General features: G+C 46.0%; 4 protein-coding genes across 25 annotated transcripts; all 4 read right to left on the bottom strand.

Annotated features, from left to right (window-relative positions):
• Positions 1 to 11330: 11330 nt before the first annotated feature.
• Positions 11331 to 74240, bottom strand: atp1a3b (ATPase Na+/K+ transporting subunit alpha 3b). Of its 3 annotated transcripts, none has more exons than XM_073056065.1 (23): positions 74222 to 74240; positions 48978 to 49100; positions 44791 to 44850; positions 44325 to 44528; positions 43490 to 43603; positions 42088 to 42222; positions 40424 to 40541; positions 39828 to 40096; positions 39174 to 39372; positions 38702 to 38811; positions 37923 to 38057; positions 33640 to 33832; positions 32919 to 33094; positions 32477 to 32613; positions 25076 to 25226; positions 23730 to 23898; positions 22299 to 22453; positions 21721 to 21844; positions 19190 to 19335; positions 18446 to 18576; positions 17450 to 17551; positions 13567 to 13658; positions 11331 to 13210 (listed from the first exon to the last, which is right to left on the bottom strand). In XM_073056065.1, the coding sequence occupies exons 1-23, from the start codon at positions 74222 to 74224 to the stop codon at positions 13182 to 13184; spliced, it is 3075 nt and encodes a 1024-aa protein (XP_072912166.1). In that variant the 5' UTR covers positions 74225 to 74240; the 3' UTR covers positions 11331 to 13181. The 3 variants fall into 3 exon arrangements, with proteins under 3 accessions (XP_072912166.1, XP_072912159.1, XP_072912167.1); XM_073056058.1 differs by lacking the exon at positions 74222 to 74240 and adding an exon at positions 65946 to 66106; XM_073056066.1 differs by lacking the exons at positions 25076 to 25226; positions 32477 to 32613; positions 32919 to 33094; ... (10 more) ...; positions 48978 to 49100; positions 74222 to 74240 and adding an exon at positions 24908 to 24921.
• A 14160-nt stretch (positions 74241 to 88400) lies between these two features.
• grik5 (glutamate receptor, ionotropic, kainate 5) lies at positions 88401 to 354533 on the bottom strand. Of its 20 annotated transcripts, none has more exons than XM_073056204.1 (27): positions 354385 to 354491; positions 328278 to 328327; positions 326127 to 326167; positions 311044 to 311093; positions 309373 to 309509; positions 284664 to 284706; positions 283453 to 283502; positions 277973 to 278030; positions 152806 to 152939; positions 151293 to 151457; positions 148978 to 149075; positions 138360 to 138525; positions 136214 to 136392; positions 135217 to 135270; positions 134970 to 135131; positions 132282 to 132434; positions 122824 to 122928; positions 120953 to 121060; positions 117245 to 117448; positions 114826 to 114939; positions 109316 to 109425; positions 108277 to 108450; positions 107302 to 107467; positions 96445 to 96670; positions 96023 to 96151; positions 92739 to 92860; positions 88401 to 89998 (listed from the first exon to the last, which is right to left on the bottom strand). In XM_073056204.1, exons 9-27 carry the CDS (start codon positions 152885 to 152887, stop codon positions 89618 to 89620), a joined length of 2898 nt encoding a protein of 965 aa, XP_072912305.1. In that variant the 5' UTR covers positions 152888 to 152939; positions 277973 to 278030; positions 283453 to 283502; positions 284664 to 284706; positions 309373 to 309509; positions 311044 to 311093; positions 326127 to 326167; positions 328278 to 328327; positions 354385 to 354491; the 3' UTR covers positions 88401 to 89617. The 20 variants fall into 20 exon arrangements, with proteins under 20 accessions (XP_072912305.1, XP_072912238.1, XP_072912229.1 ...); XM_073056137.1 differs by having other exon boundaries at positions 284664 to 284711; XM_073056128.1 differs by lacking the exons at positions 309373 to 309509; positions 354385 to 354491 and adding an exon at positions 354493 to 354533 and having other exon boundaries at positions 284664 to 284711.
• Positions 354534 to 394617: 40084 nt separating this feature from the next.
• On the bottom strand, positions 394618 to 395790 carry LOC140733156 (uncharacterized; the record flags this gene model as incomplete). Its single annotated transcript, XM_073056089.1, has 1 exon — positions 394618 to 395790. A coding segment is annotated over one exon (978 nt), but the record flags the coding sequence as incomplete, so codon positions are not given.
• Positions 395661 to 462321, bottom strand: gsk3ab (glycogen synthase kinase 3 alpha b). The gene is made up of 10 exons (XM_073056077.1): positions 462129 to 462321; positions 447491 to 447678; positions 445075 to 445158; positions 440855 to 440965; positions 438731 to 438861; positions 431021 to 431127; positions 413786 to 413883; positions 411859 to 411954; positions 410726 to 410912; positions 395661 to 395861 (listed from the first exon to the last, which is right to left on the bottom strand). Exons 1-10 carry the CDS (start codon positions 462193 to 462195, stop codon positions 395803 to 395805), a joined length of 1128 nt encoding a protein of 375 aa, XP_072912178.1. The 5' UTR covers positions 462196 to 462321; the 3' UTR covers positions 395661 to 395802.
• Positions 462322 to 576716: the final 114395 nt, after the last annotated feature.

Genomic DNA, 576716 nt, shown 5'->3' on the forward strand with positions numbered 1-576716 from the left:
CTACCAAGCCTTGTGGATGAGATGGTGATTTTCCAACCACACACTCAGCAGTCACGAAGCAGACTAACGGCTCCTCCAACTTCGTCAGGGCGGCCTCGGCATCACTGACTCTGCCATTTCCTTCCACATCCTAACTGCTGAGAGCCACTGGAACTCAGAAATGCTCGTTGCTATTTTTTAACATGGGCTTTCAGATGCTATCCAGAGATGTGGTGTGCGGTCTGGATACCCTGAGTGACCCCTCCATTTGACTGGACAGTTGCCTTTGTGAGAGATGAGTGGATTGCTATTCACTCAAATCTGCATCGGGTCTCGCCGATGTAGAGGAGGCCGCACCGGACGCAATAGACGACTCCGGCAGACTCGCAGGTGAAGGACTGTCTGGGGCCCGGAATGGTGGTAAGGGGGGAGGTGTGGGGACGGGTGTAGCATTTGCGCTTGCAGGGATAAGTGCCAGGTGGGAGTTCTGTGGGGAGGGACATGTGGACCAGAACAATGCTGATTGTAGCCCTGTACCAGAGCCAAAAAGGATATGACCCAGGTAGGTCAGGTGACCTTAAGCCAATAGAATGAAGATGCATCATTTGAACTGATGAGGAACACTATAAGAGTCAGGAGCTTCAGATATGAGAGAGTGAATGCTCTCCAACCACCAGAGAGTAACCATTGTGGTTGTGGAGGACACCATGGACATGTGGGAATCTGAGGGGGACCACGAGGAATACCCGGCCAGCATAGACTCCTTTCCCAAGTAACACCTTTTCTCTTTCTTGACTGTTCAGAAAATCCTAGTGGTGTGCACACAGGTAGTTTGTTTGTGAACCCACATGTTTTTTAGTTGAGATTAGGTATTTGTCAGTAATTACAGATTCTCTCTCTGCCTCTCTCATCATTATATCCTTATAACATTGTCAATGATTTAGGCAATGGATTGATGGCTTTTTGGCCAAGTTTGCAGACTGTATGGAGATGGGTGGAGGGGCAGGTAGTGTTGAGGAATGAGGGAGGCTGCAGAAGGGCATAGACAGATTAGAAAGATGAGCAAAGAAGTAGCAGATGGATTACAGGGTTGAGAAATGGACGATCATACACTTCGGTAAAAGGAATAAAAGCATAAACTATTTTTTAAATGAAGAGAAAATTCAAGAATCCGAACTACAAAGGGATTCAGGAGTCCTCGTGTAGGATTCTGTAATGTGTAACTTACAGACTGAGTCGGTGGTGAGGAAGTCAAGTGAAATGTTCACATTCATTTCGAGAGGACGAGAATATCAAAATTAGAATGTAATGCTGAGGCACTGGTGAGGCCACACCTGGAGGATTATGAGCAGTTTTGTGCTGACTTTTCAAAAGATTCAAGAGAGGTTCATGTAAATGATTCCAGGAATGAAAGGCTTATCATATGAGGAGTATTTGATAGGTTCTTGATTAGTCAGCATGAGGAAGGTTACAGGGAGAAGGCAGTATGGGGTTGAGAGGAAACTGGATCAGCCACAATGAAATGGTAGAGCGGGCTTATGGGTCTAGTTCTGCTCCTTTGTCTTCTGGTCTTCAGCTCCATTTCTCAGCCCACTTCAGCTAATTAAGATTTCCCCTGTAATTTTTGCAGTTCCTGGTTTATGTTGATCCTTGACCTAGCAGTAGAGGGAACCACAGCAAAACAAGTCAGTGTGGGAATGGGGAGGAGAATTAAAATGTCTCATAAATGGGGGATCCAGAGAACCAGGACTGATGGAGTTGCCTTGTCTGAGCTTGCTCTCACTGACGTAGATCTGCCACACCCTCTGAGATTCTCCTGCATCTTGTTTGTCTCTCCAGATTCCAGAATCTGCTGTCTCCTGTAGTAACAGCTCAACACTTACCGATACAATTTGTACTTCAGAGATCCCTTGTTCAGGGAATTAAAATTAACTCTTAAACAGAACAAAAACAAAAATAAAAATGAAATAAAAATCTGGTGACAAAGAAAGTTACCAGAGGTCCAGATGTGAAAGCCATCTCGCGGGCAAGGTGAGAATTCTGGACCAAACTTGAACAATGAAGGATGCTCGACAGTTGTTGCAGGTCTTGAATGCTATCACCTCTTGTATCTTAAATCAAGTGACATGGGTGACTATAGGGCTTCATTTCCAGGTGAGCTCAATGCCTTCTATGCTTGCTTTGACCATCAAAATATGGAGGAACCATCACAAACTCCCACAGCCCTCAGTAGGCAGAAAAATGGTTCGGCACAGCCAAGAAGGGTCACGAGGCCTGCTTCTGTGCTGTAATGTTCTATGGTTCAATCTCTGAGGCTGATGTGCAAGCAGCCTTCAGGAGTGTGAAACCCCAAAAAGCATTCAGCTGAGATGGGGTACTGGCCAAGTACTAAATACCTGTGCTGATTAACTGGCTAAAGTGTTCACTCAGATCTTTAACCTCCCGCTTCGGCAGTCTGAGTTACCTACCTGCTTCAAGCAGACTTCACTTATACCAATGCTATGGTCCCAATGCAGATAGGTGGTTTGGCATGGACTAGATGGGCCAAAGGGCCTGTTTCTATGATGTACTTTTCTATACTAGTGCCCAAGAAGAAACTGGTAACCTGCCTCAAAATGACTATTGTGCAGTTGCACTTACTGTACATCCACAGTGATGAAATGTTTTCTGAGATTGGTGATGGAACATATCAACTCCTGCCTGAGAAACAACTTGGGTCACTCCAATTTGCCTATCAGAGCAAATGGTCCACAGCAGATGCAATCTTATTGGCTTGTCACTTAACCTTGGAACATCTGGACGGGAAAGATGCATACATCAGGATGCTCGTTACTGACTACAGCTCAGCATTAAATACCATCATCCCCTCAAAACTAAACAATCAAGGTTTTGGCCTCAGTGCATCCTTGTGCAATTGGATCCTCAATTTTCTCACTTGCAGACCCTCACATTGGGAACACCATCTTCTCCACAATCTCCATCAGCACAGCTGCACCATACTCTACTCACTTTACACCTTTGACTGTGTGGCTAAGCACTGCTCCAATGCCATATTCAAGTTTGCTGAGGACACCACTGTGGTCGGCCAATTCAAAGGTGATGATGAATCAACATATAGGAGGGTGATTGAAAATCTGGCTGAGTGGTGCCATAACAACAACCTCAGCAAGTCAAGGAGCTGAAGAGAAGGAGACCAGAGGTCCGTGAGCCAGCACTGAGGTCAGCAGAGCACTAGAGGTGGAGAGGGTCAGCAACTTTAGATTCCTTGGTGTTAGTATTTCAGAGGAACTGTCCTGGGTCCAACAGGTTAGTGTCATTACAAAGAAAGCACAGCAGTACCTCCACTTTCTTCGAAGTTTGCAAACATTTAGCCTGTCATCAAAAACATTGACAATCTTCTATGAATGTGTGGTGGACAGTACACCACAGCCTGATATGGAAACACCAATATCGTTGAATGGAAAAGCCTACAAAAAGTAGTGAATATAGCCCAGTCCATCATGAGTAAATCCATCCCAACTATTGAGCACATCTACACAGAGCATTGTTGCAGAAAAGCAGCATCTATCATCAGGATGCCCACCTACGAGGCCATGCTCTCTTCTCACTGCTACCATCAGGAAGAAGTTACAGGAGCCTCAGGACTCGCACCACCCAGTTCAGGGACGGCTATTACCTCTCAACCATCAGGCTCTTGAACCAAAGGGAATAACTTCACTCTACTTCACTTGCCCCATCATTGAAATGACCCCACAACCTATAGACTCAGTTTTAAAGACTCTTCATCTCATGTTCTCAATATTTATTGATTATTATTTATTACTTTATATGTTTGCGCAGCTTGTTTGATCGTGTCTTCCCTTCCGGAGAACACATGCTACACTAATTTTTCTAACTCGATCACCTCTTGCTACTTTTTTTTTTGTTTGAATGTCTCACTGTGCTTTAAACAGGTTGGTAGCCATCTCAGGTTCATTTTAAAAATACCTTGTTGCCACAGTTATGTTTTGTACCTTGAGAACATTAAACTAATTCAAAGGAAGACATGGGAATCATGGATGCAGGTTGAACTTCAAGTTTACTTCAGGCAAGGTGAGCGCTTATCACATGGTGACGTGTGCAATTTGCATATTTATACAAATAAACTGTAAAGAATTATTTAAACAAATAAGGATGTTTAATCAACTAAGGTGTATACACTCCACCTTAAATACACCCAACGACCTGGCATCCACAGCTGCCTGTCTATAAATTCCACAGATTCACTACCCCACTCTTCATCTCTGTTTTAAATAGAGGTACTTCTATTCTGAGGTTGTTCCTAAACTACCCCACTCTCAGAAACGTCCTCTCCACATCCACTCTATCTAGGCCTTTCAACACGTTTCAATGAAACCCACACCCCCCCTGCTGCCTCATTCTTCTAAATTCCAGCCAGAGCCATTAAATGCTCCTCAAACAATAAGCATTTCATTCCCGGGATCAGTTTCATGAACCTCCTTTGAACTCGCTCCAAATATCAGCACATCCTTTCTGAGATACGGGGTCCAAAACTGTTCACAGTACTCCGTGAGGCCTCACCAGAGCTTTATAAAGCCTCAGCATTACATCCTTGTTTTTATATTCTAGTTCTCTTGAAATACATGCTAACATGGCATTTGGCTTCCTCACCACAGACTCAACCTTCAAGTTAACCTTTAGGGAATCCTGCATGAGGACTCCCAAGTCCCTTTGCTCCTCGGATTTTTGAGCTTTCTTCCCATTTAGAAAATAGTCTGTTTTTATTACTTCTACCAAAGTGCATGACCGTACACTTCCCTACACTGTATTCCATCTACCACTTCTTTAGTCATTCCCCTAATCAAAGTCTTTCTGCAGCCTCTCTGCTTCCTCAACACCACTTGCTCTTCCACTTCATCCACAAACATGGCCACAAAGCCATTAATTCCATCACCCAAATCAGTGACAGAATGGTTAAAACAATTCCATCTGTGGAACCAATACCACACCACTATTCACATGGAGCTAATCAGAGAAGGGTCCCTTTATTCCCAACCTTTGCCTCCTGCCAATCTTCTATCCACGCTAGTATCTTTTCTGTAATATCATGGGCTCTTACCTGTTAAGCAGCCTCATGTGCGGCACCTTGTCAAAGGCCTTCTGAAAATCCAGTACACCACATCCACCTTTTCTCCTTCGTCTGTCCTGCCTGTTATTTCCTCAAAGAATTCCAACAGATTTTCCAGGCAAGATTTTCTCTGAAGGAAACCATGTTGACTTTGGCCTATTTTATCATATGCCTCCAAGTACCCTGAAACATCATCCTTAACAATTGACTCCAACATCTTCCCAACCACTGAGTTCAGGCTAACTCGCCTATAATTTTCATTCTTCTGCCTCCTTTCCTTCCTGAAGAAGGATTGCACTATTTCCAGTCTTCCAGAACTATGCCAGAATCTCTCGGTTCTTGAAAAATCATTAATGTTTCCGCAATCTCTTTCAGAACCCTGGGCTGTAGTCCATCTGGTCCAGTTGATTTACCTGCCTTCAGACCTTTCAGCTTCCCAAGCACCTTCTCCCTAGTAACAGCAACTACATTCACTTCTGCTCCCTGACAGTTTCAAACTTCCAGCATTCTGCTGGTGTCTTCCACAGAGAAGACTGATGTAAAATGCTCGTTTAGTTCATCCGACATTTCCTTCCCCCCCCATTACTGACAGTGTCATTTTCCAGCAGTCATAGAATCATAGTCATAGAAAGGTACAGCACTGAAACAGGCCCTTTGACCCATCCAGTCTATGCCAAACCATTATCTAATCTCCCCTTTCTTTTACTCTTTATATATCTGAAAAATGTTTGATATCCTCTTGAATATTATTGACAATAGGTGCAGAAGTAGACCATTCGGCCCTTCGAGCCTGCACCGCCATTTTGAAATCATGGCTGATCAATTCCTATCAATACCCGGTTCCTGCCTTGTCCCCATATCCCTTGATTCCCCTATCCATAAGATACCTATCTAGCTCCTTCTTGAAAGCATCCAGAGAATTGGCCTCCACTGCCTTCCGAGGCAGTGCATTCCACACCCCCACAACTCTCTGGGAGAAGAAGTTTTTCCTTAACTCTGTCCTAAATGACCTACCCCTTATTCTCAAACCATGCCCTCTGGTACTGGACTCTCCCAGCAACGGGAACATATTTCCTGCCTCTATCTTGTCCAATCTCTTAATAATCTTATATGTTTCAATCAGATCCCCTCTCAATCTCCTTAATTCCAGCATGTACAAGCCCAGTCTCTCTAACCTCTCTGCGTAAGACAGTCCAGACATCCCAGGAATTAACCTCGTGAATCTACGCTGCACTTCCTCTACAGCCAGGATGTCCTTCCTTAACCCTGGAGACCAAAACTGTACACAATACTCCAGATGTGGTCTCACCAGGGCTCTGTACAAATGCAAGAGGATTTCCTTGCTCTTGTACTCAATTCCCTTTGTAATAAAGGCCAACATTCCATTAGCCTTCTTCTCTGCCTGCTGCACTTGCTCATTCGCCTTCAGTGACTGATGAACAAGGACTCCGAGATCTCTTTGTATTACTCCCTTACCCAACTCTATACCGTTCAGATAATAATCTGCCTTCCTGTTCTTACTCCCAAAGTGGATAACCTCACACTTATTCACATTAAACGCCATCTGCCAAGTATCTGCCCACTCACTGAGCCTATCCAAGTCACCCTGAATTCTCCTAACATCCTCATCACATGTCACACTGCCACCCAGCTTAGTATCATCAGCAAATTTGCTGATGTTATTTTCTATGCCTTCATCCAAATCGTTAACGTAAATGGTAAACAGCTGTGATCCCAATACCGAGCCCTGTGGCACCCCACTAGTCACCACCTGCCATTCCGAGTAACACCCATTCACCGCTACCCTTTGCTTTCTGCCAACCAGTTTTCTATCCATGTCAATGCCTTCCCCCCGATGCCCTGAGCTTTGATTTTACCCACCAATCTTCTATGTGGGACCTTATCAAATGCCTTCTGAAAATCGAGGTACACTACATCCACTGGATCTCCCCCGTCTAACTTCCTGGTTACATCCTCGAAAAACTCCAACAGATTAGTCAAGCATGATTTACCCTTGGTAAATCCATGCTGGCTTGGCCCAATCCTATCACTGCTATCTAGATATGCCACTATTTCATCCTTAATAATGGACTCTAGCATCTTTTCCACCACCGATGTCAGGCTGACAGGTTGATAGTTCTCTGTTTTCTCCCTCCCTCCTTTCTTAAAAAGTGGGATAACATTAGCCATTCTCCAATCCTCAGGAATTGATCCTGAATCTAAGGAACATTGGAAAATGATTACCAATGCATCCACAATTTCCAGGGCCATCTTCTTTAGTACCCTAGGGTGCAGACCATCTGGACCTGGGGATTTGTCAGCCTTCAGTCCCATCAGTCTTCTCATCACCGTTTCCTTCCGAATGTCAATCTGTTTCATTTCCTATGTTACCCTATGTCCTTGGCCCATCCATACATTTGGGAGATTGCTTGTGTCTTCCTTAATGAAAACAGATCTAAAGTACATATTAAATTCTTCTGCCATTTCTCTGTTTCCCATAACAATTTCACCCAATTCATTCTTCAAGGGCCCAACATTGTTCTTAACTATCATCTTTCTCTTCACATACCTTATTATTGTTTAGCTTGCCTTCCATGTACACTAACTTCCCACTAATTTTTGTGCTTTATCTTTTGCTTTTATGTTGGCTTTGACTTCCCTTGCCTGAAGAATGCATTGTCTTCTTTGGGATATATCTATCCTGCACCTTCAGAATTACTCCCAGGAAACTGCAGCCATCTCACAGGCATTATACAAATTCTGTCTCTTGAAATTCAGCACAAGGCTGATTTTCCCAATCCACCTCAATGTTGAAATCCCCATGACTATTGAAATGAATTTTCTATCTTCCATTCTAATTTGTCACCCATATCCTGGCTACTGTTTGGAGGCCTGTATATAACTCCCACCAGGGTCTTTTTACCCTTGCAGCTCCTTAACTCTATCCCCAACAATTCCACGCCTTGTATGTCATCTTTCTAAGGATTTGATTTCATTTTTTTGTACCAACTGAGCCTGTTTGTCCTTTCAAAACAATGTGTATCCTTGAATGTTAAGCTGCCAACTGTAATCTTATTTCAACCATGACTGTGATGCCCACAATATATACCTGCCAATCTCTAGCTGCGCTACAAGATTATATATCTTATTCTATATATTTGCATGCAGTATAGCACCTTCAGTCCTTTATTCGTCACCCTTTCTAATTTTGTCCCGTTGCACAGCAACTCATCCCATTAATCTTCCATCCTCGGACTCACTTTACACCGCACGCTGTCGGAGAATGTGCTGCCAGGATAATCAAGGACACGACCCACCCAGCCAACACACTTTTTGTCCCTCTTCCCTCCGGGAGAAGGTTCAGGAGCATGAAGATTCATACGGCCAGATTTGGGAACAGCTTCTTTCCAACTGTGATGAGACTGCCGAATGGATCCTGACCCGGATCTGGGCCGTACCTTCCAAATGTCCAGACCTGACTTGCACTACCTTACTTTCCCTTTTCTATTTTCTAATTATGATTTATAATTTAAACTTTTATTATATTTACTTCGATTTGTACTCCAGGGAGCACAAAGCGCAGAATCAAGTATCGCTGTGATGATATGCACGCTCTAGTATCAATTATTTGGTGACAATAAACTGCAATTTTGTCCTATCATCTGCCTGTCTTTCCTGACAGTCTCATGACACACTGCGTCTACTTGTATACAGCCCTGCTTTTAATTCTGCTTGTAATACCACCCGTGGAAAAAGGCTACTCTCTCTAAACCCCTAGTATATCAACTTCTATCATGTCAATCCTCAGCTTCTGCCCTTCTTGAGAAAACAGCCCAGTCAAGTTGGTAAACCACTTCTTACAGCACATAAGCTGTAACCTGGTCTGCCTCTGCTGCACCCTCTGAAAGGTCTCCACATCCTTCCTGTAACCCGGTGACTGGAACTGCACACAGTACTCCAGGTAGGGCCTAACTAGAGTTTTATGCAGTTGCAACATGACTTCACAACTTCCAGGGAATTTACGAGAGGTAAAAATAACTAAACAAATAAAAATTGCAAAAGGTGTGTATTGATGTCAGTTTTTGTCAAGGGTTGATGTTACATAAATTCACAGTAAAGACTGGTGAATTCCAGTCTCCTGTAATGCATTTGGTGTACCATACATCCTGTGCCTCAGTACGGGAGATACTAATACTGATATACCAGCTTAATGCTTTTCCCAGCAGAGTTGTTGCCCTCACATTTTTCCCCATGATACCCAGCCTGCCACATCATAGCATGGAAGAAGGCTATTTGGCCCACCATATCCAACCAGTGGGCTCCCATCTGTATTAATCCCATCATGGTCCATACTTTTCCATGCCTCGGGATTCAAGTGTTTACCTAAACACTTCTTCAAAGCTGTCAGTGACTGTTTCCACCACTCTCCCCAGCAGCGTGTTCCAAGTACTCGTACTCTCTAGGTGGAAAAGGTCCCCCTCAGATCCCCTCTATATCTTTACTCCCTTCCCTGAAATTTGTCTCATCTAGTTTTATTTGCCTCTGACACGGGAAAATGTTTTCGGCAGATTATCCTGTCTATAGCCACGCGCACACGCAATCAGGATGAACTCGGCAGGCCAGGCAGCACCTATGGAGAAGAGTAAATAGTCGAATGTTTCGGGCCAAGACCCTTCATCAGGGCCCGTGTTTGTGTTTGTGACATTCTCCATAGCCTGCATTTTTTACACTTCAATTGCATCCTTAACCTCCTCAGCTCCAGGGAAAACAGACCTGGCTTCTCCAATACCTCCAGGCAACATCCTAGGGAACTTCCTCTGGAGCCCCTCCAGTGCAGTCAGTCACTTCCTTCCTGTAGTGAGGAGACCAGAACTGTACACAGTGCTGCACCTGTGGTCTGGCCAGTGAATGTTTGGAGCATAATTCCCCTGCTCATTGCACTCAGTGTCCATTCCTTATAAAATCATGAAGGATGTAGATAAGCAGGATGGTTCACAGTCCCTCCCCCAGGGTAGGGTACAGATTTAAGGTGAGAGGGGAAAGACTTAGTTGAAGAGGACTCGAGGAGCAGGCTTCCCACACAGAGTTGTACGTGGGTGAATGAGCTGCCAGAGGAAGTGGTAATGGGGAGGTAGGACTACAATATTGAAAAGACATTTGTATAGGGACATGAATAGGAATTTTTGAGGGATTTCAGAATCTGAATATTCAGGACATGGACCAAATGCTGGCAAATAGGAGTAATTCAGGCAGGCAACTGGGTCAAACCAGCTGGGCCAAAGAACCTGTTTGCCTCCTGTAACTCTTAGACACTTGGACAGTCATTAACAGCAGTTAGGAACCCCTGCTTTGGAATGATACAGACCAAATGCAGGCAGATGGAACTAGCTTGGTGGACAACAGAATCAGCATGGATGAATTGGCTGAAAGGCCTGTTTTTGTGGTGTATGAATATGAATCTCCACATACCTAGCCTGTCTGTATCTCGCCACATCCTGCAGAGGTGGTCAGAGAGTCCATCTGTGGACTTCAAGAATGAGTAGTCAGGAAACGCGCGCCAGCCCTCAATGAGGGGTCGAACAGTGGAGAGCTTCAACATTTTGGGAATTAACATCTCAAAAGATCTATCCTGGGCCCAAAAATTACAATGAAGGGATTTCTCACTAGGAGCTTGAGGAGATTTGGTATGTCCGTAAAGACTCTAGCAAATGTTGACAGGTGCATTGTGGTGAACATCAACTTTTGGTAGGGAGGCTCCAAGGCACAGGATCAGAAGAGGATGCAGACTCAGTCAGCTCCATCATGGGCACAACCCTCCAAACCCTTGACATCTTCAAAAGGCAGCACCCATCATTAAGAACCCTCAGCACCCAGGATATGCCCCCTTTTCAGATCATCCAAGTACCTGAAAACCTAGGCTCAACATTCTTCCCCTCTGCCATCGTATTTCTGAACGTCCATGAATACTACCTCACTACTCTCCTTTTGGACTATTTATTTTTGTTCTTATTGTAACTTCTGGTAATCTTTTATGCCTGCACTGTACTGCTGCCACAAAGACACATTTCATGACTAATGTCAGTGACAGTAAACCGTTCTGACTGTAAAGAGCCTTTTGCCCATGTGCTCACTCCCTGCTCTGCTCAAGTCAGCCCAATCTGCAGCGGTTTACCAAATTAACCCCGCCTCGAGGCAGAAAAATAAATTGAGAGGCAGAGAGTGGTTATATTAAACAGTCAGTTTTATTCCCTCGGTAGGAGATGCCGTGGGGTGGGAGGGGAGGGGAGGGGAGGCTGAGGGGGTTTTGGTTCTAGTTACACAGGTCGGACAGCAAGCACAGGGGGTTTGGAGGGGTGGGAGGATGGGTATGGGGGGAGGAGGGGCAACAAAATCACAACAATACAAACCTACACAAACCATCGATCGTCTGGAGAAGGGCTGACCCTTGGTGTCCCAGGGAGACAAGGTGGGGGGCTGGGAAGGCTTAGGACAGTGCACGCACCTATCCCAGAGATTGAGGGAACCTGGTGTCCCAAGGGTGCAACGGGTACGGTGAGGTGAGGAGGTGCACACTTACGTCCCAGAGAGGGTGGAGATGAGGGGGACCAACCACTGGAGTTGCCCAGAGATCCCCGGTGGAGGGAAAGGTTGGGGAGGAGATCTCCCTGGAGACCGCACGGAACAACATTCCCATGTCACTGCTCGGGAGAGCTGTCACTGACACGGAGTGGGCCAAGGTACTACGCTGCAGGTTGGAGACTCACCGTGCAGAGGGTGGTGGGTGGGAGAGAGGGAAATGGTCTCTGCCTGTCTTTCCTAAGTGGCACACCCCAGGACTGGGGTAGGAGAGGCTGAGAGATTGGAGAGTTGGGGGAGGGGGAGGCTGGCTCCTCTCGATCCTGATCCCACGTGCACCCTGAAGCTCCAGCACAAGGAGTTACGCCAAACTAGCCCGAGATCCCTGTTACCCGAGTGTCCTAGCACAGGCCTTGGGAAGAGTCAAACGCAGACCGTACAGGGTCACGCATTGGTTAAACGGAGACTACGGTGGGTTGTGCACCAGTCAAACACAGGCCGTGGTGGGCTGAATGCGAGCCAAACACAGGCTGCTGTCCAACGCAGGTTGCTATGGGTTTCAAGCTGTTCCAACACAGGTTGCACGATGGTCGACCGCAGGCTACGGGGATCGTGCCTGGTTCTGTGGCGAGTCCAAACACAGGCCCCGGATGGTCGGGGAGGTGGCTCCACCCACTCGAAGCTGCACTGAGGGTGAGTCCGTGGCCTATTCCAGGGGGTTGGGGAGGATGCCAGAGAGGAGTGGAGGGGAGTAGCAGAAGTTGCCGCTGAGCCAGGGCCCTTAGTACAAGCCGAAGACAAGGTTACCCGTGGTCTCGAGGTCTGCTTGGCTAAAACATCACCTCACAGCTGAGCCTGGGGGTGGAGATCATGGATCCAGGAGTGGGACGGGTCAGGGTAGTGCCAAATCGGGACAGGGTCTGTCCAACGACCCTGAACTCAGGCTGATGGTGGGGGCATAATCAGTGAGTGACTGAGGGAGGGGGAACAGGGTCAGCTCTGAAACAGAGTGAGGGAGCACTCAAGAGGTAGGAAGGGAAGCAGGCAAAGAGACTTCAACAGAACAATTCATGGTTGGTGGCAGGGGACAGGTACAATGGAGGGAGGCAAGTATGGGATTGGGGAGGGGGGACGAGGTCCGTGTAGGCATCTTGAGCAGCCCATGTAATATTGAGTCAGTGGTCTGTCTATGTACGTGTAAGAAAAGGGGGTCTGTGTGTAATTTGGGATCAGGAGTTTCACTGCGAACCAGGGCAGCAAATTGGGGGTCAGGGGTCTCATCTTGAACCAGGAACATGAAGTGGGGTTAGGTTCCCGTCTCACCGCAGCTTCCAACAACATTCTGGCCGGATGTGGGGGGGACACTGCAGGGATGAGATGGAGTGGGTTGTGGAGGGTTCCGAGGTAAGAAGTCCAAGGTCTCTCCCATCTGGATGTTGTTCCTCCAACGGGGCGAAAGGGAGAGGGGAGATCAGAGGGAGATGTGGGCGGAGGGGTCTCAGTAGTAAGTCTCTCTCTCCACCCAGCCTGTGGAACACAAGGGGAGAGGCAGCATTTAGTTGGAGGGATTCATATGGTCCAGCAAGCAGCCTACCTGTACATTCCTAGTCCCGAGTATACACCACCCCATAGAACAAACCCAGCATTCAACGCACATATCTGTGATTCAGACGGCCAACACCAGATCCCACTGCTCCAGGATGATGTAGGGAGCATAAATACCCCACACAGAAACAGACACACGCCACCCCACACAGAAAAGCACACACACGCACACTCACTGGGCGGCACGTCTTCTCACACACACACACACAGAGCCCCCGCTGGAGACAGGTCTCACCCACTCAAAACACTGACACACTCGCGCTGGCATACATCCTCACCTCCTGGGTTCCTGCGGAGAATGAGCTTTCGGATTTCGTCGTACACAAAGATCAGGAAGCTATACGGGAATGCGCAGAACCACCAGTTGGGCCTGTAGTTGAGGAGAGGGAGGGCAGAGAAAACATTAGATTGAGCAGGGAGAGAAAGCTCCACCCCCCCCAGCCCTGCCTCAGTACCTCAGCAAATGCAGCATCTGCAAAAAGATGTTTCGAAGAGCTGCGTCCAAAACAACGTGCATCAGGACCTATTTCGGCCGGATGGAACTCAACACAATTTAAGAAATCTCTGCCCAGTTGTCACCAACGTATCACCTGCCACAGCAGGGGTCCCAACAAACTCAGCCACTGTTACACTACAGCTAGGAATGTCTACTATCCCATTTTGGGAAATCTGATCACTGAGCTGCCCTCCTTCTCCCTGCATACAGGCAGAGGATGAAGAGCAAGGTTCCAGAAATAGGGACAACAAAGGTAGCAGGAGGCTGAGGAAGAGCGATGGGATTGCTTTGAATTGGTAGACTCGGCCATGTGCAAGGACTCAGAGGAGTCAAACAAATTCACCATGCTTGTCACAGACTTTATAAAAAACAGTTGTAGACAAGCGTGTCCCCACAAAATTATTCACTCTTCCCTAACCAGAAGCCCTGGATGTACCATGAAATCTGCAATCTGCTGACGGCCAGATCAGTGGCATTCGGGTCTGGCAACCAAGCTAAATACAAAAGATCCAGGTATGATCTCCAGAAGCCACCTTATGTGCAAAGTGGCAATTCCGGACTAAACCCGTATTACCAAAGGATGCTTGACAGCTTTTGGCAGGACTTGAACACTGTCACTTCCTGCAAAGTGAAACCAAATGGCATGGGTGACAAGGCTTCACTCCCAGATGAGCTCAATGCCTTTTACGCTCGCTTTGACCACCACAACGTAGAGGCACCTTTGCAAACTTCCACAGCCCCCAGTGACCCTGTGATTTCAGTATCTGAGGCCGATGTAAGAGCATTCTTCAGGCAGGTGCGCTCATGGAAAGCATCCGGCCTAGAAAGGGCACCTGGCCAAGTACTAAAGGCCTGATCAACTGGCTGGAATGTTCACTGAGATCTTTATCCTCTTGCTTTGGCAGTCTAGGGTACCTGCCTGCTTCAAGCAGGCTTCGATTATACCAGTGCCCAAGAAGAACATGGTAATCTGCCTCAATGACTAAGGTCCAGTAGCACTTACATCTACTGTGATGAAGTGTTTTGAGATGTTGGTGATGAAACAAATCAACTCCTGCCTGAGAAACGACTTGAATCTGCTTCAATTTGCCTACTGTCACAGCAGATGCCATTTCATTGCCTCTTCACTCAATCCTGGAACAGCTGGACAGCAAAGATGCATACCTCAGAATGCTTTTCATTGACTACAGCTCAGCATTAAATACTATCATCCCCTCAAAACTAATCAATGAGTTTCAACACCTAGGCCTTAATACCTCCTTGTGCAACTAGATCCTTGATTTCCTCAGAAATGAATAGTCAATGTTTAAGGTACTGAAGAAGGATCAGCCCACAGGAGTGAGATTGAAAATCTGGTGGAGTGGTGCTAAAACAATAACCTCTCACTCAATGTCAGCAAGACCAGGGAGCTGATTATTGACCTCAGGAGGAGGAAACCAGAGGTCCATGAGCCAGTCCTCATGGGAGGATTAGAAGTGGAGAGTGTCAACAACTTTAAATTCCTTGGTGTTACTATTTCAGAGGATCTGTTCTGGGTCCAGCAGGTTAAGTGCCTTACAAAGAAAGCACAGCAACACCTCTACTTTCTTAGAAGATTGCAAAGATTTGGCAAGTCATCCAAAACTCTCATAATTTTCTATGGATGTGAGGTGGAGAGTATATTGACCAGTTGTATCACGGCCTGATATGGAAACACCAATGCCTTTGAATGGAAGAGTAAAGTAGTGGATATGGCCCAGTCCATCTCAGGTAAAGCCCTCACCACCACTAAGCACATCTACATGGAGCATTGTCACAGGAACGTAGCATCCATCATTCAGGACCCCCACCATCCAGGCCACGCTCTCTTCTCTCTGCTGCCATCCGGAAGAAGATATAAGAGCCACAGGACTAATACTACCAGATCCAGGAACAGTTATTACCCCCTCAAAAATCAGACTGTAGATCCAGAGGGGATAACTTCACTCACTCTGTTACTTACGTAACTATTCCCACTGAACTAGACTCACTCTAAAGGAGTCTTAAATACCCCTAAAGTGTCAGCTTGTCAATATTCATTGCTTATTTATTTGTTAGTATTTTTATTATTATTCTTTACTTTTTGCTCTATTTTTTATATTTGCACCTTTTGTTTTTTTAGTACATTGGTTGTTGTCTGTCCTGCAGGGCTTGATCCTTCACTGATTCTATCGTGTTTCTTGTATTAGCTGTGATTGCCCACAAGAAGAGGAATCTCAGAGTTGTATATGGTGACATATGTACTTTGATAATAAATTTACTTTGAACTTTAGGCACAGAACAAGTGGAGCGGTGTTTGCAGAGCTAGGCAGTCACCATGCAGTGCAGGGTAGGGTCGGTAAGGACAGGGGATGTGTGCAGAGGTTGTCCTAAGTGGGACCCTGTGCCTCTGTACCATACTCCAGACAATTTCGGCCAACTTTAGCAAAGGGGCTTCAGAGTTCAGGTCCACTGCTAGTTGATAGGGTGTTTAAGAAGGCACATGGTGAATTGGCTTTCATTAGTTGGGGAATTGAGTTTAAGAGCCACGTCGTAATCTTGCAGTTCTGTAAAACTCTGGTTAGACCACACCTGGAGCATTGTGTTCAGTTAAGGAAAGATATGGAAGCTTTAGAATGCAGAGGAAATTTACCAGGATGCTGCCCAGATTAGAGAACATGTCTTATCAGGAAAAGTTGAGTGAGTTTAGGCTTTTCTCTTGGAGTGAAGGAGGATGAGGCAACTTGATAGAGTTGCATAAGATTACGAGAGGCATAGATAGCCAGCCAGCTCCTTTTTCCCAGGGCCAATATCTGAGGCCATCAGGGAGTGGAGGAAAGTTTAGGGGGGGTGGGGGTTGTTAGAGATAGGCTTTTTTTTAAAAAACACAGAGAGTGATAAGTGGCTGAAATGCTCTCCCAGTAGAAGCTGACACATCAAGAACATCTAAGAGGCACAAGGATGTAGGAAAATGGAGGGTTATCGGCTGTGTAGGAGGGGAGAGTTAGCAGGTTGTGACCAGGTTAACAGGTTGGCACTTAGAGCAAAAATAGACCCTTCTATGATCTATGTTCTAACCCAACTCCCCCCGGACCAAATTGCACTTCATTGACAGACAGACAGACAGAAAAAACTGTAGACACTCAGGAAGCCTCCGTGGCTCTAGGCACAGCTACTGACCGCACTCAAGCTGAGAGAGACAGAAGGGCAGAATGTGTGCTATGGGGGCCTGACAGTGGAGTTGTCAGAGCATGCCCACTCTCACCGCAGGGCAGCATGATCTAGAGGGCATCACAGCCAGCACGGAGAAATCGGACTGAAGGGCCACCTGCTTTCTATTGCCTCTGGGGGCTGGATGATCAGGTGTAGAAACCTGACCATTGGTGCTCGTTCCTCCATCCGGAGAGGCAAGGAGACCTCAGTTCGCTATCTGTCCCGGGCACTGTCCTGGGAGAGTTCATACTCTAATGTGGATACAAATCTGCACACACACCATCCACGTCTTTGCACCCACCCACCCCAAAGTTCACCTTCACCCCAAACTCGATAAAACACACCCCCGACCATCCACCTCCCTACATCGTCCCCACCCTACGGCTGCGCTGAGGAATGATCAGGGATGGCAGGATGGGGAAGGGGAAGGAGAAGCTTATGGCCCCAGCACCTACTTGAGGGGGTACATCCGCAGGGCGATGTCCATGCCGGGACAGTAAGAGAGGAAGGCCGCTAGTGCTGTCTCCTCGAAAAGGCCAAAGATCAGGATCTTATTCCTGCCAGGAGCAGAACATGAGTGAGGGAGGGGGAGGAAAGTGGATGGATCTCTTTACCCACACCCTCTCTCAAACCCCTCCTCATCCCCAGCTCTCCATATCTCCCCCCACTCCACCCACCCCATCACTTCTCCAAACCCAACCAACACCCTCGCTCTCCTCATCCCACACCCCTCCCTATCTCCTAACCCCTCATTCAACCACAAGCCCGCTCCTTCTCCTGAATCTCTCCCCTCCCACACATCCACATATCTGTTTTCCCATCCCCTTGTTCACCCCCACCCCCACCCCCTCATTCATACCCTACAACTTCACATCTCCCACCCACAACAACCTCATCTCACCCCCTCTCCTCTCCCAGCCTTCCATCTCCTCATTCACCCCATCGGTCTCTTCACTCACTCCAAACCCCCATCTCCTACCCCTCCCCCTCCTTTTCCTCATCCCTCTCCCATCTCCCCACCCTGCTCTCATCAGCCTACCACTCGTTGTCTCCCTACCCCCTGCCCTGACCTCACACACCCCCACAAGCCCATTTCCTCATCCTGGGGCACTCCCTTACTCATACCAACCCCCACCCCCAAATCGTCTCACTCACCCCTTCCCTCACACCAGCCCACCAAATCACCTGACTGCCTCTCCTGCGTTCGTCTCCACCTATCCTCTCCCCACTTCGCACCCTCTCACCCCCCCGAATTCTCCTCTCCTTTCAGCCACCCTGCAACCCCATTCTTGACCCACTCCTCTCACAGCACTCCATCCTTCCTCTCTGCCCCTCCATCAGCGCTGTGCTCCCTCATCACTGCCTCTCCCATGACGCCCCTTCCTCACAGCCCCTCAGTGCAACACTCTCTATGCAGCAGGGGGGAGTTTTCCAGATTACTGCTGACTCACCTCATTCCCTGCTGGAAGATGGAGTTCCTCCTGGTCTTACAGATCAACAGGTCAGCCCACTGCACCACCACAATGCTGACGAAGAAAGACGTGTGGCAAGTAAACTCCACAATCTTACGCTGCTCATATGTCTGCGCGTGACAAGCCCATGGCAGGGAGGGGCAGAAGAGGGATGCAGAGAGAGGGCGAGAATAAGCAGACAAAGAGCATAAATAAGTTTAGTAAGGGTCACTCCGCATTGTCCCATCTTACCCTTCAGGGTCAGACACAAAATGAAGCTTCCCCTGCATCGTCCCATCACACACTCCCAGGGTCAGATAGAGCGTGAAGCTCCCTCCACACCGTCCCATCACACACTCCCGGGGTCAGACACAGAGTGAAACACCCTCCACACCGTCCCATCACACACTCCCGGGGTCAGACACAGAGTGAAACACCCTCCACACCGTCCCATCACACACTCCCAGGGTCAGATAGAGAGTGAAGCTCCCTCCACACCATCCCATCACACACTCCCGGGGTCAGACACAGAGTGAAGCTCCCTCTACACCATCCCATCACACACTCCCGGGGTCAGGTACAAAATTCAGCTTTGCTCGACTGTCCAATTACAGATTCCTGGGGTCAAACACAGTGAGTCTCCCTCCACACCATCCCATCACATAGACCCAGGGCAGGGGCATTACTGCGGGCTCCCAGCTGTGAGGCGGTGTTGGGGTTGGGGGAGTCAGAGTTCCTACCCACCCACTGCTGTCCGTAACTGTCCTCCAGGTCATTGACATTCCTGTCGTCCCAGTGCAGTCGAATCCCAATCAGGTTTTTTGGGAGGAAGCCGTTCTCTGCCAGGATAACAAAGTATGCAAAGAAACCTCCGAGGGCTTGGATCATTCCTGTAGAAGAAAGCAAGACCATCACATCTTTCACACAGAATGCACCCCCTGAATCTAGTTCCCACACTGCATCCTAGACCATCCCTCCACCTCACTTTCCACCTTGACACTCACTCTGAGCTACAGACCCAAAAGGGGCAAAGAACTACCTTTTCCAAATGGGGAACGGGACAGGGAGCCTATAGGACCATTAGGGGTAGGAGCAGACGTATGCCAATTAGCCCATTGAGTCCGACCTGCCATTCCATCTTTTATTTTCCCTCTCGACCCCATTCTCCCGCCTTCTCCCCATAAACTTTGGTACCCTTACCATTCAAGAAATGATCAACCACCACTTTAAATATGACTTGGCCTCCACAGCCATCTGTGGCAATAAGTTCCACAGATTTTCCACCCTAAAGAAATCCCTCCTCATTTCTGTTCTAAAGTGATGTCCTTCTATTCTGAGGCTGTGCCTTCTGGTCCTAGATTCCCCCACTACAAAACATCTTCTTCACATCCACTCAATCTAGGCCTTTCAATATTCAATTTGTTTCAATGACATAGCCCCCCCCCCCCCCCATCCCCATTTTTCTAAACTTCAACAACTACAGGTCCAGAGCCATCAAACACTCCTCTCGTATTAATTATTTCATCCTTGGAATCACTCTTGTGAACCTCCTCTAGACCCTCTCTAATGCCAGAACTTTCTTTCTGGGCATAAGCTGCTCATAATACTCCAAGTATGGTCTGACCAATGCCTTATAAATCCTCACCATTACATCATGTTTTTATATTCTGGTCCTCTTGAATTCTTGAATGGTGAATATTGTATTTACAATCCTCATCACCGAATTCGCTCCCATTTTAGAAAATAGTCTATACCTTTATTCCTTTAATCAAGGTGCACGACCATACACTTCCCGACACTGTATTCCATCTGCCACTTCTCTGCCCTTTTTCCTAATCTATCTGCCCTTCTGCATAATCCCTACTTCTTCTGTATTACCTACACCGCCCACACAACTATCTTTGTATCATCCACAAACCTACTCACAAAGCCATCAACTCTGTCATCCAGATCATTAACAAAAAATATCAGAAGGTGTGGATCCAACAGAGACCCCTGCAGAACTGCAATAGTCACCAGCAGCCAACCAGAAATGCCCCCCCCTTATTCCAACTCTTTATCTTCTGCCAGTCAGCCAATCTATCCATGCTAGTATCTTTCCTGTAATAGCATAGACTCCCATCTTGTTTAACAGCCTCATGTGCAACATGGTGTCAAAGGCCTTCTGAAAATTCAAGTAAACAACATCCACTGACTCTCCTTTGTCAATCCTGCCAGTTATTTGCTCAAAAAACTCCAATAGGTTTGTCAGGCAAGACTTCCCCTTAAGGAATCCATACTGACTTCAGCTTATTTTATCATGTGCATCCAATTACTCCAAAACCTCATCCTTAGTAATGGATATCTTGCCAAACACTGAAGTCATGCTAACTGGTCTATAATTTCCTGTCTTCTGTCACCATCCAAGACTGAAGTGACATTTGCAATTTTTCAGTTCTCCAGAACAATTCCAGAATCTAATGATTTTTGTAAGATCACTCACACACCTCCATAATCTCTTCAAATACCTCGTTCAGAACCCTGGAATGTAGTTTATCTGGTTGAGGTGAATTATATAGCTTCAAACTTTCAGCTTCCCAAGCATCTTCCACTTAGTAATAGCAACTACACTCATAAACATCCAGCATACTACTAGTGTCTTCTAAAATGAAGACTGATGCAAAATACTTAGTAGTACATTCGACATTTCTCTGTCCCCAATTACTACCTCTCTAGTTCATTTTCCATCAATCTGATATCCACTCTTAGCTTTTTTTTATGCTTTATACATCTGAAAAAATCTTTTGGTATCCTCTATTGTTGGCGAGCTTACCGTCATATATCATCTTTTCTCTAGTTGATTTTTTTAGTTGACTTCTATTGTTTTCTTAAAAGCTTCCCAATCCTCTAGCTTCCCACTAATATTTGCTGTATCATACACCCACTTTTTTGCTTTTATGCTTTGATTTTCCTTGTCAGCCACAGCTGCCTCAACCTCCCTGTAGAATACCTCTTCTTTATGAGATATCTAACCTGCACTTTCCAAATTGCCCCCATAAACACCAGGCATTACCGTTCTGCCGTCATCCCTGCTAGTGTGCCCTTTCAATAAACTATGACCAGCTCCTCTCTCATGCCTCTGTAGTTACCTTTACTGAACTGTAATACTGATACTTCTCTCTCTCCTTTGCACTGATTCATTGTAATCACTCTCTCTTTCCCTCTAGTCATTCACCGTCACCTCTCTGTCCCCTTCCAGCAGCCCAAATCTTTCCACATTCTGGCTCCCTACGTACCGATCTGTCCATAGGCAATGCTGATCAGCCTCTCATTCACCAGCTTGTCCATCCGAGGATTTCGGGGCTGACGCTTCATGATGTCACTCTCAGCTGCTTCATAGGCCAATGAGATGGCGGGTACCTACAGACCATCCCAGGAAGCTCATAGTTATCCACAAGCCAAGAATCCACAATGTAGCAATCTCCCTCCTCATCGTCCCTCCCTCCAGCACAATGCTCCCATTCCTCGCCATCCCTCCTATGGCACTCCTCTTTGCAGTCCCTCCTGCAAGCTCCCATTCTTCGCCGTCCCTCCTGCATTCCCTCCCACCACCCCACCCACAGTCTCCCCTACTAGCTGCCCCTCCTGCAGCACACCTCCCTCACCACCCCTCTACATCACTCTTCCCGCGCTCCCTCCTCACCACCCCTCCCGAATCGCTCCCCTTCTTGCCGCCTCTCCCAAAGTGCTCCCTCCTCACTGCCCCCTCCAACAATTGTCCCTCCCCATTACCCCTCCTCGCCCACCCGCATCACCACCACCCATCCCACAGTGTGACACTCCCCACTTGCCGCCCCATTCCCCCCACACTGACCATGTCCGTTCCCAGGTCAATGCACAGGATGGTGATGGTGCCCAGTGGCAGAGGGATGTTGGCCATGATAAACAGCAGGAAGGGTGTGATCTCGGGGATGTTGCTGGTCAAGGTGTAGGCAATGGATTTCTTCAGGTTGTCAAAGATCAGCCGTCCTGTGTGAGGGGGGGAAAGAGAGCGAGAGGGCAGCAGCCAATTAGTAAGGACCGTCCACTCCTCCACATGGTCTCCCTCCTCCTACTGCCCCAGGCCCTACCTCCCTCACTCACTCTGCATGGACACAGCTCAGAACATCACAAAATTCAGCACCCCCACCCCCTGTGGACTTCGTCTACACTTCATAAACACAAGAGATTCTGCAGGTGCTGAAAATCCTGAGCCAGACACATAAAATGTGAGGAGATCAGCAATCAGGCAGCATCTATGGAGGGGAATAAAATTTAGATTTCGGGCCAGGACATCAGTACTTCTGAAGAATCCTGACGAAGGGTCTTGGCCGAAAACATCAACTGTTTATTCCCCTCCATAGATGCTGCCCGACACTGAGTTCATCATATTCTGTGTGTCTACACTTCTCGCTGCCTCGGTAAAGCAGCCAACACAATCAAAGACTCCACTCTCCCCAGACATTGTTCCTTCTGCCCCCTCCCATCAGGCAGAAGATACAAAATCTGAAACGCATCAGACTCAGGGACAGCTTCTATCCCGCTGCTAAAAATATTGAACAGTCCCCCAAAGACTCTTGGACCTCACAATCTATCTCAGTAAGATCTTGCAGCTGACTGTCTAACTGCACTGCACTTTCTCTGCAGCTATTATAATTTATTCTGCATTCGGTTATTGTTTTCCCTTGTTCTACCTCAATGCACTGTCCAATGATCCAATCTGTATGAACAATATGCAAGCTTTTCGCTCTATCTTGGTACATGTGAATAATAATAAACCAATTCCAACTCCCTCCACACTATTCCTCCCTCCTCGTCCCGCTATCCCTATCCCTTTCTACCCCTCCCTTACTCTCTCTGCCTGACTTCTCCAGCCTCCAATACTCTCTACCCATTATCCCCCCTTCCTTCCTCATGCCGTCTTTCCTCACCCTCCACTTAACCCCACACACCAGCATCACAACCCATACTCTCCGTGGTCCCTCCCACTATACACCCACTCAGCACCTCCAACATACACTCCCCAGCCCTCCCTCAAACCTGCACCTCGGTTTCTCCCCTTCCTTTCCCACCGCAACACCCCTATCACAGCCCCCTCACCACCGTCTCTTCCCTGGCCCCTCCCTCATCGCCCTCAGCTCCTCCCAACACCCCTACCGCATCCATCTCTGGATTCTTACCATACATCACCCTCTACCATCTCTCCCCAGGCCCCTCAGCCCCTCATCCCTCGCCCACCCTCCACCCCCTCAGGTTTGGAGCCCACCTTCCTCCACTCCCGTGACGATGGAGGCAAAGTTGTCATCGAGGAGAATCATGTCAGCGGCCTGTTTGGACACGTCAGAGCCAGCGATCCCCATCGCCACACCGATGTCAGCCTTCTTCAGGGCCGGGGAGTCGTTCACCCCGTCCCCTGTCACTGCCACAATCGCACCCTGGGGAGACAGAGAGAATGAGTGAGCTCCGAGGGGAGTCACTGAGTGGGGGGGGGGCGGGGAGGAGAGAGAAAGCACCCTATGAGACAGAGAGAGTGAGCAATTACCCTGGGGACGCAGATGGAGTCGTGGTGGGGTAAAGAAAGCACGCAGAGTGAATGAGCACTGAGGGGAGAGAGGGGGGGGGAAGGGACAGTAAATGGGAGGGGGAGGCAGGGTAAGGGGAGGGAGAGTAAGAAAGAGAAATGCAAACATTCTGGGGAGAGAGGAGAGGGGAGCACGTGGGAGAGAGTGTGCATGAGGGGAGAAAAGGTGAGAGAAGTAAGGGGGAGAAGGTTCAGTAAGCGAGTGGAGACGCCATCCTGGGGAGACAAGGGAAAGAGGCAAATCTCTGAAGAGGCAAAGAGAGAACACCAGCTATTCACCATTTTTCTACAATCTCACCTGCCCCAGCCTTCCCTTTTTAATGTATCACCCTCAGCTGATTTCTGAATTCCTGACCTGTCTCTGGGTGCCAAAATTGGCCCGTCTCTGGCCTTCAGTGCGTCTAAGGGTGACCACTGGCCGGTTTTTGACTCTTGACGTATCTCTGGCAACCCCCACGATGAAAACAGTTGGCCTGTTCTTGACCACTGGAAGCTCTCCCCCAAAATGATGACTATTACCAAGCTCCTGACCCATCTCTGACAACCCCGCACAAAGATGACCATTGGCTGGTTGCTGGCCCCTGACCCATCTCTGACAACCCCGCACAAAGATGACCATTGGCTGGTTGCTAGCCCCTGACCCATCTGACAGCCCCCCCCACAAAGATGACCATTGGCTGGTTGCTGGCCCCTGACCCATCTCTGACAGTTCCCCACAAAGATGACCATTGGCTGGTTGCTGGCCCCTGACCCATCTCTGACAGCCCCCCCACAAAGATGACCATTGGCTGGTTGCTGGCCCCTGACCCATCTCTGACAGCCCCCCCACAAAGATGACCATTGGCTGGTTGCTGACCCCTGACCTGTCTCTGGCAGCCCCCCACAAAGATGACCATTGGCGGTTGCTGACCCCTGACCTGTCTCTGGCAGCCCCCCCCCACAAAGATGACCATTGGCTGGTTGCTGGCCCCTGACCCATCTCTGACAGCCCCCCCACAAAGATGACCATTGGCTGGTTGCTGACCCCTGACCTGTCTCTGGCAGCCCTCCACAATGATGAGTTTCTGCTGGGGCGACGTCCGGGCGAAGACAATCTCAGTGTGGTTACGGAGGATGTCGTCAATCTGCTCCGAGGTGAGGTCCTTCAAGTCAGTTCCATGGATCACACATGCCTTGGCGTCTCTGCAGGACAGGGCAGACGGTGAGATGGACTCACAGTAGGAAGTGGGGGAAATACAGACAATGTCCAGAGGTGTCAGGAAGCTAGCAAAATGCAGTGGCAAGTGGCGGCATTTGACAAGGGAGACAATGCAAATAGGTGACTGTGCTGGGGAGGGTGCAGAGGAGATCCCCCAAGACATTGCCTGGGATGTAGCATTCTAATTATGAGGAGATAGAGGACAGAGTGAGTCTGAACATTATTATACTCTCAAAGAAGGTATGACAGAGTTGCAGGGGAATTGGTATGTTACTGAAGACTCTTGCAAATTTCTACAGATGCATTGTGGTGAGCATTCTAACTGCAGCCATTGTTGGAGTGGGGAGTGTTAAGAGTGGTTATTTGAGGCTTTAGCTCTTTGAGGCTTCGGTGAGGAAGAGACTTGAGTGAGAGAAGGGAAAAAGCTGTGGGTAGATTTTCTCCACCCAGTTTCTTCCTTCTTTATATTTCCAAAGTTAGAATAGTAGGGATCCCAGACAGGATAGCTGAATGCTCCCCTTGCGAGATGTGAGAAGGCAGGGAGACCTCCAGTGTCTCTGACAAACACAGCTGCAAGAAGTGCATCCAGATGCAGCTTCTGACACTATGCATTGAGGAATTGGAACTAGAATGGGATGATCTCCGGATCATTCAGGAGGCTGACGGGATGATAGATAAGACATATAGAGAGGTAGTTACACCCAAAGTGCAGGACACGGGAAACTGAGTGACAGTCAGGAAGGAGAGAGGGGTTAAACAACAACAGGTATATCACTATTGCGGGGGTGACCTAGCAGAGGAAAGTCACAGCGTTCAGATCTCTGGGTCTGTGACTTAGAAGGGAAGGGGGAGAAGAGGCAAGCTGTGCTGATAAAGGATCCGTTAGTTAGGGGAACATTCTGTGGATGAGAATGAGATTCCTGGATGCTTCCTGGGTGCTAGGGTCTGGGATATCTTGGATCAAGTCCTCAGTGTTCTTAAGTGGAAGGGTCAGCAGCCAGAAGTCATGGTCTATGTAGGTACCGATGACATGAGTAGGATGAGTGACGAGGTTCTGAAAAGCGAATTCAGGGAGTTAGGTGCTAAGTTAAGGACCGGACCTCCAGGGTTGTGATCTCAGGATTGCTACCCATGCCACATGCTGGAGAGGTCACAAACAGGAAGATCAAACAGTTTAACATGTGGCTAAGGAGCTGGTGTCGGAGGGAGAGTATCTGATTTTTGGATCAGTGGGCTCTCTTCCAGAGAAGGTGAGACCTGTACAGAAGAGATGGTTTGCACCTGAACTAGAGGGGTATTAATATCCTACCAGGAAGGTTTGCTAGTGATGCATGTTGGAGGGTGGGGGGCACGGAGGGCAGTGTTTAAACTAGAGTTGGGGAATGGGAACCAGAGTGCCATAAAAAATCGTGGAGAGGTTGTGGAAACAAATACTGTTAAAACTTCAGACCAAGTCAGGAATCAAAAGGTTGAGCATAGTTTGACTAATATTCTGAGCTGCGTATACCTAACTGCAAGTATTGTAGGAAAGGCAGATGAGCTCAGGGCATGGATCGACACCTGGAATAATGATATTGTAGCTAATACTGAGACTTGGTTGCAGGAGCAGCAGGCCTGGCAGCTCAGTATCCTGGGGTCCCAGATTAAGGGGAGAGGAGTGGCTTTATTACTCAAGAAAAACTTCACACTGGTGCTCTGCCAGGACAGACTGGAGAAGTCATCTTGTGAAGCTTTATGGGTGGAACTGAGAAATAAGAATTATGACCACGTTAACGGAGTTCCACCCAGCAGCAAGATTTAGAGGAACAAATTTGTAGAGAGATTGCAGACTGTTGCAAAAACATAAACATTGTTTTTAGTAGGTGGTTTTACCTTTCCATATATTGACCGGGATCCCCATATTGTAAAAGGACTAGATGGTATAGAGTTTGTCAAATGAGTTCAGGAAATTTTCATTAGCAGTCTCAACGAGAGAGTATGCCATTAGGGAATGAGGCAGGGCAGCTGAAAAAAGTTTGCATAAGGGAACACATAGCATCTAATGATCATAATGGAAAAGGATAGGTCTGGTCTGTGGGTTGAGATTCTAAATTTGAGAAAAAACAATTTTGATGGTATCAGAAAGGATGTGACAAGTATAGATTCTGTCAAAGGTGTACTTGGTAAGTGAGAAATCTTCAAAACTGAAATTTTGGGTCTACAAAGCTTGTATGTTCCTGTCAGAATAAAGGATAAAGTTAACAGGTTTTGGGAATCTTGGTTTTCAAGAGATATTGAGGCCCTGATTAAGAAAAAAAAATGGAGGTGTATAGCAGGTATAGGCAGGTAGGAGCAAATGAGGTACTTAGAAAATGCAAGAGAACACTAAAAAAAAATCACATCTACCTACAGGAAATATGTAAATAAAGTTGAAAAAGAACAGAGAAAATTTACAATGATGTTGCTGGGACTGGAGGACCTGAGTTATGCGGAAAGATTGAATAGGTTAGGACTTTATTCCTTGGAACGTAGAAGATTGAGAGGAGATTTGATAAAGCTACACAGATTATGAGTGGAATAGATAAATGCAAGCAGGCTTTCCCCACTGAGGTTGGGTGGGATTACAACCAGAGGTCATAGGTTAAGGGTGAAAGGTGAAAGTTTAAGGGAAACATGAGGGGAAACTTCTTCACTCAGAGGGTTGTGAGAGTGTGGAACGAGCTGTCAGCGCAAGTGGTGCGTGTGAGCTCGAGTTCAATGTTTAAGAGCAGTTTGGGTAGGTACACGGATAGCAGGGGTATGGAGGGTTATGGACCGGGTTCAGGCCACTGGGAGTAGGCAGTTTAAATGGTTCAGTGCAAACTAGTTGGGCCAAAGGATCTGGTTCTGTGCTGTACTTTTCTATGGCTCTATGGGTGTACCATCATCTGGTATGGAGGGGCCACGGCACAGGATTGGAAAAAGCTGCAGAAAGTTGTAGGCTCAGTCTCCCAAGCATCCAGGACATCTTCAAAAGACGATGCCTCAAAAAGGCGGTCTCCATCAGTAAGGACCCCCATCACCCAGGACATGCCCTCTTCTCACAAACACTACCTCAGTGTCTCCCCCCCCCCCTTCCTTTTGCACTATTTATTTAACTTAATTTAACTTACATATCTACTTCTCTTACTTCATTCGTATGTTTTACAATGTACTGCTGCCACAAAACAACAAATCTCATGACGTATGCCAGTGATATTAAACCTGATCCTGGAGTGGAGGTGCCTGATGATTGGAGTGCGGAGGGATCTTACAGGTGCTCTTCCCACGATAGGGAATTTGTTGCCACGAGAGGCTGTGGAAGCCAAGTCATTGGGTGGATTTAAGGCCGAGATAGATAGGTTCTTGATTAGCCAGGGCATCAAAGGGTATGTGGTTAAAGCAGGGGAGTGGAAATTACTGGAAGAATTGTATCAGCCCATCGATGGGCTGAATGGCCTACTTCTGTTCCTATATCTTATAGTCTTATTCGTCATTTTCATACATGCACCACCCTCTGAGTGAAGAATTTCCCCCCTGAGGTTCCCCTTAAATATTACATCTTTGACCCTTAAACTATGACCTCTGGTTCTAGTCTCACCCAAACGCAGCAGAAAAAAACCTGCTTGCATTTATTCTGTCTATGTCCCTCAATTCTGTATACCTCTATCAAATTTCCCCTCATTCTCTAATGCTCCAGGGAATAAAATCCTAATGCATTCAACCTTTTCCTATAGCTCAGGTCCTTAAGGTCCAGTAACATCCTTGTAAATTTTGCTCTGTGCTTTAGATAGATAGATACTTTATTCATCCCCATGGGGAAATTCAACTTTTTTCCAATGTCCCATACACTTGTTGTAGCAAAACTAATTACATACAATACTTAACTCAGTAAAAAATATGATATGCATCTAAATCACTATCTCAAAAAGCATTAATAATAGCTTTTAAAAAGTTCTTAAGTCCTGGCGGTAGAATTGTAAAGCCTAATGACATTGGGGAGTATTGACCTCTTCATCCTGTCTGAGGAGCATTGCATCGATAGTAACCTGTCGCTGAAACTGTAGAGGATTTACGAACTTATTGATATATTTCTGTAGGTAGGTGACCAGAACTGCACACAATACTCCAAATTAGGCCTCCTCATTAGGTCTCATACAACATAACATCCTATCTCCTGTACTCAATACTTTAATTAACGAAGGTCAATGTGCCAAAAGTACTCTTTATGACCCTAATGACTCCACTTCTAAGGAATTCTGGATCTGTATTCCCAGATCCCTTTATTCTACCATACACCTCAGTGCCTTACCGTTTACTGTGTAAATCCAACCAAAGTTTGCCCTCCTAAAGGGCAGCACCTCAGACTTGCCTGCATTAAATTCCATCTGCCATTTTTCCAGCTGGCCTAGATCCCACTGCAAGTTTTGATAGCCTTCTTTGCTGTTCACTATGTTGCCAATATTGGTGTCATCTGCAAATTTTCTGGTCTAGGATACTGTATTATCATCCAGTTCATTGATATAGATGTCAAACAATGGGCCCAGCACCAATCCCTGTGGCATATCAATAGTCACAGGGCTCCAGTTAGAAAGGCAACCACCTACAACCACTCTCTCACTTCTCACACTAAGCTAAAGTCAAATATAGTTTATTACCTCATCGTGAATGCCAAGCAACTAAACCTTCTCCACCAGCCTTCCTTGCAGGACCCTGTCAAATACCCTGCTAAAGTCCATGTAGACGATATCCATGGTCTTTCTTTCATCAACTGTCCTGGTAACCCCATCAGAAACTCTGTTAAGATTGATTAGACACGGCCTACCACACACAAAACCATGTTGGCTATCTCTAATCAGGCCCTGCCTATCTAAATATCTGGCCCCTTACAACACTTCCCAAAAATTTATCCATTACTGACATTATATTCGCTGCCCTATAATTTCCTGATCTATTCTTTGATCTTTTCTTGAACTATGGAACAACATTAGCTATCCTCCAGTCCTCGGGCACCTCATCTGTGGCTAAGGACGTTTCAAAAACCTCTGCCAGGGCTCCTGTAATTTCCGTACTAGCCTCCCACAAGGTCTGAGGACTGCATCGCCCTGTAACGGGGTATTGAATATATAAAACAGATGCCAGAAGAAGCAGCTGAGGTACTATGGTATCATATTGAAGAGTCACTTGATCAGGTACATGGGAGAGTGAGGCTTAGAGGGATATCGACCAAACACATTAAATTGGGATCAGCTGGGTGGACACAATGGTTAGTATGGACTGGTTGGGCCAACAGGCCTGTATCCCCCTGTGTTGCTCTATGACTCTATACCTGCAAAGTAAATTTGAAGAAGCCTCTGGCTGAGCACTTGACTCACCAAGGCAGGGAAGGCTAAAGGCCGAGTGCAGGCGAACAGGATCAGTGTAGGTGAGGATTAGACCAGTATTTGATGGTGGGCTGAAGGGCCTGATCTTCCATGCTGCACAACACTATGACTCGAGGTGAGTTAGTGGGCTGACACACTTCTGGCCTTCAGGAAGGTGTCTGAGGATCTGGAGAGAACGTGGTGAGACTCTCTATCCAGAAGGTTGAGATGTATAGGATCCATAGCGAATTGCATGTTTAGATTCAGAATTAGCTTGCCCACAGAAGGAAAGGGCAGCGTTCGATGGGACTTATTGTTATTCTGACTGTAACTAGTGGTATTCTGTTTGTGATACATATGCATGACGGTCACACTCGTTTCTCCAGGGTTCGGGAGTTTAGAACAAGAGGGCACAAGTTTAGGGAGAGAGATTTAAAGGAGCAAGTTTTTCCACACGCAGAGTGTGGTGGCATGTGGAACAAGAAGACAGAGGAAGCGGTTGAGACAGGTATAATTACAACATTTAAAAGACTCATGGATAGGCAAGATTTAGAGGGATACTGGCCAAATGGGACTAGCTCAGTTGGACATCTTGGTCTGCGTGGATGATGAGCTGAGCTGAAGGGCCTGTTTCTGTGCTGAGTAACTTTCTAACTGTAATATTATTTTTATTGGGAGGGGAACAGAATACAAAGGCTTGGGAGGCTTTGTACAGTATGCTGAGACCACACCTGGAGTACCGTGGCCAGCGTTGGTCTCCTTGTTTAAGGAAGGATATAGTATATCTGAAACAGTAGAGAGGAGATTTATTGGACAGTATCTGGATTAAGTAGTTTATAAGTCAAGGTTGAACAAGGCTGGGCGATGTCCATTTAAAGCAGAAAAGAGCAAAAGTGAATATGATTTAATGATGAGCATCCTAAGGGATTTTCACAGTGGAAAGGGTGCTTCACAAGGCAGGCAATCCAGAACAACTTAAACCAGAGAGATGGGCTGTTTCATTCACAGAGATTTCCTCTGCTGAGGCTGGTGACGCTTTGGAACTTCCTTTAACACTGGATCGGTTTTAAGGCAGGTGGAAATCGATTATTGATGAATGGGATGATGAGGGGGTGATGAAAGGTCACGGGGGGGGGGGGGGGAGGTGGGCCAGAGATAAAAGAGATCAGATCACAGATACAGATTAGCTGAAATCTGATTAAAATAAATCCAGCCAGCTGCAAGGAATGGGATAAGTGTTCCTGCTCCCTGGGACAGAGCAGGGAGGGGGTTTGCAGAGGGAGGGGTAGGCCTCAGGGGTTGGGTGTGGAACAAACAATTTGGAACATTCAACAGAAACAGTTTTCCACTCAAACATGTTGATGAAGTTGGGGACTGAGTGGGAGATGCTTAATCTGGGGAGGCGAGGTGGATGTGAGGGGAGAAGGTACTAGAGGAGAGGAAGCATTGGGGACAAAGTTGGGAAGAAGCTGTGGGTAGCAATGGGAGTGGGGATGAAGGGGAGGCAGGCAGGGAGAGGGGAGGGAATTTGTAGGGAAGTGGGTGAGGAGAAGGTAGGGGATTGGCAGGGAGGAGTGGGAGAGGGATGTGGGGAGGGGTGAGGATGAAGGTTGGGGAGGTGAATGACAGAGGGATATGGGGAGGAGGTTTGTGGGAGGAAATAGGTGAGTTGGAATGTGGGGGGGCGGGGTGCAGAAGGTTGTGTAAGAGAGGAGTTGTGTTGAAATCCTGGGAGAACAGGGTGTTGGGGGTGGGAGGAGGGAGGCAGTGAGACAGGAGGTGCTGTGGGGTGGAGGGAGGGTGTGCACGAGAAGGGGTGGTGTCAAGGGTATGAAGGTTGTTATAGCGGGGGTGGGACAGAGCCATCTCCTCACCGTGGGTTGACCTGACTGACAGGGATGTTGAGCCGGGCTGCGATGTCTTCTACCGTCTCATTACCCTCGGAGATGATGCCCACTCCCTTGGCGATAGCCTTGGCCGTGATTGGGTGGTCTCCTGTCACCATGATCACCTTGGGGAGAGGGGGAAGAGACCCAGGTCAGCCACCCATAATCCACTCAAATCCCACCCACCCACCGACCAATCCTTAGCCGCACACAATCAACCCAACCCCATCTCCCACTCTCACACCAAACCCTCCCCCCTCCAAACACCAATCCACACCTCCCACAGGGCCACACCCAATGCAAACTTCCAACCCCCTTCCATCCAACATTCCACCCATGAATCACCCCCTCCCCTGAAGGTCCGACTCTACACCCTCTCCTGACACCCCCCCCCCCCCACCACAATCCCAACTCCCCACCTTCCTGTTACCTTAATTCCAGCGCTCCGGCATTTTCCAACAGCATCAGGAACGGCAGCCCGAGGCGGGTCGATCATGGACATTAGGCCAATGAAGCACAGATTCTCGGTGGGGAAGTTGACATCGTCAGCGTCAAAGGCAAATCCCCGGGGAAACTGATCCTCAGGGAAGTAGAAATGGCAGAAACCTGAGGAGGGCAGGGAGAGAGGGTTTATGGGACGAGGAATGTCCCATGCAAATCCTGCACCCCCATCCCACTCAGCCTGACCATCAAGGCTCACAAACCCTGTCCTCCTCTGTCTGGCAAACAGCTCCACCCAGTACTCCCCATGTCCTCCCTCTCCCCAACCCTTAGCCTCCCCCTTTCTCCCCCCCTTCACCCAGCTCTCTGTGCCTCTCACCCCCACCTTTTCTCCCGCCCCCTCTCACCCAGCACTCTCCCCTACCCATCCTCCTCTCCCCACCCTCCCTCTCCCCTCATGTTCATGTTCTCCCCTCACCCTCCTCACACAGCATTCTTCCCTACACCCGATGCTCTCCCCCCACCCTCACTCCCCTCACCATGCTCTCCCACCCACCCTCCCCCTTCCCCTCTCCCTCAGCACTTTCCCCCTCTCACCTATCACTCCCTCCGCCTCGCCTGGTGCTCTCCCCCTCCATCCACCTCTCTCCCCCACCTTCTCCCCTTCCTCTCACATAGCAATCTTCTCCCCACCCTGCCAGGCCCCTCACCGAGTACTCTCTCGCCTAGACCGCCCAGCTCCATGTAGGCGTTCTGGAAGGCCTCCTTCAACTCCTCATCCAGCGGCTGTTCCTTGCCCTGAATCATGATGGTGGAGCACCGGTCCAAGATCCGCTCTGGTGCTCCCTTCATCACCAGAAGGTACCGCTTCTCATTGGGGTCTTCTGTCTCGTGAATGGAGAGCTGCAGATGAAGGCCACACCCATTATTGGACACACTTAGTCAACACAGCTCCCATAGAAACATAGAAAACCTACAGCACAATACAGGCCCTTCGGCCCACAAAGTTGTGCCGAACACGTCCCTACCTCAGAAATTACTAGGCTTACCTATAGCCCTCTAATTTACTAAGCTCCATGTACCTATCTAAAAGCCTCTTAAAGACCCTATCATATCCACCTCCACCATCGTTGCCGGCAGCCCATTCCACACACTCACCACTCTCTGAGTAAAAAACTTACCCCTGACATCTCCTCTGTACCTACTCCCTAGCACCTTAAACCTGTGTCCTCTTGTGGCAACCATTTCAGCCCTGGGAAAAAGCCTCTGACTATCCACACGATCCTCTCATCATCTTATACACCTCTATCAGATCACCTCTCATCCTCCTTCGCTCCAAGGAGAAAAGGCCGAGCTCACTCAACCTAATCTTATATTCTCCCCAACCCCAACCACCTTTCCTCTGCCTTCATTTCAATCCATGGGAGAAATTGTGCTCCCAGCACACCTCTCCTCACTTCCCAACACAACTGCATCGCTTCACCTTACACCCCATTGCACAGGGGCCTAGTATGACTCCAGCAGAAAGTATGTTCTTGTGACAGAAGGAATGTGGTAAATTTCTACTTTGTTAGGAGTTTGAGGAGATCTGGTGTGTCACCAAAAACTCTAGCAAATTTCGTAGGTGCACGAGTAAGGTAAAGAGAGGAGACATCCGATTCATGGTCGGTTCTCGCTGGTGCTCCAACATGGCAACTCCGTTGAACTCATGTTCCTCCACATTGGAACACTTAACGGTCAAATGCATACTGCTCTATTTACCTTGGGAGTTCCCCTGTATAAACCTACATACTAGACCACCGCCACACTAAGATAAGGAACGCCTGCCATTCCTTGCTCAGACCTCATTCAGTAAATTGGATTACTTGGCTGTCCTCCCCCTACCTGCGTACAGGCAGAGGCTAGCCAGCAAGGCTCCAGCAATCAGGACTACTAAGGGGTAGTCGCTAGAGACAGAGGAATGATTACAGAACTGCCTTGAGTCAGTGGCCCATTCATCTAGAGATCTGAATGAACACAGCGTGGTTGTAAAGGACTTCATTAAAACAGCTGTAGATGAGTGTGTTCCCACCAAATCTTTCAGTCTTCCCCAGTCAGAAGCCCTGGATGAAACATGAGATTCAAAACTTGCTGAGAGCCAGATCAGAGGCATTCAAGTCTGGAGACCAAGAAAGCCACAAGAGGTGCGGGTATGATCTCCGGAAAGCCATCTCACAGACGAAGTGGAGATTCCAGACCACACATGAGTCAATGAGGAATGCTCAACAGCTGTGGCAGGCCTTGCATGCTATCATCTCCTATAAAGTTAAATCAAGCAACATGTGAGACAGCAGGGCTTCACTTCCAGATGAGCTCAATGCCTTTTACGATCACTTTCACTGTCAGAACATTGCGAACCCTCAAAACAAATCAATAAGCTCCAAGACCCTGGTCTTAGTAACTCCTTGTGCAATTGGATCCTGAATTTCTTTACTTGTAGACGCAAGTCAGTTCAGATTGGCAACAACTTCTCCTCCACGACCTCCATCAGCACACGTGCACCACAGGCTGTGTGTTTAGCCCCTGATCTACTCGCTTTACACGTACGACTGTGTGGCTAAACACATCTCCAATACCCTATTCCAGTTTGCTGATGACACCGCTGGCTGAATCAAGGGAGGTGATGAATCAGCATACAGAAGGGAGATAGAAAATTAGGCTGAGTGGTGTAATAACAACAACCTCTCACTTAATGTCAACAAGACCAAGGAACTGATTGTAGATTTCCGGAGAGGGAAACCAGAGGTTCTTATTGAAGGATCAGAGGCAGAGAGGGTTAGCAAATTTAAATTCCTGGGTGTTATTATTTCAGAGGATCTGTCCTGGATCCAGCAGTAAATTCAATTGCAAAGAAAACATGGCAGTGCCCTTACTTCCTTATGAGCCTGTGGAGACTCATCATGGCCTGGTAAGGAAACACCAGTGCCTTTGAATAGAAAATCCTACAGAAGTCAGTGGATTCAGTCCAGTACGTCACGGGTAAAGCCCTGCCAACTACTGAACACACCTACATGAGATGCTGTCAGAGGAAAGCAGCATCTATCATCAGAGATCCCCACCCAGGCCATGCTCTTTTCTCGCTGCTGCCATCAGGTAGAAGGTACAAGAGCCTCAGGACTTGTACCACCAGGTTCAAGAACAGTTACTACCCCTCAACCGTCAGGCTTTAACAAAGGGGGATAATTACTCTCACTTGCCCAACGTTCAACCAATGATCTCACTTTAAGGACTCTTTATTCTGATATCTCATGTTCTCAGTATATTACTATTTATTATATTTGTATTTGCACAATTTGCTGTCTTCTGCACTCTAATTATAGTTACTATTCTATACATTTTCCAATGTACAGGATCGAAAGAGGCTGCAAAGGATTTAAAACTTAGCTAGTTCCCTCATGTGGACAATCCTCCTCATCACTGAGGATATCTTCAAGAGGCATTGTCTCAAAAAGGTGGTATTCAACATCTAGGCCCTCAGCACCCAGGACATGCCCTCTTCTCTTTGCTACCATCTTCCTTCCTTCCCTGCCATCAGATCTCTGAATGGACAATGAACCCGCGTACACTACCTCAATATTTTTCTCTCTTTTTCCATTACGTACTTAATTGTTCAAAATATATTTCTTAATGTAATTAATAGTTTTTTATTATTATGTATTGCAATGTACAGCTGCTGCAAAGCAACAAAATTTCATGACATAAGCCAGTGATATTAAAAACCTGATTTTGATTCTCTGTGTAAACGATTTGCCTCGCACATCTTTAAATTTTCCAAGCACTGTAACACCATGCTCTCTAGTATTTGGCGTTTCCACCCTCTGAGAAAAGACTCTGGCTATCGGTGCCTCTCATAATTTTATACACTTCTGTCTGGTCTCCCCTCAGCCTCTGAAGCTCCAGAGAAACCAAACCAAATTTATCCAACCTCTCCTTACGCTTCACGCTCTCAAATCCAAGCAACATCCTGGTGAGCTTCTTCCTCACCCCCTTCAAAGCCTCCACAGGAAGGATGACCAAAACTGCAAAACCATGGAAAAATAATATTAACTTTCTGCCCGATTAACACTGCTCAGTCTGTCACATCTGAGCTCCTCTCCTCCGCTCCAAGGAAAGCCCAACCTATGATTCCCCAGCACACTGCGCTATCATTTCATCTGTACGAACAGTATACCAGACAAACTTTTTTCACTGTATCTTGGTACGTGTGACGACAATAAACCAATCTCTCCCTCTAACTAAATACTGTATCTCAGGAGGACCCTCTTCCTCACCACCTACAGGAGTGCGCCCATGGACTTGTGCAATAAACGACAATAAACTCGACTTTTGAGATGAATTTCTGGATGTTGAATAAGGAGGGGTTAATCGGACTGAAATTTTCCAGACGTACTCTTTCCAATGAAAGGAAGCTCAGTCATTTCAAATGTTTTCCTTGGCAACAATGGTCACAGTTAGCTCAGTGGCAGAGGGGTAGAAACAGACATGTTGATACAAGCAACCACCACCTGGAGGTCACTGCAGAATCAATTTGAATTTCTATTCTCTGCATGAGGCACGGCCCTCAGACAATGGCCCAGACGCACAGCCAACGTTTCAATAACTGCAACAGTGACCCGTTCAGATACGTCAGGAGGGGAGTAAATATCACTCAAAATTTCCTCAGTAATTGGTCACATCACACACTCACAGGGTCAGACACAGGATATGACTCCATCTACAAACTTAAAGTTCAAAGTAAATTTATTATCATATGTCACTGTATACAACCCAGAGCTTCATTTTCTTGCGGGCATACACAGTAAATCCAAGAAACGTAATAGAATCCATGAAAGGCTGCATCCAACAGGATGGACAGCACCCCATCGCGCACAGTGTGAAACACCCTCTAATTCGTTGCATCACACACTCCAAGAGTCCGGCGCAGGGTGAGAACACTGAGGGGTGGGGGGTTTACCTGGTATTTATTTGTGGAGTTGAAGGGGATCTCGTTAATCTTCTTGTTCTTGTCTCGCGTCACCTTCACTGAGCCAGACGACAGCTCAATACACTTCAGCAGTGCTGACTCAGACGCGTCACCAGCAACTTCGCGCTGTGGAAGGGGCACAGAGATAGGGTAGGGTTCAGCAGGCTTACCTCCCTAGGGTGACGGGGGGGTGAGGCTTAGCATGGATCCCACGATGACACCCACCCAAACCACCAGGAACCTATGCCTCACCCATAGCATCACCCGTGACCAGACCACTTCTCCCACATGACTCACACCCTCCAATTCCCTCCAGGAATCCTTGAACACCTCCCCCTCACCCAGCTCCTGCCCCAAGACAGCCCCAGGTGTTATGGGAAAGCCCGCAGCATTCTGGCGTGTCCTCATCCATTATCCCAACGAACCCCCTCGGTTTCCCAGAAGCCCCCAACATGGAAAGGAAACCATCAAGATCCTGGAAGATGAAGGAACAACTGGATCCCAGGGAAAGTCCTTAAAGTACAGCGAGAGCCTGCAATATTCCAGAAAACCTCAATATTCCTGGGTACATCCCTCAGTACCTGAGGAAGTCTTCAATCTCCAAAGTAAGTTCCCTGTATACCAGCAGTAAATCCCCAGTATCCCAGTGGCCACTCCAGGTATCATGGGAATCCCCAACAGTCCAGGGGAATATCCCAGGATCTCAGGGAGTGACCAAACCCCCAGGGACCCAGAGGGGAGGTGAGGTTGATGTTGCCTCGAGCTCTTACCTTTAGGATGGGTACATTCTCCTGTCCGGGTTTGAAGGTGGCACGGTTACAGAGAGCAGCAATCCGGGACAGGGAGGCCCAGGTGATGGAGCTTTTGTCGAAGGAAGCACCTGGGGTGGGGGGCAGACAGAGAGGTCACATGGGCTCAAGACTGGGGAAAGAGGAAGCAGAGGAGGGAGAAGAGGAGTAAAAAGAGAGGAAATGAAGGAGAGAGAGGAAAGCATTGGGCAGAGGAGAAAGGGGAAGGGAGGCAGTGAGCTGGAGAGTGGGAGGGAGAGTAGGGGAGAAAGGGGAAGGGGAGAGAGAGAGTGAAATAGAGAGAGATAGAAAGAGAGAGCTAGAGAGAGAGAGAGAGAGAGAGAGAGAGAGAGAAAGAGATAGGGAGATAGAGAGAGAGAGAGAGATAGAATGGGGAATGCAGCCAGAGACAGGCAGACAAGACCCCAACATCCCCGAGAACTGCCTCACTCACCGGACTGGTCCTCGGTGGTGTCAGCCTCGTGAATCTGGTTGTCAAACCACATGTGGGCCACAGTCATGCGGTTCTGGGTCAACGTGCCTGTCTTGTCCGAGCAGATGGTCGAGGTGGAGCCCAGGGTCTCCACGGCCTCCAGGTTCTTCACCAGACAGTTCTTCCGCGCCATCCGCTTCGCTGTTAGGGTCAGGCATACCTGTGGGCACAAGGCCGGGGTCAAGGGTCAGCAGGGAGAAGAGGGCCAGGAGTCAGCATGTGCCTGGTAGTTGAGGGTGGGATGGGCCGGGGTCAGTGAGCAAGGCGTGGCTGGGGTCAGGGTTCACAGGACATCATCCGGATGGGATGTAGTCAGGGGTTCAGAAGGGGTCAGGGGTCACGATTTGGTGGGGCCAAGGTGAAGACCAGGGATTGGGGTGAAGGAGTTCAGGGTTCAGATGGACACTCAGAGACATAGCTCAGTGCTCAAAGGGGTTAGAAAGGGGTCAGGGTTCAGACGGGAAGGTCAGGCATCATGGGTTCAGAGGGACTGCTGTAAGAGGTTAAGGTTCAGGATGGGCAGGGATCAGAGGAGAAAGAGGACAGTCAGGGGTCAGTGTAGGGGACACGTTCAGGTGTGGAGGTTCAGAAGGGACGTTCAGCAGGGACCCTCACCGTGACGGTGGCCAGCAGCCCCTCAGGGACATTGGCTACGATGATGCCGATGAGGAAGATGACAGCCTCCAGCCAGCTGTAGCCCAGGATGATGGACAGGATGAAGAAGGAGACACCCAGGAAGACGGCCACGCCAGTGATGATATGGATGAAGTGCTCGATCTCCTTGGCGATGGGCGTCTTCCCCGTGTCCAGGCCCGAGGCCAGCGTGGCAATTCGGCCCATCACTGTCCGGTCGCCCGTGAAGATCACAACCCCCCGCGCAGTCCCTGGGGCAACATAGGAAGGTAGCGTTCACCTGCTGTCCTGTGCACTCCTGACCACCTGCCATGCACACACATCCTGCTCCATTCCACAAACCCACTGTCCCTTACACAGACTTCCCCCATACCCACTGCACATTCCACACCATGTACACCTCCCTCAGTCCGAGACCTATATACCCTCTTCACACCATGCTCACTGCTCCTCTCCCCGTACCCATCCCACACGCACACATAAAAAACATTGCTCCTGTTTCACACACACCCCAACGCACATACTGCTACCCTAAATACACACACAGTGTCTGGTCTTTCTCGACCTCCCCCCCTCACCTTCGACGCAGTTGGTGGAGAAGAAGGCGATGTTACGGGTTTCCAGAGGGTTGTCGTTGGTGCAGTCCGGGGAGCGGGTCTGAGGCTCTGACTCGCCCGTCAGCGAGGAGTTGTCCACCTGTTGGACACAGATGGGAGAGGAGGCAAGGACAGGGGATTTGAAACCACAGCATGGGGGAGCCGGCAGGCCGGTGGGAGGTGCCAGTGGGAATGGTGGAGGGGTGGGAAGCGAGAGAGATGGGGAGGGAGAAGGCACAAGGAGGAGCATAGGTGGTGGAGGAAGGGGAGGGGATAGATAGGGAGTGAGAGGGATGGGGAGGGGGAGGGAGAGGGATGGGGAGTGGGGGGAGTGAGAGTGATGGGGAGTGGGGGGAGTGAGAGTAATGGGGAGGGGGGAGTGAGAGGGATGGGGAGAGGGGGAGTGAGAGTAATGGGGAGGGGGGAGTGAGAGGGGTGGGGAGAGGGGGAGTGAGAGAGATGGGGAATGGGGGAGTGAGAGGGATGGGGAGAGGGGGAGTGAGAGGGATGGGGAATGGGGGAGTGAGAGGGATGGAGAGGGAGAGGGATGGGGAGAGGGAAGTGAGAGTAATGGGGAGAGGGGAGTGAGAGGGATGGGGAGTGGGAGGGAGAGGGATGGGGAATGGGGGGAGGGAGAGGGATGGGGAATGGGGGAGTGAGAGGGGTGGGGAGAAGTGGAGTGAGAGGGGTGGGGAGAGGGGGGGAGTGAGATGGATGGGGAGAGGGGGGAGTCAGAGGAATGGGGAGAGGGGTGGGGAGAGGGGGGAGTGAGAGGGATGGGAGAGGGGGAGTGAAATGGATGGGGAAAGGGGGGAGTCAGAGGAATGGGGAGAGGGGAGTGAGAGGGATGGGGAGAGGGAAGTGTGAGGGGTGGGGAGAGGGGGAGTGAGAGGGATGGGGAGGGGGGGAGTGAGAGGGATGGGGAGGGGGAGAGGGGAAGGGAGAAGAGATAGGGAGAAGGGGCAGAGAGGGGAGAGGAAGAACATTAATAAATATAAAGGGGAGGGTATGGGAGAACGAACAGACAGATGGAAGTGTAGCAAAGGAGCCCCAGGAAAGGAGCACGGTGGGCGGGGGTGTTAGGAAACAGAACACAGGGTGTTGATTTTGTCCCCATTGTAAATGAGGAGGAGTGATATCGGATGTTGGGAGGCGGAATGTGTATGAGAAGATGGAGTGATATGGGAGGAAGGCATAGTGAAGGCTGACACTAGAGGGAGCGTACGGAAAGACGGAGAGATGTCGGTGGGGGGGGGGGGAGAGATGGGGAGTTGCCGGTGGGGGACAGGGTGTAGCGTGGGTGATGAAGTGGTGCCAGAGGGGGTGTTGAGAGACAGGGACACACCAGAGATGGAGCATTGCCGGGAGGTGGCTGAGGGATGAGGAGATGCCAGCAGGGTGAGACGGGGAGGTGCCAGAGGGGTTATTGAGAGACAGGGACACCCCAGAGGAGCTAAAGATGGGAATTGCCCGGGGTGTGAGGGATGAGGAGATGCCATGGGTGGGTGAGGGACGGGGAGATGCAGTGGGTGGGTGAGGGACGGGGAGATATGGCAAGAAGGAATGGAGACTAGGTGGCAGCGAGCTGGGTCAGAGGGTAACAGGTAGGCAGCCGCACATAGGGAGTGGTGAGGGGTGGCCTGTACCTTGCAGCCGTGCGCAGAAATGATGCGGAGATCTGCCGGGATCCGGTCTCCCCCCTTCACCTCCACCAGATCCCCTGCCACCACCTCCTCTGCGTTGATCTGCATCTTCTCGCCCTCTCGGATCACCATGGCTTGCTGTGCGGGGGTGAAAGGGCAGAGGTCATCACGTGGGGGGGGGGGGGGTGACAGCCGTGCAGCTCCCAGCCACAGGTCACAACCCGCAACCCGAGTCCCATCACTGATCCCTGTGTCCAGTCCCGGGGACTGGGGGTCAGTAACAGACTGCCAACTCCATGTCCCATCGCAGACCCCGACACCCCGTCTGACTCTATGACCCAGTGACTAATATTTGGCCCCATCCATCATTGGGTCCTAGATTAGAGAACAGTACGATGCTAATTAAACTGGTAATTAAATGCCTAACAAAGCTCCTCCTTTCTGTCTCCACAATGTCCACATCCCTCCCATTCTCTGCACACTCACTTGCCTGTCCGAGAGTCCTGTCCTATCTGCCTCCGTCACCACTCCAGGTACCCACCACTCTGTGTAACATAAAACTTGCCCTGCACGTCTCCTGTGAACTTATCCCCTCTCTCCCCTTAAATGCATGCCCTCTAGTATAAGACATTTCCACCGGGAGGGGGGGGGGGGGGTGAAAATACCAGAAATCTGCTCTCTCTGTGCTTCTAACGATCTAATAAACTTCTATAAAGTCCCTACTGTTCACCTCCACCAGCTGAAGCAACCCCTGCTGCTCCAGCAAAAACAACACAAACTTGTCCAGCCTCCCCTCATCGTACGCAGGCAAAATCCCTGTGAACCTAGTGCTCCTGTCACGTTTTGTCACCCTGTGACCTGATCCTTCAATCTCTCTGAATTATGGAGGACAGCATGTGTATAAATGTCTCTCTCCAGCAGACTTCATCATGAACGTCATGACTCCAATATTTCTATTATCTTTCAGTGTTTCTTAATTGTACATATGATTTTTTTAATGTTCTATCGCTGAGCAGCAGTGAACCATCTGACTGGCCTATCAGAGTTCTCTTTGGGAACTAGTTGACTCGATCAGCATATCTGATCTGGCTATTGTTCACAATTGCACTTAATAATTAAAGAACCTCTTCTGAACTCTCTCCAAAGTCTTCATGCTCACCAGAACTGAATGCAATGCTCCTGCTGTGGCCTAACCAGAGTTTTATAAAGCTGTAACATAACTTCCTGACCCTTGAACTTGATGTCTCGACTAATGCCATATGCCTTCTCTACCAACCTATCAACTTGTGCAGCCATGCTCCACGCCAGGGGGCCTGACCTCTGACCCTGTGGCAGTGCCTGACCGCCCCCCCCCCCCCCGGGCCCTGACCCCTCACCTGATGTAGGGGGAGGGTTTACAGCCTACCTGGGGTACCATGTTCTTGAAGGACTCCATGATCTTCGAGCTCTTGGCTTCCTGGTAGTAGGAGAAGCAGCCGGTGATGATGACAACGGCGGACAGCACGATGCCCAGGTACAGCTGCGTGGGGAGAAACGACGCAGCTCGTCAGTCAGGGCGGCCCCCGATACCCCCACCGCCCCCTCACTTCACCCACCACAGAAAGCCGCACCGCCCATCCAGGCTGTGCACTGGTCAGTGGAATCGGGAGGTCTAGTGCCAAGTGAGGGAGAGGTGCGGGAGGCATCACCAGGAGCCCATAACTCAGTGAAACCACCTTGCCTGGCAGAGGAGGAAGAATGAACCAAAGGATCCTCTGTCCTCCCTGACACAATGTAACCCCTCCCCTCCCTCCCTGCCATGCTCCCAGCATTTCACCTCTCCCTCAACCCCTCCTCCCTTCCTCTTCCCTCTCTCAACTCTCCTCACATCTCCCCTCCTTTCTTCCTTACCTCTCCCCATATCCTCCTTTCCAATTCTCCCTACACTTCACCTATCCTCCACCCTTCTTCCCTTCCCTCCCTCCCCACCCCTCCATCTCCCTTTCACTCCTTCCCTCATCCATCCTCCCTCTCCCACCTCCTGCCTGCATCTTCTTTCTCCTCCCCTCCCTCCCCACACTTTCCCCCCTTCTTCCACCCTTTCCCTTCCTCCCTCACCCCTTTTCACCCCTCCTCCCTCTCCTTCCCTGCTCTCCCCTCCATCCCCCTCTACTTTTTTCCCTCCCTACCTTCGACCTACTCCCCTCCTCCTCCTCCTCCCTCTCTCTTTGCCCCACCTCCCATTGGCCCTGCCCACTCACATTGTCTCCGGCGGGCGAGTCCTCGGTGGCGGCCTGGATGCCGTAAGCGAGGAAGCAGAGGATGGCGCCGATCCACAGCAGGATGGAGAACCCCCCGAAGAGCTGTCGGCAGAACTTGATCCACTCGGGGGTGGTGGGGGGAGGGGTCAGGGCATTGGGGCCATCCCGCTGGAGGAACTCCGCTGCCTTGGCGTGGGTCAGACCCTGCGGGATCAAAGGTCGCTGAGGTCAGAGCAAGAGACGGGGGAATGGGGGAGAGCTCTGGTGGGAGGGGAGACGACCTGTGGGGAAACATTCGGACTGGAGGGTGTAGACAACATGTCAGATGCCACTTCTGGGACAGAGCAGGATGGAGCTGACAGGGATGGGATGAAATGGAACGGGTAGACTCTACATCTGGGACGGGTCAGAATGGAACAGTCGGACATTGTTCCTGGAATGGGACGGAACTGGTTGGGACACTCACCTGCACACAGTCGGCTTGGTGCTTCCTACACACCTCCTCCACGGACATCTTGTGCTCCGTCTGTTGAGAAAGGCAAGAGGATTAGGGGTGAAGGGTCACCCATCCCACCCACCCCCCAACGGTTCCGGCTGGCGTCAGGTGGCAGGACCCAGAGTCCCCGTTCCTCCACTCACTGAGGGGGAGGTGATGACCTGACTCCAAGCAGAAATGCGATGAGCCACTCTGTCAAGCAGACCAGATTGCCGACCAGGGTCAGACTCCCTGTGGAGGACAAACTGACCAACCAACTCCTCATCCAGGAGAAAGAGGCTTGGGGGTGAATGACTCCCCCTACTGCCCTTACAGTCTATATACTTACCCCTCCTCACAGTTCAGCTTATTGAGGCAGGGCGGGAGGGACAGGTGGCCATGTCCAAGACAGGGCGGGATGGGCAGGCAGCCACATCTGAGACAGGACAGGACAGGACGAGCAGATGCCACATCTGATACGGTGTGGGACGGGTAGATCGCCACGTCTGATACGGTGTGGGACGGGTCGACCGCCACGTCTGATACAGTGTGGGACAGGTCGACCACCACGTCTGATACGGTGTGGGACGGGTAGATCGCCACGTCTGATACGGTGTGGGACAGGTAGATCGCCACGCCTGATACGGTGTGGGACGGGTAGATCGCCACGTCTGATAAGGTGTGGGACGGGTAGACTGCCATGTCAAAGCCAAGACAGGAACTCAACTGTGAAGCAGCCGAGAAAGCTGCTCCCAGCACCTCCCAAGAGTGCATTCTGTGATTGACTGGAGATGGTAACTAATGAGCCTGCTGGGAAACATTCCAGAAGTATTGAATCAGGTTCACAGACCTCTTCACCAAGGGTGAAAAGCATACTTACTGCTTCCAGTAAAGTGGCCCCGGGAGCAGAAACAAATCTGTATCCTGAGTTCTGGTCCCATGAAGTGTTCCTTTAAATGGGACACTATCCCATCACGCACTCCCGGGGTCAGACACTGACTGAAGCTCCATCCACACCGTCCCATCACACACTCCCGGGGTCAGACACAGAGTGAAGCTCCCTCCACACCGTCCCATCACACACTCCCGGGGTCAGACACTGACTGAAGCTCCCTCCACACCATCCCATCACACACTCACAAGGTCAGACACAGAGTGAAGCTCCCTCCACACCGTCCCATCACACACTCCCGGGGTCAGACACTGACTGAAGCTCCATCCACACCATCCCATCACACACTCCCGGGGTCAGACACTGACTGAAGCTACATCCACACCATCCCATCACACACTCCCGGGGTCAGACACAGAGTGAATCTCCCTCCACACCGTCCCATCACACACTCCCGGGGTCAGACACTGACTGAAGCTCCATCCACACCATCCCATCACACACTCCCGGGGTCGGACACTGACTGAAGCTCCATCCACACTGTCCCATCACACACTCCCGGGGTCGGACTCAGAGTGAATATCCCTCCACACCATCCCATCACACACTCCCGTGGTCAGACACAGAGTGAATCTCACTCCATACTGTCCCATCACACACTCCCGGGGTCAGACACTGACTGAAGCTCCATCCACACCGTCCCATCACACACTCCCGGGGTCGGACACTGACTGAAGCTCCATCCACACTGTCCCATCACACACTCCCGGGGTCGGACTCAGAGTGAATATCCCTCCACACCATCCCATCACACACTCCCGTGGTCAGACACAGAGTGAATCTCACTCCATACTGTCCCATCACACACTCCCGGGGTCAGACACTGACTGAAGCTCCATCCACACCGTCCCATCACACACTCCCGGGGTCAGACACTGAGAGAGACTCCCTCCACACCGTCCCATCACACACTCCCGAGATCAGACCCAGAGTGAGACTCACTCCGCACCATCCCATCACACACTCCCGGGGTCAGACCCAGAGAGAGACTCCCTCCACACCGTCCCATCACACACTCCTAGGGTCAGACACTGACTGAAGCTCCATCCACACTGTCCCATCACACACTCCTGGGGTCGAACCCAGAGTGAGACTCCCTCCACACCATCCCATCACACACTCCCGGGGTCAGACACAGAGTGAAACTCCCTCCACACCATCCCATCACACACTCCTGGGGTCAGACACAGAGTGAAACTCCCTCCACACCAACCCATCACACAATCCCGGGGTCAGACACAGAGTGAATCTCCCTCCGCACCATCCCATCACACACTCCCGGGGTCAGACACTGAGAGAGACTCCCTCCACACCGTCCCATCACACACTCCCGAGGTCAGACCCAGAGTGAGACTCCCTCCGCACCATCCCATCACACACTCCCGGGGTCAGACCCAGAGAGAGACTCCCTCCGCACCATCCCATCACACACTCCCAGGGTCAGACACTGACAGAAGCTCCATCCACACTGTCCCAGGTCAGACCCAGAGTGAGACTCCCTCCGCACCATCCCATCACACACTCCCAGGGTCAGATACTGACAGAAGATCCATCCACACTGTCCCAGGTCAGACCCAGAGTGAGACTCCCTCCGCACCATCCCATCACACACTCCCGGGGTCAGACACAGAGTGAAACTCCCTCCACACCATCCCATCACACACTCCCGGGGTCAGACCCAGAGTGAGACTCCTTCAGCATCATTCCATCACTCACTCCTAGGGTCAGACACTGACTGAAGCTCCATCCACACTGTCCCATCACACATTCCCGGGGTCGAACCCAGAGTGAGACTCCCTCCACACCATCCCATCACACACTCCCGGGGTCAGACACAGAGTGAAACTCCCTCCACACCATCCCATCACACACTCCTGGGGTCAGACACAGAGTGAAACTCCCTCCACACCAACCCATCACACAATCCCGGGGTCAGACACAGAGTGAATCTCCCTCCGCACCATCCCATCACACACTCCCGGGGTCAGACACTGAGAGAGACTCCCTCCACACCGTCCCATCACACACTCCCGAGGTCAGACCCAGAGTGAGACTCCCTCCGCACCATCCCATCACACACTCCCGGGGTCAGACCCAGAGAGAGACTCCCTCCGCACCATCCCATCACACACTCCCAGGGTCAGACACTGACAGAAGCTCCATCCACACTGTCCCAGGTCAGACCCAGAGTGAGACTCCCTCCGCACCATCCCATCACACACTCCCGGGGTCAGACACAGAGTGAAACTCCCTCCACACCATCCCATCACACACTCCCGGGGTCAGACCCAGAGTGAAACTCCTTCAGCACCATCCCATCACACACTCCCGGGGTCAGACACTGACAGAAGCTCCACCCACACTGTCCCAGGTCAGACCCAGAGTGAGACTCCCTCCGCACCATCCCATCACACACTCCCGGGGTCAGACACAGAGTGAAACTCCCTCCACACCATCCCATCACACACTCCCGGGGTCAGACCCAGAGTGAGACTCCTTCAGCACCATCCCATCACACACTCCCGGGGTCAGACACTGACAGAAGCTCCATCCACACTGTCCCAAGTCAGACACAGAGTGAGACTCCCTCTGCACCATCCCATCACACACTCCAGGGTCAGACACAGAGTGAATCTCCCTCCACACCATTCCATCACACACTCCCGGGGTCAGATACAGAGTGAAACTCCCTCCACACCATCCCATCACACACTCCCGGGCTCAGACACAGAGTGAAACTCCCTCCACACTGTCCCATCACACACTCCCGGGGTCAGACACAGAGTGAAACTCCCTCCACACTGTCCCATCACACACTCCCAGGGTCAGACACAGAGTGAAACTCCCTCCACACTGTCCCATCACACACTCCCAGGGTCAGACACAGAGTGAAACTCCCTCCACACTGTCCCATCACACACTCCTGGGTCAGCTCCTCCACACTGTCCCATCACACTCTCCCAGGGTCAGATACAGAGTGAGACTCCTTCAGCACCATCCCATCACACACTCCTGGGGGTCAGACACAGCATGAAGTTTCTTCCACACTGACCCACCACACACTCCCGGGGTCAGACACAGAGTGAAGTTTCTTCCATACTGACCCATCACACACTCCCAGGGTCAGACTCAGAGTGAAACTCGCTCCGCACCGTCCCATCACACACTCCCGGGATCTTTTTGCCCACCCACCTCTAGCGCAGACGCTTTCTGTGCCTTCACTCACCAGTGCCACCTCCTTCTTCAGGTCGTCCATGTCCCGTTTCTGACCCTTGGGTTTCTTGGGTGACTGCTGGACATCCTTCCCACCCTGTGTGGTGGCCACACGGTAACTGTCCGAGCGGCCGTACTGTGGGACAGGACGGACAGTATATAGTCAGAGTGGGCTTCTTCCCACGGCATCCAAACCAGTACCACTAAACCCCACCCCACTCAACCCCAAATGACCAAAAGCAAAACCCTCTTGTCCCAGTCTGCCCTCACCCCACTCAGACACTTCCTCCACCCCCACCTTTGCCCCAACCTACTTCATCCACCTTCCCCTCCCTCTATCTGGCCACACTTGTCCATTCCTGTGCTTGAACCCTCCTGCCCAATTCTTCTCCCACCACCACTCCTGGGGAGGGGGTTGCTGGGTGGGGTAGGGAGAGGAGAGCTTGAACCTTGTGCAACCCTCCATCACAGAAACTGCCCCCACCCCACCAAACACCTAGGCCAGTCTGTTGCTGGTGGAACCACCCTGAACTTGGAGCCAGAATCTCATATCACAATTGGGAATGTCGGCAGCTGGACCACCACTGGACGCCTGGTGGATCACTCTGGGTTCCAGATTCTCAAGGATCCAGTCATCCAGTTGATATCTCCTGGATTCAGGATCCACACGTCAACAATGAATTATGTCCGCTTTTCCTCCAGTTCCAGAGATCATGGACTCTCCCCAGTCCCTTCTAGAAAATCATCTCCTTCCTTCCCCACATCATGGAAACCAGCCTCCCCTCCATAACCTCTGTCTGCACTCCTCACTACCTCAGTAAAGCAGGCAGCATAATCAAAGACCCCACCCACATTCTCCCTTCTCCCCCTCCCGTTGGGCAGAAGATGCAAAAGCCTGTAAGCGCGGACCACCGGGCTCAAGGCCAGTGTGTACAAGCCTATTGAATCGTTTCCTGGTACCTCACAACCTACGCCATTATGATCTTGCACCTTATTGTCTATCTGCGCTGCACTTTCTCTGCAGCTGTTCCACTTTATTCTGCGTTCTGTTAATGTTTTACCTTGTTCTACCTCAATGTACTGTGTAATGATCTGATCTGTATGAAGTGTGCAAGGCAAACTTTTCATTTCATCTCAGTACATGTCATAATAATAAAACAATTCCAGCACCCAGACTCCATGGAAATTCCATCTCCAATATTGCTCTTCCCTGAAATAGAACCCTGGAAACCACACAATCCTGTTTTTCTGCAGAGCTCCCTGCGTCAGCCAGGCATGGGGAGTGGCAGGGTGTTTGCAGAGAGGAGAATGATTGGCCATCTGATATCTATTGCTTTCATCAGTATGTGTTTATCAGACCTATTGTCGTCTCTTTGATCTGATCCCATATCACACACCACGGCTTGGCGTGTTAACTGCTCTGCACAAGACTGCAAGAAATTTTCAAGAAGGTAGGGTGGCAGAAGAAACAAAACTATAAGCCAATTACCCTGACCCCAGTGGCTGCGAAGATGTTGGATTCAATAGTTAAGGATGAGGTCTCAGGGTACTTGGAGGCACATGATAAAAGGGGCCAAAGTCAGACTGGTTTCATCAAGGGAAAATCTTGCCTGACAAACCTGTTGGAATTCTTTGAGGAATTAACAAAAAGAACAAAGAAGAATTGGTGGTTTTTCAGAAGGCTTTTGACAAGGTGCCGCACATGAGGTTGCTTAACAAGATAAGAGCACATGATATTACAGAAAATATACCAGCATGGATAGAGGATTGGCCGGTTGGCAGAAGGCGAAGAGTGGAGATAAAAGGAGCCTTTTCTGGTTGGCTGCCAGTGACTAGAGGTGTTCTGCACAAGTTGGTGTTGGGACCACTTCCTTTTACATTATATGTCAATGAATGACATTGGGGATAATGCAATTGATGGCTGGGTGGCCACATTTGTGGACTGTATATCTGGAGCACTGCATCTAGTTCTGGTCGCCCGATTATAGGATTTGTGTGGAAGCGCTGGAGAGGATACAGAAGAGGTTCACCAGGATTAGAGGGCATGAGCTATATAACATGGACTCTTCACCTCACAATACGATATGTTGAGGAAGCAGGAAGCTGCAGAGGGTTTAGACAGATTGGGAAAATGGGCAAAGAAGTGGCAGATGGTATACACTGTTTGGAAGTGTATGGTCATGCCCGTTGATAGAAGAAATAAAAGCATAGACTATTTTCCAAACAGGGAAGAGATTCAAAAATCTGAGGTGCAAAGGGACTTGGGAGTCCTTGTGCAGGTTAACTTGCGGGTTGAGTTGGTGGTAAGGAAGGTGATGCAATGTTAGCATTCATTTCGAGAAGACTAGAATGTAAAAACAAGGATTAAATGAAGTTTAACACTGTGTCAATTCCACCCAACCTCAGGTACCTGGATGGGGAACTACTGGAGAATGGGAGAAAGGATGGTTTGTTTAAAATTTGGAGTTTAAGCAGCAATCAGCATAAGTTACTGGGGCCAGTTGTACTGCTGGAGATGGCTCTAATTCATGTTAAAGTCTGTCCTGTTTGTCTGAATTATATGCAGTGTGCAATGAGTTGGGCCCAAGATGAGAGTGGCAGGTTGGTACAGGGCCCTCATTAGTACTGCGGTGCTGATTTGTGCACAGTGAGGAAACCCCTCCCCACTTTGGGCCCAAACGTATTGTGTTTTCGGATCCAGGGCTGATTACTCTTCACCTCTGTTGTTAAGGTTACGACTGCACCATACACGGCAGGACCTCAGGAGCATAGATGTGCAGAGAATTCTTGTGGTCCAAGTCCATAACTCCTTGAAAGTGGCTGCACATCAGTGGGGTGGTAAAGAAGGCAGAGGCCGTGCTTGCCATTGATTAGTCAAGGCTGAAAGTTTGAGTCAGGATGGTGCAGTGTTAGAAAACTCCAGACCTGGAGCACTGCATCCAATTCAGTTTGCTCCATTATAGGTATTATGTGGAAACTTTGGAGAGGGTGCAGAAGAGATTCACCAGGATTAGAGGGCTTGAGCTATATAAGGAGGGGTTCAAGCATCAGAGGCTAAGGAGAGACCTGACAGAGGTTTATCAAATTATAGGGTAGACAGTCAGAGCTACTGGAGAACATAGGCAGACGACAAGAGGGGGAAGGTTTAAAGAAGATTTACAAAGAGGTCCTCAAGGACAGGTGGGGTGAGTGTTGTGGCTCGGCGACCTATGATCAAACCTCTTCTTCAGAGATTTGAGTCCTTGAACCTCAGCTGACCTGAGGCGAATGGAGGGTAGGTGTTGACAGATCATGAGGTCTAGACAAGGTAAGATAGTCAAACTATTTTTCCACAGTGGGAATACCAAAAACACGAGGATATAGGATTGAGCTTCAGAACTGGTTTGCCCATAGAAGGCAGAGAGTGGTTGCAGATGGAGCATATTCAGCCTGGAGATCGGTGGCCAGTCATGTTCCACAGGGGTCTGGTCTGGAGCCCCTGCTCTTTGTGATTTTTACAAATGTCCTGGATGAGGAAGTGGAAGGATGGGTTAGTAAGTTTGCAGATGGTGGAGTTGTGGATAGTGTAGAAAGCTGTTGTAGGTTACAACGGGATATTGACAGGATCCAGGGCTGACAGAGAAGTTGTAGATGGGAGTTCAATCTGTAAAGTCTGAAGTGATACCATTTAGGAGGTCAAAACTAATAGTACAATATTAAGGGCAGGATTCAGAGCAGGGTAGAAGAACAAAGGAATCCTGGGGTCCAAATCCTCAGAGATTTCTCAAAGTCACTGTGTAAGTTGTTAGGGTGGTTAAGAAGGTGTATGCTGAGTTGCCCTTCATTGGTCAGAGGACTGAGTTCAAGAGGTGTGAGGTTATGTTGTAGCTCTATGCAAGCCTGGTCAGACCACACTGGGAGTATTGTGCTCAAAGTTCAAAGTAAATTTATTATCAAAGTGCATATATGTCATCACACACAACCCTGAGATTCATTGTCTTGCGGGCATACTCAATGAATGCATAATAGAGTCAACGAAAGACCACAGCGACCTGGGCGTTCAACCAGTGTGCAAAAACAAAATGGAAGTAATAATAAATAAATTATTATGAGCACGAGGTGAAGAGTCCTTGAAATTGAGCTATTAGCTTGTGGGAACATTTCAATGATAGGGCAAATGAAGTTCAGTGAAGTTATCCCCTTTGGCTCAGGAGCCCGATGGTTGAGGGGTAATGACTGTTCCTGAACCTGGTGGTGTGAATCCTCAGACTCCAGTAGCTTCTTCCTGATGGCAGCAGCAAGAAAAGAGCCTGGCCTGGGTAATGATGGTCCTTGATGATGGATGCTGCTTTCCTGCAACAACTCTTCCTGTAGGTGTAGTGGGCAGGACTTCACCCATGATGGACCGGGTCGTGTCCACTGCTTTGTGTAGGATTTGCCAGTCAAGGGCATCGGTGCTTCCATACAGCCAGTCAATATACTCTTCACCATTCAACACCATCAGTTCTGGTTACTTTGTTATAGAAGGGATGTGAAAGCTTCAGAATTTTGCCTTGTTCTCGTTGCTACCATCGGGAAGCAGGTACAGGAGACTAAAGGCACACAGCTTTGGTCTTCCTCTCTGCCATCTGATTTCTGAATGCACTTTGAACCCACGAACACTACCTCACTGCTTCTTTATTTCTCTCTCTGCACTATTTATTTAACTACCGTAGATACCGGATTATAAGCCGCTACTTTTTTCCCACGCTTTGAACAGCTTTGAACACTGCGGCCTTTACTACGGTGCGGCTAATGCATGGTTTTTTTTCATGCCGCCAAAAACATTTTGCCTCGTAACAGTAGACCAATAAAATTGATGAGTAGTTCACAGAGGTCCAATGAAATTGTACGATAAATCAAGCGCACTTTCACAATTAAATTATTGTAAATCAGTCATTTGTACTAACCCTCATCAACATGGAAAACACTCGAAGAAAAGCATTGTGCTGCCTTTATGGCAGTTATTTAGTTTATAATATTTTCGCTTAGTAATTCATTTGTTAGTATTTTCTAGTTAAAGTTAGAAGTGTTTTAAGTATATTTGTTTTCTGTACTACATCCCGGGATGCTATGACGGCACATCTGGTTTCGCCTCATCTTGTGGGGAAATACCGGTTTGTGATAAACGGAAAGGAGGGGGCGAGCGCATTAGACCCGCGCGATGATGCAGCTTTTAAGTTAAAGGCGATCAATAACTTTTCCTGGTAGGCTGCAGTATATATTTTTTTACCAGTCGTTAGGAGATATTGGAATGTTGTTCGTGCACTGTTCAGTAAAAAAGTATACGCAACGTAATTTGTGTGTTACCGATACGTATGTATATTTAAAAGTAGCCGTGTTACAGGCACGGTTCGAAAAAAAGCATTTGCAATATGTATTTGTTTATGTTACCATACGGATTTAATTAAAAGTTAAAAAATCCTCACGTGTAATATCTTTCTGTGTAAATATCTCATATTACAACGTGGGACACCTGCGGCTTAAAATCCGGTGCGGCTTGTACAAGTACAAAATTGATTTTCTTTCTAAAATTAGAGCCTGCGCTCTGCAGTACGGAATCTACGGTATTTTATACACTTTCTGTAATTCTTGTTTTTTTCCCACAGAACAACAAATTTCATAACATGTGCCAGTGATATTACACCTGGTTCTGATTCTTCCTGTGAGGAGTTTGTACGTCTGCTCCCACGGGCCAGGACCAACTTGGCAGGCCGAAGGGCCTGTTTCCAACTCATGACAAATGTCCTGCTTGCAGAATTTGCTAGCCGCTGTTTTTGGGCTACGTCAGGGTGTATCCAGCAAGAAATATTCAAAATAACACTACTTAAACCATTTAAAGGACTTTGAATGTGGTAAAATGCCGAAGTCTGGGATCAGTTCCCATGCACTGCGTTCAACTCTGGTTGCCCCAGAAGGATGGATGTTACATACAGAAGATGTTTAGCAGGGTCCAATCCCTGCCAGTAATTCCCCACTCTGTCTATCAGGAAGTAGAATGAAAACTCAGGGAATAGCACCTCGCACTCTGACTGGGCATGATGTACGCTGCTTGGGACTCCACAGGAATTAAGTAATTTCAGATAGCCAGCTTTTCCTGTTTGTGAAAGAACCCCAGCTCTGATGTAAGCTTATCGACCTGCAACATTGATTGAGGTTTGGATACACAAAAGGTGGCAAATGTTGGAATATGGTGCAACACAGGGTGTTGGAGGGATCAGCAGGTCAGGCAGCCAGCATCTGTAGCAAATGAGGGGGGAAGCAAAATTGATAATTGAGTGGAGACTCTTCAATTTGGACTACTTTTGCTCTCTCCTCAGATTCTGCCTGATCTTCCAGGTGTTTCCAGCATCCTCTATGGTCACAATTTTGTTATGCATCCCTTACCTCTCTCTCTCAAACTAACTATTGTTATCTGGCTGCTAACCAAAGCACTTGCGTCACTTGGATAAACTTGTCTCCATGCTATTGAGGTCCCTTGTGCTCTACCACCCTCGTTCCCTCCTCTGTATATGAGCACACTTAGCTCTGATAGCTCAAGATGTAGACAATCTCTCTTTCTCCACAAATGCTGCCTGACCCACGGTCATAGCGTTACACGCCGCAGAAACAAGCTCTTTGGTCAAACTCATCCATGGCAACCAAATTCCCATCTGCCTGCATTTGGTCCATATCCCTTCTTTTCTACTCATGTACCTGTCCAGGGATCTTTTAAATGTTGTTATTGGCTCAATTACTTCCTCTGGCAGCCTGTTTCCTCTCAACACCGACCCTCTGTGTGAAGAAGTTGGCCCTTTTAAATATTTCCTCTCTCGACTTAAACCTCTGCCCCCTGCTTTTCGATTCCCTTTCTCCGGTGAAAATACTGTGTGCATTCACACTGTCCGTGTTCTTTGTGATATGTACATTACAGAATCAGAATCAGGTTTATTGTTACTATCTTACAAAATTTGTTGTTTTGCTGCAGCAGTACGGTGCAAAGATATAAAATTACTTTAAGTTAAAAATAAACAAATAGTGCAGAGAATAAAAGGGACAGTGAGGTGATGTTCATGGACCAATCATAAATCTGATGGCGGAGGGGAAGCTGGTTTCTAAGGTAACAGCTCAGTTTCCAACGCTCCAAGGAATGAAGTCCCAGCTGCCCAAATTTTCCCTATAACGCAGGCCCTCGAGTCCTGGCAACATCCTCACCAATCTTCTCTTCCAGCTCAATGACATCTTTCCTAATAATAGAGTAACCAACATGCAACACAATACTCCAGGTGTAGCCTCACCAACGCCGTGTACAACTACAAAATAACATCCTATCTCCTGTACCCTGTATCCTGTACTCAGTACCCTGACTGATTCAAGCCAGTATATCAAGCACTGACTTCACTATCCTGTTTAGCTATGATGCCTGCTACAGCACAGCTCTGACACACAGTGCACAACCCTTTGACCTTCAGTATATGCACTGAACACACACGATGCCAAATTAAGATAACTCCCTTTTGCCTGCACGTGTCCAATTCCTCCAACCCCTGATTATTCGTGCATTTATCTAACAGCCTTTTAAACATCTGCCTCCCAGCACATAACACTCCGTGTGAAAAAATACTTGCCCACATCTCCTTTAAACTTTCCCCTCTCACTTTAAATGAATGCCCTCTAGCATTTGATATTTCTACCTGGGAAAAAGATTCTGAATGTCCCTATCTATGCCTCTCATAATCTTATAAAACCTCTAGTCGTCTTCAGCCTCGTACGGTCCAGGGAAAAGAGGCCAAACTTGTCCCAATTCTCCTTGTCGTATGTTTACCCTGAATAGCTACCCTATCTCATTATTTTATAAACCTGTACTAAGTCCCCCCTCAGCCTCTGTTGTTCCAGGGAAAAGAAGTCAAATTTGTCCACCCACTCCTCATAGCTCATGCCCTCTAATTCAGGCAGGATCCTGGCAAACCTTTTTTGTGCCTTCTCCAAAGCCTCTGCATTCTACTTTCTGGGAATCAGGTACTTATACACCTAAGCCTTTCTGTTCTACGACACTCCCTAAAGGCCCTATTGTTCATTGTCAAAGTCCTACGCAGGTTTGAGTTCCCCTAATGTATATTCCCATTCGCTTTCCATTTATCCATGTGTTATGTGTACTACTGAGCTTTACACACAGGTTCGGAGAAACGTTCTCTCATTTCTTTATACATTATATGGTTATATATGTGTATATCGTTAAATGACAATAAACTTGACTACTTTCCTGATCGCATCCGTTTCGAATTTTGAAGGATTGAGAGGAGAAGCTTCTGAAACCTACAAAGCCCCCAGTGGGAGTCGGACAAGTGGAATATTAAAACATAAGGGGCGCTGGACTGCCAACACAGATGCCTTGTGCAGGAAGGCACAGAGTCGACTGTACTTCCTAAGAAGGTTGGCGTCATTCAATGTCTGTGAGATGCTGAAGATGTTCTACAGGTCAGTTGTGGAGAGCGCCCTCTTCTTTGTGGTGGCGTGTTGGGGAGGAAGCATTAAGAAGAGGGACGCCTCACGTCTTAATAAGCTGGTAAGGAAGGCGGGCTCTGTCGTGGGCAAAGTACTGGAGACTTTAACATCGGTAGCTGAGTGAAGGGCGCTGAGTAGGCTACAGTCAATTATGGATAACTCTGAACATCCTCTACATAGCACCATCCAGAGACAGAGAAGAGGTTTCAGCGACAGGTTACTATCGATGCAATGCTCCTCAGACAGGATGAAGAGGTCAATACTCCCCAATGCCATTAGGCTTTACAATTCTACCGCCAGGACTTAAGAACTTTTTAAAAGCTATTATTAATGCTTTTTGAGATAGTGATTTAGATGCATATCATATTTTTTACTGAGTTAAGTATTGTATGTAATTAGTTTTGCTACAACAAGTGTATGGGACATTGGAAAAAAAGTTGAATTTCCCCATGGGGATGAATAAAGTATCTATCTATCTATCTATCTATCTGGTGGCGGTTAGCGCGACACTATTACAGCTCAGGGCGCTGGAGTTCAGAGGTCAATTGCAGCGCCATCTGTAAGGAGTTTCTACATTCTCCCCGTGACCACAGGGGTTTCCTCCGGGTGCTCTGAATTGTGATGAACTAATTATGCTAATGACACCTAATTCCTTCTATCTGCACATGAATCATCTCCCTCCTCTCTGCATATTCATTCGAGCATTTTAAACGCCTCTATTATATCTGCCTCCACCATCACCCCTCACAGCACATTCCTGGCACCGACCACTCTCCATATATGTAAAAACGTGTCTGGCACATCTCATCCGATCTTCGCCATTCTCACCTTAAGGACATGCCCTCTAGTACTACAGATTTCCACTCCGAAAGAAGGATTTCTACTCTATCTGTGCCTCTCATAATTTTCTGAACTTCTCTCAGATGCCCTGCTCAGCCTCCACAGCTCCAGACAACACAATCCGAGTCTTATGTTGAGCGACTGTTTGGTATTCTACAACGTTACTGGTTAAATCAGTCAGCAGGTGGCGAGGAAAGGGTTAACTCAGCCATGCCCACTGCGCGCACTGTGACCTCCTACTAGTTATAATCCCAGGGTGTATTATTAATGAATTAAACAGTTCCAGTTTCACGAAAGCCTTCCGTAACTAACCCACAGAAACCCGCGGTTGAAAGCCAATCCCCGCTCCACTGTGGGAACAAATACAATGGAATTGAATAGAACACTGGAAACACGGGCTTCATCGGCATGGGGCTGAGGAATTCCCTGTCTTCACCCAGGGTGCAGTCACAGTTTGGAAGCTGTTCCCTCAGGAAGAGGTGGGGGAACGGTCAATGCATTAGGGGGAAGCTGGAAAAAGTGAGAAGGGGGTCACCTTCAGAAATTGCCTCTTAAGTGTGAGATGTTGCATTGGGAAGTCAAATCTTAAAGTTGGCAGGGTCCTTGAGCGTGTTGTAGGCCAGAGGGGTGAAGTAGCTGGTTGCCTGAAGGTGGAGTCACGCACGGCTAGAAAGGGTACTAAAAGAGGATTTTGACACAGTGGCCTTCGTCAGGGCACTGAGTATACAAGTTGGGAGATCGTGCTATGGTTGTACCGGTGAGGCTGCACCTGGAGTATCGAGCTCAGTTCTGTTCACACTGCTATATTAAACATTTAATTAAATTGCAAAGAGTGTAGAAAAGGTTTCCAGGGATGCTGCCAGGACTCGAGGGACTGAATTATAGGGAGAGGCTAGTGTTTTGTTTCTTGGAGCACAAGAAACTGAGGGATGGTCTTATAGACGTGGATGAAAGTAAGTAGTGAGAATGCACTCACCTTTCCCCCCCCACCTAGAGGGCATGGGGTTTAGAGTAAGAGGGGAAAGAATTAAGAGGAAGTGGAAGAGCAAGTTTTTGTTTAAAACACAAATGGTGATACTGATGTGGAATGAGCTGCCAAAGGAAGTGATTGAGGCAGTTACAGTAATTACTTTTAAAAGACAGCTGGAGAGATACAGGAATTGAAAGAGTTTAGATGATAGTGGGCAAATGGGCTATCTTGGACAGCGTGGACCAGCTGAGCCGAAGGACCTGTGTGTGTTGCATGACCCTATGAGGAGGTAGGGTTGACTCGTCGCCCTGAGCTGCTGTCGACTCTGTGGGCAAGTCTGTCCCAGCCACAGTGAATCAAGGCAACAGGAAGCTGAGCGGTGACCTTACAGAGAGTCATAAGATCATGAGGGGCATATGAAAGGTGAATCATCATAGTCTTTATCCCCAAGGTAGGTGAATCCAAAACTAGAGGACATGGGTTTAAAGAGAGAGGGGTGAGATTTAAAAGGGACACAAGGGTATGTTTCTCCATTCAGAGGTAGTGGTTATATGGAACGAGCTGCAGGAGAAAGCATTAGAGGGGGGTACAATTGCTATGTTTAAAAAGCGGAGATAGGAAAGGTTCAGAGGGGAATAGGACAAATGCAGGCAAGTGACGAGGTCAGGAGGACACCTTGGTCAGTATGGACGAATTGGGCCGAAGGGCCTGCATCTGAGCTGTATAACTCTCTGACTTAGGTTGAGGCACCATTTACAAAGCTGGGGAACAGGCCCTTGGGTTTAACGTGCTCATGCTGGCCCACCTTTCCGAACCCCGTTTACCCTTAGCGTCTCTCTGCGGCTGGGAGATTGGAGAGTTCCTCCTGATACTTTGTGCATGCTCTGAGAGCATCTGTCTCCTCCACCCCCTCAGGTAGTCCACACCTCCCTCTCACACTCCGAGGAATTACATCCTTCCTCAGGTTTCCTGCACACTGCCCCCCTCCCAGTCTAAACCCATTCCTCAGACACCTCAGCAGCAGAGAGAAACTTACCCATTACCAACACCTCTCACAGCCTGGGCTACCAAATAACTATCATCCTCATCTCTGGATAGGCTCAATAACCGAGAACTTTCAGTCCTTTGCGATGAGGACACAGAGAGAGTTCTGCACCCTGGGAGGGAAAAGTTCTCTCTGACCTCAAATCCAAATGTCTAACAATATTAGCAGGATGAAAGGCAACTTTATGGAGGTGTGACCAACACACACAAATGCTGGAGGAACTCAGCAGGCCTGGCAGCATCTACGGAATAGAGTACAGTCGACGCTTCGAGCCAAGACCCTTCAGCAGGACTTTATGGAGGTGTATTAGATTATAAGAAAGTTTTTAAAAATGTACTGTACTGCTGCCACAAAACAACAAATTGGATGACACACTGCACGTCAGTGATAATAAACCTGTTTCTGATACAGAGTCGACAGCCTGCCCCTCTTTCCTAGAGCAGCAATACCAGAGGACATCCTTTTAAGGTGAATGGAGGAAATTTTAGGGATGACGTCAGAGGTAGTTTTTAACACAGTAGGATCCCGTACGGTAGAGACTGATATATTAGAGGCGTAAGAGACTCTTATGGACTCATAGCTCTCCATCCCCTATAGTACTTTTCCAAATTGCTCTTAAATATTGAAATTGAGCCTGCTTCCACCACTTCTTGCCGGCAGCTCGCTCCACACTCACAGCACCCTGTGGTCCCTCCTCAGGTTTCCGTCAAATATTTCACATTTCACCCTTTACCTATGACCTCTAGTTCTAGGCACAGCTGAATAAAAGCATGGAGGTTAGATTTATCACGGAGTGGGTTAAAAGGATAGCACAACATGGTGGCCGAAGTGCCTCTGCTGCAGTGTGCTCTACTGTTCTATGTTCCAACCCCTAACTGAAACTATTGTATGTCCCATCTGCAAATCCAAGATATTCTGTCATTAAGAATTAAATTGGAGAAAACTAACCCAATCTGGAGGACTGCTAAATACCTCTACTCAGTCTGTTAAGGGCAATTTTGAGCTTCCAGCTCTTTGGCCATTCACATTGCACGTTTAGCATCGTACACTGCTGCAGTGTCTCTTCCCCCACCCCTCACCAACTTCTCCCACTACTCAGCTCTGCTCCCACCCTCAGCTTCACACGTTCCCGGGAAAACTGAACTGCTCACTCGGCATAGCGGAACATCCCCCCGACTCGCCACCGCACTGGAAACAGGATACAGCCCTTGCCGAGTACCCGATGAATTATGCAGGACGGGAGCACTGAATTATACAGGACCAGTCCTAAGCGGGAGTATCACTGGCATATTCTGCCGCTCCCCCCAGTGCACACCAGAGCCGGTCCCAGCTCCCACCCACCACGCCCAGCATCAGCTCCCACCCCCCTCCCCAAGAACACTGTCCCACACCAGTGCTGGTCCAGAGAGGGTGGTACCTCTCCGAAAACCTGTCACTCACCTCCCAATAATGCACCCAACCAACTAGCTTCCCATATTCCTCGACGTGAGATCTGTGAGCCAGTCCTGGAATCTCATCCCCATCTCCAGCTCTTCCCTTCCCTCCAATTACCCCACCACGACTGCTTCCGACATCCCTCCCTCCCTCCAATGCCACCTGCACTGGACTCCCTCGAAGGCCCCACTTTCCCTGCTATAACCTCACCCCCCCCCCACCACCCTGTCTCTCTAAGGTCCCTCCCACCTCGACTTCATGAGGAACCTCTCTTCACCCCACTGCCCCCTCCAGCCCCAACTCCCAACGAGATCCCTCACTCCCACCTCCACTAAGATCCCTCCCGATCACTGATTCCCTCCAAGATCCTTCTCTCCTCCCATCCCTCCCTCTGCGACCCCCTTTGAGGTCCCTCTCTCACCCCACTCAACCTACACCCTTTCTCCCCCTCCACTCCTTACCCTCTGAGCTCTCCACCTACTCTCATTCTGAGGAACCCTTTGTAACTCACACCCCTCCATCCTCCCTCTGTCCCCGTCTCACCTTCTGATTTCAAACCCAGTATTCCCCCAATGCACCTGAGGAGCCTCCCTCCCCCCTCCCTCAGGGTGCTCCTGAACCCGTCCTTTCTGCAGATTGTCCCCGAGACAAGCGGTCTGCCTGTACGGACCGGGGTGGTGCACTGGACGAGGGGTGGAATGGCTGCCCCTTTGTTGATGGGGAGAGGGGAACAGGTTCTGCAGCTGGGGCAGACCCTGTCCAGCCCAAGAGCTAGGGACAGCAGTTACTTACCTTCCTCTCCTCCCTCCCATCCCCACTATCACCATTTATCTCTGTCTGTCTTTCACACAGTCTCCCATTCCCACCTCCCTCAAGGGTAGTGTCTCCCTCCCTCCCTGCATCTGTGGCCTCTGTTCTTCCCTCCCTTCTTCTGAGGTCTCTCCCCTTCATTCCTCCCACTACTGGCCCCCCTGCCTCATTTCCCTCTTTCTTTTCAAGATCCTCTTCCCTCCATGGTCCTACTTTCTGCTATTAGAGGGCCTTCTCATACAATACTCTCCATTTCCAACATCCATCCCTCCCCAATGCCACCTGTGCCATACTCCCCCGAAGGTCCCACTCTCCCTCCTATTCACCTCCCGATTCTCTCTGAGGTCATTCCTTCCCAACCTTGATTTCATGAGGAACCTCTCTTCATCCCACTGTCCCCACCAGACCCTTTATTGGGGACGCCCCGATGAGGGGACTCAGCCCGATATGTCGACTGAACTCCTTTCCATAGATGCTGCCTGGCCTGCTGAGTTCCTCCAGCACTTTGTGTGGTGTACCTCACCTCGTGGTCCCTGCCTGGTTCTCTCTCTCAGCACAACGCTTTACAGTACCAGCAATTCCTGACACAGTCTGTAAGGAGTTTGTACATTCTCCCTGTGACCACGTGGGTTTCCTCCTGGTGCTCTAGTTTCCTCCCTTCAATGCAATGATGTACCGGTTGTCAGGTTAATTGGTCATTGTAACTGTCCCCTGATTAGGCAAGGATTTATTGAGGGGATTGCTGGAAGGGTCTATAACTCAATCAATCAATCCTTCCCTTCCTCTGTCCCTCTCTTCTCCATTTCTTCCCACCTCTCTCCCATTTATCTATCCATCATCCTTTATTCTCCCTCCGAGCTGGGGAGAGCACAGACAGAACAGCGGCAGGCCTCTGGCTGGGCTCTCGGGGGTTAACAGCAAGCTCTCCTCACGGCCGAGCAGCCGCTGCAGCTGAGTGCTGCAGATGGGGGCACTGCGGCAACCTGCGGCAGACAGCCCCAGTGCTCCCTGCTGCCGGGCCGGGGCGGGCAGGGCGCACCGAGGGAGGGGGGGCGAAGAGACAGGGGATAGAGTTGGAGGGTGAGAAAGGTGAGGAAGATTAAGAGAGAGGGAGACAGGAGAAAAGGATCAGAGTGAGAGGGGGAAATAAAAGGAGGGATAAAGAGGAGAGAGGGCAAGAGAGAAAGGAGAAATGAGGTGAGAGAGGGAGAGCTAGGGGGTAAAAGAAGGGAAGGAGAGGCGAGGAAGTGAAAGAGGAACAGAGAGAGGGAATAAAGAGGCTAAAAAGGGATAAGTGAGTTTTGAGGGGGAAAGACAGAGGGTGAAAAGGAAGAGAGAAAGAGAGGGAAAAAGCAGAGAGAAATAAGGCGGAGGAGAAAGGGAAGAGAGCGGTTTGAAGAAAGACAGTTTGGAGACGGGTAAGAGACAGGGAAGAGAGAGGCAAAAACATAGAAGAGTAAGAAAGGAAAGGCAAAAGGCAGGCGGGGTGAGGGGCAGAAAAAGGGGGAGACACAGAAAGAGGGGAGAGAAACGGAGTGGGGTGAGATAAGAGAGGGGAGGGGGAGAGGGGAGGAGGGGAGAGGGGGTAGAGGGGTGATAAAAGGGAGAAAGATGGAGGAAGGAGAGAAAAGATTGATGGGAAAGCGATAGTGAGAAGGTGAATAGCAGTGGAGAGAGAGCAATATTGACAACATGAGAGAACTGAGCAAACGGGAGGAGAGAAACCAGTGGAGACAAGCGAGGGGAGGTGGGGTTGAAAGAAAACAAGACGTGATAGGGAGATGGAGGGAGGTAGACAGAGAGAGAGAGAGAGAGAAAGAGAGAGAGAGAGAGAACGAGAGACTGACGATAAATATATATATAGGGAAAGAGAGATAAGGAAGGTCATAAATAGATCTGGGATAAGTGAGCGAGGAGATTTGGGAATAACATTCCCCTGAGTTAGGGCTGGCGGAGCTGGGCAGTGTGCTCGATGCTCCCAGCTGTGCCCCGCATACAGATGTGCTGAGCTCTGACCTTCACACAGCTGGAGCTCCCTGACCTTGGCTCATCCCTCCCTCCGTCCCCTCCCCCACAGCTCCGCAGTGAGGTTGGCCGCCGGCCAACTCTGCACCACAGTAACGCAGCAACCTGCTCTCACAGCCCGCTCTCTCTGCATCACACTCCCTCCCACGCAAAATGACGGGAGAGCCCACCGGAGGCAGGGAAGGGGGCAGAGACAGAGGAACAACGGAGAAAAACGCAGATGCACAGACATGGTGAGAAGATGCAGACAGAGAGAGAGGGAGGAAGAGGGAGATGGAGAGAGAGGGAGGAAGAGGGAGATGGAGAGAGCGGGGAGGAGATGGAGGGAGAGGGGAGGAGGTGTAGGGAGGGGGAGATGAAGAAAGGGAGGAGATGGACAGAGAAAGTGACAGAGGGGAGATAATATATATAGATAGATAGATAGATAGAGAGAGAGAGAGAGAGAGAGAGAGAGAGAGGAGTGAGAGAGAAAGAAGATGGAGAAAGGGAGATGGAGAGTGATAGGAAAGATGCAGAGAGAAGCGAAATCAAGACAGAAGATGGAGAGAGGCAGACGGCTATACAGGTGGGATAGAGAGAGGCAGAGAAAAGGGATAGAGAGAGACAGGATGGAGGGGATGAGGGAGGGAGGGGTAATTGTGGGAGTAAGACAGAACGCACATGGAAGCATCTTATCCTATTTCACATGATCATTTAAGGTCCATCATCGGTCTGACAATTCCTCCCCACCTCCATCTTTGCTTCCTTGCATCCCCTCATCAGCTGCCGGTTCTCCCCCACCTCGTCTCCCTCCTCCTCCACTGTGTCTCCAACTCTCACCTGCTTCCCCTCCTCCCTCCATCTCTGTCTCCTTCCCTCCCTCTCACACCGCTCCCTCCATCCTTTCCATACCTCACCTTTCCTTTTTCTCCCCTCGTCCCCGTCCATTCTTCCCTCCCTCTTCTCTGCTTCCCTTTCATTCGCACTCTTGCTTCATTTTACCTCCATTCTCTCACCCCCTCCTTCCTTCTCTTTCCCTTTGCATACCCACCTTCTCTCCCCCCCCCCTTATCCTTGTCATTTCTTTCACCCCCTCAGCCTTCCTCCTCTTTATCTATCTGCATCTCTCCCTCTCCTTGTCCTCGTCTACTTCCTTTTCTCTCTCTCATTCCTGTTTCTCCCTTCCTATTATCTCTCTCTCGTTCTCCGCGCCTCCCTCTCTTTCTCTCCCCACTCGACCGTTCGATCGGCTCCCTTCCCAGGGCGGGCTTCCTGACTCCTTCCCGTCCAACGCCGCCGCCCTCGCTGCGGATCGCAGCCCTCCCGCTGTCCCGTCTCCCCCGTCCTGGGCCCGATCGACCTGTTGGCTGACTTACCCCCATGTTGAGAGGTGAGGAAGCGACCGGGAACGAAATCGGCTGGAGGAGGAGGGCAACGTTGCTGTCGAGATGGTAACCCGTCGGCTGAGGGAGCTACACAGACTGAAATCCCCTCCCCACTCGCCTCCGCTCCTCTAGTCTCTCCTACAAAGAGGCAGAACCGCCCCCTGCACAACGAAAGCCAATCGGCTGCGGGCTGCGGCTGCTGACGGACAGGCAGGCCCCGCCCAATACTGCAGAAATCTCCTTGGACTAAAGATGGGGGTCTCCCTCATCTCCTACCTCTCTACCATCGCCTCTCCGTCTCCCATCTTCTAATAGTCGCCCCTTTTTATCTGCATCTCCCTAGTCTCTTCACAGTTTCCTTCATTTCATCCCTCTGCCTGACCCCTTCTCCTGGTATCCAGCAGTATCTCGCTGTCTCCCCCACCCTTGGCCTCTCCAGTCTCTTCCCTCTCCTCCTGAGCTCTCCCATCTCCCCAACCTCCCTCCATCTCCTCAATGTCCCTCCATTGCTCGAAACTCTCCCCATTACCCCAATCTCTCCCAACTCAACCTCCTCCCATCTCCTCAACCTCTCCCATCTCCCCAACCTCTCACATCTCCCCAACCTGTCCTATCTTCCCAACCACACCCCATCTCCCCAATCTCCCCATCTCCCCAACCTCTCACATCTCCCCAACCTGTCCTATCTTCCCAACCACACCCCATCTCCCCAATCTCCCCATCTCCTCAACCTCTCCCATCTCCTCAACCTCTCTCATCTCCCCAACCTCCCTCTGTCTCTCCAAACTCTCCCCATCTCCCAAAGCTCTCCCTCTCTCCCCAATCCCCCCTTCATCTGCCCATCATCTCCCCAAACCTCTGTCTCTCTGCTCAGTAATTCTCACCCTCTCCCACCCTGTACATGTGTATGTGTCCATCTGTGTGTCTCCTCAATCTATTACGAAACATCAGCATCGATCTCAATATCTGTTTGTATCTCTGCATCTATTTCCATCCATCCTCCTCCTCACCCTGTTGACTATTGACTTTGAGCCCCAACATTGCTCTCTGGATTTTGATTTTACTCATTATCTCCCCATTTTCTCTCTTGGTCTTTCCTTCTAAAACACTGGTGAGGCCTCACTTGGAGCATTGTGTGAAGCTTAGGGCCCCTGCTGGATGTGCTGTCATTGGAGAGGATTCAAAGGATGTTCACAAAAATGATTTCCGTCTGGGTAGCCTCTAACCTGATGGCATGAATATTGATTTCCCGAAGTTCCATTATCCCCCCCCCTTTTACCATTCTCCATTCCCATTTCCCTCTCTCACCTGCCCATCACCTCCCTCTGATGATCCTCCCTCTGCTCTCTCCTATCAGATATCCTCTTCTCCTGTCATTTATCTCTTTCACCAATCAACATCCAGCTCTTTACTTCACCCCCTCCCCGCTCCCCATTTCACCGATCACCTGCCACCTTGTACTTCTTACTCTGGCTTCTCAACATTCTTTTCCAGTACTGGTAGACAATAGGTGCAGAAGTAGGCCATTTGGCCCTTCGAGCCAGCACCGCCATTTATCCCTTTACCTGGTTTACCAAAACGTCGACAGTTCACTCTTTTCCATAGATGCTGCCTGGCCTGCTGAGTTCCTCTGGCATTTTGTGTGTGTTGCTCATGAAAATGATTCCAGGATCGAATGGCTTGTTATATGAAGAGAGTTTGATGACCCTGAGACTGCATTTACTGGAATTCATTATAATGAGGGGTGACCTAATTGAAATCTATTGAATGTTGAAAGGCCTCAACAGAGTGGATGTGGAGAGGATGGTGGGAGAGGGTGGAGATGAGAGAGTGGTGAAGCTGTGGATGCCAAGTCTTTACTTATATTTAAGACAGAGGTTGACAGATAATTGATTGGTTAGGGCATGAAGGAATATAGGGAGAAGGCCAGAGATTGGGGCTGAGAGGGAAAATGGATCAGCCATGATAAAATAGCAAAGCAGACTCGATGGGCCAAATGGCCTAATTCTGCGGCTGCCTATGGTTTTATATCACACTCTCCCTCCTGCTCTCTTATATTTTTCTTCCACTCTTCATCCTCCTCACCTACCCTCCCTGCTTCTCTTTCCCAGTCTCTCTCTCTCCTAATCTCCGCCCTCCCCTCGCTCTCTCCGTCTCTATTTTTCTCTCCACGGCTTTTTGACTCTCCCTCCCATGTCTCTCCTCTCCTCCTCTTCCTCTCCCTTCCTCTCCTTGCCCCCCCCCCCCATTGCTTTCTTCTCTCCCTGGCTCCCAGCTGCAGCAGCAAGATGATAAAATAGAGATTACACGGGCTCAGTTGCCGTGGTGATGGGATCTACGCAGACGATCTATATAGAGAATAGATCAATGGATGGCACCGAGGTGTGAGAGAGGAGGAAGGAAGGATAGAGAGGGAGAGGGGGAAGAGAAAGGGGGAGAAAGAGAAGGGAAGGGAGAGATGTAGAGATGGATGGAGGAAGGACTGTGAGATGGATGGAAAGAGGAGGGATAGATGCAGGGTGGAAAGAGGGATGTGGGCATCACTCATTGATTGATTGGAGGGACGGTGAGTCGAGGGGTAGACAGATTGTGCGTGGAAGGATCTTCCCCAGGCATTCGTGGTCCAAAATCCCGACGTCCCTGGCTTTACTAAAAAACCTGAGTAAGACCCGGGCCGTAAATCCAGAATTCATTCCTACCGAGTAGGGTGCAAAGTACGGACCGGAGCACAGAGACGGGAGTAGGGTCCTAATTCCGGAGCGGAGTATGGACTGGAGTGCCAACCATTGAGCGGACACGAATAGGAAATGGGATACGGAACAGGAGGCAGACTGATGTACAGACCAGAGTAGGGTCCAGAATATGGACTGGAGTGTGGAGTGAAAGTGGAATGGAGTGTGGAGTGAAAGTGGAATGGAGTGTGCAGCTGAGTGTAGAGCAGAGCGTCAATGGGAGGATGGGCTTGGACCTAGAGTGGAGATTGGGAGCAGAGTACGGAATGGAGTCCATAACAGTAAGGGGTCCGGAATGCGGAGCATACAGAGTGTGCGCAGAATAAAGCACAGCAGGGGCTGCAGAGCAGATTATTGACTGAAGCGTGGAATGGTGTATAGATTGTAGTGTGGATTGGAATATGGACTGGTTCATGGAGCAAGGTCTGACAGAGTGAGAACTGCAATTGGAATGGATTTATTATTGTCACAAGTACCGAGATAGAGTGAAAAGCTTGTCTTGCAGACTGGTCACACAGATCAACTCATTACACAGGGCTTTGAGGAAGTGGAAGGGAAAGCACTAACTGTGCAAAATATAAAGTGTAACAGTTACAGAGAAAGTGCAGTGCAGCTAGATAATAAGGTGCAAAATCATAATGATGTAGAGTGTGAGTTCAAGGGTCCAACTTATCATGTTAGGGTATTGTTTGTACTGGGGTCAGTTGATGGACCTGTATCAAATACCACTGAAAGTAGCCCTTCAGCCAATTTTGCCCATTCTGGCTGAGATATCAGTCTGTGCTAATCCCTTTGCCTGCATTAGGCACACATTCCCCCCTACACTTTTCCAATCCAAGCACCTATCTGAATGTATTTTAAACATTACAATTGTGCCCATATCCACCACCTCTTCTGGCAGCTTGCCCCAGATATTCACCACCCTCCGAGTAGGGAAACCTCCCCTTCAAATCCCCTTTCACCTTAACTTGCTCCCTTTATTTTAGACTCCTCTACCTCAAGGAAAAGATATATTATTTATACTATTTATGCTCCCCATAATTTTACAAGCACCTGTAAGGTCACCCCTCGATCTCCTACACCCTCTGAGAATGAACCCGCCCAATCCAGTTTCTCCGTATAACAACATCCCTCCCTACCAGGCAAGCATTCCACTAGATATCTTCTACACTCTTTCTGTTGCTACCTCATCCTCTATATGGTGTGAGTCCAGAACTATACGCCAAATAATGCTCCTAACAATACCCCCAAGTGCAGACTAACCGTGTTTTATACAACTGCAACATGACATCCCAATGCCTAGACTCAATGCCTCAATGTCACGGCGTTCAGGGATCTATGGACTTGCACTCCATGATTTCTCTGCATATCAATGTCTCAAAGGTCTCTGCCATTTACAGCTCATGTCCTATCAGAATTTGATCTCCAAAGTTGCATTATCTAACACTTGTCTGGATTGAATTCCAGCTGACAATGTACCACCCAACTTTCCCCTTGAATGAATGGTCCCTAGTATGATAAGATGGACCCTTCACCTCACGGTTTATCTTTTTGTGGCCTTGCACCTTATAGTCTGCCTGCAGTTCACTTTCTTTGTAGCTGTTAACACTTCAGTCTGCATTCTGTTATTGTTTTAACTTGTTCTACATTAATGCACCACTTCATTGAAATAGTCTGTATGGATGGTATGCAAGACAAGCTTTTCACTGTATTCTGGTAGCTGTGCTAACAATAAACCAGTTTACTTTCCAGTTAATCTATGTTCCAGTGTATCCTTAGATGACTATCTAAGTCCCTAACAATTTTTCATCTGCAAACTTATAAATATCTGGCTTTCACGAAGGGAGAGGTCGGAGAACACACACCACTCCTCACTGGGAGTTCAGAAATTGTACTTAAGTAGAAGCTTGAGGAGATAGGGGAATTCACCGGAGACTCAAGCCGATTTCTACAGGTGCACCGTGGAGCGCATTCTAACTGGTTGCATCATTGTCTAATATGGAGGCTCCAATGCACAGGATTGAATGAGGCTGTGGACTCAGCCAGCTCCATCACGGGGACAATCATTCCACCATCAAAGACATCTTCAAAAAGGGGTGTCTCAGGAAGGCCATCATTAAGGACCCTCACCATCCAGGGCATTCCGTCATCTCATTACTACCATCAGGCAGGAGCCTGAAGGCCCACTCTCAACATTTTAAGAGGAGCTTTAGATTTCTGAACGGTACATGGACCCAGTAACACTCCCTCACTATTCATCTCATACACTTAAAAAAAAATTTAAATAGTAGCTTTTATGTCTTGCTGTTCATGCTCTTCTGTGATGAAACAGCAAATTTCATGGCATATGTCAGTGATAGTAAATCTGGCTCAGATTCTGATCGTACCCCCTACATTCCAGGCACCTTATTCTAGAAGATTTAAATGCGTGTGGCCCTTGGTGACTTGGCTGTTTGTATTCAGGACTGGCTTGGCCATAGGAGGCAGAGGGTAGTGGGGTGATAGTACTTACTCTGGCTAGAGCTCCGTGTCCTGCAGGACTTCTGCTGTTTGTGATACATATAAGTGATCTGGATGAAGATGTAGATGGACTTATTCATAAACAACGATTGATGGAGTTGTAGACAGTGAGGAAGCTCTCAAATGATACGAGATACAGGTCACTTACAGGTATGGGTGAAGAAATGGCAGAGGGAGTTTAATCTGGACAAGCGTAAGATGTTGCACATTGGGAGGTTTAATACAGTCAATGGCAGGACCCTCTGGAGCATGTATGTAGTGAGGGATCCTGAGATCCAACTCCATAGCTTCCTGAGAGTGGCTACGCAAGTAGATAGGGTGATTAAGAAGGGCCATTGACATGCATGCTTTATTAGTCAGGCATTGAGTGTAAGTGCCAAGAAGTCATATTGCAGCTGAACTAAACTTTGGTTAGGCCACACCTACATGCCTTTCTGGTGGCCCCAGTACAAGGAGGATGTGGGGACTTGCTGAGGAGGTTCACCGGGATTGTGCCTGGATTAGACGATAGGAGCAAAAAGAAGATGCTGGCCAAACATGAGTTGGTTTCTCTGGAGCCGCAGAGGCTGACGAACGATGATAGAGTATAACATTATGAGAGACATCGGGTAGACAATACAAATCTTCTTTTTCCCCAGAGTAGAATGCCAAATACTAGCGGGCATGCATTTAAGTTGAGAGGGGTTAAGTTTAAGAGAGACGTGCAGGGCATTTTTGTGCCTGGAATGGGCTTCCGGGGATGGTGGTGGAGGTAGATAAAGCCGAAGTGATTCAGCATCGTGTTTGGCTTAGACATTGTAGGCAAAGGTGCCTTTCCTGTGTTCCACTGTTCTACGTTCTATTTCATCCAAGTCATTTATATGCATCACGAACATTAAAGGTCCCCACATTCATCCCTGCGGTACATCACCACTCACAGATGTCCAGCTGGAAAAACACGGAGCCGATTTCAGACTGGAGTCTGGAATGGAGTGCAGAGGTGAAAGTGTGGACTGGAGATCCACAGGAGTGAGGCCTGGCATGTAACAAACACAAGCAGAGAATGGAGAGGCAGGTATGTTTTCTTTGGAGAGGTTCATAAAATTCCAAGGGATGTAGAGGGTAAGAAGCATTGTCAGGGCAGAGGCACCTGTAAGTGGAGGGTACCGGTTTAGGGTGGGGTGGGAAGGAATCCCCTTTTAAATCACTTCCCCACCCCACCCTAAACCAGATTCTGGGAGACACTACCAGAGGGGGAGGTGAAGACAAAGATTCCCACACCACTTACTGCAAGAAGCTGAAGGATTGTGGACACAAGTCAGCATATCACAGAAAACAGCCTTTCCTCCACGGACTCTGTCAATGCTCCTCACTGCCTTGGCAATGCAACCAGTGTAATCAAAGACCTACCCCCCCCAAAACATTCTCTCTTCTCCCCTCTCCCAATGAAGATACAAAAGCCTGAAAACACGTGCACCAGGCTCAAAGACAGCTTCTATCCTGCACGGTCTGAACAGTGCCGTGTATAACAAGATGGACTCACAATTTCCCTCATTATGATCTTGCACCTTATTATCTACCTGCACTGCACTTTCTCTGCAGCTGTCACACCTTATTCTGCGTTCTGTTAATGCTTCCCCCCACCCACCTCAGTGCAGTGATCAATGATCTAATCAATATGAACAAACTTTTTACTGTGTTTCAGAACGTGTAACAATAATAAAACCAATTCCATTTCCAAGTACCTGAGTGAGCACGTGAATCACCAGGGGTGCAGACCAAAGTGGGTCAGAATGGATGGGAAGAAGGGAAATGTTGGGCCAAAGGGTTTGTTCCCATGCGGCTCCACTGCATGAGATTCCAGACCTCCTTGGGTCCCCCATTGTAGGAATAACAACATCAGGACAGACAGGAAGGATCAAATGGCCTCTCCTTGATAGGAAATCCTTGGAGCATGAATGACCTGGATGGAAATATGGATGTGGATAAGCTTGCAGATGATATGAAGGTTGATTGCACTGTGGTTAGTGTAGAAGACAGGCAAAGGGTATAACAAGATATAAATCAGCTGCAGATTTGGACGGAGAAGGGACAGATGAACTTTAACCCGGCCAAGTGTGAAATGTTGCACTTTTGGAGATCAAAGATAAAGACATAAAACGCTGTTAATGACAGCACCCTTAACGATGTCAATGAGCAGAGGGTTCTTGGGGTCCAACTACAAAGTTCCCTGAAAGTGGCCAACACAGGTTGTCAGGGTGGTAAGGAGGACATATGGCATGTTTGCCTTTATGAGTCGAGGAACTGGATTCAAGAATTTGGAAGTTATTTTGGCTTGACCACATTTAGGAAGGAGGGATTTAGAGAGGGCGCAGTAGAGATTTACCAGAATGATGCCTGGTTTAGAGGGCATGTGCTATAAGGAAAGATTGGACCAACTTGGACTGTTTTCTCCAGGTCAGCGGAGGCTGAGGGGAGACCTGAGATTATGAGAGGCATGAGTATGCAGCCGGTATCATTTTCACAGGGTCAGAGGGCATGCATTTAAGATGAGAGAGGAGATGAGCAGGGCATTTTTCTATCAGAGGGTGGTGGGTATCTGGATTGCGCTGCCAGGGTGGAGGTAGAAACAGATACGATAGAGGCGTTTAAGAGGCGTATAGATTGGCACATGAATGGCAGGAAATGGAGGGATATGGACATTGTGTTAGGCATTTAATTACTAGTTTCATTAGTATGTCACATTGTGGGCCAAAGGCCCTGTTTCTTGTGCTGTACTGTTTTATGTTGTATGTAGTACATTGAATGTTGCACCACATCTCCCAGGAGCACCGAGCAGGACAGCAGTGTTCCTGATACCTCTGCCACCAGCCTCCCCTGCACACGGACTTCTGACTCTGTATCTGGTAGGGATCTCGAGACTCCCCACCCCCTCTTCCATCAACCCCAACCACCCACCCTGATCAGCCTAGACCACAGTTTCTGGAAAGGGGATCATTGGCCGGAAGGATCGAGGGTACAGCTGCGGAGACTCACCATGAGGACTGGCCGGGTGTTTCCTCTGTGCGTCTCTCTCTTCCTGGTCCGCCTCTCCGAGACTGGCAGCTTCGAGACGTAATCCCGGGATCTCAGCAGCTATGTCTGACACTCTCACTGATCCTCTAATCCCTAGCTGGCCTCAATCCCCTGCGCTGGGCCGCAGGACTCCCTCCACAGTGGGCCCTCTCTATCTATGGCAGCCTGCGGTCTCAAAGTGGAGGACATCTCGGGAATTTGGCACCCTAGCCAGAACTGGAGCAGTCAGAGCCCTAGAGAGACTGGGCTCATGGAGAGCATGGCTCCAAGGTCAGATAATAAGGCACTGACCTCGCCTGACCTACCACAAGACCATAACTCCATTTCATGACCAGCTCCCAAGACATAGATCCCACGTAATCTTCCCTGAGAAATGGCGCCTGTGTAATATTCTTGTGGCCCAGCTCCCATCTAGTATTCAGTAGTGCAACATCCCCTGAGAGATATTTCCTGTGGCACGGGTAAACTTTCCCACAACTCAGCTCATGAGTACTATTCCCCGTTATGACACTCCCATGCATTGTTCTCTGTGACACAGATCCCATGTAATCTTCCCTGTTATGTGGCACACATGTAACATTTCCAGTGGCACTGCCCCATGTGACCTTCCACATGACCCCATTCTCATGTGACCTTGCCTGTGGCCAAGTTTCCATGTAATATTCCTTGTGACTCAGCTCCACAGCTAAAACTTCCTGTGACGTAGCCACAATGATTTCCTGATCACAGTGAAGACGTTGATGATGTCTTCTTGGACATCAGTAAAGCTTTCAACAAAGTTTCCTCATGGTAGGCTGATCCAGAAGATTAAGGCTTGCGGGATCCATGGAAACTTGGTAACTTGGATTCAGAATTAGCAGACATAGAACACAAAGGGTAGTGGTGGAAGAATGTGACTTTGATCAGAGGTCTGTAATCAGTTCTGTTCTATAGGGATCAGTGTCAGCACCTCTGCTGTTTGTAAACTATGTAATTGACTTGGCTATATGTGAGCTGATTAGGAAATTTACAGAGGGAACAAAACTTGGTGGAGCTGTGGATAGTGAGAAAGGTTACCAAGGGACTCAGCGTTGTATAGATCATTTGGAAATATGGGCAGAGAAGTGGCAGATGCAGTTTAATCTGGTTAAGTGGGAAGTCAAATGTAAGGGGAAGGTGTAGACCACAGGACCATAAAGCATAGGAGAAGAATTAGGCCATTTGGCCCATTGAATCTGCTCTACAATTTATTATCCCTCTCAAATACATTCTCCCTCTTTCTTCCTGTACTTATCAAGAACCTATTTTAAATATACCCAATAACTTGTCCGAAGACAAAATGGCAGGGCCCTTTAGAGCACTGATGTACAGAGGGATCTTTGAATGCAAGGCCACAACTCCCTGAAAGTGGCAACACACGTGTGCCAGGTATTGAAGAAGGCGAGTTGCATGTTGATCTTCATTGGTCAGGGTGTTGAGTGTAGAAGTATCAGGTGCATGTCTGGCTCCCCCATTACAGGAAGGAGACGGAGGCTTTCGAAAGGGTACAGAAGAGGTTCACCACAATGCTGCTTGGATTTGTCAAGGTTGGAGCAGCCAAAGCTGAGGGGACACCTGATAGAAGTTATATAAAAAAAATGCACATTACTAATAAAATTAATAAAATTACCAGCAGTGAGCCTGCTATCAGTAATGGGAAAGATATTGGAAGGTATTATAGGGACCAGATAGAAAACATAGAAACATAGAAAACCTGCAGCACAATACAGGCCATTCGGCCCACAAAATTGTGCCGAACACGTCCCTACCTTAGAAATTACTAGGCTTACCCATATCCCTCTATTTTTCTAAGCTCCATCTACCTATCCAAAAGTCTCTTAAAAGACTCTATCGTATCCGCCTCCACCACCGTTGCTGGCAGCCCATTCCACGCACTCACCACTCTCTACGTAAAAAACTTACCCCTGACATTTCCTCCGTACCTACTCCCTAGCACCTTAAACCTGTGTCCTCTTGTGGCAACCATTTCAGCTCTGGGAAAAAGCCTCTGACTATCCACACGATCAATGCCTCTCATCATCTTGTACATCTCTATCAGGTCACCTCTCATCCTCCGTCGCTCCAAGGAGAAAAGGCTGAGTTCACTCAACCTGTTTTCATAAGGCATGCTCTGCAATCCAGACAACATCCTCGTAAATCTCCTCTGCACCCTTTCTATGGCTTCTACATCCTTCCTGTAGTGAGATGACCAGAACTGAGCACAGCACTCCAAGTGGGGTCTGACCAGGGTCTTATATAGCTGCAACGTTACCTCTTGGCTCCTAAATTCAATTCCACGATTAATGAAGGCCAATACACTGTACGCCTTCTTAACCACAGAGTCAACCTGCGCAGCAGCTTTGAGCATCCTATAGACTCGGACCCCAAGATCTCTCTGATCCTCCACAACGCTGAGTCTTACCATTAATACTATATTCTGCCATCATATTTGACTTACCAAAATGAACCACTTCAAACTTATCTGGGTTGAACTCCATCTGCCACTTATCAGCCCAGTTTTGCATCCTATCAATGTCCTGCTGTAACCTCTGACAGCCCTCCACACTATCCACAACACCCCCAACTTTTGTGTCATCAGCAAACTTACTAACCCATCCCTCCACTTCCTCATCCAGAGTACTTGCATAGAGCGGGACCGATTAGAGATAGTCAGCACGGCTTTGTGCATGGTAGATTGTGTATAACCGAATTTATAGAGTTTTTTGAGGAAGTTGCCAGGAAAGTGAAGAACCAGCTATCATTATCATCACCAGGAAAGTGAATGAAGGCAAGGCAGTGGATGTTGTCTACATGGACTTTAGCAAGGCTTTTGACAAGGTCCCACATGGGAGGCGGCTCAAGAAGATTCAGTTGCTCAGCATCTAGATGAGGTAGTAAATTGGATTTGACATTGCCTTGCAGGAGAAGCCCGAGTGGTAGTAGATGGCTGCCTCTCCGACCGGAGGCCTGTGACTCGTGGTGTACCACAGGGACTGGTGCTGGGTCCGTTGTTGTTTGTCATCTATATACAGACAGACATACTTTATTTATCCCGAGGGAAATTGGGATTCGTTACAGCTGCACCAACCAAGAATAATGAAGAAATATAGCAATATAAAACCATAAATAATTAAATAATAAGCTAATTTTGCCAAGTGGAAAAAATCCAGGACCGGCCTATTGGCTCAGGGTGTCTGACACTCCGAGGGAGGAGTTGTAAAGTTTGATGGCCCCAGGCAGGAATGACTTCCTATGACGCTCAGTGTTACATCTCGGTGGAATGAGTCTCTGGCTGAATGTACTCCTGTGCCTAACCAGTACATTATGATGTGGATGGGAGACATTGTCCAAGATGGCATGCAACTTGGACAACATCCTCTTTTCAGACACCACCGTCAGAGAGTCCAGTTCCACCCCCACAACATCACTGGCCTTACGAATGAGTTTGTTGATTCTGTTGGTGTCTGCTACCCTCAGCCTGCTGCCCCAGCACACAACAGCAAACATGATAGCACTGGCCACCACAGCCTCATAGAACATCCTCAGCATCGTCCAGCAGATGTTAAAGGACCTCAGTCTCCTCAGGAAATAGAGACGGCTCTGACCCTTCTTGTAGACAGCCTCAGTGTTCTTTGACCAGTCCAGTTTATTGTCAATTCGTATCCCCAGGTATTTTTAATCCTCCACCATGTCCACACTGACCCCTTGGATCGAAACAGGGGTCACCGGTGCCTTAGCCCTCCTCACGTCCACCACCAGCTCCTTAGTCTTTTTCACATTAAGCTGCAGATGATTCTGCTCACACCATGTGACAAAGTTTCCCACCGTAGCCCTGTACTCAGCCTCATCTCCCTTGCTGATGCACCCAACTATGGCAGAGTCATATCAATGATTATAATTTGGTTAACTGGATCAGCAAATTTGCAGATAACACCAAGATTGGGGGTGTAGTGGACATTGAGGAAGGCTATCAAAGCATGCCGTGGGATCAGGACTTGTTGGAAAAATGGGCTAATAAATGGCAGATGGTATTTAATGCAGACAAGTGTGAGGCGTTGCATGTTAGGAAGACCAACCAAGGTAAGTCTTACACAGTGAGCAGTAGGGCACTGTGGTAGTAAAAGGGGATCTGGGAATACAGATTCAAAATTCTTTGAAAGTGGTGTCACAGGTAGATAGGTTTGTAAAGAAAGCTTTTGGCACACTGCCCTTCATAGATCAAAGGTACTGAGTAATAGAGTTGGGATGTTATATCAAAGTTGTATAAGATGTTGGTGAGGCCTATTTTAGATTATTTTGTGCACTTTTGGTCACCTATCTACAGGAAAGATGAAAATAAAATTGAAATAGTACAGAGAAAATTTACAAGAAATTTGCCGGGACTAGAGAACCTGAACTATGAGGAAACACTGAACAAATTAGAAAACGTATTCTCTAGAACCTAGAAGATTGAGAGGAGATTTGATAGTATACAAACTTATGAGGGGTATAGATAGGGTAAATGCAAGCAGGCTTTTACCACTGAGTTTGGGTGGGACTTCAACTTGAGGTAATGGGTTCTGGGTAAAAGGGGAACATGAGGGGAAACCTCTTCACTCAGGGTGGTGAGAGTGGGAAACAAGTTGCTAGCGAAAGTGGTGGATGCAATTTTGATGTCAATATTTAAGAGAACTTTGGATAGGTACATGGATGGGAGTGGTATAGAGGGCTATGGTCTGGGTGCAGGTCAATGGGACTAGACAGTTTAAATGGCTTAGCATGGACTATATTCCTCATTTGCACTACTTATTGTGTGTATTTCTTGTGACTAAAATTATGAGAGGTATAGAGAGGATAGGATGTCAACAAGACCAAGGAACTGATTTGGGACGTTGGAGAACTGCACTGAGAGATCAGCAGAGAAAGGGGTGAGCACTTTCAAGTTCCTGGATGTCCACAGCTCAGGGGATTTATCCTGGGCCCAACACATTGATGAAATCACAAAGAGGGCACACCGTGTCATTAAGAGGTTAAGGAGATTTGGGAATGTCTCTTGAAAAATTCTGCCTTTGTGTAGTGGAGAGGATTCTGACTGTTTGCATTGCCATTGGGTATGGAGGCTCCAATGCACAAGATTGCAAGTGGGTGTAGATAGCCAGGTCCATCACAGGCACAACCTTCCCCACCATCAATGAGAGGTAGTGCCTCACTAATGACCCTCATCATCTGGGACATGCCCACTTCCCACTACTGCATCTGGGGGTGGGTAAATGAGCCTGAAGAACCACACTCAATGATTCAGGAACAATTCAGCTTATTCCCTTCTGTCACGGGATTTCAGAACTGTTCTTGAAACAGTAAGCACCATCTCGGTATTCCCCTTCAGCAACTATTTATGTATTTACTGTAACTTGGCATATTTTTATGCCTTGCACACGACTGTTGCTACAAAACAAACAAATTTCATTAAGTTCATCAGTGATAATAAACCTGATTCTGACAATCAGAGTCTTCCTCCCAGGGTAGAAATGTCTAACACTAGAGAGCAAAGCTTTGAGGTGAGAGGGGAAAGCTTAATTTTGTGAAGGAAGTTTTGATTTTGAGAGTGGTGGGTGCGTGAAGTGGTAGAAGTAGAAATGATTTGTTCAAAAGCCATTCAGTTTGGCAAGTGAACGGAGAGGAAACTGAGAGATATGGACCAGATACAGGCAGATGGTAATTGTCCTGAAAAGGTTGGCAGGGATACGATGGGCTGAAGGGCCTGTTTCAGACTTTGTTTTCAGAATCAGGTTTATTATCGCAGACATACGTTATGAAATGTCTTGCTCTGTGGCAGCAGTACAGTGTCAGACACAAAAACTATTAGGAGTTACAAAGTAAAAATTAAATAAATAGTGTAAAAGAGGAACGTCTTGATGGGCCGTTCAGAAATCTAACGTCAAAAGGGAGAAAAACCTGTTCCTACAAATGCTGAGTGTGGGTCTTCAGACTCCTGCACCTCCTCCCTGGGGGTGACCAGAAGAGGGAATGTCTCGGGTGCCGAGGGCCCTTAATGATGGGTGTGGCCCTCGTGCTATACAGCCGCTTGCCATGTCAGCCACAGTGAGGGGAGTTGTGCCAGAAGTGCTGGGTTAGCTTACAACCCTTAATGGACTCTTTGGATCCTGGGCCCCGGAGCCTCCACACCTGGCGGAGACGCAACCACTCAGAATGCTCTCCACCGAACATCTGTAGAAGTTTGCTAGGCCTTTGGTGAGATACCAGATCTCCTCAAAGTCCTAATGAGGTAAAGTTGCTGGTGTGCTGGGCCCAGAATAGATCCTTTGAGACGTTGACGCCTAAGTACTTGGAGATGGGTGCTCAACTTTCCACCGCTGACCCTTCAATGCGAACTGGTATGTCCTTTCTCGTTTTCCCCAAGTCCACAGTCAGTTCCACGCTGACGCTAAGTGCGAGGTAGTTGCCGCCGCACCACTCGACCAGCAGGCGATCTTTCTCGCCAGCTGAGATTCTGCCACCAGCAATGGTGTCATCGGCCAATTTATAGATGAATGCCTAGTCACACGGACAGAAGCATAGGGAGAGGCTAAGCACGCAACCTTGCGGGGCGCCGGTGTTCCCCGTGATCCAGCTCCCGTGTTAAATTCCCTGTACCGATGCTCCCGTGTAATAATTCCAATGGCCCAGCACTGACGTTAACACTGTGCCGTGCCTCCCGCAGAAAAGGCAGGGCGGAGCATGTTTGATGTGGGTTGAAATGTGTTTATAAAGCGCGTTCGGAATAGTCTGTAATGCCCCGGGATGTTTGAGGAAGTTTAGTCTCCGCCTCACTCCTGACAGCCAGTGCCTGAGTCCCGAGACCGCACATCTCTGATGCGAGGCACGACAGGCAGAAGAGACGTCAGCTATGATTTAACCTTGTCACTTCCTGCAAGGGTTCGCTGGTTTGTCGGTGCGAGGTTTCACTGCTGCAGTGGCAGGGAAACGCCCCGTTACGGGAACAAGCTTCCCAGAACCCGACACTCTCGCCCCACACACACAAAGCAGAGACACCGACACATTTCCACCAATACACAGTCAAGCACATACCCACACACACTCTCACCTAGGCAGAATCTGAACAAGCCGATAGTACCTTTGCGGTCGAAACTTGCAGCTAAGGCTAATGTGACCAAATATTAATTTAGAGTGATTCATGCGCGGCACCCAGGTCTCAGGGAACACAGATGCCATTCAGTCCCTCAGTGCCCGAATAATCCTCTGCTACTTTTCTTTCCATGGACGTGGTAGCCTCAGATTTTCCATCCGCTACGGCTGCTGACATAAACGTGTGTGTGTGTCAGAGAGAGAGAGAGTGTGTGAATGGGTTAAAGATTCTCAGTTACAGAGAGGAAGTGAGAGAGCCTGGGATTAGGAGAAAGCAATCAAGCAAAACGTTCGACAAGGGAGTGTGCAGAGGAGATTCCCCAGGGTGGCGCCTGGAATGGAATATTACAGTAATGAGGGGAGACTGGAGAGGCTCGGTCCGTTATCCTTGGGGTTAAAGGGGGTTATAAACTGATAGGGCAGAGAATGAGAAACCTTCCCGTGGAGCAGAAAGGCCTAGAAATGGAGGGTATGGTGAAGGGAAGAGGGAAGTGATTCAGAAAGGATCTAAAGGGAATTTTCCATGGGGGGGGGAGGAGTCTGGAACCGACTGACTGCAGTGGCAGGTGGGGGTGGAGTGAAGGCAGAGCAGTGCTAGCTTGAATGTGCAGAGGTACAGACGGGATTCGGAGAGGCAGGGCAGATGGAGGGAAGCGGCTGAGGAAGAGGACGAAGGGGCAAACCGAAAGGGGAAAGAGGGAGGTGGCCGTGAGGTGCAGAGGGTGAGGGATTAGAGGGAGGGAGAGGGTCACGGGGAGAGAGGGAAAGAAGAGAAACAGGGAGGGAGGAAGGGAGAGTGTGCACAAGTAGGGAGGAGATTGGAGAGTGAGGAGAATGCAGGGCAGACTGGGTGGAGAGAGAGGGGCAGGGGGAAACAGTATTTGAGGGGAGAAAGAGAGACTGCAGAAGGTTGAAGAAGAGGAGTTAGAGAGGCCAGGTACTGGGGTGGGGGAGCAGAGGGATGGGAGGGAGTAAGCAGGACAGAGGGACAGGGGAAAATAGGGGCAGAGAGAGGGGTAAGGGGGCAGAGGAGATGGGAGAAAGAGAAGTGTAGGTTGCTCGTGGAATTCTCAGGATATCAGAGGGGGTTTATGGTGGGATAGGAGTGATGTGTGGCTGGGGAGAATACTTTGGATGGACAGTCAGTGGACATGGCATCCCCACTGTGGTGCCGGAATCTTACTGACTGGTACTAGTCAACAAAAACCGCCAATGGATCTACATCCCCCTCTATAGAGAGCCCTGAGACACAGCTGGTGGCAGCTTAGTGAGGGTTGTCCCAGGGAAGGGGGGCAGTTGGGGAGATAAGGGACAGGACAGTATAAAAGTACAGTCTCAGCAAATGGTATTAATGTACACAACCCCTGGGTAAAGATTTGAATGTACACCCCACCCCCCACGTGACAGTATTAATGTACACACCTATTCAGTTAACTGTGTGAAAATACAGCCCCACCCCCAGCACAAAATGGTAATAATGTACACACCCCTGGGTAACAGTATTAATGTATTCACTCCTGAGGGACAGTATTAATGTACACAACCATGGTAAGAACTTTAATGTACATGCCGCCTCCCCCTGCCTGTAGAAACTGAAGGGTAATGTGTTTCAGTGAGCTCCACAGGGATCGGTGTTGGGACCGCTTCTTTTCACATTTAAATATCAATGATTTGAATGCTGGAAGTGATGGACGGGTTTGTGGACAATACAAAGATGGGTAGAGGGACAGGTAGTGTTGAGGAAGTCGCGAGTCTGAAAGATGTGTAGAGGGACGGGTAGTGTTGAGGAAGTCGTGAGTCTGTAGAAGGACTTAGACAGATGAGGAGAATGGGCAAGTAAGTGTCAGATGGAATACAGTGTAGGGAAGTGTGTGGTCATGTACTTTGATAGAAGGAATAAAGGTGTAGACTATCTCTTAAACAGGGGGAAAATTCAGAAATCAGAGGTGCAAAGTGACTTGGGAATCCTCATGCAGGATTCCCCAGAGGTTCAGTCAGTGGTGAGGAAGGCAAAGGCAATTATCATTCATTCTGTGAGGACTAGAATATAAAAGCCAGCACGTAATGGGAAAGCTTTATAAGGCATTGGTCATGGAATAGTGAGAACAGCATGGGGGCCGCTTATCTAAGGAAGGAAGTGCTGGCGTCAGGAGGTTTATAAGAAAGATCCCAGGAATGGTGAGGCAGACTTGATGGGCCAAATGATCTAATTCTGCTCCTATGTCTTATGAACAAACTCCCTGGATAACGCTATTAATATACACCTCTGCCCCCCCACCCCCGAGCAATGATATTAATTCACACTTATCTTGGGTAAAGGTAACATTGTACACACTCCTATGTAACAACCCCCAGGAAACGGCACTTATGTATCCCGCCACGGGTAACACTATTAATGCTCACACACCCCCTGGTAATGGAGTAAATATATACTCCCGGATAATGTACACACCTGATAACAGAGTTCATGTACACTCCCCCTCTCCACCCCAGTAATGGCATTAATGTCCACACACACTGAGTAACAGTATTCACGTACTGTATGCCACCTCCTGGGTATCAATATTAATGTGCACAGGTAATGGTTATAACACACACATCCCCAAGTAACCACAGTAATGTACACATTAATATTTAGCATGTTAGCATTCATTTCAAGAGGTCTAGAATACAAGTACAAGGATGTGATGCTGAGGCTTTATAAGGCGCTGGTGAGGCCTCACCTTGAGTATTCTGAACAGTTTTGGGCCCCTCATCTTAGAAAAGATGTGCTGGCATTGGAGAGGGTCCAGATGAGGTTCACAAGGATGATTCCAGGAATGAAAGGGTTATTATACGAGGACCGTTTGATGGCTCTGAGTCTGTACTCACTAGGATTCAGAAGGATGAGGGGGAATCTCACTGAAACCTTTCAAATGTTGAAAGGTCTAGACGGAGTAGATGTGGTAAGGATGTTTCTCATGGTGGGAGAGTTGAGGACAAGAGGGCACAGCCTCAGGATAGAGGGGTGCCCTTTCAAAACAGAGATGTGGAGAAATGTCTTTAGCCAGAGGGTGGTGAATTTGTGGAATTTGTTGCCACATGCAGCTGTGGAGGCCGGGTCGTTGGGTGTATTTAAGGCAGAGATTGATAGGTTCTTGACTGGACACGGCATCAAAGGTTACAGGGAGAAGGTTGGGAACTGGGGTTGAGGAGGAGAAGAAAATAGATCAGCCATGATTGAATGGCGGAGCAGACTTGATGGGCCAGATGGCCTAATTCTGCTCCTATGTCTTATGGTCTTATATTTAAGTACACATATCCCTCCCCACAGGGAATAGTATGAATACACACCCAACCCTCACCCCAGTAACAGAAATTAATGTAAACATACAAACTGGCTAATGGTACTGATGTCCACACACCTACCAGTTAACTGTATCTATATACACCACCCACCAGCCACCCCAATGGGGTTAATGTACAAACCACCCGGTAACACATCCCCACAGGTCAGAATGGGAACTGGAATTAAAATGGTTGGCCACCGGGAAATTCCACCTTTAGCGGTTGGAGCAGAGGTGCACGACAAAGCGATCCCCCGATTTCCATCGGATCTCACCGATGCAGGGGAGGTCACATCGGGAGCACCGGATACAATTGGCGACCCCAACAGATCTGCAGGTGAACGGTAGCCTCACCTGGAAGGACGGTTTGGGGCCCTGAATGGAGGTGAGGGCCCCCAAATAGGACATCACTGACAATCTATTTCTCTAAATTCTGGTAATGACTCCTCCCACAGCTCTTCTCTTTTTCTATTCCCCATTCTGGTTCCATCTCACCCCTTCCTCTTCTCACATGTGTATCATCTCCCTCTGAATTCCCTCCTCCTTCCCTTTCTTCCATGTTCCTCTCTGCTCTTCAAATATTCCTTCTTCTCCAGCCTTCTTCCATTATCATGTCCCAGCTTCTTACTTCATTCCCCTTCCCCACTAACCTACCTTCCTCCCCCACCTGGTCTGTGACTTCCCCCCTCCACGCCCCACACCCCTCTCCTGGTCAATTCTCTCTCACATGGTCCATGACCCCCACCCCCCATCTCCTGGTCAGTTTTCTCTCACCTGGCTCATGACCCCCTCACCTGGTCAGTTCTCTCTCACCTGGTCCATGACCACCTTCAACTGGTCCATGCTCCCCTCATCTCATCAGTTTTCTCTCACCTGGTCCATGCCCCCCCCTCACCTGGTCAGTTTTCTCTCACCTGGTCTATGATCATCTTACCCGGTCAGTTCTCTCTCAGATTCTCCCTCCTAGTAACAGTATTAATTATTAATGTAGACCCCCTCCAGGTAACAGTATTAATGATTAATGTACAATTCTCCCTCCCAAGTAACAGTATTAATGAATAATGTACCACCCCCTTCTCTGGGTAACAGTATTAATGATTAACGTATCACCCCCCTGAGGTAACAGTATTAATGATTAATGTATCCCCCTCCTGGGTAACAGTATTGTTGATTAATATATAATTCCCCTCCCCCAGGGTGACAGTATTAATGATTAATGTACAATCCCCCCCCTTTCCGGGTAACAGCATTAATGATTAAAGTACAGCCTCCCCCCACCCCGGGTAACAGTACTGCTGGTTAATATACATCTTCCCAGGTAATAATATTACTGATTAATGTACAACTCTCCCACCCAGGTAACAGTATTAGTAATCAATGTACACCCCCACTCCCCCATGGATAACAGTATTAATGATTAATGTACAATCTCCCCTCCCATGTAATATTATTATTAATTATAGAATTAATTATAGAATCCCCCCCCCTCCCAGGTAATGGTATTAATGATTAATGTACACCATCCCAAGTGTCAGTATCAATGTACACTCCCAGGGTAATGGTGTTACTGTACACAATCCTGGATCACGGTAACAATGCACATCCCAAACCCTCACCCCAGAAAACAGTATGAACACACAGAACCCCCATATAATGGTATTAATGTATGCAAGCTCCAGGTAACTATCTGGATGTACACAACACAGTACCCTCCGCAGGGAATGTATTTTTAGCCAGAGGGTGGTGAATCTGTGGAATTTGTTGCCACGGGCGGCAGTGGAGGCAAAGTCATTGGGTGTATTTAAGGCAGAGATTGATGGGTATCTGAGTAGTCAGGGCATCAAAGGTTATGGTGAGAAGGCAGGGGACTAAAGGGGTGATTGGATCAGCTCATGATGAAATGGCGGAGCAGACTCGATGGGCCGAATGGCTGACTTCTGCTCCTTTGTCTTATGGAATGGTGTTAACGTACACAGCTCTGGGTAACACTATTAATGTACCTCCCCAGGTAACGGAATTAACGTACACAGCTCTGTAACACTATTAACATACCCCCCCCCCCCCCCGGGAATGGTGTTAATGTACACAGCTCTGGGTAACACTATTAATGTATCTCCCCAGGTAACGGAATTAATGTACACAGCTCTGTAACACTATTAACATACCCCCCCCCCCCAGGGAATGGTGTTAATGTACACAGCTCTGGGTAACACTATTAATGTACCTCCCCAGGTAACGGAATTAACGTACACAGCTCTGTAACACTATTAACATACCCCCCCAGGGAATGGTGTTAATGTACCCATTTCCCCGGGACTGGTATAATGTACACCCACCCCAGGTAACCCTCCTGGTGACCGTATAAATATTTACCACCCCGGGGAACAGTAATATTACACATACACCCAGGTAATGGTACTAATGTACAGACTCCCAGGGTAATGTTATGCTGTAGACACTCATCCCCCATGTATCGGTATTACACCATAAGATCAGTGCAAAATTACACCTTTCAGCCTATTGTGTGTGCTCTGCTATTCCATCAGGGCTGATTTATTAATGTATTAATGTACACACAATAGTAATAATGTACATATTGTGTACATTCGCCCCCAAATAGGACCTCACTGACAATCTATTTCTCTAACTTCTGGTAATGATTCCTCCCATAGCTCTTCTCTTTTTCTATTCCCCATTCTGGTTCCCTCACCCCTTCCTCTTCTCACATGTGTATCATCTCCCTCTGAATTCCCCCCTCCTTCCCTTTCTTCCACGTTCCACTCTGCTCTCTGAATAGATTCCTTCTTCTTCAGCCTTCTTCCATTATCATGTCCCAGCTTCTTACTTCATTCCCCTTCCCCACTAACCTACCTTCCTCCCCTCACCTGGTCAGTTCTCTGTCACGTGGTCCGTGACTCCCTCACCTGGTCTGTGACTTCCCCCCTCCACGCCCCACACCCCTCTCCTGCCCAGTTCTCTCATCTGGTCCATGACCACCCCCCCCCCCCCCCCCACTCTCCTGGTCAGTTCTCTCTCACTTGATCAGTGGCTTCTTTCCCCTGGTCCCTGACCCCCTTCTCTTGGTCAGTTGTCTCTCACCTGGTCCATGTCCCCTCACCCCCCATTCTCCTGGTCAGTTCTCTCTCCTGCTTAGTTCTCGCTCACCTGGTCCATGATCCTCTCACCTGGTCAGTTCTCTCACACTTGGTCCACGCCCCACTCACCTGGTCAGTTTTCTCTCACCTGGTCCATGACCCCCTCACCTGGTCAGTTCTCTCTCACCTGGTCCATGACCCCCTCACCTGGTCAGTTTTCTCTCACCTGGTCCACGCCCCACTTACCTGGTCAGTTTTCTCTCACCTGGTCCATGACCCCCTCACCTGGTCAGTTCTCTCTCACCTGGTCCATGACCCCCTCACCTGGTCAGTTTTCTCTCACCTGGTTCATGACCCCCTCACCTGGTCAGTTCTCTCTCACCTGGTCCATGACCCCCTCACCTGGTCAGTTTTCTCTTACCTGGTCCATGACCCCCTCACCTGGTCAGTTTTCTCTCACCTGGTCCATGACCCCCTCACCTGGTCAGTTCTCTCTCACCTGGTCCATGACCCCTTCACCTGGTTAGTAGCTTCTTTCACCTGGTGATCTGATGTGAATGACACCGTTGACAGGAGCAATGCATAGGAGAGTCCTTTATTGTATTCCAATTAGCACACGGCTCCTCGCCACTTTTCAGTTGCTATTCTGTTTTTTTTGGTAACTATACATAGAAAGTAGCAAAAAAAGGTCAAAAAGAACGCTTGGCTGTGCCAAGTTATCTCCAGACTCGGCCCGGCCATAGCTCGGGCAACAGTCCACCGCTGGGTGAGCAAGTCCTCACACACGCAGTTGGTCACGCTTGTGGGGTAGTGGGTCCCCATCACCCCAAAGAAGAGGGGCTGTAGAAGAGCTGACCCCATCGCTGCAGATGCCTCCTTCCCTCGTCCAAGCCATCGTCCTCCTCTTCCCACTCGCCTTTCTTGCTCTTGTCCGGCTGCTTGGAGAGATGTGGGCGAGGGGCTTCCATCTTCCCACAGCCACCGTGGAGGGGGGTGACGACAGGGCATTGAGGAGTTGTTGGTTGATGGAGGGAAGGGGATTTGGGTGAGGTAATGGTTGAGATGAGTTGAAGCTGGTAGATTGGCCAGGGTTGAAGGTCAGAGGTTTGACATCTGGGCTCACAAGGTCATCATCAGGTTAATTTGTTGGTAGATGTGAGGTATATGCAGGGTAACGTCCAAGGATTGAAGCTGAGGGTTCAGGGGTTGGGATGAAAGGTCAGGGATCAGTCCAGTGTCAGGCTGAGGCCAAGATTCTGCTGGGGTGGGGTGTGGAGTCATGGTTCAGGGTCAGGATTTTGTGGAGGCTTGGAGGTTTAGGGTGAAAGTAAAAGGCAGGGTCAAAGGATGGGTGAAGGTCAAGGTTTGGTGATAAGTAAAAGTCAGAGATGATGTCGATGGGGGTAAGATAGAGGGATGAGGTTAATTCAAGGTCAAGCACCAAATTAAGGTCAAAGGGTCAGGTCAGGAGTCTGAGAAAGGTCAAGTGTTGGAGGGAGGTCAAGGGTGAGAATTGGGTCAATGGTCAAAGTTGGGTCTATGGTCATGGTTAGGTCAAGGGTCGAAAGACAATTGAAGGATTAAGTTGAGTCAAGTGTCGTGAGAACAGTGGGAGTTGGGTCAGCAATGAGTCAAGAGTCAGAGTAAGGTCAAGGATCAGGGTTAAGTCAAGGGTCAAGTTAATGGTGGGATTGTATCAGGCCACCCCCAGCTGCGGTGAGGACGATCCTGGGGCTGTCAGCAGTAGTAGGGGCCCTGACAGACGACATCTCACCCTCTGTTCCTTCTGTCCTTCAGTCCTGGGCTTGGCGCTCAGCAGGAACCCCAGTCCGGGCAGGGGCTGGCTCCTGGACAGGAGGGGGGAGGCGGGGGGGCCGGGCACCGCGGGCCCCCTGGATGCGCCGGCACTCCTGGCAGACACGAACATGGGCGCAGCCCCGCAGGGGGACGGCCTCTTCTAGCAGCCGCTGGCCCCCTGCCCCCGGCCGCCCCTCAGGGCCTCCTCCCCCCGGGTAAAGGCGGCCATTGCTGAGGCGCAGGTCACGGCCCAGCCGTATCTGCCGGGACACAGAGGTCCCCACCCGGGCCGGACGGCGCCTCCGCCGTGACCGCGACGTCTTCTTACAGGACACGGCCTGTCGCAGTTCACTAAGCATTTCCTGGCACACTGACACCTGGGATAGGGAGGGTAGAAAGGGTGAGTGGAGTGAGCACAGTGTCAAACCCGCCCCTCCCACACACACTGACATCTGGGATATGGAGAGGGAAGAGGTCATAGTGTCAAACTCACCCACCCCCACACACAGCGACTCCTCGTAAGAAGGGGAGAGAGGTCACAATATCAAAACCCATCTATCTCTCACACAGACTGATGCCTGGGAGGGGGAGAATAGGTGAAGGGGTCACATTGCCAAACCCACTCACCCCACACACACTGACACCTGGGATAGGGAGAGGGAAGAGAGAGTGGACATATTGCTATCTCCGCCCATCCCACACACTCTGACTCCTGGGGGCAGAGGGCAGAGGTCACCAGGTCACCCGGGTGCTAGGGTCGAAGAGTGGTTGCAGGACATTCTCCGTTGGGAGGTGAACAGCCAGAGGTCATGGTGCACATTGGTACAAATGACACAGAGGGAAGTGGGGGGGGGGGGGGGCGGTGAAGTGATCTAGCATATTAACTACAGGACTCAGGAAAGAGGAGTTAAAAAGCAGGACCTCCGGGATAGTGATCTCTGGATCACTCCCTGTGCCATATGCCAGTAAGGATAAGAGTAGGATTGGGCAGATGAATGCGTGGCTGAGAAGTTGGTACAAGAGGCGCAGATTAAGGTTTTTTGTAGTAATGTTTTTTTTCCGGGATAGAGGTGATCTGTACAAGAGGGACGGTTCATAGCTGAGCTGGAGGAGGACCAATATCCTTGTGAGCAGATTTGTCCGTACTACAAGGCAGGGTCTGAACTATATTGGCAGAAAGTTGGGTTCCAGACAGTACTGTGGCTGGAATTTGAAGTGGTAAGGTCAGTAAACCACAGGCAGAAGTATGGTAGGGAGCCATTTTGTATTAAATTGCATTTATTTCAGCACAAAAGTTCTGACAGGTAAAGAGGATGAACCGAGGAGCTCTGTGGGACTGGCACATCACAGTTATTACAGAAATATGCAAGGGAAGGTCAGGACTGGAAGCTAAATCTTCCAGGGTACTGGTGCTATAGGCAGGATAGAATGGAGGATGAGAGGAGGGGGTGTTGCATTGCTGATTACAGAGGATGCTTTGGCAGTGGTCTGAGTGTTTGGGCCGGTGGGACTCATCTGCCTCGGACGGCAGCCCGCCTAGGAGAAGGAAAACTTCAATTGTAAACCTCCGCTGCCTTGCGGCCATACCCACCCATGGGTAAGGCTTCGGGAGTAAAGCAACATCAAACTACCTTTGGGAAGAAATCGGTAGCGGGGGTCCCTGAGGTAGTTTGATGTTGTTTACAACTTCACTCTGGCAATCTCTGTGACGACACTGGTGCCAAGCTGTATCAGCGTTTGCCCTTCCCGTGGACTACATCAGTGACGTGGAAAGGGGGAAACCACTGCAAGGGCAACAGCCAGTTCTTCAAATCTTCCTGCCCAGGCTTGCACCCTGGAGAGGACACAGTCCACCAGAGGCACAGACCCATGGTCCCCTGGGATTGACAGATGCCTATTATGGTCTGAGTTGTTCCCCAGGTTCAATGCTGGGACTATTACTATTTGTCATCTATATCAATGAGAATATACCTTGCATAGTTAGTATATTTTTAGTTAACACTAAAATAGGTGACATCATTGACAGTGCAGATGGCTGTGAGGGATCTTGATCAATAGGGGAAGTGGGCCAAGGAATGGCAAATAGAGTTTAATTTGGGTAAGTGCAAGATGTTTCATTTTGAGGAAGCCATAATGAGGAGAGGACTTGCACACTGAACAGTGGAGCCCTGGAGAATGTTGTAGAACTGAGGGACCCAGGAGTTCAAGTACATGGTTCCTGAAAGTGGGTCACAAGTCACAGGGTGGTGTAGAAAGATTTTGGTGTTCTGGTCTTTATTAGGCAGGACACTGAGTATAGCATTTCAGAGGTCCTGTTGCAGTTGTACAAGGCGTTGGTGAGACCATATTTGGAATACTGTGTTCAGTTTTGGTCACTCTGCTATAAGAAAGATGCCATAAAGTTGGAAAAAGTGTTTGCAGAAGAGATTTACAAGGATGTTACTGACACTCAAGAGACTGAGTTATGGAGGGAAGTTAAGCAGGTTGGGACTTCTTCCCTGGAATGTAGTAGAATGAGTGGTGATCTCAAGTCATGGGGAGCAGAGACAGGGTTGCTGTGCATAGTCCTTTTCCCAGGGATGGGGAATCATGTTACAGGGCAAAGGTTTAGAGAAGGGAGAGATTTAATAGGAACCTGAGGGGTAACATTTTCACCCAGAGAGTGGTCAAACAAACACAGGCAAACAGGTCCAGGTAAGATGGGAATCTGGGTCAGGTTGGCTGAAGCGCCTGTTCCCATGCTGTGTGACTTTGTGTCACTGACCCCAGCAGAGGCAGGTCACTCACTGATCCCAGATGTGGGGGAGACACTACTGTCCAGTCCATAGTAGCCTATCCAGCCCCTCTCTCTTTTCCCCATTACCTGGAGGGTATTGGAGGGGGAAGCACAGCCCACTGACTGAGGAATCGCTGCCCTGACCGTTCCCCACCTCTCACTCCCCACCCCACACACCTCCTCACACACTACCCCTCCCTATTCCCTCACCCTTATCCATCAGGCTCTGTGACCTCCCCACCCCTCAACCTCCCATCGTCCTTGCACTCAGCCCCCTCCTTTACCCTCACAACCCATCATCAAGCCTCAAAGCCCTGTCCCTTCCCCCCCAACCACCATACCTCCTCAGACTCTGCAGAGCGGCGGGTGGTCCACACGAACTCCATGACGGCCACAAAGACGGCAATGATCAAACCGCAGATCAGCACCACGAAGATGCCACCGATATTCTCCATTCCCAGACCTGGGAGGGGTGGGGGCAGAGAGAACGGTGTCAGAGTGGGTAGGGACAACAGACCAAGGAAGAAGGGACAGGAACTAGGGGAGAAAAGCAGGGGGAGAGTCAGGGACACACTGCTGGGGGAAGGTAGGAGTAACTGGGGAGAGAGAGGTGGGGGGGAGACTGGGAGGAGAGGGGGAGATTGTGGGGAAGGATTGGGGAGATGAGGAGGAGAGAGTGGAAAGACTGAGAGAGTGTGTGGGGGAGATTGTGCGGAAGGGTCAGTGAGGGGGAGAGTGGGGTGGAGAGATTGTGAGCAGAGACAGTAGGGGAGGGGGAAGAGTGTGAAAGAGATAGTGTGAATCTTGAAGGGGAGAGGGAAGGAGACCAGGGAGAGATGGGGAGAGACTAAAAGGGAGAGGAACTGTAAAGAGGAGCAGAGAATAGGGGAGAGGGGAAGAGATGGAGACTGGGGGCAAAAGGAACAGAGAGATAGAAAGAGAGAAACTGGGGGAGACAATGAGAGAGAGAGAAGGGGAGATGGAGGTAGAGGGGATGAAATTTGAGGTGGGAGAAACTGGGGAGGAGACGGGTGTGGATGGTTTGCAATGGGATTGGGAGACTGGTAGAGACCTCGAGGGGTGGGGACGATGTTACTGGGGGAATGGGGTAGAAGCTTAGGATGGGGGAGAGGGAAGGAGAGGCCTTATGGGAGATAGGGTAAGAGTAGTCTGCAGGGAGAAAGGCTAAGAATGGATGGTCAGGATCGGGAGTTGTGGGTAGGGGTTCGGAACGGGTGAGGGGGGTTGGTTCTGAGATGAGGGTGGGAATGAGGTTCTGATCCGGGTGGGGGATGAGGTCCTGATCTGGGTGGGGGATGAGGTTCTGATCTGGGTGGGGGATGAGGTCCTGATCTGGGGGGGGATGAGGTTCTGATCTGGGTGGGGGATGAGGTCCTGATCTGGGTGAGGGATGAGGTCCTGATCTGGGTGGGGAATGAGGTCCTGATCTGGGTGGGGGATGAGGTCCTGATCTGGGTGGGGGATGAGGTCCTGATCCGGGTGGGAATGAGGTTCTGATCTGGGTGGGGGATGAGGTCCTGATCTGGGAGGGGATGAGGTCCTGATCTGGGTGAGGGATGAGGTCCTGATCTGGGTGGGGATGAGGTCCTGATCTGGGTAGGGGATGAGGTCCTGATCTGGGTGGGGGATGAGGTCCTGATCTGGGTGGGGGATGAGGTCCTGATCCGGGTGGGAATGAGGTTCTGATCTGGGTGGGGGATGAGGTCCTGATCCGGGTGGGGGATGAGGTTCTGATCTGGGTAGGGGATGAGGTCCTGATCTGGGTGGGGATGAGGTTCTGATCTGGGTGGGAATGAGGTTCTGATCTGGGTGGGGGATGAGGTCCTGATCCGGGTGGGAATGAGGTCCTGATCTGGGTGGGGATGAGGTTCTGATCTGGGTAGGGGATGAGGTCCTGATCCGGGTGGGAATGAGGTTCTGATCTGGGTGGGGGATGAGGTCCTGATCTGGGTGGGAATGAGGTTCTGATCTGGGTGGGGGATGAGGTCCTGATCTGGGAGGGGATGAGGTCCTGATCTGGGTGGGGGATGAGGTCCTGATGCGGGTGGGAATGAGGTCCTGATCTGGGAGGGGATGAGGTCCTGATCTGGGTGGGGGATGAGGTCCTGATCCGGGTGGGAATGAGGTCCTGATCCGGGTGGGGGATGAGGTTCTGATCTGGCTGGGGGATGAGGTCCTGATCCGGGTGGGAATGAGGTCCTGATCTGGGTGGGGGATGAGGTCCTGATCTGGGTGGGAATGAGGTTCTGATCTGGGTGGGGGATGAGGTTCTGATCCGGGTGGGGGATGAGGTTCTGATCTGAGTGGGAATGAGGTCCTGATCTGGGTGGGGGATGAGGTCCTGATCTGGGTGGGGATGAGGTTCTGATCTGGGTGGGAATGAGGTTCTGATCTGGGTGGGGGATGAGGTTCTGATCCGGGTGGGAATGAGGTCCTGATCTGGGTAGGGGATGAGGTCCTGATCCGGGTGGGAATGAGGTTCTGATCTGGGTGGGGGATGAGGTCCTGATCTGGGTGGGAATGAGGTTCTGATCTGGGTGGGGGATGAGGTCCTGATCTGGGAGGGGATGAGGTCCTGATCTGGGTGGGGGATGAGGTCCTGATGCGGGTGGGAATGAGGTCCTGATCTGGGAGGGGATGAGGTCCTGATCTGGGTGGGGGATGAGGTCCTGATCCGGGTGGGAATGAGGTCCTGATCCGGGTGGGGGATGAGGTTCTGATCTGGCTGGGGGATGAGGTCCTGATCCGGGTGGGAATGAGGTCCTGATCTGGGTGGGGGATGAGGTCCTGATCTGGGTGGGAATGAGGTTCTGATCTGGGTGGGGGATGAGGTCCTGATCTGGGTGGGGATGAGGTTCTGATCTGGGTGGGAATGAGGTTCTGATCTGGGTGGGGGATGAGGTTCTGATCCGGGTGGGAATGAGGTCCTGATCTGGGTAGGGGATGAGGTCCTGATCCGGGTGGGAATGAGGTTCTGATCTGGGTGGGGGATGAGGTCCTGATCTGGGTGGGGGATGAGGTCCTGATCCGGGTGGGAATGAGGTCCTGATCTGGGTAGGGGATGAGGTCCTGATCCGGGTGGGAATGAGGTTCTGATCTGGGTGGGGGATGAGGTCCTGATCCGGGTGGGGGATGAGGTTCTGATCTGAGTGGGAATGAGGTCCTGATCTGGGTGGGGGATGAGGTCCTGATCTGGGTGGGGATGAGGTTCTGATCTGGGTGGGAATGAGGTTCTGATCTGGGTGGGGGATGAGGTCCTGATCTGGGTGGGGGATGAGGTTCTGATCCGGGTGGGAATGAGGTCCTGATCTGGGTAGGGGATGAGGTCCTGATCCGGGTGGGAATGAGGTTCTGATCTGGGTGGGGGATGAGGTCCTGATCTGGGTGGGGGATGAGGTCCTGATCCGGGTGGGAATGAGGTCCTGATCTGGGTAGGGGATGAGGTTCTGATCCGGGTGGGAATGAGGTTCTGATCTGGGTGGGGGATGTGGTCCTGATCCGGGTGGGAATGAGGTTCTGATCTGGGTGGGGGATGAGGTCCTGATCCGGGTGAAGTGGAAACAAGTCTCTGATCTGTGGATTGGACAGACGCCAGGGATCTCACCTTTGGCCCGGTGGTCCTCCTCCTTGGGACACTTGCCCCCCTCCCACCACTTCCTCTTCAGAATCTCCAGCCGGTTATTCTCCTGCAGCTGGAGAATGGCCAGGGTGATCTCATCCCTGAACGGCGACCCTAGTGAAGACAAGAGTAAAGGGTCACACCCTGCTGACTCCAACACCCCCACATGCACCACACACCACCCCAACCTGATTTAAAAGCATCACTTCCCCCACATCCACCCCCACTCCTCCAGCTCCTCTACCTCCCCTTCCTCATACCCTGCCATTCTCACCTCCGTCCCAAACCTCCGCCTCTTCCACTCCTCCACTTTCCCCACTTACACCACCTCCTTCACCTTCCCCACCTCCACTCCTAACCCCCCTACCTCCCAGCCCCCACTCTCTCACCCCCCCAACTGCACTCACCCAGTGGCATGCCGATGCCATAGCCCTTGGTGTCGAGCAGTCCCCCAATCTGGGTCAGGTTACAGTTGCGTTTCCGGTGGTACTCATTCATGGTGGACTCGAGGAGGAAGGCATACTTGGAGTTGAGGACACGCGCGATGCCCTCCTCAGTGGTCTTCACAAAGACGCTGGGCTGCTTCGAGTGCATGTAGTTCCACATCCGCTGGTACGTCTGGTACCGAGAGTTCTGGCCAGGGTGATGACACAGGAAAACCAGTCAATACCTCCATGGGGAAGCCCTGCTCACAGAGTCTGCAGAACTTTCCAAACTTCAGGGCACCCCAGATCCCAAATCCCAGGATTCCACCAATCCCAAATAATAGATGAGATTGCTAGGGTCTTGACTAAAAACTCTGTTTCCTCTTCAGCCACATGCGAGGTCCCAGAAGACGAGACAATAACCAAAGTTGTTCTTTTGTTTTAAGGACAGTAGGGACAAATCAGGGAATTAAAACCAGGTGAGTCATGCATCAGTGGAATCCCCCTCTGTAGACTCTGTCTACACCTGTCACTGCCTCGGTAAAGTAGCCAACAGACTCAAAGACCTCACTTACTCCGGGCAGTCTCTCGATTCCCCCCTCCCGTCATGCACAAAATAGAAAAGCCTGAAAGCACATACCAGCAAGCTCAAGGACAGTTTCTACCCTGCCATTACCAGACTATTGAATGGTCCCCTAGTATGATAAAGTGACCTGCTGACTCACAATCTACCTCTTCATAATCTTTTATGTTATCGTTTACCTACTCTGCACTTTTTCTGTAATTGCAACACTTTTTATTCTGCATTCAGCTACTCTAGCTCAATGCACAGTGGAATGAGTTGATCTGTATGAACACTATGCAAGACAGGCTTTTCACTCTACTTCAGTGAAAATAATGTGACAATAAACCAATTCCAATTCCATACTAATCGCCACTGCCAGCACGTATCCCCAGGCTCGGACAGCTCCTACACCACTGTTAAAGACTATTGAATGATAAGATGGACTCTTGATCTCACAGTCTATTATGATCTTGCACCTTTTTGTCTGTCTGCACAAACTCTGCAGCTGTAACACTCTATTCTGCATTCTGTTACTGTTCTACCTTGTTCAACCTCAATGCACTGTGTAATGATTTGATCTGTATGAACTGTATGCAAGGCAAGCTTTTCTCTGTAACTTGGTACATGTCACAATAACAAAGCAATTCTATACTGATCCCAGTTACCAGTTCTTGATCCTTAGCCTTAAGAACACTGAACACAGAACAGCACAGCCTCTGATCCCATGATACCAATTTAAACTAATCTCTTCTGTGTACACAAGTCCTATATCCCTCCATTCCTTGCCTGTTTACTCGTTTCTCTAAATGTCTCTTAAACATTAAAATTGTATCTGCTTCTACCGCAACCCGTGGCACCTACCACTCTCCCTTGCCACCTAATTCTCGTTTTGACTTTACACCTCCCACCTTAAATCTATACCCTCCAGTACTTGACATTTTCACCCTGGTCTGGATTTCCAGCATCTGCAGAATCTCATGTGTTAATGGATTCTGCCAGTCCGAAACCTCTCATAACTTTAGAAACTTCTCAGTCAGGTCTCCGCTCAGCCTCTGTCACGCTGGTGCCTCCTCTGCCCTGGCGATTCCAGCGCTCGTCCAGTCTCGGCTTCCACCGCCTGCTCAGTTAATTCATTCCAGATTCTAGCCACCCTCTGGTGGAGAAACTTTCCTCCAAGCCCTCAGATTCCTGATGAACCTCTTACTACTAAAGCTTTGCTCTCTGATTCTGTGAATTTATTCCAGATTTCCAGCTCTGAAATTTTGGCTTCCTGTCTCCTCTGTCCTTTACCTACACCTCCTGTGATCAATAACCAGCATTCCCCACCTTTCTCAGCCAGCATCATCGCTACAGAGAGCCATAGAGCAGAGAAACAGGCCCTTCGGCCCAACTGATCCATGCTGACCAACATCACCATCTACGCTAGTCTCTTCTGCCGATGTTTGGTCCATATTCAAGTAACTTTTAAATGTTAATGTTAAAGACAGCTCAATCCATATACCCACCACTGTTTAATGAAAACATTCCCCAATTAAATTTAAAATATACTGGAAGGGCAACCTTTTCATTTGGAGGGTGGTGGCTATATGGAGTGAGCCGCCAGAGGATGTAGAGGAGGCAGATACCACAGTATTATTTAAGAAACACTTGTAAAGGTACATAGATGGGAGGAACTTGGTGGGATATGGGCCACACATTGAAAACTGGGACTAGCTGGGTGGGAGTGAGTTAAACTGATATGGCAGATGATGGGAACCAGAATGACAGAGCTGAGGCTGAGCCAGCAGGTTTACAAGTAGTGATCTAATATGGAACATGAATGTAAAAAAGGACAAGCCAATGATTAGGTACAGCAGACCGAGCAAAGAGTTAAGTTGTACCACAAGGGCAAAATTCATAAGGGCAAAGAATGCAGGATTGAAGGTGCTATATTTTAATGCACGTAGCATTCGGAATAAGGTGGATGAACTCGTAGCACAATTAAAGGTTGATCGGTATAATGTTGTGGTATCACTGAGTCATGGCTGAAAGAAGGCCGTAGTTGGGAGCTTAACATCAAAGGCTATATTTTATATCAAAAGGATAGGCAGGAAGGCAAAGGCAGTGGTGTGGCTCTATTGCTGAGAGATGGAATTACACCTCAAGAAAGAGGTGAAATAGGGTCAGACAATGTCAAATCTTTGTCGGTGGAGTTAAGAAACTGCAAGGGCAAAAAAGCCATTTTAGGAATTATATATAGGCCTCCAAATAGTAGGCAAGATGTGGGGTTGAGATTGCAAAGGGAATTGGAAAGGACACATAATAAGGGTAATGTGCGGTGACCCATTTCCCAGCGCACTCGAACCGGCTCACAAAGCGGCGCGCGCTGGCATTGAGGCCGGTCGCAAAAAGGGCGCCAAGTCTGCTTCACCAGCAAGGGGAAAAGCCCGCGCGCGGGACGGGACTGTGAATACGCGCCCCCTATAGCATTCCCACCCGGGGAGGGCGGGATCAGGAAGGCTTTAAAGCGAGGCCATGAAGTTCGAATAAATCTTTTTTGCAACTGCAGCTCATCGACTACGTGTCGTTATTTCAGCGCTGCGTGTAGCACACCGCTACAATTGGTGATCCCGACGGCCCAAACGATATTTGAGCCGATGATGAACGACGCCGCATCTGTTCATGTAGTTTTGTTAAAACTGCCAAGCTTCTGGACGCTGCGACCTCACCTATGGTTCCAGCAAGCAGAAGCCCAATTCCACATTCGGCAGATAACCTCGGAGGACACACGTTACTACTACGTGGTGAGCTCCCTCGACCAGGAAACAGCGGCCCAGGTTGAGGAGTTCATATAGTCTCCCCCAGCGGACGGCAAATACACAGAATTCAAAGCCTTGCTCATAAGGACTTTCGGACTCTCACGGCGCGAGCCAGCAGCCTGCTTAATGCGCCTGGATGGTTTGGGGGACAGGCCACCGTCGGCTTTGATGAACGAGATGCTGTCCCTGGCCGGAGGACACAAGCCCTGCCTCATGTTTGAGCAGGCATTCCTGGAGCAGCTGCCCGAGGATATACGCCTGCTGCTGTCCGACGCGGATTTCAGTGACCCCCGGAAGGTGGCAGCCCAGGCGGACTTGCTGTGGAAAGCCAAGAAGGAGAGTGGGGCGTCCGTCACACAGATCACCAGGCCACGCTCCCAGCAGCAGACCAGACCAGGCCCAGCAGCAGAGCCCACTAACCCCAGAGGGAGGGGTGAGGAGACCAATGAACAATGGTGCTTCTACCACCAGCGGTGGGGCGCAGAAGCCCGCCGCTGTAGCCCGCCCTGCAAGTTCCCGGGAAACGCCAAGCCCAGCGGCCGTGATGGCTACGGCGGCTGGCCATCGGGATAGCCTCCTGTATGTGTGGGACAAACGGTCGGGACGCCACTTTTTGGTCAACACCAGAGCCGAGATCAGCGTCTTACCTCCGACGAGTTACGACACCCGCAACAGGGCACCGGGTCCCACCCTGAGGGCCACGAACGGCAGCACAGTAAGGACCTACGGCACCCGTACGGTGCGGCTACAGTTTGGCTCCAGCCAGTTCACGTGGGACTTCACACTGGCCGCCGTAGCCCAACTGCTCCTGGGCGCGGATTTTTTGCGGGCTCACAGCCTACTGGTCGACCTGCCAAGGAAGAGACTGGTCCACGCCGAGACCTTTCAAACATTCTCCCTGGGTGAAGCCCAGTTGCCAGCCCCACACCTAGACTCCATCACCCTGTCTGACAACGACTTCACCAGAGTCCTGGCGGATTTCCCATCGGTTCTGGTACCGCAGTTCACGGCAGCCATGCCCAGACACGGTGTACAGCACCACATCCCGACACAGGGACCACCCCTCCACGCCCGTGCTCGGCGGCTTCCCCCGGACAAGCTCCGACTGGCAAAGGAGGAGTTCAAGAGGATGGAGGAATTGGGGATCATACGGCGGTCCGACAGCCCATGGGCCTCCCCCCTGCACATGGTGCCCAAAGCATCAGGGGGCTGGAGACCATGTGTCGACTACCGCAGGCTGAACGAGGCTACAACACCGGACCGCTACCCTGTGCCGCACATACAGGATTTTGCAGCAAACCTGCACGGCGCACGGATCTTCTCCAAGGTGGACCTCGTCCGGGGATACCATCAAATCCCGATACATCCGGACGACGTCCCCAAAACGGCACTCATCACCCCTTTCGGCCTTTTCGAGTTCCTCCACATGCCGTTCGGCCTAAAGAATGCCGCACAGACGTTTCAGCGGTTAATGGACACGGTGGGACGCGACCTGGACTTCGCTCTCATCTATTTGGATGACATCCTCATAGCCAGCAGCAGTCGTCAGGAGCATCTGTCCCACCTCCGTCAACTCTACGCCTGACTGAGTGAATACGGCCTGACAATCAACCCGGCCAAATGCCAGTTCGGGCTCGACACCATCGACTTCCTGGGCCACAGGATTACTAAAGACGGGGCAACCCCTCTGCCTGCTAAGGTAGACGCAGTCTGCCATTTCCCCTGACCCAACACAATCAAAGGCCTTCAGGAATTCATGGGTATGGTAAACTTCTACCACCGCTTCCTCCCTTCAGCTGCCCGAATCATGCGCCCCCTGTTCGCCCTGATGTCGGGTAAGGGCAAGGACATTACCTGGGACCAGGAGTCCGCCACCGCTTTCATTAAAACGAAAGAAGCCTTGGCAAACTCCGCGATGCTAATGCACCCCAGAATGGACGTCCCTACCGCCCTCACAGTGGACGCATCTAACACAGCAGTAGGTGGGGTGCTGGAACAACTCATCGAGGGTCGCTGGCAACCCCTGGCGTTTTTCAGCAAACACCTGCGACCACCCGAGCTCAAATACAGTGCTTTCAACTGGGAACTGTTGGCACTATACCTGGCAATCCGGCATTTCAGGTACTTCTTGGAAGGTAGGCCCTTCACCACGTTCACGGACCACAAACCGCTTACCTTTGCGTTCACAAAGGTGTCCGATCCCTGGTCGTCCCGCCAGCAGTGACATCTGTCCTACATCTCTGAATACACGACGGATATCCGGCATGTCTCGGGAAAGGACAATGTCGTGGCGGACGCTCTCTCTCGCCCTACCATTCAAGCCCTGTCCCAAGGGGTAGACTATGAAGCATTGGCGGAGGCGCAGCAGGCAGACGAGGAGATCCCAAGTTACTGAACCGCAGTCTCCGGTTTGCAGCTCCAGGATCTCCCCGTAGGCCCAGGTGAGAGGACCCTACTCTGTGACGTCACCACCGGCCAACCCCGCCCCGTCGTCCCGGCAGCCTGGCGGCGGCGCGTTTTCAACTCCATTCACAACTTAGCGCACCCCTCCATCAGGACAACCGTCCGGATGGTCTCCAACAGGTTCGTTTGGCACGGACTCCGCAAGCAGGTCAGTGAATGGGCCAAAACGTGAATGCACTGCCAAACTGCCAAGGTGCAGTGGCACACCAAAGCTCTGCCGCAGCAGTTCCACCCCACCCACCGGTGTTTCGACCACATTCATGTGGATATCGTGGGCCCCCTGCCAGTGTCGCGCAGAGCACGGCATCTCCTCACTATCGTGGACCGGTTCACAAGATGGCCAGAGGCGGTCCCGCTCACCGACACCACCTCCGAATCTTGCACCCGGGCGCTGATCGCCACCTGGGTATTTCGCTTTGGTGTACTGGCCCACATTACCTCCGACAGAGGCGCCCAGTTCACCTCCAGCCTGTGGTCAGCTATGGCCAGCCTTTTGGGGACACAGCTGCACCACACCACTGCTTACCACCCACAGTCGAACGGACTGGTGGAGCGTTTCCACCGTCACCTGAAGTCGGCTTTCATGGCCTGCCTGAGAGGACCTAACTGGGTGGACGAGCTCCCCTGGGTCCTGCTTGGAATCTGCACGGCGCCCAAAGAAGATCTGCACACCTCGTCGGCCGAGTTGGTGTACGGTGCACCCCTGGTCGTCCCAGGGGAGTTCATACCAGCCCCAAGGGGGCAAGAGGAAGAACCCGCAGCAGTCCTGGGCAGATTACGCGAGAGGCTCGGTGACCTGGCCCCCATACCCACTTTGCAGCATGGGCAGAACCCGACCTGCGTACCCAAAGACCTGCTAAATTGTAAGTTCGTTTTTGTACGACGGGGCGGACATCGGGCACCACTACAGCGGCCCTACGAGGGGCCGTTTATGGTGATCAGAAACAACGGGTCCACATTCGTGCTGGACATTGGGGGGAGAGAGGAGGTTTTCATGGTGGACCGACTCAAACCAGCCCATGTGGACGTGGCGCAGCCGGTCGAGATTCCGGCACCGCGGCGCAGATGCAGACCTCCCAAACTGTGGACATTGGGGGGTGTATCGCCGGTTCTTGGGGGGGGGGGGGGTTATGTGGCGACCCACTTCCCAGCGCACTTGAACCAGCTCACAAATCGGCGTGCGCCGGCATTGAGGCCGGTCCCAAAAAGGGCGCCAGGCCTGCTTCACCAGCAAGGGGAAAAGCCCGCGCGCGGGACGGGACTGTGAATACGCGCCCCCTACAGCATTCCTGCCCGGGAAGGGCAGTATCAGGAAGGCTTTAAAGCGAGGCCGCGAAGTTCAACTAAATCTTTTTTGCAACTGCAGCTCATCGACTACGTGTCGTTATTTCAGCGCTGCGTGTAGCACACCGCTACAAATGTCCCAATTGTAATCAGGGACTTCAATATGCAAGGGGACTGGGAAAACCAGGTTGGTGTCAGATTGCAAAAGAGGGAATCTGTTGAATGCCTACAAGATAGCTTTTTAGAGCAGCTTGTGCTCGAGCCTACTTGGTGAAAGACTGTCTTAGATTGAGTGTTGTGCAATAACCCAGATCTTATTAGGGAGATTAAAGTAAGGAAACCCTTAGGAGGCAGTAATCATAATATGATTGTATTCATACTGTAATTTGAGAGAGAGAAGCATAAGTCACATGTATCAGTATTACAATGGAATAAAGGGAATTACAGAGGCATGAGAGAGGAGCTTGCCCAGGTGAATTGGAGGAGGATACTGGTAGGATGATGGCAAAATAAAGGTGACTGAAGTTTCTGTAAGTAGTTCACAAGGTGCAGGATAAATAAGTCTCACAGAATAAGAAGTTCTCGAATGGCAGGGCTAGGTAACTGTAGCTGACAAGGGAAGTTAAGGACTGCATAAAAGCCAAGGAAAGGGCATATAAAGTAGCAAACATCAGTGGGAAGCTGGATGATTGAGAAGCTTTTAAAATCCAAAAAAAGGCAACTAAAAAAGCTATTAAGAAGGGAAAGAATGAAATATGAGGGCAAACTAGCCGATAATATAAAGCAGGATTTTTCAGTTATATAAAGAATAAAAGGGAGGTGAAAGTTGATATTGGACCACTGGAAAATGATGCTGGTGAGGTAGTAATGGGGACAAAGAAATGGCAAATGAACTTAATAATACTTTGCTTCAGTCTTTACTGTGGAAGACACTAGCTGTATGCCAGAGATCGGTGAGTACCAGGGAGCAGGCGTGTGCCATTGCTATTACAAAGGAAAAAGTGCTAGGCAAACTGAATGGTCTTAAGGTGGATAAATCACTTGGGCCAGATGGACTACATCCCAGAGTCCTGAAAGAGGTTTCTGAAGAGATAACATTGGTCATGATCTTTCAAGAATCACTTGATTCTGGCATGGTCCCAAAGGACCGGAAAATTGCAAATGTCACTCCACTCTTAAGAAGAGAGGAAATTATAGGTCAGTTAGCCTAACCTCAGTGGTTAGGAAACAGTTGGAGTCCATTATTAAGGACAAGGTTTCGGGATACTTGGAGACTAATGAGTCAATGTCTGCATGGTTTCTGTAAAGGGAAATCTTGCCTGACAAAACTGTTAGAATTCTTTGAGGAAGGAACAAGCAGGGTGGACAAAGGAGAGGCAGAGGATGTCATTTACTTAGATTTTCAGAAGGCATTTGAAAAGGTGTCTCACATGAGGCTACTTAAAAAGATAAAATCCTCTGGGGTCACAGGAAATATACCAGCATGGATAGAGGAATGGCTGACAAGCAGGAGGCAGTGAGTGGGAATAAAGGGGGCCTTTTCTGGTTGGTTACCAGTAACTAATGGGGTTCTTCAGGGGTCAGTATCGGGACTGCTATTTTTCAGATTATTTATCAATGATTTAGATAGTGGAATTGATGGCTTTGTGGCAAAGTTTGCACATGATATGAAGATAGGTGGAGGGGTAGATAGTGCTGAGGAAGCAATGCGATTGCAGCAGGACTGACAAATTGGAAGAATGGGCAAAAAAGTGGCAGATGGAATACAGTGTTGGGAAATGTATGATTATGCATTTTGGTAAAAGGAACAATAGTGCGGAATTCTAATTCTAAATGGGGAGAAAATTCAAACATCAGAGGTGCAAAGGGACTTGGGAGTCCTTGTGCAAGACTCCCAGAAGGTTAATTCACAGGTTGAGTCTGTGATAAAGAAGACAAATGTGATGTTGCCACTTATTTCAAGAGGAATAGAATATAAAATAATAATGCTGAAGCTTTGTAGGACACTAGTCAGGCCGCAATTAGCACTGTCAACAGATTTGGGCCCCTTACCTCAGAAAGGTTGTATTGTCATTGGAGAGAGTACAGAGGAGGTTCATGAGGATTATTCCAGGAATGAAGGTGTAACATATGAGGAGCATTTGGCAGCTTTGGGCCTGTACTCACTGGAATTTCGAAGAATGTGTGGGGATCTCATTGAAACCTACTGAATGTTGAAAGGACTAGATAGAGTGGATGTGGAGAGGATGTTTCCTCTGGTGGGGGTATCAAGGATAGAGGGCACAGCCTCAAAATTAAGGGGCGACCTCTTCGAACAGAGGTAAGGAGGAATTTTTTTAGCCACAGAGTGGTGAATTTGTGGAATGCTCTGCCACAGACTGTGGCGGAGGCCAAGTCCATGGGTATATTCAAAGCAGAAGTTGATAGTTTCCTGATTGATCAGGGCATCGAGGGATATGATGAGAAGACAGGTGTATGGGGTTGAATGGGATCCAGAGTCAGCCATGATAAAATGGCAGAGCAGATTCAATGGGCTGAATGGCCTAATTCTGCTCCTATGTCTCATGGACAATATGGTCAGCACAGACTGGTTGGGCTGAAAGGCCTGTATCCATGATGCATTGCCCTTTGACTCTAAATTGGTGCCCTCTCACCATAAACTTACGCTCTCTAGTTCTCTGTAACTGCTTTTTCCTTATACTGCCTCGATGTACTGTTGTGATGAACTGATCTGTGTGGTTGGCATGAAAAACAAAGGTTTTTTCACTGTACCCCAGTACATGTGACAATAGCAAACCAATTTACTAATTTGATTCCTCAGCGCTGGGTAAAAGACTGGGACCATTCACTTCATCCATACTCCTCGTGATTTTACGTGCCTCTACAAGGTCATCTCTCAGTCTCCTATGAGCCAAGGAATAAAGACTTAGCTGTATCTAACTCTCCTGATAATTCAGGCCCTCTAGTCCTGGCAACATCTCCATAAATCTTTTCTACCCACTCTCCCATTTAACCATGTCTTTCCTATAGCAGGGTGACTACAATTGCAAATGCATCATGACATCGCGACTCCTGTACTCGGTGCCCTGACTGATGAAGGCCAGCATAACCAATGCCTTCTTTGCCACCCTATCTATCCCTTGTCTCATTTCTTTTTTCCTGTCTCCTTCCTATCTCAGATTTCCCTGCATCCTTTCCATCTCCCTCTTGTACAAAGCCTACTTGGTCTCCAAACCTTCTTGGTTCCAATGATCCTGGAATATTCCCTGTGTCCTCTTCAGCCCCCTTACACACAAAACCCATCTGATCTCAGAGCCTTCCCGGTTCTGATGAGGGAGCTTTGATTGGAAACTCTGACCTCGTTGCTCTCTCTGCAGAGGCTGCCTGACCTGGCAACACACACAACATGCTGGAGGAACTCAGCAGGGCAGGTAGCATCTCTGGTGGGAAATAAACAGTTGACATTTTGAGCTGAGAACATTCGTCAACATACATTGTTTATTTCCCTCTATAGATGTTGCTTAACGTACTGAATTCCTCCAATATTCTGTGTGTGTTGCTCAAGATTTCCAGCACCTGCACGATCTCTTGTGTCTATGATTTACCTGACCTGCTGAGTGTTTACGTGAGGTTACTCTCCGTACAGCCATTACACGGGGTGCCCTGGAGTCCTCCCCCGTTGCCTGATCTGTGGACAACATTGGGCAGAGGCAAGGGGTATCTAGGTACCTGGAAAAATGTCATGGTGGAGCCTCCCTGGATGGTCCCATATTCGATGTTGGTCTGGTCAGCGAGGTCGTCAGCGGACTCAATCGGGACCTCCATCCTCTGCACGGTCAGGAATGCAGCCAGGTTGGCAGTGTATGAGGAGATGATGATCAGGGTGAAGGCCCACCTGATGCAGACACAGACATCTTCAGTGAGAGAACGGCTTAGGGCGTGGACTAGGGCACCGTATGAGGCAACATTACCACAACACGCCATGTCCTGGGATCAAACAGACATCTCTGTAATCTAAACGGACCACGTTTCCCTGATCTAAAGAATCCCTGTACATCAAATAGCCCTGATTGCAGAGTTCCAGTAAACTAGATCTCTCTGATTAAAGGGATCCAGTGAATCAGGTCTTGATTCAAGGGTTCCATTGGAATTGATTGAGTCAAGGGCTCCAGTAGTATAGATGTCCCTGATTCAAGGAATCATGGGTCAGATCATGTGGATTTGATGATATCCAGCAGACTGGTTTTCCTCATTCAAGGGATACTGGTGAACAAGGGATCAAGGTGGATCGGATCTTGGTGTTTCACTGGACAAGATCATTACCGTTAAAACAGCTCAGTGTGCTAAATCTATGTGATTAGTGTTCCAGTGGACAGGATCTCTGTGGTCTTAACCCCTCAAGTGGATCATATTACTCTGATCAAAACAATCGCGTGGATTTGTCAAAGCTCTGCAGATCAAACCCCCACGGCATTGATGGAACCACATGTCATTAGTTCAGCTTACAGGAATCAAATTTTACCAAGTCCATATCCCAGTTCTAGAACCTTACTGAAGCCAGATACCACAATGGTCGAATCCCACTGGATCCAGCCACCCAGTGCTAGAAACCCACTGGAGGTACTAAAATCACAGTGGAGACTATTATCCAGCCACAATGCTACAGCAGGGGTACTGAAACCAACCCCGTGGGTGGGGACTCACCAGACTCCGCTGACGCAGCGGGTAGAGAGGGCGCGGGGCATGATCTCTGAACCCTGCTGCATGAAGCCTCCCACTGGAAACCAGAGGCTGTTGCCCAGAGTGTACTGGTTCTCCAGGAAGTCCATCCGCTCCCGTAGGCACGGGTGAGGGTTGTACCACTCGTAGGGGCTCATCCTACACAAGGAGAGAGGAGAAGGCAAGGTCACGGTCAGCATAACCACTGGCACCCACAGGTCATTCAGCCCCAGCGCCAACCATTACCTCCGAAAATCTCAGCAGGTGGATGCTGGATCCAGAATCAGGGGAGACGAGCTCCTTATCTGTCTGCCCTGGGGGACTCTGGGGATGGGGAAGGGGAAAAGGAATCCCACCCAGCCCCAGGGATGAAGCACCCCACCATGGGAGCAGAGTAAGAGGGGGTATTGAGAACCTGATCCCTCCCTGCTGAGCTATTGTGTGTACATGTGTGGGTGTGGGGAGGCAGGAGTCAGCTGGAGACAGAAGGACCATTGTGGTGGGGGGTGGGGAGCCCAGATATGGCCTCTGCAGTCTGGCCTGGAGGAGTCAATTCGGTTCTCTGATGACCAGCCCAAGGGTCAGGTGTGTGCTTGCATTAGGAAAGAGTGGGGCAGGTCCAGCCCTAGGTCACAGTGGTCTGGGAAAGTCCCGGGTCTGGTTGCTGGACAGGGTGAGAAAAGATGGGAAGGGTCCTTTACAAGTCTTTGTGCTGGAACAAGGGGAGAGAGTGCAGGGAGCGACCAGCCCTACTCTTTGTGCAGGCCAGTGGGAGAGAGGATGAGGAGGGTTCAGCCCTGGTTTGTGTGTGGGCCAGTGGGAGAGAGTGCGGGGAGGGTTCAGGCCTGGTTTGTGTGCAGGGCAGGGGGAGAGAGGGCAAGGGTTCTCTGGTCTGTGTGCACGGCAGGAGGGAGAGAGGACAGGAAGGGTCCAGCCCAGAACTGCGGAGCTCCAGAGAGGGGTCAAAGTCGACATGCTTGAAAGGTGGTGATATCTGTGGAGGGAGGAGGAAGGTGAGACTCACCTGGCAGCCAAGAAGAGCACACAGCTGACAGCGAGATAGGCCAGCAGCATGAAGAGCCAGACAGCTGGGGAGAAGGGGTCCAGGAACGAGAAGTAGCCCGGTTTCCGACCCTGTGGGCGGAGGTTATCAGAAAGGAGGGGGATAGGGAGAGGACGTACGGGAGAGGAAGAGGAAGGGAATAGAGAGAAGGACGAATAGAGTGAGTAAAGAACGAAAGGAAGAGGAGAGGGAAGGATAAGGGGAGCAAACAGGAGGGAGCAAAGAAAGGAAGGTGGAAGAGGAGGGGGAGGGTGGGAGCATGTGATGGGGCCAGGGAGAGATAGGAGAGAAGTGGGGCACAGGGACAAGGTGGGAGGGAGGTGGAGGGGAGAGGATGGAGTGTGGAGTGGAGAGGGTACAGAGAGATTGGGAATAGGTGAGATGGAAAGAGACAGATGGGAAAGAATGTTAACAGATATAGAGGGAGGGGAGGGACAGAGAGGGGGAGAAAAAAGGGAAGGGGCAAGAGTGCAGGAGGGAGAGGAAGTAAGAGAGAGGGGCAAGGAGGGGGGAGAGATTATTGATACACTGGACAGTTGGTCAGATGAATCTCTTAGTTTAAGTGTGGTGAAATGTTGCTCACCATATTGGAGTATAAAAGTTGCATTGTTTGTAACCAAAACTATGTAGTCAGCTTTGAGCTTGCTATTTGCTATGCATGTATCCAGTTTAGTAGGAGAATGAAATCTTAAGAATGTAGAAGATAATGGTGTGTTAATGAGAGGTAGCTAAGAGATGTAGATTAGAACATGATTAAGTCAATGGGTAGAAACAATAGTGGGGGATGTACTTGTGATATGCAACTGTAGACGATTGGATATGCTAATGCAACTAAACCAGGAGATTGCTATAAAAAATGCTATGTACAAGGATCGGTGGGCAATCAGCGACTAGCTCAATGACTGTCTCAGCTTTGATTTGCAAATTAAAGTTTAATACTTCTTGAAGAATCTTCTGCGTCTCCTGGTCGTTTGTGGGGCACGAGAAACCACGACAACCACCACCCGTCCATCATCTCCACAGCCCACACACCACATTGCAGCTCCTACAGGGGCCACTGTGAAGGTGGTGTCCAGATCTAGTGAGGTCAGTTGGGGAGTGTTTCTAAGCGCCTGGTGAGATTGTCTGACTGTGTATGAAGTGCTCAGGACCTGTGCTTTCATTCCTGGCCGTTGTCATCCTAGGGAGCATGTTTAACTGATAATGGGAATAGCAGATAACAAGTCAAATGGTGCTATAAATTGTACTGGTGTGGCTGAGAATACATCAGGTTATTGATCGTACACCTTCAGGAGTGTTTGAAAATGGAGAAATAAATGGCGAGGGAATAAACAGTCCCAGTCACCCTTTGCCCAAAACATCGATCCTCCAGAGATGGTGCCTGATTTGCTAAATTCCTCTAGCACTTTGTGTGTTGGTGATATTTAGTTACTGAGATACATGGCGGAACAAGCACTTCTGGCCCTTCAAGCCATGCTGCCCTGCAACCCCTGATTTAACCATAGTGTCATCAGTGACCAATTAACCCAAGGTTCATAGCAGTGTAGCAGTTAGCACAACACTTTACAGTACCAGCATCCTGGATTCAATTCTTGCTGCTGCCTGTAAGGAGTCGGTCCATTCTCCCCATAACCACATGGGTTTCCTTCGGGTGTTCTGGTTTCCCCCCACAGTCCAAAGACCTCCCAGTTGGTAGGTTAGAAACATGGGTTCATTGGTCATTGTAAATCGTCCTGTGATTAGGCTCAGAGTAAATCAGGGAATTGCTGGGCGGTCAAGATCTAAGGGTTGGAAAGGCCTATACAGTGCTGTATCTCAATAAAAATAAATAAATGGAGATGTGGATATCGTAGGGAGTGTGTGTAAATTGAGTTGTGGATATTGTAGGGAGGGTGTGTAAATGGATTGTGGATATTGTAGGGAGAGTGTGTAAATGGAGTTGTGGCTATTGTAGGGAGTGTGTGTAAATGGGATTGTGGATATTGTAGGGAGTGTGTGTAAATGGAGTTGTGGAAATTGTAGGGAGAGTGTGTAAATGGGGTTGTGGATATTGTAGGGAGTGTGTGTAAATGGAGTTGTGGTTATTGTAGGGAGTGGGTATAAATGGGATTGTGGATATTGTACGGAGTGTGTGTAAATGGAGTTGTGGATATTGTAGGGAGTGTGTAAATGGAGTTGTGGATATTGTAGGGAGTGTGTGTAAATGGAGTTGTGGATATTGTAGGGAGAGTGTGTAAATGGAGTTGTGGATATTGTAGGGAGAGTGTGTAAATGGGGATGTGGATATTGTAGGGAGTGTGTAAATGGAATTGTGGATATTGTAGGGAGGGTGTGTAAATGGATTGTGGATATTGTAGGGAGAGTGTGTAAATGGAGTTGTGGATATTGTAGGGAGAGTGTCTAAATTGAGTTGTGACTATTGTAGGGAGTGTGTGTAAATGGGATTGTGGATATTGTAGGGAGTGTGTGTAAATGGAGTTGTGGAAATTGTAGGGAGAGTGTTAAATGGGGTTGTGGATATTGTAGGGAGTGTGTGTAAATGGAGTTGTGGTTATTGTAGGGAGTGGGTATAAATGGGATTGTGGATATTGTACGGAGTGTGTGTAAATGGAGTTGTGGATATTGTAGGGAGTGTGTGTAAATGGAGTTATGGATATTGTAGGGAGTGTGTAAATGGAGTTGTGGATATTGTAGGGAGTGTGTGTAAATGGAGTTGTGGATATTGTAGGGAGAGTGTGTAAATGGAGTTGTGGAAATTGTAGGGAGAGTGTGTAAATGGGGTTGTGGATATTGTAGGGAGTGTGTGTAAATGGAGTTGTGGTTATTGTAGGGAGTGGGTATAAATGGGATTGTGGATATTGTAAGGAGTGTGTAAATGGAGTTGTGGATATTGTAGGGAGTGTGTGTAAATGGAGTTGTGGATATTGTAGGTAGTGTGTAAATGGAGTTGTGGATATTGTAGGAGGGTGTGTAAATGGAGTTGTGGACATTGTAGGGAGAGTGTGTAAATGGAGTTGTGGATATTGTAGGGCGAGTGTGTAAATGGGGTTGTGGACATTGTAGGGAGCGTGTGTAAATGGAGTTGTGGTTATTGTGGGGAGTGGGTATAAATGGGATTGTGGATATTGTAGGGAGTGTGTGTAAATGGAGTTGTGGATATTGTAAGGAGTGTGTGTAAATGGAGTTGTGGATATTGTAGGGAGTGTGTAAATGGGGTTGTGGATATTGTAGGGAGAGTGTGTAAATGGAGTTGTGGATATTGTAAGGAGTGTGTGTAAATGGAGTTGTGGTTATTGTAGGGAGTGTGTGTAAATGGAGTTGTGGATATTGTAGGGAGTGTGTAAATGGGGTTGTGGATATTGTAGGGAGAGTGTGTAAATGGAGTTGTGGATATTGTAGGGAGTGTGCGTAAATGGAGTTGTGGATATTGTAGGGAGTGTGTGTAAATGGGGTTGTGGATATTTTAGGGAGAGTGTGTAAATGGAATTGTGGATATTGTAGGGAGAGTGTGTAAATGGAGTTGTGGATATTGTAGGGAGGGTATGTAAATGGAGTTGTGGATATTGTAGGGAGAGTGTGTAAATGGAGTTGTGGATATTGTAGGGAGAGTGTGTAAATGGAGTTGTGGAAATTGTAGGGAGAGTGTGTAAATGGAGTTGTGGATATTGTAGGGAGAGTGTGTAATTGGAGTTGTGGTTATTGTAGGGAGTGTGTGTAAATGGAGTTATGGATATTGAACGGGGTGTGTGTAAATGGAGTTGTGGATATTGTAGGGAGTGTGTGTAAATGGAGTTGTGGATATTGTAGGGAGTGTGTAAATGGAATTGTGGATATTGTAGGAGGGTGTGTAAATGGCGTTGTGGATATTGAAGGGAGAGTGTGTAAATGGAGTTGTGGTTATTGTAGGGAGTGTGTGTAAATGGGGTTATGGATATTGTACGGGGTGTGTGTAAATGGAGCTAGTAATGCTGTAGGGAGTGTGCGTAAATGGAGTTGTGGATATTGTAGGGAGTGTGCGTAAATGGAGTTGTGGATATTGTAGGGAGTGTGTGTAAATGGAGTTGTGGATATTGAAGGGAGAGTGTGTAAATGGGGTTGTGGATATTGTAGGGAGAGTGTGTAAATGGAATTGTGGATATTGTAGGGAGAGTGTGTAAATGGAGTTGTGGATATTGTAGGGAGTGGGTATAAATGGGATTGTGGATATTGTAGGGAGAGTGTGTAAATGGGGTTGTAGATATTGTACGGAGTGTGTGTAAATGGAGTTGTGGTTATTGTAGGGAGTGGGTATAAATGGGATTGTGGATATTGTAGGGGGTGTGTGTAAATGGAGCTAGTAATGCTGTAGGGAGTGTGCGTAAATGATAAGCACATGAATTTCTGCAGATGCTGGAAATCCAGAGCAACGCAAAAAGTAATGGTGGAACTCAGCAGGTCAGGCAGCATCTATGGAGGGGAATGAACAGCTGACATTTCGGGCCGAGGCTGCTTCAGCTGCTGAGTTCTTCTAGCATTTTACATGTGTAAATGATGTTGGAGATTAGGTAGGCTATATGTGTAAATGGTTTTTGAGATACTGCAGGGACATAGTGACATAGTAGATTCTAGAGAATGTGTATGCATGACACTGGAGTCTCAAGGGAACTGACTGAATACTACAGGGAATGTGTATAATCACAATCAATGACTGCAGGGAGCATGTGTAAATGGCACCACATGCTGTAGGAAGTGTGTGTAAATGACTCTGCAGTCTCTAGGGAGCATGTGTAAATGATACTGCAGTCTCTAGGGAGTGCGTGTAAATTATACTGAAGATTGCAAGTAGCACCTGTAAATGGCACCTCAGACTGCAGGGAGCATGTGTAAGTGAAGTTACAGACTGTAGGGAGTGTGTATAAATTACACTGCTGGCTATAGGGAGCACCTGTAAGTGTCGCTGCAAACCGTAGGGAGTGTGTATAAATTACACTGCTGGCTATAGGGAGCACCTGTAAGTGACACTGCAAACGGTAGGGAGTGTGTATAAATTACACTGCTGGCTATAGGGAGCACCTGTAAGTGACACTGCAAACTGTAGGGAGTGTGTATAAATTACACTGCTGGCTATAGGGAGCACCTGTAAGTGACACTGCAAACTGTAGGGAGTGTGTATAAATTACACTGCTGGCTATAGGGAGCACCTGTAAGTGACACTGCAAACTGTAGGGAGTGTGTATAAATTACACTGCTGGCTATAGGGAGCACCTGTAAGTGACACTGCAAACTGTAGGGAGTGTGTATAAATTACACTGCTGGGTATAGGGAGCACCTGTAAGTGACACTGCTGGCTGTAGGGAGTGTGTATAAATTACACTGCTAGCTATAGGGAGCAGAAGGCAGGAAGCATGTGTGAACAACACTGTTAACTGCAGAGAGCGTGTGTAAATGGTGATGAGCAGGACAGACTCCAACACTGGTCCAACCATTCTCACCATGTGCATTCTGTACAGGATGCTGATCCCCAGCGTCATGAAGGGCTTAGAGAAATCGATCACCTTCTCCCTCTCGGCTGTGATGGTGAAGGCAGCGACAGCAAGATCAGCTTTCTACAGAGAGATAAACAGACATCAGATGGGCAGCTTGCAGGCAAACTCAATCAGGGCTAAGGGGTGCAGTGGCGGACCAAGGGGTCAAAAGGGGAAGAGAAAGTGCGGGGACACTGCAGACAGAGGGAGTATTTCAGGCAGTGGATGGGGAACCAATTGAGCCTCTCAGTCCTGTATGGTGTTCAGTTTCTCAGGAGTTACTGGTGTCACAGTCAACCAGGAAAGCGGGGTCAGACCCACCATACTCCTGAGATGTGCTCCATAAATGGGAGAGAAGTCCTGGGGTGTCAGGTGAGCCACTCTCTGCAGGACCCCCAGACTCCAGCCTGCTCCTGTGGCCGCAGGATTTACGTGGCGGGTGCGGTCGAGTCTTTGGTCTGTGGTGGCCAGTCCCCCCCTTGGATGTTGATGGTGAGGGATTCAGCACTAGGAATTTGATTTAAAGTCAAATGTTAAAGATGATCATTGTCTTCTCTCTGTGATATGAATGTTCCTTGCCATTTCTAAGTCCATGCCCAAGTGTTGTCTGGGCCTTCCTCTGTGCAGACATGGACTGCTTTTTGAGTGACTGACAGGAAACAATTAATGTAGGACAAGTGGAACTAAGAAGGTGGCATCCATCACTAAGGACCCTCATCATCTGTGACATGCCCTCTTCGCATTACTACCATCAGAGGAGAGGTGCAGAAGCTTGAAGACCCACACTCAGTGGTTTAGAAACAACTTTGTTCCCTCCACATTGGATTTCAGAATGGTCCATGAAACCACAAACGCTCTCTCACTATTTATTCCTCTTTTGCACTAATTATTATACACTATAATTACAGTGATTTTTATGTCTTGCACTGTACTGCTGCCACAAAACAACATTTATGTCAGTGATTCTGACCTGATTGTGATCATGCTCAGTTGGTAAAGTAGACAGGACAACTGCGGATGGAACTTACCCCTGAAAAGCACGAGGTTTAACAGGAGTAGGACAAACACCACAAAGGGGGTATTGAGGAAGAGAGGGACATCAGTGTACATCCAAAGGCTCCTGAGGAATTCAGCACAAGTACAGCATGGGGACAGGCCCTTTGGCCCAACTCACCCATGCTGATCAACCTACCTGAGCCATTTTCCCATGTGTGGCCCCAATCCCTCTAAACCATTCATATCCTTGTACCTGGCCAAATCTCTCTTAAGTGTACCTGCCTTCACCAGCTCCTCTGGCAACTTGGTCTCTATGCATAAGCTGTGAAGAATGAACGTGGGATGTTGGCCAAGGGCATAGAGATTGAGCACATGGAGCTCACAATACAACTTAAAAAAAACATTGGTTAAGGCCACAACCTCAATATGGAGTGCATTTCCAATCACCACGCCACAGCGAGCAGGTGGTGGCGCTGGAGAGCGTGCTGAAGGGATTTGCTAGGCTGTTGTCAGGCTCGGATAGTTTTGGTTATGAGGAGAAATTGGAGAGGCTGAGTCTGTTCTACTTGAAGCGGAGGGGACTGAAAGGAAACCTGAAATTGTGAGGAGCATGGACAGAGCAGACGGTAGAAAGTGTTTTCCAAGAACAGAGGTGGGCAAAACAGCAAAGGTTTAAGGTAAGGAGTAGTAGGTTTAGAGAGAAGAAAAAGAAAGAAAGATTAGCTTGTCATGTGTATCGAAGTATTGAAGCATTCAGTGAAATGCATCATTTGTGTCAACGACCAACACACAGTCTGAAGGTGTGCTGGGGGCAGCCTGCAAGTATCGCCATACTTCCAGCACCAACATAATATGCCCACGACTAACACGTACACATTTGGAACATGGGAGGAAACTGGAGCACCTGGAGGAAACCCATGGGGTCACAGGAATAATGTACAAACTCTTTACAGACAGCGGCAGGAATTGAGTCCAGCTCGCTGATGCTGTAAAGCGTTTGCTAACATCTTCCTCTCAGATGGGGGTGGATGCAATCTGGAATACACTGCCTGAGTGTGGTGGTGGAGCAAGTCTCATATCAGCCAATCCCACAGCACTGAAAAAGAATCTAGACAAGCATCTGAATCACTGAGGCAGTGAACTTGAGGTGGTGGGGGGGGGGGGGAACGAATGAGGCTGGGGGTATGCGGGAGGAAGGATTCCGTTGGTGAGGGTGGGGGTTGAGAGTATGAGATGTGAGGTGTGGGAAGGGTAAGGGCATAGGGTGAATGGGTGAAGATGGGGAGTGAGAGGGAGGGGGTGAGAATGGAGAGTGAGGGTGGGAAGTGAATGTAGGGGTGAGAGTGGAGTGCAGTGAGGGTGGGGGGAATGACCCAGTGCCTGTGCTCACCCGCTGGATCAGCTCTCCCACCATGCCTGTCCAGGAGCCGTTGGGCTCTGGTGCCCCATACAGACCGTCCTCCACCAACTTGATGCGGAAGTTGAACTTGAGGATGTCTCCCAGCTCCTTCAGCATGTCCACGCAGAACCCCTCGTAACGCTCTTCCTCCTGCAGCTCCTGGAAATTCTGCTTCCGCATCACATATGGATTCTCCTGGGAAGAGACCGGAGTCAGAATGCGCAGGGCTGGGACAGAGACTTGGGCTGTGCCCAGCACGCAAACATTGGGTACGCACACACTGCACACATACGACCACATACAATGCAAACACTTTGGGTCTGCGCACAGCACACACCTCAGGACCATGCAGAGTGCACACATCTCGGGTACGCGTACAGCACACGCACCTCAGCCCTGCACACAGCGTGCTCACCGTGTCCTCTCTCTCTCTCTCTCACTCACTCACACACACACACACACACACACACACACACACACACACACACACACACACACACACACACACACACACACACACACACACACACACACACACACACACACACACACACACACACACACACACCATCTCAGGTCCGCCGCGCACTGCACACACACCTCACGTGTGTTGCCTACGCATTTCAGGCCCACATAGAGAGCACAAGTCTCAGGTCTGGATAAAGATAGAGAAAGGAGAGTCAGTGGATAATGTTTACTTTGATCTTCAGTGTCTGCTAAACGAGATAAGAATCCATGGTATTACAAGAAAGATACTATCACGGATAGAGCATTGGCTGACTGGCAGGAAGCAAAGAGTGGGAATAAAGGGGGGCTTTTCTGGTTGACTGCCGGTGACTAGTAGTGTACCACATGGGTCAGTTTTGGGCCCACTTCTTTTGACATTATATGTCAATGATTTGGATGACGGATAGAGTGGGTGGAGGAGCAGGTCATGTTGAGGAAGCAGGGAGTCTGCAAAGGGACAGGCAGATTAGGAGAATAGGCAACAAAGTGGCACATAGTGTAGGGAAGTGTATGGTCATGCACTTTGGTAGAACGAATAAAGGTGTAGGCTACTTTCTAAACAGGGAGAAAATTCAAAACCTGGAAATGCAAAGGGGCTAGGGAGTCCTTGAGCAGGATTCCCTCAAGGTTAAGTTGTAGATTGAATCAGGGCAAGGAAGCCAAATGCGAAGTTATTATTCATTTCAAGAGGATAGAAATATAAAAACAGGGATGCCATACAGAGACTTTATAAAGCAATGATCATATAAAAACAGGGATGCCATACTGAGACTTTATAAAGCAATGATCAGGCCAAACCGAATATTGTGAGCAGTATGGGCCCCTTATATAAGAAAGGATGTGTTGCATTGGAGGGGATCCAGAAGAGGTTGACAAGAATGATCCTGAGTATGAAAGGGTTAAGGAGTGTTGGAGGCTCTGGGCCTGTACTCGCTGGAGTTTAGAAGAATGAGGGAGGATCTCATTGAAACCTATCGAAAATTGAAAGGCCAAGATAGAGCGGATGTGGGGCGGATCTTTCCTGCAGTGAACGAATCTAGGACCTGAGACCGCAACCTCAGAACAAAAGAACATCCCTTTAGAGCAGAGATGAGGAGGAATTTCTTTAGACTGGGGGTGGCGAATCTGCAGAATTCATTGGGTATATTTAAAGCGGTGGTTGATAAGCTCTTGATTAATCAGGACGTCAATGGTTACCGGGAGAACGCAGGAGAATGGGATTGAGAGGAAAATAAACCAGCCACGATAGAATGGCAGAGGAGACTCAATCAACTGAATGGCCTAATTCTGCTCCTATGTCTATGGTCTGCATTAAGCTTGCACATGTCAGGTCCACATAAAGTGCACATAGCTCACGTCCATGCATAGCATTGGCACCTCAGGTCCGATCCACAGAGAACGCACGTTATCTCAGGTCTATGCAAAGCACACACACTATGCCATGTTCACTCACGCAGCACGTGTTCCTCAGGCCTGCATACAGCTCGCACACCTTGGGTCTGCACATAGTGCACACCTCAGGTTGGCGCTCAGCACACACACCATGTTCTCTCACACAGTGCATGGCTTTCAGGCCCATACACAACACAACACACCATGTTTGCTCACACTCAGAGTCGGAAGAGAGTGAGAGAGAGAGAGCAGGAGCGGTCACCGGGACTATTGGGAAAGGGGGTGAGAATGGGTAAGAGCTTTAGGGAAGGGTTGAGGGAGTGATGTGGACAGTATTAAAGAGGGTGTGAGGGAAGTGAATGAGGAAGGGAGAAAGGGTATGGTAGAGGGGGCAGGAGGAGGAGGGAAAGGAGGGTCAGTGATGATCAGGCAATGGGTGAAGGAGGGCCAAGGGGAATAGGATGGGAAGTCTGTTGATGATACTAAGAAAGGTGGAGGTACAGGTAGTGTTGAGGAAGCAATGAGGCTGCAGAAGAAATAAAAGTGTAGACTATTTTCTAAATAGGGATAAAATTAAAAAATCTGAGGTGCAAAGGGATGGGAGTCCACGTGAAGGATAACCTAAAGGTTAATATGCGGTTGAGTCGGTGGTGAGGAAGGCAAATGCAATGTTGGCATTCATTTCAAGGGGACTGGAATATTAAAGCAAGGATGTAATGTTGAGACTTTATAAAGCACTGCTGAGGCCTCACTTGGAGCATTGTGAGCAGTTTTAGGCCCCTTATCTAACAAAGGATGTGCTGACATTGGAGAGGGTTCAGAGGAAGTTCACAAGAATGATTCCGGGAATGATTGAATGAGAAGCGTTTGATGTTCTGGTCCTTTACTTGCTGGAATATAGAAGAATGAGGAGGAAATCTCATTGAAACCTATCGAAGGTCTAGATAGAGTGCATGTGGAAAGGATGTTTCCTTACCAGGAGAGTCTAGGGCCAGAGGGCACAGCCTCAGAATAGAAGGACGTTCATTTAGAGGTGAGGAGAATTTTTTTCAGACAGACAGTGGTTAATCTGTGGAATTCATTGCCACAGGCAGCCATGAGGGCCAGGTCATTGGCTATATTTAACGCAGAGGTTGATAGGATCTTGTTTAATCAGGGTTACAGGGAGACTGCAGGAGAATGGGGTTTTAAGGAAAGTAAGTCATACCATGGTGAAACGGTGGAGCAGCTTTGACAGGCTGAATGGCCTAATTCTGCTCCTATCTCTTATGGTCTTATGGGATGGGGCTGCAATTAGGTTAGTAGTGGGTCAGGGAGGGATGGGGATTGGGAGGGGTTGGGCTGTGATGGGGTAGTATTGGGTGAAGGAGGGTGGTTGGGGTGGTATTGGGTAAGGGAGCAGGATGGGGGAGGGGATAGGGTGATATTGGGTGTGGGAGGTATTGGATGGAGTAAGGGATGCGATGTTACTGGGTAAGAGAAGGATTGGGTGTGTGACGGAGATAGTATTGGGTGGGGGAATAAGGGGGGTGTGATGGGGTAGTATTGGGTAAGAGAAAGAATGGGTTGTGATGGGGATGATATTGGGTGGGGGAATAAATAAGGGGGTGCGATGGGGTAGTATTGGGTAAGGGAAAGAATGGGTTGTGATGGGGATAATAGTGGGTGGGGGAATAAATAAGGGGGTGCAATGGGGTAGTATTGGGTAAGGGAAAGAATGGGGTGTGATGGGGGATTGTATTGGGTGGGGGACAGGGTTGGGGATGTGAAGGGTGCTGTAGAGGTGCCCCCACTCCTTACCAGGATGGTGGTGACGATCAGTGTTTTGTTGATGAGGGTCTCAGACATGTTGATGTCTAGGAAGGTGGCATCCATGGTAAGTCCCCGGCTCGAGTGCCAACTGCCAATCTGCAGGAAGAGGACATGTCATCAGCGAATGCTCCCTAAATTCCCCCTCAGCAGCCCCACCCACCTTCACCTTCATGTGCACTTAGGGAGGTGGAAGAATCAAGATCTTCATGGGAGGGGGAAGTCAGAACTTTAGAGGAGGGTTGTGGAGAGTTGGGATCTCTGGGAGAAGGGGTAGAGCTGGTTCCTTCAGGGGAGGTGGAGTCAGGATCGTCAGGAGAGGGGTGGGAATCAGAGCCTTCAAGGGATGGGGGAGTGTCGGAATTTCAGAGGAGGGGCGAGAGAGTTGCCACCTTCAGGACAGGGGTGGGAAGTTGGTATCTTTAGGAGAGCATGGAAGAGTAGGTATCTTCAGGGGAGAGAGGGATTTGGTACCTGGGTAAGGGTAGTTGGTAATTTCAATTGCCCTCACTCAGCCAGGCCCGGATTCTGGATCTCCTTTTGGTCCAGGTGCTTGTTGGCGCTATTTATTTTGGTCCATCTCTCAATGCCCCTGGAAAGATTGGGATGGGCTGCCTCCTGCATCTGCTGCAGGTCATGAGGGGTGAGCTGGGATTTGGTCCCAGTGTCATTAAGGGAACAGTGACATGCTTGCGAGTCAAGGTGGTGCATTACAGCAGGGGAACATGCAGTTGGTGGGGTCCCCCTGTGCCTGCTGCCCTTGTCCTGCGTGGAGTTGGGAGGAGCTGTGGGTGGGAATGTTTAGAAGGGCTGGGGGAAGTGCCAACTGAGCACTGTCTGTGACAGTTCCAAGCTTCTCAAGAGCTGTTGGAGCCACAGTCTCCTGGGCAAGTGGGGAGTGTTTCACCACACCTCGACTTGTAGATGGGGAAGGGCATGGGGTCTTAGGACGGGTGTCATTCTCCAGAGGATCCCCAGCCTCTGCCCTGCTCCTGGTGTCACAGTGGCTGCTTTGGCTGAAGTGTCTCCCCTGCCTCCCCTCCCTGAGATGTTGATGGTGGGGCACTGGTGATAGAATGCCACTGGAAAGACAGGCAGACCCTCTTCTTCAAGTCAACTGGAAGGCAAATGCCACTTAGGCATAAATTTCGAGAGCACTAGAATACAAAAGCAAGGATGTAATGTTGAGGATTCATAGGGCATAGGTCAGACCGTAATAGGGTATTATGAGAAGATTTGGGCCTCATACCTATAAAAGATTTTGCTGTCATTGAAGAGAGTGCAGAGGAACCTCTAGGATTGACAGGGTTAATGTATGATGGCTCTGGTTCTGTACTTGCTGGAGTTTAGAAGAATGAGGGTATCTTATTGAAACCTACCAAATATTGAAAGGCCTAAACAGATATATCCAATAATGGGAGATCCTTGGGCTACAGGCTCAGAATAAAAGGACATCCTTTTAGAACAGAGATGAGGAGGAATTTCTCTAGCCAGAGGGTTGTAAATCTATGGAATTCATTACCACGGACGGTTGTGGAGGCCATGTCATTGGGTATATATAGAGTGAAGGTTGATAGGTTCTCAATTAAGAGCATCAAAGGTTACAGAGAGGCACAAAAATGGATCTGAGGGGAAAAAATAAATCAGCCAAGATTCAACGGCAGAGAAGACTCTGTGGGTCAAATGGCCTAATTCTGCTCCGACTGTATGTCTCCTGGCGATTAAGAACGTCACTTTTGTCTACATACCCAGTGTCTAATGGCAGGGTGTTCACATTAGACTCTACAAAACAATGCACCCTCTCCTTGGTGGCAGGAAACACCCATACTGTACGGATCATGATCCCCACCGTGCACACACACCTGTTTGTGACCGTTCTTCCCCTGTTCGAGGATCCTCAACGTGTAGTTCATCCGCTGGCCCTTACTGTTAAACTCCACCCGACCAGTTAGACCGTCGTACTCCACCTGAGCACAGCAGAGCCAGGCACAGGGTGGGGACCCGAGAGGGAGGGAGTGTGGGGAGAGGTGGAGGGAGGAAGTGGGAGGGGTAGAGAGAGAGGGAGGGAAAGAGACAGGGAGCGAGGGATAGATAGATAGATAGATAGTAAGCGAGATGCAGGGAGAGAGAGATAGAGAGAAAAGATGGGAGAGAAGGAAAGAGTGAGATATCCGGATGTGGGGAGAACAGAGTTGTGGAAGGAGGAAGGAGGAGAAGCATGGGGGAATGAGATGGAAGAAAAGAGTGAGAGTGGGAAAATGGGGCAGAGAGAGAATAGAGGAGGGAGAGGATCATGCGGGAGTGAGAAAGAAGATAGAAGAAGATAGAGAAGGGCAAGATAGAGGGGGAGATGGAGACAGAAAATATGAGGGGGGGAGAGTAGTAGAGAGAGTAGGATGGGGAGAGAAGGGGAAAAAAAGCGAGAAATGGAGAGAGGAAAGTGGTGGTTAGATGAAAGCATGGGAAGAGTGGGAGGGAGGGATGAATAGTCAAAGGGACAAGCAGAGAGAGAGGGAGAGGCACGGAGGGGAGGAGGAAGTGAAGAAAAGAGGGAATGGGAGAGAATGATAAGGAGGACGTATGAGAGAAGGGTTTGGAGAAGGAGGGAGAAATAAAAAGAGTACAGTGAATACAAAATGAAATTTGAGGTGACTGTACAATGACGTGTTCCTAAAGGAGATAACAGAAGGAGCACAGTTTGTGCTTTGATTAGTGACAGACCTGAACCTTCTCCCAAATCCTTCTCTGACTGTGCCACCACCCAGTGCAACCATCAGACACCAGAATTATTACAGACAATTCTCCTAAGGGGAACTACTCATCAGGGAGATACCTCCCAGGACACTCACTGGAGAATAACCATCGGATACCAGAAGGATCAGAGGCATTTCTTCTACTGGGGAATTACTCATCAAGGAGCTATACTCTGGGTCATGTTCCTCAGGAATATTTCCCCTGGGAATAACTCTCCAGGGATCTCTCTGGGGAATACCTCACCAAGGAATATTTTTCCATGATACTCTCACCCGGGAATATCTCAGAGGGGATAAGTTCACATAGACACAGTTCTGTAATAAATAATTCTGGGGAATAACTCATTGGGAAATCACTCACTAGGGAATATCTCTCTGGGGAATAATGTATTGGAAAACAACTCTTCAGGACACTGGTCACCTGGGAGTGGCTGGATTTGATCTCAGTGAATGTGTCCAGGCCAATAGCACCTGTGGGACAGTTTTGGGAAGAGTGATCATAACTTGCTTGTAGGTAGCTATGAGTGGTCTGTAAATTAAGGCCCGGACTGTTGGGGAGGGAAGGCCAGTTTTAATATCAGTAGACAAGATCTGGCAGAAATTGACTGTGAGCAGTTATTTACAGGTGAGTCTATGTCAGATGTGTGGGAGGCAGTCAAGGCAGACATTTCCAATGAAGGAGAGCAGGTCAAATGAAAAAGCTGCAGAAAATTGCAAACTTAGCCAGCTCCAACATGGGCACTAGGCCCCTCAGCGTTGAGGACATCTGTCAAAAGACAATGTCTCAAAAAGGCATTCTGGTTCAAATCAAAGGAACGCTGGGTGTCAGGACACACCAGGGGTTGATAAAAAAAAGTAGAGTTCCAGCCACAGTCTTTACTCCCAGGGTAGGGGAGTGAACTGTATCGGATCGTGAAAGTGGCAAGTCCGAATGCAGCTGGTAGATCACATGGTGAACCAATTGAGCTGCTCACACATGGGAGACCCTCTCTTTCTGCGTGGGCTTTCAAATGTTCACATTCATGTACCTGCAATGCAAGTTGCCCAGTGTGAACCATTACTAATATGACTCAGTAAAGATCATACTGCTCCACTGTCATTCGTGTTCTGTGCGTGCGGAACAATTGGCCACAAGGATCAAAACAAGATTAGCCTCTCTACTGCAAGTGTCTAATCCATCTTGGGCTGCAGCTATGGCAACACTGACCCCTGGAACCTGGCTGCAATGGAAAAAAATCCTCCTGGGCACCATCGAACTCCTACCAATATTAATCCCAGCAGCAAAGCTGGAGGAAGCAGTGAAACTCAAGATGCTCCATATGCACTTGGGAAAACTCAGGTAGAAATACATAGAAACATAGAAAACCTACAGCACAATACAGACCCTTTGGCCCACAATGCTGTGCCGAACGTGTACTTACTTAGAAATTACCCAGGGTTACCCAGAGCCCTCTATTTTCCTAAGCTCCGTGTACCTATCCAGAAGTCTCTTAAAAGACCCTATCGTATCCGCCTCCACCAGCGTCGCCGGCAGCTCATCCCACGCACTCATCACTCTGCGTAAAAAGCTTACCTCTGACATCTCTTTCCGTGCATACTTCAAAGCACCTTAAAACTGTGTCCTCTCATGTTAGCCATTTCAGCCCTAGGAAAAAGCCTCTGACTATTCACACGATCAATGCCTCTCATCATCTTATATACCTCTATCAGGTCACCTCTCGATCTCCGTCGCTCCAAGGAGAAAAGGCTGAGTTCACTCAACCTATTTTCATAAGGCATGTTCCCCAATCCAGACAACATCCTTGTAAATCTCCTCTGTACCCTTTCTATAGTTTCCACATCCTTCCTGTAGTGAGGTGACCAGAAATAAGCACAGTACTCCAAGTGGGGTCTGACCAAGGTCCTATAAAACTGTAACATCACCTCAGTTCTTGAACTCAATCCCACAGTTGATGAAGGCCAATGCACCGTATGCCTCTTAACCATAGAGTCAACCTGCGCAGCAGCTTTGAGCGTCCTATGGGCTCAGACCCCAAGATCCCTCTGATCCTCCCCACTGCCAAGAGTCTTACCATTAACACTATATTCTGCCATCATATTTGACCTACCAAAATGAACCACCTCACACGTATCTGGGTTGAACTCCATCTGCCACTTCTCAGCCTAGTTTGTCCCGCTGTAACTTCTGACAGCACTCCATGCTATCCACTACACCTCCAAATGTGTCATCAGCAAATTTACTAACCCATCCCTCCACTTCCTCATCCTGGTCATTTACAAAAATCACGAAGAGAAGGGGTCCCAGAACAGATCCCTGAGGCACAGCACTGGTCACTGACCTCCATGCAGAATACGATCTGTCTACAACCACCTTTTGCCTTCTGTCACATACTTTAAACCTCCACCCTCCCACAGTTTACTCCCAAAGCCTTCCCCATGACTGGGTACAGCCGCAAAGCAACAGAGGGTTGAGATCAAAGTTTTCCTTCTCCTAGATGAGCTGCCAACCATAGCTAACAAGCTCCATCTGGTATATTATGATCCAGAAAACCTAATGAAATGTGATGCTTCACCATATGGGGTTGGGGCTTCCACATCAAATGCCTTGTGGAACAGGAATGCCTATTGCTTTTCCTTCAAGGACAATGTCTCAGGTAGAGACAAGTTATTCACAGGTAGGCTGAGGAGCATTATGTTTGGTGTCAAGCATTTCCAATTGTATCTATTGGGCATCCATTTGAATTCCATACAGATCATAAGCCTCTACTAGGCATAATGGGGTAGACACAAGGTATCCAACAGATGTCATCGTACAGACTGCAATGATAGGCACTGATCTTATCCTCTTACTCTTATACAATGAGGTATACCCCTGGAAACGAAAAGGTGGTGGCAGACACCTTAACAGATTCCCAATAATAGGGGTCACTACATCTGGCATACCACCATTCAAAATTGTCCACTTGTTATAAAGGCTTGAAAAGACACCCAATAAAAGTCGCCTTGTTAGGTAGCGGACCACCCGGAATCCACTCTTGTCACAAGTGAAAACAGCACTACAGGTTGGCTGTCTCACCAGAATTTTAATCAATCACAAATGGCCAAAATGCCTACAGTGTGGCTGCACACTATGGGGCAGTAGCGTAGTGGTTCCCTGCCAGGGCTGCAAGTGTGTACTCAGTGACCTGCAGGATGCCCACCCAGGTGTGGCGAGAATGAAGGTACTGATAAGAAGCTACATGTGGTGGCTTACGATGACATCAATATTGAGAACATGGAAGACATCTGCCCTATTTACCAGCAGATGCAAAAAGCATTGTCAAAGGCCTCCTTTATACCAAAGCCTGTGGGAGTCCATCCACATCGACTATTTTGGACCATGCTGGGGACACGTTTCTGGTTATTGCGGATGTTCATTTGAAGTGGATTGAGGTATTACCCACTAATTTGTCCTGTTCTTCCATAACTAAGATCACTAAGCTACAGTCGGTCTTCATCACTTTTGGTATTTCAGAAATGATTGACAATGACCTAGCTCTGCAGAATGCATGGAGTTTATCGAAAAGAATGGTATTAGGCATCTGACAACAATACGTTACACACAATACCAATATCAAATGGCCTGGTGGAGCAGAAATGAGGCCTTTCCAAACAAATACAGTTTCCACTCAATGATGAAATTAAGCCATTTCCTTTTCCATTATCGGATTACTCCAAACAAACTTACAGCTACATCACCTGCCCAGTTAGTGCTTAAGCACACATTATGCACCAGATTAGATCTCCTACAGCTGGCTGTCCAGGAGCAAATTTGCAGCATGAAAGAGGCCATGAAACAAAAATACGATACACACACCAGGCCGCAAATGTTCGGTGCCAGAGACGAAGTCAACAATTAACCTACTACAAGAAGAAAACTGGCTATCAGCTGATGTCTGGTATTATCATGTTCATGTAGTAGTGCTTGGGGTGACAGATAGGCAGATTGTTAGGCAACATTTGGGTCATATACTCCAGACAATTGACAGGGGACCCAGGAAAGCTACAGAAACATCCTCTGCTGATGAAGCCAGCATCTCAGCAGTTGAACCCATAGACACATAATCAAGAGAAGCAGAGATTCACAGCCCACTGCCCTCGACATCAGCTAACCATGAAGTCACAGAGAGAGAGCCTGCTCACCGACAACAGTCCACAAGGGTGCAGCAGCTGGTTGATATGTACCAAGCAGGATAGATATTTTAGCATTACTTATTTATTGAGATACAGCATGGAATATCTCCTTCTGGCCTTTTGAGCCGCGCTGCCCAGCAGCCCCTGATTTAACAGTAGCCTAATCATGGGACAACTTACCTACCAATCAACCTACTAACTGGGTACAGTATGTCTTTGGACTGTGGGAGGAAACCGGAACATTTGGAGGAAACCCACATACTCCATGGAGGAGGACGTACAGTCTCCTTACAGGTGACGTTGGAATTGAACTCTGAACATGCCTCAAGCTGTAATAGCATCGTGCTAGCACTAAGCTACCGTGGCAACCAGTATTTCCTCTGTTACCTCCCTTATTCCTTTCCCCTGTGTTCCCATCTATAGCAGAGGAGAATCTTTTGAATTATGTCATTGGCGAGAATGAGGCAAAAGGGCACGCACCTGACTGATTGCGCAGTGAATTGATTGGACCTCTTACCCAGGGGAAGCTCTCTCTTTATGTGTGGGTTTTCAAGTGCACAGTTTCTGTTTTGGCAGGCCGTTTGTCACTCCCACACTGTAAGTTGCCCTGTATGTACTGTGACTAACATGACTTAGTAAGAAGGTTTATTCACTCTACTCTGTCCAAAACTAGAGGGTGTAAGTTTAAAGTGAGAGGGGAAAGATTTAAAAGGATCTGAGGGGGATTTTCATCATACAGAGGGTAGTGGGTATATGGGACAAGCTGCCAGAGGAAGTGGAGCAATGGGTAAAAGTACAAAATTTCACAGGTATGTGGATAGGAAAGGTTTACAGGGATTGAAATTACAATATTTAAAAGGTATTTGGACAGCTACATGAATAGGAAACACTTAGAGCACGGGTTCCCAACCTGGGGTTCAACCCCTGTGTTAATGGTAGAGGTCCATGGAATATAAAAGATTGGGAACCCCTTGTTTAGAAGAATATGGGCCAAGTGTGAGCAAATGAACCTAGCACAGATAGACTCTTTGGTCGGCATGGGTAAGTTGAGCTGAAAGCCATGTTTTAGAGCTGTATTACTCTATGAATCTCTTGAAAACAATCGCGCCTTTCAGGAAGTGTGGTGTCATGGTATTGTAGTGGTTAGTGTGATGCTATTTAAACTCGGGGCATCGGAGTTCAGAGTTCAATTCTGGCATCCTCTGTAAGAAAGTTTGTAGCTTCTTCCCGTGTGCTCCAGTTTCCTTGCACAGTCCAAAGACGTACCAGCTTGTATGTGAATTGGTCATTGTAAACTGTCCTGTGATTAAGTTAGGTTTAAATTTGGTGGGATGGTGGGAGTCACAGCTCAGTAAGCTGGAAGGGCCTGTTCTGTGCCGTATCTCTAAAATAAAAAATATATATAAGTCTAGAGAACATATGGGGATATTCAAATAAATTAGGAGGGCAAAGAGAGGCCATGGATTATGAAAAGGCAGGTGATATTAAGTAAAATCTCAAAGCATTTTATAAGTGCATTATGGGGAAGTGTATCCAGGGAAAGAGGGGGACTTACTAAGGATCAAAAGGGTAATGGGTGTCTGGAGCCAGAGGGTGTGGGTGAGATCTTAATGAATAGTTCTAATCAGCTTCACTGAGAAAGAACACTTGTGTCAGGAGAATTCAGGGAGAGGAAAAGCAAAATTCAAGAACACATTTGTTGTTAAAAAAAAGGGCACTAGATGAATCAGTGGACATAAAGGTGGACAAACCCCCAGACCTGGATGAGATATTGGGTAGGAGATTGCTGGGGCCTCAGGTGATATGCTAGGTAACCAGAAGACAAATTGTTGTCCCTTTGTTCAAGAAGGAGAGCAGACAGAAGCCCAGTAATCAGAGGTATGTGAGCCTATCGCCAGTGAAAGGGAAGTTATAGGAAAAGACTCTGATGGAGCAGGAATAATCTACACTTGGACTGGCAGGAGCTGATGAGGAGAAAGGGCAAAGGCAGGTTATTGGCATCTTAAAACCAGTCAATTCAGGCAGATGGAGCTCATCAGCTATGGTTGGCAGCTCATCTAGAAGGAAAACTCTGATCTCAAAGCTCCACTGCCTTGCAGCTACACCCACTCACGGGAAAAGCTTTGGGACTGAACCCCAAGGAAAAATCCTGAACTGGAGTCCCTAAGGCAACTCCCAGTTGAGTTCAATGCTGATTGGAAGCTCCTGCAGTGCTGCGAGTCCCAAACTGTACTGGTCTCCGCTGTTCCTTTGGATTCATCAGCTGTGCAGAGAGGGGATACTGCTGCATTGGTAATAGCCTGCTCTCCATAGTGTACTGCCTTGGCTTGCGTACTAGCTTGTGTATCACATAGATAGCTAGGACACAGCGTCCACTGCTGACCCCAATCATCAGAGACCTTGATGAGGGATAGTTAGCACAGCTTTGTTGGTGAAAGATCCTGTCTGACCAATATGATTTTGATTTAGTTTGAAAAGGTAACAAAATATATTAATGAAGAATGTACAGCTGATTTTGCTCACATGGATTCCAGGAAGGCCTTGACAAGGTCCTACAGAGAAAGGTGATCCAAAAGATTAAAGCCCCTTGAACTTCGCAACAGGAAGCAGAAGATCATAGTATTGACACAAAATGCTGGGGGAACTCAGCAGGCCAGGCAGCATCTATGGAAAAAAGTAAACAGTCAACATTTCGGGCGGAGACCCTTCATCAGGACTGGTAAGCACATGGTGGAAGAGCAAATGAGTTCTGATGAAGAATCTCGGCCCAAAACATCGACAGCTTACTCTTTTCCTCTTTGTCTGGTCTGCTGAGCTCCTCCAACATTTTGTGTGTATTGCTTTGATTTCCAGCATCTGCAAATTTTTTCTTGTTTGTCATGGTATTGAGTTGCTTTTGTGACTGGAATCCCAAGATCAGTGAAGTTCACATCCACAAGGATTGGTGCTGAAACCCTTGCTGCTTGCTATACACATTAACTACCTGGTTTGGAATGCTTTGAAGATCAGAGATTTTTAAAGATTAGTTTTATTTGTCGCATGTACATCAAGACATACATGGATCACTTTGTGTCAGATCAGATCAGCAAGGATTGTGCTTGGCAGCCTGCAAGTGTCACCATGCTTCTGGTGCCAGCACAGCATACTCAGAACTCACTAAGCCTAACCATTATGTCTTTGGAATGTGGGAGGAAAGCAGAGCGCCCAGAGGAAACCCACATGGTCACAGGGAGAGCGTACAAACTCCTTACAGAGAAGCAGTGGGAATAGAACCCTGATCTTAGCACTTGCACTGTAAAGTGTGGCACTAACCATTACGTTAATGAATGGAGTATTGAGGATCAATAGGACCTCAGAGTACAAATCCAGAGATCCCTGAAGGTGAAGCACAGGTAGATACTGTAAGGTACACGATTAAAATAGGTACCCTTATTTCTGTTCAGTGGCCTCCTTTTCTGCCACAAAGAGGGCACTCTCAGGTTGGAGGAGCAACACCTCATATTCTCTCTAGGTAGCCTCCAACCTGATGGCATGAACATCGATTTCTCCTTCCAGTAGTTTTTCCCTCCATCCCTCTTCTTCTATTCCCCATTCTGGCCTCTTACCTCTTCTCGTTACCTGCCCATCACCTCCCCTGATGCCCTCTCCTTCTCTTTCTCCCCTGGTCCACTCTCCCCTCCTACCAGATTGCCTCTTCTCCAGCCCTTCGGCTTTTCCACCCCTTACCCCACCCACCTGCCTTCCAGCCTGCTCTCCTTCCACTCCCCTGCTTTCTTACTCTGGCAAATACCCCCTTCCTTTCTAGTCCTGATGAAGGGCCCCAGCCTGAAGCATCGGCCGGAAATTCATCACATTCGTAAGTGATGCTGCCTGACCTGCTGAGTTTCTCCAGCATTTTGTGTGTTGCTCTGCGAATGCACTGGCCTTAATTATCATGGAGTAGCATGGAGTGTGGGGTTAGAATCAGGAGCAGGCTGCCAGTGGGGCCGGTGGAAACAGAGACTCGCCCAACCCCAAAGTATCTGGAGCAGCACCTGAATCACCAAGGCAGAGATTTGTACCAGAAAATGCAACGAGAGTAGTGAGGCAAATGCTCTCCATGGTGAGGGGAGGAATATCTGCTCTCCAGGGAGAGAGATCTGCTCTTGGGGACGGTTAATCTGCTTACCAGAGGTACTTGTTTACCAGGGAAGACAGGTCTCACTGAGCGGGGACAGGATCTGCTCACTAGGAAGAAATCTCACCAGGGAGGAAGAACCTTTGTTCTCCAAGGAAGGGAGATCTCATCAAGGGAGAAGGCGGGAGGTGATGAGCGGGAGCGAATGGGGTCTGCTCACCATTCTCCCTGTGGTCTGTCACACACAAAACCATACCCATGCGCCGGCCCTACTCACTGTGCGCAGGTAGTTCATCAGGCTGGTGCCGTGCTGCCAGATCTGGGAGCTGGTGCAGGAGAGGGGCCGCAGGCCAATCTCCTGGCTGCGGTTCAATTCCCGAACGGCGTTCACCACCACGTGCACGGCGTCAAACATCAGGGCTGACGGGAGCTGCAAGGGAAGGAAGACGGCATCACTGGCAGTGTGGGAGAGCCGGAGAGGGGTGAGTGGGGAATGGGTAGTGGGAAGAGTAGGGGAGACAGAGAGAGAGGTAGGGAGGGACAAGAGGTGAGAGTGCGGAATGGGTAGTGGGGAGAGTAGGGGAGACAGAGGGAGAGAGGTAGGGAGGGCCAAGAGAAGTGAGAGTGGGAAATAGGTAGTGGGGAGACAGAGAGAGGTGGAGAGAGAATGGGTGAAAGACAGTGGAAATGGTGGAGGGAAGAAAAGTGAAAAAAAGAGAGAAGGGAGATGGGAAGAGGGAGGCTGAGAGGGAGTATGGGAAGGGGAGGAGAAGGGAGAGCATGAGGGGGTGAAGGGGGAATAGATGGGGAGGGGAGGTGGAGAGAGGGTGTGGTGTAGGGGTGGGGGAGAAGGGGAGAGGGGGAAAGAGGTAAAGGGAAAAGTGAGGGGGATGGAGAGGAAGGGAATGTGGGTAGGGAAGGGCGAGAGGGTAAGTGGGAGAGGAAAAGGCAACAGATGCAGGGAGAAAAGGGGATAGGGAAATGTTTAAGGGTAAGGGAAGAAACGAATAGAGGGGAGGGATGGGATGGGAGAGGGAGAGGGAGAAAGGAGAGAGGAAGAGGGGAGTAGGAGGAAGAGGAGAGTGGGAGGAAGAGAGGGGGGAGGGAGAGACTGGGAGGGGGTATGGGGGGGGAGAGGGAGGGAGGAGGTAGAAGGGAAAGGAATGATAGGAGGAGGAGGGGGAGTGAAGAGGTTGTGATCAAAGAAACAGTGTTGGAGAACAACGTCACCAACATTCCCTCTAATTTTTTTGACAGCTGCACGGACCAACCATTGCTCTGACCAGGAAATTTTTACACGGCCTGAAAACTGCACATTAGATAAAAGAGAACTCCAACTGCACGGCAGCAAAGGCTATGTGTGCAGGAACATTTCAGCTACTGCGCGACCCAGCAGTAAGACCGAGGAAGATTGTCCGAGGCTACATCGGATGGTAAGTTGGGTGGAGCACTGGCAGGTTGAACTTAACCCTGGTAACTGTATGTGGTAGAATTTGTGGTGGAAAACAGGGCTAGGTCATATACAGCTAAGTGGAGGGCACTAAGGAATGCGGACGAACAGACAGGCTTAGGGGCCAAAGTCCATAGCTCCCGAAAGTGGCAGCATAGGTAGCTAGGGTGATGAAGAGGCAGCTGGCATTCTTGCCTTCACAGGTTTGCACAGAATACAAAACACCGGGTGTGTTATGGGTCTACAAAACTCTGGTGGGGTTTGGGATTTTTTTATTTATTCGAGGTACAGCGTGGAGCAGGTCCCTCCGGCCCACTGAGTTGACCTGCCCAGAACCCACCGATTTAACCCTAGCCTAATCACAGGACAATTTACAATGACCAATTACCTGATAATCAGAACCTCTTTGGAGGAATCCCACCCGCAGGGGGCAGAAATGTACACACTTTCTTACAAGGACGCCAGAAGTGAATTCTGCACTCCAATGCCCTGTGCTGTAACAGAGTCACACGAACCTCTACATTACCATGGTGTCCCTGTGCACTGTGCAGAGTCCCGGTCACCACACCATATGAAAGCTGTGGTTACACTCGGGAGACTGCAGGAGATTCACCAGCATGTTGGATAGAGCACAGAAGACTGCGAGGAGATCTTATAGAGGCTTATGTATTCATGAGGGGCAAAGAGAGGATGAATACACTCGATGTTTTTCCCAAGTTTGGGAAATCAAGAACTAGAGAGCACAAGTTGAAGGTGAGAGGCTTAATTAGGTTTAACTCCTTTTACACAAAGGGTGACATGCACGTACAAAAAGCTGCCAGATGAAGTGTTTTTGAGGCAGGCACAATAACAATTTTTAAACGACTGCTGGACAGACATCAATAGGAAAAGTTAAACATTCTTATGGGTCAAACGCTGGCAAGTGGGACTAGCTTGGATGGGGCATCTTGGTCAGTGTGGATGAATTTGGCCGATGTTTGACTCAATGATCGGAAGACTTTATTGAGGGGGAGAGGTTGGAGAAACTGGGGAGCAGAGGAGGTTGAGGGCTGACCTGAAGGAGTTTGTGAGATTATAAGGGTGTAGATAGAGCAGACGCTCAGTATACTTTTCCCATAGTGATGATCCCTAAAGCAAAAGGTTTTGGGTTTAAGGTGAGAGGGAGGAATTTTAAAGGAGTTGTAAAGGGAAAATATTTTCCAGACGGTGGTTAATATCTGGAACAGACTGCCTGAGGAGACAGTGGAGTCAGATACAGTCACTGGGTTTCCGAGGCAGGCACTCAAACAAGGTAACAAAAGGTGACAGACCTAATGCAGGACAATGGATTTGGTACAGATCAGTGCAACAGCCTGCATAGATGTGATGGGCTGAATGGCCTGATTTAGTGTGGTACCACCCTGTGATTGACTGACACTGACCTCCATTCGCTGACCATCGCTCAAACAGTGACCTGACTCAACGTCCACCTTCCCTCCCTCCATCCCCTGTAGCCGGTGTCCCACTGGGACTTACCGCAGCTCCCGGGAATTGGGATGAGTCGCAGTTTTCCCGCCAGGACATGTTAAGGCTGCGGATAAACTCCAGGAAGAAGGGGTGCCGGGGGTTGAACATGGAGAACCCGATGATGTTGGCGTGATCGTCCACGATCTCACCCAGTTGTAACACCGGGAAGTCCTGGTGAAAGAATGGAGAATGGTGGTCAGGGAGTGGGGGGGGGTGGGACGTCTGGGAAATGAGTGTACACAGACAGCATACTCACCATTGTTGTGAGGATGTACTTGTAATAGGCTGAGGTCATTCTCAATTCTGCTGCCTGTAATGCGGAACAGATGTCAGCTTCGTAACAAGATACAGACATCATTACCGTAGCAGTAAGAAGTTGTCATTGTAAAAGGAAACATGTTGATGGTGTAATAGAAGACCGATCTGAGCACTGTAAGGGAAATAGATATCGGTATTGTAATGGGAAACATGTTACTGTTGTAAATGGAAACACATGTTGGTGTTGTAATGGAAAACAGGTGTCGAATGTGTCTTTGGAAAACAGATGTCTGTGTTGTAACAGGAAACGAGTGCCAGTGTTGTAATGGGAAACAGGTGTCAATGTTGTAATGAGAAACAGGTGTTGGCATTGTTATGGAAAATAGGTGTTGGTGTTGTAAGGAGAGGCAGTTGTCGAGAGTTAATGATGGATGTCTCAAAAAGGCAGCATCCATCATTAAGGATCCCCAATATCCAGGGCATGCCCTCTTCTCATTGCTACCATCAAGACACAACACCCAACATTTCAGGAACAACTCTACTCTTCAGCCATCAGATATCTGAATGGACAATGAACCCATGTACACTAACTCACTATATTTTCCCTCTTTGTTTGCAGTACTTGTTTAATTTAAAATTTTATACATAATTTATACTTTATTATTATGTATCGCAATGTACTGCTGCCACATAACAACAAACTTCACAACGCATGCTACTGATCTTTAAATTGATTTTGATTCTGTCGTTATGGAAAATAGATGTCAGTGTTGTAATGGGAAACAGGTCTCAGAGTCAGAGCCCAGCTTTGTGCCCTGGTTCCAGGCAAACCCTGAGTATGGATGGGACGTGTGTGTCAACTGTGCTGCCCAGTCCTTGCTGGCCGAGGTTCCCAGGATCGCCCCTCTCCTCTACCACCCACTGCAGCAGATCTTCTGCTGCCCACCCAGCCCGGCAGAGTGGGGAGTGGGGGAGATGAGAGGGCCCCACATCACCTTCTTCAGGATGAGGTATGACATGGAGGCGTTGGCATCAATGATGATGGTGGAGATTTTGTCGTCGCGGATTTCCTTCAAGAGAGGCGTGGGGTCGTTGGAGTGGTCCAGCATTCGGATCGACAGTGAATCCTTGGAGATGAGGAACTGGCGAACGAGCTCCTCCAGCCGCAGCAGGCCTGCATGGGACGAGGGGCAGAGTCACGGTATGGCGGGTGGGGGCGGAGGCGGTGCAGGGGTCAGACACCCGGAAACACTGGGTTAGATACCACACGCCCTGTACAAATAGGCCCTCTCCCAGCATCAAACCTTCTTCCCCAGACATAGGGTCAGATACTCACCCAAGCACACAGGGATGGACAACGCTAGACACACAGGGTCAGGCATACTGTCAGATACTCACCCCTCAACACCCAAGGTCAGGCAACACGCACAGAGACACAAGGTGAGACAACTCCCCATATGCTCACCAGATCACCCGGGGACACACAGGATCAGACACTCCCCACCCACAGACACACTGGGTCAGATACCCACCCAGATACCCTCTCCAGACACACAGGATCAGTTCTACCCCCCACCAGACACACCCACAGACAAACCAGGTCAGACACAACTCCCCCAGACACATAGGGTCAGACACCTTCCACACAGACACACAAGATCATACATCCCCCCCCACCCTGACACACAGGGTTAGATATTCCCAGATGCACAGGGTTGGACACATCTCCAGACACACAAGGTCAGATACCTTCAGAAACACAGGGTCAGATTCCACCCTCCAGGCACGCAGGGTCAGACACATCTCCAGACACACAAGGTTAGACACAACCCCAGACACACAGGGTCATATATTTCCACCAGACACACAGGGTCAGATTCAACCCCCCAGGCACGCAGGGTCAGACACATCTCCAGACACACAAGGTTAGACACAACTCCAGTCACACAGGGTCAGACACAACTCCAGACACACAGGGTCAGACACAACCCAGACACACAGGGTCAGATTCACTCCTCCAGCCATAATCAGACACCCCACCCACCACAAACATTCTCTCTCATCCTTTCTCCCATCAGGCGGAAGACTCATAAGCCAGAGTGCATACCACTAGGCTCAAGGACATCAGAACTCCTCTTGTATGATAAGATAAAGGCTCTTAACCTCATTATGATTTTGAACTTTATAATTTACCTGCACTGAATGTTTTATACCTTTTTCTGCATTATTACTGTTTTACCCTGCATTACCTCAAGGCAGTGTATAACAATATGCAGGACAAACTTTTCAGTGTATCTTGGTACGTAAGACAATACTAAACCAGACCAAGATACTGTTTATATTCCATCCAGACACATCATTGCATACAGACAAAACTAGTTTGCAGACTGTGGTAATTCACGTACAGGAAAAGTACAGTGCAGGTACACAACGTACAAGGGCCACAATGAGGTGCACCCAGAGATCAAGAGGGCAGCTTTAACGTACAAGAAGTCTAATCAATGGTTTTATCACAGTGGGGCTCTAACAAACAGAGTGCATTGTGTTCAATGAGTTGGGGTGATGGTTACCTCCGGAGGGAACACTACAGGAAAGTGTGGGGCTTGCACGGAGGGTTACTGAGACTCCCGTCAGGTTTTGTAGAGTGGTTAAGGGGAAGGAGGTGTTTAAAAGGCAGGGGCTGTAGGGAGGAGGGGAAAGGGGTGTTGGTGAGGAGAGGGGGAGGGTGTCATAGGGAGGAAGGGAATGGTTTGTAGGGAGGGGAGGGGAAAGGGTTTGTAGGGAAGAGAGGGAGGAGAGGGAGGGTGTTGTAGAAGGGGGAGAGATTTTTTTAGGGAGGGGAAAGGGAGAGGTCATAGGATGGACAGCAAGAGATCATAGGGAGGGGAGCGGTGTAAAAAGCAGAGGTAGGGGATGTAGGGAGGGGAGCAGGTTGTAGATACAAGAAGACTGGTAGGGAGCAGAGGGAGAAGGGGTTGTAGGGAGGGGTAGGGGAAGGGGAAAGGAGTCATATGTATGAGAGAGTTTGGGGTTGGTCGGGAGGGAGGGTAGTTGTATGGACCAAACGAGCTGACAGTGAGGTGAGGGTCCCAGTCCATTTGGGCCCTGGGTACAGAGAGCCGCCCCGCCCGCAAGCCTTACATTCAGCCTTGGCACAGACGAGACTGGTAGAGGGGCAGCTGGAGAACTTCAGGATGCTGCCGACAGCCAGGCTGATGTCCTCGTTGCTGGGGTAGAGGCTGATGGAGGCAAACCTCAGGTACTGCAGCTTGGGCGTCTCTTCTGGGCCCACCTTAATATGTGGAATCTGTGGGGTGGGGGTGTAGAACAGAAAGGAGGCCAGGCAAGGATTTCATCAGAGCCAAGACATCTCATGCAGAAACCCCGGGTAGGACGCGTTCCAGCCCCTTGTCCGAATCCCAGCATCCCCAACCCAACCCTAATTCCAACCCCATATCTCACGTCCCCCCACCGGTACCCACAACCCTAACCCCAGTGTCCACAATCCCCAACCCAACCCTAGCTCCAGTGACCATAACTCACAACCACAACACTACATCCCATATGTCCCAACCCTAAAGCCCAGCCCATACCATAACCCTAGCTATTGCTAATTTGGGGCAGGGCATCGATTGGAAAGGACCATGATTACAGGGTGGAAAACAGAGGCTGAGAAAATACTCAGCAGGTGAGCTGGCATCCGCAGGGAGAGAAAAATTTAAGACCCTTGACCAGGGCTCGAAACATGAGGAAACAAGTTAACTTGAATGTTAGGGCACTGAGGTGTGCTAAAGAATAAAGGGACCTGTCAATACAGATCTATAATTCCTTGAAACAGGCAGATAGGATTGCAAAGAAAGCGTTTGACACATTGGCCTTCGTAAATCAGGACACTGAGTACAGGAGTTGGGATGTTATGTTTAAGTTGTATAAAATGACATTGTTAGACTGTGCCCAATCGGTGAACGGAAGCACGAGACTTAGGTTCATGGTTGAAGATTTAAAAAGGCAGCACTTTCAAATTTGCACTGCGCCCAGTGAATAGGATTCATTAGAAAGGGTGAATAAAAAAAAATAAAGCAAGGGCAAGCAGAGCAGCCAGCATGTGAGTGTGCCAGTGTTGGCTTTGGCTCATCATTGTTTGGAGAGATCAGGCTCAGACGAAGTAGCTGGTAAGCTTCTTCTTCTTTATTCTTCATTTCTCATCTGTTAAAGCACAGTTAGTACAGTGAGAATGGCTCCAGTGGCAGTGTTTTGTTCTGTGCGTGAGATGTGGGAAATCTAGGTGACCCTCCAGCATCCTGGGTAACCAGGTGTACCAAACTACGGCTCGATACGAAAGACTTAGGAAGTGATAGATAACAGCTACAGGGAGGTAGTCACTCCTAGGTTGCAAGAGGCAGGTAACTGGGTGACTGTCAGGAAAAGGAAGAGAAACGCGCAGCCAGTGCAGAGTATCCCTTTGGTCGTTCCCCTCAATAATGAATATACAGCTTTGGATATTGTTGAGGGGGAATGACCTACCGGGGAAGCTCCAGCGACCGGGTCTCTGGCACTGTGACTCAGGAGAGAAGTGAAGAGGACTTCACTAGTGGTAGGAAATTCTATAGTTAGAGGAACAGAAACAAGATTCTGAGGGTACAATAAAGACATCTGGATGGTATGGTGCCAGGGTCAGAGAGGTCTCAGATCGGGTCCACAGCATTATAAAGGAAGAGGGTGAGCAGCCAGAAGTCTTGCTACATATCAGCACCAATGACATAGGTAGGAATAGTGAGGAGATACTGAAGAGAGATTTTAGGGATTTGGGTAGAAAGCTGAAAAGCAGGACCTCTAGGACAGTAATCTCTGGATTTCTGCCTATGCCACGTGCCAGTGAGATTTGGCAGATGAATGCACAGCTGAGGAACAGGTGCAGGGGACAGGGTTTCAGATATTTGGACCATTGGGATCTCTTCTGGGGAAGTTACAACCTATACAAAAGGGACAGATTACTCCTGAACCTGAGGGGGACCAATATCCTTGTAGGCAGGTTTGCTAGAGCTGTTTGGAGGGTTTAAACTAATTTGGCAGGGTGACGGGAACCGGAGTGACGGGGCTGTGGATGAGGTAGTTGGTTTATAAACAGAGGGAGTGTGTAGTGAGAACACTAGCAAGGAGAGGTTGATGAAAAGAGGACAAAATGGAAAAGGGTGATAAATATAGGACTAAAAGTGTTATACCTGAATATAGTAGAGGAACTTGTAGCACAGTTACAAATTGGCATGTATGATATTGTGAGCATGATTGAGTCGTGGCTGCAAGAAGAATACAGTACAGCTCAGAACGTAACATCAAAGGATACACATTGTATCAAAAGAACAAGCATGTAAGCAGAGGAAGTGGGGTGCCTCCTTTGGTAAAAAATGAAATCAAATCATTAGAAATAAGTAACATAGGATCGGAAGGTGTAGAACTGGGGATAGAGCTAAGAAACTGCATGGATAAAAAGGCCCTGATGAAGTTATAAACAGACCTCTGAACAGTAGCAAAAGATGTGGTTGAGACATAGAAAATACACGTCAAAAGGGTAATGTTATGATAGTCATGGGGGATTTCAATATGCAGGTAGATTGGGAAAATCAGGTTGGTGCTGGATCCCAAGAGGGGAAATTTGTAGCATGCCTGTGAGATGGATTTTTAGAGCAGCTCATGGTTGAGCCCACTAGGGGATCAGCTAATCTGGGTTAGGTGTTGCGCAATGAACCAGAATTGATTAGAGAGCTTAAGGTAAAGGGACCCTTAGGGGCTGTGGATCATGATATGATAGAATTCACCCTGCACTTTGAGGAGGAGTAGCTAAAGTCAGATGAACCAGTATTACAGTGGAGTAAAAGGAATTATAGAGACATGTGAGAGGAGCTGGCCAAAACTGATTGGAATGAAACTGTAGCTGGGATAACAACAGGACAGCAATGGCTAGAGTTTCTTGCAGCAATTCAGAAGGCACAGGATAGATAAAGCCAAAGAAGAGTAAGTATTCTAATGGCAGGATGCCAAGAGAAGTCAAACCCAACATAAAAGCCAAAGTGAGGGCAGATAATAGATTAAAAATAAGAGGATTGGGAAGCATTTAAAAACCAACAGAGGGCATCAAATTCTTTAAAGAATCAATACACTTCAGATATATAAAGTGTAAAAGCAAGTGGAAAATGATGCTGGACAGGTATTACATAGGGGCAAGGAAATGGTGGACCAACAGAATAAGTATTTTGCATCAGCCTTCATTGTAGAAGACACTAGCAGTATGCCAGAAGTTCGAAAATGTTATGGGGCAGAAGTGAGTGAAGCTGAAAGGTTTGAAGGTAGATAAATCACCCAGACCAGATGGTCTACATGCCAGGGTTCTGAAAGAGGTGGTTGAAAAGATTGCGGCGGTATTAGTAATGATCTTTAAAGAATCAATAGATTCTGGCATAGTTCGAGAGGACTGGAAAATTGCAAATGTTACTCCACTCTTTAAGAGAGGAAAGAGGCAGAAGAAAAGAAATTATAAGCCAATTAGACTGACCTTAGTGGTTGGGAAGATTTTGCAGCTGATTGCTAAGAATTTGGTTTCAAGTTACTTGGCAGCACATGATAAAATATGTCAACATAAAAAGTCAACATAGTTACCTTAAGAGAAAATCTTGCCTGACAAATCTGTTGGAATTCATTGAAGAAATAACAAGCAGGATAGTCATTGGAGAACTGGTGGATGTTGTGTAGTTGGATTTTCAGAAGGCTTTTGACAAGATGCCACACAAGGGGCTGTTAGTAAGTTAGGAGTCCATGGTATCATAGGAAAGATATTAGCATGGCTAAAGCAATGATTGATTAGAAGGATGCAAAAAGTGTGAATAAAGGGAGCCTTTTCTGGCTGACTGCCAATGACTAGTAGTTTTCCAGAGGGGACTGGGACCACTTCTTTTTATGTTATATACAAAGATTTGGATGACAGATTTGATGGCTTTGTGGCTAAGTTTGTGGACAGTACAAAGATTGGTAGAGAGGTTGGTAGTATTAAGGAAGTAGAGAAGCTACAAAAGGACTTGGGCAGATTAGGAGAATGGACAAAGACATGGCAGATGGAATACAGTATCGGGACGTGTATGGTTATGTACTTTTGTAGAAGAAATAAAAGAGCAGACTATTTTCTAAATGGATAGAAATGCAAAAACCTAAGGTTCAAAGAGACTTGGGAGTCCTCATGCAGGATTTCCTAAAGGTTAATTTGCAGGATGAGTTGGTGGTGAGGAAAGCAAATGCAATGTTAGCATTCATTTTAAGAGAACGGGAGTATTAAAAAAAAAGATATAATATGGGGCTTTTATAATGCACTGGTGAGGCCTCACTTGGAATACTGTGAGCAGTTTTAGGCCCTTTATTTTAGAAAGGATATGCTGACATTGGAGAGAGTTCAAAGGAATTTATGAAAATGATTCCGGGATTGAAAGGCTTATCATATGAGGAGCATTTGTTAGCTTTGACTCTCTACTCACAGATATTCAGAAGAATGAGGGGGGATCTTACTGAAACCTATTGAACGTTGAAATGCCTCAACAGAGTGGATGTGGAGAGGATGCTTCCTATGGTGGGGGAGTCTAAGACCAGAAGACACAGCCTCAGAATAGAGAGACATCCATTTAGAACAGAGAAGAGGAGGAATTTCTTTAGCGAGAGAATGGTGAATCTGTGGAATTCTTTGCCACAGGCCAAGTCATTGCATATATTTAAGGCAGAGGTTGATAGATTCTTGGTTAGTCGTCATGAGTGGATACGGGGAGAAGGCAGCAAGATTGAGGCCTGGAAGGGAAATGGATCAGCCATGTGAAATAGTGAAGCTAACTTGATGGGCCAAATAGCCTACTTCTGCTCCTATATTTAATGGTCTTATGTTGGTGAGGTTAAGTTTGGATATTATGTGCGGTTCTGGTCAGGAAAGATATCAATAAAAGTGAAAGAGTGCAGAGGTCACAGAGGACTGGAGAGTAGTTAATGGTGTTCTATTATTCAGGAAGGGAACTAGGAATAATCCTGGAAATGATAGACTGGTGAGTCTCACGTCAGTGGTAGAAAAGCTTCTGAAAAGGTTTCCTAGACATAGAATTTATGATCATTTGTTAAGCCATGGCCTAATTAGGGAGAGCTTTGTGTGGAGCAAGACTTATCTAATTAATTTGAAATGAGTTTTTTGACAAGGTGACAAGGGTGATTGATGAGATAAAGCTGTGGTGTTGTCTTATGGATTTTAGTAAGGTGTTTCACTAGGTCCCAGAAGAGATGGTGAATTACCTATTTGGATTCAGAACTGGCTTGCCCATTGAAAGCAAAGGAAGGTAGTCGAAAGGACTTATTCTTTTTAGAGGGATGTGATTAGTGGAGTTCCGCTGGAATCTGTGCTGGGACCTCCACTATTTGGGTTGTATATAAATGACCTGAATGAAAGTGTAGATGGGTGGGTTCGTAAGTTTGCAATTGGTACAAAGATTGGTGGTGTTATAGATAGCGTAGAAGTCTGGCAAAGAACACAATGGGATATAAATTGGTCGGAGATATGGGTGGAGAAATGGCAGATGGAGTTAAACCCAGCCAAATGTGAAGTGCTGCACCTTTATAGGTCAACAGTATACTGTTAAGGGCAAGACCCTTAATTGAGGTACTGAGCTCAAAAGTCGGGAAGTTATGTTGCAGCCTTTTAGGCCGCATCTGGAGTATTGCATGTAGTTCTGGTTGCCCCATTATAAGAAGGTTGTCAAGGCTTTGAAGGGGATGCAGAAGAGGTTTACCACAGTTCTGCCTAGATTAGAGGGCATGAGCTATAACAAGAGGTTAGACAAACTTGGGTTGTTTTCTGAGGAGCAGCAGAGGCTGATAGGAATTTATAAGATTATCAGAGGTATAAATAGAGTAGAGAACTAGTATCTTTTCCCCAGGGTTGAAATGTCTAAAACTAGAGGGCATGCATTTCAGTTAAGGGAGGGTAATTTCAAAGGAGATGTGAGGGGTAAATTTTATTACACAGAGAGTGGTGGGTGCCTGGGGTGGTGATAGAGGCAAATACATTAGAGACTTTTAAGAGATGTTTAGATAGGCACATGAATAGGAGGATATGGACATTGCGTAGGCAAAAGAGATTAGTTTAGTTGGTCATTTGATTACTAATTTAATTGAACTGGCAGAACATTGTGAGCCAAAGGGCCTGATGATCCTCTTCTGTCCTGTTCTATGTTCTAAACCAAACTACGTGACAACCAAGCCCGAGGGAATGTGAAGAGCTGTTCCCTACACCACAGCCTCACCGCATCATAGACAGGGAGATCAGGGTGTGGAAGTGTGTTGAAGAGTTAAAGTGGCAGTGGACAGGAAGCTCATTGTTGACTCCATGGACAGAACGTGGTGGCCACCCAATCCGTATTGGATTTCCCTGAAGTACAGAAGACCGCTTTATGATCACTAGATGTAGTGGACCTCCGGTGGAGGTGCCGGAAAATCTCTGCTTCCATCCACGTGCAGGGATTGTGGGAAGAGAAGCAGTGAAAGGTCTAAGGACGTGTATCTCCAGCCACAAGAAAAGGGTGACTAGCTGTGAAAGAGCGGAGAAGGCAATGGCGAAGTGAACACTCCTTCAGAATGCTGAGAGGGAGGAGAAGGTCCGTATGGTGTGGAAGAGGAAGGGAAAAGGCCCATCTGGTGGGGAAGAGAAGCGGAAAAGGGAAGGGGAAGGGAAGGGGGAAAGGAAAGAGGAAAGGGAAGGGAAAAGGAAGGGGTAAGGGAAGTGGAAAACAGATGGGGAAAGAACAGGGGGAACTGGAAAGGGGAAAAGGGAAGGGGAAGGGAAGAGGAAAGGGAAGGGGAGGGAAGGAGGAAAGGGAAGGGGAAAAAAGAAGGGGGGAATAGGAAAGGGGAAAGGAAAGTGGGAAAGGAAAGGGGAAGGTCCACCAAGTGGGGAGAGATCAAAGATCTTTCAGTTTTGATAAACAGAAATTGTGAAGGAAGATTTGCTCAGTATAGAAGTCAATAGGGTGGAGGTGAGGAACAGGAAGTTCTACCCTTACCCTGCCTAGAAGGAGTAGGGGGCAAAAGCAGAGGTGTAGAAAGTAGAAAATAGGAATCCAAAAGCTTTATCATTAATGGGAGAGGGCAAGCCAGGGTTAAAGGAGCCGTCTGTGTGGAAAGCCACAATAAAGGCAGTGGAGTTGGGATTATTGGGAAGAAGAAATGGAGGTGGGCTGAGAGGAAGTATAGTCCATATCACTGGGACCCTGAAGTGGGCATAGGTTACCAACTCCAGAGATGGAGGCATAAGGATCTGTAAAGAATGGGAAAAATTGGGAACTGTGCGGTAAGATGCAGGGAGCGACACCAATGTAACCTGCTAAAGAGCTGAGGAAGGGGTCCAAATAGAGCTGAAACAAAGACCATCCTCACATCCCACAGAGACAGAAGTGGTCCGGGACTATGCACGTGCCCTGTGGAGACACCATTGATATGGAGGAGGTTGAGTGGAGCTGATGGTTTAACCAGGTGAGTGAGTGTGCGGTGGTGGGGAACCATCCAAGGAGGATGTGGAGGTCTCTCTCAACGTGGAGTGGAGGGAATGTGAACCCATGGTGAAGGCAAAAAAAGCAGAGTTGAGGAACTGGCAGCTGGACGGGTGGTGGACAGAGAGGTACCATGGACGTAAGCAGGAACGGACAGGACCAAGCTGAAAGAGGGGGCAGTGGAGGAAGGAAGGAATGGATCAGAGGGGTTAAGAGCAGAGTGAAATGGTGGATTTTCCCCCCAAACAGTCCTGTCTGTTAATCTTGGGCAGGAGGGAAAAATGGGCTGTGTGGGGTCCAGGAGCTGTGAATGAATGATTTCCCCATCTCGAGGAAATGAGGCTGAGGTTGGGGTGTGACGCAAGGGCTTGATGTCTGTCGGCTGCTATGTGCTAGGCCACAACAGCATCATCCAATCATCGACTGGTCAGATGGTGAGACCGGGATCCACAGCAACATTTGGATGGGGCTGATGTGAAGATTGCTGATGTCCCGTTGGAAGGGGAAGAATGATCCAGAGGGGATCAAAGGGGCATATTAGCATTGATATTGGTTTGTTATTGTCACATGTACCCAAGATACAGTGAAAAGCTTGTCTTGCATACTGTTCATACAGATCAAATCATTACACAGTGCATTGAGCTGGAATAAGGTGAAACAATAACAATGCATAATAAAGTGAAAAAGCTACCCAAAAAGCGCAGTGGTGGTAAATGATAAAGTGCATGATCATGACAAGGTAAATTGTGAAGCCAAAAGTCCATCTTATGGTACAAGAGGACCATTTAGGAATATGATAAAAGTAGGTTAGAAGCCTGGTGGTATATGCTCTCAGGCTTTGGTACCTTCCATCCGATGGGAGAGGGCAGAAGAGTGAATGTCCAGGGTAGGTGGGGACTTTGAGGGGTCCAGGTGGATGGAGAATTCCAGAGATGGACTGAAGGACCTGCAGTCTGGGGTGAGAAATGGTTATGGAGGATGGGGTGTAAGGGGAACTCAAGTGTCACACTCAGATAGCCAGTGGTGTAGTGGCATCCACACCTGACTTCAAGGCGAGTGGTTCTGGGTTCAAATCCAGCCGGCTCCTTGCACGTTTTCCATCCTTGTTGGGTTGAGCATCCAACTAGCAATTTGGCCTCGTAAAACAAACAGACAAATGCTAAAAAAAACGGCAAGGTTGCCGTCCAACAGAGGAACAGCGAACTACTGTCACACTGGACTGAGGATTCACTGAGGTGGGGAGGCGGTGGGCTGAGTACAAATCAATTGGGATTAGAGAGGGAAGATCAGGGGGAGGGAAAGACGGGATCACAGGGAAGGAGATGGGGGAGAAGGTTATATAGGAGAACTGGAATTTGAGATTGCAATCAATTCTGCTGCGAGGTTAACCTGTTCTGTCTCTCTCCACTGAGAACTGCTGGGAACATCCAACGTTCTCCTTAAGTGTTAAGAATTATGACAGGCATAGATAAATGGACAGTAACAGTATTTTCCCCAGGGTGGGAGAGTATAAAACTGGATTAAGAGTGAGAGGGGTAGGATTTCAAAAGGACATGAGGGCAAGTGTTTCGAACAGGGCGGTGAATGTATAGAATGAGCTGCCAGAGGAAGTGGGTGAGGCAGGTACAATATTATCTTTAAGAAGCACTTGGAGGAGGTACATACAGAAAGGGGGAGCTTGGAGGGCCAAACACATGAAATTGAAATTGGGACTAGCTGGGTGGGCACCGTGGTCGGTACGGACTGGTTGGAAGGAAGGCCTGTATCCATGCTGACTCCATGACTTTCCCGCACTAAACATTAATTATTTCTCTGCCTGGAGATGCTGCCTGACTGGCTGAGTACCATGGTTAATGGGCATTGACCAAAATCAGCACTGATTAGAGTGAGTGACAAGAAAGATGATTGATCACAAATGCCATCAATCATATGGGCTATGGATGGCAAGGTCATCGAGAGAAGCAACAAGGCAAAAAGGGTAAATAAAACAATCTGCTGGAGGAACTCAGCGGGTTGAACAATGTCGGTTCCAAGAAAGAAAAGGTCGGTGTTTCAGGTCAAGACCCTACATTGGGCCTGAGGGGAGATGGCTGGTATAAAGAGGTGAGGTAGCAGCTGGAAGGTGACAGGTGAAACCAGGTAAGGAAACCCCTTTTCTCTCTCCTTCTGCCACCCCCCCACCCCCAGTTTCCTTCCTCTCCCCCACCCAGTTCCTCCTGCCCATCCACAATCCCTACTTGATCTCTTCCAAACCAGATTCAACAACCTCAACTCTCTGTTTATCTTGTTCCAGGTATTACCTTCTTTACTAATTAGAATTCTGGTATCTACCACCTCTTGTCTCCATTTACCAGTTTCCAGCCTCTGTCTCTATCTGCAACCCACAATTATTTCCCCCACCAGCACCCTGGCTCCATCTTGCCCCCTTTTGCACCTGTCTCTATTGATCACCCACCACTGCCCTGATTTCACCCCTCCCCTTTCCTTCACACAGCTCCATCTATCCATCAACTCTCTCCTCCTATAGTTCCACCCTTCCCCCTGCCAGACCCTTCCTCAACCATCCACATCACCTTTCTATACTGGCTGTCTGCCCTCCACATGCTCAGTCCTAACGCAGGGTCTCCAACCAAAATGGCTACTATCCCCTCTTCCTCCATTCATGATGCTTGACTCACTGAGTTCCTCCTGCAGATTGGTTTTGCTTCCAGATTCCAACATTTGCAGTCCCTTGTGTCTCAGTGTTCAGAGGGTCATTGATAGAAGATCAATGCTGGGAGGGTCATTGATAGAAGATCAATGCTGGGAGGGTCATTGATAGATCAATATTCAGTGGATAGCTGATAGAAGATTAATGTTGCAAGGGTCATTGGTAGAAGATCAGAGGGTCAAAGATGGAAGGTCAATGATAGAAGATCAATGTTCAGTGGACCACTGATAGAAGATCAGAGATTCACTGATAAATGTATCAATGTATAAAAAATCATTGATTGATCAGTGTTTGAAAGGTCAGTGATTCATGGCATGATGATTTAAGGGTGACTGGAAATGGCTCACTGATAAAGGGCCATATAAGTATGGCACACTTGTAAAGGAATCCCTGCCTTGCACCAGTCTCTCCCACACAAAGCCACATCTTCACCATACCCAACTCCCTCAGCCCAGACCTTGGCATCCCCGGACGCCCCCGCATGTACCTCTTTCTCCCCGCAGATGTGACTGACAAAGGACCCCGATGCCGGGCTGGAGGAAGGGCCCAGGATGGCTGCCACACCTTTGGGCAGAATTTGACACACTGCAGAGGAAGAGCACAGTAAGATTGGTTGTGTGGTAGTTGTGATGATGGTGGAAGTGGGGGTGTGGAAGGTTCAGGTGATGAAAGTCAGGGCGGAGGGTGACTTCACTGCGGAGAAGGTGGATACAGTCATGGCCAAGTAGGGATTTAGTGGAATAGGGCAGAACTGTGAGCACCTTTTCAGTGTGAACAGCCAACGCTGCTGACACTAACTGTTAGGTCCTGTGACCTGTTGCCCTGCAAACCCTGTCAGCACAGCTCAAAGACAATCATAGCTCTGTGCTGGCTCCAGGTTGTTTAATGCCATCAGTCCCACTTCACACAATCCAGCAAGTCATTTCAGTCCTCCAGTGTCTCTCCAGCTCGCTAAACTTCCAGATCTCCTTAACATGTTGGAGGCCATCAAGACCAAGTCACCCCACAGAGAAGTCCCATTCTCCTTCCCAGCCCTAATTTTCCCTGTAACCTATTCTCCCACATTCCCACCAACTTCCCTCTGATTGTCCTACTCATCAACATGGGGTATGGGGGGGGGGGGGTTACAATTTACAGCTACCAATTAACCCACTGATCCACACACCTTTGGGATAAGGGGCAAAGCCCAGTTGGTCACAGGGAAAACATGCAAATGCCACACGAAGAGTGCCAGAGGTTGGGAACAAACCCAGGTCTCTGGGGGGGCTGCTGTGGGGCAACAGCTCTACCCCCTGCACTAACCATGTTGCCCTTGCCCTGCGGGAAAAGAGTTCCAGACCGGCATCACTCAGCATGATGTGGTGTGTTAAAACAATACAGGGAGTACAACATTGGCTGAATTATGGTATGGTTCGGTCACAAATCTAGTAACAACACAGACGGACTGCTTCTGAGGATTGAGGGGATCGTGCACAGAAGTGGTGTGGAGGTAGAATACCAGTCCTGCTGGTGACAAAGGAGGAAGTGGGTGGAAGAGAAAGAGAAGGGGCAAAGGAGGAGAGAGGGGAAAGAGCAGGCAAGGTGGGGTGGAGGAAAGACGAAGGGGCTTTAGGTGGAAGAGAGAGGAGACCATGGAGAGCAAGTTGAAGACGGGGGAAAATGAGGAGGGAGAAAGGGAACAGAAAGGTGAGAGGGGTACAAAATGAGGGAGAGGGGAGGTGAGAAGTGAGAGGAGTGAGGGGAATTTGGAAGAAAGGGGTGAGGGAGAGAGGGGAGGTAAGAGGGGGCAAGGGTGGAGAAACATAGGAGAGGAGGGGAAGGAGAGGGAAGAGAGTGCAGTTAGAAGGTAGGAAAAGGAGGTAGAGGGAAGGAAGAGAGGAGGAGGAGGACAGAGAGAAGAAGCATGAGAGGAAAGGGAGAAGGTAATGAGAAAGAGGACAGGGAGGAAAAGAGGAGAGGGAGTGAAAAGAGGAGGAAAAGGTAAGGGAGAGGTAAAAGGAGAAGAGGAAAAAGATACAGAGAAGAACAGATGTAGATGGAGGAGAGACAGAGCGAAAGACAGGAGAGAGCGAGTCAGAAAAATGGAGAAAGAGAGTAATAAGAGAGATGAAGATGGGGAAAGATGGAGAGATGGAGAGAGGGAATGGTGGACTGATGCAGATGGGGAGTGAAGCAGAGATGAAAGGGGACACAGAAAGGTAACAAGATATGGAGGTATAATAAAAAGCCAGGCAGAGAAAGGAATACAGAGTAACAAATTTGGTCTCCTATAACCTCCTTGACGTTATTAGTCAGACAGGATTGACCCAAATCTTCCCCCCCCCCACCCTGTTACCTGTCACTCTTCTCAGCCCTACAACCCAAGATCTCTGCTTTTCCTAATGTGACCTCTTTGCCCACATATAGTGAGTCTGCAGATTCACCCTGGGCTCTCCCACTCCATACCTGAGTGTGCCTTCTCTCCTCTAGTGGAAGGAATCCCAAGTCCTGACACTTAGCCTGGCCTGGACGGGCAGCACTCTCTGCTTGTTGCCATTCCACGCCCTCACGATCTGAATGGTATGGGTAAAAGACAATGGGAAACTGCCGCGGGAGAACACCCACCCAACGTAGAGAATGGAATGTTGGAATGGACGGGATGAGAAGAAAGGATCCTGTTGGACTTGGAGGACATCTGGCACGCAGAAATACAGAGGTGGTGCGGGGGGATTGGAAGAATGGGCAGCAGACTCCTAGAGATGGCGGGGGGGGGGGGTGGGGGGTGCAGGGACCCAGAGATAGTGGAGAGGGGCAGACACGTACTCATGTCCGTCGTCTCGTACTGGCTGTCCTGCTGTAGCTCGAAGATGTCAACCTCGACGCGAGCCCGCGCGGGCACCTCGATGATGCTGTTGATCTGCTCACGGGCCAGAGCCAGGGCCAGGCGTTCCCCTCGGCCACACGTGGTGTGGTCATCCAGGATTGAGGCTGCAACACACAACGTCCCTCAGTGGCTTGGCCACTCACAAGGGAGTGGGAGAAGGGTGCAGGGAGGAGGGGGTGGTGGTGTGAGTGGGACAGAGGAGGGAGTAGTCAGTGAAGGGGAGGGCAAAGAGTGATGAGTGAAGGTCAGAAGGAGAGAGGAGGGAGTGGAAGTGAGGGGAATGGAGGAGGGGCAGTGAGTAAAGGAGATGGAGGAGGGATGGGGAAGGGATGTGTGGGGGAGGTAGCAGGATGCAGTGAGTGAGGGAGTGACGTGTCAGGAGGAGGAGGGGGAGGGGAGTGATGTGTGGGGGTAGAGAGGAGGGGATTGATGTGTGAGGGGGAGGGAGGAGGGGTTTGATTTGTGAGGGGGAGGGAGGAGGAGGTTGAACAGGGAGGGGGGATTAATGTGTGATGGGGAGGTAGGAGGGTACCGTGAGTGAGGGAGTGGTGTGCGAGGAGGGTGGAGGGGCAGTGAGTGAGGGGGAGAAAGGTATGGATGATGAGTGAGAGAGAGAGAGAGAGGAGGAACAATGAATGAGGGGAAGGGTGAGGGCAGAGGGCGAGAGTGACTGAGGGGTGTTTCAGGGATTTAGAGGGAGTACGGAGAGTGAAGTGGGATTTATGCGACAATGTTCAGTCGTATTGTTAGCAACTGCAGGTGTCAATGGGTTCTCTGACAGCTGGTATTTCAGGGAATTATTACAGAGTGATGGGGTATGTGTAGTCACTGACTGAGGCGGTGTTTCAGGGAGTTACTAGTGAATGACAATGTTTATGTGGGGTTAATTAACAGACACAGTATTATTAGTGAGTGACTCCAGGAAGTTATTAGCAAGTGACAATTAGTACGTGGGATTCATTCAAATAGGCAGTATTTCAGTCATATTGTTAGTGATGATATTATGCGAGGCGAATTGACTGAGGCAGAGTTTCAGAGAGTTTTTTAGTAAGTGACAATGTATTTGCAGCATTAATCAAAATAGGCAGTATTTAGGTCATGTTATTAGGAAGTGATGCTGTACCTGTGGTTTTAAGAAACAGAGTCAGTGTTTCAAGGAGTTATTAATGAGCGTCCATACTTATGTGAAATTAATTGACCGAGACAGTTTTGGGAGCGTTGTTACTGAGTGATAATGTATCTGCGGGTTCATTGACCGTGGCGGTGTTTCAGGAAGTTATTAATGTCTGACGATATTCATGTGAGGTTAATTGACCAAGTTGGTGTTTTAGGAGTTATTAGTGAGCGACAATATATCTGTGGAATTAATCGACCGAGTCGCTGCTTTGGGAACGTCATTCACGGATGTGAGTTATCCCGCGTGCCCCGTCACTGTCGACTGAGCTCACTGACCCATGCGCAGTGTGGAGAACAGCTGTCGGCTCCGTCTGGTGAACATTAGTAACAGAAGCAGCATGGCTGGCAGCAGCTGCATCTTCGTCCGCTCCTCATGGAAAAGGTTTGGTTCACAGTCCCACGACACCCACCTGCAAGAACACGAGACCTGGCACTTCACTGGCACAGCAGCACTCTGTGCAAAATGTGAACAGACAAGTTCCATGCTGGCATGTTGTCAGAGATGGTACCCTGCGAAAACCTGGACAAATAAATAACCCCCGCCAATTGTTTGTTACTGTCACATGTACTGAGGTACAGTCAAAAGCTTATCTTGCATACTGTTCATACAGATCAGACCAAAGATGCATACATCAAGATGCTCTTCATGGACTATAGCTCAGCATTCGATACCATCATCCCGTCAAAACTAATCAATAAGCTCCAAGACCTTGGCCTCTATGCCCCTTTGTGCAATTGGATCGTGGGTTACCTCACTTGTAGACCCCAGTCAGTTTGGATTGGCAACAACATCTCCTCCATGATCTTCATCAGCTTAGGTGTACCATAAAGCTGTGTGCTTAGCCCCCTGCTCTACTGGCTGTACACCTATGACAGTGTGGCTTATCACAGCTTCAATTCCATATTCGGGTTTGCTGATGACACCACAGTTGTGATGAATCAGCTTATGGGAGATTAAAAATCTGGCTGTGATAACAACCTCTCACTCAATTTCAGCAAGACCAAGGAATTGATTATAGACTTCAGGAGAGGGAAACCAGAGGTCCAAGGGCCAGTCCTCATAGGAGGAACAGAGGTACAGAGGGTTAGCAGCTTTAAATTCTTGCGTGTTACTACTTCAGATGACCTGTCATGCGCCCAGTACGTAAGTGCAATTGCAAAGAAAGCACAGCAGCGCCTCTACTTCCTTAGGAGTTTATGGAGATTCGGCATGACATGTAAAACTTCAACAAACTTCTATAGATGTGAAGTGGAAAGCTTATTGCCTGGTGCAGCCTGGTATGGAAGCACCAATGCCTTTGAACAGAAAATCCTACAAAAAGTAGGAGATTTGGCCCAGTACATCATGGCTAAAGCCCTCTCAATCATTGAGCACATCTATGAAACACTGTCGTAGGAAATCAGCATCTGTCATCAGCGATCCCCTCCACGCAGGTTATGCTCTCTTCTTGCTGCTGCCATCAGGTGGAGGGTACAGGTCGACCATATTGAATCCAGCAATCAGCAATCCGGTTCCACCACTGGTTCAGACATAATTTTCACCAGCCTAATTTCAAATTTTGAGCGTCACCACACCAACCCATCACCACTTTTTTGATGTCCCTATTAGCAGAATCAGCTGTTGCCATGGTCTATAAAGAAGCAAGTCATTCCTCCATGTTATTCTGTATTTATTTTAATAACCTGTGTTTATCTACCATAGTCATGTCTTCATTGACGAAGGAAGTGATTCTCGTAAAGTACAAACACCATACGTTATCTATACAAGATAATGTGGAAAAAACTCGACAGTGGTGTGTCTGTGAAAAGCATATGCAACTTGTATAACATTGGCTTCCACAGTTTATGATATAAAGAAACAAAAAGAAAAGCTGGTCTAGTTCTTTGCTGATAGCAAATCAAAAAAACAGATGTGCATAAGGAAAGTAATGAAAGATGGAGGATGTTCACAACTAGATAAAGTGGTTTAAACTCCGCATCAGCGAAGGTGTAGAACTGTCAGGAGAGATGCTGAAGGAACAAGCAAAATTATTTAATGTAGAGTTAGGACTGGATTATCAGTGTGATTACAGTGAAGGGTGGCTTCAGCATTTCAAGCAGCAAAATGGCATAAAGTTTCATGCAGTGTGTGGTGAGAAACGGTCAGTAGACAAGAAAGCAGCTGATGAGTTTATTGATGAGTTAGTTTCTAATGAAAAATTAAGTCCCAAGCAGTGCTACAATGCGGATGAAACCGCTTTACATTGGCATTGTACTCCGAGACGAATATTGACTACAGAGAAAGCAGGATCTCCAACAGGTTATAAAGCACCAAAAGACCATGTCACTGTGTTGGGCTGCTCTAATGCTGCAGGAATCCATTGGCAAAAGTTTATGTCCCAGAGATTTCAAAGGTATGAAGCAGTTTCCAGTAATATACAGTGCCAACAAAACAGGGATGGATTACAATTGACATTACATTGGAATGGTTTGAATATGACTTTGTTCCAGAAGCGAGAGCACACTGTGACTCTGTTGGTCTGGACAAAAATTGTAAGATAATGCTGATTTTAGATAACTGCTCTGCACATCCAAAAGCAGAACTCTTGAGAAAGAATAATGTTTACGATATCTACCTGCCACCTAACTATACGCTATTTATTCAACCCCTAGACAATGGCACATTATGTTCTTTGAAGATTAAATATTGCTCCATTTATGAAGTGGCTATTGATTGTAGTTGACCCTGGCAGACCAGTACATTAATTTGTGAAAGAATTGCTTTTCATTTGTCATTTCTTTTTTCTTTATTATTTAGGGATGAGGTGATCATAAGACATGAGCAGAAATAGGCCATTTGGCCCATCAAGTCTGCTCCACCATTCAATTATGGCTGATCCTTTTTCTCCTCCAATAAGACCATAAGACATAGGAGCAGAATTAGGCCATTATCAAGCGGGTTAGAGGTGTTTATTTATTTAATCCTAACCTAACCACCTATGATTCGGCAAAATCACTAATCCGGCACAGCACAGGTCCCAATCAATCCGGATTTGTGGTGGTTACCCTGTACAAGACCCTCAGGACTTGTACCACCAGGTTTAGGAACAGTTACTACCCCTCATCATCAGGCTCTTGAACAAACAGGGATAACTACACTCAACTTCACTTGCACCATTATTGCAAGTGTCAATGAAATCATTGAAATGTTCCCACAACCAATGATTTCACTTTCAAGGGCTCTTTATCTCATGCTCTCACCATATATTGCGATTTACCGTACGGTATTTATATTTGTGTTTGCAGTTTGTCATCTTCTCCACTCTTGTTGATCTTTCATTGATCCTGATATAATTACTATTCTATAAATTTGTTAAGTATGCCCACAAGAAAATGAATCTCAGGGTGATATATGGTGACATATATGTACTTTGGTAATGAACTTACTTTGAACTTTGAATCATTAGACCGTATATTAAGGCAAACAAGGTAAAAGAATAACAATTAAGAATTAAGTGCAAAAGCTACCGGATAATTGCAGTGCTGGTTAATAACTAAGTGCAGTTTCATAATGAGCTAGACAGTGAGGTCAAGGGTCCAGCTTATCATGCAATAGTTCTGTTAAAGAGTCTTATAACAGTGGGGTAGAAGCTGTCCTTGAGCCTGGTGGCATGTGCTTTCAGGCACTGTATCTTCTGCCCTATGGGAGAGGGGTGAAGACAGAATGTCTGGCACTAAATCTCTTGGGCACTAAATCTGCCAAGAACTAAATACTGTGAATCAGAGTCAGAGGTTATTGCTGAACAGTTTCTAGCTAGCATCAGTCACGTGCACTTGTGTGGGTGTTAGACACTCCACGTGCTTTGAGTGAACAGTTTTTATATAGTGTCAGTGACGTGTGTTTGTCTTCAAACAACACTGATTTTTATCACTGATAGTTGGCGAGAAATAAGCAGTAAGACAATTCAGAACTGTTTTCCTCACTGCAGTTTCAAGCAATCAGGCTTGGAGATGCCAAAACTGACCGGGCGTAAAAACGAAACAATTTCACTATTGAACAAATTAGAAACTACAAAGCATTTGAAGATATTGACAATCATCTTGAATGTTACAATGATAACAAAGGTTTAAAGGGTGCAGTCATTAAAAGTATTCTATGAAGGCAGTCCAAAGTCTGCACTACGTAGTCTGCACTGATTTTGTTCATTTATAATCAATCAAAAGAACATGGCAGTGTTTGCTGGATGAATTCCTCTATTGATAACTATTAGAAACTGATACACATTTTCATAGTACTGAGTAGTATTAGTAGTATTCATTTTGTATTTGTATTTAAGTAAATTTGTATTTCATTTAAGTAAATTTGTTACTGTTAAGCAGTAGTCTGTCTTTTTCTATACTATTATTTAACTATTTCCATGAAAATTTGGCTAACTGAGGCAGCTGTTTAATTGAGTCATAATATACTGCTCCTGACATGTCCCAATTAACTGTAATCCCAGTACATCTTTAAAGGAAAACTAGATTACTTGAGACATTTATTAGATTCATAGCGTCATACTACATGGAAACAGGCCCTTTAGCCCACTGCGCCCATGCCAGCCCTGAGCACAATCAGTGCATCCATTAAGTATCATCACCATTCAGAAGCAGACGTGCTGGACTTCATCAGTCAGGGTAACTGAGTGGAGGAGTAGGGAAGTTATCTTGCAGTTAAATGAGTAATAGAGTAACATGTACAACTTTAGTCATCCTGTTACAGAAAAGATGTTATTCAACTAGAAAAAGTGCAGAGAAGATTTACCAGGACGTTGCATGGACTTGGAGGCCCAATCTACAAAGAGATGTTGTGTAGAGTTGCACTTCATTCCCCGGAACGTAGGCAATTGAGTGGTGGCTTGATAGAGATATATAAGATCATGAAGGGCATAGACAGTGAAAGAACAGTCTTTACCCGGGGAAGAGGAGAGTACTAAATATAAGGGAGCAAAAGGTTTAATAACATAAGGAAGAAATTTAAAAAGGGACAACAGGGGCAGCTTTTTCATGCAGAGGGTGGTGCATAATTGGAATGAGCTGCCAGAAATAGTGGCTGAAGAGAGCACATTAGCAATATTTAAAATTCATCAAGATTAAGTACATGGAGAGGAGAGGTTTAAAGAGCTATAGACTAAACATGAGCAGATGGGACTAGTCCACTGGGCAGCACAGTTGGCATGGATGAGTTAGGTCAAAGGGCATGTTTCCCTGCTGTATGACTCTGTCTCTATCAATCTACATTGTGCTCCAATCAAATGCCAGTTTTGTCTACGCACGAGGGACAATAGAGGGCAATTATCCTATCCACTGGAGGTGGTGGGGGGAAAGCAGTCACAGAGAGAACATGTAAACACGTGTGTGTGCCTGTGCACACACACACACACACACACAAAAACACACACACACACATCCACCCTCCCCCCCCCCCCCCCTGCAACCCGGATCAAACCCATGTCTCTGGGACGAAACTAAGTTAGTGGTCCCCCAACTGCTGGCTTCTCAGCCCCGTTCACAGGGAAACCTGCAATATGCTCAGGGCACAAAATGTGCAGTGGGGGAGGCAGAGAACTGGTAGAACCTCACTCAGCCCAGGCAGACACTGAGGCTCCAGTACACTGCACAGTTTGGCAAGGGTACCAGAAAACGACAGCTGTACTGATCCAACCTGGTGCCTTACACTGGGTATGATCTATGGAGAAAATGCGGTGCTTCACGTCAGTACCATACAATTACAGCAAAAATACAACAGAAACAGTGATAGAGAAAATACACTGAGAACACTGTGAACAAGCAGACTGGGAACACAGTGAGATCAAGCACACTAGCAACACTGTGAACAAGCACACTAGGAACACTGTGAACAAGCACACCAGGAACACTGTAAGATCAAGCACACTAGGAACACTGGAAACAAGCACACTGAACACACTGTGAGATCAAGCACACTAGGAACACTGTGAGATCAATCACACTAGGAACACTGTGAACAAGCACACTAGGAACACGGTGAGATCAAGCACACTAGGAACACTGTGAGATCAAGCATACTAGGAACACTGTCAACAAGCACACTAGGAACACTGTGAGATCAAGCACAATAGGAACACTGTGAACAAGCACACTAGGAATACTGTGAGATAAAGCACAATAGGAACACTGTAAACAAGCACACTAAGAACACAGTAAGATCAAGCACACTAGGAACACTGTGAGATCAAGCACACTAGGAACACTGTGAACAAGCACACTAGGAACACTGTGAGATCAAGCACAAAAGGAACACTGTGAACAATCACACTAGGAACACAGTGAGATCAAGCACACTAGGAACACTGTGAGATCAAGCACACTGAGAACAATGTGAGATCAAGCACACTGAGAACACTGAGAGATCAAGCACACTGAGAATGTGAACAAGCACACTAGTAACACGCTGAGATCAAGCACACTAGGAACACTGTGAACAAGCACACTGAGAACAATCTGAACAAGCACACTGAGAACACTGTGAACAAGCACACTGAGAACACTGTGAGATCACGCACACTAGGAACACTGTGAACAAGCACACTGAGAACACTGTGAGATCAAGCACACTGAGAACACTGTGAGATCACGCACACTAGGAACACAGTGAACAAGCACTTTAGGAACATTGTGAGATCAAGCACACTGAGAACACTGTAAGATCACACACACTAGGAACACTGTGAACAAGCACACTGAGAACACTGTGAGATCAAGCACACTGAGAACACAGTGAGACCAAGCACACTTAGAACACTGTGAGATCACGCACACTAGGAACACTGTGAACAAGCACACTGAGAACACTGTGAGATCAAGCACACTGAGAACACTGTGAGATCACGCACACTAGGAACACAGTGAAGAAGCACTTTAGGAACATTGTGAGATCAAGCACACTGAGAACACTGTAAGATCACACACACTAGGAACACTGTGAACAAGCACACTGAGAACACTGTGAGATCAAGCACACTGAGAACACACTGAACAAGCACACTGAGAACACTGTGAACAAGCACACTAGGTACACTGTGAACAAGCACTCTGGGAACACTGTGAGATCAAGCACACTAGGAACACTGTGAGATCAAGCACACAGAACACTGTGAGATCAAGCACACTAGGAACACTGAGATACAGCACACTGAGAACACTGTGAGATCAAGCACACTAGGAACACTGCGAACAAGCACTCTAGGAACACTGTGAGATCAAGCACACTAGGAACACAGTGAGAACAAGCACACTGAAAACACTGTGAGATCAAGCATACTAGGAACACTGTGAGATCAAGCACACTGAGAACACTGTGAACAAGCACACAAGGAACACTGAGATCAAGCACACTGAGAACACTGTGAACAAGCACTTTAGGAACACCGTGAGATCAAGCACACTAGGAACACTGCGAACAAGCACTTTAGGAACATTGTGAGATCAAGCACACTGAGAACACTGTGAACAAGCACACTAGGAACACAGTGAGATCAAGCACACAAGGAACACTGTCAGATCAAGCACACTGAGAACACTGTGAGATCACGCACACTAGGAACACTGCGAACAAGCACACTGAGAACACTGTGAGATCAAGCACACTGAGAACACTGTGAGATCAAGCACACAAGGAACACTGAGATCAAGCACACTGAGAACACTGTGAACAAGCACACTAGGAACACTGTGAGATCAAGCACACTAGGAACACTGCGAACAAGCGCTCTAGGAACACTGTGAGATCAAGCACACTGAGAACACTGTGAGATCAAGCACACTGAGCACACTGTGAGATCAAGCACACTAGGAACACTGTGAGTTCAAGAACACTAGGAACACTGTGAGATCAAGCACACTGAGAACACTGCGAGATCAAGCACACTGAGCACACTGTGAACAAGCACACTGAGAACACTGAGATCAAGCACACTGAGAACACTGTGAGATCACGCACACTCGGAACACTGTGAACAAGCACACTGAGAACACTGTGAACATGCACACTAGGTACACTGTGAACAAGCACTCTAGGAACACTGTGAGATCAAGCACACTGAGAACACTGAGATCAGTAACACTAGGAACACTGTGAACAAGCACTCTAGGAACACTGTGAACAAGCACTCTAGGAACACTGTGAGATGAAGCACACTGGGAACACTGTGAGATGAAGCATACTAGGAACAATGTCAACAAGCACACTAGGAACACTGTGAGATCAAGCACACTAGGAACACTGTGAACAAGCACACTATGAACACTGTCAGATCAAGCACAATAGGAACACTGGGAACAAGCACACAAGGAACACAGTGAGATCAAGCACACAGGGAACACTGTGAGATCAAGCACAATAGGAACACTCTGAACAAGCACACTAGGAACACTGTGAGATCAAGCGCACTGAGAACACTGTGAGATCAAGCACACTGAGAACACTGTGAGATCAAGCACATTGAGAACACTGTGCACAAGCACACTGAGAACACTGTGAACAAGCACTTTAGGAACACCGTGAGATCAAGCACACTGAGAACACTGTGAGATCAAGCACACTAGGTACACAGTGAGATCAAGCACACTAGGAAGACTGTGAGATCAAGCACACTAGGAACACTGTGAACAAGCACTTTAGGAACATTGTGAGATCAAGCACACTGTGAGATCACGCACACTAGGAACACTGTGAACAAGTACACTGAGAACACTGTGAGATCAAGCACACTGAGAACACTCTGAACAAGCACACTGAGAACACTGTGAACAAGCACACAAGGAACACTGAGATCAAGCACACTGAGAACACTGTGAGATCACGCACACTAGGAACACTGTGAACAAGTACACTGAGAACACTGTGAGATCAAGCACACTGAGAACACTCTGAACAAGCACACTGAGCACACTGTGAACAAGCACACTGAGAACACTGAGATCAAGCACACTGAGAACACTGTGAGATCAAGCACACAAGGAACACTGTCAGATCAAGCACACTGAGAACACAGAGATCAAGAACACTAGGAACACTGTGAACAAGCACACTAGGAACACTGTGAGATCAAGCACACTGAGAACACTGTGAGATCACGCACACTCGGAACACTGTGAACAAGCACACTGAGAACACTGTGAACATGCACACTAGGTACACTGTGAACAAGCACTCTAGGAACACAGTGAGATCAAGCACACTGAGAACACTGAGATCAGTAACACTAGGAACACTGTGAACAAGCACTCTAGGAACACTGTGAACAAGCACTCTAGGAACACTGTGAGATGAAGCACACTGGGAACACTGTGAGATGAAGCACACTGAGAACACTGTGTGATCAAGCACACTGAGAAGACTGTGAGATCAAGCACACTAGGAACACTGTGAGATCATGCAACTGAGAAAACTATCAGATCAAGCACACTAGGAACACTGTGAACAAGCACACTGGGAACACTGTGAACAAGCACACTGAGAACACTGAACAAGCACACAAGGAACACTGAGATCAAGCACACTGAGAACACTGTGAGATCAAGCACACTAGGTACAAAGTGAGATCAAGCACACTAGGAACACTGTGAGATCAAGCACACTGAGAACACTGAACAAGCACTTTAGCAACATTGTGAGATCAAGCACACTGAGAACACTGAAATCAAGCACACTGAGCACACTGTTAACAAGCACACTGAGAACACTGTGAGATCAAGCACACTGAGAACATTGTGAGATCAAGCACACTAGGAACACTGTGAACAAGCACACTAGGAACACTGTGAGATCAAGCACACTGAGAACACTGTGAGATCACGCACACTAGGAACACTGTGAACAAGCACACTGAGAACACGGTGAACATGCACACTAGGTACACTGTGAACAACCACTCTAGGAACACTGTGAGATCAAGCACACTAGGAACACTGTGAGATCAAGCACACTGAGAACACTGTGAGATCACGCACACTAGGAACACTGTGAACAAGCACACTGAGAACACGGTGAACAAGCACACTAGGTACACTGTGAACAACCACTCTAGGAACACTGTGAGATCAAGCACACTAGGAACACTGTGAGATCAAGCATACTAGGAACAATGTCAACAAGCACACTAGGAACACTGTGAGATCAAGCACACTAGGAACACTGTGAACAGGCACACTAGGAACACTGTGAGATCAAGCACAATAGGAACACTGCGAACAAGCACACAAGGAACACAGTGAGATCAAGCACACAGGGAACACTGTGAGATCAAGCACAATAGGAACACTGTGAACAAGCACACTAGGAACACTGTGAGATCAAGCACAAAAGGAACACTGTGAACAATCACACTAGGAACACAGTGAGATCAAGCACACTAGGAACACTGTGAGATCAAGCACACTGAGAACAATGTGAGATCAAGCACACTAGGAACACTGAGATACAGCACACTGAGAACACTGTGAGATCAAGCACACTAGGAACACTGCGAACAAGCACTCTAGGAACACTGTGAGATCAAGCACACTAGGAACACAGTGAGAACAAGCACACTGAAAACACTGTGAGATCAAGCATACTAGGAACACTGTGAGATCAAGCACACTGAGAACACTGTGAACAAGCACACAAGGAACACTGAGATCAAGCACACTGAGAACACTGTGAACAAGCACTTTAGGAACACCGTGAGATCAAGCACACTAGGAACACTGCGAACAAGCACTTTAGGAACATTGTGAGATCAAGCACACTGAGAACACTGTGAACAAGCACACTAGGAACACAGTGAGATCAAGCACACAAGGAACACTGTCAGATCAAGCACACTGAGAACACTGTGAGATCACGCACACTAGGAACACTGCGAACAAGCACACTGAGAACACTGTGAGATCAAGCACACTGAGAACACTGTGAGATCAAGCACACAAGGAACACTGAGATCAAGCACACTGAGAACACTGTGAACAAGCACACTAGGAACACTGTGAGATCAAGCACACTAGGAACACTGCGAACAAGCGCTCTAGGAACACTGTGAGATCAAGCACACTGAGAACACTGTGAGATCAAGCACACTGAGCACACTGTGAGATCAAGCACACTAGGAACACTGTGAGTTCAAGAACACTAGGAACACTGTGAGATCAAGCACACTGAGAACACTGCGAGATCAAGCACACTGAGCACACTGTGAACAAGCACACTGAGAACACTGAGATCAAGCACACTGAGAACACTGTGAGATCACGCACACTCGGAACACTGTGAACAAGCACACTGAGAACACTGTGAACATGCACACTAGGTACACTGTGAACAAGCACTCTAGGAACACTGTGAGATCAAGCACACTGAGAACACTGAGATCAGTAACACTAGGAACACTGTGAACAAGCACTCTAGGAACACTGTGAACAAGCACTCTAGGAACACTGTGAGATGAAGCACACTGGGAACACTGTGAGATGAAGCATACTAGGAACAATGTCAACAAGCACACTAGGAACACTGTGAGATCAAGCACACTAGGAACACTGTGAACAAGCACACTAGGAACACTGTCAGATCAAGCACAATAGGAACACTGGGAACAAGCACACAAGGAACACAGTGAGATCAAGCACACAGGGAACACTGTGAGATCAAGCACAATAGGAACACTCTGAACAAGCACACTAGGAACACTGTGAGATCAAGCGCACTGAGAACACTGTGAGATCAAGCACACTGAGAACACTGTGAGATCAAGCACATTGAGAACACTGTGCACAAGCACACTGAGAACACTGTGAACAAGCACTTTAGGAACACCGTGAGATCAAGCACACTGAGAACACTGTGAGATCAAGCACACTAGGTACACAGTGAGATCAAGCACACTAGGAAGACTGTGAGATCAAGCACACTAGGAACACTGTGAACAAGCACTTTAGGAACATTGTGAGATCAAGCACACTGTGAGATCACGCACACTAGGAACACTGTGAACAAGTACACTGAGAACACTGTGAGATCAAGCACACTGAGAACACTCTGAACAAGCACACTGAGAACACTGTGAACAAGCACACAAGGAACACTGAGATCAAGCACACTGAGAACACTGTGAGATCACGCACACTAGGAACACTGTGAACAAGTACACTGAGAACACTGTGAGATCAAGCACACTGAGAACACTCTGAACAAGCACACTGAGCACACTGTGAACAAGCACACTGAGAACACTGAGATCAAGCACACTGAGAACACTGTGAGATCAAGCACACAAGGAACACTGTCAGATCAAGCACACTGAGAACACAGAGATCAAGAACACTAGGAACACTGTGAACAAGCACACTAGGAACACTGTGAGATCAAGCACACTGAGAACACTGTGAGATCACGCACACTCGGAACACTGTGAACAAGCACACTGAGAACACTGTGAACATGCACACTAGGTACACTGTGAACAAGCACTCTAGGAACACAGTGAGATCAAGCACACTGAGAACACTGAGATCAGTAACACTAGGAACACTGTGAACAAGCACTCTAGGAACACTGTGAACAAGCACTCTAGGAACACTGTGAGATGAAGCACACTGGGAACACTGTGAGATGAAGCACACTGAGAACACTGTGTGATCAAGCACACTGAGAAGACTGTGAGATCAAGCACACTAGGAACACTGTGAGATCATGCAACTGAGAAAACTATCAGATCAAGCACACTAGGAACACTGTGAACAAGCACACTGGGAACACTGTGAACAAGCACACTGAGAACACTGAACAAGCACACAAGGAACACTGAGATCAAGCACACTGAGAACACTGTGAGATCAAGCACACTAGGTACAAAGTGAGATCAAGCACACTAGGAACACTGTGAGATCAAGCACACTGAGAACACTGAACAAGCACTTTAGCAACATTGTGAGATCAAGCACACTGAGAACACTGAAATCAAGCACACTGAGCACACTGTTAACAAGCACACTGAGAACACTGTGAGATCAAGCACACTGAGAACATTGTGAGATCAAGCACACTAGGAACACTGTGAACAAGCACACTAGGAACACTGTGAGATCAAGCACACTGAGAACACTGTGAGATCACGCACACTAGGAACACTGTGAACAAGCACACTGAGAACACGGTGAACATGCACACTAGGTACACTGTGAACAACCACTCTAGGAACACTGTGAGATCAAGCACACTAGGAACACTGTGAGATCAAGCACACTGAAAACACTGTGAGATCACGCACACTAGGAACACTGTGAACAAGCACACTGAGAACACGGTGAACAAGCACACTAGGTACACTGTGAACAACCACTCTAGGAACACTGTGAGATCAAGCACACTAGGAACACTGTGAGATCAAGCATACTAGGAACAATGTCAACAAGCACACTAGGAACACTGTGAGATCAAGCACACTAGGAACACTGTGAACAGGCACACTAGGAACACTGTGAGATCAAGCACAATAGGAACACTGCGAACAAGCACACAAGGAACACAGTGAGATCAAGCACACAGGGAACACTGTGAGATCAAGCACAATAGGAACACTCTGAACAAGCACACTAGGAACACTGTGAGATCAAGAGCACTGAGAACACTGTGAGATCAAGCACACTGAGAACACTGTGAGATCAAGCACATTGAGAACACTGTGCACAAGCACACTGAGAACACTGTGAACAAGCACTTTAGGAACACCGTGAGATCAAGCACACTGAGAACACTGTGAGATCAAGAACACTAGGTACACAGTGAGATCAAGCACACTAGGAAGACTGTGAGATCAAGCACACTAGGAACACTGTGAACAAGCACTTTAGGAACATTGTGAGATCAAGCACACTGTGAGATCACGCACACTAGGAACACTGTGAACAAGCACACTGAGAACACGGTGAACAAGCACACTAGATACACTGTGAACAAGCACTCTAGGAACACTGTGAGATCAAGCACACAAGGAACACTGTGAGATCAAGCATACTAGGAACAATGTCAACAAGCACACTAGGAACACTGTGAGATCAAGCACACTAGGAACACTCTCAGATCAAGCACACTGAGAACACAGTGAACAAGCACACTGAGAACACAGAGATCAAGAACACTAGGAACACTGTGAACAAGCACACTAGGAACACTGTGAGATCAAGCACACTGAGAACACTGTGAGATCACGCACACTCGGAAAACTGTGAACAAGCACACTGAGAACACTGTGAGATCAAGCACACTGAGAACACTGTGAGATCAAGCACACTAGGAACACTGTGAGTTCAAGAACACTAGGAACACTGTGAGATCAAGCACACTGAGAACACTGCGAGATCAAGCACACTGAGCACACTGTGAACAAGCACACTGAGAACACTGTGAGATCAAGCACACAAGGAACACTGTCAGATCAAGCACACTGAGAACACAGTGAACAAGCACACTGAGAACACAGAGATCAAGAACACTAGGAACACTGTGAACAAGCACACTAGGAACACTGTGAGATCAAGCACAATAGGAACACTGCGAACAAGCACACAAGGAACACAGTGAGATCAAGCACACAGGGAACACTGTGAGATCAAGCACAATAGGAACACTCTGAACAAGCACACTAGGAACACTGTGAGATCAAACGCACTGAGAACACTGTGAGATCAAGCACACTGAGAACACTGTGAGATCAAGCACATTGAGAACACTGTGCACAAGCACACTGAGAACACTGTGAACAAGCACTTTAGGAACACCGTGAGATCAAGCACACTGAGAACACTGTGAGATCAAGCACACTAGGTACACAGTGAGATTAAGCACACCAGGAAGACTGTGAGATCAAGCACACTAGGAACACTGTGAACAAGCACTTTAGGAACATTGTGAGTTCAAGCACACTGTGAGATCACGCACACTAGGAACACTGTGAACAAGCACACTGAGAACACGGTGAACAAGCACACTAGGTACACTGTGAACAAGCACTCTAGGAACACTGTGAGATCAAGCACACTAGGAACACTGTGAGATCAAGCATACTAGGAACAATGTCAACAAGCACACTAGGAACACTGTGAGATCAAGCACACTAGGAACACTGTGAACAAGCACACTAGGAACACTGTGAGATCAAGCACAATAGGAACACTGAGAACAAGCACACAAGGAACACAGTGAGATCAAGCACACAGGGAACACTGTGAGATCAAGCACAATAGGAACACTCTGAACAAGCACACTAGGAACACTGTGAGATCAAGCGCACTGAGAACACTGTGAGATCAAGCACACTAGGTACAAAGTGAGATCAAGCACACTAGGAACACTGTGAACAAGCACACTGAGAACACTGAACAAGCACACAAAGAACACTGAGATCAAGCACACTGAGAACACTCTGAACAAGCACACTGAGAACACTGTGAACAAGCACACAAGGAACACTGAGATCAAGCACACTGAGAACACTGTGAACAAGCACTTTAGGAACACCGTGAGATCAAGCACACTGAGGACACTGTGAGATCAAGCACACTAGGTACACAGTGAGATTAAGCACCCAAGGAACACTGTGAACAAGCACACTAGGAACACTGTGAGATCAAGCACACTGAGAACACTGTGAGATCAAGCACACTAGGAACACTGTGAGATCAAGCACACTGAGAACACTGTGAGATCAAGCACACTGAGCACACTGTGAGATCAAGCACACTAGGAACACTGTGAGATCAAGCACACTGAGAACACTGTGAGATCAAGCACACTAGGAACACTGTGAGTTCAAGAACACTAGGAACACTGTGAGATCAAGCACACTGAGAACACTGCGAGATCAAGCACACTGAGCACACTGTGAACAAGCACACTGAGAACACTGAGATCAAGCACACAAGGAACACTGTCAGATCAAGCACACTGAGAACACAGTGAACAAGCACACTGAGAACACAAAGATCAAGAACACTAGGAACACTGTGAACAAGCACACTAGGAACACTGTGAGATCAAGCACACTGAGAACACTGTGAGATCACGCACACTCGGAACACTGTGAACAAGCACACTGAGAACACTGTGAGATCAAGCACACTGAGCACACTGTGAACAAGCACACTGAAAACACTGTGAGATCAAGCACACTGAGAACACTGTGAGATCAAGCACACTAGGAACACTGTGAGTTCAAGAACACTAGGAACACTGTGAGATCAAGCACACTGAGAACACTGCGATATCAAGCACACTGAGCACACTGTGAACAAGCACACTGAGAACACTGTGAGATCAAGCACACTGAGAACACTGTGAGATCAAGCACACAAGGAACACTGTCAGATCAAGCACACTGAGAACACAGTGAACAAGCACACTGAGAACACAGAGATCAAGAACACTAGGAACACTGTGAACAAGCACACTAGGAACACTGTGAGATCAAGCACACAGAGAACACTGTGCGATCACGCACACTCGGAACACTGTGAACAAGCACACTGAGAACACTGTGAACATGCACACTAGGTACACTGTGAACAAGCACTCTAGGAACACTGTGAGATCAAGCACACTGAGAACACTGAGATCAGTAACACTAGGAACACTGTGAACAAGCACTCTAGGAACACTGTGAACAAGCACTCTAGGAACACTGTGAGATGAAGCACACTGGGAACACTGTGAGATGAAGCACACTGAGAACACTGTGTGATCAAGCACACTGAGAAGACTGTGAGATCAAGCACACTAGGAACACTGTGAGATCATGCAACTGAGAAAACTATCAGATCAAGCACACTAGGAACACTGTGAACAAGCACACTGGGAACACTGTGAACAAGCACACTGAGAACACTGAACAAGCACACAAGGAACACTGAGATCAAGCACACTGAGAACACTGTGAGATCAAGCACACTAGGTACAAAGTGAGATCAAGCACACTAGGAACACTGTGAGATCAAGCACAATGAGAACACTGTGAGATCAAGCACACTAGGAACACTGTGAGATCAAGCACACTGAGAAAACTGTGAGATCAAGCACAATAGGAACACTCTGAACAAGCACACTAGGAACACTGTGAGATCAAGCGCACTGAGAACACTGTGAGATCAAGCACACTGAGAACACTGTGAGATCAAGCACACTAGGAACACTGTGCACAAGCACACTGAGAACACTGTGAACAAGCACTTTAGGAACACCGTGAGATCAAGCACACTGAGAACACTGTGAGATCAAGCACACTAGGTACACAGTGAGATCAAGCACACTAGGAAGACTGTGAGATCAAGCACACTAGGAACACTGTGAACAAGCACTTTAGGAACATTGTGAGATCAAGCACACTGTGAGATCACGCACACTAGGAACACTGTGAACAAGTACACTGAGAACACTGTGAGATCAAGCACACTGAGAACACTCTGAACAAGCACACTGAGAACACTGTGAACAAGCACACAAGGAACACTGAGATCAAGCACACTGAGAACACTGTGAACAAGCACTTTAGGAACACCGTGAGATCAAGCACACTGAGGACACTGTGAGATCAAGCACACTAGGTACACAGTGAGATTAAGCACACAAGGAACACTGTGAACAAGCACACTAGGAACACTGTGAGATCAAGCACACTGAGAACACTGTGAGATCAAGCACACTGAGAACACTGTGAGATCAAGCACACTGAGAACACTGTGAGATCAAGCACACTGAGCACACTGTGAACAAGCACACTGAAAACACTGTGAGATCAAGCACACTGAGAGCACTGTGAGATCAAGCACACTAGGAACACTGCGAGATCAAGCACACTGAGAACACTGCGAGATCAAGCACACTGAGCACACTGTGAACAAGCACACTGAGAACACAGAGATCAAGAACACTAGGAACACTGTGAACAAGCACACTAGGAACACTGTGAGATCAAGCACACTGAGAACACTGTGAGATCACGCACACTCGGAACACTGTGAGATCACGCACACTGAGAACACTGTGAACAAGCACACTGAGAACACTGTGAACAAGCACACTGAGAACACTGTGAACAAGCACTCTAGGAACACTGTGAACAAGCACTCTAGGAACACTGTGAGATGAAGCACACTGAGAACACTATGAGATCAAGCACACTGAGAAGACTGTGAGATCAAGCACACTAGGAACACTGTGAGATCAAGCACACTGAGAACACTATCAGATCAAGCACACTAGGAACACTGTGAACAAGCACACTGGGAACACTGTGAACAAGCACACTGAGAACACTGAACAAGCACACAAGGAACACTGAGATCAAGCACACTGAGAACACTGTGTGATCAAGCACACTAGGAACACTGTGAGATCAAGCACACTGAGAACACTGTGAGATCAAGCACACTAGGTACATAGTGAGATCAAGCACACTAGGAACACTGTGAGATCAAGCACACTAGGAACACTGTGAACAAGCACTTTTGGAACACCGTGAGATCAAGCACACTGAGAACACTGTGAACAAGCACTTTAGGAACATTGTGAGAATAAGCACACTGAGAACACTGTGAGATCACGCACACTAGGAACACTGTGAACAAGCACACTGAGAACACTGTGAGATCAAGCACACTGAGAACACTGTGAGATCAAGCACACTAGGTACAAAGTCAGATCAAGCACACTGAGAACACTGTGAACAAGCACTTTAGGAACACCGTGAGATCAAGCACACTGAGAACACTGTGAGATCAAGCACACTAGGTACACAGTGAGATCAAGCACACTAGGAAGACTGTGAGATCAAGCACACTAGGAACACTGTGAACAAGCACACTAGGAACACTGTGAGATCAAGCACAATAGGAACACTGTGAGATCAAGCATACTAGGAACACTGTCAACAAGCACACTAGGAACACTGTGAGATCAAGCACAATAGGAACACTGTGAACAAGCACACTAGGAATACTGTGAGATCAAGCACAATAGGAACACTGTAAACAAGCACACTAAGAACACAGTAAGATCAAGCACACTAGGAACACTGTGAGATCAAGCACACTAGGAACACTGTGAACAAGCACACTAGGAACACTGTGAGATCAAGCACAAAAGGAACACTGTGAACAATCACACTAGGAACACAGTGAGATCAAGCACACTAGGAACACTGTGAGATCAAGCACACTGAGAACAATGTGAGATCAAGCACACTGAGAACACTCAGAGATCAAGCACACTGAGAATGTGAACAAGCACACTAGTAACACGCTGAGATCAAGCACACTAGGAACACTGTGAACAAGCACACTGAGAACAATCTGAACAAGCACACTGAGAACACTGTGAACAAGCACACTGAGAACACTGTGAGATCACGCACACTAGGAACACTGTGAACAAGCACACTGAGAACACTGTGAGATCAAGCACACTGAGAACACTGTGAGATCACGCACACTAGGAACACAGTGAACAAGCACTTTAGGAACATTGTGAGATCAAGCACACTGAGAACACTGTAAGATCACACACACTAGGAACACTGTGAACAAGCACACTGAGAACACTGTGAGATCAAGCACACTGAGAACACAGTGAGACCAAGCACACTGAGAACACTGTGAGATCACGCACACTAGGAACACTGTGAACAAGCACACTGAGAACACTGTGAGATCAAGCACACTGAGAACACTGTGAGATCACGCACACTAGGAACACAGTGAAGAAGCACTTTAGGAACATTGTGAGATCAAGCACACTGAGAACACTGTAAGATCACACACACTAGGAACACTGTGAACAAGCACACTGAGAACACTGTGAGATCAAGCACACTGAGAACACACTGAACAAGCACACTGAGAACACTGTGAACAAGCACACTAGGTACACTGTGAACAAGCACTCTGGGAACACTGTGAGATCAAGCACACTAGGAACACTGTGAGATCAAGCACACAGAACACTGTGAGATCAAGCACACTAGGAACACTGAGATACAGCACACTGAGAACACTGTGAGATCAAGCACACTAGGAACACTGCGAACAAGCACTCTAGGAACACTGTGAGATCAAGCACACTAGGAACACAGTGAGAACAAGCACACTGAAAACACTGTGAGATCAAGCATACTAGGAACACTGTGAGATCAAGCACACTGAGAACACTGTGAACAAGCACACAAGGAACACTGAGATCAAGCACACTGAGAACACTGTGAACAAGCACTTTAGGAACACCGTGAGATCAAGCACACTAGGAACACTGCGAACAAGCACTTTAGGAACATTGTGAGATCAAGCACACTGAGAACACTGTGAACAAGCACACTAGGAACACAGTGAGATCAAGCACACAAGGAACACTGTCAGATCAAGCACACTGAGAACACTGTGAGATCACGCACACTAGGAACACTGCGAACAAGCACACTGAGAACACTGTGAGATCAAGCACACTGAGAACACTCTGAACAAGCACACTGAGAACACTGTGAGATCAAGCACACTGAGAACACTGTGAGATCAAGCACACAAGGAACACTGAGATCAAGCACACTGAGAACACTGTGAACAAGCACTTTAGGAACACCGTGAGATCAAGCACACTAGGAACACTGCGAACAAGCACTTTAGGAACATTGTGAGATCAAGCACACTGAGAACACTGTGAACAAGCACACTAGGAACACTGTGAGATCAAGCACACTAGGAACACTGCGAACAAGCGCTCTAGGAACACTGTGAGATCAAGCACACTGAGAACACTGTGAGATCAAGCACACTGAGCACACTGTGAGATCAAGCACACTAGGAACACTGTGAGTTCAAGAACACTAGGAACACTGTGAGATCAAGCACACTGAGAACACTGCGAGATCAAGCACACTGAGCACACTGTGAACAAGCACACTGAGAACACTGAGATCAAGCACACTGAGAACACTGTGAGATCACGCACACTCGGAACACTGTGAACAAGCACACTGAGAACACTGTGAACATGCACACTAGGTACACTGTGAACAAGCACTCTAGGAACACTGTGAGATCAAGCACACTGAGAACACTGAGATCAGTAACACTAGGAACACTGTGAACAAGCACTCTAGGAACACTGTGAACAAGCACTCTAGGAACACTGTGAGATGAAGCACACTGGGAACACTGTGAGATGAAGCATACTAGGAACAATGTCAACAAGCACACTAGGAACACTGTGAGATCAAGCACACTAGGAACACTGTGAACAAGCACACTAGGAACACTGTCAGATCAAGCACAATAGGAACACTGGGAACAAACACACAAGGAACACAGTGAGATCAAGCACACAGGGAACACTGTGAGATCAAGCACAATAGGAACACTCTGAACAAGCACACTAGGAACACTGTGAGATCAAGCGCACTGAGAACACTGTGAGATCAAGCACACTGAGAACACTGTGAGATCAAGCACATTGAGAACACTGTGCACAAGCACACTGAGAACACTGTGAACAAGCACTTTAGGAACACCGTGAGATCAAGCACACTGAGAACACTGTGAGATCAAGCACACTAGGTACACAGTGAGATCAAGCACACTAGGAAGACTGTGAGATCAAGCACACTAGGAACACTGTGAACAAGCACTTTAGGAACATTGTGAGATCAAGCACACTGTGAGATCACGCACACTAGGAACACTGTGAACAAGCACACTGAGAACACTGTGAGATCAAGCACACTGAGAACACTGTGAGATCAAGCACACTAGGAATACTGTGAGATCAAGCACAATAGGAACACTGTAAACAAGCACACTAAGAACACAGTAAGATCAAGCACACTAGGAACACTGTGAGATCAAGCACACTAGGAACACTGTGAACAAGCACACTAGGAACACTGTGAGATCAAGCACAAAAGGAACACTGTGAACAATCACACTAGGAACACAGTGAGATCAAGCACACTAGGAACACTGTGAGATCAAGCACACTGAGAACAATGTGAGATCAAGCACACTGAGAACACTCAGAGATCAAGCACACTGAGAATGTGAACAAGCACACTAGTAACACGCTGAGATCAAGCACACTAGGAACACTGTGAACAAGCACACTGAGAACAATCTGAACAAGCACACTGAGAACACTGTGAACAAGCACACTGAGAACACTGTGAGATCACGCACACTAGGAACACTGTGAACAAGCACACTGAGAACACTGTGAGATCAAGCACACTGAGAACACTGTGAGATCACGCACACTAGGAACACAGTGAACAAGCACTTTAGGAACATTGTGAGATCAAGCACACTGAGAACACTGTAAGATCACACACACTAGGAACACTGTGAACAAGCACACTGAGAACACTGTGAGATCAAGCACACTGAGAACACAGTGAGACCAAGCACACTGAGAACACTGTGAGATCACGCACACTAGGAACACTGTGAACAAGCACACTGAGAACACTGTGAGATCAAGCACACTGAGAACACTGTGAGATCACGCACACTAGGAACACAGTGAAGAAGCACTTTAGGAACATTGTGAGATCAAGCACACTGAGAACACTGTAAGATCACACACACTAGGAACACTGTGAACAAGCACACTGAGAACACTGTGAGATCAAGCACACTGAGAACACACTGAACAAGCACACTGAGAACACTGTGAACAAGCACACTAGGTACACTGTGAACAAGCACTCTGGGAACACTGTGAGATCAAGCACACTAGGAACACTGTGAGATCAAGCACACAGAACACTGTGAGATCAAGCACACTAGGAACACTGAGATACAGCACACTGAGAACACTGTGAGATCAAGCACACTAGGAACACTGCGAACAAGCACTCTAGGAACACTGTGAGATCAAGCACACTAGGAACACAGTGAGAACAAGCACACTGAAAACACTGTGAGATCAAGCATACTAGGAACACTGTGAGATCAAGCACACTGAGAACACTGTGAACAAGCACACAAGGAACACTGAGATCAAGCACACTGAGAACACTGTGAACAAGCACTTTAGGAACACCGTGAGATCAAGCACACTAGGAACACTGCGAACAAGCACTTTAGGAACATTGTGAGATCAAGCACACTGAGAACACTGTGAACAAGCACACTAGGAACACAGTGAGATCAAGCACACAAGGAACACTGTCAGATCAAGCACACTGAGAACACTGTGAGATCACGCACACTAGGAACACTGCGAACAAGCACACTGAGAACACTGTGAGATCAAGCACACTGAGAACACTCTGAACAAGCACACTGAGAACACTGTGAGATCAAGCACACTGAGAACACTGTGAGATCAAGCACACAAGGAACACTGAGATCAAGCACACTGAGAACACTGTGAACAAGCACTTTAGGAACACCGTGAGATCAAGCACACTAGGAACACTGCGAACAAGCACTTTAGGAACATTGTGAGATCAAGCACACTGAGAACACTGTGAACAAGCACACTAGGAACACTGTGAGATCAAGCACACTAGGAACACTGCGAACAAGCGCTCTAGGAACACTGTGAGATCAAGCACACTGAGAACACTGTGAGATCAAGCACACTGAGCACACTGTGAGATCAAGCACACTAGGAACACTGTGAGTTCAAGAACACTAGGAACACTGTGAGATCAAGCACACTGAGAACACTGCGAGATCAAGCACACTGAGCACACTGTGAACAAGCACACTGAGAACACTGAGATCAAGCACACTGAGAACACTGTGAGATCACGCACACTCGGAACACTGTGAACAAGCACACTGAGAACACTGTGAACATGCACACTAGGTACACTGTGAACAAGCACTCTAGGAACACTGTGAGATCAAGCACACTGAGAACACTGAGATCAGTAACACTAGGAACACTGTGAACAAGCACTCTAGGAACACTGTGAACAAGCACTCTAGGAACACTGTGAGATGAAGCACACTGGGAACACTGTGAGATGAAGCATACTAGGAACAATGTCAACAAGCACACTAGGAACACTGTGAGATCAAGCACACTAGGAACACTGTGAACAAGCACACTAGGAACACTGTCAGATCAAGCACAATAGGAACACTGGGAACAAACACACAAGGAACACAGTGAGATCAAGCACACAGGGAACACTGTGAGATCAAGCACAATAGGAACACTCTGAACAAGCACACTAGGAACACTGTGAGATCAAGCGCACTGAGAACACTGTGAGATCAAGCACACTGAGAACACTGTGAGATCAAGCACATTGAGAACACTGTGCACAAGCACACTGAGAACACTGTGAACAAGCACTTTAGGAACACCGTGAGATCAAGCACACTGAGAACACTGTGAGATCAAGCACACTAGGTACACAGTGAGATCAAGCACACTAGGAAGACTGTGAGATCAAGCACACTAGGAACACTGTGAACAAGCACTTTAGGAACATTGTGAGATCAAGCACACTGTGAGATCACGCACACTAGGAACACTGTGAACAAGTACACTGAGAACACTGTGAGATCAAGCACACTGAGAACACTCTGAACAAGCACACTGAGAACACTGTGAACAAGCACACAAGGAACACTGAGATCAAGCACACTGAGAACACTGTGAGATCACGCACACTAGGAACACTGTGAACAAGTACACTGAGAACACTGTGAGATCAAGCACACTGAGAACACTCTGAACAAGCACACTGAGCACACTGTGAACAAGCACACTGAGAACACTGAGATCAAGCACACTGAGAACACTGTGAGATCAAGCACACAAGGAACACTGTCAGATCAAGCACACTGAGAACACAGAGATCAAGAACACTAGGAACACTGTGAACAAGCACACTAGGAACACTGTGAGATCAAGCACACTGAGAACACTGTGAGATCACGCACACTCGGAACACTGTGAACAAGCACACTGAGAACACTGTGAACAAGCACACTGAGAACACTGAACAAGCACGCAAGGAACACTGAGATCAAGCACACTGAGAACACTGTGTGATCAAGCACACTAGGAACACTGTGAGATCAAGCACACTGAGAACACTGTGAGATCAAGCACACTAGGTACATAGTGAGATCAAGCACACTAGGAACACTGTGAGATCAAGCACACTAGGAACACTGTGAACAAGCACTTTAGGAACACCGTGAGATCAAGCACACTGAGAACACTGTGAACAAGCACTTTAGGAACATTGTGAGAATAAGCACACTGAGAACACTGTGAGATCACGCACACTAGGAACACTGTGAACAAGCACACTGAGAACACTGTGAGATCAAGCACACTGAGAACACTGTGAGATCAAGCACACTAGGTACAAAGTCAGATCAAGCACACTGAGAACACTGTGAACAAGCACTTTAGGAACACCGTGAGATCAAGCACACTGAGAACACTGTGAGATCAAGCACACTAGGTACACAGTGAGATCAGGCACACTAGGAAGACTGTGAGATCAAGCACACTAGGAACACTGTGAACAAGCACACTAGGAACACTGTGAGATCAAGCACAATAGGAACACTGTGAGATCAAGCATACTAGGAACACTGTCAACAAGCACACTAGGAACACTGTGAGATCAAGCACAATAGGAACACTGTGAACAAGCACACTAGGAATACTGTGAGATCAAGCACAATAGGAACACTGTAAACAAGCACACTAAGAACACAGTAAGATCAAGCACACTAGGAACACTGTGAGATCAAGCACACTAGGAACACTGTGAACAAGCACACTAGGAACACTGTGAGATCAAGCACAAAAGGAACACTGTGAACAATCACACTAGGAACACAGTGAGATCAAGCACACTAGGAACACTGTGAGATCAAGCACACTGAGAACAATGTGAGATCAAGCACACTGAGAACACTGAGAGATCAAGCACACTGAGAATGTGAACAAGCACACTAGTAACACGCTGAGATCAAGCACACTAGGAACACTGTGAACAAGCACACTGAGAACAATCTGAACAAGCACACTGAGAACACTGTGAACAAGCACACTGAGAACACTGTGAGATCACGCACACTAGGAACACTGTGAACAAGCACACTGAGAACACTGTGAGATCAAGCACACTGAGAACACTGTGAGATCACGCACACTAGGAACACAGTGAACAAGCACTTTAGGAACATTGTGAGATCAAGCACACTGAGAACACTGTAAGATCACACACACTAGGAACACTGTGAACAAGCACACTGAGAACACTGTGAGATCAAGCACACTGAGAACACAGTGAGACCAAGCACACTGAGAACACTGTGAGATCACGCACACTAGGAACACTGTGAACAAGCACACTGAGAACACTGTGAGATCAAGCACACTGAGAACACTGTGAGATCACGCACACTAGGAACACAGTGAAGAAGCACTTTAGGAACATTGTGAGATCAAGCACACTGAGAACACTGTAAGATCACACACACTAGGAACACTGTGAACAAGCACACTGAGAACACTGTGAGATCAAGCACACTGAGAACACACTGAACAAGCACACTGAGAACACTGTGAACAAGCACACTAGGTTCACTGTGAACAAGCACTCTGGGAACACTGTGAGATCAAGCACACTAGGAACACTGTGAGATCAAGCACACAGAACACTGTGAGATCAAGCACACTAGGAACACTGAGATACAGCACACTGAGAACACTGTGAGATCAAGCACACTAGGAACACTGCGAACAAGCACTCTAGGAACACTGTGAGATCAAGCACACTAGGAACACAGTGAGAACAAGCACACTGAAAACACTGTGAGATCAAGCATACTAGGAACACTGTGAGATCAAGCACACTGAGAACACTGTGAACAAGCACACAAGGAACACTGAGATCAAGCACACTGAGAACACTGTGAACAAGCACTTTAGGAACACCGTGAGATCAAGCACACTAGGAACACTGCGAACAAGCACTTTAGGAACATTGTGAGATCAAGCACACTGAGAACACTGTGAACAAGCACACTAGGAACACAGTGAGATCAAGCACACAAGGAACACTGTCAGATCAAGCACACTGAGAACACTGTGAGATCACGCACACTAGGAACACTGCGAACAAGCACACTGAGAACACTGTGAGATCAAGCACACTGAGAACACTCTGAACAAGCACACTGAGAACACTGTGAGATCAAGCACACTGAGAACACTGTGAGATCAAGCACACAAGGAACACTGAGATCAAGCACACTGAGAACACTGTGAACAAGCACTTTAGGAACACCGTGAGATCAAGCACACTAGGAACACTGCGAACAAGCACTTTAGGAACATTGTGAGATCAAGCACACTGAGAACACTGTGAACAAGCACACTAGGAACACTGTGAGATCAAGCACACTAGGAACACTGCGAACAAGCGCTCTAGGAACACTGTGAGATCAAGCACACTGAGAACACTGTGAGATCAAGCACACTGAGCACACTGTGAGATCAAGCACACTAGGAACACTGTGAGTTCAAGAACACTAGGAACACTGTGAGATCAAGCACACTGAGAACACTGCGAGATCAAGCACACTGAGCACACTGTGAACAAGCACACTGAGAACACTGAGATCAAGCACACTGAGAACACTGTGAGATCACGCACACTCGGAACACTGTGAACAAGCACACTGAGAACACTGTGAACATGCACACTAGGTACACTGTGAACAAGCACTCTAGGAACACTGTGAGATCAAGCACACTGAGAACACTGAGATCAGTAACACTAGGAACACTGTGAACAAGCACTCTAGGAACACTGTGAACAAGCACTCTAGGAACACTGTGAGATGAAGCACACTGGGAACACTGTGAGATGAAGCATACTAGGAACAATGTCAACAAGCACACTAGGAACACTGTGAGATCAAGCACACTAGGAACACTGTGAACAAGCACACTAGGAACACTGTCAGATCAAGCACAATAGGAACACTGGGAACAAACACACAAGGAACACAGTGAGATCAAGCACACAGGGAACACAGTGAGATCAAGCACAATAGGAACACTCTGAACAAGCACACTAGGAACACTGTGAGATCAAGCGCACTGAGAACACTGTGAGATCAAGCACACTGAGAACACTGTGAGATCAAGCACATTGAGAACACTGTGCACAAGCACACTGAGAACACTGTGAACAAGCACTTTAGGAACACCGTGAGATCAAGCACACTGAGAACACTGTGAGATCAAGCACACTAGGTACACAGTGAGATCAAGCACACTAGGAAGACTGTGAGATCAAGCACACTAGGAACACTGTGAACAAGCACTTTAGGAATATTGTGAGATCAAGCACACTGTGAGATCACGCACACTAGGAACACTGTGAACAAGTACACTGAGAACACTGTGAGATCAAGCACACTGAGAACACTCTGAACAAGCACACTGAGAACACTGTGAACAAGCACACAAGGAACACTGAGATCAAGCACACTGAGAACACTGTGAGATCACGCACACTAGGAACACTGTGAACAAGTACACTGAGAACACTGTGAGATCAAGCACACTGAGCACACTCTGAACAAGCACACTGAGCACACTGTGAACAAGCACACTGAGAACACTGAGATCAAGCACACTGAGAACACAGAGATCAAGAACACTAGGAACACTGTGAACAAGCACACTAGGAACACTGTGAGATCAAGCACACTGAGAACACTGTGAGATCACGCACACTCGGAACACTGTGAACAAGCACACTGAGAACACTGTGAACATGCACACTAGGTACACTGTGAACAAGCACTCTAGGAACACAGTGAGATCAAGCACACTGAGAACACTGAGATCAGTAACACTAGGAACACTGTGAACAAGCACTCTAGGAACACTGTGAACAAGCACTCTAGGAACACTGTGAGATGAAGCACACTGGGAACACTGTGAGATGAAGCACACTGAGAACACTGTGTGATCAAGCACACTGAGAAGACTGTGAGATCAAGCACACTAGGAACACTGTGAGATCATGCAACTGAGAAAACTATCAGATCAAGCACACTAGGAACACTGTGAACAAGCACACTGGGAACACTGTGAACAAGCACACTGAGAACACTGAACAAGCACACAAGGAACACTGAGATCAAGCACACTGAGAACACTGTGAGATCAAGCACACTAGGTACAAAGTGAGATCAAGCACACTAGGAACACTGTGAGATCAAGCACACTGAGAACACTGAACAAGCACTTTAGCAACATTGTGAGATCAAGCACACTGAGAACACTGAAATCAAGCACACTGAGCACACTGTTAACAAGCACACTGAGAACACTGTGAGATCAAGCACAATGAGAACATTGTGAGATCAAGCACACTAGGAACACTGTGAACAAGCACACTAGGAACACTGTGAGATCAAGCACACTGAGAACACTGTGAGATCACGCACACTAGGAACACTGTGAACAAGCACACTGAGAACACTGTGAGATCAAGCACACTAGGAACACTGCGAACAAGCGCTCTAGGAACACTGTGAGATCAAGCACACTGAGAACACTGTGAGATCAAGCACACTGAGCACACTGTGAGATCAAGCACACTAGGAACACTGTGAGTTCAAGAACACTAGGAACACTGTGAGATCAAGCACACTGAGAACACTGCGAGATCAAGCACACTGAGCACACTGTGAACAAGCACACTGAGAACACTGAGATCAAGCACACTGAGAACACTGTGAGATCACGCACACTCGGAACACTGTGAACAAGCACACTGAGAACACTGTGAACATGCACACTAGGTACACTGTGAACAAGCACTCTAGGAACACTGTGAGATCAAGCACACTGAGAACACTGAGATCAGTAACACTAGGAACACTGTGAACAAGCACTCTAGGAACACTGTGAACAAGCACTCTAGGAACACTGTGAGATGAAGCACACTGGGAACACTGTGAGATGAAGCATACTAGGAACAATGTCAACAAGCACACTAGGAACACTGTGAGATCAAGCACACTAGGAACACTGTGAACAAGCACACTAGGAACACTGTCAGATCAAGCACAATAGGAACACTGGGAACAAACACACAAGGAACACAGTGAGATCAAGCACACAGGGAACACTGTGAGATCAAGCACAATAGGAACACTCTGAACAAGCACACTAGGAACACTGTGAGATCAAGCGCACTGAGAACACTGTGAGATCAAGCACACTGAGAACACTGTGAGATCAAGCACATTGAGAACACTGTGCACAAGCACACTGAGAACACTGTGAACAAGCACTTTAGGAACACCGTGAGATCAAGCACACTGAGAACACTGTGAGATCAAGCACACTAGGTACACAGTGAGATCAAGCACACTAGGAAGACTGTGAGATCAAGCACACTAGGAACACTGTGAACAAGCACTTTAGGAACATTGTGAGATCAAGCACACTGTGAGATCACGCACACTAGGAACACTGTGAACAAGTACACTGAGAACACTGTGAGATCAAGCACACTGAGAACACTCTGAACAAGCACACTGAGAACACTGTGAACAAGCACACAAGGAACACTGAGATCAAGCACACTGAGAACACTGTGAGATCACGCACACTAGGAACACTGTGAACAAGTACACTGAGAACACTGTGAGATCAAGCACACTGAGAACACTCTGAACAAGCACACTGAGCACACTGTGAACAAGCACACTGAGAACACTGAGATCAAGCACACTGAGAACACTGTGAGATCAAGCACACAAGGAACACTGTCAGATCAAGCACACTGAGAACACAGAGATCAAGAACACTAGGAACACTGTGAACAAGCACACTAGGAACACTGTGAGATCAAGCACACTGAGAACACTGTGAGATCACGCACACTCGGAACACTGTGAACAAGCACACTGAGAACACTGTGAACAAGCACACTGAGAACACTGAACAAGCACGCAAGGAACACTGAGATCAAGCACACTGAGAACACTGTGTGATCAAGCACACTAGGAACACTGTGAGATCAAGCACACTGAGAACACTGTGAGATCAAGCACACTAGGTACATAGTGAGATCAAGCACACTAGGAACACTGTGAGATCAAGCACACTAGGAACACTGTGAACAAGCACTTTAGGAACACCGTGAGATCAAGCACACTGAGAACACTGTGAACAAGCACTTTAGGAACATTGTGAGAATAAGCACACTGAGAACACTGTGAGATCACGCACACTAGGAACACTGTGAACAAGCACACTGAGAACACTGTGAGATCAAGCACACTGAGAACACTGTGAGATCAAGCACACTAGGTACAAAGTCAGATCAAGCACACTGAGAACACTGTGAACAAGCACTTTAGGAACACCGTGAGATCAAGCACACTGAGAACACTGTGAGATCAAGCACACTAGGTACACAGTGAGATCAGGCACACTAGGAAGACTGTGAGATCAAGCACACTAGGAACACTGTGAACAAGCACACTAGGAACACTGTGAGATCAAGCACAATAGGAACACTGTGAGATCAAGCATACTAGGAACACTGTCAACAAGCACACTAGGAACACTGTGAGATCAAGCACAATAGGAACACTGTGAACAAGCACACTAGGAATACTGTGAGATCAAGCACAATAGGAACACTGTAAACAAGCACACTAAGAACACAGTAAGATCAAGCACACTAGGAACACTGTGAGATCAAGCACACTAGGAACACTGTGAACAAGCACACTAGGAACACTGTGAGATCAAGCACAAAAGGAACACTGTGAACAATCACACTAGGAACACAGTGAGATCAAGCACACTAGGAACACTGTGAGATCAAGCACACTGAGAACAATGTGAGATCAAGCACACTGAGAACACTGAGAGATCAAGCACACTGAGAATGTGAACAAGCACACTAGTAACACGCTGAGATCAAGCACACTAGGAACACTGTGAACAAGCACACTGAGAACAATCTGAACAAGCACACTGAGAACACTGTGAACAAGCACACTGAGAACACTGTGAGATCACGCACACTAGGAACACTGTGAACAAGCACACTGAGAACACTGTGAGATCAAGCACACTGAGAACACTGTGAGATCACGCACACTAGGAACACAGTGAACAAGCACTTTAGGAACATTGTGAGATCAAGCACACTGAGAACACTGTAAGATCACACACACTAGGAACACTGTGAACAAGCACACTGAGAACACTGTGAGATCAAGCACACTGAGAACACAGTGAGACCAAGCACACTGAGAACACTGTGAGATCACGCACACTAGGAACACTGTGAACAAGCACACTGAGAACACTGTGAGATCAAGCACACTGAGAACACTGTGAGATCACGCACACTAGGAACACAGTGAAGAAGCACTTTAGGAACATTGTGAGATCAAGCACACTGAGAACACTGTAAGATCACACACACTAGGAACACTGTGAACAAGCACACTGAGAACACTGTGAGATCAAGCACACTGAGAACACACTGAACAAGCACACTGAGAACACTGTGAACAAGCACACTAGGTACACTGTGAACAAGCACTCTGGGAACACTGTGAGATCAAGCACACTAGGAACACTGTGAGATCAAGCACACAGAACACTGTGAGATCAAGCACACTAGGAACACTGAGATACAGCACACTGAGAACACTGTGAACAAGCACTTTAGGAACACCGTGAGATCAAGCACACTAGGAACACTGCGAACAAGCACTTTAGGAACATTGTGAGATCAAGCACACTGAGAACACTGTGAACAAGCACACTAGGAACAGAGTGAGATCAAGCACACAAGGAACACTGTCAGATCAAGCACACTGAGAACACTGTGAGATCACGCACACTAGGAACACTGCGAACAAGCACACTGAGAACACTGTGAGATCAAGCACACTGAGAACACTCTGAACAAGCACACTGAGAACACTGTGAGATCAAGCACACTGAGAACACTGTGAGATCAAGCACACAAGGAACACTGAGATCAAGCACACTGAGAACACTGTGAACAAGCACTTTAGGAACACCGTGAGATCAAGCACACTAGGAACACTGCGAACAAGCACTTTAGGAACATTGTGAGATCAAGCACACTGAGAACACTGTGAACAAGCACACTAGGAACACTGTGAGATCAAGCACACTAGGAACACTGCGAACAAGCGCTCTAGGAACACTGTGAGATCAAGCACACTGAGAACACTGTGAGATCAAGCACACTGAGCACACTGTGAGATCAAGCACACTAGGAACACTGTGAGTTCAAGAACACTAGGAACACTGTGAGATCAAGCACACTGAGAACACTGCGAGATCAAGCACACTGAGCACACTGTGAACAAGCACACTGAGAACACTGAGATCAAGCACACTGAGAACACTGTGAGATCACGCACACTCGGAACACTGTGAACAAGCACACTGAGAACACTGTGAACATGCACACTAGGTACACTGTGAACAAGCACTCTAGGAACACTGTGAGATCAAGCACACTGAGAACACTGAGATCAGTAACACTAGGAACACTGTGAACAAGCACTCTAGGAACACTGTGAACAAGCACTCTAGGAACACTGTGAGATGAAGCACACTGGGAACACTGTGAGATGAAGCATACTAGGAACAATGTCAACAAGCACACTAGGAACACTGTGAGATCAAGCACACTAGGAACACTGTGAACAAGCACACTAGGAACACTGTCAGATCAAGCACAATAGGAACACTGGGAACAAACACACAAGGAACACAGTGAGATCAAGCACACAGGGAACACTGTGAGATCAAGCACAATAGGAACACTCTGAACAAGCACACTAGGAACACTGTGAGATCAAGCGCACTGAGAACACTGTGAGATGAAGCACACTGAGAACACTGTGAGATCAAGCACATTGAGAACACTGTGCACAAGCACACTGAGAACACTGTGAACAAGCACTTTAGGAACACCGTGAGATCAAGCACACTGAGAACACTGTGAGATCAAGCACACTAGGTACACAGTGAGATCAAGCACACTAGGAAGACTGTGAGATCAAGCACACTAGGAACACTGTGAACAAGCACTTTAGGAACATTGTGAGATCAAGCACACTGTGAGATCACGCACACTAGGAACACTGTGAACAAGTACACTGAGAACACTGTGAGATCAAGCACACTGAGAACACTCTGAACAAGCACACTGAGAACACTGTGAACAAGCACACAAGGAACACTGAGATCAAGCACACTGAGAACACTGTGAGATCACGCACACTAGGAACACTGTGAACAAGTACACTGAGAACACTGTGAGATCAAGCACACTGAGCACACTCTGAACAAGCACACTGAGCACACTGTGAACAAGCACACTGAGAACACTGAGATCAAGCACACTGAGAACACTGTGAGATCAAGCAGACAAGGAACACTGTCAGATCAAGCACACTGAGAACACAGAGATCAAGAACACTAGGAACACTGTGAACAAGCACACTAGGAACACTGTGAGATCAAGCACACTGAGAACACTGTGAGATCACGCACACTCGGAACACTGTGAACAAGCACACTGAGAACACTGTGAACATGCACACTAGGTACACTGTGAACAAGCACTCTAGGAACACAGTGAGATCAAGCACACTGAGAACACTGAGATCAGTAACACTAGGAACACTGTGAACAAGCACTCTAGGAACACTGTGAACAAGCACTCTAGGAACACTGTGAGATGAAGCACACTGGGAACACTGTGAGATGAAGCACACTGAGAACACTGTGTGATCAAGCACACTGAGAAGACTGTGAGATCAAGCACACTAGGAACACTGTGAGATCATGCAACTGAGAAAACTATCAGATCAAGCACACTAGGAACACTGTGAACAAGCACACTGGGAACACTGTGAACAAGCACACTGAGAACACTGAACAAGCACACAAGGAACACTGAGATCAAGCACACTGAGAACACTGTGAGATCAAGCACACTAGGTACAAAGTGAGATCAAGCACACTAGGAACACTGTGAGATCAAGCACACTGAGAACACTGAACAAGCACTTTAGCAACATTGTGAGATCAAGCACACTGAGAACACTGAAATCAAGCACACTGAGCACACTGTTAACAAGCACACTGAGAACACTGTGAGATCAAGCACACTGAGAACATTGTGAGATCAAGCACACTAGGAACACTGTGAACAAGCACACTAGGAACACTGTGAGATCAAGCACACTGAGAACACTGTGAGATCACGCACACTAGGAACACTGTGAACAAGCACACTGAGAACACGGTGAACATGCACACTAGGTACACTGTGAACAACCACTCTAGGAACACTGTGAGATCAAGCACACTAGGAACACTGTGAGATCAAGCACACTGAGAACACTGTGAGATCACGCACACTAGGAACACTGTGAACAAGCACACTGAGAACACGGTGAACAAGCACACTAGGTACACTGTGAACAACCACTCTAGGAACACTGTGAGATCAAGCACACTAGGAACACTGTGAGATCAAGCATACTAGGAACAATGTCAACAAGCACACTAGGAACACTGTGAGATCAAGCACACTAGGAACACTGTGAACAGGCACACTAGGAACACTGTGAGATCAAGCACAATAGGAACACTGCGAACAAGCACACAAGGAACACAGTGAGATCAAGCACACAGGGAACACTGTGAGATCAAGCACAATAGGAACACTCTGAACAAGCACACTAGGAACACTGTGAGATCAAGAGCACTGAGAACACTGTGAGATCAAGCACACTGAGAACACTGTGAGATCAAGCACATTGAGAACACTGTGCACAAGCACACTGAGAACACTGTGAACAAGCACTTTAGGAACACCGTGAGATCAAGCACACTGAGAACACTGTGAGATCAAGAACACTAGGTACACAGTGAGATCAAGCACACTAGGAAGACTGTGAGATCAAGCACACTAGGAACACTGTGAACAAGCACTTTAGGAACATTGTGAGATCAAGCACACTGTGAGATCACGCACACTAGGAACACTGTGAACAAGCACACTGAGAACACGGTGAACAAGCACACTAGATACACTGTGAACAAGCACTCTAGGAACACTGTGAGATCAAGCACACAAGGAACACTGTGAGATCAAGCATACTAGGAACAATGTCAACAAGCACACTAGGAACACTGTGAGATCAAGCACACTAGGAACACTCTCAGATCAAGCACACTGAGAACACAGTGAACAAGCACACTGAGAACACAGAGATCAAGAACACTAGGAACACTGTGAACAAGCACACCAGGAACACTGTGAGATCAAGCACACTGAGAACACTGTGAGATCACGCACACTCGGAACACTGTGAACAAGCACACTGAGAACACTGTGAGATCAAGCACACTGAGAACACTGTGAGATCAAGCACACTAGGAACACTGTGAGTTCAAGAACACTAGGAACACTGTGAGATCAAGCACACTGAGAACACTGCGAGATCAAGCACACTGAGCACACTGTGAACAAGCACACTGAGAACACTGTGAGATCAAGCACACAAGGAACACTGTCAGATCAAGCACACTGAGAACACAGTGAACAAGCACACTGAGAACACAGAGATCAAGAACACTAGGAACACTGTGAACAAGCACACTAGGAACACTGTGAGATCAAGCACAATAGGAACACTGCGAACAAGCACACAAGGAACACAGTGAGATCAAGCACACAGGGAACACTGTGAGATCAAGCACAATAGGAACACTCTGAACAAGCACACTAGGAACACTGTGAGATCAAACGCACTGAGAACACTGTGAGATCAAGCACACTGAGAACACTGTGAGATCAAGCACATTGAGAACACTGTGCACAAGCACACTGAGAACACTGTGAACAAGCACTTTAGGAACACCGTGAGATCAAGCACACTGAGAACACTGTGAGATCAAGCACACTAGGTACACAGTGAGATTAAGCACACCAGGAAGACTGTGAGATCAAGCACACTAGGAACACTGTGAACAAGCACTTTAGGAACATTGTGAGATCAAGCACACTGTGAGATCACGCACACTAGGAACACTGTGAACAAGCACACTGAGAACACGGTGAACAAGCACACTAGGTACACTGTGAACAAGCACTCTAGGAACACTGTGAGATCAAGCACACTAGGAACACTGTGAGATCAAGCATACTAGGAACAATGTCAACAAGCACACTAGGAACACTGTGAGATCAAGCACACTAGGAACACTGTGAACAAGCACACTAGGAACACTGTGAGATCAAGCACAATAGGAACACTGAGAACAAGCACACAAGGAACACAGTGAGATCAAGCACACAGGGAACACTGTGAGATCAAGCACAATAGGAACACTCTGAACAAGCACACTAGGAACACTGTGAGATCAAGCGCACTGAGAACACTGTGAGATCAAGCACACTAGGTACAAAGTGAGATCAAGCACACTAGGAACACTGTGAACAAGCACACTGAGAACACTGAACAAGCACACAAAGAACACTGAGATCAAGCACACTGAGAACACTCTGAACAAGCACACTGAGAACACTGTGAACAAGCACACAAGGAACACTGAGATCAAGCACACTGAGAACACTGTGAACAAGCACTTTAGGAACACCGTGAGATCAAGCACACTGAGGACACTGTGAGATCAAGCACACTAGGTACACAGTGAGATTAAGCACCCAAGGAACACTGTGAACAAGCACACTAGGAACACTGTGAGATCAAGCACACTGAGAACACTGTGAGATCAAGCACACTAGGAACACTGTGAGATCAAGCACACTGAGAACACTGTGAGATCAAGCACACTGAGCACACTGTGAGATCAAGCACACTAGGAACACTGTGAGATCAAGCACACTGAGAACACTGTGAGATCAAGCACACTAGGAACACTGTGAGTTCAAGAACACTAGGAACACTGTGAGATCAAGCACACTGAGAACACTGTGAACAAGCACTTTAGGAACACCGTGAGATCAAGCACACTAGGAACACTGCGAACAAGCACTTTAGGAACATTGTGAGATCAAGCACACTGAGAACACTGTGAACAAGCACACTAGGAACACTGTGAGATCAAGCACACTAGGAACACTGCGAACAAGCGCTCTAGGAACACTGTGAGATCAAGCACACTGAGAACACTGTGAGATCAAGCACACTGAGCACACTGTGAGATCAAGCACACTAGGAACACTGTGAGTTCAAGAACACTAGGAACACTGTGAGATCAAGCACACTGAGAACACTGCGAGATCAAGCACACTGAGCACACTGTGAACAAGTACACTGAGAACACTGAGATCAAGCACACTGAGAACACTGTGAGATCACGCACACTCGGAACACTGTGAACAAGCACACTGAGAACACTGTGAACATGCACACTAGGTACACTGTGAACAAGCACTCTAGGAACACTGTGAGATCAAGCACACTGAGAACACTGAGATCAGTAACACTAGGAACACTGTGAGATCAAGCACACTAGGAACACTGTGAACAGGCACACTAGGAACACTGTGAGATCAAGCACAATCGGAACACTGCGAACAAGCACACAAGGAACACAGTGAGATCAAGCACACAGGGAACACTGTGAGATCAAGCACAATAGGAACACTCTGAACAAGCACACTAGGAACACTGTGAGATCAAGAGCACTGAGAACACTGTGAGATCAAGCACACTGAGAACACTGTGAGATCAAGCACATTGAGAACACTGTGCACAAGCACACTGAGAACACTGTGAACAAGCACTTTAGGAACACCGTGAGATCAAGCACACTGAGAACACTGTGAGATCAAGAACACTAGGTACACAGTGAGATCAAGCACACTAGGAAGACTGTGAGATCAAGCACACTAGGAACACTGTGAACAAGCACTTTAGGAACATTGTGAGATCAAGCACACTGTGAGATCACGCACACTAGGAACACTGTGAACAAGCACACTGAGAACACGGTGAACAAGCACACTAGGTACACTGTGAACAAGCACTCTAGGAACACTGTGAGATCAAGCACACAAGGAACACTGTGAGATCAAGCATACTAGGAACAATGTCAACAAGCACACTAGGAACACTGTGAGATCAAGCACACTAGGAACACTCTCAGATCAAGCACACTGAGAACACAGTGAACAAGCACACTGAGAACACAGAGATCAAGAACACTAGGAACACTGTGAACAAGCACACTAGGAACACTGTGAGATCAAGCACACTGAGAACACTGTGAGATCACGCACACTCGGAACACTGTGAACAAGCACACTGAGAACACTGTGAGATCAAGCACACTGAGAACACTGTGAGATCAAGCACACTAGGAACACTGTGAGTTCAGGAACACTAGGAACACTGTGAGATCAAGCACACTGAGAACACTGCGAGATCAAGCACACTGAGCACACTGTGAACAAGCACACTGAGAACACTGTGAGATCAAGCACACAAGGAACACTGTCAGATCAAGCACACTGAGAACACTGTGAACAAGCACACTAGGAACACTGTGAGATCAAGCACAATAGGAACACTGCGAACAAGCACACAAGGAACACAGTGAGATCAAGCACACAGGGAACACTGTGAGATCAAGCACAATAGGAACACTCTGAACAAGCACACTAGGAACACTGTGAGATCAAACGCACTGAGAACACTGTGAGATCAAGCACACTGAGAACACTGTGAGATCAAGCACATTGAGAACACTGTGCACAAGCACACTGAGAACACTGTGAACAAGCACTTTAGGAACACCGTGAGATCAAGCACACTGAGAACACTGTGAGATCAAGCACACTAGGTACACAGTGAGATTAAGCACACCAGGAAGACTGTGAGATCAAGCACACTAGGAACACTGTGAACAAGCACTTTAGGAACATTGTGAGATCAAGCACACTGTGAGATCACGCACACTAGGAACACTGTGAACAAGCACACTGAGAACACGGTGAACAAGCACACTAGGTACACTGTGAACAAGCACTCTAGGAACACTGTGAGATCAAGCACACTAGGAACACTGTGAGATCAAGCATACTAGGAACAATGTCAACAAGCACACTAGGAACACTGTGAGATCAAGCACACTAGGAACACTGTGAACAAGCACACTAGGAACACTGTGAGATCAAGCACAATAGGAACACTGAGAACAAGCACACAAGGAACACAGTGAGATCAAGCACACAGGGAACACTGTGAGATCAAGCACAATAGGAACACTCTGAACAAGCACACTAGGAACACTGTGAGATCAAGCGCACTGAGAACACTGTGAGATCAAGCACACTAGGTACAAAGTGAGATCAAGCACACTAGGAACACTGTGAACAAGCACACTGAGAACACTGAACAAGCACACAAAGAACACTGAGATCAAGCACACTGAGAACACTGTGAGATCTAGCACACTAGGAACACTGTGAACAAGTACACTGAGAACACTGTGAGATCAAGCACACTGAGAACACTCTGAACAAGCACACTGAGAACACTGTGAACAAGCACACAAGGAACACTGAGATCAAGCACACTGAGAACACTGTGAACAAGCACTTTAGGAACACCGTGAGATCAAGCACACTGAGGACACTGTGAGATCAAGCACACTAGGTACACAGTGAGATTAAGCACCCAAGGAACACTGTGAACAAGCACACTAGGAACACTGTGAGATCAAGCACACTGAGAAAACTGTGAGATCAAGCACACTAGGAACACTGTGAGATCAAGCACACTGAGAACACTGTGAGATCAAGCACACTGAGCACACTGTGAGATCAAGCACACTAGGAACACTGTGAGATCAAGCACACTGAGAACACTGTGAGATCAAGCACACTAGGAACACTGTGAGTTCAAGAACACTAGGAACACTGTGAGATCAAGCACACTGAGAACACTGCGAGATCAAGCACACTGAGCACACTGTGAACAAGCACACTGAGAACACTGAGATCAAGCACACAAGGAACACTGTCAGATCAAGCACACTGAGAACACAGTGAACAAGCACACTGAGAACACAAAGATCAAGAACACTAGGAACACTGTGAACAAGCACACTAGGAACACTGTGAGATCAAGCACACTGAGAACACTGTGAGATCACGCACACTCGGAACACTGTGAACAAGCACACTGAGAACACTGTGAGATCAAGCACACTGAGCACACTGTGAACAAGCACACTGAAAACACTGTGAGATCAAGCACACTGAGAACACTGTGAGATCAAGCACACTAGGAACACTGTGAGTTCAAGAACACTAGGAACACTGTGAGATCAAGCACACTGAGAACACTGCGAGATCAAGCACACTGAGCACACTGTGAACAAGCACACTGAGAACACTGTGAGATCAAGCACACTGAGAACACTGTGAGATCAAGCACACAAGGAACACTGTCAGATCAAGCACACTGAGAACACAGTGAACAAGCACACTGAGAACACAGAGATCAACAACACTAGGAACACTGTGAACAAGCACACTAGGAACACTGTGAGATCAAGCACACAGAGAACACTGTGCGATCACGCACACTCGGAACACTGTGAACAAGCACACTGAGAACACTGTGAACATGCACACTAGGTACACTGTGAACAAGCACTCTAGGAACACTGTGAGATCAAGCACACTGAGAACACTGAGATCAGTAACACTAGGAACACTGTGAACAAGCACTCTAGGAACACTGTGAACAAGCACTCTAGGAACACTGTGAGATGAAGCACACTGGGAACACTGTGAGATGAAGCACACTGAGAACACTGTGTGATCAAGCACACTGAGAAGACTGTGAGATCAAGCACACTAGGAACACTGTGAGATCATGCAACTGAGAAAACTATCAGATCAAGCACACTAGGAACACTGTGAACAAGCACACTGGGAACACTGTGAACAAGCACACTGAGAACACTGAACAAGCACACAAGGAACACTGAGATCAAGCACACTGAGAACACTGTGAGATCAAGCACACTAGGTACAAAGTGAGATCAAGCACACTAGGAACACTGTGAGATCAAGCACAATGAGAACACTGTGAGATCAAGCACACTAGGAACACTGTGAGATCAAGCACACTGAGAAAACTGTGAGATCAAGCACACTGAGCACACTGTGAACAAGCACACTGAAAACACTGTGAGATCAAGCACACTGAGAACACTGTGAGATCAAGCACACTAGGAACACTGTGAGATCAAGAACACTGAGAATACAGTGAACAAGCACACTGAGAACACAGAGATCAAGAACACTAGGAACACTGTGAACAAGCACACTACGAACACTGTGAGATCAAGCACACTGAGAACACTGTGAGATCACGCACACTAGGGACACTGTGAACAAGCACACTGAGAACACGGTGAACAAGCACACTAGGTACACTGTGAACAAGCACTCTAGGAACACTGTGAGATCAAGCACACTAGGAACACTGTGAGATCAAGCATACTAGGAACAATGTCAACAAGCACACTAGGAACACTGTGAGATCAAGCACACTAGGAACACTGTGAACAAGCAAACTAGGAACACTGTGAGATCAAGCACAAAAGGAACACTGCGAGAAAGCACACAAGGAACACAGTGAGATCAAGCACACAGGGAACACTGTGAGATCAAGCACAATAGGAACACTCTGAACAAGCACACTAGGAACACTGTGAGATCAAGCGCACTGAGAACACTGTGAGATCAAGCACACTGAGAACACTGTGAGATCAAGCACACTAGGAACACTGTGCACAAGCACACTGAGAACACTGTGAACAAGCACTTTAGGAACACCGTGAGATCAAGCACACTGAGAACACTGTGAGATCAAGCACACTAGGTACACAGTGAGATCAAGCACACTAGGAAGACTGTGAGATCAAGCACACTAGGAACACTGTGAACAAGCACTTTAGGAACATTGTGAGATCAAGCACACTGTGAGATCACGCACACTAGGAACACTGTGAACAAGTACACTGAGAACACTGTGAGATCAAGCACACTGAGAACACTCTGAACAAGCACACTGAGAACACTGTGAACAAGCACACAAGGAACACTGAGATCAAGCACACTGAGAACACTGTGAACAAGCACTTTAGGAACACCGTGAGATCAAGCACACTGAGGACACTGTGAGATCAAGCACACTAGGTACACAGTGAGATTAAGCACACAAGGAACACTGTGAACAAGCACACTAGGAACACTGTGAGATCAAGCACACTGAGAACACTGTGAGATCAAGCACACTGAGAACACTGTGAGATCAAGCACACTGAAAACACTGTGAGATCAAGCACACTGAGAGCACTGTGAGATCAAGCACACTAGGAACACTGCGAGAGCAAGCACACTGAGAACACTGCGAGATCAAGCACACTGAGCACACTGTGAACAAGCACACTGAGAAACCTGAGATCAAGCACACTGAGAACACTGGGAGATCAAGCACACAAGGAACACTGTCAGATCAAGCACACTGAGAACACGGTGAACAAGCACACTGAGAACACAGAGATCAAGAACACTAGGAACACTGTGAACAAGCACACAAGGAACACTGTGAGATCAAGCACACTGAGAACACTGTGAGATCACGCACACTCGGAACACTGTGAGATCACGCACACTGAGAACACTGTGAACAAGCACACTGAGAACACTGTGAACAAGCACACTGAGAACACTGTGAACAAGCACTCTAGGAACACTGTGAACAAGCACTCTAGGAACACTGTGAGATGAAGCACACTGAGAACACTATGAGATCAAGCACACTGAGAAGACTGTGAGATCAAGCACACTAGGAACACTGTGAGATCAAGCACACTGAGAACACTATCAGATCAAGCACACTAGGAACACTGTGAACAAGCACACTGGGAACACTGTGAACAAGCACACTGAGAACACTGAACAAGCACACAAGGAACACTGAGATCAAGCACACTGAGAACACTGTGAGATCAAGCACACTAGGAACACTGTGAGATCAAGCACACTGAGAACACTGTGAGATCAAGCACACTGAGCACACTGTGAGATCAAGCACACTAGGAACACTGTGAGATCAAGCACACTGAGAACACTGTGAGATCAAGCACACTAGGAACACTGTGAGTTCAAGAACACTAGGAACACTGTGAGATCAAGCACACTGAGAACACTGCGAGATCAAGCACACTGAGCACACTGTGAACAAGCACACTGAGAACACTGAGATCAAGCACACAAGGAACACTGTCAGATCAAGCACACTGAGAACACAGTGAACAAGCACACTGAGAACACAAAGATCAAGAACACTAGGAACACTGTGAACAAGCACACTAGGAACACTGTGAGATCAAGCACACTGAGAACACTGTGAGATCACGCACACTCGGAACACTGTGAACAAGCACACTGAGAACACTGTGAGATCAAGCACACTGAGCACACTGTGAACAAGCACACTGAAAACACTGTGAGATCAAGCACACTGAGAACACTGTGAGATCAAGCACACTAGGAACACTGTGAGTTCAAGAACACTAGGAACACTGTGAGATCAAGCACACTGAGAACACTGCGAGATCAAGCACACTGAGCACACTGTGAACAAGCACACTGAGAACACTGTGAGATCAAGCACACTGAGAACACTGTGAGATCAAGCACACAAGGAACACTGTCAGATCAAGCACACTGAGAACACAGTGAACAAGCACACTGAGAACACAGAGATCAAGAACACTAGGAACACTGTGAACAAGCACACTAGGAACACTGTGAGATCAAGCACACAGAGAACACTGTGCGATCACGCACACTCGGAACACTGTGAACAAGCACACTGAGAACACTGTGAACATGCACACTAGGTACACTGTGAACAAGCACTCTAGGAACACTGTGAGATCAAGCACACTGAGAACACTGAGATCAGTAACACTAGGAACACTGTGAACAAGCACTCTAGGAACACTGTGAACAAGCACTCTAGGAACACTGTGAGATGAAGCACACTGGGAACACTGTGAGATGAAGCACACTGAGAACACTGTGTGATCAAGCACACTGAGAAGACTGTGAGATCAAGCACACTAGGAACACTGTGAGATCATGCAACTGAGAAAACTATCAGATCAAGCACACTAGGAACACTGTGAACAAGCACACTGGGAACACTGAACAAGCACACTGAGAACACTGAACAAGCACACAAGGAACACTGAGATCAAGCACACTGAGAACACTGTGAGATCAAGCACACTAGGTACAAAGTGAGATCAAGCACACTAGGAACACTGTGAGATCAAGCACAATGAGAACACTGTGAGATCAAGCACACTAGGAACACTGTGAGATCAAGCACACTGAGAAAACTGTGAGATCAAGCACACTGAGCACACTGTGAACAAGCACACTGAAAACACTGTGAGATCAAGCACACTGAGAACACTGTGAGATCAAGCACACTAGGAACACTGTGAACAAGCACACTGAGAACACGGTGAACATGCACACTGAGAACACAGAGATCAAGAACACTAGGAACACTGTGAACAAGCACACTACGAACACTGTGAGATCAAGCACACTGAGAACACTGTGAGATCACGCACACTAGGAACACTGTGAACAAGCACACTGAGAACACGGTGAACAAGCACACTAGGTACACTGTGAACAAGCACTCTAGGAACACTGTGAGATCAAGCACACTAGGAACACTGTGAACAAGCACACTAGGAACACTGTCAGATCAAGCACAATAGGAACACTGGGAACAAACACACAAGGAACACAGTGAGATCAAGCACACAGGGAACACTGTGAGATCAAGCACAATAGGAACACTCTGAACAAGCACACTAGGAACACTGTGAGATCAAGCGCACTGAGAACACTGTGAGATCAAGCACACTGAGAACACTGTGAGATCAAGCACATTGAGAACACTGTGCACAAGCACACTGAGAACACTGTGAACAAGCACTTTAGGAACACCGTGAGATCAAGCACACTGAGAACACTGTGAGATCAAGCACACTAGGTACACAGTGAGATCAAGCACACTAGGAAGACTGTGAGATCAAGCACACTAGGAACACTGTGAACAAGCACTTTAGGAACATTGTGAGATCAAGCACACTGTGAGATCACGCACACTAGGAACACTGTGAACAAGTACACTGAGAACACTGTGAGATCAAGCACACTGAGAACACTCTGAACAAGCACACTGAGAACACTGTGAACAAGCACACAAGGAACACTGAGATCAAGCACACTGAGAACACTGTGAACAAGCACTTTAGGAACACCGTGAGATCAAGCACACTGAGGACACTGTGAGATCAAGCACACTAGGTACACAGTGAGATTAAGCACACAAGGAACACTGTGAACAAGCACACTAGGAACACTGTGAGATCAAGCACACTGAGAACACTGTGAGATCAAGCACACTGAGAACACTGTGAGATCAAGCACACTGAGAACACTGTGAGATCAAGCACACTGAGCACACTGTGAACAAGCACACTGAAAACACTGTGAGATCAAGCACACTGAGAGCACTGTGAGATCAAGCACACTAGGAACACTGCGAGATCAAGCACACTGAGAACACTGCGAGATCAAGCACACTGAGCACACTGTGAACAAGCACACTGAGAAACCTGAGATCAAGCACACTGAGAACACTGTGAGATCAAGCACACAAGGAACACTGTCAGATCAAGCACACTGAGAACACGGTGAACAAGCACACTGAGAACACAGAGATCAAGAACACTAGGAACACTGTGAACAAGCACACTAGGAACACTGTGAGATCAAGCACACTGAGAACACTGTGAGATCACGCACACTCGGAACACTGTGAGATCACGCACACTGAGAACACTGTGAACAAGCACACTGAGAACACTGTGAACAAGCACACTGAGAACACTGTGAACAAGCACTCTAGGAACACTGTGAACAAGCACTCTAGGAACACTGTGAGATGAAGCACACTGAGAACACTATGAGATCAAGCACACTGAGAAGACTGTGAGATCAAGCACACTAGGAACACTGTGAGATCAAGCACACTGAGAACACTATCAGATCAAGCACACTAGGAACACTGTGAACAAGCACACTGGGAACACTGTGAACAAGCACACTGAGAAAACTGAACAAGCACACAAGGAACACTGAGATCAAGCACACTGAGAACACTGTGTGATCAAGCACACTAGGAACACTGTGAGATCAAGCACACTGAGAACACTGTGAGATCAAGCACACTAGGTACATAGTGAGATCAAGCACACTAGGAACACTGTGAGATCAAGCACACTAGGAACACTGTGAACAAGCACTTTAGGAACACAGTGAGATCAAGCACACTGAGAACACTGTGAACAAGCACTTTAGGAACATTGTGAGAATAAGCACACTGAGAACACTGTGAGATCACGCACACTAGGAACACTGTGAACAAGCACACTGAGAACACTGTGAGATCAAGCACACTGAGAACACTGTGAGATCAAGCACACTAGGTACACAGTGAGATCAAGCACACTAGGAAGACTGTGAGATCAAGCACACTAGGAACACTGTGAACAAGCACACTAGGAACACTGTGAGATCAAGCACAATAGGAACACTGCGAACAAGCACAGAAGGAACACAGTGAGATCAAGCACACAGGGAACACTGTGAGATCAAGCACAATAGGAACACTCTGAACAAGCACACTAGGAACACTGTGAGATCAAGCGCACTGAGAACACTGTGAGATCAAGCACACTGAGAACACTGTGAGATCAAGCACATTGAGAACACTGTGCACAAGCACACTGAGAACACTGTGAACAAGCACTTTAGGAACACCGTGAGATCAAGCACACTGAGAACACTGTGAGATCAAGCACACTAGGTACACAGTGAGATCAAGCACACTAGGAAGACTGTGAGATCAAGCACACTAGGAACACTGTGAACAAGCACTTTAGGAACATTGTGAGATCAAGCACACTGTGAGATCACGCACACTAGGAACACTGTGAACAAGCACACTGAGAACACGGTGAACAAGCACACTAGGTACACTGTGAACAAGCACTCTAGGAACACTGTGAGATCAAGCACACTAGGAACACTGTGAGATCAAGCATAGTAGGAACAATGTCAACAAGCACACTAGGAACACTGAGATCAAGCACACTAGGAACACTGTGAACAAGCACACTAGGAACACTGTGAGATCAAGCACAATAGGAACACTGCGAACAAGCACACTAGGAACACTGTGAGATCAAGCACACTGAGAAAACTGTGAGATCAAGCACACTGAGCACACTGTGAACAAGCACACTGAAAACACTGTGAGATCAAGCACACTGAGAACACTGTGAGATCAAGCACACTAGGAACATTGTGAGATCAAGAACACTGAGAATACAGTGAACAAGCACACTGAGAACACAGAGATCTAGAACACTAGGAACACTGTGAACAAGCACACTACGAACACTGTGAGATCAAGCACACTAAGAACACTGTGAGATCACGCACACTCGGAACACTGTGAACAAGCACACTGAGAACACTGTGAGATCAAGCACACTGAGCACACTGTGAACAAGCACACTGAAATCACTGTGAGATCAAGCACACTCAGAACACTGTGAGATCAAGCACACTAGGAACACTGTGAGTTCAAGAACACTAGGAACACTGTGAGATCAAGCACACTGAGAGCACTGCGAGATCAAGCACACTGAGAACACTGTGAGATCAAGAACACTGAGAATACAGTGAACAAGATGACTGAGAACACAGAGATCAACAACACTAGGAACACTGTGAACAAGCACACTACGAACACTGTGAGATCAAGCACACTGAGAACACTGTGAGATCACGCACACTAGGAACACTGTGAACAAGCACACTGAGAACACGGTGAACAAGCACACTAGGTACACTGTGAACAAGCACTCTAGGAACACTGTGAGATCAAGCACACTAGGAACACTGTGAGATCAAGCATACTAGGAACAATGTCAACAAGCACACTAGGAACACTGTGAGATCAAGCACACTAGGAACACTGTGAACAAGCACACTAGGAACACTGTGAGATCAAGCACAATAGGAACACTGCGAACAAGCACACAAGGAACACAGTGAGATCAAGCACACAGGGAACACTGTGAGATCAAGCACAATAGGAACACTCTGAACAAGCACACAAGGAACACTGTGAGATCAAGCGCACTGAGAACACTGTGAGATCAAGCACACTGAGAACACTGTGAGATCAAGCACACTAGGAACACTGTGCACAAGCACACTGAGAACACTGTGAACAAGCACTTTAGGAACACCGTGAGATCAAGCACACTGAGAACACTGTGAGATCAAGCACACTAGGTACACAGTGAGATCAAGCACACTAGGAAGACTGTGAGATCAAGCACACTAGGAACACTGTGAACAAGCACTTTAGGAACATTGTGAGATCAAGCACACTGTGAGATCAAGCACACTAGGAACACTGTGAACAAGTACACTGAGAACACTGTGAGATCAAGCACACTGAGAACACTCTGAACAAGCACACTGAGAACACTGTGAACAAGCACACAAGGAACACTGAGATCAAGCACACTGAGAACACTGTGAACAAGCACTCCAGGAATACTGTGAGATCAAGCACACTGGGAACACTGTGAGATCAAGCACACTGAGAACACTGTGAGATCAAGCACACTGAGAACACTATCAGATCAAGCACACTAGGAACACTGTGAACAAGCACACTGGGAACACTGTGAACAAGCACACTGAGAACACTGTGAGATCAATCACACTAGATACAAAGTGAGATCAAGCACACAAGGAACACTGTGAGATCAAGCACACTGAGAACACTGTGAGATCAAGCACACTAGGAACACTGTGAGATCAAGCACACTGAGAACACTGTGAGATCAAGCACACTGAGAACACTGTGAACAAGCACACTAGGAACACTGTGAGATCAAGCACATAAGGAACACTGTGAACAATCACACTAGGAACACAGTAAGATCAAGCACACTAGGAACACTGTGAGACCAAGCACACTGAGAACAATGTGAGATCAAGCACACTGAGAACACTGAGAGATCAAGCACACTGAGAACACTGTGAACAAGCACAGTAGTAACACGCTGAGATCAGGCACACTAGGATCACGCAGACTAGGAACACAGTGAACAAGAACTTTAGGAACATTGTGAGATCAAGCACACTGAGAACACTGTAAGATCACACACACTAGGAACACTGTGAACAAGCACACTGAGAACACTGTGAGATCAAGCACACTGAGAACACTGTGAACAAGCACACTGAGAACACTGTGAACAAGCACACTAGGTACACTGTGAACAAGCACTCTAGGAACACTGTGAGATCAAGCACACTAGGAACACTGTGAGATCAAGCACACTGAGAAAACTGTGAGATCAAGCACACTAGGAACACTGAGATACAGCACACTGAGAACACTGTGAGATCAAGCACACTAGGAACACTGTGAACAAGCACTCTAGGAACACTGTGAGATCAAGCACACTAGGAACACAGTGAGATCAAGCACTCTGAGAACACTGTGAGATCAAGCATACTAGGAACACTGTGAGATCAAGCACACTGAGAACACTGTGAACAAGCACACAAGGAACACTGAGATCAAGCACACTGAGAACACTGTGAACAAGCACTTTAGGAACACCGTGACATCAAGCACACTAGGAACACTGTGAGATCAAGCACACTAGGAACAGTGTGAACAAGCACACTAGGAACACTGTGAGATCAAGCACAATAGGAACACTGCGAACAAGCACACAAGGAACACAGTGAGATCAAGCACACATGGAACACTGTGAGATCAAGCACAATAGGAACACTCTGAACAAGCACACTAGGAACACTGTGAGATCAAGCGCACTGAGAACACTGTGAGATCAAGCACACTGAGAACACTGTGAGATCAAGCACATTGAGAACACTGTGCACAAGCACACTGAGAACACTGTGAACAAGCACTTTAGGAACACCGTGAGATCAAGCACACTGAGAACACTGTGAGATCAAGCACACTAGCTACACAGTGAGATCAAGCACACTAGGAAGACTGTGAGATCAAGCACACTAGGAACACTGTGAACAAGCACTTTAGGAACATTGTGAGATCAAGCACACTGTGAGATCACGCACACTAGGAACACTGTGAACAAGTACACTGAGAACACTGTGAGATCAAGCACACTGAGAACACTCTGAACAAGCACACTGAGAACACTGTGAACAAGCACACAAGGAACACTGAGATCAAGCACACTGAGAACACTGTGAACAAGCACTTTAGGAACACCGTGAGATCAAGCACACTGAGAACACTGTGAGATCAAGCACACTAGGTACACAGTGAGATCAAGCACACTAGGAAGACTGTGAGATCAAGCACACTAGGAACACTGTGAACAAGCACTTTAGGAACATTGTGAGATCAAGCACACTGTGAGATCACGCACACTAGGAACACTGTGAACAAGTACACTGAGAACACTGTGAGATCAAGCACACTGAGAACACTCTGAACAAGCACACTGAGAACACTGAACAAGCACACAAGGAACACTGAGATCAAGCACACTGAGGACACTGTGAGATCAAGCACACTAGGTACACAGTGAGATTAAGCACACAAGGAACACTGTGAACAAGCACACTAGGAACACTGTGAGATCAAGCACACTGAGAACACTGTGAGATCAAGCACACTAGGAACACTGTGAGATCAAGCACACTGAGAACACTGTGAGATCAAGCACACTCAGCACACTGTGAACAAGCACACTGAGCACACTGTGAACAAGCACACTGAAAACACTGTGAGATCAAGCACACTGAGAACACTGTGAGATCAAGCACACTAGGAACACTGTGAGATCAAGAACACTAGGAACACTGCGAGATCAAGCACACTGAGAACACTGCGAGATCAAGCACACTGAGCACACTGTGAACAAGCACACTGAGAACACTGAGATCAAGCACACTGAGAACACTGTGAGATCAAGCACACAAGGAACACTGTCAGATCACGCAAACTGAGAACACAGTGAACAAGCACACTGAGAACACAGAGATCAAGAACACTAGGAACACTGTGAACAAGCACACTAGGAACACTGTGAGATCAAGCACACTGAGAACACTGTGAGATCACGCACACTCGGAACACTGTGAACAAGCACACTGAGAACACCGTGAACAAGCACACTGAGAACACTGTGAACATGCACACTAGGTACACTGTGAACAAGCACTCTAGGAACACTGTGAGATGAAGCACACTGAGAACACTATCAGATCAAGCACACTGAGAAGACTGTGAGATCAAGCACACTAGGAACACTGTGAGATCAAGCACACTGAGAACACTATCAGATCAAGCACACTAGGAACACTGTGAACAAGCACACTGGGAACACTGTGAACAAGCACACTGAGAACACTGAACAAGCACACAAGGAACACTGAGATCAAGCACACTGAGAACACTGTGAGATCAAGCACACTAGGTACAAAGTGAGATCAAGCACACTAGGAACACTGTGAGTTCAAGCACATTGAGAACACTGTGAGATCAAGCACACTAGGAACACTGTGAGATCAAGCACACTGAGAAAACTGTGAGATCAAGCACACTGAGCACACTGTGAACAAGCACACTGAAAACACTGTGAGATCAAGCACACTGAGAACACTGTGAGATCAAGCACACTAGGAACATTGTGAGATCAAGAACACTGAGAATACAGTGAACAAGCACACTGAGAACACAGAGATCTAGAACACTAGGAACACTGTGAACAAGCACACTACGAACACTGTGAGATCAAGCACACTAAGAACACTGTGAGATCACGCACACTAGGAACACTGTGAACAAGCACACTGAGAACACTGTGAACAAGCACACTGAGAACACTGTGAACAAGCACACTAGGTACACTGTGAACAAGCACTCTAGGAACACTGTGAGATCAAGCACACTAGGAACACTGTGAGATCAAGCACACTGAGAACACTGAGATCAAGCACACTAGGAACACTGTGAACAAGCACTCTAGGAATACTGTGAGATCAAGCACACTGGGAACACTGTGAGATCAAGCACACTGAGAACACTGTGAGATCAAGCACACTGAGAACACTATCAGATCAAGCACACTAGGAACACTGTGAACAAGCACACTGGGAACACTGTGAACAAGCACACTGAGAACACTGAACAAGCACAAAAGGAACACTGAGATCAAGCACACTGAGAACACTGTGAGATCAAGCACACTAGATACAAAGTGAGATCAAGCACACAAGGAACACTGTGAGATCAAGCACACTGAGAACACTGTGAGATCAAGCACACTAGGAACACTGTGAGATCAAGCACACTGAGAACACTGTGAACAAGCACAGTAGGAACACTGTGAGATCAAGCACATAAGGAACACTGTGAACAATCACACTAGGAACAGTGAGATCAAGCACACTAGGAACACTGTGAGATCAAGCACACTGAGAACAATGTGAGATCAAGCACACTGAGAACACTGAGAGATCAAGCACACTGAGAACACTGTGAACAAGCACACTAGTAACACGCTGAGATCAGGCACACTAGGAACACTGTGAGATCACGCAGACTAGGAACACAGTGAACAAGCACTTTAGGAACATTGTGAGATCAAGCACACTGAGAACACTGTAAGATCACACACACTAGGAACACTGTGAACAAGCACACTGAGAACACTGTGAGTTCAAGCACACTGAGAACACTGTGAACAAGCACACTGAGAACACTGTGAACAAGCACACTAGGTACACTGTGAACAAGCACTCTAGGAACACTGTGAGATCAAGCACACTAGGAACACTGTGAGATCAAGCACACTGAGAAAACTGTGAGATCAAGCACACTAGGAACACTGAGATACAGCACACTGAGAAAACTGTGAGATCAAGCACACTAGGAATACTGTGAACAAGCACTCTAGGAACACTGTGAGATCAAGCACACTAGGAACACAGTGAGATCAAGCACACTGAGAACACTGTGAGATCAAGCATATTAGGAACACTGTGAGATCAAGCACACTGAGAACACTGTGAACAAGCACACAAGGAACACTGAGATCAAGCACACTGAGAACACTGTGAACAAGAACTTTAGGAACACCGTGAGATCAAGCACACTAGGAACACTGTGAGATCAAGCACTTTAGGAACATTGTGAGATCAAGCACACTGAGAACACTGTGAGATCAAGCACACTAGGTACAAAGTGAGATCAAGCACACTAGGAACACTGTGAACAAGCACACTAGGAACACAGAGAGGTCAAGCACACAAGGAACACTGTCAGATCAAACACACTGAGAACACTGTGAGATCAAGCACACTGAGAACACTGTGAGATCAAGCACATTGAGAACATTGTGCACAAGCACACTGAGAACACTGTGAACAAGCACTTTAGGAACACCATGAGATCAAGCACACTGAGAACACTGTGAGATCAAGCACACTAGGTACATAGTGAGATCAAGCACACTTTGAACACTGTGAGATCAAGCAAACTGAGAACACTGTGAACAAGCACTTTAGGAACATTGTGAGAATAAGCACACTGAGAACACTGTGAGATCACGCACACTAGGAACACTGTGAACAAGCACACTGAGAACACTGTGAGATCAAGCACACTAGGTACAAAGTCAGATCAAACACACTAGGAACACTGTGAGATCAAGCACACTGAGAACACTGTGAGATCAAGCACACTAGGAACACTGTGAGATCAAGCATACTAGGAACACTCTGAGATCAAGCACACTGAGAACACTGTGAACAAGCACACAAGGAACACTCAGATCAAGCACACTGAGAACACAGTGAGATTAAGAACACTAGGAACACTGTGAACAAGCACACAAGGAACATTGTGAGATGAAGCACACTTAAAACACTGTGAGATCAAGCACACTAGGTACAAAGTGAGATCAAGCACACTAGGAACACTGTGAGATCAAGCACTTTAGGAACATTGTGAGATCAAGCACACTGAGAACACTGTGAGATCAAGCACACTAGGTACAAAGTGAGATCAAGCACACTAGGAACACTGTGAACAAGCACACTAGGAACACTGTGAACAAGCACTTTAGGAACATTGTGAGATCAAGCACACTGTGAGATCACGCACACTAGGAACACTGTGAACAAGCACACTGAGAACACTGTGAGATCAAGCACACTGAGAACACTGTCAGATCAAACACACTGAGAACACTGTGAGATCAAGCACACTGAGAACACTGTGAGATCAAGCACATTGAGAACATTGTGCACAAGCACACTGAGAACACTGTGAACAAGCACTTTAGGAACACCATGAGATCAAGCACACTGAGAACACTGTGAGATCAAGCACACTAGGTACATAGTGAGATCAAGCACACTAGGAACACTGTGAACAAGCACACTAGGAACACTGTGAACAAGCACTTTAGGAACATTGTGAGATCAAGCACACTGTGAGATCACGCACACTAGGAACACTGTGAACAAGCACACTGAGAACACTGTGAGATCAAGCACACTGAGAACACTGTCAGATCAAACACACTGAGAACACTGTGAGATCAAGCACACTGAGAACACTGTGAGATCAAGCACACTTAAAACACTGTGAGATCAAGCACACTAGGTACAAAGTGAGATCAAGCACACTAGGAACACTGTGAGATCAAGCACTTTAGGAACATTGTGAGATCAAGCACACTGAGAACACTGTGAGATCAAGCACACTAGGTACAAAGTGAGATCAAGCACACTAGGAACACTGTGAACAAGCACACTAGGAACACTGTGAACAAGCACTTTAGGAACATTGTGAGATCAAGCACACTGTGAGATCACGCACACTAGGAACACTGTGAACAAGCACACTGAGAACACTGTGAGATCAAGCACACTGAGAACACTGTCAGATCAAACACACTGAGAACACTGTGAGATCAAGCACACTGAGAACACTGTGAGATCAAGCACATTGAGAACATTGTGCACAAGCACACTGAGAACACTGTGAACAAGCACTTTAGGAACACCATGAGATCAAGCACACTGAGAACACTGTGAGATCAAGCACACTAGGTACATAGTGAGATCAAGCACACTAGGAACACTGTGAGATCAAGCACACTGAGAACACTGTGAACAAGCACACTGAGCACACTGTGAACAAGCACACTGAAAACACTGTGAGATCAAGCACACTGAGAACACTGTGAGATCAAGCACACTAGGAACACTGTGAGATCAAGAACACTAGGAACACTGCGAGATCAAGCACACTGAGAACACTGCGAGATCAAGCACACTGAGCACACTGTGAACAAGCACACTGAGAACACTGAGATCAAGCACACTGAGAACACTGTGAGATCAAGCACACAAGGAACACTGTCAGATCACGCAAACTGAGAACACAGTGAACAAGCACACTGAGAACACAGAGATCAAGAACACTAGGAACACTGTGAACAAGCACACTAGGAACACTGTGAGATCAAGCACACTGAGAACACTGTGAGATCACGCACACTCGGAACACTGTGAACAAGCACACTGAGAACACCGTGAACAAGCACACTGAGAACACTGTGAACATGCACACTAGGTACACTGTGAACAAGCACTCTAGGAACACTGTGAGATGAAGCACACTGAGAACACTATCAGATCAAGCACACTGAGAAGACTGTGAGATCAAGCACACTAGGAACACTGTGAGATCAAGCACACTGAGAACACTATCAGATCAAGCACACTAGGAACACTGTGAACAAGCACACTGGGAACACTGTGAACAAGCACACTGAGAACACTGAACAAGCACACAAGGAACACTGAGATCAAGCACACTGAGAACACTGTGAGATCAAGCACACTAGGTACAAAGTGAGATCAAGCACACTAGGAACACTGTGAGTTCAAGCACATTGAGAACACTGTGAGATCAAGCACACTAGGAACACTGTGAGATCAAGCACACTGAGAAAACTGTGAGATCAAGCACACTGAGCACACTGTGAACAAGCACACTGAAAACACTGTGAGATCAAGCACACTGAGAACACTGTGAGATCAAGCACACTAGGAACATTGTGAGATCAAGAACACTGAGAATACAGTGAACAAGCACACTGAGAACACAGAGATCTAGAACACTAGGAACACTGTGAACAAGCACACTACGAACACTGTGAGATCAAGCACACTAAGAACACTGTGAGATCACGCACACTAGGAACACTGTGAACAAGCACACTGAGAACACTGTGAACAAGCACACTGAGAACACTGTGAACAAGCACACTAGGTACACTGTGAACAAGCACTCTAGGAACACTGTGAGATCAAGCACACTAGGAACACTGTGAGATCAAGCACACTGAGAACACTGAGATCAAGCACACTAGGAACACTGTGAACAAGCACTCTAGGAATACTGTGAGATCAAGCACACTGGGAACACTGTGAGATCAAGCACACTGAGAACACTGTGAGATCAAGCACACTGAGAACACTATCAGATCAAGCACACTAGGAACACTGTGAACAAGCACACTGGGAACACTGTGAACAAGCACACTGAGAACACTGAACAAGCACAAAAGGAACACTGAGATCAAGCACACTGAGAACACTGTGAGATCAAGCACACTAGATACAAAGTGAGATCAAGCACACAAGGAACACTGTGAGATCAAGCACACTGAGAACACTGTGAGATCAAGCACACTAGGAACACTGTGAGATCAAGCACACTGAGAACACTGTGAACAAGCACAGTAGGAACACTGTGAGATCAAGCACATAAGGAACACTGTGAACAATCACACTAGGAACAGTGAGATCAAGCACACTAGGAACACTGTGAGATCAAGCACACTGAGAACAATGTGAGATCAAGCACACTGAGAACACTGAGAGATCAAGCACACTGAGAACACTGTGAACAAGCACACTAGTAACACGCTGAGATCAGGCACACTAGGAACACTGTGAGATCACGCAGACTAGGAACACAGTGAACAAGCACTTTAGGAACATTGTGAGATCAAGCACACTGAGAACACTGTAAGATCACACACACTAGGAACACTGTGAACAAGCACACTGAGAACACTGTGAGTTCAAGCACACTGAGAACACTGTGAACAAGCACACTGAGAACACTGTGAACAAGCACACTAGGTACACTGTGAACAAGCACTCTAGGAACACTGTGAGATCAAGCACACTAGGAACACTGTGAGATCAAGCACACTGAGAAAACTGTGAGATCAAGCACACTAGGAACACTGAGATACAGCACACTGAGAAAACTGTGAGATCAAGCACACTAGGAATACTGTGAACAAGCACTCTAGGAACACTGTGAGATCAAGCACACTAGGAACACAGTGAGATCAAGCACACTGAGAACACTGTGAGATCAAGCATATTAGGAACACTGTGAGATCAAGCACACTGAGAACACTGTGAACAAGCACACAAGGAACACTGAGATCAAGCACACTGAGAACACTGTGAACAAGAACTTTAGGAACACCGTGAGATCAAGCACACTAGGAACACTGTGAGATCAAGCACTTTAGGAACATTGTGAGATCAAGCACACTGAGAACACTGTGAGATCAAGCACACTAGGTACAAAGTGAGATCAAGCACACTAGGAACACTGTGAACAAGCACACTAGGAACACAGAGAGGTCAAGCACACAAGGAACACTGTCAGATCAAACACACTGAGAACACTGTGAGATCAAGCACACTGAGAACACTGTGAGATCAAGCACATTGAGAACATTGTGCACAAGCACACTGAGAACACTGTGAACAAGCACTTTAGGAACACCATGAGATCAAGCACACTGAGAACACTGTGAGATCAAGCACACTAGGTACATAGTGAGATCAAGCACACTTTGAACACTGTGAGATCAAGCAAACTGAGAACACTGTGAACAAGCACTTTAGGAACATTGTGAGAATAAGCACACTGAGAACACTGTGAGATCACGCACACTAGGAACACTGTGAACAAGCACACTGAGAACACTGTGAGATCAAGCACACTAGGTACAAAGTCAGATCAAACACACTAGGAACACTGTGAGATCAAGCACACTGAGAACACTGTGAGATCAAGCACACTAGGAACACTGTGAGATCAAGCATACTAGGAACACTCTGAGATCAAGCACACTGAGAACACTGTGAACAAGCACACAAGGAACACTCAGATCAAGCACACTGAGAACACAGTGAGATTAAGAACACTAGGAACACTGTGAACAAGCACACAAGGAACATTGTGAGATGAAGCACACTTAAAACACTGTGAGATCAAGCACACTAGGTACAAAGTGAGATCAAGCACACTAGGAACACTGTGAGATCAAGCACTTTAGGAACATTGTGAGATCAAGCACACTGAGAACACTGTGAGATCAAGCACACTAGGTACAAAGTGAGATCAAGCACACTAGGAACACTGTGAACAAGCACACTAGGAACACTGTGAACAAGCACTTTAGGAACATTGTGAGATCAAGCACACTGTGAGATCACGCACACTAGGAACACTGTGAACAAGCACACTGAGAACACTGTGAGATCAAGCACACTGAGAACACTGTCAGATCAAACACACTGAGAACACTGTGAGATCAAGCACACTGAGAACACTGTGAGATCAAGCACATTGAGAACATTGTGCACAAGCACACTGAGAACACTGTGAACAAGCACTTTAGGAACACCATGAGATCAAGCACACTGAGAACACTGTGAGATCAAGCACACTAGGTACATAGTGAGATCAAGCACACTAGGAACACTGTGAGATCAAGCACACTGAGAACACTGTGAACAAGCACTTTAGGAACATTGTGAGAATAAGCACACAGAGAACACTGTGAGATCACGCACACTAGGAACACTGTGAACAAGCACACTGAGAACACTGTGAGATCAAGCACACTGAGAACACTGTGAGATCAAGCACACTAGGTACAAAGTCAGATCAAACACACTAGGAACACTGTGAGATCAAGCACACTGAGAACACTGTGAGTTCAAGCACACTAGGAACACTGTGAGATCAAGCATACTAGGAACACTCTGAGATCAAGCACACTGAGAACACTGTGAACAAGCACACAAGGAACACTCAGATCAAGCACACTGAGAACACAGTGAGATTAAGAACACTAGGAACACTGTGAACAAGCACACAAGGAACATTGTGAGATGAAGCACACTTAAAACACTGTGAGATCAAGCACACTAGGTACAAAGTGAGATCAAGCACACTAAGAACACTGTGAGATGAAGCACACTGAGAAAACTGTGAGATCAAGCACACTGAGCACACTGTGAACAAGCACACTGAAAACACTGTGAGATCAACCACACTAGGAACACTGTGAGATCAAGAACACTGAGAATACAGTGAACAAGATGACTGAGAACACAGAGATCAAGAACACTAGGAACACTGTGAACAAGCACACTACGAACACTGTGAGATCAAGCACACTGAGAACACTGTGAGATCACGCACACTAGGAACACTGTGAACAAGCACACTGAGAACACGGTGAACAAGCACACTAGGTAAACTGTGAACAAGCACTCTAGGAACACTGTGAGATCAAGCACACTAGGAACACTGTGAACAAGCACTTTAGGAACATTGTGAGATCAAGCACACTGTGAGATCACGCACACTAGGAACACTGTGAACAAGTACACTGAGAACACTGTGAGATCAAGCACACTGAGAACACTCTGAACAAGCACACTGAGAACACTGAACAAGCACACAAGGAACACTGAGATCAAGCACACTGAGGACACTGTGAGATCAAGCACACTAGGTACACAGTGAGATTAAGCACACAAGGAACACTGTGAACAAGCACACTAGGAACACTGTGAGATCAAGCACACTGAGAACACTGTGAGATCAAGCAGACTAGGAACACTGTGAGATCAAGCACACTGAGAACACTGTGAGATCAAGCACACTGAGCACACTGTGAACAAGCACACTGAAAACACTGTGAGATCAAGCACACTGAGAACACTGTGAGATCAAGCACACTAGGAACACTGTGAGATCAAGAACACTAGGAACACTGCGACATCAAGCACACTGAGAACACTGCGAGATCAAGCACACTGATCACACTGTGAACAAGCACACTGAGAACACTGAGATCAAGCACACTGAGAACACTGTGAGATCAAGCACACAAGGAACACTGTCAGATCACGCAAACTGAGAACACAGTGAACAAGCACACTAGGAACACTGTGAACAAGCACACTAGGAACACTGTGAGATCAAGCACACTGAGAACACTGTGAGATCACGCACACTCGGAACACTGTTAACAAGCACACTGAGAACACTGTGAACATGCACACTAGGTACACTGTGAACAAGCACTCTAGGAACACTGTGAGATGAAGCACACTGAGAACACTATGAGATCAAGCACACTGAGAAGACTGTGAGATCAAGCACACTAGGAACACTGTGAGATCAAGCACACTGAGAACACTATCAGATCAAGCACACTAGGAACACTGTGAACAAGCACACTGGGAACACTGTGAACAAGCACACTGAGAACACTGAACAAGCACACAAGGAACACTGAGATCAAGCACACTGAGAACACTGTGAGATCAAGCACACTAGGTACAAAGTGAGATCAAGCACACTAGGAACACTGTGAGATCAAGCACATTGAGAACACTGTGAGATCAAGCACACTAGGAACACTGTGAGATCAAGCACACTGAGAAAACTGTGAGATCAAGCACACTGAGCACACTGTGAACAAGCACACTGAAAACACTGTGAGATCAAGCACACTGAGAACTGTGAGATCAAGCACACTAGGAACATTGTGAGATCAAGAACACTGAGAATACAGTGAACAACCACACTGAGAACACAGAGATCAAGAACACTAGGAACACTGTGAACAAGCACACTACGAACACTGTGAGATCAAGCACACTAAGAACACTGTGAGATCACGCACACTAGGAACACTGTGAACAAGCACACTGAGAACACTGTGAACAAGCACACTGAGAACACTGTGAACAAGCACACTAGGTACACTGTGAACAAGCACTCTAGGAACACTGTGAGATCAAGCACACTAGGAACACTGTGAGATCAAGCACACTGAGAACACTGAGATCAAGCACACTAGGAACACTGTGAACAAGCACTCTAGGAATACTGTGAGATCAAGCACACTGGGAACACTGTGAGATCAAGCACACTGAGAACACTGTGAGATCAAGCACACTGAGAAAACTGTGAGATCACGCAGACTAGGAACACAGTGAACAAGCACTTTAGGAACATTGTGAGATCAAGCACACTGAGAACACTGTAAGATCACACACACTAGGAACACTGTGAACAAGCACACTGAGAACACTGTGAGATCAAGCACACTGAGAACACTGTGAACAAGCACACTGAGAACACTGTGAACAAGCACACTAGGTACACTGTGAACAAGCACTCTAGGAACACTGTGAGATCAAGCACACTAGGAACACTGTGAGATCAAGCACACTGAGAAAACTGTGAGATCAAGCACACTAAGAACACTGAGATACAGCACACTGAGAACACTGTGAGATCAAGCACACTAGGAACACTGTGAACAAGCACTCTAGGAACACTGTGAGATCAAGCACACTAGGAACACAGTGAGATCAAGCACACTGAGAACACTGTGAGATCAAGCATACTAGGAACACTGTGAGATCAAGCACACTGAGAACACAGTGAACAAGCACACAAGGAACACTGAGATCAAGCACACTGAGAACACTGTGAACAAGCACTTTAGGAACACCGTGAGATCAAGCACACTAGGAACACTGTGAGATCAAGCACTTTAGGAACATTGTGAGATCAAGCACACTGAGAACACTGTGAGATCAAGCACACTAGGTACAAAGTGAGATCAAGCACACTAGGAACACTGTAAACAAGCACACTAGGAACACAGTGAGATCAAGCACACAAGGAACACTGTCAGATCAAACACACTGAGAACACTGTGAGATCAAGCACACTGAGAACACTGTGAGATCAAGCACATTGAGAACATTGTGCACAAGCACACTGAGAACACTGTGAACAAGCACTTTAGGAACACCATGAGATCAAGCACACTGAGAACACTGTGAGATCAAGCACACTAGGTACATAGTGAGATCAAGCACACTAGGAACACTGTGAGATCAAGCACACTGAGAACACTGTGAACAAGCACTTTAGGAACATTGTGAGAATAAGCACACTGAGAACACTGTGAGATCATGCACACTAGGAACACTGTGAACAAGCACACTGAGAACACTGTGAGATCAAGCACACTAGGTACAAAGTCAGATCAAACACACTAGGAACACTGTGAGATCAAGCACACTGAGAACACTGTGAGATCAAGCACACTAGGAACACTGTGAGATCAAGCATACTAGGAACACTCTGAGATCAAGCACACTGAGAACACTGTGAACAAGCACACAAGGAACACTCAGATCAAGCACACTGAGAACACAGTGAGATTAAGAACACTAGGAACACTGTGAACAAGCACACAAGGAACATTGTGAGATGAAGCACACTTAAAACACTGTGAGATCAAGCACACTAGGTACAAAGTGAGATCAAGCACACTAGGAACACTGTGAACAAGCACTTTAGGAACATTGTGAGATCAAGCACACTGAGAACACTGTGAGATCAAGCACACTAGGTACAAAGTGTGATCAAGCACACTAAGAACACTGTGAGATCAAGCACACTGATAATACTGTGAGATCAAGCACACTAGGAACACAGTGAGATCAAGCACACTGAGAACACTGTGTGATCAAGCACACTGAGCACACTGTGAACAAGCACACTGAGAACACTGTCAGATCAAGCATACTGAGAACATTGTGAGATCAAGCACACTAGGAACACTGTGAGATCAAGCACACTGAGAACACTGTGAACAAGCACAGTAGGAACACTGTGAGATCACGCAGACTAGGAACACAGTGAACAAGCACTTTAGGAACATTGTGAGATCAAGCACACTGAGAACACTGTAAGATCACACACACTAGGAACACTGTGAACAAGCACACTGAGAACACTGTGACTTCAAGCACACTGAGAACACTGTGAACAAGCACACTGAGAACACTGTGAACAAGCACACTAGGTACACTGTGAACAAGCACTCTAGGAACACTGTGAGATCAAGCACACTAGGAACACTGTGAGATCAAGCACACTGAGAAAACTGTGAGATCAAGCACACTAGGAACACTGAGATACAGCACACTGAGAACACTGTGAGATCAAGCACACTAGGAATACTGTGAACAAGCACTCTAGGAACACTGTGAGATCAAGCACACTAGGAACACAGTGAGATCAAGCACACTGAGAACACTGTGAGATCAAGCATACTAGGAACACTGTGAGATCAAGCACACTGAGAACACTGTGAACAAGCACACAAGGAACACTGAGATCAAGCACACTGAGAACACTGTGAACAAGCACTTTAGGAACACCGTGAGATCAAGCACACTAGGAACACTGTGAGATCAAGCACTTTAGGAACATTGTGAGATCAAGCACACTGAGAACACTGTGAGATCAAGCACACTAGGTACAAAGTGAGATCAAGCACACTAGGAACACTGTGAACAAGCACACTAGGAACACAGAGAGATCAAGCACACAAGGAACACTGTCAGATCAAACACACTGAGAACACTGTGAGATCAAGCACACTGAGAACACTGTGAGATCAAGCACATTGAGAACATTGTGCACAAGCACACTGAGAACACTGTGAACAAGCACTTTAGGAACACCATGAGATCAAGCACACTGAGAACACTGTGAGATCAAGCACACTAGGTACATAGTGAGATCAAGCACACTTTGAACACTGTGAGATCAAGCAAACTGAGAACACTGTGAACAAGCACTTTAGGAACATTGTGAGAATAAGCACACTGAGAACACTGTGAGATCACGCACACTAGGAACACTGTGAACAAGCACACTGAGAACACTGTGAGATCAAGCACACTAGGTACAAAGTCAGATCAAACACACTAGGAACACTGTGAGATCAAGCACACTGAGAACACTGTGAGATCAAGCACACTAGGAACACTGTGAGATCAAGCATACTAGGAACACTCTGAGATCAAGCACACTGAGAACACTGTGAACAAGCACACAAGGAACACTCAGATCAAGCACACTGAGAACACAGTGAGATTAAGAACACTAGGAACACTGTGAACAAGCACACAAGGAACATTGTGAGATGAAGCACACTTAAAACACTGTGAGATCAAGCACACTAGGTACAAAGTGAGATCAAGCACACTAGGAACACTGTGAGATCAAGCACTTTAGGAACATTGTGAGATCAAGCACACTGAGAACACTGTGAGATCAAGCACACTAGGTACAAAGTGAGATCAAGCACACTAGGAACACTGTGAACAAGCACACTAGGAACACAGTGAGATCAAGCACACAAGGAACACTGTCAGATCAAACACACTGAGAACACTGTGAGATCAAGCACACTGAGAACACTGTGAGATCAAGCACATTGAGAATATTGTGCACAAGCACACTGAGAACACTGTGAACAAGCACTTTAGGAACACCATGAGATCAAGCACACTGAGAACACTGTGAGATCAAGCACACTAGGTACATAGTGAGATCAAGCACACTAGGAACACTGTGAGATCAAGCACACTGAGAACACTGTGAACAAGCACTTTAGGAACATTGTGAGAATAAGCACACTGAGAACACTGTGAGATCACGCACACTAGGAACACTGTGAACAAGCACACTGAGAACACTGTGAGATCAAGCACACTGAGAACACTGTGAGATCAATCACACTAGGTACAAAGTCAGATCAAACACACTAGGAACACTGTGAGATCAAGCACACTGAGAACACTGTGAGATCAAGCACACTAGGAACACTGTGAGATCAAGCATACTAGGAACACTCTGAGATCAAGCACACTGAGAACACTGTGAACAAGCACACAAGGAACACTCAGATCAAGCACACTGAGAACACAGTGAGATTAAGAACACTAGGAACACTGTGAACAAGCACACAAGGAACATTGTGAGATGAAGCACACTTAAAACACTGTGAGATCAAGCACACTAGGTACAAAGTGAGATCAAGCACACTAGGAACACTGTGAGATCAAGCACACTGAGAAAACTGTGAGATCAAGCACACTGAGCACACTGTGAACAAGCACACTGAAAACACTGTGAGATCAAGCACACTGAGAACACTGTGAGATCAACCACACTAGGAACACTGTGAGATCAAGAACACTGAGAATACAGTGAACAAGATGACTGAGAACACAGAGATCAAGAACACTAGGAACACTGTGAACAAGCACACTACGAACACTGTGAGATCAAGCACACTGAGAACACTGTGAGATCACGCACACTAGGAACACTGTGAACAAGCACACTGAGAACACGGTGAACAAGCACACTAGGTAAACTGTGAACAAGCACTCTAGGAACACTGTGAGATCAAGCACACTAGGAACACTGTGAGATCAAGCATACTAGGAACAATGTCAACAAGCACACTAGGAACACTGTGAGATCAAGCACACTAGGAACACTGTGAACAAGCACACTAGGAACACTGTGAGATCAAGCACAATAGGAACACTGCGAACAAGCACACAAGGAACACAGTGAGATCAAGCACACAGGGAACACTGTGAGATCAAGCACAATAGGAACACTCTGAACAAGCACACAAGGAACACTGTGAGATCAAGCGCACTGAGAACACTGTGAGATCAAGAACACTGAGAACACTGTGAGATCAAGCACATTGAGAACACTGTGCACAAGCACACTGAGAACACTGTGAACAAGCACTTTAGGAACACCGTGAGATCAAGCACACTGAGAACACTGTGAGATCAAGCACACTAGGTACACAGTGAGATCAAGCACACTAGGAAGACTGTGAGATCAAGCACACTAGGAACACTGTGAACAAGCACTTTAGGAACATTGTGAGATCAAGCACACTGTGAGATCACGCACACTAGGAACACTGTGAACAAGTACACTGAAAACACTGTGAGATCAAGCACACTGAGAACACTCTGAACAAGCACACTGAGAACACTGTGAACAAGCACACAAGGAACACTGAGATCAAGCACACTGAGAACACTGTGAACAAGCACTTTAGGAACACTGTGAGATCAAGCACACTGAGAACACTGAGATCAAGCACACTAGGTACACAGTGAGATCAAGCACACTAGGAAGACTGTGAGATCAAGCACACTAGGAACACTGTGAACAAGCACTTTAGGAACATTGTGAGATCAAGCACACTGTGAGATCACGCACACTAGGAACACTGTGAACAAGTACACTGAGAACACTGTGAGATCAAGCACACTGAGAACACTCTGAACAAGCACACTGAGAACACTGAACAAGCACACAAGGAACACTGAGATCAAGCACACTGAGGACACTGTGAGATCAAGCACACTAGCTACACAGTGAGATTAAGCACACAAGGAACACTGTGAACAAGCACACTAGGAACACTGTGAGATCAAGCACACTGAGAACACTGTGAGATCAAGCAGACTAGGAACACTGTGAGATCAAGCACACTGAGAACACTGTGAGATCAAGCACACTGAGCACACTGTGAACAAGCACACTGAAAACACTGTGAGATCAAGCACACTGAGAACACTGTGAGATCAAGCACACTAGGAACACTGTGAGATCAAGAACACTAGGAACACTGCGACATCAAGCACACTGAGAACACTGCGAGATCAAGCACACTGATCACACTGTGAACAAGCACACTGAGAACACTGAGATCAAGCACACTGAGAACACTGTGAGATCAAGCACACAAGGAACACTGTCAGATCACGCAAACTGAGAACACAGTGAACAAGCACACTGAGAACACAGAGATCAAGAACACTAGGAACACTGTGAACAAGCACACTAGGAACACTGTGAGATCAAGCACACTGAGAACACTGTGAGATCACGCACACTCGGAACACTGTGAACAAGCACACTGAGAACACTGTGAACATGCACACTAGGTACACTGTGAACAAGCACTCTAGGAACACTGTGAGATGAAGCACACTGAGAACACTATGAGATCAAGCACACTGAGAAGACTGTGAGATCAAGCACACTAGGAACACTGTGAGATCAAGCACACTGAGAACACTATCAGATCAAGCACACTAGGAACACTGTGAACAAGCACACTGGGAACACTGTGAACAAGCACACTGAGAACACTGAACAAGCACACAAGGAACACTGAGATCAAGCACACTGAGAACACTGTGAGATCAAGCACACTAGGTACAAAGTGAGATCAAGCACACTAGGAACACTGTGAGATCAAGCACATTGAGAACACTGTGAGATCAAGCACACTAGGAACACTGTGAGATCAAGCACACTGAGAAAACTGTGAGATCAAGCACACTGAGCACACTGTGAACAAGCACACTGAAAACACTGTGAGATCAAGCACACTGAGAACTGTGAGATCAAGCACACTAGGAACATTGTGAGATCAAGAACACTGAGAATACAGTGAACAAGCACACTGAGAACACAGAGATCAAGAACACTAGGAACACTGTGAACATGCACACTACGAACACTGTGAGATCAAGCACACTAAGAACACTGTGAGATCACGCACACTAGGAACACTGTGAACAAGCACACTGAGAACACTGTGAACAAGCACACTGAGAACACTGTGAACAAGCACACTAGGTACACTGTGAACAAGCACTCTAGGAACACTGTGAGATCAAGCACACTAGGAACACTGTGAGATCAAGCACACTGAGAACACTGAGATCAAGCACACTAGGAACACTGTGAACAAGCACTCTAGGAATACTGTGAGATCAAGCACACTGGGAACACTGTGAGATCAAGCACACTGAGAACACTGTGAGATCAAGCACACTGAGAAAACTGTGAGATCACGCAGACTAGGAACACAGTGAACAAGCACTTTAGGAACATTGTGAGATCAAGCACACTGAGAACACTGTAAGATCACACACACTAGGAACACTGTGAACAAGCACACTGAGAACACTGTGAGATCAAGCACACTGAGAACACTGTGAACAAGCACACTGAGAACACTGTGAACAAGCACACTAGGTACACTGTGAACAAGCACTCTAGGAACACTGTGAGATCAAGCACACTAGGAACACTGTGAGATCAAGCACACTGAGAAAACTGTGAGATCAAGCACACTAGGAACACTGAGATACAGCACACTGAGAACACTGTGAGATCAAGCACACTAGGAACACTGTGAACAAGCACTCTAGGAACACTGTGAGATCAAGCACACTAGGAACACAGTGAGATCAAGCACACTGAGAACACTGTGAGATCAAGCATACTAGGAACACTGTGAGATCAAGCACACTGAGAACACAGTGAACAAGCACACAAGGAACACTGAGATCAAGCACACTGAGAACACTGTGAACAAGCACTTTAGGAACACCGTGAGATCAAGCACACTAGGAACACTGTGAGATCAAGCACTTTAGGAACATTGTGAGATCAAGCACACTGAGAACACTGTAAGATCACACACACTAGGAACACTGTGAACAAGCACACTGAGAACACTGTGAGTTCAAGCACACTGAGAACACTGTGAACAAGCACACTGAGAACACTGTGAACAAGCACACTAGGTACACTGTGAACAAGCACTCTAGGAACACTGTGAGATCAAGCACACTAGGAACACTGTGAGATCAAGCACACTGAGAAAACTGTGAGATCAAGCACACTAGGAACACTGAGATACAGCACACTGAGAACACTGTGAGATCAAGCACACTAGGAATACTGTGAACAAGCACTCTAGGAACACTGTGAGATCAAGCACACTAGGAACACAGTGAGATCAAGCACACTGAGAACACTGTGAGATCAAGCATATTAGGAACACTGTGAGATCAAGCACACTGAGAACACTGTGAACAAGCACACAAGGAACACTGAGATCAAGCACACTGAGAACACTGTGAACAAGCACTTTAGGAACACTGTGAGATCAAGCACACTAGGAACACTGTGAGATCAAGCACTTTAGGAACATTGTGAGATCAAGCACACTGAGAACACTGTGAGATCAAGCACACTAGGTACAAAGTGAGATCAAGCACACTAGGAACACTGTGAACAAGCACACTAGGAACACAGAGAGGTCAAGCACACAAGGAACACTGTCAGATCAAACACACTGAGAACACTGTGAGATCAAGCACACTGAGAACACTGTGAGATCAAGCACATTGAGAACATTGTGCACAAGCACACTGAGAACACTGTGAACAAGCACTTTAGGAACACCATGAGATCAAGCACACTGAGAACACTGTGAGATCAAGCACACTAGGTACATAGTGAGATCAAGCACACTTTGAACACTGTGAGATCAAGCAAACTGAGAACACTGTGAACAAGCACTTTAGGAACATTGTGAGAATAAGCACACTGAGAACACTGTGAGATCACGCACACTAGGAACACTGTGAACAAGCACACTGAGAACACTGTGAGATCAAGCACACTAGGTACAAAGTCAGATCAAACACACTAGGAACACTGTGAGATCAAGCACACTGAGAACACTGTGAGATCAAGCACACTAGGAACACTGTGAGATCAAGCATACTAGGAACACTCTGAGATCAAGCACACTGAGAACACTGTGAACAAGCACACAAGGAACACTCAGATCAAGCACACTGAGAACACAGTGAGATTAAGAACACTAGGAACACTGTGAACAAGCACACAAGGAACATTGTGAGATGAAGCACACTTAAAACACTGTGAGATCAAGCACACTAGGTACAAAGTGAGATCAAGCACACTAGGAACACTGTGAGATCAAGCACTTTAGGAACATTGTGAGATCAAGCACACTGAGAACACTGTGAGATCAAGCACACTAGGTACAAAGTGAGATCAAGCACACTAGGAACACTGTGAACAAGCACACTAGGAACACTGTGAACAAGCACTTTAGGAACATTGTGAGATCAAGCACACTGTGAGATCACGCACACTAGGAACACTGTGAAAAAGCACACTGAGAACACTGTGAGATCAAGCACACTGAGAACACTGTCAGATCAAACACACTGAGAACACTGTGAGATCAAGCACACTGAGAACACTGTGAGATCAAGCACATTGAGAACATTGTGCACAAGCACACTGAGAACACTGTGAACAAGCACTTTAGGAACACCATGAGATCAAGCACACTGAGAACACTGTGAGATCAAGCACACTAGGTACATAGTGAGATCAAGCACACTAGGAACACTGTGAGATCAAGCACACTGAGAACACTGTGAACAAGCACTTTAGGAACATTGTGAGAATAAGCACACAGAGAACACTGTGAGATCACGCACACTAGGAACACTGTGAACAAGCACACTGAGAACACTGTGAGATCAAGCACACTGAGAACACTGTGAGATCAAGCACACTAGGTACAAAGTCAGATCAAACACACTAGGAACACTGTGAGATCAAGCACACTGAGAACACTGTGAGATCAAGCACACTAGGAACACTGTGAGATCAAGCATACTAGGAACACTCTGAGATCAAGCACACTGAGAACACTGTGAACAAGCACACAAGGAACACTCAGATCAAGCACACTGAGAACACAGTGAGATTAAGAACACTAGGAACACTGTGAACAAGCACACAAGGAACATTGTGAGATGAAGCACACTTAAAACACTGTGAGATCAAGCACACTAGGTACAAAGTGAGATCAAGCACACTAAGAACACTGTGAGATGAAGCACACTGAGAAAACTGTGAGATCAAGCACACTGAGCACACTGTGAACAAGCACACTGAAAACACTGTGAGATCAAGCACACTGAGAACACTGTGAGATCAACCACACTAGGAACACTGTGAGATCAAGAACACTGAGAATACAGTGAACAAGATGACTGAGAACACAGAGATCAAGAACACTAGGAACACTGTGAACAAGCACACTACGAACACTGTGAGATCAAGCACACTGAGAACACTGTGAGATCACGCACACTAGGAACACTGTGAACAAGCACACTGAGAACACGGTGAACAAGCACACTAGGTAAACTGTGAACAAGCACTCTAGGAACACTGTGAGATCAAGCACACTAGGAACACTGTGAACAAGCACTTTAGGAACATTGTGAGATCAAGCACACTGTGAGATCACGCACACTAGGAACACTGTGAACAAGTACACTGAGAACACTGTGAGATCAAGCACACTGAGAACACTCTGAACAAGCACACTGAGAACACTGAACAAGCACACAAGGAACACTGAGATCAAGCACACTGAGGACACTGTGAGATCAAGCACACTAGGTACACAGTGAGATTAAGCACACAAGGAACACTGTGAACAAGCACACTAGGAACACTGTGAGATCAAGCACACTGAGAACACTGTGAGATCAAGCAGACTAGGAACACTGTGAGATCAAGCACACTGAGAACACTGTGAGATCAAGCACACTGAGCACACTGTGAACAAGCACACTGAAAACACTGTGAGATCAAGCACACTGAGAACACTGTGAGATCAAGCACACTAGGAACACTGTGAGATCAAGAACACTAGGAACACTGCGACATCAAGCACACTGAGAACACTGCGAGATCAAGCACACTGATCACACTGTGAACAAGCACACTGAGAACACTGAGATCAAGCACACTGAGAACACTGTGAGATCAAGCACACAAGGAACACTGTCAGATCACGCAAACTGAGAACACAGTGAACAAGCACACTGAGAACACAGAGATCAAGAACACTAGGAACACTGTGAACAAGCACACTAGGAACACTGTGAGATCAAGCACACTGAGAACACTGTGAGATCACGCACACTCGGAACACTGTGAACAAGCACACTGAGAACACTGTGAACATGCACACTAGGTACACTGTGAACAAGCACTCTAGGAACACTGTGAGATGAAGCACACTGAGAACACTATGAGATCAAGCACACTGAGAAGACTGTGAGATCAAGCACACTAGGAACACTGTGAGATCAAGCACACTGAGAAAACTGTGAGATCAAGCACACTGAGCACACTGTGAACAAGCACACTGAAAACACTGTGAGATCAAGCACACTGAGAACTGTGAGATCAAGCACACTAGGAACATTGTGAGATCAAGAACACTGAGAATACAGTGAACAAGCACACTGAGAACACAGAGATCAAGAACACTAGGAACACTGTGAACAAGCACACTACGAACACTGTGAGATCAAGCACACTAAGAACACTGTGAGGTCACGCACACTAGGAACACTGTGAACAAGCACACTGAGAACACTGTGAACAAGCACACTGAGAACACTGTGAACAAGCACACTAGGTACACTGTGAACAAGCACTCTAGGAACACTGTGAGATCAAGCACACTAGGAACACTGTGAGATCAAGCACACTGAGAACACTGAGATCAAGCACACTAGGAACACTGTGAACAAGCACTCTAGGAATACTGTGAGATCAAGCACACTGGGAACACTGTGAGATCAAGCACACTGAGAACACTGTGAGATCAAGCACACTGAGAAAACTGTGAGATCACGCAGACTAGGAACACAGTGAACAAGCACTTTAGGAACATTGTGAGATCAAGCACACTGAGAACACTGTAAGATCACACACACTAGGGACACTGTGAACAAGCACACTGAGAACACTGTGAGATCAAGCACACTGAGAACACTGTGAACAAGCACACTGAGAACACTGTGAACAAGCACACTAGGTACACTGTGAACAAGCACTCTAGGAACACTGTGAGATCAAGCACACTAGGAACACTGTGAGATCAAGCACACTGAGAAAACTGTGAGATCAAGCACACTAGGAACACTGAGATACAGCACACTGAGAACACTGTGAGATCAAGCACACTAGGAACACTGTGAACAAGCACTCTAGGAACACTGTGAGATCAAGCACACTAGGAACACAGTGAGATCAAGCACACTGAGAACACTGTGAGATCAAGCATACTAGGAACACTGTGAGATCAAGCACACTGAGAACACAGTGAACAAGCACACAAGGAACACTGAGATCAAGCACACTGAGAACACTGTGAACAAGCACTTTAGGAACACCGTGAGATCAAGCACACTAGGAACACTGTGAGATCAAGCACTTTAGGAACATTGTGAGATCAAGCACACTGAGAACACTGTGAGATCAAGCACACTAGGTACAAAGTGAGATCAAGCACACTAGGAACACTGTGAACAAGCACACTAGGAACACAGTGAGATCAAGCACACAAGGAACACTGTCAGATCAAACACACTGAGAACACTGTGAGATCAAGCACACTGAGAACACTGTGAGATCAAGCACATTGAGAACATTGTGCACAAGCACACTGAGAACACTGTGAACAAGCACTTTAGGAACACCATGAGATCAAGCACACTGAGAACACTGTGAGATCAAGCACACTAGGTACATAGTGAGATCAAGCACACTAGGAACACTGTGAGATCAAGCACACTGAGAACACTGTGAACAAGCACTTTAGGAACATTGTGAGAATAAGCACACTGAGAACACTGTGAGATCATGCACACTAGGAACACTGTGAACAAGCACACTGAGAACACTGTGAGATCAAGCACACTGAGAACACTGTGAGATCAAGCACACTAGGTACAAAGTCAGATCAAACACACTAGGAACACTGTGAGATCAAGCACACTGAGAACACTGTGAGATCAAGCACACTAGGAACACTGTGAGATCAAGCATACTAGGAACACTCTGAGATCAAGCACACTGAGAACACTGTGAACAAGCACACAAGGAACACTCAGATCAAGCACACTGAGAACACAGTGAGATTAAGAACACTAGGAACACTGTGAACAAGCACACAAGGAACATTGTGAGATGAAGCACACTTAAAACACTGTGAGATCAAGCACACTAGGTACAAAGTGAGATCAAGCACACTAGGAACACTGTGAACAAGCACTTTAGGAACATTGTGAGATCAAGCACACTGAGAACACTGTGAGATCAAGCACACTAGGTACAAAGTGTGATCAAGCACACTAAGAACACTGTGAGATCAAGCACACTGATAATACTGTGAGATCAAGCACACTAGGAACACAGTGAGATCAAGCACACTGAGAACACTGTGTGATCAAGCACACTGAGCACACTGTGAACAAGCACACTGAGAACACTGTCAGATCAAGCATACTGAGAACATTGTGAGATCAAGCACACTAGGAACACTGTGAGATCAAGCACACTGAGAACACTGTGAACAAGCACAGTAGGAACACTGTGAGATCACGCAGACTAGGAACACAGTGAACAAGCACTTTAGGAACATTGTGAGATCAAGCACACTGAGAACACTGTAAGATCACACACACTAGGAACACTGTGAACAAGCACACTGAGAACACTGTGAGTTCAAGCACACTGAGAACACTGTGAACAAGCACACTGAGAACACTGTGAACAAGCACACTAGGTACACTGTGAACAAGCACTCTAGGAACACTGTGAGATCAAGCACACTAGGAACACTGTGAGATCAAGCACACTGAGAAAACTGTGAGATCAAGCACACTAGGAACACTGAGATACAGCACACTGAGAACACTGTGAGATCAAGCACACTAGGAATACTGTGAACAAGCACTCTAGGAACACTGTGAGATCAAGCACACTAGGAACACAGTGAGATCAAGCACACTGAGAACACTGTGAGATCAAGCATACTAGGAACACTGTGAGATCAAGCACACTGAGAACACTGTGAACAAGCACACAAGGAACACTGAGATCAAGCACACTGAGAACACTGTGAACAAGCACTTTAGGAACACCGTGAGATCAAGCACACTAGGAACACTGTGAGATCAAGCACTTTAGGAACATTGTGAGATCAAGCACACTGAGAACACTGTGAGATCAAGCACACTAGGTACAAAGTGAGATCAAGCACACTAGGAACACTGTGAACAAGCACACTAGGAACACAGAGAGATCAAGCACACAAGGAACACTGTCAGATCAAACACACTGAGAACACTGTGAGATCAAGCACACTGAGAACACTGTGAGATCAAGCACATTGAGAACATTGTGCACAAGCACACTGAGAACACTGTGAACAAGCACTTTAGGAACACCATGAGATCAAGCACACTGAGAACACTGTGAGATCAAGCACACTAGGTACATAGTGAGATCAAGCACACTTTGAACACTGTGAGATCAAGCAAACTGAGAACACTGTGAACAAGCACTTTAGGAACATTGTGAGAATAAGCACACTGAGAACACTGTGAGATCACGCACACTAGGAACACTGTGAGATCAAGCACACTAGGTACAAAGTCAGATCAAACACACTAGGAACACTGTGAGATCAAGCACACTGAGAACACTGTGAGATCAAGCACACTAGGAACACTGTGAGATCAAGCATACTAGGAACACTCTGAGATCAAGCACACTGAGAACACTGTGAACAAGCACACAAGGAACACTCAGATCAAGCACACTGAGAACACAGTGAGATTAAGAACACTAGGAACACTGTGAACAAGCACACAAGGAACATTGTGAGATGAAGCACACTAGGTACAAAGTGAGATCAAGCACACTAGGAACACTGTGAGATCAAGCACTTTAGGAACATTGTGAGATCAAGCACACTGAGAACACTGTGAGATCAAGCACACTAGGTACAAAGTGAGATCAAGCACACTAGGAACACTGTGAACAAGCACACTAGGAACACAGTGAGATCAAGCACACAAGGAACACTGTCAGATCAAACACACTGAGAACACTGTGAGATCAAGCACACTGAGAACACTGTGAGATCAAGCACATTGAGAACATTGTGCACAAGCACACTGAGAACACTGTGAACAAGCACTTTAGGAACACCATGAGATCAAGCACACTGAGAACACTGTGAGATCAAGCACACTAGGTACATAGTGAGATCAAGCACACTAGGAACACTGTGAGATCAAGCACACTGAGAACACTGTGAACAAGCACTTTAGGAACATTGTGAGAATAAGCACACTGAGAACACTGTGAGATCACGCACACTAGGAACACTGTGAACAAGCACACTGAGAACACTGTGAGATCAAGCACACTGAGAACACTGTGAGATCAATCACACTAGGTACAAAGTCAGATCAAACACACTAGGAACACTGTGAGATCAAGCACACTGAGAACACTGTGAGATCAAGCACACTAGGAACACTGTGAGATCAAGCATACTAGGAACACTCTGAGATCAAGCACACTGAGAACACTGTGAACAAGCACACAAGGAACACTCAGATCAAGCACACTGAGAACACAGTGAGATTAAGAACACTAGGAACACTGTGAACAAGCACACAAGGAACATTGTGAGATGAAGCACACTTAAAACACTGTGAGATCAAGCACACTAGGTACAAAGTGAGATCAAGCACACTAGGAACACTGTGAGATCAAGCACACTGAGAAAACTGTGAGATCAAGCACACTGAGCACACTGTGAACAAGCACACTGAAAACACTGTGAGATCAAGCACACTGAGAACACTGTGAGATCAACCACACTAGGAACACTGTGAGATCAAGAACACTGAGAATACAGTGAACAAGATGACTGAGAACACAGAGATCAAGAACACTAGGAACACTGTGAACAAGCACACTACGAACACTGTGAGATCAAGCACACTGAGAACACTGTGAGATCACGCACACTAGGAACACTGTGAACAAGCACACTGAGAACACGGTGAACAAGCACACTAGGTAAACTGTGAACAAGCACTCTAGGAACACTGTGAGATCAAGCACACTAGGAACACTGTGAGATCAAGCATACTAGGAACAATGTCAACAAGCACACTAGGAACACTGTGAGATCAAGCACACTAGGAACACTGTGAACAAGCACACTAGGAACACTGTGAGATCAAGCACAATAGGAACACTGCGAACAAGCACACAAGGAACACAGTGAGATCAAGCACACAGGGAACACTGTGAGATCAAGCACAATAGGAACACTCTGAACAAGCACACAAGGAACACTGTGAGATCAAGCGCACTGAGAACACTGTGAGATCAAGAACACTGAGAACACTGTGAGATCAAGCACATTGAGAACACTGTGCACAAGCACACTGAGAACACTGTGAACAAGCACTTTAGGAACACCGTGAGATCAAGCACACTGAGAACACTGTGAGATCAAGCACACTAGGTACACAGTGAGATCAAGCACACTAGGAAGACTGTGAGATCAAGCACACTAGGAACACTGTGAACAAGCACTTTAGGAACATTGTGAGATCAAGCACACTGTGAGATCACGCACACTAGGAACACTGTGAACAAGTACACTGAAAACACTGTGAGATCAAGCACACTGAGAACACTCTGAACAAGCACACTGAGAACACTGTGAACAAGCACACAAGGAACACTGAGATCAAGCACACTGAGAACACTGTGAACAAGCACTTTAGGAACACTGTGAGATCAAGCACACTGAGAACATTGAGATCAAGCACACTAGGTACACAGTGAGATCAAGCACACTAGGAAGACTGTGAGATCAAGCACACTAGGAACACTGTGAACAAGCACTTTAGGAACATTGTGAGATCAAGCACACTGTGAGATCACGCACACTAGGAACACTGTGAACAAGTACACTGAGAACACTGTGAGATCAAGCACACTGAGAACACTCTGAACAAGCACACTGAGAACACTGAACAAGCACACAAGGAACACTGAGATCAAGCACACTGAGGACACTGTGAGATCAAGCACACTAGCTACACAGTGAGATTAAGCACACAAGGAACACTGTGAACAAGCACACTAGGAACACTGTGAGATCAAGCACACTGAGAACACTGTGAGATCAAGCAGACTAGGAACACTGTGAGATCAAGCACACTGAGAACACTGTGAGATCAAGCACACTGAGCACACTGTGAACAAGCACACTGAAAACACTGTGAGATCAAGCACACTGAGAACACTGTGAGATCAAGCACACTAGGAACACTGTGAGATCAAGAACACTAGGAACACTGCGACATCAAGCACACTGAGAACACTGCGAGATCAAGCACACTGATCACACTGTGAACAAGCACACTGAGAACACTGAGATCAAGCACACTGAGAACACTGTGAGATCAAGCACACAAGGAACACTGTCAGATCACGCAAACTGAGAACACAGTGAACAAGCACACTGAGAACACAGAGATCAAGAACACTAGGAACACTGTGAACAAGCACACTAGGAACACTGTGAGATCAAGCACACTGAGAACACTGTGAGATCACGCACACTCGGAACACTGTGAACAAGCACACTGAGAACACTGTGAACATGCACACTAGGTACACTGTGAACAAGCACTCTAGGAACACTGTGAGATGAAGCACACTGAGAACACTATGAGATCAAGCACACTGAGAAGACTGTGAGATCAAGCACACTAGGAACACTGTGAGATCAAGCACACTGAGAACACTATCAGATCAAGCACACTAGGAACACTGTGAACAAGCACACTGGGAACACTGTGAACAAGCACACTGAGAACACTGAACAAGCACACAAGGAACACTGAGATCAAGCACACTGAGAACACTGTGAGATCAAGCACACTAGGTACAAAGTGAGATCAAGCACACTAGGAACACTGTGAGATCAAGCACATTGAGAACACTGTGAGATCAAGCACACTAGGAACACTGTGAGATCAAGCACACTGAGAAAACTGTGAGATCAAGCACACTGAGCACACTGTGAACAAGCACACTGAAAACACTGTGAGATCAAGCACACTGAGAACTGTGAGATCAAGCACACTAGGAACATTGTGAGATCAAGAACACTGAGAATACAGTGAACAAGCACACTGAGAACACAGAGATCAAGAACACTAGGAACACTGTGAACAAGCACACTACGAACACTGTGAGATCAAGCACACTAAGAACACTGTGAGATCACGCACACTAGGAACACTGTGAACAAGCACACTGAGAACACTGTGAACAAGCACACTGAGAACACTGTGAACAAGCACACTAGGTACACTGTGAACAAGCACTCTAGGAACACTGTGAGATCAAGCACACTAGGAACACTGTGAGATCAAGCACACTGAGAACACTGAGATCAAGCACACTAGGAACACTGTGAACAAGCACTCTAGGAATACTGTGAGATCAAGCACACTGGGAACACTGTGAGATCAAGCACACTGAGAACACTGTGAGATCAAGCACACTGAGAAAACTGTGAGATCACGCAGACTAGGAACACAGTGAACAAGCACTTTAGGAACATTGTGAGATCAAGCACACTGAGAACACTGTAAGATCACACACACTAGGAACACTGTGAACAAGCACACTGAGAACACTGTGAGATCAAGCACACTGAGAACACTGTGAACAAGCACACTGAGAACACTGTGAACAAGCACACTAGGTACACTGTGAACAAGCACTCTAGGAACACTGTGAGATCAAGCACACTAGGAACACTGTGAGATCAAGCACACTGAGAAAACTGTGAGATCAAGCACACTAGGAACACTGAGATACAGCACACTGAGAACACTGTGAGATCAAGCACACTAGGAACACAGTGAACAAGCACACAAGGAACACTGAGATCAAGCACACTGAGAACACTGTGAACAAGCACTTTAGGAACACCGTGAGATCAAGCACACTAGGAACACTGTGAGATCAAGCACTTTAGGAACATTGTGAGATCAAGCACACTGAGAACACTGTGAGATCAAGCACACTAGGTACAAAGTGAGATCAAGCACACTAGGAACACTGTGAACAAGCACACTAGGAACACAGTGAGATCAAGCACACAAGGAACACTGTTAGATCAAACACACTGAGAACACTGTGAGATCAAGCACACTGAGAACACTGTGAGATCAAGCACATTGAGAACATTGTGCACAAGCACACTGAGAACACTGTGAACAAGCACTTTAGGAACACCATGAGATCAAGCACACTGAGAACACTGTGAGATCAAGCACACTAGGTACATAGTGAGATCAAGCACACTAGGAACACTGTGAGATCAAGCACACTGAGAACACTGTGAACAAGCACTTTAGGAACATTGTGAGAATAAGCACACTGAGAACACTGTGAGATCATGCACACTAGGAACACTGTGAACAAGCACACTGAGAACACTGAGATCAAGCACACTGAGAACACTGTGAGATCAAGCACACTAGGTACAAAGTCAGATCAAACACACTAGGAACACTGTGAGATCAAGCACACTGAGAACACTGTGAGATCAAGCACACTAGGAACACTGTGAGATCAAGCATACTAGGAACACTCTGAGATCAAGCACACTGAGAACACTGTGAACAAGCACACAAGGAACACTCAGATCAAGCACACTGAGAACACAGTGAGATTAAGAACACTAGGAACACTGTGAACAAGCACACAAGGAACATTGTGAGATGAAGCACACTTAAAACACTGTGAGATCAAGCACACTAGGTACAAAGTGAGATCAAGCGCACTAGGAACACTGTGAACAAGCACTTTAGGAACATTGTGAGATCAAGCACACTGAGAACACTGTGAGATCAAGCACACTAGGTACAAAGTGTGATCAAGCACACTAAGAACACTGTGAGATCAAGCACACTGATAATACTGTGAGATCAAGCACACTAGGAACACAGTGAGATCAAGCACACTGAGAACACTGTGTGATCAAGCACACTGAGCACACTGTGAACAAGCACACTGAGAACACTGTCAGATCAAGCATACTGAGAACATTGTGAGATCAAGCACACTAGGAACACTGTGAACAAGCACACGAGGAACACTGTGAGCTCCCGCACACTAGGAACACTGTGAAAAAGCACACTGAGAACACTGTGAAAAAGCACACTGAGAACACTGTGAACAAGCACACTAGGTACACTGTGAACAAGCACTCTAGGAACACTGTGAGATCAAGCACACTAGGAACACTGTGAGATCAAGCATACTAGGAACAATGTCAACAAGCACACTAGGAACACTGTGAGATCAAGCACACTAGGAACACTGTGAACAAGCACACGAGGAACACTGTGAGATCAAGCACAATAGGAACACTGCGAACAAGCACACAAGGAACACAGTGAGATCAAGCACACAGGGAACACTGTGAGATCAAGCACAATAGGAACACTGCGAACAAGCACACTGAGAACACTGTGAGATCAAGCACACTGAGAACACTGTGAGATCAAGCACATTGAGAACACTGTGCACAAGCACACTGAGAACACTGTGAACAAGCACTTTAGGAACACCGTGAGATCAAGCACACTAGGAACACTGTGAACAAGCACTTTAGGAACATTGTGAGATCAAGCACACTGAGAACACTGTGAACAAGCACACTGAGAACACTGTGAGATCAAGCACACTGAGAACACTCTGAACAAGCACACTGAGAACACTGTGAACAAGCACATAAGGAACACTGAGATCAAGCACACTGAGAACACTGTGAACAAGCACTTTAGGAACACCGTGAGATCAAGCACACTGAGAACACTGTGAGATCAAGCACACTAGGTACACAGTGAGATTAAGCACACAAGGAACACTGTGAACAAGCACATTAGGAACACTGTGAGATCAATCACACTGAGAACACTGTGAGATCAAGCACACTAGGTACAAAGTGAGATCAAGCACACTAGGAACACTGTGAGATCAAGCACACTGAGAACACTGTGAGATCAAGCACACTAGGAACACTGTGAGATCAAGCACACTGAGAACACTGTGAGATCAAGCACACTGAGCGCACTGAGAACAAGCACTCAAAGAACACTGTGAGATCTATCACACTAGGAACACTGTGAGATCAAGCACACTGAGAACACTGTGAGATCAAGCACACTGAGAACACTGTGAGATCAAGCACACAGGGAACACAGAGAACACTGTGAACAAGCACTTTAGGAACACCATGAGATCAAGCACACTGAGAACACTGTGAGATCAAGCACACTAGGTACAAAGTGAGATCAAGCACACTAGGAACACTGTGAGATCAAGCACACTGAGAACACTATGAGATCAAGGACACTAGGAACACTGTGAGATCAAGAACACTGAGAACACTGTGAACTCAAGCACACTGAGCACACTGTGAACAAGCACACTGAAAACACTGTGAGATCAAGCACACTGAGAACACTGTGAGATCACGCACACTAGGAACACTGTGAACAAGCACACTGAGAACACTGTGAACAAGCACACTGAGAACACTGTGAACAAGCACACTAGGTACACTGTGAACAAGAACTCTAGGAACACTGTGAGATCAAGCACACTAGGAACACTGTGAGATCAAGCATACTAGGAACAATGTCAACAAGCACACTAGGAACACTGTGAGATCAAGCACACTAGGAACACTGGGAACAAGCACACTAGGAACACTGTGAGATCAAGCACAATAGGAACACAATGAGATCAAGCACACTAGGAACACTGTGAGATCAAGCACAATAGGAACACTGTGAGATCAAGCACAATAGGAACACTGTGAACAAGCACACTAGGAACTGTGAGATCAAGCACACTAGGAACACTGTGAGATCAAGCACACTGAGAACACTGTCAGATCAAGCACACTGAGAACACTGTGAGATCAAGCACACTAGGTATACAGTGAGATTAAGCACACAAGGAACACTGTGAACAAGCACATTAGGAACACTGTGAGATCAATCACACTGAGAACACTGTGAGATCAAGCACACTAGGTACAAAGTGAGATTAAGCACACTAGGAACACTGTGAGATCAAGCACACTGAGAACACTGTGAGATCCAGCACACTAGGAACACTGTGAGATCAAGCACACTGAGAACACTGTGAGATCAAGCACACTGAGCGCACTGTGAACAAGCACTCAAAGAACACTGTGAGATCTATCACACTAGGAACACTGTGAGATCAAGCACACTGAGAACACTGTGAGATCAAGCACACTGAGAACACTGTGAGATCAAGCACACAAGGAACACTGAGAACAAACACACTGAGAACACTGTGAACAAGCACTTTAGGAACACCGTAAGATCAAGCACACTGAGAACACAGTGAGATTAAGCACACAAGGAACACTGTGAACAAGCACATTAGGAACATTGTGAGATCAAGCACACTGAGAACACTGTGAGATCAAGCACACTAGGTACAAAATGAGATCAAGCACACTAGGAACACTGTGAGATCAAGCACACTGAGAACACTATGAGATCAAGGACACTAGGAACACTGTGAGATCAAGAACACTGAGAACACTGTGAACTCAAGCACACTGAGCACACTGTGAACAAGCACACTGAAAACACTGTGAGATCAAGCACATTGAGAACACTGTGCACAAGCACACTGAGAACACTGTGAGATCAAGCACACTAGGTACATAGTGAGATCAAGCACACTAGGAACACTGTGAGATCAAGCACACTGAGAACACTGTGAACAAGCACTTTAGGAACATTGTGAGAATAAGCACACTGAGAACACTGTGAGATCATGCACACTAGGAACACTGTGAACAAGCACACTGAGAACACTGTGAGATCAAGCACACTGAGAACACTGTGAGATCAAGCACACTAGGTACAAAGTCAGATCAAACACACTAGGAACACTGTGAGATCAAGCACACTGAGAACACTGTGAGATCAAGCACACTAGGAACACTGTGAGATCAAGCATACTAGGAACACTCTGAGATCAAGCACACTGAGAACACTGTGAACAAGCACACAAGGAACACTCAGATCAAGCACACTGAGAACACAGTGAGATTAAGAACACTAGGAACACTGTGAACAAGCACACAAGGAACATTGTGAGATGAAGCACACTTAAAACACTGTGAGATCAAGCACACTAGGTACAAAGTGAGATCAAGCACACTAGGAACACTGTGAACAAGCACTTTAGGAACATTGTGAGATCAAGCACACTGAGAACACTGTGAGATCAAGCACACTAGGTACAAAGTGTGATCAAGCACACTAAGAACACTGTGAGATCAAGCACACTGATAATACTGTGAGATCAAGCACACTAGGAACACAGTGAGATCAAGCACACTGAGAACACTGTGTGATCAAGCACACTGAGCACACTGTGAACAAGCACACTGAGAACACTGTCAGATCAAGCATACTGAGAACATTGTGAGATCAAGCACACTAGGAACACTGTGAACAAGCACACGAGGAACACTGTGAGCTCCCGCACACTAGGAACACTGTGAAAAAGCACACTGAGAACACTGTGAAAAAGCACACTGAGAACACTGTGAACAAGCACACTAGGTACACTGTGAACAAGCACTCTAGGAACACTGTGAGATCAAGCACACTAGGAACACTGTGAGATCAAGCATACTAGGAACAATGTCAACAAGCACACTAGGAACACTGTGAGATCAAGCACACTAGGAACACTGTGAACAAGCACACGAGGAACACTGTGAGATCAAGCACAATAGGAACACTGCGAACAAGCACACAAGGAACACAGTGAGATCAAGCACACAGGGAACACTGTGAGATCAAGCACAATAGGAACACTGCGAACAAGCACACTGAGAACACTGTGAGATCAAGCACACTGAGAACACTGTGAGATCAAGCACATTGAGAACACTGTGCACAAGCACACTGAGAACACTGTGAACAAGCACTTTAGGAACACCGTGAGATCAAGCACACTAGGAACACTGTGAACAAGCACTTTAGGAACATTGTGAGATCAAGCACACTGAGAACACTGTGAACAAGCACACTGAGAACACTGTGAGATCAAGCACACTGAGAACACTCTGAACAAGCACACTGAGAACACTGTGAACAAGCACATAAGGAACACTGAGATCAAGCACACTGAGAACACTGTGAACAAGCACTTTAGGAACACCGTGAGATCAAGCACACTGAGAACACTGTGAGATCAAGCACACTAGGTACACAGTGAGATTAAGCACACAAGGAACACTGTGAACAAGCACATTAGGAACACTGTGAGATCAATCACACTGAGAACACTGTGAGATCAAGCACACTAGGTACAAAGTGAGATCAAGCACACTAGGAACACTGTGAGATCAAGCACACTGAGAACACTGTGAGATCAAGCACACTAGGAACACTGTGAGATCAAGCACACTGAGAACACTGTGAGATCAAGCACACTGAGCGCACTGAGAACAAGCACTCAAAGAACACTGTGAGATCTATCACACTAGGAACACTGTGAGATCAAGCACACTGAGAACACTGTGAGATCAAGCACACTGAGAACACTGTGAGATCAAGCACACAGGGAACACTGAGAACACTGTGAACAAGCACTTTAGGAACACCATGAGATCAAGCACACTGAGAACACTGTGAGATCAAGCACACTAGGTACAAAGTGAGATCAAGCACACTAGGAACACTGTGAGATCAAGCACACTGAGAACACTATGAGATCAAGGACACTAGGAACACTGTGAGATCAAGAACACTGAGAACACTGTGAACTCAAGCACACTGAGCACACTGTGAACAAGCACACTGAAAACACTGTGAGATCAAGCACACTGAGAACACTGTGAGATCACGCACACTAGGAACACTGTGAACAAGCACACTGAGAACACTGTGAACAAGCACACTGAGAACACTGTGAACAAGCACACTAGGTACACTGTGAACAAGAACTCTAGGAACACTGTGAGATCAAGCACACTAGGAACACTGTGAGATCAAGCATACTAGGAACAATGTCAACAAGCACACTAGGAACACTGTGAGATCAAGCACACTAGGAACACTGGGAACAAGCACACTAGGAACACTGTGAGATCAAGCACAATAGGAACACAATGAGATCAAGCACACTAGGAACACTGTGAGATCAAGCACAATAGGAACACTGTGAGATCAAGCACAATAGGAACACTGTGAACAAGCACACTAGGAACTGTGAGATCAAGCTCACTAGGAACACTGTGAGATCAAGCACACTGAGAACACTGTCAGATCAAGCACACTGAGAACACTGTGAGATCAAGCACACTAGGTATACAGTGAGATTAAGCACACAAGGAACACTGTGAACAAGCACATTAGGAACACTGTGAGATCAATCACACTGAGAACACTGTGAGATCAAGCACACTAGGTACAAAGTGAGATTAAGCACACTAGGAAAACTGTGAGATCAAGCACACTGAGAACACTGTGAGATCCAGCACACTAGGAACACTGTGAGATCAAGCACACTGAGAACACTGTGAGATCAAGCACACTGAGCGCACTGTGAACAAGCACTCAAAGAACACTGTGAGATCTATCACACTAGGAACACTGTGAGATCAAGCACACTGAGAACACTGTGAGATCAAGCACACTGAGAACACTGTGAGATCAAGCACACAAGGAACACTGAGAACAAACACACTGAGAACACTGTGAACAAGCACTTTAGGAACACCGTGAGATCAAGCACACTGAGAACACAGTGAGATTAAGCACACAAGGAACACTGTGAACAAGCACATTAGGAACATTGTGAGATCAAGCACACTGAGAACACTGTGAGATCAAGCACACTAGGTACAAAATGAGATCAAGCACACTAGGAACACTGTGAGATCAAGCACACTGAGAACACTATGAGATCAAGGACACTAGGAACACTGTGAGATCAAGAACACTGAGAACACTGTGAACTCAAGCACACTGAGCACACTGTGAACAAGCACACTGAAAACACTGTGAGATCAAGCACATTGAGAACACTGTGCACAAGCACACTGAGAACACTGTGAACAAGCACTTTAGGAACACCGTGAGATCAAGCACACTGAGAACACGGTGAGATCAAGCACACTAGGTATACGGTGAGATCAAGTACACTAGGAAGACTGTGAGATCAAGCACACTAGGAACACTGTGAACAAGCACTTTAGGAACATTGTGAGATCAAGCACACTGAGAACACTGTGAACAAGCACACTGAGAACACTGTGAGATCAAGCACACTGAGAACACTCTGAACAAGCACACTGAGAACACTGTGAACAAGCACATAAGGAACACTGAGATCAAGCACACTGAGAACACTGTGAACAAGCACTTTAGGAACACCGTGAGATCAAGCACACTGAGAACACTGTGAGATCAAGCACACTAGGTACACAGTGAGATTAAGCACACAAGGAACACTGTGAACAAGCACATTAGGAACATTGTGAGATCAAGCACACTGAGAACACTGTGAGATCAAGCACATTGAGAACACTGTGCACAAGCACACTGAGAACACTGTGAACAAGCACTTTAGGAACACCGTGAGATCAAGCACACTGAGAACACTGTGAGATCAAGCACACTAGGTACACAGTGAGATCAAGTACACTAGGAAGACTGTGAGATCAAGCACACTAGGGACACTGTGAACAAGCACTTTAGGAACATTGTGAGCTCAAGCACACTGAGAACACTGTGAACAAGCACACTGAGAACACTGTGAGATCAAGCATACTGAGAACACTCTGAACAAGCACACTGAGAACACTGTGAACAAGCACATAAGGAACACTGAGATCAAGCACACTGAGAACACTGTGAACAAGCACTTTAGGAACACCGTGAGATCAAGCACACTGAGAACACTGTGAGATCAAGCGCACTAGGTACACAGTGAGATTAAGCACACAGGGAACACTGAGAACACTGTGAGATCAAGCACACTGAGAACACTATGAGATCAAGGACACTAGGAACACTGTGAGATCAAGAACACTGAGAACACTGTGAACTCAAGCACACTGAGCACACTGTGAACAAGCACACTGAAAACACTGTGAGATCAAGCACACTGAGAACACTGTGAGATCACGCACACTAGGAACACTGTGAACAAGCACACTGAGAACACTGTGAACAAGCACACTGAGAACACTGTGAACAAGCACACTAGGTACACTGTGAACAAGAACTCTAGGAACACTGTGAGATCAAGCACACTAGGAACACTGTGAGATCAAGCATACTAGGAACAATGTCAACAAGCACACTAGGAACACTGTGAGATCAAGCACACTAGGAACACTGGGAACAAGCACACTAGGAACACTGTGAGATCAAGCACAATAGGAACACAGTGAGATCAAGCACACTAGGAACACTGTGAGATCAAGCACAATAGGAACACTGTGAGATCAAGCACAATAGGAACACTGTGAACAAGCACACTAGGAACACTGTGAGATCAAGCACACTAGGAACACTGTGAGATCAAGCACACTGAGAACACTGTCAGATCAAGAACACTGAGAACACTGTGAACAAGCATTTTAGGAACACCGTGAGATCAAGCACACTGAGAACACTGTGAGATCAGGCACACTAGGTACACAGTGAGATCAAGCACACTAGGAAGACTGTGAGATCAAGCACACTAGGAACACTGTGAACAAGCACTTTAGGAACATTGTGAGATCAAGCACACTGAGAACACTGTGAGATCATGCACACTAGGAACACTGTGAACAAGCACACTGAGAACATTGTGAGATCAAGCACACTGAGGACACTCTGAACAAGCACACTGAGAACACTGTGAACAAGCACACAAGGTACACTGTGAACAAGCACACTAGGAACACTGTGAGATCAAGAACACTGAGAACACTGTGAGATCAAGCACACTAGGTACAAAGTGAGATCAAGCACACTAGGAACACTGCGAGATCAAGCACACTAGGAACACTGTGAACAAGCACTCTAGGAACACTGTGAGATCAATCACACTAGGAACACTGTGATATCAAGCACACTGAGAACATTGTGAGATCAAGCACACTGAGAACACTGTGAGATCAAGCACACTAGGAACACTGTGAGATCAAGCACACTAGGAACACTGTGAGATCAAGCACACTGAAAACACTGTGAACAAGCACACAAGGAACACTGAGATCAAGCACACTGAGAACACTGTGAACAAGCACTTTAGGAACACCGTGAGATCAAGCACACTGAGAACACTGTGAGATCAAGCACACTAGGTACGCAGTGAGATTAAGCACACAAGGAACACTGTGAACAAGCACATTAGGAACATTGTGAGATCAAGCACACTGAGAACACTGTGAGATCAAGCACACTAGGAACACAGTGAACAAGCACACTGAGAACACTGTGAGATCAAGCACACTGAGAACACTGTGAGATCAAGCACACTGAGAACACTGTGAGATCAAGCACACTGAGAACACTGTGAGATCAAGCACACTAGGAACACTGTGAGATCAAGCACACTGAGAACACTATCAGATCAAGCACACTAGGAACACTGTGAACAAGCACACTGGGAACACTGTGAACAAGCAGACAAGGAACACTGAGATCAAGCACACTGAGAACACTGAGATCAAGCACACTGAGAACACAGTGAGAACAAGCACACTAGGTACAAAGTGAGATCAAGCACACTATGAACACTGTGAGATCAAGCACACTGAGAACACTGTGAGATCAAGCAGACAAGGAACACTGTGAGATCAAGCACACTGAGAACACTGTGAGATCAAGCACACCAGGAACACTGAGATCAAGCACACTGAGAACACTGTGAACAAGCACTTTAGGAACACCGTGAGATCAAGCACACTGAGAACACAGTGAGATTAAGCACACAAGGAACACTGTGAACAAGCACATTAGGAACATTGTGAGATCAAGCACACTGAGAACACTGTGAGATCAAGCACATTGAGAACACTGTGCACAAGCACACTGAGAACACTGTGAACAAGCACTTTAGGAACACCGTGAGATCAAGCACACTGAGAACACGGTGAGATCAAGCACACTAGGTACACAGTGAGATCAAGTACACTAGGAACACTGTGAACAAGCACACTGAGAACACTGTGAGATCAAGCACACTGAGAACACTCTGAACAAGCACACTGAGAACACTGTGAACAAGCACATAAGGAACACTGAGATCAAGCACACTGAGAACACTGTGAACAAGCACTTTAGGAACACCGTGAGATCAAGCACACTGAGAACACTGTGAGATCAAGCACACTAGGTACACAGTGAGATTAAGCACACAAGGAACACTGTGAACAAGCACATTAGGAACACTGAGATCAATCACACTGAGAACACTGTGAGATCAAGCACACTGGGTACAAAGTGAGATCAAGCACACTAGGAACACTGTGAGATCAAGCACACTGAGAACACTGTGAGATCAAGCACACTAGGAAAACTGTGAGATCAAGCACACAGAGAACACTGTGAGATCAAGCACACTGAGCGCACTGTGAACAAGCACTCAAAGAACACTGTGAGATCTATCACACTAGGAACACTGTGAGATCAAGCACACTGAGAACACTGTGAGATCAAGCACACTGAGAACACTGTGAGATCAAGCACACAAGGAACACTGAGAACACTGTGAACAAGCACTTTAGGAACACCGTGAGATCAAGCACACTGAGAACACAGTGAGATTAAGCACACAAGGAACACTGTGAACAAGCACATTAGGAACATTGTGAGATCACGCACACTGAGAACACTGTGAGATCAAGCACACTAGGTACAAAGTGAGATCAAGCACACTAGGAACACTGTGAGATCAAGCACACTGAGAACACTATGAGATCAAGGACACTAGGAACACTGTGAGATCAAGAACACTGAGAACACTGTGAACTCAAGCACACTGAGCACACTGTGAACAAGCACACTGAAAACACTGTGAGATCAAGCACACTGAGAACACTGTGAGATCACGCACACTAGGAACACTGTGAACAAGCACACTGAGAACACTGTGAACAAGCACACTGAGAACACTGTGAACAAGCACACTAGGTACACTGTGAACAAGAACTCTAGGAACACTGTGAGATCAAGCACACTAGGAACACTGTGAGATCAAGCATACTAGGAACAATGTCAACAAGCACACTAGGAACACTGTGAGATCAAGCACACTAGGAACACTGGGAACAAGCACACTAGGAACACTGTGAGATCAAGCACAATAGGAACACAGTGAGATCAAGCACACTAGGAACACTGTGAGATCAAGCACAATAGGAACACTGTGAGATCAAGCACAATAGGAACACTGTGAACAAGCACACTAGGAACACTGTGAGATCAAGCACACTAGGAACACTGTGAGATCAAGCACACTGAGAACACTGTCAGATCAAGCACACTGAGAACACTGTGAGATCAAGCACACTAGGTACACAGTGAGATTAAGCACACAAGGAACACTGTGAACAAGCACATTAGGAACACTGAGATCAAGCACACTGAGAACACTGTGAACAAGCACTTTAGGAACACCGTGAGATCAAGCACACTGAGAACACTGTGAGATCAAGCACACTAGGTACGCAGTGAGATTAAGCACACAAGGAACACTGTGAACAAGCACATTAGGAACATTGTGAGATCAAGCACACTGAGAACACTGTGAGATCAAGCACACTAGGAACACAGTGAACAAGCACACTGAGAACACTGTGAGATCAAGCACATTGAGAACACTGTGAGATCAAGCACACTGAGAACACTGTGAGATCAAGCACACTGAGAACACTGTGAGATCAAGCACACTAGGAACACTGTGAGATCAAGCACACTGAGAACACTATCAGATCAAGCACACTAGGAACACTGTGAACAAGCACACTGGGAACACTGTGAACAAGCAGACAAGGAACACTGAGATCAAGCACACTGAGAACACTGAGATCAAGCACACTGAGAACACAGTGAGAACAAGCACACTAGGTACAAAGTGAGATCAAGCACACTATGAACACTGTGAGATCAAGCACACTGAGAACACTGTGAGATCAAGCAGACAAGGAACACTGTGAGATCAAGCACACTGAGAACACTGTGAGATCAAGCACACCAGGAACACTGAGATCAAGCACACTGAGAACACTGTGAACAAGCACTTTAGGAACACCGTGAGATCAAGCACACTGAGAACACAGTGAGATTAAGCACACAAGGAACACTGTGAACAAGCACATTAGGAACATTGTGAGATCAAGCACACTGAGAACACTGTGAGATCAAGCACATTGAGAACACTGTGCACAAGCACACTGAGAACACTGTGAACAAGCACTTTAGGAACACCGTGAGATCAAGCACACTGAGAACACGATGAGATCAAGCACACTAGGTACACAGTGAGATCAAGTACACTAGGAACACTGTGAACAAGCACACTGAGAACACTGTGAGATCAAGCACACTGAGAACACTCTGAACAAGCACACTGAGAACACTGTGAACAAGCACATAAGGAACACTGAGATCAAGCACACTGAGAACACTGTGAACAAGCACTTTAGGAACACCGTGAGATCAAGCACACTGAGAACACTGTGAGATCAAGCACACTAGGTACACAGTGAGATTAAGCACACAAGGAACACTGTGAACAAGCACATTAGGAACACTGAGATCAATCACACTGAGAACACTGTGAGATCAAGCACACTGGGTACAAAGTGAGATCAAGCACACTAGGAACACTGTGAGATCAAGCACACTGAGAACACTGTGAGATCAAGCACACAAGGAACACTGAGAACAAACACACTGAGAACACTGTGAACAAGCACTTTAGGAACACCGTGAGATCAAGCACACTGAGAACACAGTGAGATTAAGCACACAAGGAACACTGTGAACAAGCACATTAGGAACATTGTGAGATCAAGCACACTGAGAACACTGTGAGATCAAGCACACTAGGTACAAAATGAGATCAAGCACACTAGGAACACTGTGAGATCAAGCACACTGAGAACACTATGAGATCAAGGACACTAGGAACACTGTGAGATCAAGAACACTGAGAACACTGTGAACTCAAGCACACTGAGCACACTGTGAACAAGCACACTGAAAACACTGTGAGATCAAGCACATTGAGAACACTGTGCACAAGCACACTGAGAACACTGTGAACAAGCACTTTAGGAACACCGTGAGATCAAGCACACTGAGAACACGGTGAGATCAAGCACACTAGGTACACGGTGAGATCAAGTACACTAGGAAGACTGTGAGATCAAGCACACTAGGAACACTGTGAACAAGCACTTTAGGAACATTGTGAGATCAAGCACACTGAGAACACTGTGAACAAGCACACTGAGAACACTGTGAGATCAAGCACACTGAGAACACTCTGAACAAGCACACTGAGAACACTGTGAACAAGCACATAAGGAACACTGAGATCAAGCACACTGAGAACACTGTGAACAAGCACTTTAGGAACACCGTGAGATCAAGCACACTGAGAACACTGTGAGATCAAGCACACTAGGTACACAGTGAGATTAAGCACACAAGGAACACTGTGAACAAGCACATTAGGAACATTGTGAGATCAAGCACACTGAGAACACTGTGAGATCAAGCACATTGAGAACACTGTGCACAAGCACACTGAGAACACTGTGAACAAGCACTTTAGGAACACCGTGAGATCAAGCACACTGAGAACACTGTGAGATCAAGCACACTAGGTACACAGTGAGATCAAGTACACTAGGAAGACTGTGAGATCAAGCACACTAGGGACACTGTGAACAAGCACTTTAGGAACATTGTGAGCTCAAGCACACTGAGAACACTGTGAACAAGCACACTGAGAACACTGTGAGATCAAGCATACTGAGAACACTCTGAACAAGCACACTGAGAACACTGTGAACAAGCACATAAGGAACACTGAGATCAAGCACACTGAGAACACTGTGAACAAGCACTTTAGGAACACCGTGAGATCAAGCACACTGAGAACACTGTGAGATCAAGCGCACTAGGTACACAGTGAGATTAAGCACACAGGGAACACTGAGAACACTGTGAGATCAAGCACACTGAGAACACTATGAGATCAAGGACACTAGGAACACTGTGAGATCAAGAACACTGAGAACACTGTGAACTCAAGCACACTGAGCACACTGTGAACAAGCACACTGAAAACACTGTGAGATCAAGCACACTGAGAACACTGTGAGATCACGCACACTAGGAACACTGTGAACAAGCACACTGAGAACACTGTGAACAAGCACACTGAGAACACTGTGAACAAGCACACTAGGTACACTGTGAACAAGAACTCTAGGAACACTGTGAGATCAAGCACACTAGGAACACTGTGAGATCAAGCATACTAGGAACAATGTCAACAAGCACACTAGGAACACTGTGAGATCAAGCACACTAGGAACACTGTGAACAAGCACACTAGGAACACTGTGAGATCAAGCACAATAGGAACACAGTGAGATCAAGCACACTAGGAACACTGTGAGATCAAGCACAATAGGAACACTGTGAGATCAAGCACAATAGGAACACTGTGAACAAGCACACTAGGAACACTGTGAGATCAAGCACACTAGGAACACTGTGAGATCAAGCACACTGAGAACACTGTCAGATCAAGAACACTGAGAACACTGTGAACAAGCATTTTAGGAACACCGTGAGATCAAGCACACTGAGAACACTGTGAGATCAGGCACACTAGGTACACAGTGAGATCAAGCACACTAGGAAGACTGTGAGATCAAGCACACTAGGAACACTGTGAACAAGCACTTTAGGAACATTGTGAGATCAAGCACACTGAGAACACTGTGAGATCATGCACACTAGGAACACTGTGAACAAGCACACTGAGAACATTGTGAGATCAAGCACACTGAGGACACTCTGAACAAGCACACTGAGAACACTGTGAACAAGCACACAAGGTACACTGTGAACAAGCACACTAGGAACACTGTGAGATCAAGAACACTGAGAACACTGTGAGATCAAGCACACTAGGTACAAAGTGAGATCAAGCACACTAGGAACACTGCGAGATCAAGCACACTAGGAACACTGTGAACAAGCACTCTAGGAACACTGTGAGATCAATCACACTAGGAACACTGTGAGATCAAGCACACTGAGAACATTGTGAGATCAAGCACACTGAGAACACTGTGAGATCAAGCACACTAGGAACACTGTGAGATCAAGCACACTAGGAACACTGTGAGATCAAGCACACTGAAAACACTGTGAACAAGCACACAAGGAACACTGAGATCAAGCACACTGAGAACACTGTGAACAAGCACTTTAGGAACACCGTGAGATCAAGCACACTGAGAACACTGTGAGATCAAGCACACTAGGTACGCAGTGAGATTAAGCACACAAGGAACACTGTGAACAAGCACATTAGGAACATTGTGAGATCAAGCACACTGAGAACACTGTGAGATCAAGCACACTAGGAACACAGTGAACAAGCACACTGAGAACACTGTGAGATCAAGCACACTGAGAACACTGTGAGATCAAGCACACTGAGAACACTGTGAGATCAAGCACACTGAGAACACTGTGAGATCAAGCACACTAGGAACACTGTGAGATCAAGCACACTGAGAACACTATCAGATCAAGCACACTAGGAACACTGTGAACAAGCACACTGGGAACACTGTGAACAAGCAGACAAGGAACACTGAGATCAAGCACACTGAGAACACTGAGATCAAGCACACTGAGAACACAGTGAGAACAAGCACACTAGGTACAAAGTGAGATCAAGCACACTATGAACACTGTGAGATCAAGCACACTGAGAACACTGTGAGATCAAGCAGACAAGGAACACTGTGAGATCAAGCACACTGAGAACACTGTGAGATCAAGCACACCAGGAACACTGAGATCAAGCACACTGAGAACACTGTGAACAAGCACTTTAGGAACACCGTGAGATCAAGCACACTGAGAACACAGTGAGATTAAGCACACAAGGAACACTGTGAACAAGCACATTAGGAACATTGTGAGATCAAGCACACTGAGAACACTGTGAGATCAAGCACATTGAGAACACTGTGCACAAGCACACTGAGAACACTGTGAACAAGCACTTTAGGAACACCGTGAGATCAAGCACACTGAGAACACGGTGAGATCAAGCACACTAGGTACACAGTGAGATCAAGTACACTAGGAACACTGTGAACAAGCACACTGAGAACACTGTGAGATCAAGCACACTGAGAACACTCTGAACAAGCACACTGAGAACACTGTGAACAAGCACATAAGGAACACTGAGATCAAGCACACTGAGAACACTGTGAACAAGCACTTTAGGAACACCGTGAGATCAAGCACACTGAGAACACTGTGAGATCAAGCACACTAGGTACACAGTGAGATTAAGCACACAAGGAACACTGTGAACAAGCACATTAGGAACACTGAGATCAATCACACTGAGAACACTGTGAGATCAAGCACACTGGGTACAAAGTGAGATCAAGCACACTAGGAACACTGTGAGATCAAGCACACTGAGAACACTGTGAGATCAAGCACACAGAGAACACTGTGAGATCAAGCACACTGAGCGCACTGTGAACAAGCACTCAAAGAACACTGTGAGATCTATCACACTAGGAACACTGTGAGATCAAGCACACTGAGAACACTGTGAGATCAAGCACACTGAGAACACTGTGAGATCAAGCACACAAGGAACACTGAGAACACTGTGAACAAGCACTTTAGGAACACCGTGAGATCAAGCACACTGAGAACACAGTGAGATTAAGCACACAAGGAACACTGTGAACAAGCACATTAGGAACATTGTGAGATCACGCACACTGAGAACACTGTGAGATCAAGCACACTAGGTACAAAGTGAGATCAAGCACACTAGGAACACTGTGAGATCAAGCACACTGAGAACACTATGAGATCAAGGACACTAGGAACACTGTGAGATCAAGAACACTGAGAACACTGTGAACTCAAGCACACTGAGCACACTGTGAACAAGCACACTGAAAACACTGTGAGATCAAGCACACTGAGAACACTGTGAGATCACGCACACTAGGAACACTGTGAACAAGCACACTGAGAACACTGTGAACAAGCACACTGAGAACACTGTGAACAAGCACACTAGGTACACTGTGAACAAGAACTCTAGGAACACTGTGAGATCAAGCACACTAGGAACACTGTGAGATCAAGCATACTAGGAACAATGTCAACAAGCACACTAGGAACACTGTGAGATCAAGCACACTAGGAACACTGGGAACAAGCACACTAGGAACACTGTGAGATCAAGCACAATAGGAACACAGTGAGATCAAGCACACTAGGAACACTGTGAGATCAAGCACAATAGGAACACTGTGAGATCAAGCACAATAGGAACACTGTGAACAAGCACACTAGGAACACTGTGAGATCAAGCACACTAGGAACACTGTGAGATCAAGCACACTGAGAACACTGTCAGATCAAGCACACTGAGAACACTGTGAGATCAAGCACACTAGGTACACAGTGAGATTAAGCACACAAGGAACACTGTGAACAAGCACATTAGGAACACTGAGATCAAGCACACTGAGAACACTGTGAACAAGCACTTTAGGAACACCGTGAGATCAAGCACACTGAGAACACTGTGAGATCAAGCACACTAGGTACGCAGTGAGATTAAGCACACAAGGAACACTGTGAACAAGCACATTAGGAACATTGTGAGATCAAGCACACTGAGAACACTGTGAGATCAAGCACACTAGGAACACAGTGAACAAGCACACTGAGAACACTGTGAGATCAAGCACACTGAGAACACTGTGAGATCAAGCACACTGAGAACACTGTGAGATCAAGCACACTGAGAACACTGTGAGATCAAGCACACTAGGAACACTGTGAGATCAAGCACACTGAGAACACTATCAGATCAAGCACACTAGGAACACTGTGAACAAGCACACTGGGAACACTGTGAACAAGCAGACAAGGAACACTGAGATCAAGCACACTGAGAACACTGAGATCAAGCACACTGAGAACACAGTGAGAACAAGCACACTAGGTACAAAGTGAGATCAAGCACACTATGAACACTGTGAGATCAAGCACACTGAGAACACTGTGAGATCAAGCAGACAAGGAACACTGTGAGATCAAGCACACTGAGAACACTGTGAGATCAAGCACACCAGGAACACTGAGATCAAGCACACTGAGAACACTGTGAACAAGCACTTTAGGAACACCGTGAGATTAAGCACACTGAGAACACAGTGAGATTAAGCACACAAGGAACACTGTGAACAAGCACATTAGGAACATTGTGAGATCAAGCACACTGAGAACACTGTGAGATCAAGCACATTGAGAACACTGTGCACAAGCACACTGAGAACACTGTGAACAAGCACTTTAGGAACACCGTGAGATCAAGCACACTGAGAACACGGTGAGATCAAGCACACTAGGTACACAGTGAGATCAAGTACACTAGGAACACTGTGAACAAGCACACTGAGAACACTGTGAGATCAAGCACACTGAGAACACTCTGAACAAGCACACTGAGAACACTGTGAACAAGCACATAAGGAACACTGAGATCAAGCACACTGAGAACACTGTGAACAAGCACTTTAGGAACACCGTGAGATCAAGCACACTGAGAACACTGTGAGATCAAGCACACTAGGTACACAGTGAGATTAAGCACACAAGGAACACTGTGAACAAGCACATTAGGAACACTGAGATCAATCACACTGAGAACACTGTGAGATCAAGCACACTGGGTACAAAGTGAGATCAAGCACACTAGGAACACTGTGAGATCAAGCACACTGAGAACACTGTGAGATCAAGCACACTAGGAACACTGTGAGATCAAGCACACAGAGAACACTGTGAGATCAAGCACACTGAGCGCACTGTGAACAAGCACTCAAAGAACACTGTGAGATCTATCACACTAGGAACACTGTGAGATCAAGCACACTGAGAACACTGTGAGATCAAGCACACTGAGAACACTGTGAGATCAAGCACACAAGGAACACTGAGAACACTGTGAACAAGCACTTTAGGAACACCGTGAGATCAAGCACACTGAGAACACAGTGAGATTAAGCACACAAGGAACACTGTGAACAAGCACATTAGGAACATTGTGAGATCACGCACACTGAGAACACTGTGAGATCAAGCACACTAGGTACAAAGTGAGATCAAGCACACTAGGAACACTGTGAGATCAAGCACACTGAGAACACTATGAGATCAAGGACACTAGGAACACTGTGAGATCAAGAACACTGAGAACACTGTGAACTCAAGCACACTGAGCACACTGTGAACAAGCACACTGAAAACACTGTGAGATCAAGCACACTGAGAACACTGTGAGATCACGCACACTAGGAACACTGTGAACAAGCACACTGAGAACACTGTGAACAAGCACACTGAGAACACTGTGAACAAGCACACTAGGTACACTGTGAACAAGAACTCTAGGAACACTGTGAGATCAAGCACACAAGGAACACTGTGAGATCAAGCATACTAGGAACAATGTCAACAAGCACACTAGGAACACTGTGAGATCAAGCACACTAGGAACACTGGGAACAAGCACACTAGGAACACTGTGAGATCAAGCACAATAGGAACACAGTGAGATCAAGCACACTAGGAACACTGTGAGATCAAGCACAATAGGAACACTGTGAGATCAAGCACAATAGGAACACTGTGAACAAGCACACTAGGAACACTGTGAGATCAAGCACACTAGGAACACTGTGAGATCAAGCACACTGAGAACACTGTCAGATCAAGCACACTGAGAACACTGTGAGATCAAGCACACTAGGTACACAGTGAGATTAAGCACACAAGGAACACTGTGAACAAGCACATTAGGAACACTGTGAGATCAATCACACTGAGAACACTGTGAGATCCAGCACACTAGGTAAAAAGTGAGATCAAGCACACTAGGAACACTGTGAGATCAAGCAGACTGAGAACACTGTGAGATCAAGCACACTAGGAACACTGTGAGATCAAGCACACTGAGAACACTGTGAGATCAAGCACACTGAGCGCACTGTGAACAAGCACTCAAAGAACACTGTGAGATCTATCACACTAGGAACACTGTGAGATCTAGCACACTGAGAACACTGTGAGATCAAGCACACTGAGAACACTGTGAGATCAAGCACACAAGGAACACTCAGAACAAACACACTGAGAACAGTGTGAACAAGCACTTTAGGAACACCGTGAGATCAAGCACACTGAGAACACAGTGAGATTAAGCACATAAGGAACACTGTGAACAATCACACTAGGAACACTGTGAGATCAAGCACACTGAGAACAATGTGAGATCAAGCACACTGTGAACACTGAGAGATCAAGCACACTGAGAACACTGTGATCAAGCACACTAGTAACACGCTGAGATCAGGCACACTAGGAACACTGTGAGATCACGCAGACTAGGAACACAGTGAACAAGCACTTTAGGAACATTGTGAGATCAAGCACACTGAGAACACTGTAAGATCACACACACTAGGAACACTGTGAACAAGCACACTGAGAACACTCTGAACAAGCACACTGAGAACACTGTGAGATCAAGCACACTAGGAACACAGTGAGATCAAGCACACTGAGCACACTGTGAGATCAAGCATACTAGGAACACTGTGAGATCAAGCACACTAGGAACACTGCGAACAAGCACTCTAGGAACACTGTGAGATCAAGCACACTAGGAACACAATGAGATCAAGCACACTGAGAACACTGTGAGATCAAGCATACTAGGAACACTGTGAGATCAAGCACACTAGGAACACTGTGAGATCAAGCACAATAGGAACACTGTGAGATCAAGCACAATAGGAACACTGTGAACAAGCACACTAGGAATACTGTGAGATCAAGCACACTAGGAACACTGTGAGATCAAGCACACTGAGAACACTGTCAGATCAAGCACACTGAGAACACTGTGAGATCAAGCACACTAGGTACACAGTGAGATTAAGCACACAAGGAACACTGTGAACAAGCACATTAGGAACACTGTGAGATCAATCACACTGAGAACACTATGAGATCCAGCACACTAGGTAAAAAGTGAGATCAAGCACACTAGGAACACTGTGAGATCAAGCACACTGAGAACACTGTGAGATCAAGCACACTAGGAACACTGTGAGATCAAGCACACTGAGAACACTGTGAGATCAAGCACACTGAGCGCACTGTGAACAAGCACTCAAAGAACACTGTGAGATCTATCACACTAGGAACACTGTGAGATCAAGCACACTGAGAACACTGTGAGATCAAGCACACTGAGAACACTGTGAGATCAAGCACACAAGGAACACTGAGAACAAACACACTGAGAACACTGTGAACAAGCACTTTAGGAACACCGTGAGATCAAGCACACTGAGAACACAGCGAGATTAAGCACACAAGGAACACTGTGAACAAGCACATTAGGAACATTGTGAGATCAAGCACACTGAGAACACTGTGAGATCAAGCACACTAGGTACAAAGTGAGATCAAGCACACTAGGAACACTGTGAGATCAAGCACACTGAGAACACTATGAGATCAAGGACACTAGGAACACTGTGAGATCAAGAACACTGAGAACACTGTGAACTCAAGCACACTGAGCACACTGTGAACAAGCACACTGAAAACACTGTGAGATCAAGCACACTGAGAACACTGTGAGATCACGCACACTAGGAACACTGTGAACAAGCACACTGAGAACACTGTGAACAAGCACACTGAGAACACTGTGAACAAGCACACTAGGTACACTGTGAACAAGAACTCTAGGAACACTGTGAGATCAAGCACACTAGGAACACTGTGAGATCAAGCATACTAGGAACAATGACAACAAGCACACTAGGAACACTGTGAGATCAAGCACACTAGGAACACTGGGAACAAGCACACTAGGAACACTGTGAGATCAAGCACAATAGGAACACAGTGAGATCAAGCACACTAGGAACACTGTGAGATCAAGCACAATAGGAACACTGTGAGATCAAGCACAATAGGAACACTGTGAACAAGCACACTAGGAACACTGTGAGATCAAGCACACTAGGAACACTGTGAGATCAAGCACACTGAGAACACTGTCAGATGAAGCACACTGAGAACACTGTGAGATCAAGTACACTAGGTACAAAGTCAGATCAAGCACACTGAGAACACTGTGAACAAGCACTTTAGGAACACCGTGAGCTCAAGCACACTGAGAACACTGTGAGATCAGGCACACTAGGTACACAGTGAGATCAAGCACACTAGGAAGACTGTGAGATCAAGCACACTAGGAACACTGTGAACAAGCACTTTAGGAACATTGTGAGATCAAGCACACTGAGAACTGTGAGATCATGCACACTAGGAACACTGTGAACAAGCACACTGAGAACATTGTGAGATCAAGCACACTGAGGACACTCTGAACAAGCACACTGAGAACACTGTGAACAAGCACACTAGGTACACTGTGAACAAGCACACTAGGAACACTGTGAGATCAAGAACACTGAGAACACTGTGAGATCAAGCACACTAGGTACAAAGTGAGATCAAGCACACTAGGAACACTGCGAGATCAAGCACACTAGGAACACTGTGAACAAGCACTCTAGGAACACTGTGAGATCAATCACACTAGGAACACTGTGAGATCAAGCACACTGAGAACATTGTGAGATCAAGCACACTGAGAACACTGTGAGATCAAGCACACTAGGAACACTGTGAGATCAAGCACACTAGGAACACTGTGAGATCAAGCACACTGAAAACACTGTGAACAAGCACACAAGGAACACTGAGATCAAGCACACTGAGAACACTGTGAACAAGCACTTTAGGAACACCGTGAGATCAAGCACACTGAGAACACTGTGAGATCAAGCACACTAGGTACGCAGTGAGATTAAGCACACAAGGAACACTGTGAACAAGCACATTAGGAACATTGTGAGATCAAGCACACTGAGAACACTGTGAGATCAAGCACACTAGGTACAAAGTGAGATCAAGCACACTAGGAACACTGTGAACAAGCACACTGAAAACACTGTGAACAACCACACTGAGAACACTGTGAGATCAAGCACACTGAGAACACTGTGAGATCAAGCACACAAGGAACACTGTCAGATCAAGCACACTGAGAACACAGTGAACAAGCACACTGAGAACACAGAGATCAAGAACACTAGGAACACTGTAAACAAGCACACAAGGAACACTGTGAGATCAAGCACACTGAGAACACTGTGAGATCAAGCACACTAGGAACACTGTGAACAAGCACACTGAGCACATTGTGAACAAGCACACTGAAAACACTGTGAGATCAAGCACACTGAGAACACTGTGAGATCACGCACACTAGGAACACTGTGAACAAGCACACTGAGAACACTGTGAACAAGCACACTGAGAACACTGTGAACAAGCACACTAGGTACACTGTGAACAAGAACTCTAGGAACACTGTGAGATCAAGCACACTAGGAACATTGTGAACAAGCACACTGAGAACATTGTGAGATCAAGCACACTGAGGACACTCTGAACAAGCACACTGAGAACACTGTGAACAAGCACACTAGGTACACTGTGAACAAGCACACTAGGAACACTGTGAGATCAAGAACACTGAGAACACTGTGAGATCAAGCACACTAGGTACAAAGTGAGATCAAGCACACTAGGAACACTGCGAGATCAAGCACACTAGGAACACTGTGAACAAGCACTCTAGGAACACTGTGAGATCAATCACACTAGGAACACTGTGAGATCAAGCACACTGAGAACATTGTGAGATCAAGCACACTGAGAACACTGTGAGATCAAGCACACTAGGAACACTGTGAGATCAAGCACACTAGGAACACTGTGAGATCAAGCACACTGAAAACACTGTGAACAAGCACACAAGGAACACTGAGATCAAGCACACTGAGAACACTGTGAACAAGCACTTTAGGAACACCGTGAGATCAAGCACACTGAGAACACTGTGAGATCAAGCACACTAGGTACGCAGTGAGATTAAGCACACAAGGAACACTGTGAACAAGCACATTAGGAACATTGTGAGATCAAGCACACTGAGAACACTGTGAGATCAAGCACACTAGGTACAAAGTGAGATCAAGCACACTAGGAACACTGTGAACAAGCACACTGAAAACACTGTGAACAACCACACTGAGAACACTGTGAGATCAAGCACACTGAGAACACTGTGAGATCAAGCACACAAGGAACACTGTCAGATCAAGCACACTGAGAACACAGTGAACAAGCACACTGAGAACACAGAGATCAAGAACACTAGGAACACTGTAAACAAGCACACAAGGAACACTGTGAGATCAAGCACACTGAGAACACTGTGAGATCAAGCACACTGAGAACACTGTGAGATCAAGCACACTAGGAACACTGTGAGATCAAGCACACTGAGAACACTATCAGATCAAGCACACTAGGAACACTGTGAACAAGCACACTGGGAACACTGTGAACAAGCAGACAAGGAACACTGAGATCAAGCACACTGAGAACACTGAGATCAAGCACACTGAGAACACAGTGAGAACAAGCACACTAGGTACAAAGTGAGATCAAGCACACTATGAACACTGTGAGATCAAGCACACTGAGAACACTGTGAGATCAAGCAGACAAGGAACACTGTGAGATCAAGCACACTGAGAACAGTGTGAGATCAAGCACACAAGGAACACTGAGATCAAGCACACTGAGAACACTGTGAACAAGCACTTTAGGAACACCGTGAGATCAAGCACACTGAGAACACAGTGAGATTAAGCACACAAGGAACACTGTGAACAAGCACATTAGGAACATTGTGAGATCAAGCACACTGAGAACACTGTGAGATCAAGCACACTAGGTAGAAAGTGAGATCAAGCACACTAGGAACACTGTGAGATCAAGCACACTGAGAACACTGTGAGATCAAGGACACTAGGTACACTGTGAGATCAAGAACACTGAGAACACTGTGAACTCAAGCACACTGAGCACACTGTGAACAAGCACACTGAGAACACTGTGAACAAGCACATAAGGAACACTGAGATAAAGCACACTGAGAACACTGTGAACAAGCACACTGAGAACACTCTGAACAAGCACACTGAGAACACTGTGAACAAGCACATAAGGAACACTGAGATCAAGCACACTGAGAACACTGTGAACAAGCACTTTAGGAACACTGTGAGATCAAGCACACTGAGAACACTGTGAGATCAAGCACACTGAGAACACTGTGAGATCAAGCACACAAGGAACACTGAGATCAAGCACACTGAGAACACTGTGAACAAGCACTTAAGGAACACCGTGAGATCAAGCACACTGAGAACACAGTGAGATTAAGCACACAAGGAACACTGTGAACAAGCACATTAGGAACATTGTGAGATCAAGCACACTGAGAACACTGTGAGATCAAGAACACTGAGAACACTGTGAACTCAAGCACACTGAGCACACTGTGAACAAGCACACTGAGAACACTGTGAGATCAAGCACACTGAGAACACTCTGAACAAGCACACTGAGAACACTGTGAACAAGCACATAAGGAACACAGTGAGATCAAGCACACTGAGAACACTGTGAGATCAAGCACACTAGGTACACAGTGAGATTAAGCACACAAGGAACACTGTGAACAAGCACATTAGGAACATTGTGAGATCAAGCACACTGAGAACACTGTGAGATCAAGCACACTAGGTACAAAGTGAGATCAAGCACACTAGGAACACTGTGAGATCAAGTACACTAGGAACACTGTGAGATCAAGCACACTAGGAACACTGTGAACAAGCACACTAGGAACACTGTGAGATCAAACACACTAGGAACACTGAGATCAAGCACACTGAGAACACTGTGAGATCAAGCACACTGAGAACACTGTGAACAAGAACACTAGGAACACTGTGAGATCAAGCACACTGAGAACACTGCGAGATCAAACACACTGAGCACACTGTGAACAAGCACACTGAGAACACTGTGAGATCAAGCACACTGAGAACACTGTGAGATCAAGCACAGAAGGAACACTGTCAGATCCAGCACACTGAGAACACAGTGAACAAGCACACTGAGAACACAGAGATCAAGAACACTAGGAACACTGTGAGATCAAGCACACTGAGAACACTGTGAGATCAAGCACACTAGGAACACTGTGAGATCAAGCTCACTGAGAACACTGTGAACAAGCACACTAGGAACACTGTGAGATCAAGCACATAAGGAACACTGTGAACAATCACACTAGGAACACTGTGAGATCAAGCACACTGAGAACAATGTGAGATCAAGCACAATGTGAACACTGAGAGATCAAGCACACTGAGAACACTGTGATCAAGCACACTAGTAACACGCTGAGATCAGGCACACTAGGAACACTGTGAGATCACGCAGACTAGGAACACAGTGAACAAGCACTTTAGGAACATTGTGAGATCAAGCACACTGAGAACACTGTAAGATCACACACACTAGGAACACTGTGAACAAGCACACTGAGAACACTCTGAACAAGCACACTGAGAACACTGTGAGATCAAGCACACTAGGAACACAGTGAGATCAAGCACACTGAGAACACTGTGAGATCAAGCATACTAGGAACACTGTGAGATCAAGCACACTAGGAACACTGCGAACAAGCACTCTAGGAACACTGTGAGATCAAGCACACTAGGAACACAGTGAGATCAAGCACACTGAGAACACTGTGAGATCAAGCATACTAGGAACACTGTGAGATCAAGCACACTGAGAACACAGTGAACAAGCACACAAGGAACACTGAGATCAAGCACACTGAGAACACTGTGAACAAGCACTTTAGGAACACCGTGAGATCAAGCACACTAGGAACACTGTGAACAAGCACTTTAGGAACATTGTGAGATCAAGCACACTGAGAACACTGTGAGATCAAGCACACTAGGTACAAAGTGAGATCAAGCACACTAGGAACACTGTGAACAAGCACACTAGGAACACAGTGAGATCAAGCACACAAGGAACACTGTCAGATCAAGCACACTGAGAACACTGTGAGATCAAGCACACTGAGAACACTGTGAGATCAAGCACATTGAGAACATTGTGCACAAGCACACTGAGAACACTGTGAACAAGCACTTTTGGAACACCATGAGATCAAGCACAGGAAGAACACTGTGAGATCAAGCATACTAGGAACAATGTCAACAAGCACACTACGAACACTGTGAGATCAAACACAATAGGAACACTGTGAACAAGCACACTAGGAACACTGTGAGATCAAGCACAATAGGAACACTGCGAACAAGCACACAAAGAACACAGTGAGATCAAGCACACAGGGAACACTGTGAGATCAAGCACAATAGGAACACTGCGAACAAGCACACTGAGAACACTGTGAGATCAAGCACACTGAGAACACTGTGAGATCAAGCACATTGAGAACACTGTGCAGAAGCACACTGAGAACACTGTGAACAAGCACTTTAGGAACACTGTGAGATCAAGCACACTGAGAACACTCTGAACAAGCACACTGAGAACACTGTGAACAAGCACATAAGGAACACTGAGATCAAGCACACTGAGAACACTGTGAGATCACGCACACTAGGAACACTGTGAACAAGCACACTGAGAACACTGTGAACAAACACACTGAGAACACTGTGAACAAGCACACTAGGTACACTGTGAACAAGCACTCTAGGAACACTGTGAGATCAAGCACACTGAGAACTCTGAGATCAAGCACACTAGCAACACTGTGAACAAACACTCTAGGAACACTGTGAGATCAAGCACACTGGGAACACTGTGAGATGAAGCACACTGAGAACACTGTGAGATCAAGCACACTGAGAACACTGTGAGATCAAGCACACTAGGAACACTGTGAGATCAAGCACACTGAGAACACTATCAGATCAAGCACACTAGGAACACTGTGAACAAGCACACTGGGAACACTGTGAACAAGCACACTGAGAACACTGAACAAGCACACAAGGAACACTGAGATCAAGCACACTGAGAACACTGTGAGATCAAGCACACTAGGAACACTGTGAGATCAAGCACACTGAGAAAACTGTGAGATCAAGCACACTGAGCACACTGTGAACAAGCACACTGAAAACACTGTGAACAAGCACACTGAGAACACTGTGAGATCAAGCACACTGAGAACACTGAGATCAAGCACACTAGGAACACTGTGAGATCAAGCACACTGAGAACACTGTGAACAAGCACACTGAGAACACTGTGAACAAGCACACTGAGAACACAGTGAGATCAAACACACTGAGAACACTGTGAGATCAAGCACACTGAGAACACTGAGATCAAGCACACTGAGAACACTGTGAGAACAAGCACACTGAGAACACTGTGAGATCAAGCACACTAGGAACACTGTGAACAAGCACACTGAGCTCACTGTGAAATCAAACACACTGATAACACTGTGACATCAAGCACACTAGGAAAACTGTGACATCAAGCACACTGAGAACACTGTAAACAAGCACACTGAGAACACTGTGAACAAGCACACTGAGAACACTGTGAGATCAAGCACACTAGGAACACTGTGAGATCAAGCACACTGAGAACACTGAGATCAAGCACACTAGGAACACTGTGAGATCAAGCACACTGAGAACACTGTGAGATCAAACACACTGAGAACACTGTGAACAAGCACACTGAGAACACTGAGATCAAGCGCACTGAGAACACTGTGAGAACAAGAACACTAGGAACACTGTGACATCAAGCACACTGAGAACACTGTAAACAAGCACACTGAGAACACTGTGAACAAGCACACTGAGAACACTGTGAACAAGCACACTAGGAACACTGAGATCAAGCACAGTGAGAACACTGTGAGATCAAGCACACTGAGAACACTGTGAGATCAAGCACACTAGGAACACTGTGAGATCAAGCACACTGAGAACACTGAGATCAAGCACACTAGGAACACTGTGAGATCAAGCACACTGAGCACTCTGTGAACAAGCACACTGAGAACACTGTGAACAAGCACACTGAGAACACTGAGATCAAGCACACTGAGAACACTGTGAGAACAAGCACACTGAGAGCACTGTGAGATCAAGCACATTGAGAACATTGTGCACAAGCACACTGAGAACACTGTGAACAAGCACTTTTGGAACACCATGAGATCAAGCACAGGAAGAACACTGTGAGATCAAGCATACTAGGAACAATGTCAACAAGCACACTACGAACACTGTGAGATCAAACACAATAGGAACACTGTGAACAAGCACACTAGGAACACTGTGAGATCAAGCACAATAGGAACACTGCGAACAAGCACACAAGGAACACAGTGAGATCAAGCACACAGGGAACACTGTGAGATCAAGCACAATAGGAACACTGCGAACAAGCACACTGAGAACACTGTGAGATCAAGCACACAGAGAACACTGTGAGATCAAGCACATTGAGAACACTGTGCAGAAGCACACTGAGAACACTGTGAACAAGCACTTTAGGAACACTGTGAGATCAAGCACACTGAGAACACTCTGAACAAGCACACTGAGAACACTGTGAACAAGCACATAAGGAACACTGAGATCAAGCACACTGAGAACACTGTGAGATCACGCACACTAGGAACACTGTGAACAAGCACACTGAGAACACTGTGAACAAACACACTGAGAACACTGTGAACAAGCACACTAGGTACACTGTGAACAAGCACTCTAGGAACACTGTGAGATCAAGCACACTGAGAACTCTGAGATCAAGCACACTAGCAACACTGTGAACAAACACTCTAGGAACACTGTGAGATCAAGCACACTGGGAACACTGTGAGATGAAGCACACTGAGAACACTGTGAGATCAAGCACACTGAGAACACTGTGAGATCAAGCACACTAGGAACACTCTGAGATCAAGCACACTGAGAACACTATCAGATCAAGCACACTAGGAACACTGTGAACAAGCACACTGGGAACACTGTGAACAAGCACACTGAGAACACTGAACAAGCACACAAGGAACACTGAGATCAAGCACACTGAGAACACTGTGAGATCAAGCACACTAGGAACACTGTGAGATCAAGCACACTGAGAAAACTGTGAGATCAAGCACACTGAGCACACTGTGAACAAGCACACTGAAAACACTGTGAACAAGCACACTGAGAACACTGTGAGATCAAGCACACTGAGAACACTGAGATCAAGCACACTAGGAACACTGTGAGATCAAGCACACTGAGAACACTGTGAACAAGCACACTGAGAACACTGTGAACAAGCACACTGAGAACACAGTGAGATCAAACACACTGAGAACACTGTGAGATCAAGCACACTGAGAACACTGAGATCAAGCACACTGAGAACACTGTGAGAACAAGCACACTGAGAACACTGTGAGATCAAGCACACTAGGAACACTGTGAACAAGCACACTGAGCTCACTGTGAAATCAAACACACTGATAACACTGTGACATCAAGCACACTAGGAAAACTGTGACATCAAGCACACTGAGAACACTGTAAACAAGCACACTGAGAACACTGTGAACAAGCACACTGAGAACACTGTGAGATCAAGCACACTAGGAACACTGTGAGATCAAGCACACTGAGAACACTGAGATCAAGCACACTAGGAACACTGTGAGATCAAGCACACTGAGAACACTGTGAGATCAAACACACTGAGAACACTGTGAACAAGCACACTGAGAACACTGAGATCAAGCGCACTGAGAACACTGTGAGAACAAGAACACTAGGAACACTGTGACATCAAGCACACTGAGAACACTGTAAACAAGCACACTGAGAACACTGTGAACAAGCACACTGAGAACACTGTGAACAAGCACACTAGGAACACTGAGATCAAGCACAGTGAGAACACTGTGAGATCAAGCACACTGAGAACACTGTGAGATCAAGCACACTAGGAACACTGTGAGATCAAGCACACTGAGAACACTGAGATCAAGCACACTAGGAACACTGTGAGATCAAGCACACTGAGCACTCTGTGAACAAGCACACTGAGAACACTGTGAACAAGCACACTGAGAACACTGAGATCAAGCACACTGAGAACACTGTGAGAACAAGCACACTGAGAGCACTGTGAGATCAAGCACACTAGGAACACTGTGAACAAGCACACTGAGAACACTGTGAGATCAAGGACACTAGGTACACTGTGAGATCAAGAACACTGAGAACACTGTGAACTCAAGCACACTGAGCACACTGTGAACAAGCACACTGAGAACACTGTGAACAAGCACATAAGGAACACTGAGATAAAGCACACTGAGAACACTGTGAACAAGCACACTGAGAACACTCTGAACAAGCACACTGAGAACACTGTGAACAAGCACATAAGGAACACTGAGATCAAGCACACTGAGAACACTGTGAACAAGCACTTTAGGAACACTGTGAGATCAAGCACACTGAGAACACTGTGAGATCAAGCACACTGAGAACACTGTGAGATCAAGCACACAAGGAACACTGAGATCAAGCACACTGAGAACACTGTGAACAAGCACTTAAGGAACACCGTGAGATCAAGCACACTGAGAACACAGTGAGATTAAGCACACAAGGAACACTGTGAACAAGCACATTAGGAACATTGTGAGATCAAGCACACTGAGAACACTGTGAGATCAAGAACACTGAGAACACTGTGAACTCAAGCACACTGAGCACACTGTGAACAAGCACACTGAGAACACTGTGAGATCAAGCACACTGAGAACACTCTGAACAAGCACACTGAGAACACTGTGAACAAGCACATAAGGAACACAGTGAGATCAAGCACACTGAGAACACTGTGAGATCAAGCACACTAGGTACACAGTGAGATTAAGCACACAAGGAACACTGTGAACAAGCACATTAGGAACATTGTGAGATCAAGCACACTGAGAACACTGTGAGATCAAGCACACTAGGTACAAAGTGAGATCAAGCACACTAGGAACACTGTGAGATCAAGTACACTAGGAACACTGTGAGATCAAGCACACTAGGAACACTGTGAACAAGCACACTAGGAACACTGTGAGATCAAACACACTAGGAACACTGAGATCAAGCACACTGAGAACACTGTGAGATCAAGCACACTGAGAACACTGTGAACAAGAACACTAGGAACACTGTGAGATCAAGCACACTGAGAACACTGCGAGATCAAACACACTGAGCACACTGTGAACAAGCACACTGAGAACACTGTGAGATCAAGCACACTGAGAACACTGTGAGATCAAGCACAGAAGGAACACTGTCAGATCCAGCACACTGAGAACACAGTGAACAAGCACACTGAGAACACAGAGATCAAGAACACTAGGAACACTGTGAGATCAAGCACACTGAGAACACTGTGAGATCAAGCACACTAGGAACACTGTGAGATCAAGCTCACTGAGAACACTGTGAACAAGCACACTAGGAACACTGTGAGATCAAGCACATAAGGAACACTGTGAACAATCACACTAGGAACACTGTGAGATCAAGCACACTGAGAACAATGTGAGATCAAGCACAATGTGAACACTGAGAGATCAAGCACACTGAGAACACTGTGATCAAGCACACTAGTAACACGCTGAGATCAGGCACACTAGGAACACTGTGAGATCACGCAGACTAGGAACACAGTGAACAAGCACTTTAGGAACATTGTGAGATCAAGCACACTGAGAACACTGTAAGATCACACACACTAGGAACACTGTGAACAAGCACACTGAGAACACTCTGAACAAGCACACTGAGAACACTGTGAGATCAAGCACACTAGGAACACAGTGAGATCAAGCACACTGAGAACACTGTGAGATCAAGCATACTAGGAACACTGTGAGATCAAGCACACTAGGAACACTGCGAACAAGCACTCTAGGAACACTGTGAGATCAAGCACACTAGGAACACAGTGAGATCAAGCACACTGAGAACACTGTGAGATCAAGCATACTAGGAACACTGTGAGATCAAGCACACTGAGAACACAGTGAACAAGCACACAAGGAACACTGAGATCAAGCACACTGAGAACACTGTGAACAAGCACTTTAGGAACACCGTGAGATCAAGCACACTAGGAACACTGTGAACAAGCACTTTAGGAACATTGTGAGATCAAGCACACTGAGAACACTGTGAGATCAAGCACACTAGGTACAAAGTGAGATCAAGCACACTAGGAACACTGTGAACAAGCACACTAGGAACACAGTGAGATCAAGCACACAAGGAACACTGTCAGATCAAGCACACTGAGAACACTGTGAGATCAAGCACACTGAGAACACTGTGAGATCAAGCACATTGAGAACATTGTGCACAAGCACACTGAGAACACTGTGAACAAGCACTTTTGGAACACCATGAGATCAAGCACAGGAAGAACACTGTGAGATCAAGCATACTAGGAACAATGTCAACAAGCACACTACGAACACTGTGAGATCAAACACAATAGGAACACTGTGAACAAGCACACTAGGAACACTGTGAGATCAAGCACAATAGGAACACTGCGAACAAGCACACAAAGAACACAGTGAGATCAAGCACACAGGGAACACTGTGAGATCAAGCACAATAGGAACACTGCGAACAAGCACACTGAGAACACTGTGAGATCAAGCACACTGAGAACACTGTGAGATCAAGCACATTGAGAACACTGTGCAGAAGCACACTGAGAACACTGTGAACAAGCACTTTAGGAACACTGTGAGATCAAGCACACTGAGAACACTCTGAACAAGCACACTGAGAACACTGTGAACAAGCACATAAGGAACACTGAGATCAAGCACACTGAGAACACTGTGAGATCACGCACACTAGGAACACTGTGAACAAGCACACTGAGAACACTGTGAACAAACACACTGAGAACACTGTGAACAAGCACACTAGGTACACTGTGAACAAGCACTCTAGGAACACTGTGAGATCAAGCACACTGAGAACTCTGAGATCAAGCACACTGAGAACACTGTGAGATCAAGCACACTAGGAACACTGTGAGATCAAGCACACTGAGAACACTATCAGATCAAGCACACTAGGAACACTGTGAACAAGCACACTGGGAACACTGTGAACAAGCACACTGAGAACACTGAACAAGCACACAAGGAACACTGAGATCAAGCACACTGAGAACACTGTGAGATCAAGCACACTAGGAACACTGTGAGATCAAGCACACTGAGAAAACTGTGAGATCAAGCACACTGAGCACACTGTGAACAAGCACACTGAAAACACTGTGAACAAGCACACTGAGAACACTGTGAGATCAAGCACACTGAGAACACTGAGATCAAGCACACTAGGAACACTGTGAGATCAAGCACACTGAGAACACTGTGAACAAGCACACTGAGAACACTGTGAACAAGCACACTGAGAACACAGTGAGATCAAACACACTGAGAACACTGTGAGATCAAGCACACTGAGAACACTGAGATCAAGCACACTGAGAACACTGTGAGAACAAGCACACTGAGAACACTGTGAGATCAAGCACACTAGGAACACTGTGAACAAGCACACTGAGCTCACTGTGAAATCAAACACACTGATAACACTGTGACATCAAGCACACTAGGAAAACTGTGACATCAAGCACACTGAGAACACTGTAAACAAGCACACTGAGAACACTGTGAACAAGCACACTGAGAACACTGTGAGATCAAGCACACTAGGAACACTGTGAGATCAAGCACACTGAGAACACTGAGATCAAGCACACTAGGAACACTGTGAGATCAAGCACACTGAGAACACTGTGAGATCAAACACACTGAGAACACTGTGAACAAGCACACTGAGAACACTGAGATCAAGCGCACTGAGAACACTGTGAGAACAAGAACACTAGGAACACTGTGACATCAAGCACACTGAGAACACTGTAAACAAGCACACTGAGAACACTGTGAACAAGCACACTGAGAACACTGTGAACAAGCACACTAGGAACACTGAGATCAAGCACAGTGAGAACACTGTGAGATCAAGCACACTGAGAACACTGTGAGATCAAGCACACTAGGAACACTGTGAGATCAAGCACACTGAGAACACTGAGATCAAGCACACTAGGAACACTGTGAGATCAAGCACACTGAGCACTCTGTGAACAAGCACACTGAGAACACTGTGAACAAGCACACTGAGAACACTGAGATCAAGCACACTGAGAACACTGTGAGAACAAGCACACTGAGAGCACTGTGAGATCAAGCACATTGAGAACATTGTGCACAAGCACACTGAGAACACTGTGAACAAGCACTTTTGGAACACCATGAGATCAAGCACAGGAAGAACACTGTGAGATCAAGCATACTAGGAACAATGTCAACAAGCACACTACGAACACTGTGAGATCAAACACAATAGGAACACTGTGAACAAGCACACTAGGAACACTGTGAGATCAAGCACAATAGGAACACTGCGAACAAGCACACAAGGAACACAGTGAGATCAAGCACACAGGGAACACTGTGAGATCAAGCACAATAGGAACACTGCGAACAAGCACACTGAGAACACTGTGAGATCAAGCACACTGAGAACACTGTGAGATCAAGCACATTGAGAACACTGTGCAGAAGCACACTGAGAACACTGTGAACAAGCACTTTAGGAACACTGTGAGATCAAGCACACTGAGAACACTCTGAACAAGCACACTGAGAACACTGTGAACAAGCACATAAGGAACACTGAGATCAAGCACACTGAGAACACTGTGAGATCACGCACACTAGGAACACTGTGAACAAGCACACTGAGAACACTGTGAACAAACACACTGAGAACACTGTGAACAAGCACACTAGGTACACTGTGAACAAGCACTCTAGGAACACTGTGAGATCAAGCACACTGAGAACTCTGAGATCAAGCACACTAGCAACACTGTGAACAAACACTCTAGGAACACTGTGAGATCAAGCACACTGGGAACACTGTGAGATGAAGCACACTGAGAACACTGTGAGATCAAGCACACTGAGAACACTGTGAGATCAAGCACACTAGGAACACTCTGAGATCAAGCACACTGAGAACACTATCAGATCAAGCACACTAGGAACACTGTGAACAAGCACACTGGGAACACTGTGAACAAGCACACTGAGAACACTGAACAAGCACACAAGGAACACTGAGATCAAGCACACTGAGAACACTGTGAGATCAAGCACACTAGGAACACTGTGAGATCAAGCACACTGAGAAAACTGTGAGATCAAGCACACTGAGCACACTGTGAACAAGCACACTGAAAACACTGTGAACAAGCACACTGAGAACACTGTGAGATCAAGCACACTGAGAACACTGAGATCAAGCACACTAGGAACACTGTGAGATCAAGCACACTGAGAACACTGTGAACAAGCACATTGAGAACACTGTGAACAAGCACACTGAGAACACAGTGAGATCAAACACACTGAGAACACTGTGAGATCAAGCACACTGAGAACACTGAGATCAAGCACACTGAGAACACTGTGAGAACAAGCACACTGAGAACACTGTGAGATCAAGCACACTAGGAACACTGTGAACAAGCACACTGAGCTCACTGTGAAATCAAACACACTGATAACACTGTGACATCAAGCACACTAGGAAAACTGTGACATCAAGCACACTGAGAACACTGTAAACAAGCACACTGAGAACACTGTGAACAAGCACACTGAGAACACTGTGAGATCAAGCACACTAGGAACACTGTGAGATCAAGCACACTGAGAACACTGAGATCAAGCACACTAGGAACACTGTGAGATCAAGCACACTGAGAACACTGTGAGATCAAACACACTGAGAACACTGTGAACAAGCACACTGAGAACACTGAGATCAAGCACACTGAGAACACTGTGAACAAGCACACTGAGAACACTGTGAACAAGCACACTAGGAACACTGAGATCAAGCACAGTGAGAACACTGTGAGATCAAGCACACTGAGAACACTGTGAGATCAAGCACACTAGGAACACTGTGAGATCAAGCACACTGAGAACACTGAGATCAAGCACACTAGGAACACTGTGAGATCAAGCACACTGAGCACTCTGTGAACAAGCACACTGAGAACACTGTGAACAAGCACACTGAGAACACTGAGATCAAGCACACTGAGAACACTGTGAGAACAAGCACACTGAGAGCACTGTGAGATCAAGCACACTAGGAACACTGTGAACAAGCACACTGAGCTCACTGTGAAATCAAACACACTGATAACACTGTGACATCAAGCACACTAGGAACACTGTGACATCAAGCACACTGAGAACACTGTGAACAAGCACACTGAGAACACTGAACAAGCACACTGAGAACACTGTGAACAAGCACACTAGGAACACTGAGATAAAGCACACTGAGAACACTGTGAGATCAAGCACACTGAGAACACTGTAAACAAGCACACCGAGAACGCTGAGATCAAGCACACCGATAACACTGTGAGATCAAGCACACTAGGAACACTGTGAACAAGCAGACTGAGAACACTGTGAGATCAAGCACACTGAGAACACTGTGGGACAAAGCACACTAGGAACACTGTGAACAAGCACACTGAGAACACTGTGAGATCAAGCACACTGAGAACACTGTGAGATCAAGCACACTAGGAACACTGTGAACAAGCACACTGATAACACTGTGAGATCAAGCACACTAGGAACACTGTGAACAAGCACACTGAGACAACTGTGAACAAGCACACTGAGAACACTGTGAACAAGCACTCTAGGAACACAGTGAGATCAAGCACACAAGGAACACTGTCAGATCAAGCACACTGAGAACACTGTGAGATCAAGCACACTGAGAACACTGTGAGATCAAGCACATTGAGAACATTGTGCACAAGCACACTGAGAACACTGTGAACAAGCACTTTTGGAACACCATGAGATCAAGCACAGGAAGAACACTGTGAGATCAAGCATACTAGGAACAATGTCAACAAGCACACTACGAACACTGTGAGATCAAACACAATAGGAACACTGTGAACAAGCACACTAGGAACACTGTGAGATCAAGCACAATAGGAACACCGCGAACAAGCACACAAGGAACACAGTGAGATCAAGCACACAGGGAACACTGTGAGATCAAGCACAATAGGAACACTGCGAACAAGCACACTGAGAACACTGTGAGATCAAGCACACTGAGAACACTGTGAGATCAAGCACATTGAGAACACTGTGCAGAAGCACACTGAGAACACTGTGAACAAGCACTTTAGGAACACTGTGAGATCAAGCACACTGAGAACACTCTGAACAAGCACACTGAGAACACTGTGAACAAGCACATAAGGAACACTGAGATCAAGCACACTGAGAACACTGTGAGATCACGCACACTAGGAACACTGTGAACAAGCACACTGAGAACACTGTGAACAAACACACTGAGAACACTGTGAACAAGCACACTAGGTACACTGTGAACAAGCACTCTAGGAACACTGTGAGATCAAGCACACTGAGAACTCTGAGATCAAGCACACTAGCAACACTGTGAACAAACACTCTAGGAACACTGTGAGATCAAGCACACTGGGAACACTGTGAGATGAAGCACACTGAGAACACTGTGAGATCAAGCACACTGAGAACACTGTGAGATCAAGCACACTAGGAACACTCTGAGATCAAGCACACTGAGAACACTATCAGATCAAGCACACTAGGAACACTGTGAACAAGCACACTGGGAACACTGTGAACAAGCACACTGAGAACACTGAACAAGCACACAAGGAACACTGAGATCAAGCACACTGAGAACACTGTGAGATCAAGCACACTAGGAACACTGTGAGATCAAGCACACTGAGAAAACTGTGAGATCAAGCACACTGAGCACACTGTGAACAAGCACACTGAAAACACTGTGAACAAGCACACTGAGAACACTGTGAGATCAAGCACACTGAGAACACTGAGATCAAGCACACTAGGAACACTGTGAGATCAAGCACACTGAGAACACTGTGAACAAGCACACTGAGAACACTGTGAACAAGCACACTGAGAACACTGTGAGATCAAACACACTGAGAACACTGTGAGATCAAGCACACTGAGAACACTGAGATCAAGCACACTGAGAACACTGTGAGAACAAGCACACTGAGAACACTGTGAGATCAAGCACACTAGGAACACTGTGAACAAGCACACTGAGCTCACTGTGAAATCAAACACACTGATAACACTGTGACATCAAGCACACTAGGAAAACTGTGACATCAAGCACACTGAGAACACTGTAAACAAGCACACTGAGAACACTGTGAACAAGCACACTGAGAACACTGTGAGATCAAGCACACTAGGAACACTGTGAGATCAAGCACACTGAGAACACTGAGATCAAGCACACTAGGAACACTGTGAGATCAAGCACACTGAGAACACTGTGAGATCAAACACACTGAGAACACTGTGAACAAGCACACTGAGAACACTGAGATCAAGCGCACTGAGAACACTGTGAGAACAAGAACACTAGGAACACTGTGACATCAAGCACACTGAGAACACTGTAAACAAGCACACTGAGAACACTGTGAACAAGCACACTGAGAACACTGTGAACAAGCACACTAGGAACACTGAGATCAAGCACAGTGAGAACACTGTGAGATCAAGCACACTGAGAACACTGTGAGATCAAGCACACTAGGAACACTGTGAGATCAAGCACACTGAGAACACTGAGATCAAGCACACTAGGAACACTGTGAGATCAAGCACACTGAGCACTCTGTGAACAAGCACACTGAGAACACTGTGAACAAACACACTGAGAACACTGAGATCAAGCACACTGAGAACACTGTGAGAACAAGCACACTGAGAGCACTGTGAGATCAAGCACACTAGGAACACTGTGAACAAGCACACTGAGCTCACTGTGAAATCAAACACACTGATAACACTGTGACATCAAGCACACTAGGAACACTGTAACATCAAGCACACTGAGAACACTGTGAACAAGCACACTGAGAACACTGAACAAGCACACTGAGAACACTGTGAACAAGCACACTAGGAACACTGAGATCAAGCACACTGAGAACACTGTGAGATCAAGCACACTAGGAACACTGTGAACAAGCACACTGAGCTCACTGTGAACAAGCACACTGAGAACACTGTGAGATCAAACACACTGAGAACACTGTGAGATCAAGCACACTGAGAACACTGAGATCAAGCACACTGAGAACACTGTGAGAACAAGCACACTGAGAACACTGTGAGATCAAGCACACTAGGAACACTGTGAACAAGCACACTGAGCTCACTGTGAAATCAAACACACTGATAACACTGTGACATCAAGCACACTAGGAAAACTGTGACATCAAGCACACTGAGAACACTGTAAACAAGCACACTGAGAACACTGTGAACAAGCACACTGAGAACACTGTGAGATCAAGCACACTAGGAACACTGTGAGATCAAGCACACTGAGAACACTGAGATCAAGCACACTAGGAACACTGTGAGATCAAGCACACTGAGAACACTGTGAGATCAAACACACTGAGAACACTGTGAACAAGCACACTGAGAACACTGAGATCAAGCGCACTGAGAACACTGTGAGAACAAGAACACTAGGAACACTGTGACATCAAGCACACTGAGAACACTGTAAACAAGCACACTGAGAACACTGTGAACAAGCACACTGAGAACACTGTGAACAAGCACACTAGGAACACTGAGATCAAGCACAGTGAGAACACTGTGAGATCAAGCACACTGAGAACACTGTGAGATCAAGCACACTAGGAACACTGTGAGATCAAGCACACTGAGAACACTGAGATCAAGCACACTAGGAACACTGTGAGATCAAGCACACTGAGCACTCTGTGAACAAGCACACTGAGAACACTGTGAACAAACACACTGAGAACACTGAGATCAAGCACACTGAGAACACTGTGAGAACAAGCACACTGAGAGCACTGTGAGATCAAGCACACTAGGAACACTGTGAACAAGCACACTGAGCTCACTGTGAAATCAAACACACTGATAACACTGTGACATCAAGCACACTAGGAACACTGTAACATCAAGCACACTGAGAACACTGTGAACAAGCACACTGAGAACACTGAACAAGCACACTGAGAACACTGTGAACAAGCACACTAGGAACACTGAGATCAAGCACACTGAGAACACTGTGAGATCAAGCACACTGAGAACACTGTAAACAAGCACACCGAGAACGCTGAGATCAAGCACACCGATAACACTGTGAGATCAAGCACACTAGGAACACTGTGAACAAGCAGACTGAGAACACTGTGAGATCAAGCACACTGAGAACACTGTGGGACAAAGCACACTAGGAACACTGTGAACAAGCACACTGAGAACACTGTGAGATCAAGCACACTGAGAACACTGTGAGATCAAGCACACTAGGAACACTGTGAACAAGCACACTGATAACACTGTGAGATCAAGCACACAAGGAACACTGTGAACAAGCACACTGAGACAACTGTGAACAAGCACACTGAGAACACTGTGAACAAGCACTCTAGGAACACTGTGAGATCAAGCACACTAGGAACACTGTGAACAAGCACACTGAGACAACTGTGAACAAGCACACTGAGAACACTGTGAACAAGCACTCTAGGAACACTGTGAGATCAAGCACACTTAGAACACTGTGAGATCAAGCACATTGAGAACAAGCACACTAGGAACACTGTGAACAAGCACACTGGGAACACTGGGAACAAGCAGACTGAGAACACTGTGAACAAGCACACAAGAAACACTGAGATCAAGCACATTGAGAACACTGTGAACAAGCACACTAGGAACACTGAGATCAAGCACACTGAGAACACTGTGAACAAGCACTCTAGGAACACTGTGAGATCAAGCACACTGAGAACACTGTGAAAAAGCACTCTAGGAACACTGAGATCAAGCACACTGAGAACACTGTGAACAAGCACACTAGGAACACTGAGATCAAGCACACTGAGAACACTGTGAGATCAAGCACACTAGGAACACTGTGAGATCAAGCACACTGAGAACACTGTGAGATCAAGCACACTGAGAACACTGTGAGATCAAGCACACTAAGAACACTGTGAACAAGCACACTGAGAACAGTGTGAACAATCATACTGAGAACACTGTAAACAAGCACTCTGAGAACACTGTGAGATCAAGCACACTGAGAACACTGTGAGATCAAGCACACTAGGAACTGTGAACAAGCACACTGATAACACTGTGAGATCAAGCACACTAGGAACACTGTGAACAAGCACACTGAGAACACTGTGAACAAGCACACTGAGACAACTGTGAACAAGCACACTGAGAACACTGTGAACAAGCACTCTAGGAACACTGTGAGATCAAGCACACTGAGAACACTGAGAACAAGCACACTGAGAACACTGTGAACAAGCACACTAGGAACACTGTGAGATCAAGTAAAGTGGGAACACTGCGATAGAGAATACATGGTGGGAGCATTGAGAGGAAATAGAATGGGAACACGGTGAGAGGAAACACATTCTCTCTACAGTTCTCAGTCAAGCAGCCAGTCAAAGACCCCACTCATCCCAAACATTCTCTCTCCTCCCCTCTCCCAGAGGGCAGAAGATACTAAAGCCTGAAAACACACACCTCCAGGCCTAAGGACAGCCTCTACCCCGCTTGAACAATAAGATGGATTCTTGGCTTCTTTATGATCTTGGATTTTATCGTTTGCCTGCACTGCACTCTTTCAGTAGCTTTTACACTTTACTCTGCATTGTTATTGTTTTACCATGTTCCAGCTCAATGCACTGTGTAATGATTTGATCTGTATGAACAGTATACAAGACAAGCTTTTCACTGTATGTTAGTACATGTGACAATAATAAGCAAATTCCATTAGGGACACTGTGACATCAGCCACACTGTGAACACTGTGAAAGGAATGCATTGGGAGCGCTGTGAAAGGAGTATGTTGGGAGCAATGTAAAGAGTGAAAACAGTGGGAAAACTGTCAGATTAAATATACCGGGATCACTGTGAGCATGAATGCACTGGGGATAGAGCAAGTATGAATTTTGTGTAAACTAGACTGAGAGCTTATAATGTCCAGAGGTGAACAAACCAGGGCCATAATTGGCAACAGTGGGAAACAGAGAGGGAAGTACATTTCAGCACAGAACTTCTGCCCATGTCTCGAGGCAACTAGCAGAGGCAGAACTGCAATGCATACAATGTGGCAGCAAGAAATGTAACACTAAATTTGGATGGACTAACAGAAATAGAGCCGTACCAGATGATAATTCAGCTGCTCTTCTTGCAAACTGTGCCATGGGATCCCTTATGTCCACCTGAGAGAGAAGCAATCCTCCATTAGCCCTTCAACTAACTTTGATTATACAACACCCCCCACCCCACCACTACCCCCCCCCCCCCCCACAGTGCTCCCTCCTCACTGCCCCTCCCACAGCCCGGTGTTTTTTCTTCACTGCCCCTCTCATACCATGGTGCTTCATCCTCAGCACCCCTCCCACATCCCTGTGCTCTCTCCTCACCACCTCTCCCACAGAACTCCCTCTTCACTGCTCAGCACTCCTTCCTCACTGCCTCTCCCACAGTGTGGCACTCTCTCCTCATCACCACTTCTGCAGTGCAGTGCTCTTCTCACCACCATTCCCAAAGTGCAAACCCTCACTGCTCCTCCCACAGTGCGGCACTCCCTTCTCACAGCCCCTCTGACAGCACAGTGCTCTCTCCTCACTGCCCCTCCAGCAGCCATGCTCTCTCTCCTCACACCCCACCCTCAGTACAGCACTCTCTCCTCATCACCCCTCCCACAGTCCAGCTCTCTCTCCTCACTGCCCCTCCCAGAGTGCAGGACTCTCCTCACCACTACTCCCAGAGTGCAGCACTCTCTCCTCAATCCCCATAACACTGTCCACTAGCCTTCCCTAATCCCTGTTGCACTTGTTTGTGTGTTTTGTGCACAGGCACAGCTACATCCTTGGGTGCTGCAGCTCTCTGCTGTCATTCTCCATTTAAGCAATCCTGTTCCCCTGCTCCTCTCCCTAATTGATTCCTGGGATGGCAGGACTTTCATTTGAAGAAAGACTGGATCAACTAGGCTTATACTCACTGGAATTTAGAAGATTGAGGGGGGGATCTTATTGAAGCGTATAAAATTTTAAAGGGATTGGACAGGCTAGATGCAGGAAGATTGTTTCTGATGTTGGGGAAGTCCAGAACGAGGGGTCACAGTTTAAGGATAAAGTGGAAGCCTTTTAGGACCGAGATGAGGAAAAACTTCTTCATACAGAGAGTGGTGAATCTGTGGAATTCTCTGCCACAGGAAACAGTTGAGGCCGGTTCATTGGCTATATTTAAGAGGAAGTTAGATATGGCCCTTGTGGCTAAAGGGATCAGGGGGTATGGAGAGAAAGCAGGTACAGGGTTCTGAGTTGGATGATCAGCCATGATCATACTGAATGGCAGTGCAGGCTCGAAGGCCGAATGGCCTACTCCTGCACCTATTTTCTATGTTTCTATAAACCAAACAACTCCATCTTCCCCTGTTATTCCCCATTTGACAACTCATTGCTCTGTCACCTCATCGATCTATAACTTGCTGTAAACAATCAGTAGTCTCCTACCTAACTGCCCTTCCACCTATTTTTGGGTGGTCAGTAAATCTTACAGCTGTATATGTGCTTCCTATCCTTAACACATCACTGTTTATTGTGAGTTGTGGTCCCAGCACAGATCCACGGTCCCCTTTATCCTTCCCTGCTGCCTCCTGTCCCTCGGTAAATCTTTTACTCCAACACCATAGACTCTTCTGATTGAATCGTTCATTATGCACCTTGTGGAATGCCTTCTGGAAGTGACAGAGTCACAGAGCAATGTAGCACAGATACAGACCCTTTAGCCCTACCAGTCCATACTGGCCAGTGACCACCCAGACAGTTCCAATTTCCTGTGCTAAGTCCATATCCCTCTAAACTCCTCCCCTTATGTACCTACTCAAGTGCTTTTTAAAAGATAATATTGCAACTGCCTCAAACAGATCCTCTGCAGCTCACCAACAATTGACATCCTCAATGTGAAAAAGATGCCCCTACATCTATGACTGCACTGGTGCTGCTTCCTGCACCCATGCGGAGCTTGTCGACTTCATCAACTTTGCCTCCAACCTCCACCCTGTCCTCAAGTTTACTTGGTCCATTTCTGACACCTACCTCCGCCCCCCCCCCCCCCACCCTCTCACTTTCTCGATATCTACTGATGTCTATTATAAACCCACTGATTCTCACAGCTACCTGGACTATATCTCTTCCCACCCTGTTACTTGTAATAACGCCATCCCATTTTTTCAATTCCTCCGTCTCCACTGCATCTGCTCTCAGGATGAGGCTTTTCATTCCAGAACCAAGGAGATGTCCTCCTTCAAAGAAAGGGATTTCTCTTCCTCCACCATCAATGCTGCCATCAACCGCATCTCTTCTATTTCACACACATCTGCCCTCACCCCATCCTCTTGCCACCCTACCAGGGATAGGGTTCCTTTTGTCCCGCCACCCCGCCAGCTTTCGCATCCAGCACATAATTCTCCCTAACTTCCGCCATCTGCAACAGGATCCCACTACCAAGCATGTCTTTCTCTCCTTCCTCTCAGTTTCTGCTTTCTCCCTCCTGGCACTTAGCCTTGTAAGCAGAACAACTGCTACACCTGTCCTTACAGCTTCTCTCTCACTACCATTCAGAGCTCCAAACAGTCCTTCCAGGTGAGGTGATAGAATGGCTCTGTTAGAGTCATGTACTGAATCTGGCTCCCAGTGTGGCACCTGTATATCACTGAGTCCCGATATAGAATAGGAGACCACTTCGCCGAGCACCTACAATCTGTCCACCAGAAAAAGCGGGATGTCCCAGTGGCTACCCATTTTAATTCCACTTCCCGTTCTGACATGTCTCAACTGTCGCAATGAGGCCATATTCAGATTGGGGGCAGCAACACCTTATTGCCTCCAACCTGATGGCATGAACACTGATTTCTCAAATTTCTGTTAATGTCCCCTTTTCACCATTCCCCATTCCCTTTCTCTTCTCTCACCTTATCTCCTTACCTGCCCATCACCTCTCTTTGGTACTCCTCCCCCTTTTCTTTCTTCCATGCTTTCTGTTCTCTCCTATCAGATTCCTCCTTCTCCAGCCCTTTATCTCTTTCATCAATCAACTTTCCAGCTCTTCACTACTTCCACCCCTGCTGGTTTCGCCTATCATTTTGTGTGTCTTCCTTCCCTCCCCCCACATTCTAAATCTGCCTCCTCATCTTTTTTTTTCTCCAGTTCTGGTGAAGGGTCTTGGCTCAAAATATGGACTATACTCTTTTCCAAAGCTGCTGCCTGACCTGCTGAGTTTCTCCAGCATTTTGTGTGTGTTTCTTGGATTTCCAGCATTTGCAGATTTTCTCTTGCTTGAACGTAAACAGAGCATGTGAGGATACAGTTTTAATGCAGCTAAATGGGGTTAGTGCAGATGGACAAAATGGTCTTCCTGGACACGGTGGGCCAAGTCTGCCTTTATGCTGTGATGCAACCTTAACAATTACGGTGTGTAATTTTTTTTTAGAATGTGCCATTTTACTTCATTTCTGTTACAAATGTTACCTGCATTCACATAAAGATCCTTCAATGTTATTTTTGCACCATTTTCTCTGCTCTTGACAGTATTTGAAGTTTCAATTTACAGCACATTTATTGTCTCAACCGGCCCAAGCACACAAGATTCTTGTCTGAGCTGGTCTCATTTGCCTGTGTTTGGCCCATAGATCTTTCCTATCTATGTACCTGTCCAAGGACCTTTTAAATGTTGTTAACCCACCCACCTCTAGCACTTTCCATATACTGACCACCTTCTGGGTGAAAAAGTTGCCTAAGGTTCCTATCAAATCTCTCCACTGTCACCTTAAACCTGAGAAAAATAATACGCACATTGACTTTATCCATTCCCTCATGATTTTATACACTCTATTCTTCTATGCTCTTATGAAAAAGGTCCCAACCTGCTCAACCTCCCTCCATAATACAGTCCTCGAGCCCTGGTAACATCCTTCTGTATTCTTTCCATCTTTATGGTAACTTTCCTATAACAGAGTGATCAAAACTGAACACGGTATTCTAAATGTGGTGTCACCAATGTCTTGTACAAATGCAACATAACATTCTAACTTCTGTGCTCTATGCCCTGACTGATGAAGGCCAGGATGAAAAACCTTCTTCACCACCCTGTCTATGTGTGATGCTACAGTCGTTTCCTGAAACCAGGTCCCTCTGTTGTACAACTTTCCATAGGGTCCTACATTGTGAATGTCCTACACTCATTTGGAAGGACAACCTTTCATTTGTGTAGCCATTCCCTTCCAGTCAATCTTTGGACTCTTACTATCATTACCCACGCCTGTGCCCTGCACTATCACCTTGCCCTTACTCTTTATCTTTCTAAAATACCCCTCACCAGAAGCCATTGCCCCTACTATTCAATTCAGTTTAAAGTGGTTGTCCACTGCCACAGTTATTTAATTCACTGTTCTCTGTCTGGTCAAAGTGAAGACCACTCTTCCGTCAATGCCCCAAGAACTGAAAGCTATTTCTCCCACACTGATCTTTGAGTCACACATCCAACTTGCTCTGTGCCAATCTGTGTGCGTTTCATGAAGTAATAGAGATTCATTTTATGGTTCAGGTTGTTGTTTATCTGGACCCTAGCTGCACCCATTCCTTCAGCTGAACCTCTTCCTTTGACCTGTCTCATTACTTCCCACAGCGACCACAACATTTGGACCTCTCCTTTCCAAGTTCACCTTCAAACCTGGCACAAAGCAAGCAACGAAGTCTTCAGTATTCATACTTTTGGCCACAACAGTATCTGGCACCAATGCCCCCACACCCCAAACAATAATGAATCTCATCCCTCCCACGTTGCTTAAGGTAGTGGACACATCCACCCCTTCTCCTCAGACAGAAAACAAAAGAGCTGGTCACTGACTTCAGGAAAGCAGGTAGTGCACATGCTCCTATCTACATCAATAGTGTAGAGGTTGAGAGAGTTGAAAGCTTCAAGTTTCTAGGGGTGAACGTCTAACCTAGTCCAACCATATAGGCACCACGGACAAGAAAGCTCACCAATGCCTCAGCTTCCTCAGGAGTCTAAAGATATTTGCTATATCCCCTTTGACCCTCACCATTCCTGATCAAAGCACTTTGTCCAGATGCATTATGACTTGGCACAGCAACACAATAAACGCAAGAGATTCTGCAAATGCTGGAAATCCAAAATGCTGGAGGAGGTCAGGCAGCACCTAGGGAAAGGAATAAAGAGTCAACGTTCTGGGTCTCAGCCTGAAATGACGATTCCTTTCCATAAGTGCTGCCTAATGTGCTGAGTTCCATCAGTATCTTGGTATGGCAACTACTCTTTTCATGACTGCAAGAAACCAAAGAATATCCCCCAAGCAGCCGACCCCCTCCTCACTGGGTAACTGAGGATCAGAAGCAAGGGGCTGAAGTACAAGCAGAACTTCAGGAGCTGCCTCTTTAGAGACATCTCAAATAAGTTAACCAGTTCAAGTTCACCTGAATATCCAGCGAGGTATGCACTAGTTGTTAACCTTTAGACTATCAGACTCCCAATGCAAATGAAAATCAGAACTTTAAGGATCTAGCAATTAAGTCTGACATATTCAATATGTAAAGCCAAATTCAGATAATCACTCACCAACATCCAGCCTCCCTAGACACGGCACTCGGTTGGTGCAGGACGCTGAGCTAGAAAAGTGGGGAGAGAGGCAGAGAGTGAACATACTAGGACCAGTGGGTGGGTGAAAGAAAATACTCTGGGATCGATGGGCAGAGATTAAACATTCAGAAACCAGTGGGGAGAGAGTAAATACACTGGGATCAGAATGGAATAAGAATTTTTTTCCCCTGTGAAAGACTAGGGTACACATTTTTCCACATCATGTTCCATCCATCACAATACCAAAACCTGTCTTCTTCTCCTCACAAACCACCATCATATCCTTACAAATTTAGGTGTAAACAAAATTTGCTAATGTGGTCGGCAATCTCTTCGGGCCTCAGAAGTATTCACTGCAGTGTCTATTGAGCACAGCCTCCCAGCCCAGAATTGAGACACAAGAGATTCTGCGGATGCTCGAAATCTTAAGCAAACACTAAATGAACTCAACAGGTCGGAAACTCAGCATCTACGGAGGGAAATGAGCAGTTAACATTTTGGGTCAAGATCCTTCAAGTAGGACTGGAAAGAAGGTGGGCAGAAGTTGGAATAAGAATGTGGGGGGGGGGTGGAATACAAGCTGACAGGTGATTGCTAAGACCATTTGTGGAGGAAGGTGGGTGGATGGGGGAGCAGGGATGAAGGAAGAAGCTTAGAGGGGGATAGGTGGAAGAGGTAAAGGGCTGAAGAAGAAGGAACCTGATAGGAGAGGATGGCGGAATGAAGGGAAGGAGATGGGGAACCCAGAGGGAGGTAAATAGTAGGACATGAAGGCAGGAGAGAAAAATAAGTAAGAAGGCCATCAGAACAGGGGTAAAAGGAAAATAAGTATGTGTTGGGGGGGGGGGAAGGACAGAAGGGGGAGGTTACTGGAAGTTAGAGAAATTGATACCAAAAGTCATGCATTTATTCTATTCTCTGTGTCTAGTCTGTGCCACCATACTACCGGGCACCACAAACTTGCTGTTCATGAACAGAACCCACATGCCCACAGGTTCATCAAGACCAGAGTCAGATGCCTCTCACTAACCAGTTTGAGCTGGTTATCCCATTACCAGAAGGGCACAGGCTAGCACTTAACCATTTTACACCTCTTGTTTACCACTGTTACTGAAAACTACAAGGCTAGGAAAACCCAAAAGGTACTCTAAACAACTAAATTTTTCAAGTAAAATGAGCCATTTACTCACCCATCCAGACACCCTAGGCACCGCACTCTGTAGGCACTGCAGGCTGAGCTAGGAAAGAAAGGAGAGGGAGAGAGAGAGAGATCAGTGGTGTCAGATGTACTGGACTGTACAGAGAGAGTAACACCTGAATAAGATACAGAAACTGAGAACAGACCTTTCATTCAGAAAAGAAAATTAAGACCGCAAGAGGGGGCATGAAATATCACTGACAGATGTGATCAAAGAGAATCCTGAAGTATTTTACATTAAAGGCAAGTAGGTAACTACAGAAAGAGTAGGGATCAAATTGACAGCCTGTGTATGAGCCTGAGGATAATTATTGAGGTCTTAAATAAATGCTTCTCATCAGGAGAAGGATGTTGTAGCAGGAAATTACAAGAATGGCAACAGTGAAATTCTACAAACTGTTATCATTAACAAAAATTAGTGGTAGGATAAGCCACTGGGCTCCAAAATGGGAACATTCCCAGATGAGACGTAAATCAGAACAATGCCATGCTGGAAACCTATGAAGTCCTGAGAAAGAGAAATAGCCCTAGAATACTGACAGCATCTCTTTACACAAATGCTTAATGACCAGCTGATTATTCCCAGAAATTTCTGCTCCTCCTCATTTCCTGGTCGCTGTGGGAAGTAAGGGCGGAAATTGCAGGGGCCGTGAAAGGAGATTTTCGAGCCTTTGCTGACACAGGTGAGGTTCCAGGTGACTGGAGGACAGCAAGCATGGGACCTTTATTCGAGAAGGGCAACAGGGATAAGATAGGGTAAGCACAGGCCTGTGAAGAGCCAGGATTAATCTATACTCAGAAAGGAGAGTGCTAACCAAACATAGTAACTGCAGTGTTGTTAGGGAGAGATTCCATCTTCATAAATTGACTCAACTTTTAAACAGGTACAAAATGTATTGATAAGGGCAATATGGTGGACAAGATTTGCTCTGTCACCAAAGACTGGCAAATTTCTGCAGATGTACCATGGAGAGCATTTTAACTGGCTGCATCACGTCTAGTATGGAAGTTCCAATACACAGGATCGACAGAGGCCGTGGAGGGTTGTAGACTCAGCCAGCTCCATCACAAGCACAAGCCTCTCCATCACCAAGGACACCTTCAAATGGCATGCCTTAAGAAAGTGACATCAATCATTAAGGGCCCTCACCACCCAGGACATGCCCTCTTTTCATTACAACAATCAGAGAGGAGCACAGGAGCCTAAAGACCCACACACAATGTTTTAGGAACAGCCTCTTCCCCTATACCATCATATTTCTGAATATTCCATGTAACCATGAACACTACCTTGCTATTCCTCTTTTGCAATATTTATTTACTTTTTATTGTATCTAACAGTAATTTTTAATGTTTTGCACTGTACTGCTGCCACAAAACAACAAACTTCACGACATATGTCAGTGATAATAAATCTGATTCTGAGTTATAAATTCATAGAGTAATACAGCACAGGAATAGGGCCTACAGCAGAACATGAACATCAGACTATGACTGTATCAACACTAATCCCATTTGCCAGCATTTCATTCATATTTTCCTCTGCCTTGGCAATTCAAGTGCTCATCCAGATGTTTCTTAAATGTTCTGAGATTCTCTGAGATTTTGTGAGAAATATTTTCTTCCCCAGATCTCTACTGAACCACTAACTTCTCACCATAATCCTATGCCCTCTCTCCTCGACATCTTTGCTAAAGGCCAATGTTTCCTATTATCTAGCCTATCTATGCTCTTTGTAATTTTATACTGCATACCTCTCTCGGGACACCCTTTAGCCTCCTGCCCAAGGGAAACAACTCTGTCTCTCTGCACTTTGAAAAATACTTCTGCAAGGTCCCTTATGGAAGGCCAGTCTGGAAGATTAAAGCATGTGGGCTCCATAGAGACTTGGCAGATTGGTTTCAAAACTGGCTCAGCCACAGAAGTCAGAAGATGATGCTGGAAGGGTGTTGTTCTGACTGGAGGTCTGTGACCACTTATGTTCCATAGGGGATCAATACTGGGACTGTTTATTTTGTTTTTTTCTTTATATTTTAATTTTCTTCTATCTTTTAGCCTGGATGATTGGTGGGGACACACATAGCAACACGGAGATTTTTATAAAGATTTCCCAAGATACCATGAAAGTGGAAAGATTAGGTATTATTATAGATTGGAATAATATAATAAAAAAAAATAATGACTAATCTACTAAACTTTTTAAGTTTTAATGTTAATGGGCTTAATGGGCCAGTAAAAAGAAAAAGAATTTTAACATATATTAAAAAAATGAAAACAGATATAGCTTTTTTACAAGAAACTCATTTAACGGACACAGAACACCAGAAATTAAAAAGAGACTGGGTTGGAAATGTTATTGCAGCTTCATTTAATTCAAAGGCGAGAGGAGTTGCAATTTTGGTTAACAAAAATCTACCAATTAAAATACAAAACATATTAATTGATTCGGCGGGGAGATATCTAATTATACACTGTCAAATTTTTTCAGAACTATGGACCCTTATGAACATTTATGCACCAAATGAAAATGATGTAAAATTCATACAGGAGGTCTTTTTGAATTTGGCCAACGCACATGATAAAATATTAATAGGTGGAGATTTTAATTTTTGTCTAGATCCAGCTTTAGATAGATCAACAAAGGTTGTTACAAAATCAAAAGCAGTAAAATTAACTCTATCATTGATGAAAGACTTAAATCTGATTGATATATGGAGAAGAATTAATCCAAAAGAAAGAGATTATTCATTTTATTCAAATAGACATAAAACATACTCAAGGATAGACTTTTTCCTATTATCAACAAATATTCAAGATAGAGTGAAAAATGTGGAATATAAAGCAAGAATACTGTCAGATCATTCTCCTTTAATAATGACAATGATAATGACAGATAAAGAGGAATCAGTTTATAGGTGGAGATTTAATTCAATATTATTAAAACGTCAAGACTTTTGTGATTTTATGAAAAAACAGATTCAGTTCTTTTTAGATATAAATTCACATTCAGTTGATGATAAATTTATAGTGTGGGAAGCAATGAAGGCATACTTGAGAGGTCAGATAATAAGTTATACTTCTAAAATTAAGAAGGAATATATGATAGAAATAGATCAATTGGAAAAAGAGATTACGAAATTAGAAAAAGAATCCCAAAGAAATATGACAGAAGAAAAACGAAGACAACTCATTAACAAGAAGTTACAATATAATACGCTCCAAACATATCGAACGGAAAAAGCAATTATGAGAACTAAACAAAGATATTATGAACTAGGTGAAAGATCACATAAAGTTCTTGCATGGCAGCTAAAAACAGACCAGACTTCTAAAACAATAAATGCAATTCGAACAAGAGTAAATAAAATTACTTATAAACCTTTAGAAATTAATGAAGCTTTTAAGAATTTTTACTCTGAGTTGTACAAATCAGAATCACAAAATGACAATGTCAAGATAGAAAGGTTTCTATCACAAATAACTCTTCCAAAATTAAATACGGAAGAACAGAAGGGATTAGATATGCCTTTTACATTGAAAGAGGTCGAAGAAGCCCTAGGATCACTTCAAAGTAATAAATCTCCAGGAGAAGATGGTTTTCCGCCTGAATTCTATAAAAAGTTTAAAGATTTATTAATTCCTCCTCTTATGGAGTTAATACGCCAAGCGGAAAGAACGCATAAACTTCCAGAATCCTTTTCGACAGCCATTTTAATAGTATTGCCAAAAAAAGATAGAGATCCTTTAAAGCCATCATCATATAGACCGATTTCTTTATTAAATACTGATTATAAAATAATAGCAAAAATCTTATCTAATAGATTATCTAAATGCTTACCAAAATTAGTACATATGGATCAAACAGGATTTATTAAAAATAGACAATCAGCAGATAATGTAACTCGCTTATTTAGTATAATTCATTTAGCACAGAAGAGGGAGGAAATGAGCGTGGCAGTTGCTTTAGATGCAGAAAAAGCATTTGATAGATTGGAGTGGGATTTTTTATTTAAGGTATTGGAAAAATACGGATTAGGAGTATCCTTTATAAAATGGATTAAAACCTTAAATACTAATCCCAAAGCTAAAGTAGTGACAAATGGTCAAATTTCAACACCATTTCAGTTAACAAGGTCAACTAGGCAAGGTTGTCCATTATCACCTGCTTTATTTGTGTTGGCGATAGAGCCATTAGCTGAACTGATCAGAATGGACCCAGATATTAAGGGTTTTAGAGTTAACCAAGAAGAATACAAGATCAACTTATTTGCTGATGATGTTCTACTTTATCTAACAAACCCATTGCAATCGTTGCGTAAATTATCCTATAGATTAGAAGAATATGGGAAAGTATCAGGTTACAAAATAAACTGGGACAAAAGTGAAATTTTACCTCTTACTAAAGGAGACTATAATCAATGTCGATCAATAACCCAGTTTAGATGGCCGGCAAATGGTATAAAATATTTAGGTATAAGAGTCGATAATGATATAAAAAACATATACAAATTAAATTATTTACCACTATTGAAAAAAATTCAAGAAGATCTTGATAAATGGATGGTATTACCAATAACATTAGTAGGTAGAGTAAATACCATAAAAATGAATATATTCCCTAGATTACAATACTTATTTCAATCACTACCAATACAATTACCCCAGAAGTTTTTTCAAGAGCTGAATAAATATGTGAGGAAGTTTCTTTGGAAAGGTAAGATGTCAAGAATATCGTTGGAAAAATTGACATGGAAATTTGAGCTAGGAGGGTTACAACTTCCAAATTTTAAGAATTATTATAAAGCAAATCAACTTAGATTTATTGCATCCTTTTTTGAGAAAGACAAACCGGCATGGATCAGAATAGAACTAGATAAAATAGGAGAAAACATACCAGAAGACTTTATATATAAATGGGAATCTAAATGGATACGGGAAAAGAAAGAATCTCCTATATTAAAACATTTGATTGATTTATGGAATAAGATAAATGTTGACGATGAGACAAAGAAATCCTTATTAGCAAAGAGATCTTTAATCCAAAATAGACTTATTCCTTTTACAATGGATAATCAACTTTTATATAATTGGTTTCAAAAAGGGATTAGATATATAGGAGATTGTTTTGAAGGAGGTATATTAATGTCATTTGATCAATTAAAGAATAAATATAAAGTATCAAACAACACTCTTTTTTGTTACTTTCAACTAAGGGCTTACTTAAGAGAAAAGCTAGGTCAAACAATGTTACTACCGAAACCCAATGAAATAGAAACTTTAATTCAAAAAGGAAAGATTAAAAAATTTATCTCTTGTATGTATAATTTGATTCAAAAACAGGCAATTAAACAAGGAGTCCATAAGTCAAGACAAAAATGGGAAAGTGATTTGAATATCAAAATTGAAGAAAAAAACTGGTCAAGACTATGTCTTGAGAGTATGACAAATACAATAAACGTTCGATTAAGATTAGTGCAATACAATTTTTTACATCAACTATATATTACACCACAAAAAATAAACAAATTAAACCCAAATCTATCTGATCAGTGTTTTCGATGTAACCAAGAAATTGGTACTTTTTTACATTCTACTTGGTCTTGCTCCAAAATTCAACCTTTTTGGACAAATTTAAGAGTTTTACTGGAACAAATCATTGGAATACAACTTCCACACAACCCAACATTACTTTTACTAGGTAATATTGAAGGGATAAAACCGATATCCAGATTGAATAAATATCAGAAAGAATTTATAAAAATTGCATTGGCAGTAGCCAAAAAAGCTATTGCAGTGACTTGGAAATCGGATACATATCTAAGTATAGATCGTTGGAAGAACGAAATTTATGGCTGTATTCCACTTGAAAAAATCACTTACAATTTAAGAGATAAATATGAAACATTTTTGAAAATTTGGCGCCCTTATTTACAAAAGACAGGATTAAATATATAGGTGCTCCGAAGATGAAATAATTGGTTACTTGGGGAAAGAAATAAATGCATACACCAAAGTTATTACGAACTCCGTGGAGCGTGTGGGGATCTTCCAATATCCAGGCATTCCTTTTTTTTTTCTCTTTCTTTTTTTTTAGGGATGTTAGGGGGGAGGGGTTAAGGGGAGGGGGGCTGGGTAACATTTTTTTTTCTCATACACTTTTATTTTGTAACTATTTGAAAACAATAAAAAAAGTTAAAAAAAAAAAAAAAATACTGGGACTGTTGTTGTTTGTGATATTTTCATCCTAAGTGATTTGAATGAAAATGTAGATGGGCTGATTAGTAAGTTGGTGGAGTTGAGAATGGTGAGGAAGGTTCGTAAAGGGTACAGATCATTTGCAAATATGGGCAGAGAAATAGTAGATTTAGTTTAATCCAGATGAGTGCTGCACTTTGTCAGGTCAAATGAAAAATGATGCAGTAAATGGCTGGACCCTTAGGAGCACTGTTGTACAGAGAGATCTCAAGGTACAAGTTCACAGCTCCTTGAAAGCCAATTTGGCATATCATCTAAAACTTTGACAAACTTCTATAGATATGTGGGAGAGAATACATTGACTGCTCGCATCACAGCAGAGTATGGAAACGCAAGCTCCCTTGAACATAAAAGCCTTCAAGCAGTCATGGCTACAGCCCAATAAATTTTGGGTAAAGCCCACCCCTCCATTGAGCACATCCACAAGGAGCGCTGTCGCAGGAAAACATCTATCATCAGGAAACCCCACCACCCAGACAGGACATCGTCTGAGTGGACATAGTCAAGAGTGGTAATCTTGAGACTTCAGTTCTTTCAAGGCTTCCGCAAAGAGAGGCTTCACTCAAAGAAAGCAAAGGAAAGAAAATCTCTTTTTTTTTCCCTTTTCTTCTTTATATCTGTTCAGCTAGGACAGTGGAGATGCCAGGCAGGATAGTGAAATGCTCCACTTGCAGGATGTGGGAAGGCAGGGAGAACTCCAGTATCCCTGACCACTACAAATGCGAGAAATGCATCTAGCTACAGCTTCTAACAAACTGCATTAAGGAGTTGGAGCTCGAAATGGATGAAATCTGGATCATTCAGGAGGATGAGGGGGTAATAGACAGGGCATATAGAGAGGTAGTTACACCCAAGGTGTAAGACACAGGAAAGTGGGTGACAGTCAGGAAGGGGAAAGGGGTTAAAGAGCCAGTGCAGAGTACCTCTGTGGCAACCCCCTTCAACAATAGGTATATCACTTTGGATAGTGTTGGGCGGGGAGGGAAATGACTGAACAGAGGAAAGTTACAGTAGTCAGGTCTCTGGCACTGAGTTGCTTCTGTGGTTCAGAAGGGAAGGTGGGAGAAGAGAAGCACTGTGGTGATAGGGGAACAGACAGGAGTTTCTGTGGGTAAGAACAAGATTCCCAGATGGTATGTTGCCTCCTGAGTACCAGGATCGAGGATATTTCCGACCGAGTTTTCAGCATTCTAAAGTGGGAGGGTGAACAGCCAGAAGTTGTGGTCACATAGGTACCAATGACAGGGGGAGGACGAGTGACGAGGTTCTGCACAGGGAGTTCAAGGAGTTAGATGCTAAGTTAAAGGGCAGGGCCTCCAGGGTTGCGATCTCAGGATTGTTACCCGTGCCAATGAGGCCAGAACTATAAAGATAGTAGTTTAATATGTGGCTAAGGAGTTGGTGTAGGAGGGAGGGCATAAGATTTTTGGATCATTGGGCCCTCTTCCAGGGAAGGTGGGGCCTGTACAAAAAGTACAGTTTGCACCTGAACTGGAGGTGGACTAATATCCTAGTGGGAAGGTTTGTTAATGCTGCATGGTGGGGTTTAAACTAGAGTTGCAGGGGGATGGGAACCAGAGTGCCAGAACAGTTAGTGGAGAGGTTGTGGAGACAGATGTTGGTAAGACCTCAGACAAAGTTAGGAATCAAATGGACGAGCATGGTGCGACTGGTATCCTGAGCTGCATATATTTCAATGCAAGAAGTATCATAGGCAAGGTGGTTGACAGTGCTGAAGATGAGGTAGCTGGTTTACAAACAGAGGCAAGGTGTAGTGAGCAGAGGTTGTTGAAAGGGCAAAATTGCAGTCAACAGGATGAGTTGCAACATCAAAGGCAGACAAAATCGAAAAGGGTGAATACAGAACTGAAGGTTTTGCATTTGAATGCATGCAGTATATGGAATAAGGTAGATGAACTTGCAGCACAGTTAAAGGTATGATGTTGTAGGCATCACTGAATCATGGCTGGGAGCTTAATGTCCAAGGATACACATTGCATTGAAAGGACAGGCAGGAAGGCAGAGGGAGCGGCATTGCTCTGTTGGTAAAAAAAAATGAAATCAAACCATTAGAAAGAGGTGACATGAGGCCAGAAGGTGTTGAATCATTGTAGACAGAGGAACTGCAAGGGTAAAAAGACCCTGATGGGAGTTGGATACAGACCGCCAAACGGTAGTAAGGATGTGGCCTACAAATTACAATGGACGATAGAAAATGCTTGTTAAAAGGGCAGTGTTACAATAGTCATGGGAGACTTCAATATGCAAGTAGATTGGGAAAATCAGGTTGATCCTGATAAAATGATCAAATTCACCCTGAAATTTGAGAAGGAGAAGCTAAAGTTAGATGTATCAGTATTAAAGGGAATTACAGAGGCATGAGAGAGGGGTTGACCAGAATTGAATGGAAAAGATTACTGGCAGAGATGACAGCAGGCAGCAATGGTTGGAAATCTTGGAAGCAATTTGGAAGGCACAGGATATATACTTCCCAAAGAGGAAGACGTATTCTAAAGGAAAGACAACACAACCGTGGCTACCAAAAGAAGTCAAAGTCAACATAAAAGCCAAAGAGAAGGCACATAATCATGCAAAAATTAGTGGGAAGTTAGAGGATTGAGAGCTTTTAAAAACCACAGAAGGCAACTAAGTCGTAAAGAAAGTAAAAATGAAATGTGAAACCAAGCTAGCTATTAATATTAAAGAGGATACTAAAAGTTTCTTCAGATTCATAAAGTGTAATAGAGAGATGAGAGTGGATATCAGACCACTGGAAAATGATGCTGGAGAGGTAGTAATGGGGGCAACAAAATGGTGGATGAACTGAATAAGTATTTTGCATCAGTCTTCACTGTGAAAAACGTTAGCAGTATGGTGGAAGTTCCAGGGGTCAGGAGTCATGAAGCATGTTAAGTTACTATGCCTAGACAGAAGGTTCTTGGGAAACTGAAAGTTCTGAAGTAGATAAGCCACCAAGACCAGACGGTGTACACCCCAGAGTTCTGAAAGAGGTGGCTGAGGAGATCATGGAGGCATTAGTAATGATCTTGCAAGAGTCACTAGATTCTGGAATGGTTCCAGAAGTCTGGAAAATTGCAATTCCACTTTTCAAGAAGAAAGCCAGGCAGAAGAAAGATAACTGACCTCAGTGGTTGGGAAGATGTTTGAGTTGATTATTAAGGATGTGGTCTCAGAGTACTTGGGGGCATATGATAAAATAGGCCACAGTCAGAGTAGTTTCCTCAAGGGATAAGCTTGCCTGACAAATCTGTTAGAATTCTTTGAAGAAATAACAAGCAGGATTGACAAAGGAAAATTAGTTGATGTTGTGTACTTGGAATTTCAGAAGACCTGTGACAACGTGCTACACATGAGGCTGCCAAACAAGCTACGAGACCATGGCATTACAGGAAAGATTCTAACATGGATAAAGCAGTGGCTGAGTGGCAGGAGGCAAAGAGTGAGAATCTTCTTAATTCAGGGGAGTAAACTTAGGACAGAGATAAGGAGAAACTGCTTTTCTCAAAGAATGATGAATCTATGGAATTCTCTGCCCAATGAAGCAGTGGAGGCTACCTCAGTGAGTATATTTAAGACAAGTTTGGATAGATTTTTGCATAGTGGGGGAATTAAGGGTTATGGGGAAAAGGCAGGTAGGTGGAGATGAGTCTATGGTCAGAACAGCCATGATCTTATTGAACAGTGGAGCAACCTCAACGGGCCAGATGGCCTACTCCTGCTCCTGCTCCTATTTCTTACGTTCTTATATTCTTATAAAAGAAACCTTTTCTGGTTGGATGCTAGTGGCTAGTGGTGTTCCACAGGGGTCTGTGTTGGGACCAATTCTTTTTACATTATATGTCAATGATTTTGATGATGGAATGGACTTTCTTACAAAGTTTGCAGATGATATGAAGATAGATGGAGGGCCAAGTAGTTTTGAGGAAGTAGAGAGGCTACATCTTCAACACTTAGACAGATTAGGAAACTGGGCAAAGAAATGGCAGATGAAATAGTATCCGGAAGTGTATGGATATGCACTTTAGAAGAAGAAACGAAAGAGTTGACAGTTTTCTAAATGGAGAGAAAATACTAAAAATAACGTGTAAGTGGAGTTAGGAGTCCTTGTACAGGACTCACTAAAGGTTAATTTGCAGGTTGAGTCTGTGGTGAGGAAGGCAAATGCAATGTTAGCATTTATTTCAAGAGGACTGGAATATTAAAGCAAGGATATAATGCTGAAACTTTATAAAGCACTGGAGAGGCCTTATTTGGAGTATTGTGAGCAGTTTTATCTTATCTTATCTAACCTTAGAGAGGATGAGCTGAAGCTGGAAAAGATTCAAAGGAGATTCAAGAACATGAATCCAGAGTGGAAGGCTTGCCATATGAGGAGCGTTTCATAGCTCTGGGCCTGTATTCACTAGAATTCAGAAGAATGAGGGGTGACCTTATCGAATGGTAAAAGGCCTTGATAGGCTGGATGTGGAGAGGATGCTTCCTATGATGGTAGAGTCTAAGACCAGAAGACACAGCCTCAGAATAGAATGGAGATGAGGAGGAATTTCTTTAACCAGAGAGTGGGGAATTTGTGGAATTCTTTGCCACAGGCATCTGTAGAGGCCAAATCTTTGTATAATTAAGGCAGAGGTTGACAGATTTTTGATTGGGCAGGGTGTGAAGTGACACAGGGAGAAGGCAGGAGACTGGTGCTGAGAGGAAAATTGGATCAGCCATGATGAAACAGCGGAACAGACGATGGGTCAAATAGCCTAATTCTGCTCCTATGTCTTATGGACATGCTCTCTTTTCACTGCTACCATCAGGAAGGAGGTACAAGAGCTACAGCACCCATACCACCAGGTTCAAAGAATAGTTATTACCCCTCAAATCATCAGGCTCTTGAACCAAAAAGGATAACTTCAATCAGCTTCATTCACCCCAACTCTGAACTGTTCCTACACCTATGGACTCACTTTCAAGAACTCTTCATCTCATGTTCTTGATATTTAATGCTTATTTATTATTAATTTGTATTTTTTCTTTTTGTATTTGCAGCTAGTTGTCTTTTGCACATTGGTTGCTTGTCCATCTTGTGTGCATTTTTCATTGTTTCTATTGTGTTTCTTTGTAGTTACTATGAATGCCTGCAGGACAATGAATCTCAGGGTTGAATTTGGTGACATATATGTTTAATAATAAATTTACTTTGAATGTTGAAAGCTGTAAAGAAAGCATACAGCATAGTTGCCTTTATCAGGTGGAGCACTGGGAATAAAAGTCGGCACTTCATGTTGCAGCTGTACAGAACGTTGGTAGATCACACTTGGCCTATTGTGTTCAATTCTTGTCACTGCATTACAGGAGATGTTGGAAAGGGTACTGAAGATGTTTACTATGATGTTGTCTAGATTGGAGGGTTTGAGCTAGAATTTCAGGTTCAAGCTCATATTTGACTGTACATATATACAACCAAACAAAACAACATTCTTCCAGAGCACAATGCACCCACTATATATTATATATTTATATATATTAGACATAAAACAAAATATGACCACAAATAAATTACTTAAATAAAATTCAAAATGTATATAAAGCACACAGCACAGGTAAATAGTAAACAGTATAGTAAACATTGTACTATCCTAGTAATGATATCTCAGTGGTGGCAGGTATTCATTAGTCTCACAGCCTGGGGGAAGAAACTGTTACCTAGTCTGGCAGTCCTAGTCCTGTACTCTGGTACCTCCTTCCTGACAGAAGTGGGTCAAATAGACTGTGGGTAAGCAACAATGCTTCAGACTTCATATACAACACTCCCAGTAAATGTCACAAATAGAGGTGGGGGGGGGGGAACCCGGTGATTTTGTCAGTGAGTTTTATTATCCTCTGTAGGGTCTTGCAGTCTGATACCTAGCTTTTTCCTTACCACACAGAACATCCTCAATGGTACTCCTGTAGAAAGCTGTTAGAAGGGGGACAGGGAGCCTTGCACACCTCAATATCCTCAGAAAATGTAGATGCCACTTTGCCTTCTTGGCTAATGTGTTGTAAGTTCAGGTTAGATCATTTGTTATGTGCACACCAATGAACCTTGGTGCTCTTCACTCTCTGCACAGCAGAGCCATTGATGTGCAATGAAGTGTGGTCAACCTGCGTCTCCCTGAATCATCTCTTTTGTCTTGTTCACATTGAGATTTTGGAGAAGGTACAGAAGAGGTTTACTATGATGTTGTCTAGATCAATATATATATTGATATACATATATACACACACACACACACACACACACACACACACACACACGCACATATATAGTCATGTGAACTTGAACTTGAGTTGTTGTTCTCACACATGTGACAAGCCTCCTCTCTGTATGCTAATTCATCATTATTACTGAGAGGCCAGCAACTGTTGCATCTTCAGCGAACTTCATGATGCAGTTTGAGCTGGATCTGGCAGTGCAGTCATAGAGTCAGCAGTGTGAACAGCAATGGCCTGAGCACATAGCCTCAGGAGAACCACTGCTCAGTGTGATGGAGCTTGAGATGTTGCTGCCAACTCGGACTGACTGGGGTCTTTCCATCGAGAAATCCGAGATCCAGTTACAGAGAGGGGTGTTGAGAACCAATGAGGACAGTTTACTCACCAGCCTCTGAAAGATGATTGCTTTAAACACTGAATTGAAGTCGAAAACCCACATCCTGCTGTATGAGGCATTGCTTTCTAGGTGGGACAGGATGGAGTGGAGGACCAAGGCTATGACATGATCAGTGGACTAGTTTAGGCAGTAGGCAAACAGGAAAGGGCCCAAGGTAGCTGGAAGGTGGGATTTTATACGATCCATTACCAGCCGCTCAAAGCATTTCATGATTGTTGAGATCAGTGTCTTAGGGCAGTAGTTATTTAATCCAGTCACAGTCATTCTCTTGGGCACTGGAATGATGGTGGCTGCCTTGAAGCCTGCAGTGGAATGTTCTAAAGAGGCATTACAGATGCCTGCTAAGACCTGTTAGCTCGATCGCACAAACTCTCAGCATCCGGCCTAGTATGATGTCCGTCCCTGCAGCTTTGTGTAGGTTTACCCTGCCTAGAATCCTCCTCAACTCAGCTGTCACCAGACAGGGTAGCTGCTCCCGAGGGGGAGAGGCGGTTTCCCTCAATGTCACATCATTAATTGCATCAAATCATACACAGAAGGCATTCGGCCCATCACAAAGGGAGGCTGCACTGTCATTGACAAGCAGGGTGGACTGGTAATCTGTTATGATTCATATACCTTGCCGCAAGAGGTTGGATAAACTCGGATTATTTTTTCTGGAGAACTGGAGGCTGAGGGGAGACCTGATCAAAGTATATACAATTATGAGAGACACAGAGAAGGTAGATAGTCAAGAGATTTTTTTTCCAAGGGTGAGAACATAAAATACCAGAAGACATAGATTTAAGATGAAAGGGAGAAAGTTTAAAGTAGATTTGCATGGCAGTTTTTTGTTTAAACACATAATGAGTTAGATGCCTGGCATGTGTTACCAGGGGTGGTGGTGAATGCAAATAGCAATGTTTAAGAGGTATGTAGACAGGCACATGAACAAGCAGGGCATGGAGGAACATAGTTCATGTGCAGGCAGATGGAAATAACTTAAATTGGCATTAGCGCTGGCACGGTCACTGTGGGCCAAAGGGCAAGATGGCCCCAGTGACCAATGGCGACAACTTCTTCTAAGTATACTTCTTCTAAACTGTGATCGATTGCAACCTGTACTTTCCCTTTTAAGGATGCATTTTTGAGCCGTCTAAGCAATTTGGCGCTTTTGAGATCTCCTAAGGGATTCGGTGTGGATGAGAGCGGAAAGTGCAGGTACAGCCACTGCTAGGGTTAGCTACGTCACAAATCATGACAGGCACAAACTGTGGTCAGTTCCATTACTCCACACCGATTAAAGCATTGGACAAGATTAAAATCATTGAGGACGAGACCTGAAAACAAACAGGTGTTCTGTGCCGTCTGCTTGCATTTGGCCAGCCTCCCTCGTCTCGTTTCTTGCTACTGCTGTCGGGTGGAAGGTCTTGGGTCCCACCCCGCCAGGTTCGAGAGCAATTGTTGCCCTGCTGCTATTGGGCTGTTGGATGAGTTTCACTCGCCTCAGTGCTCTACATCTGTGGATTCACGTTCGGGGACTCTGCAGGTCATGCTCTATGCAGCTTTGTTTACTTTTTCTTTACTAGCGTGATTTGATCAAGGCATGTCAGTGCTGAGCTGACTCTGTAACTGTGGCTGTAACCATCGGCAGAGCTGAACTGATTCCATGGCTGTGGCCTGTAGCCATCAGGCTCCTGAACTGGCTTCACATGCTTCAGTCGTGGACTCACCTTTGGGGACTCTGTGGTTAATGTTACTTGTTTACTTTTTATCGTTTGCACACGATTTGTTCTTTTTTTTGCACACATTGGATGTCTGATGGTCTTGTGTGGATTTTTTTTAAAAAGGGTTCTATTGTGTTTCTATGTTTTGTGACTGCCTTTCAAAAAGTGAGATCTCAAGTTTGTGTACTGTATACATGCATTGAAAATAAATGTACTTGGAGCTTTGAGTTTTGTTCCTGTGCTGTACTGTTGTAATTCCATCCAGTCTCTCCTCACCACTGATATGCTCCACCCCAGCCAACATCCTGATGGAATCTCCTTTTCCTCCTCACCAATCTTACTATAGCAATCATATAATGCTGCTACCACACTGCACCTTTAGAGCCACATTGCCCAGCAGTCCCTGATTTAACCCAGCCTAATGATAGAACAATTTACAAGCACCAATTAATCTATGAACTGGGATGTCTTTGGACTCTGGGAGGACTCCTCAGAGGAAACCCACGCATTCCACAGAGAGGACGTACAGACTCCTTACAGATGTCGTCAGAATTGAAATCTGCCCCGAGCTGTAACAGTGTTGTGTTAACCGCTGCAATACCGTGGTGCCCACAAAATGTTTTCTATATCTTTCCTATCATGCTACAACTATACTATTCTCTCACCAGTCTTACCACATCATTTCTATAATGTCGCAAACAGTACCGCACACAATACTCCACCTGTAGCTAAACCAATGATTTATAAATTTTACTAAGACTGGTCTGTACTTATTTTCTACATTCCACCGAAAGAAAGCAAATGCTGTATGCTTCCCTCACCATCACCCTACCTACTTCTGCTGTCACCTTCGGAGTCCACCTGTAAGACCGTAGTTTAGCGGTTACCTCAATTGCTTTACAGCACCAGCAATCACCAATTGGGATTCAATTCTTGCTGCTGACTGTGAGGAGTTTATACGTTCGCCCCACGACCGTGCGGGTTTCTTCAGGGTGCTCAGGCTTCCCCCCACATTCCAAAGACATGCAAGTTGGTAGGTTAATTAGTCACATGGGTATAGTTGGGCAGCACAGGCCTGTAAGGCTGTATCTCTAAATTCCAACTGCACAAGGTGCCAGTCAATCTGTTTCAAACTGATCGGTTATTCCCTCGCCTCCTCCACCCTCTCCATCTGCCCATCACCCACACTGGATCCCCTCTCCCTTTAATTTATGTTCCACCATCCTCTCCTATCAGATCCCATCATCTTCCACCAAACTCTTCCCAGCTTCTATCCATTCCATTCTTCCCCTTCCCTCAACACTCTATCACCTCCCTCACCTAGATCCACCTATTACTGACCAGCTCCTGCTACACCCCTTCCCCTCACCTCTTCATACCATCTATCAGTCCCACTATCCCTCTTCCCTCAACACTCTATCACCTCCCTCACCTAGATCCACCTATTACTGACCAGCTCCTGCTACACCCCTTCCCCTCACCTCTTCATACCATCTATCTCCCCTCAAAACCAGAAAAAAAATTATTATTATTGAAATTTGTATTTTTGTGGTAGTACAGTGCAAGACATAAAAATTACAGTAAGTTACATTAAATAATTAAATACAGTAGTATAAAAGAGGAATAGTGGGTTCAGGAACCATGCAGAAATCTGATGGCAGAGTGGAAGAAGCTGTTCTTAAAACATTTGAGTGTGGGTCTTCAGGCTGCAGTACCCCCTCACAATGGTATTAACGTTAAGAAGGTAAGAAGGCGTGCCCCAGGTGGTGAGGGTCCTTTGTGATGGATGCCACCTTCCTGGGGCACCACTTTTTCAAGGTGTCTCGATGGCGGGGAGGGCTGTGTCCGTGAACCAAAATACAGATCCATTGCTCTCCAGAGATGGCATGTGGCCCACTGAGTTCTTCCAGCACTTAGTGTGTTGCTCCAGGTTCCAGCATCTGTAGTATCTTGTATCTCCGAGATTCATAATTCTGTACTCTACAACTGCCCTCCGCACTATCAACAACACCACTAATCTATGTCATCTGCAGATTTACTAATCATACCTCCTACATTCACACTTTAGTGTACAACAAACAGCAGGGATCTAGGCACTGATACTTTCGTACATTACTGGTCACCGGCTTCCAGTCACAAAAGTGATCTGCACCATTGCAACACAAGTGAATCTGCAGATGCTGGAAATAAATAAAAACACAAAATACTGGCAGAACTCAGCAGGCCAGATAGCATCTATGGGAGGAGGTAGTGACGACGTTTCGGGCCGAAACTCGCCCTCTGTCTCCTATGACCAAGCCAATTTTTAATTTTATTTTATTTTTATTAGGGATTCAGCGTGGAACAGGCCCTTCCAGCCCAGCAACCCACCCATTTAACCCTAGTATAATCACTGGACAATTTACAATGACTAGTTCACCTACTAAGTGGTACGTCTTTGGAAAGTGGGAGGAAACCAGACCACCCAGAGGAAGCCCACACATTCACAAGAAGGACGTACAAATTCCTTACAGACCACACCAGAATTGAACTCCGAAGTCCAATGTCCTAAGCCGTAATAGTGGTGCACTAATAGCTATGCTACCACTTGGATCCAATTTGCCAATTTACCTGAGATTTAATCTTTTGCACTAATATACCATATGGGATCTTATCAGGGCCTTACTGAAATCCATGAAGACTATATCACTGACATTTCCTCATCAATATATTTATCTCTTCAAAAAGAAACATTAGTCAGAGGGCACCTCCCACTAACATGTTTGTGCTGATTACCTTAGATTAACTCCAATAGATAAATCCTGTCTTTCAAAATATTTTTTCCATAATTTCACCAATACAGATGCTTACTGCCTTATAATTACCCAGTCATCATGCACAAAATCCTTCACACAATTTTTCTTGTCTTCGAGTTATCTGGTACCTCACCTGTGGCCAACAATGATTTAAATCTGAACACAAAGTACACTGCAGATGCTGTGGTCAAACCAACACGTACAAACAAACTGGAGGAACTCAGCAGGTCGGGCAGCATCCGTTGAAACTAACAGTCAATGTTTCCGGCCGAGACCCTTCGTCAGGACTGAAGAAGGAGGGGGCAGGGGCCCTATAAAGAAGGCGGGGGAAGGTAGAATGTGCCAGGTGAAAAACCAATCAGAGGAAGATCAAGGGGTGGGGGAGGGGAAGCAGGGAGGGGATAGGCAGGTGAGGTGAAGAAGGAATGTAAGGGGAAAGCACTATGGGTAGTAGAAGAAGTAGCTGAGTGAAAGTGGGATGGGGGAAGGGAGAGGCAGGGAATCCCACTTTCACTCTGCCTCCTCTTCCAGTTGCCTATCACCTCTCTCATGATTTTGCCTTCTTCTACTACCCACAGTGCTTTCCCCTTACATTCCTTCTTCAGCTCTCCTGCCTATCCCGTCCCTGCTTCCCCTCCCCCACCCCTTGATCTTTCCTCTGACTGGTTTTTCACCTGGCACCTTCTTCATAGGGCCCCTGTCCCTTCCTTCTTCAGTCCTGACAAAGGGTCTCGGCCCGAAACGTTTCAACGGATGCTGCCCGACCTGCTGAGTTCATCCAGATGATTTAAATCTGTCCACCAGCATCCCAATAATCCCCTCCCTTGCAGCTTGGAGCACATCTCATCAGGCCTAGCGATTCAATTGGTAGTTTTCTCTGGAGTGGCAGAGGCTTAGGGGAGATCTGATAAATGTTTATAAGATTATGAGAGGCATAGATAGATAGCCAGTATCTTTTTCCCAGAATTAAAAAATGTAATAGCAGAGGGCATGTATTAAAGGTGAGAGGAAGTAAGTTCAAAGGAGATGTAGGGGGCAGGTCTTTTTTAAATGAGTGCTGGGTGCCTGTGTGGAAGTTGTGACAATGCAAAAGCTCAGATAATGTGCAGGCATGGATACTTTACAAATAATGTACAGTTAACCCTGGTAGAGAATTGCTTGAAGAGCATAGATCTCCTTTGCACAGCAGTGGACTGGAGCCATTTGGCACACCAAGACAAAATAGTTCAAAGCCAAAGTACATTTATTATCAAAGTATGTATCCCTATACAACCTTGGGATTTATCTTCTCGCAGGCAGCTACAAAACAAAGAAACACAATAAGCACCACACCACAAAGACAGTCAAACATCCAATGTGTGAATAAGGATGCAAAGAAATCTAGAGTAACACTTACTATTGGTATTACTTTACTAATTCTGAAGTATTATTGGCCTTTAACATGTAGATTCTATTAGCTATTAATACCTGTATTATTGTACAGTGATTGATGATTGAGCTTGAAAATAAGGAATCTCAATATCCACAGTGTTTCCAATTGGTTAGTATCGGCATTCAACTATTCACTTTCTGTCTCAAAGTGGCATTTCTTTGTTCAAACTTCTGAACAGTGTGGTGATGGGCCATGCTGCTCTCCCTATGCATAAGTAAATAAAGTGTGTCTAAGGAACGAGTGTGAGTTTTCAGAGACGAGTTATTCAGCAACGACACCTGGAATGTGCTACTTGGTGTGGTGGTGGAGGCAGACATGGTAGATTGTTCATGAGGCTCTTAGATAGGCACGTGGATGTGCAGAGAGTGAAGGAAATGGAAATTGTGAGGCAGAACAGATCCATTTAGTTGGACATCTGATTACTCATTTGGTTAATTTGACACAACATTGTGAGACAAAGGGCCTGTTCCTACACTGTATTGTTCTATGGTCTATGTTCTTAACATGCTCTAGACATCTCCAACTACAACAGCTTTCTCTTTGGTGCATATAGATAAACAGTGATATTAAATTCAGCCTTAGTTTCTGGACTGTGTTTGTCCCTTCACATAAATATGAAATTTTCAGCTATGGTCACTATCCCCAAAGCACTTGCCCACTGATATTTCAACCATTTGCCTTCCTTTGATACCTGGGATTAGGTCTCATCCCTTACCAAGTGCGACTATATGTACCAGTACTAAAATCACTTCTGGATGCATTATAAAAATTCTGCCCTGTCTAATCCTTTTGCCCTTTCTAAACTATGGAAGTTCAAATCCCCTATTATTGTAATTCTGTCTCTCTCATTGGTTTACATATCTAGAATCATAGAGCAATATTGCACCAATATCGGCCCTTCAGCACAATGAGTCTATGCCAACCATGGTGCCCATTCAGCTGGTTCCAATTTGTTGTGTTTGGCCCCTATCCTTAACCCTCCATGTACCTATCCAAGTGTTTCTTACATGATACCATTGTACCATTGTACCGTTCTCAACCACTTCCTCTGGGAGCTCATTCCACAGAATCACTAACACATGAAAAAGTTGCCCCTCAAGTACCTTTTAAATCTTTCCGCCTCACCCAAAATCAATGCCTCTCAATTCTGGACTCTCTTCTCCTGGGAAAAAGACTGCTACCACCCACTTTATCTATGCCTCTCGTGATTTTATAAACCTCTATAAGGTCGACCCTTATTCTCCAAGAATAAAGACCTGGCCTGGCCCACCTCTCCCTATAACTCAGGCCCTCTAGACCTTGCAACATCCTCATAAATTTTTTCTACACTATTTTGAGTTTAATTCGAGTCTTATAACAGGGTGACTTAATGACCTATACAACTGCAACATAATGTCCCATCTCCAATACTCAGTGCCCTAACTGATGAAGGCCAGTGTGCTAAACGACTTTTTTACCACCCAGTCTACCTGTAACGCTCCTTTCAACAAAACATGTACTTGTACTCCTAGAGTTCTCTGTTCCATAACACTCCCCGGTGCCTACTTATAGTACAAGTCCAATGCTGGTTTGAGTTTCCAAAATGCATCACTTCACACTTACCTATGTTGAAATTCATTTGCCATTCCTTAGCCCACTTCCCTAACTGAGCAAGATCCCCTTGGCAAACTCCACTATCAACACAATCTCCTAATATCACGCATTCCACAAACACTTAATTCCTTTCTCCCACCAACTAGAGTAGTGGTCGCCAACCCGTCGATCTTTGAGAATTTCCCAGCAGATCCCGAAGAAAAAAGAAAAATAAATACACAAATACTGTTGAGAGATTGCTTCTGGGTTGTGGGGTTTTAGTTCCATTCTTTCTGCCCAGTGCGCATGCATGTAGCTCCCCCGCCACACACTACAGTGTACTTCAGTGGTCCCCAACCACTGGAAAAGATATGATTTGGCGGTATGAAATGATATGAGTCAGCTGCACCTTCCTCATTCCCTGTCACGCCTACTGTTGAACTTGAATACATGCGAGGTCATTACCCAAGCGCGTCAGCGATCATTGGTTGGCCTCGGGTAACTGGCTGCTTCATGCGGCCGGTGAGAAGTGCCGTTGCTACTGGCCTGGAGCGCGGACAGATGGGCGCCGGCTCTGAACCTGTTTAGCACACTGAATGTTTGTGAGGAACCCGGTGCTAAAATATTCACAGACGACCTAATTCGGGCTCAGGCTTTCGTAAATAGCAGAGCAGCTACCTCGCTGCGATCCACTGAAAAACAGCCCTCCAGCCAAACTTTTGTCGGCCGATAGATCCTACAAACAGGGCAGGCGCACCGTCACACTCCTTGCTCAGTCGGTTGGTCACTCTCTCCGAACTGCAACCGCCGCGGCCCTGGCACGGGAACAGCCGCACCTGGCCAAGGCGTCTGGCGGCAGGCGGGCGAGCGGCTGGAGTTTGGGCCCGGAGGCTATCTAATGAGGCAATGAAGCCCTCAAAACTGCTTCGGCACCCTGAGTCCAAGCACCCTGCACTTAAAGACAAACCCGTTGAGTTTTTTCAGCGGAAAAAACGTGAGCAAGCGGGACAGCAGCTAAGTGCTGAGAGCCGCGAAAACTAAATTGCAGAATAGACTGGACATAAGGAACCTGCTTCGAGTATCGCTGTATTCCGATCGTGTTTAACACCCCCCGTCGGCCGGTCTGCAAGAGTATTGTCAATATTAAACCAGCCCGCGGTGCAAAAAAAGGGTGGTGGCTCCTGGTGTTCGTACAGTATTTCTACTTCCGGGTTGCTGGGTTTTACTTCTGGTCTTTTCTGCTCCGGTACGCATGTGTGTAACTAATCAATTCGGGGTCAATCTTGCCTTTCACTAAGGCTGAGGTAGGGGATCTTGGGCTTAAAAAGGTTGGTGACCACTAGACTAGAGGGAGGCCTGTAGTATTAACTCAGACATCTTCCCTCATTACTGCAGTGACTCTCTCCTTCACTCATAATGAAAGCCTCCTTCTCTTTTACATTTTTCCCGATCACTCCAAATTTATGTAAACTAGTCCTACATTCAGCGTGTGGCACTGGAAGTAATCCAGAGATTATGAGTTTAGAGGTCCTGCTCTTTGATCTTGCAGAGCCACAAGGAATTGCAGAGAGTTGACAGCCTCCACTCTGTGGACTCTGTATATACTTCTCGCTGTCTCAGTAAAGCAGCCAACACAATCAAGGACCCCTACTACCTCAGACGTTTCTATCTTCTCACACCCTCCCATCAGGCAACAGATGGCTTGAAAGCATGTACCACCAGTCTTAAGGTCAACTTCAACCCCACTGTTCCCTGACTCTTAAATGGACCTCGTGTACAATAAAATGGACTCAACCTCTTAATCTACCTCGTTATGATCTTGTATTGCATTGTTTACCTGCACTGCACTTTTTCTGTAGCTGTTACACTTTATTTGGTATTGTTACTGTTTTGCCTTGTCCAATACATTGTGTAATGATTTGATCTGTGTGAACAGTATGCAAGACAAGATTTGTCTGTATCTTGGTATATGTGACCATAATAAATCAACACTAATATAAGCATAATTAATCCTGAAGATGACGTCCCACACTACTTCAGGCAAGTTAGCAAATTGGTTCCAAAATGATGAACCTTCGGCTCATACGGGAAACTGAAGGGGTGACAGATAGAAGCTATGAGGAGGTAGTCACCCCTGTCCAAGACAGTCATACACAGTTTCACTACACATCGCCTTCACACCAACTCGAAGCCACCAGCTCCGGTGCCTCTGAGTAGCAGGCAGCTGCATGGTCTGCACCTAGGTCAGCTCTTTGGAACACAGTCCGGCTTCTCCTGTAGCCCGACAGCCCAACTCAAACTCCCCGGCTGGCTACTCCAAACAATGAGCAGCTTACTGATGCACTAGAACTGCTGCACACATAGTTATTGGAGTCAAGAATAGTCTTACTATGTATAAAAACACACTTAACAAACTACCTTTGGTTGGCTCCAGAGGGGCCACTGCGTGTATATGTGCCGCCATCTTTTTACCCTTGTAGTTTCTTAACTCTTCAAGAAGGGAGGGAGGCATAAGAAAGGAAATTATAGCAACACACGCAAAATGCTGGAGGAACTCAGCAGGCCAGGCAGCATCTATGGAAAAGAGAAAGTAGTCAAAGTTTTGGGCATCCTGATGAATGGTTTCAGCCTGAAACGTCAACTGTAATTTTTTCCATAGATGCTGCCTGGCCTGCTGAGTTCTTCTAGCATGTTGTATGTGTAGCACAGATAGAAGATTGGCTAACTAGCATGAGGCAAAGAGTGGAAATAAAAGGAGCCTTTTCTAGTTGACTGCCAGTGACTAGTAGTGTTCTGCAGGGGTCAGTGTTAGGTCCTCTTCTTTTACATTATATATCAATGACTTGGATGATGGAATTGATAGCTTTGTGGTCAAAGTTGCAGATGATACAAAGATAGGTGGAGGGGTAGATAGTATTGAGAAAGCAGGGAAGCTGCAGAAGGACTTAGGCAGATTAGGAGAATGGGCAAAGAAGCGGCAGATGGAATACAGTGTATAACCTGTGATAGAAGGAACAAAATCATAGACAATTTTCTAAACGGGCAGATCACTGAAAAATCTGAGGTGCAAAGGGTCTTGGGAGTCCTTGTGCAGGATTCTCGAAAAGTTAGTTTGTTGGTTGAGTCAGTGGTGAAGAAGGCAAATGCAATGTTAGGAGGAGGAGTATAGGAAACTGATACAGGACTTTGTGATATGGTGCAACTCAAACTACCTGCGTCTCAATATCACCAAGACCAAGGAGATGGTGGTGGACTTTAGGAGATCTAGGCCTCATATGGAGCCAGTGATCATTAATGGAGAATGTGTGGAGAAGGTTAAGACCTACAAGTATCTGGGAGTACAGTTAGACGAGAAGTTAGACTGGACTGCCAACACAGATGCCTTGTGCAGGAAGGCACAGAGGCGACTGTACTTCCTTAGAAGGTTGGCGTCATTCAATGTCTGTAGTGAGATGCTGAAGATGTTCTATAGGTCAGTTGTGGAGAGCGCCCTCTTCTTTGTAGTGGCGTGTTGGGGAGGAAGCATTAAGAAGAGGGACGCCTCACGTCTTAATAAGCTGGTAAGGAAGGCGGGCTCTGTCGTGGGCAAAGTACTGGAGAGTTTAACATCGGTAGCTGAGCGAAGGGCGCTGAGTAGGCTACGGTCAATTATGGAAAACTCTGAACATCCTCTACATAGCACCATCCAGAGACAGAGAAGCAGTTTCAGTGACAGGTTACTATCGATGCAATGCTCCTCAGACAGGATGAAGAGGTCAATACTCCCCAATGCCATTAGGCTTTACAATTCAACCGCCAGGACTTAAGAACTTTTTAAAAGCTATTATTAATGCTTTTTGAGATAGTGATTTAGATGCATATCATATTTTTTACTGAGTTAAGTATTGTATGTAATTAGTTTTGCTACAACAAGTGTATGGGACATTGGAAAAAAGTTGAATTTCCCCATGGGGATGAATAAAGTATCTATCTATCTATCTATCTATCTATCATTTCAAGAGGACTAGGATATAAAAGCAAGGATGTAATGCTGAGGTTTTATAACACACTGATGAGAATTCCCTTGGAGTACTGTGCTGCACTGGTTCTTTCCTCCCCCAACAGTATTCACCACTGTATATCTGTGTGTCTTGGTCACCTGGTACCCAGAGCATTGTGGATGGACTTCGGTGAGTCTGTCTGCCATTCAAAACTTTAGACACTACAGACAGAGGAAATATCAGCTCCGCATCCACCCTCACTTTCCTAACAAGATGTGCATGTTCTCATGAGCTCACCTCTCATTCTTTGAAATGCAACAGATTATAGGTTCAGCTTGCTCATTTAGAGTCTTGTGAGGAGTCTTCGGCCCCTTATCTAAGAAAGGGTGTGCTGGCATTGGAAAAGGTCCAGAGGAGATTCACGGGAGTCGATTCTGGGAATGGAAAGGTTATTGTATGAGAAGCGTTTGATGGTTCTGGCTCTCTACTCACTGGAATTCAGAAGAATGAGGAGGGATCCCATTGAAATCAATTGATTGTTGAAAGGCCTAGACAGAGTGAAAGTGGAGAGGATGTTTCATAGTGAGAGATTCTAGGACCAGAAGACACAGTCTCAGAAAAGAAAGGCATCCATTTAGAATGGAAATGAGGAGGAATTTCCTGAGCCAGAGAGTGGCAAATCTGTGGAAGTCATTGCCACAGGCAGCTGCACAGGCCAAGTCATTGAGTCTATTTAAGGTGGAGGTTGATAGATTCTTGATTAGTCAGGGCATAAGGGTTATGGGGAGATGGCAGAAGAATGGAGTTAAGAGTGAAAATGGACAAGCCACAATGAAATGGCGGAGCAGACTCGATGGCCTAAATGGCCTAATTCTGCTTCTGTACCCTCACCATTTGTAATATACATTCACAATTTGGGTAATACTGATGACCACGAGGAAAGGCAGTGGGGGTAAACTGATAGGGCAGGATTCCCCTATGGCCAATCAGCTCGGAAACAAGTGTACCACTTTAGATACTACTAGGGGAGGATGACCGTTCAGGTGAAAGCAGCAGAAGCAGCTGGGTCTGTGGCACCACTTCTGGTTCGGCCACAATGGGGAAGGGTGAAGTCAGACTGGGACTATAGTTATAGAAGGCTTGACTGCAGGAAGACAAGGGATTCTGTGGTAGCAGAAGAAACTCCAGGACGGTGTATTGCCTCCTCAGTTCCAAGGCCGAGGATGTCTCTGAGTGGCTGCAGGACTTTCTCAAGGGGGAGGATGAGCAACCAGAGGTTGTGATGCACATTGGCACAACGACATGGGGAGAAAAAGGGAAAAGAGCATGCAAACAGAAAAGGTGGTCTCCTAAAGAATGTTACGCTGGGCGAGTCCCCAAGGCCGAAGAAATATACAGGGAGGCAAGACATAAGATTGCTAGAGCCTTAGCCAAGATCTTTATTCCCCTCTAACTGCAAATGACTTCCTGGAGGATTGACAGGTTGCTGTAGAAGAAAGGAAGTCCTCGAAATTACAGACCAGTGAGGCTTACATCAGTGATAGAGCAGCTATAGGAAAGGATACACTGGGATCAGTGGGGAGAGAGTAAACACTCTGACACCATTGAGGGTGAGAATAAATACAGGTGACCCCACTTTACGAATGTTCCCTTTACGCCACTTTGCTTTTACAAAAGACCTACATTAGTAACCTGTTTTCACATTACAAAGAGGATTTTCGCTTTTACAAAAATGTTTCCCATATAAATTAATGGTTCTTCGCTTTACACCATTTCAACTTAAGAAAGGTTTCATAGGAACGTTCTATCTTTGAAAAGGGGGAGACACCTGTACATGTGGACCACTGGGATAGGAGCACATTTATAGAGAAAGGCTAGCATTCAAGAACTCAATAGCAATACTAACTACTGCAAAAGAAAGGCACTGCTATAACAGTCGCACAATTAAGATGAAAAATGTTTACTCACCAACATCCAGAATTCCTACACACAGCGATCTGTGGGCACTGCAGACAGGGCTGGAAAAGTGGGGAGACAAACAGTAAATACACTGGGATCAGGGCGAGAGTAAATACACTGGGATCAGTGAGGAGAGTAAATACACTGGGATCAGTGGGGAGAGTAAATACACTGGGATCAGTGCGGACGGTAAATACACTGGGATCAGTGGGGAGAGTAAATGCACTGGGATCAGTGGGGAGAGTAAATACACTGGGATCAGTGCGGACGGTAAATACACTGGGATCAGTGGGGAGAGTAAATACACTGGGATCAGGGAGAGTAAATACACTGGGATCAGTGGGGACGGTAAATACACTGGGATCAGTGGGGAGAGTAAATACACTGGGATCAGTGGGTCAAGTAAATTCATTGGGATCAGTGGGAAGAGGGTGCACATACTGGGATCATTGGAATATCAGAAATAAAAAATAGTGGCCGGTCAGCTTGTCATATAGCTCCCCTGCCATTCACTTTACCAGGACTGCTGTTAATCTCAGGGTCCCATTCAACTAAATAGCTGAAAGGGGAGTGGATCATGGGAGAAAGAGAAGGAAAGGCACCAGAGGTAAGTGATAAACAGGTGAGGAGAAGAGGCAAGAGGCCAGAATGGTGAATAGAAGAAGAGGGAAGGTGGGAAGGGTAAAAAATTAAAGGAGAGAAAAGAATTACTGGAAGGAGAAATCAATGCTCATGCCATTAGGTTCGAGGCTACCTAGTTAGAATATGTGATGTTGCTCCTCCACCCTGAGAGTGGCTTCATCATGGTCTACCCCACCTATGTCACTCATTACTTTACCATCAGAATCAGGTATAACATCACTGGCATATGTTGTGAAATTTGTTAACATAGCAGCAGTAGTTCAATGTAATACATAATGCAGAAGAGAAAAAATAAATAAATAAATTACACTGTATGTATATTGAATAGATTAAAACTCAGGCAAAAAACAAATAATATATATTAAAAAAGTGAGGTAGTGTTCACAGGTTCAATGTCCATTTAGGAATTGGATAGCAGAGGGGAAGAAGATGTTCCTGAATCGCTGAGTGTGTGTGCCTTCAGGCTTCTGTATCTCCTATCTGGTGATAACAGTGAGAAAAGAGCATGTCCTGGGTGCTGGAGGTCCTTAATAATGGACGCTGCCTTTCTGAGACACCACTCCTTGAAGATATCCTGAGAACTTTGTAGGCTAGTACCCAAGATGGAGATGACTAAACTTACAGCCCTCAGCAGCTTCCTTCGGTCCTGTACAGTAGGTTCCCCACCCCCACTACACCAGACAGTGATGCAGCTTGTCAGAATGCTCCCCACTGTACATCTATAGAAGTCTTTGAGTGTTTTCGTTGACATACCAAATCTCTTCAAACTCCTAATGAAGTATAGTCGCTGTCTTACCTTCTTTATAACTGTGATATGTTGGGACCAGGTTAGGTCCTCAGAGATCTTGACACCCAGGAACTTGAAACTCCTTACTCTCTCCACTTCTGATCCCTCTATGAGGATTGATATGTGTTCCTTCATCCTACCTTTCCTGAAGTCCACAATCAGCACTTTCGTCTTACCAACGTGGAGTGCCAGGTTGTTGCTGCGACACCACTCCACTAGTTGGCATATCTCACTCCTGTACACCCTCTTGTCACCATCTGAGATTCTACCAACAATGGTTGTATCATCAGCAAATTTATAGATGGTATTTGAGCTATGCCTTGCCACACAGTCATGGGTATAGAGAGAGTAGAGCAGTGGGCTAAGCACACACCCCTGAAATGCACCAGTGGTGACTGTCAGTGAGGAGGATATGTTATCACCCATCCGCCAGATTGTGGGTCTTCCGGTTAGGAAGTCGAGGATGAAGAGCCATTGAGATTGCATCTGTCATTGACCTATTGTGATGATAGGCAAATTGCAATGAGTCCAGATCCTTGCTGAGGCAGGAGTTCAGTCTAGTCATGACCAACCTCCTCAAAGCATTTCATCACTGTAGATGTGAGTGCTACTGGGTGATAGTCATTAAGGCAGCTCACATTGTTCTTCTTAGGTACTGGTATAATTGTTGCCTTTTTGAAGCAAGTGGAAACTTCCGCCCATAGCAGAGAGAGGTTGAAAATATTCTTGAATACTCCCACCAGTTGGTTGACACAGGTTTTTAGAGCCTTACCAGGTACTCCATCGGGACCTTCCACCTTGCGATGTTCACCCTCTTTAAAGACAGCCTAACATCGGCCTCTGAGACAGAGATCACAGGGTCATCAGGTGCAGCAGGGATCTTCACAGCAGTAGCTATTTTTCCCCTTTCAAAGCGGGCATAGAAGGCATTGAGATCATCTGGTAGTGAAGCATCGCTGCCATTCATGCTATTGGGTTTTGCTTTGTAGGACTTAATGTCTTGCAAACCCTGCCGGAGTTGTTGTGCATCCGGTTAGGAAGTCAAGGATCCAGTTGAAGAGGGATATACTGAGGCCCAGGTTCTGTAGCTTTTCGATCAGGATTGTAGGAATGATGATTTTAAACACTGAGCTATAGTCAAGGAACAGCATCCTGACATAAGTATTTATATTGTCCAAGTGATCCAAGGCCATGTGGCGAGCCATTGAGATTGCGTCTGCTGTAGACCTACTGTGGCGACAGGCAAGCTGCAGTGGGTCCAGGTCCTTGCTGAAGCAGAAGTTGATTCTAGTCATGACCAACCTCACAAAGCATTTCATCACCATAGATGTGAGTGCTATTGGACGACAGTCGTTAAGGCGGCTCACACTGATTTTTTTGGGCATTGGTAGAATTGTTGCCCTTTTGAAGCAGGTGGGTACTTCAGACCATAGCAGTGAGAGATTGAAAGTCTCTTTGAATATCCCTGCCAGTTGGTTGGCACAAGTTTTCAGCGCCTTAACAGGTACTCCATCAGGGCCTGCTGTCTTGCAAGGGTTCACCCTCCTGAAAGACAGCTTGATGCCGGCATCTGAGATACCGACACAGGGTCACAGCGTTACTGGGTGCTGCACAGATCCTCACAGCTGTAGTTTTCAAAGCAAACATAAAAGGCATTGAGTCCATCTGGCAGTGAAGCATTGCTGCCATTTATGCTATTGGGTTTTGCTTTGTTGGAAGTAATGTCCTGCAAGCCCTGCCAGAGTTAACATGCATCTGATGTTGCCTCCAACCTCGCTTGGAATTGCTTCTTCGCTCTTGAAATAGCTCTCTGCCAAGTCCTACCTGGCTTTCTTGTACAGACCTGGGTCACCAGGCTTAAATGCCACAGATCTAGCATTCAGCAGACCACGAACCTCCTGGTTCATTCACGGCTTTTGGTTTGGTAACGTACAGTAAGTTTCCATAGGCACACACTCATCCACGCAGATTTTAATGCAGTCGGTGACAACTGCAGCATATTCATCGACACTCAAAGATGAATCCTTAATACAATCCAGTCCACCAATTCAGAGCAGTCCTGTAAGCGGTCCTGTGCCTCCCTGGTCCATACCTTCTTGTTCCTCACTACTGGTGCTGCAGCCTTAAGTCTCTGCCTACACTCAGGGAGTAGAAGTATAGCCAGGTGATCAGACTTGCTGAAGCATGGCGTGGAATAGTACAGTAAGCACTCTTGATGGTGGTATAACAGTGGTCCAGTGTGTTGTTTCCTCTGGTACTAAAAGTGATTTATTGATAGTAATTATTTTCCAATTCGGCCTTATTAAAATCCCCCAAAATGATGGGGAAGGTATCAGGATGTGTTGTTTCATGCCTGTTGATACATCGCTCAGCTTGCCTAGAGCCTGCTGGACATCGGCCTGAGGTGGAATGTACATGGCTACCAAAATGATGGCTAAAATCTCCTGTGACAGGTAAGATGCCTGGCACTTAATCACAAGGTGTTCCAGATCAGCTGAACAGGATTGGGACAGTACTGCCATGTTTGTACACCACGAGGAATTGATTATGAAGCAAAACCCCCTGCCTTTGGCTTTAAAAGACTTAGCAATCCTATCTTGGCAGAATATAGGTGATGCACCATCAATAACTCTCTGAGACGTGAGGTGAGATATAGGCTTTTATTGACTGGAAGAAAAAACAAGCAGCAATTGACCACCATACTACATCCTGGAGACTGAGGGCAGTCAGCGGGGGATCGTGTCTAGACAGGTATATGTAGTTCACCACAATAGGTTAACCAAGATTCCGTGAAACAAAAGATGCAAGTGGTCCTAATGTCCCCTAGCTCCGAGATCTTCAATTTTATTTACCAGAGACTGCACATTTGCCAGCAAGATAGTCAGCATTGAGAACCAAAAACCTCATTTTTTTAAACGCACAATTAGCCCACTGCAACTACCTTGTTTCCATCACCATTGCTGGATCTATTTCCATTGGTTTTTAGCAGCAATAGATCATTTAATTGCATTAAAACATTGCTACTGACTGTACGCACCTTAGATGCAGTTGTGGTTTTTAGCTGTAGCAGGCTAAAATATGAATATGTGATCGTTTCCATCAAGCTGCGCCACTTCAAGTCACCGTAACTAGGACCCCAGAAATAGTATTTAGTGTGTTCATTGTGTTTACATTTCTGATTTCTTTCGGTATGTTAATGCTTTGCCAGGAAAAGCAGGTCACAGCAAACACTTCCTTTTTCTCGACACTTTGCCGTACTGTCTTCCATCTCGCACATCTTCACTTGTTCAACTCCCTCCCTCTGCACCTTCCCCACAACCTACAGACACACCCAGCCTTGTATCCTCAGAAAACTTGGACAGAGTGCATGGATCCGTGGCATTTTGGTTGGCTGGAACCAGGAGCTGGAAGGAACAAATATGTTGTCTTTCACCTTTCCCTCATATTATCCTGTGAGGGAAGGTTCAGTGAACTAGGGCTTTTCTCTTTGAAGCGAAAAAGGATGACAGACGACATGATAGCGGTGTTTTTAATCCAAAATAAACTTTATTCATAATAAAAATATTTACAAGAATATTTCATTCTTGTGTTCAGAGACAATGGTAAATTAAATTTTAAAAACAATAGCACTACAGTATTACAGGACAATAACTGAGGAGCTTCCAACCCAGCCCCTCCCTGTCCAGTAACAGAAGAACCATAAACTGTGGTCCAGCCTAGAATGTGCCAGTCAGCAGCATTCCTTTCCTGGTACCTCAATGTGTTGAGAGACTAACCCATTTCAGGCAGAACAAAGGGTATCTTTTACTGAGTTGATGATCTTCCAGCAGCACTTGATGTCCATCTCTCTGGATGCCCCTGGGAACAGCCCAGAGATCAGACACTCGTCTATCACGCAGCTGCTTGAGTGAACTGTGACAAAAGCCCTTGCACCTTCGTCCACACTTTCTTCTCAAACTCACACCCACAAAGAGGTGAGCAACCGTCTTGTCCCCACCACAGTCCTCTCGGCAGTAGGTACATGGTCTGGGCATATAGGAGGGATCTGACAGGGAAGCACACTCTCACAGGCAGCCAAGCAAGGTCTTGGTGCTTGTTGGGGAGATCTGGCTATGAGGTATTTTGCCAGATGGTCTGGACAGACTGCTCAGGGAACCACCCCACAGTGTCCTTCAAGTCCTCCTCTTGCAATGTCTGCACGACGTTCCATACTGATCATCACCTGATGGACTTGAGGTCAAAGGTGTTGATTTAGAAGGATGAAGGCAACTAGTGTGGCAATGTCCAGTTGACTGGGACGTTGAGCAGCAATGGGGTCATATTCAGCCTTCACAACGCAGGAGATATGAGGTATCACAGGGGTATACATACGGTGAATGCATGCAGGCTTTTTCCTCTCAGGTTGGGTGAATCTAGAACTAGAGGCCATAGCTTTAGGGTGAAAGATGAAATATTTAAGGGGAAACGGAGAGAGGAGTTCTTCACCCAGAGGATGGTGTGTGTTTACATAAGCACATGGATGACAGGAATATGGAGGGCTATGGTTCAGGTGCAGGTTAATAGGACTAGGCAGCAAAATATTTTGGCACATACTAGATGGACTGCTTCTGTACTGTAATGCTCTATGACTTTATAATGAATGGAATTAGGAAAGCCAGAAGGTGCCATGAAAAATCCTTGGCAAGTAGAATTAAAGAGAATCCCAAGACTTTCTATATATCAAGAGCAAGGGGATAATTGTGGAAGGGTAGGACAAATCAAGGATAAAGGAGGGAATGTGTGCTTGGATGAAGGTGGAGGATGTGAATGAGCTCCTAATGAGTATTTTGCATCGATATTTACAAAGAGAAAGATGTGAAGGATAGGGAGATCAGTGTGAAGCGTGCTAATTTGCTAGAGCATTTTGTGATAAAGAAGGAGGTAGTGTTGGGTCTCTTAAAGAATATTAATTTAGATAAGTCTACAGCATCTAATGTAATCCTAGGTTACTGAGGGAGGCAAGAGATGAGATTGCTGGAGCCTTGACAAATATCTTTATGTCCTGTTTAGCCACAAGTGAGGTACCAGAGGACTGGTGAGAAGCTAATGATGTTCCATTATTCAAGAAGGGAAATAGGGATAATAATATAGACCAGTGATTCTCATGTCAATAGACAATAGACAGTAGGTGCAGGAGTAGGCCATTTGGCCCTTCTAGCCAGCACCGCCAGTCACTGTGATCATGGCTGATCATACACAATCAGTACCCCATTCCTGCCCTCTCCCCATATCCCTTGACCCCACTATCTATAAGAGCTCTATCTAACTCTCTCTTGAATGCATCCAGAGACTTGGCCTCCACTGCCTTCCGGGGCACAGCATTCCACATATCCACCACTCTCTGGGTGAAAAAGTTTTTCCGCATCTCTGTTCTAAATGGCCTACCCCTTATTCTTAAACTGTGGCCTCTAGTTCTGGACTCACCCATCAGCGGGAACATGCTTCCTGCCTCCAGTGTGTCCAATCCCTTAATAATCTTATATGTTTCAATCAGATCCCCTCTCATCCTTCTAAATTCCAGTGTATACAAGCCCAGTCGCTCCAATCTTTCAACATATGACAGTCCCGCTATTCCGGGAATTAACCTTGTGAACCTAGGTCAGGGGTAGGATCTATGAGCAATTGGAAAACTATAGCATGGGTTTGTGCAAAGCTAGTACCATTTTACTAAAGACTGAATTTTTCAAGGAGGTGATATAGATGATTTATAATGGGAGAGCTGTGGATGTTGTCTATGTGGTTTTTGGTACGGGGTTTGACAAGGACCTGCATGGGAGGCTTGTCCAGAAGATTAAGATGAATGAGATTCATGGTGAATTGGCCATCTGGGATTCAGAAACCACTTACTCTTAGAACAGAGGGTGGTGGTCGAAGGGACTTATCCTGGATGAAAGTCATGACTAGTAGATTCACAATAGAACCTCTGTTGTTTGTGATGTTTATAAATGACCTGGTTGAAAATGTAAATAGGTGGGTTAGTAAGTTTGTAGATGATACAAAGATTAGCGGTGTGGATAGCACTGAAGATAGGCAAATATGGAACTTAACCCAAACAAATTTGGGAGATCAGATGTAAAGAAACAGTACACTGTTAATGGCAGGACCCTTAACAGTGTTGATGTACGAGGGGTCTTGGGGTCCAGGTGCATAGCTCCGTGAAAGTGGGTACACAAGTTGACAGGGTAGTAAAGAAGACATATGGCATGATTCTATTTATTAGTCGAGGATTGAGTTCAAAAGTCAGGAAACTACGCTGCACCTTTATAAGACTCTAGTTAGGCAGCATATGAAGTATTTAGTTCTGGTCACTGCACTACAGATAGAATGTGAAGGTTTTGGAGAGGGCGCAGAAGAGGTTCACCATGATTGGAGGGCATGCACAATAAGGAAAGGATCAACAAACTTGAGTTGTTCTTTGGAGTGGTGGAGGCTGATGGGAGACCAAACAGAGGTTCATAAGATTATGAGAGGCATAGACAGAGTAGACAAACAGCATCTTTCTCCCAGGGTTGAAATTTCTAATGCCAGAGGGTGTGTATCTAAGGTGAGGGGAGCAAGCTCAAAGGACTTCAGAAGAGGAGAGGAAAGGAGTTCTCAGTATTATTTATTTGTTGTTATTATTATTGCATTTGCATATTGATTGCTTTATCAATGTTTATGTGTTTTTCATTAATTCTATTGTATTTCTTTGTTCACTGTGAATGCCAGCAAGCAAATTAATCTCTGGGTAGTATATATTAACATATACATACTTTGATAATAAATGTACTTTGAACTTTGTGATGTGTGGGGCATGATTTTACACAGAGTGGTGACTGCTTAGAATACACGACCCAGGTGGTGGTGGAGGCAAATTCTATAGTTGTTCAAGAGGCTCTTCAAATGGCACGTGAATGTGCAGGAAATGGAGGGATATAGATACAGTATTGTGAAGGAATTAGCATTTGATTAATATTTTAACTGCAATACTGTGCAAAAGTCTTAGACTCCCTAGATTTTTTAAAATATGTTTTCAGATGGTCTGACCTCTACAGAACCCTGATCTCAACATCATTGAGGTTGTCCCGAATTACCTGGAGAGACAGAAGCAAGCGAGACAGCCATTCTGCAGAACTGGGACAAGTTCTTCCAAGGTGCTTAGAACAACCTACCAGCTGATTTTCTTATAAGACTGCACAACGGTGTACCTAAGAGAATTTTAAAGGGAAAGTGTAGTCTCACCAAATAATTGATTTTAGTTTTTTACTGTTTACTGCTCTTCATAGAAAATCCTTTCTTATTTAGAAACTTTTCATTCAATTACTTTTGAAAGCATCTTCGCTTTTCAGAATTTTTTTACATGTGCCTCACACTTTTGCACAGTACTGTCGTTCAGCAAAACATCATGAGTGAAAGAGGCTGATCCCATGCTATACTGTTCCAGGTTAAATGTAACATTACAGTCCATGTGATTGAAGGCAAGCTGACAAATTGGATCCAAAATTGGCAAGGCACCAAGGCTGATTGCTGAATTGTTGCTCTGTGATTGAAAGCCTGTGACCAGAAGCGTATCGTGGGGATTGATGCTGCTTGTTACCATCATTACCTGTTTGAATATGATTTCAGGAGATATACAATTATCTTGAAATGACACAAAATTAGTGGTGTTAACAGTCAGACATGCTACAGGAGAATACTGAACAGCTGGTAAGGTGGGCAGAGCAATGGCAAATAGAATTTACCCCTGTCATTGGTACTGACATATAAGAAACAAGAACGTCAGGAAGGGGAAGCTGGGAGAAAACACACCAGCCCTCATTGATGAATCAGCAGTGGAATGGGTGAGCAGCTTCAAGTTCCTGGGCATGAACATCTCAGAGGATCTATCATAGTCCCAACATGTTGATGCAGTCACAATGTAGCCACACTAGTGGCTATGCTTCATTAGGAGTTTGAGGAGATTTGGTTATGTCACCACTGAGTTTCGCAAATTTCTACTATATGGTGGAGAGCATTCTGACTGGTTGCCTCACCTCCTGGCTGGAGGCTCCAATCCAGAGCATCGAAAGAGGTTGCAGAGGTTTGAAGACTCAGTTAGCTCCCTCACAGGGATAAGCCTCTCCACCATCTTGGTGTTCCTTCACAGGCAAAGCACCTTGAAAAAGCATTTCAGGATGTATAATGTATACATTTCTCTGACATTAAGTTGTACCTTAGAACCTATGAACCATCGGGGATCTCTTCAAAAGGCGATGCCTCAAGAAGGCTGCATCCATCATTATGGACAGTCTCCTCTTTACTACCATCCAGAAGAGGTATGAGAGCCTGAAGACCTACACTCAGCGTTTGCAGAACATGGTAGCTGGCATGCTGGCTTTTATAACAAGAGGAGTTGAGTATAGGAGTAAAGAGGTCCTTCTGCAGCTGTACAGGGCCCTGGTGAGACCCCACCTGGAGTATTGTGTGCAGTTTTGGTCTCCAAATTTGTGGAAGGATATTCTTGCTATTGAGGGAGTGCAGTGTAGGTTCACAAGGTTAATTCCCGGAATGGAGGGACTGTCATATGTTGAAAGATTGGAGCGACTGGGCTTGTATACACTGGAATTTAGAAGGATGAGAGGGGATCTGATTGAAACATATAAGATTATTAAGGGATTGGACACACTGGAGGCAGGGAGCATGTTCCCGCTGATGGGTGAGTCCAGAACTAGAGGCCACAGTTTAAGAATAAGGGGTAGGCCATTTAGAACAGAGATGCGGAAAAACTTTTTCACCCAGAGAGTGGTGGATATGTGGAATGCTCTGCCCCTGAAGGCAATGGAGGCCAAGACTCTGGATGCATTCAAGAGAGAGTTAGATAGAGCTCTTATAGATAGTGGGGTCAAGGGATATGGGGAGAGGGCAGGAATGGGGTACTGATTGTGTATGATCAGCCATGATCACAGTGACTGGCGGAGCTGGCTAGAAGGGCCGAATGGCCTACTCCTGCACCTACTGTCTATTGTCTATTGTCTATAACACCTTCTTCTCCTTTGCCATTAAGTTTCTGTATGGTCCATGAATCAATGAACACTACTCATATTTTTCTTCTGTACTAATTATTTATTTTTATTATAACTTATAATAATGTGTTAAGTCTTGTGCTGTACTGCTGAAATATAACAACAAATTTCATGAGATATGTCAGTAGTAATAAACCTGATTCTGAACTATTGGCTGTTCAGCCACCCCTGCCCATCAACACTACCTCATTATTCCTTTTATCTTACACTATTTATTTATTTCTGTACTTTATAGTGATTTTTGCACTGTTCTACTGCCATAAAACAAGAAACTTCATATCATGGTGATAACATTGCTGACACTGGAATTTCCATTTTAGAGTCTAGTTTGTAGCCACAGAAACAGCTGTCCGCCACCTCCCCCCACCCACCCCTTACAGATGAAAACTGTACTACTGGAAGATAGAATAGTACAGCCCAAGAAAAGGCCCCCTTCAGCCCACCACATCTGTACTGACCACAAAGCCAATTTAATCTGCCTGTTCACAGGTTTGTCTAAGTGCCTCTAAAACAGTGCTAATGCATCCATTTCCACCACTTCCCCGACAGCTTGTTCCAGACACCTACCATGCTCTGCCTCACACATCTCCTTTAAATTTGCTCCCTCATTTTCAAGCTATGTACTGTGGTAATTGGCATTCCACCATGGGACTAAGGCTCTGCCTATCAACCCAGACAATGCCTTTCATAATTTTATATACTCCTGCCAGGCCTTCCCTCATTCTCTGACATTCCAGGGTACAAGGATAATGACAGAATTCTTAACAGTGTGGAGGAACAGATGGGTCTTGCGTTGGGGTCTATAGATCCCTCAAAGTTGTTGCACAAGTTGTGGTTAAGAAGCTATAGAGTGTGTTGGCCTTCATTAGTCGGGGTCTGAGTCCAAGTGTTGCAAGGTAATATTAAAGGTCTATAAAACTCCGGTTAGACCACACTTGGAATTTTGCATTCAGTCTGCTCATTTCATTATAGGAAGGATATGGAAGCTTTAGAGAGGGTGCAGAAGAGATATACCAGATGCTGTCCAGATTAGCAAGCATTTCTTATGAGGATAGGTTGAGGAAGCTAGGGCTCTTCCCTTTGGAGAGAAGGAGGATCAGAGGTCAGAATCATAGACACGTATTATAAAATTTGGTGTTTTGTGACAGCAATACCATGCAAAACATAATAAAAAATACTCTGTTATAATAACAAACATTAAAATTAAACAAGCACTGAAAAAGAGAGCAAAATAGTGAGGTAGTGTTCAGGGGTTCATTGGCCACTTATAAGTCTGATGGCAGAGGGAAAGCAGTTATTCCTTAAATCTGAGCATATGCCTTCAGACTCCTGTACCTGTTTCAGCTGCGCGTAGGTACACAGTTAAGAGTGTAGAGAGAGTAGAGCAATGGGTTAAGCACGCATTCTTGATGTGCACTTAAGTGTTGATTGTCAATGAGGAGAAATTGTTTCTGATCCACACTGACTGTGGTCTCTCGATTAAGAAGTCAAGGACCCAGTTGTAGGGAGGTACAGAGGCCCAAGTTTTGAAACTTGTTAATTAGTACTGAGGAGATGATGACGCTAAATGCTGAGTGGTAATCAATAAAAAACATTCTATAGGAATTGCTGTCATCCAGGTGATCCAAGGCCGAGCAGAGGCCCAGTGAGTGAGAGGCAGGTGACGACTGAAGTGTTTAAGATGATAAGAGGTATAGTTGGGAGTGGACAGCCAGCACTTTTTACCCAGGATGACAATGCCTAATTCAACTTTAAGACGATTGGAAGGAAGTATAGAGGGGATGTGAGAGGTAGTTTTCTTTAAGCAGATAATTGTAAGTGCATAGAAGATGCTGCTGGAGGTGGTGGTAGAGGCAGAAACAAATGGGGCATTTATGATCTCTTAAATTAGGACTTGAATGAAAGAAAAATCGAGGGAAGCATTAGATCTTGGAGTAGGTTAAAAGGTCAGTACCACATTGTGGGCCAAAGAACCTGCACTGTGTTATATGTTGTATGTTCTGTGTTCTAAAACCATCCAAGGTTGTCCAAGCTCTCCTTATAGCTAAAACTCTCTAATCCACTATAGTATTAGTGGTTTTCCTCTCTTGCTCTGCTGCGGAGTCAATTGTGGTTGCCACAATCTTGACCATTGGTACTTTCCCCTCCCCCACAGTCTACCACAGTGTATCTGTGTGTCTGGGTTGCCTGGTACCCAGAGCATTGTGGATGGACTTCGGTGAGTCTGTCTGCCATTCAAAACTTTAGACGCTACAGATAGAGGAAATATTAGTTCTGCATCCACTCTCACTTCCCTAAAAATGTTGCATGTTCTCATGAGCTCACCTCTCATTCTTTGAAATGCAACAGATTATAGGTTCAGCTTGCTCACTTAGAGTACTGTGAGCAGTTTCCAGCCTCTTATCTAAGAAAAGATGTGCTAACATTAGAAAGAATCCAGAGGGGGTTCCCAATAATAATCCCAGGAATAAAATGGTTAGCATATGAAGAGCATTTGATGGCTCTAGGCCTATACGCGCTGCAGTTTAGGAGAATGAGGAGGATCTCACTGAAACCTGTCCAATATTGAAAGGCCTAGATGAGTGGACAATGAGGATATTTCTTATAGTGGGGAAGTCTAGGACCAGAGGGCACAGCTTCAGAATACAAGGACGTCCCCCAGAACAGAGATAAGAAAGAATATTGTTAGCTAGAGGGTGGTGAATCTGTGGAATTCATTGCCTCAGATAGCCGAATTATTGGGTATACTTAAATAGGTTAATAGGTTCTTGATTAGTAAGGGCATCAAAGGTTATGGGGAGAAGGCAGGAGAATGGGGTTGAGAGAGATAATAAAGCAGCAATGCTTGAATAGCAAGCAGACTCGATGGGCCAAATGGCCTAATTCTGCTCTTACGTCTTCTAGTCTTATGCTCAATCTATGACCCTCTGATGAAACCAGTACCTTGGGAATCAGTCCACTCATGATGACAACGTCCTCGCTTCAGTGGGGAGAGGAGCTGAGTGCACAGAACTCTAGGTCCAGTTTCACCTGGGCTCTGCATTGCTACCTCACTCTTGTGCACAAGAAAGATAGCAGAGGTGGAAATCTAAAGCAACATACAAAGGCTGGAGGATCTCTGCAGGTCAGAGGGCATGGTCTTTGCCTTCCTCATTGTTTTCAATCTCACAACATTCAATTTTCACTTACCTTCACTTCACATCACGCTCCATCTGCCACACCTTTAGCCTGCCTATAAAATCTCTCTGCATCCTCCATGAAGCCCACACTCATGCCACTTCGTACCATTAGCAAGCTTAGATGTATTACACTTGGTGCCTTGGTACAATTTGCTAATGGAGATGGTGAATGGATGAGTCCTCGGGACTCATCACTGTATCACACACTAATCACAGGCTCACCAGCTAAAAGTCAGAATCATAAGACCTTAAGAGCATAAGACATAGGAGCAGAATTAGGCCATTCAGCCCATTGAGTCTGCCCCATCATTTCATCATGACTGATCCGATTTTCCTCCAAGCCCCAAACTCCTGCCTTCTCCCCATATTCCTTCAAAACCTGACCAGAATTATTATAAGATCATAAAACCTTGACATACTCTAGGAGCAGAATTAGGCCATTCAGACCATCGAGTCTGCTCCACCATTCCATCATGGCTGATTTGTTTTGTCTCTTAACCCTATTCTCCTGCCTTCTCACCGTAACCCTTGAATCCCATCTATAATCAATCTCTACTTTAAGTATACTCAACGTCCTGGCCTCCACTGCCGTCCATGACAATGAATTCGACAGACTCTCCACCCTCTGGCTAAAGAGATTCCTCCTCATCTCAGCTCTAAATGGATGTCCCACTTTTCTGAGGCTGGTCCTAGACTTGTGCAATGTCTGAAACATCCTTTCTGCCTCCACTCTATCCAGGTTTCAGTGAGATCCCCCCTCATTCCTCTAAACACAGACCCAGAGCCATCAAACAATCCTCATACATTAACCCTTTTACTCTGGGAATTATTCTCATGACTCTCCCATGAACCCTCTTCAATGCCAGTGCATTGCTGACATACTGTACGTTGTGAAACTTTATGTTTTGTGGATGCAGTACAGTGCAATCCATAAAAATAAATACATAAATAATAGGGAGGTCTTGTTCATGGTTTCATGGAATATGCAGAAATTTGATGGTGAAGGAAAAGCATCTGTTCCTAAATGTGAGACTTCAGGCTCCTGTACCTCCCCCCCAATGGTAGTACTAAGAGGACATGTCCTTGATGATGGATGCAAAATAAATGAGCTGCTTATTCTATCCAGTTACTGCTGTCCGCACATCACACTGAACAAGCACCGCACACTGGGCTAAAATACACCAAATATCACTAGAACCCAGTCCTAGATCACCAGGTTCAACAAGTTCAAAGACTCTGACTTCCATCACATAGTACTGCAGTTACCTAAATATAAGACAGGTACAGGATACCTTCTAACTGTATACCACCCAAATCAGGTGGAAATTACAAGACTGGGCAAATTAAATAGGAAAACTTAATCAAACAATTCAACATCCAAAATTAAATTATCCATTTACTCACCAACATCCAGTCACAACACTCTGTTGGCCCGGCAGGCTGAGCTAGAAAGCAGGGAGAGGAAAGTAAACTCACTGAGACTAGTGGGGGTAGAGTATATACACTGGGGCCAATGGGGGTAGAGTATATACACTGGGACCAATGGGGAGAGAATATATACACTGGGACCAATAGGGAGACAGTAAGTACACTCAGACCATTGGGGAGAAAGTAAATAAATTGGACCAATGGGGAGACAGTAAATACACTGGGATCACTGGGGTGAGAGTAAATATATTAGGACCAATGGGGAGACAGTACATACACTGGGACCAATGGTGTGAGAGTAAATACACTAGGACCAATGGGGAGACACTAAGTACAGCAGGACCAATGAGGAGAGTAAATACACTAAACAGCATGATGACAGAACTGACAGTGCTTTGGCCTCACAGCTCCTGACCTCTGGCACTGTCTCTGTGGAGTCTGCACACGCTCCACATGACAGTGTGGATTTTCACTGGGTGATCTGTTTTGTAGGCCCCAACCGAAAGATTTTACAGGCAGGTTTTATACTTTATCTGTATTATCTAAGTTTTTGCTAATGTCAAAAACAATGAAAGAAGAGTTGATGGGCATGTAGGAGAGAGGGTACTGGAAAACAGATGGGTTTGTTCCACTGGGAACCAGCAGCACCTGACATGTTGAAGTGTCTTCCTCTGCGCTTTTAAAAGTACAAGCGAACGGAAGGCTCTGAGATTAAATATGTTGGGATCATGAGGATGATCAGAAAAAGCAGCTGGATTAGTCAACTGGGCAACCTGGACCCATTGCACTTGCCAATAAGATCATGGTTCAGCAGAAAAACTGCTGGAAGAACTCAGCAAGTCAGGCAGCATCTGTGGAGAGAGGTGGGTGGTAAATTTCCATCTGCACCAGAATATCGCATTCCAAACTATTGCCCATTCCTCCCCACCCCACCCCGCCTTCACAGATGCTGCCTGACCCACTGAGTTCCTCCAGCAGCTTGCATTTGACTCTGGACTGCAGAATCTGCATTATTTGGTGTCTCAAAGATCATGGCTGAGCCTTCGCCTGGGTACAGTACACGGACAGCTCTTCCCACTGTCATGGACATCTTCAAGAAGCCATGCCTCAACAAGGAAAACATCCAACATCATGGACATCATGCTATCAGGCAGGAGGCACAGGAGCCTAAAGACCTACACCTCAGGGTTCAACAACAACTTCTTCCCCAGTTTCATCCAGTTAATGAACTAACCTGGAAAAACCTTAAAATTACCTTTAATTATATATGTTTTTGCTCCCTCATCTTGAACTAGTGTCTTTACTTTCTTAGATATTTTGCATATGCAAGTTGTGCTTGGTTTTTGTTAAATTAAGTTTCTCTTAATTTAAGTTTGTCCTCATCTTGTACTATGTGCTGCTGTTGCAAAAAAGTTACTTTTCACAGCATTTATACCCAGTTAGTTTACCTTTGACAAATATAAACTTGAACCTAGCCAGTACATCCTTTCATTAAACCCATATTGACCCAGTTTGTTTAATCACTTGTCAAAGAGACAAATACACTATCCCAAGAATCAATCTCGTTAACCTTCATTGCAGCCCTTTTACCACAGGGACGGAGATCAGAAGCTCCAAGTGTGGTCTTACAAGGATCCTGTATCATTACAGTAAGATATCACAACTCTTGAATTCAAATCTCTTGTAATAAATGCCAACATACTGTCCACATTCCTAATCACCTGCTAATCCATGTTATCTTTTACTGAGTCACAGGCGCATTATATCATCAGCAAACTTGGATATATTACACTTATACAATTCATTCATTTAGACTGTGAACAGCTGGGGCCCCAGTAGCTACCACTCACAGACAAAAAATGGCTCATTTTTTCCTGTCTGTGCCAATACATTCACCAGACGCTGCAAACAGGGGAAAGGACACTGTGCCCAGACATTGGTCCCTTGGCTCAGCATGTTCAGCACATAGCTGGTTACCCAGTCACCAATCAGGCAGAAGACTGCTCAGAACCACTTCTGTAGGACATGTTTCACACTGAAGATGAGATTTACAAGAATAAACAAATCGAACACTTTAAACTAAGTGAAACAATTCAACATGCAAAACTAAATCACCCAATTACTCACCGGCATCAGGACTCGTGAGACACAGCAAACTGTGGGCACAGCACGCTGAGCTAGGAAACAGAGCAGAGTGGATCAGTTGGGACAGTAAATACACTGGGATCAGTGGGGAGAGTAAATACACTGGGATCAGTGGGGAGAGTAAATAGACTGGGATCAGTGGGGAGAGTAAATACACTGGGATCAGTGGGGAGAGTAAATAGACTGGGATAAGGGGGAGAGTAAATACACTGGGATCAGTGTGGAGAGTAAATACAGTGGGATCAGTGGGGAGAGTAAATACACTGGGATCAGGGGGGAGTAAATACACTGGGATCAGTGGGGAGAGTAAATACACTGGGATCAGTGGGGAGAGTAAATACACTGGGATCAGGGGGAGAGTAAATACACTGGGATCGGGGGAGTAAATACGCTGGGATCAGGGGGAGAGTAAATACACTGGGATCAGGGGGAGAGTAAATACACTGGGATCAGTGGGGAGAGTAAATACACTGGGATCAGGGGGAGAGTAAATACAGTGGGATCAGTGGGGAGAGTAAATCCACTGGGATCAGGGGGAGAGTAAATCCACTGGGATCAGTGGGGAGAGTAAATACACTGGGATCAGTGGGGAGAGTAAATACGCTGGGATCAGTTGGGAGAGTAAATACACTGGGATCAGTGGGGAGAGTAAATACACTGGGATCAGTGGGGAGAGTAAATCCACTGGGATCAGGGGGAGAGTAAATACACTGGGATCAGTGGGGAGAGTAAATACACTGGGATCAGTGGGGAGAGTAAATACGCTGGGATCAGTTGGGAGAGTAAATACACTGGGATCAGTGGGGAGAGTAAATACACTGGGATCAGTGTGGAGAGTAAATACGCTGGGATCAGGGGGAGAGTAAATACACTGGGATCGGGGGGAGTAAATACGCTGGGATCGGGGGGAGTAAATGCACTGGGATCAGGGGGAGTAAATACACTGGGATCAGGGGGAGAGTAAATACACTGGAGTCAGGGGAGAGTAAATACACTGGGATCAGTGGGGAGAGTAAATACACTGGGATCGGGGGGAGTAAATACGCTGGGATCGGGGAGAGTAAATATACTGGGATCAGGGGGAGAGTAAATACACTGGGATCGGGGAGAGTAAATACGCTGGGATCGGGGAGAGTAAATATACTGGGATCAGGGGGAGAGTAAATACACTGGGATCAGTGTGGAGAGTAAATACACTGGGATCAGGGGGAGAGTAAATATACTGGGATCAGTGGGGAGAGTAAATACACTGGGATCAGTGTGGAGAGTAAATATACTGGGATCAGGGGGAGAGTAAATACACTGGGATCAGTGGGGAGAGTAAATACACTGGGATCAGTGGGGGAAGTAAATAAGCTGGGATCGGGGAGAGTAAATACGCTGGGATCAGTGGGGAGAGTAAATACGCTGGGTTCAGTGGGGAGAGTAAATACACTGGAGTCAGGGGGAGAGTAAATACACTGGAGTCAGTGGGGAGAGTAAATACACTGGGATCAGGGGGAGAGTAAATACACTGGGATCAGGGGGAGAGTAAATACACTGGGATCAGTGGGGAGAGTAAATACACTGGGATCAGGGAGAGTAAATACACTGGGTTCAGGGGGAGAGTAAATACACTGGGATCAGTGGGGAGAGTAAATACAGTGGGATCAGTGGGGAGAGTAAATACACTGGGATCAGTGGGGAGAGTAAATACGCTGGGATCGGGGAGAGTAAATTCTCTGGGTTCAGGGGGAGAGTAAATACACTGGAGTCAGTGGGGAGAGTAAATACACTGTGATCAGTGGGGAGAGTAAATACACTGGGATCGGGGGAGTAAATACGCTGGGATCAGGGGGAGAGTAAATACAGTGGGATCAGTGGGGAGAGTAAATACACTGGGATCAGGGGGGAGTAAATACACTGGGATCGGGGGAGTAAATACGCTGGGATCAGGGGGAGAGTAAATACAGTGGAATCAGTGGGGAGAGTAAATACACTGGGATCAGTGGGGAGAGTAAATACACTGGGATCAGTGGGGAGAGTAAATACAGTGGGATCAGTGGGGAGAGTAAATACGCTGGGATCAGTGGGGAGAGTAAATACACTGGGATCAGTGGGGAGAGTAAATACAGTGGGATCAGTGGGGAGAGTAAATACACTGGAGTCAGGGGGAGAGTAAATACACTGGGATCAGTGTGGAGAGTAAATACACTGGAGTCAGGGGGAGAGTAAATACACTGGGATCAGTGGGGAGAATAAATACACTGGGATCAGGGGGAGAGTAAATACACTGGAGTCAGGGGGAGAGTAAATACACTGGGATCAGTGTGGAGAGTAAATACACTGGAGTCAGGGGGAGAGTAAATACACTGGGATCAGTGGGGAGAATAAATACACTGGGATCAGGGGGAGAGTAAATACACTGGGATCGGGGGGAGAAAATACGCTGGGATCGGGAAGAGTAAATATACTGGGATCAGGGGGAGAGTAAATACACTGGGATCAGTGTGGAGAGTAAATACACTGGGATCAAGGGGAGAATAAATACACTGGGATCAGGGGGAGAGTAAATACACTGGAGTCAGGGGGAGAGTAAATACACTGGGATCGGGGGAGTGAAATACGCTGGGATCAGTGGGGAGAGTAAATACGCTGGAGTCAGGGGGAGAGTAAATACACTGGGGTCAGTGGGTAGAGTAAATACACTGGGATCACGGGGAGAGTAAATACACTGGGATCAGTGGGGAGAGTAAATACACTGGGATCAGTGGGGAGAGAGTAAATACACTGGGATTTGTGCAAGAAATTGATAAATAATCTTTACATTATATAGAAATGTTTTCAAGCGCTGGTGGAGTTGGAGAACGATATTCCAAAATAATTGCAGAGACAATGACCTGTTATGTGTGTAGACTTGAGAAGATTGTATTACTCTCTTCAGGACAGACTAGTTATTGAGACATTTAAACTCATGAAGAATGTAGACAGATGAGATAGAAAGTGCTGATGGAGGGGGTCAAGAACCAGGAGACAAGAGGCCTAAGGTGATTGACATATGAACCAAGAGAGAGAGTTGAGAGAAATGTTTCACACAACTCACGGTTTAAGTCTGGAATTCATTACTGGAGTGGCTCGGAGAAGCATATTTAACAGCAGCATTCAAAGGGATTTCGTTAGAACACAGAGCACATAACAGTACAACACAGGAACAGGCTCTTCAGCCCAGGATGATGTGCTGAACAAATTAAATGCCTAATTAAACTAGTCCATTATGCCCATATCCTGCCATTCTCTCCATATTCGTGCCTTTGAAAACCTCCACTGTATCTACCCGCACCACCACCCCTGGCAGCGCATTCCAGGCACTGTGTCAAAAGAGTTGCCCCGCGCATCCCCTTTGAACTTACCCCTCTCAGTTCAAACGTACGACCTCTAGTATTAGACGTTGCAACCCTGGGAAAAAGATACTGGCTGAACAATCTGTCTGTGAACATTCACGGAGCAAATGTGAGGTTCAGGGTAGGGGGAGGAGCTCCACCAAGAGAGACACACAGAATGAATGACCACTCGCTACATGAGAAACATCCTGTGAATATGTGATGCCGGCTCTCAGTCAAAAAGCACATCAAATCCAATCATAATTTTATAACCAGTGACAAAATATATACCAATATTTCCTTCCTCTGTCATAATCCGTACAGCACACAAGCAGATCCATTGGCCTATGCTGACTGTGCAGATTACCCACACAAAGCCATTCGCCTGTATTAACCCCATATCTCTCTACTCCTTTGCTACCTATCTACTCATTCAAATGCCATTCAAACATAATTGACCCACTTCTACCACCTCCACTGGCAACTCATCCACACAATTATCACTCTCTGTGAAAATCTTGCCTGTCTAATTCCCTATAAACCTCCCTTTCTCGACCTAACCGTGTTAAAGATTGGCTTTACTTGTCACATGTAGTGAAACATACAGTGAAATGTGTCATTTGTGTCAAATTAAATCAGAGAGGATTTTGCTGGCCAGCACTCAAGTGTTGCCCATGCTTCTGGCACCAACGTAGCATGCCCACAACTTACTAACCCCCAACCCGCACATCTTTGGAATGCGGGAAGAACCCAGAGCACCTGGAGGAAACCCACGTTGTCACTGAGAGAATTAACAAACACCTTACAGGCAATGGTGGAAATTGAGCTCCAATCGCTGATTGCTGGTGCTGTTATGCTACCATATCACCCTGGTCTCTAGTTTTAGACTCCCCTGGCCTGTGATAACAACCAACTACCCTATCCATGTCCATTACAATCTTATAAACCTCTATAAGATCACCCCTCAACCTCCCACACTCTAACGAGAACAAGACCAGCATATCCATTCTTTAAAGAGCAAACACGAGGAAATCTGCAGATGCTGGAAATTCAAACAAAACACACAAAATGCTGGTGGAACACAGCAGGCCAGGCAGCATCTATAAGGAGAAGCACTGTTGACGTTTTGGGCCGAGACTCTTCGTCAGGAAAGAATATCCATTCTTTCCTTATTTGCATTGCTTTTAATTTCAGGCTACATCCTGGTGTACTTTCTCTGTCGCTGCCACACCACTCCTGCACTGTTGGGACTGGAACTGTACATAATACTCCAACTGAGGCCTAACCAATTTTCTGTAAAGCTAAACATAACGTCCCTAGATCATCTATGACAGTTGACCACACAGACATGGAGTGACAGATGAAATTTAATTCATCAGCCTCTGTAACACAAGTTTACCAGTTGCCTTCTTCACTGCCCTATCCACCTGTGTTGCCATTTCCAGAGAACTATCAAATTGCATCTCTTTTATATCAACACTCATAAGTTCCTATCATTCACTGTTTAGGTCCTGCCAGTACATGACCTCCCAAAATGCCTAACAGCCTTAATAAAACTTGCCCAGTGACTCTGACATCCACCAGTATCAAGAAGCTGGTCATGGGACCAACTGCTCCAGCCTCCCAGACAACCCTGACCCACTGTAATTCACCTACCACTGAAAGAAGTCCATGTCAGATGCCATCTCTCTGGCCTTACACTCATCTCTGGAGCATCTAGACAGTAAACACACCTATGGTAAATGACTGTTCATTGATCACAGTTCTGACTTCAATACTATAATTCCAAGCAAACTCATCTCCAGACTCCTAGACCTGGCACTCCACACCTCCATTTGCAGTTGAATCCTTGACTTCCTGACCAACAGTTAAAACATAAGCAGCAACAGTTCTGATTGTATAGGGCTTTTTTTTAAATTATGTTTTGCACGGTACTGCTGCCACAAAAAAACTATGACATATGTCAGTGATATTAAATGTGATTCTGATTCAATTTACTGTTGTAATGAAATAACCTGTACGGCGGCATGCAAAAGAAAGTTTTTCACTGTACCTTAGTACATGTGATAATAATAAACCAATTTACCAAAATCATTACCTAGATTAAAATTGTCCTGATTAAATTACATCTGCACCCAACTTTCCAGATTATGTCAATCCCGATATATCCTTAAACAACCCCTCCCCTTCTTTGCTATCTGTGACTGCACCCGTTTTCTTGTCATTCTCATCCAAATTATTTATAGATTACGAATAACTAAGGCACCACCAGCAATCCCTGTGGTACATCTCCAGTCAGAACACCTCTCTCCAACATCACACTCTAACTTCAAGCCCCAAGTCAATTTTGGAACCAGAGCGCCAAAACCTCAGATTCCTTGTCCTTCAACCTTCTGAACCCTGTGAAAAGCCATGTTACCAAATGCACATTCAGAAACTTTCTTACTTACCACCGCCAAAATCTCAATCAGACTTGCGAGACATAATTCCTCTTGCACAAAACCATGCTGACTCCCCTTAATCAGTCCCTGCCTTTGCAAGTGAACATAAATCATGTCTCTTGGAATTTTTCAAAATAGTTTCTCTACTGCAGACATAAGACTCATTGACCCAGAGTTACCTGAGTTATCTCTAGTGCCTTATTTGGATCAGGAAATATTTGCTTTTGTTCAGACTTCTGATACCTCACCCATGGATAACAAGGATGTAAAAGTTCCCAGCAACTTCCTTCCCTACATCCCATAGCAACCTTAGATAAATCCCATGAAACACTGTGGGGTTTTTCTATCTTAATACATATAACGTAAAACACAAACCCTACTCCATGATCAATATAACCCTTTCCTCTCATAACTGTCTGTTTCTCTTACACGCATGTGCCTATGCAAGAATCTCTTAATTGTCCCCACTGAATCGGCCTCGGCTACCAACCCTGGCAGTGCGTTCCAAGCACCCACCACTCTCTATATAAAAGCTTACCTCTGTCATCTCCCCTAAACTCTCTTATACTTACCTTAAAAGGATGTCAGCCAGTGAACACCATTACCACCCTGGGAAAAAGGTACACGCTGTCCACTCTATCTATGCTTCTTATAATCTTATGCTTCTCTATCAAGTTGCCTCTGATCCTCTTAACTTTTTCTCATGACAATATCCATGTCAATGTCCTTAACGCTTCCTGATATGAACATGTTCCAGAATATCTGCAAACCCTTCCGCTAACTCAGTCCCTCCCCATTCTTCTCCTTTGGTGAATACTGACTGCAAATATTCAAGCAAATCCCTTGAGAAGTCTAAGGGAGGTAATAATACACCTAAGGAAGAATTCAGGAGGGCAAAAACGGGACATTAGATAACCTCGATAGGGAATTTTTAGCATTCTCCTTTACCTTCCCTAAGTATATAACAGGCAGAAGAGTAGCTATGGAGAAAATAGATCCCCTTAAAATTTGGTGTGGTAGTTTAAATATGGAGCCGCAGGAAATGAGAAAGGAATGAATATTTCTCATCTACATTTACTGTGGAGAAGATCATGGAAACTAGAGAATAGTGAAGTCCTGAAATATTTTAAGAGGTGGTAGTGGTCTACAGGTGCATGGCTGCGAACACATTCCTGGGGCCTGACAAAGGGTATCCTAGGATGTTGTGGATAGCAAGGTAAGAAATTACTGGGGTGCTGGCAGAGAGCCCTGTATAACACACACAGAATGCAAGAGGAACTTAGGTCAGTCAGCACCTATGAAGAGAAATATATCTTGACTGCTTATTCTCCCCCACCTATAAATGTTGCCTGACCTACTGAGTTCCTCCAGCATTTTGTGAGTGTTCCAGAATCTGCAAAATTTCTTGTGTCAGAAACTCTTGTTTGCTCGTTAGCCATGGGCAAGGTCCCGGAAGATTGAAGAGTGGCAAACGTGGTGCTGTTATTTTAAGGAGGGCTGCCAGGAGAAGCCACGGAACCACAAAGGATATGAGTGATCCAGATTGTTATGAGTTGGGGGTTGGGGAGAAGTTATTGGATGGGGTCTATTTGCCCTTGCAGGACTGATTAAGGATGGTCTGGAAATGGTGCCTCATGAACTTAATTGAGATTTTTGAAGAAGGGAGCAAGAAGATTGACCAACAGAGAGATAGACATTCTCTATATGGATGTTAGCAAGGCCTTTGGAAGATCCCACAAAGTGTTATGATCATGCAGGTTCCAGGGTGAACCAACCACAATCACATGCCACAGGGATGAAAACACCAACAGGCCTTGCCCACACAACCAGTAGAGATATGGACAATCCCGGCAGGCCATGCAACCACCTTCCACAAAGAGAGTGAGACTACTAGCAGCACCAATTCACACATCTCAATGACAGAACACCAGCAGCCCACACTCTCACATCACACAGAGAGAATCCCAGCAGACCGTGCACACCTGGCAGAGTGCATGTGAATACCAGCAGGGCTCGCTAAAGCACTTCAAAGAAACTAGAAGTACTCACTCCCACGTTCCACATAGACTGTGAATACCAGCAGGGTTTATTCATACACCCAGTTGAGATGGTGAATACCAGCAGGGCACTCTCATACATCCCACAGACACTGCGAATACCAGTAGGACTCACTCACAAATTTCACAGATGGACAGCATTCTAAACGACTGCATCACCATCTGGTATGGGGGGGGGGGTGGGGCTAATGCACAGGATCAAAATAAGCTGCAGAAAGTTGTAAACTCAGTCAGCTCCATCATGGGCTCTAGCCTCCAGAGTATCCAAGACATCAAGGAGCAATGCCTCAAAAAGGCAGCGTCCATTATTAAAGACCTCCATCACCCAGAACTTGCTGTCTTCTCATAGTTGCCATCAGGGAGGAGGTACAAGAGCCTGAAGGCACATACTCAGGGCTTCAGGACAGTTTCTTTCCCTCTGCCATCAGATTTCTGAATGGACATTGAACCCATGAACACTGCCTCCCTACTTTTTATTAGTTTAATTTTTACACTACTTAGTTCATTTGCTGGTTAGTTTGAAGGACAATAGGTGATGATGATCGTCATCACAAGCCTGGACAGAAGGTGTAGAGATCCTGAGATGCCCAGTCATCAAAGGTCCTGCTCTTCAAAGGAAAGCTCATAAAGCAATATTCTTGGCACTAGCTTGGCTCAAGGAATTGCCGGAAAGATGTTCAATGATATCCAGGCGCCTTAGGGGCTCCATTCCAGATTTGCTGCCTGGGTTTACTCCTGCAGCTTTCGTCTCTCCCGAGACTGCCCACAAGGCAATGGAGCTATTTACCCATAGCTGGGGATCAGGTTCACGAGCACCTCAGCATGTCCATACACCGGTGGGCCAGCGTGCTACGTGTGCAGGAGCCAGACCCCCTCCCCGTCCACTGTAGTTCAGCCTGAGTCCAAAACGATTTCAGTTTCTGTGTGTCACCAGTGAGGAGGCACCACATGAAGCTTGCTGTTGAAGAGGCCGTGTACTGGAAGGGAGAGATTTACGTACTCAGCTCCCCTTTTTGCAAGAGTGCCAGCCAACGGTGGAAGCTAAGTGAGAGAGACGAGCACTACCCAGTATACTACCACACGAGACGTGTCACAACAGCCATTTTACTTCATTTAACTATTTACATATGTATAAAATTTTATATATAAGATAGATGCTTACTGCAATTCACAGTTCTTTTTCTCTGTTTTTAGGTATTGCATTTTATGTATTGCACTGCTGCAAAGACAACAAATTTCACATTTGCTGGCGATATATTAAACAAGATTCCGTAGAGACTGTAAATACCAGCAGAACTCACGTAGCATCTCATAGAGGGTGTGAATACCAGCAGGGCTCACTCACACATCCTGCAGCGAGATAGAGAATACTAGTAGCGCTTACCAGTCATCCTTCTGAAGTACTGCGAAACCAGCAGACTTTAGATAGATAGATAGATAGATAGATAGATAGATAGATAGATACTTTATTCATCCCCATGGGGAAATTCAACATTTTTTCCAATGTCCCATACACTTGTTGTAGCAAAACTAATTACATACAATACTTAACTCAGTAAAAATATGATATGCATCTAAATCACTCTCTCAAAAAGCATTAATAATAGCTTTTAAAAAGTTCTTAAGTAGTTTACTTAAATACATTAAATACAATCAACCCCGGCACTTTAACATATCTTACTCCTGGCGGTTGAATTGTAAAGCCTAATGGCATTGGGGAGTATTGACCTCTTCATCCTGTCTGAGGAGCATTGCATCGATAGCAACCTGTCGCTGAAACTGCTTCTCTGTCTCTGGATGGTGCTATGTAGAGGATGTTCAGGGTTTTCCATAATTGACCGTAGCCTACTCAGCGCCCTTCGCTCAGCTACCGATGTTATACTCTCCAGTACTTTGCCCACGACAGAGCCCGCCTTCCTTACCAGCTTATTAAGATGTGAGGCGTCCCTCTTCTTAATGCTGCCTCCCCAACACGCCACCACAAAGAAGAGGGCGCTCTCCACAACTGACCTATAGAACATCTTCAGCATCTCACTACAGACATTGAATGACGCCAACCTTCTAAGGAAGTACAGTCGACTCTGTGCCTTCCTGCACAAGGCATCTGTGTTGGCAGTCCAGTCTAGCTTCTCGTCTAACTGTACTCCCAGATACTTGTAGGTCTTAACCTGCTCCATACATTCTCCATTAATGATCACTGGCTCCATATGAGGCCTAGATCTCCTAAAGTCCACCACCATCTCCTTGGTCTTGGTGATATTGAGACGCAGGTAGTTTGAGTTGCACCATATCACAAAGTCCTGTATCAGTTTCCTATACTCCTCCTCCTGTCCATTCCTGACACACCCCACTATGGCCGTGTCGTCAGCGAACTTCTGCACATGGCAGGACTCCGAGTTATATTGGAAGTCTGATGTGTACAGGGTGAACAGGACCGGAGAGAGCACGGTCCCCTGCGGCGCTCCTGTGCTGCTGACCACCGTGTCAGACCTACAGTCTCCCAACCGCACATACTGAGGTCTATCTGTCAAGTACCACACATTCCATCAAGCATCTTTTGTTCACCACAGACTGGGAGAAAATCCCAGCAGGACCTGCCGGCATATCCCACAGAGACTGCAAATGCCCAAGGAAACCATAAACACAACCCTCCCAGAGAGAGAAATACTACCAGGTCTCATTGATACAACCCAGACACAATCACAGACCCGCAGATGCAGTGAAATCCAGCATTTTGTGAGTGCAATTCTAAATCTAAATGGCCACCTCACCAGACGGACCTGACTAAAATTCATGTGGAGGGAAACATCTGTGGTCTTTACTCCCACATTGTACAGAGACTGAGACTGAGAATACCAGCAGCACCCACACATACATCCTTCAGAGCGAAAAAAAGAGTAGATCAACTGTCACATCCCAGAGGGAGAGGGGGAAGGCCTCACCAACACATCTCTCAGGGAATACCAACAGACCTGGCTCATACATCATGCAGAGAGAGAGAAAAAAACAGCAATCTGTACTGACACTTCCAGTAGAGAGAGAAAAATTACCAGCAGGCTACACAACTCTTCCTGCAGGGAGAGGGAAATTACTACCAGGGTTCAATGGCACTCCCCATGGAGAACACCAGAGACCACTCACAGCTCCCACAGAGAGAAAAATCACCAACAGGCTTTGCTGACACATTATATCAGACTGACAGTGTCAGAATCTTCGCTCACACAAACTACAGAGAGGTAGAATACCAGCAGCCCGACCACACATCCCATAGGGGCACAAAATACCAGCAGCCCTGCCTTCTACATCCCACAAGGACAAAGAATACCAGTAGCCTGACCACACATCCCACAGGGACAGAAAATACCAGTAGCCCGACCACACATCCCACAGGGGCACAGAATACCAGCAGCCCTGCCTTGTACATCCCACAAGGACAGAGAATACCAGCAGCCCCACTTGCTCATCCCACAGAGAGTGGGAATACCAGCAGGCTGTGCTAACAGTATGAAAACAAGCAGACCTCTGTCACACCGACTGCAGAAAGAGAGAGAGAATCCCAGCAGGACTGGCTCACACATTGTATGAGTAAACATTATGGGGGTGGGGGGGTGATCTATTGTGGCTCAGAAGGCTCCACACACATATCCCAGAGACGCAGGGGTGTGAAACTCATTTTAGGTCACGGGCCGGATTGAGCAAAATGCAGCTTCATGCGGGCCGGATCAGTCGTGCGAACGCAGCTTTTGTTGCCTCCGTTTTTTCAGCCTGCTCTCATGTGTCTCAGTCTCTGCTATAACTACAAAGTGTTTCACTTTACAAATTCCGTTTCTTATGAAGAAGACTGCTGAGCAAGACTGCCGAATAAACACTAAAAACCCTGAAAACCTGGTACCTGAATAAACTCAGCATTAGCCATATCGTACGCCATAGGCGCTTCGATTACTGGGGCCAGCTTTAATAGTAATTAGATATTATCTCGCGGGCCAAAGATAATTCCACCGCGGGCCAGATTTGGCCCGCGGGGCTTGAGTTTGACATATATGCCAGAGAGTGACAGATGCTGGAGTGATGGATAGTAACAAGCCTCACCTAGACATCCCACAGAGAGTGTAAACAACAAAATCCCTTGCACAAACCTCCCCCAGAAAGGCAGAGAATACCAGCAGCCCTCACTCACATATCCCACAGAAAGACAGAATACTAGCAGGCTGACTCTCGTGGCAGACCCCTCATAGACAGTCCTTCTCCAGCTTTCTCTATCCTGTGCTAATTTCTCCCATCCATTCAGGTCGATGTGGCACTTCCTCAGGTGACTCTTGATATTGTCCTTGAACGACTTATTCTGCCCTCCAGGAGTGTACTTTACATCTTTGAGTTGGTTGAACAGGAGTTGTTTACAGAGGCAGGAGTCAGGTACATGGATGATGTGGCTGACCCATAACAACAGCTGTTGAGTCACGATTGTGGCTGTGGAGTTAATGTTAGCTTCCTCCAGGATGCTGGAGTTAGTACGCCTGCTCTACTAGCTAACTCTCAGAATCTTTTGGAGGCATCTTTAATGGTAAGTTTCTAGGAATTTTACGTGCCTGCTGTATGTTGTCCATGACTCTGCTCCATATAGCAAGGAGGGGAGGACTATATAGACCAGAAGCTTAGTGTTGGTCTTGATATCCCAATATTCAAAAACCCTCTTTCTCAGCCTGGCAAAAGCTCCACTCGCTCAGCCTATTCTGCGATTTATTTCAAGGTTAATGGTGGCTCTTGAAGAAAGAAGACTGCCAAGATATGGGAAATGATCAATGTTCTCCAGAAGGATGTTGTCAGCTTGGATGGTTGGAGGTTTAGGAGCTTGATCTGGAGCAGGCTGGTGCAGGACTTGGGTTTTCTTGATGTTTAGATCAAGTCCCAGGAGTCTGTACATTCTGGCAAAAGCTCCCACGATGCACTGCAGATCCTCCTCAGAGTGAGCTACAACAGCGTTGTCGTCTGCATATTGGAGCTCCATGATGAAAGTAGTTGACACCTTGCTGTGCCTTGAACCTGTGAAGGTTAAAGTGCCCTCCACCCATCTGTCCTATAGAGAATCTGGCCTTCTTGTGGGATGTCTTGGTCTGTGAAGTGAAGAATGGTTGCAATGAAAACGGCAAACACAGTGTAAGAGCTGCAGGACATTGAGGTATTTCTCCAGGCACCCGATTTTGGGCAGGACAATTTACAGAGTCAAATGCTTTTGCAAGATCTAAGAAGGCCATATAAAGTGGGAGATTTTGTTCCTGGGCTTTCTCCTGCAATTGGCATGCTGTAAAAATCATGTCAGATGTTCCTCTGACTGAACGGGCAGATTTTCTGCCAGAGGTGAAAGCTGGTCACATAAAATTTGAGTGAGTACCTTTCCTGTTGTAGAGAGAAGGGAGATGCCTCTATAGTTTCTGCAGTGAGCTTTGTCACCCTTTTTGAAGAGTGTGACAATCAGGGTGTCCCTGAGTTCAGCTGGATTCTTCTCTTGGTCCCAGATCTTGACAAGCAGGTCATGAATATGATTTAAAACTTTTGTGCCACCTTTCTTGAGGATTTCTGATGGAATTCCATCAGACCCAGTGGCCTTGTTCTTCATCAATCTCTTGCAAAGCCGTCTGCACCTCTTTAATACTAGGAGGCTTACTTGTGTCCTCCTTCATGGTTCTTGGTGGGAGTTAGGCCACAATGGTTTAGGCCATACACTGCCTTGGTGGCAATGCAGCAGGCTTCCCCTCTCCACACAACGATGAATCCAAAGGAACGGCAGAGATGTCGCAGGAGTTGCCAGTCAGCATTGAACTCAATGTAGGACTGCCTTAGGGACTCCAGTTCCGGATTTTTCCTTGGGATTTACTCCGGAAGCATTCTCCATGAGTAAGTATCGCCACAAGGCAGCGGAAGTTTTAAATCAGAGATGAGTTGCTAACCACGGCTGACGAGCCCCATCTGCCCAGATAACAAGCTTGATACACATATCCCACAGAGCACGAGTGAATACCAACAAGCCTCACTGGTCCATAGGGAGAAAACCAGCAGGCCTCTCCCACAGAGGCAAAGCATACCAGCAGGCTGCACCAACACATCCTGCAGAGACAAGGAACACCAGCAGCCTCACTCACAAATACCTTGCAGAGAAACAAAGAACACCAGTTGGCCAACTCTCGTATCCTGCAAAGATTACTAGTGAGGCTACACCAGCACATCCTGCAAGCTCACACATCCCACAGAGAGGAGATAACAGCAGCCAGGCTCACACATCCTGTAGACTGAAATGAAACTGCACGCTGGATTGACACGTCTCATGGAGATGGAAAACAACAGCAGGCTTCACTCACAACCCCAAAGAGAGACAGGAATTAGCAGCAGGCTTCAATCACAATTCCACAGAGAGACAGGAATTACCAGCAGGCTTCAATCACACTATACAGAAACAGAAAATGGTTCATCACGGACCACAGACTGTGAAATACCAGCAGACCAGTTCACACATCCCACAGAGACAGAATACCAGCAGGACTCATGACATATCCCACACAGTCATAGAATACCAGCAGTCCTCACCAACAAGACTGAGATCCCACAGAGACTGAGAATACCAGCAGGACTTACTGCAGAGAGACAGAGACTAACACAGGCAGGCGTCTATCACACCTCCCGCAGGGTCTGTTAATGCCTCATGCAGAGAGAGGAAGTTTCAGAAGGTCTCATTCACACATCCTATAGAGACGGATCATAACTAGCAGGCTTCACACACGTATCCATCTAGAGTGATAGAGGATACCAGCAGGCATCGCCCACACATCCTGCACAGGGAATGTGAACACCAGCAAGACATACGCTGACATCCTATGGAGGGTCCTACAATACCAGCAGTCCTCCCTCATACATCTCCCAGAAGGAGAGTACTCCAGCCAACCTCTATGTATTCACCCTGTCTTTACCCATCATTACCTCTACAAGATCTCCCCTCAATCTCCAGCACTCCAGGGAATAAAGTCCTAACATATTGAACTTCTCCCTATAACCTACTGTAGGTCATGCTAACACATCTCATGGGGATAGGGTTATACCAGTAGGGAGGGAGAGAGGGGGAGAGAGAGGGGGAGAGAGAGGGGGAGAGAGAGGGGAGAGGGAGAGAGGGAAGAGGGAGAGGAAGGGGAGGGAGAGAGGGCAGGGAGAGAGGGGGAGGGAGAGGAAGAGGAGGGAGAGAGGGGAGGGAGAGGGAGGAGAGAGGGGAGGGAGAGAGAGGGGAGAGAGGGAGAGAAGGAGAGGAGAGGGGGAGGGAGGAGAGAGGGAGAGAGGGAGTGGGAGAGGGAGAGAGGGGGAGGGAGAGGAAGGGGAGGGGGAGGGCGAGGAGAGAGAAAGGGAAGACCAACAAGGCACACCACACATCCCGCAGACATACAGAGAACACCAGCAGGCCACGCTTCTACATCCCACTGAAGCAAAGAATATTGAAAGGTCTCGCTAACACCACAGCCCCACACACATCCCAGAGACCTGAATGTCAGCAGGCCTACGCACCCATTACACAGGGGCTGGGTGTACCAGGAGCCTCGCTCACACAAACCTGCAGAGAGCAAAACTGCCAGCAGCATGTGCCTCTATATTCTGCAAAGACAATGAACACAAGCAGACCTCCCACACAGCAAGAATCCCTGTAGGAACCAATACCAGCAGAACCCCACAGATTACATTTACATCTCTGCAGACAGGCAATACTAGCACATATACCCAATAAAGCAAGAGTACCAGCAGACCTTGCCCACATCTCCTACAGGATGACAGACAATCCCAGCAGCTATTGCTCATGGATCTGGGAGTAACAAACTTCTCTCACATCCCGCAAAAAGAACAAGAATACCAGCAGCTTTCACACACACATCCCATAGAGGGAATGAGAATACCAGCAGCCCGCAGAGGGCATGAGAAAGCAGCAGCCCTTGCCCACACATAGTGCTGGGGGAATGAGAATACCAGCAGCCCTTGCACACACATCACACACAGATGCTCATAGGCGAGAGAGAGAGAGAGAAACCAGCAGGCCTCACCCACACATCCTGCAACAGGAAATACCAGCAGGCATTACCTGGATTCTGGAGAAGCAGACAATAACAGCACCCCCCCCCCCCCATACACACACACACATCCTGCACAGACTCAAACACCAGCAGGCCAGTTTCACACATCCTGCAGAGACTGAACAGCAGAATCCTTTGTCTCCCCCACCCCCCACAACCTGTTCCAGAGGCAGAGAATACTAGCAAGCAACACCAACACATCTCACAAGGATACCAGCAGTCCCAACCATACATTTGCAGAGACAGTATGCTGACTTTTGCACCGAGCAGAAAGAGCAAGTAGCCAGCAGGCTGAACCAACTCATCCCACAGAGACAAGAAATACAGCAACCCACAGTGATTTGCTCACCCATACTGCAGACAGATAATACCAGCAGCCCTCTCACACACACTTCCCATGAATGTACTGAGAACACCATAGGGACAGAAAACCAGCAAACCTCGCTGACAACATGAGTCAGAAAATACCAACAGACCTTGCTCCCAGCAAGACTCATTCGTACACCTCACTGTGACAGAGACGATCACACCACCCAGATTTATCACCAAGAAAGGGAATCCCAGCAGCTCTCACATCACTGTCCACCTGCAGTCCCTGCTGACACAGACCGTGGGGAGTCTATACCAGCAGAGCTCAACACACATCCTGCAGAGATACAGAGAGGAGCAGGAGGATGCACTGACCCATTCAGAAGCTGCAGAGGCACAGCATATACCTGCAGACCCATCCAGTGACTACCAGCAGGTGTCAACACTTCTCGCATGATGCACTTACTCAAAAGCTGCAGGGGCACAACCAGCAGACTCATTCAGACATTGTGCAGAGAATACCAGCAGCCACTTGAACATAGCCTACAGATGCCCCGCGGATCAGAGGTACCAGCAGGATTCGCTCACACGTCATACCAGAACCCACTCTCACTACTCCACAGAATGCACAGAATACCAGCAGGGGTGTTTATACATTCTGAAGTTCAGCAAAATCCACCATACCCCTATCACGCATCCCAGCAGAATCTGTTCACACCTCCTGCAGAGAGAGGATTCCAGCAGGAATAGTTCATACATCCCATAAAGGAATCTTGAAGGCAATAAGAGTAGGCTGTGTGACACAAAGAGAACTCACAGACCTCAGTGACAAAGAGCAAATGGCCCTGCCAATTCATCCCACTGAGACAAAGAACACCAGCAGGACTCACTCACAATGCTACCAAGACAGAGAACTTGATCACAATTCCTGCAGAGACAGCAAATACCTGCAGGACACACTCATTTATCCTACACACAGCAAATACCAGCAGGACACACTCATTTATCCTACACACAGCAAATACCTGCAGGACACACTCATATATCCTACAGAGACACAGCAAATACCTGCAGGACACACTCATTTATCCTACAGAGACACAGCAAATACCTGCAGGACACACTCATATCCTACAGAGACAGTAAATACCAGCAGGACACACTCATTTATCCTACAGACAGCAAATACCTGCAGGACACACTCATTTATCCTACAGACAGCAAATACCTGCAGGACACACTCATATCCTACAGAGACACAGCAAATACCTGCAGGACACACTCATATATCCTACAGAGACACAGCAAATACCTGCAGGACACACTCATTTATCCTACAGACAGCAAATACCTGCAGGACAAACTCATATCCTACAGAGACAGTAAATACCAGCAGGACACACTCATTTATCCTACAGACAGCAAATACCTGCAGGACACACTCATTTATCCTACAGACAGCAAATACCAGCAGGACACACTCATATCCTACAGACAGCAAATACCAGCAGGACACACTCATTTATCTTACAGACAGCAAATACCTGCAGGACACACTCATATCCTACAGAGACAGTAAATACCAGCAGGACACACTCATTTATCCTACAGACAGCAAATACCTGCAGGACACACTCATTTATCCTACAGACAGCAAATACCAGCAGGACACACTCATATCCTACAGACAGCAAATACCAGCAGGACACACTCATTTATCTTACAGACAGCAAATACCTGCAGGACACACTCATATCCTACAGAGACAGTAAATACCAGCAGGACACACTCATTTATCCTACAGACAGCAAATACCAGCAGGACACACTCATATCCTACAGACAGCAAATACCGGCAGGACACACTCATATCCTACAGACAGCAAATACCTGCAGGATACACTCATTTATCCTACACACAGCAAATACCTGCAGGACACACTCATTTATCCTACAGAGACACAGCAAATACCTGCAGGACACACTCATTTATCCTACAGACAGCAAATACCTGCAGGACACACTCATATCCTACAGAGACAGTAAATACCAGCAGGACACACTCATTTATCCTACAGACAGCAAATACCTGCAGGACACACTCATATCCTACAGAGACACAGCAAATACCTGCAGGACACACTCATATCCTACAGAGACAGTAAATACCAGCAGGACACACTCATTTATCCTACAGACAGCAAATACCTGCAGGACACACTCATTTATCCTACAGATACACAGCAAATACCTGCAGGACACACTCATTTATCCTACAGACAGCAAATACCTGCAGGACACACTCATATCCTACAGAGACAGTAAATACCAGCAGGACACACTCATTTATCCTACAGACAGCAAATACCAGCAGGACACACTCATATCCTACAGACAGCAAATACCTGCAGGACACACTCGTATATCCTACAGACAGCAAATACCTGCAGGACACACTCATATCCTACAGGGACAGTAAATACCAGCAGGACACACTCATTTATCCTACAGACAGCAAATACCTGCAGGACACACTCGTATATCCTACAGACAGCAAATACCTGCAGAACACACTCATATCCTACAGAGACAGTAAATACCAGCAGGACACACTCATTTATCCTACAGACAGCAAATACCTGCAGGACACTCTCATTTATCCTACAGAGACACAGCAAATACCTGCAGGACACACTCATTTATCCTACAGACAGCAAATACCTGCAGGACACACTCATTTATCCTACACACAGCAAATACCAGCAGGACACACTCATTTATCCTACAGACAGCAAATACCTGCAGGACACACTCATATCCTACAGAGACACAGTAAATACCAGCAGGACACACTCATTTATCCTACAGACAGCAAATACCTGCAGGACACACTCATATCCTACAGAGACACAGTAAATACCAGCAGGACACACTCATTTATCCTACACACAGCAAATACCAGCAGGACACACTCATTTATCCTACAGACAGCAAATACCTGCAGGACACACTCATATCCTACAGAGACACAGTAAATACCAGCAGGACACACTCATTTATCCTACAGACAGCAAATACCTGCAGGACACACTCATTTATCCTACAGACAGCAAATACCTGCAGGACACACTCATTTATCCTACAGACAGCAAATACCTGCAGGACACACTCATTTATCCTACAGAGACACAGCAAATACCTGCAGGACACACTCATATCCTACAGAGACAGTAAATACCAGCAGGACACACTCATTTATCCTACAGACAGCAAATACCTGCAGGACACACTCATATCCTACAGAGACAGTAAGTACCACCAGGACACACTCATTTATCCTACAGACAGCAAATACCTGCAGGACACACTCATTTATCCTACAGTCAGCAAATACCAGCAGGACACACTCATATCCTACAGACAGCAAATACCTGCAGGACACACTCATTTATCCTACAGACAGCAAATACCAGCAGGACACACTCATATCCTACAGAGACAGTAAATACCAGCAGGACACACTCATATTTCCTACAGAGACAGTAACTGCCAGCAGGACACACACAGATTCCAACAAAGGGAAATCTGGCATACCACACTCGTATATCCCGGGACTAACAATACACCTCCCAAAGAGAAAGAATTCCAGCAGGGCTCGATCACAGAGCGAGAAAAGATATCCACAAAACCGGTTGGCACATGCCACAAAGGAAGTGGGAATACTACAGACTTCACTAACACAATCCGCACACGGAAAAAGAATATCACCAGGACCCGCTCACACATCCCCACAGAGACTATGAATACCCGCAGTCCCGCTCACACATCCAGAGACTGTGAATACCATCAGCTCCATTCACACATCCCCACAGAGACTGTGAATACCATCAACCCCACTCACACTTCCAGAGACTGTGAATACCATCAACTCCATTCACACATCCCCACAGAGACTGTGAATACCATCAGCCCCACTCACACTTCCCCATAGAGACTGTAAATACCAGCAGCCCCATTCACACATCCCCACAGAGACTGTGAATATTAGCAGCCTCACTCACACATTCCCCGTGGACACAGAATACCAACAGGCCTTGTTCACACATCACCCAGAGAAGCAGATAACTCACTCACCCCACAAACTGAGAATACCAACAGGCCTCACTCACACATTGTACAGACAGATAATTCTAATAGGCCCCATTCACACACCCCATAAACTGAGAATATCAAGAGGCCTCACTCACACACCCCACAGACTGAGGATACACGTTAAACAGAGAAGGATCCAGCAGTTCAGTATCTGGCAGTAAATTTTCCCGACATGCAGCCATTGTGATGGAGGCCGGGAGGCAACATTTTCCCCACTCCCCATCAGTTACCGTAAGCAAATGGAGCACTCTGCTGAATAACATTTCAGTTCCCTGAGAGCTCTCCCGTTCTCGATCCACTGGAGGTGCAGCTGGTCCGTGTGCCTGTCTGTCTGTGTTGTGCACTGGGCTCTGTGCCTGTGTGTGTGTATGTGTGTGTGTCTGTCTGTGCGTGTTTGCTGTTGGTTTGTCAAGCCGATGCTTCAGTACTGCATGGGCTTGTGTGTGTGTGGTCCTTGTATCAGTCTGTCTCTCTCTGCCTTTCCTTCCCTCTCTCTCTCTTTCTCTCTCTCTCACAACGGTTTATTTTCTGTGTATGCATGCATGTCAGTGTGTACCTGTATGTCTTTCCGTGTGCCTGTCTCACCACATATGTGGCCTTCTGTCTTTAGGCCTGACACTGTGTGTGTGTGTGTGTGTATGTGTGTGTGTGTGTGTGTGTGTGTGTGTGTGTGTGTGTGTGTGTGTGTGTGTGTGTGTGTGTGTGTGTGTGTGTGTGTGTGTGTGTGTGTGTATAGACACACACACACAGGAGCATCTTTGTGTAAGTATATGCATGATAGGGTATACTTATCAGAGAGTGTCTGTGTCTGTCTGAGTGCTTTTGTGTCAAGCAGCGTGCATGTGTTTAAGGATGTACACACGTATGCTGTGATTGAAACACATCTGGTTTGTATGCGTACGGAGGTGTATGTACATTAGGTACAGGAGAGTGTGCATTTGTGGTGAGCATGCATTGGGGTGTGTGTGTTGGGAGCATGTACAGGTTTCTGGACAGGTGGTGCTGTTTCTATGTCGAGGTGTCAGGACATCATATGAAGGGTGAGGATGTAGTGACAGTGAGGACGTAGTGAAAGGGTGAGGATGTAGTGACGAGGAGTGAGGATATAGTAAGGGGGTGAGGATGTAGTGACAGTGAAGATGTAGTGAGGGGGATGAGGACGTAGTGAAAGGGTGAGGATGTAGTGACAAGGAGTGAGGATGTAGTGAGAGGGTGAGGATCTAGTGATGGGAAGTTGAGGATGTAGTGACGAAGTGAGGATGTAGTGAGGGAAGGGTGAGGACGTAATGGGGATGAGGATGTAGTGACGGGGAGGATGTAGTGACGGAGGTGAGAATGTAGTGAGGGGGATGAGGATGTAGTGAGAGGGTGAGGATGCAGTGACGGGGGGAGGATGTAGTGATGGGGGAGGATGCAGTGACAGAGGTGAGGATACAGTGACGGGGGGAGGATGTAGTGACAGGGGGAGGATGTAGTGATAGGGTTGTGAGGATGTAGTAATGGGAGTGATGATGTATTGACAGGGGTGACGATGTAGTGATGTGGAGGAAGATGTTGTGATTTCAGGGAGCTAGGTAGAAAGCTGAAAAACAGGACCTCGGTGGTGGTAATCTCCAGTTTGCAGCCTGTGCCACACACAAATGAGAGGAAGAATAGGAGCATTTAGCAGATAAATGCATGCCTGAGGGGGCAGTGGTTCAGAGTTATGGATCATTGGAAAGGTACGACCTGTACAAAAAGCATGGATTACACCTGAACCCAAGGGGGACCAATATACTTGCGGACAGGCTTACTAGAGTTGATCGGGAGGGTTTAAACTAATTTGCAAAGTGATGGGAAACAGAGTGATAGTGCTGAGGATGAGGTAGTTGGTTTACAAACAGATTCAGTGTGTAGCGAGACTGCAAGGAAGGAGAGGCTGATGATAGGGCAAAATTGCATTCAACAGGATGAGTTATAATGTAAAAGGCGGACAAAATCAAAAAGGATGAATACAGGACTAAAGGTGTGATATTTGAATGTGAGCAGAATATGAAATAAGGTAGATGAACTTACAGCGCATGTACAGATTGGCAAGTATAACATTGTGGTCATCACTGAATCATTACTGAAAGAAGTTTATAGCTGGGAGCCTAACGTCAAAGGATACACATTGTATCGAAAGAACAGGCAGGTAAGTAAAGGGGGTGTCGTGGCTCTGTTGATAAAAAATGAAATCAAATCATTAGAAAGAGGTGACATAGGGTTGGAAGGTGTTGAATCGTTGTGGGTACAGCTGAGGAATCGCAAGGGTAAAAAGTCCCTGATGGACATTGTATACAGACCCTCAAACAGGATGTGGCCTACAAATTACAACGTGAGATGGGGAAGCATGTCAAAAGGGCAATAGCCATGGGGGATTTCAATAAGCAGACAGATTGGGTAAATCAGGTTGTTGCTGGATTCCAAGAGGGGGAATTTCTAGAATGCCTATGAGATGGCTTTTTAGAGCAGTTCGTGGTTGAGCCCATTACAGGATCAGCTGTTATGGATTGGGTGTTGTGCAATGAACTGAAATTGATTGGAGAATTTAAGATAAGGCAGACCTAAGGGGAAAACGATCATAAATTTGAGAAGGAGAAGCTAAAGTCAGATGTATCAGTATTACAGTGGAATAAAGGGAATTATAGGGGCATGAGAGAAGAACTGGCCAGAATTGATTGGAACAGAACACTGGCAGGGATGATGGCAGAGCAGCAATGGCTGAGATTTCTGCTTGCAATTCAGAAGTCACAGGATATATACATCCCAAGGAGGAAGAAATATTCTAAAGGCAAGATGACATAACCGTCGCTAACAAGAGAAGTCAAAAACTACATAAAAGCCAAAGAGAGGGCATATAATAGAGCAAAAATTAATTGGAAATTAGAGGACTGGGAAGCTTTTAAAAACCAACAGAAGGCAACTAAAAAAAGTCAGTAAGGAGGAAAGGATGGAAATCGAAGGTAAGCTAGCCAATAATATTAAAGAGGATAACAAAAGTTTCTTCAGATACATAAAATGTAAAAGAGAGGCGAGAGTGGATATCGGACTGTTGGAAAATGATGCTGGAGAGCTAGTAATGGGGTTCAAGGAAATGGCGGATTAACTGAATAAGTATTTTGCACTAGTCTTCACTGTGGAAGACACTAGCAGTACACCATAAGTTCGAGAGTGTCAGAGGGCAGAAGTGAGTGAAGTTACCATTACTAGAGAGAGACAAGAAGAAAATTATAGGCCAATTAGTGCGATCTCAGTGGATGGGAAGTTGTTGGATCTGATTGTTAAGGATATCGTTTCGGGGTACTTGGAGGCACATGATTAAATAGTCCATAGTCAGCATGGTTTACTCGAGGGAAAATCATTGCCTGAGAAATCAGATGGAATTATTTGAAGAAATAACAAAGAGGATAGACAAAGGAGAATCAGTGGATTTTGTGTACTTGGATTTTCAGAAGGCCTTTGACAAGGTGCCACACCTGAGGCTGTATAACAAGTAAAGAGCCCATGGTATTATAGGAAACATACTAGCATGGATAAAGCAGTAGCTGATTAGCAGGAGGCAAAAAAAGGGAATAAAGGCAGACTTTTCTGGTTGGCTGCCGGTGACTACAGGGGTCTGTTGGGACTGCTTTTTACATTATACTATATGTCAATGACCTGGGTGATAAAGCTGATAGCTTTGTGGACGATACAAAGATATGTAGAGGGGCTGGCAGTTTGAGGAAGTAGAGTGGCTACAAAAGGACAGATAGATTGGGAGAACAGGCAAAGAAGTGGCAGGTGGAATACAGTGTCAGGAAGTGTATGGTCATGCACTTTGATAGAAGAAATAAAAGCATAAACTATTTTCTAAATGGTGAGAAAATTCAATAATCTGAGGTGCAAAGGGACTTGGGAGTCCATGTGCAGAGTTCCTTAAAGGTTGATTTGCAGTTTGAGTCTGTGGTGAGGAAAGCAAGTGCAATGTTAGCATTCATTTCAATAGGACTGGAATATAAAAGCAAGGATATATTGTTGAGGTTCTATAAAGCACTGGATGTGCCCCTTACCTAAGAAAGGATGTGCTGACATTGGAGTGGGTTCAAAGGAGGTTCACAAAGTTGACTCCGGGTTTGAAAGGCTTGCCATATGAAGAGTGTTTCATGGCTGTGGGCCTGTGCTCACTGGAATTCAGAAGAATGAGGAGTGACCTCATTGAAATCTATCAAAAGTTGAAGGGCCTCGATAGAGTGGATGAGGAGACGATGTTTCCTATGGTGGGAGACTCTAGGACCAGAGGATAAAGCCTCAGAATAGAGGGGCATTCTTTTAGAATGGAGATGAGGAGAGTGGTGAATCAGTGTAATTTGGTGCCACAGGTGTCCCTGACCAAGTCATTGGATATATTTAAGACATAAGTAAATACATTTTTGATAAGACAGGGCATGAAGGAATATGGGGGGAGGCAGAAGATTGGGGCTGAGAGGGAAAATGGATCAGCCATGATGAAATGGCAGAGACTTGATGGGCCAAATGGTCTGACTTAGCTTATGAGTCTGATATCTTATGGTCTTGGGGGGGTGAGGATGTAGTGATGGGGGTTGAGGATGTAGTGAGGGGAGGTGAGGATGTAGTGAGGGGGGGTGAGGATGCAGTGAGGGGGGTGAGGATGCAGTGAGGGGGGTGAGGATGTAGTGATGGGAGTGAGGTTGTAGTGAGGGGTGAGGATGTAATGGAGTGAGGATGTAGTGAGGGGAGGTGAGGATGTAGTGACGGGGGTTGAGGATGTAGTGAGGGGGGTGGGGATGCAGTGGGGGGGTGAGGATGTAGTGATGGGAGTGAGGTTGTAGTGAGGGGTGAGGATGTAATGGAGTGAGGATGTAGTGAGGGGAGGTGAGGATGTAGTGACGGGGTTGAGGGTGTAGTGAGGGGGGTGGAGATGCAGTGGGGGGGTGAGGATGTAGTGATGGGAGTGAGGTTGTAGTGAGGGGTGAGGATGTAATGGAGTGAGGATGTAGTGAGGGGAGGTGAGGATGTAGTGACGGGGTTGAGGATGTAGTGAGGGGGGTGGGGATGCAGTGGGGAGTGAAGATGTAGTGAGGGGGTAAGATGTAGTGAGGGGGGAGGAAGTGTCACAGCATCTTCAGCCTGTGTGGGTGGGTGTGGTATTTGTACTAGGAAGGATGGATGGGATGATGATAGGTGATTGAGGTGGTGGTGATGGGGGTGAGGGTATGTTGAGGAGAGACAGGGATGATTAGGAAGAAGAGGATGAATTGAAGAGGGAATGTTGAGGGAGAAAGATGATGAAGGGGTGGGGGGATGGTGAGAGGGAGAAAGATGTTAAGGAAGGTGTTGGTGAGGGGGAGGGATGAGAGGAAAGATGGGGGTTCCGTGAGGTGTTAAGGGGAGGATCGGAATCGAGGAGGGGGACTGTCTTGTCGGAAGCTGATGGTCGCCATGACCCGGTCCTCTCCCTCCCCACTTCCTCCGGCCGCACTCACCGAGCGCCGCTCTCCACGCTCCTGCCGACCGGCCTCGCCTCACCTCCCCTTCCGCCGGTGACCGAGCTCCGCAGAGCCCGCGGCCCGACCCGGTCCGCCCCGGCGCGGCGCACACCCCCCCCCCCCTCCCTCCCCACCGGCCTGTCCGCTCCCGGCTCCCGGCTCCCACCTCTCCCGCCGAATCCGCTGCTCCTCCGCTTCCACCACCGTGGCGTCAGTGCCTGGACCCGGCCGCAGTCCCGCTCCCCCAGCCCACCGCCCCGCGGTCCCTCCTCACCGGCTCTGCTGCTGGGCGGGAGTCCGGGCGCCAACCGCCGCCCCCGGGCCGCCAGCCCCCGACTCCCCCCCCCCCCCGCCCCCCAGGCGGCGGCCGCCGCCGCAACCCTGTCTTCCCCACCCCCCAATCCTCCCCTCGTCTCCCCCCCCCCGAGCTTCGTTCCCTCCCCGTCACTCCCCCCCATCACCCCCATTCTCCCCCCTGACCACCACTTCATCCCTTATGCTCCCCCAGGCCTACTCTTCCCCAGCCCCCCCTCCCGTCCTCGCCACTCTACCCCAGGCCTCCCTTCCCCCCGTCACTTCGTCAACCCCCTCTCCCTCCCAGGCCCCCCCATCCCCCTCTTCATCCCTACTGTCCCCCAGGCATCCACCCCTTCATCCCTCGTCTTCCCCCAGCCCTCCTCTCTCCCTGTCAGCCGCATCGCCACTCTGCCCCAGGCCACCTCCCACTCCCCCCTCATCATCCCCACCCTCCTCTGCCCACCACCTGGCCTCCTCTCGCTCCTTCCCCCATCCCCGTCCACTCCGTCATCCCTACTCTGTCCCAGACCTCCTCACCCCCCCCATCCACTCTGTCCACCCCTTCATCCCTACTCTCCCTGAGGCATCCTCACCTCCCCATCACTTCACCCCCCCCCCAACTCATCATCCCCATGCTCTCCTCCAGGCCTCCTCTCCCCCGTCCACCTTGTCAGCCCTACTCTCCCCTCTGCCTCCACCCCTACACCAGCCCTTCCCTTGTAATTCTGCTCTCTCCCTTCCCACCCATCGTTTCACATCCCCCCACCCAACTTGGTCCTCTTCTGCCACCCCATCGCAGCTGCCCCTGTCACAGCCACTCCCTTCCCTAATGCCAGCACCTGACCGTCCTCTCCTCGCTGAGTGACACTCCCTATGTGAACCCTCACCCTACCCTTAGGGTTCATACACTTCCCTCACCCCAAACTAATAACCACTCCCTCACACCACTTCTCTCATCCCTTCCCCCATTCTCTTCTTGCCTGCCTCCTCCTTCCGTCCCACCCAAATCCTTGTCCCTTCTCTCTCACACCCACACCCTCACTACATTCCTAACCCTTCCCTCACCCTAACTCATATCTCACACTCCTCACCCACACTGAATCCTCCCATACCCTAATTTCTCCCTATCCCCACCATCATCCCTAACTCCTACAACCCAGCCACATACCTTCCTCACACACCTCACCCAGCTCTTCCCTCACATCTCTCCATGATTTCCCTCACCTTCACACTCCCCACCTCTCATGATCCTCATTCCCATACAAATCTCCCTCATCAGTCCCCCCTCACCCTCACTGTCCATCCTCACTTTGCCACCTCACACACACCCATCCACTGATCTCACCTCCACAACTCACACCATTGCCCCCACCATCACAATCCTTCTCCACATTAACCCCATCTTCACCCCAGCCCCTACCTCACCCTACACTCAAACTCTAACCCCTTCCTACACCCTCACCCTACACCCACAGTCTTCATTACCCTTACCATGCATGCCCCTCTACAACCCTCCCCTACATGTAACCACAGCTTCACACCACTACCCCACACATACACCTCCCTCCACTCCCCCCCCCTAAAATTCACACCCTTCTCCCACACTCACACACTCCACCCGGCCCTCACAGCTATTCGGAGAGCTTGCACGAACTTCGGTTAATCTCTCTGGAGCGCTGGAGGTTGAGGGAAGGCCTGATAAAAAGCATGAGAAGCTTAGACAGAAACACAGAAAACCTACAGCATAATACAGGCCCTTTGGCCCACAAAGCTGTGCTGAACATGTACTTACTTTAGAAATTACCTAGGGTTACCCATATCCCTTTATTTTTCTAAGCTCCATGTACCTATCTGGAGCCTCTTATTTCATCCGCCTCCATCACCGCTGCCGTCAGCCCATTTCACGCACTCACCACTCTCTGCATAAAAATCTTACCCTGAACATCTCCTCTGTACCTACTTCCGAGCACCTTAAAACTGTGCCCTCTTGTGTTAGCCATTTCAGCCCTGGCAAAAAGCCTCTGACTATCCACATGATCAATGCCTCTCATCTTATACACCTCTATCAGGTCACCTCTAATCCTCCATCACTCCAAGGAGAAAAAGCCAAGTTTGCTCAACCTATTCTCATAAGGCATGCTCCCCAATCCTAGCAACATCCTTGTAAATCTCCTCTACACCCTTTCTATGGTTTTCACATCCGTCTTCTAGTGAAGTGACCAGAACTGATCACAGTACTCCAAGTGGGGTCTGACGAGGGTCATATTTAGCTGCAACATTACCTCTCGGCTCTTAAACTCAATCCCATGATTGATGAAGGCCAATGCACCGTAATCCTTTCTTAACCACAGAGTCAACCTGCGCAGCAGCTTTGAGTGTCCTATGAACCTCAAGATCCCTCTGATCCTCCACACTGCCAAGAGTCTCGCCATTGATACTATATTCTGCCATCATATTTGACCTACCAAAATGAACCACCTCACACTTACCTGGGTTGAATTCCATCTGCACTTCTCAGCCCAGTTTTGCATCCTATCAATGTCCTGCTGTAAGCTCTGACAGCCCTCCACACTATCCACAACACCCCCAACCTTTGTGTCATCAGCAAATTTACTAACCCTTCCCTCCACTTCCTCATCCAGGTCATTTATAAAATCACAAAGAGAAGGGGTCCCAGAACAGATCCCTGAAGCACACCCCTGGTCACTGACCTGATATGCAGAATATGACCCGTCTACAACCACTCTGCATTCTGTTGTCAAGCCAATTCTGGATCCACAAAGCAAGGTCTCCTTGGATCCCATGCCTCCTTATTTTCTCAATAAGCCATGCATGGTGTACCTTATCAAATGCCTTGCTGAAATCCATGTACACTACATCTACTGCTCTACCTTCATCAATGTGTTTAGTCACATCCTGAAAAACTTCAGTCAGGCTCGTAAGGCACGACCTGCCTTTGACAAAGCCATGCTGACTATTCCTAATCATATTATGCTTCTCCAAATGTTCATCAATCCTGCCTCTCAGGATCTTCTTCATCAACTTACTAACCACTGAAATAAGACTCCTGGTCTATAATTTCCTGGGCTATCCCTACTCCCTTTCTTGAATAAGGGAACAACTTCTGCAACCCTCCAATCCTCCGACACCTCTCCCATCCCCATTGATGATGCAAAGATCATCGGCAGAGGCTCAGCAATCTCTTCCCTTGCCTCCCATGGTAGCTTGGGGTACATCTCATCCGATCCCAGTGACTTATCCAACTTGACGCTTTCCAAAAGCTCCAGCACACCCTCTTTCTTAATATCTATATGCTCAAGCTTTTCAGTCCGCTGTAAGTCATCCCTACAATCGCCAAGATCCTTTTCTGTAGATGGGTTAGTTTTTTTTCCACCAGGGAGCAAGTGTCAAGTCGCAGGTTAAAGGAAATGCGTGTGACAACTTTTTACAGAGAGAGTGGGTGCCTGGAATGCGCTGCCATATAAAATTTCAGAGGTGTTTAGATAAACACGTGAACAGATGGCATTAGGTGAAATTTATTGTTTTGAAGCAGCAGTACAGTGCAAAGACATCAAATTATTAAAACAAATAAGTAGGGCAAAATCCAAGGTCATCTGCATGGTCCGTTCAGAAATCCGATGGTGGATGGGAAGAAGCTCTTCCAAAATGTTGAGAGTCTGTCTACATACTCCTGAACCTCCTCCCCACTCATAGCAATGGATTGCAAAAAAGGTAAGTGTAGTTGGACAGGGCAAGGAGCAGAGAGTTATTGAGATGTGCAGGCAATTGGGATCACAGTCAGCAAAGATGGGCCAAAGGGCCTGTTCTTGCGCTATAGTGTCCCATGTTAAACATGCTACTAACAATAGGGTAACAGGGAGGGAGTAGGTTCCTAACCACGGGGGATAGGCGGAATCTTAATACATTTTCTCGTATTTACTGTGGGGGGAGGGGGTCATTGGAAGCTTGGGAATTCAGGGAAGAGAATTATGATGTCCTGAATCATGTTGATATTACGAAGGAGGAGATGTTAGCGGTCTTGAGTGACACTAAAGTGAATAAATCCCTGGGGCCCGAACAAGTGTCTCCCAGGAAGTTGTGGGAAGCAAGGGAGGAGATTACTGGGGGACTGGCGGAGATTTATCTACCTTCATTAGGCACAGATGAGGTACCAAGAAACTGGAGGGAGCCTATTGTTGTGTTCTTATTTAAGAAAGGCTACTAGGACAAGCCTGGAAACTACTGGAGTTACTGGAGGGCATTCTGAAAGACAGGATTTATTTACATTTTGAATAGTCAGCTTGGCTTCCGAGTGAAATTCACATCTCACATTTTTAATGAGTTTTTCAGAGAGGTGACAAAGGGAATTGACAAAGGTAATGCAGTAGATATCATCCAGATGGACTTTAGCGAGGCCGCTGACAAGATTGCACATGGAATACAGAAGAGATTTACAGATGCTGGGAATCTTGAGCAACACACACAAAACGCTGGAGCAGGTCAGGCAGCACCCATAGAAGGAAATAAACAGTCAACGTTTTGGGCCGAGACCCTTCATCAGGGCTGGAAAGGGAGGAGGCAGAAGCCAGATAAGTCCGGGTTGGAGGAGCAAACACTTCATACACCGTCTTGGCAGTTCAGCATGAACCTTTCTAATTTAGATTAGATTATAAGTATTTATTAATCACATGTACACCATAACATACAGTGAAACATTCTGTTTGCATTAACAACCCACACAATCTGCGGATGTGCTGGGGCCAGAGCACGAGTGTCACCACATATTCTGGCACCAACATAGCAAGCCTACGATGTTCAGCAGAACAATACACACAGTCAACATACAACAAAACAAAGCTCTTTCCCAACCACCATCTACACGCATGGAGGGCTCAGATTCCCCAGCCTTGGGCATTTGACCTCCAGTCTTCTAGTAACCTCTTTCCTCTGTCCCTCCACCCCACACCATCATTTCATTTCAGTAGCCCTCTCAGCCATTCCCTTCCCTTAGTAGATTAGGTTGAACTTTATTGTCATTGTGCCGAGTACAGATACAAAGCCAATGAAATGCAGTTAGCATCTAACCAGAAATAGTTATTTACAAAAGAATAGTGTTATTTACAAAATAATTGCGAATAAAAAGTAAGTGCTACAGCACACAAATATAAAAGTACTGAGACAGTACAATATGGGTGCAATACTGCTTAGTGCTGTGATGTGAGGTTCAGCAGGGTCACAGCCTCAGGGAAGAAGCTCTTCCTGAGCCTGCTGGTGTGGGAGCAGAGGCTCCTGTAGCGCCTACCGGATAGGAGGAGAGTAAAAGGTCCATGGTTAGGGTGAAATGCATCCTTGATAATGCTTTTTGTCCTGCCCAGGCAGCATTTATGGTAGATATTCTCAGCGGTGGGCAATTGGGGGTTGATAATCCGCTGGGCAGTTTTCACCACATGCTGGAGTATTTTGTGGTCCGATACGGGATAATTGCCATACTACACTGAGATGTAGTTGTTGAGTATGCTCTCAGTAGTACAGCGGTAAAAGTCCGTCAGTATCCTGGGATGGAGGTGAGCTTTCTTGATGCTCCGCAGGAAATAAAGGCGCTGTTGTGCCTTTTTGATCAGGATGAAGGAGTTCAGGGACCAGGCAAGATCCTCGGAAATGTGGACACCAAAGAATTTGAAGCTTGATACACGCTCCACTACAGCTCTGTTGATGTAGATGGGGACGTGAGTGTGGCTCCTAGCATGCCTGAAGTCCACAATGATCTCCTTGGTCTTCTGGATTTTAAGGGCCAGGTTGTTGCAGCCAGGTGCTGGACCTTGTCCCTGTAGACATCATTCATCTGCAAACTTAGTTATGGAGTTAGAACCATGTGCAGGAACGCAGTCATGGGTGAAAAGGGAGTACAGAAGAGGGCTCAGCACACAACCTTGAAGCATGCTGGTGTTCAGGGTGAGAGTGGACGAGGAGAGGTTGTCTAATTTAACAGATTGGGGTCTGTTAGTTAGAAAGTCCAAGGTCCAGTTGCAGAGGGATGAGCTGATACCAAGCTGGCAAAGTTTGGTGATCAGCTTGGAGGGGATCACAGTATTGAATGCCGAACTAAAGCCAATGAACAGCATTCTGACGTAAGAGTTGGGGCTGTCCAGGTGGGTCAGGGCAGAGTGAAGTGCTGTGGAGATGGCATCCTCTGTTGACCTGTTGGTGCGATAGGCAAATTGATGGGGGTCCAGGTCTCCAGACCTGAAGGCTGAATCTCTGGCTTTGAGCAGGAGGTGAACCTCTCTGTTCATCCGTGGTTTCTGATTGGGGAAAACTTATCCCGCCCTCATGACCTACTTATCACTTTCCTTTGGTTCCCTACCTCCTTCCCTATATTCCACGGTCCACTGTTGTCTCCGGTCTTCAGCCTTTTACCTCTTCCACCTATCACCTCCCAGCTTCTCACAAACATCTCCGCTCCCCCACCCAGTTTCACCTATCTCCTGCCAGCTTGCACTGCTCCCCTGCTTTTGGTGTTTGTCCCTCCCTTTCCAGTCCTGATGAGAGGTCTTGGCCAGAATCATCGACTGTTTATTTATCTCCATATCCTCTGCCTGACCTCCTAAATTTCCTTGAGCATTTTCTGTGTGTCCCACACGGAAGGCTTCTCCAGAAGGTTAAAACAGGTGGCATCCAGGGTGAGTTAGAGAACTGGATACAAAATTAGGGTGGTTGTAGGAGGCAAAGATGTTCGGGGAGGGTCGGTTGTCTGATAGGAGACCAGTAAACAATGGTGTGCTGCAGGAATCTGTGCTGGGTCCATTATTGTTTGACATTTATTTAATGATTTGGAAGGAAATGTAGCTGGCATGATTTTCTAGCTAACACTAAAAATGGTGCAACAAACAATCTCCTGCAGGAACTCAGTGGGTTGAATTGTGTCTGTGGGAGGAAAGGAATCCTTGATGTTTGAGGTTGAGATACTGCATTGGGAATGTGACATCAAAACTGCTGTTGGTGGACAGTGAAGGGTTGCAAATCAAAACAACTAATTTCACATCATATACAGCGATAATAAAACCTCCTTCAAACCACACTCCCATGTGCCAAAAGTAAACAAAATCGCGCAAACAGCAACAAAAAAGAGTGAAAAACATAGAATATAAAACACAAAAATAAAAGTGTCCAGGCATATTCAGTTCAGCTCAGTGTTCACATTCTCTAGGCCACCCCAATTCAAAATTGCCCAAAATAGCAACAAAAAAAAAGGAACGGCTGGGAGTCAACTGGGAAGGCATGGCAGAGAACGGCTGATGTAATTGAATTCAGAGAAGTGCAAGATGATGTCTTTTGGGAAGTTAAACCAGGACAGGACACGCATAGTGAATGGCAGGAACCTGTGGAGTGCTGCTGAACTGAAGATCTATGTTTCCCTGAAAGTAGCAACACCAGGTATTGAAAACAATATATTGCCACACTTTCCATTTTTAAAATTTCACTTGAATCCTTACCAATTTTTATCGATGCACCATAGAAAGCATCCTCTCCCGATGCATCAAGGCTTGATATGGCAACTTGCTTTGCACGTGATGAAATGGTAGCACAGACTCAATGGGCCAAATGGCCTAATTCTGCTCCTGTATCTTATGGACTTTGTGACTCTACACATAAGACAGAGGTGGACAGATTTTTAGGTGAAATGAAGATTAGGATGGCACAACCAGCTCATAGAGCTGCTGCCTCCAGTCCAAACGACCCGGGTTCAGTCCTGACCCCACGTGCTGTCTGTGTGTGAAATTTGCTCATCACCCTCCTCCTCCACCCCCCCCCCCACATCCCAGAAACTGCATGGGCTTCCCCTGAGTGCTCTGCTTTCCTCCCACATCCCAACGACGTGTGGGTCAGTAGGTTAATTTGGAGCAGCCATTGTGAGAATGTTGTGTTTGGGGTGTAAAATGTTGAGGCTTCAGCTCAAGGGTCTGAGCAGAGTTAAAGACAAGACAGGGTGTGAGCTTCCACTTTCCCCTGTGGTCTCAGTGGCTTAGAGATGGCCGTCAGCCGTCAGGGCAGTGGTCTGCTTCCCCCCCCACCCCCCTGCAGGATGTGGGAGCTGGGGGAGACTCCTAGTGTCTCTCTGTGGGAAGTGAGTCTAGTTCTGGCTCCAGATCCCATTGGGCAACTAGATCTTCAGCTGGACTTCCCCAGGAGCACCACAGACAGGTGCCGAGTGAGGGGGTCACACCGGAGGTAGAGGGTGACCACCAGAAAGGGCAGAGGGGAGTGCAGGAACCCTGTGGTCACTAACACACCTCTTGTTTTGGGGGAGGGTGGCCTTCCAGAGGAGAGCAGCAGCAGCAGCCTGGTCTGTGGACCAGTGACAGCAGGGAGGGTGGAGACAGGACAGACTCGATAGTTAGGTGGATAGGCAGGAGATTCTGTGGCCAGAAACAAGCCTTGTTGCCTCCCAGGTGCCAGAGGAGAGGACATCTCCAAGCAGTTGTAGGGGAGCCAGCGTTCGAGATACACATTGGTACCAATGACACACGTGGTGAAAGGGATGAGGTCCTGCAGTGAACAACAGGGAGTTAGGCAGAAGGATAAACTGCAGGACCTCAAGGACTGTAATCTCTTGATTACCCCCAGTGTCATGCACCAGTGAGGGTAGGGCAGATGTATGGCAGAGTGCAGGAGGCAGAGAACTGTTCTGGGTAAAGGGCAGCCTGTATAAGAGGGACGGGTTCACCTCAACTGGAAAGGGACTGATATTCTGGTGGGGAGATGTGTACATGCCACCGGGGTCGGTTGAAACTAACCTCGCAGGAGGGGGGTAGGTTGCAAAGTGGTGGGTGGCAGGCAGGCAAGATGAGGTAAATATAAATGTTAACGTGAGCAAGGTCAGCCGACAGGACAGGCAGGGTCAAGGTGGGGAGTGAGGAAGGTCTGAGAATAACCTGTATTTATTCCAATGGAGGCAGCCTGACAAGTGAGGCAGATGGACTGGGTTTTGGAACTGGAATATTATAACTATTACAGAAACACGGCTGAGGGAGGGACAGGAAATATGCCATCTCCTTCTCTCAATTTCTGTCTCCACCGCATCTGCTCTCAGAATGAAGCTTTTCATTCTAGAACCAATGAGATGTCCCCCTTCTTCAAAGAAAGGGGCTTACTTCCTTCCTCCACCATTAGCGCTGGCCTCACCCGTGTCTCTTACATTTCACACACGTCTACCCTCACCCCATCCTCCCACCAACCTATCAGGGATAGGGTTCCTCTTGTCCTCATCTACCACTCCATCAGCCTCTGCGTCCAGCACATAATTCTCCATAACTTCTACCATCTCCATGGAATCCCACCGTTCCCTCCCACAGCCCCACTTTCTGCTTTCTGCAGGGATTGCTGTCTTCTCAACTCCCTTGACCACACGTCCCTCCCCTCATGGCATTTATTTTGCAAGCAGAACAAATGCTACACCTGCCCCTACATGCTGGAGAGCATGCCTTATGAAAATAGGTTGAGTGAACTTGGCCTTTTTTCCTCGGAGCAATGGAGGATGAGAGGTGACTTGATAGAGGTGTATAAAATGATGACAGGCATTGATCGTGTGGATAGCCAGAAGCTTTTTCTCAGGGCTAACATGAGGGGGCATAGTTTTAAGGTGCTTGGAAGAAGGTACAGGAGGGATGTCAGGGGTAAGTTTTTCACACAGAGAGAGGTGGGTGCATGGAATACACTGCTGGCAATGGTGGTGGAACCAGATACAATCGGGTATTGTAAGAGACTCTTAGATAACTACATGGAGCTTAGGAAAATAGAGGGTTATGCAGTAGGGAAATTTTCGAGTAGGTTATTGTAAGAGGAAGGGGAGTTGCATTTCTGATTAGAGAGAACATCACAGCAGTACCTAGGATATTTCTGGGAGATCATTCAGTGAGGCTGCGTAGGTGGAACTTAGAAATTAGAAAGGAGTAATCACATTGATGAAAATGTACAATAGACAACCCCTCTCCTCCGCCATAGTCAGCTCTAAGAATAAGAGGTGATTTAAATTTCCCACAAATTGACTGGGATGCAAAGGGCTTGGTCTGTGCAGAACATTTTTAAAGTGTCCAATAAGGTTTTCTGAAACATTACTCAGGTGACATTACTGGTGTGGGAGCAACACTGGAGCTCCCCTTGGGAAATTGCTGAAGAATCAGTGACAGCGCACATTGGAACCAGTGGCCATAATTCCATTAGTTTTTAAATAGTCATGGAGAAAGAGCAGGCTGCTCCACAAGTTAAAGTCATAAACGGAGGCATTGCAAATATTTAAGGCATTAGAAAGGAAGTTGCAAAGATTGGTTGGGAGCGGTTGTTTACAGGTAAAGGGACAATTGGGAAGTGAGAGACTTTTAAATGTAAGATAGAGAAAGTTCAGAGCCAACATATTCCTGCCAGAGTGAAGGGCAGGGCTTGTAAGAATCAGAATCAGGTTTATTATTACTGCATGTGTCATATAACCATATAACAACTACAGCACGGAAACAGGCCATCTCGGCCCTTCTAGTCCGTGCCAACGCTTATACTCACCTAATCCCACTGGCCTGCACTCAGCCCATAACCCTCCATTCCTTTCCTGTCCATATACCTATCCAATTTTACTTTAAATGACAATACCAAACCTGCCTCTACCACTTCCACTGGAAGATCGTTCCACACAGCTACCACTCTCTGAGTAAAGAAATTCCTCCTCGTGTTACTCTTAAACTTTTTCCCCCTAACTCTCAACTCATGTCCTCTTGTTTGAATCTCCCCTACTCTCAATGGAAAAAGCCTATCCACGTCAACTCTATCTATCCCCCTCATAATTTTAAATACCTCTATCAAGTCCCCCCTCAACCTTCTACGCTCCAAAGAATAAAGACCTAACTTGTTCAACCTTTCCCTGTAACTTAGGTGCTGAAACCCAGGTAACATTCTAGTAAATCTTCTCTGTCCTCTCTCTATCTTGTTGACAGCTTTCCTATAATTCGGTGACCAGAACTGTACACAATACAGTCATGAAATTTGTTAACTTAGCAGCAGCAGTTCAATGCAATATATAATACAGAAGAAGAGGGGAAAATATAATAAATAAACAAGTAAATCAATTACAGTGTATATATATTAAATAGATTAAAAATAGTGCAAAAACAGAAATAATATATATTAAAAAAAGTGAGGTTAATGGGTTCAATGTCCATTTAGGAATCAGATGACAGAGGGGAAGAAGCTGTTCCTGAATTGCTGAGTGCACTCTCAGGTTTCTGTACCTCCTACCTGATGGTAACAGTGAGAAAAGGGCATGCCCTGGGTGCTGGAGGTCCTTAATAATGGACACTGCCTTTCTAATGCACCGCTCCTTGAAGATGTTCTGGGTACTTTGTAGGCTAGTACCCAAGATGGACCCAACTAAATTTACAACCCTCAGAAATCTTGACACCCAGGAACTTGAAACTGCTCACTCTCTCCACTTCTGGTCCCTCTACAAGGACTGGTATGTGTTCCTTCGTCTTACCCCTCCTGAAGTTCCACAATCAGCTCTTTTGTCTCACTGACGTTGAGTGCCAGGTGGCTGTTGTGACACCACTCCACTAGTTGGGAACTCTGGCTCATGAGGGATATTGAGGCTCTAGACAGGAAAAAGGAGGTAAGTGCCTGGTATAGGCAGCTGGGATCAGGTGAATCCCTTGAGGATGATAAGGGATGTAGGGGTACAGGGCTAAAATCAGGAGAGCAAAAAGAGGAGGAGATTTTCTCAATAGATTATGTAAAAAAAGTACTGAGACATTCTATAAGTATATTAAGAGCAAAAGGACAACTAGGAAAACAAAAGGCCCCCTTAATGATCAATGTGGTCATCTGTGTATCGAGTTATGGTAGACAGATGAACTGGTAAATCAATATTTCCCATCTCTGTTTACCATGGTCATGGGAGCTAGGAGATTCAGGGTAGAGAACACTGAGGCTGCGTCCACATTAGACCGGATAAATCTGTAACCAAAGCTTTTTCTCTTTGTTTTGACCCTCCGTCCACACTGAAGGGATGTTTTTCTCCCCTGAAAATGGAGCTTTTCTAAAATGCCCTCCAGAGTGTGTAAAGTTGAAAATGCCGCTTGGGCAAGAGTAGTGTGGACGGGGTAACCGGAGATTTCCAGAAATGCTGACATGACGTGCCAGAACAGATGGCGGCATCTCATTGTTTTCCTGAACGCAAACCCCCACACAACTTAACAATTTCAGAACAGACAGCAACGAGACTGAAGCCAGAAGAGTTAGAAATGTACTCACCAAATACTTTGACCCATAACTTACTGAATAAATAAGTCTCCTCACTTTGCCCTGTTTTCTGTCCTTGCTTGTATGAAGGTGGTTTACCTATTTATGCAAGTACTTCTCTGACAATTGATGTGTAACAGCCTAATGTAACATTGTATGGAAATACAAGATAACACTGATGCAGACATGTTTTGTACATTTAACAAGGTGTTTTATTAATGCAACAGAGTTAGTCAGTTTTTCACTGTTTGTCGTCAGCTGGGTCAGACTGTCCGTGAACTCCCTGTCGGTTGCCTCCATACGCTCCAGTATTTGTTTTTTTTTTAGTTTTAAGTCCTCCTGCCCGTCGTTTGGCAATTTCCTTTTAAGTTTTTCTAGTCTGTAACTGAACAGACGTGCACCAAGTCTTTCACGGCGAGATTCGACACCAAACATGTCGCTTGTTTTCTGTAGATGTGTCCTGTGCATGCCCAATAGGAGGAGATTCGCCCAAATACCCATTTTAATGTGATCGGAGGTATTTTCAAAAATGCTTGGTGTGGACGCCTATTGTTTTCACGTGAAACCGGCATTTTCAAAATTATCCAGTCTAGTGTGGACATAGCCTGAAGCGTACCAGTATTACAAAAGGGGAGGTGCAGGCAGCCTTGAGGCACACAAAGATGGATAAAACCCAAGCACTGACCAAGTGTTTCCCAGTCATTGCAGGAAGCAAAGATGAGATTGCTGGGGCTCACAGAGATATTTGCATAATTTTTAGACATAGGTCAGGTACCAGAAGACTGGAAGATGGTTAATATTGATGGTTTATTATTGTCACATGTGAAAAGCTTGACTTGTATATCATTGCACTCTGCATTAAGGTAGAGCAAGGTAAAATAGCAACAATGCAGAATAAAATATAAAGCGGTCAAAAGAGTGCAGTGCGGGTGAACAATAAAGTGCAAGATCATAAGAAGGTAGATTGTGAGGCCAAGAAACCATCTTACCATACAAGTGGCTCAGTCAAGATTCTGAAAGCAGCGAGATAGAAGATAGATGGACCCGCCAGATCCATCTCATATTCTCTCTTCACTCTCCTGATTTCCTTCAAAGAGTATTCTTTTATAGTCATCAAGATTGACTGGGGAGGTGGGCCAAGGAATGGCAGATGGAATTTGAACAAGTGTGAAGTGTTACATTTTAATAAGTTAAACCTGGGCAGTACTTACATAACAATTTACAAGAAAACCTTTTCACTATATCTCAGACCATGTGACAATAATAAACCACTTCCAATATCAATGTAGCCAATTAAAAGACACTTGAACAGGTACATGGGAGCAGGTGTTCCCAACCTTTTTCATGCCTACATTAACCGAAGGGTCCGTGGAGCCCAGGTTGGGAGCTCTTGGTCTAGTGAGATATGGGCTAAAAAGGATTAGATTAGATGGGCAACTTGATCAGCATGAACCAGTTGGTCGGAAGAACATATTTCCATTATATAAAACATAGGAGCAGAATTCAGAATCAGGTTTATTATCACCAGCATAAAATTTGTTAATTTAGTGTTAACTTAGAAAATAAAATAATAAATAAATAAATCGTGGTATACATATATTGAATAGATTAAAATTGTGCAAAAAACAGAAATAATATATATTAAAAAAGTGAGGTAGTGCCCAAGGGTTCAATGTACATTTAGGAATCAGATGGCAGAGGGAAAGAAGCTGTTCCTGAATCGCTGAGTGTGTGTCTTCAGACTTCTGTATCTCCTACCTGATGGTAACAGAGAGAAAAGGGCATGCCCTGGGTGCTGGAGGTCCTTAATAATGGACGCTGCCTTTCTGAGACACTGCTCCTTGAAGATGTCCTGGGTACTTTGTGGGCTAGTATCCAGGATGGAGCCGACTAAATTTACAACCCTCTACAGCTTCTTTTGGTCCTGTGTAGTAGCTCCCCCCCACCCCACCACCGCCCCCCATACCAGACAGTGATGCAGCCTGTCAGAATGCTCTCCATGGTACATCTATAGACATTTTTGAGTGTATTTGTTGATATGCCAAATCTCTTCAAACTCCTAATGAAGAATAGCCGCTGTCTTGCCTCCTTTACAACTATATCGATATGTTGGGACCAGGTTAGATCCTCAGAGATCTTGACACCTGGGAACTTGAAGCTGCTCACTCTCTCCACTTCTGATCTCTCAATGGAGATTGTTATGTGCTCCTTCGCCTTACCATTCCTGAAGTCCACAAACAGCTCTTCCGTCTTATTGACATTGAGTGCCAGGTTGTTGCTGCGGCACCATTCCACTAGTTGACATATCTCACTCTTGTACGCCCTCTTGTCACCATCTGAGATTCTATCAACAATGGCTGTATCATCAGCAACTTATAGATTGTATTTGAGCTATGCCTAGCCACACAGTCATGTGTATATATAGAGCAAAGCAGTGGGATAAGCACACACCGCTGAGGTGCATCAATGTTGATCGTCAATGAGGTGAAGATGTTTTCACCAATCCACACAGATTGTGGTCTTCTGGTTTGGAAGTTGAGGATCCAAATGCAGAGGGAGGTACAGAGGCCTAGGTTCTGCAACTTCTCAATCAGGATTGTGAGAATAATAGTATTAATTAGGCCACTTACTCCATCAAGTCTGCTGCACCATTCTATCGTGGCTGATTAATTATCCCTCTCAACCCCATCCTTCTGTAACCTTTGACATCGTTACTAATCAAGAACCTATCAACTTCCACTTTAAATATATACCCAATGATCTGGCTGCCACTGCTGCCTGTGGTAATGAATTCCACAGATCCCTCTGACTAAAAAAAATTCTCTTCACCTCTGTTCTAAAGGGACATTCTTCTATTCTGAAGCTGTGCCCTTTGGTTCTAGACTCCCCCATCCTAGGAAATATCCGTTCCATGTCCATTCCATCTAGGCTTTCAATATTTAATATATATCGACAAGATCCTGCTTCATTCTTCTAAACTCCAGCGAGCAGAGGCCCAGAAGCATCAAACGCTCCTCATATGTTAACCGTTTCATTATTGGAATCATTCTCATGAACTTCCCCTGGAACCTCTCCAAGGCCAGCATATCGGTCCTTAGATAAAGGGGGTCAAAACAACACCAAGTGTGGTCTGATCAATGCTATATAAAGTCTCAACATTATATCCTTCTTTTTATATTCTAGTCCTCTCAAAATGAATGCTAACATTGCATTTGCCTTCCTTACCACCGACTCAGCCTGCAAGTTAACCTTTAGGGAATCTTACATGAGGACTTCAAGTCCCTTTACACCTCTGATTTTTTAAATTTTCCCTTCATTTAGACAACAGTGTACGCCTTTATTCCTTTTACCAAAGTGCATGTCCAGAACTTCCCTACACTGTTATATATGTCACATCTTTGTCCATTCTCTTAATCTATCTAAGTCCTTCTAGAGACTCCCTGCTTCCTTAACACTACCTACCCCTCCACCTATCTTTGTATCATCCGCAAACTTAGCCAAGAAGCTATCAATTCCATCATCCAAGACAATGACATATAATGCAAAAAAAAACTGGTCCCAACACTGATCCCTGTGGAACACCACTAGTTACTAGCAGTCAACCAGAAAAGGCTCCCTTTATTCCCACTCTTTGCCTCCTTCCAGTCAGCCAGTCTTCTGAGTTTGTATCTTTTTTGTAATATCGTGGGTTCTGAATTTGTTAAGCAGCCTCGTGTGCGGCAAAACCCAGGTAAGCAACACCCACTGACTCTCCTTTGTTTATCTTGCTTGTTATTTCCTCAAAGAATTCCAACTGATCTGAAATGGAAGCTTTCTCCTTAAGGAAACCTGACGAAGGGTCTCGGCCCGAAACGTTGACTGCTCATTTCAACGGATGCTGCCCGACCTGCTGAGTTCATCCAGCTTTTTTGTACGTCTTGATTTGACCACAGCATCTGCAGTGTACCTTGTGTTCACTAAAATCAGGTTAACTGGCCTATAATTTCCTGTCCTTTGCCCCCCTCACTTCTTAAGGAGTGAAATGACGTTTGCTGTATGACTCTTTGAACTGCTGTCTGTGTACAACTCATTGGAAACTCACATGCAGGTGTACAAGAAGATAAGAAGCCAAGCAGTATTTTGGTATTTGTTACAAAAGGGTTTGAGTGCAGACCCAAAGCTGTCTCACGCGCAGTTATCCCGGGACCTTGCTTGGAGTGTTGCCCAGAGTTCTGGTCTCCTCAGCTCAGAAAGAATGAAGAAAGTGCAGGGAAGGTTTACCAAACTGACCCTAGAGAAAGTAGGTTTGGCACAGAAGGCGAGATTGAGATCTTTATCTTCCAGTGGTGAGAAGATTAGGAGGGGTGACCTTGGATTTGGAATTAGTTTAATATTGTCACATGTGCTGAGGTGCAATGAAAGGCTTGTCTTTGCACAGTGTTCATACAGATCAATTCATTGCACATTGAGGCAGTACAAGGTAAGAAAATATAAGAATCCAGAATAAAGTGCAACGTTTACAGAGAAAGTGCAATACAGTGCAAGATCGTAACAAGGTAGATTGTGAGGTTGAGTTCATCTTAGCATACTAGGGAACCAGTCTAACAGTGGGGCAGAAGCTGTCCTTAAGCCCAGTGCTACATGCTTTCAGGCTTTTGTATCTTCTGCCTGATGGGAGAGAGGAGATGAGAGAATGTCCGGGTAGGTGGGGTCTTTGATTATGCTGGCTAAATGAAACCTTAATGAAACCAGTAAAATTCCGAGTGGAATTGACAGGGTGGGTGGGAGGAGGGCATTCCCCTCACTGAAGGATATGGAACAGGTGGGGATGGAGGGGAAATGCAAAGTTCAAAGTAAATTTATTATCAAGGTACATACGTGTCACCATATAGTAAACTGAGATTTTCTTGTGGGCATGCTCAATAAATCCATAATGGAATAATAACCATAATAACATCAATGAAAAACCACACCGACATGGGTGCTCAAGCAGTGTGCAAAAGACAAGTTGTGCAAATACAAAAAGAAAGCAATTATAATAGCAAATAAACAATAAATATCAAGAACATGACATTAAGAGTCCTTGAAAGTGAGTCCATAGGTTGTGGGAACATTTCAATGATGGGGCAGGTGAAGTTGAGTGAGATTATCCCCTTTGGTTCAGGAGCCTGATTGTTGAACTGTTCCTGAACCTGGTGGTGAGTCCTGAGGCTCCTGTACCTTCTTCCTGATGGCAGCAGCAAGAAGAGAGCATGTCCTGGGTGAATGATGTATGGTGCCTTCCTGGCACAATGCTTTGTGCAGATGTGCTCAACGGTAGGGAGGGCTTAACCATGATGGACTGGGCGGTATGTACTACTTTTTGCAGGATTTTCAAAAATTTCCATTCCAGAGCTTTGGTGTTTCCATACCAGGCTGTGATGCAGCCTGTCAATATACTCTCCACCACACATCTATAAAAGTTTGTCAAAGTTGTCATGCCAAATTGTCGCAAACTCCTAAGAAAGTAGAGGCACTGCCATGCTTTCTTCATAATTGCATTTACATGTTGGGCCCAGGACAGGTCCAACATAATGATAAAGTTGCTGACCCTCTCCACCTCTGATTCTACAATGAGAGGATGTTTCAGTCAAACATAGAACACTACAATCTCTCATTTCCCCACTGATACAGCAATCTTGCCCTCAGGTCCTCAATTTTGTTCTCCGGCGATTGCACATGATGCTGGGTCGAGAGGGTCTTATTGTTCTGCGTTCCAGCCTGGGTTGGAGTCCCCCCGCTCCTGCCTTGCTTCTGGCCATAGTGATGAACCTTCATTCACTTAAAGGTGCCGTACCTGCTTGCTTGAGAGTTAAGTCCCCGAGTCCCCCAGAAGATTGTGAAATCTGTAGTTCATCAAATCAATTCAAAAGGACGTTGCTTAATGGAAAATTAAATACTGTAGACTGCAGCAAGAATAATTCAAAAGAGGTATATTTAGAAGTATTGTACGTAACCCGCAGAACGTTGCTGTGGTTCATTGGTGCTATCTTGCAAGTCTCAACTCAGAATACTGGGCAGACTATGGAGGACTACATCTGCTGCAGGTGCTCCTATTGAGCTGTTAGACATAGAACTGTACAGCACAGGAAGAGACCCTTTGGCCCATAATGTCAGTGCTGAACACAAAATCAAATTTAGCTAAATCTCTTCTTCCTGTACACAATCCATATTCCTCATTCTGTGCCTGTTCTCATATCTATCTAACAACCTCTTCATGTCTGCTTCCACCACCACCCCAGGCAATGCATATCAGGTATGCAGTACTCTCTGTTTTAAAAGAAAACCTGCTCCACATAGCTTTCAACTTTCCCCCTCTCATATTGAATGCATGACCTCTAATAGTTGACATTTCTACTGTCTACCCTATCAATAACTCTTCATTTTTCCTTAACTTCTATCAGTGCTCCCACCATCGAAGTGTAATATCTGTTCATGAACTTGCTGGAGTGGGACCTAAGGATGTTTAATACTAGAAGTCATAAGTTTGTAAGGGGAGAGAAGTTTAAAGAAGTTTAAAGGTGTATAAGCTGATGAGAGGCATTGATCATGTGGATAGCAGGGGCTTTTCTCCCAGGTCTGAAATGACTAACGCGAGGGGGCATAGTTTTAAGGTGTTTGGAAGTAGGTGTCGAGGTGATGTCGGGGGTAAGTTTTTCATACAGAGAGTGGTGGGTGCATGGAATGCACTACTGGCGATGGTGGTGGAGGTGGATACAATGGGGTCTTTTAAGAGACTCTTGGATAGCTACATGGAGCTTAGAAAAATAGAGGGCTATGTGGTAGGGTAATTCTCAGCAGTTTCTAGAGTAGGTTACAATATTGTGGGCTGAAGGGCCTACAATGTGCTGTAGATTTCTATGTTCTAGGTTCTATGTTCTATATGCGTGGCAAATGTCTTTTACACATAGATAGCTATGGGTGCCTGGAATATGGCACCAGGGTGTTGGTGGAGGCAGATACTTCAGCGATGTTTAAGAGGCATTCAGACAGACATATGAACAGGCAGGGAGTAGAGCGGGGACCATGCGCAAACCAATGTGATTTGCTTAAATTGGGATTGTGGTCAGCACTGGTATTGTGGGCTGAAGGGCCTTTTCTTCTGCTCTACTGTTCTCTGTTCTAACCCTAAATTGACGAAACCAAGCAGAGACCAAGTTCATCTCAAATCTCTTATCGAAGTTACCATGTACTAACTTGAGATTCGTTTTCTTGCAGGCATTTACAGGAGAAAAAAGGAATACAGTAGAATTTACGAAAAACTTTACATAAGACCATAAGATATAGGAGCAGAATTAGGCTATTTGGCCCATTCAGTTTGCTCCACCATTTCATCATGGACTGGCAACAACTATGTCAAAAGAAGTCAAACTGTGGAAATACAAAAATAACACTCAGTACATGAGTTGTAAAGAATCCTTGAAAGTGAGCCTGTAGATTTGGAGTGAATGAAGTTCTCCAGAAGTCTATTTCACAGAGTGCTGGCCACAACAACCATTCTGAGTTCTTGGCTATGTGTTATTCCAGCTACCCTTCCCACTTTCAAACCGACTTGTCTGTCCTCAGCCTTCTCCATCGTTTGCATGAGGCCAAACCCATACTGGGGTAAAGGGAAATTGATTTCCGTCTGGGTAGTCCACATCCCAGTGGAATGACCACTGAATGAGCTAGTTTCAGTAACCCTCACCGTGTTCCCCTCCCTCACGCAATCACCCATCCAGTTTGTTCCTCCTCACTTTCCCCATCCCGCCCTCCCGTCCCATCCGGTTCCAGCCCTTGCCTCCCGGCCTCCCTTCCACCTTCCACACCACTCCCGCCCCTCCCACTTGTTACATGGCGGTGAATTTTCCTGTGCTCCCTCAGTCTCCAATGCGGAGTTTTGACCCGGAACACCGATTTGCACGCTCTGCCTCTGTGAGCACTGCTCGACCCACTGAGTTCTCCCAGCAGCAGTCGAGTTATGGGATGAAGCAACAGGAACAGTCGACGTTCCCCTCCATAGTTGATACCTGACCTGCTGAATTCCTCCAGCATTTTGTGTGTGCTTCTCTAATCTCCTTTACACTTTCCTCTCACTTCAATGCTTGCCCACTAGTTTTAGACTTCTTCACCCTGGGAGAAAGATACCAGCTATCTATTTATGCCTCAGAATCTTATAAACTTCTAACAGGTATAAAACCTACCTGTTCTTGAACTCTTTGCCCCTATTTATAAAGATCAAGAACTCGCCTACTTTCCGTAAAAGCACTTTTCAGATCTGCCTTGCCTCTCCACACAAACTAGGCGCCCAGTCACCCAATCTCTCCACCTCATAACACTTCGAAAAACTGCTCCTACCTTATAATGCCACAGCCTTCCCACCAATGTCTTGATTAGTCAGGGTGCTAAAGGTTAAGGGGGGGAGGGGAGGCATGAGGATATAATAAATTAGTCATGATCAAATAGCAGAGCAGATTTGTTGGGCTGAATGGGCTGAATTTGATTCTGCTCCTATGTCTTATGATGGGCAACAGTTCACATTTCTCAGTGTTAAGCTTCATCTGCCACCTCCCCGCCCACACCAGCACGTTGCCTGCCTTCTTTCATGTCGATCCCTGCCCTCCTCACTATTCATTACGCCTCCACAGTTTGCGTTATCTACAGATCAGGAGACTGAGCTCTGTGCTCCCGTCAATTGTGCTGTCTGTAAACTTAATAATCACCTACATCTTCATCCAATTTATTTATATATACACCACAAAAAAAAAAGAGATTCCATTACGCCCCTGAGGAAAGACGTAGGCCATACTTCCCTTTATTAGACAGGTATCGTGCATAATAGTTGGCAATTCACGTTGCAGCTTTATAAAACTTTGGTTAGACCATACTCACAGTGTTTTGTGCTGTTCCGGTCACCCCATTACAGAAAGGAGGTGAAAGCTTGGAGAGGGTACAGGAGAGGCTAGCTGGGGTGCCGTCTAGATTAGAGGTTATGTGCTATAAGGAGAGGTTGAACAAAGTTTGTATGAAATTATGAGAGATGTAAGTACGGTAGGCAGTCAGAGTGATTTTCCCAGGGTGGAAATGTCAAATACTAGAGGGCATAGGTTTAATGTGAGGGGCAAAAGTTTAAAGGAGATCATGGGGCATGATATTTCATGCAGAGAGTGACTGGTACCTGGACTGCGCTGCTGCCAATGCAGTAGAAACAGATACGTTGACGTTTAAGGGACAATTAGACAGCCACATGAACAAACAGGGAATGCAGGCAGATGAAATTAGTGAATTGAACATAAGATATGGGAGCAGACTGGGCCATTCAGCTTTGAGGAGCAGCAAATCAGAGATCAAACTCCTGAGAAGATGGTCGCTCACTCGGGTTCACCGATTGAGTAGAAAAGGCAGCGACTTGCCGCAGTTCGCTGCTTTGAGTAGCATTCGGGATCGATTGGCAAGAAAAAATTAAAATTAAGTCAGGGGCAAAGGAGTAGCCATTCTTGCAGTGGACAGAGTTAGAGTGGGGTTTCTGAGGCTTCACCGAGGAGAGGCTTCAGTAACTGGATCATTCAAGAGGCTGAGGGGTGATAGATAGGACATATAGAGAGGTAGTTACACTCAAGGTGCAGGACACAGGAAACTGGGTGGCAGTCAGGAAGGGAAAAAGCATTAAACAACCCTGTGGTAATCCTCCTCAACAACACTTTGGATACTGTTGTGGGGGAGGGGGTAGACCTAGCAGAGGAAGGTCACAGCGGTCAGGTCCCTGGCACTGAGCCTGGCTCTGTGACTCAGAAGGCAAGGTGGGACAAGAGGTGAGTTGTGATGATAGGGGATTCGTTACTATGGGAACACAAGGGAGGCTCTATGTATGAAACAGATTCCCAGAAGGTGTGTTGCCTCACCGGTGCCAGGGTCTGGGACATCTCAGATCGAGTCCTCAGCATTCTTCAGTGGGAGGGTGAGCAGCCAGAGGTCGTGGTCCATGTAGAAAGAAAAGACACAGGTAGAAAGAGTGACAAGGTTCTGCAAAGCAAGTTCAGGGAGTTAGGTGCTAAGTTAAAGGGCAGGACCTCAGGATTGCTACCCGTGCCAAGTGTCATAAGGGGACAGGAGGCTGGACCCAATTGCAGGACGCAGGCACTGAAGTACTAGGGTCAGGACGGGAACAACTAAACGATAGACAAGATGTGGTGATCGTGGTGTGCGTGAGGGATGTGACGTTCAAGGTGATTCCGGGAGAGCCTTGGAGTTCAGGCAAGGCAGGATCTTGGAGTTCAGGCAGGGTCTAGGAGTTCACTGGGTGGGCGGCATAACTCCTAGGCAGGGCCCGGACCTCCCAGGCAGGAACACGGGGGCCTGAGCAGGTCGTGGGGCACAACCCATCGGCAGCAAGGGATGGAAAGGGGCAGAGTCCCCCACTGGGCAACGGCAGTCCGGCCAGGCTTGCCCGACGGAGGCAAGGGATAGGAAGGGAACTAGGTCCAGGGTGACTGCCAGACTTACTTGAAGAACTCGTCTTTAATGAGGGGAACTCCAGCCAGGGCAACCAGAGGAACAGGATAGGCAGGGAGACCCCCCAACACTCAGTCCCAGAGCCCCCTATATACGCCGCCAGCCGATGGGCATCAGGTGTGCCTCCTTGAGCCCCAACAAGCCACGATGATCCACAGGTGTGACTAATTGGGCTCAAGGGCAAAAGGAGGGATGGCTACAAGACCCGGAGTCCGCGGACTGGATCAAGACCTGGAATGCGGGCTCTGGACCGGACCATAACACCAAGTGCTAGTGAGACCAGAACTAGGAATATTGTATAGTTTAATATGTGGCTAAGGAGTTGGTGTAGGAGAGAGGGCATAAGTGCCAGAACAGATAGTGGAGAGGTTGTGGAGATGGATGTTAAGACCTCAGATAAAGTCAAACATCAAAAGGTGTGACTAATATCCTGAGCTGTGAATATTTCAATGCAAGAAGTAGGAAAGGCAGTTGAGATCAGGGCAAGGAATTATGATATTGTAACCATTATTGGTTGCAGGAGGGGCAGGACTAGCAGCTCAATGTTCTAGGGTTCCATTGTTCTAGACATGACAGAGTGGGAGGAATTAAAGAAGGATGGGATAGAGTTACTAGCCAGGGAAAATGTCACCACGGTACTCTATCAGGACAGACTGGACAGCTCGTCTAGTGAGGCATTATAGATGGAACTGAGAAGTAAGAAAGCTATGGCCACATTAATAGGTCTATACTACAGACCACCCAATAGGCTGAGGGATTTAAAGGAACAAATCTATAGAGAGATCGCAGACTGTTGCAAGAAACAAAAGGCTGCTATAGTAGGTGATATTAACTTTCCACATACTTATTGACTGGGACTCCCATACTGTAAAAGGATGAGATGGGACAGAGTTTGTTAAAGACATTCAGGAAAGTTTCTTTCATCAGTATGTAGAAGTCCCAACCAGAGTGCATGTGATACTTGATCTGCTATTAGGGAATAGACAATAGACAATAGGTGCAGAAGTAGACCATTCGGCCCTTTGAGCCTGCACCGCCATTTTGAGATCATGGCTGATCAATTCCTATCAATACCCAGTTCCTGCCTTGTCCCCATATCCCTTGATTCCCCTATCCATAAGATACCTATCTAGCTCCTTCTTGAAAGCATCCAGAGAATTGGCCTCCACTACCTTCCGAGGCAGTGCATTCCAGACCCCCACAACTCTCTGGGAGAAGAAGTTTTTCCTTAACTCTGTCCTAAATGACCTACCCCTTATTCTCAAACCATGCCCTCTGGTACTGGACTCTCTCAGCATCTGGAACATATTTCCTGCCTCTATCTTGTCCAATCCCTTAATAATCTTATATGTTTCAATCAGATCCCCTCTCAATCTCCTTAATTCCAGCGTGTACAAGCCCAGTCTCTCTAACCTCTCTGCGTAAGACAGTCCAGACATCCCAGGAATTAACCTCGTGAATCTACGCTGCACTTCCTCTACAGCCAGGATGTCCTTCCTTAACCCTGGAGACCAAAACCGTACACAATACTCCAGGTGTGGTCTCACCAGGGCTCTGTACAAATGCAAGAGGATTTCCTTGCTCTTGTACTCAATTCCCTTTGTAATAAAGGCCAACATTCCATTAGCCTTCTTCACTGCCTTCAGTGACTGATGAACAAGGACTCCGAGATCTCTTTGTATTACTCCCTTACCCAACTCTATACCGTTCAGATAATAATCTGCCTTCCTGTTCTTACTCCCAAAGTGGATAACCTCACACTTATTCACATTAAACGCCATCTGCCAAGTATCTGCCCACTCACCCAGCCTATCCAAGTCACCCTGAATTCTCCTAACATCCTCATCACATGTCACACTGCCACCCAGCTTAGTATCATCAGCAAATTTGCTGATGTTATTTTCTATGCCTTCATCCAAATCGTTGACGTAAATTGTAAACAGCTGTGGTCCCAATACCGAGCCCTGTGGCACCCCACTAGTCACCACCTGCCATTCCGAGAAACACCCATTCACCGCTACCCTTTGCTTTCTATCTGCCAACCAGTTTTCTATCCATGTCAATGCCTTCCCCCCGATGCCCTGAGCTTTGATTTTACCCACCAATCTTCTGTGTGGGACCTTATCAAATGCCTTCTGAAAATGAGACAGAGCAGCTGACCGACATTTTTGCAGGGGAGCACTTTGCATCTAGTAATCGCAGTGCCATTAGTTTCAAAGCAAATCATGCAAAAAGACAGGTCTGGTCCACAGGTTGAGATCCTCAATTGGAGAAAGGCCAATTTTGACGGTATCAGAAAGGATCTGGCAAGAGTGGATTGGGACAGGCAGTTTTCTGGCAAAGTTGTACTTGGTAAGTGGAAGGCTTCCAAAAGTGAAATTTTGAGAATACAAAGCTTGTATGTGCCTGTCAGAAGAAAAGGTAAAGATAACAGGTGTAGGGAACCTTGGCTTTCAAGAGATATTGAGGCCCTGGTTAAGAAAAAAAGGAGACGCATTGCAGGTATAGGCAGTTAGAAGCAAATGAGGTGCCAATGGAATAAAAGAAATGCAAGAGAACACTTAAGAAAGAAATCAAGAGGGCTAAAAGTCATGAGGTTGCCTTGGCAATAAGGTGAAGGAGAATCCTAAGGGATTGCAAGGAACAAAATTGCTCCTCTGAAAGATCGGAATGGTAATCCATGCATGGAGCCGTAAGAGATGGGGGAGGTCTTAAACATTTTTTGCATTGGTATTTACTCAGGAGACAGACACAGAGTCTATAGAAGTGAGGCAAAATGGCATCAACTTCTTGGACCCAATGCAGATTAGAGAGGAGGAGGTTTTTGTTATCTTGAGACAAATTAGGATGGGTTAATCCCCAGGGCCTGACAAGGTGTTCCCTTGGACCCTGCAGGAGGCAAGTGAAGAAATTGCTGGACCTAGCAGAGAAATTTAAATCATCCTTAGCAACAGGCAAGGTGCCGGCGGACTGGAGAATCACCAAAGTTGTTCCACTGTTTAAGAAAGACTCTAAAAATAAACTAGGGAGTTATAGGCTGGTGAGCCTGACATCAGTAGTGGGAACATTATTGAAAGGTATTCTAAGGGCCCAGATATATGAGTATTTGGATAGACATGGACAGAAAGTCGTCTTTGTGCTTGGTAGGTCACGTCCAACCTATCTTATAGAGTTTTTCAAGGAAGTTACCAAGAAAGTTGATGAAGGCAAGGCAGTGGATGTTGTCTACATGGACCTTAGCAAGGCATCTGACAAGGTCCTGCATGAGAGGTTGGTTAAAAAAGGTTCAGTTGCTTGGCATTCAAGATGTGCTAGGAAATTGGATTAGGTATTGGCTTTGTCAGAGAAGCTAGAGAGTGGTAGTAGATTATGGTGAAGTTGTATGAGGCATTGGTGAGGCCGAATTTGGAGTATTGTGTGCAGTTTTGGTCACTGAATTACAGGAAGAATATTAATAAGATTGAAAGAGTGCAGAGAAGGTTTACAAGGATGTTGCCAGGACTTGAGAAAATGAGTTACAGAGAAAGGTTGAATAGGTTACGACTTTATTCCCTGGAGAGTAGAAGAATGAGGGGAGACTTGGTAGAGGTATATAAAATTATGATGGGTATAGATAGAGTGAATGCAAGCAGGCTTTTTCCACTGAGGCTAAGGGAGAAAAAAACCAGAGGACATGGGTTAAGGGTGAAGGGGGAAAAGTTTAAAGGGAGCATTGGGGAGGCTTCTTCACACAGAGAGTGGTGGGAGTGTGGAATGAGCTGCCAGATGAAGTGATAAATGCAGGTTCACTTTTAACATTTAAGAAAAACTTGGACAGGTACATGGATGAGAGGTGTATGGAGGGATATGGGTCAGGTGCAGGTCAGTGGGACAAGGCAGAAAAACGGTTTGGCACAGCCAAGAAGGGCCAAAAGGCCTGTTTCTGCGCTGTAATGTTCTATGGTTCTATGTTGCCTTTCTGACTGGAGGCTGTGACTAGTGGAGTGCCACGCGGATCGGTGCTGGGTCCATTGTTGTTTGTCAACTATATCGATGAATTGGATAACAATGTGGTTAAGTAGATCAGCAAATTTGAGGATGACTCCAAGATTGGGGGTATAGAGGACAGTGAGGAAGACTATCATGACTTGCAGTGGGATCTGGACCAGTTGGACAAATAGGCTGAAAATGGCAGATGGAATTTAATGCAGACAAGTGCAAGGTCTTGCACATTAATAGGACCAACCAGGGTAGGTCTTACACTGTGAACGGTAGGACACTGACGAGTGTGGTGGAACAAAGAAATCTGAGAATACAGGTCCATAGTTCATTGAAAGTGGTGTCCCAGGTAGCAAGGGTTGTAAAGAAAGCTTTTGGCACATTGGTTCATAAATCTACCTAGTGAGTACAGGTGATGGGATGTTATGTTGGTTTTATAAGACTCCAATTTAGGCATCACCTACATACAGGAAAGATGTAAGTTAGGTTGAAAGAGTTCAGAGAAAATTTACAAGGATATTGCTGGATCTTGAGGACCTGAGTTATAAGGTAGGATTGAATAGGTTAGGACTTTATAAGATATATATAAGATTGAGGGGAGATGTGATAGAGGTATACAAAATTATGAGGGGTAAATGCAGGCAAGGCTTCTTCCACTGAGGTTGGGTGGGACTACAACTAGGGGCCGTGGGTTAAGGGTGAAAGGTGAAAAGCTTAAGGGAAACATGAGGGGAAACTTCCTCACTCAGAAGGTTGTGAGAGTGTGGAACGAGCTGGCAGCACAAGTGACCCATGTGAGCTCGACTTCAACATTTAAGAGACATTTGGATAGGTCCATTGATGGTAAGGGTATAGAGAGCTATGGTCTTGGTGCAGGTCGATGGGAGCAGGCAGTTTAAATGGTTCAGCATGGACAAGACAGGTTGAATGGCCTGTTTCTGTGCTGTACTTTTCTATGTTCTATGGCTATTGCAGCATCCAAACATGTTTCTTTTCTAACCCTTTTCTCCCGGTAACCCCTAACTCCCTTACCAATGAAGAGCCTACCAGTCTCTGCTTTAAATACACTCAGTGGCTTGGCCTGCGCAACCTTCTGTGGCAATGAATTTCACAGATTCACCACCCTCTGGTTAAAGAAATTCATCCTCCAACACAAGCGATTCTGCAGAAGCTGGATATCTTAATGAAGGTCTCGACCAGAATAATCGACTCTCTATTCCCCTCCGTAGACGCTGCATGACCTCCAGCATTTTGTGTGTGTTACTCGAAATTCCTCTTCATCGCAGTTCTAATAGGACGTCTCTTTATTCTGAGGCTGTGCCCTCAGATCCTAGACACTCCTACTGATGAAATATTCTCTCCACCCCCACTCTAACCATGGTTTTCTATCAGAATATAGTACAGCATGCCTGTGCTGACCAAGTCAGTGAGAGCCATGATCCTATTCCTGATCTCTGCTTCACCCCATTCTACACATCTCCTTCATGGTGACTGATTCACCTTCCCAGCCACACTGCCAGATCTCACTCAGCAGCATAAGAACAAACTAATTTGCAGAAAGTCCGCATACATCAGCTGACATTTCCAAACCAACAGACGCCAGCCCAGCCACTTCTCAGGCCGAGTTCTCAGTTGGCAAACTGGTTACCGCAGTGGCTCCTTGGCCTGAGTGCTCACCTCCTGCTGGGGGGTTTACCGAGGGCCATTTACAAGGGGCGCGGTCGTCCTCCAAGACCATATCTTGGCACCGCCACTCCCACCGCGTGGGAAGGTTTAAATGTCCACACCCCATGATTCATAGAGGCCACCCTCAGTAGCTGTTTGAGAATTGGTCCCATTAAGCGAATCCCTATCTCAGCCGGGTCAGGGTCTGCTCCCTTCCCCGACCCTCAAATCTGCCACCCACCCAAGCTGCTGTAGCTGAGGGGTTGTTGGGTCAGGATCCACACTGTTTATATTCTCAGAATAATAAAGTACCTAATAAAGTGTTGACCAGGATGTCTATCTAAGCCAATCCCATTTGTCTGCAGATGGCTCATGTTCCTCGGTTTAGAGTCTAAACCAGTACCAACCATGTAGCTATTGTAATGGTATCCACTTCCTTTAGCAGCTCTTTCCACACACACACACACACCACCCTGTGTGGAAAACCTTCCCCTCACTTTAAACCTGTGCTCTCTAAACCATTCACATCTAACTCCTCCCCTTGCAGCTCTTTTCATATACCTACTCCTCCTCCACCCCCCTCCCAGTTTTAGGCTTTTCTGTCCTGTGATAAAGATTGTTTATGCACCTCATTTTTTAAAAACTTCTATAAGGTACCTTCGCTGAGATCCTCCCTTTTCTCCTTATAACTCAAGCCCTCGAGACCACATGAATCTTTTCTGCTCTGAATCTTTTCAGCAATGTTATGGTAGGCATGGGAGATTTTAACATGGGAAAATCAGGTTGGTAATGGACCTCAAGAGAGTGAGTTTGCTGAGTGCCTAAGAGATGGGTTTTTAGAACAGTTTGTTGTTGTTGAGTCTACTGGGGATCAGCTATACTGGATTGGGTGTTATGTAATGAACTGGAAGGGTAAAGGAGCTTAAGCTAAAAGGACTCTTAGGAACCAGTGATCACAATATGATTGAGTTTAACTTGAAATTTGACGGAGAAAGTGAAGTCTGATGTAGCAGTATTTCAGTGGAGTAAGGGAAATTATAGTGCATATATGTCAAACTCAAGGCCCGCGGGCCAAATCCGGCCCGCGGTGGAATTATCTTTGACCCGCGAGATAATATCTAATTACTATTAAAGCTGGCCCCAGTAATCGAAGGCCTATGGTATGGCTAATGCTGAGTTTATTCAGGTACCAGGTTTTCAGGGTTTTTAGTGTTTATTCGGCAGTCTTCTTCATAAGAAACGGAATTTGTAAAGTGAAACACTTTGTAGTTATAGCAGAGACTGAGACACATGAGAGCAGGCTGAAAAAACGGAGGCAACGAAAGCTGCGTTCGCACGTGTCCGACTGATCCGGCCCGCATGAAGCTGCATTTTGCTCAATCCGGCCCGTGACCTAAAATGAGTTTGACACCCCTGTTATAGTGGTATGAGAGAGGAGATGGCCAAAGTAAATTTGAAGGAGCTGCTGTCAGGGATGTCAGCAGAGCAGCAATGGCATGTGTTTCTGGGGGGGGAAGAAAAGAGGAAGATGCAGGACGTACATTTCCAAAAATGAATAAATACTCAAATGGTAAAATAGTACAACCATGGCTGACAAAGGAAGTCAAAGCTATTGTAAAAGCAAATGAAAGGGCATACAACAAAACAAAAATTAGTGGGAAGATAGAGTATTGGGAAGTTTTCAAAAACCTACAGAGAGCAACTAAAAAAAAAATCATTAGAAGGGAAAAGGTGAAATATGAAAGCAAGCTATCAAATAATATCAAAGTGGAAACTAAAAGCTTTTTCAAGTATGTTAAAAATATAAGAGAAATGGGAGTGGATATGGAACCTCTAGAAAATGAGGCAAGAGAAATAATAACGGGACAAAGATATGGCTGATGAACTAAATGAGTATTTTGCATCAGTCTTCACTGTGGAAGACACTAGCAGTATGCCTGATGTTGTAGTGTGTGAAGGAAGAGAAGTGGGCACAGTTACTGTTATAAGAGAGAGGTACTCAAATAACTGTAAGACCTAAAGGTACATAAGTCACCTGGACCAGATGAACTGCACCCTAGGGTTCTGAAAGAGATAGCATTAGGGATTGTAGTGACATTAGAAACAATCTTTCAAAAATCATTGGACTCTGGCATGGTGCCAGAGGACTGGGAGATTGCAAATGTCACTCCATTCTTTAAAAAAGGAAGACAACAGAAGGGAAATTATAGACCAGTTAGCCTGACCTCAGTGGTTGGGAAGATGTTAGAATCAATTGTTATGGATGAGGTGATAGAGTACTTGGTGACACAGGACAAGATAGTACAAGTCAGCATGGTTTCCTTCAGGGAAAATCCTACCTGATGAACCGGTTGGAATTCTTTGAGGAGATTACAAGTAGGACAGATAAAGGGGATGTAATAGATGTTGTATATTTAGTCTTTCAGAAGGCATTTGACAAGGTGCCATACATGGGGCTGCTTACCAAGTAAACAGCCCATGGTATTATAGGAAAGTTACTAACATGGTTGGCTGATTGGTAGGAGGCAGCAAATAGGAATACAAGGATCCTTTTCTGGTTTGCTTCCCGTGACTAGTGGTGGTCTGCAGTAGTCGGTGTTGGGACCACTTCTTTTTATGTGTATATAAATGATTTAGATGATGGAATAGTTGGCTTTGTGGAGGTGCAGGAGGTGTTGAGGAAACAGGTAGGATGCAGAAAGACTTAGATTAGGAGAATGGGTAAGAAAGTGGCAAATGAAATACAATGTTGGAAAATGAATGGTCATGCACTTTGGTAGTAGAAATAAATGTGCGGATTATTTTCTAAATGGGGAGAAAATCCAAAACTCTGAGATGCAAAGTGACTTGGGAGTCCTTGTGCAGAACAACCTAAAGGTTAATTTGCAGGTTGAGTCGGTGGTGATGAAGGCAAATGCCACGTTAGTATTCATTTCAAGAGGTCTACAATACAAGAGCAAGGGTGTGATGCTGAGGCTTTATAAGGCACTGGTGAGGCCTCACCTTGAGTATTGTGAACAGTTTTGGGCCCCTCATCTTGGAAAAGATGTGCTGGCATTGGAAATGGTCCGGGGAGGTTCACAAGGATGATTTCAAGTTATGATATGAAAAATATTTGATGGCTTTGGGTCTGTACTCACTGGAATTCAGAAGGATGGGGGGGGGGTGGGGGAGTCTCATTGAAACCTTTTGAATGTTGAAAGGCCTAGACAGAGTAGATGTGAAAAGGATGTTTCCCATGGTGGGAGAGTCCAGGACAAGAGGGCACAACCTCAGGATAGAGGAGCATCCTTTCAAAAGAGATGCAAAGAAATTTCAGTAGCCAAAGGGTGGTGAATTTGTGGAATTTGTTGCCACATGCAGCTGTGAAGGCAAGTCGTTGGGTGTAAGGCAGAGTTTGATAGGTTCTTGATTGGACATGGCATCAAAGGTTAGAGGGAGAAGGCCAGGAACTGGGGTTGAGGAGGGGAAAAAAGGGTCAGCCATGATTGATTGAATGAAGGAGCAGACTCAATGGGCCAGATGGCACCCTTATGCACCCTTTTGAGCTTATTCACATCCCTCCTATGGCATGGTGACCAGAACTGCACTTAATACTCCACTTTGTAACCAACATGTTGTACACCATGTTCCAGATGTGATCCGAAACCTCATTCTGGACTATTACAGCAACTTCAGGTTGAGGGTCACCTCAAGGTCACTAACATCCACCTGGCATCAGCTGGAGAGGGGCATAATAACTGACTGCACCATCTCAGTGTCATTCTTCTCACTGGCCATGAACATGATTGTTAAGTCAGTGGAGGTGGAATGTAGAGGCCCCATGTCTAGATCTGGTACTCAGCAGCCCCCCATAAGAGCATTCATGGACGACCTGACTGTGATGGCAACATCTGTCCCTGGGTGCAGATGGCTCCTTCGAGGGTTGGTACGGCTCAACACATGGGCAAGGATGAGCTTTAAACCAGCCAAGTCCAGGTCTCTGGTCCTGAAGAAGGGAAGAGTGGCCGACTGGTTCTGCTTTACCCTGGGAGGGATCCAGATTCCAACAGTGACAGAAAAACCAGTGAAGAGCCTGGGCAAGATCTTCCACAGTTTTCTGAAGGACACAGCCACAGCGACTTGATAACCTGGCTCACCGCAACTGACAAATCAGGGCTTCCAGGAAAATTTAAAACCTGGATGTACCAACACGGAGTCCTGCCAAGGCACATTGGCCCCTTCTGGTCTACGAGGTGCCAATGTCAACAGTGGAGGCTCTAGAGAGACCATCAGTCGGTTTCTCCAGAGGTGGTTGGGGCTCTCTTGGACCTTAAGCAGCATTGCCCTGTCTGGGCATTCCACCAAGTTGCAGCTCCCCATCAGTGGCCCATCAGAGGAATTCAAAGTCACTCAAGCCAGGGAGGTAATGATGCACTGAGACTCCTCTTATGTTAAAGTCACTTCAGCAGGAATCCACGTAAAGACCGGAAGGAAGTGGCAGGCACAAGAAGCTGTCGACAGAGCGGAGGCAGGGCTGCGGCACAATATTTTGGTAGGTGCTGTGGTGATGGGGGCGGGCAGGACTGGGCTGCTTTCCCAAACCACGCTCCGAAAAAACCCACGGAAAGGAGAAGCGTCAACTGGTTCAGGACAAGATACAAACAGAAGTTAAGGAAGCACGATACAGCAAGATGGTCGGCATGTACAAACAAGGCGCCTGGACTGGATGGGAGCATGTGGAACCCCACAAGTTTACCTGGACAGAGCTCTGGAGAGCCGAACCATTGCACATCAAGTTACTCATCCAATCAGTCTGTGACATTCTCCCAAGCCCGGCCAACCTGCACAGCTGGGTGTGGCAAACACTCCAGCATGCCAACTGTGCCAGAAGAGGGGCACTTTGGAGCATATCCTCAGTTGCTGCCAGAAGGATTTGGGGGAAGGGCGATACTGCTGGCACCATGACCAAGTCCTAAGGTCCTATGGTGGATGCAATCAGCATAGCAATTCAAGACAGCAAAAAATCAGCATGCTCCCAGTCCATCACCTTCATCAGAGCGGGGGAGAAAGCTCAACATCGGCCTAGCTCCTCAGGAGGGCTTCTTGCCACTGCACGAGACTGGCAACTCCAAGTCGACCTAGGGAGGCAACTCAAGTTCCCAGAGAACATCGCAGCCACTCCGCTCTGCCCAGACATGGTGTTAACATCAGAGTTTACAAATCAAGTGGTCCTGCTGGAACTTTCTGTCCCCTGGGAAGACCAGATTGAAGAGGCCAACGAGCGCAAGAGGGCTACACAGATCTTGTTGCAGAATGCTGGGGCAATGGCTGAAGAGCTCGCTGTGAGCCAGTCGAAGTTGGGTACTGGGGCTTTACTGGCCATTCATTACAGCCGACTCTTAAACTCCTTGGAGTAAAAGGACTGCAGTGCAGAACAGCCACCAAGAACATTCTGGAGGCTGCTGAAAAAACCTTGCGGTGGCTGTGGATCCAGGGGGATGGGGGGATCCGTGGATTAGTGCTCCACTTGGACACCCCTGGCTGGGTCGCCCAGGCAAGGGTGTCTGATAAGTAAAGACCCGAAACATCCTACGACTCTAGGTTCATCACTGAAGACGTGTCTAAGTAGCACCATTAGGTGTATTCTACAAGTGTAACATGGTGTTCCATGTCCTAGAATCAATACTATTTGCCTTCATCACCACCCTCCCTACCCATGACACCACTTTCAGATGACTCTACACTTGTACCCCTAGGTCTCTCAGTTCAACACAACTCCCCAGGGCTCTGTCATTCACTATGTAGGTCCATGGCCTGGCTTAACTTCCAAAAATACTTCATTTCGCAGTTGTTCCGAGTTAAATTCCATATGCCATTCCTTTGCTTGCTTTCCCAGTTGATCAATATCCCATTGTAACTTTAAAGCATCTTCACTATATTGTGCTGTAAACTCCTACACCTGCTTATCTGTTTGTATAATCTCCTGTTTATAAATGTTGAGTGGATTTTCAGTCATTGGACAACAGTTGGTTCAGTATTTTTTGTAATTTTGTCGTCTGTAAGCCTGTGTCATGGTCAAGACGGCTCTTCCTATCTTACAGGCCATTCCCATCAGAGAAGAATCTTTTTCAGCTTGAACCAGTTTCCAGAAAAAAAGGAAAGACCAGGAGCCAAGTTCTTTGTTAGAGTAAGTTGATCACAGTTAGATTAGATACCTGGTGTTTTGTTACTCACTATGCTTACCGTTAATTCCTTTATGAACATCTAATACAAGGGTTGTAATCACAATTTGCACCTCGTCCTTGATTCCTGAAGAACATTCTAGACAATAACATCTTCAGGTCCAACTGATTGCTGAGGAAAACCAAGCCATGTTAGATCTGACAGAGATACAAGGAAGCGGGGAGAACCTTCTTTACACAAGAGGGCAGGGAATATCTAGAACGAGCTTCCAGAGGAAGTGGTTGAGGCAGTTAGAATTGCAACATTTAAGAGGTATTTGGTTAGATAAATAGGGAGGGGCTTAGAGGGTAATGGAAAGAACGTAGGCTAACGGACCTAGCAAGGATATTGTGGTTAGCATGGACCAGATGGGCAGAAGGACTTATTTCTGTGCAATGAATCTGGGTTATTTAACAATCTTGGTGCAAAGGATCCCAGAGAGAAGAGCATCAGTGTAGCGTTAAAGTTTGATGGAAGGAAACTTGAGTCTGAAACTGATGATCAAAATTTATATGAAATTACTTTCCATGGTATGAAGGCAGACAACAGACCAGTGTTGAAGCAGGCACTTCAAACATCTCAGCAAAGGTACATTGCATCAATGAAGAAACTCTTGAGAACATAAGAGATGTCTAAAATCACAAGGGTGAATCCACAGTCTTTTCTCCGGGTTCGGAGAATCAAAAACTGTAGGGCTTAGGTTACAGATAGAATAGGAACCTGAGGAGCAATTTCACTCAGAAGGGGGTCAGTAAATAGAATGGGCTGCGAGATAAAGTGGCTGAGTACATTAACGGCATTTAAAAGGTACTTGGACAGGTACATTGACATGAAAAGGTTAGAGGAATATATGCTAAATAACACCAGCTTAGATGGACATTTTGGTCAGCATGGACTAGGTGGGCTGAAGTGACTCTATGACTGTGAGAAGATACACAATTCTTGACTAACAGAGGATGAGATTCCATTTGAAAGATAAGGCACCAAGTGCGAAAATTGGAAGGATGTAAAAGGATTGGGAAAATTTTAAAACAAGCAAAGAGGGAGTAAATGAGCAAATAATGTAAAAATGGAACTTTAACTTAAGATGATGAAAGTTGGGAACTAACAGGAAATGGAAGAAATTGTAAATGATCATTTGGAATTAGTTTTCATGGTAGAAGATGATAAAAACATCCCAATAACAACAGACAATTAAGGAGAGCTACAAGGGAAACAGTTTCAATTCTCCTGGACCCAAAGGCCTGCTTCCTGAGTTTATTTTATTTTACATTATAGCACAAGAGGCCATTCTGCTCATTGACCCTGTGCTAGCTCTCAGAACAACCCCATTCTCTGTTTATTTTCCTGTCAAAATGTTTTACTAAAGGGACTATTTTGTTAGGAGTCTTTGAGAATGGAGCAGGGTGGATACAGGGGAACCAGTAAATGTGGTTTTAGATTCCCTGAAGGTATTTGATATAGTGCCACATAAAAGATTCCTGCACAAGAACATCTGGGGTTGAGGATCAATGGCATGGATAGGGTAGTGGCTCACTAACAAAATAAAGAGCTAAGACAATACAATCTCTTTTGCATTGGCAATCAGTAACCAATGTTGAATGACACGGAAGGTGTGCCGGCATCTCTGCTTTATTGTGAGGTTAAGAACGACTGTCTCGTCACCAAACTTCTGCAGATGTACTACTGAAAGTGTCCTGACTAGTTTCATCAGACTTGGACAGCAATTTGAATGTGCAGCAGTGCAAAGTGTTGAAGAGAATAGTGAGCTCAGCTCAATACATCATGGACACAACCCTCCCCACCATCGGTGGTATCTGCAGATGGCGCTACCCCAAGAAGGCAACATACGTCATCAAAGATCCCCACCATTCGGGCTATGCCACCTTCTCACAGTTACCATTGGACAGGAGGTATAGAACCCTGAAGTCCCACTAGTTTAAGAACAGCTATTCCCGTCAACCATTTGGTTCTTTAACCAATTCATCATAGCAAATTTGCTCCGTAACAGACTTTGATGCTTTTTTTTGTTCTAATTTTATTCTTTCTTGAATAATTTATTTTATTTTGTGAATGCCCTGTACCTCTGATGGTGTGCTAAGTAAGACCCTCATTGCACTTGTGCGCACACCTATCAATTCAACTTGATTAGAGGTATGCAAGTGTTGGGACTTGAACATGTTGCATTGTTGGTTGAGATGGAGGCACATTTAGACTAGCATCAAGGGTAAAAACCCAAAATGTCAACTGTCCATTTCCCTCTCCAAATGCTGCTTGACCCAAAGGTCTTACAGTGTCTTGTATGTTATTCCAGACATACAGCATCTGCAGTGTGTTGTGTCTCTGAATTGCTACTCCATTGTGAAGCCTCTTCCAAGGTATGTCAATCCTGAAAGCTTACCTCCTCTCTCCAACGGGAGATTCCTCTTTCACTGCTTCCCCTCTGTGATCTCCGCTGTTCTCCTGCTCTTCAAAGCATGTTAGTCCAGGTGAAAGGACTCAACCTGAAACTTTGACCGCCCACTTCATAGATGCAGTCCAACCAGCTAAATTCTTCCAGTGTTTTTGTGTTGCTGTAGAACATTGGTCTTTATTGTGAGTGGTGTAATGTATCACAGTGGGGAATCCCTGATCCAACTTTACAGGGAGCAGGTGAGTTCACACCCAGAATACAGTAAAGTCTTGGTCTCCATATTTAAGGGAGAGAGTGCTGACATCAGAAACTGTGTAGAGGAAGTTCACAAGGTTGATTCCCAGAATGAAGGGGTTCATATATGAAGGGAGGTTGAGCAGGTTGGGCAGATACTGGATTGAGAATAATAGTAAGCGATTTTATTAAAACATACAAGTTTTTGAGGCGGGTTCTACAGCGTGGTCACTGGGATGGGATTTCTCCTAATGGGACATAGTTTCAGAATAACACGGAGGAGGAGAAACAACTTCTCTCAGGGAGGAGGGGTGACTCTCTGGAGCTGCCTCCCGCAGAGAGTGGTGGAGATGAAGATTGACATTTAGAAATTATGGGGTTCAGGGAGTGAGTGGCAAGGCGGCCAAGACTGGATCAACTAACACACACAAAATGCTGGTGGAACACAGCAGGCCAGGCAGCATCTATAGGAAGAAGCACTGTCGACGTTTCGGGCTGAGATCCTTCGTTAGTGCTGCCTGGCCTGCTGTGTTGCACCAGCATTTTGTGTGTGTTGTTTGAATTTCCAGCATCTGCAGATTTCCTCATGTTTGCTGGATCAACTAAGGTGGCTTTCAATGGAAGAACGGGCTCATCCCAAGGAATATGTAGATGGCCCTGCTAGAGAGAAGACGACACTAGACCTCTAATGGAAAATGAGTCTAGGCAAGTGACAGGTGTCAGTGGGGGAGCACGTTGGGACTGTGACCATCATTTTATTCGATTTAGAACATACGACAATACAGCACAGAATGGGCCCTTTGGCCACAATTCTGTGCCGACTTACATAAAACTACTCCACAATTAATCTAACTCTTCCCTCCTTCATACACTAAGCCCTCCATTTTTCTTACATCTATCTGCCTAAGTCTCTTAAAGATCCCTAATATATCAGCCTCAACCACCAGTCCTGGCCATGACTCTCTGTGTAAAATATATCTCTGACATCACCCCTGAAATTTCCTCCACTCACTTTAAATGGATGTCCTCTGGTATTAACCATGGCCATCCTGGGGGAAAAGGTGCTGACAGTCACCTCTATCTATGCCCTTCATTATCTTACACACCTCTGTCAAGTCACCTTTCATCCTCTGCTGCTCCAAAAAGTCCGATTTAAAATAGTTATGGAAAAGGGCAGGACTTCTGTAGAAACTTAAGTCATAAATTGGGGCAAGGCTTATTATATCAGCATTAGACAGGAAGTTGCATACGTTGGTTGGGAGAGCCTGTTGTTAAGTAAAGGGACATCTGTCAAGTGGGAGAGGTGCTTTAAAATCAAGAGTGTGTTTTGGGCCAACAGAGTGGTGGAATAAGGAAATCCTGGCTGAGGAGAGATAGAGGCTCTGACTGGGGAAAAGGAAGCAAATATCAGGTGTAGGCAGCTGGGATCAAGTGAATCCTTGAAGAGTATAAGGGATGTAGCAATATGCGCAAAGAAGAAATCAAGAAGGACATGAAATCTCTTTGGTATCCTATACCAAGAGATTATTTAAGTATATTAAAGCAAAAGAATAACTAGGGAGAGAATTAGGACCCCCAAAGGATCAGTGTGGTCATTCATGTGCGGAGCTACAGTAGATGGATGAGATCTGAAATGAATATTTCTCATCTGAAGATCACAGAAGCCGGGGAATTCTGGGGAAGAAAACGGATGTCCCAGAACACATCACAAAAGAGATGTACACAAAGATGGATCAGTTGCTGGGGCCTGATGAAGGGTATGCAAGGATGTAATGGGAAGCAAGGGAAGAAATTGCTGGGAGTCAGGCAGAGGATGACCTCCCAGTTTCTGTCACTTTCCCCACCACCCTTTGCCCACCTGGCTCCATACGTTCTCCAATGCCTCATCTAGAATCACATGTCACTTGCTTCACCCCTCCCCTCTTTACACTAACCATCTCCCGTTTATATCCTCAGTGCTGATGCAGCGTCTCAATCTGTGACGTCAACCATCCATTTCCTCCACAGATGCCGCCTGACTTGCAATTTTTATTGTTGGTCCAGATTCCAGGATCACAATCTCTTGCATCTTCAGAGATTTGTGTATCTTCGTTATCCATGGGTGAAGTAGTGGCTGCATGGAGGATGGCTGACACTGTGCCTTTATTTAAGAGGGGCTACAAGGACAAACCAGGAACTACAGACCGGTGAACCTGACATCAGTGGTGGGAATGTATCTGGAGGGATTCATGAGGGATAGGATTTACCAGCAGTTTTGAAAGGCAAGGCACTGGTGCCAGGCCCACTGTTACTTGTCATCTAAATTAACCATTTGGATAAGAACACAGGTGACATGATTGGCAAGTCTGTGAACGACACCAAAAGTTGACAGTGAAAAGAGTTACAATGGGAGATAATGGCAATTGGGAAAGTGAGCAGATGGAACTGAACTGAGGCGCGTACAAAACAATGGATTTTGTGAAATTAAACCAGGGCAGGACTGGCACAGTAAATTGGAGGGCCTTGGGAAGTGTTGCTGGTACTGTTTTCCCTGAGGAGGCTGAGAAGTGACCTTGTAGAAGATTATAAGATCATGAGGGCCATAGATAAGGTGGATTGTCAGGTAGGGGAGAGGGCAAAGATTTAAAGCAGACCTGAGGGGGCAAGATGTGCCACCCAGAATGAGGTGGGATATAGAATGGGGGTTGTCAGAAAAGGGTTACAGGGATATAGACCAAACATGAGCAAATGGAACAAGCTCAGGAATGCACCTTGGACAGTATGGACAAGTGGGCTGAAGGGTCTGTTACCATGCCTTATAACTTGATGACAACAAGCTTTAAAAAAAAAACTCCATTTTGGATTTAATTAAAATGTTAGACAAATAAAACAAGAGACGAAGGGGATGGCAGACCAACAATGTACCCGCCTACACTGTACAATGCCCCAGGGAGCAGATGCACGCAGGAGACGCCAGCCCGAGCAGATGGCACCAGATAAGACTGAGCCTTGCCCTCCGTCCAGACGCGGTGGTTAACGATGGTGCAGCAGCCAGCAGACGGCAGACGGAGCAAGGGGTGGGGTTGGGAACAGAGGAACCAAAGGGGAGGGGTTAGGCAGAAGAGGGAAGCAAGGGGGGGGGAGGGGAGGCTGAGAAAAGGCAATGTAAATCAGAGGGAAGGTGTCAGAGAGTGAGGGAGGGAAACTGGGAACAGCAAAAGATGGGGTTTTGGGGAACAAGGAAAGGAAAGTACAGGGAGGGTAGTGTGGAGAGAGCAAATGAGTAAGGGCAAGGAGGTAGGGGAGGGGGAAGGGGAGGGAGAGGGGGAGGGGGAGAGGGAAGGGGAAAGAGAGAGGGGAAGGAGAGGGAGAGAGAGGGGGTAAGGGGAGGGAGAGAGAGGGGGTAAGGGGAGGGAGAGAGAGGGGGTAAGGGGAGGGAGAGAGAGGGGGAAGGGGAGGGAGAGAGAGGGGGAAAGGGGAGGGAGAGAGAGGGGAAGGGAGGGAGAGAGGGGGAAGTGGAATGAGAAAGGGGAGGGAGAGAGGAGGGAAGGGAGGGAGAGAGGGAGGGAGAGGGGAAGGGGAGGGAGAGAGAGGGGGAAGGGGAGGGAGAGAGAGGGGGAAGGGGAGGGAGAGAGAGGGGGAAAGGGAGGGAGAGAGAGGGGGAAGGGGAGGAGAGGGGGAAGGGGAGGGAGAGAGAGCGATGGGGTGGGGAGAGGGAGGGTGATAGGGGTGAAAGAGGCAGGTAGGAGGGGTGAGGAGAGGGGGTAGGGAGAGGAAAAGGGGTGAGAGGTGAGTGGGATTGAGAGGAGAGAAGGGGTTTGATGTAGAGTGGGTCAGAGTACCAGGAGGAAGGGTGTGTGGAGTTTGGGAAGGGAGGGGTACCTGAGCTGAACTGTGGGACTGTGGGATAGGGATAGGAGTAGGAGGAATGAGGATGGAGATAGGGTTGGGGATGATAAGGTGGGTCAGGGATAGGGCTAAGAGGGGTGGGGAAGGGTGTGCACTGCACTGCTAGTCCTCGGTTTAGATGGCAAACGATGTGCTGGTGGACGCTTGGTTCGAGTCCGACGAAGATGATTCTCCTGAGGAGGGAAACGAATCGGTGATAATGAACTAGTTCATCTGCTTGAGGGAACCCTCTCCTCCTCCATCCCTAAAGCTCATGACCCACCACCAGTCACCTTTCCCTGTTACCCTCCTACAGTGCCCTTACCCTACTGATGCTTCGCCCAGGGAGTAAGTGCAGGTTGAAGATCCAGACTGCAGACATCTACGGGCACAGTCTGAGCAGTGGCAATCAAAAACGGACAACAGCACACACCCAAGCCTAACCTTTTGACAGAAGGAGTGTCATCGATACAGCATGAAAGTGTTTAGTCCCAGGACACTGCCTCCAGAACCTTCCACAGACATGTACTGGGGCAAGGGTGACTGCCTTCCAAATGCGATGACCTCTGTGTGAGGTGAGAATTCTCCCCGCATCACACAGCATAGAAACCAACTTCCCCACCATCGAGGACATCTTCAAAAGGTGGCACTTCAAGAAGGCAGAATCCATCACTAAGGACCCTCACGATCCAGGACATGCTCTCTTCTCTTTACTAACACTGGGAGGGGGAACAGAACAGAAGCCTGTAGACCCACACTCATCTTTTCAGGCAAAACATTTTCCTCTCCAGCATCACATTTTTGAACGGTCCATGCACTGACAAACACTGCCTGACTATCTTGCTCTTGTTTGCACTACTTATCCACTTTTTCGTTCATTTCTTTCTTTCTTATTGTAACATAGTTATTTTCTAATGTATTACACTGTACTGTAGTTTAGCTGTTAGCATAATGCTTTACACTGCCAGCAATCCAGGTTTAATTACATGTCTTTAAGGAGTCTGTATGTTCTTCCCATGACCTTGTGAGTTTCTTCTGGGTGCTCTGCTTTCCTCACGCATTCCAAAGATGAACAGGTTAGGGTTAGTAAGATGTGGGCGTGCTATGTTGGTGATATTTGCAGGTTGTCCTTAGCATATCCTGTACTGAGTGGGTCATTGATGCAAATGACGCATTTCACTGTATTTTTCGATTGTCATGTGACAAAGCTAACCTTTTATCTTCAAATTTCACGACATATGTCATATACATCTTATTCTGATTCTCACTAACTTGTCTATCGAATCCTATCCTCAGTTGCTCTGTAACCTCCTGTGTCTCGATGATTCGTGTGCTGATACAGGTAGTCCTTCAGTGCTGAAGGAGTCCCTTCTTCCTTCAGTCCGCTGCAACTCAGTCGGACATCAGCCAGCACCTGGTCCCTTGCCCAGATTCCAGTGCTCTAAATCAGACATGGCCATTTCTGCTTCTACCACTCCCTCCAGCAAAACATTCCAAACCTCCTTTAGGCAAAAAGAGGCAACTCAAATCCACTCTAGACCACCTTCTCCTACACCTCCACCCTCTGGGCCATGATGTCACTGATACAAGGGTAAACCCTTGTACAGGAAGGCAGATTATTATCTGAACGGTGTAGAGTTGGGTAAGGGAGAAATACAAAGAGATCTCGGAGTCCTTGTTCATCAGTCACTGAAGGTGAACGAGCAAGTGCAGCAGGCAGTGAAGAAGGCTAATGGAATGTTGGCCTTTATTACAAAGGGAATTGAGTACAAGAGCAAGGAAATCCTCTTGCATTTGTACAGAGCCCTGGTGAGACCACACCTGGAATATTGTGTACAGTTTTGGTCTCCAGGGTTAAGGAAGGACATCCTGGCTGTAGAGGAAGTGCAGCGTAGATTCACGAGGTTAATTCCTGGGATGTCTGGACTGTCTTATGCAGAGAGGTTAGAGAGACTGGGCTTGTACACGCTGGAATTAAGGAGATTGAGAGGGGATCTGATTGAAACATATAAGATTATTAAGGGATTGGACAAGATAGGGGCAGGAAATATGTTCCAGATGCTGAGAGAGTCCAGTACCAGAGGGCGTGGTTTGAGAATAAGGGGTAGGTCATTTAGGACAGAGTTAAGGAAAAACTTCTTCTCCCAGAGAGTTGTGGGGGTCTGGAATGCACTGCCTCGGAAGGTAGTGGAGGCCAATTCTCTGGATGCTTTCAAGAAGGAGCTAGATAGGTATCTTATGGATAGGGGAATCAAGGGATATGGGGACAAGGCAGGAACCGGGTATTGATAGTAATTGATCAGCCATGATCTCAAAATGGCGGTGCAGGCTCGAAGGGCCGAATGGTCTACTTCTGCACCTATTGTCTATTGTCTATATTGGGAAAGCATTCTTCCTATTTATACTCCCAATGATCCTTTTAGGTTCCCATCCCACCTCCAGTCTCTCCTGCTCTAGGGAGGACAGACCCAGCCTCTCCAACCTCTTCTTGTAACTGCTGGAGGAACTTTAAGGGCTCAGCAGTGAAAAGCGTGAGAAGCCTCAAGTTCCTGTGCATTAACATGTCCAAGGGCCCAACATATCGATGCATCAACAAAAGAAGCGACATCCGATTGGGAACTTGAGATATGGAATGTCTAGCAAATTTCTACAGGTGCACCGAGAGAGCATTCTGACCGATGGCATCACTGTCTGACGTGCACAGGATCAAAAGAGGACTGTGGACTCAGCCAGCTCCATCATGGTACTGAGTACCGAAGGCATTGTTAAAAGATGATGCTCAAGAAAGCAACATCCACCATTAAGGATCCTCACCAACTGCTACATGCCCTCCTCTCAGGGAGGAGGTACAGGAGCAAAAACACACACTCAATGATGTAGGATTTAGGAACTGCTTCTTCCCCTCCACCATCAAATTTCTGGACAGTCCATGAACCTCTGAACACTAACCCATTATTCCTTTTTAGCGCTATTTATTTAATTTTTGTAATTCAGCTGCCACAGAACAACACACTTCACCAAAAATGTCAGTGATAATAAACCTGGTTCTGATCTCAGCACGTCAAGCAACATCTTAGAAATTGTTGCAACACACACAAAATGCTGGAGGAACTCAGCAGGCCAGGCAGCATCTGTGGAAAAGGGTACAGTTGACATTTCGGGTTGTGACTCTTCATCAGGGCTCAGCCCAAAATGTGGCCTGTTTTCCACAGATGCTGCCTGGCCTGCAGAGTTTCTCCAGCATTTTGTGTGTGTTGCTTTAGATTTCCTGCAGATTTTTTTGTGTTTGTCTCAGGAATTGTTGATGCTATGAGTGCCAATGCAGGGTTTTAACCCAGAGGACTGAAGGTTCCTTCCCCAACAACTGCCGAGTTCCTTCAGCAGTTTGTCACTCCAGACACCAGCATTCACAGACCTGTGTCAATGTTCTGGGGAATCCTCTCTTTTCCCTCTCAAGTGCCATCACAATCTTCCAGAACTATACAATATTTTAGCTGTGTCCTCACCAATGTTTTACTAGGTCATTCCTGTCCTTATGCTGAATGCCTGGCTGATGAAGGCAAGAATCCCATTTGTTATGGGCCAAAACAATCAGCACTTAGTGGTCAGCTGAAACCAATCCCAGGCTGACTTTCACTGACTAGCCACTGAACCAATCAAGGACTCAGATGTTCTGAGGTAAACCACTTAAGTACTCGTACTGGGGAGTTTGAGTTGAGTTTTGAGACTGGTGTAGATTTTCTGAATAAAGGGTTATTTAGAATTCCAGCTTATTGTCTGGCTTCAGGTCTCATCAGTAGTTATAGGCGAGAGAACACAACAAATTGGCGACGAGGTAATGTATTATAATGATATTGTAGCGATGTGCTACACACAGCGCTGAAATAACGACACGCAGTCGGTAAGTCATTTCGAGACTAGCTGGTCTGGAGAGTGCGTCTGCCATGACGTTGTCCTTCCCTGAGACATGCTGGATGTCCGTCGTGTACTCGGGAGATGTAGGACAGATGTCACTGCTGGCGAGCCGACCAGGAATTGGACATCTTCGTGAACGCGAAGGTCAATGGTTTGTGGTCCGTGAACGCGGTGAACGGCCTGCCTTCTAAGAAGTACCTGAAATGCCGGATTGCCAGATACAGTGCCAACAGCTCCCGGTCGAAAGCACTGTACTTGAGTTCGGGCGGCCATAGGTGCTTGCTGAAGAACGCCAGGGGTTGCCAGCGCCCCTCGATGAGCTGCTCTAGCACCCCACCAACTGCTGTGTCGGATGCGTCCACCATGAGGGCGGTCGGAACGTCCGTTCTGGGGTGCACCTGCATTGCGGCATCTGCCAAGGCTTCCTTGGCTTTAACGAAAGCAGCCGCGGCCTCTTCATCCCAAGTAATGTCCTTGCCTTTACCCGACATCAGGGTGTACAAAGGACGCATGATACGGGCTGCTGAGGGGAGGAAGCGGTGGTAGAAGTTCACCAACGAACTCCTGCAGGCCTTTGACCGTGTTGGGCCGGGCAAAGTGGCGGATCGCGTCTACCTTGGCGGGCAGAGGTGTTGCCCCGTCTTTGGTAATCCTGTGGCCCAGGAAGTCGATGGTATCGAGGCCAAACTGGCATTTGGCCGGGTTGATTGTGAGGCCGAAATCACTCAGGTGGGAGTAGAGCTGGCGGAGGTGGGACAGATGCTCCTGGCGACTACTGCTGGCTATAAGGATGTCGTCCAAATAGATTAACACAAAGTCCAGGTCGCATCCCACCGCATCCATTAGCCGCTGGAACGTCTGTGCGGCATTCTGCACTGTGCGGCCGAACGGGATGATGAGTGCTGTTTTGGGGATGTCTTCAGGGTGCACTGGGATTTGATGGTATCCCCGGACGAGGTCTACTTTGGAAAAGATTTTTGCCCCGTGCAGGTTTGCTGCAAAGTCCTGTATGTGCGGCACGGGGTAGTGGTCTGGAGTTGTAGCCTCGTTCAGTCTGCGGTAGTTGCCACATGGTCTCCAGCCCCTGGCTGCTTTGGGCACCATGTGCAGTGGGGAGGCCCATGGGCTGTCGGACCTCTGTATGATCCCCAATTCCTCCATCCTCTTGAACTCCTCCTTCACCAGGCGGAGCTTTTCCAGGGGAAGCCTTCGTGCGCGGGCGTGGAGGGGTGGTCCCTGGGTCGGAATGTGGTGCTGTACCCTGTGTCTGGGCATGGCTGCCGTGAACTGCGGTGCCACAATCGATGGAAAGTCCGCCAGGATTCTGGTGAATTTGTTGTCTGACAGCGTGATGGAGTCCAGGTGTGGGGCCGGCAACTTGGCTTCATCCAGGGAGAACGTCTGGAAAGTCTCGGCATGTATCAGTCCTTTCCCTTGCAAGTCGACCAGCAGGCTGTGAGCTTGCAAGAAGTCCGCCCCCAGGAGTGGTTGGGCCACGGCGGCCAGTGTGAAGTCCCACGTGAACCGGTTGGCACCGAACAGCAGCTGCACTGCAGGTCCGTATCGTGCTGCCGTTTGTGGCCCTCAGGGTGGGTCCTGGCTTCCTGTTGCGGGTGTCGTACCCCGTCGGGGGCAAGACGCTGATATCCGCTCCGGTGTCGACCAAGAAGCGGCGTCCCGACTATTTGTCCCAGACATACAAGAGGCTGTCCTGGTGGCCAGTCGCCATAGTTATTAGCGGCAGCTGGCCCTGGCCCTTGCAGGGCGGGCGACAACGGCGGGCTTTTGTGCCCCACCGCTGGTGGTAGAAACACCACTGTTCGCTGGCCTCCTCACTCCTGCCTCTGTGTTGTGTGCACCCCCCTGCCGTGCCTGGTCTGGTCCGCTGTCGGGCGCGTGGCCTGGTAATCTGACCGACGGACGCACGCTCTCCCTCTTGGCTTTCCACAGCACGTCTGCCCAGGCCGCCACCTTCTGGGGGTCGCTGAAATCTGAGTCGGCCAGCAGCAGATGTATGTCCTCGGGCAGTTGCTCTAGGAACGCTTGCTCGAACATGAGGCAGGGCTTGTATCCGTCAGCCAGGGCCAGCATCTCATTCATCAATGCTGTCGGCAGTCTGTCTCCCAAACCGTCCAGGTGAAGCAGGCGGGTACCCCGCTCACACCGTGAGAGGCTAAAGGTCTCAATGAGCAGCGCTTTGAATGCTTCATATTTGCCTTCTTCCGGGGGTGACTGTATGAAATCCGCAACCTGGGTGGCCGTCTCCTGGTCAAGGGCGCTCACCACGTGGTAGTAACGCGCGGAATCAGAGGATATCTGCCGAATCTGGAACTGGGCTTCTGCTTGGCTAAACCACATGCGTGGTCGCAGCGTCCAGAAAGTCATCAGTTTTAGCAAAACTGCGTGAACAGATGAAGAGTCGGTCATCTTTGGTCCAAATCCTGTTTGGATCGTCGGGGTCACCAATGTAGCGATGTGCTACACACAGCACTGAAATAATGACACGCAGTCAGTAAGTCGTTTCAAGACTAGTTTATTCAAACTTCGCGGCGCCGGCATTTAATCCCTAGCGCCCGCCCTCTCTGGGCGGAAATAACATCAGAGGTGCATTACCAAAGTCTCTCCCCGCGCGCTGACTATCTGTGAGCCGGTTCGCCTGCGCAGAAAGTGGGTCGCCACAATATGGCAATTTTAGCAGAAGACTTGTGCACAATTCTACAAGAGCAACAAACTCAATTTGATGCGGCACAGCTGAAGTTAATTGAAACATTAACCAGCAGGTTGCCAGTGAGTCCAATGATGTTGGTGTCACCAACACTGAACAGACTCATGTGAGTCACAATCAAGAGAAAATCTCAGATGCTGGATATTACCGAGCCACATACACAAAGTGCTGGAGGAACTCAGCAGGCCAGGCAGCATCTAGGAAAAGAGTACAGTCGATGTTTCGGGCTGAACCCCTTTGGCAGGACTGGAGGAAAATAGTTGAGGAGTAGATTTAAAAACCGGGGTAAGGGAGAGATAAACACAAGGTGAATGGTGAAACCTAAAGGGGGAGGGGTGAAGTAAAGAGCTGGGAAGTTGATTGGTAAAAGAGACAGAAGGCCACGGAAGAAAGAAAAGGGTGGAGGAGGGAGGCAATGGCAAGGAGATAAGGGGATGGGAAACAGTGAAGGGGGTGGGGGGCATTACTGGAAGGTCTAGAAATCGATGTTCATGCCATCAGGTTGGAGGCTACCCAGACAGAGTATAAGGTGTTGTTCCTCCAACCTAAGTGTCACCTCATCACAATGGTAGAGGAAGCCATGGATAGACATATCGGAATGGGAATGGAAAATGGAATTAAAATGGGTGGCCACTGGGAGATCCATCTTTTATTAGCGGACAGAGCATTGGTGCTTGGTGAAGCGGTCTCCCAATCTCTGTCAGGTCTCACTAATATACAGGAGGCCACACCGGGAGCACCCAACAGACTCACAGGTGAAGTGTCGCCTCCCTTGAAAGGACTGTTTAGGGCTCTGAGTGGTAATGAGGGACAAGGTGTAGGAGCAAATATAGCACTTGGAGGGGCAGTGGGTGGGGAGGGAAAGATGTGTTTGGTGGTGGGATCCTGTTGGAAATGATGTAAGTTTTGGAGAATTATGTGCAGAATTCAGAGGCTGGTAGGTGACGAGGACAAGAGGACCCTATCCCAGGTAGGTTAGCGGGATGCTGGGGTAAGAGCAGACATGTGTGAAATGGAAGAGATGCAGTTGAGAGCAGCATTGATGGTGGAGGAAGGGAAGCTCCTTTCTATGAAAAGGAGGACATCTCCTTTGTTCTAAAACAAAAAAACCTCATCCTGGGAGCAGATGCTGCAGAGATGGAGGAATTGAGAGAAGGGGATGGAAGTTTTACAAGTAACTGGGTGGGAAGAGATATAGTTCAGGTAGCTGTGAGAATCCATGGGTTTATAATAGATATCAGTGGATAAGCTGTCTCCGGAGACAGAGAAAGTGAGATCGAGAAAGGGGAGGGAGGTGTCAAAAGTGGACCAGGTAAATTTGAGGGCAGGCTAGAAGTTGGAGGCAAAGAGGATGAAGTTGAGTTCAGCACGGGTGCAGGAAGCAGCACCAATGTAGTTGGCAATGTAGCAGAGGAAAAGTGTGGGAGTCACCAGTGTAGGCTTGGAACACAGACTGAGAATCAGTTGTTGTGTTCATTTCAAACTTACAGTTCAATACCACTTCAGAAGTTACATTTGAATCATGGTTCAAGTGCTATGAAGATATATTCTGGGTTGAGGTCACCAGTAAATACGTCTCCTGGACACTACGCAATTTGCTTCGAAAGTTAGGGACTGCTGAACATAAGTGCTATTTTAACTTCATTCTTCCTAAAAACCTGAGGGACCTAGCATCTAATGAAACTGTCCAACAGCTAACTAGCATTTTTGGAGAGCAGTCATCTCTCTTCAGTGTTCACTACTGTTGCCTAAAACTCATTAAACAAGATGCCAATGACTTTATCATATGCTGGTATCGTCAATCATGAATATAAGAAGTGCAAGCTACATAGTGTGACTGAGTCACAGTTCAAATATCTGACTGTTATTTGTGGATTTCAGGCGCCTGACAATGCAGGTATTCACAAATGGCTCCTGGCCAGACAAGAGCAAGACCCTAACATGACTCTACAAGCTGTCACTCAAGAACGTCAGCATTTGATCAACCTGAAACCTAATTCCAAACCTGGACGAACAGAACAAAGTCAATGCAGTGCCCAATGACCTAGACATTATCACACAGCTTGTTGAAACTGTGGTGCACGGCACTATACAGAAAAATTCCAATACAAGAAACACATTTGCAGCAAATGCCATTGCCATAGTCACAAAGAAGGCTTTTGCCATTCTCACTGTTCAAGGACAGTGGAACACAAGGATAAGAAGTTTCAAAAGCCATCAAAATCCACAAGGAATTTAATGGTCACATTCAAAGTGGACCTTGCTCCCAGGAGACGGTATGTTGGTCAATCTGTAACTTGACACGGCGTCAGACATCACCTTTATTTTCAGATGCAAGTGACGGGAACTTCGATTGCCACCAGTCAAACCAATTCCGCCTGCTGGACCCCTCCACGGATTAGTGAACTGCAGTGCATGGAGAAGCTAAACAGTAATCAAGCCAATGATGTGTTACCTAACAGACCAGCCAGATCTGAATCTCCTTGGAATGGACTGGATGGACAAGCTTGATCTCTGCAGCATCCCTCTGGATGAAGTCTGTACGAAGGGAGTGGCCATTCAAATCATGTCAGTCGACACCATGGCACCTTCAGTATGTGAGACCATTCAACAGCTGCCACAATACTATGCAACAGTGCTTCATGAAGGTTTAGGCTGCTGCACCAAACTGCAAGCAGAACTCCATCTCCCAGACACAAAGCCAGTCTTCTGTCCCAAAAGACCAGTTCCATGCGCAGCCTTACAAATCATGGAGCAAGAGCTAGATTGCCTGCAACAAGCTGGTGTGATCAAAGGTGTCAACTACTCCCATTGGGCAGCTCCTGTATTCATCAGGAAAGTCAACAGTACAGTGAGGTTCTGTACAGATTTCTGAACTGGTCTCAACGTGGCAGAGAAACACTGGTACCCATTACCAGCGATTTTGTAAAATTGAACGGCGGTTGCTACTCTGGAAAGTTGGACTTAGCTGAAGCCTACCTCCAAGTAAAAGGGGCAGAAAATTCACAGAACCTTCTCACCATTATAACACAGAAGGGGTTGTTTTCCTTCTTCTGTCAGTCTCCCTTCAGGGTGAAGGCAGCTTCTTCAATTTTCCAGCAGCTAATGGACGCCATGTTATGTGGTACTGATGGGGTTGCTGCTTATCTCAATGACATCTTCATGATGGATACAGATTTGGCACTGCCTGGAACAAGTTTTGAACTTGTAAGACTTTGTATTACAATTTCAGGTTGAAAAATGCAGCCCCATGATGTCTTCAGTCTGGGATTCAATCTGGGATTCAGCATAGATGAGCACGGTCGTCATCCAGATCTTGAAAACATCTCTACTATTTTGAAGATTCCTCCACTATCAGATGTTAGCAGTTTATGATCATTTTTGGGCATGGCCAGTGATTATTCAGCATTTCCCCCAGCAATGCACAGGCTGAGGGAACCACTGACTGTCCGGCTCAACAAAGGTGCTATGTGGAAATGGTCCACACAATGCTACGAAGCTTTTGATCAGGTGAAGAATATGCTGTTGTCCAACCTTCTCTTGACTCATTTCAAGCCAGTGCTGCCAATCGGCATTGCAATGCATGTGTCCAACTATGGGATGAGAGCTGTCATATCCCATATATTCCCTGATGGTTCTGAAAAAGTTTTCATGCAAGCAGCCAAACCACTGACTGCAGCAGTAAGGAACTATGGGGAAATTGAGAAGGAAGTCTTGGATTCAGTGAATAAATTCCACAAGGTGCTTTATTGCAGACACTTCACTCTCCTTACAAATCACTTGTCCATCTTTGAGTCTAAGAAAGGCATCCCGGTGTATACAGCCAATCCATGCTGCATGGACACCAAAGGCGGGCAAAATCATTAGCCCATGATTTTGAAATCAAATACACAGCAATCCTGAAACTAGGTTAGGCAGATGTCCTCTCCAGACTTACGAACCAGCAGGTTAATGAAAATGAAGATGCAGTCGTGGTTGCGATTTCAATTGATTGTGAAGTCCACCGGGTTGTTTTGGATACTGCTGAAGATCTTCCAGTCACAGTCCACAAAATCAGAGCAGAAACATCTGCAGATCCCCTTGTTCAGCATATCTCTAGATACCTCATTAACTGATGGCCAGTCAAGGCTGAGAAAGATGTTGTAACCCTTCTATCAACATCAGGCATCACTCTCAACTGTGGACTCCTGCCTAATGTTTGGAGAAAGAATAATAATTTTAAGAATACTTCAACCAAAAGTACTGAAACAGTTCCACCGTGGTCACCCAGGCATCAATCAAATGAAAACCCTGGCAAGAAACTCTGTAAAGATGAAGATATCACATCTATATGCAGGGAGTGTACTCAGTGTTCAATGGCAGCAAAGAATCCAAGTACAGCCCATCCACAACCATGGCCTCAGGCTACCAGACCTTGGAGTTGAGTACATATTGACTTCGCTGACCCAATCAATGAGTGTCCTGCCTTGTCCTGGTTGACACCCATTTCAAATGGCCAGAAGTATTAACTATGAAGTCAGCAATGATCGAGACAACCATTCAATAGCAGCCGCAGATCTTCAGTCACTTTGGAATTCCAGAAAAGTTCGCTTTGACAATGGTACTCAATTAAGTTCACAGCAGTTTGCAGCATTCTGCCAGTGGAAGTGGAATTATCCACACCCGTATCATCCACAATCAAAAGAGGGGAAAGAGCATCGTCTGAAGCACTCAACACATTTCTGCTGATACACTGAATTACACTATACCTCATCCAGGCCTCGATGGGAAATCTCCAACTGAAGTGCTTTTGAGAAGAAATCTACAGAGTTTTGGATGCGATGCTGCCACAGCATCCAACATCTAAGATAGCAGATGGTCAGGTGTACCAAGACAGCATGTTGACCTTGGTCGATGGGTGAAATCATTCAAGCCCGGAGCTGCAGTGTGGGCCAGACAGTATCATAATGGGCAAGCCTCCTTGGTACCAGATCAGGTTGTCAATCAAATAGGGAAAGTGTACTATGAAGTTATCACAGACAGACATCACTGACATTGCCACATCAACCAGTTGTGGCCACATGTCCCCAAAGGTTCAACAAGTTTGTTGGGTAAATCTTTAAACAGAGTTGAACCAATTCCTCCTGGAAGGTTCAAATTACCCCAACCAAACCTACCACCAGCACAAAGAAACATCAGAAGAAAGTGACAGCCTGCAACCACTAAGGAGGACTAATCGTCAGCGTAAACCAGTTGTTCCATTCCAAATTAACCCTCAACTCAAATCCTACAGGTAATCATCTTCAAGAGGGAGGTGTTAGGGCAAGCCAAAATAATCAGCACCTAGTGGTCAACTGAAACCAATCCCAGGCTGACTTCCACTGATTGGTCATTGTCTTAATCAAGGACTCAATTGTTCTGGGGTAAACCATTTAAATAGTTGTTCTGAAGAACATAAGTTTGAGCTTGAGTTGACTGGTGTGATTTTTCTGACAAAAAAGGGTTAACTTGAATTCCAGCTTGTTCTGTTATTGTCTGGCTTCTGGTCAATAGGAGTCCTCTGGTTGTAGGTGAGCAAACGCACCACCATTTGTTTTCTTTGCCACCCTGTGTGTCTCTGCTGCTGGAGTCTGGGACCGTTTGATGCCCCTGGACTTCTGGTTTTATAGTGCTCCTTCATGCCACACATGGGTCAAATGCTGCCTTGGCATCCAGGGGAGCCACTCACACCTCACTCCTGGAGCTAAGCTCTTGGCCCTCATTTGGACTGAGGCTGTGTTGAGTGGTCCTGATGAAATTAGACAGGGCATCAACGACGGGTTATTGATGTACGCCATTGGACAGCACTGTTGAGTGAGATGAATTGGTTGCAGACCTCGTCATCTGTAACTCCCTCTGCAAAAGGATCCTCGACTTCCTCATCGTCAGATCTCAGCGTGGATCAATAATACTATCTTCTTCTTGTTGACTATTAATAGGCACACTTGAAGGTTGCATAACTAGCCCCCTTCTCTACTTTGTTCTCCACATTTACAAACTCACTGACGGCATCTTAGGCCGTTGGCTGAATCACAGGCTGTAATGAGTCAGTGCGCAGGCACAACCACATCTCGCTCAATGAAACCCAAGAACTAATCAATGACTTCACAAAGGGTAATTCGGGAGACCACATGCCAGTTCTTCATGGTGGGTCAGGGATGGAGAAGGTCAGCAGCTTCAAATTGCCAGGCATTGACATGAGTCCTAGGAACAGCACGCCAATGCAAGAAGTGTCTCCACTTTCTAAGAAGCTCAAGGAGACTTGGCAAGCCATCAAACATGTCACAGTAGTATTGCGGTTAGCATGACACGATTGGAGCTTGAAGTTCAATTCCAGCGTCCTCTATAAGGAAGTGTGTACATTCTTCTCCTGTACGTGTGGGTTTCCTCCAGGTGCTCTGGATTCCTCCCACAGTCCAAAGGTCATTGAAAACTGTCCTGTGATTAGGCTAGGTTTAAGTAGGTGGGTTTCAGCGCATGATGGCTCAGTGGGCCGGAAGGGTTTGTTTCACGTAAATAAATGACCAAACTTTCACAGATGACCTGCTGAAAATATCCTGACTGGTTGCATCATGGCTCGGTATGAGAATTCCAGTGCACAGGATTACAAGAAGCTGCAGAGAGTAGTAGGCAAAGTCCAGTTGGTCATGGGACCATCCACTCCATCACCGACAAAATCTGCAGGAGGCACTATCTATCATCGAGGACGACACCATTCGATTCATGTCCTCCTCTCACAGCTACTATCGTGTAGCTACTAAGGTACAGAGGCCTGAAGTCCCACACCACCAGGTTCAGGAACTTACTTTCAACCATTCAGTTCTTGAACTGACCTGCACAAACTTAACCAGCACCTCAGCCCCAGTACATGTTGGATCACCCTCTGCACTGCTGTGGGCTTGTCTCAGATTGTGTCTTTTTTTACGCACAAAGGTCTTGTTTTGCAGTCTCTCATAGGACCCCCTCACATCTGGGACTTGCCCTCTTCTCATTACTACCGTCAAGGAGAAGGCACAGGAGCTGAGGAGCCAGACTCAATGATTCAGGAACAACTTCTTTTCCTCCACCATCAGATTCCTGAACGTCAGTATAATTTCAATGATACTACCTCATTATTCCGCACTTTTTAAAATCTTGTGACTTATACCAATTTTATGTCTTTGCACTGTACCGCCGCCGCAAATCAACAAATTTCATCTCACGTACGACAGGGATAATAAAACTGACTCTGATTCAATGTTGTATATAACGTATGTGCAGTTTATATCCTGTGAGCTGTTTGTAGTTACGTGCCTGCAATGCAGCTGCAAGCAAGTCTGTCACTGTACCTGTACCTCACTGCACTGGCGCACAAGACAATAAACATGTGCAAGTTATGAAAGGCATCGAAAATAGAAGTACAAATCCTGTCCCCATGACACAGTTCAGGGAAACTGGTAAGAGGAGAAGAGGAGCAATCTTTTCCCCTGGAGGGGTTGGAATCTGCAACGTGCTGCTGGAGGGGGTTGTGGAGGCAGAGACTCATAGTGTGTCTGGTATGGAACACTGGGAACAGGACAGTGCAAGGGGCTAAGCACCATGTGCTGGCAGATGGGTACTGGACACCTGACAGTTGCAGTCAACTAAAGGAAGCAGGGAGTGCCTCAGCACTGAAGGAGCATCCAGATACTACCGAACTGTAGTAGCATACGAACATGCACTCGAACGAGTCCGAGAAGGGGAATACTGGGGAATAGGGCTGAAGTATAGAGTAACTGCAGGATAGTGTGGGTGTGAAGAACCCATTTCTGGATAATGTGATTCTTTGGAGCACTGTATGTTTGAGAGCAGAGAGAGAAGGCGCATTCTTCTCCCAGTTGTGCATCGGTTGATGAGGGCAGGGGAGGAAGGTGAGGGGTTATGGCCTTGGCCTTAAAACGGCCAGTAGCCCTCCCAGTAACCAATGCCTCTGCCCTATACCTACCTCACCCAGTCCCAGAGAGCACCCTGTGCCTATCTCACCTAGTCCCAGTGACCCATATCTCTGCCCCCATGTGTAACTCTCCCAGTCCCAGTAACCTGTGTCTCCACCCCGTGACCATCTCACCTTATCCCAGTACCCACGTGTCTGCGGCCCTGCCTATGTCATCCAGTCCCAGTGTCAGACTGCCTGTCTCTGTCCATCTCAGCACACCAGCATCCTATGTCTCTGGAGGGGGGGTGGGGGGGTGGAAAAGTGGGAGCATCAGTTATTATGGAATGCTGGTGCACGTTCAATGGGCTGAATGGCCTAATTCTGCTTCTATGTGCTATGGACTAACCTGCCCCATACACCCTCCCTGTACACCCTCTCTCTGCAGCCAGATGACAAGTTTCATCTGATGATCCACCTCAATTCCTCCCCACCACGCCCGAACTTACCGGCTGGATTCAAGTTGTAGAGGGGCGGCAACTCGTGGCCGTTGGGTAGCCGGGTGCTGGGGTCTCGCAGCTCGTTGAAAAAGGGATGGGCGCAGGAATCCTGTGGGGAGAGGCGAAGGGCAGGTGTGTACTCCAGCAGGCGGCTGCAGAGCGCCACGGCATCCGAGGGGGTCCGCGACTTGAAGACCTGTGGTGGGGTGGGGAGTTGCCATAGAACATAAGAACATAAGAGATGGGAGCAGGAGTAGGCCAATCGGCCCCTCAAGCCTGCTCCGCCATTCAACAAGATCATGGCTGATCCATGATCCATACGCCATTACGTATACTTAAAGCGGAGGTTGGTAGGTTGTTGATTTGTAAGGAGAAAAGGCATCAACAGTGATTGAGCAGGAGAATAGGGTTGAGAGGGGTAATATGTCAGCCATCGTCAAATGGCAGGGCAGACTTGATTGACCAAATAGTCTGCTTCTGCTCCTATGTTGCCTGTCAGTCTCCCAGAACAAGGAACGGCCTCTTACTATAGTGAAGGGCTGCTTGGTAGGTCCCTCCCTGGATCTAACCAAGAATCTCCACCATCAGTCACCTGACTACCACAGACACAAGAGACGGCGGATACAGTATCTACAGGAGCCCAGTTGTGGAGGGGGAGGGATAGTCCACACTCAAAGTCACTTTCAGAGATACTTGGGAGTCCTGATGTAGTGTCTCCACCAACTCTCTGCCTCGACAGATACCCCCTGACCAGCAAAATCTCCCTGGTGCCAGTCCAGTTTAATTGCCCGAGTTTGGTGCAATTCCCCAGTCCCAATGCAGGGTTTGGAACTGAAACATCTGTAATTGCTTCCCAACCTGCTGAGATCCTCCAGCTGATTGGTTGTTGCTCCGGATTCCAGCATCTGCAACCTTTGTATCTTAATACCCCTGCTGCCTTACTCAGCCTGGCTCCTGTCTCCAAAACAAAATGAGTCACTGTATAATGGTGTCAGGAGCCAGTGAGGGGTGGGGATGATGTGGTAGGGTCAGGAGTGGGGAAGAGAGGTAGTGGGACTGATGGAGGCTCAGCACAGGGTTGAGTGAATTCAACGGTGAGTCTTCCCAACACTCGGAGCCCCGGATTCACAGCTGGTACTCACTTTCTGCCACGGATGTGCTTTGATCTGTGGGAATTTGAACTCTGTGTAGTTGGGATTCATTTCGCGGATCTGTTCCCGGGTAGGAGTGCCCAGTACCTGTGGGGAGAGAAAATTCAACTGTCACCAGCTCAGAGAAAAGGGAACTGACACACCAGTAAATTGGCAGGTGGGAAGGAGGTTTGCCGAGAGTCCCAGCCAAGAAGAGAATGGGGAGGAGCAGGCTCATGGCAGGTAACAGGAGTGTACCACATGTGGTTTTATACATTTTGGACATGAGGATTATTTAAATTACAAAACAGGACCAGGTCCTGAATTTCTGCTGACCATTTCCTGCACATTCCCATTGAAATACTCCACCCCCCAGATTCTACTCTTCACCCCCATACTATGGGGGTAATTTACAGCAGACATTCAACTCACCGATCCACACATTGTTGGGAAGTGGGAGGATTTGTATTCATTTTTGTGATTACAGCCCATTTGTTTGTTGCTTTAACAAGACAAGCACCCATTGGATTTTTATAACCAATTTAAACTGTCATGGGGTGAGCGGGGATTGGGAATTAATTGGACATCAGTGTGTCTGTTATAACTCAGTTGAGCTATTTGATGCTACCTGTGACAAGAATGTGAAATTGCATGCTACATAAAGTGTTACGTTTCATTTGATAAATCCTGGTTTAAGCCACTTCTCGGAAGTTCCTGTTTCAGTTTGAGTAGAAATGGTGCTTCATTTTTCTTTGTCCTGAAATTCATTTGAAATTCTTCTGTGCTGGATCATACTTTGACAGATTTTGTATGCAGACACATTGCCCTCATTTTGGGGTCAATGGCTTGTATAACTCTGAGTGTGAGAAAAACACAGAAAACCAAAATCTCCAAATATTTCTTAATGGACCCAATGGAGTTAGATTTAAGATTTAATAGTGTGTAATGTCATTTCCAGTACACACGTAAAGAAGAAAGAAATTATTATTTTTTTGGATCCAATGCAGCACAAATGAACACAATAAAATAAATAATAATAAAAAAAATACAACAAATATATAATATAGTTTATATACACAGATTGATTGTATGTCCATAAAGTGACGCTAGGCACATGAGTGTCTGTACATAAGGAGACTAACAGGAAATTAGATAAAGTAGTCGTGGTTGGGGATGAGAAAGGCTCAGTTAGTGGGTGGAGGTGTTGATCAGCCTTACTGCTTGTGGAGTCTGGTGATCCTAGTGTAGATGGTACATAGCCTCCCCATCTGATGGGAGTCCATGAGCAAGGTGGGTGTGATCCTTCATGTTGCTGGCCCTTTATAGAAACACACAGTTTTATTTTCTGAACCCATTATATTTCTTGTGCTTTGAATATGGTTTAAATATTAACTGTTTATATAATTATGACTTATTGGACACATGGCATTATTATTTTTTTTAAGAAAGAAAAGGGAATTGTGACTTTTGTATTAAATAAGTTAAATACTATTTAAAAGGAAGGAAAACACAGGATGGGGGGGTAACATACGGGATCATGGGGGGGGGGGGAACAAGTAAACTCCATGCACATACACACACCCACAGTGCCAGGAGTTGGGATGGAACCCACATCACTGGGAGGCACTGGTTCTACCTGCTGTACTGTGGTAGAAAGTAGGACCATGGGTTCACTTGTACAAGAAGGAAAGCCAACAGAGGAGGTGCTGATATGTGCTGAGGGAGAACAGCCTTCGGTGTGAGGGATGTAACGGGGACAGTGCCACTGTAACCTCACTGGAGCTGGTGTGATCTCCACAGCGGGAACACAGGGGGCTAGTCCAGGTCGAGGTGTGAACCCAACTCTCCACCTACAGCCACTCCACTCCATGCCCAACCCACACCCCACCGCCGTGACCTCCCCAACACAGCCAGCCACTGCGGTCACCTCTGCGCTCACCTTAATGATCTCCACCAGCTGGTCCACACCACTGTCCCCGGGGAATATGGGCTGTCCCAGCAGCAGCTCTGCCAGCACACAGCCAGCCGACCAGATATCTACAAGGAAGAGAATGTTGGCCGTCAGTGGGTCATTCAGAGTGAAGCGCCCTATCAGACACTCACAGGGTCAGACACAGAGTGAAGCACCCTATCAGACACTCACAGGGTCAGACACAGAGTGAAGCACCCTGCACACTGTCCCATCAGACACTCCTGAGGTTATACACAGAGTGAAGCTCTCTTTACGCTGCCCTGTCACAAACTCACAGTAGTACGGAAATCATAGCAGAAGCTTCTTTGGTTAAGAATTTACACACATTTAGAAAAGCAGGGACTTCATAGCACTACTTTGATATGTCTTACACACTTGATTCAGTCTTTTTGTGGAGTGATAAACATGACTGACCTTTATAAAGGTCTGTAGGTGTTGTCAACATGAACTTCGGTAAAGCATGGAACAAGGTTCCTCAAGGGAGGTGAATCCCAAAGATAAGACCCATGGTAACTTGGTAGACAGGATTAAAAATTAGCTCCACAGTAGAAAACAGAGAGCAGTGGCGGAGGGTGTTATTCTGACTGGAGGTCTGTGACCCGTGGTGTTCCACAGGGATCAGTCCTCTGACTTCTACTTGCGATGACAGAAATGACTTGGGCATAAATACAAGTGTACTGGTTGGTTAAGTTTCCAGCTAACACACAACTTGGTGGAATCAGCTGTGTGGTAAAAAAGGCATAACAGCACCTTTTTCACCTCAGACGGTTGAGCAAGTTTGGTAAGGACCCCCAGATCCTAAGAACTCTCTATAGGGTCCCAATTGAAGGCATCCTGACTGGCTGCATCACTGCCTGGTATGGAAACTGTACCTCCCTTAATCATAGGACCCTGCAGAGAGTGGTGCCAACAGCCCAGCGCATCTGTAGATGTGAACTTCCCACTATTCAGGACATTTACAAAGGCAGGTGTGTAAAAAGGGCCCGAAGAATCATTAGGGACCCAAGTCACCCCAACCACAAACTAGTTCAGCTGCTACCATCCAGGAAACGGTGCTGCAGCATAAAAGCCAGGGCCAACAGGCTCCGGGACAGCTTCTTCCACCAGGCCATCAGACTGATTAACTCACACTGATCTGAGTGTACTCTGTTGCATTGACAGTTTTATTTATTATAAATTACTATGATTGCACATTGCACATTTAGACAGAGCTGTAACGTGAAGATTTTTACTCAGTTATATGAAGGATGTAAGAAATAAAGTCAATTCAATTCAACTATGCATCATGAAGCAAGTTGTCAAACACAGCAGAACATAGATCAGCTGGAAATATCGACAGAGGAGAAAAAGGCGAATGGAGTTTAATCCGTGTGAGATGTTGCACTTTGGGAGGTTGAATGTATGAGAACCGTACACTGTAAAATGGTAGGAGCATCGATGTACAGAGGGGTCTTGAGGTGTATGTCCACAACTCCCTAAAAGAGACAACACAGATGGATAGGATGGTAAAGAAGGCATAGGGCATTCTTACTTTCATTAGTCAGGGCATTGGTGATAAAAGTCAGGAGGTAATGCTGCAGCTGTTTTTAATTGGTTGGACCACATTAGGAGTATTTTGTGCATTTCTGGATTGTTTTCTATGAATCAGCACTGGCTGAGGTTTATAAGCAGCAGAAATTTGTAAGACTATAGATTTGACAGCTTGTATCTTTTTCCAAGGGTCAAAATACCTAATACTAGAGTGTGTGCATTTAAGGTAGGAGGGGAACAAGTGCAAACACAAGTTTTGTTTTACACAGAGAATAACTTGCCAGGAATGTGATGCCAGGGCTGGTGGTGGATTAATAGAGGTAGTTAAGAGGCTCTAAGATAGGCGCATGAACGTACAGAGCATGGAGGCATACTGACATTATGTAGACTGAAGGGATTAGTTTAGTGAGGCATTTAATTTGTAGACATTGTGAGCTGAAGGGCCTGTTCCTGTAAGAAGGAAAAGATTACCAAATGTCATTCTGTGTTAATGAGAGACGGTGGCAACAGTAATTACAGGAATAGGGAACTGGCTGAGAACCCACGCCAACAATTTGTGCTGTCTTCACCAGAGATGCTGAGAGTTTCCTGGGAACAGTGAAGACCAGCAGGTCAGGATTGTGTCAGTAGCTCTAAGAAATTAGGATCAATTGGAGAATTTAATAGGAAGGAAACTGATAACTCCACCCCACACACCCCCCTCTCCCAGGACCTGACATCCTGCTTTCCAAGGGCTTTGAAGGAGGTGGCAGTGATTCAACTCTGGAGAGGTTCCCACACACTGAGAGGTAGCAAAAACAATAACAATGCTTTAGAAAGGATGGAGTGAAACTTTGGAAACTGCAGTTGGTTTGACAACAGTGGGGGAATTACTGGAACCTGTTACTAAACTGGCATGACAGCAATTGGCAGGTATTATAATTGGACAGAGTAAAGATGAGTTTATGAAGGGGAATTCGTATAAGTATATAGTACCACATCAGGCCCTTCAGCCCATTATATTCATGTCGACCATTTTGCATATCTACACTGATTCTGTTTGCCTAAATTAGCACCATGTGCCTTGCCTATTTAAATGTCTGTTAAAATGCCTCTTGATGTAGTTATGGTATCTGATTCCACTAGCCTCTGTAGAAGCAAGTTCTAGACATCAACTACTTTCTGTGTCCCCCTCAGATCCCTGCAAAACTCCATCACTTTAAACCTATGTCCCTACCCCCCCCCCACCAATGTATTCTACCACTGGAAAATGATTTTGTCAATCTATCCTATCGATGCTTCACATAATTTTATATACCTCTATTCGGTCCCTCGACTTCTCTGGCTGTGCTGCTTAAAACCCGAGATCAGTCTCAAAAATGAGGGGCGAGACCTTCCACACAGACAGTAGTGGCTGCCTGGAGCGAGCTACCAGAGGCAGTGGTGGATGGTGATACAATTACACCATTTAAAAGGCATTGAAGATATTGGTCTACAGCAGGTAAATGGGATGAGCGTAGACAGACATCATGGTCGGCATGGACAAGGTGGGCTGGAGGGGATGATTTCTGTGCTGAACAGCTCTGTGAAGGTGTGCCTGTCAATTCCTAAGCAATTCTGAGGGGTAAAACAGGGGTTAACAACTTGGCAATGTTGAAGACGAGCAAGGTAGCAAAGCGAGTGGGGGTAGGGGCAAAGAGATCCAATGGGGAACTTGGGGTAAGGGCAGGGAGGTTCAATGGGGATCTTGCGGTGTGGGCAGGAAGGTTCAAAAGGAAATGGGATAGAGGCAGGGAGGTTCAATGGGGAACTTGGGGTAGGGACAGGGAGGTTCAACAAGAAATGGGGTAGGGACAGGGAGGTTCAACAAGAAATGGGGTAGGGACAGGGAAGTTCAATAAGAAATGGGGTAGGGACAGGGAAGTTCAACAAGGAATGGGGTAGGGACAGGGAGGTTCAACAAGAAATGGGGTAGGGATGCTAATTCAACAAGAAATGGGGTAGGGACAGGGAGGTTCAACAAGAAATGGGGTAGGGACAGGGAGGTTCAACAAGAAATGGGGTAGGGACAGGGAAGTTCAACAAGAAATGGGGTAGGGACAGGGAGGTTCAACAAGGAATGGGGTAGGGACAGGGAGGTTCAACAAGAAATGGGGTAGGGATGCTAGTTCAACAAGAAATGGGGTAGGGACAGGGAGGTTCAACAAGAAATGGGGTAGGGACAGGGAGGTTCAACAAGAAATGGGGTAGGGATGCTAGTTCAACAAGGAATGGGGTAGGGACAGGGAGGTTCAACAAGAAATGGGGTAGGGATGCTAGTTCAACAAGAAATGGGGTAGGGACAGGGAGGTTCAACAAGAAATGGGATAGGGACAGGGAAGTTCAACAAGAAATGGGGTAGGGACAGGGAGGTTCAACAAGAAATGGGGTAGGGACAGGGAGGTTCAACAAGGAACTTGGGGTAGGGAGAGAGGTTCAATGGGATTCGGGGGGTGGAAACCAAATGGAAGAGACGGAGGAAGGGGTGGTTGGCTCACAAATAGAGAAAGCTTGTAGGCGGTGTGAGAGGGAGGATAGGAAGGTGATAGAGAAGGGATGCGTTCAGACTGGCGGTTTGAGGTGTCTATTTTAATGCAAGGATATCATGAACAAAGCGGAGTTGCTTAGAGCGTGGATCAGTACTTGGAGCTATGATGTTCTGGCCATTACAGAGACTTGGATGGCTCAGGGGCAGGAATGGCTACTTAAGAGTGCCAGGCTTTAGATGTTTCAGAAAGGACAGGGAGGGAGGCAAAAGAGGTGAGGCTGGGACACTGCTGATCAGAGATAGTGTCACGGCTGAAGAAAAGGAGGAAGTCATGGAGGGATTGTCTACTGAGTCTCTGTGGGTGGAAGGTAGAAACAGGAAGGGGTCAATAACTCTACTGGGTGTATTTTATTAGCCACCCAATAGCAACAGGGACATCGAGGAGCAGATAGTGACAGATTCTGGAATGGTGCGATAATAACAGGGTTGATGTGATGGGGGATTTTAATTTCCCCAATATTGATTGGCCTCTCCCTAGAGGTGTGGAGTTTGTGAGGTGTGTTCAGGAAGGTTTCATGACAGAATATGTAGATAAGCCTACAAGAGGAGAGACTGTACTTGATCTGGTATTGGCAAATGAACCTGGTCAGGTGTCAGGTCTCTCAGTGGGAGAGCATTTTGGAGATAGTGATCACAATTCTATCTCCTTTACCATTGCAGAGGGATAGGAGCAGACAAGTTAGGAAAACGTTTAATTGGCGTAAGGGGAAATATGAAGCTATCAAACAAGAACTTGGAAGTATAAATTGGGAGCAGATGTTCTCAGGGAAATGTGGCAAATGTTCAGGGTATACTTGCGTGACATTCTGCATAGTTACGTTCCAATGAGACGGAAAGGATGGTGGGGTACAGGAACCATGCTGTACAAAGGCTGTTGAAAATCTAGTCAAGAGGAAAAGAAAAGCTTACGAAAGTTTCAAAAAACTAGGTAATGATAGAGATCTAGAAAATTTTAAGACTAGCAGGAAGGAGCCTAAGAATAAAATTAGGAGAGCCAGAAGGGGCCATGAGAAGGCCTTGGTAAGCAGATTAAGGAAAACCCCAAGGCATCCTACAAGTATGTGAAGAGCAAGAGGATAAGATATGAGAAAATAGGACCAATCAAGTGTGACAGTGGAAAAGTGTGTATGGAACCGGAGGAGACAGCAGAGGTACTTAATGAATACTTTGCTTCCGTATTCATTACAGAAAAGCACCTTGCCGATTGTAGGGATGACTTGCAGTGGACTGAAAAGCTTGAGCATATAGACATTAAGAAAGAGGATGTGCTGGAACTTTTGGAAAGCATCAAGTTGGATAAGTCACCAGAACCAGGCAAGATATACCCCAGGCAACTGTGGGAGGTGAAGGAGAAGATTGCTGAGCCGCTGGCAATGATCTTTGCATCATCAATGCGGACAGGAGAGGTTCCATAGGATTGGAGGGTTGCAGATGTTATTCCCTTATTCAAGAAAGGGAGTAGAGATAGCCCAGGAAATTATAGACCACTGAGTCTTACCTCAGTGGTTGGTAAGTTGATGGAGAAGATCCTGAGAGGCAGGATTGATGAACATTTGGAAAGGCATAACATGATTAGGAATAGTCAGTATAGCTTTGTCAAAGGCAGGTCGTGCCTTACAAGTCTGATTGAAAATTTTCAGGATGTGACTAAACACATTGATGAAGGTAGAGTAGTAGGTGTAGTGTATATGGATTTCAGCAAGGCATTTGATAAGGTACCCCACACAAGGCTTATTCAGAAAGTAAGGAGGCATGGGATCCAAGGGGACATTGCTTTGTGGATCCTGAATTGGCTTGTCCACAGAAGGCAAAGAGTGGTTGTAGACGGGTCATATTCTGCATGGAGGTCAGTGACCAGTGGTGTGCCTCAGGGATCTGTTCTGGGACACCTCTTTTTGTGATTTTTATAAATGACCTAGATCAGAAAGTAGAGGGAAGGGTTAGTAAATTTGCTGATGTCACAAAGATTGGGTGTGTTGTGGATAGTGTGGAAGACTGTCAGAGGTTACAGTGGGGCAGTGATAGGATGCAAAACTGGGCTGAGAAGTGCAGATGGAGTTCACCTCAGATAAGTGTGAGGTAGGTATGGTCAAATTTTGGTAGGTCAAATATGATGGCAGAATATAGTATTAATGGTAAGACTCTTGGCAGTGTGGAGGATCAAAGGGATCTTGGGGTCCGAGTCCATAGGGCACTCAAAGCTGCTGCGCAGGTTGACTCTGTGGTTAAGAAGGCATATGGTGCATTGGCCTTCATCAACCATGGGATTGAGTTCAAGAGTCAAGAGGTGATGTTACAGCTATATAGGACCCTGGTCAGACCCCACTTGGAGTACTGTGCTTAATTCTGAGCACCTTACTACAGGAAGGATGTGAGAACTACAGAAAGGGTGGAAAATGTTGCTTGGTTTGGGAAACATACCTTATGAGAATAGGTTGAGTGAACTTGGCCTTTTCTCCTTGGAGCGACAGAGGATGAGAAGTGACCTGATAGAGGTGTATAAGATGATGAGGCATTGATCGCATGGATAGTCAAAGGCTTTTTCCCAGGGCTCAAATGGCTAACATGAGAGGGCAGTTTTAAGGTGCTTGGAGAAGGTACAGAGGAGATGTCAGGAGCAAGTTATTTTATGCAGAGTGGCGAGTGCGTGTAATGGACTGCAGTCAATGGCACATTGCTCAAGTCTGAATTACTTGAGTAATTCAAGTCTGAATTATGAATCACATTAAAAAAACAGGCAACGCTGGAATTATGCAGCAGATCAGGCAAAAGAGACAACATTTCATGTCAGACACTCTCAAGTCCAGGAAGGAGTCAAGCTAGTTAAAGCTGAGACATAAGAGAGACTGCAGGTTGCTAGAAATCTGGACGAATAGGGTCTTTTAAGAGACTCCTGGATAGATACATGGAGCTTAGGAAAATAGAGGGCTATGGGTAACCGAGGTAATTTCTAAAGTAAGCACATGTTCGGCACTGCATTGTGGGCCAAAGGGCTTGTACTGTGCTGTAGGTTTTCTATGTTTCTAGTGTTAAGGTGGGGGGGGGGGGGGGAAGAAAGGAAGGAATAGCAGCTGGCAGATGACAGGGTGAAACCAGGTGAGGGAAGGGGGAAGGTGGCTGATGTGAGAAGCTAAAAGGTGATTGGTGGAAGAGGTAAAGAGCCGAAGAAGAGTCTGATATGAGCCATGAGATACGAGTCAGCCATGGAATAAAGGGAAGGAGCTGGGGAACCACAGGGAGGTGATGGGCAGTTCATGAGGGTAGGGGAGAAGAAATAAGAGGGTAAACAAGAATGGGAATAGAAAAGAGAAAAGGAGTGGGAAACGGGTGGGGGGGGGGGGGGGTAGGAATTACCTTCAGCAATAAGCTACTCCAGCATTTTGCGTGTGTTGCTCAAGATTTCCAGCATGTGCAGAATCTCTTGTGTACAAGAGCAGGATCAGTAACTTGTCAATGGGAACGGAAAAATGGACAGGACCTGCATGTCATTGAGGAGGTGTCTGCTGATAACTGGGCAACTGAAGAGATGGAGTAATGATTTGACAGTGGGTGTGCGGGGTAGAATTTACAAACTTGAGGTTCCCGCTCAATGTGGACAGGAGAGGGATGTGGGGAAGGGGGAGCAAGAGGTCAGGGGTCAGTACAGGCAGGAGGATAGACCACCTGAGATAAGCGTGGCCATGAAATAACACACATAAAGTTGGTAGAGATGGACACATATGAAGGAGGCACAGTGGTGAAGGGTGTGTAGGGAGCAGGTGATGTGAACAGCAATCTCTCCAAATGGCAGGGATATGAGGCAGATGGGATCCTTGTATTCACAGAAAGGCTTGGAGTATGAAAACACTGGGCTTACACTGAAAACTGAAACAAAGTATAGAGTTGAGAGAGGAGTGTAGGAGATGGGAGATAGTTATGCTGCAGTTGTATATGACACAAGAGATTCTGCAGATGCTGGAAATCCAGAGCAACACACACAAAATGTTGGAGGAACTCAGCAGGTCAGGCAGCAACTATGGAAATAAATAGTCCACATTGCGGGCCGAGACTCTTCTTCAGCATTGGAATGGACGGGGGAAGACAACAGGATAAAAAGGGAGAGAGAGTGGAAGAAGAACTGCCTGAAGGTAATAGGTGAAACTAGGTGGGTTGGAAAGTAAAGGGCTGGAGAAGAAGGAATCTGATAGGAGAGGACAGTAGACTATGGCAGAAAGGGAAGAAGGAGAGGCACCAAGGGAGGTGATGGAGAAGTGAGGAGAGGTCAGTGTGGGGAATAGAAGAGGAAGGGAGGAGTGAAAAAAATTACCGGAATGAGAAACCGATGTTCATATTATCAGGTTGGAGGTTACCTAAATATGAGATGTTGCTCCTCCACCCTAAGTGGTCCCATCGAGGTTAAAAAAAAGGCCATGGACCAACACGCTAGAATAAGAATGGGGATAGAAATTAAAACGATTGACCACGGGAAATTCCACTTTTGGCAGATGGAGCAGAGGTGCTCAACAAAGTGGGCTCTCAATCAACATCGGGCCTCACCAACGTAATGGAGGCTGCCATCGGGAGCGTTGGATACAACAGATTCGCAGGTGAAGTGTTCCCTCACCTGGAAGAACTACTTGAGAGTTGTACAAGACATTGGTGGGGCTGCACTTGGAATATTACATACAGTCCCTATTATAGGAAAGATGTTATTAAATTAGAAACAGTACAAGAAGCATCAGGATGTTGCCTGGACTTGGGGGCCTGAGTTACCAGGCAAGGTTGCACAGACTAGGACTTTATGCCCTGGAATTTCGGAAATTGAGGGGTGGTCTAATAGAGGTGTGTTATCAACAGGGTAAAAGCAGTCTTTTTCCCAGGGAGGTACTAAAGACAAGAGGGCATAAGTTTAAGATCAGAGACCAGAGTGGTATTTGGAACAAACTGCCGGAAACTGTGGTTGAGATGGGCACATGAGCATCATTTAAAAGCCATTTGGGTAAGTCTTCAGATAGGAGAGGTTTAGAGAGCTGGGACTATCTCACTGGGCAGGCTGAAAGGCCTGTTTTCATATTGTGTAAGTCTGAATTACTGAAAACCTCACATAAACAAAAGGCAATGCTGGAATTATGCAGCAGATTAGGCAAAAGAGACAACATTTCATGTCAGAGATCAAGTCCAGGAAGGAGTCAAGTTAAAGCTGAGACGTAAGAGAGACTGCAGGTTGCTAGAAATCTGGACAAAAGGCTGGAGGAATTCAGTTGTCAGGCAGCAGATGAAGAGGGAAATGAAGTCGATGTTTCAGGCTGAGGCGCTTGATCCGAGACTCAAAAGGAAGAGAACAGAAGCCAGAATAAAAGTATAGGGGAGGGGCAGGAGCATGAGCTGGCAGATAATAGGTGAGACCACATGAGGGGGAGGAGAAGCCGGGAGGTGACAGCTGAATCTAGGTTGGCGGGGAAGGGAAGGTGGGGGGGGGGGGGGAACAGAATAATATGAGAAGTTGGCAGGTAATGGCTGGAAGAGACAAAGGGCTGAAGGAGGAAGAATCTGATGGGAGAGGAGAGCAGACCATGGAATAAAGGGAAGGATGTGTGGAACCAGAGGGTGGAAGGCATGGAGGGATGAGCAGGTGGTGAGGAAGGGAGTGGTGAAGCTGCAGGGAGGATGGGGGGTGGAGGCGGGTGTGGGTGTTGGTGCATCTGAGAGGTTAACACAGGGGAGACCAGTTGGAGGGTCTGTGATCTGGTCAGAGAGTGAATGGGAACAGTCAGAGAGGGAGAACATAAGAGCTGGAAGACGTGCGGAAGGTCAAGATGGAAATGTCCTTCATTCCCCAAGGGATGAAAAGAAAATAAGGGGGGAAAAACAGCTGAGCCTATAGGTATACAACTATTACAGACAGCATGTTATCTGAAGATGTACACTTTCTTTGTAGCTGTTACACTTTATTCTGCACTGTTATTGTTTTACCTTGTTCTACCACAATACACTGTGTAATGATCTGATCTGTACGAACAATATGCAAGACAAGCTTTTCATTACATTTTGGTATATGTGACAATAATAAACCAATTCTGATAGTAAGTCCAGACTCAAGTTGAGGTGCTGTTCCCCAAGCCGGCATTGGTTCTCAGTGTAAGAGTGCAGGAGGTCCCAGGCTGTTAGGTCTGAATGGGAGCAGTTTGGGGAATGGGCTCAGGGTTAGCCCTGTGAACGGAATTCCTCAAAGTGGCAACCCGATCTGTGTGTGGTTCGTACAGCAGCGAGGAGACCACACTGTCAACAGGGTGAGTCAGTGAGAAACAAATACAATATGCTGGAGGAACTCAGCATATCAGGCAGCATCTATGGAGGGGAATAAACAGTTAACGTTCCAGGCCGAGACCCTTCATCAGGACTCAGTGAATCACTGTTTCAACTGGAACAATTGCCTGGGTGGAGAAAACATAGAAACGTAGAAATCCTACAGCACAATACAGGCCCTTCAGTCCACTAAGCTGTACCAAACATGTCCTTACCTTAGAAATTACCTAGGGTTACCCATGGCCCTCTATTTTTCTGAGCTCTATGTACTGAGGAGGGAAGTGCTGTTGCATTGCCTGCAGTTACAGGGATAAGTGTCCTAAAGAAGACCAGGGCATGGTCCCTGGGAAATGTTGAAAGGGGAAATGATTTGTCCGATGGTGGAACCTTGCTGAATCTGGCAGAGAATGATCTGTTGAATGCAGAATCTGGTGGAGGGGAAGGCAAGTATTGGGGACAGAAACCGAGAGCAAAGGGGAAGCCACAGAGCTACTCAATGCAGAAAGGCTCACCACCAGAGCAAACAAACAAAGGCAGAAGAACTGGGAAAATGGAACAGAAATCTCACAAGAGGGAGGAAGGGCAAAGAATAGTCAGGGTAGCCGTGGGAGTTGGGAGACTTGTAATGGATATTAGTAACCAGCCCATCCTCTGAGGGCAACACAGATCCAGAAAACTAAGTAAAAGAGGGCAGGAAAATGGCAGCAAAGACTGTGAGAAAGGCAGGGACTATTGAAGGGAAAACACTTTCCATGGTAGGCAGTCGCTGGTGGCTTATCAGTACCAACATCCCCAGAGTTGATCTACCGCCAGAACTGCAGAAATGCCTCCCAGGAGAATCAGTGAGTCCCCATGGTCTCTGTCCATCTCCTTCTCTCTGGGATAGATCACCTCCTCATTTGCCCAATCACCCTCTCTGGGTCAATTCTGCCCCCGCCCACTTCTCTCTCACCCTACTCCCACCACCTAGTGCCTGGTCTCTCTCTCTCTGGGACAACCCTCTCCCTTGCTTCTCTTTCTCTAGAAAACTTTCTACCCCCTCCCCGCCCCCGGGGCAATTCTTGTCACACTCTCCCTCTGGGACAATTCATTACCTCCTCATCTCTATCTGGAACAAATCTCTCCTTCCCCCCCCCACCCCCACCCCGGGACAATTACAATTCTCTTCCCCTCCCTCTGGGGAGAGAGAGAGGGAGGTGGGAGCAAATTGTCACAGTGAGGGAAAAGGAGAGAGCGTGGCAGGAGGGATTTGTCCCTGAGAGAGAGAGGGGGACAATTCTCCTCCACCCACCGTCCCCCTCTCTCTCAGGGACAAATCCCTCCTGCCACACTCTCTCCTTTTCTCTCACTGTGACAATTTGCTCCCATCTCTCTCTCTCTCTCTCCCCCCCGGTGACAATTCTCTCCCATCTCTCTCACTGGAACAATCCTCTCCCGGGAATCTGTTGCACTCTGCTCATTTGGGTTATTCAAGCATTTGGTCGGGATGTGCATTTTCCCTATTATGGGCATGTGCACGAGGTCGAGAGGGGAATTGTCGGTAGGGAGATGGCAACCTTTTATGTACTAAATAATGTACTAAATCGGATACTGCAAAGCTGTTTAAACAAAAGAAAATCTTGTCTTTGCCGTCTGAGCGTTAGCAGAGGCTGGTTCTCAATGATCAGATCCCACCGGCATTTGACGAGAGCAAGCCTATGAAAGCTGGAAAATGGACTTGTGTTATGGAGCTCTAGAAGCTGCAGGGCCTCGCAGCTGTACTGTCGCTTTCGGGAAGAGTGAGAGACCAGCCTGAGAATTTTGGTGGAAGATTTGAACGAAGATGACGGTATGAATGCGCTAATAAATGCATTTGACTCAACTTTTTTTGAAGGAAGAAACGGATCGGATTTATGAGGCGTATACAGATTTTGACAAAATTTCCAGATACAGTTCTAGAAATATGGTTGATTATATTATTGAATTTGTACAAAAGTACAGTTGTATGCATAAATATAAAATGGAACTTCCTACGTGTCTAGACATAAAGAACAGACAGCTAGCATTAACTGCATGTACAGAACCTGCACTTACATCTATGAAATTGGCACTGAAGAGGATTTTTGGAGAAAAGGCACCAACAGTCAGAATTAGTTTGAGTCAGGAAACGGTATACTTCACTGAGCAGAAATGAGAGTACAGCAAGCGTAGGTCATGGAGTGACCAGACGAGGGTACCATTACCTGGCACAAATCCATTAAACAAGTACAGCAGGGGATTGAAATGTGCAGCTTGTCAAAGTACTTACCACTGGGCAAGAAAATGTCCATACAGAACCGAACAAGTTAGGCTAACTGAAGAAGATAACAAATCTGAAGATGTAGAAGAGTGCCGTATCACACTGCTTGCAAAGGAATCACTCACTAATGCAGAGATTTTTATGATTAAATCTCTAGGATCTGCTATTGATACAGCAAGCACATGCAGCGTATGGAGAAAATGGCTTGAAAACTAAGTGAGAAACTAAACTAGAATGAAGTGCATAAACTGGTGAACACAGATACAAGCATTTACAGAGCATTCAAATTGGTGATAGAAAGACTGTGCATTCTATCAAAAGACTGAAAATTCCCACAAACATAGGGCAGACAAAACTTTACATTGAAACGGAGTTGGAGCAAGTGAGCATTCACTTGAGTAACTTGAGTAAAACTTCCCTAAAGAAAGTGTGGGCAGTACTGGATATGGAGACCAAGCCAGTGTCTCTTGAGTTCACCAACTCTGGACACTAAAGTGTGAACATTCTGGATAAAGATATTACTGAGAATCAGCTGTCACAGAGAACAAGAAACGCAAAGTGTGCTCAAGCTTCACAAGCAGTTCAGACACATTTTAATTGATAGACTTCAGAAACTGCTCATGGGTTCAGGAAACAAAGATGCAGATTACTTTTCCATTCTACAGCAGATAATTGACAGCTGTGAGACATGCCAGAAGTTTGAAAAGCCCAAGCGTGTGGTTGGTCTACCACTAGCATCTGAATACAATAAAAGAGTAGCCATAGACCAACACGAACTGGAGCAAGGAGTGTGGTATCTCATCATTGATGTGTCCACACATAAATACAAAGTTAAAAAAAAACTTTATTCATTCCTGGATAAGCATTAATAGCTCACCTCAGAATGTATTCAGTAATAATCGTGGTGAATTTAATATTGATGAATTCAGAGATATGACAGAGAACTTTAACACTGAAACAAAGACAACCGCGGCACATATACTGTAGTAATGGACTTCTGAAGTGACACAATGAAATGCTCACTGAAATAATACTGAAGAAAAGCAATGGCTGTGATTGGAATACAGCCCTGGACTGGGCCCTTATGGCGAAGAATACCACACACAGTATACATCAGCTTGCGATCGGCCGCAATCCAAACCCTCCCTTTGACAGGCTTCCTGCTCTAGAGGGCACCACAAGGAGTGAACGGGTTGGGAAACGTGGCGGCACTGCGTGCATCAAGGACGGCTCTCACTGAAGCTGAGTGTTCAGAGAGAATTCGACGAGCACCAAGGGCACAGCTCCATCCTACAGATGGAAACTATGGGGCGGGACAAAGAGTTTTACAAAAAAGCAGACCGTACAGAATGGAAAGATCCTGGAGCTGTCATTGGTCAGGGCGGAGTTGTGGTATCTGTGAGACATGGAGGTACCTATGTGGAAGAGCATCATTCCAGACTCTGTAAAGCACAAACTGAGGACCATCAGAACTCTGTGGAGAATGATACAATGGATGAAATGCACTTACCTGATACAGTGTCACATAGCACAGACGGTGACAAGGAGAGTGCAGCTGAGGACCCAGCGGAGTTGCTCACAGTGGCACAGATGGTGCTGCAGAGAGTGCAGTTGGGGACCCAGTGGAGTTGCTCACAGTGGCACAGACGGTGACGAGGAGAGTGCAGCTGAGGACCCAGCGGAGTTGCTCACAGTGGCACAGACGGTGCTGCAGAGAGTGCAGTTGGGGACTCAACAGACTTGCCTGAACAGAAGTCATCACAAGAGCAAAGGCAACATGGAAGTTTCAGTCTTAAAACAGACCAAACTGTGAGATTTGTAGACCTAGACTCTGGTATCTGATACAAGGCTGAAGTCTTAGGGCCAGCAGGCAAAGCCACTGGGAGAAACAAAATTGGATACAACTTGAATTACCTAGAGAACCAGCCATGGTCACTGGCACTGCAGGGTCAGTTGATATGTCACGAGTAGACAGCCTTCATATTGAACCAAGTATAGATCGGGCTGGACCATCTGAGAAATGTCAAGGTGAAGATATCCTAGTAACTAAAGAGGTATGGTTTGAATCTGCAGAACAGGATGAAATCAGTAGCTGGAGAAATAATGGAGAGTTTGAGGAAGTCACAGACAGTGTGCAAGGTAAGTGTACACCCTGAAAGAAACCCCGACAGGAATTACACCAAAAGCAGGCCTGGTGGCTAGAGGTTTTGAGGAACGGAACATAAAAGACTCACCGACATTTGCATCAGAGTCTCTCCGACTATTTCTCTCAGTCATGTGTCAAAGGCATTGCAACCCCATTGCATGAACATAAAATCTGCATTCCTACAGGTTATAGAGCCGTCATGTGACATTTACATTTGACCCCTGCCTAAAGCCAGAGGTGAAGGAACACTGTGGAATCTGAAGAAGTCTGTGTATGGTCTAGCAGATGCACCAGTCTACTGGAATAAAAAGGTCAAGGAAATAACATTGAAAATCGGTGGAAAGATGTCACAAGTGGATCCAACTGATTTTTACTGTCAAGATTCAGTATACCATGTGATTGGACTTACTTGATATAGACATAGATGACTTCATACGGGGAGGCTCACAAAACTTTGCCACACCAATTATCCCTCAGCTAAAGTCAGCTTTTCAGGTTGGACAGGAGGAACATGACAGATTCTATATCAGGATATACATCTTTGCTGTTGATGGAACAGTACAACTGCACCAAGGAAGCTACATAAGGAGTCTTCAGACAACCAGTATGGAATCCTCACGTGCCACACAGTGGGATGCACCACTCAGTGAAACTGAAGCTGAGTAGACATGACATCATGTTTGCTGCCTGCAACTTGACATCCAGCACAAAAAATGCCATCGTAGAAACTTTACACAAGGCAAACAAGATAGTGCATGAAATTCAATCTGAAAAAAGTAGTCTTGATGATTGGAAAAGATGTTTCACGGAGGCTCGTTGTCTTTAATGAAGCCTCATTTGGAAATCTTCCTGATGGAGGTACTCAAAGGGGATATTTTATTGTACCGATGGGAGAAGAGGGAAGATTTTCACTTCTCTGTTGGCAATCAAAAAGGATCTGAAGAGTTGTATGTAATATACTGAGCAGAAACTCTTGCAGTGTTTGAAGGTACTGACAATGCTACAAATAACTTGTGTCACAGACAAATACTCTGGTTTATGCCATCAAATCCACCCAGTCAGTTACAGAGAAGAGGCTTCACCTAGAGATAAGTAGCATCAAGGAACTTGTCCAAGCACAGAAAATTCATGTTCTGTGGTCAACTACAAATGAACATCTGACTGTCTCTTGTGCTGCTGAAGACACTTAGTGAAGTCAATTATTACGTTAAGAACTGTATCAAGGGTTAGAACTAATTTCCATGTCCTAACGGACATTTAAACTGATACTTCTTAAGCTATTTTTAATATACATAAAAAGGATGGGAGATAGTTGGGCTATGTTCATTTGGGCTATATAAGCATTTAGTTGGGATTTGCACTTCCCGTTATGGGTATGCACAATGGGGTGGGGGGTGGGGGTGAGAGAGGATTTTTTGGGTAAGAAGATGGCAGCCTTTATGTACTAAACACAATCAGGGAAAGAAAACCTTGTCTTTGTCATTTGAGCATTAACAGAACCATTCTCTCCCATCTCTCTCACCCTGAAGCTATTCCCACCCACCTCTATCTCTCTCCAGGTCAATTCCCCCCCCTCTCTCTCTCTGGGCCAATTCCCCCATGTCTCTCTCTCTCCCCCCCCATCTTTCACACTCACTGGGACCGTTCTCCCCTGTCTCTCTAGGACATTCACAATTCTCTACGGTTCTCTTTCCTTCTTCCCCTCTCCCTCTCTGGCACATCTTCCCCCATCCACACCCCCTTCCTCTCTGGGACGTCTCTCCCACCCTCCACCCTTTCTCACTGGGAGTCTCCCCTCCCCCATCCAGCCCACCCTTCCTCACCGGGATGTCTCCCCTCCTCCCCACCCTTCCTTACTGGAACGTCCCCCCCTCCCCCACCCAGCCCACCCTTCCTCACCGAAATGTCTCTCCCCTCTCCCCCTTCCCACTGACTCTTTTCTCCGGGATGCAAGTATATATGCATCTCTGTTTCTCTCTGACAGCTCTTCCCCTTCTCCCCCTCTTGCTCTGGGTCATTTCTGTCCCTTGCTCCCTCTCTTTCCAGGTTGTCTCTCTCCATCCCTCCCTCTCTCTCAGGATTATTTATCTCCTCCCTCCCACTGCCTCTCTTCACCGGGACAGCTCTCTTCTCTCTGGGACCCCCTCCCTCAGATAGCTCATTTCCTCCACTCTATGGCTCTCTTTTCCTACCCCTCCTCAGGATAATTCTCCCTCTCTCTGCCTGAGATAGCTCTCTCTTCTTCCCCTCTCTTTGGACATCTCTCCCAACCCCCCCCCCCCCCCACACACTTTCTCTGGGGCAACTCTCTCTGCCTCCTCCATCTCTGTGGGACGGCATAGTCTCTGTGTCTCTGGCGCAGTTTCTCCTCACGGGGTCTGCCCAGCGGTCACTCACCGATATTGGATGTGTAGTCTGTAGCTCCAAAGATGAGCTCTGGTGCTCGGTAATATCGGGAGCAGATGTATGATACATTGGGTTCACCCTTCACCAGCTGCTTCGCACTGCAATCAACATACACTCACATTAAGATATCTTGTCCTGTTAGCTCGCTCCAGCAACCCAGGTCATTACAACACCAGGATGGTGCTGAGACACTGTCATTCTCCCGATGGCCTGTTGAGTCCAAGCTGTGCCGCTGACAGCCAGTCACCAGCTTCCGTCAGTTACTGCAGTTCCCATTCTAGTTCTGCACACTCATCCTTACATGGGACTTTGCACTCCGAACGCCTAAATACACCACTGAATACATTGGTTCTCTCTCACCTACCCTGTCAGTTGCAACCTCAAAACATTCCAGAAGTTTTGTTGAGAATTTCCCTTTCACGTTGACTCCTGTCAGAGTCATAAAACAGGGGAAGAGGCCCTATGGCCTAACTCAACCTCGTTGACCAACTAGTCTAGAAGCCTTGACCCATATCCCTCCACACAGTTCCCGTCCATTTACCTGCCCAAATGTCTTGTTAATTTACCTGCCTCAAGCACTTTTTTCTGGCAGCTCATTCCACGTATGGACAACCCTCTGGGTGGAAAAAATTGCCCCTCAGTTCTCATTCAAATCTTCCCCCTCTTATGTTAAACTTAAGCCCTCTTGCCTGTGAAAAGACCATGTGCATTATATCTATGTACACCCCTCATGATCTCTTTAAGCTCATCCCCAATTTCTTGCATTCTGAGGAATAAACACCTTGCTGCTGCTACTTTATAATTTCCCGTTAGCCACCTTGTATACAGACACTGGTGTGACTAGCGTCACTTCATGGATGTACAACAAGCTAAGTATTTATATTTATTATGTTTTTTTAATAATTGCATCCTTTATCTTACTGTGTTTTTTTTGTACTGCATTTGATCCAGAGTAACAATTATGTAGTTCTCCTTTATACCTTGTACTGGACATTCAACAGTCTTAAATCTTTAAAGTTATAGTGTACCAAATCCCTCCCTATAACTCAGGCCAAGTCCTGACAGCATCCTTATAAATCTTCTCTGCACTTTGCTCTTCAACTGCTTCATTTACTGTGAACTCCAGCAATTTCACTACCTTTTTGTCAGGGTAATCAGGCCAATAATTCTCTCTTTTCTTACCAAGGTTACATTAGCTGCTTTTCAATCCATTGGAACTATTCCCTAGTTTTAAGAACATTGGAAAATAACCAGTGCATCGACTATTTCTAGGGCCATATCCTGGGGATTTGTTAGTCCTTCACTTCTCTAATTTCACCTGCAAACACAGATTTGCTTCAGCTTCCCCCCACCACCTCACTGGACGCTCTGAACCCAATTTTTCTTTTGGGAAATTAGGTTTGACACAAGTTGGAACCACGCACATTTCTGTGGACACAACCAATGAATTCTACCATTCCCTTCTTCCCCACGATTAATCCCCAAGGATCTGATGATAAGGGAGTGATGTTTGTCTTCACTAATTTTTTTTGTCTCTCCACATATTATAAACATGTTGTGATACAGCCTATGCTCTCTGCAAACTTACTCTTGTACTGCATCCTCCTTCTCAATCAGTTTACCCTTTTTTCTGAACTGATCACAATTCTCAGGCTTGCTTTCTTTTGGCCTTCCTTGAATTAATTCTTTCCATAATTTTTCGGCAAATCATGATTGAGACACCTTTTCTGTTTGCACCAGAGATATGCTATCCATGTAACTTTTGAATTTTACGCCTTGGATCCCATCATCAATTGTTTAACTAACATTGCCCAATCTATCATAACCAATTCCCACCTCCTAAAATTAAGATTCCTTTATTTTCATTCACAAGGCCCTACTTTGAGAAGCAATCCTCTCGCTCTCTTTTAATAAAAAAAAGTATCATGTTATGATCACTCTTCCCCAATCAACACCCATCCTTCCTCATTACACAGGAGCAACAGAGGAATTCAATGGGCTGACCAACACTCGTGGAAGGACTGCCACTGAGTTCCTCCAGCAGGCTGTTGTTCCAGATTCCTGCATCTGCAGGCTCGTGTGTACTTATACCAGAGTGGTCTGCTTTCTCTCATGAGTTCAACTAACTAGTCCACAAAGCCATCACGAGTGCACAGCTTAACACATCACGGGAACAAGCCTCCCCTCAATGGACTCTGTCGATACTTATTGCTACCTCAGTAAAGCACCTAGCACAATCAAAGACTGCCCCCACCCGGACATCCTCACTCTTGTCAGGCAGCATTTATAGAGGGGATAAACAGTCAACATTTCAGGCTGAGACCCTGCATCAGGACTGAGAAAGCGAGAAAGGGGAGGGGTGAGAAATTACTATTGCCACAATGAGGTTGGAAGTTAGAGAATTCGATGTCACATACGGGATAGCCTGTCCATGACCTCCTCTCCTGCTACAATGAGACTATACTCAGGTTGGAGGAGCAACACCTGGGTTGCATCAACACTGATTTCTCTAAATTCTGGTAACTTCTCCCTCCTTCCTCTCTTTTTCCCATTCCACATTCTGGATCCCCTCTCACCCCTTCTCTTCTCCTATCCTGCCTTCCCTATCACCTTCCCCTGGTTACCCTCCTCATTCCCTTCTTCCATGGTCCATTGTCCTTTCCTATCAGATTCCTCTGTCTTTAGCCCTCTACCTTTTGTACCTATCAGCTCCCAACTTTCACATCAACCCCATTTTCCCCCACCTACCCATCTTCTCCCTCAACTAATCTCACCAATCACCTGCCAGCTTGTATTCCCCCCCTCTCCTCCAATCTACTTATTAAGGCTTCTGCCCTCTCCCTTCCAGTCCTGATGAAGGGTCTAGGCCGAGAACCACTGACCATAAATGCTGCCTGACTTGCTGAGTTCCACCAGTATTTTGTGCATTTGCTCAAGATTTACAACATTTGCAGAATCTTGTGTTTATTCTCTCTTCTCCTGTCTCACCGGGCAGAAGAAACAAAACTCTAAAGGCACTTACCACCATGCTCAAGAACAGCCTCTACCCTGCTGTTATCAGATTCTTGAAAGGCTCTCATTTTATAATAACAAAATGGACTTTTGGCCTCACAATCTACCTCATTATGATCTTGCACTTTTTCAGGAGCATCTACATTGTTATTGATTTACTTAATCCTTGCTCAATGCACTTTGATATAAAATTCTCACCATCTGGGACAAGAGCTCTTCTCATTACTACCACTGGGGAGAAGGTACAGATGCTTGAAGACCCACACTCAATGATTCAGGAACAGCATCTTCCCCTATGCTATCAGATTTCTCAAATGTCCATGAACACCATCTCACTATTCCTCTATTCCACTATTGTGTTGGCGCCTGGCCAAGTGGTTAAGGCGTGCGTCTAGTGATCTGAAGGTCACTAGTTCGAGCCTTGGTTGAGGCTGCGTGTGTCCTTGAGCAAGGCACTTAACCACACATTGCTCTGCGACGACACGGGTGCCCAGCTGTATGGGTCCTTATGCCCTTCCCTTGGACAACATCGGTGGCATGGAGAGGGGAGACTTGCAGCTTGGGCAACTGCCGGTCTTCCATTAAAAAAAAACCCTGCCCAGGCTTGTGCCCAGGAAACTTTCCAAGGCAGAAATCCATGGCCTATCGAGACTAACGGAGGCCTACACTACACTATTCCTCCTCTGCTCTTTTCATGGTAACTTATGGTAATTATAAATGTCTCGCACTGTATTTCTGCCACAAAATAAATGTTATGTCAAATGTCAGTGAAAATACACCCGATTCTGATTCAGCTGTAGTCTTGTGCGTCTCCCTCTTGCTTTTCATTTTCCCATCTTTAGCTTTTACTCTCACCTCCTCCAGTTTCTATTCCCTGCGATTCGTTTAAACTCTCCCAAAAGTATCAGTACATCAGTTTGGTACGGACCATAGAATCTGTCCTGTCCAAAACACTGCACGTAACCCATTACTCACCATCCCCAGTGTCCCAGAAATCAGAATTCCTCGCCCACTCCCTACCTGTGACACAAGAGATTCTGCAGATTCTGGAAATCTTGAGCAACACGCACAAAATGCTGGAGGATCTCAGCAGGTCAGGCAGCATCTATGTAGGGGAATAAACAGTCGGTGTTTTGAGCCAAGACCCTTCATCAGGACTTTATGAGGCTCAAACCATACAAAACAAAGACTGTCCATTCCCCTGACAGTTGAGAATCTCCCTATCTATCACTATTTTTGGTCCCATGTTCCTGCACTCACTAACACATAGCAGCATGACCTTTGAGATCCACTTTTCATTTTGCTCCTGTTGAAATTCCTGTGACAATTCTTTGCAACTTGTCCTTCTCAACCTCATTGATACTAGCTGGTTGTTCACCCTGTCCCTTCAGAATGTCCTGCAGCCACTCTGATACATCCCTGACCCTGGCACCAGGGAGGCAATGTACCTGGATTCCTGATTGTGGCCACAGAACTGTCTACCTGTACCCCTTAACAATCAAGTCCCTGTTACTAAAGACCTTCAGGGCTTCATCCTGCCTTTGTGTTGATCACGAGGTTTTCTTGAGTAACCACACCCACAACAGTATCCAACAAAATACATCTAGTTGAGAGAGTCAGAAAGGTGTACAACATGGGTCATGCTGAGTTAGTTGGTCCCATCTTCCCATGTTTGGCCCACAGTCCTTTAAAACTCTTCTTATCTAGATGGCTTTTAACTGTTGCTAACATGCCCTCCTCAACCATTGTTTCTGGCAGTTCATTCCTTTGCGTGAAGAAGTTGCTCCTGATATCCCTTTTAAATCTCTAAACTCTGATCTTAAACCTATGCCCTCTTGATTTTAACACCCACCTTCCTGGGAAGAAGACAATGTGAATTCACCTTGTCTGTGCTCTTCATGATCCTATACACCATTAGCACGACTCACTCCTCAATCTCGTGTTCCAAGGAATAAAATCCTAATCTACACTAATCTCCTTGCAAATCAGGATCCCGAGTCCAGGAAACATTCTACTGCGCAAACTTTCTAGTTTATTAACATCTTTAATATAACAGGGTGTCCAGAACTATTCACAGAACTCCCAAGTTTGAGATTTGCTTTTAATGTCTTGAATGGCATTGTCATAAGCTACAGTCAGCCTGGCCAGCACAGAGCAGCACCTGCAGATGGTGGCCTCACTGTCTTACATAACTGCAATGTAACTTCTCAACCCCTGTACTCAGTACTCTGACTGATGAAGGCCAGTGTGCCAAATGCCTACTTCACCAACCCGTCTACCTGCAAAGCCACAAACAGAAAACTAGATAATTGCACTTCAAGAACACTCCACTCCGTAACACTTCCCAGAACTCTACCATTCACTGTACAAGTCCTACCCTGGTCTGGTCTCCCTAAATGTGATACCTTACCTTTATGGAGTGTCCACAAGGGACTCGTGTACTATCGTCGCCTGCTTTTCTGTCTGGTGGTTTCTGTAGTGTCTTCTTTGTTGGACATCTCATTATTACCCTGCCCCCCTTCACTCCCAACCCAGCCTCTGCCACCTGCTCCACTGCCTTGTTAACTCATCACATTACATTCCACCCCATGTGTGCCAGGTTGCGGGCAGGAGTTATAAAGTCAGAGTACTACAGCACAGTAACAAGCCCTTCAGTCCATCTGCTCCATACTGACCTGTATTTTCTGCCTGGACTCATATACATGCATGTGGACCGTAGCCTTCATTGCCCCTTCCATCCATACACCTATCCAAACTTAACTTGAACATTACAATTGAACCCACATCTGCTGGCAGCTCATTCTGCAGTCACGTTACCCGTATGAAGACATTCCCCTGAGAATTACTCCACACGTTATCGCCCATCCCTAACTGCCCCGAGGTGTGGGGGAGGGGGAATTGGCATTGGCCAAATTCCTGAGGTGACAGTGCTGGTGGGGAGAGCTTCTCCAGGTATACACATCCAAGTCAGGAGGAGAACCTGCAGGCAGAGGTACTGCTGTGCAACCTCAGCTAGCTTGGGACTTGCTATCGGAGTAGCCGGGCAGGCAGTGACTGTGCACTGCTGGTGGGGGAGATGGAGGTTCAAGTTTAAGACTTGCTGTCAAAGTCTTGGATGGTGTTGTCATGAGCTGCAGTCAACCTGGCCAGCACAGAGCAGGATCTGCAGAAGGTGGAAGGCTGCCACTCTCTGCAGGTTTTGGGTCTAAATTACTATTTAAATTGTTATTTTCCTTATAGTTTAACCTCCTTTATGTTTGCGCGAGCCACCTCACTATCAAGGACACCTTGCAATGGTGATGCCTCAAAAGGGCGGCATCCATCATTAAGGTCCTTCACCAGCTGGGACGTGCCTTCTTCTCTTTACTACCATGACCACTACCTCACTATTCCTCTTTTCCACTTAATTTATTGTAATTTGTGATTCCTGCTCTGTTCAGTTGAATGATTTCTGTACAATTACCTGCTGCATTCAGCTGGTCCTGTTCTCCTCTGAACCTAAGATGTTGTGGCAGTGACTGCCCTCAGATAAAATTCCCTTACCTAACCAGAACTAGCTTGCAATGTAAGTGGGGAGGGGTTGGGGAGCACGAGGTCTAGTCATTGTTACTTGTCTTACTTCTCTTTACATTTTACTTGTTGTTTCAAGCTGACCCTGTCTCAGGACGACTGACTAACCAGCTCCAGGTCACAGGGGTTTCCTCGCTTTGCCTATCGCCCTCCTCACAACCACTCCAAACTTGCCGAGGTCGAGACCTGCTCTGTGGATGCCATCACAAATTACTGCCAACACTGGACATGGGGCCGGAGGGGCGATTCCCTACCCCAGACACTGGCTTCTGAAGCCACTCAGAAATAGAGGCAGGTGGTGCCACAGGTAGATGGGCGAGTACAGTGCCTAGGACTGCTGGACGGACTGTGGGAAAGGGAGGAGTGGGGGGGGGGGGGGCGGGATGCTGGCAGGAAAGCAAATACGTATTGGTAGTAAGGTACAGGGATCGCAGAGGACACGGTGGGGAGGATGAGACCAGGGCGAGAAGGTGGGACAGGAAGAGACCGGGGGGAGGAACAGACTGGAATGGTGGTGGGGGAAACAGACTGGGGAAGGTGGTGGGGAGGGGGAATGGACTGGAATGGTGGTGAGGGGGAAACAGACGGGGAAGGTGGGTGGAACGGACTGGAATGGTGTGGGGGGGGGAACGGACTGGAATGGTGGGGGGGGAACAGACTGGGATGGTGGGGGGGTAACAGACTGGGATGGTGGGGGAGAACAGACTGGGATGGTCGGGGGGTAACAGACTGGGATGGTGAGGGGTTAACAGACTGGGATGGTGGGGGGGAAGAGACTGGGATCGTGGGGGGGTAACAGACTGGGATGGTGGGGGGAAGAGACTGGGATGGTGGGGGGGAAGAGACTGGGATGGTGGGGGAGAAGAGACTGGAATGGTGGGGGGGAAGAGACTGGAATGGTGGGAGGGGTAACAGACTGGAATGGTGGGAGGGGTAACAGACTGGAATGGTGGGAGGGGTAACAGACTGGAATGGTGGGAGGGGTAACAGACTGGAATGGTGGGAGGGGTAACAGACTGGGAAGGGTGGTGGTGGTGTTGGGAACAGACTGAGGAAGAGGGTGTGATGATGGGGGGGGGGGACTAGACCGAGGAAGGAAATGGTCCCGTTTTGACCCACCTGCCGAAGTCGCAGAGCTTGAGGATGGCAGTATCAGGATCCACCAGCATGTTCTGTGGTTTGATGTCGCGGTGGCACACGCCCTGGGAGTGAATGTATGCGAGGCTCTGAAATAACTGGTATATGTACACCTGGTGGGGCAGAGGGAGGTGGAATTAGTGAGTGCAGAACACCCAGTTCCATTCAAGGTGTCCCCCTTTCCCACTGCCACCCACGAACTAACAGTGTGTGTCCTTACAATTGCAACTGCACAGGTACTGGGTGATCATCAACGGCCATTGAAAACTGCCCTTGGTGGGAGGAGGGCTCATGACTGTGTGGGCCAAAGGGTCCACCTCCAGGCTATGTCCCTGCATGGCACCAATTCTCACTGGAAATTTGTGCCCCAGTCATCGACTCAGACTCGTTCCTCACTGCCTGATGTTCCCTTACCGTCTCTCCCGTAGCATGGCACTCCCTTCCCTCCCACTCAGAAGATACAAGAAACTCGACATGTCGACACTGGCCCTCACCAATTTTTATTGAGGCACCATAGAAAGCATCCTGTCAGATGCATCATGGCTGGTCTGGCAGCTGCTCCGCCCATGACCACAAGCAACTACAGAGAGTTGTGGACACAGCTCAGCACAAGGACTGTTAAACTTCTCGGTAAAATAACTAGTGTAATCAAAGACACCACCCACCCCGGACATTCTCTCTTCGTCCCTCTCCCATCAGGCAGAAGATACAAAAGCCTGACAGCACGTCCTACCTTCTATCCTGCTTCAGGTAGGGATCTCTCAGACAATGAGTACAATCTCTTATTTTTTCTCTTGCACTTTGCCTACCTGCACTGTACTATCTCTGCAGCAATAGCACTATCCTCCGCATTGTTTCCCTTTTGTGCTACCTCAGTGTACTGATGAACGGAACGATCGGTCTGGATGATATGCAACAAAAGCATTTCACTGCATTGGCACTGGTTTATTGTTGTCACTTGCACCGAGATACAGTGAAAAGCTTGATTTACATATCGTTCATACAGATCATTACACAGTGCATTGAGGTAGAACAAGGTAAAACAATAATAATGCAGAATAAAGTGTAACCGTTACAGAGAAAATGTCGTACAGGTACAATAAAGTACAATATCATAACGAGCCTGACTGTGACACCAAGAGGCCATCTTATCATATGAGAGGTCTGTTTAAGGGTTTGATAACAGCAGGATAGCAGGAGCCAGGTGGAACATACTTTCAGGCTTTTGTATCTTACTTCTGATGGGAAAGAGGAGAAGAATGCCTGGGGCAGACAGGGTCTTTGATTATGCTGAATGCTGTACTAAGGCAGTGAAAGGGTGTGGGTGTATGGTTTTGTAGGTGTGTGTGGGTTTGTCTGTCTCTCTCACTCTTGCACACATATCAGGAAAACCTGAGGTCATCGGAGCCTTGTGACTGCAGTTCTACCTCAGGGTGGATGGGCACTGAGCAGTTAATGACCCCCTACCCTCAGTTGCTTCCACAGCCCACTAGTAAGGGGTTCCATCCCACCACTGCTCTCTGTGGTCAGTGGCTGTAAGGTGCTACTCACGGCCCGTTCTGACCACAGTCCTAACCCGGTGCCCAATCTCCCATCCACATCCTGTCCAACACCATCAGCACTTGGGCAACCCCTCCCAGATCTCAGCAGCCTAATGACATCCCCTCCATCCCGAGAGCTAAGTGTTCCTGGGAATTAGCTGTGCTCCCACACAGCAGACACTCAAACAGAGAGCTGTGCAGTTGACAGACATCCTGCAGTGCCCAGTGTAACTATAACCAATGTAACACCGGCCAATGTACACGGCACTGAGTGATACCTCCCGACCAGTGAGCCACTGGCCAGTGTGAAATACACATCACTGAGTGTCACCTCCCGACCAGTGAGCCACTGGCCAGTGTGAAATACACATCACTGAGTGTCACCCCCAACCAGTGAGACCCACACTGTGTGACAACCACTGCCAGTGTGTCACCAGAAAGTGAATACCCCACAGCCCCAGCGATGGTCTTCGACCGGCCCCCGAGATTGCCACCGTGCCCGCTCACCCACTGCTTCTCACCAAAGGCATTTCAGCACACAAAGCCAGTGCTGGTCACCACTCACCTTGATGTAGATTATGGGAATGGGTTGCTTGGCCTTGTTGAAGTGCCGGGCGACTCGATAAACCGTCTCTGGAACGTAGTCTAGAACCAGATTTAAGTAAACCTCATCTTTCTGTTGGACACAAAAAACATCTGCAGTATTTACCACAGACACCCAACACACTACAGCAGGACAGCCCGTTCCCTTACCCCTCCCCACAGCAGGGGCCACAACAACCCCAGTGGTCAACCTGACAACCACCCTGACATGGGACAATCAACCCTATAATCTGGTTTTCAGCTGAGGAAAGGCACTCGCAAACCAGAGCAGACACGGCTTGTTTTTTGGGGCCCCAGTGAAGCCTGAGCAAAGTGAAGCACACTGAGCAAAGGTCAGGTTGACACACTCGGCAGAGACGGTGGAATAAAGCGTCACCAAACTGATGGTTTGGTGGCAGGTCTGTCCCTGTGAGTCACAGAACAGTGTAGCAAGAAAACAGGCCCTTCGGTCCATCTCGTCCATTCCAGCCATGGTGCCCATCAACGAGATCCAATTGCCTGCATTTGGCCTTTATCTGCCCCCCCCCCCCTTTATCTATGTGCTCATTTGAATGTCTTTTAACAGCTTGTTTCTTTTGGCAGTGCGCTTCACACACTCCCAATCCTCTGCACTCAGTCTCTTTAAATGTTTCCCTCTCACCTTAAACCCGTACCCTCTACTTTTTCGTTCTTCTTCCCTGTGAAAAATACCCCATTCATTCACTTTATCTATGCCGCTAAAGACTGTATAAACACCTGCTGGATTAAGGTCTAAAATGTAATTTTCCTCATTTAACTTTGCTCATGCTTGCTTAAGTTTGTATAATCACCTGTCTATAAATGTCGAGTGGATTTTCAGTCATTTGTATTATAGCTGGTCTATATTTTTTGTAGGTTTTTTTCTGAAAGGCTGTCATGGCAACATAAAACAAAGCTGTCATTATCTCTTCAACCGTCCCAATCACAAGAATTCCTTTATCTATCCAGCTTGAACTAGCTTTCAACATAAATATTGACAATGAGACGGGGTTCTTTGTTCTGTTCTTCATTCTCTCTTTCTTCCTTACTTACAGTAGAGTGAGCTGGTTAAGTTGGAGTTAGTTCCCTCCTGCTGTATTTACTGATATATCTTTATTAAGAATATCCAATAAAGCTGCTGGAACACAAGATTTGCACCTCATGCTTGACATCTGAAGAACCTTATGGACATCATCATTTCTGGGTCTCTGTAAGGACAACTCTCAGTTTTCTACACTCAAAGGAATAAAGTCCTAGCCTGCCCAACCTCTCCCTACAACTCAAGCCTGGCAGCATCCTTGTGGATATACTTTGCACGGTTTCCAGCCCAATGAAGTCTTCCGTACAACAGGGCAGCAAAACCATGCATATTGCTCCAGGTGCACTTTCATCAACGTCTCCTACAAACTGAATGAGCTGTCTTGGTTTATGCCCTCAGAGGGTGGAGAGAGTAAGTGGTATATAACTTGACAAGGGAGCTGTGGAGATAACATCTTCTGTGGCTGGGATGTTCAGAATCAGGGCCCACTATCTCAACCAAACCTTTCTGAGAGTGTGTAGCCAAACTGGCAATAATCTTCTAAAAAATTTACCTTGGTGAGTCATTGTACTTTTGAGCAGAGATTATTATAACTGTTTACTCTCCAAATACACCAAGTCTGTGAGGATTTCGAAACATGTCATCCAACGTCATGTTCTCACAAACGTCTAGCTGGCACCAATCCAGCATGAGACGTTTCCTGGGAAAACATCTCACTGCTGTTGATAGTAAAAAATTTACTCAATGCTTCATTTGGCAGTAAAGATAATCATTACATATCTTTGTATTATGGTTGGGGTTTAAAGAATTGAAGAGTGGCACAATATGCTGCTTACCAATAAAATTTTTGCTTGTGCCATCTTGAGCATGCATGCCATAAGAGCAGAATTAGGCCAATCGGCCCCCTGAGCCTTCTCTGCCATTTCGTCATGGCTTATTTGTCATTCCTTATTATCCTTTCTTCTTCTCGTAACCTTTGATGCCCTTACTAATCAACAACCCATCAACCTGCTTTAAAGGTACCCAATGATTTGGCCTCAATGGTTGCCTATGGCAATGAGTTCCATAGATTCATCACTTTCTGGCTAAAGAAATTCCTCATCACTATTCTAAAGGGATGTACTTTTGTTCTGAGATTGTGGCCTCTGGTCCTGGATATCCCCACAATAGGAAACATCCTCTCCTTGTCCACTCTATCTAGATCTTACAATAATCAATAGGTTTCAATATGATCCCCCTCATTCCTCTAAACCAGCAACTGCAGGCCCAGAGCCATCAAAAGCCTACATTAACCCTTTCATTCCCAGGATCAGTCTGGACATTCTCCAATGTCAGCACATCCTCTCTTAGATAATGCTCAAAAATACTCCAAGTATTGTAAAGCTTTGTAAAGCCTCAACATTACATACTTGCTTTTAAATTCTAGTCCTCTCGAAATGAACACTAACATTTAATTTGCCTTCTTTACTACTGACTCAACATACAAGTTAACCTTTACAGAATCCTGCACAAGCACCTCCAAGCCCTTTCCTATCTGATTTTTGAATTTTCTCCCCGTTTAGAAAATAGTCTATGCCTTTACTCCTTCTAGCAAAGTGCACGACTATATACTTCCCTGCACTATATTCCATCTGCCACTTCTTTGCCCATTCTCCTAATCTGTCCAAGTCCTTCTGCAGTACCCCTGCTCCCTCAACACTATCTGCCCCTCCACCTATCTTTGTATTGTCCACAAAGCCATTAATTCTGTCATCCAAATCAAGTTCAAAATATATTATCAAAGCATTTAGACTTTATAGAACCTTGAAATTTGTCTCCTTACAGGCAGCCACAACACAAATAAACTCAAAAGGTCCCATTAAAAAAAGACCACCAAACACCCAATGTGCAGAAAGGGAAAAAAATGAATTGCACAGACAATAAAGGTAATAAGCAAATAGCACTGAGAACGAGAGTGAGTGCTCAGACATGAAAGCCGGAGCAACCCCACAGCCTCAGCCTCGGTGCAGCACAGAGCAGAGTAAACATCATGGAGCACTGAGCAGAACCAGTTCGACTCTTGCCTTAGGTCCTGTCCCCCTGCCTTTTCACTCCATCTGGCCCGGCGTTTCAACCATCTGAACTCCTTGCCCAAAAACCCGATGCTTGACATTTAACATAAAAAGCAGTCCTAACAGACCCATGCAGAACACCACTAGTCCCTGGCAACTAGCAGATAAGGCCCCCTGTATTCCCACTCTTTGCCTCCTGCCAATCAGCCAGTCTTCTATCGGTACCCGTATCTTTTCTGCAGTACTGCGGGCTCTTATACTGTTTAGTAGTCTCATGTGCAGCACCTTGTTAAAGGCCTGAAAATCCACTGACTCTTTGTTTATCCTGACTGTTATTTCCTCAGAGTTCCACTCAAGAAAACCAAGCCGACCTAGTTATCATGTTTTTATCATGTTCCTCCAAGTACCATGAAACCTCACCCTCAATAATTGACTCTAAAATCTTCCTAAGCACTAAAGTCAGGCTAGCTGGCCTATAATTTTTGGTATTTTACCTCCCTCCTTAAAAGGTGGAGGACAACTGCCATAGTTCGCCACCTGTGGACTCTCAACATAAGGAGCTGGCCATTTAAGACTGAGGTGAGGAGTGAATCTTGCAGAGGGCGGTGGAGCTTTGCAAGTCTCTGCCGTCTGAAAGATGCTTGGGCAGGTATGCAGACAGCAGATATTTAAAGGGATACGAGCCCACCACAGACAAATAGGACTAGGTTAGATGGGACACAAGAGATACTACAAATGATGGAAATCTGGAACGACACATACAAAATGCTGGAGGAAGAATATGCAGTAGATCAGCCAGCATCTACTGGAGCGGGTGGGGGAATAAAAAGTCACTGCTTCAGGCCGAGATCTTTTACGAGGACAGATAAAGACATGTTTGCTGCCTGGTTGCTGAGTTCCTCCATCATTTTGTGTGTGCGTAGCTTAGATGTGAATCTTGGTTGGCACAGTCTATGTGGACAAAAGGGTCTGTTTGTATGTTATATAGCTCTAGAAATGTACTATGTTTTAATGCTTCTGTACCCACGCGCCCCACCCTATACCGCCCCCTCCTCCCGCCAGTGTCTTACTGCACCCGCGCTGCACCACCTTTACCTTGTCTCCCGAGGAGTAGAAGAAGTAAAGCAACTTGACAATGTTCATGTGGTCCAGCTTCCGCATAATCTGTAGTTCTCGGTTCTGCAGGGAGAAAGCCAAATCAGCTAGAGGGTGGCGAGGGTGCCGTTCTGAGAACACAACATGGGTCAGCTACACAAAGAGATTCTGCAAATCTGGACCAACATTCACAAAATGCTGGAAGAATTCAATGTGACGCCGCATCCGTGGCGGGAGATAAAAAGACCCCGGGAGCAGTCTTGGCCCAAAACGTCAACTGTTCATTTCTATCCATTGACACTGCCTGACTTGCAAAATTGTTGCAGCACTTTGTAGTCCAGAAGATTTCCGCTCCCAGAATGCCTGTAACTGCAATCAACCTGCCCCAGTACAGTCACAATCCTGGTGCCCACACAGCAACATGGAAAACTGCCCAGGTAGATGGTGTTCACAATAAATTTTTTTTAAGAGATACAAGGCAGAGCAGGCCCTTCCAGCCTAATGACTTGCACCGCCCAGAAAACCACCTATTTAAACCATTACAGGACAACTTACAATGACCAATTAACCTACTAACAGGTACGTAGGGGAACTAAGGGCTATGGGGAAAGGTAGGTGGAGCCTAGTACATGGCCAGTTCAGCCGTGATCTTATTGAATGGCGAAGCACGGACGGGCCAAATGGCCTCCTCTGCTCCTATTACTTATGTTCTTATGTCTTTGCGTTGTGGGAGGAAACCGGAACACCCAGAGGAAACCCACGGGCTCATGGAAAGAACGTATAAACTTTCTTGCAGAGGGCCGAACTCCATCGCCAAAGCTTTTACAGCATTGTGCTAACTGCGTCGCTACCATGGTGCCCCAGTCTGGCTAATTAGTACCCAGCCAGCCCACTCTCAGCAGCACAGTGAAAGTGGCATGTCCTCACCTGTAATGTGTATGGGTTTCACTAGTCCCAGAGCTAAGCTGTAGGGGCGAGGAGAGAGAGTGAGCTGTAGAGGTGAGGAGAGAGAGTGAGCTGTAGGGGTGAGGGGAGAGAGTGAGCTGTTGGGGTGAGGAGAGAGAGTGAGCTGTAGGGGTGAGGAGAGAGCGAGCTGTAGGGGTGAGGAGAGAGCGAGCTGTAAGGACGAGGAGAGAGAGTGAGCTGTAGAGGTGAGGAGAGAGAGTGAGCTGTAGAGGAGGAGAGAGAGTGAGCTGTAGAGGTGAGGAGAGAGAGTGAGCTGTAGAGGTGAGGAGAGAGTGAGCTGTAGAGGTGAGGAGAGAGTGAGCTGTAGAGGAGGAGAGAGAGTGAGCTGTAGAGGAGGAGAGAGAGTGAGCTGTAGAGGTGAGGAGAGAGAGTGAGCTGTAGAGGAGGAGAGAGAGTGAGCTGTAGGGGTGAGGAGAAAGTGGCAGGTTTTGACTGAGCAGGGCATCAAGGTGCCCTGGTAAAACTGGTCAATGGGCATCAAAGGGAAAGCACAGGTGGCCGGTGCGATAGCTTGCACCAAGGGAAGTGACTGTGGTCATCAGTTACTTCAACCCTAGCATGCCACTGCAGTTCCTCAGCACAGTGACCTGGGCCCAAACAACTTCAGCTGCTTCATCCGTGGCCTTCCCAGGAGCAAAGGAGACTGATGAGGAGCTTACAAGATCATGAAAGTCTTAAGTAGTGTAAGATAGCTGGTACCTTTATCCCCAGGGTGAGCAAGGATATGCACTAAAGGTGAGAGGATAAGTTCAAAGGAGATGTGTAAGACAAGTTTTTTATAAAACACAGACTGGAATGCGTTGCCTGGGGTAATGGTGACAGCTGATATGGCAGAAGTTTTTAAAGAGGCTCTTTGATAGGATATGAATGGGTAGTGAAAGGAGTGATATGGACATTTAGTTGGCAGAAGGGTTTAGTAGTATTTAATTAGTTTGGCACTGTATGTACTGTTGACCTGTCTGTCAAAAGTTGGGGAGTTCACTGACCACGCAACCCCTCAATGAACTAGCTCACACCTGTAGCTGATAAAACCGTTCAGGCATGGGCTGAGAAGTGACAAATAATATCCGAGCCTGGCAATTGATTATATCCGTTCCTCGGGTCACACTAACTCCCCTCGCCATTCAATTACCTCAGCCTACATCAATGACCTGGAGCAACAAGAACCCCAGCTACATAAAAACTATGGCTCGGAGGTCTGGCTTTCCTGTAGTGAAAGACCCACTTCTTGACACCTCAGAAACTTTCCACCAGCTACATGGCGCAGTCCAGTTATACTGTGCAGGTCCCACGCTGCACAGACAGCAAGATACAAGGTATATGAAGCAGGACATATACTGCATGGACAGCAACACAAGCAGGTCATGCATTAGGCAGGCCGTATGCCGGACAGGTCAGGGACACCCACCAACTCTCCCCTCTGCACCTTACCCCTGCTCCTTCTGCTCACCTTGAACCGCCTGTCCTGCAGAACCTTTTTGATGGCGATGAGCTCTCCAGTCTCCACCAGCTTGGCCTGGTACACCACGCCGAAGGACCCGTTACCGATGATCTTAATATCTGTGTAGGATACTTCCTTGGGAATGTCGGACCCATGACCTGGCGTGGCCATCACTGTTACCATCTTATTACCATCTCCTGCAATCCAGAAGCAAGTTGCCGGTTACCTCGATGCAACGCTCAGCGCCTCGCATCCCAGTACTCCATTGAAGTTGACAAACAATACAGCCTCCACCCCCACACCCTCCCGGTTCCACACTCATCCTACCAACAGAAACATGCTTTTCCTCCCAGATCAGGCGCACAGCAACCATTTGCTTCCTCACCACGATTTACCGCCACAGTGATCTCAAACCACACCAGGGACAGTTAGCACCATCAACACATGCAGTCCCACTCGTCCCAGCCCATTCCCCTTGGAGCAACAGCCCGACTTCCAACAGCTTCATCCAGCTCCCATCCTCCATCAGCACTTTCCCCACCCTTCCAGCGACAGCCACGGCCAACATTCTGCTGGGGGGACTCAGTGACTCCAGCAGCACCTACGGGAGGCTGGTGGATGCATTGATGTTTAGGTTCAAAGTCATCTCGCTGCAGGACTTGAAAACAGCCAGTGACGTGACCTATGATGCCCCAGGCTTCCTGTACATGGACAGGGTAGCATAGCCCTGCTGGAATCTGGTCCCAGCAGTACCACCATCATGGCGCCCTACGTCCTGGAATATCCCATTACCAACTATCCACCTGAGTCTGGAATATCCCCTCACTACTACCCCACCACTGTCCCCAGTCCCATCGTTACTACTCCAAAACACTCCGGGATATCACATCATTGCCCCTAGACGTGTTCGGCCAACCCTGTGAAGTACCAGCACTGACTCCAGACCCACTGTCACACTCTCCCGGCTGCGGGGGACGTATCACCATCGCTTCCCAAGCCACGGGGACATCCTATCACCACTCCCCCAGATGCACTGTCACCACTCTCCCAGTCTCTGGGACATCCCTCCATCACCACTCCCTACCTCTGGCAGTTGCATATGGTCAATCCACCCCCACCCAGTCCACCCCTGTGGCAAAGTACGCCAGGGCAATGCTGCCCACTTTCAGGACTGGAGGCGAGAGTATTAATCATCCATCCCACCGCTATGGGACAGGGAATGCCGTGCCACAGGAGGGATGGCAAGGGGGCAGCACGGATCTGCAGGAGGGGCAGCGAGGAGGGAGCACGGATCCGCAGGAGGGACGGTGAGGGGGAAGAACGGATCTGCAGGAGGGACGGCAAGGGGGCAGCACGGATCCGCAGGAGGGGTGGCGAGGGGGAAGAACGGATCTGCAGGAGGGGCGGTGAGGAGGTAGAAAGGATCTGCAGGAGGGGCAGCGAGGAGGGAGCACAGCGCTGCAGGAGGGGCGGCGAGGAGGTAGAATGGATCTGCAGGAGGGATGGCGAGGAGGGAGCACAGCGCTGCAGGAGGGGCGGCGAGGAGGTAGAATGGATCTGCAGGAGGGGCGGTGAGGAGGTAGAATGGATCTGCAGGAGGGGCGGCGAGGAGGGAGAACTGCGCTGCAGGAGGGGTGGCAAGGAGGGAGCACGGATCTGCAGGAGGGACGGTGAGGAGGTAGAAAGGATCTGCAGGAGGGGCAGCGAGGAGGTAGAAAGGATCTGCAGGAGGGACGGCGAGGAGAAAGAACGGATCTGCAGGAGGGGTGGCAAGGAGGGAGCACGGATCTGCAGGAGGGGGCAAGGAGGGAGCACAGCACTGCAGGAGGGGTGGCAAGGAGGGAGCACGGATCTGCAGGAGGGGGCAAGGAGGGAGCACAGCGCTGCAGGAGGGGTGGCAAGGAGGGAGCACGGATCTGCAGGAGGGGGGCAAGGAGGGAGCACGGATCTGCAGGAGGGGCGGCGAGGAGATAGAACGGATCCGCAGGAGGGGCGGCGAGGAGAAAGAACGGATCTGCAGGAGGGAGTTGTGAGGATGTGCCACATTGCTGGAGGGGCTGTGAGGTTGGCAGCAGAGCTGAAGTCCTGTCTGAGGAGCCAGCCTCCCAGCTGGGTCTCTGTAATTCAGAGACACTGAGGGGAGGGAGCTTCCTCACAGCAGGTCCCAGCACTGAGAAGCCAAAGTCAGATGGTCCATGTGACACCTGGAGTGGATTTTCCTTCCAAGAGAGGCATCCTATTCGAACAGACGAGCCATGCTGGGGGTGTGAAGTTCTGAGAAAAATCAGCACCTCTCTGTGACATCAACACCTCCCTCTATTACCCAGTGCCCAGGGAACAATGCAGGCTGCAGCCCACTAGGCACAGCGAAACATGGACCAGTGTGTACAACACACAGTCTCTCTGTGACAGGCGGATTTGCTCCAGGGCTCTGGTTTCCACCAACGTTCAGGGTTAGTGGCCCCTTGTGTAGTAAGCTAGCAGGATTGAAGGGGATTTGGTGGAACAGGTTGTGGGCTATAATAGTGGGGGAATTGAATTATTCAGCCACAGAGCATGGAAACATGACATTTGGTCCACTACATCCATACAGACAAGTGAGAAAACATCCCATCTTCCAGCGCAGGAGCCTGAAGAGCCACACTCAACGTTTTAGGAACAGCTTCTTCCCCTCCATCATCAGATTCAAATGGGCCAAGAAACCATGAACACTAACTCACTATTCATCTTTCTGTGTGCCATTTATAGCAACTTTTATGACAAATTTCCCAACATATGTCAGTGAATATTAATCCTAACCGGATTCTGTCCAGACTGTTAGTGACTGTTTCTACCACTCAAATCTGTTACTCTCCCCAACAACACTTCCACCCACTATGACCTACCCCTCCACATTCCCCACCATTCCTGTCAGTGACCTTATGTCACCCCGTGCCTTGCATCACTTTATGGATCTAAATATATTAGCTATTTTATGTATTGTAATTTATTGTGCTATTTTTTATTATTCCATTCTGAATCTTATTTCTTTTTTTTTGCACTGTTTCGGACCCGGAGCAACAATTATCTTGTCTCCTTTACACTTGCGTACTGGAAATGACATTAATCAATCTTGAATCGAAAAACTCTCTGGCAATATGTTCCGGTTATTCACCACTCACCAAGTGAGAAAGAACTCCCTCAGATCCCTCCTACCCTAAATCTACACAGTACTGTGCAAAAGTCTTAGGCACATATACGTATATAGCTAAGGTGCCTAAGACCTTTGCACAGTACTGTTGTAATTTTATGTATTGCATTGTACTGTTACTGCTGTAAAAAATAATACATTTCATGACATACGTGAGTGATGATAAGCCTGATTCTGATATGGGTCTCTATTGTGGAGTGAGAGTGGAAAGGGGACAGGGAGAGGGGAGGGAGCGGGAAGCACCAGAGAAACGTTCTGTCACGATCGAATCAAATGATCTTGCCTGGTGTCTCAGGGTTGGGTGTGTCTGCACCTACACCACACCCTGCCCCTGGCACTCCTCAGGCACCTGTCCCACACCCTTCCCGCGGTGCTCCACCCAGGCCATTCCCAACATTCTTTGTTCCCGCCAAATTTACAAACTCGCTCTCCACTCCACGTTGACAAATACAGTACTGGGCAAAAGTCTTAGGCACTCTAACTATATATATATGTGCCCAAGACATTTGCACAATATTGTACGTCTTCTAGTTTTTTGACAATGGAGAGAAGTTTCCTGGAGCTTACTCCATGCCTACCCCTCACAATTTCAAACAGCTGTAAAACATGGACAGACTAACTCGTTCATGCCAACCCAGACGTCTATCTGAACTTGTCCCATTTGCCTGTGTTGGAAGCAGAGTCACTGACAGCATATCCATCATATAGCTCAGAATCAGGTTTATTGTCATTGATATTAGTTGTGAAATCTTGTTTTATGGCAGCAGTAGTGCAGGCATAACAAATTACAGTAAAAATAGACACAAAGAGGGCAAATGAGTATTCAAGGTCATCATTAGTCGTTCAGAAATCTATCTTCATAAGGGAAGAAACTGCTCCTAAAACATTGAATGTGGGCCCTCAGGCTCCTATATCTTATCCCTAACGGTGGTAATGAGAAGAGGGCAAGTCCCAGATGGTAAGGGTCTTTAGTGATAAGTACCGCTTTCTTGATGTAGCACCTTTTGAAGGTTCCTCAGTCATGGGGAAGTTTGTACCTGTGAAGGAGCCAGATGAGTCTGCAGCCTCCTGTGATCCTGTGTATTGGAGCCTCCTTACCAACTGGCGATGCAACCAGCAGGAATGCTCTCCATGGTGTATCTGTAGCAATTTGTCTTTGGAGTCACACTGAATCTCCTCAAACTCCTATGAAGTAGAGCCACTGGTGTGACTGCACAAATGTACTGGGCTTACAACAGGTTTCTCTGAGGTGTTCACGCCCAGGAAATTGAAACTGCACACTCTTTCCACTGTTGGCCACTCAATGAGGAGTGTGTTCTAACAATTACCCACTTCCTGAAGTTCACAATCAGTACCTTGGTCTTGCTGACAGAGTGCCAGGTTGTTTTGTGACACCACTTGACCTACTGGTCCTGTCCAAGTACCTCTCAATCAGTGTAACTGTACTCATCTGTACCACTGCCATTGGCAATTGATGGATATATTCACCACACTCTCTGAGAAGGTTTTCCGTCGGGCTCCTCCCCTCATCTTCCTCCTCTAGGTTCTCAAGTTTTAGACTACCTCCCACTCTATGATAAAGAGGGCGACCAATTCCTTCGACTACGTCCCTATGTAACCTCCAACATGTTGATGTAATCAAGAAGGCACGTTAGTGGCTCTACCTCGTTATGAGTTTGATGAGATTTGGCATGTCAACCAAAGACTCCAGCAAGTTTCCATTGATGTAACATGGAGATCATTCTGACTGATTCCAATACCTTCCAACACAGAGGCTCAGGGTTACAACCGGCTGCATTGGGTTGCAGTCTCAGCCAGATCCATCACAGGCATAAGTCTCCCCAGCATTGATGATATCTTCAAAACGTCATGCGTCAAGAAGGCAGCATCCTTCATTAAGGACATCAGAGGGGTGGTAATGGAGCTTGAAGACCTACACTCAGCGTTTTCAGAACACTTTCTTTTCCTCTGGTATTAGACTTCTGTATGGTCCATGAACTAATGAACATTCTTCACTATTTCTCTTTGGCACAATTAATTTATTTTTATTGTAACTTCTCACTGCAATCTTCAGGGAGGAGGTCCAGGAGCCTGAAGAGACGCACTTAATGTTTTAGGAACAGCTTCATCCCTCTCGCCATCGGGTTTCTGAACAGTTTCTAAACCTATGAATCCGACCTCGCTATTCCTCTTTTGCACTATTTATTGTTTTGTTATAACTTATAGCCATTCTTTATGCTTTGCAGTAGATTACTGCCGCAAAACAACGAATTTCCAAATACAGCAATGATAATAAACCAGATTCGGATTCTCTCCTTGTAACTGAAACACTAAATCCCATGCGACACCTTCTTCTGCATCCTCCTTCCAGGGCCTCCACGTTCTGAGTCAGCAGAGGCTTCATGGGCCAAATGGCTTATTTGTAAGGAAACAGGCACAGTTGGACACTACCAGACAGTTCCTATCAACCTCACCTCACGAAAAATGCGAAGGTCCCAAGGAGGGAGCAAAAGTAGTGCGCGGTGTGAACTCACCAACGCCCTAGAGTCCGAACAAGACTGCTTTAAGTTTGTACGCCACTCCTCTTCACTAAAGGCTGCCGTTTCACTGGCTCTCCAAATGAGTCACTGCAGCCGCTTGTGAACTTTGTATTTTTGAAGGGGGGGGGGGGGGTGAGAGAACAGCAAAGGCATTGCTCATACACTTTTCACCATGCTGCAAGAAGGGCACATAAATCATTCCAAGTGGCAGGGACTGTCGTGACAGGCAAAGGACTTGGTAAACAGGCACAGTGTACAAAAGGCGTCCAATGCCAGTTTGGACACTACCGAACAATTCTTAACAACCTCACCTCCTGAAAGACACGAAGGTCCCAAGGAGGGAATAGTGAGATTCAACAGAAAGGCCCCAGGAACGGGAAGATTTCAGCTTCCGCGGGGGAAGCCCTGGCACAGAGGGGGAGACTGAGGTTTGGTGATGTACAACTGGGCAAACTGGTGGAGGAGTCACGAAGGCATAAAACTTCAGGAGGAAGGGCATCTCTGCATGGAGAGGGAAGGGGGAACAATTTGCAGGGCTGCAGGGGGTAAGGTCATAGGGCAAATGGCCCCTCTTGTAAGCCAGACTGCTATTCATGATTCCTTTGGGCTATGAAACAGACCCTGAACAATGTTACAGTCCAAGGAGATGGGAGAGGTGGCTTCCAACTTCACAAAACAATGGAGACCAAGCCAGCTTCATCACAGGCACAACCCTCCTCACCATCGAGGACTCTGCATGCCTCCTCACCGCCACCCGAGATTCTGTTGTTGGCAGAACCTCAGGTGGTGATGGGGAGGCATACAAGAGTAACGTTGGCGAGTTGACTGGTGTGGCAAAAGCAACCTCTCACTTAATGTCAGCAAGACCGAGGAACTGATTGCGGACTTCAGAAAGAGGAAGCCGAGAGAATGTACATCAGTTCTCACTGAGGGGTCAGCGGTGGAAAGAGTGTAGCAGCTTCAAAGTCCTGGGCATCAACATCTCAGAGGACCTATCCTGGGACCAACGTATTGATGCAATCACAACGGCGGCACACAGTGGCTCCACTTCATTAGGAGATTGCGGAGCTTTGGTGTATCACCAGAGTCTGGTAAATTTCTACAGATGTACGATGAAGAACATTCTGATTGGTTGCATCACCGCCTAGTACAGAGACCTCACCGCAAAGGATTCAAAGAGACTGTAGAGTAGTGTAGACTCAGACATCTCCATTACAGGCAAAGCATCCCCACCACTGACAAAATCTTCAAAAATAATTATGGGTACCTCAAAGAGGTGGCATCCATCATTAAGGACCCTAACCGCTGATGTAATGCCCTCTTCTCATTACCACCATCGAGGAAGTGGTACAGGAGCCTTAACAACTACACTCAGTGTTCGGGCAGGAGGTACAGGAGACTGAAGACAAAACACTCAGCGTTTAAAGGAACAGCTTCTTCCCCCTCTGCCACCAGATTTCCGAATGAATCCATGGATATGACTTCACTATTCCTCTTTTTGTTCCATTATAATAATTTTATTTCTTTTTTTACACTGCTGCCATAAAACAAAAAATTTCACTTAATGTAAGACTTTAATGCAAGGTCTTTTCACTGAATGTAAGAATAAACCTGACTCTAAACTGCAACATTGGGCTTACTTGCAAAGGTCCTGGGATATAAACATCGAGACTTTGTGATGTACCAAACAGGGCATCTGGAGAGATGGCACACGCGGGTAAAACTGCTGCCTCTCAGCTCCAGAGTCTTGGATTTGATCCCGACCTCTGGCACCACGTGTGTGAAGTTTGTGCATTCTCGTTGTAAGTCTGTGGGTGAGGTTACCCAGGGTGATGCAGTGTCCTGCCATGCCCCAAAGGTGTTCAGGTCAGTGCATTAATGGGCTGCTGTAAATTGCCCAGCACCCCCCCACCCCACCGAAATTGCTAGGGGCAGAATCTAGTGGTGAGTGGGGAGTTAACAGAAATGAGGGCAAAATAAATTGGGATCAGCATAGGATGGTGTGCACTTGGTGAGACCGCACTGTGATCTTATTGAGTGTTAGAGCAGGCTCTGGGGGTTGATTAACCATTCTTGTATTTCCACTAAATCTTATACTGAAAATCCTTCACATTGGAAAGGAAAGGTTGGGATGTTGGGATGGGGGAAGCTTCCTCCCTCCCGCTCTCTCTCTCTCTCACACACGCACGCGCAGGGTTAGACCTAGAGTGAAGCGCATTCAACACCATCCCATCAAACACTCTCAGGGTCAAACAAAGGATGAAGCTCTCTCAACACTGTCCTGTCACAAATTCACAGGGGTAAGCAGGGAAATTATTGCAAAAGACTCTTTGGTAAAGGATTTACACGCTAGGACTTCACAGGAGTAGTCAGCATTGATTTGTGTAGTGGAGGTCACGTCTTAAGAATTTGATTGAGGTTTGTGAAGGGTGATATAAAGACGATAGAAGAGAGTAGGGCAAAGGATGATGGCTACAAAGATTTCATTAAGCATGCAATAAAGTCTCTCGTGAGAGGCTAATCCCACAGTAACTTGGTAGGCAGGCTTTCAAAATTAGTTCAGCCATAGAAAACAGAGAGCAGTGGTGGGTGTTATCCTGTCTGGAGGTCTGTGACTAGTGATGTTCCTCGGGGATCAGTGATGGGACCTCTAGTTGTGATGACTTTGGGTATGTGCAGGTGCGATGATTAGTTAACTTTGCAGACAACACACAACTTGGTGGAGCTATGGATAGTGAGTAAGAATACAGCAGGATATAGATCAGATGGAAATAAGGGTAGAGAAATGGCAAATGGGAGTTTAATCAGTGTGAGATGTTACACTTTGGGAGGTCAAATGTAAGAGAAATATACACAGTAAAATGTTAGGATCATTGGTGTATACAGGGATCTCAGGGTGTAAGTAACAGAAACAGACAGGAAGGTGAAGAATGCGACAGCATTCCTACTTTCATTAGTCAGGGCACTGCAGATAAAAATAAGGAAGTAATTTTGTAGCTGTATAAAACTCTGGTCAGGCCACATTTGAAGTATTGTGAGCAGTTGTTGTGTTTTCTCTGGAGTTGTCAGAGGATCTATCCTGGACATCACACTTTCAAACAACCACGATGAAAGGCATGCCAGCAGCTATACTTCAGTTAGAATTTGAGAAGATTTGTTATGTCACCTGAGATTCCAGCAAATTTCTACAGATGTATGGTGGAAAGCATTCGGACTGGTTGCATCACCTCCTGGTATGGAGGCTCCAATGCACAGGAGCAAGAGAGAATAACGAGAGATCAAGATAGAAGGAAGAGAGAATTATAGGAGGCAGAAAGCTGAAAAGCAGGACCTCCAGGGTAGTAGTCTCTGGGATTGTTGCCTGTGCCACAAAACAGTGAGGGTAAAAATAGGATGATTTGCCAGATATATGTGTGTCTGAAGAATTGGTGCAGAGGGCAGGGTTTCAGATTTGTGGATCACTGGGATCTCTTCTGGGGAATGTATGACCTGTACACATGAACCTGAATCCTCACAGGCAGGATCGCTAGAGCAGTAGGGGAGGGTTTAAACTGATTTGGCCAGGGTGATGGGAACTGGAGAGATAGGGCTGAGGATGGTTTACAAGCAGAGGTAGTGTGCAGTGAGACTGAACCGGCAGATGATAAGGCAAATTGCATTTGGTGGGATGAGTTAAGGAAGCAGAGAATCTGCAGAAGAACTCAAGACACATTAGAAGTGGCAGGTGGAATATAGTGTGTTGTCATGCACTTTGATAGAAGGAATAAAGACGTAGACCATTTTCTAAATGGAGAGAATGGCCCAGGCTGAGCAGACAGCTCAGAAACCCCATCACCAAGAACAACAAAGGAAAACAGGGGGTCTGTGGACAACCCTTCCCCTGAATTATCTTTGGAAATGTGTTGTCATTCTTTGATCACTGCCGGGTCTGAATTTAATGCAGACAACTGTGAGGTGGTTGGGTTGAGCATTGGGAGTACAAACCAAGGAAGGACTTACACTACTAAGATGTGTGGTAGAACAGGCGGATCTGGGAATACAGTCACTGGGCAGCATGGTCTAGGCCTGGAGCTTTTTGCAGCAACAGTGCCCGGCTACCATACGCTGCTTAGACATCTTAAATGCAGCCCAGATCAGAGGCAAGAGCTGATTACGCTCTCTCTCGCTGCAATGTTCTCTCCTCTCTCTCCACGGTGCCGAGCCTTTCTCTGTTCCATCATTTGGTCAATTTAAACACAGGCTCAGATAGACCGAAAACAGCGTGTTGGAATCTGGGGAGAGAGCCATTTTGCTCATTCTCCGCAATGGACATCTCCATGGCACTGAGGGCATGAAGCCTGCCCCAGCTGCTGTGCTCCATGTCTGCTAATACGATGAACTGATAAGTGAGGCTTTGGGCCTACTCTGGGCTGCTCCAGGGTTTGGACCTGAGAACTCAATTTTGGTTCAGAATGCTGTAGTTTGTTTCAATTATTTACAATTTGTATTTTTTTTCTTTCTCTTGCGCATCGAGTGTCGGTTTTTAATTTTTATTCTTACTCTTTTTTTTCCCTTAATTGGGTTCTTTCTGGTTTCATAGCTGCAGGGTGCAAGGTGAAATATTTAAGAATCTGAAAGGGCACCTCGTCATTTGGAGGGTAGTGTGAAAGTTTGGATAGGCACAGCGCTGAGAGGGGTTTGGAAGACTATGGTCCGGGTCCAGGTACATGGAACTGTAGAAGACCAGGCTAGCATGGACTGGATGGGCCTAAAGGCCTAGTTCTCTACTATGGGACTCTGACTCTATCTCCCCCCAAGAGCAACGTCAGTGGACCAAGTCATGGCTCACCAACACCTTCACGGCTCAAAATGAAAATTTATTATCAGAGCACATCTATATCACCACATACAACCCTGAGATTCCTCTTCCTGTGGGAAAACTCAACAAATCTATAGAACAGTAACTGCAAACAGGATCCGTAAACATCAGGAACTGTAAACTGTCAACAAACAGTGCACATGTAGATATAAATAAATAACGAGCATGAAATCGTAATATAACAGAGTCCTTAAATGAGTATAGTTATCCCCTTTTGTTCTAGAGTCTGATGGTTAAGGGGTAGTAACTGTTCTTGAACTTGGTGGTGCGAGCCCTGAGGTTTTTGTAACTTCTGCCTGATGGCAACAGTGAGAAAAGAGCAGTGTCTGGGTGGTGAAGATCTTTGGTGATGAATGCTGCTTCTCTACAGCAACATTTCATGTAGATGTGCTCAATGGTTGGAAGGTTTTACCCATGAGGTACTGGGTTGAATCCACTATCTTTTGTAGGTTTTTCTGCTCGAAGGCAGTGCTGTTCCCATACCAGGCCATAATGCACCCAGTCAGCACACTTCCCACCACACACCTACAGAAGTTTGCCACAGTTTTTGATGACGTATCAAACCACCGCAGTCTCGAGTAAGTAGAGGCGCTTTCTTTGCAAAAATATTTATACGATGTGTCCAGGAAAGTGAAAGAGATAGTGACACCTAAGAATTTAAAGTCATTGACCCTCTTTACCTCTGATCCTCCATTGATTATGGACCGCTGGTTTCCCTCTCCTGAAGTCTACAATCAGTCCCTTGGTCTGGCTGACATTGAGTGAGAGTTTGTTGTTATTATACCACTCAGCAAAGTTTTCAATCTCCCTCCTGTATGCTGATTCAGCCCACAACAGTGGTGTTGTCAGCAAACTTGGTGCTGGTGCTGGTGCTGCACTTAGCCACACAGTCATAGGCATAAAGCGAGTAGAGCAGGGGGCTGAGTACTCATCCCCGTGGTGCTCCTGTACTGATGGACATTGTGAAGGAGATGTTTTGCCAATCTGAACTGTCTTTAAGGGAGGAAATCCAGGATTCAATTGCACAAGGGGGTACTGATGCCCAGATCTTGGAGTTTACTGATTAGTTTTGAGGGGATGATGTTGTAAAATACTGAGATGTAATTGATAAAGAGAATCCTGATATGTGCATCTTTGCTGTCCAGTATTTTGCAAAGAAGCAACAAGATAGCATCTGCTTTCCCATGGACAACGAAAGACGGTAATAAATGCAGGCCTTGTCAGCAATACCAATAACACCAAATGTGAATGAAGGCATCTAACTTAGTGTTTCCCTTCTGAACTACCTCCATTAACCCTCAGTGATTCCCATGCCCACGCACAGAAATAGCTTTTAATCTCTCACTATTATGCCATCGACATCTGCTCATACATCAGGCTGAGACTTGCCTTCTTGTTACTTTACTATTATATCTGATTACTGGATTGACAACCTGAAAGCAAGCTTCAGACACTCTAGCTTTCCTCTTCAAGACCACGAGATTGATCAAACACTCTCTCTCCCCCTCCCCCACCCCGACTTCCCTTGGGTCAGCCTAGCTCATCTTACCTGAGAATACCCATATCTTCCACACTCGAAGCTGGAACAGGATCCTCTCCTGTAATATATGCCAGTCACCCTTCATTTCCAACAAATGCCAATGACTTAACTCCACCGACTGAAGATGCAGGGATCTCAGACATTTAACCCACACACACATATCTGAAAACACCACTCCTTCCCAGTCCAAGATAAGGCAATTAAGATATTAACCTGTTGCTGGTATATCACTGAACCATACCCCCTTGAACTTTACGCTAGCAGTTGGGTGTGGAAGGCCATTGGGACAGCCAGGGAAGAGATAAACCATCAAGCATATGATCAGCTCAATCCAAGGCCAATCAGGAAGGTGATAAGTGTTGCCAAGGTGACACACACATAGGTGGAAGAGGAAGAAATCAGAAACGCGTCCTCCCCGGTTTACAAACAGCTGACCTACCGGAGGTGGGGTGTTAGTAAATTTGCAAATGACACAAAAGTTGGAGGTGCTGTGTGTAGTGTAGACGTTTGCAGGCTACATTAGAACATTGACAGGACGCACAGCTGGGCTGAGTAGTTGCAGATTGAGTTCAACCTGGAAAAGTGTGAAGTGATACATTTTGGAAAGTCAAATAGCAGGATTCTTAGCAGTGTGGAGGAACAGAGAGATCTTGGGGGTGCACACCCACAGATCCCTCATACTTACCATGCAAGTTGATAGGGTGGTAGTAGAGGCAGAAACATTAAGAACATTTAAGTGACTCTTAGAAAGGTGGAAAGGATGAAAGAAAAATGGAAGTCTATGTGGGAGGGAAGGGCTTGATGCATCTTGGAGTAGGTTTAAAAGGTTATTCAACACTGTGGGCCGAGGGCCTGTACAATGCTGTCCTGTTCGACGTATAGCGCTTTTAGGACTTGGGTAGGATGGTTTTGCCACGTGCTGTGCATTTCAATGTTTCTTCACTGCCCCTCTCCCTCCCAAACTGCAACAATCAGGGGCTGGGTGGGTGCCCAGCTAGGTGCGCTGGGCAGATCCATTCATTAAGGGCTGCTAATGGCTACTCTCCCCATGACTGCAATCTCTATCACCCCTGCTTCTCACACATACACACAAACGTATTCATAACATACCAGTACAAAACTTTCTAGTCTGAGACTAGAACTGCGGGACATAGCCTCAAAAATTTAGGACGGAGATGAGAAGGAACTGCTTTTCCCAAAGAGTGGTGAATCTGTGGAATTCTTTGCCCAGTGAAACAGTGGAGGCTACCTCAATAAATATAATTAAGACAAGGTTGGATAGATTTTTGCTTATATAATATATATTACTCAAATGACCACAATATCACAGCAATACTATGATGTGAACAAAATCAGGCCATTCAGCCCATTGAGTCTGCTCTGCCATTCAATTATGACTGGTTTATTTGTCCTCTCAACTCCATTCTCCTACCTTTGCCCCAAAAACCTTTTACCACTCTCCCCTTAAAACGTACTGTAACTACTTTCAATATTCTATTGGGCAAAAAAAAACACAAAAGCCTGAAGTATGTACGACCAGGCTCACTGACAGCTTGTAGCATGTTGTTATAAAAGCTTTGATTGGTTCCCAGGTACAATAAGATGAACTCTTGGCCTCACAATCTACCTCGTTTCCCCTCTACTTTCTGGATCCAGAGTAAGAATTATTGTTTCCTTTACACATGTCTACTGGAAATGCCATTAAACAATCTTGAACCTTATGATCTTGCAACTTGTCGTTTACCTTCACTGCACTTTCTCTGTAGCTGTTACACTTTATTCTGTATTCTGTTATTTAACTTATTCTATCTGAATGCACCGTGTAATGATCTGATCTGTATGCAAGAGACACGTTTCGTTGCATCTTGGTACATGACAGAAACCAATTCCGATCAAAAAGAGAGTACTCCAGTGGCGGGGGTCACATCTCACACAGTCATCCCAGACCCAGGATATCAATGTTCAGTTCCATTCATAGAAGTAGCAGCCTATGTCTGTACCCAGCAAGACCCAGGCACAGGCTGACAAGTGACACTGAGTGCCAGAGGGTCATCCCCAACAAAAGGAAGTCCTACCAACTACCTTTGAACTCCAAGGCTTTTCCATCACTGAGTTCCTCCATCACCAGAAACTCAGTTGGATCAGCCACTGACCTAGTCAAAGATTCATCTAAAGGCACAACTCCAACTCTCTCTATCCCCCTCCCATCGCCTACATCCCCCACCCTCTCCCAACACCCCTTAACTTCCTTCGCCCCTCCCTTCAAGTTCCCTCCACCTCTCTCCCTCCCTCTCACACTGCCCCTCGACATCCTTCGCCCCTCCCACCCCTCTGTGTAACTCTCAACCCCTCTCAGCCGCCCCTCAAACTCCCTCCCTTCACTTCCCTTCCCTCTACCTCCCTCCCCGACCACTTCCCCGGGACCTCCCTCCCACCAACCCTCATCGCTCACTGCCTCCTATTGCACCTACGTCCCTCCCACCGCCTCACCCTCCCTCTTCCCCCCCCCCGAGACTCACGAGTTTTGACGCCGGACCCCGAGGCCGCCTCGGCCCAGGCGCTCGTTCGGGGCCGGCTGCCGCTCATGTTGCGGGGGCCGCGGCCTCCCCCTCCGCGCTGTGGCTCTGCCGGGCACGGTGGGTCTCAGCGCCGGCCGTCTACCTCCAGGCTCCGCATCCCGCCGCAGGCCGCAGGCCTCCCTCAGCCCCGCCCCACCCGCGCGAAGCCTACCGGGAACAGGGAATCGGACTACAACTTCCGACGGGCTCCGCGTCCACTGGGGAGTCTCGTGCGCATGCGCAAGGGGACATTGCGCAGCATCTCGGGAAATGAATGCCACTCTGAGGAGGGAGGTTGTGTCTGTGTTTGTAATGGGGGGCCGGGTGGTTTTGGTGAGTGAGGATATAGTGAAGGGAGGGAGTAGAGAGAGTGAGGGCTTAACTAAAAGCGGGATTAGTTAGGGATCTGAACAATGAGAGGTGATAGTGGGGTATTGGAGAGTTTTGTCAGGCATGTCTACCATGAAGGATGTACATTTAGGGGTACGGTAAGTTCTGTACTGTGCGGATCCCTGCCACCCAGGTACAGGAGTATTGGGACTAGCACTGCCAGAATGGACAACAGCTTCTTCCCTCAGGCTGTAAGACTAATGAGTACCCTGCCACCACCGACTGTTTACTGTACTGTTGAGTCTTTGCATTTTACTACGGTATTTACCTCTGTTGAGCAGTAAATGCATTTTGAATTAATTTGTTAACTTACTTGTGGTAATGCTTTATTTTTTATGTGCTGTGTGTGATCTGTGTTTAGTGGGTGCACCAGAGGAGCATCGTTTCATTTGGTTGTAGGTATGTACAGATGATAATGAACTTGAACTTAACAGGAGAAAATCTGCAGAAGCTGGAAACCTGGAACAACACACACAAAATACTGGAGAAACTTAGCAGACTAGGGAAAGAATAAACAGTTGACTTTACACTATACATGTACTCCTCATTTTACACAGCCTTTGTTCACTATGACCCCTTACTGTATACAGCCCTGCTGTATCACTTCATTGTACATGGCCCCTAATATACTGCCCCTAATTTACAGTCACTTACTGCAGACCTGACTATAACTCCTCATGGTACACAGACCCCACTATAACACCTCATTGTCATTAGAAAACCTCACTGTAATAGGCCCTTCATTGTTCACAACCCCTTCAATATAACAACTAACTGTACCAGATCCCACTATAAACCTACATTCCACACTATAACCCCTCACTGTACTCATCCCTCAATATAACCCCTCACTGTAAATAAAAATGCTCACTGTATGCAGCTCTTACTATAACCTCTCATTGTACAGATCCCACATTAAACCTCACCGTACACAACCCCCTCACTCTGCACAGCCCCCACTATGATCATCACTGTACACAGACTCCACTATAACCCCTCTCTATACACAGACCCTACTGTAACCCCTCATTGTATACAGACCCCACTATAACCCCACACTATACACAAGCCCCCACTATAACCCCTTCACTGTGCACAGACCCCACTTTCACCCCTCACTGTACACTGCCCTCAGCTTAAACCCTCACTGGACACAGACACAATTATAACCTCTCACTGTATACAGACTCCACTGTAACCACCCATTGTGCATAGTCCTTCACAATCACTTGACTGTACACTACCCCCTCAGCACAACACCTCACAGTACTCACCTTTGGTGTACACAGATCTCTCACCATAGTTAGTGGTGGATGCAGGTTCAGTTGTAACATCTAAGAGAAGTTTGGAAAGCTACATGGCTGAGAGGGGTTTGGAAGGCTATTGTACATGCAACTGGCAGAAGACCAGGCTAGCATGGACTGGATGGGCCTAAAGGCCTAGTTCTCTACTATGGGACTCTGACTCTATCTCCCCCCAAGAGCACCGTCAGTGGACCAAGGCATGGCTCACCAACACCTTCAAAGGTCAAAGTAAAATTTATTTACATACATGTCACCACATAAAATTTGCTGATTCAGTTAACCACATTATCATCCAGATCATTGATGTAAATGACAAACAACAAAAAACACAGCACCGATCCCTGCGGCACACCATCATTCACAGGTCTCCAGTCAGAGAGACAACCCTTTACTACCACTCTCTGGCTTCTCCCTCAAAGCCAATGTCTCATCCAATTTACTACCTCATCCAGAATGCCGAGTGACTGAACCTCCCTGACCAGCCTCTCATGGGATTTTGTCATATCCATGTAGACAACATCTACAGCCTTGCTTTCATCCACTCTCCTGGCAACTTCCTTGAAAAGCTCCGTAAGATTGGTCGGACATGACCAAACATGCACAAAGCCATGCTGACTATCAGTCCATGTCCATCCAAATACTTATATACCCAGTCCCTTAGAATACCTTCCAACTACTTTCCCACAACTGATGTCACAGTCACAGCCTATGATTTCCTAGTTTATGTTTAGGGCCTTTTTTATACAACAGAGCAACATTGACTATCCTGCAAACCTGTCACTAAAAATGATTTAAATATCTCTGCTAGGACACCAGCAATTTCTGCACTGGCCTCCCGTATGGTCCGAGGAAACACCTTGTAGGGCCTTGGGGATTTATCCACCCTGATTTGCCTCAGGGTAGCAAACATCTCCTCCTCTGTAAATCTGTATAGGGTCCATGAATTTGATGCTGCTTTGCCTCACTTCTATAGACTCTGTGTCCATCTCCTGAGAAAACACAGATGCAAAGGATTCATCTCTTCTGGCTCAACACATGGATCACCATTCTGATCTTGCAGAGGACCAATTTTGTCCTTTGCAATCACTTTGCTCATATCATATCTATAGAATCCCTTGGGATTCTTCTTCACCTTGTCTGCTAGAGCAACTTCAAGCCTTCTTTTCGCCCTCCTGATGTCTTTCGTAAGTGTTCTTTTGCATTTCTTATACTCCACACACACCTCATTTGTTCCTACTTGCCTATACTTGCTAAGAACTTCCATTTCTCTCTTCACCAGGGCCTCAATATCTCATGAAAACCAAGGTTACCCACAGTGGAGGGACCCCTGCCTTCCCACATACCACAAGAGGAGCATTCTACGATCCTGCCTGGCATCTCTACTGTTGGAACTGAGCAGAAGTAAAGAAGGGAAGGGAAAAACCTTCACCTGGGGTTTTAGTTTTTGCCTTCTCTGACTGAAGCCTCGAAGAGCTGAAGTCTCACCATTCTAACTCTGTCCACTCCAACGATGGCCAGTGTGGTTGCCCCTGCCTTCCTTGAATTTGCTCTTGCTAATCAATCCCAAATGCTGGTTGGGTGTTATTCAGAGCTCCAAATAAACTACTGCGAGCTGCCTTTCTCTACTCAGTCAGGGGACCTGAGTGAAATCCCCTCCTCTGAAACTTCTGATGTCCAGATTGCTTGCTAGTCAGAGCTGCCACATATTCCAGATAGCCGTGAGAGCCGGTGGGTTTATAAACAATATCAGCATTATCTGCCGATAAATGATATTAACTGCTGATGAGACATCAACCATCTTGAATTTAACACTCCTCTCTCTAATTCTAACCTCACTCTGTGAACACTCTCTCCATACTAATCCCAACCTCACCATCAAACCCACAGATAAGGGGGGTGCTGTAGAAGTCTGGCAGACTGACCCCGTGGCAACTCTCAGACACATCCTCTTACTTATGCCTTGAACAGGATCCCACTAAGGAGCACCAAGACATCGTCTCCCACACTATCACCTGGGGATTTCCCATCCATTGCCACTGACCTCATAATTCTCTTACCCTGCACCTCCCACTTCTACCTCCTACCCAAGATCCATAAGCCTGACTATTATTGGAGTATAAAAGTATAAACTTTAACTATGAAGTCAGTTATTTGCTATGAATGTACTCAATTTAGTAGAATGAAATCTTAGGAGTGTAGAGGTAACTAAAGAGCTAAAGAAATGTAGATTAGAACATTGCTCAGTTCTGAGTTTTCCTATTTGCTATGCATGTACCCAATTTGGTAGGAGACTGCAGTCTGAAGATGACAATGGTGTGTTAAAGAAAGGTAGCTAAGAGATGTAGATTAGAACATTGCTCAGTTCTGAGTTATTTTCTATGCATGTATTCAATTTGGTAGGAGACAGAGATCTTAAAAATGTGGAAGACAATGGTGTGTTAATGAGAGGTAGCTAAAGAACTAAAGAAATGTAGATTAGAACATTGCTCAGTTCTGAGTTTATTATTTGCTATGCACAGTGTACGTGCAGCACGTGTAAAATGCAGCTAGAGTTTGCTTTAAAAGCCGCTGTGTCCGACGATCGGTGGGCAATCAGCGACTAGTTCAATGACTGTCTCAGCTTTGATTTGCAAATTAAAGTTTCACCCTTCTTGAAGAATCTTCTGCGTCTCCTGGTCATTTGTAAGGCACGAAAAACCACAACATAATCAGGTAGACCCATTGTTTCTGCGGGCTCCTGCCCCACTGAACTTGTGTCTGGTTACCTCAACTCTTGTTTCATCCCCCCGGTTCAGTCCCTTCCTACCTACATCCTTGACACTTCACACACTCTCGATCTTTTCAGTAACTTCAGGTTCCCTGGCCCCCAATCCTCTCAGTTCCACCATGGATGTCCAGTCCCTATACACCTCCATTCCCCATCAGGAGAGCGTTAAAGTTCCCCAGTTCTTTCTGGACAACAGGCCCAGCCAGTTCCCCTCCACCACCACTCTCCTCTGTCTGGCAAAACTGGTTCTCACTCTCAATAATTTCTCCTTCAGCTCCTCCCACTTCCTTCAAACCAAAGGTGTTGCCATGGGCGCTCACATGGGCCCAACTCTGCCTGCCTTTTTGTTGGCAACATGGAAGTCCATGTTCCAAGCCTACACCAGCATCGCTCCCCAATTCTTCCTATGCTACATTGACAACTGCATTGGTGCTGCTTCCTGCATCTACGCTGAGCTCATCGACTTCATCAACTTTGCCTCCAACTTCCACACTGCCCTCTAAATTTACCTGGTCCATTTCTGACCTCTCTCTCCCCCATCATGTCTCCATCTCCAGCAGATAGTCTATCTGCTGACATCTTTTATAACCCCCTGCCTCTTACAGCTATCTGGACTATACCTCTTCCCATGCTGTCACCTGTAAAAATGCCATCCCCTTCCCTCACTTCCTCTGTCTCCACTGCATCTGCTCTCAGGATGAGGCTTTTCATTCTAGAATAATGAGATGTCCTCCTTTTTCAAAGAAAGGGCCTTCCCTTCCTCCACCATCAACGCTGCCCTCACCCGCATCTCTTCCATTTCACACACATCTGCCCACACCCCATCCTCCTGCCGCCACACCTGGGATAGGGAGCGTCTTGTCCTTTTGTACTTAGCCTTGCTAGTGGAACAAGTGCTGCACCTGCTCCTATGCCTCCTCCCTCGCGACCATTCAGGGCCACAAACAGTCCTTCCAGCTGAGGCAACACTTTACCTGCAAGTCTGTTGGGATCACCAACTGTAGCCGGTGCTCCCCGTATGGCCTCCTGTGCATCGGTGAGAGCCGACATAGAATGGTAGACCGATTCACCAAGCTCTGTCCACCACAAAAAGCAGGATCTCCCAGTGGCCAGCCATTTCAATTCTACTTCCCATTCCCATTCCAGCATGTCCTCTGGAGGCCACGGTTGGAAGGGCAACACTTTGTATTCTGTCTGGGTAACCTCCAACCTGATGGCATGAACACTGATTTCTTGAACTTCCAATGATTACCTCCCCCACCGCCTTCACCATTCCCTGTTCCTGCATCCCTCTCTTAACTCTCTCACCGAGAGATGCGGAGCAGATGCGATAGTTCAAATAACCTAATTCTACTCCTCTGTCTTATGGTCTTATCTCTTTACCTGGCAATCACTTCCCTCTGGTGCACCTCCCCCTTCCCTTTCTTCCACGGTCTTCTGTCCTCTCTTATCAGATTCCCCTTTCTCCAGCCCTTTATCTCTTTCATGGATGAACTTCCCAGCTCTTTTGCCCTCCCCGTCTCCCAGATTCACTTACCACCTCCCACCTTGTACTTCTTCCTCCCCTCCTCCAAGCTTCTTATTCTGAATTCTCCCCTTCCCTTCCAGTCCTCATGGGGATCTTGGCCCAAAAAGTCGACTGTATTCTTTTCCACAGACACTGCCTGGCCTGCTGAGTTCCTCCAGCATTTTGTGAGTGTTGCGTACAATGAGGGATCTGCATAGTGAGTATTACCGTGAGGGGTTTCTGAAAAGTGAGGTTTTGTGCACAGTGAGGGGATATAGTGATGGAACTGCCTACAAATGAGGGGTTGTAGCGTTCAAAGTGTGCAGTCAGGGGTTACGTAGAACAGAACAGAGAACAGTGCAGCACAGAACATGCCCTTCGGCAGCACAATGTTGTGCTGACCCTTTAGCCTTCAATATAACCCACTCTTGTGCATCCTTTCTTTACCCTGTCCACCCTGGAGGCAAGATGAGGCTGGTGGATGCTACACTTTTTGTACCTGTGTGGGAACAGATGTTCACAGATTTTCTGACCCCCTTCTTCCCCACCCCCCACACACCCCTGCTCAAAGATGGCAGTCCCTGAACTTATGGTGAGGGATATGTAGAGTGAGGGGTTATAATGAGGGATGGGTACAGTGAGGGGTTATAATGAGGGATGGGTACAGTGAGAGGTTATAGTGAGGGATGTGGTAGACAAGGGAGATTTTAACATACAGATCGATTGGGAAATTCAGATTGGTAATGGATCTCAAGAAAGTGAGTTTGTTGAATGCCTAAGAGATGGCTTCTTAGAGAAGTTTGTCGTTGAGCCTACAAGGGGATCAGCTATACTGGATTGGGTGTTAGGTAATGAACCGGAGGCGATTAGAAAGCTTAAGACAAAATAACCCTTAGGAACCAGTGATCACTATATGATTGTGTTCAACTCGAAATTTGATAGGGAGAAAGTAAAGTCCGATGTAGCAGAATTTCAGTGGAGTAAGGGAAATTACAATGGTATGAGAGAGGAGTTGGCCAAAGTAAATTGGAAAGAGTTGCTGGCAGGGATATCTGCAGATCAGCAATGGTGTGCGTTTCTGGGAAAAATGAGGAAGGTGCAGGACATACGTATTCCAAAAATGAAGGAATACTCAAATGGTAAAATTGGCGACAAGGGAAGTCAAAGCTATTGTAAAAGCAAAAGAGAGGGATACAACAAAGCTAAAATTAGTGGGAAGATAGAGTACTGGGAAGTTTTTACAAACCTACAGAGAGCAACTAAAAAAATCATTAGAAGAGAAAAGATGAAATAAGAAAGCAAGCTAGCAAATAATATCAAAGTGGATAGTAAAAGTTTTTTCAAGTTTGTTAAAAATGAAAGAGAAATGAGACTGGATATAGGACGGCTAGAAAATGAGGCAGGAGAAATAATAACGGGGGACAAGGAGATGGCTGATGAACTAAATGAGTATTTTGCATCAGTCTTCACTGTGGAAGACACTAGCAGTATGCCTGATGTTGTAGTGTGTGAAGGGTGACAAGAGTGAAGGTGCTCAAAAAGCTGAAAGACCTAAAGCTATATAAGTCACCCAGACCAGAGGAACTACACCCTAGGGTTAGAGATTGCATCATAAGAAATGATCTTTCAAAAATCATTGGACTCTGGCATGGTGCCAGAGGACTGGAACATTGCAAATGTCACTCCATTCTTTAAGAAAGGAGGAAGGTAGCAGAAAGGAAATGATAGACCAGTTAGCCTGACCTCAGTGGTTAGGAAGATGTTAGAGTCAATTGTTAAGGATGAGGTAATAGAGTACTTCGTGACACAGGACAAGATAATACAAAGTCAGCATGGTTTCCTTTAGGGAAAATCTTGCCTGATGAACCTGTTGGAATTCTTTGAGGAGATTACGAGCAGGATAGATAAAGGGGATGCAGTGGATGTTGTATATTTGGACTTTCAGAAGCCCTTTGACAAGGTGCCACACATGGGGCTACTTACCAAGTTAAGAACCCATAGTATTACAGGAAAATTACTAACATGGTTAGAGCATAGTCTGGTATGAGGCAGGAGGTAGCGAGTGGAGAATAAAAGGATCCTTTTCTGGTTGGTGCCCATGACTAGTGGTGTTCTACAGGGGTCAGTGTTGGGACCGCTTCTTTTTATGCTGTATATCAATGATTTAGATGATGAAATAGATGACTTTGTTGCCAAGTTTGCAGATACGAAGATTGGTGGAGGGGCAGGTAGGATGCAGAAGGACTTAGACAGATTATGAGAATGGGCAAGAAAGTGGCAAATGAAATACAATGTTGGAAAATGCATGGTCATGCACTTCGGTAGAAGAAATAAATGTGCAGACTATTTTCAAAACGGGGAGAAAATCCAGGAATCTGAGATGCAGAGGGACTTGGGTGTCCTTGAGCAAAACACCTTGAAGGTTAACTTGCAGATTGAGGAAGGCAAATGCCGTGTTAGCATTCATTTCAAGAGGTCTAGAATACAAGAGCAAGGATGTGATGCTGAGGCTTTAAAAGGTGCTGGTGAGGCCTCACCTTGAGTATTCTGAACAGTTTTGGGCCCCTTATCTTAGAAATGATGTGCTGACATCAGAGAGGGTCCAGTGGAGGTTCACAAGGATGATTCCAGGAATGAAAGGGTTATCATACAAGGAACATTTGATGGCTCTAGGTCTGTTCTCATTAGAATTCAGAAGGATGAGGGGGGATTTCATTGAAACCTTTCGCATATTAAAAGGCCTAGACAGAGTAGATATGGAAAGGATGTTTCCCATGGTGGGGGAGTCTAGGATAAGAGGGAACAGCTTTGGAATAGAGGGACACCCTTTCAAAAAAGATACACGGAGAAATTTCTTTAGCCAAAGGGTGGCGAATTTGTGGAATTTGTTACCACGTGCAGCTGCGGAGGCCAGGTTGTTGGGTGTATTTAAGGCAGAGATTGATAGGTTCTTGATTGGACATGGCATCAAAGGCTACAGGCAGAAGACCAGGAACTGGGGTTGAAGAGGAGAGAAAAAAGGATCAGCCCTGATTGAATGGCGGAGCAGATTTGATGGGCCAAATGGCCTAATTCTGCTCCTATGTCTTATGGTCTTATGTGTAGAGTGAGGGGTTATATTGAGGAATGTGTACAGTGAGAGTTTATATTGAGGGATGTGTACAGCGATGGGTTATAGTGGGGTCTGTGTATTGTGAGAGGTTATTGTCAGAACTGTGTACAGCCAGGGGTCAGTGTACAGTGAGGAGTTGTAATGGCATCTGTGACAGTCAGGGGCTACAATGGGGTCTGTGTACAGGGAGGGATTACAGTGGGGTCTGTGTACAGGGAGGGATTACAGTGGGGTCTGTGTAGAGGGAGGGATTACAGTGGGGTCTGTGTACAGGGAGGGATTACAGTGGGGTCTGTGTAGAGGGAGGGATTACAGTGAAGTCTGTATACAGGGAGGGATTAAAGTGGGGTCTGTGTACAGGGAGGGATTACAGTGGGGTCTGTGTAGAGGGAGGGATTACAGTGGGGTCTGTGTACAGGGAGGGATTACAGTGGGGTCTGTGTAGAGGGAGGGATTACAGTGAAGTCTGTATACAGGGAGGGATTAAAGTGGGGTCTGTGTAGAGGGAGGGATTACAGTGAAGTCTGTATACAGGGAGGGATTACAGTGGGGTCTGTGTACAGGGAGGGATTACAGTGGGGCCTGTGTAGAGGGAGGGATTACAGTGAAGTCTGTGTAGAGGGAGGGATTACAGTGGGGTCTGTGTAGAGGGAGGGATTACAGTGGGGTCTGTGTACAGGGAGGGATTACAGTGGGGTCTGTGTAGAGGGAGGGATTACAGTGAAGTCTGTATACAGGGAGAGATTAAAGTGGGGTCTGTGTACAGAGCAGTGTTTTTGAGAGGGCTGTGTAATTGAGGGGTTATAGTGAGTGATGTGTACAATGAGAGGTTACGGTGTGGACTGTGTACAATGAAGGTTTACAGTGGGGGTCTATGTATAGCAATGGGTTCTACTGAAGGGGTGTGTACATGAAGACCATATGATATAGGAGCAGAATTAATTAGATTTGGCCCATGGAGTCTGCTCCGCCAGTCCATCATGGCTGTTCCAGTTTTCCCTCTCAGACCCAGTCTCCTGCCTTCTCCCAGTATCCCTTCATCCCTTGACCAACTAAGAATCTACCAACCTCTGTCTTAAGTATACACAAACACTGCCTCCACAGCTGCCATGGCAAGGAATTCTACAGATTCACTACTCTCTGGATAAAGAAATCCCTCCTCATCTCCGTTCTAAAATGACGCCCCTCTATTCCGAGGCTGTGTCCTCTGGTTTTAGACTCTCCCACCATAGGAAGCATCCACTCTATTAAGACCTTTCAGCGTTCAATTAGGTCACTCCTCATTCTTCTGAATTCTAGTGCATACAGGCCCAGAGCCATCAAACGCTCTTCATATGACAAGCCTTTCAATCCTGGAAACATTTTTGTGCACCTTCTAGAGTTTCAGTGCATCCTTTCTAAGCTAAGGGGTCCAAAACTGTTGACAATTCTCCAGGTGAGGCTTCACCAGTGCTTTATAAGGTCTCAACGTTCCACCCTTGCTTTTATATTCTGGTCCTCTGGAAATGAATGCTAACATTGCCTTCCACCCCACCGACTCAACCTTCAAATTAATCTTTAGGGAATCCTGCACAAGGACTCTCAAGTCCCTTTGCACCTCGTTTTTATTTTGTATTTAGAAAATAGTCTTCCAAGCGGATGGACGTACACTTGCTGACACCGTATTGCATCTACACTTCTTTGTCTATTCTCCTAATCTCTCTCAGTCCTTCGGCGGCCTCTCTACTTTCTCAAAACTACCTGCCCCTCCACCTATCTTCTGTGTCTGTGTATAGTGCAGAGTGATAGTGGGGTCTATGTATAGTGAGGGGGTATTGTACAGTCAAGTGTTACGATGGGATCTGTGTAGAGTGAGGGGGGGTCGCATACATTGAGGGGTTATAGTGGGGTCTGTGTACAGTGACGAGTCATATTGAAAGCTGTGTACAGCGAGGGATGTAGTGGGGACTGAGGTGTATGTGTATAGTGAGGGGTGAAAGAGGGCTCTGTGCACAGTGAGGGGCTGTGTACAGCGAGGGATGTGGTGGGGACTGACTAGCGAGGAGTTATAGTGGGGTCTATGTACAGTCAGTCTGGGACTTGTGTACAGTGAGGGGTTATAGTAGGATCAGTGTACAGGGGCCTAGTGAGAAATTTGTGTATGGGGAAGTGTTTGTAGTGGGGATATGTGTAAGTTGAAGCATTTGTAGTGAGGGGTTTGTGTAGAGTAAAGTGCTTGTAGTCAGAGATTTGTGTATGGTGAAGGGTTTGTGTATGGTGAAGGGTTTGTGTATGGTAAAGGGTTTGTGTATGGTAAAGGGTTTGTGTATGGTGAAGGGTTTGTGTATGGTGAAGGGTTTGTGTATGGTAAAGGGTTTGTGTATGGTAAAGGGTTTGTGTATGGTGAAGGGTTTGTGTATGGTAAAGGGTTTGTGTATGGTAAAGGGTTTGTGTATGGTGAAGGGTTTGTGTATGGTAAAGGGTTTGTGTATGGTGAAGGGTTTGTGTATGGTAAAGGGTTTGTGTATGGTAAAGGGTTTGTGTATGGTGAAGGGTTTGTGTATGGTAAAGGGTTTGTGTATGGTGAAGAGCTTGTAGTGAAGGGTTTTTGCGTGATGAAGTGTTTGTCCTGAGGAGTTTGTGTCCAGTGCGGGCTTTTAGTGAGGGGTTTATATTTGCAGAAGGGTTTGTAGTGAGGGGTTTGTGTCAAGGGCGGTGTTTGTAGTTACAGTTTGTGTACGGTGAAGATTTGTAGTGATATGTTTATGTATGGTGTAGTGTTTGTAGTGAGAGGATTGTGTTTGCTGAAGGTTTTGTGTACAGTGAAAGGTTTGTAGCGAGGTGTTTGTGTAGGGTGAAGTTTTGTAGTGAGAGGTTTGAGGTGGTGGTGGTGAGGGGTTAGTGTTTGGTGAAAGATTTGTTGTGAGGGGTTTGTGTAAGGTGAAGGCTTTGTAGTGAAGGATTTGTGTCGCATGAAGGGTTTATAGTGTGTATGTAAAGGGTTTGTGGATGGTGAAGTGTTTGCAGTGAGGGGTTTGTGTACAGTAAAGGGTTTGTAGTTAGGGTTTTGTGTATGGTGAAAGGATTGTAGTGAGGTGCTTGTATACAGTGAAGGGTTTGTGTATGGTGAAGTGTTTGTAGTGAGGGGATTGTATACTGAGAAAGGTTTGTAGTGAGGGGTTTGTACAGTGAAGGGTTTGTAGTGAGGAGTTTGTGTAAGGTGAAGTGTTTTCAGTGAGGGGTTTGTGTATGGAGAAAGGTTTGTAGTGAGGGGTTTGTGCACAGTGAAGAGTTTGTAATGAGGGGATTGTATATGGAGAAAGGTTTGTAGTGAGGGGTTTGTGTGCAGTGGAGGGTTTGTAATGAGGAGTTTGTGTAAGGTAAAGTGTTTTCAGTGAGGGGTTTGTGTATGGTGAAGTGTTTTTAGTGAGGGGATTGTATATGGAGAAAGGTTTGTAGTGAGGGGATTGTATATGGAGAAAGGTTTGTAGTGAGGAGTTTGTGTACAGTGAAGGGTTTGTAGTTAGGGTTCTGTGTATGGTGAAAGGATTGTAGTGAGGTGTTTGTATACAGTGAAAGGTTTGTAGTGAGGAGTTTGTGTAAGGTGAAGTGTTTTCAGTGAGGGGATTGTATATGGAGAAAGGTTTGTAGTGAGGGGATTGTATATGGAGAAAGGTTTGTAGTGAGGAGTTTGTGTACAGTGAAGGGTTTGTAGTTAGGGTTCTGTGTATGGTGAAAGGATTGTAGTGAGGTGTTTGTATACAGTGAAAGGTTTGTAGTGAGGGGATTGTATATGGAGAAAGGTTTGTAGTGAGGGAATTGTGCACAGTGAAGAGTTTGTAATGAGTTGTTCATAGTGGAGTCTTGTACAGTGACTCTTACTCTCCATTCTAAATGGATATCCCTCTGATCAAATGTTGTGTCCTCCGGTCTGAGACTCCTCAGCACAGGAAACATCCTCTCTCCATCCACTCTTTCAAGGCTTTTCAACATTTGTTTGGTTTCAAATAGATTCTCCCCCCCCCCCCCCATCTTTCTGATTTCCACTGAGTACAGGCCCAGAGCCATCAAATACTCCTCATACGATAAGCCTTTCAATCCCAGAATCATATTTGTGAACCTCCTTCGAATCCTCTCCAATGTCAGCACATCCTTTCTTTGATAAGGGACCAGAAACTTCTTACAATACTCCAACTGCGGTTTCACCAGTGCCTAATTAAGCTTCAACATTACATATTACATCCTTGCTTTTATATTCTAGTCCTCAAAATCATTGCTAACTTTTCTTCCTTACCACTGATTCAACTTGAAAATTAAGCTTTACAGAATTCTACACAAGGAGTCCCAAGTCCCTTTGCACCTTAATATTTGGAATTTTGTCTCCATTGAGAAAATAGTATACGTTTGTATTTCTTATATCAAATGCATGACCATACAGTTCCCAACACTGTATACTATCTACCACTTCTTTGCCCATTCTCTTCATCTGTCTTAGTCCTTCTGTAGCCTCTCTTCCTTAACACACCTGCCCCTCCACTTCCTATTGTCTGCACACTTGGCCACAAAGCCTTCTCAGGCAGCCAACTAGAAAAGGCTCCCTTTATTCCCACTCTTTACCTCCCTGCTCATCAGCCAATTCTCTATCCATGCTGGTATCTTTCCTGTAATACCATGCGCTCTCAACTTATTGAGCAGCGTCACGTGTGCGCGCCTTGTTAAAGGCCTTCTGAAAAATCCAAGTATAGAATATCCACCGATTCTTCTTTGTCTATCCTGCTTATTATTTCTTCAAGAAATTCCAACAGATTTATAAGGCAAGGTTTACCCTTAAGTAAACATTGCTGACTTCGGCCCATTTTATCATTTGCTTCCGAGTACCTCAAAACCACATCTGTTTCGCTGAACACCTAACCTCTGTCCGCCAGAGAAAGCAGAATTTCCCAGTGGCCACACATTTTAATTCCACGTCCCATTCCCGTTCTGAAATGTCTATCCATGGCCTCCTCTACTGTCAAGATGAAGCCACACTCAGGTTGGAGGAACAACACCTTATATTCCGTCTGGGTAGCCTCCAACCTGATGGCATGAACGTTGATTTCTCTAACTTCCATTAATGCCCCTCCTCCCCTTCTTACCCCATCCTTTATTTATTTATTTACTCCCTCTCTTTTTTTCTCTCTCTGTCCCCCTCACAATCACTTTACCTGCTCTCCATCTCCCTCTGGTGCTCCCCTCCCCCTTTCTTTCTCCCTAGGCCTCCCATCCCATGATCCTTTCCCTTCTCCAGCTCTGTATCCCTTTTGCCAATCAACTTTTGAGCTCTTGGCTTCATCCCTCCCCCTCCTGTCTTCTCCTATCATTTTGGATCTTCCCCTCCCCCTCCCACTTTCAAATCTCTTACTATCTTTTCTTTCAGTTAGTCCTGACGAAGGGTCTCGGCCCGAAATGTCGACAGTGCTTCTTCCTACAGATGCTGCCTGGCCTGTCGAGTTCCTCCAGCATTTTGTCTGTGTTCCTTAACAATCAACTCTAACATCTTCCCAACCACTGAAGTTGAGCTAACTGCCCTATTAATTTCTTTTCTTCTGCCTCTCTCCCTTCTTGAAGAGTGGACTGACATTTGCAATTTTCAGTCCTTCAGAACCATACCAGAATCCAGTGATTCTTGAAGGATCTTTACCATTGCCTCCACAATCTTTTCAGCCACCTCGTTCAAAGCCCTGAGGCATCAACCATCTGGCCCAGGTGATTGATCTACCTTCAGACCTTTCAGTTTCCAAAGCACCTTCTCCCCAGTAAAGGCAACACGTACAAACACACATCTTTGACCACAGCATCTGCAGTGTACTTTGTTTACCCTAGTAAGGGCAACCTCACTCACCTCTGCCCACTGATATTCTAAAACTTCTGGCACGCTGCTATTGACTTCCACTGTGGTAACCGTTGCAAAACCATGAGCTGCTCCAAAAAGCCATCTTTTAGGCATTCTACAAATTCCCTCACTTGTGATCCAGCACCAACCTACCTACATGTTCAATTCATCTGCTATTTCCTTGTCACCCTTTACTAGCATCATTTTCCGGTCGTATGATATCTACCCTCATCTTTCTTTTACTCTGTATATCTGAAGAAACTTTTGGTATCCTCTTTAACGTTATTGTCTAGCTTACCATCATATTCCATCTTTTCCTATTTTATGACTTCTTAGTTGCATTCTGTTGGTTTTTAAAAGCTTCCCAATCCTCTAACTTCCCACTAATTTTTGCTCTGTTTTGTGCCCTCTCTTTGGCTTTTATGATGGCCTTGGCATCCCTTGTCAGCCATGGACGTGTCATCCTGCCTTTAGAATACTACTTCCGTGGGATGTATCTATTCTGTGCCATCCCAATTGCTCCCAGAAACTCCAGTCATTGCTGTTCTGCTGTCATCCCTGCTAGTGTCCGATTTTGGTCAGCTCCTCTCTCATGCCTCTGAAATCCCCCTCCCTCCACTTTAAAACTGACACCTTAGACTTTAGCTTCTCCTTCTCAAATTACAGGGTAAATTCTATCATATTATGATCACTGGCCTCTAAGGGTTTCTTTACTTTAAGCTCTCTAATCAATTTCCAGTTCATTGCACAACACCTAATCCGGAATAGCTGATCTCCTTGTCAGATCAACCATGTGCTGCTCCAAAAAGCCATCTTGTAGGCATTCTATGAATTCCCCATTTGGCATCCAGACCAGCCTGATTTTCCCAACATTCCCGCATACTGAAATCCCCCATGATGTTGCTTTTTTGGCATGCATTTTCTATTTCCCATTGTAATGGTAGCCCACATCTTTGCTGCTGTTCAGAAGTCTGTCTATAACTCCTATCAGGCTCTTTTTGCCCATGCAGTTTCTTAGCTCTACCTGCAATGACTACACCTTTTGATCCCATGTTACCTCTTTCTAAGGATTTGATTTAATTTTTTACCAACAAGGTCATGCCACCCTCACTGCCTGTCCTTTCAATACAATATGAATCCTTTGACGTTAAGCTCCCAGCTATAATCTTCTTTCAGCCACGATTCAGTGATGCTCATGTCATACGTGCCAATCTGTAACTGTGCTACAAGCTCATCTACCTTTTCCATATTCAGGTATAACACCTTCAGTCCTGTATTCATAACCTTTCTTTGATTTTGTCCCTCTTTTACATTGCAACTCATCCCATTGACTGCAGCTTTGCCCTATCATCAGCCTCTCCTTGCTAGCAGTCTCAGTACACAGTGCCTCTGGTTGTGCCCATCACTCCAGTCCCTGTCAAATTAGTTTAAACCTGCCTGAAAGAATATTGGTTGCCCTCAGGTTGAGGCATAAACCATCCCTTTTGTACAGGTCATACCTTGGGATCCCAATAATCCAGAAATCTGAACCCTTGATCCCTGATCCCTCAGCCACACATTTATCTACCAAATGCTACTATTCTTACCCTCACTGGTGCGTGGCACATGCAACAATCCAGAAATTACTACCCTGGATGTCCTGCTTTTCAACTTTTTCTACCTAGCTCCCTAAAATCTCTCTTCAGGACCTCCCCACTTTTCCTACCTATGTTATTGGTATTAATATATACCAAGACCCCCGCCCCCTTTAGAATGCCATGGACCCGAGCTGAGATATTCCTGACCCTGGCACCTGACATGTCATCTGGGTGCCTCTATCGCATCCACAGAATCTCTGCTCTATTCCTCTAACTATGGAATCCCCTATCCCTACTGAAGTTCTTTTCACCTTTTCTAAGCTGCAGAACCAGACTCTGTGCCAGAGAGCCAGTTGCTGCACTCCCCCCGGTAAGTTATCCCTCTCAATAGTATTTGAAACGGTATACTTATTGTTGAGGGGGGTTGACCATAGGGGTACTCAGTACTCGTTGTCCATGTTGGTCTTACATGAGGGAATTGTTCATGGGGGTCTTACAGTGAGGAGATAGTACACGTTGGTTCCGTGGAGAGTAGCTTCACTGTGAGGTGACTAAACCGAGGAGTTCTGCAGTGAATGGACATTTACGTAGAGGTCTAACTGTGGTGGGGTGTAGACAATCTTACACATTGATTTTACAGTGAGTGTATTTTAGAGTGAGGTTATACTGTGAGGGGGCTTTATATATGTATAAAGAAGTCTTACAATGGGGGTTTACAATGAGGGGCATTTTACATTGAGTGGTTTAGCTGTGGTGTGTTCTACAGTGAGGGAAATTTTGCTTAGAGTTCTTAGTGGAGAGTTTACAGAGAAGATTTACAAACAAGTGCAAATCCGCAGATGCTGGAAATCTGAGCAATACACACACAAAATGCTGATGGAACTCAGCAGGACAGGCAGCATCTGTGGAAAAAAGTACAGTCGACGTTTTGGGCCGAAACCCTTCGGCAGGGAAGGTTTACAGTTAGATACCTTACAGGGTGGAGTATTTTACGTGGAAAGTTTTAGACTGGGGGGCATTAGAGGGAGAGGTTTTGCAATGGGGGATTTCACAGAGAGTTTACAGAAGCAGATCTTACAGTGAGGAGGGTTTCATACGCGAAGAGAGAGCTTTCTTTGTTGTACGCTTTAGTGATCATTTGCAGAGCGAGGTTTTACAGTGATAGTGAATTTTATAGAGGGGTTTATAGTGAGGGGTGTTATACTGGTGGTTGGTTACAGAGAGGGGAGTTTTTGATGAAGTGAGTTTTGTAGAGCTCTTTACAGTTTGCAGAAGAGGAGGATGTAGAGAGGAGTTATATAGGGGAGTTTACAGTGGGGATTTATACAGCCAGAGGACTTTCTAGGTGTGGAGCAACACAATACAATTAAGGAGTTCAGTGACACTGACATCTGAATTATTTTGCAAGGGGGATCACATGTTATTGTTAAAGGGCATTTACATTAAGGGGGCACCACAATAACTTAGTGATTAGCGCAATGAAAATACAGCCTGGGACATTGGAGTTCAAAGTTCAATTCCAGTGCCGTCTGTAAGGAATCTCTATGCACCCTCCCTGTGGATTGCGTTGGTGTTCCCCGGATGCTCCGCGGTTTCCTCACATGATTCAAAGACCTGTCGGGTAGGTTCATTGGTCATTGTAAATTTGAAGCACTATCAATAACTCCAAAGACTGGAAGTAGAGTAAGTACTGAACGGCTTTTATTAGCAGTAAAATGGAGCACGTCCATGCTGGCTCACTGCCCTGGAGTGTGGGAGACGCACTGAGACAATCACCTTTATCCAGGGGTCTGTGGGAGGAGTCACAGGAGCAGTCGGCAGAGGGGCATGTCCAGACAGATATACATGGTTTAGAAAAAAATTGTCCTGTGATTAAGATAGGAATAAATTGGAGTTGTCAGGAGTTGATGGGGTGGCATGGATTAAATGGCTGGCAGGCCCTACTCTGCACTGTAGCACAAAATTAAAAAAACGGTTTTAATGAGAGGGGATCTACATTTAAGGTGTGTTTTACCGAGAGGGGATTCACACTGAAGGTGTGTTTTAATGAGGGGATTCACACTGAAGGTGTGTTTTACCGAGAGGGGATTCACACTGAAGGTGTGTTTTAATGAGGGGATACACACTGAAGGTGTGTTTTAATGAGGGGATTCACAGTGAAGGTGAGTTTTAATGAGAGGATTCACACTGAAGGTGTGTTTTAATGAGCGGATTCACACTGAAGGTGTGTTTTAATGAGGGAATTCACACTGAAGGTGTGTTTTAATGAGGGGATTCACACGGAAGGTGTGTTTTACTGAGAGAGGATTCACACTGAAGCTGTGTTTTACCGAGAGGGGATTCACACTGAAGCTGTGTTTTACCAAGAGGGCATTCACAGAGAAGTTCTGTTTTAATGAGGGGATTCACACTGAAGGTGTGTTTTACCGAGAGGGGATTCACACTGAAGCTGTGTTTTACCGAGAGGTGATTCACACTGAAGGTATGTTTTAATGAGGGGATTCACACTGAAGGTGTGTTTTACCGAGAGGGGATTCACACTGAAGCTGTGTTTTACCGAGAGGGGATTCACACTGAAGGTGTGTTTTAATGAGGGGATTCACACTGAAGCTGAGTTTTACCGAGAGGGGATTCACACTGAAGGTGTGTTTTAATGAGGGGATTCACACTGAAGGTGTGTTTTAATGAGGGGATTCACACTGAAGGTGAGTTTTACCGAGAGGGGATTCATACTGAAGGTCTGTTTTAATGAGGGGATTCACACTGAAGATGAGTTTTAATCAGGGGATTCACACTGAAGGTGTGTTTTACTGAGAGCAGATTCACACTGAAGGTGAGTTTTAATGAGGGGATTCACACTGACGGTGTGTTTTAATGAGCAGTTTCACACTGAAGGTGTGTTTTAATGAGAGGATTCACACTGAAGGTGTGTTTTAATGAGGAGATTCACACTGAAGGTGTGTTTTACTGAGAGCAGATTCACACTGAAGGTGTGTTTTAATGAGGAGATTCACACTGAAGCTGAGTTTTACCGAGAGCAGCTTCACACTGAAGGTGTCTATTAATGAGGGGATGCACACTGACGGTGTGTTTTAATGAGCGGATTCACACTGACGGTGTGTTTTAATGAGCGGTTTCACACTGAACGTGTGTTTTAATGAGGGGATTCACACTGAAGGTGAGTTTTACCGAGAGGGGATTCACACTGAAGGTGAGTTTTACCGAGAGGGGATTAACACTGCAGGTGTGTTCTAATGAGGGGAATCACACTGAAGGTGTGTTTTACTGAGAGCAGATTCACACTGAAGGTGTGTTTTAATGAGCGGATTCACACTGAAGGAGTGTTTTAATGACGGTTTCACACTGAAGGTGTGTTTTAATGAGGGGATTCACACTGAAGGTGTGTTTTAATGAGCGGATTCACACTGAAGGTGTGTTTTAATGAGGGGATTCACACTGAAGGTGTGTTTTACTTAGAGCAGATTCACACTGTAGGTGTGTTTTAATGAGCGGTTTCACACTGAACGTGTGTTTTAATGAGGGGATTCACACTGAAGGTGAGTTTTACCGAAAGGGGATTCACACTGAAGGTGAGTTTTACCGAGAGGGGATTCACACTGAAGGTGAGTTTTACCGAGAGGGGATTCACACTGAAGGTGTGTTTTAAAGAGAGGATTCACACTCAGGGTGTGTTTTATTGAGGGGATTCACACTGAAGGTGTGTTTTAATGAGCGGATTCGGCTGCACAGGTGGAAGGTCAACTGAGGAAGATCTGTACCAGCAAGGCGGCTGGACCGGATGGAGTTTCCCCACGATTACTGAGGGCCTGTGCGACTGAGCTGGGAGAACCACTACAGCGCATCTTCAACATGAGCCTGGAGCAGAGAAGAGTACCCAGACAGTGGAAAACATCCTGTATTGTCCCGGTACCGAAGAAACCACAACCAAAGGAGTAGAACGACTTCAGACCTGTTGCCTTGACGTCGCACGTGATGAAGACCATGGAGCGGCTGATAATACAGAATCTGAGGCCACAAACCAGGCACGCCCAGGATCCTCTTCAGTTTGCGTATAAGGAGAAGGTGGGAGTGGAGGATGCTATCATGTATTTGCTGCACAAATCACTCTCTCACCTAGATGGGGTCAGTTGTGCTGTGAGGATTACATTCCTTGACTTCTCTAGTGCCTTTAACACCATCCAGCCCAAGATCTTAAGGCACAAACTAACCGAGATGGGAGTAGACTCTCACATGGTGGATTGGATAGTGGACTACTTGACAGATAGACCTCAGTATGTGCGGTTGGGAGACTGTAGGTCTGACACGGTGGTCAGCAGCACAGGAGCGCCGCAGGGAACCGTACTCTCTCCGGTCCTGTTCACCCTGTACACATCAGACTTCCAATATAACTCGGAGTCCTGCCATGTGCAGAAGTTCGCTGATGACACGGCCATAGTGGGGTGTGTCAGGAATGGACAGGAGGAGGAGTATACAGGACTTTGTGATATGGTGCAACTCAAACTACCTGCGTCTCAATATCACCAAGACCAAGCAGATGGTGTTGGACTTTAGTAGATCTAGGCCTCATATGGAGCCAGTGATCATTAATGGAGAATGTGTGGAGCAGGTTAAGACCTACAAGTATCTGGGAGTACAGTTAGACGAGAAGCTAGACTGGACTGCCAACACAGATGCCTTGTGCAGGAAGGCACAGAGTCGACTGTACTTCCTTAGAAGGTTGGCGTCATTCAATGTCTGTAGTGAGATGCTGAAGATGTTCTATAGGTCAGTTGTGGAGAGCGCCCGGCGTGCTGGGGAGGAAGCATTAAGAAGAGGGACGCCTCACGTCTTAATAAGCTGGTAAGGAAGGCGGGCTCTGTCGTGGGCAAAGTACTGGAGAGTTTAACATCGGTAGCTGAGCGAAGAGCGCTGAGTAGGCTAAGGTCAATTATGGATAACTCTGAACATCCTCTACATAGCACCATCCAGAGACAGAGAAGCAGTTTCAGCGACAGGTTACTATCGATGCAATGCTCCTCAGACAGGATGAAGAGGTCAATACTCCCCAATGCCATTAGGCTTTACAATTCTACCGCCAGGACTTAAGAACTTTTTAAAAGCTATTATTAATGCTTTTTGAGATAGTGCTTTAGATGCATATCATATTTTTTACTGAGTTAAGTATTGTATGTAATTAGTTTTGCTACAACAAGTGTATGGGACATTGGAAAAAAGTTGAATTTCCCCATGGGGATGAATAAAGTATCTATCTATCTATCTATCTATCTATCTATCTATCTATCCTTAAGGTGTGTTTTAATGAGGGGATTCACACTGAAGGTGAGTTTTACCGAGAGGGGATTCACACTGAAGGTGAGTTTTAATGAGGGGATTCACACTGAAGGTGAGTTTAACCGAGAGGGGATTCACACTGAAGCTGTGTTTTACCGAGAGGGGATTCACACTAAAGGTGTGTTTTAATGAGGGGATTCACACTGAAGGTGAGTTCTACCGAGAGGGGATTCACACTGAAGGTGAGTTTTACCGAGAGGGGATTCATACTGTAGGTCTGTTTTAATGAGGGGATTCACACTGAAGATGAGTTTTAATCAGGGGATTCACACTGAAGGTGTGTTTTACTGAGAGCAGATTCACACTGAAGGTGTGTTTTAATGAGCGGATTCACACTGACGGTGTGTTTTAATGAGCGGTTTCTCACTGAACGTGTGTTTTATTGAGGGGATTCACACTGAAGGTGCGTTTTACCGAGAGGGGATTCACACTGAAGGTGAGTTTTACCGAGAAGGGATTAACACTGCAGGTGTGTTTTAATGAGGGGATTCACACTGAAGGTGTGTTTTAATGAGGGGATTCACACTGAAGGTGTGTTTTAATGAGCGGATTCACACTGAAGGAGTGTTTTAATGAGCGGTTTCACACTGAAGGGGTGTTTTAATGAGGGGATTCACACTGAAAGTGTGTTTTACTGAGAGCAGATTCACACTGAAGGTGTGTTTTAATGAGGGGATTCACACTGAAGGTGTGTTTTACTGAGAGCAGATTCACACTGAAGGTGTGTTTTAATGAGCGGTTTCACACTGAAGGTGAGTTTTACCGAGATGGGATTCACACTGAAGGTGAGTTTTACCGAGATGGGATTCATACTGAAGGTCTGTTTTAATGAGGGGATTCACACTGAAGATGAGTTTTAATCAGGGGATTCACACTGAAGGTGTGTTTTACTGAGAGCAGATTCACACTGAAGGTGAGTTTTAATGAGGGGATTCACACTGAAGGTGTGTTTTAATGAGCGGATTCACAATGACGGTGTGTTTTAATGAGCAGTTTCACACTGAACGTGTGTTTTAATGAGGGGATTCACACTGAAGGTGAGTTTTACTGAGAGGGGATTCACACTGAAGGTGTGTTTTAATGAGGAGATTCACACTGAAGCTGAGTTTTACCGAGAGCAGCTTCACACTGAAGGTGTCTATTAATGAGGGGATGCACACTGACGGTGTGTTTTAATGAGCAGTTTCACACTGAACGTGTGTTTTAATGAGGGGATTCACACTGAAGGTGAGTTTTACCGAGAGGGGATTCATACTGAAGGTGAGTTTTACCGAGAGGGGATTAACACTGCAGGTGTGTTTTAATGAGGGGATTCACACTGAAGGTGTGTTTTAATGAGCGGATTCACACTGACGGTGTGTTTTAATGAGCGGTTTCTCACTGAACGTGTGTTTTAATGAGGGGATTCACACTGAAGGTGCGTTTTACCGAGAGGGGATTCACACTGAAGGTGAGTTTTACCGAGAAGGGATTAACACTGCAGGTGTGTTTTTATGAGGGGATTCACACTGAAGGTGTGTTTTAATGAGGGGATTCACACTGAAGGTGTGTTTTAATGAGCGGATTCACACAGAAGGAGTGTTTTAATGAGCGGTTTCACACTGAAGGGGTGTTTTAATGAGGGGATTCACACTGAAAGTGTGTTTTACTGAGAGCAGATTCACACTGAAGGTGTGTTTTAATGAGGGGATTCACACTGAAGGTGTGTTTTACTGAGAGCAGATTCACACTGAAGGTGTGTTTTAATGAGCGGTTTCACACTGAAGGTGAGTTTTACCGAGATGGGATTCACACTGAAGGTGAGTTTTACCGAGAGGGGATTCATACTGAAGGTCTGTTTTAATGAGGGGATTCACACTGAAGATGAGTTTTAATCAGGGGATTCACACTGAGGTGTGTTTTACTGAGAGCAGATTCACACTGAAGGTGAGTTTTAATGAGGGGATTCACACTGAAGGTGTGTTTTAATGAGCGGATTCACAATGACGGTGTGTTTTAATGAGCAGTTTCACACTGAACGTGTGTTTTAATGAGGGGATTCACACTGAAGGTGAGTTTTACTGAGAGGGGATTCACACTGAAGGTGTGTTTTAATGAGGAGATTCACACTGAAGCTGAGTTTTACCGAGAGCAGCTTCACACTGAAGGTGTCTATTAATGAGGGGATGCACACTGACGGTGTGTTTTAATGAGCAGTTTCACACTGAACGTGTGTTTTAATGAGGGGATTCACACTGAAGGTGAGTTTTACCGAGAGGGGATTCATACTGAAGGTGAGTTTTACCGAGAGGGGATTAACACTGCAGGTGTGTTTTAATGAGGGGATTCACACTGAAGGTGTGTTTTAATGAGCGGATTCACACAGAAGGAGTGTTTTAATGAGCGGTTTCACACTGAAGGTGTGTTTTACCGAGAGGGGATTCACACTGAAGGTGTGTTTTACCGAGAGAGGATTCACACTGAAGCTGTGTTTTACCGAGAGGGGATTCACATTGAAGGTGTGTTTTAATGAGGGGATTCACACCGAAGGTGAGTTTTAATGAGGGGATTCACACTGAAGGTGTGTTTTAATGAGGGGATTCACACCGAAGGTATGTTTTACCGAGAGCAGATTCACACTGAAGGTGAGTTTTAATGAGGGGATTCACACTGAAGGTGTGTTTTAATGAGGGAATTCACACTGAAGGTGTGTTTTAATGAGGGGATTCACACGGAAGTGTGTTTTATCGAGAGAGGATTCACACTGAAGCTGTGTTTTACCGAGAGGGGATTCACACTGAAGCTGTGTTTTACCAAGAGGGCATTCACAGTGAAGTTGTGTTTTAATGAGGGGATTCACACTGAAGGTGTGTTTTAATGAGGGGATTCACACTGAAGGTGTGTTTTACCGAGAGGGGATTCACACTGAAGCTGTGTTTTACCGAGAGGGGATTCACACTGAAGGTGAGTTTTACCGAGAGGGGATTCACACTGAAGGTGAGTTTTACCGAGAGGGGATTCACACTGAAGGTGAGTTTTACCGAGAGGGGATTCATACTGAAGGTCTGTTTTAATGAGGGGATTCACACTGAAGATGAGTTTTAATCAGGGGATTCACACTGAAGGTGTGTTTTACTGAGAGCAGATTCACACTGAAGGTGAGTTTTAATGAGGGGATTCACACTGAAGGTGTGTTTTAATGAGCGGATTCACTCTGACGGTGTGTTTTAATGAGCGGTTTCACACTGAACGTGTGTTTTAATGAGGGGATTCACACTGAAGGTGAGTTTTACCGAGAGGGGATTCACACTGAAGGTGAGTTTTAACGAGAGGGGATTAACACTGCAGGTGTGTTTTAATGAGGGGATTCACACTGAAGGTGTGTTTTAATGAGCGGATTCACACTGAAGGTGTGTTCTAATGAGGGGATTCACATTGAAGGTGTGTTTTACTGAGGGCAGATTCACACTGAAGGTGTGTTTTAATGAGGGGATTCACACTGAAGGTGTGTTTTACTGAGAGCAGATTCACACTGAAGGTGTGTTTTAATGAGCGGATTCACACTGAAGGAGTGTTTTAATGAGCGGTTTCACACTGAAGGTGTGTTTTAATGAGGGGATTCACACTGAAGGTGTGTTTTACTGACAGCAGATTCACACTGAAGGTGTGTTTTAATGAGGGGATTCACACTGAAGGTGTGTTTTACTTAGAGCAGATTCACACTGAAGGTGTGTTTTAATGAGCGGTTTCACACTGAACGTGTGTTTTAATGAGCGGATTCACACTGAAGGTGTGTTTTACTGACAGCAGATTCACACTGAAGGTGTGTTTTAATGAGGGGATTCACACTGAAGGTGTGTTTTACTGAGAGCAGATTCACACTGAAGGTGTGTTTTAATGAGGGGATTCACACTGAAGGTGTGTTTTACTGAGAGCAGATTCACACTGAAGGTGTGTTTTAATGAGCGGATTCACACTGAAGGAGTGTTTTAATGAGCGGTTTCACACTGAAGGTGTGTTTTAATGAGGGGATTCACACTGAAGGTGTGTTTTACTGACAGCAGATTCACACTGAAGGTGTGTTTTAATGAGGGGATTCACACTGAAGGTGTGTTTTACTTAGAGCAGATTCACACTGAAGGTGTGTTTTAATGAGCGGTTTCACACTGAACGTGTGTTTTAATGAGGGGATTCACACTGAAGGTGAGTTTTACCGAAAGGGGATTCACACTGAAGGTGAGTTTTACCGAGAGGGGATTCACACTGAAGGTGAGTTTTACCGAGAGGGGATTCACACTGAAGGTGAGTTTTACCGAGAGGGGATTCACACTGAAGGTGTGTTTTAAAGAGAGGATTCACACTCAGGGTGTGTTTTATTGAGGGGATTCACACTGAAGGTGTGTTTTAATGAGCGGATTCGGCTGCACAGGTGGAAGGTCAACTGAGGAAGATCTGTACCAGCAAGGCGGCTGGACCGGATGGAGTTTCCCCACGATTACTGAGGGCCTGTGCGACTGAGCTGGGAGAACCACTACAGCGCATCTTCAACATGAGCCTGGAGCAGAGAAGAGTACCCAGACAGTGGAAAACATCCTGTATTGTCCCGGTACCGAAGAAACCACAACCAAAGGAGTAGAACGACTTCAGACCTGTTGCCTTGACGTCGCACGTGATGAAGACCATGGAGCGGCTGATAATACAGAATCTGAGGCCACAAACCAGGCACGCCCAGGATCCTCTTCAGTTTGCGTATAAGGAGAAGGTGGGAGTGGAGGATGCTATCACGTATTTGCTGCACAAATCACTCTCTCACCTAGATGGGGTCAGTTGTGCTGTGAGGATTACATTCCTTGACTTCTCTAGTGCCTTTAACACCATCCAGCCCAAGATCTTAAGGCACAAACTAACCGAGATGGGAGTAGACTCTCACATGGTGGATTGGATAGTGGACTACTTGACAGATAGACCTCAGTATGTGCGGTTGGGAGACTGTAGGTCTGACACGGTGGTCAGCAGCACAGGAGCGCCGCAGGGAACCGTACTCTCTCCGGTCCTGTTCACCCTGTACACATCAGACTTCCAATATAACTCGGAGTCCTGCCATGTGCAGAAGTTCGCTGATGACACGGCCATAGTGGGGTGTGTCAGGAATGGACAGGAGGAGGAGTATAGGAAACTGATACAGGACTTTGTGATATGGTGCAACTCAAACTACCTGCGTCTCAATATCACCAAGACCAAGGAGATGGTGGTGGACTTTAGGAGATCTAGGCCTCATATGGAGCCAGTGATCATTAATGGAGAATGTGTGGAGCAGGTTAAGACCTACAAGTATCTGGGAGTACAGTTAGACGAGAAGCTAGACTGGACTGCCAACACAGATGCCTTGTGCAGGAAGGCACAGAGTCGACTGTACTTCCTTAGAAGGTTGGCGTCATTCAATGTCTGTAGTGAGATGCTGAAGATGTTCTATAGGTCAGTTGTGGAGAGCGCCCGGCGTGCTGGGGAGGAAGCATTAAGAAGAGGGACGCCTCACGTCTTAATAAGCTGGTAAGGAAGGCGGGCTCTGTCGTGGGCAAAGTACTGGAGAGTTTAACATCGGTAGCTGAGCGAAGAGCGCTGAGTAGGCTAAGGTCAATTATGGATAACTCTGAACATCCTCTACATAGCACCATCCAGAGACAGAGAAGCAGTTTCAGCGACAGGTTACTATCGATGCAATGCTCCTCAGACAGGATGAAGAGGTCAATACTCCCCAATGCCATTAGGCTTTACAATTCTACCGCCAGGACTTAAGAACTTTTTAAAAGCTATTATTAATGCTTTTTGAGATAGTGATTTAGATGCATATCATATTTTTTACTGAGTTAAGTATTGTATGTAATTAGTTTTGCTACAACAAGTGTATGGGACATTGGAAAAAAGTTGAATTTCCCCATGGGGATGAATAAAGTATCTATCTATCTATCTATCTATCTATCCTTAAGGTGTGTTTTAATGAGCGGATTCACACTGAAGGAGTCTTTTAATGAGCGGTTTCACAGTGAAGGTGTGTTTTAATGAGGGGATTCACACTGAAGGTGTGTTTTACTGAGAGCAGATTCACACTGAAGGTGTGTTTTAATGAGGGGATTCACACTGAATGTGTGTTTTACTGAGAGCAGATTCACACTGAAGGTGTGTTTTAATGAGGGGATTCACACTGAAGGTGTGTTTTACTGAGAGCAGATTCACACTGAAGGTGTGTTTTAATGAGCGGATTCACACTGAAGGTGTGTTTTAATGAGCGGTTTCACACTGAAGGTGAGTTTTACCGAAAGGGGATTCACACTGAAGGTGAGTTTTACCGAGAGGGGAATAACACTGAAGGTGTGTTTTACTGAGAGCAGATTCACACTGAAGCTGTGTTTTAATGAGTGGTTTCACACTGAACGTGTCTTTCAATGAGGGGATTCACACTGAAGGTGAGTTTTACCGAGAGGGGATTAACACTGCAGGTGTGTTTTAATGAGGGGATTCACACTGAAGGTGTGTTTTAATGAGGGGATTCACACTGAAGGTGTGTTTTAATGAGCGGATTCACACTGAAGGAGTCTTTTAATGAGCGGTTTCACACTGAAGGTGTGTTTTAATGAGGGGATTCACACTGACGGTGTTTTACTGAGAGCAGATTCACACTGAAGGTGAGTTTTAATGAGGGGATTCTCACTGAAGGTGAGTTTTACCGAGAGGGGATTCACACTGAAGGTGAGTTTTAATGAGGGGATTCACACTAAAGGTGAGTTTTACCGAGAGCAGATTCACACTGATGGTATGTTTTAATGAGGGGATTCACTCTGAAGTTGTGTTTTAATGAGAGGAGATTCACACTGAAGGTGAGTTTTAATGAGGGGATTCACACTGAAGGTGTGTTTTAATGAGCGGATTCACACTGAAGGTGTGTTTTAATGAGGGGATTCACACTGAAGGTGTGTTTTACTGAGAGCGAATTCACACTGAAGGTGAGTTTTAATGAGGGGATTCACACTGAAGGTGTGTTTTAATGAGCGGATTCACACTGACGGTGTGTTTTAATGAGCGGTTTCACACTGAACGTGTGTTTTAATGAGGGGATTCACACTGAAGGTGAGTTTTACCGAGAGGGGATTAACACTGCAGGTGTGTTTTAATGAGGGGATTCACACTTAAGGTGTGTTTTAATGAGGGGATTCACACTGAAGGTATGTTATAATGAGCGGATTCACACTGAAGGAGTCTTTTAATGAGCGGTTTCACACTGAAGGTGTGTTTTAATGAGGGGATTCACACTGAAGGTGTGTTTTACTGAGAGCAGATTCACACTGAAGGTGTGTTTTAATGAGGAGATTCACACTGAAGCTGAGTTTTAGCGAGAGCAGCTTCACACTGAAGGTGTCTATTAATGAGGGGATTCACACTGAAGCTGTGATTTACCAAGAGGGCATTCACAGTGAAGTTGTGTTTTAATGAGGGGATTCAGACTGAAGGTGTGTTTTAATGAGGGGATTCACACTGAAGGTGTGTTTTAATGAGGGGATTCACACTGAAGCTGAGTTTTACCGAGAGGGGATTCACACTGAAGGTGTGTTTTACCGAGAGGGGATTCACACTGAAGGTGAGTTTTACCGAGAGGGGATTAACACTGCAGGTGTGTTTTAATGAGGGGATTCACACTGAAGGTGTGTTTTAATGAGCGGATTCACACTGAAGGTGTGTTCTAATGAGGGGATTCACACTGAAGGTGTGTTTTACTGAGAGCAGATTCACACTGAAGGTGTGTTTTAATGAGCGGATTCACACTGAAGGAGTGTTTTAATGAGCGGTTTCACACTGAAGGTGTGTTTTAATGAGCGGATTCACACTGAAGGTGTGTTTTACTGACAGCAGATTCACACTGAAGGTGTGTTTTAATGAGGGGATTCACACTGAAGGTGTGTTTTACTGAGAGCAGATTCACACTGAAGGTGTGTTTTAATGAGGGGATTCACACTGAAGGTGTGTTTTACTGAGAGCAGATTCACACTGAAGGTGTGTTTTAATGAGCGGATTCACACTGAAGGAGTGTTTTAATGAGCGGTTTCACACTGAAGGTGTGTTTTAATGAGGGGATTCACACTGAAGGTGTGTTTTACTGACAGCAGATTCACACTGAAGGTGTGTTTTAATGAGGGGATTCACACTGAAGGTGTGTTTTACTTAGAGCAGATTCACACTGAAGGTGTGTTTTAATGAGCGGTTTCACACTGAACGTGTGTTTTAATGAGGGGATTCACACTGAAGGTGAGTTTTACCGAAAGGGGATTCACACTGAAGGTGAGTTTTACCGAGAGGGGATTCACACTGAAGGTGAGTTTTACCGAGAGGGGATTCACACTGAAGGTGTGTTTTAAAGAGAGGATTCACACTCAGGGTGTGTTTTATTGAGGGGATTCACACTGAAGGTGTGTTTTAATGAGCGGATTCGGCTGCACAGGTGGAAGGTCAACTGAGGAAGATCTGTACCAGCAAGGCGGCTGGACCGGATGGAGTTTCCCCACGATTACTGAGGGCCTGTGCGACTGAGCTGGGAGAACCACTACAGCGCATCTTCAACATGAGCCTGGAGCAGAGAAGAGTACCCAGACAGTGGAAAACATCCTGTATTGTCCCGGTACCGAAGAAACCACAACCAAAGGAGTAGAACGACTTCAGACCTGTTGCCTTGACGTCGCACGTGATGAAGACCATGGAGCGGCTGATAATACAGAATCTGAGGCCACAAACCAGGCACGCCCAGGATCCTCTTCAGTTTGCGTATAAGGAGAAGGTGGGAGTGGAGGATGCTATCACGTATTTGCTGCACAAATCACTCTCTCACCTAGATGGGGTCAGTTGTGCTGTGAGGATTACATTCCTTGACTTCTCTAGTGCCTTTAACACCATCCAGCCCAAGATCTTAAGGCACAAACTAACCGAGATGGGAGTAGACTCTCACATGGTGGATTGGATAGTGGACTACTTGACAGATAGACCTCAGTATGTGCGGTTGGGAGACTGTAGGTCTGACACGGTGGTCAGCAGCACAGGAGCGCCGCAGGGAACCGTACTCTCTCCGGTCCTGTTCACCCTGTACACATCAGACTTCCAATATAACTCGGAGTCCTGCCATGTGCAGAAGTTCGCTGATGACACGGCCATAGTGGGGTGTGTCAGGAATGGACAGGAGGAGGAGTATAGGAAACTGATACAGGACTTTGTGATATGGTGCAACTCAAACTACCTGCGTCTCAATATCACCAAGACCAAGGAGATGGTGGTGGACTTTAGGAGATCTAGGCCTCATATGGAGCCAGTGATCATTAATGGAGAATGTGTGGAGCAGGTTAAGACCTACAAGTATCTGGGAGTACAGTTAGACGAGAAGCTAGACTGGACTGCCAACACAGATGCCTTGTGCAGGAAGGCACAGAGTCGACTGTACTTCCTTAGAAGGTTGGCGTCATTCAATGTCTGTAGTGAGATGCTGAAGATGTTCTATAGGTCAGTTGTGGAGAGCGCCCGGCGTGCTGGGGAGGAAGCATTAAGAAGAGGGACGCCTCACGTCTTAATAAGCTGGTAAGGAAGGCGGGCTCTGTCGTGGGCAAAGTACTGGAGAGTTTAACATCGGTAGCTGAGCGAAGAGCGCTGAGTAGGCTAAGGTCAATTATGGATAACTCTGAACATCCTCTACATAGCACCATCCAGAGACAGAGAAGCAGTTTCAGCGACAGGTTACTATCGATGCAATGCTCCTCAGACAGGATGAAGAGGTCAATACTCCCCAATGCCATTAGGCTTTACAATTCTACCGCCAGGACTTAAGAACTTTTTAAAAGCTATTATTAATGCTTTTTGAGATAGTGATTTAGATGCATATCATATTTTTTACTGAGTTAAGTATTGTATGTAATTAGTTTTGCTACAACAAGTGTATGGGACATTGGAAAAAAGTTGAATTTCCCCATGGGGATGAATAAAGTATCTATCTATCTATCTATCTATCTATCCTTAAGGTGTGTTTTAATGAGCGGATTCACACTGAAGGAGTCTTTTAATGAGCGGTTTCACAGTGAAGGTGTGTTTTAATGAGGGGATTCACACTGAAGGTGTGTTTTACTGAGAGCAGATTCACACTGAAGGTGTGTTTTAATGAGGGGATTCACACTGAATGTGTGTTTTACTGAGAGCAGATTCACACTGAAGGTGTGTTTTAATGAGGGGATTCACACTGAAGGTGTGTTTTACTGAGAGCAGATTCACACTGAAGGTGTGTTTTAATGAGCGGATTCACACTGAAGGTGTGTTTTAATGAGCGGTTTCACACTGAAGGTGAGTTTTACCGAAAGGGGATTCACACTGAAGGTGAGTTTTACCGAGAGGGGAATAACACTGAAGGTGTGTTTTACTGAGAGCAGATTCACACTGAAGCTGTGTTTTAATGAGTGGTTTCACACTGAACGTGTCTTTCAATGAGGGGATTCACACTGAAGGTGAGTTTTACCGAGAGGGGATTCACACTGAAGGTGAGTTTTACCGAGAGGGGATTAACACTGCAGGTGTGTTTTAATGAGGGGATTCACACTGAAGGTGTGTTTTAATGAGGGGATTCACACTGAAGGTGTGTTTTAATGAGCGGATTCACACTGAAGGAGTCTTTTAATGAGCGGTTTCACACTGAAGGTGTGTTTTAATGAGGGGATTCACACTGACGGTGTTTTACTGAGAGCAGATTCACACTGAAGGTGAGTTTTAATGAGGGGATTCTCACTGAAGGTGAGTTTTACCGAGAGGGGATTCACACTGAAGGTGAGTTTTAATGAGGGGATTCACACTAAAGGTGAGTTTTACCGAGAGCAGATTCACACTGATGGTATGTTTTAATGAGGGGATTCACTCTGAAGTTGTGTTTTAATGAGAGGAGATTCACACTGAAGGTGAGTTTTAATGAGGGGATTCACACTGAAGGTGTGTTTTAATGAGCGGATTCACACTGAAGGTGTGTTTTAATGAGGGGATTCACACTGAAGGTGTGTTTTACTGAGAGCGAATTCACACTGAAGGTGAGTTTTAATGAGGGGATTCACACTGAAGGTGTGTTTTAATGAGCGGATTCACACTGACGGTGTGTTTTAATGAGCGGTTTCACACTGAACGTGTGTTTTAATGAGGGGATTCACACTGAAGGTGAGTTTTACCGAGAGGGGATTAACACTGCAGGTGTGTTTTAATGAGGGGATTCACACTTAAGGTGTGTTTTAATGAGGGGATTCACACTGAAGGTATGTTTTAATGAGCGGATTCACACTGAAGGAGTCTTTTAATGAGCGGTTTCACACTGAAGGTGTGTTTTAATGAGGGGATTCACACTGAAGGTGTGTTTTACTGAGAGCAGATTCACACTGAAGGTGTGTTTTAATGAGGAGATTCACACTGAAGCTGAGTTTTAGCGAGAGCAGCTTCACACTGAAGGTGTCTATTAATGAGGGGATTCACACTGAAGCTGTGATTTACCAAGAGGGCATTCACAGTGAAGTTGTGTTTTAATGAGGGGATTCAGACTGAAGGTGTGTTTTAATGAGGGGATTCACACTGAAGGTGTGTTTTAATGAGGGGATTCACACTGAAGCTGAGTTTTACCGAGAGGGGATTCACACTGAAGGTGTGTTTTACCGAGAGGGGATTCACACTGAAGGTGAGTTTTACCGAGAGGGGATTAACACTGCAGGTGTGTTTTAATGAGGGGATTCACACTGAAGGTGTGTTTTAATGAGCGGATTCACACTGAAGGTGTGTTCTAATGAGGGGATTCACACTGAAGGTGTGTTTTACTGAGAGCAGATTCACACTGAAGGTGTGTTTTAATGAGCGGATTCACACTGAAGGAGTGTTTTAATGAGCGGTTTCACACTGAAGGTGTGTTTTAATGAGCGGATTCACACTGAAGGTGTGTTTTACTGACAGCAGATTCACACTGAAGGTGTGTTTTAATGAGGGGATTCACACTGAAGGTGTGTTTTACTGAGAGCAGATTCACACTGAAGGTGTGTTTTAATGAGGGGATTCACACTGAAGGTGTGTTTTACTGAGAGCAGATTCACACTGAAGGTGTGTTTTAATGAGCGGATTCACACTGAAGGAGTGTTTTAATGAGCGGTTTCACACTGAAGGTGTGTTTTAATGAGGGGATTCACACTGAAGGTGTGTTTTAATGAGCGGATTCACACTGAAGGTGTGTTTTACTGACAGCAGATTCACACTGAAGGTGTGTTTTAATGAGGGGATTCACACTGAAGGTGTGTTTTACTTAGAGCAGATTCACACTGAAGGTGTGTTTTAATGAGCGGTTTCACACTGAACGTGTGTTTTAATGAGGGGATTCACACTGAAGGTGAGTTTTACCGAAAGGGGATTCACACTGAAGGTGAGTTTTAATGAGGGGATTCACACTGAAGGTGAGTTTAACCGAGAGGGGATTCACACTGAAGCTGTGTTTTACCGAGAGGGGATTCACACTAAAGGTGTGTTTTAATGAGGGGATTCACACTGAAGGTGAGTTCTACCGAGAGGGGATTCACACTGAAGGTGAGTTTTACCGAGAGGGGATTCATACTGTAGGTCTGTTTTAATGAGGGGATTCACACTGAAGGTGTGTTTTACTGAGAGCAGATTCACACTGAAGGTGTGTTTTAATGAGCGGATTCACACTGACGGTGTGTTTTAATGAGCGGTTTCTCACTGAACGTGTGTTTTATTGAGGGGATTCACACTGAAGATGAGTTTTAATCAGGGGATTCACACTGAAGGTGTGTTTTACTGAGAGCAGATTCACACTGAAGGTGAGTTTTAATGAGGGGATTCACACTGAAGGTGTGTTTTAATGAGCGGATTCACTCTGACGGTGTGTTTTAATGAGCGGTTTCACACTGAACGTGTGTTTTAATGAGGGGATTCACACTGAAGGTGAGTTTTACCGAGAGGGGATTCACACTGAAGGTGAGTTTTAACGAGAGGGGATTAACACTGCAGGTGTGTTTTAATGAGGGGATTCACACTGAAGGTGTGTTTTAATGAGCGGATTCACACTGAAGGTGTGTTCTAATGAGGGGATTCACATTGAAGGTGTGTTTTACTGAGGGCAGATTCACACTGAAGGTGTGTTTTAATGAGGGGATTCACACTGAAGGTGTGTTTTAATGAGGGGATTCACACTGACGGTGTTTTACTGAGAGCAGATTCACACTGAAGGTGAGTTTTAATGAGGGGATTCTCACTGAAGGTGAGTTTTACCGAGAGGGGATTCACACTGAAGGTGAGTTTTAATGAGGGGATTCACACTAAAGGTGAGTTTTACCGAGAGCAGATTCACACTGATGGTATGTTTTAATGAGGGGATTCACTCTGAAGTTGTGTTTTAATGAGAGGAGATTCACACTGAAGGTGAGTTTTAATGAGGGGATTCACACTGAAGGTGTGTTTTAATGAGCGGATTCACACTGAAGGAGTCTTTTAATGAGCGGTTTCACACTGAAGGTGTGTTTTAATGAGGGGATTCACACTGAAGGTGTGTTTTACTGAGAGCAGATTCACACTGAAGGTGTGTTTTAATGAGGAGATTCACACTGAAGCTGAGTTTTAGCGAGAGCAGCTTCACACTGAAGGTGTCTATTAATGAGGGGATTCACACTGAAGCTGTGATTTACCAAGAGGGCATTCACAGTGAAGTTGTGTTTTAATGAGGGGATTCAGACTGAAGGTGTGTTTTAATGAGGGGATTCACACTGAAGTTGTGTTTTAATGAGGGGATTCACACTGAAGCTGAGTTTTACCGAGAGGGGATTCACACTGAAGGTGTGTTTTACCGAGAGGGGATTCACACTGAAGGTGAGTTTTACCGAGAGGGGATTAACACTGCAGGTGTGTTTTAATGAGGGGATTCACACTGAAGGTGTGTTTTAATGAGCGGATTCACACTGAAGGTGTGTTCTAATGAGGGGATTCACACTGAAGGTGTGTTTTACTGAGAGCAGATTCACACTGAAGGTGTGTTTTAATGAGCGGATTCACACTGAGGGAGTGTTTTAATGAGCGGTTTCACACTGAAGGTGTGTTTTAATGAGCGGATTCACACTGAAGGTGTGTTTTACTGACAGCAGATTCACACTGAAGGTGTGTTTTAATGAGGGGATTCACACTGAAGGTGTGTTTTACTGAGAGCAGATTCACACTGAAGGTGTGTTTTAATGAGGGGATTCACACTGAAGGTGTGTTTTACTGAGAGCAGATTCACACTGAAGGTGTGTTTTAATGAGCGGATTCACACTGAAGGAGTGTTTTAATGAGCGGTTTCACACTGAAGGTGTGTTTTAATGAGGGGATTCACACTGAAGGTGTGTTTTAATGAGCGGATTCACACTGAAGGTGTGTTTTACTGACAGCAGATTCACACTGAAGGTGTGTTTTAATGAGGGGATTCACACTGAAGGTGTGTTTTACTTAGAGCAGATTCACACTGAAGGTGTGTTTTAATGAGCGGTTTCACACTGAACGTGTGTTTTAATGAGGGGATTCACACTGAAGGTGAGTTTTACCGAAAGGGGATTCACACTGAAGGTGAGTTTTAATGAGGGGATTCACACTGAAGGTGAGTTTAACCGAGAGGGGATTCACACTGAAGCTGTGTTTTACCGAGAGGGGATTCACACTAAAGGTGTGTTTTAATGAGGGGATTCACACTGAAGGTGAGTTCTACCGAGAGGGGATTCACACTGAAGGTGAGTTTTACCGAGAGGGGATTCATACTGTAGGTCTGTTTTAATGAGGGGATTCTCACTGAAGGTGTGTTTTACTGAGAGCAGATTCACACTGAAGGTGTGTTTTAATGAGCGGATTCACACTGACGGTGTGTTTTAATGAGCGGTTTCTCACTGAACGTGTGTTTTATTGAGGGGATTCACACTGAAGATGAGTTTTAATCAGGGGATTCACACTGAAGGTGTGTTTTACTGAGAGCAGATTCACACTGAAGGTGAGTTTTAATGAGGGGATTCACACTGAAGGTGTGTTTTAATGAGCGGATTCACTCTGACGGTGTGTTTTAATGAGCGGTTTCACACTGAACGTGTGTTTTAATGAGGGGATTCACACTGAAGGTGAGTTTTACCGAGAGGGGATTCACACTGAAGGTGAGTTTTAACGAGAGGGGATTAACACTGCAGGTGTGTTTTAATGAGGGGATTCACACTGAAGGTGTGTTTTAATGAGCGGATTCACACTGAAGGTGTGTTCTAATGAGGGGATTCACATTGAAGGTGTGTTTTACTGAGGGCAGATTCACACAGAAGGTGTGTTTTAATGAGGGGATTCACACTGAAGGTGTGTTTTAATGAGGGGATTCACACTGACGGTGTTTTACTGAGAGCAGATTCACACTGAAGGTGAGTTTTAATGAGGGGATTCTCACTGAAGGTGAGTTTTACCGAGAGGGGATTCACACTGAAGGTGAGTTTTAATGAGGGGATTCACACTAAAGGTGAGTTTTACCGAGAGCAGATTCACACTGATGGTATGTTTTAATGAGGGGATTCACTCTGAAGTTGTGTTTTAATGAGAGGAGATTCACACTGAAGGTGAGTTTTAATGAGGGGATTCACACTGAAGGTGTGTTTTAATGAGCGGATTCACACTGAAGGTGTGTTTTAATGAGGGGATTCACACTGAAGGTGTGTTTTACTGAGAGCGAATTCACACTGAAGGTGAGTTTTAATGAGGGGATTCACACTGAAGGTGTGTTTTAATGAGCGGATTCACACTGACGGTGTGTTTTAATGAGCGGTTTCACACTGAACGTGTGTTTTAATGAGGGGATTCACACTGAAGGTGAGTTTTACCGAGAGGGGATTAACACTGCAGGTGTGTTTTAATGAGGGGATTCACACTTAAGGTGTGTTTTAATGAGGGGATTCACACTGAAGGTATGTTTTAATGAGCGGATTCACACTGAAGGAGTCTTTTAATGAGCGGTTTCACACTGAAGGTGTGTTTTAATGAGGGGATTCACACTGAAGGTGTGTTTTACTGAGAGCAGATTCACACTGAAGGTGTGTTTTAATGAGGAGATTCACACTGAAGCTGAGTTTTAGCGAGAGCAGCTTCACACTGAAGGTGTCTATTAATGAGGGGATTCACACTGAAGCTGTGATTTACCAAGAGGGCATTCACAGTGAAGTTGTGTTTTAATGAGGGGATTCAGACTGAAGGTGTGTTTTAATGAGGGGATTCACACTGAAGGTGTGTTTTAATGAGGGGATTCACACTGAAGCTGAGTTTTACCGAGAGGGGATTCACACTGAAGGTGTGTTTTACCGAGAGGGGATTCACACTGAAGGTGAGTTTTACCGAGAGGGGATTAACACTGCAGGTGTGTTTTAATGAGGGGATTCACACTGAAGGTGTGTTTTAATGAGCGGATTCACACTGAAGGTGTGTTCTAATGAGGGGATTCACACTGAAGGTGTGTTTTACTGAGAGCAGATTCACACTGAAGGTGTGTTTTAATGAGCGGATTCACACTGAAGGAGTGTTTTAATGAGCGGTTTCACACTGAAGGTGTGTTTTAATGAGCGGATTCACACTGAAGGTGTGTTTTACTGACAGCAGATTCACACTGAAGGTGTGTTTTAATGAGGGGATTCACACTGAAGGTGTGTTTTACTGAGAGCAGATTCACACTGAAGGTGTGTTTTAATGAGGGGATTCACACTGAAGGTGTGTTTTACTGAGAGCAGATTCACACTGAAGGTGTGTTTTAATGAGCGGATTCACACTGAAGGAGTGTTTTAATGAGCGGTTTCACACTGAAGGTGTGTTTTAATGAGGGGATTCACACTGAAGGTGTGTTTTAATGAGCGGATTCACACTGAAGGTGTGTTTTACTGACAGCAGATTCACACTGAAGGTGTGTTTTAATGAGGGGATTCACACTGAAGGTGTGTTTTACTTAGAGCAGATTCACACTGAAGGTGTGTTTTAATGAGCGGTTTCACACTGAACGTGTGTTTTAATGAGGGGATTCACACTGAAGGTGAGTTTTACCGAAAGGGGATTCACACTGAAGGTGAGTTTTAATGAGGGGATTCACACTGAAGGTGAGTTTAACCGAGAGGGGATTCACACTGAAGCTGTGTTTTACCGAGAGGGGATTCACACTAAAGGTGTGTTTTAATGAGGGGATTCACACTGAAGGTGAGTTCTACCGAGAGGGGATTCACACTGAAGGTGAGTTTTACCGAGAGGGGATTCATACTGTAGGTCTGTTTTAATGAGGGGATTCACACTGAAGGTGTGTTTTACTGAGAGCAGATTCACACTGAAGGTGTGTTTTAATGAGCGGATTCACACTGACGGTGTGTTTTAATGAGCGGTTTCTCACTGAACGTGTGTTTTATTGAGGGGATTCACACTGAAGATGAGTTTTAATCAGGGGATTCACACTGAAGGTGTGTTTTACTGAGAGCAGATTCACACTGAAGGTGAGTTTTAATGAGGGGATTCACACTGAAGGTGTGTTTTAATGAGCGGATTCACTCTGACGGTGTGTTTTAATGAGCGGTTTCACACTGAACGTGTGTTTTAATGAGGGGATTCACACTGAAGGTGAGTTTTACCGAGAGGGGATTCACACTGAAGGTGAGTTTTAACGAGAGGGGATTAACACTGCAGGTGTGTTTTAATGAGGGGATTCACACTGAAGGTGTGTTTTAATGAGCGGATTCACACTGAAGGTGTGTTCTAATGAGGGGATTCACATTGAAGGTGTGTTTTACTGAGGGCAGATTCACACTGAAGGTGTGTTTTAATGAGGGGATTCACACTGAAGGTGTGTTTTACTGAGAGCAGATTCACACTGAAGGTGTGTTTTAATGAGCGGATTCACACTGAAGGAGTGTTTTAATGAGCGGTTTCACACTGAAGGTGTGTTTTAATGAGGGGATTCACACTGAAGGTGTGTTTTACTGACAGCAGATTCACACTGAAGGTGTGTTTTAATGAGGGGATTCACACTGAAGGTGTGTTTTACTTAGAGCAGATTCACACTGAAGGTGTGTTTTAATGAGCGGTTTCACACTGAACGTGTGTTTTAATGAGGGGATTCACACTGAAGGTGAGTTTTACCGAAAGGGGATTCACACTGAAGGTGAGTTTTACCGAGAGGGGATTCACACTGAAGGTGAGTTTTACCGAGAGGGGATTCACACTGAAGGTGTGTTTTAAAGAGAGGATTCACACTCAGGGTGTGTTTTATTGAGGGGATTCACACTGAAGGTGTGTTTTAATGAGCGGATTCGGCTGCACAGGTGGAAGGTCAACTGAGGAAGATCTGTACCAGCAAGGCGGCTGGACCGGATGGAGTTTCCCCACGATTACTGAGGGCCTGTGCGACTGAGCTGGGAGAACCACTACAGCGCATCTTCAACATGAGCCTGGAGCAGAGAAGAGTACCCAGACAGTGGAAAACATCCTGTATTGTCCCGGTACCGAAGAAACCACAACCAAAGGAGTAGAACGACTTCAGACCTGTTGCCTTGACGTCGCACGTGATGAAGACCATGGAGCGGCTGATAATACAGAATCTGAGGCCACAAACCAGGCACGCCCAGGATCCTCTTCAGTTTGCGTATAAGGAGAAGGTGGGAGTGGAGGATGCTATCACGTATTTGCTGCACAAATCACTCTCTCACCTAGATGGGGTCAGTTGTGCTGTGAGGATTACATTCCTTGACTTCTCTAGTGCCTTTAACACCATCCAGCCCAAGATCTTAAGGCACAAACTAACCGAGATGGGAGTAGACTCTCACATGGTGGATTGGATAGTGGACTACTTGACAGATAGACCTCAGTATGTGCGGTTGGGAGACTGTAGGTCTGACACGGTGGTCAGCAGCACAGGAGCGCCGCAGGGAACCGTACTCTCTCCGGTCCTGTTCACCCTGTACACATCAGACTTCCAATATAACTCGGAGTCCTGCCATGTGCAGAAGTTCGCTGATGACACGGCCATAGTGGGGTGTGTCAGGAATGGACAGGAGGAGGAGTATACAGGACTTTGTGATATGGTGCAACTCAAACTACCTGCGTCTCAATATCACCAAGACCAAGCAGATGGTGTTGGACTTTAGTAGATCTAGGCCTCATATGGAGCCAGTGATCATTAATGGAGAATGTGTGGAGCAGGTTAAGACCTACAAGTATCTGGGAGTACAGTTAGACGAGAAGCTAGACTGGACTGCCAACACAGATGCCTTGTGCAGGAAGGCACAGAGTCGACTGTACTTCCTTAGAAGGTTGGCGTCATTCAATGTCTGTAGTGAGATGCTGAAGATGTTCTATAGGTCAGTTGTGGAGAGCGCCCGGCGTGCTGGGGAGGAAGCATTAAGAAGAGGGACGCCTCACGTCTTAATAAGCTGGTAAGGAAGGCGGGCTCTGTCGTGGGCAAAGTACTGGAGAGTTTAACATCGGTAGCTGAGCGAAGAGCGCTGAGTAGGCTAAGGTCAATTATGGATAACTCTGAACATCCTCTACATAGCACCATCCAGAGACAGAGAAGCAGTTTCAGCGACAGGTTACTATCGATGCAATGCTCCTCAGACAGGATGAAGAGGTCAATACTCCCCAATGCCATTAGGCTTTACAATTCTACCGCCAGGACTTAAGAACTTTTTAAAAGCTATTATTAATGCTTTTTGAGATAGTGCTTTAGATGCATATCATATTTTTTACTGAGTTAAGTATTGTATGTAATTAGTTTTGCTACAACAAGTGTATGGGACATTGGAAAAAAGTTGAATTTCCCCATGGGGATGAATAAAGTATCTATCTATCTATCTATCTATCTATCTATCTATCTATCCTTAAGGTGTGTTTTAATGAGGGGATTCACACTGAAGGTGAGTTTTACCGAGAGGGGATTCACACTGAAGGTGAGTTTTAATGAGGGGATTCACACTGAAGGTGAGTTTAACCGAGAGGGGATTCACACTGAAGCTGTGTTTTACCGAGAGGGGATTCACACTAAAGGTGTGTTTTAATGAGGGGATTCACACTGAAGGTGAGTTCTACCGAGAGGGGATTCACACTGAAGGTGAGTTTTACCGAGAGGGGATTCATACTGTAGGTCTGTTTTAATGAGGGGATTCACACTGAAGATGAGTTTTAATCAGGGGATTCACACTGAAGGTGTGTTTTACTGAGAGCAGATTCACACTGAAGGTGTGTTTTAATGAGCGGATTCACACTGACGGTGTGTTTTAATGAGCGGTTTCTCACTGAACGTGTGTTTTATTGAGGGGATTCACACTGAAGGTGCGTTTTACCGAGAGGGGATTCACACTGAAGGTGAGTTTTACCGAGAAGGGATTAACACTGCAGGTGTGTTTTAATGAGGGGATTCACACTGAAGGTGTGTTTTAATGAGGGGATTCACACTGAAGGTGTGTTTTAATGAGCGGATTCACACTGAAGGAGTGTTTTAATGAGCGGTTTCACACTGAAGGGGTGTTTTAATGAGGGGATTCACACTGAAAGTGTGTTTTACTGAGAGCAGATTCACACTGAAGGTGTGTTTTAATGAGGGGATTCACACTGAAGGTGTGTTTTACTGAGAGCAGATTCACACTGAAGGTGTGTTTTAATGAGCGGTTTCACACTGAAGGTGAGTTTTACCGAGATGGGATTCACACTGAAGGTGAGTTTTACCGAGATGGGATTCATACTGAAGGTCTGTTTTAATGAGGGGATTCACACTGAAGATGAGTTTTAATCAGGGGATTCACACTGAAGGTGTGTTTTACTGAGAGCAGATTCACACTGAAGGTGAGTTTTAATGAGGGGATTCACACTGAAGGTGTGTTTTAATGAGCGGATTCACAATGACGGTGTGTTTTAATGAGCAGTTTCACACTGAACGTGTGTTTTAATGAGGGGATTCACACTGAAGGTGAGTTTTACTGAGAGGGGATTCACACTGAAGGTGTGTTTTAATGAGGAGATTCACACTGAAGCTGAGTTTTACCGAGAGCAGCTTCACACTGAAGGTGTCTATTAATGAGGGGATGCACACTGACGGTGTGTTTTAATGAGCAGTTTCACACTGAACGTGTGTTTTAATGAGGGGATTCACACTGAAGGTGAGTTTTACCGAGAGGGGATTCATACTGAAGGTGAGTTTTACCGAGAGGGGATTAACACTGCAGGTGTGTTTTAATGAGGGGATTCACACTGAAGGTGTGTTTTAATGAGCGGATTCACACTGACGGTGTGTTTTAATGAGCGGTTTCTCACTGAACGTGTGTTTTAATGAGGGGATTCACACTGAAGGTGCGTTTTACCGAGAGGGGATTCACACTGAAGGTGAGTTTTACCGAGAAGGGATTAACACTGCAGGTGTGTTTTTATGAGGGGATTCACACTGAAGGTGTGTTTTAATGAGGGGATTCACACTGAAGGTGTGTTTTAATGAGCGGATTCACACAGAAGGAGTGTTTTAATGAGCGGTTTCACACTGAAGGGGTGTTTTAATGAGGGGATTCACACTGAAAGTGTGTTTTACTGAGAGCAGATTCACACTGAAGGTGTGTTTTAATGAGGGGATTCACACTGAAGGTGTGTTTTACTGAGAGCAGATTCACACTGAAGGTGTGTTTTAATGAGCGGTTTCACACTGAAGGTGAGTTTTACCGAGATGGGATTCACACTGAAGGTGAGTTTTACCGAGAGGGGATTCATACTGAAGGTCTGTTTTAATGAGGGGATTCACACTGAAGATGAGTTTTAATCAGGGGATTCACACTGAGGTGTGTTTTACTGAGAGCAGATTCACACTGAAGGTGAGTTTTAATGAGGGGATTCACACTGAAGGTGTGTTTTAATGAGCGGATTCACAATGACGGTGTGTTTTAATGAGCAGTTTCACACTGAACGTGTGTTTTAATGAGGGGATTCACACTGAAGGTGAGTTTTACTGAGAGGGGATTCACACTGAAGGTGTGTTTTAATGAGGAGATTCACACTGAAGCTGAGTTTTACCGAGAGCAGCTTCACACTGAAGGTGTCTATTAATGAGGGGATGCACACTGACGGTGTGTTTTAATGAGCAGTTTCACACTGAACGTGTGTTTTAATGAGGGGATTCATACTGAAGGTGAGTTTTACCGAGAGGGGATTAACACTGCAGGTGTGTTTTAATGAGGGGATTCACACTGAAGGTGTGTTTTAATGAGCGGATTCACACAGAAGGAGTGTTTTAATGAGCGGTTTCACACTGAAGGTGTGTTTTACCGAGAGGGGATTCACACTGAAGGTGTGTTTTACCGAGAGAGGATTCACACTGAAGCTGTGTTTTACCGAGAGGGGATTCACATTGAAGGTGTGTTTTAATGAGGGGATTCACACCGAAGGTGAGTTTTAATGAGGGGATTCACACTGAAGGTGTGTTTTAATGAGGGGATTCACACCGAAGGTATGTTTTACCGAGAGCAGATTCACACTGAAGCTGTGTTTTACCGAGAGGGGATTCACACTGAAGCTGTGTTTTACCAAGAGGGCATTCACAGTGAAGTTGTGTTTTAATGAGGGGATTCACACTGAAGGTGTGTTTTAATGAGGGGATTCACACTGAAGGTGTGTTTTACCGAGAGGGGATTCACACTGAAGCTGTGTTTTACCGAGAGGGGATTCACACTGAAGGTGAGTTTTACCGAGAGGGGATTCACACTGAAGGTGAGTTTTACCGAGAGGGGATTCACACTGAAGGTGAGTTTTACCGAGAGGGGATTCATACTGAAGGTCTGTTTTAATGAGGGGATTCACACTGAAGATGAGTTTTAATCAGGGGATTCACACTGAAGGTGTGTTTTACTGAGAGCAGATTCACACTGAAGGTGAGTTTTAATGAGGGGATTCACACTGAAGGTGTGTTTTAATGAGCGGATTCACTCTGACGGTGTGTTTTAATGAGCGGTTTCACACTGAACGTGTGTTTTAATGAGGGGATTCACACTGAAGGTGAGTTTTACCGAGAGGGGATTCACACTGAAGGTGAGTTTTAACGAGAGGGGATTAACACTGCAGGTGTGTTTTAATGAGGGGATTCACACTGAAGGTGTGTTTTAATGAGCGGATTCACACTGAAGGTGTGTTCTAATGAGGGGATTCACATTGAAGGTGTGTTTTACTGAGGGCAGATTCACACTGAAGGTGTGTTTTAATGAGGGGATTCACACTGAAGGTGTGTTTTACTGAGAGCAGATTCACACTGAAGGTGTGTTTTAATGAGCGGATTCACACTGAAGGAGTGTTTTAATGAGCGGTTTCACACTGAAGGTGTGTTTTAATGAGGGGATTCACACTGAAGGTGTGTTTTACTGACAGCAGATTCACACTGAAGGTGTGTTTTAATGAGGGGATTCACACTGAAGGTGTGTTTTACTTAGAGCAGATTCACACTGAAGGTGTGTTTTAATGAGCGGTTTCACACTGAACGTGTGTTTTAATGAGGGGATTCACACTGAAGGTGAGTTTTACCGAAAGGGGATTCACACTGAAGGTGAGTTTTACCGAGAGGGGATTCACACTGAAGGTGAGTTTTACCGAGAGGGGATTCACACTGAAGGTGTGTTTTAAAGAGAGGATTCACACTCAGGGTGTGTTTTATTGAGGGGATTCACACTGAAGGTGTGTTTTAATGAGCGGATTCGGCTGCACAGGTGGAAGGTCAACTGAGGAAGATCTGTACCAGCAAGGCGGCTGGACCGGATGGAGTTTCCCCACGATTACTGAGGGCCTGTGCGACTGAGCTGGGAGAACCACTACAGCGCATCTTCAACATGAGCCTGGAGCAGAGAAGAGTACCCAGACAGTGGAAAACATCCTGTATTGTCCCGGTACCGAAGAAACCACAACCAAAGGAGTAGAACGACTTCAGACCTGTTGCCTTGACGTCGCACGTGATGAAGACCATGGAGCGGCTGATAATACAGAATCTGAGGCCACAAACCAGGCACGCCCAGGATCCTCTTCAGTTTGCGTATAAGGAGAAGGTGGGAGTGGAGGATGCTATCACGTATTTGCTGCACAAATCACTCTCTCACCTAGATGGGGTCAGTTGTGCTGTGAGGATTACATTCCTTGACTTCTCTAGTGCCTTTAACACCATCCAGCCCAAGATCTTAAGGCACAAACTAACCGAGATGGGAGTAGACTCTCACATGGTGGATTGGATAGTGGACTACTTGACAGATAGACCTCAGTATGTGCGGTTGGGAGACTGTAGGTCTGACACGGTGGTCAGCAGCACAGGAGCGCCGCAGGGAACCGTACTCTCTCCGGTCCTGTTCACCCTGTACACATCAGACTTCCAATATAACTCGGAGTCCTGCCATGTGCAGAAGTTCGCTGATGACACGGCCATAGTGGGGTGTGTCAGGAATGGACAGGAGGAGGAGTATAGGAAACTGATACAGGACTTTGTGATATGGTGCAACTCAAACTACCTGCGTCTCAATATCACCAAGACCAAGGAGATGGTGGTGGACTTTAGGAGATCTAGGCCTCATATGGAGCCAGTGATCATTAATGGAGAATGTGTGGAGCAGGTTAAGACCTACAAGTATCTGGGAGTACAGTTAGACGAGAAGCTAGACTGGACTGCCAACACAGATGCCTTGTGCAGGAAGGCACAGAGTCGACTGTACTTCCTTAGAAGGTTGGCGTCATTCAATGTCTGTAGTGAGATGCTGAAGATGTTCTATAGGTCAGTTGTGGAGAGCGCCCGGCGTGCTGGGGAGGAAGCATTAAGAAGAGGGACGCCTCACGTCTTAATAAGCTGGTAAGGAAGGCGGGCTCTGTCGTGGGCAAAGTACTGGAGAGTTTAACATCGGTAGCTGAGCGAAGAGCGCTGAGTAGGCTAAGGTCAATTATGGATAACTCTGAACATCCTCTACATAGCACCATCCAGAGACAGAGAAGCAGTTTCAGCGACAGGTTACTATCGATGCAATGCTCCTCAGACAGGATGAAGAGGTCAATACTCCCCAATGCCATTAGGCTTTACAATTCTACCGCCAGGACTTAAGAACTTTTTAAAAGCTATTATTAATGCTTTTTGAGATAGTGATTTAGATGCATATCATATTTTTTACTGAGTTAAGTATTGTATGTAATTAGTTTTGCTACAACAAGTGTATGGGACATTGGAAAAAAGTTGAATTTCCCCATGGGGATGAATAAAGTATCTATCTATCTATCTATCTATCTATCCTTAAGGTGTGTTTTAATGAGCGGATTCACACTGAAGGAGTCTTTTAATGAGCGGTTTCACAGTGAAGGTGTGTTTTAATGAGGGGATTCACACTGAAGGTGTGTTTTACTGAGAGCAGATTCACACTGAAGGTGTGTTTTAATGAGGGGATTCACACTGAATGTGTGTTTTACTGAGAGCAGATTCACACTGAAGGTGTGTTTTAATGAGGGGATTCACACTGAAGGTGTGTTTTACTGAGAGCAGATTCACACTGAAGGTGTGTTTTAATGAGCGGATTCACACTGAAGGTGTGTTTTAATGAGCGGTTTCACACTGAAGGTGAGTTTTACCGAAAGGGGATTCACACTGAAGGTGAGTTTTACCGAGAGGGGAATAACACTGAAGGTGTGTTTTACTGAGAGCAGATTCACACTGAAGCTGTGTTTTAATGAGTGGTTTCACACTGAACGTGTCTTTCAATGAGGGGATTCACACTGAAGGTGAGTTTTACCGAGAGGGGATTCACACTGAAGGTGAGTTTTACCGAGAGGGGATTAACACTGCAGGTGTGTTTTAATGAGGGGATTCACACTGAAGGTGTGTTTTAATGAGGGGATTCACACTGAAGGTGTGTTTTAATGAGCGGATTCACACTGAAGGAGTCTTTTAATGAGCGGTTTCACACTGAAGGTGTGTTTTAATGAGGGGATTCACACTGACGGTGTTTTACTGAGAGCAGATTCACACTGAAGGTGAGTTTTAATGAGGGGATTCTCACTGAAGGTGAGTTTTACCGAGAGGGGATTCACACTGAAGGTGAGTTTTAATGAGGGGATTCACACTAAAGGTGAGTTTTACCGAGAGCAGATTCACACTGATGGTATGTTTTAATGAGGGGATTCACTCTGAAGTTGTGTTTTAATGAGAGGAGATTCACACTGAAGGTGAGTTTTAATGAGGGGATTCACACTGAAGGTGTGTTTTAATGAGCGGATTCACACTGAAGGTGTGTTTTAATGAGGGGATTCACACTGAAGGTGTGTTTTACTGAGAGCGAATTCACACTGAAGGTGAGTTTTAATGAGGGGATTCACACTGAAGGTGTGTTTTAATGAGCGGATTCACACTGACGGTGTGTTTTAATGAGCGGTTTCACACTGAACGTGTGTTTTAATGAGGGGATTCACACTGAAGGTGAGTTTTACCGAGAGGGGATTAACACTGCAGGTGTGTTTTAATGAGGGGATTCACACTTAAGGTGTGTTTTAATGAGGGGATTCACACTGAAGGTATGTTTTAATGAGCGGATTCACACTGAAGGAGTCTTTTAATGAGCGGTTTCACACTGAAGGTGTGTTTTAATGAGGGGATTCACACTGAAGGTGTGTTTTACTGAGAGCAGATTCACACTGAAGGTGTGTTTTAATGAGGAGATTCACACTGAAGCTGAGTTTTAGCGAGAGCAGCTTCACACTGAAGGTGTCTATTAATGAGGGGATTCACACTGAAGCTGTGATTTACCAAGAGGGCATTCACAGTGAAGTTGTGTTTTAATGAGGGGATTCAGACTGAAGGTGTGTTTTAATGAGGGGATTCACACTGAAGGTGTGTTTTAATGAGGGGATACACACTGAAGCTGAGTTTTACCGAGAGGGGATTCACACTGAAGGTGTGTTTTACCGAGAGGGGATTCACACTGAAGGTGAGTTTTACCGAGAGGGGATTAACACTGCAGGTGTGTTTTAATGAGGGGATTCACACTGAAGGTGTGTTTTAATGAGCGGATTCACACTGAAGGTGTGTTCTAATGAGGGGATTCACACTGAAGGTGTGTTTTACTGAGAGCAGATTCACACTGAAGGTGTGTTTTAATGAGCGGATTCACACTGAAGGAGTGTTTTAATGAGCGGTTTCACACTGAAGGTGTGTTTTAATGAGCGGATTCACACTGAAGGTGTGTTTTACTGACAGCAGATTCACACTGAAGGTGTGTTTTAATGAGGGGATTCACACTGAAGGTGTGTTTTACTGAGAGCAGATTCACACTGAAGGTGTGTTTTAATGAGGGGATTCACACTGAAGGTGTGTTTTACTGAGAGCAGATTCACACTGAAGGTGTGTTTTAATCAGCGGATTCACACTGAAGGAGTGTTTTAATGAGCGGTTTCACACTGAAGGTGTGTTTTAATGAGGGGATTCACACTGAAGGTGTGTTTTAATGAGCGGATTCACACTGAAGGTGTGTTTTACTGACAGCAGATTCACACTGAAGGTGTGTTTTAATGAGGGGATTCACACTGAAGGTGTGTTTTAATGAGCGGTTTCACACTGAACGTGTGTTTTAATGAGGGGATTCACACTGAAGGTGAGTTTTACCGAAAGGGGATTCACACTGAAGGTGAGTTTTACCGAGAGGGGATTCACACTGAAGGTGAGTTTTACCGAGAGGGGATTCACACTGAAGGTGTGTTTTAAAGAGAGGATTCACACTCAGGGTGTGTTTTATTGAGGGGATTCACACTGAAGGTGTGTTTTAATGAGCGGATTCGGCTGCACAGGTGGAAGGTCAACTGAGGAAGATCTGTACCAGCAAGGCGGCTGGACCGGATGGAGTTTCCCCACGATTACTGAGGGCCTGTGCGACTGAGCTGGGAGAACCACTGCAGCGCATCTTCAACATGAGCCTGGAGCAGAGAAGAGTACCCAGACAGTGGAAAACATCCTGTATTGTCCCGGTACCGAAGAAACCACAACCAAAGGAGTAGAACGACTTCAGACCTGTTGCCTTGACGTCGCACGTGATGAAGACCATGGAGCGGCTGATAATACAGAATCTGAGGCCACAAACCAGGCACGCCCAGGATCCTCTTCAGTTTGCGTATAAGGAGAAGGTGGGAGTGGAGGATGCTATCACGTATTTGCTGCACAAATCACTCTCTCACCTAGATGGGGTCAGTTGTGCTGTGAGGATTACATTCCTTGACTTCTCTAGTGCCTTTAACACCATCCAGCCCAAGATCTTAAGGCACAAACTAACCGAGATGGGAGTAGACTCTCACATGGTGGATTGGATAGTGGACTACTTGACAGATAGACCTCAGTATGTGCGGTTGGGAGACTGTAGGTCTGACACGGTGGTCAGCAGCACAGGAGCGCCGCAGGGAACCGTACTCTCTCCGGTCCTGTTCACCCTGTACACATCAGACTTCCAATATAACTCGGAGTCCTGCCATGTGCAGAAGTTCGCTGATGACACGGCCATAGTGGGGTGTGTCAGGAATGGACAGGAGGAGGAGTATAGGAAACTGATACAGGACTTTGTGATATGGTGCAACTCAAACTACCTGCGTCTCAATATCACCAAGACCAAGGAGATGGTGGTGGACTTTAGGAGATCTAGGCCTCATATGGAGCCAGTGATCATTAATGGAGAATGTGTGGAGCAGGTTAAGACCTACAAGTATCTGGGAGTACAGTTAGACGAGAAGCTAGACTGGACTGCCAACACAGATGCCTTGTGCAGGAAGGCACAGAGTCGACTGTACTTCCTTAGAAGGTTGGCGTCATTCAATGTCTGTAGTGAGATGCTGAAGATGTTCTATAGGTCAGTTGTGGAGAGCGCCCGGCGTGCTGGGGAGGAAGCATTAAGAAGAGGGACGCCTCACGTCTTAATAAGCTGGTAAGGAAGGCGGGCTCTGTCGTGGGCAAAGTACTGGAGAGTTTAACATCGGTAGCTGAGCGAAGAGCGCTGAGTAGGCTAAGGTCAATTATGGATAACTCTGAACATCCTCTACATAGCACCATCCAGAGACAGAGAAGCAGTTTCAGCGACAGGTTACTATCGATGCAATGCTCCTCAGACAGGATGAAGAGGTCAATACTCCCCAATGCCATTAGGCTTTACAATTCTACCGCCAGGACTTAAGAACTTTTTAAAAGCTATTATTAATGCTTTTTGAGATAGTGATTTAGATGCATATCATATTTTTTACTGAGTTAAGTATTGTATGTAATTAGTTTTGCTACAACAAGTGTATGGGACATTGGAAAAAAGTTGAATTTCCCCATGGGGATGAATAAAGTATCTATCTATCTATCTATCTATCTATCCTTAAGGTGTGTTTTAATGAGCGGATTCACACTGAAGGAGTCTTTTAATGAGCGGTTTCACAGTGAAGGTGTGTTTTAATGAGGGGATTCACACTGAAGGTGTGTTTTACTGAGAGCAGATTCACACTGAAGGTGTGTTTTAATGAGGGGATTCACACTGAATGTGTGTTTTACTGAGAGCAGATTCACACTGAAGGTGTGTTTTAATGAGGGGATTCACACTGAAGGTGTGTTTTACTGAGAGCAGATTCACACTGAAGGTGTGTTTTAATGAGCGGATTCACACTGAAGGTGTGTTTTAATGAGCGGTTTCACACTGAAGGTGAGTTTTACCGAAAGGGGATTCACACTGAAGGTGAGTTTTACCGAGAGGGGAATAACACTGAAGGTGTGTTTTACTGAGAGCAGATTCACACTGAAGCTGTGTTTTAATGAGTGGTTTCACACTGAACGTGTGTTTCAATGAGGGGATTCACACTGAAGGTGAGTTTTACCGAGAGGGGATTCACACTGAAGGTGAGTTTTACCGAGAGGGGATTAACACTGCAGGTGTGTTTTAATGAGGGGATTCACACTGAAGGTGTGTTTTAATGAGGGGATTCACACTGAAGGTGTGTTTTAATGAGCGGATTCACACTGAAGGAGTCTTTTAATGAGCGGTTTCACACTGAAGGTGTGTTTTAATGAGGGGATTCACACTGACGGTGTTTTACTGAGAGCAGATTCACACTGAAGGTGAGTTTTAATGAGGGGATTCTCACTGAAGGTGAGTTTTACCGAGAGGGGATTCACACTGAAGGTGAGTTTTAATGAGGGGATTCACACTAAAGGTGAGTTTTACCGAGAGCAGATTCACACTGATGGTATGTTTTAATGAGGGGATTCACTCTGAAGTTGTGTTTTAATGAGAGGAGATTCACACTGAAGGTGAGTTTTAATGAGGGGATTCACACTGAAGGTGTGTTTTAATGAGCGGATTCACACTGAAGGTGTGTTTTAATGAGGGGATTCACACTGAAGGTGTGTTTTACTGAGAGCGAATTCACACTGAAGGTGAGTTTTAATGAGGGGATTCACACTGAAGGTGTGTTTTAATGAGCGGATTCACACTGACGGTGTGTTTTAATGAGCGGTTTCACACTGAACGTGTGTTTTAATGAGGGGATTCACACTGAAGGTGAGTTTTACCGAGAGGGGATTAACACTGCAGGTGTGTTTTAATGAGGGGATTCACACTTAAGGTGTGTTTTAATGAGGGGATTCACACTGAAGGTATGTTTTAATGAGCGGATTCACACTGAAGGAGTCTTTTAATGAGCGGTTTCACACTGAAGGTGTGTTTTAATGAGGGGATTCACACTGAAGGTGTGTTTTACTGAGAGCAGATTCACACTGAAGGTGTGTTTTAATGAGGAGATTCACACTGAAGCTGAGTTTTAGCGAGAGCAGCTTCACACTGAAGGTGTCTATTAATGAGGGGATTCACACTGAAGCTGTGATTTACCAAGAGGGCATTCACAGTGAAGTTGTGTTTTAATGAGGGGATTCAGACTGAAGGTGTGTTTTAATGAGGGGATTCACACTGAAGGTGTGTTTTAATGAGGGGATTCACACTGAAGCTGAGTTTTACCGAGAGGGGATTCACACTGAAGGTGTGTTTTACCGAGAGGGGATTCACACTGAAGGTGAGTTTTACCGAGAGGGGATTAACACTGCAGGTGTGTTTTAATGAGGGGATTCACACTGAAGGTGTGTTTTAATGAGCGGATTCACACTGAAGGTGTGTTCTAATGAGGGGATTCACACTGAAGGTGTGTTTTACTGAGAGCAGATTCACACTGAAGGTGTGTTTTAATGAGCGGATTCACACTGAAGGAGTGTTTTAATGAGCGGTTTCACACTGAAGGTGTGTTTTAATGAGCGGATTCACACTGAAGGTGTGTTTTACTGACAGCAGATTCACACTGAAGGTGTGTTTTAATGAGGGGATTCACACTGAAGGTGTGTTTTACTGAGAGCAGATTCACACTGAAGGTGTGTTTTAATGAGGGGATTCACACTGAAGGTGTGTTTTACTGAGAGCAGATTCACACTGAAGGTGTGTTTTAATGAGCGGATTCACACTGAAGGAGTGTTTTAATGAGCGGTTTCACACTGAAGGTGTGTTTTAATGAGGGGATTCACACTGAAGGTGTGTTTTAATGAGCGGATTCACACTGAAGGTGTGTTTTACTGACAGCAGATTCACACTGAAGGTGTGTTTTAATGAGGGGATTCACACTGAAGGTGTGTTTTACTTAGAGCAGATTCACACTGAAGGTGTGTTTTAATGAGCGGTTTCACACTGAACGTGTGTTTTAATGAGGGGATTCACACTGAAGGTGAGTTTTACCGAAAGGGGATTCACACTGAAGGTGAGTTTTAATGAGGGGATTCACACTGAAGGTGAGTTTAACCGAGAGGGGATTCACACTGAAGCTGTGTTTTACCGAGAGGGGATTCACACTAAAGGTGTGTTTTAATGAGGGGATTCACACTGAAGGTGAGTTCTACCGAGAGGGGATTCACACTGAAGGTGAGTTTTACCGAGAGGGGATTCATACTGTAGGTCTGTTTTAATGAGGGGATTCACACTGAAGGTGTGTTTTACTGAGAGCAGATTCACACTGAAGGTGTGTTTTAATGAGCGGATTCACACTGACGGTGTGTTTTAATGAGCGGTTTCTCACTGAACGTGTGTTTTATTGAGGGGATTCACACTGAAGGTGCGTTTTACCGAGAGGGGATTCACACTGAAGGTGAGTTTTACCGAGAAGGGATTAACACTGCAGGTGTGTTTTAATGAGGGGATTCACACTGAAGGTGTGTTTTAATGAGGGGATTCACACTGAAGGTGTGTTTTAATGAGCGGATTCACACAGAAGGAGTGTTTTAATGAGCGGTTTCACACTGAAGGGGTGTTTTAATGAGGGGATTCACACTGAAAGTGTGTTTTACTGAGAGCAGATTCACACTGAAGGTGTGTTTTAATGAGGGGATTCACACTGAAGGTGTGTTTTACTGAGAGCAGATTCACACTGAAGGTGTGTTTTAATGAGCGGTTTCACACTGAAGGTGAGTTTTACCGAGATGGGATTCACACTGAAGGTGAGTTTTACCGAGATGGGATTCATACTGAAGGTCTGTTTTAATGAGGGGATTCACACTGAAGATGAGTTTTAATCAGGGGATTCACACTGAAGGTGTGTTTTACTGAGAGCAGATTCACACTGAAGGTGAGTTTTAATGAGGGGATTCACACTGAAGGTGTGTTTTAATGAGCGGATTCACAATGACGGTGTGTTTTAATGAGCAGTTTCACACTGAACGTGTGTTTTAATGAGGGGATTCACACTGAAGGTGAGTTTTACTGAGAGGGGATTCACACTGAAGGTGTGTTTTAATGAGGAGATTCACACTGAAGCTGAGTTTTACCGAGAGCAGCTTCACACTGAAGGTGTCTATTAATGAGGGGATGCACACTGACGGTGTGTTTTAATGAGCAGTTTCACACTGAACGTGTGTTTTAATGAGGGGATTCACACTGAAGGTGAGTTTTACCGAGAGGGGATTCATACTGAAGGTGAGTTTTACCGAGAGGGGATTAACACTGCAGGTGTGTTTTAATGAGGGGATTCACACTGAAGGTGTGTTTTAATGAGCGGATTCACACTGACGGTGTGTTTTAATGAGCGGTTTCTCACTGAACGTGTGTTTTAATGAGGGGATTCACACTGAAGGTGCGTTTTACCGAGAGGGGATTCACACTGAAGGTGAGTTTTACCGAGAAGGGATTAACACTGCAGGTGTGTTTTTATGAGGGGATTCACACTGAAGGTGTGTTTTAATGAGGGGATTCACACTGAAGGTGTGTTTTAATGAGCGGATTCACACAGAAGGAGTGTTTTAATGAGCGGTTTCACACTGAAGGGGTGTTTTAATGAGGGGATACACACTGAAAGTGTGTTTTACTGAGAGCAGATTCACACTGAAGGTGTGTTTTAATGAGGGGATTCACACTGAAGGTGTGTTTTACTGAGAGCAGATTCACACTGAAGGTGTGTTTTAATGAGCGGTTTCACACTGAAGGTGAGTTTTACCGAGATGGGATTCACACTGAAGGTGAGTTTTACCGAGAGGGGATTCATACTGAAGGTCTGTTTTAATGAGGGGATTCACACTGAAGATGAGTTTTAATCAGGGGATTCACACTGAGGTGTATTTTACTGAGAGCAGATTCACACTGAAGGTGAGTTTTAATGAGGGGATTCACACTGAAGGTGTGTTTTAATGAGCGGATTCACAATGACGGTGTGTTTTAATGAGCAGTTTCACACTGAACGTGTGTTTTAATGAGGGGATTCACACTGAAGGTGAGTTTTACTGAGAGGGGATTCACACTGAAGGTGTGTTTTAATGAGGAGATTCACACTGAAGCTGAGTTTTACCGAGAGCAGCTTCACACTGAAGGTGTCTATTAATGAGGGGATGCACACTGACGGTGTGTTTTAATGAGCAGTTTCACACTGAACGTGTGTTTTAATGAGGGGATTCACACTGAAGGTGAGTTTTACCGAGAGGGGATTCATACTGAAGGTGAGTTTTACCGAGAGGGGATTAACACTGCAGGTGTGTTTTAATGAGGGGATTCACACTGAAGGTGTGTTTTAATGAGCGGATTCACACAGAAGGAGTGTTTTAATGAGCGGTTTCACACTGAAGGTGTGTTTTACCGAGAGGGGATTCACACTGAAGGTGTGTTTTACCGAGAGAGGATTCACACTGAAGCTGTGTTTTACCGAGAGGGGATTCACATTGAAGGTGTGTTTTAATGAGGGGATTCACACCGAAGGTGAGTTTTAATGAGGGGATTCACACTGAAGGTGTGTTTTAATGAGGGGATTCACACCGAAGGTATGTTTTACCGAGAGCAGATTCACACTGAAGGTGAGTTTTAATGAGGGGATTCACACTGAAGGTGTGTTTTAATGCGGGAATTCACACTGAAGGTGTGTTTTAATGAGGGGATTCACACGGAAGGTGTGTTTTATCGAGAGAGGATTCACACTGAAGCTGTGTTTTACCGAGAGGGGATTCACACTGAAGCTGTGTTTTACCAAGAGGGCATTCACAGTGAAGTTGTGTTTTAATGAGGGGATTCACACTGAAGTTGTGTTTTAATGAGGGGATTCACACTGAAGGTGTGTTTTACCGAGAGGGGATTCACACTGAAGCTGTGTTTTACCGAGAGGGGATTCACACTGAAGGTGAGTTTTACCGAGAGGGGATTCACACTGAAGGTGAGTTTTACCGAGAGGGGATTCACACTGAAGGTGAGTTTTACCGAGAGGGGATTCATACTGAAGGTCTGTTTTAATGAGGGGATTCACACTGAAGATGAGTTTTAATCAGGGGATTCACACTGAAGGTGTGTTTTACTGAGAGCAGATTCACACTGAAGGTGAGTTTTAATGAGGGGATTCACACTGAAGGTGTGTTTTAATGAGCGGATTCACACTGACGGTGTGTTTTAATGAGCGGTTTCACACTGAACGTGTGTTTTAATGAGGGGATTCACACTGAAGGTGAGTTTTACCGAGAGGGGATTCACACTGAAGGTGAGTTTTACCGAGAGGGGATTAACACTGCAGGTGTGTTTTAATGAGGGGATTCACACTGAAGGTGTGTTTTAATGAGCGGATTCACACTGAAGGTGTGTTCTAATGAGGGGATTCACACTGAAGGTGTGTTTTACTGAGGGCAGATTCACACTGAAGGTGTGTTTTAATGAGGGGATTCACACTGAAGGTGTGTTTTACTGAGAGCAGATTCACACTGAAGGTGTGTTTTAATGAGCGGATTCACACTGAAGGAGTGTTTTAATGAGCGGTTTCACACTGAAGGTGTGTTATAATGAGGGGATTCACACTGAAGGTGTGTTTTACTGACAGCAGATTCACACTGAAGGTGTGTTTTAATGAGGGGATTCACACTGAAGGTGTGTTTTACTTAGAGCAGATTCACACTGAAGGTGTGTTTTAATGAGCGGTTTCACACTGAACGTGTGTTTTAATGAGGGGATTCACACTGAAGGTGAGTTTTACCGAAAGGGGATTCACACTGAAGGTGAGTTTTACCGAGAGGGGATTCACACTGAAGGTGAGTTTTACCGAGAGGGGATTCACACTGAAGGTGTGTTTTAAAGAGAGGATTCACTCTCAGGGTGTATTTTATTGAGGGGATTCACACTGAAGGTGTGTTTTAATGAGCGGATTCGGCTGCACAGGTGGAAGGTCAACTGAGGAAGATCTGTACCAGCAAGGCGGCTGGACCGGATGGAGTTTCCCCACGATTACTGAGGGCCTGTGCGACTGAGCTGGGAGAACCACTACAGCGCATCTTCAACATGAGCCTGGAGCAGAGAAGAGTACCCAGACAGTGGAAAACATCCTGTATTGTCCCGGTACCGAAGAAACCACAACCAAAGGAGTAGAACGACTTCAGACCTGTTGCCTTGACGTCGCACGTGATGAAGACCATGGAGCGGCTGATAATACAGAATCTGAGGCCACAAACCAGGCACGCCCAGGATCCTCTTCAGTTTGCGTATAAGGAGAAGGTGGGAGTGGAGGATGCTATCACGTATTTGCTGCACAAATCACTCTCTCACCTAGATGGGGTCAGTTGTGCTGTGAGGATTACATTCCTTGACTTCTCTAGTGCCTTTAACACCATCCAGCCCAAGATCTTAAGGCACAAACTAACCGAGATGGGAGTAGACTCTCACATGGTGGATTGGATAGTGGACTACTTGACAGATAGACCTCAGTATGTGCGGTTGGGAGACTGTAGGTCTGACACGGTGGTCAGCAGCACAGGAGCGCCGCAGGGAACCGTACTCTCTCCGGTCCTGTTCACCCTGTACACATCAGACTTCCAATATAACTCGGAGTCCTGCCATGTGCAGAAGTTCGCTGATGACACGGCCATAGTGGGGTGTGTCAGGAATGGACAGGAGGAGGAGTATAGGAAACTGATACAGGACTTTGTGATATGGTGCAACTCAAACTACCTGCGTCTCAATATCACCAAGACCAAGGAGATGGTGGTGGACTTTAGGAGATCTAGGCCTCATATGGAGCCAGTGATCATTAATGGAGAATGTGTGGAGCAGGTTAAGACCTACAAGTATCTGGGAGTACAGTTAGACGAGAAGCTAGACTGGACTGCCAACACAGATGCCTTGTGCAGGAAGGCACAGAGTCGACTGTACTTCCTTAGAAGGTTGGCGTCATTCAATGTCTGTAGTGAGATGCTGAAGATGTTCTATAGGTCAGTTGTGGAGAGCGCCCGGCGTGCTGGGGAGGAAGCATTAAGAAGAGGGACGCCTCACGTCTTAATAAGCTGGTAAGGAAGGCGGGCTCTGTCGTGGGCAAAGTACTGGAGAGTTTAACATCGGTAGCTGAGCGAAGAGCGCTGAGTAGGCTAAGGTCAATTATGGATAACTCTGAACATCCTCTACATAGCACCATCCAGAGACAGAGAAGCAGTTTCAGCGACAGGTTACTATCGATGCAATGCTCCTCAGACAGGATGAAGAGGTCAATACTCCCCAATGCCATTAGGCTTTACAATTCTACCGCCAGGACTTAAGAACTTTTTAAAAGCTATTATTAATGCTTTTTGAGATAGTGCTTTAGATGCATATCATATTTTTTACTGAGTTAAGTATTGTATGTAATTAGTTTTGCTACAACAAGTGTATGGGACATTGGAAAAAAGTTGAATTTCCCCATGGGGATGAATAAAGTATCTATCTATCTATCTATCTATCTATCCTTAAGGTGTGTTTTAATGAGCGGATTCACACTGAAGGAGTCTTTTAATGAGCGGTTTCACAGTGAAGGTGTGTTTTAATGAGGGGATTCACACTGAAGGTGTGTTTTACTGAGAGCAGATTCACACTGAAGGTGTGTTTTAATGAGGGGATTCACACTGAAGGTGTGTTTTACTGAGAGCAGATTCACACTGAAGGTGTGTTTTAATGAGGGGATTCACACTGAAGGTGTGTTTTACTGAGAGCAGATTCACACTGAAGGTGTGTTTTAATGAGCGGATTCACACTGAAGGTGTGTTTTAATGAGCGGTTTCACACTGAAGGTGAGTTTTACCGAAAGGGGATTCACACTGAAGGTGAGTTTTACCGAGAGGGGAATAACACTGAAGGTGTGTTTTACTGAGAGCAGATTCACACTGAAGCTGTGTTTTAATGAGTGGTTTCACACTGAACGTGTGTTTCAATGAAGGGATTCACACTGAAGGTGAGTTTTACCGAGAGGGGATTCACACAGAAGGTGAGTTTTACCGAGAGGGGATTAACACTGCAGGTGTGTTTTAATGAGGGGATTCACACTGAAGGTGTGTTTTAATGAGGGGATTCACACTGAAGGTGTGTTTTAATGAGCGGATTCACACTGAAGGAGTCTTTTAATGAGCGGTTTCACACTGAAGGTGTGTTTTAATGAGGGGATTCACACTGACGGTGTGTTTTACTGAGAGCAGATTCACACTGAAGGTGAGTTTTAATGAGGGGATTCTCACTGAAGGTGAGTTTTACCGAGAGGGGATTCACACTGAAGGTGAGTTTTAATGAGGGGATTCACACTAAAGGTGAGTTTTACCGAGAGCAGATTCACACTGATGGTATGTTTTAATGAGGGTATTCACTCTGAAGTTGTGTTTTAATGAGAGGAGATTCACACTGAAGGTGAGTTTTAATGAGGGGATTCACACTGAAGGTGTGTTTTAATGAGCGGATTCACACTGAAGGTGTGTTTTAATGAGGGGATTCACACTGAAGGTGTGTTTTACTGAGAGCGAATTCACACTGAAGGTGAGTTTTAATGAGGGGATTCACACTGAAGGTGTGTTTTAATGAGCGGATTCACACTGACGGTGTGTTTTAATGAGCGGTTTCACACTGAACGTGTGTTTTAATGAGGGGATTCACACTGAAGGTGTGTTTTAATGAGGGGATTCACACTGAAGGTGTGTATTAATGAGCGGATTCACACTGAAGGAGTGTTTTAATGAGTGGTTTCACACTGAGGGTGTGTTTTAATGAGGGGATTCACACTGAAGGTGAGTTTTACCGAGAGGGGATTCACACTGAAGGTGAGTTTTAATGAGGGGATTCACACTAAAGGTGAGTTTTACCGAGAGCAGATTCACACTGATGGTATGTTTTAATGAGGGGATTCACTCTGAAGTTGTGTTTTAATGAGAGGAGATTCACACTGAAGGTGAGTTTTAATGAGGGGATTCACACTGAAGGTGTGTTTTAATGAGCGGATTCACACTGAAGGTGTGTTTTAATGAGGGGATTCACACTGAAGGTGTGTTTTACTGAGAGCGAATTCACACTGAAGGTGAGTTTTAATGAGGGGATTCACACTGAAGGTGTGTTTTAATGAGCGGATTCACACTGACGGTGTGTTTTAATGAGCGGTTTCACACTGAACGTGTGTTTTAATGAGGGGATTCACACTGAAGGTGAGTTTTACCGAGAGGGGATTAACACTGCAGGTGTGTTTTAATGAGGGGATTCACACTTAAGGTGTGTTTTAATGAGGGGATTCACACTGAAGGTATGTTTTAATGAGCGGATTCACACTGAAGGAGTCTTTTAATGAGCGGTTTCACACTGAACGTGTGTTTTAATGAGGGGATTCACACTGAAGGTGAGTTTTACCGAGAGGGGATTAACACTGCAGGTGTGTTTTAATGAGCGGTTTCACACTGAACGTGTGTTTTAATGAGGGGATTCACACTGAAGGTGAGTTTTACCGAGAGGGGATTAACACTGCAGGTGTGTTTTAATGAGGGGATTCACACTTAAGGTGTGTTTTAATGAGGGGATTCACACTGAAGGTGAGTTTTACCGAGAGGGGATTAACACTGCAGGTGTGTTTTAATGAGGGGATTCACACTTAAGGTGTGTTTTAATGAGGGGATTCACACTGAAGGTGAGTTTTACCGAGAGGGGATTAACACTGCAGGTGTGTTTTAATGAGGGGATTCACACTTAAGGTGTGTTTTAATGAGGGGATTCACACTGAAGGTATGTTTTAATGAGCGGTTTCACACTGAAGGTGTGTTTTAATGAGGGGATTCACACTGAAGGTGTGTTTTAATGAGCGGATTCACACTGAAGGTGTGTTTTAATGAGGGGATTCACACTGAAGGTGTGTTTTACTGAGAGCGAATTCACACTGAAGGTGAGTTTTAATGAGGGGATTCACACTGAAGGTGTGTTTTAATGAGCGGATTCACACTGACGGTGTGTTTTAATGAGCGGTTTCACACTGAAAGTGTGTTTTAATGAGGGGATTCACACTGAAGGTGAGTTTTACCGAGAGGGGATTAACACTGCAGGTGTGTTTTAATGAGGGGATTCACACTTAAGGTGTGTTTTAATGAGGGGATTCACACTGAAGGTATGTTTTAATGAGCGGATTCACACTGAAGGAGTCTTTTAATGAGCGGTTTCACACTGAAGGTGTGTTTTAATGAGGGGATTCACACTGAAGGTGTGTTTTACTGAGAGCAGATTCACACTGAAGGTGTGTTTTAATGAGGAGATTCACACTGAAGCTGAGTTTTAGCGAGAGCAGCTTCACACTGAAGGTGTCTATTAATGAGGGGATTCACACTGAAGCTGTGATTTACCAAGAGGGCATTCACAGTGAAGTTGTGTTTTAATGAGGGGATTCAGACTGAAGGTGTGTTTTAATGAGGGGATTCACACTGAAGGTGTGTTTTAATGAGGGGATTCACACTGAAGCTGAGTTTTACCGAGAGGGGATTCACACTGAAGGTGTGTTTTACCGAGAGGGGATTCACACTGAAGGTGAGTTTTACCGAGAGGGGATTAACACTGCAGGTGTGTTTTAATGAGGGGATTCACACTGAAGGTGTGTTTTAATGAGCGGATTCACACTGAAGGTGTGTTCTAATGAGGGGATTCACACTGAAGGTGTGTTTTAATGAGCGGATTCACACTGAAGGTGTGTTTTAATGAGGGGATTCACACTGAAGGTGTGTTTTACTGAAAGCGAATTCACACTGAAGGTGAGTTTTAATGTGGGGATTCACACTGAAGGTGTGTTTTAATGAGCGGATTCACACTGACGGTGTGTTTTAATGAGCGGTTTCACACTGAACGTGTGTTTTAATGAGGGGATTCACACTGAAGGTGAGTTTTACCGAGAGGGGATTAACACTGCAGGTGTGTTTTAATGAGGGGATTCACACTTAAGGTGTGTTTTAATGAGGGGATTCACACTGAAGGTATGTTTTAATGAGCGGATTCACACTGAAGGAGTCTTTTAATGAGCGGTTTCACACTGAAGGTGTGTTTTAATGAGGGGATTCACACTGAAGGTGTGTTTTAATGAGCGGATTCACACTGAAGGTGTGTTTTAATGAGGGGATTCACACTGAAGGTGTGTTTTACTGAGAGCGAATTCACACTGAAGGTGAGTTTTAATGAGGGGATTCACACTGAAGGTGTGTTTTAATGAGCGGATTCACACTGACGGTGTGTTTTAATGAGCGGTTTCACACTGAACGTGTGTTTTAATGAGGGGATTCACACTGAAGGTGAGTTTTACCGAGAGGGGATTAACACTGCAGGTGTGTTTTAATGAGGGGATTCACACTTAAGGTGTGTTTTAATGAGGGGATTCACACTGAAGGTATGTTTTAATGAGCGGATTCACACTGAAGGAGTCTTTTAATGAGCGGTTTCACACTGAAGGTGTGTTTTAATGAGGGGATTCACACTGAAGGTGTGTTTTACTGAGAGCAGATTAACACTGAAGGTGTGTTTTAATGAGGAGATTCACACTGAAGCTGAGTTTTAGCGAGAGCAGCTTCACACTGAAGGTGTCTATTAATGAGGGGATTCACACTGAAGCTGTGATTTACCAAGAGGGCATTCACAGTGAAGTTGTGTTTTAATGAGGGGATTCAGACTGAAGGTGTGTTTTAATGAGGGGATTCACACTGAAGGTGTGTTTTAATGAGGGGATTCACACTGAAGCTGAGTTTTACCGAGAGGGGATTCACACTGAAGGTGTGTTTTACCGAGAGGGGATTCACACTGAAGGTGAGTTTTACCGAGAGGGGATTAACACTGCAGGTGTGTTTTAATGAGGGGATTCACACTGAAGGTGTGTTTTAATGAGCGGATTCACACTGAAGGTGTGTTCTAATGAGGGGATTCACACTGAAGGTGTGTTTTACTGAGAGCAGATTCACACTGAAGGTGTGTTTTAATGAGCGGATTCACACTGAAGGAGTGTTTTAATGAGCGGTTTCACACTGAAGGTGTGTTTTAATGAGGGGATTCACACTGAAGGTGTGTTTTAATGAGCGGATTCACACTGAAGGTGTGTTTTACTGACAGCAGATTCACACTGAAGGTGTGTTTTAATGAGGGGATTCACACTGAAGGTGTGTTTTACTGAGAGCAGATTCACACTGAAGGTGTGTTTTAATGAGGGGATTCACACTGAAGGTGTGTTTTACTGAGAGCAGATTCACACTGAAGGTGTGTTTTAATGAGCGGATTCACACTGAAGGATTGTTTTAATGAGCGGTTTCACTCTGAAGGTGTGTTTTAATGAGGGGATTCACACTGAAGGTGTGTTTTAATGAGCGGATTCACACTGAAGGTGTGTTTTACTGACAGCAGATTCACACTGAAGGTGTGTTTTAATGAGGGGATTCACACTGAAGGTGTGTTTTACTTAGAGCAGATTCACACTGAAGGTGTGTTTTAATGAGCGGTTTCACACTGAACGTGTGTTTTAATGAGGGGATTCACACTGAAGGTGAGTTTTACCGAAAGGGGATTCACACTGAAGGTGAGTTTTACCGAGAGGGGATTCACACTGAAGGTGAGTTTTACCGAGAGGGGATTCACACTGAAGGTGTGTTTTAAAGAGAGGATTCACACTCAGGGTGTGTTTTATTGAGGGGATTCACACTGAAGGTGTGTTTTAATGAGCGGATTCGGCTGCACAGGTGGAAGGTCAACTGAGGAAGATCTGTACCAGCAAGGCGGCTGGACCGGATGGAGTTTCCCCACGATTACTGAGGGCCTGTGCGACTGAGCTGGGAGAACCACTACAGCGCATCTTCAACATGAGCCTGGAGCAGAGAAGAGTACCCAGACAGTGGAAAACATCCTGTATTGTCCCGGTACCGAAGAAACCACAACCAAAGGAGTAGAACGACTTCAGACCTGTTGCCTTGACGTCGCACGTGATGAAGACCATGGAGCGGCTGATTATACAGAATCTGAGGCCACAAACCAGGCACGCCCAGGATCCTCTTCAGTTTGCGTATAAGGAGAAGGTGGGAGTGGAGGATGCTATCACGTATTTGCTGCACAAATCACTCTCTCACCTAGATGGGGTCAGTTGTGCTGTGAGGATTACATTCCTTGACTTCTCTAGTGCCTTTAACACCATCCAGCCCAAGATCTTAAGGCACAAACTAACCGAGATGGGAGTAGACTCTCACATGGTGGATTGGATAGTGGACTACTTGACAGATAGACCTCAGTATGTGCGGTTGGGAGACTGTAGGTCTGACACGGTGGTCAGCAGCACAGGAGCGCCGCAGGGAACCGTACTCTCTCCGGTCCTGTTCACCTTGTACACATCAGACTTCCAATATAACTCGGAGTCCTGCCATGTGCAGAAGTTCGCTGATGACACGGCCATAGTGGGGTGTGTCAGGAATGGACAGGAGGAGGAGTATAGGAAACTGATACAGGACTTTGTGATATGGTGCAACTCAAACTACCTGCGTCTCAATATCACCAAGACCAAGGAGATGGTGGTGGACTTTAGGAGATCTAGGCCTCATATGGAGCCAGTGATCATTAATGGAGAATGTGTGGAGCAGGTTAAGACCTACAAGTATCTGGGAGTACAGTTAGACGAGAAGCTAGACTGGACTGCCAACACAGATGCCTTGTGCAGGAAGGCACAGTCGACTGTACTTCCTTAGAAGGTTGGCGTCATTCAATGTCTGTAGTGAGATGCTGAAGATGTTCTATAGGTCAGTTGTGGAGAGCGCCCGGCGTGCTGGGGAGGAAGCATTAAGAAGAGGGACGCCTCACGTCTTAATAAGCTGGTAAGGAAGGCGGGCTCTGTCGTGGGCAAAGTACTGGAGAGTTTAACATCGGTAGCTGAGCGAAGAGCGCTGAGTAGGCTAAGGTCAATTATGGATAACTCTGAACATCCTCTACATAGCACCATCCAGAGACAGAGAAGCAGTTTCAGCGACAGGTTACTATCGATGCAATGCTCCTCAGACAGGATGAAGAGGTCAATACTCCCCAATGCCATTAGGCTTTACAATTCTACCGCCAGGACTTAAGAACTTTTTAAAAGCTATTATTAATGCTTTTTGAGATAGTGATTTAGATGCATATCATATTTTTTACTGAGTTAAGTATTGTATGTAATTAGTTTTGCTACAACAAGTGTATGGGACATTGGAAAAAAGTTGAATTTCCCCATGGGGATGAATAAAGTATCTATCTATCTATCTATCTATCTATCCTTAAGGTGTGTTTTAATGAGCGGATTCACACTGAAGGAGTCTTTTAATGAGCGGTTTCACACTGAAGGTGTGTTTTAATGAGGGGATTCACACTGAAGGTGTGTTTTACTGAGAGCAGATTCACACTGAAGGTGTGTTTTAATGAGGGGATTCACACTGAAGGTGTGTTTTACTGAGAGCAGATTCACACTGAAGGTGTGTTTTAATGAGGGGATTCACACTGAAGGTGTGTTTTACTGAGAGCAGATTCACACTGAAGGTGTGTTTTAATGAGCGGATTCACACTGAAGGTGTGTTTTAATGAGCGGTTTCACACTGAAGGTGAGTTTTACCGAAAGGGGATTCACACTGAAGGTGAGTTTTACCGAGAGGGGAATAACACTGAAGGTGTGTTTTACTGAGAGCAGATTCACACTGATGCTGTGTTTTAATGAGTGGTTTCACACTGAACGTGTGTTTCAATGAGGGGATTCACACTGAAGGTGAGTTTTACCGAGAGGGGATTCACACTGAAGGTGAGTTTTACCGAGAGGGGATTAACACTGCAGGTGTGTTTTAATGAGGGGATTCACACTGAAGGTGTGTTTTAATGAGGGGATTCACACTGAAGGTGTGTTTTAATGAGCGGATTCACACTGAAGGAGTCTTTTAATGAGCGGTTTCACACTGAAGGTGTGTTTTAATGAGGGGATTCACACTGACGGTGTTTTACTGAGAGCAGATTCACACTGAAGGTAAGTTTTAATGAGGGGATTCTCACTGAAGGTGAGTTTTACCGAGAGGGGATTCACACTGAAGGTGAGTTTTAATGAGGGGATTCACACTAAAGGTGAGTTTTACCGAGAGCAGATTCACACTGATGGTATGTTTTAATGAGGGGATTCACTCTGAAGTTGTGTTTTAATGAGAGGAGATTCACACTGAAGGTGAGTTTTAATGAGGGGATTCACACTGAAGGTGTGTTTTAATGAGCGGATTCACACTGAAGGTGTGTTTTAATGAGGGGATTCACACTGAAGGTGTGTTTTAATGAGCGGATTCACACTGACGGTGTGTTTTAATGAGCGGTTTCACACTGAACGTGTGTTTTAATGAGGGGATTCACACTGAAGGTGAGTTTTACCGAGAGGGGATTAACACTGCAGGTGTGTTTTAATGAGGGGATTCACACTTAAGGTGTGTTTTAATGAGGGGATTCACACTGAAGGTATGTTTTAATGAGCGGATTCACACTGAAGGAGTCTTTTAATGAGCGGTTTCACACTGAAGGTGTGTTTTAATGAGGGGATTCACACTGAAGGTGTGTTTTACTGAGAGCAGATTCACACTGAAGGTGTGTTTTAATGAGGAGATTCACACTGAAGCTGAGTTTTAGCGAGAGCAGCTTCACACTGAAGGTGTCTATTAATGAGGGGATTCACACTGAAGCTGTGATTTACCAAGAGGGCATTCACAGTGAAGTTGTGTTTTAATGAGGGGATTCAGACTGAAGGTGTGTTTTAATGAGGGGATTCACACTGAAGGTGTGTTTTAATGAGGGGATTCACACTGAAGCTGAGTTTTACCAAGAGGGGATTCACACTGAAGGTGAGTTTTACCGAGAGGGGATTAACACTGCAGTTGTGTTTTAATGAGGGGATTCACAATGAAGGTGTGTTTTAATGAGGGGATTCACACTGAAGGTGTGTTTTAATGAGCGGATTCACACTGAAGGAGTGTTTTAATGAGCGGTTTCACTCTGAAGGTGTGTTCTAATGAAGGGATTCACACTGAAGGTGTGTTTTACTGAGGGGATTCACACTGAAGGTGTGTTTTACTGAGAGCAGATTCACACTGAAGGTGTGTTTTAATGAGGGGATTCACACTGAAGGTGTGTTTTAATGAGCGGATTCACACTGAAGGAGTGTTTTAATGAGTGGTTTCACACTGAAGGTGTGTTCTAATGAGGGGATTCACACTGAAGGTGTGTTTTACTGAGGGGATTCACACTGAAGGTGTGTTTTACTGAGAGCAGATTCACACTGAAGGTGTGTTTTAATGAGGAGATTCACACTGAAGCTGAGTTTTACCGAGAGCAGCTTCACACTGAAGGTGTCTATTAATGAGCGGATTCACACTGAAGGAGTGTTTTAATGAGTGGTTTCACACTGAAGGTGTGTTCTAATGAGGGGATTCACACTGAAGGTGTGTTTTACTGAGGGGATTCACACTGAACCTGTGTTTTAATGAGGGGATTCACATAGAAGGTGAGTTTTACAGAGAGGGGATTCACACTGAAGGTGAGTTTTACCGAAAGGGGATTCACACTGAAGGTGAGTTTTACCGAAAGGTGATTCACACTGAAGGTGAGTTTTACCGACAGGAGATTCACACTGAAGGTGAGTTTTAATGAGCGGATTCACACTGAAGGTGTGTTTTAATGAGCGGATTAACACTGAAGGTGTGTTTTAATGAGGGGATTCACACTGAAGGTGTGTTTTAATGAGGGGATTCACACTGAAGGTGTGTTTTACTGAGAGCAGATTCACACTGAAGGTGAGTTTTAATGAGGGGATTCACACTGAAGGTGTGTTCTAATGAGGGGATTCACACTGAAGGTGTGTTTTAATGAGCGGATTCACACCGAAGGTGTGTTTTAATGAGCGGATTCACACTGAAGGTATGTTTTAAAGAGCGGATTCACACAGAAGGAGTGTTTTAATGAGCGGTTTCACACTGAAGGTGTGTTCTAATGAGGGGATTCACACTGAAGGTGTGTTTTACTGAGGGGATTCACACTGAAGGTGTGTTTTAATGAGTGGATTCACACTGAAGGTGTGTTTTAATGAGCGGATTCACACTGAAGGAGTGTTTTAATGTGCGGTTTCACACTGAAGGTGTGTTCTAATGAGGGGATTCACACTGAAGGTGTGTTTTACTGAGGGGATTCACACTGAAGGTGTGTTTTACTGAGAGCAGATTCACACTGAAGGTGTGTTTTAATGAGGAGATTCACATTGAAGGTGAGTTTTACCGAGAGGGGATTCACACTGAAGGTGAGTTTTACCGAAAGGGGATTCACACTGAAGGTGAGTTTTACCGACAGTGGATTCACACTGAAGGTGTGTTTTAATGAGCGGATTCACACTGAAGGTGTGTTTTAATGAGGGGATTCACACTGAAGGTATGTTTTACTGAGAGCAGATTCACACTGAAGGTGAGTTTTAATGAGGGGATTCACACTGAAGGTGTGTTTTAATGAGGGGATTCACACTGAAGGTGTGTTTTAATGAGGGGATTCACACTGAAGGTGTGTTTTAATGAGCGGATTCACACTGAAGGAGTGTTTTAATGAGGGGATTCACACTGAAGGTGTGTTTTAATGAGCGGATTCACACTGAAGGTTTGTTTTAATGAGGGGATTCACACTGAAGGTGTGTTTTAATGAGCGGATTCACACTGAAGGTTTGTTTTAATGAGGGGATTCACACTGAAGGTGTGTTTTAATGAGGGGATTCACACTGAAGGTGTGTTTTAATGAGAGGATTCACACTGAAGGTGTGTTTTAATGAGCGGTTTCACACTGAAGGTGAGTTTTACCGAAAGGGGATTCACACTGAAGGTGAGTTTTACCGAGAGGGGAATAACACTGAAGGTGTGTTTTACTGAGAGCAGATTCACACTGAAGCTGTGTTTTAATGAGTGGTTTCACACTGAACGTGTGTTTCAATGAGGGGATTCACACTGAAGGTGAGTTTTACCGAGAGGGGATTCACACTGAAGGTGAGTTTTACCGAGAGGGGATTAACACTGCAGGTGTGTTTTAATGAGGGGATTCACACTGAAGGTGTGTTTTAATGAGGGGATTCACACTGAAGGTGTGTTTTAATGAGCGGATTCACACTGAAGGAGTCTTTTAATGAGCGGTTTCACACTGAAGGTGTGTTTTAATGAGGGGATTCACACTGACGGTGTTTTACTGAGAGCAGATTCACACTGAAGGTGAGTTTTAATGAGGGGATTCTCACTGAAGGTGAGTTTTACCGAGAGGGGATTCACACTGAAGGTGAGTTTTAATGAGGGGATTCACACTAAAGGTGAGTTTTACCGAGAGCAGATTCACACTGATGGTATGTTTTAATGAGGGGATTCACTCTGAAGTTGTGTTTTAATGAGAGGAGATTCACACTGAAGGTGAGTTTTAATGAGGGGATTCACACTGAAGGTGTGTTTTAATGAGCGGATTCACACTGAAGGTGTGTTTTAATGAGGGGATTCACACTGAAGGTGTGTTTTAATGAGCGGATTCACACTGACGGTGTGTTTTAATGAGCGGTTTCACACTGAACGTGTGTTTTAATGAGGGGATTCACACTGAAGGTGAGTTTTACCGAGAGGGGATTAACACTGCAGGTGTGTTTTAATGAGGGGATTCACACTTAAGGTGTGTTTTAATGAGGGGATTCACACTGAAGGTATGTTTTAATGAGCGGATTCACACTGAAGGAGTCTTTTAATGAGCGGTTTCACACTGAAGGTGTGTTTTAATGAGGGGATTCACACTGAAGGTGTGTTTTACTGAGAGCAGATTCACACTGAAGGTGTGTTTTAATGAGGAGATTCACACTGAAGCTGAGTTTTAGCGAGAGCAGCTTCACACTGAAGGTGTCTATTAATGAGGGGATTCACACTGAAGCTGTGATTTACCAAGAGGGCATTCACAGTGAAGTTGTGTTTTAATGAGGGGATTCAGACTGAAGGTGTGTTTTAATGAGGGGATTCACACTGAAGGTGTGTTTTAATGAGGGGATTCACACTGAAGCTGAGTTTTACCAAGAGGGGATTCACACTGAAGGTGAGTTTTACCGAGAGGGGATTAACACTGCAGTTGTGTTTTAATGAGGGGATTCACAATGAAGGTGTGTTTTAATGAGGGGATTCACACTGAAGGTGTGTTTTAATGAGCGGATTCACACTGAAGGAGTGTTTTAATGAGCGGTTTCACTCTGAAGGTGTGTTCTAATGAAGGGATTCACACTGAAGGTGTGTTTTACTGAGGGGATTCACACTGAAGGTGTGTTTTACTGAGAGCAGATTCACACTGAAGGTGTGTTTTAATGAGGGGATTCACACTGAAGGTGTGTTTTAATGAGCGGATTCACACTGAAGGAGTGTTTTAATGAGTGGTTTCACACTGAAGGTGTGTTCTAATGAGGGGATTCACACTGAAGGTGTGTTTTACTGAGGGGATTCACACTGAAGGTGTGTTTTACTGAGAGCAGATTCACACTGAAGGTGTGTTTTAATGAGGAGATTCACACTGAAGCTGAGTTTTACCGAGAGCAGCTTCACACTGAAGGTGTCTATTAATGAGCGGATTCACACTGAAGGAGTGTTTTAATGAGTGGTTTCACACTGAAGGTGTGTTCTAATGAGGGGATTCACACTGAAGGTGTGTTTTACTGAGGGGATTCACACTGAACCTGTGTTTTAATGAGGGGATTCACATAGAAGGTGAGTTTTACAGAGAGGGGATTCACACTGAAGGTGAGTTTTACCGAAAGGGGATTCACACTGAAGGTGAGTTTTACCGAAAGGTGATTCACACTGAAGGTGAGTTTTACCGACAGGAGATTCACACTGAAGGTGAGTTTTAATGAGCGGATTCACACTGAAGGTGTGTTTTAATGAGCGGATTAACACTGAAGGTGTGTTTTAATGAGGGGATTCACACTGAAGGTGTGTTTTAATGAGGGGATTCACACTGAAGGTGTGTTTTACTGAGAGCAGATTCACACTGAAGGTGAGTTTTAATGAGGGGATTCACACTGAAGGTGTGTTCTAATGAGGGGATTCACACTGAAGGTGTGTTTTAATGAGCGGATTCACACCGAAGGTGTGTTTTAATGAGCGGATTCACACTGAAGGTATGTTTTAAAGAGCGGATTCACACAGAAGGAGTGTTTTAATGAGCGGTTTCACACTGAAGGTGTGTTCTAATGAGGGGATTCACACTGAAGGTGTGTTTTACTGAGGGGATTCACACTGAAGGTGTGTTTTAATGAGTGGATTCACACTGAAGGTGTGTTTTAATGAGCGGATTCACACTGAAGGAGTGTTTTAATGTGCGGTTTCACACTGAAGGTGTGTTCTAATGAGGGGATTCACACTGAAGGTGTGTTTTACTGAGGGGATTCACACTGAAGGTGTGTTTTACTGAGAGCAGATTCACACTGAAGGTGTGTTTTAATGAGGAGATTCACATTGAAGGTGAGTTTTACCGAGAGGGGATTCACACTGAAGGTGAGTTTTACCGAAAGGGGATTCACACTGAAGGTGAGTTTTACCGACAGTGGATTCACACTGAAGGTGTGTTTTAATGAGCGGATTCACACTGAAGGTGTGTTTTAATGAGGGGATTCACACTGAAGGTATGTTTTACTGAGAGCAGATTCACACTGAAGGTGAGTTTTAATGAGGGGATTCACACTGAAGGTGTGTTTTAATGAGGGGATTCACACTGAAGGTGTGTTTTAATGAGGGGATTCACACTGAAGGTGTGTTTTAATGAGCGGATTCACACTGAAGGAGTGTTTTAATGAGGGGATTCACACTGAAGGTGTGTTTTAATGAGCGGATTCACACTGAAGGTTTGTTTTAATGAGGGGATTCACACTGAAGGTGTGTTTTAATGAGGGGATTCACACTGAAGGTTTGTTTTAATGAGGGGATTCACACTGAAGGTGTGTTTTAATGAGGGGATTCACACTGAAGGTGTGTTTTAATGAGAGGATTCACACTGAAGGTGTGTTTTAATGAGCGGATTCACACTGAAGGAGTGTTTTAATGAGGGGATTCACACTGAAGGTGTGTTTTAATGAGCGGATTCACACTGAAGGTTTGTTTTAATGAGGGGATTCACACTGAAGGTGTGTTTTACTGAGAGCAGATTCACACTGAAGGTGTGATTTAATGAGGAGATTCACACTGAAGCCTAGTTTTACCGAGAGCAGCTTCACACTGAAGGTGTCTATTAATGAGCGGATGCACACTGAAGGTGTGTTTTACTGAGAGCAGATTCACACGGAAGGTGTGTTTTAATGAGCGGTTTCACACTGAACCTGTGTTTTAATGAGGGGATTCACATTGAAGGTGAGTTTTACCGAAAGGGGATTCACACTGAAGGTGAGTTTTACCGAAAGGTGATTCACACTGAAGGTGAGTTTTACCGACAGGGGATTCACACTGAAGGTGTGTTTTAATGAGCGGATTCACACTGAAGGTGTGTTTTAATGAGGGGATTCACACTGAAGGTATGTTTTACTGAGAGCAGATTCACACTGAAGGTGAGTTTTAATGAGGGGATTCACACTGAAGGTGTGTTTTAATGAGGGGATTCACACTGAAGGTGTGTTTTAATGAGGGGATTCACACTGAAGGTGTGTTTTAATGAGCGGATTCACACTGAAGGAGTGTTTTAATGAGGGGATTCACACTGAAGGTGTGTTTTAATGAGCGGATTCACACTGAAGGTTTGTTTTAATGAGGGGATTCACACTGAAGGTGTGTTTTAATGAGCGGATTCACACTGAAGGTTTGTTTTCATGAGGGGATTCACACTGAAGGTGTGTTTTAATGAGGGGATTCACACTGAAGGTGTGTTTTAATGAGAGGATTCACACTGAAGGTGTGTTTTAATGAGCGGATTCACACTGAAGGAGTGTTTTAATGAGGGGATTCACACTGAAGGTGTGTTTTAATGAGCGGATTCACACTGAAGGTTTGTTTTAATGAGGGGATTCACACTGAAGGTGTGTTTTACTGAGAGCAGATTCACACTGAAGGTGTGATTTAATGAGGAGATTCACACTGAAGCTGAGTTTTACCGAGAGCAGCTTCACACTGAAGGTGTCTATTAATGAGCGGATGCACACTGAAGGTGTGTTTTACTGAGAGCAGATTCACACGGAAGGTGTGTTTTAATGAGCGGTTTCACACTGAACCTGTGTTTTAATGAGGGGATTCACATTGAAGGTGAGTTTTACCGAGAGGGGATTCACACTGAAGGTGAGTTTTACCGAAAGGGGATTCACACTGAAGGTGAGTTTTACCGAAAGGTGATTCACACTGAAGGTGAGTTTTACCGACAGGGGATTCACACTGAAGGTGAGTTTTAATGAGCGGATTCACACTGAAGGTGTGTTTTAATGAGCGGATTCACACTGAAGGTGTGTTTTAATGAGGGGATTCACACTGAAGGTGTGTTTTAATGAGGGGATTCACACTGAAGGTGTGTTTTACTGAGAGCAGATTCACACTGAAGGTGTGTTTTAATGAGCGGATTCACACTGAAGATGTGTTTTAATGAGCGGATTCACACTGAAGGTGTGTTTTAATGAGGGGATTCACACTGAAGGTGTGTTTTACTGAGAGCAGATTCACACTGAAGGTGAGTTTTAATGAGGGAATTCACACTGAAGGTGTGTTCTAATTAGGGGATTCCCACTGAAGGTGTGTTTTAATGAGCGGATTCACACTGAAGGTGTGTTTTAATGAGCGGATTCACACTGAAGGTGTGTTTTAATGAGCGGATTCACACTGAAGGTATGTTTTAAAGAGCGGATTCACACTGAAGGAGTGTTTTAATGAGCGGTTTCACACTGAAGGTGTGTTCTAATGAGGGGATTCACACTGAAGGTGTGTTTTACTGAGAGGATTCACACTGAAGGTGTGTTTTAATGAGGGGATTCACTCTGAAGGTGTGTTTTAATGAGCGGATTCACACTGAAGGAGTGTTTTAATTTGCGGTTTCACACTGAAGGTGTGTTCTAATGAGCGGATTCACACTGAAGGTGTGTTTTACTGAGGGGATTCACACTGAAGGTGTGTTTTACTGAGAGCAGATTCACACTGAAGGTGTGTTTTAATGAGGAGATTCACAGTGAAGCTGAGTTTTACCGAGAGCAGGTTCACACTGAACGTGTCTATTAATGAGGGGATGCACTCTGAAGGTGTGTTTTACTGAGAGCAGATTCACACAGAAGGTGTGTTTTAATGAGCGGTTTCACACTGAACCTGTGTTTTAATGAGGGGATTCACATTGAAGGTGAGTTTTACCGAGAGGGGATTCACACTGAAGGTGAGTTTTACCGAAAGGGGATTCACACTGAAGGTGTGTTTTACTGAGGGGATTCACACTGAAGGTGTGTTTTACTGAGAGCAGATTCACACAGAAGGTGTGTTTTAATGAGCGGTTTCACACTGAACCTGTGTTTTAATGAGGGGATTCACATTGAAGGTGAGTTTTACCGAGAGGGGATTCACACTGAAGGTGAGTTTTACCGAAAGGGGATTCACACTGAAGGTGAGTTTTACCGACAGGGGATTCACACTGAAGGTGTGTTTTAATGAGCGCATTCACACTGAAGGTGTGTTTTACTGAGGGGATTCACACTGAAGGTGTGTTTTACTGAGAGCAGATTCACACAGAAGGTGTGTTTTAATGAGCGGTTTCACACTGAACCTGTGTTTTAATGAGGGGATTCACATTGAAGGTGAGTTTTACCGAGAGGGGATTCACACTGAAGGTGAGTTTTACCGAAAGGGGATTCACACTGAAGGTGAGTTTTACCGACAGGGGATTCACACTGAAGGTGTGTTTTAATGAGCGCATTCACACTGAAGGTGTGTTTTAATGAGGGGATTCACACTGAAGGTATGTTTTACTGAGAGCAGATTCACACTGAAGGTGAGTTTTAATGAGGGGATTCACACTGAAGGTGTGTTTTAATGAGGGGATTCACACTGAAGGTGTGTTTTAATGAGCGGATTCACACTGAAGGAGTGTTTTAATGAGGGGATGCACACTGAAGGTGTGTTTTACTGAGAGCAGATTCACACGGAAGGTGTGTTTTAATGAGCGGTTTCACACTGAACGTGTGTTTTAATGAGGGGATTCACACTGAAGGTGAGTTTTACCGAGAGGGGATTCACACTGAAGGTGAGTTTTACCGAAAGGGGATTCACACTGAAGGTGAGTTTTACCGACAGGAGATTCACAATGAAGGTGTGTTTTAATGAGCGGATTCACACTGAAGGTGTGTTTTAATAAGGGGATTCACACTGAAGGTGTGTTTTACTGAGAGCAGATTCACACTGAAGGTGAGTTTTAATGAGGGGATTAACACTGAAGGTGAGTTTTAATGAGGGGATTCACACTGAAGGTGTGTTTTAATGAGGGGATGCACACTGAAGGTGTGTTTTACTGAGAGCAGATTCACACGGAAGGTGTGTTTTAATGAGCGGTTTCACACTGAACATGTGTTTTAATGAGGGGATTCACACTGAAGGTGAGTTTTACCGAGAGGGGATTCACACTGAAGGTGAGTTTTACCGAAAGGGGATTCACACTGATGGTGAGTTTTACTGAGAGCAGATTCACACTGAAGGTGTGATTTAATGAGGAGATTCACACTGAAGCTGAGTTTTACCGAGAGCAGCTTCACACTGAAGGTGTCTATTAATGAGCGGATGCACACTGAAGGTGTGTTTTACTGAGAGCAGATTCACACGGAAGGTGTGTTTTAATGAGCGGTTTCACACTGAACCTGTGTTTTAATGAGGGGATTCACATTGAAGGTGAGTTTTACCGAGAGGGGATTCACACTGAAGGTGAGTTTTACCGAAAGGGGATTCACACTGAAGGTGAGTTTTACCGAAAGGTGATTCACACTGAAGGTGAGTTTTACCGACAGGGGATTCACACTGAAGGTGAGTTTTAATGAGCGGATTCACACTGAAGGTGTGTTTTAATGAGCGGATTCACACTGAAGGTGTGTTTTAATGAGGGGATTCACACTGAAGGTGTGTTTTAATGAGGGGATTCACACTGAAGGTGTGTTTTACTGAGAGCAGATTCACACTGAAGGTGTGTTTTAATGAGCGGATTCACACTGAAGATGTGTTTTAATGAGCGGATTCACACTGAAGGTGTGTTTTAATGAGGGGATTCACACTGAAGGTGTGTTTTACTGAGAGCAGATTCACACTGAAGGTGAGTTTTAATGAGGGAATTCACACTGAAGGTGTGTTCTAATGAGGGGATTCACACTGAAGGTGTGTTTTAATGAGCGGATTCACACTGAAGGTGTGTTTTAATGAGCGGATTCACACTGAAGGTATGTTTTAAAGAGCGGATTCACACAGAAGGAGTGTTTTAATGAGCGGTTTCACACTGAAGGTGTGTTCTAATGAGGGGATTCACACTGAAGGTGTGTTTTAATGAGGGGATTCACACTGAAGGTGTGTTTTAATGAGGGGATTCACACTGAAGGTGTGTTTTAATGAGGGGATTCACACTGAAGGTGTGTTTTAATGAGCGGATTCACACAGAAGGAGTCTTTTAATGAGATGTTTCACACTGAAGTTGTGTTTTAATGAGGGGATTCACACTGAAGCTGAGTTTTACCGAGAGCAGCTTCACACTGAAGGTGTCTATAATGAGGGGATGCACTCTGAAGGTGTGTTTTAATGAGCGGATTCATCCTTAGGGTGTGTTTTAATGAGGGGATTCACACTGAAGGTGAGTTTTAATGAGAGGATTCACACTGAAGGTGTGTTTTAATGAGGGGATTCACTCTGAAGGTGTGTTTTAATGAGCGGATTCACACTGAAGGAGTGTTTTAATTTGCGGTTTCACACTGAAGGTGTGTTCTAATGAGCGGATTCACACTGAAGGTGTGTTTTACTGAGGGGATTCACACTGAAGGTGTGTTTTACTGAGAGCAGATTCACACTGAAGGTGTGTTTTAATGAGGAGATTCACAGTGAAGCTGAGTTTTACCGAGAGCAGGTTCACACTGAACGTGTCTATTAATGAGGGGATGCACTCTGAAGGTGTGTTTTACTGAGAGCAGATTCACACAGAAGGTGTGTTTTAATGAGCGGTTTCACACTGAACCTGTGTTTTAATGAGGGGATTCACATTGAAGGTGAGTTTTACCGAGAGGGGATTCACACTGAAGGTGAGTTTTACCGAAAGGGGATTCACACTGAAGGTGAGTTTTACCGACAGGGGATTCACACTGAAGGTGTGTTTTAATGAGCGCATTCACACTGAAGGTGTGTTTTAATGAGGGGATTCACACTGAAGGTATGTTTTACTGAGAGCAGATTCACACTGAAGGTGAGTTTTAATGAGGGGATTCACACTGAAGGTGTGTTTTAATGAGGGGATTCACACTGAAGGTGTGTTTTAATGAGCGGATTCACACTGAAGGAGTGTTTTAATGAGGGGATGCACACTGAAGGTGTGTTTTACTGAGAGCAGATTCACACGGAAGGTGTGTTTTAATGAGCGGTTTCACACTGAACGTGTGTTTTAATGAGGGGATTCACACTGAAGGTGAGTTTTACCGAGAGGGGATTCACACTGAAGGTGAGTTTTACCGAAAGGGGATTCACACTGAAGGTGAGTTTTACCGAAAGGTGATTCACACTGAAGGTGAGTTTTACCGACAGGGGATTCACACTGAAGGTGAGTTTTAATGAGCGGATTCACACTGAAGGTGTGTTTTAATGAGCGGATTCACACTGAAGGTGTGTTTTAATGAGGGGATTCACACTGAAGGTGTGTTTTAATGAGGGGATTCACACTGAAGGTGTGTTTTACTGAGAGCAGATTCACACTGAAGGTGTGTTTTAATGAGCGGATTCACACTGAAGATGTGTTTTAATGAGCGGATTCACACTGAAGGTGTGTTTTAATGAGGGGATTCACACTGAAGGTGTGTTTTACTGAGAGCAGATTCACACTGAAGGTGAGTTTTAATGAGGGAATTCACACTGAAGGTGTGTTCTAATGAGGGGATTCACACTGAAGGTGTGTTTTAATGAGCGGATTCACACTGAAGGTGTGTTTTAATGAGCGGATTCACACTGAAGGTATGTTTTAAAGAGCGGATTCACACAGAAGGAGTGTTTTAATGAGCGGTTTCACACTGAAGGTGTGTTCTAATGAGGGGATTCACACTGAAGGTGTGTTTTAATGAGGGGATTCACACTGAAGGTGTGTTTTAATGAGGGGATTCACACTGAAGGTGTGTTTTAATGAGGGGATTCACACTGAAGGTGTGTTTTAATGAGCGGATTCACACAGAAGGAGTCTTTTAATGAGATGTTTCACACTGAAGTTGTGTTTTAATGAGGGGATTCACAATGAAGGTGTGTTTTAATGAGGGGATGCACACTGAAGGTGTGTTTTAATGAGCGGATTCATCCTTAGGGTGTGTTTTAATGAGGGGATTCACACTGAAGGTGAGTTTTACCGAGAGGGGATTCATACTGAAGGTGAGTTTTAATGAGGGGATTCTCACTAAAGGTGAGTTTTACCGAGAGCAGATTCACACTGAAGGTATGTTTTAATGAGGTGATTCACACTGAAGGTGTCTATTAATGAGGGGATTCACACTGAAGGTGTGTTCTAATGAGCGGATTCACACTGAAGGTGTGTTTTTATGAGGGGATTCACACTGAAGGTGAGTTTTACCGAGAGGGGATTAACACTGCAGTTGTGTTTTAATGAGGGGATTCACAATGAAGGTGTGTTTTAATGAGGGGATTCACACTGAAGGTTTTTTTTTAATGAGGGGATTCACACCGAAGGTGAGTTTTACCGAGAGGGGATTCACACTGAAGGTGAGTTTTACCGAGAGGGGATTCACACAGAAGGTGTGTTTTAATGAGCGGATTCACACTGAAGGAGTGCTTTAATGAGCGGTTTCACACTGAAGGTGTGTTCTAATGAGGGGATTCACACTGAAGGTGTGTTTTACTGAGGGGATTCACACTGAAGGTGTGTTTTAATGAGGAGATTCACACTGAAGCTGAGTTTTACCGAGAGCAGCTTCACACTGAAGGTGTCTATTAATGAGCGGATGCACACTGAAGGTGTGTTTTACTGAGAGCAGATTCACACGGAAGGTGTGTTTTAATGAGCGGTTTCACACTGAACGTGTGTTTTAATGAGGGGATTCACATTGAAGGTGAGTTTTACCGAGAGGGGATTCACACTGAAGGTGAGTTTTACCGAAAGGGGATTCACACTGAAGGTGAGTTTTACCGAAAGGGGATTCACACTGAAGGTGAGTTTTACCGAAAGGGGATTCAAACTGAAGGTGAGTTTTACCGACAGGGGATTCACACTGAAGGTGTGTTTTAATGAGCGGATTCACACTGAAGGTGTGTTTTAATGAGCGGATTCACACTGAAGGTGTGTTTTACTGAGAGCAGATTCACACTGAAGGTGAGTTTTAATGAGGGGATTCACACTGAAGGTGTGTTTTAATGAGGGGATTCACACTGAAGGTGTGTTTTAATGAGCGGATTCACACTGAAGGAGTGTTTTAATGAGGGGATTCACACTGAAGGTGTGTTTTAATGAGCGGATTCACACTGAAGGAGTGTTTTAATGAGCGGTTTCACACTGAAGGTTTGTTTTAATGAGGGGATTCACACTGAAGGTGTGTTTTAATGAGCGGATTCACACTGAAGGTGTGTTTTACTGACAGCAGATTCACACTGAAGGTGTGTTTTAATGAGGGGATTCACACTGAAGGTGTGTTTTACTGCGAGCAGATTCACACGGAAGGTGTGTTTTAATGAGCGGTTTCACACTGAACGTGTGTTTTAATGAGGGGATTCACATTGAAGGTGACTTTTACCGAGAGGGGATTCACACTGAAGGTGGGTTTTACCGACAGGGAATTAACACTGCAGGTGTATTTTAATGAGGGGATTCACACTGAAGGTGTGTTTTAATGAGCGGATTCACACTGAAGGAGGGTTTTAATGAGGGGATTCACACTGAAGGTGTGTTTTAATGAGGGGATTCACACTGAAGGTGTGTTTTAGTGAGGGGTTCACACTGAAGGTGTGTTTTAATGAGGGGATTCACACTGAAGGTGTGTTTTAATGAGGGGATTCACACTGAAGGTGTGTTTTAATGAGCGGATTCACACAGAAGGAGTGTATTAATGAGCGGTTTCACACTGAAGGTGTGTTTTAATGAGGGGATTCACACTGAAGCTGAGATTTACCGAGAGCAGCTTCACACTGAAGGTGTCTATTAATGAGGGGATGCACACTGAAGGTGTGTTTTACTGAGAGCAGATTCACACGGAAGGTGTGTTTTAATGAGCGGTTTCACACTGAACGTGTGTTTTAATGAGGGGATTCACATTGAAGGTGAGTTTTACCGAGAGGGGATTCACACTGAAGGTGAGTTTTACCGAAAGGGGATTCACACTGAAGGTGAGTTTTACCGAAAGGTGATTCACACTGAAGGTGAGTTTTACCGACAGGGGATTCACACTGAAGGTGTGTTTTAATGAGCGGATTCACACTGAAGGTGTGTTTTACTGAGAGCAGATTCACACTGAAGGTGAGTTTTAATGAGGGGATCCACACTGAAGGTGTGTTCTAATGAGGGGATTCACACTGAAGGTGTGTTTTAATGAGCGGATTCACACTGAAGGAGTGTTTTAATGAGCGGATTCACACTGAAGGAGGGTTTTAATGAGCGGTTTCACACTGAAGGTATGTTTTAATGAGGGGATTCACACTGAAGGTGTGTTTTAATGAGGGGATTCACACTGAAGGTGTGTTTTAATGAGGGGATTCACACTGAAGGTGTGTTTTAATGAGCGGATTCACACAGAAGGAGTCTTTTAATGAGATGTTTCACACTGAAGGTGTGTTTTAATGAGGGGATTCACACTGAAGCTGAGTTTTACCGAGAGCAGCTTCACACTGAAGGTGTCTATAATGAGGGGATGCACACTGAAGGTGTGTTTTAATGAGCGGATTCATCCTTAGGGTGTGTTTTAATGAGGGGATTCACACTGAAGGTGAGTTTTACCGAGAGGGGATTCATACTGAAGGTGAGTTTTAATGAGGGGATTCTCACTAAAGGTGAGTTTTACCGAGAGCAGATTCACACTGAAGGTATGTTTTAATGAGGTGATTCACACTGAAGGTGTCTATTAATGAGGGGATTCACACTGAAGGTGTGTTCTAATGAGCGGATTCACACTGAAGGTGTGTTTTTATGAGGGGATTCACACTGAAGGTGTTTTACCGAGAGGGGATTAACACTGCAGTTGTGTTTTAATGAGGGGATTCACAATGAAGGTGTGTTTTAATGAGGGGATTCACACTGAAGGTTTTTTTTTAATGAGGGGATTCACACCGAAGGTGAGTTTTACCGAGAGGGGATTCACACTGAAGGTGAGTTTTACCGAGAGGGGATTCACACAGAAGGTGTGTTTTAATGAGCGGATTCACACTGAAAGAGTGCTTTAATGAGCGGTTTCACACTGAAGGTGTGTTCTAATGAGGGGATTCACACTGAAGGTGTGTTTTACTGAGGGGATTCACACTGAAGGTGTGTTTTAATGAGGAGATTCACACTGAAGCTGAGTTTTACCGAGAGCAGCTTCACACTGAAGGTGTCTATTAATGAGCGGATGCACACTGAAGGTGTGTTTTACCTAGAGCAGATTCACACGGAAGGTGTGTTTTAATGAGCGGTTTCACACTGAACGTGTGTTTTACTGAGGGGATTCACATTGAAGGTGAGTTTTACCGAAAGGGTATTCACACTGAAGGTGAGTTTTACCGAAAGGGGATTCACACTGAAGGTGAGTTTTACCGAAAGGTGATTCACACTGAAGGTGAGTTTTACCGACAGGGGATTCACACTGAAGGTGTGTTTTAATGAGCGGATTCACACTGAAGGTGTGTTTTAATGAGCGGATTCACACTGAAGGTGAGTTTTAATGAGCGGATTCATACTGAAGGTGTGTTTTAATGAGGGGATTCACACTGAAGGAGTGTTTTAATGAGGGGATTCACACTGAAGGTGTGTTTTAATGAGGGGATTCACACTGAAGGTGTGTTTTAATGAGCGGATTCACACTGAAGGTGTGTTTTAATGAGCGGTTTCACACTGAACGTGTGTTTTAATGAGGGGATTCACACTGAAGCTGAGTTTTACCGAGAGCAGCTTCACACTGAAGGTGTCTATTAATGAGGGGATGCACACTGAAGGTGAGTTTTACCGAGAGGGGATTCACACTGAAGGTGAGTTTTAATGAGGGGATTCTCACTAAAGGTGAGTTTTACCGAGAGCAGATTCACACTGAAGGTATGTTTTAATGAGGTGATTCACTCTGAAGTTGTGTTTTAATGAGGGGATTCACACTGAAGGTGTGTTTTAATGAGGGGATTCACACTGAAGGTGTGTTTTAATGAGCGGATTCACACTGAAGGTGTGTTTTAATGAGCGGTTTCACACTGAACGTGTGTTTTAATGAGGGGATTCACACTGAAGGTGTGTTTTAATGAGGGGATTCACACTGAAGGTGTGTTTTAATGATCGGATTCACACAGAAGGAGTGTTTTAATGAGCGGTTTCACACTGAAGGTGTGTTTTAATGAGGGGATTCACACTGAAGCTGAGTTTTACTGAGAGCAGCTTCACACTGAAAGTGTCTATTAATGAGGGGATGCACACTGAAGGTGAGTTTTACCGAGAGGGGATTCACACTGAAGGTGAGTTTTAATGAGGGGATTCTCACTAAAGGTGAGTTTTACCGAGAGCAGATTCACACTGAAGGTATGTTTTAATGAGGTGATTCACTCTGAAGTTGTGTTTTAATGAGGGGATTCACACTGAAGGTGTGTTTTAATGAGGGGATTCACAGTGAAGGTGTGTTTTACTGAGAGCAGATTCACACTGAAGGTGTGTTTTAATGAGGAGATTCACACTGAAGCTGAGTTTTACCGAGAGCAGCTTCACACTGAAGTTGTCTATTAATGAGGTGATGCACACTGAAGGTGTGTTTTACTGAGAGCAGATTCACACTGAAGGTGTGCTTTAATGAGCGGTTTCACACTGAACTTGTGTTTTAATGAGGGGATTCACATTGAAGGTGAGTTTTACTGAGAGGGGATTCACACTGAAGGTGAGTTTTACCGAAAGGGGATTCACACTGAAGGTGAGTTTTACCGACAGGGGATTCACACTGAAGGTGTGTTTTAATGAGCGGATTCACACTGAAGGTGTGTTTTAATGAGGGGATTCACACTGAAGGTGTGTTTTACTGAGAGCAGATTCACACTGAAGGTGACTTTTAATGAGGGGATTCACACTGAAGGTGTGTTTTAATGAGGGGATTCACACTGAAGGTGTGTTTTAATGAGCGGATTCACACTGAAGGAGTGTTTTAATGAGGGGATTCACACTGAAGGTGTGTTTTAATGAGCGGATTCACACTTAAGGAGTGTTTTAATGAGCGGTTTCACACTGAAGGTTTGTTTTAATGAGGGGATTCACACTGAAGGTGTGTTTTAATGAGCGGATTCACACTGAAGGTGTGTTTTACTGACAGCAGATTCACACGGAAGGTGTGTTTTAATGAGCGGTTTCACACTGAACGTGTGTTTTAATGAGGGGATTCACATTGAAGGTGACTTTTACCGAGAGGGAATCACACTGAAGGTGGGTTTTACCGACAGGGGATTAACACTGCAGGTGTATTTTAATGAGGGGATTCACACTGAAGGTGTGTTTTAATGAGCGGATTCACACTGAAGGAGGTTTTTAATGAGGGGATTCACACTGAAGGTGTGTTTTAATGAGGGGATTCACACTGAAGGTGTGTTTTAATGAGGGGTTCACACTGAAGGTGTGTTTTAATGAGGGGATTCACACTGAAGGTGTGTTTTAAGGAGGGGATTCACACTGAAGGTGTGTTTTAATGAGCGGATCCACACAGAAGGAGTGTTTTAATGAGCGGTTTCACACTGAAGGTGTGTTTTAATGAGGGGATTCACACTGAAGCTGAGATTTGCCGAGAGCAGCTTCACACTGAAGGTGTCTATTAATGAGGGGATGCACACTGAAGGTGTGTTTTACTGAGAGCAGATTCACACGGAAGGTGTGTTTTAATGAGCGGTTTCACACTGAACGTGTGTTTTAATGAGGGGATTCACATTGAAGGTGAGTTTTACCGAGAGGGGATTCACACTGAAGGTGAGTTTTACCGAAAGGGGATTCACACTGAAGGTGAGTTTTACCGAAAGGTGATTCACACTGAAGGTGAGTTTTACCGACAGGGGATTCACACTGAAGGTGTGTTTTAATGAGGGGATTCACACTGAAGGTGTGTTTTAATGAGCGGATTCACACTGAAGGTGTGTTTTAATGAGCGGTTTCACACCGAACGTGTGTTTTAATGAGGGGATTCACACTGAAGGTGTGTTTTAATGAGGGGATTCGCACTGAAGGTGTGTTTTAATGAGCGGATTCACACAGAAGGAGTGTTTTAATCAGCGGTTTCACACTGAAGGTGTGTTTTAATGAGGGGATTCACACTGAAGCTGAGTTTTACCGAGAGCAGCTTCACACTGAAGGTGTCTATTAATGAGGGGATGCACACTGAAGGTGAGTTTTACCGAGAGCAGATTCACACTGAAGGTATGTTTTAATGAGGTGATTCACTCTGAAGTTGTGTTTTAATGAGGGGATTCACACTGAAGGTGAGTTTTACCGAAAGGGGATTCACACTGAAGGTGAGTTTTACCGAAAGGGGATTCACACTGAAGCTGAGTTTTACCGACGGGATTCACACTGAAGGTGTGTTTTAATGAGCGGATTCACACTGAAGGTGTGTTTTAATGCGGGGATTCACACTGAAGGTGTGTTTTACTGAGAGCAGATTCACACTGAAGGTGAGTTTTAATGAGGGGATTCACACTGAAGGTGTGTTTTAATGAGCGGATTCACACTGAAGGCTTGTTTTAATGAGGGGATTCACACTGAAGGTGTGTTTTAATGAGCGGATTCACACTGAAGGTGTGTTTTAATGAGCGGATTCAAACTGAAGGAGTGTTTTAATGAGGGGATTCACATTGAAGGTGACTATTACCGAGAGGGGATTCACACTGAAGGTGTGTTTTACCGAAAGGGGATTCACACTGAAGGTGAGTTTTACCGAAAGGTGATTCACACTGAAGGTGAGTTTTACCGACAGGGGATTCACACTGAAGGTGTGTTTTAATGAGCGGATTCACACTGAAGGTGTGTTTTACTGAGAGCAGATTCACACTGAAGGTGAGTTTTAATGAGGGGATCCACACTGAAGGTGTGTTCTAATGAGGGGATTCACACTGAAGGTGTGTTTTAATGAGCGGATTCACACTGAAGGAGTGTTTTAATGAGCGGATTCACACTGAAGGAGGGTTTTAATGAGCGGTTTCACACTGAAGGTATGTTTTAATGAGGGGATTCACACTGAAGGTGTGTTTTAATGAGGGGATTCACACTGAAGGTGTGTTTTAATGAGGGGATTCACACTGAAGGTGTGTTTTAATGAGCGGATTCACACAGAAGGAGTCTTTTAATGAGATGTTTCACACTGAAGGTGTGTTTTAATGAGGGGATTCACACTGAAGCTGAGTTTTACCGAGAGCAGCTTCACACTGAAGGTGTCTATAATGAGGGGATGCACACTGAAGGTGTGTTTTAATGAGCGGATTCATCCTTAGGGTGTGTTTTAATGAGGGGATTCACACTGAAGGTGAGTTTTACCGAGAGGGGATTCATACTGAAGGTGAGTTTTAATGAGGGGATTCTCACTAAAGGTGAGTTTTACCGAGAGCAGATTCACACTGAAGGTATGTTTTAATGAGGTGATTCACACTGAAGGTGTCTATTAATGAGGGGATTCACACTGAAGGTGTGTTCTAATGAGCGGATTCACACTGAAGGTGTGTTTTTATGAGGGGATTCACACTGAAGGTGTTTTACCGAGAGGGGATTAACACTGCAGTTGTGTTTTAATGAGGGGATTCACAATGAAGGTGTGTTTTAATGAGGGGATTCACACTGAAGGTTTTTTTTTAATGAGGGGATTCACACCGAAGGTGAGTTTTACCGAGAGGGGATTCACACTGAAGGTGAGTTTTACCGAGAGGGGATTCACACAGAAGGTGTGTTTTAATGAGCGGATTCACACTGAAAGAGTGCTTTAATGAGCGGTTTCACACTGAAGGTGTGTTCTAATGAGGGGATTCACACTGAAGGTGTGTTTTACTGAGGGGATTCACACTGAAGGTGTGTTTTAATGAGGAGATTCACACTGAAGCTGAGTTTTACCGAGAGCAGCTTCACACTGAAGGTGTCTATTAATGAGCGGATGCACACTGAAGGTGTGTTTTACCTAGAGCAGATTCACACGGAAGGTGTGTTTTAATGAGCGGTTTCACACTGAACGTGTGTTTTACTGAGGGGATTCACATTGAAGGTGAGTTTTACCGAAAGGGTATTCACACTGAAGGTGAGTTTTACCGAAAGGGGATTCACACTGAAGGTGAGTTTTACCGAAAGGTGATTCACACTGAAGGTGAGTTTTACCGACAGGGGATTCACACTGAAGGTGTGTTTTAATGAGCGGATTCACACTGAAGGTGTGTTTTAATGAGCGGATTCACACTGAAGGTGAGTTTTAATGAGCGGATTCATACTGAAGGTGTGTTTTAATGAGGGGATTCACACTGAAGGAGTGTTTTAATGAGGGGATTCACACTGAAGGTGTGTTTTAATGAGGGGATTCACACTGAAGGTGTGTTTTAATGAGCGGATTCACACTGAAGGTGTGTTTTAATGAGCGGTTTCACACTGAACGTGTGTTTTAATGAGGGGATTCACACTGAAGCTGAGTTTTACCGAGAGCAGCTTCACACTGAAGGTGTCTATTAATGAGGGGATGCACACTGAAGGTGAGTTTTACCGAGAGGGGATTCACACTGAAGGTGAGTTTTAATGAGGGGATTCTCACTAAAGGTGAGTTTTACCGAGAGCAGATTCACACTGAAGGTATGTTTTAATGAGGTGATTCACTCTGAAGTTGTGTTTTAATGAGGGGATTCACACTGAAGGTGTGTTTTAATGAGGGGATTCACACTGAAGGTGTGTTTTAATGAGCGGATTCACACTGAAGGTGTGTTTTAATGAGCGGTTTCACACTGAACGTGTGTTTTAATGAGGGGATTCACACTGAAGGTGTGTTTTAATGAGGGGATTCACACTGAAGGTGTGTTTTAATGATCGGATTCACACAGAAGGAGTGTTTTAATGAGCGGTTTCACACTGAAGGTGTGTTTTAATGAGGGGATTCACACTGAAGCTGAGTTTTACTGAGAGCAGCTTCACACTGAAAGTGTCTATTAATGAGGGGATGCACACTGAAGGTGAGTTTTACCGAGAGGGGATTCACACTGAAGGTGAGTTTTAATGAGGGGATTCTCACTAAAGGTGAGTTTTACCGAGAGCAGATTCACACTGAAGGTATGTTTTAATGAGGTGATTCACTCTGAAGTTGTGTTTTAATGAGGGGATTCACACTGAAGGTGTGTTTTAATGAGGGGATTCACAGTGAAGGTGTGTTTTACTGAGAGCAGATTCACACTGAAGGTGTGTTTTAATGAGGAGATTCACACTGAAGCTGAGTTTTACCGAGAGCAGCTTCACACTGAAGTTGTCTATTAATGAGGTGATGCACACTGAAGGTGTGTTTTACTGAGAGCAGATTCACACTGAAGGTGTGCTTTAATGAGCGGTTTCACACTGAACTTGTGTTTTAATGAGGGGATTCACATTGAAGGTGAGTTTTACTGAGAGGGGATTCACACTGAAGGTGAGTTTTACCGAAAGGGGATTCACACTGAAGGTGAGTTTTACCGACAGGGGATTCACACTGAAGGTGTGTTTTAATGAGCGGATTCACACTGAAGGTGTGTTTTAATGAGGGGATTCACACTGAAGGTGTGTTTTACTGAGAGCAGATTCACACTGAAGGTGACTTTTAATGAGGGGATTCACACTGAAGGTGTGTTTTAATGAGGGGATTCACACTGAAGGTGTGTTTTAATGAGCGGATTCACACTGAAGGAGTGTTTTAATGAGGGGATTCACACTGAAGGTGTGTTTTAATGAGCGGATTCACACTTAAGGAGTGTTTTAATGAGCGGTTTCACACTGAAGGTTTGTTTTAATGAGGGGATTCACACTGAAGGTGTGTTTTAATGAGCGGATTCACACTGAAGGTGTGTTTTACTGACAGCAGATTCACACGGAAGGTGTGTTTTAATGAGCGGTTTCACACTGAACGTGTGTTTTAATGAGGGGATTCACATTGAAGGTGACTTTTACCGAGAGGGAATCACACTGAAGGTGGGTTTTACCGACAGGGGATTAACACTGCAGGTGTATTTTAATGAGGGGATTCACACTGAAGGTGTGTTTTAATGAGCGGATTCACACTGAAGGAGGTTTTTAATGAGGGGATTCACACTGAAGGTGTGTTTTAATGAGGGGATTCACACTGAAGGTGTGTTTTAATGAGGGGTTCACACTGAAGGTGTGTTTTAATGAGGGGATTCACACTGAAGGTGTGTTTTAAGGAGGGGATTCACACTGAAGGTGTGTTTTAATGAGCGGATCCACACAGAAGGAGTGTTTTAATGAGCGGTTTCACACTGAAGGTGTGTTTTAATGAGGGGATTCACACTGAAGCTGAGATTTGCCGAGAGCAGCTTCACACTGAAGGTGTCTATTAATGAGGGGATGCACACTGAAGGTGTGTTTTACTGAGAGCAGATTCACACGGAAGGTGTGTTTTAATGAGCGGTTTCACACTGAACGTGTGTTTTAATGAGGGGATTCACATTGAAGGTGAGTTTTACCGAGAGGGGATTCACACTGAAGGTGAGTTTTACCGAAAGGGGATTCACACTGAAGGTGAGTTTTACCGAAAGGTGATTCACACTGAAGGTGAGTTTTACCGACAGGGGATTCACACTGAAGGTGTGTTTTAATGAGGGGATTCACACTGAAGGTGTGTTTTAATGAGCGGATTCACACTGAAGGTGTGTTTTAATGAGCGGTTTCACACCGAACGTGTGTTTTAATGAGGGGATTCACACTGAAGGTGTGTTTTAATGAGGGGATTCGCACTGAAGGTGTGTTTTAATGAGCGGATTCACACAGAAGGAGTGTTTTAATGAGCGGTTTCACACTGAAGGTGTGTTTTAATGAGGGGATTCACACTGAAGCTGAGTTTTACCGAGAGCAGCTTCACACTGAAGGTGTCTATTAATGAGGGGATGCACACTGAAGGTGAGTTTTACCGAGAGCAGATTCACACTGAAGGTATGTTTTAATGAGGTGATTCACTCTGAAGTTGTGTTTTAATGAGGGGATTCACACTGAAGGTGAGTTTTACCGAAAGGGGATTCACACTGAAGGTGAGTTTTACCGAAAGGGGATTCACACTGAAGCTGAGTTTTACCGACGGGATTCACACTGAAGGTGTGTTTTAATGAGCGGATTCACACTGAAGGTGTGTTTTAATGCGGGGATTCACACTGAAGGTGTGTTTTACTGAGAGCAGATTCACACTGAAGGTGAGTTTTAATGAGGGGATTCACACTGAAGGTGTGTTTTAATGAGCGGATTCACACTGAAGGCTTGTTTTAATGAGGGGATTCACACTGAAGGTGTGTTTTAATGAGCGGATTCACACTGAAGGTGTGTTTTAATGAGCGGATTCAAACTGAAGGAGTGTTTTAATGAGGGGATTCACATTGAAGGTGACTATTACCGAGAGGGGATTCACACTGAAGGTGTGTTTTACCGAAAGGGGATTCACACTGAAGGTGAGTTTTACCGAAAGGTGATTCACACTGAAGGTGAGTTTTACCGACAGGGGATTCACACTGAAGGTGTGTTTTAATGAGCGGATTCACACTGAAGGTGTGTTTTACTGAGAGCAGATTCACACTGAAGGTGAGTTTTAATGAGGGGATCCACACTGAAGGTGTGTTCTAATGAGGGGATTCACACTGAAGGTGTGTTTTAATGAGCGGATTCACACTGAAGGAGTGTTTTAATGAGCGGATTCACACTGAAGGAGGGTTTTAATGAGCGGTTTCACACTGAAGGTATGTTTTAATGAGGGGATTCACACTGAAGGTGTGTTTTAATGAGGGGATTCACACTGAAGGTGTGTTTTAATGAGGGGATTCACACTGAAGGTGTGTTTTAATGAGCGGATTCACACAGAAGGAGTCTTTTAATGAGATGTTTCACACTGAAGGTGTGTTTTAATGAGGGGATTCACACTGAAGCTGAGTTTTACCGAGAGCAGCTTCACACTGAAGGTGTCTATAATGAGGGGATGCACACTGAAGGTGTGTTTTAATGAGCGGATTCATCCTTAGGGTGTGTTTTAATGAGGGGATTCACACTGAAGGTGAGTTTTACCGAGAGGGGATTCATACTGAAGGTGAGTTTTAATGAGGGGATTCTCACTAAAGGTGAGTTTTACCGAGAGCAGATTCACACTGAAGGTATGTTTTAATGAGGTGATTCACACTGAAGGTGTCTATTAATGAGGGGATTCACACTGAAGGTGTGTTCTAATGAGCGGATTCACACTGAAGGTGTGTTTTTATGAGGGGATTCACACTGAAGGTGTGTTTTAATGAGGGGATTCACACTGGTGTGTTTTAATGAGGGGATTCACACTGAAGGTGTGTTTTAATGAGCGGATTCACACAGAAGGAGTCTTTTAATGAGCGGATTCACACTGAAGGTGTGTTTTTATGAGGGGATTCACACTGAAGGTGAGTTTTACCGAGAGGGGATTAACACTGCAGTTGTGTTTTAATGAGGGGATTCACAATGAAGGTGTGTTTTAATGAGGGGATTCACACTGAAGGTTTTTTTTTAATGAGGGGATTCACACCGAAGGTGAGTTTTACCGAGAGGGGATTCACACTGAAGGTGAGTTTTACCGAGAGGGGATTCACACAGAAGGTGTGTTTTAATGAGCTGTTTCACACTGAAGGTGTGTTTTAATGAGCTGTTTCACACTGAAGGTGTGTTCTAATGAAGGGATTCACACTGAAGGTGTGTTTTACTGAGGGGATTCACACTGAAGGTGTGTTTTACTGAGAGCAGATTCACACTGAAGGTGTGTTTTAATGAGGGGATTCACACTGAAGGTGTGTTCTAATGAGGGGATTCACACTGAAGGTGTGTTTTACTGAGGGGATTCACACTGAAGGTGTGTTTTACTGAGAGCAGATTCACACTGAAGGTGTGTTTTAATGAGGAGATTCACACTGAAGCTGAGTTTTACCGAGAGCAGCTTCACACTGAAGGTGTCTATTAATGAGCGGATGCACACTGAAGGTGTGTTTTACTGAGAGCAGATTCACACGGAAGGTGTGTTTTAATGAGCGGTTTCACACTGAACGTGTGTTTTAATGAGGGGATTCACATTGAAGGTGAGTTTTACCGAGAGGGTATTCACACTGAAGGTGAGTTTTACCGAAAGGGGATTCACACTGAAGGTGAGTTTTACCGAAAGGTGATTCACACTGAAGGTGAGTTTTACCGACAGGGGATTCACACTGAAGGTGTGTTTTAATGAGGGGATTCACACTGAAGGTGTGTTTTAATGAGGGGATTCACACTGAAGGTGTGTTTTAATGCGCGGATTCACAGTGAAGGTGTGTTTTAATGAGCGGATTCACACTGAAGGTGTGTTTTAATGAGCAGATTCACACTGAAGGTGAGTTTTAATGAGGGGATTCACATTGAAGGTGAGTTTTACCGAGAGGGGATTCACACTGAAGGTGAGTTTTACCGAAAGGGGTTTCACACTGAAGGTGAGTTTTACCGAAAGGGGATTCACACTGAAGGTGAGTTTTACCGAAAGGGGATTCACACTGAAGGTGAGTTTTACCGAAAGGGGATTCACACTGAAGCTGAGTTTTACCGACAGGGGATTCACACTGAAGGTGTGTTTTAATGAGCGGATTCACACTGAAGGTGTGTTTTAATGCGGGGATTCACACTGAAGGTGTGTTTTACTGAGAGCAGATTCACACTGAAGGTGAGTTTTAATGAGGGGATTCACACTGAAGGTGTGTTTTAATGAGCGGATTCACACTGAAGGCTTGTTTTAATGAGGGGATTCACACTGAAGGTGTGTTTTAATGAGCGGATTCACACTGAAGGTGTGTTTTAATGAGCGGATTCAAACTGAAGGAGTGTTTTAATGAGGGGATTCACACTGAAGGTGTGTTTTAATGAGCGGATTCACACTGAAGGTGTGTTTTACTGAGAGCAGATTCACACTGAAGGTGAGTTTTAATGAGGGGATTCACACTGAAGGTGTGTTTTACTGAGGGGATTCACACTGAAGGTGTGTTTTACTGAGAGCAGATTCACACTGAAGGTGTGTTTTAATGAGGGGATTCACAGTGAAGGTGTGTTTTACTGAGAGCAGATTCACACTGAAGGTGTGTTTTAATGAGGAGATTCACACTGAAGCTGAGTTTTACCGAGAGCAGCTTCACACTGAAGTTGTCTATTAATGAGGGGATGCACACTGAACGTGTGTTTAAATGAGGGGATTCACACTGAAGGAGTGTTTTAATGAGGGGATTCACACTGAAGGTGTGTTTTAATGAGGGGATTCACACTGAAGGTGTGTTTTAATGAGGGGATTCACACTGAAGGTGTGTTTTAATGAGCGGATTCACACAGAAGGAGTGTTTTAATGAGAGGTTTCACACTGAAGGTGTGTTTTAATGAGGGGATTCACACTGAAGCTGAGTTTTACCGAGAGCAGCTTCACACTGAAGGTGTCTATTAATGAGGGGATGCACACTGAAGGTGAGTTTTACCGAGAGGGGATTCACACTGAAGGTGAGTTTTAATGAGGGGATTCTTACTAAAGGTGTGTTTTACTGAGAGCAGATTCACACGGAAGGTGTGTTTTAATGAGCGGTTTCACACTGAACGTGTGTTTAAATGAGGGGATTCACATTGAAGGTGAGTTTTACCGAGAGGGGATTCACACTGAAGGTGAGTTTTACCGAAAGGGGTTTCACACTGAAGGTGAGTTTTACCGAAAGGGGATTCACACTGAAGGTGAGTTTTACCGAAAGGGGATTCACACTGAAGCTGAGTTTTACCGACAGGGGATTCACACTGAAGGTGTGTTTTAATGAGCGGATTCACACTGAAGGTGTGTTTTAATGCGGGGATTCACACTGAAGGTGTGTTTTACTGAGAGCAGATTCACACTGAAGGTGAGTTTTAATGAGGGGATTCACACTGAAGGTGTGTTTTAATGAGCGGATTCACACTGAAGGCTTGTTTTAATGAGGGGATTCACACTGAAGGTGTGTTTTAATGAGCGGATTCACACTGAAGGTGTGTTTTAATGAGCGGATTCAAACTGAAGGAGTGTTTTAATGAGGGGATTCACACTGAAGGTGTGTTTTAATGAGCGGATTCACACAGAAGGTGTGTTTTACTGAGAGCAGATTCACACTGAAGGTGAGTTTTAATGAGGGGATTCACACTGAAGGTGTGTTTTACTGAGGGGATTCACACTGAAGGTGTGTTTTACTGAGAGCAGATTCACACTGAAGGTGTGTTTTAATGAGGGGATTCACAGTGAAGGTGTGTTTTACTGAGAGCAGATTCACACTGAAGGTGTGTTTTAATGAGGAGATTCACACTGAAGCTGAGTTTTACCGAGAGCAGCTTCACACTGAAGTTGTCTATTAATGAGGGGATGCACACTGAACGTGTGTTTTAATGAGGGGATTCACACTGAAGGTGTGTTTTAATGAGGGGATTCGCACTGAAGGTGTGTTTTAATGAGCGGATTCACACAGAAGGAGTGTTTTAATGAGCGGTTTCACACTGAAGGTGTGTTTTAATGAGGGGATTCACACTGAAGCTGAGTTTTACCGAGAGCAGCTTCACACTGAAGGTGTCTATTAATGAGGGGATGCACACTGAAGGTGAGTTTTACCGAGAGGGGATTCACACTGAAGGTGAGTTTTAATGAGGGGATTCTCACTAAAGGTGAGTTTTACCGAGAGCAGATTCACACTGAAGGTATGTTTTAATGAGGTGATTCACTCTGAAGTTGTGTTTTAATGAGGGGATTCACACTGAAGGTGAGTTTTACCGAAAGGGGATTCACACTGAAGGTGAGTTTTACCGAAAGGGGATTCACACTGAAGCTGAGTTTTACCGACAGGGGATTCACACTGAAGGTGTGTTTTAATGAGCGGATTCACACTGAAGGTGTGTTTTAATGCGGGGATTCACACTGAAGGTGTGTTTTACTGAGAGCAGATTCACACTGAAGGTGAGTTTTAATGAGGGGATTCACACTGAAGGTGTGTTTTAATGAGCGGATTCACACTGAAGGCTTGTTTTAATGAGGGGATTCACACTGAAGGTGTGTTTTAATGAGCGGATTCACACTGAAGGTGTGTTTTAATGAGCGGATTCAAACTGAAGGAGTGTTTTAATGAGGGGATTCACATTGAAGGTGACTATTACCGAGAGGGGATTCACACTGAAGGTGTGTTTTACCGAAAGGGGATTCACACTGAAGGTGAGTTTTACCGAAAGGTGATTCACACTGAAGGTGAGTTTTACCGACAGGGGATTCACACTGAAGGTGTGTTTTAATGAGCGGATTCACACTGAAGGTGTGTTTTACTGAGAGCAGATTCACACTGAAGGTGAGTTTTAATGAGGGGATCCACACTGAAGGTGTGTTCTAATGAGGGGATTCACACTGAAGGTGTGTTTTAATGAGCGGATTCACACTGAAGGAGTGTTTTAATGAGCGGATTCACACTGAAGGAGGGTTTTAATGAGCGGTTTCACACTGAAGGTATGTTTTAATGAGGGGATTCACACTGAAGGTGTGTTTTAATGAGGGGATTCACACTGAAGGTGTGTTTTAATGAGGGGATTCACACTGAAGGTGTGTTTTAATGAGCGGATTCACACAGAAGGAGTCTTTTAATGAGATGTTTCACACTGAAGGTGTGTTTTAATGAGGGGATTCACACTGAAGCTGAGTTTTACCGAGAGCAGCTTCACACTGAAGGTGTCTATAATGAGGGGATGCACACTGAAGGTGTGTTTTAATGAGCGGATTCATCCTTAGGGTGTGTTTTAATGAGGGGATTCACACTGAAGGTGAGTTTTACCGAGAGGGGATTCATACTGAAGGTGAGTTTTAATGAGGGGATTCTCACTAAAGGTGAGTTTTACCGAGAGCAGATTCACACTGAAGGTATGTTTTAATGAGGTGATTCACACTGAAGGTGTCTATTAATGAGGGGATTCACACTGAAGGTGTTTTTTAATGAGCGGATTCACACTGAAGGTGTGTTTTTATGAGGGGATTCACACTGAAGGTGAGTTTTACCGAGAGGGGATTAACACTGCAGTTGTGTTTTAATGAGGGGATTCACAATGAAGGTGTGTTTTAATGAGGGGATTCACACTGAAGGTTTTTTTTTAATGAGGGGATTCACACCGAAGGTGAGTTTTACCGAGAGGGGATTCACACTGAAGGTGAGTTTTACCGAGAGGGGATTCACACTGAAGGTGTGTTTTAATGAGCTGTTTCACACTGAAGGTGTGTTTTAATGAGCTGTTTCACACTGAAGGTGTGTTCTAATGAAGGGATTCACACTGAAGGTGTGTTTTACTGAGGGGATTCACACTGAAGGTGTGTTTTACTGAGGGGATTCACACTGAAGGTGTGTTTTACTGAGAGCAGATTCACACTGAAGGTGTGTTTTAATGAGGGGATTCACACTGAAGGTGTGTTCTAATGAGGGGATTCACACTGAAGGTGTGTTTTACTGAGGGGATTCACACTGAAGGTGTGTTTTACTGAGAGCAGATTCACACTGAAGGTGTGTTTTAATGAGGAGATTCACACTGAAGCTGAGTTTTACCGAGAGCAGCTTCACACTGAAGGTGTCTATTAATGAGCGGATGCACACTGAAGGTGTGTTTTACTGAGAGCAGATTCACACGGAAGGTGTGTTTTAATGAGCGGTTTCACACTGAACGTGTGTTTTAATGAGGGGATTCACATTGAAGGTGAGTTTTACCGAGAGGGTATTCACACTGAAGGTGAGTTTTACCGAAAGGGGATTCACACTGAAGGTGAGTTTTACCGAAAGGTGATTCACATTTAAGGTGAGTTTTACCGACAGGGGATTCACACTGAAGGTGTGTTTTAATGAGGGGATTCACACTGAAGGTGTGTTTTAATGAGGGGATTCACACTGAAGGTGTGTTTTAATGAGCGGATTCACAGTGAAGGTGTGTTTTAATGAGCGGATTCACACTGAAGGTGTGTTTTAATGAGCAGATTCACACTGAAGGTGAGTTTTAATGAGGGGATTCACATTGAAGGTGAGTTTTACCGAGAGGGGATTCACACTGAAGGTGAGTTTTACCGAAAGGGGTTTCACACTGAAGGTGAGTTTTACCGAAAGGGGATTCACACTGAAGGTGAGTTTTACCGAAAGGGGATTCACACTGAAGGTGAGTTTTACCAAAAGGGGATTCACACTGAAGCTGAGTTTTACCGACAGGGGATTCACACTGAAGGTGTGTTTTAATGAGCGGATTCACACTGAAGGTGTGTTTTAATGCGGGGATTCACACTGAAGGTGTGTTTTACTGAGAGCAGATTCACACTGAAGATGAGTTTTAATGAGGGGATTCACACTGAAGGTGTGTTTTAATGAGCGGATTCACACTGAAGGCTTGTTTTAATGAGGGGATTCACACTGAAGGTGTGTTTTAATGAGCGGATTCACACTGAAGGTGTGTTTTAATGAGCGGATTCAAACTGAAGGAGTGTTTTAATGAGGGGATTCACACTGAAGGTGTGTTTTAATGAGCGGATTCACACTGAAGGTGTGTTTTACTGAGAGCAGATTCACACTGAAGGTGAGTTTTAATGAGGGGATTCACACTGAAGGTGTGTTTTACTGAGGGGATTCACACTGAAGGTGTGTTTTACTGAGAGCAGATTCACACTGAAGGTGTGTTTTAATGAGGGGATTCACAGTGAAGGTGTGTTTTACTGAGAGCAGATTCACACTGAAGGTGTGTTTTAATGAGGAGATTCACACTGAAGCTGAGTTTTACCGAGAGCAGCTTCACACTGAAGTTGTCTATTAATGAGGGGATGCACACTGAACGTGTGTTTTAATGAGGGGATTCACACTGAAGGAGTGTTTTAATGAGGGGATTCACACTGAAGGTGTGTTTTAATGAGGGGATTCACACTGAAGGTGTGTTTTAATGAGGGGATTCACACTGAAGCTGAGTTTTACCGAGAGCAGCTTCACACTGAAGGTGTCTATTAATGAGGGGATGCACACTGAAGGTGAGTTTTACCGAGAGGGGATTCACACTGAAGGTGAGTTTTAATGAGGGGATTCTTACTAAAGGTGTGTTTTACTGAGAGCAGATTCACACGGAAGGTGTGTTTTAATGAGCGGTTTCACACTGAACGTGTGTTTAAATGAGGGGATTCACATTGAAGGTGAGTTTTACCGAGAGGGGATTCACACTGAAGGTGAGTTTTACCGAAAGGGGTTTCACACTGAAGGTGAGTTTTACCGAAAGGGGATTCACACTGAAGGTGAGTTTTACCGAAAGGGGATTCACACTGAAGGTGAGTTTTACCGAAAGGGGATTCACACTGAAGCTGAGTTTTACCGACAGGGGATTCACACTGAAGGTGTGTTTTAATGAGCGGATTCACACTGAAGGTGTGTTTTAATGCGGGGATTCACACTGAAGGTGTGTTTTACTGAGAGCAGATTCACACTGAAGGTGAGTTTTAATGAGGGGATTCACACTGAAGGTGTGTTTTAATGAGCGGATTCACACTGAAGGCTTGTTTTAATGAGGGGATTCACACTGAAGGTGTGTTTTAATGAGCGGATTCACACTGAAGGTGTGTTTTAATGAGCGGATTCAAACTGAAGGAGTGTTTTAATGAGGGGATTCACACTGAAGGTGTGTTTTAATGAGCTGATTCACACTGAAGGTGTGTTTTACTGAGAGCAGATTTACACTGAAGGTGAGTTTTAATGAGGGGATTCACACTGAAGGTGTGTTTTACTGAGGGGATTCACACTGAAGGTGTGTTTTACTGAGAGCAGATTCACACTGAAGGTGTGTTTTAATGAGGGGATTCACAGTGAAGGTGTGTTTTACTGAGAGCAGATTCACACTGAAGGTGTGTTTTAATGAGGAGATTCACACTGAAGCTGAGTTTTACCGAGAGCAGCTTCACACTGAAGTTGTCTATTAATGAGGGGATGCACACTGAACGTGTGTTTTAATGAGGGGATTCACACTGAAGGTGTGTTTTAATGAGGGGATTCACACTGAAGGTGTGTTTTAATGAGCGGATTCACACAGAAGGAGTGTTTTAATGAGCGGTTTCACACTGAAGGTGTGTTTTAATGAGGGGATTCACACTGAAGCTGAGTTTTACCGAGAGCAGCTTCACACTGAAGGTGTCTATTAATGAGGGGATTCACACTGAAGGTGTGTTTTAATGAGCGGATTCACACTGAAGGTGTGTTTTTATGAAGGGATTCACACGGAAGGTGAGTTTTACCGAGAGGGGATTAACACTGCAGTTGTGTTTTAATGAGGGGATTCACAATGAAGGTGTGTTTTAATGAGGGGATTCACACTGAAGGTTTTTTTTTAATGAGGGGATTCACACCGAAGGTGAGTTTTACCGAGAGGGGATTCACACTGAAGGTGAGTTTTACCGAGAGGGGATTCACACTGAAGGTGTGTTTTAATGAGCGGATTCACACTGAAGGAGTGCTTTAATGAGCGGTTTCACACTGAAGGTGTGTTCTAATGAAGGGATTCACACTGAAGGTGTTTTTTACTGAGGGGATTCACACTGAAGGTGTGTTTTACTGAGAGCAGATTCACACTGAAGGTGTGTTTTAATGATGGGATTCACACTGAAGGTGTGTTTTAATGAGGGGATTCACACTGAAGGTGTGTTTTAATGAGCGGATTCACACTGAAGGAGTGTTTTAATGAGCTGTTTCACACTGAAGGTGTGTTCTAATGAGGGGATTCACACTGAAGGTGTGTTTTACTGAGGGGATTCACACTGAAGGTGTGTTTTACTGAGAGCAGATTCACACTGAAGGTGTGTTTTAATGAGGAGATTCACACTGAAGCTGAGTTTTACCGAGAGCAGCTTCACACTGAACGTGTGTTTTAATGAGGGGATTCACATTGAAGGTGAGTTTTACCGAGAGGGTATTCACACTGAAGGTGAGTTTTACCGAAAGGGGATTCACACTGAAGGTGAGTTTTACCGACAGGGGATTCACACTGAAGGTGTGTTTTAATGAGGGGATTCACACAGAAGGTGTGTTCTAATGAGGGGATTCACACTGAAGGTGTGTTTTAATGAGGGGATTCACACTGAAGGTGTGTTCTAATGAGGGGATTCACACTGAAGGTGTGTTTTACTGAGAGCAGATTCACACTGAAGGTGAGTTTTAATGAGGGGATTCACACTGAAGGTGTGTTCTAATGAGGGGATTCACACTGAAGGTGTGTTTTAATGAGGGGATTCACACTGAAGGTGTGTTCTAATGAGGGGATTCACACTGAAGGTGTGTTTTACTGAGGGGATTCACACTGAAGGTGTGTTTTACTGAGAGCAGATTCACACTGAAGGTGTGTTTTAATGAGGAGATTCACACTGAAGCTGAGTTTTACCGAGAGCAGCTTCACACTGAAGGTGTCTATTAATGAGCGGATGCACACTGAAGGTGTGTTTTACTGAGAGCAGATTCACACGGAAGGTGTGTTTTAATGAGCGGTTTCACACTGAACGTGTGTTTTAATGAGGGGATTCACATTGAAGGTGAGTTTTACCGAGAGGGTATTCACACTGAAGGTGAGTTTTACCGAAAGGGGATTCACACTGAAGGTGAGTTTTACCGAAAGGTGATTCACATTTAAGGTGAGTTTTACCGACAGGGGATTCACACTGAAGGTGTGTTTTAATGAGGGGATTCACACTGAAGGTGTGTTTTAATGAGGGGATTCACACTGAAGGTGTGTTTTAATGAGCGGATTCACAGTGAAGGTGTGTTTTAATGAGCGGATTCACACTGAAGGTGTGTTTTAATGAGCAGATTCACACTGAAGGTGAGTTTTAATGAGGGGATTCACATTGAAGGTGAGTTTTACCGAGAGGGGATTCACACTGAAGGTGAGTTTTACCGAAAGGGTTTTCACACTGAAGGTGAGTTTTACCGAAAGGGGATTCACACTGAAGGTGAGTTTTACCGAAAGGGGATTCACACTGAAGGTGAGTTTTACCGAAAGGGGATTCACACTGAAGCTGAGTTTTACCGACAGGGGATTCACACTGAAGGTGTGTTTTAATGAGCGGATTCACACTGAAGGTGTGTTTTAATGCGGGGATTCACACTGAAGGTGTGTTTTACTGAGAGCAGATTCACACTGAAGATGAGTTTTAATGAGGGGATTCACACTGAAGGTGTGTTTTAATGAGCGGATTCACACTGAAGGCTTGTTTTAATGAGGGGATTCACACTGAAGGTGTGTTTTAATGAGCGGATTCACACTGAAGGTGTGTTTTAATGAGCGGATTCAAACTGAAGGAGTGTTTTAATGAGGGGATTCACACTGAAGGTGTGTTTTAATGAGCGGATTCACACTGAAGGTGTGTTTTACTGAGAGCAGATTCACACTGAAGGTGAGTTTTAATGAGGGGATTCACACTGAAGGTGTGTTTTACTGAGGGGATTCACACTGAAGGTGTGTTTTACTGAGAGCAGATTCACACTGAAGGTGTGTTTTAATGAGGGGATTCACAGTGAAGGTGTGTTTTACTGAGAGCAGATTCACACTGAAGGTGTGTTTTAATGAGGAGATTCACACTGAAGCTGAGTTTTACCGAGAGCAGCTTCACACTGAAGTTGTCTATTAATGAGGGGATGCACACTGAACGTGTGTTTTAATGAGGGGATTCACACTGAAGGAGTGTTTTAATGAGGGGATTCACACTGAAGGTGTGTTTTAATGAGGGGATTCACACTGAAGGTGTGTTTTAATGAGGGGATTCACACTGAAGCTGAGTTTTACCGAGAGCAGCTTCACACTGAAGGTGTCTATTAATGAGGGGATGCACACTGAAGGTGAGTTTTACCGAGAGGGGATTCACACTGAAGGTGAGTTTTAATGAGGGGATTCTTACTAAAGGTGTGTTTTACTGAGAGCAGATTCACACGGAAGGTGTGTTTTAATGAGCGGTTTCACACTGAACGTGTGTTTAAATGAGGGGATTCACATTGAAGGTGAGTTTTACCGAGAGGGGATTCACACTGAAGGTGAGTTTTACCGAAAGGGGTTTCACACTGAAGGTGAGTTTTACCGAAAGGGGATTCACACTGAAGGTGAGTTTTACCGAAAGGGGATTCACACTGAAGGTGAGTTTTACCGAAAGGGGATTCACACTGAAGCTGAGTTTTACCGACAGGGGATTCACACTGAAGGTGTGTTTTAATGAGCGGATTCACACTGAAGGTGTGTTTTAATGCGGGGATTCACACTGAAGGTGTGTTTTACTGAGAGCAGATTCACACTGAAGGTGAGTTTTAATGAGGGGATTCACACTGAAGGTGTGTTTTAATGAGCGGATTCACACTGAAGGCTTGTTTTAATGAGGGGATTCACACTGAAGGTGTGTTTTAATGAGCGGATTCACACTGAAGGTGTGTTTTAATGAGCGGATTCAAACTGAAGGAGTGTTTTAATGAGGGGATTCACACTGAAGGTGTGTTTTAATGAGCTGATTCACACTGAAGGTGTGTTTTACTGAGAGCAGATTTACACTGAAGGTGAGTTTTAATGAGGGGATTCACACTGAAGGTGTGTTTTACTGAGGGGATTCACACTGAAGGTGTGTTTTACTGAGAGCAGATTCACACTGAAGGTGTGTTTTAATGAGGGGATTCACAGTGAAGGTGTGTTTTACTGAGAGCAGATTCACACTGAAGGTGTGTTTTAATGAGGAGATTCACACTGAAGCTGAGTTTTACCGAGAGCAGCTTCACACTGAAGTTGTCTATTAATGAGGGGATGCACACTGAACGTGTGTTTTAATGAGGGGATTCACACTGAAGGTGTGTTTTAATGAGGGGATTCACACTGAAGGTGTGTTTTAATGAGCGGATTCACACAGAAGGAGTGTTTTAATGAGCGGTTTAACACTGAAGGTGTGTTTTAATGAGGGGATTCACACTGAAGCTGAGTTTTACCGAGAGCAGCTTCACACTGAAGGTGTCTATTAATGAGGGGATTCACACTGAAGGTGTGTTTTAATGAGCGGATTCACACTGAAGGTGTGTTTTTATGAAGGGATTCACACTGAAGGTGAGTTTTACCGAGAGGGGATTAACACTGCAGTTGTGTTTTAATGAGGGGATTCACAATGAAGGTGTGTTTTAATGAGGGGATTCACACTGAAGGTTTTTTTTTAATGAGGGGATTCACACCGAAGGTGAGTTTTACCGAGAGGGGATTCACACTGAAGGTGAGTTTTACCGAGAGGGGATTCACACTGAAGGTGTGTTTTAATGAGCGGATTCACACTGAAGGAGTGCTTTAATGAGCGGTTTCACACTGAAGGTGTGTTCTAATGAAGGGATTCACACTGAAGGTGTTTTTTACTGAGGGGATTCACACTGAAGGTGTGTTTTACTGAGAGCAGATTCACACTGAAGGTGTGTTTTAATGATGGGATTCACACTGAAGGTGTGTTTTAATGAGGGGATTCACACTGAAGGTGTGTTTTAATGAGCGGATTCACACTGAAGGAGTGTTTTAATGAGCTGTTTCACACTGAAGGTGTGTTCTAATGAGGGGATTCACACTGAAGGTGTGTTTTACTGAGGGGATTCACACTGAAGGTGTGTTTTACTGAGAGCAGATTCACACTGAAGGTGTGTTTTAATGAGGAGATTCACACTGAAGCTGAGTTTTACCGAGAGCAGCTTCACACTGAACGTGTGTTTTAATGAGGGGATTCACATTGAAGGTGAGTTTTACCGAGAGGGTATTCACACTGAAGGTGAGTTTTACCGAAAGGGGATTCACACTGAAGGTGAGTTTTACCGACAGGGGATTCACACTGAAGGTGTGTTTTAATGAGGGGATTCACACAGAAGGTGTGTTCTAATGAGGGGATTCACACTGAAGGTGTGTTTTAATGAGGGGATTCACACTGAAGGTGTGTTCTAATGAGGGGATTCACACTGAAGGTGTGTTTTACTGAGAGCAGATTCACACTGAAGGTGAGTTTTAATGAGGGGATTCACACTGAAGGTGTGTTCTAATGAGGGGATTCACACTGAAGGTGTGTTTTAATGAGGGGATTCACACTGAAGGTGTGTTTTAATGAGCGGATTCACACTGAAGGTGTGTTTTAATGAGCAGTTTCACACTGAACGTGTGTTTTAATGAGGGGATTCACACTGAAGGTGTGTTTTAATGAGGGGATTCACACTGAAGGTGGGTTTTAATGAGCGGATTCACACAGAAGGAGTGTTTTAATGAGCGATTTCACACTGAAGGTGTGTTTTAATGAGGGGATTCACAATGAAGCTGAGTTTTACCGAGAGGGGATTCACACTGAAGGTGAGTTTTACCGAAAGGGGTTTCACACTGAAGGTGAGTTTTACCGAAAGGGGATTCACACTGAAGGTGAGTTTTACCGAAAGGGGATTCACACTGAAGGTGAGTTTTACCGAAAGGGGATTCACACTGAAGCTGAGTTTTACCGACAGGGGATTCACACTGAAGGTGTGTTTTAATGAGCGGATTCACACTGAAGGTGTGTTTTAATGCGGGGATTCACACTGAAGGTGTGTTTTACTGAGAGCAGATTCACACTGAAGGTGAGTTTTAATGAGGGGATTCACACTGAAGGTGTGTTTTAATGAGCGGATTCACACTGAAGGCTTGTTTTAATGAGGGGATTCACACTGAAGGTGTGTTTTAATGAGCGGATTCACACTGAAGGTGTGTTTTAATGAGCGGATTCAAACTGAAGGAGTGTTTTAATGAGGGGATTCACACTGAAGGTGTGTTTTAATGAGCGGATTCACACTGAAGGTGTGTTTTACTGAGAGCAGATTCACACTGAAGGTGAGTTTTAATGAGGGGATTCACACTGAAGGTGTGTTTTACTGAGGGGATTCACACTGAAGGTGTGTTTTACTGAGAGCAGATTCACACTGAAGGTGTGTTTTAATGAGCGGATTCACACAGAAGGAGTGTTTTAATGAGCGGTTTCACACTGAAGGTGTGTTTTAATGAGGGGATTCACACTGAAGCTGAGTTTTACCGAGAGCAGCTTCACACTGAAGGTGTCTATTAATGAGGGGATGCACACTGAAGGTGAGTTTTACCGAGAGGGGATTCACACTGAAGGTGAGTTTTAATGAGGGGATTCTCACTAAAGGTGAGTTTTACCGAGAGCAGATTCACACTGAAGGTATGTTTTAATGAGGTGATTCACTCTGAAGTTGTGTTTTAATGAGGGGATTCACACTGAAGGTGAGTTTTACCGAAAGGGGATTCACACTGAAGGTGAGTTTTACCGAAAGGGGATTCACACTGAAGCTGAGTTTTACCGACAGGGGATTCACACTGAAGGTGTGTTTTAATGAGCGGATTCACACTGAAGGTGTGTTTTAATGCGGGGATTCACACTGAAGGTGTGTTTTACTTAGAGCAGATTCACACTGAAGGTGAGTTTTAATGAGGGGATTCACACTGAAGGTGTGTTTTAATGAGCGGATTCACACTGAAGGCTTGTTTTAATGAGGGGATTCACACTGAAGGTGTGTTTTAATGAGCGGATTCACACTGAAGGTGTGTTTTAATGAGCGGATTCAAACTGAAGGAGTGTTTTAATGAGGGGATTCACATTGAAGGTGACTATTACCGAGAGGGGATTCACACTGAAGGTGTGTTTTACCGAAAGGGGATTCACACTGAAGGTGAGTTTTACCGAAAGGTGATTCACACTGAAGGTGAGTTTTACCGACAGGGGATTCACACTGAAGGTGTGTTTTAATGAGCGGATTCACACTGAAGGTGTGTTTTACTGAGAGCAGATTCACACTGAAGGTGAGTTTTAATGAGGGGATCCACACTGAAGGTGTGTTCTAATGAGGGGATTCACACTGAAGGTGTGTTTTAATGAGCGGATTCACACTGAAGGAGTGTTTTAATGAGCGGCTTCACACTGAAGGAGGGTTTTAATGAGCGGTTTCACACTGAAGGTATGTTTTAATGAGGGGATTCACACTGAAGGTGTGTTTTAATGAGGGGATTCACACTGAAGGTGTGTTTTAATGAGGGGATTCACACTGAAGGTGTGTTTTAATGAGCGGATTCACACAGAAGGAGTCTTTTAATGAGATGTTTCACACTGAAGGTGTGTTTTAATGAGGGGATTCACACTGAAGCTGAGTTTTACCGAGAGCAGCTTCACACTGAAGGTGTCTATAATGAGGGGATGCACACTGAAGGTGTGTTTTAATGAGCGGATTCATCCTTAGGGTGTGTTTTAATGAGGGGATTCACACTGAAGGTGAGTTTTACCGAGTGGGGATTCATACTGAAGGTGAGTTTTAATGAGGGGATTCTCACTAAAGGTGAGTTTTACCGAGAGCAGATTCACACTGAAGGTATGTTTTAATGAGGTGATTCACACTGAAGGTGTCTATTAATGAGGGGATTCACACTGAAGGTGTGTTCTAATGAGCGGATTCACACTGAAGGTGTGTTTTTATGAGGGGATTCACACTGAAGGTGTTTTACCGAGAGGGGATTAACACTGCAGTTGTGTTTTAATGAGGGGATTCACAATGAAGGTGTGTTTTAATGAGGGGATTCACACTGAAGGTTTTTTTTTAATGAGGGGATTCACACCGAAGGTGAGTTTTACCGAGAGGGGATTCACACTGAAGGTGAGTTTTACCGAGAGGGGATTCACACTGAAGGTGTGTTTTAATGAGCTGTTTCACACTGAAGGTGTGTTTTAATGAGCTGTTTCACACTGAAGGTGTGTTCTAATGAAGGGATTCACACTGAAGGTGTGTTTTACTGAGGGGATTCACACTGAAGGTGTGTTTTACTGAGAGCAGATTCACACTGAAGGTGTGTTTTAATGAGGGGATTCACACTGAAGGTGTGTTCTAATGAGGGGATTCACACTGAAGGTGTGTTTTACTGAGGGGATTCACACTGAAGGTGTGTTTTACTGAGAGCAGATTCACACTGAAGGTGTGTTTTAATGAGGAGATTCACACTGAAGCTGAGTTTTACCGAGAGCAGCTTCACACTGAAGGTGTCTATTAATGAGGGGATGCACACTGAAGGTGAGTTTTACCGAGAGGGGATTCACACAGAAGGTGAGTTTTAATGAGCGGTTTCACACTGAACGTGTGTTTTAATGAGGGGATTCACATTGAAGGTGAGTTTTACCGAGAGGGGATTCACACTGAAGGTGAGTTTTACCGAAAGGGGATTCACACTGAAGGTGAGTTTTACCGAAAGGGGATTCAAACTGAAGGTGAGTTTTACCGACAGGGGATTCACACTGAAGGTGTGTTTTAATGAGCGGATTCACACTGAAGGTGTGTTTTAATGAGGGGATTCACACTGAAGGTGTGTTTTACTGAGAGCAGATTCACACTGAAGGTGAGTTTTAATGAGGGGATTCACACTGAAGGTGTGTTTTAATGAGGGGATTCACACTGAAGGTGTGTTTTAATGAGCGGATTCACACTGAAGGAGTGTTTTAATGAGGGGATTCACACTGAAGGTGTGTTTTAATGAGCGGATTCACACTGAAGGAGTGTTTTAATGAGCGGTTTCACACTGAAGGTTTGTTTTAATGAGGGGATTCACACTGAAGGTGTGTTTTAATGAGCGGATTCACACTGAAGGTGTGTTTTACTGACAGCAGATTCACACTGAAGGTGTGTTTTAATGAGGGGATTCACACTGAAGGTGTGTTTTACTGCGAGCAGATTCACACGGAAGGTGTGTTTTAATGAGCGGTTTCACACTGAACGTGTGTTTTAATGAGGGGATTCACATTGAAGGTGACTTTTACCGAGAGGGGATTCACACTGAAGGTGGGTTTTACCGACAGGGGATTAACACTGCAGGTGTATTTTAATGAGGGGATTCACACTGAAGGTGTGTTTTAATGAGCGGATTCACACTGAAGGAGGGTTTTAATGAGGGGATTCACACTGAAGGTGTGTTTTAATGAGGGGATTCACACTGAAGGTGTGTTTTAATGAGGGGTTCACACTGAAGGTGTGTTTTAATGAGGGGATTCACACTGAAGGTGTGTTTTAATGAGGGGATTCACACTGAAGGTGTGTTTTAATGAGCGGATTCACACAGAAGGAGTGTTTTAATGAGCGGTTTCACACTGAAGGTGTGTTTTAATGAGGGGATTCACACTGAAGCTGAGATTTACCGAGAGCAGCTTCACACTGAAGGTGTCTATTAATGAGGGGATGCACACTGAAGGTGTGTTTTACTGAGAGCAGATTCACACGGAAGCTGTGTTTTAATGAGCGGTTTCACACTGAACGTGTGTTTAAATGAGGGGATTCACATTGAAGGTGAGTTTTACCGAGAGGGGATTCACACTGAAGGTGAGTTTTACCGAAAGGGGTTTCACACTGAAGGTGAGTTTTACCGAAAGGGGATTCACACTGAAGGTGAGTTTTACCGAAAGGGGATTCACACTGAAGGTGAGTTTTACCGAAAGGGGATTCACACTGAAGCTGAGTTTTACCGACAGGGGATTCACACTGAAGGTGTGTTTTAATGAGCGGATTCACACTGAAGGTGTGTTTTAATGCGGGGATTCACACTGAAGGTGTGTTTTACTGAGAGCAGATTCACACTGAAGGTGAGTTTTAATGAGGGGATTCACACTGAAGGTGTGTTTTAATGAGCGGATTCACACTGAAGGCTTGTTTTAATGAGGGGATTCACACTGAAGGTGTGTTTTAATGAGCGGATTCACACTGAAGGTGTGTTTTAATGAGCGGATTCAAAGTGAAGGAGTGTTTTAATGAGGGGATTCACACTGAAGGTGTGTTTTAATGAGCGGATTCACACTGAAGGTGTGTTTTACTGAGAGCAGATTCACACTGAAGGTGAGTTTTAATGAGGGGATTCACACTGAAGGTGTGTTTTACTGAGAGCAGATTCACACTGAAGGTGTGTTTTAATGAGGGGATTCACAGTGAAGGTGTGCTTTACTGAGAGCAGATTCACACTGAAGGTGTGTTTTAATGAGGAGATTCACACTGAAGCTGAGTTTTACCGAGAGAAGCTTCACACTGCAGTTGTCTATTAATGAGGGGATGCACACTGAACGTGTGTTTTAATGAGGGGATTCACACTGAAGGAGTGTTTTAATGAGGGGATTCACACTGAAGGTGTGTTTTAATGAGCGGATTCACACAGAAGGAGTGTTTTAATGAGCGGTTTCACACTGAAGGTGTGTTTTAATGAGGGGATTCACACTGAAGCTGAGTTTTACCGAGAGCAGCTTCACACTGAAGGTGTCTATTAATGAGGGGATTCACACTGAAGGTGTGTTTTAATGAGCGGATTCACACTGAAGGTGTGTTTTTATGAAGGGATTCACACTGAAGGTGAGTTTTACCGAGAGGGGATTAACACTGCAGTTGTGTTTTAATGAGGGGATTCACAATGAAGGTGTGTTTTAATGAGGGGATTCACACTGAAGGTTTTTTTTTAATGAGGGGATTCACACCGAAGGTGAGTTTTACCGAGAGGGGATTCACACTGAAGGTGAGTTTTACCGAGAGGGGATTCACACTGAAGGTGTGTTTTAATGAGCGGATTCACACTGAAGGAGTGCTTTAATGAGCGGTTTCACACTGAAGGTGTGTTCTAATGAAGGGATTCACACTGAAGGTGTTTTTTACTGAGGGGATTCACACTGAAGGTGTGTTTTACTGAGAGCAGATTCACACTGAAGGTGTGTTTTAATGATGGGATTCACACTGAAGGTGTGTTTTAATGAGGGGATTCACACTGAAGGTGTGTTTTAATGAGCGGATTCACACTGAAGGAGTGTTTTAATGAGCGGTTTCACACTGAAGGTGTGTTCTAATGAGGGGATTCACACTGAAGGTGTGTTTTACTGAGGGGATTCACACTGAAGGTGTGTTTTACTGAGAGCAGATTCACACTGAAGGTGTGTTTTAATGAGGAGATTCACACTGAAGCTGAGTTTTACCGAGAGCAACTTCACACTGAAGGTGTCTATTAATGAGCGGATGCACACTGAAGGTGTGTTTTACTGAGAGCAGATTCACACGGAAGGTGTGTTTTAATGAGCGGTTTCACACTGAACGTGTGTTTTAATGAGGGGATTCACATTGAAGGTGAGTTTTACCGAGAGGGTATTCACACTGAAGGTGAGTTTTACCGAAAGGGGATTCACACTGAAGGTGAGTTTTACCGACAGGGGATTCACACTGAAGGTGTGTTTTAATGAGGGGATTCACACTGAAGGTGTGTTCTAATGAGGGGATTCACACTGAAGGTGTGTTTTAATGAGGGGATTCACACTGAAGGTGTGTTCTAATGAGGGGATTCACACTGAAGGTGTGTTTTACTGAGAGCAGATTCACACTGAAGGTGAGTTTTAATGAGGGGATTCACACTGAAGGTGTGTTCTAATGAGGGGATTCACACTGAAGGTGTGTTTTAATGAGGGGATTCACACTGAAGGTGTGTTTTAATGAGCGGATTCACACTGAAGGTGTGTTTTAATGAGCCGTTTCACACTGAACGTGTGTTTTAATGAGGGGATTCACACTGAAGGTGTGTTTTAATGAGGGGATTCACACTGAAGGTGTGTTTTAATGAGCGGATTCACACAGAAGGAGTGTTTTAATGAGCGATTTCACACTGAAGGTGTGTTTTAATGAGGGGATTCACAATGAAGCTGAGTTTTACCGAGAGCAGCTTCACACTGAAGGTGTCTATTAATGAGGGGATGCACACTGAAGGTGAGTTTTACCGAGAGGGGATTCACACTGAAGGTGAGTTTTACCGAGAGCAGATTCACACTGAAGGTGTGTTTTAATGAGCGGTTTCACACTGAACGTGTGTTTAAATGAGGGGATTCACATTGAAGGTGAGTTTTACCGAGAGGGGATTCACACTGAAGGTGAGTTTTACCGAAAGGGGTTTCACACTGAAGGTGAGTTTTACCGAAAGGGGATTCACACTGAAGGTGAGTTTTACCGAAAGGGGATTCACACTGAAGGTGAGTTTTACCGAAAGGGGATTCACACTGAAGGTGAGTTTTACCGAAAGGGGATTCACACTGAAGCTGAGTTTTACCGACAGGGGATTCACACTGAAGGTGTGTTTTAATGAGCGGATTCACACTGAAGGTGTGTTTTAATGCGGGGATTCACACTGAAGGTGTGTTTTACTGAGAGCAGATTCACACTGAAGGTGAGTTTTAATGAGGGGATTCACACTGAAGGTGTGTTTTAATGAGCGGATTCACACTGAAGGCTTGTTTTAATGAGGGGATTCACACTGAAGGTGTGTTTTAATGAGCGGATTCACACTGAAGGTGTGTTTTAATGAGCGGATTCAAACTGAAGGAGTGTTTTAATGAGGGGATTCACACTGAAGGTGTGTTTTAATGAGCGGATTCACACTGAAGGTGTGTTTTACTGAGAGCAGATTCACACTGAAGGTGAGTTTTAATGAGGGGATTCACACTGAAGGTGTGTTTTACTGAGGGGATTCACACTGAAGGTGTGTTTTACTGAGAGCAGATTCACACTGAAGGTGTGTTTTAATGAGGGGATTCACAGTGAAGGTGTGTTTTACTGAGAGCAGATTCACACTGAAGGTGTGTTTTAATGAGGAGATTCACACTGAAGCTGAGTTTTACCGAGAGCAGCTTCACACTGAAGTTGTCTATTAATGAGGGGATGCACACTGAACGTGTGTTTTAATGAGGGGATTCACACTGAAGGAGTGTTTTAATGAGGGGATTCACACTGAAGGTGTGTTTTAATGAGCGGATTCACACAGAAGGAGTGTTTTAATGAGCGGTTTCACACTGAAGGTGTGTTTTAATGAGGGGATTCACACTGAAGCTGAGTTTTACCGAGAGCAGCTTCACACTGAAGGTGTCTATTAATGAGGGGATGCACACTGAAGGTGAGTTTTACCGAGAGGGGATTCGCACAGAAGGTGAGTTTTAATGAGCGGTTTCACACTGAACGTGTGTTTTAATGAGGGGATTCACATTGAAGGTGAGTTTTACCGAGAGGGGATTCACACTGAAGGTGAGTTTTACCGAAAGGGGATTCACACTGAAGGTGAGTTTTACCGACAGGGGATTCACACTGAAGGTGTGTTTTAATGACCGGATTCACACTGAAGGTGTGTTTTAATGAGGGGATTCACACTGAAGGTGTGTTTTACTGAGAGCAGATTCACACTGAAGGTGAGTTTTAATGAGGGGATTCACACTGAAGGTGTGTTTTAATGAGGGGATTCACACTGAAGGTGTGTTTTAATGAGCGGATTCACACTGAAGGAGTGTTTTAATGAGGGGATTCACACTGAAGGTGTGTTTTAATGAGCGGATTCACACTGAAGGAGTGTTTTAATGAGCGGTTTCACACTGAAGGTTTGTTTTAATGAGGGGATTCACACTGAAGGTGTGTTTTAATGAGCGGATTCACACTGAACGTGTGTTTTACTGACAGCAGATTCACACTGAAGGTGTGTTTTAATGAGGGGATTCACACTGAAGGTGTGTTTTACTGCGAGCAGATTCACACGGAAGGTGTGTTTTAATGAGCGGTTTCACACTGAACGTGTGTTTTAATGAGGGGATTCACATTGAAGGTGACTTTTACCGAGAGGGGATTCACACTGAAGGTGGGTTTTACCGACAGGGGATTAACACTGCAGGTGTATTTTAATGAGGGGATTCACACTGAAGGTGTGTTTTAATGAGCGGATTCACACTGAAGGAGGGTTTTAATGAGGGGATTCACACTGAAGGTGTGTTTTAATGAGGGGATTCACACTGAAGGTGTGTTTTAATGAGGGGTTCACACTGAAGGTGTGTTTTAATGAGGGGATTCACACTGAAGGTGTGTTTTAATGAGGGGATTCACACTGAAGTTGTGTTTTAATGAGCGGATTCACACAGAAGGAGTGTTTTAATGAGCGGTTTCACACTGAAGGTGTGTTTTAATGAGGGGATTCACACTGAAGCTGAGATTTACCGAGAGCAGCTTCACACTGAAGGTGTCTATTAATGAGGGGATGCACACTGAAGGTGTGTTTTACTGAGAGCAGATTCACACGGAAGGTGTGTTTTAATGAGCGGTTTCACACTGAACGTGTGTTTAAATGAGGGGATTCACATTGAAGGTGAGTTTTACCGAGAGGGGATTCACACTGAAGGTGAGTTTTACCGAAAGGGGTTTCACACTGAAGGTGAGTTTTACCGAAAGGGGATTCACACTGAAGGTGAGTTTTACCGAAAGGGGATTCACACTGAAGGTGAGTTTTACCGAAAGGGGATTCACACTGAAGCTGAGTTTTACCGACAGGGGATTCACACTGAAGGTGTGTTTTAATGAGCGGATTCACACTGAAGGTGTGTTTTAATGCGGGGATTCACACTGAAGGTGTGTTTTACTGAGAGCAGATTCACACTGAAGGTGAGTTTTAATGAGGGGATTCACACTGAAGGTGTGTTTTAATGAGCGGATTCAGTCTGAAGGCTTGTTTTAATGAGGGGATTCACACTGAAGGTGTGTTTTAATGAGCGGATTCACACTGAAGGTGTGTTTTAATGAGCGGATTCAAACTGAAGGAGTGTTTTAATGAGGGGATTCACACTGAAGGTGTGTTTTAATGAGCGGATTCACACTGAAGGTGTGTTTTACTGAGAGCAGATTCACACTGAAGGTGAGTTTTAATGAGGGGATTCACACTGAAGGTGTGTTTTACTGAGGGGATTCACACTGAAGGTGTGTTTTACTGAGAGCAGATTCACACTGAAGGTGTGTTTTAATGAGGGGATTCACAGTGAAGGTGTGTTTTCCTGAGAGCAGATTCACACTGAAGGTGTGTTTTAATGAGGAGATTCACACTGAAGCTGAGTTTTACCGAGAGCAGCTTCACACTGAAGTTGTCTATTAATGAGGGGATGCACAATGAACGTGTGTTTTAATGAGGGGATTCACACTGAAGGAGTGTTTTAATGAGGGGATTCACACTGAAGGTGTGTTTTAATGAGCGGATTCACACAGAAGGAGTGTTTTAATGAGCGGTTTCACACTGAAGGTGTGTTTTAATGAGGGGATTCACACTGAAGCTGAGTTTTACCGAGAGCAGCTTCACACTGAAGGTGTCTATTAATGAGGGGATGCACACTGAAGGTGAGTTTTACCGAGAGGGGATTCACA

The sequence above is a fragment of the Hemitrygon akajei genome, chromosome 1 (genome assembly GCF_048418815.1).
Source record: "Hemitrygon akajei chromosome 1, sHemAka1.3, whole genome shotgun sequence".
NCBI classification, from domain to species: domain Eukaryota; kingdom Metazoa; phylum Chordata; class Chondrichthyes; order Myliobatiformes; family Dasyatidae; genus Hemitrygon; species Hemitrygon akajei.

Bases quoted from the DNA above. Each gene is read 5' to 3' on its own strand.
- gsk3ab (XM_073056077.1), bottom strand. From the start codon at position 462,195: ATGAGCGGCAGCCGGCCCCGAACGAGCGCCTGGGCCGAGGCGGCCTCG. The intron at 413,884-431,020 runs GTGAGTGACCGC...TCTTCCTTGTAG, and splicing joins AGACTACACATCCAATATCG to ATATCTGGTCGGCTGGCTGT. The intron at 410,913-411,858 runs GTGAGTACCAGC...ACCCCACCACAG, and splicing joins AAGCACATCCGTGGCAGAAA to GTCTTCAAGTCGCGGACCCC.
- grik5 (XM_073056128.1), bottom strand. From the start codon at position 152,887: ATGCAGCTGCTGCCAGCCATGCTGCTTCTGTTACTAATGTTCACCAGA. The intron at 151,458-152,805 runs GTCAGTGAGCTC...TGTGTGTTGCAG, and splicing joins GTTCTCCACACTGCGCATGG to CCTCAATCCTGGATGACCAC. The intron at 107,468-108,276 runs GTGAGTCCCCAC...TGTCTGCATCAG, and splicing joins CGCTGCGTCAGCGGAGTCTG to GTGGGCCTTCACCCTGATCA.
- atp1a3b (XM_073056058.1), bottom strand. The intron at 25,227-32,476 runs GTGAGGAGATGG...CCTGTCCTGCAG, and splicing joins GTCAGTCAGGTCAACCCACG to AGACGCCAAGGCATGTGTGA. The intron at 23,899-25,075 runs GTCAGGGGTCAG...CTGTCTCCCCAG, and splicing joins TGGAGGGCTGCCAGAGACAG to GGTGCGATTGTGGCAGTGAC.